Source organism: Pelobates fuscus, chromosome 4 (genome assembly GCF_036172605.1).
Source record: "Pelobates fuscus isolate aPelFus1 chromosome 4, aPelFus1.pri, whole genome shotgun sequence".
Lineage (NCBI taxonomy): Eukaryota > Metazoa > Chordata > Amphibia > Anura > Pelobatidae > Pelobates > Pelobates fuscus.
The window spans coordinates 111,639,555-112,133,898 of NC_086320.1; the positions used below are offsets into that span (position 1 = coordinate 111,639,555).

The following is a 494,344-nucleotide window of genomic DNA, read 5'->3' on the forward strand; positions in this document are numbered from 1 at the left end:
GAGCTACATAATGACCTCCAAATATGGTCCTTGTCCCACCACAGATATTTACTTATTCCTTTAAAACTGAGATCAGATATGAGGTCAGGTGCAGAGAAGGATCATGGGCTCTCATGTTTCAATTAGTCTTTGTTTTCAGTGTTTGAGCCAGGAATTTGGATTGTTTTGGGACAAAAATAAGAATGAATATACTATAATATGTATATACAGTATGGTGTATAGGAAAAGGACATTGTGACCACTACAAGTTGGGGAGAATTTTCCTCACCTTTCTGTTGTCTTCTTATCCCTATGGTTTTCTGCCCCTTCTGTTTTTCCTGTTTTTCTCAACACCTTTATATCGTATTCTCGGCCCCATGTCGCTCTCCTTCTCATTTTTACACAACCTTTTTAAAAGGGCACTCTAAGCAACATAACTACTACCGCCCTCTTTAGTGGTTATGGTACCAGCATGTATTTGGCGCCAACCTATGGGTCTGTATCAAACTACTTACTGATTAACAAACCCTGGCCTTGCACTTGCCATTTTACTAATGTAAAGCATACAATTCCACATTATCAATATCAATTCTGTCCAAATGTGGCCATCATTCATTGGCAGAGCACATCAGCTGAACACATTTACATTATACAAATTATAAACATACCTTTCTTGTGATGAAGGGCAGGGGTGTTGCTAGGTTTCAGAAACACATAGGGCTTGAGCCCAACAGGAAGACCTGATGACCATTACGTTAACAAAGATAAATTGGACTATGTCAACCCCACAACATGTTTTGTCTCCTCCTCTCTACCCATGAACAGCGTGCTGTTAATGCTCTCTGGAATTTCAATGAAAACATAGCTGGAAGCATATGATGCACAGTCAGGTATGCAATGGGATCCTGCCACGCTACCTAGCTAATAGAGGGCTGTGCAGCTAAACAGGGCGCCATCAGGGCATGACCATCATGACGGTTGTCACGGGACTGCTCGGGGAGGCAAAGTCTCTGTCTGATCTTGTAATCAGCTGCCAGAGACGACAAAATATTGATACCGGAGAAACTGACGGAAGCCAAGCACAGAGAGATGGACACAGGTTTCTTCAGGAAGGAAGAGATTCTTTATTGGATCACCGATCGGGACTCAGAGGGACTAATGTCACCAAAATACAGCAAGTTCTGAGCCCCGGACAATAGTGCAGGCTCCTTATATAGGCACATAACTCCTCCCATATTAAGCTCCACCCGCACATTCTCTTGACCAATCATTACAAAAAAGAATTAACTTCCTGCTTGACCGCATGGCTTGTCCAGCACAATGGAGGAGGGGAATACTATATCCTGTATTCTTGCACATGCTCCGTACACTACTGATCGTATCTTGCCTCGTGCAACCAACTGATCGATACGTCAGCATATGCACGTACACATGCCACGTGGTAATCTCGGCCTACTAAATTTATTTTTACCGAGATTCCACCACATTCCCCCCTTTGATGCCTCTTGATATTTCACAATTACTTGAGGCATCACTTAACCTTGGTTTGCATACACCGCAAGTTACCTTGAACCAGACCAGACTTATCTATGATGTGAATCTTCAACACTCATCTTCCTGCATTGGTTCTCCCTGATCTAGAGCCTTATATTTATAAATTGCCATTATCTGTGCAGCAGCCTTCCTCTCTGCTATATTTTCTATCAGGCTTTGCACAGACCTAACTACTAAGGGTATAAGACACGGCAGGAGTAAACACAACATTAAAATCAGTAGGACTCCACCTACCACTGCCTTAAGCCCTCCAAACCACTCATACCAGGTACCAAACCAACTACTTGGATTGTACCCTTTCCATACCTGAGTAGGCACATGCGCTAGTTTAACCATATGGCTAGTAAGCTCAGCTATTGCTTGCCCTTCGTCATCTATTTGAAGACAGCAATTGCTCAGGTTAAACTTCCCACATACACCTCCCTCTACTGCCAAAAGGTAATCCAAGGCTAATCTATTTTGGTATACTGCTGTCCTCATCCCTGTATTGTGCTTCGCTAGAAGATTGAGCGCTTGTGATGTCTCGTTAGTAATGATCTCAACCACTGCCTGTAATCTTATAATACGGTTGAGCATATAAATTGGGGTTCTATAACCAAAGGTACCATCCTCTGCCCACGTGGCTGGCCCATAGTAATCTATAATACGCTGGGGAGGCCATTCATTATCTTCCCAGGTACCTATCTCTATGGGTCCCCTTTTCTTCCTATGATTCACATCATACACTTTAACACCTAAAGTCTCACCTGTTTCAATAGGTAACAAGAAGAAGGATGGTTTGAGCATACCCAACACACATGCCCCTTCCCAGTCCTGTGGCAACTCCGAATAGGCTTTCTTACCACAGATCCAGTACAAATTTGCTGGGGCTCTCCAGTTAGATGTGGTGGATAAATCAAACCACACATCCTTTAACCCCTTAAGGACCAAACTTCTGGAATAAAAGGTAATAGTGACATGTCACACATGTCATGTGTCCTTAAGGGGTTAAATTGGCGTATCTAGCAAACGGGTTAAATGGTTCTGAGACATTTGAAGCCGACCACCAAGTTGTATTCTTTGTATCATCATCATAAGCGTTTTGCCCTAGACAAGTTAATTCTCCTACAGAAGTATTATACATCATTCCTTTCCTCGCTATGCAAACATAACCTATGATGGAGGTCTTTAATCTCCATTCAGATTTACCTCTAACACTCATATGATAATCGGCTTGTGTAGATATTAATTGGTCAACTGCCTCAGAACCGGACATTACCTCCTTTGCTTCCCAAGGCCATTGGTCTCCCATGTTAGTACCTCCACACACATAGCAGTTGGTAACATTAAGACTACCGGCAATACTTTCAGCTAAATCAATGAACAGATTTTTAGCATTATGGGGGATCTTATTATCTATACTCATCTCTTCATAAAAGGAATGGTATACCTGATGAGTTTGGGAGGATACCGTATCAGTCTCTATCCCTATAAACAATACTGTCCCAGGATCTAAACCCGTCCCATATATTTGAAACCCAAATAAATTACCATATTTATCTAAGAACTTGTCGGGGTTATTTATAAGTATATGGATGGGATTGCATTCCATAGACTTACAATATGGACTAGTAGGCAACTTAGTCACAATCATGTCCTTGTCTGCTGTCTGTCCCCAAGTTGCCCACCCCACACAAGACCAATATGGGCAAAAGTTATAATCTCTATTTGGGCATCTAGGACTCACATACTTATTTTTACTAGTGGGACAAATATATTTATCGTTAGACCCATACGTCCTCTCCCATCTAAGATCCCCACATACATTCCACGGCTTTCTACCACTTGATATCGCTTTACACGCATCAAATAGCAGAACACCAGAAGAATATACGGATTCTAATACTGTTTTGTTAATTAGGGTCCCCTGAGGATCTCCATTCCTGAGAGTCAACCAAATTGTACGGGGTTGATACTCTGGACTGAAGCACTTAGGTTCTCCTACTCCTAAATGGCACACACTATATTCTATATTTAAGTATCTACATCTTGATACATCTCCTTTACACTTGTATTGCGAATGCCAAATTAGGGTCTGGGAAATATGGTTACCTGTTCTTGTAGTCTTAATGCATACCTCACAGCTAGGAGTGTCGGTATCTCTACCTTCCTGAATATAAAAATACACATATAAAAACATTATTAAGAATACATCTTTCGTCGTCATCCTCAGTCTTCGTCCGTGCGAAGGCACCTCAGCTTCCAGGATGTAAGGGCTGCAGGGATTGGAGTTCTGCTCGTCTTCACAGGGGTCCCTTCGAGACTTTTCCTGACTTATACACTCGTTGGTGAGCGGACAGGCTTTATTATGGCCTTCTCACTCACTTACCAAATCTCTGAAACAATAAAATTTGTAATCCACAAGGTTCCTCGTCACTCCGACTGAGTCGTGCGCTTTAACCGGATCTTGCAGGGATTCTCTGGATCTGCTGTAGCTTGCCAAGAATCGACTGCTGCTGGTTTAAAGGACCACTCTAGTGCCAGGAAAGCATACTCGTTTTCCTGGCACTAGAGTGCCCTGAGGGTGCCCCCACCCTCAGGGACCCCCTCCCGCCCGGCTCTGGAAAGGGGAAAGGGGTAAAAACTTACCTTTTTTCAGCGCTGGGTGGAGAGCTCTCCTCCTGCTCTCCTCCTCCGATCCTCCTCTTCTCCTCCCCGTCGGCTGAATGCGCACGCGCGGCAAGAGCTGCGCGCGCATTCAGCCGGTCACATAGGAAAGCATTCATAATGCTTTCCTATGGACGCTGGCGTGCTCTCACTGTGAAAATCACAGTGAGAAGCACGCAAGCGCCTCTAGCGGCTGTCAATGAGACAGCCACTAGAGGACATAGGGGGAAGGCTTAACCCATTCACAAACATAGCAGTTTCTCTGAAACTGCTATGTTTATGAAAAAATGGGTTAACCCTAGAAGGACCTGGCACCCAGACCACCTCATTAAGCTGAAGTGGTCTGGGTGCCTAGAGTGGTCCTTTAACCCTGGAGTGATGTAGCCACGGAGTCACTTCGGCTACTTTTATCGCTGTAGGGGTAGACAAAAGAACAACATAAGGACCTCTCCACTTGGGCCCTAACGGTACATTATTCCACTCTTTAATCCACACTTGGTCTCCTGGGTGGTAACTATGAACTGGGGGATAAATATTCACAGGTAATCTATCTTGTACCCATTTCTGTACCTCCTCCATAGTCTTACCCAACTCTACAACCTGCTGCCGGGTAATTCCTTCTCCCAACTGACTCAAATCCCCCCTTAAGTTACCAAGTATGGGAGGTGGTCGCCCACACATGATTTCAAAAGGAGAGAGGCCCATCCTTCTGGTAGGTGTACTGCGGATTCGCAATAGAGCTATGGGCAAGAGAACGTTCCACTTAAGTTGGGTTTCCTGACACATTTTAGCCAACTGATTCTTAATAGTTCTATTCATTCTCTCTACCTTACCAGAACTCTGGGGTCTATATGCCGTATGAAGCCTCCACTTTATACCAAGCATATGAGTCAGTTGTTGTAGGCACTGATGAACAAAAGCTGGACCATTGTCCGATCCTATAGAGCAGGGTAGTCCATATCGGGGTATTATTTCTCGTAGCAGGAATCTCACAACTTCTCCTGCTTTCTCCGTACGAGTAGGACATGCTTCTACCCAGCCTGAATAGGTGCACACAACTACCAGTAGGTAGCGATGTCCACCAGATTTAGGCATTACTGTATAGTCAATTTGTAAATCGGACATGGGGAGTCCCCCCATAAACTGGACTCCTGGTGGCTTTACTGGTCCTTGCCTTGCATTATTTTTAGCACACGTTACACATCTTCGTACAATGGCTTGAGTCAAGTTGGACAATCTTGGTATGTAGAAATGTTTTCTGAGAGATTCTTCGGTACTGTCTCTCCCAGAATGTGTCCCGTTATGATAGTTTTGGACAATTTCTACCGCTAGGGATGCTGGAATGACTATTCTTCCATCTTCTAACTGATACCATCTGTTCTCCAAATACTTTCCAGGTTCAGTCTTTAACCACTCCTCTTCTTGAGCTGTATAAACTGGAGTCCATTGAGACAGTGGAGTTGGTATAAGAGCAGCTATATGCTCCACATACTCCTGTCTTCCCGATTCAGCGGCATGCTTAGCTGCACTATCTGCCATCCGATTTCCTTTGGTTACATCACCATCTCCTCTCAGATGCGCTCGACAATGTATAATACCGACTTCTTTCGGCTCCCACACTGCTTCCAATAGTTGTAGGATTTCGGCTGCGTACTTGATTTCTTTGCCTTCTGAATTCAATAGTCCTCTTTCTTTATACAAAGCTCCATGGGCATGAGTGGTTAAAAACGCATACTTGGAGTCCGTGTAGATGTTCACTCTTAAACCTTCAGCCAATTGTAACGCTCGTGTCAGTGCTATTAATTCTGCCTTTTGTGCTGATGTTCCTTTTGCCAGTGGCCGAGCTTCTATCACCTTGTCTATCGTTGTTACTGCATATCCTGCATAGCGGATCCCTTCTTTCACATAACTACTGCCGTCGGTGTAATATTGAACATCGGGGTTCTGGATGGGAAAATCACGAAGATCTGGTCTACTTGAAAATACTTCATCCATCACTTCCAAACAATCATGTTGACTTTCAGTAGGTTGTGGCAAAAGGGTAGCTGGATTTAAGGTATTTACAGTCTCTAAATGCACTCTTGGGTTTTCACACAACATTGCTTGATACTTGGTCATACGGCTGTTACTAAACCAATGATTTCCTTTGTAATCCAACAACGTCTGTACTGCATGTGGAACTCGTACATAAAGTTCTTGACCCAGAGTGAGTTTATTGGCTTCAGCAACTAGCAGGGCGGCTGCAGCTACGGCTCTTAGACAAGGTGGAAGTCCGCTGGCCACTGCATCCAGTTGCTTAGACATGTAGGCAACAGGTCTTTGCCATGATCCCAAGTACTGTGTCAATACTCCCACAGCCATTCTTCTTTGCTCATGTACATACAGGTAGAATGGTCGTGTGTGATCAGGTAGACCTAATGCTGGGGCACTCATCAAAGCCTTCTTCACATCTTCAAATGCCGTTTGCTGTTCTTGAGTCCATAAGAAGGGGTCGTGCTCTGTACCCTTTATAGCTGCATACAGAGTGTAACAGATCCCTAACAACCGCTGGTGGATGTGAAACAAACCAGGGAATTACAATTTACACATCCATTCGCTCCATTCCTCTGTTCGTCTGGTTCCCTGCGAATTTCACGTGTAATGCAGAGGTGGCCGCCATTTCGGGACTTTCCACGTGTTCGCGGCCATCTTGTGTGCGAACAGCGGTGTTTGCCTGCAATCGCATGGAACTGAAAACGGATACGCAAACAGGCGAACACCGCTGAATCCTCCAGACCTCCATAAGTTCGTACGGAAACTACCGAACGTCCCCTCGTTCGGTAGTTATATGCAATCATCTATGGGGATTCCAGCGAACCCCGCGATTCGCATGGATGGCCAGAGTATCATACCTTTTTACCGTGCGAACGGAGACCGACCGCAAGGCCAAAACTCATGGAACTAATTTCGGCTAGTTGGTCTGTGCGGTCGGTCAAAACTTTGGAACGTTGTATCTCCCGAACTGTACATCCGAATGGGGTGATTTTTGGATATATTGTCCCCCTGAAGGAGAGCTATCCAGCGCTACCGGATTTAAAGCTGTACCCCCTGTTTTTGGGGTACATCCAGAACTGGTGGAAAAATGTGGACATTTTAATTGGGTTATGTAGTTATCTGAGGGGAGGAGACGTGGGGGTGTTACCATCTTTATTATTGGTTGTTTTCAAGGGGATTATTTGGGGATATTATTCTGCTCCTGTTTACAGCTGAACCTGCTCCTCACTCTGGATATCGTGGATGGGATTACATCAGCTTACTTCTCCACAGCAGCTTGCAGGGAAAAAGGACGTCTTCAACGGCAGAAACCCTCTCTCTATCTGGGTAGCCGTTATACAGAGGTTTTGCCAGTATCGCGTAGCTGGGAATCCATATCCTACAGAAGCCTGCTGCCCCCAAGAATTCTCGCACTTGTCTTCTATTCTTGGGTATCGGTATTTGGCACACAGCTTCTTTTCTCTCTGGCCCCATAATTCTTTGACCTTCAGAGATATGGAATCCCAGATATTTGACAGTTGGCAAACACAACTGAGCCTTCTTTCTAGACACCTTGTATCCTGCCTTCCAGAGAATGTGTAGTAGATCGTGCGTTGCTTGCTGACATATTTCCTTTGTAACTGCTGCTATCAACAAGTCATCTACATATTGTAACAATACACACTCTCCTGGGATGGACTCGAAATCCAGTAGATCTTGACTTAGAGCTGAACCCAATAGGGTAGGTGAATTTTTAAACCCTTGGGGCAGTCTTGTCCAGGTCATTTGGCGTTTTGAGCCTGTCACAGCGTTTTCCCATTGGAAAGCGAAGATACATTGGCTTTCTGCGGCAATTCGGAGGCAAAAGAAGGCATCTTTGAGGTCTAGGACTGTAAAGTAAGTAGCCCCACCCGGAATTAAAGCAAGCAGGTTATATGGATTGGGCACAACTGGATGTATACTAACAACCGCATCATTGACTGCTCTCAAGTCCTGCACAGGTCGATACTCATCTGTACCGGGCTTTTGAACAGGCAGCAATGGGGTGTTCCAGGGGGAAGTACAGAATTTTAGGATACCATACCGTATGAACTTATCCAGATAAGATTGGATGTTCTTCTTAGCCTTCTGCGGGATGTGATATTGTCTTAGGCTCACTGGATAAACCCCAAGTTTTAGTTCGATTTTAATAGGTGGAATATTGCGGGCCAGTCCTGGTGGGTTGTTCTCTGCCCAAACTCCTGGTATGTTGAATAAGGATTCATCACTCCTAGGGTTTTGGCTAGTCAACGCTGTATAAAGTCGCCACTCTTCTTCCTTTGGTACGGATAATGTCATAATACCTGAAGGTCCATTAAACTTTAAGGATGTTGTTCCATTTGGTAGGAACGTAATCTGCGCTTGTAATTTGGATAGCATATCACGTCCCAGCAATTGGACTGGACATTCAGGCATGTAAAGGAATTGATGTTTTACTACGTGGCCTCCCAATGTACAGAGTCGACTTTTAAGAACCGGTTTTGCAGCACTTCTCCCAGTTGCTCCTATTACAGTAATAGTTCTTCCAGATGGAGGAGCAACTAGGTTAGTCACCACCGAATGTTCAGCACCAGTGTCGATCATGAACGCACTCCTTTTTCCCCCTATTGATACATCGACCATAGGCTCCGCTCGACCAAGGGGGATGGAGCCCGGTCGGTATCAATAGTCCTCCATGACCGTGTCAGCCAATCCTACAAAGTCCCTACCTTCTCTATCGCGGGACCTTTGCGCTGCTGGATAGTACCTGTCTTCCCTTACACTTCCTCTGTTCCCATTACTTCCTCTACTACCATTGCTCCCTCCGGGGCCTCCCCTACCTCTCGCTCTGCCTCTAAAGTTTCCATAACCTGCCCTGGGTCTGTCTCTCTCATACTGTTCCCTTCGTGGACACTCACTTCTCCAATGCCCTTCTTCCCTACAGTATGCGCACTGATTTCTACTCAGGGGTTCCTCATTCCATCTACTATCGCCTCTATCTGGGCCCCGTCTATCTACGCCTGCGATTGCTACCGCTAGCATATCAGCCTTTTTACGCATCTTGCGCTCTTCCTCTTTCTTACTTTCTGTTTCCCTGTTCATGTACACTTTATTCGCTACCTCCATTAGTTGAGTGATAGACATACCTGCAAACCCTTCTAACTTCTGTAGCTTGCGCTTAATATCTCCGTAAGCTTGGCTGACAAAGGCGGAGTTTACCATTCGGGAATTATCAGCGTCTTCCGGATTAAAGGGGGTATACAAGCGGTATGCCTCCAATAATCGGTCATAAAAGACACTGGGCGCTTCATCACTTTTCTGAATCACCTCAACTGTCTTCGACATATTAATAGCTTTCTTCCCTCCGGCTTTCATGCCAGCAATTATAGCGTCTCTATAGGCTTTTAGTTGAACCATATCTGCGCCATTAACATTCCAGTCGGGATCGGTGTTAGGGTAATGTGTTGCGGCCCATGCTGCTGGATTGGCTTGGTTTAAAGCACGGGCTTCATACTCCAGCGCTTTAATGGCTGCTTGGTTAATCCTTGTCCTTTCCTCATTATTGAACAATGTCATCAGGGCCGCCATCAGGGCATGACAACCATAACAGTTGTCATGGGCCCGGCGGTCCTGGGGGGCCCCGAGCCCCACATACTGCTACAGTAAGTAATGGCTGAGCTGGGGAGTTAAACAATCTCCCCAGCCAGCCTGCACTCAGCAAGGGGCCCGCACAGCCGTCCGCGGGCCCCTGCTGCTAAAAATGTTCTCCCTCCGTGCAGGGCATACTGAGGGGCAGCTAAGGGGCCTCCCAAAGACCCCACTAGGCTGCCCCACAGTGTGCCTGTCTCCAAACACAGCCTCACTGAGCTGCCTGTAACTGCTCAGGGCAGCTCCGTGAGGCTTGTTTTGCAGGAAGTGACATCACCAGTCACAGTGAGCTATGCGGAGCTGCCCTGAGCAGACTTACAAGAGGACCACCAGAGAGGTAAGGTTTGGGAGGGTTTTGGGAGCCACTACCCCCCCTTGCTCCCACTGCATCCCCTACCCCCCTTGCTCCCACTGCATCCCCTACCCCCCTGCTCCCACTGCATCCCCTACCCCCTGCTCCCACTGCATCCCCTACCCCCCCTGCTCCCACTGCATCCCCTACCCGCCCTGCTCCCACTGCATCCCCTACCCCTCTGCTCCCACTGCATCCCCTACCCCCTGCTCCCACTGCATCCCCTACCCCCTGCTCCCACTGCATCCCCTACCCCCCTGCTCCCACTGCATCCCCCTACCCCCCTGCTCCCACTGCATCCCCCTACCCCCCTGCTCCCACTGCATCTCCTACCCCCTGCTCCCACTGCATCCCCTACCCCCCCTGCATCCCCTACCCCCCTGCTCCCACTGCATCCTTACCCCCTACTCCCACTGCATCACCTACCCCCCCTGCTCCCACTGCATCCTTACCCCCTACTCCCACTGCATCACCTACCCCCCTGCTCCCACTGCATCCCCTGCTCTCTCTGCAGCCCCTACCCCCATGCTCCCTCTGCAGCCCCTAACCCCCTGCTCCCACTGCATCCCCTACCCCCCTGCTCCCACTGCATCCCCTACCCCCCTGCTCCCACTGCATCCTTACCCCCCCCTGCATCCCCTACCCCCCCTGCTCCCACTGCATCCCCTGCTCTCTCTGCAGCCCCTACCCCCTGCTCCCTCTGCAGCCACTACCCCCCTGCTCCCACTGCAGCCCCTACCCCACTGCATCCCCTGCTCCCTCTGCAGTCCCTACCCCCTGCTCCCTTTGCAGCCTCTAGCCCCTCTGCAGCCCCTACCCCCACTGCATCCCCTACCCCCCTGCTCCCACTGCATCCCCTGCTCCCTCTGCAGCCCCTACCCCTCTGCTCCCTCTGCAGCCCCTACCCCCGCTCCCACTGTATCCCCTCCTCCCTCTGCAGCCCAAACCCCCCTGCTCCCTCTGCAGCCCCCACCCCCCTGCTCCCACTGCATCCCCACCCCCCTGCTCCCACTGCATCCCCTACGCCCCTGATCCCACTGCAGTCCATACCCCTTGCAGCTCCTACCCACTGCAGCCCATACCCCCTACAGCCCCTACCTCCCACCTCCCTCTGCAGCTCCTAACCCTTGCGACCACTGCAGCAGATAACCCCTACAGCCCCTACCTCTCTGCTCCCTCTGCAGCCCCTGCTCCCTCTGCAGCCCCTACCCCCTGCGAGCACTGCAGCCCATACCCCCTACAGCCCCTACCCCCTCTGCAGCCCCTACCCCCTGCTCCCTCTGCAGCCCCTAGCCCATACCCCCTACAGCTTCTACCTCCCTGCTCCCTCTGCAACCCCTACCTAATTCAGCCCCTACCTCCCTGCTCCATCTGTAGCACCTACCCCTGCTCCCACTGCAGCCCCTACCTCCTGCAGCCCCTACCTCCCTGCTCCCACTGAATCCCCTACCCAACTGCTCCCACTGCAGCTCCTATACCCTTTGCACCCACTACATCCTGTCCCTCCTCTGCACCCACTACAGCCTCTATTCCCCCCTGTACCCTCTGCAGCCCCTTCCACTCACACCCTTTACAGCCCCTTCCTTTCGGCACCCTCTGCAGTCCCTTCCCCTTTGCACACACAAACATAAAGGGACACTATATAGTTACCAGAACAACTACAGCTTAATTTATATTATACAGCTTAATGTAGTTGTTCTGGTGAGTATAGTCTACCACTGCAGGGTTTTTGCTGCAAAGACTGCCTTTTCAGAGAAAATGCAGTGTTTACATTGCTGCCTAGGAACACCTAGGCGCTTCCTGTGTCAGTGTTGCAAAATGTGCAGCACTGACATTCACCATCTCCATGCTCTGCATGTCGACGCTGAACGCTTGTCATAGAGAAGCACATATATATATATATATATATAGAGAGAGAGAGAGCGATTTTCGCACTACATTCACTACAAACACACTACATTCACTATACACACTACATCCACTACAAAAACACACACTCTGCATGCACTATACACACACCTACATTCACTACACACACACTCTGCATCTAATGCATGCATACAAACATTACATACATTACACAAAACGTACAATCTGCATCCACTATACACACTGCATCCATGACACACATACTGCATCCACTATACACACTGCATCCATGACACACATACCGCCTCCACTATACACATTCTACATCCACTATACATACTGCCTCCATGACATACATACCGCATCCACTATACACACACACACACACTTCATGCTTGTGGGCGGACTCGGGGCTGGCCCCGGGGGCCCAGATCTTGAGCTGTGTCAGGGGCCCTAAAATTTCTGATGGCAGCCCTGAATGTCATTAATAACTGCTGGCAATCAGCCCATGTCGGATTATGTGTCTGAACTATCGAGGTGAACAGATCGGTCATAGCTTGTGGTTTCTCAGTGTACGAGGAGTTGTGGGTCTTCCAATTCAAGAGATCGGTAGTCGTGAACGGGACATATACGAAGACTGGGTCAGCATATGCCATTTGCCCTGCGGCATCGAGATAGGCTGACCCAGGATTCAGACGAAGAGGCATCTGGTAATGTTTGAGTTGTTGGGTACCGGTCAGTTGTCGGGTTAGTATAGGGCTACGTGGAGGGGCGTCTGTTATAGGTTCCAGTCGGGGGGTAATAAGGCATGAGGATGTGGGAGCTTGATTTTGGGAAAAGTCGGTGAATAGAACACTCCGAGCCGAGCTAGAAGAAGCTTGACCGGAAGTTTGAAGTGGCGCCAAATCAGGATATTCAGATCTAACGGGGGTTGGTTCTGGTTCCGGAAGGGGAGATTTAATACGAGGGGGGGTGGATTCTGTACTGGAGGAGGAAGCGGAAGTGGATGGGGGCAATGAGGGAAGGGGTATAGAACTTCCTGCACTCGCGTCACCTCTTCCTATAGGGAAGTAAGGGGGCGGCAAAGGGATCTCGGACTCAGGGGGCGTGTCCAAAATGGGCCTAACCATAGTCCTAGTGGACAAACAAGTCCTGGCCACCATGAGGCGACATTGCTCCTCGTGGCATATCTGAATCCATCTTGGCGAGTCGTTTACGGCCTGTCTCCAACAATCAATATATGGAAACTGTCCGTAAAGTTCAGGCCTACCTGCTACAGCCACGTGTACACGCTGTACCAGAGTTGGATCCAAACTACCACGTGGCGGCCATGCCACAACCAAAGTAGGCCACTCCCTAGTGCACAAAGTGACCAAACGTACAGGAGACATTTTAACCCCAAAATCACGTTTTAAATCCCTTTTTAAAATTCTTTACCATACAACCTAAGGGATCCAAAATCGTTGACTCCGACGCGCCCATACTTATCAATGGAACGTCGTTGACAACGAATACTATGCACGCGTTCTATTCAACAGTCACACCCGTTTCCTCTGGCAACAGCACCACGTGGTACGGTTACCAAGTGAAACGTACACAATAACACAATAAACACTCAGGGAATTCCCGTACACACACAGCTGTTACACCAGTCACTAAATAATCAATATTATGCCCTTTGGCGAAACTATACAGTCACCCACGCTATAATTCTCTATATATGAATTACCCGTCTATAACACACCCCAGTAACATCGTCTTTTACAAATAGCGGTTACAGTACGGTTAGCATAAGTCAAAGCACAATTTAAGGTCACAATACAATTATTAGTGGTTATGGTGTTAGACATGCAATAGACGACAATGATTAGTACTTATATACAGTGTCAGTAAATATACCAGGGTTATGGTACCGTGCACTATGATACAGCAACACACTATTAACACTCTCGCTAGACGGCTGAGCTCGCGCTAACAAGATATACACTTTACTAACAATCTTTAACACATATACAATCCCAACTAAACTATTGGCCAGTACCTTGAATGGACTACCTAAAACTATCTACATCCGTTTTGGTTAGCCACACTGCCCAAGCACCACATATAGCGAACTAGAGGGCGGAATTTACAACAGAACCCTCTTAGTCTATTTACTCTATCAAAAATCTAGTGGGTTCCAAATTTACACGCCTTCCCACTTAGCCAAGATAGGTTGAGATCTAGCGAACCGAATTTACACAGACGCCGCTTAGTCTCCCGGTCCCTCCGACCTAGCGAACAAAATATACACCCTAGAACGCTAGTCTAGACAAGACACCGGTGTCCGGCTAGGGCTATTTACACAGAACCCCACCTGACTCCAAACCAAATCAAACGGTCTTACTAAAGAGCGCTCGATTGAGCGGTGCGCCTTCGCTCCTTCCCTCCGACAGAGGGGGCAGATTCCATACACAGATTTAAACCCCTTTTGGGCCTACCGCACAATCGGTATACCCCTAGTGGGTCTGCCGTCTAAAACAGCAGTTGTCTTACCTCCTCGTTCCTGAACCTGAGTTCACACTCATCGACGGGGACACCCCAGCACTTCTTACGTAGAGGCCGATGATCTCCTGGACAACAGACCAGTGGCGCAGAGACGAAGGGAGGTCCACGCAGAAGTTCAGGGGTGCAGCCGTAGAGAACGTGGGCAAAGATAGACCGTCTCACGCCTCTGCCTCTCAGCTACCGTTGAACGATGAGCTTCCCGGCCAATGCACCAAATGATACCGGAGAAACTGACGGAAGCCAAGCACAGAGAGATGGACACAGGTTTCTTCAGGAAGGAAGAGATTCTTTATTGGATCACCGATCGGGACTCAGAGGGACTAATGTCACCAAAATACAGCAAGTTCTGAGCCCCGGACAATAGTGCAGGCTCCTTATATAGGCACATAACTCCTCCCATATTAAGCTCCACCCGCACATTCTCTTGACCAATCATTACAAATAAGAATTAACTTCCTGCTTTACCGCATGGCTTGTCCAGCACAATGGAGGAGGGGAATATTATATCCTGTATTCTTGCACATGCTCCGTACACTACTGATCGTATCTTGCCTCGTGCAACCAACTGATCGATACGTCAGCATATGCACGTACACATGCCACGTGGTAATCTCGGCCTACTAAATTTATTTTTACCGAGATTCCACCACAATATGTGCCCCTGTGGGCCCCGGCTTCCTGGCTTCCTGTATAGTAAAAATGTGGGCCCAACAAATGCCATCTTCAGTTTCGAGCACCTCCTCTCACCAACTCTCACTAGCCCCCAGATGTCAGAATGTTGCCACAGGTTACCATGGTAACTTGCCTCCAGTCTGCACAATGCATCAGACAACCAGGCAGTTTAAAGGCATGGAGGGGGGAATAATATTAAATGTATTTTATTTTTTTATTAAAAATATTTTTTTCTCCACAGAATGCAGACTGCAAATGAAACAATTTTTTTTTATGCACGCTGTGTCAGTCACAGCCAGGGTGTGTGTGGCTAGTGCTACATAAACACAAACAAAGGTGATTTAACTCTCTAAATGGAAGAGAATTGAGCAGTGAAACCTCATGGCATGGTCTGTACATAAAAACTGCTTCATTAAGCTAAAGTTGTTTTGGTGACTATAGTGTCCTCTTTAAAATAACATTGTCACAAATTATGTAATTGGATGCGTAATGTATTTCTCAATTCTACAGTAAACTCAAATGGTCTAACATTGAAAGGGTGACTAAATCATACCAGTAGCTTTTCATGACTCCACTCAGGGGTCCAACACAGGAGAAAGGAACCACACTCAGCCAGAAGTCACAGTTGGTGCAAGGAAATGGCAAGCTCCCCAAAATCATTATCAGTAAATCCAAAATAGCCTGGGCACACAGCAGCTTCAAATCAGCAGCTTTTTTAGATCAGGAGAGAGCAAAACAACATTTTAGTCTTATCATGGTTTTGGATTTAATGCTTTGGACCCACTCAGTGCCCACCCTGGGTCAGCCCCACCAGCAACGTCCCAGGACGTATGTTTGACTTAATTTATTGCATTGAGGTAAAAGTATGCAAGATTGTTTGGCTTAACTGAGTTTGGGATGAATTCTTTCTGGTGAAATTTTTTAAATCCAAGAGTGCTTGTAGTTGTTCTTAACAAAACCAAATATTTAAGACTTTTTCAGAAGGTAGTGTAATTCATGTTTTAGAAGAGAGCCAAGTAATCAAGTAATTGATATTAGTCTTGTGCACAAATGCGTAGATTAGAAGGAATTTATTTGGGGGCAAAATGCCTGAAACACATTTTTGCATAATTGTAATGGTTACTTGAAACAAGCATGTTAAACCTGAAAGTCAGAATGTATGTTAACCACTTCAGTGTCAGGTTATTTTGCTTAAACTCTCAAGGACGGAGGCAATTGTACAAGTTCTGATCAAGACTTCGAGTCTTTTCAACCATAATTTGCCTTTCATATTAAGTGCACCCACACTTATTGCTTATCATTTTATTCAGGGGAAACAGGGCTTTCATTTCACATCAAATATTTATATATGAAACATAATTGTATATGAATAAAATGTAAGCAAGTGTGAGAAATTAAGAAATATTATTTACTTAGTTCTGCATAGCATTTTAACTGTGAATATCATAATACTGTAAGCTTTTGCTGCAATACAATACACATATTTGTGTTCAGCGATGTCTCACGTGTACAACAGTACCCCCATGTACAGGTTCTATAGGGTTTTTGAAACTTACAGGATCAAATAAAGGGTTTTCTCCTTTTCTATTTTTACACTTTGAAATATGCCAGATTGGTTATGTTGCCTTTGAGACCATATAGCAGCCCAGGAATTAAAATTAACCAAATCGTGGTATACCATTTTCAAAAGTAGACAACCCATGCATTTAGACTGGAAGAAAGGAGATTTAGTCTAAGGCTTATACAGTAAGAACAATAAGGATGTGAAATTCTCTGCCTGAAGAGGTGGTTTTATCAGAGTCTGCACAGATGTTTAACCCCTTCAGGACAGAGTCAATAGTGCACGTTCTGATCAAAACAAAATGTAAACAAAAACTGGAATTTGTGCTATATGTCAGTTCAACCGTAATTCACCTCTTTCATATTAAGTGCACCCACACTTATTATATATAATTTTGTTCAGGAGAAACTGGGCTTTCATTTCTCATTAACTATTCATAATTGAACCATTCCACCCATTGTATGTATATTATTTTATGTGATTTTCAGTGTGGATAGAGAGGTCACCACACGGGTGTTTTTGAATGATTTGGTATCTATTTGGGTAACACGCTGTGACTCTATATTTTTATTTCATAATTGAAACATAATTTATACAGAATAAATGTAAAAAAAAATGTGAGAAATTAAGATTAATCAAATATAGCACATTCAATTTTTCAGTTTTTTCTAATTAAAATTTGCAAGATTAGTAATGTTACCTTTGAGATCGTGTGGTAGCCCGGGAATGAGAATTACCCCCATGATGGCATACCATTTGCAAAGATAGACAACCCAAGGTATTGCAAGTGGGGTATGTCCAGTCTTTTTTAGTAGCCACTTAGTCACAAACACTGGCCAAAGTTAGCGTTCATATTTGTTTTTGTGTGAAAAAATATGATTGCTGGTGATTTACTAAAAGCCCCACATGCCAGCCCTCCTATTCACATAATAGGTAAATAAGAAACATGGAAAAAGAGATAACACTCATTGTAACTTGCGGTCTGGGGGAGGAAACATAATAATGAAAGAGGAAATAAGAAATTATATGTTTTATATATGAATATAGTTTAAATAATACGTATGATTGTCATTCCATAGATCAATATAAATATATGTAAGGCCCGTATAATCCAATGGAACTGGAACACTCAATATATTTATATGTCGTAGTTCGTTATTGTTCAAATCCTCTTGGTGTGTATAAATATATACAAATACATTATTTTAACTGGCAGATCATGGTTTAACCCCTTAAGGACACATGACGTGTGAGACACGTCATGATTCCCTTTTATTCCAGAAGTTTGGTCCTTAAGGGGTTAAATCCATACTACGCTGTTGGTGACTATGCAGGCATATTATTGAATAAATAAATCCTACACATGCAAACATGCATTTTGCAACCCCCAAAATAATGCCTCTTCACCTGTGTGTCTCGTAACACCCCTTTCAAATTTCTTCTCTCTTTAGTGTGTCTTACAACCCTTGTGTGTATCATACAATCCCCCTTGTGTTTCTCTTACTTCCCCCAGTCCCTTTGTCTGTCTCTTTCTATCCCCCAGCCCCTTTGTGTCTCTCTTTCTTTTCCCTAGCCCCTTTCTGTGGATCTCTCCCTCAGCCCATGTTGTGTGTCCCTGTGGGGCTGTAGAGATAGCTAAACACAGCTAAAACCAATTATTTTATGCACAGATTGCATAAGCCAATAAATCCTTGGCCAAGGTGGAAAAGCCAATAAATCCTTGGCCAAGAACGCGGTAAGCATTCTAACCCCTACGACATTAGCCAGGAATATGCCTCCTATTATGCCAAACTGTATAATTTACGAGCTGAACCTGCAATCCACATACCTTCCACACAAGATATAATGTCCTACCGCTGCAATTCATGATCTGACCCAAAGCATAACATGTTGTCTGCTGCCGGTCTCGCCGCGCACATACCTTTTGCTGGACTTACCTACCTCTCTACCTAATCATAGCTTAAAATTGATCCTCCATATCGCCCTAACCGCACAGAGGTCAATATCAAAGGCATGGAAATCAGTAACATCACCAACTCTGCTCACATTGCTGCCAGACCTAGATATCCAACACACCTATGAACAGAGTGTGTTGGATACACACAATGGTTTTCCACAATATGTCTTTAAGTTGCCTTAATTTGTTGTTAAGAATGACTCCTGAACTGTCGGTCAACAATGTTGCTCAACGTGGTGTAACCATGTTCATCATGTGATATCTTTGTTTGTACTATTTACACTGATACGTGAGCTTGTTTGATGCTCACAACCCCTTCCCCCTTTTTGTCTTCTGTACTCCTTGCTTTAAATTTAGAAAACTCAATAAACTTTTAAATGGAAAAAAGAAAAAAAAAAAAATAAGCAAAACAATTTTTTATAAAAAAAAAAAAAAATTAAAAATAAAACCCTAAGCTGTGTTACCGCCTCCTTGAGATTTACTATGGGCCAGGGAGTGGGGAAAACCTTGTCACTGGTGGTCAGGTGGGACAGGGGTTGGAGCCTGCAGAGTCAGGACCGCTGGGGAGTCTGGTAGCAGTGGTAGTGATGCCCTCCTCCTGACATCAGAAGCAGCTGGCTGACTTCACTGGCTCCTGTGTGCTGGCTGCAGGCAGGGGATTCAGATTTTTGCGACCCTCTGCTCTGGCACCCTAAGACAGCTGCATGTGCCGCCTTATTGAAGCGCCGGCCCTGCTGCCTGTTATTTCTTCGTGTTACTCCTGGGCAGCTTGCTACTCTTAATAGCAGACAATATTAAACTGAGACTGCATGCACTGTAAGTACGTTATCTCATTGAAGTGGTAATAGTGCCTGGAGTCCTCTGGTGTTATCCTTCCATTCAGTGTTAAACTATTTCCCAATAAGTCCAACCCATTTGTGCTGCTTGGACTAATGAGGAAGCATTAGCCTGAGCAGCAATCAGCAGTCACTGCAAGGGCTGGGTGGGGTTGTGGGTGTCACACATGGAGGGACTGGGGGAGGTTGACGATGTCACACATGGAGGGGTTTGGGGATGACACACATGGAGAGGCTGCAGGCGTTGGGGATGACACACATGGAGGGCCTAGAAGGGTTGGGGATGACATGCATGGAGGGGCTGGGGGAGAGAAAGGACATGCATAGAGGAGCTAGGAAGGAATAAGAAGCATGGAGTGGCTGTGAGGGGGGTGATGAGAGGCATGGAGGGACTAGGGAGGAATGAGACACATGGAGAGATTATTGGGAGAGGAAATGAAATGTGTGGAGGTGCTAGGGGGATTAGACACATGGGATGGGGAGCCCAGGGCGATTTTCACACCGGGTCTCAGTGATTTCTAGTTATGCTTCTGGTCTCCAGGCAATACAACCAATTCAATAAAATGAAATGGCTCTAGTGCCACTGCCTATTGTGTCCCTTTAATTTAATTTAAGACTGGTAGAGGACAGCATGTCACTCCATGAGAGAGGTTGAATTAGGGTAATAGCTGCTGCAAAGGGGTGATATTCCTCCAATCACATATTTCCTTGTGCTGATATGTAGAGTAAAGTTGCCCATTGGTTTGGAACAATTTGGAGTGCCTGGATTATTTTCTTCTATTACATATTTCCTTGTGCTGTCCTAAAATTTAAGTATTTCAAGTTCTCACAATAACCCATTCTGGGAGTTCCTGAGACTTTTATAAACCACTGGGCCTCTGGTGTATTTATTATGATGTCTCTATGAACCTTTGAGAATCCCTAGATTTTCACATAATAGATGCCCACCGTTCCGTATCTTCTCTTACTCTCTCATGTTATGATCTATTGATCGATCAACCTACACTGAAAAACAACTAACAATATACTAAAAACAAGTCTGTAAGAACAGATTTTGTGGAAATTGAATTTTCGGACACTCAGCATAATTATCGCCACAGTGAAAACAAAACTAGGAAGGTTAAAATATTTGCTTGTGTAATTTGAGGAAATTTTAAACCGGTCTTTCTTTTTCAAAATGAGACGTGAAGCTGACTAAGCAACTATTTTCAGTTTCTTCTGTTACTATAATTTGGACTTTGACTATTGGCAAGGTAAACTGAGGGAGAGCCATAAAGCCTATGTAAACAATAGAGTACCTATGTTTTGCTGGATGGCTTTTTCTGCCTTATCGGGCTTACTCTATGATGATGAAGTCATTAATTACCACTACTGTTGCATACATAATAACTACCTAGTATCACTGCTTCTGCCACTGCTTGCTTATCATGTGTTGCTCTCCGCAGATACATTCAGGCCCTCCATACTAAACTCAAAATATCAAATTGCAAGATTTAGGTTAAAAAAGCTGTGGCTTTAGCCGAGATGGAGAATTGCCCTAAATTACCTATTTTAGCCTATATTTTTCGATTTGGAATACAGTTTGGTGTTTATGGATACTGCTTGCAAGGAAAATAATATTTGTATGTAATGTTGCAGAATATTATAATGATAAGAACACACATATTGGTCATTAACCTAATAGAATAATCCCTCCTTATCTGCATAGAAATCAGGGGGTGAAAGGAAGAGGAGGCTTTGTAGTAAACCATACAGTGTTCTATAGCTAAAAATGGTTTACTATCGTTGGTCAGGCTGTTTGTTGGGATATAGGCTTATTTAACCCCTTAAGGACACATGACATGTGTGACATGTCATGATTCCCTTTTAATCAAGAAGTTTGGTCCTTATTAACCAACTTGACTTCTCATTTTTTTACACCATAAGGACAAAGGTAATTCAATGTAAAAAAAAAAACTTAGAACAAAACTTAGAATTTGAGCTATATATTTGTTCAACCATAATTAAACTCTTTTATATTAAGTACACCCACACTTATTATTTATCATTTTGTTCAGGACAAACAGGGCTTTCACCTCACACCAAATATAATTATATGGAGCAAAATGTTATATAATTAAAATCTAAAAACCTGTGAGAAATTAAGAAATGTTATTTTCCAACTTCTGCATGACATTGTAACTGTGAATGTCATAATACTGTCAGCTTTTACTGCCAAAAAAATACACATATTTGTATGCTGTGATGTCTCCCGAATACAACAATGCCCCACATCTACAGGTTTCATGATGTTTTGAAAAGCTACAGAGTCAAATATAGGGCTATTCAATTTCAGTTTTTACACATTGAAATTTGCCAGATGGATTATGTTATATTATGATATATATATATAAAAAACAAAAATTTGAAAATCAAGACATTTTGAGAAAGGGCCAGGATTGGGTCCGGAACCCTGATGATGCACAAATAAAAGTTTTTCATTTTTCAAATAAACTCCTATGAGTGCCCACTTCTTTGGCATTTTGTAGTTGTATACTTGTTCCAGCGTGATTGCTATAAGGCTATGAAGCATTATTGGCATTTTTGGCTACTAAAATAAAAGGTGTGCCCTTATCTCATAGGTTTATATATGTACTCACACAGATGTAATCAAAATTATTTAACGCTATTAAAAATTAGGTTTATTGTCAAAATTTACAGACTTATTTCAGCGGTTTGCAATGAACAAATCAAACAAAAGCAATTGAAATAGCTCAAAAAATGCTTCAAGTGGTTTCTCGCTTGAAGCAGTATTGCTTTAGACCTGTGGAAGTGAGGAAAACTCTTGGAAGCATGCCGGTTAAGTTATGTTAGTCCAATAAAAAAGGTGTCATTGCATATTGGAATACTCTGGCATTTTGGCATCTATAGTCAGTTCTTTGTTGAACTCAATATGCATATACCCACCCAGAATCCCTTACAGTAGAAACAGCACATGTGAGAATTCTTTGGGAAAAGCAAGTCTTGTGGCTTGACTGGTGTGTATCTATATCTAGAGTAGAGATTGTAGCTGTATATATATATATATATATATATATATATATATATATATATATATATATATATATAGAGAGAGAGAGAGAGAGAGAGAGAGAGAGAGAGAGCGCGAGATAATATCTCATTCTCAGTGTGTATTTATATGTTTTCCTTCAGAATTATGTGGGTTTTTAAAAAAAAAATTAATTATAAATTGGGGGATCTAACTGACAATCCAGGAAGTCGCCCTGCATGTAAACTGTCGATCTGAGTCATGTGATCACGGTGTCATCGCAATCACGTGACGCATGGGCAGGATTTGCTGTAGGGGGATTTCATGCAGTCTCCCCAATCGGGATTGTAACAGAGAGTAAGAATCCAGGCCAGGGAGGGGGTGCCAATCATTAGGTTAAAGCAGGATGTTGTAGCACGCCCTAATGGCATTAATGTAGCTCAGGGACCAGCAAAGCTAGGGGGACTGGGCCTTGACATAGCTAGGAGGCCTGCACATATTATATGCTCTAATTGGTTCTGTTTGCAGTGGGGGTGTTTTTTTGTTTTGTTTTTTATCAGATTCAAATAAATAACTGTCATTTTAGATCAAAGTAGCCTTTTTAAATAATCCTTATTTACCTGTTAGTTATTTTCAGGTCTGTGGGGATTTCTTTTTTGTCTTTCAGATGGATCCTATTGAAATGGAGGCTTTACTGGGTGGTATCCGATCGGCAGTGCAAGAGAGAGGTGACCGTGAACCCTAGCTGCAGGATCATTTAGGAATGGATGTTTCCCTGCCTGGGCCTTCTTTTGCACCAGCGCGACGGCTTATGAGGCACACTAGGCCTCCCCAATACCCGAGTCCCAGCGCAGTGCCTGGGAATCGCCTGAGGAAGAGCCCATCCCCAGGTTGCTGTACAGTGGGACCCCGGAGGGCACAAATTCACACAGTAAAACATATTTTAAAAGCTACACTATCATCTTTGGAGGGGATCTTACTTCTCTCTCCCCCCACATTATATTTTATAGGATGATTAGTACCTGTCTCTTCAGCAACCTACGGCACATGTGCTATGCATGGCACATCTGGGGTGCCTTTATACGGCACTAAAGGCTACCAGAGCCAAACAGGCACAGCCTATCAGGAGTCCTTAATGCAAACCGAGTGGTGATTGCAGATGGTGAAGGCCAATCCTCAATTTATGTATTTAGAGGAAGTGATCTTAGATCACTATACCCAGCACTGCTGAACGAAACACCCCACTGGAGTAAAGCAAACCGCAACAGCTATTGCAGCTCCTGCCCCTTCACCTGTACCCAGCTAGCCCCATCCCTACTGAGACCCGGGGAAGTCACCCTCACTGATATATAAACACAGAGCTTCAGAATAAGCCTCCCACATATGCAAATAATATAAATAGTCCCTACACAAACACACAGTTCCCACAAACACAACACTACAGACTACCCACATACATGCACAAACACATATAGACACACCAAACACACAATGTGACATATCATCCACACACAATTCCACAAGCAGCCCACATACACAGCCCACATTTATATGTATCATACACAATGCCACAAACTACTCATGAACGTATTCTATACAATATAACATGTAACATAGGCACAAATACAATGCTACAAAGCAACTGCAGCACCCACAAATAACACAGGCAGAATACGGCAACATACACGCCTCAATTTAAAAAAAAAAATAGTACCAGCACGCCTAGGGACTTCAAAAAGGTTGTCCTATACCCTTGCCTTTCGTTGATACTTACATAATGTTTAAACAGTCCCATCTCATGGTAACACTAACAGAAATAATTCTTACACTGTTTATTTAAAACATAAATCCTCCCATATGAAAATAGTAAAGGTTAAATTGTAGGTGGGCTACCTATCACACCACTAAGTGAGACATGAGAATAAAAGCAGAAATGAATTCACAGGTGAAATTACAAATAAAAGTAAACATTGCACAATACAGTCTCAATTCTATCTAAGCATTCCAGAGTTCAGATTACAAGTGGTGTGATATAGGACCCTCCTCCAGACTCCTCCCCGGTATACAGACAGCATTGAGCACTGCATGACACATAATCCATCTAGTCTGTGACTAAACGGATGCTTGTTATCTCATAAAAACTGGTGACATCACAGTGCACCATTACTGGACAGTCCTGAAACTCGAGTGTACTCACTGAAGCGTGAACGGAAAGTGAATTTCATATTTGTGGTTAAAGTTTACAAACTGAAAATATCTCTAACTATTGTGGCCTAAAATCTGATATTCACTTTGAAGTGATTGGAGCATTTTCGAGCGAATTGTAGATTTTAGGCAAAAATTCCCAGGGTGGGTAAATAGCTCATTTGGAAAAGAAAATTCCATTTTCAATTCACTTGTCAATAATTGAGTGAATATATGCCAAACTGTTCAAGAAATGTATACTGAAAAAAAATACATAACTGTTGCTTAAAAATATATATTTTGTTATACTTAAAGGGACACTATAACGTTAGGAATACAAATCTGTATTTATAACATTATAGTGTTTCTGTCCCAGTAGTATTGCTTACCTTGGGTTACCTATATACTTACCTTGTTCCTCCTCACTGGGTGCCGTCACAGAGAAGGCAGCCTTTTTTCCGGCTTACAGAGGAGCATTGGGGACCTAATGTGTATTTGCAGCTAGCGCAATGTGCGTATTCCAATATTCCCATAGGAGCTTCTGCAATATGTGATCGAGTTTTCCTGGGTCTGTGCTGTGGAAGAGCTTCAAATAAATATTTTACATTGTAGGGTTAAGGGGACAGGGATACTTCACTCAGACCATTTCATTGAGATGAAGGTCTATAATGTTCCTTTAAGACAGTGGTTTTTAACATTGTTCTAAAATATCCTCCATGCCGGATGCATTCTGTGCAAATTTTAACATATAGCAGTCATAAAATATATGTTGTCACCCACATCCAGTTACCATTAAGTGTCATGGACTGTAACTAATATCATTTTCAAGTCATGTCTAATATTTTCATCTCAATGAAGTGGCCTGGGTGTAGTGGTCCTGTCAATTTAACAATTCAAGGTAAAACATTGCCATTCTGCAGAAAAAGCAATGTTTAACTTGAAGTATTAAACACACCTCTGGAGGTGGTCCGGTGCAACGACCAAGGAAAACTCATGTGACATTGTAGCCCCCAAAGGAAGGTTTTGATTAAATGATATCCTATGGGGAAGCTTGGGTGCACATGTGGTGCTTGTCCCCAGTGTTTTTATCTGAGGGACATTGGATTGGACCACACCTAGATGAGCCAATGCCTCCTCTATGTGATTTTGCGGTAGGAAGAGAGCTAAACAACGCCAAGGAAGCCTCTGTGCTGGAAAAGGTAAATAAAATGCTTTTTAAAAATTAATTTTACAGCACAGATGCTCCTTAAAGGAACATGATAGGCGCCCATCCCATTTCAGCTCATTGAAGTGGTGTGGGTACATATTCCCAGGTCCCTAACTCTGCTAAGGTAATTATTGCAGTTCTTAAATGTCACTTAACAGTGACATCCATCATCACCCGAAACCCCATAGGAAATACTGTGCCAGGAAACCAAACTGGGTCCCCACACTAAATACCACAGGGTATCCTTTAGGTGAAACTGGCATAATCTCCACAGAACCGCACACCAAACATTGTTTATTTTAAAGAAGAACGCTCTGACCCTGGAACAGGTGCCTAATATAGTTCAGTATATATTATTACAAGCGAAGAATACATTACTAAAAAAATAATCTGTTCTAAAATACCCATATCCATCGCTATAGCAAGTATGGCATGTATTCCACCTGTTTTATAGTCATGCATAGTAGCAGAAGGCATGTCATGGAAACAGTATCAACATAACGGACGCCTAACCCCAGTGAGTGCAGGTGAGAGGAGTGTGAGCATGCTCCATGCTAGGAAACCTAATCCCAGTGAGTGCAGGTGAGAGGAGTGTGTGAATGATCCATGCAAGGATGCCTAACCCCAGTGAGTACAGGTGAGAGGAGTGTGTGAATGCTCCATGCTAGGAAGCCTAACCCCAGTGAGTGCAGGTGAGAGGAGTGTGTGAATGCTCCATGCTAGGAAGCCTAACCCCAGTGAGTGCAGGTGAGAGGAGTGTGTGAATGCTCCATGCTAGGAAGCCTAACCCCAGTGAGTGCAGGTGAGAGGAGTGTGTGAATGCTCCATGCTAGGAAGCCTAACCCCAGTGAGTGCAGGTGAGAGGAGTGTGTGAATGCTCCATGCTAGGAAGCCTAACCCCAGTGAGTGCAGGTGAGAGGAGTGTGTGAATGCTCCATGCAAGGATGCCTAACCCCAGTGAGTGCAGGTGAGAGGAGTGTGTGAATGCTCCATGCAAGGATGCCTAACCCTAGTGAGTGCAGGTCAGAGGAGTGTGTGAATGCTCCATGCTAGGAAGCCTAACCCCAGTGAGTACAGGTGAGAGGAGTGTGTGAATGCTCCATGCAAGGATGCCTAACCCCAGTGAGTGCAGGTGAGAGGAGTGTGTGAATGCTCCATGCAAGGATGCCTAACCCCAGTGAGTGCAGGTGAGAGGAGTGTGTGAATGCTCCATGCAAGGATGCTTAACTCCAGTGAGTGCAGGTGAGAGGAGTGTGTGAATGCTCCATGCAAGGATGCCTAACTCCAGTGAGTGCAGGTGAGAGGAGTGTGTGGATGCTCCATGCAAGGATGCCTAACCCTAGTGAGTGCAGGTCAGAGGAGTGTGTGAATGCTCCATGCAAGGATGCCTAACCCCAGTGAGTGCGGGGTATAGTGTGAGCATGCTCCATGCAAGGATGCCTAACCCCAGTGAGTGCAGGTAAGAGGAGTGTGTGAATGCTCCATGCTAGGAAGCCTAACCCCAGTGAGTGCAGGTGAGAGGAGTGTGTGAATGCTCCATGCTAGGAAGCCTAACCCCAGAGAGTGCAGGTAAGAGGAGTGTGTGAATGCTCCATGCAAGGATGCCTAACCCCAGTGAGTGCAGGTGAGAGGAGTGTGTGAATGCTCCATGCAAGGATGCCTAACCCCAGTGAGTGCGGGGTATCGTGTGAGCATGCTCCATGCCAGGAAGCCTAACCCCAGTGAGTGCAGATAAGGAGTGTGTGAATGCTCCGTGCTAGGAAGCCTAACCCCAGTGAGTGCAGGTAAGAGGAGTGTGTGAATGCTCCGTGCTAGGATGCCTAACCCCAGTGAGTGCAGGTAAGAGGAGTGTGTGAATGCTCCATGCAAGGATGCCTAACCCCAGTGAGGAGGGGGTGGGGGGTATAGTGTGTGAATGCTCCGTGCTAGGAAGCCTAACCCTAGAGTGCAGTTGAGGAGAGTGTGAGCATGCTTGGAAGCCCAGCCCAAGTGAATGACTGCAGGGGAGGGGGGTGCATTCTATCAATCCTAACTCCACTGAGGGTGAGAGAGAGTGTGAGCATGCTCCGTACTAGGAAGGAAGGAAGAGGAGGAGCTGTGCTGTGCTGGAGTCATCAGCCGGTGACAGAAGGAGACAAACTCATAGAGGAGGGAGCGGCTCTCACTCTCTGTGACTCCTAGCTCTCAGAACCTTGCGATATACTCTACTAGCTCTCAGAACCTTGCGATATACTCTACCAGCTCTCAGAACCCGGTGATATACTCTACCAGCTCTCAGAACCCGGTGATATACTCTACCAGCTCTCAGAACCCGGTGATATACTCTACCAGCTCTCAGAACCCGGTGATATACTCTACCAGCTCTCAGAACCCGGTGATATACTCTACCAGCTCTCAGAACCCGGTGATATACTCTACCAGCTCTCAGAACCCGGTGATATACTCTACCAGCTCTCAGAACCCGGTGATATACTCTACCAGCTCTCAGAACCCGCATATATATTTCAGCTCCTGGACGCAGGATGACTGTCGGCAGGAAGCTATTTCATTTTCTTGTTTTACTGCTGCTCACTGAGAAGGTGAGTGTGAGCTCCTGGGGAGAGAGTCTGTGTGAGCTTTAACTTATTGAGTGATAGATACGGTGACTGCTGGCACCGCTATGGCTTTGGGTGACATTTTGCTTTTCTTATAGAACTGAATTTAAAAAATAAAATAGCAATTCTACTGGCAGTGTGCGTCCTGCATCACTCAGCCCATGATATACACACACGCATTCATCATTAACCCCTTAAGGACACATGACATGTGTGACCTGTCATGATTCCCTTTTATTCCAGTAGTTTGGTCCTTAAGGGGTTAAGTATGTCACAAATTCATACAGTAACTCATGGACTCGTATGCTTACAGGACGTGAATATAACTAGCACATGGTATATTGTCAGTAGGAAGAAATCCAGAGTTATTCCCAATATATGACTGGCTGCTGGGCTTGGCTGTTCTGGATTAACTGATGGCTGTTGGTGGTGGTGGCTCCCTCAGACAGGGTAGATAATTATGGGATAAATATGTAATGAGGGAGAGCATTGAGTTATACAACTATTACTACAGGGAGAATAGACTGTAAAGCACTGCTCTAGTAATCAGCAAATCAGAGGTTGTATAATAGACCTGTCCTGTCACTTATTTATTTATTTTTACCTAAAATGTTTATATTTACTATTATATCTGTAAAGAGAGATTTTCATGGGGGGGGGGGGGGCGGAATATACTAGTGCTGCTATGCAGTGTATGTGTATATCTATCTATATTTTACTTAATCTACCTGGTTGTTGTTTTTCTTCGTTGGGAAGGTGCTGCATTGTATGGTGACATAATAAACAGGTGGTGATATAATAAACAGCTAGTAATGTATGGATCACCTCTGTGCAGTCTGGGGGCCTTAACTTCTGGCAGAATGGGACATGTCCTGGTGCTGCCTGAGGTTTGTTGGACATCAGGCAGCAACTGGCACCATTTAAATGATGGCAGGTGAAATACTGCTCGGTACTGTAACACTCAATAATCTTGTGCAGTACTGAGACTTGTACATGTTGGCATAAATCAATTATTCCAGAGCTCATGGTATGGCGACTTCACATGATTGATGAGCACCAAGACACCTGGAAGTAATTCCTGTTTGACTTGGCAAGTCCTGATCTGGGTCATTTTAGGGAAATGGGTCAGACACGTTTTAACAAATATATTATTATTCATTACAATATACTTATTCAGAAACTGCCAGGATATATAATCTAGCATAAAATGTGTACAATTAATAAAGCGTTCTGTTTCTGTAAATTGCTGTATGAACCAGTATTGGACCTGAACTCAAATAATCCATTGCATTCTACAATCTCTCTCTGTTTACACTTTTTTACATTCACATTTGTCCAGCCTGCCTCATTTCTTTCGTAAACTTGCCATGTCACATTTCTTCCCCATGCACCATGACCACTACAGTGATTTGAAGTGGTCATGGTGCCTGGAGTCTGTATGTCCAATAACTGGCTGGTGGGATCAACATCCAGCTTCAGCAACTCTACTAAAGCGGGTTGTTGTCACAGCCAAGAGGAAAGAAACCTCTGATGCCGTCAGGAACCAGGTAAGATGGCAAACCGTTGCCAAATGGTTTGCGCCATTACTAAGGAATGGTAGCAGCTTGCTCCTACGTTCAAAACTATAACAGGGCTGTAGTCATTAAGAGGCATAATTGTGTAGATGTGACTCTAGCACCGAGGTTTCTCAATGAGAGGCCTCTGATTGCAGTATTCCCTGGCAGAAACTGAAGATTTTTGCAGAGAAAAATGGGATGGTTTGCAAAGGCTGTAGACAGCAAGTATGTATTTTATTGCAAGTTTTTTTTTTATGCATCACCAAAGAACATATAAAAAAAAAAATACTTGCATGACTTTGGCACCATCTATCCAGGGTATGGTTGTCTGAGATAAATTACCCACCCAAATAAAGACACAACACAAGTTTGTAGTTTGAAGAGGCCACAGCTTTTATTTCTAATCCACACTGTGACAAAATATCCTTAAAAATGCAAAACACATGTTTCTTAATATTTTAATATAACAATGCATAACCAATTTATTTAAAAAGATATTAACTTAAATAACATTAATAACTTTAAACGCATAGCGAGCTCCCACTAGAATTGGCCTAGGCGCATACGCAACAGTATATTATGATTAATAACCTGTAGCAATAATCCTTGCACAGTGGTGCCATTAACCAGATAATTCCTCAGGGTCCATGAGAAGACTACAGTGCACTTAAATTAGCCCTCCATGTGAGGGATACGACCTGCTCTCATGACAATTCACTTGGGAAACTACACCAATGTTCAATTAACCATGCACATATTGGGAGGGAGGGCGGGAAATAATAAAGGTTAATTTTTTTTTAAAGTGACTTGCCATGAAGGGACCTGGTTTAAGTAGAGTTTTTAGCCACCAGCCTGTCACTCAAAGCTACCAAAAACCCATTAATTTAACTAAATATCAAAACCCTTCTCCAAGTCTGGGCCCATGAATGTAGCCCTTACTGTTTAATATTTTAAATCCAGGCCTTTACTTGTTTGTGGCTATATCTAATAAATTGTTAAATGGTGTGTTCCTTTAAGCAGTTTATGTGAGCAGATTCCTGATGTCACTCTGTGGTCAGAGCTCCATGCTGTGATCATCTGCAGACATAGACCATCATCCTTGGTATCTTGAATAGTCTAGTCAGTGCTACTGAATGTATCAGAACCCTGGGTATTCCTGGGGATCAGTTCTATTAGAGATTTTAGGATTACATAAAGGAACAGCGTGCGTCAGCAGAAGAACACACACCAAGTGCTTCTTCTACCCAAATCGAGGCTGAGCATTGGTGATTATATAATGCTACAAGCCAGTTCCTACCTTGAAGTTACTACATGAGGCTGTTGGTACATGGCTGACTCCATTAAATAATTACCATCAATAATCAGTCAGGGAAGAGTGGAGATTGCCTCCCAAGTGTTTCAAAGAATTGTGGCCATTAATCTAGGAATTCAGCAAATGAATGAAAATGGACCATGAGGCACATCATCACAGAATGATATGTATATATACATTTCAGATCAGCATTTATGAGTATGAATAAAATATTCCTAATTCGTATATTCCAGATTAACACTAACCTGTGAGCGGTTTACAACGATTTTGAAACTATAATTTTTTAACAAACTTGAAGAGAAAATGTATCCATCTGTGGTTTAAATTGAATTTTGAACAAAGACACAAAAATACATAATCACAGGACATGTATATATTCCATCGCTGCTTGCTTCTTTAAAATAATGATTTTATTCTTCCAAAGTAGTTAAAGATCCAAACAAACTGCAGCATAAACAGGCTCCCAGCCTAATTCTTCAAATTGTGTTTAATGCTTAATTAGCACTTCCTCAAATGGATTTTGTCCAATGCAGTTGATATAGATTTTTGGGCCTCTTAGGACATGTATAGCTCTGGGTTGCTATAATTTTCTTTGGTGTTTACTCAGTGCCTGGAAGTTTAGGTAGATACATTCTTTTACTACATAGGTATCAGACTTTTGTAATGATTTATTTCAAACAGTTAGATTTTTTTTTTAATAATACTAATTTTCTACCTGTATGTAGGTAGTGTAACACGTGTAACACCTGAAACCTCTGAAAGGTACGTTCCCTTTTTGTAGCTTCTTATTTTTATTTTTTTTCCTTAGGCAGAAAAATGAATTGGTGACAGTAGAAGTACTTCTGATTAAAGGACCACTCTAGGCACCCAGACCACTTCAGCTTAATGAAGTGGTCTGGGTGCCAGGTCCTTCTAGGGTTAACCCATTTTTTCATAAACATAGCAGTTTCAGAGAAACTGCTATGTTTATGAATGGGTTAAGCCTTCCCCCTATGTCCTCTAGTGGCTGTCTCATTGACAGCCGCTAGAGGCGCTTGCGTGATTCTCACTGTGAAAATCACAGTGAGAGCACGCAAGCGTCCATAGGAAAGCATTATGAATGCTTTCCTATGTGACCGGCTGAATGCGCGCGCAGCTCTTGCCGCGCGTGCGCATTCAGCCGACGGGGAGGAGAAGAGGAGGAGAGCAGGAGGAGATCTCTCCGCCCAGCGCTGGAAAAAGGTAAGTTTTTACCCCTTTCCCCTTTCCAGAGCCGGGCGGGAGGGGGTCCCTGAGGGTGGGGGCACCCTCAGGGCACTCTAGTGCCAGGAAAACGAGTATGTTTTCCTGGCACTAGAGTGGTCCTTTAAAGTGGCACTGTCATCCCACCCTGAAAAATTAGTATTTTATTAAGATAGAAATACTCGTATTGCTACTACATCTGACACTTCTAGACACTGGGCAGAGCTACCGCCATCTACAAATGTAAATTCCCCCTGGCTGCAGGAAATTGGCTTTATCTATGGAAGATCTGGTGGCCTTACGGGATCCTCCATAGACCTCAATGCTGTACTCGCGTGCCTGTATGAGAGTACAGCAATAACATCTGCTTCTGGTGCTGAAGTAGACCCGCTGGAAGAAGATGGTGGCGTCCTTGACAAACAGGTTCAGGTAAGTAACGCCTTGCCCTGTACCCCTCCTCCTGAGTCCACCGAATAGTTTAACTTCTAATTTTGCGTACAGGTTATTGTACCTTTCTTTCCACCAAATGTTTGCCAGTATACATTTATTCCATATAACGATCCAACCTTTTATAAAACTATTCAACTTGTTTAATAATAAATAAAATGTAGTTATTGCAGTTCTTACAAAACATGCTTTTTGGAAGTATTTAAAGGAACACTATAGTCACCAGAACAACTACAGCTTATTGCATTTGTTCTGGTGAGTAGAACCATTACCTTCAGACTTTTTGCTGTAAACACTGTATTTTCAGAGAAAGTGCAGTGTTTACATTACAGCCTAGTGATAACTTCACTGGCCACTCCTTAGATGGCTGATAGAGGTCCTTCCTGGGTCATGGCTGCCTAAAATGCATCCAAACATTCAGTGTCTCCTCCCTCTGCATGCAGACACTGAACTTTCCTCATAGAGATTCATTGATTCACTTTATCTCTATGAGGAGATGCTGATTGGCCAGGGCTGTGTTTGAATTGTGCTGGCTCTGCCCCTGATCTAACTTTGTCAGTCTCAGCCAATCCTATGGGAAAGCACTGTGATTGCCTCAGAACACCACTTCTGATAATGTCAGCAGGCAGTGGGCAAGTCAAAAGGAAACCGGGACAAAGCCAGCAGCTCCAGACTTGAATACAAGTAAGATTTTACTATATTTAGGGAGGCATGAGGGGATCAGGGTGGCTAGATGGTGCTTTTAACCCTATAGGGTCAGGAATAAATGTTTGTGTTCCAGACCCTATAGTGCTCCTTTAAACAAACACTAAAGCGTTAAGATTAAAATACATTTAGATTCAGAGACCACCCACCAAACTGACTTGAAAAAATTAGGGGAAAAAGAAGTGGCATCCCTTACCTGATTTTCCATCAACGAGAGTCCATGCAGCGATCTGCTCCTCCTCTGACATCACGCAGACTCTTTTTTTCTCAAGAAATTGGATATGCACACAAAGGATGTGGAAAAGGTGGTGCTATATAATTATTGTATGAAAATGAAAGTCAGCTGCTAAATACACTCTGTGGGTACTCTTATTAACCCACCACACATAGAAGATAGCCAAAAACAACAGAGAAACTTTAGATTAGCAGGTGTTTATAACCTTTAAACCCTTAGTTTTCTCGAGTGCATCGCTGGGTGTAAGTCTAAAGAATAAGTGAATAAATATATATAGTGCTTTAACCCCTTAAGGACACATGACATGTCTGACACGTCATGATTCCCTTTTATTCCAGAAGTTTGGTCCTTAAGGGGTTAAAGGCACTTACCCTCTATATCACATTTGTATTTATTGCATAAAGAGAAAATATACAAATGATTGTGCAGTATATCAAAAAAGGACCATAAAGGATTATTTTGTTTTGTGAGCTATAAGTATGAATACACTCACATTTTTTAGAGCCTTTTACAGATGTAAGGCTCTAAACTTCCAGACGTCTGTGTCTTTTTTGGGTAGATCACACGACCCCTCTCTCAAGGTATAAACGTGTATGCTCCTCTCCACATTAAGTAGAAAAAGACACAGATGATCCAATCTAAGTGTAGTATTTTAAATACTGATTATATCAATATAAATAAAATACAGAAATGCTCACCTTGTTTAGAGCCTTTTGGTAACTGGCTCTAAGTATATAAGCCTAGTGTCAGTTTGTGGGGTGACACTGCCCCTCTCTGGAATCACTTGCGCAGGATACAATTCAATTTATAAGTATAAAAGATATATTTATTAATAAAAGTAATATTAAAACGTATCCATGCATTTTCTAGAAAATAAAAAACTTAAAATTCTATGTGGATAATACAAATGTATTCAATAGGTCTAAAATTAGATCCTCTCATTATCCAAAACGCGTTTCACCGAAAAACTGCTTCCTCAGTCAGCTTCTAAATGTCTTCTGTGTTCCTTTTTATTTGTTGCTTTTTATTTTTACCCAAATGAACATTGATACACCTTTTCCTGTTTTTTCCCTATCATTTTGTTATCATGATTTGAGTCTATTTGTGGACTGAAATAAGAACTTGAGAATGACGATATTTATGCAAATATCTTCAGATGTTATCACGGTGTTCAGCAATAACCGTGTTAAAGTAACACTGTAGGGTCAGGAACACAAACGGACAAATGTATTCATGACCCTATAGTGTTAAAACACTATCTAGCCCCCTAATATCTTACCTTTATACCAGTCTGCTGCTGCTGGCTCTGCCCCTGATCTCCCTGCTTGGCTGACATCATCAGAAGTGATGATCACAATGCTTTTCCATATGATACAAGCCAAACACAGCCCTAGCCAATCAGCATCTCCTCCATAGAGATGCAGTGAATTAATAGAAACAGAATGTGACTCAGATAAGAACCATTTGTCTCATCTAGTCTGCCCAATTTTCTAAATACTTTCATTAGTCCCTGGCCTTATCTTCTATCTAGGATAGCCTAGGGATCGACCGATATTGATTTTTTAGAGCCGATACCGATACCGATAATCTGTGAACTTTCAGGCCGATAGCCGATAACTTGCCGATATTCTGTACATTTACCATTTTGAAAAAATAAACTATTTCTAACGGTAAATGCACAAAATATACATGCCACATGTAGTGGATGAAGTGTATTTAGACAGGGGAGCTGTGTGTGTAGTGGATGCAGTGTGTATTTGTGTAGTGTGTGTATATATAGTGTATGCAGAGTGTATAGTGAATGCAGTGAGTGTTTGTGTAGTGTGTATATATAGTGAATGCAGTGAGTGTTTGTGTAGTGTGTATATATAGTGAATGCAGTGTGTGTGTAGTGTGTGTATAGTGAATGCAGTGTGTGTGTAGTGTGTGTATAGTGAATGCAGAGTGTGTTTGTGTAGTGTGTGTGTATAGTGAATGCAGTGTGTGTAATGCAGTGTGTGTATGTAATGCAATGCAGTGTGTGTGTGTGTGTGTGTAATGCAGTGTGTGTATGTAATGCAATGCAGTGTGTGTGTGTATGTAATGCAATGCAGTGTGTGTAATGCAATGCAGTGTGTGTATGCAGTGTGTGTATGCAATGCAGTGTGTGTGTATGCAATGCAGTGTGTGTGTATGCAATGCAGTGTGTGTGTATGCAATGCAGTGTGTGTGTGTGTATGCAATGCAGTGTGTGTGTGTGTGTGTGTATGCAATGCAGTGTGTGTGTATGCAATGCAGTGTGTGTGTATGTAATGCAGTGTGTGTGTGTGTGTGTATGTAATGCAGTGTGTGTGTGTGTGTGTAATGTAATGCAGTGTGTGTGTGTGTGTGTAATGCAATGCAGTGTGTGTATGCAATGCAGTGTGTGTATGCAATGCAGTGTGTGTATGCAATTCAGTGTGTATGCAATGCAGTGTGTGTATGCAATGCAGTGTGTGTGTGTGTGTATGCAATGCAGTGTGTGTGTGTGTGTATGTATGCAATGCAGTGTGTGTGTATATAATGCAGTGTGTGTGTATGTATGTAATGCAGTGTGTATGTATGTAATGCAGTGTGTGTGTATGTAATGCAGTGTGTGTGTGTGTGTGTGTGTATGTAATGCAATGCAGTGTGTGTGTGTGTGTGTGTGTATGTAATGCAATGCAGTGTGTGTGTGTGTGTATGTAATGCAATGCAGTGTGTGTGTGTGTGTGTGTGTGTGTGTGTATGTAATGCAATGCAGTGTGTGTGTGTGTGTATGTAGTGATGTAATTTGTGTAAAAGGGGGGGGGGGTTTATGTTAATTATTTTTATTTTTTTTTATATTTAAATTGTGTTTTTTTTTTACTTTTGGTCCTCCCTCCCTGCTTCTTACCAGGGAGGGGGGATATAGTATTCCCTGGTGGTCCTGTGGTTTGTTAAGTACTGGGGGGCCGGCAGCAAGCGCTGACTTACCTTGTCAGCAGCTCCTGCAGCTCCCCAGTGTAAATCTCGCGGCCCTTAGTGCCGCGCGGAGCGTTGCCATGGTAACCCGTGGCAATGCTCTGCGGGCGCGGGTCTCGCGAGATTTACACTGGGGAGCTGCTGACAAGGTAAGTCAGCGCTTGCTGCCGGCCCCCCCAGGACCGCCGGGCTTGTAATGAGCCTGGCGGTCCTAGGAGGTATTATCGGCAATATCGGTAGCTATATTGGCCGATACCGATATTGCAGAAAATACCGAATATCGGCCGATAATATTGGTAAAACGGATAATCGGTCGATCCCTAGGATAGCCTTATGCCTATCCCACGCATGCCTAAACTCCTTCACACATCTCTATGCGGAAAGTTCAGAGGAGTTGGTGGAGACACTGCGGTCACACTGTGCAGCACTCCCCCAGGAAGCATCTCTAGTAGACATCTGAGGAGTGGCCAGTGGAGATATCCCTAGGCTGTAATGTAAACACTGCATTTTCTCTGAAAATACAGTGTTTACTTCAAAAGGCCTGAATGAACTGATTCTACTCCCCAACAAATACAAAAACACCAATAAGGTGTTCTGGTGATCGTAGTGTCCCTTTAAGATGTATGGTATGTGTTTTCCGATGCACACATAAAGAATTGAAAAAAAAAAAAAGATTAATTATTTAGATTGTCTCTGAAATTAATGTAAATGCTCTTAGTTTGTTCTTATACTAATAGTTTTTTTTTTTTTTTTGTTTTTTTTTTTTAATTCTTTATTTTTGTTGTGCAAAATATTAACAAATAACCTTGGTGCGCCACAACAGCTACATCAGGGTGAATTGGTGAACATTCGCAATACAAGTTGTGACATTCGCTAAACAGGCACATTTTTATGTTAAGAGATTAGTATTTCAGTAGTTTAGGTTCTCGTTTATAGTTATATTTACGTAGTAGACCTTAGTTAAGTTCACCGCTTAGTAGATATTGGTAAGCTTAGTCCTGTAGTTAGGGATGGTGTGGCATGACCCACGGGATTGCCATAAAACTGTGTTACAAGTAGCTTAAGTGGGCTTTCCAGGGGGGGTTGGCAAGCGGTATGAAAGGACAGTCTAGTTATCAAAAAATGAGTCCCCTTGGATGTGTCTGCCTCTCAGGGTGCGTGAGTGTCCGATTGTCATGTGAGTGTTGGGTACCGTTAAACGATTAGGGCCGTCTGCTCTCTCGTTTTGTCAGTCAGCCTATGCCTTGTGCGGGTAGGGAGCGGATCCTCACCAGCAGGCTGTGAGGCAGGTGGTTCTGGTCTCGTGGGGTTAAGTTCTCGCCGTTCAGTATGTGGGAGGTCTGGTTGATGTGCCTCCGCCGGGTTACTTGACGGTTCCCTGGGGCTGTCAACAGGCTCCTACTGCTGTTCAGCGGGACTTCGATCCTCCGTCGCTTGTGGGTGTCTTGCTGCTTTCGCCTCTTTGGGCGGCACAGTGCGCAAGGTGTCCATGCCTTCACCTGTTCGATCCCGTTTGGGTGAGTGTGTGGATTGGTGACAGGCACTGCCTGTGAGGTCTCTGGGAACATTAGAGCTTCCAGCTTGTCCCAGAAGGCTTGGAAGGCCCTGTCAAGCCGGTGCTCTATATCTGCCAGCTCACTGTGGGTGCACGCTGCCTCCGCCATTTTGGGTGTAGAACCTCCGTTTGTTGCAAGCCCCTGTGTTGCTGGAGCATACTTAGTAGGTCGCACCTGGGTCTCTCGATGGTGGACCGGGATGACCCCCACCGGTCCTGAGGGGGGGGAACGGGGTTCCAGCCTCTGCTTGTCAGCCGTGGTTGTCGGCGGGGGAGCGGCCGTCTCCCGCGCGCCGACCACGCGTGTAGGCCTTTCAGACTGGGCTGGTGTAATATTCCGAAGTCGCCGCTTATGAGACATCGTTGTGTGCCCCAGGTTTCACCTTGTGGCTGGTTGCCTTTTTGGCCCGATGAGGTCCCGATTTAATTGCTTAAATCACCTTAATTGTTGCTGCAGAGCAGGAGCTAACCAGGTCTGCGTCCTCCGCTCTCGGTGGCCAGGCCCCGCCCCCCCTTATACTAATAGTTTTAACCATTGTATTTTACATGTTTAGTGTCTACTGTCTGCTAATTTTGTTGTCTTGAAAGATGCAACACAGCCTCTCACTCTTTCAGTAACTGAATCTACTAGTCATCTCAGCTGACTGTCATGTGCCCAGCAGTGAATGCTGACTATTGACAAGTGGAGGTCGATTGAACACAGTGCTTTTGTGCACAGTCACTTCTTTCTGAATGCTGATGGCATAATTTGTTTGGGAGAATTATCTGCCCTTTTTGGAACTTTGATATTCTGCTTTAAAAACAGGAATAGGGAATGTACAAGCACCTTTTTATTTTTTTTTTGTAAATTATAATTTAATAAATAAGCAAATACCATAAAAGGACACTGTAGTGGAGCTCCTATACCCCGGCTGGGTATCTCTGCTGGAATATGCCTCGAGCTGGAAGAAAGAGCTGAATAGTGTCATAGCCCTTATGCCCCCCACTTGATGACGACACTTGATGTTGGGACAGTGAAGAACTTTATTGGGACAATGCGACCTTTTATACACAGATCCCAGGCAGGAGGTTTCCATTGTGGACATAGTCTATCCCTGGTGTCTTTGTGTTTGGGAGACTATCTAATTATCTAACTCTGAAACTAATTATCTCCTGGATACAGAGAAGGCCAAAACACAAATATCCCCAAAAAACTGAGAACTATACCGAACATTCACATGGACATTGTTGGAAAGGTCTGATCCGAGCATTCATTCTCGCAAAAGAGCACTTGCATCCATAAGGAATTGGAGAAACGCCACCAGAATAAAGCTTGGACCGGCCGCTGGGTCATGGCCGAAATTAGTTCCACAAGTTCAGTGCCAATGGGCGGTCATTTTATGGTAGCTCTCCCTGGCTTTCAGGGAGTGATTGAAGACCAAGCGGGTTACTCCGGTTTCCTGGAGCTGTCTGCAGACAGGGTGGGGAAGAGCGCTTGGATGTAGTAAAGGGAGGGAAGGTAGAGAAAGCCAGGGTTAGTGTCATAGACTCTTGGAAGCATTTTATGGTCCCAAGGCGGGTACTGCCACTGACATGCAGGTCCCCTGAAGTTACCATAATTTTTTATTTTTTTTTCAAAGCAACGCAGGGATAAAATAAAATACAAAAATATATATATATATATATATATCAAAGAAGTCTAAACAAAACTAAAATAGAATCATAGGTTAAATCTGTTAAACCATGTAATAATGTATAACATCCTGGGGCTATATAGAAGCTGTAGAAGTAAAATCAATGTACATACATCTATTGACCAAAACACTCCCTCTCCCCACCTCTCCATATTAACATTACCCCCTAAACATCTCCCCCGTTCTCTGAGCAATCCCTTTTTTTTTTTTTTTGTCAATCTTTCTTTATTTACAGGCCACAGATAGTATACAATACACTGGTAAGAAAAAAGAAGTCAAAACAAAGAACAAGAACACAGAATTGCATAAAGATCTGATTTATCATTGGGAACTTGGGCTGTATTTTTTATTTTTTTTTCTTGCGTATAATAGGTGAAGCATCTAAATGAGATGTTACCTATGTCTTTATGGAACATAGACGATATTAAAATAAGTAGCTGAAGGCAAGGAGCATCTGATGCCTTCCAAAGAGTGTAAGTAAAATCAAAAGGTTGAAACCTTAATTCAGGCTACAGAGGCCAAATCCCCCTCATAAAAATATGTAGAGTAAAATACGAAAACAACTTATAGGTGAGTGGGGGGTTGATGATGGTGCAATAAGGGCTATCAGTCGATGCAAAGTCGGGTGTACTACAGAACATTGTATACTTGCTGAATGCCATTTACAAAAATAATAAATGGAGAAACAATCACAAGAGAACATAAGCAAAATAATAAAGTAATGGACTGCAGAGTGGGTCACGGGAGAGTCAAGGCATCAGGGCTGAAGAGAGATCTCCCCAGCGGGCCGCCGACACAATCTGTCGAACCCTCTCAGGATCCCATGCTGCTGAAATTGATGGAGGTGTTTGGGTAGGTGACTCTGTTGTATAAGACCAGACTCTAGCAGGGTATCAGCCATTTCCGATGCCTCACCGAAAAATGAAAATAAAAGGCGGGAAAAAAACCTAGGCATTTAGTTATAGACTGTGGCACTTGATTAGACATTTGGATCCTGTGGTTAAGTAGGTCCCAGGTAACATGCCTGGAGACTAAGGTACTTTCAGGCTTGTTTCTTTATATCCATTGTTTGGTCTGTGGTCTTCGGGGTTGCTCTGATTTTATTTGGATCAATATTATTGACTCCGGGCTGACTACTATAATTTGTGACTAGTAGGGAAGTTGTTAAGGGTAGTACTGTAGGTCCCAGACGATACTTCAGGTGACCGAGGTATTTATAGTTCACCTCTCTATTTCGTTAGTCTTGATGTAAACCAGCCAATTGATTTCTAGCTGACTGCTATTATTAGTGACTAACAGGGAAGCTGTTTGGTGTAGTATGGCAGGTCCCGGAATGCACTCCTGGTGCCTGAGGTATTTATTACACACCCCTTTTTAATTTTGATAATCTAAACTAGCTAATTTGGGATTTATAAAAGGAAGAGTCTCCCATTAGAACACAGTAATTATTTAAGAACACTACAATATCCAAAAAGGTTATGGTGGGGAAAATTTGTGATTGAAAACCCCTTCCACCTGAAGTCTATGGATAGTTAATACAATGTTAAACAAAAATCTGCACACCAGTCAAGCCATAAGACTTGTGTTTCCCACAGAAATCACAAATCTGCAGTGATGTTACAACCGCAAAGGATTCTGGGTGGGCATATGTAAATTTGTTTAACAAAGAATCACATTTTTGCCTTATTCCATTTTAAACTATATATATATATATATATATATTGTGTGTGTGTGTAAACCTAGATGCCATATGAGGGTTAGAATAGCAATATTTCTTTGAGCTATGTTGAGTCATTTTATCCAATTTATGGGTATAATGTTGAACACATTATAATTAAACAAGTCTGTACTGCCTTTTGTGGTAATAAAGTGTCTCCCCTCTTTTCAAATGTTAGAAGTGACCTCCGTATTAGAAAGTACAAAGTCTCCCAATTCAATAGCTTTATTTATTATGAGGAACTTTAAATGAAGGTCTGTGATATTAGAATGGATTGGAAATGATTGATGGGATATTTTGTATATACTTTGCTTCTGTCCTTTTGTATCTAATATTTAATGTACACTAAAACCTTCTGACTCTGCAGGCACAGAGTCTGAACATCACTATAAACATTCATCTATTTCATTCTTTTGTTATATTTTAAGGGATCATTTTTAGCATAATTATTTCCTTAAAAAAACAAGCAAAAATCCCTTGCATTTTGTAATTAGATTTTTTTTTAGTAGAGATATAGAACTATTCCAGTTCACTGGAGTATGTTTTGTAATTACAATGTGCTGGTTTTAAAGGTTATTGCCTTCACCCACAAGGCCAGAGTTTCCAGCTAACCTTGATCATGTGTATCATTAAAGCACTTGTTTACATTCCATCTGCAAGCTAATAACAAAGCTGGTTTGTACTGCGTCACAGTCTGTGAAACGCCGCGAGGAGCTAGTCCTTGATCTTTGACTGTGAACCAAATCTTCTAAAATAATTCTATACGTTATATGGTTTAGGCTCTCGCCACTCTAATTTTCCATTTGGATGGTGTAAGTTCATTTTCTGCTAGTAATAAACAATGGCTGCAACAGTGTGGGATGAATGAGGCCTCTGTGCTACTTCCCTTGGATTGCTGCGCCCCCATCTATTTAGTAGGTCCTAGACATGCTCGCCTGGAAATGGTCATCGTCTCTTAACTGCTTTTGTTTTTTGTATTTTGGACAATACTTGTTTCGTCAAACATGAGTTAAATGGTGTAAAGGCCAAATTCAATGGTGTATTTTGTGTATTGACGTATTATGATGAGATTTATTGTATGTTCCAATTTCAAGCGTATTGCATTCCAGCTTTAAAATAAAACAAACTATAAAAATCCCCCAAATATAACAAATTGGTTTAATTATTTTATTATAAGGTCATTGTTGGGAACAGTTTTGTTTTCTGTCAGAGCTGAAAAACAAAACTTTAAAAAAACAAACAAAACAAAATAGAAATCATTCAGACTTCAAACTGGGCTAGTCAGTTTGAGGTCAGTGAATTATTCTCATGTCCCTTGTTATGTTTGTTGCCTTTAACCCCTTAAGGACAGAGCTTCAGAAGCTTGACTTACGCTTAATGACACAAGCAATTTTTGCATTTTCTTGCTGTTTGCGTTCAACTGCAATTTGCATCTCTCTCATTTATTGCACCGACACATATTATATACTGTTTTTTAAAGGACAGAAAGGGCTTTAATTTGATATAACATATATATATATAAATGCTTACTTATTATAAAAAAAATACAGAAAAATGCAAAAAAAATGAAAAATATTGTTTTTTTTTACAGTTTTTGCAATCATAATGTGTGCATAATTAGTGCAGGTTAAGGAAAGTAATTAAAAATAAATTCATTTATTTGTTCTGATTTACAGAATATATAATGTGTCTGGGATTTTAAGTTTTTTTTGGTAGTTACAGGTCACAAAGCACAAGGAGTAAAATAAAATTTTAATGTGGAGCGATTTTAGAATTTGGTATGTTTGTCTTGTAAGCCTAATAGCCATAAAATAAAACAAAATTGCCACACAAAAGTATATATTTATATAAAGTAGACATCACAGGCTATTTACCTAAGGTTGTTTTGACACTTTCTACGTAGCCATTTTACCGCCAACCTCTGCTAAATATTGGAGTAAAATTGTGTTTTTGGGGGGTTTTCGCACACAAACGTATAACAAAGAACTTCTCATGTGTATTTTGTAAAGTTGGTGTGTGCTATTCCTGTACAAAGTTTTATTATGTGTTCAGTTACTTCTGCTGAGTACAACGGTACCCCCATTGTATGTCTTTGGCACTATTTTGTGAAGCTACAGTGCCATATAGGAGACCTGTCCTTTTCAGTATTCACAGTAGAATTTTGAGAGACGGATTTAATGAGCCTATGCTTCCATTTGGGGTATTATAACAGTTTGACTGTTCAAAAACCCCAACAAAGGCCTACCATTTGTAAAAGTAGACACTCCAGGGTATCTCATAAGGTGCATATTGTGCCTTAACATGCCCCCATTTTTTTACCATTACATGCCAAAGTATGTGGTAAAAAATAATTTTGTGCATTTTTTACATACGGATTGCATTTTTGCTGGGCATTTTGTATATTTCATATGTGCCACTAAGTTCAAACCCCCAAAATTATGCTCAGCTAAGTCTTCTGAGTAAAAGGACACCCCCATTGTATGTCTATGGCACTATTTCGTGAAGCTACAGTGCCATACAGGAGACCTGTCTTTTTCAGTATTCACAGTAGAATTTTGAGAGACGGATTTAATGAGCCTATGCTTCCATTTGGGGTATTATAACAGTTTGACTGTTCAAAAACCCCCACAAAGGCCTACCATTTGTAAAAGTAGACACTCCAGGGTATCTCATAAGGTGCATATTGTGCCTTAACATGCCCCCATTTTTTTACCATTACATGCCAAAGTATGTGGTAAAAAATAATTTTGTGCATTTTTTACATACGGATTGCATTTTTGCTGGGCATTTTGTATATTTCATATGTGCCACTAAGTTCAAACCCCCCAAATTATGCTCAGCTAAGTCTTCTGAGTAAAAAGACATCCCCAATGAATGTCTTTGGCACTATTTTGTGAAGCTACAGTGGCATATTGGAGACCAAGCCATATCAGTTTTTACAGAACTTTGAATTTTGACGCTGGGCCTATATGCAATTTCCAAGCATCTTCGTAAGTTTTAAATTCAAACTACCCCACAAAGGCCTACCATTTCTTAAAGTAGACACCCCAGGGTATTTCAAAAGGCATATTTTGAACCTTAGCGTGGGATAATTTTTCCGCTAGCTTGTACCAGGTGTAGTGGTAATAAGCGTTTTTTCTGCCTTTTTGACACACAAAGTGAGTTTGCACAGTATATTTTGCAAACCTTATGTGTACCACCACTCTATAATACTTTATATGTTGCTCAGCTATGTCGGCTGAGTACAAAAATACCCCCGTATGTACCTTTGCCAGGTATATGTGGACATCGGAGGGGCACATTTGGGACACAGCCATTCCATTTTTTTTCAAACTTTAAATTTTTACGCTGTGCCCATGTCCCATTTTAGAGTATTTTACCAGGCTATATAATCCAAATACCCCATAAAGCCATACCATTTCTTAAAGAAGACATCCCAGGGTATTTCAAAAGGCATATTTTGAAAATTAGTGTGGGATCATTTTTCCGCTAGCTTGTACCAGGTGTAGTGGTAATAAGCGTTTTTTCTGCCTTTTTGACACACAAAGTGAGTTTGCACAGTATATTTTGCAAACCTTATGTGTACCACCACTCTATAATACTTTATATGTTGCTCAGCTATGTCGGCTGAGTACAAAAATACCCCCGTATGTACCTTTGCCAGGTATATGTGGACATCGGAGGGGCACATTTGGGACACAGCCATTCCATTTTTTTTCAAACTTTAAATTTTTACGCTGTGCCCATGTCCCATTTTAGAGTATTTTACCAGGCTATATAATCCAAATACCCCATAAAGCCATACCATTTCTTAAAGAAGACATCCCAGGGTATTTCAAAAGGCATATTTTGAACCTTAGCGTGGGATCATTTTTCCGCTAGCTTGTACCAGGTGTAGTGGTAATGAGCGTTATTAAATTAATTTTGTAACTTTTTAAAACTTTTTTTACTTTTTAAAACTATTTTTTAAACTTTTGTTTTGCTTATTAATTTTTTTAAAGTTTCCTAAACTTTCGTAAAACTTTTTTTTTACAGATTTAACATTTTTCTAAGCTTTTTCTTTTACCGTTAACCCCTAACTAGCAGTAAGCAGCACTAACAGTAAATTCCCCATTTTCCCATAACTCCCACCCACCCCAGCTAGCAAAATATTTAATTATACAATATTTAAATTAGTTAATTAAATTAATTTAACCCCTGAGGGTTAAAAAATAAATAAAAGTTAATCGTCAGGGGTTAAAAAAAAATTAGATCACAGTATAATACTGTGATCTGTATTTTGATCACTGTAGGCAGTGATAGACTGGCAGGTAAGGGGTTAATTTTTATTTGGACTGGGTAAAGGGTTTATTTTTTTTTTATTTTTTACTTAAACGTTAATAAAACTTTTTTTTAACTTAATTTTTTAACTTTTTAAAGCTTATTTTAAAACTTTTTTTAACGTTAACCCCTAGTTAGCCTAACACTAAATCCCCCAATTCCCCACTAACTTCCACCCTCCCCAGCTAGCTAAATTTATCATTTTAAAATATTTAAATTAATTAATAAAATAAATTTAACCCCTGAGGGTTAAAAAAAAAAAAGAATTAACCCTCAGGGGTTAAAAAAAAAATCAGATCATATTAAAATGTAATCCCTGCCAATTGATCACTGTAGTCAGTGATCATTTGGCAGGGAAGGGGTTAATTTTTTATTAATATGGGTAAAGGGGGGTGGGATTTTAATTTAACTTTTTTTTTTAACACCAGGGGGCAGGATCATCACTGATCCGGCTCCCTGCACTTCACAGTGAACCCGGAAGTGCAGGGAGGCGGAGGTGAGTATACAGAGCACATGTGCCCGCTCTGACATGCTGTCAGAGCGGGCACATGAGCTGGGACAGCCCGATCCGGTGCTCCCGGTCTGCCTCTAATGCAGAGGCAGACCGGAGCACCATTAACCCCACGATCGCCGCGATTGCGGCGATCTGGGGTTAATTTTACCGCGTGACGGACGAGGTCCGTCACCCGTCGTTAAGGGCATCCCCAGGATGACGGACCTCGTCCGTCACCCGTCGTGAAGGGGTTAACAGGAAATATTTGCCATGAAATATCACAAACCAAACTAGAACACATTTATGTGCATTTTGTTTTCTTTTTTTTCCGTGATCGATGCAATCACTTTTAAACGGAATAGTTTTTTTTTTTACCCTACCCTAAGTTGGTAACAGACTTTTATCAAACTGTAGCAAACATCTGTGCCAAAATGATCTGATAACATAACCCTGAGCCAAACCAAAGTCTGCAGACTCAAATAACCATGCAGACGATTAACCCCTTAAGGACCAAACTTCTGGAATAAAAGGGAATCGTGACATGTCATGTGTCCTTAAGGGGTTAAAACTTGGTAATTTTAATGGAAAAAAAATATATTTGCCCTCTGCCTCACTCCTAATGAGGGGGTGTAGATGATCTGGTAGTGTGAAGTGAAAGACTTCCCTAGAAAGTCAGACTTAGATTGGAGACTGTGGTAGGGGTGTGAATTACCTACAGGTATTTATAAAAAGTTTTTCTCCCCTTTTTACATAGCACAATCAAATTCTGCACCGCTAAACACTATTGGCAAAAAGGTATTGAGAAACCCAACTGGGCCAGACAGATCTACAGTAGATTCCATTTGTTCTGATTACACTCTTACAATTTAGAGGCATTTGATGTAAGGTATTAGGGGCCACTTTTAAATGTATTTATTTGTGCTTTTCAGAAATCTTGCGTTTTAAAAATGTTTTAGCAATGTGTGCTATTCTCTCTTAAAGTTCCGTACAGGGTCTGAGATTTTAATTGAGGCTGAATTACAAAAATTGTCACATACAGTAGACATGTAAATTATAGGTGTGTGTATATAAAATAAGCATGGAAAAAGTAAAGCCACTATTACAAGGTTCTAACTGCTCTAAGCGTCCCTAAAAACAAAGTTTCAATGGGTAGCAAGGATAAAAAACAAACAATTGGAAATTCAATTAGAAAAAAAAGTATCCCTTTGTAAATAAAGTCTCCCTTTTTATACTAGCTTAAAAAGTTAAAAATTAAAAAGTATAATTTAAGAATGCAGCTTTATGAAAATGTAAAAAGTTAGTGCAAAGGTAATAATACATCACTACCTAAGCTGGCAGGCTGACATATTTCATACAAAGGCAAACACTCTTCATGAGGCATGAATCAGATCAATTTTGTTTCATTAGCAATTCTAGGCAGACATATTAAAGATACTTCTGGTACTTAAAGGGACACTATAGGCAGGAAACTACAACCTTTTTTTAGTTGTTCTGGTGAGTATATTCAGTTCCTGCAGGCATTTTGCTGTAAACAATGCCTTTTCAGAGGAAAGGCAGTGTTTACATTGCTTCCTAAGGACACCTCCAGTGGCAGTCACTCAGACCACCACCAGAGGCACTTCCTGGGGCAGTGCTGCACAGTGTGCAGAACTGACATTCAGGGTCTCCACCCTCTGCATGGAGACACTAAACTTTCCTCATAGAGATGCATTGATTCAGTGCATCTCTACGAGGAGATGCCGATGGGCTCTGCACCCACCCCGCCTCCTTGGAGATCATCAGAATTGCCAATCCAATGCTTTCCTATGGGAAAATATGAAAAGAATATCAGAACATGCATGTGATCATAGGCCATTTCTCTGATGCCCAAATAAGCATTATTAAGTGATGTCATGCAGGTAAAGGTGTGGGTTATGGAACGAGGAACCATCGGGAGGTAACAGTGTTTGTTAATCATAATAAATGTTATATTTACCAGCGTAAGTAATATTGTCACAATACGATACTATTTTAAATGCCAGTCATTCTCCCCTTTGGCTTCCATTTTCAGGCCGTAATGTTCTGCCATGTAATTAACATAATTTATAGTAATGTGTTAGTTTGCCTTTAACAAAGAACACATTGTGTTGTGTGTTTTAGTGCATGGAAGCCTAAGAAACGGCATTAATTACGCCTTAAACACAAAGACAATCTCATTGTGAAGAGCGTTCCTTCTCGTTAGAGCAGAACGGAGAAAGAAGAGCTTTAAAAGTGTGACTTTTATTTTTTAGTGTTCTTTCAGAGGGACAAGATAGACGTAAATAACATTAGTTTTAATTGAAGATAAAAATAATTTCTGCAGCTTTTGCGCTATTACTTGAAACGTGAATACAAATGTCATGCTTTAAGGGGCCAAAGTGGCGTTGCTGTTCAGTCACAAACTTGCATGGCGGGCATTGGGCAGACTCGAGTGTTTATTATTTGAAGCAAATTCATATCTCAGGGCTTTGATTTATCAATACAGCCATGAAGTATACATATATACGATCTGCTGTCTGTAGAGTAAGGCATATTAATAAGAAAAAGTGAAGTTCTGGTTGCTGAGTTTTATTTGGGATAAAGATTATTGTGGCTTTCATTTTCATACACCATCTCATTAGTAAATATCTCCTGACTGTGCTTTAGATGTCTGTGACAAGTTGTGTAATGTGTACGAATGCCTGGGTTCATCTTTAAAGGGACACTATAGTCACCAGAACAACTACAGCTTATTGAATTTGTTCTGGTGAGTAGAATCATTACATTCAGGCCTTTTGCTGTAAACACTCTTTTCAGAGAAAATGCAGTGTTTACATTACAGCCTAGTGATAACTTCACTGGCCACTCCTCAGATGGCTGTTATGATACCGGAGAAACTGACGGAAGCCAAGCACAGAGAGATGGACACAGGTTTCTTCAGGAAGGAAGAGATTCTTTATTGGATCACCGATCGGGACTCAGAGGGACTAACGTCACCAAAATACAGCAAGTTCTGAGCCCCGGACAATAGTGCAGGCTCCTTATATAGGCACATAACTCCTCCCATATTAAGCTCCACCCGCACATTCTCTTAACCAATCAACACAAATGAGAATTAACTTCCTGTTTGACCGCATGGCTTGTCCAGCACAATGGAGGAGGGGGAATACTACATCCTGTATTCTTGCACATGCTCCGTACACTACTGATCGTATCTTGCCTCGTGCAACCAACTGATCGATACGTCAGCATATGCACGTACACATGCCACGTGGTAATCTCGGCCTACTAAATTTATTTTTACCGAGATTCCACCACATTCCCCCCTTTGATGCCTCTTGATATTTCACAATTACTTGAGGCATCACTTAACCTTGGTTTGCATACACCGCAAGTTACCTTGAACCAGACCAGACTTATCTTATGATGTGAATCTTCAACACTCATCTTCCTGCATTGGTTCTCCCTGATCTAGAGCCTTATACTTATAAATCGCCATTATCTGTGCAGCAGCCTTCCTCTCTGCTATATTTTCTATCAGGCTTTGCACAGACCTAACTACTAAGGGTATAAGACACGGCAGGAGTAGACACAACATTAAAATCAGTAGGACTCCACCTACCACTGCCTTAAGCCCTCCAAACCACTCATACCAGCTACCAAACCAACTACTTGGATTATATCCTTTCCATACCTGAGTAGGCACATGCGCTAGTTTAACCATATGGCTAGTAAGCTCAGCTATTGCTTGCCCGTCGTCATCTATTTGAAGACAGCAATTGCTCAGGTTAAACTTCCCACATACACCTCCCTCTACTGCCAAAAGGTAATCCAAGGCTAATCTATTTTGGTAGACTGCTGTCCTCATCCTGGTGTTATGCTTCGCTAGAAGATTGAGCGCTTGTGATGTTTCGTGATAATCTCAACCACCGCCTGTAATCTTATAATTCGGTTGAGCATATAAATAGGGGTTCTATAACCAAAGGTACCATCCTCAGCCCACGTGGCTGGCCCATAATAATCTATGATACGCTGGGGAGGCCATTCATCATCTTCCCAGGCGCCTATCTCTATGGGCCCCCTTTTCTTCCTATGATTCACATCATACACTTTAACACCTAAAGTCTCACCTGTTTCAATCGGTAACAAGAAGAAGGATGGTTTGAGCATACCCAACACACATGCCCCTTCCCAGTCCTGTGGCAACTCCGAATAGGCTTTCTTACCACAGATCCAGTACAAATTTGCTGGGGCTCTCCAGGTAGATGTGATGGATAAATCAAACCACACATCCTTTAAATTGGCGTATCTAGCAAACGGGTTAGATGGTTCTGAGACATTTGAAGCCGACCACCAAGTTGTATTCTTTGTATCATCATCATAAGCTTTTTGCCCTAGACAAGTTAATTCTCCTACAGAAGTGTTATACATTATTCCTTTCCTTGCTATGCAAACATAACCTATGATGGAGGTCTTTAATCTCCACTCAGATTTACCTCTAACACTCATATGATAATCGGCTTGTGTAGATATTAGTTGGTCAACTGCCTCAGAACCGGACATTACCTCCTTTGCTTCCCAAGGCCATTGGTCTCCCATGTTAGTACCTCCACACACATAGCAGTTGGTAACATTAAGACTACCGGCAATACTTTCAGCTAAGTCAATGAACAGGTTTTTAGCATTATGGGGGATCTTATTATCTATACTCATCTCTTCATAAAAGGAATGGTATACTTGATGAGTTTGGGAGGATACCGTATCAGTCTCTATCCCTATAAATAATACTGTCCCAGGATCTAAACCCGTCCCGTATATCTGAAACCCAAATAAATTGCCATATTTGTCTAAGAACTTATCGGGGTTATTTATAAGTATATGGATGGGATTACATTCCATAGACTTACAATATGGGCTAGTCGGCAACTTAGTCACTATCATGTCTTTGTCTACTGTCTGTCCCCAAGTCGCCCACCCCACACAAGACCAATATGGGCAGAAGTTATAGTCTTTATTTGGGCATCTAGGACTCACATATTTATTTTTACTACTGGGACAAATATATTTATCATTAGACCCATACGTCCTCTCCCATCTAAGATCCCCACATACATTCCACGGCTTTCTACCACTCGATATCGCTTTACACGCATCAAATAGCAGAACACCCGAAGAATGTACGGATTCTAACACCGTCTTATTAATTAGGGTCCCCTGAGGATCTCCATTCCTGAGAGTCAACCAAATTGTACGAGGTTGATACTCCGGACTGAAGCACTTAGGTTCTCCTACTCCTAAATGGCACACACTATAGTCTATATTTAGGTATCTACATCTCGATACATCTCCTTTACACTCGTATTGTGAATGCCAAATTAGGGTTTGGGAAATATGGTTACCTGTTCTCGTAGTCTTAATGCATACCTCACAGCTAGGCGTGTCGGTACCTCTACCTTCCTGAATATAAAAACACACATAAATAAACACTATCAAAAACACATCTTTCGCCGTCATCCTCAGTCTTCGTCCGTGCGAAGGCACCTCAGCTTCCAGGATGTAAGGGCAGCAGGGAATGGAGTTCTGCTCGTCTTCACAGGAGTCCCTTCGAGACTTTCCCTGGCTTATAAACTATACGTCGGTGGGCGGACAGGCTTTATTATGGCCTTCTCACTCACGCACCAAATCCCAAAAATAATAAAATTTGTAATCCACAATAATTCCTCGTTACTCCGACTGAGTAGTGCGTTTTAACCGGATCTTGCAGGGATTCTCTGGATCTGCTGTAACTTGCCAAGAATCGACTGCTGCTGGTTTAACCCTGGAGTGATGTATCCACGGAGTCACTTCGGCTACTTTTATCGCTGTAGGGGTAGACAAAAGAACAACATAAGGACCTCTCCACTTGGGCCCTAACGGTACATTATTCCACTCTTTAATCCATTCTCCTGGATGATAGTTCAATTTTTATAGGTGGAATATTGCGGGCCAGTCCTGGTGGGTTGTTCTCTGCCCAAACTCCTGGTATGTTAAATAATGTCTCATCACTCCTAGGGTTTTGGCTAGTCAACGCTGTATAAAGTCGCCACTCTTCTTCCTTTGGTACGGATAATGTCATGATACCTGAAGGTCCATTAAACTTTAAGGATGTTGTTCCATTTGGTAGGAACGTAATCTGCGCTTGTAATTTTGATAGCATATCACGTCCCAGCAATTGGACTGGACATTCAGGCATATAAAGGAATTGGTGTTTTACTACGTGGCCTCCCAATGTACAGAGTCGACTTTTAAGAACCGGTTTTTCAGCACTTCTTCCAGTTGCTCCTATCACAGTAATAGTCCTTCCAGATGGAGGAGCAACTAGATTAGTCACCACTGAATGTTCAGCACCAGTGTCGATCATGAACGCACTCCTTTTCCCCCCTATTGATACATCGACCATAGGCTCCGCTCGACCAAGGGGGATGGAGCCCGGTCGGTATCAATAGTCCTCCATGACCGTGTCAGCCAATCCTACAAAGTCCCTACCTTCTCTATCGCGGGACCTTTGCGCTGCTGGAATATACCTGTCTTCCCTAACACTTCCTCTGTTCCCATTATTCCCTCTATTACCATTACTCCCTCCGCGGCCTCCTCTACCTCTCGCTCTGCCTCTAAAGTTTCCGTAGCCTGCCCTGGGTAGGTCTCTCTCGTACTGCTCTCTTTGCGGACATTCGTTCCTCCAATGCCCTTCTTCCTTGCAATACGCGCATTGATTCCTACTCAAAGGCTCCCTATTCCATCTACTATCGCCTCTATCTGGGCCCCGTCTATCTACGCCTGCGATCGCTACCGCTAGCATATCAGCCTTTTTACGCATCTTGCGCTCTTCCTCTTTCTTACTTTCTGTTTCCCTATTCATATAAACCTTATTCGCTACCTCCATTAGTTGGGTGATTGACATACCTGCAAACCCTTCTAACTTTTGTAGCTTGCGCTTAATATCTCCGTAAGCTTGGCTGACAAAGGCGGAGTTCACCATTCGGGAATTATCTGCGTCTTCCGGATTAAAGGGGGTATACAAGCGGTATGCCTCCAATAATCGGTCATAAAAGACACTGGGCGCTTCATCGCTTTTCTGAATCACCTCAACTGTCTTCGACATGTTAATAGCTTTCTTTCCTCCGGCTTTCATGCCAGCAATTATAGCGTCTCTATAGGCTCTGAGTTGAACCATATCAGCACCATTTACATTCCAATCGGGATCGGTGTTGGGATAATGTGTTGCGGCCCATGCTGATGGATTGGCTTGGTTTAAAGTACGGGCTTTATCCTCTAGTGCTTTAATGGCCGCTTGATTAATTCTTGTCCTTTCCTCATTGTTGAATAAAGTCATTAATAACTGCTGGCAATCAGCCCATGTCGGGTTATGTGTCTGTACTATTGAGGTGAACAGATCAGTCATAGCTTGTGGTTTCTCAGTATACGAGGAATTGTGGGTCTTCCAATTTAAAAGATCGGTTGTCGTGAATGGGACATATACAAAGACTGGGTCAGCATGTGCCATTTGGCCTGCGGCATCGATATAGGCTGACCCAGGATTCAGACGAAGAGGCATCTGATAGTGTTTTAATTGTTGGGCACCGGTCAACTGTCGGGTCTGTATGGGGCTACGTGGAGGGGCGTCAGTCATAGGCTCCAGTCGGGGAGAAATAGGGTATGGGGATGTGGGAGCTTGGTTTTGGGAAAAGGTTGTAAATAAAACACTTCGAGCCGAGCTAGATGAAGCTTGACCGGAAGTCTGAAGTGGCGCCAAATCAGGATATTCGTTTTTAATGGGGGTTGGTTCTGATTCCGGAAGGGGAGATTTAGTACGAGGGGGGGTGGATCCTGTACTGGAGGAGGAAGCGGAAGTGGATGGGGGTAATGAGGGGAGGGTTGCAGGACTTCCTGCATTTGCGTCACTTCCTCTTAACGGAAAGTAAGGGGGCGGCAAAGGGATCTCGGACTCAGGGGGCGTGTCCAAAATGGGCCTAACACCAGTCCTAGTGGACGAACAAGTCCTAGCTACCATGAGGCGACACTGCTCCTCGTGGCATGTCTGGAGCCATTTTGGCGAGTCATTTACGGCCTGTCTCCAACAATCAATATAAGGAAACTGGCCGTAAAGTTCAGGCCTACCTGATACAGCCACGTGTAAGCGCTGTACCAGAGTTGGATCCAAACTGCCACGTGGCGGCCATGCCGCAACCAAAGTAGGCCACTCCCTAGTACACAAAGTGACCAAATGTACAGGAGACATTTTAACCCCAAAATCACAAGTTTTGAATCCCTTTTTAAAATTCTTCACCATACAACCTAGGGGATCCGGAATCGTTGACTGCGACGCACCCATACTTAACAATGGAACGTCGTCGACAACGAATACTATACACACGTACTATTCAACAGTCACACCCGTTTCCTCTGGCAACAGCACCACGTGGTACGGTTACCAAGTGAAACGTACACAATAACAATAAACACTCAGGGAATTCCCGTACACACACAGCTGTTACACCAGTCACTAGATAATCAATATTATGCCCTTTGGCGTAACTATACAGTCACCCACGCTATAATTCTCTATATACGAATTACCCGTCTATAACACACCCCAGTAACATCGTCTTTTACAAATAGCGGTTACAGTACGGTTAGCATAGGTCAAAGCACAAGTTACGGTCACAATACAATTATTAGTGGTTATGGTGTTAAACATGCAATGGACGACAATGATTAGTACTTATATACAGTGTCAGTAAATATACAGGGTTATGGTACCGTGCACTATAATACAGCAACACACTATTAACACTCTCGCTAGACGGCTTAGCTCGCGCTATCTAACAAGATATACACTTTACTAAACAATCTTTAACACATTTACAATTCCCAACTAAACTATTGGCCAGTACCTTGAATGGACTACCTAAAACTATATACACCCGTTTTGGTTAGCCACACTGCCCAATCACCACATATAGCAAGCTAGAGAACCGAATTTACACAGGCGCCTCTTAGTCGCACTATCAAAAGTCTAGTGGGTTCCAAATTTACACGCCTTCCCACTTAGCCCAGATAGGTTGAGAGCTAGCGAACCGAATTTACACAGGCGCCGCTTAGTCTCCCGGTCCCTCCGACCTAGCGAACGTAATATACACCCTAGAACGCTAGTCTAGACAAGACACCGGTGTCCGGCTAGGGCTATTTACACCAGGACCCCACCTGACTAACAAAATCAAACGGTCTGACTAAAGAGCGTTCGATCGAGCGGTGCGCCTTCGCTCCTTCCCTCCGACAGAGGGGGCAGATACACAGATTCAAACCCCTTTGGGCCTACCGCACAATCGGTATACCCCTAGTGGGTCCTGCCGTCTAAAACAGCAGTTGTCTTACCTCCTCGTTCCTGAACCTGAGTTCACACTCATCGACGGGGACACCCCAGCACTTCTCACGTAGAGGCCGATGATCTCCTGGACAACAGACCAGTGGCGCCGAGACGAAGGGAGGTCCACGCAGAAGTTCAGGGGTGCAGCCGTAGAGAACGTGGGCAAAGATAGACCGTCTCACGCCTCTGCCTCTCAGCTACCGTTGAACGATGAGCTTCCCGGCCAATGCACCAAATGATACCGGAGAAACTGACGGAAGCCAAGCACAGAGAGATGGACACAGGTTTCTTCAGGAAGGAAGAGATTCTTTATTGGATCACCGATCGGGACTCAGAGGGACTAACGTCACCAAAATACAGCAAGTTCTGAGCCCCGGACAATAGTGCAGGCTCCTTATATAGGCACATAACTCCTCCCATATTAAGCTCCACCCGCACATTCTCTTAACCAATCAACACAAATGAGAATTAACTTCCTGTTTGACCGCATGGCTTGTCCAGCACAATGGAGGAGGGGGAATACTACATCCTGTATTCTTGCACATGCTCCGTACACTACTGATCGTATCTTGCCTCGTGCAACCAACTGATCGATACGTCAGCATATGCACGTACACATGCCACGTGGTAATCTCGGCCTACTAAATTTATTTTTACCGAGATTCCACCACAGTTAGAGATCCTTCCTGGGTCATGGCTGCCTAAACTGCTTCCAAACATTCAGTAACTCCTCCCTATGCATGCAGACACTGAACTTTCCTCATAGAGATTCATTGATTCAATTCATCTCTATGAGGAGATGCTGATTGGCCAGGGCTGTGTTTGTATCATGCTGGCTCTGCCCCTGATCCGCCTCTTTGTCAGTCTCTGCCAATCCTATGGAGAAGCATTGTGATTGGATCAGGCTACCACTTCTGATGATGTCAGCAGACTGCTTGTTTTTCTGAGGAAAACAGCATGCAGAGTTACAGCTTCAGGAATGAATACAGTAAGATTTTGCTATATTTATGGAGGCATGAGGGGCCCAGGGGAGCTAGATGGGGGTTTTAACACTATAGGGTCAGGAATACATGTTTGTGTTCCTGACCCTATAGTGATCCTTTAAGCACAGTAGATGACTTTTGTGCTTTAGGTTACAGTCCCTGGCAGATAGGTCTCCCATAATGCCTTGTTATTATTTGCAGATGAAAGACTACAAAGCATCAAGGGAGATGTGGTTCTTAAACTGCTAGAGGACCACTTCTTGGCCACTATTACTGTAAAACGTAATAACCTGTATTCCGTGACTGACAAGTTCTCTGCTTAGTGCAATGCACCCGTCTTGTTCTACTTGCTCATGCTGTAACTAGTGAATACTGCAACATCCCAAAAACACCATGCTTTCCTTTTTTATGGGAGTGTCCAGTGGACATTACGTTTTAATCCAGTTTGGCCTGACTCAATGACCATCTGACAGCTAGTTTTATAACTGAAAAAGTCATTTAGAAGTAGACTGCATATACCATATTTACTCGTATCTAATGCGCACCTCACTTTTTGAAACCTGGAAGCTGAAAAATGTATTTGCTGGCGAATGCAATGCGCATTTATACAAGAAGATACTACTATATAACATGGTGCTACAATGAAAATGTTTGATTTTAATTTTAGTTTTACATGTTAAGTCTATTCTTTCTTAAGCTCTCTTTCAGGAACAAAAATTGCTGAAGTAAATTTGCCGGTAAAGTTAAAATTTTGCCCCGAATGTAATGCGTTAGCAAATCTAATGCGCAGTCAAATTTTGGAAACTGTATTTTCCAGAAAAGGTGCGCGTTAGATTTGAGTAAATACGGTAGTTTATTTACACAAACGAATTTCTAAACACATTAATTGCATTTTATATAAACACATGTACTTGTTTTGCCATGAAGCTCTAACACATATTACATAGGATTATTATTTCTATACCGCCACCATTGTTTTATATGTTCTACAGTTTTACAATTTACAAAACAAACAATTGAGAAATTAATTTAAGCAGAAGCAAGAACTAGAAGGAACAGCAAAAATGGGTAAGTCTTGGAGAAAATGGGATTGAGGGAAGAGAGATTGCTAGGTATAGCACCTGTATCTCGCTAAACTTATGCGACCAAATATGGCAAAAGTGGTCATGAACTCTATTTTGGAATGTGATAGTGGATTGGGCTTTGGAAGCGCCAGTTATGTGGGGAGGCACAAGAGGACCAAGAAAGAAAATTACCTGGGATGAGTTTACGGAAATTTTCAAGGACCGGACACTATGGGCAAGTCTTATAGGGTTAAGCAGGGCATGAATTGTGCTGCCCAACAGAGTACAGGAGAAGGTTACTTAGCGCAGAGTGAACAAAAAGGGTTGAAATCTTGAAATAGAAAGGAAATGTAATGAAAGGTAGAATGTTGAGTGCTTTGTAGGTTCGTTTCAGGAGTTTGAATCAAACATTCTAAGGTAGTGGAGGTATGTAACTCAATTTAGCAAAATGTGCCAATGCAGATTCCCAAGCCTTGTGTTTTTTTTTTGTTTTTTTTTAATTCTTTATTTTTGTTGTGCATGTGAGTACAAAGCGCATTCAGACGCCACAACAGCGTACATGTATAGTTAAACATAGATAGGTTAAACAGTTGCATTGAAATTTGTGCACTTTTTTTGTTTTAGAAACGTACTAAGCTAGGTAGACATGTGTAAGTAATAACAATTCGTTTGGGGTCGAACATGTTTGTAGCATCCTAACCGCATTGGTACGTAGAGATTGTACATAAGAATAAAACAGTGGCATGATACAAACAGTTGCCCTATTCTGCGATGCTGTGCCATGATGACTACTGCATTGGAATAAGCAGGCATTAACTATAGCAAGAACTGGCTAGTTGATAAACTCTCACATTTTTGAGAAACATGGCCCATTTTTCCTAGGTGAGTGTTGCAAGGCAAGAAAGTATATCAGGTCCTATTGTGGTGAAGGTAGTGGACCGTATCAACTGTGGACCTACATTACTATGTACTTAGTTATGTGTCAGGAGGGTTTAAATTGTAGGTTATGCATGGAAAAAACTACTGGTATCTTAACTCCGGATATCTGGATTGGTGCAGTCAATACAGTCCAAGCTTGCGAATTAAACGTTCTTACTAAGCTATAAAATAATTACGGAAAGACAAATGAAATAAACTTAACGTGTTCTTTCTTGAAGGTGGGGGTTGCACGAGAGTCCAGCACAATGTAAGCGCCTCGTAGCTTTTGGGAGCCGGTACCCTCTTATTCGGATTCCATCTTGGGGGAAGGCCATGGGGCGCTCGGTAGGTGATTTCCCGTTGACAGTGGCTCGGGGGATGATCCCTCTGCCGGCAAAGAGCTGTCTGGGTATGTTTACTGTGCCTCGTGGTATGATTGTGGGGGGGATCCGGGTACCCGGGCTGGGTGTCAGTACCCTGTTGCCTTGTCTCGTAACGGGGGTGAGTGTCCCATTAGGAGTGCTCAGTCCTCATGTGGTAGCAGCTGCGTACTTGGGTTTCCCGCCTCCACGTGGGACCGCTGTTGTCGGCTCCAGTGCGCCGATGTTCGGCAGCCCCTCCAGAGATAGGCCCAGTTGTCCCAGCAAGGTGGGTGCTTCTTGGATGTCCAAGATGGAGATGGTCTTGTTGTCTTGTTGCACATGTAGCGTGCGCGGTGTGCGCCAACGGTAGGCAATCTGTTTCTCTCTGAGCAATTTGGTGACTGGTTGAAGGGATCTGCACCACTGTAAGGTCTCCCCCGTCAGGTCTGCGAAGAAGGATAGGGTCATGGATTCAAAGCTGTAGGTGGCTGCTCCCTTTAGAGCCACGAGGTTCGCTGCCTTGTCGGCCGCATTTCTGTATTTCACCACCAAGTCTCGGGAGGCAATCTCAGGGGCTCCTCTGGGTTTTCGGGACCCTGAAGCCTGCTTCAAAGCCGATATTCTTGGCTTGTTTAGGCGACAGTAGGGTTCCCGTAAGCCGCCGTAAGAGGTGTGGGATTTCCTCAGCGGGTATTTCTTCTGGAATCCCGCAAATCTTTAGATTATTGCGGCGACTGGCGTCTGCTAATGCCGCAAAGCATTGGTCAGTCTGGGCCTGCTTTTGTTTTAGAGCCATCAATTCCTTCTTGAGCTCTGCAATGTTATTGAGTTTGATGCATGGAAGTTGCTTCAACCTTGTCGATGCAGCCCACTAGGCCTGTGAGGTCCGTGCGTAGCTGCAAGACATCTGCCTGGAGGGTTTTTTGCAGGTCACCCAGGAGAGTCTTTAGCAGCATCGCCGTCACCAGTTCCGCAGCCTTTGGACTTGGTGCCTGCTGTGGAGGCCTCACTATAGGTAAGGTAGTGATCGCTTCTTCTGGGTAGAAGTCCTCAAGGTCGGTGGCCATCTTGGGGCCGAATGCTCCTTGCTCCTGGTGGAAGTGATCCCGTATGCTGTCCTGCAGCTTGTGACGGTCTGGTTTTTGTTTCTTGGTCTTTCTTCCCATCGTTTTGGTTTGTTTGGTCGACCTTTACAGTGGTTAGGTGACCGAAAATCGTTATTTTGCACTGGGTAGGCACAGAGCCCATCTACCGTGCGACCGCTTGGATCGGCTGCTAAACTCCGCCCCGAGCCTTGTTTTAAAGCATTAATTTTAAAGTCTGTTCACCTCCCCTTTTAGTGTAAAATACCATTCCACCTGACTGAAGGGGACTTGGAATGTTTATTTGTAGGTATGGTGTGGTGGACAGAAGAGATCCAGTAGCTGCAGTGATGAAAGGTAATGTGAAATTACATTGATATTGTTAGAAGATACTGTTATAAGGAAGTGAGGAGTAGAAGTATGTCAGAGGTTATGGAGTGTTATCATTGTGGCTCGCTTAAAGGTACACTACAGTGTTAGGAATACAAACGTGTTCTAGTAACTAGTTAGGTGACGCCACCCACCATAAAAAGATTTATTACCTTATATTACCCAATGTGCATTCACCCTGCCTCCCCGACATAGGTTATCAATTATGCTAATCTCAGCCAAACCAATGCTTTGCAATAGTGTTGGGAGGCTAGTGTGCATTCGTGACAAATTGCTGCTCTGTGTCAATCAGCATCTCCTCATAGAGATGCATTCTGTGTGAATACACTGGACATTAGTCCTGCAATAATCGCAGTGTTGATCTCCGAAAGTCCCTCTAGTGGCTATCAGAGTGACAGTCACCAGAGGTGGGCTTAGTCAGCAATGTAATCCCTGCAAATGCCCAGAAAAGGTGGTGTTTACACAGTTCAGCTTGCATACATTCATATCTTTATTTTGATTTGACTGACATCCACTACTTACAATACATTTATATTTTTATATGGAAGGTATTTTAGTTTGATTTAATAAATGAACACAAGGTTATCTATCCCAGTGTTATGCAGCTAATATTACAATGAATGATGGAGCCACAACACCAGATTGTGCAAACAGATGGCATAAAAATCAAAACAAAAGTGTGAACCCAGCAACATTTGTTTTAACCACATGAGACTTCTTGTCAAAGACGTCATTGGTGGTTGAAATATATCCACTTCCACACTTATATAGATCCTATGTAACGGATCGATGGGCACCCCGACTGGGTACCTCCGTTGAAGGATGCTCCTAGCGCTTCCTTAGGGCTCCAAGCACTCTAGCAGACACCACAACCACCGAACCGGAGAAGCATACGAATGCTCTCAAGCATATGAACGATGTAAACAGCTGAACAGGAAAAGCATACAATCGGCTTACACTCCTGGCAATCAGCATGCAATCCAATTCCCCCAATAACGAGACGACACTTCGTTTTGAGGTCAAGCAGAACTGATTTACTGGGGCTACCTGCCCGGCTTTTGTGCAGGTCTCCCACCTGGTGGACACTCCCATAGGGGACCAGATGGAAGACGGGGAAACATATTGGATATTGACCAATCACAAGCTTACAATCCCGGAATGCATCACAATCCCTCCTCTCTGTCCTGGAGATAATTGGGAAGTGTTGGGGATTAAATCAGCCCGGACCCTTTGTGGATGATGGATATTTGCCAACTCATTCAGAGCTCTGGAAATTGGAAATGAATAGCAGAGACTTGTTCAATAACCAATTCAATGTTTAATTAAACGTCAGTTGCATATATACCCCATTTTCATGTCGGTGGGGGTCATGAGCATTTATTACATAATTTGTTTTTCACAAGTTATAAACAGCTGTTTCTAGTTATAATCTTTCGTTATATAACGAATTACACATTTGATTAAAACCAGATATTTACAAATACCGATATCTTGGACAATTAACAAGTTATTTCGAAATCAGTACTTTTCCCCTATAAATCCTATTTCCGAGAATAGGAGATAAAATGCCAAATGTATTCTTGGTTCAAATTAACCCTTATATGAACAGCTAGGATAGATAGCAAAATGGATATTTGTATCTACAGGAAGTAATCCAAATATCTCCAAGGACAGAGGCAAAACTCCATTAGCCACATGGCAGACAAAGGACAATAAAAGACATAAAAATACATACTGTTACATTTATCACATAGAACATTCACATTCTACCTATCCCCAGATAGCTTAGATCTGAGTGCACATTATTACCGGATGGCGCTCAGATCACATACATACAGTTCAATCGCCATGGAGCCAAAGTCTTTCAGTATACGGCTGGGCTCCATGGCATAGCTATCTGGGGTAGCATGGCTTTAATAGTCCACAGAAAGGCACAAACCAGCCTTTCTGCAGGGAAAAAGAACAGTGTTAAACATGGGGCCATAGTCCAGTGGCAGGAGGCGGGCGACCAGGCTCCTCCAGTGGCAAGGTTGGTTCCGCCACATCCTATTTGCTTATGTCTGGTGTTGTGGCTCCATAATTTGGCTGTTATTAGGGCCAGAGAGAACTTGGGACACTGCACCCAGGAAAACTAAACTAAGTGCTGTTTCACCGTATTACATTTTATTTTGGCTACATTTTGAAATGTAGGAAAAAAGCCTCAGATTAATGCTGTAGCTGCTGCTGTAACTGCTGTAGTGGTTGTAAACATGAGTTCTCAGAGTCTATCACAGGATAAGTAGTCAAACAGTTTTTGACTACTTATTGGTTAAAAACATGAAAGCACTTTAAAATTATTGAATGTATTTAATCAATTAAAAAACATGCATGAGAGGGGCGGAGCTTGATGGTGGAGCGAAGCGGTCGCATGCTCGAGAGGCTCCGTGACTGAGCGAAGAAATCAACCCGTTTTGGGGGACACTAACCTCTAAAACTGAGACCTATCCCCCCCATAACAACAATGGGTCGAAAGACGAAGAAGCTGAAACCGGACCGACCCAAAACAGGGGCCACAATAGGCGATCTGTTCCGGCAGGCAAGAAGCGCATGTGGGCCCAATATGGCCGCCGAGCTAGAAGAGCTCTCAGACTCCTCCGGGGACTTCTACCAGGAGGAAGCCTTCAGTGGCCTACCCACGGCACAACCGCCGCAATTAAGCAGGAATCCGGGCGACTCGGAACCAGTAACTGCAACCTTACTGAAAACGATGCTGGGAGAGCTACAGAGGGCCCTGCAGGCAGATGTAGCACAACTGCGAGCTGACCTAACGGGCTTGGTAGGCCGCATTGACACAGCGGAACAAATCTCCGCCCAACACTCCCATGAGATTGCCGAGCTCAAGCAGGAGATATGTGCCCTGAAGCTACAGCAAGCGAAAACAGAGCACCACTTTGCAGCACTGGAAGACTCCAGACGCAACAAGAACTTAAAGGTCCGAGGTGTAGCAGAGGGAGTCCCTGCAGAAGAACTCCCACACTTCGCCAGGTGACTAGTGGGATCCTTGATACCCCCCAAACAGGCCAAAACAATCAACATAGAGGCGGCTTTCCGCATACCCAAACCCCAGAGAGCACCAGAAAAGGCGCCCCGAGACCTCGTGGTGAGGTTTAAAACTATTACTGACAAAATGGCGCTCCTCGCAGCCCTGAAAGGGACAGCTACGTACAACTTCGAAAATATGGACTTATCCTTCTATGCCGACCTGTCGGGAGCCACCATGCAATGGCGCAAGTCCATGCAACCACTTACCGGCCTGCTACGGGCGCACCAAATACCATATCGTTGGCGTCCTCAACGCAAGATACAGGTACTGCACAAAGACTCAGTCCACCTAGTCACAGACCTCCAGGGCGCGACAGCGCTGCTAAACACACTAGGACTGCCGCAGTTGGAAAAGCAGACAGCACCAAAGAACCAGGGGAAACACAAATGGGATCCGGCCAGAATTACCCCGTTTGTCCCACAGGGAAAGGGCACAGCTACTGCAGGCACCAGCACGGCCCGCACATAGTAGGGGCCAAGCTCACCCCATCTTTCCAGTCGGTCGTATAGACCCATACTGCACTACTCAGCAGCAACCTCTGGACTGCCATTGCCAAGGGGATCACTAGATCGCTTGATACACGCATTTATCCCGAGACTCACCTCCAAGTCTGGAGCCAAAACGGGGACGACAATCATCACATCAGACGCCTCGAGCGGGGCCCCCCCAGACTGCCAACTTACTGGACTTTCACCAGCCAGAACCCGGATTCAGGAACGTCGGTCTGAACGCCGAACGGGACTGTGTGACCCATTGGATGGTATACTAAGGGACAATCTGCTAAACGCTTCCAGTCATGGTCTAAAATGTGGGACAATCACTATAGGGCACTAACTTTTTACGCTGACATCTTGTGTTTTGTTTACACTTCTACCCACAACACAATTTCACACACTAAGGCCACAAGGAGACCACGACCCATAGCATTCTTAACGTTAATCTCTAACACACAAAACCCTACACACAGGTTGCGCACATAACCCTCGTCAGAGTTACTGCCATTCTATTTTTCTTTTGTACTAGACCTCGCCAATCTCTCAGCTAAAGTAGCCTTTATACTGTGTAGCTAGGGACAGTTATCAGCTTAATCTGCAGTTACTTACGTTTATTATGTTGATTAGACAGCTAATCCACTCATATTGCCCTGTAAATTTAGCACAGCTTACTCGTGAACACAATGGCCTTGTCCTGTTACAGTGAGCCATTCAAATGAATATATTCAGCTGTCGCACACCTTGCACTCACTGTACATGTTCAGGTTAACCTAGCCTCACAGGTAATATATTGTGGTTATATGGTGTTTCCCACGTGCATTACCGCCACCGTTTAATGTTGTTTTACTAAATTTCTACGCAAAGACGCCTAATCGGGACTGTACATTGCCCCAGGCGGGAATTGGCTGAACGGGACATTTACCACCTCGGATGGGACAACCGCCCCATACCTCCCATTGCTCCTAATCGGTGTCTGAATATACAATGTGGCGAACATGTTTTATTCTAGGCCTGTTGCCCACTTGCAATACCTTGCTCCTAAACATGATAACTAGCTGTCGACTAACAAAGCGATTGTTTAGCCAATATATATAGTGTATAGCCTAATTGTACAATATGTTCCAAGCGAAACTTTTAATACAAACTGAGCTGACATTGCATGCCACAAAGCGTTCTTAAATGCTCTTCTCTTTATCTGTACAGGTTGGTGCGGTAGCTCAAGCGGGATGTTTAAAGGACCACTCTAGTGCCAGGAAAGCATACTCGTTTTCCTGGCACTAGAGTGCCCTGAGGGTGCCCCCACCCTCAGGGACCCCCTCCCGCCCCGCTCTGGAAAGGGGAAAAGGGTTAAAACTTACCTTTTTCCAGCGCTGGGCGGGGAGCTCTCCTCCTCCTCTCCGCCTCCGTTCCTCCCCGTCGGCTGAATGCGCACGCGCGGCAAGAGCTGCGCGCGCATTCAGCCGGTCGCATAGGAAAGCATTCATAATGCTTTCCTATGGACGCTTGCGTGCTCTCACTGTGATTTTCACAGTGAGAATCACGCAAGCGCCTCTAGCGGCTGTCAGTGAGACAGCCACTAGAGGAAATAGGGGAAGGCTTAACTAATTGATAAACATAGCAGTTTCTCTGAAACTGCTATGTTTATAAAACAATTAGTTAACCCTAGAAGGACCTGGCACCCAGACCACTTCATTAAGCTGAAGTGGTCTGGGTGCCTAGAGTGGTCCTTTAAGCACGCTTTGCTAACCATTTGTCCGTTTACTTTATGCTACTATAAATGACTAATCGCCGTAGTTGAGATTATATTATACAAAAATGCCTTATAGTACTTGTTAACTGATTTAAAGCAACAGTTGCAATCAACCTGTTTTATTATGTACACGAGCTGACTATCGTTTACCTAAATATTACTTTACAAAAATTGTGCAGAACATTCTACATGCTACCCAATGGTTAAATATTCTGTTTATATGCTGGTCAAGCTGTTGGGGCTTGACGAGCCCACTTGTTATATTTTCATGCACGCAAAAATAAAGAATTAAAAAAAAAAAAAAAACATGCATGAACAGGAAGAATGAAAATCAACCAAAGTACGTTGAGGAACCTAGTGACATGGACCTTTTTTCTTTGCCCAAATTATTTCACACAGTTTTCATTTCTCTGAAATGAGCTATCAATATGTTTGAGTGCTTGAACACATTGTCTGCCTTACAAAAATTCTTATCTCTCTGAGGGTATCAAAAAAAGCGTGACACCCTACATTTAAGTTTGCACTCAGCAGTGCTGTTAACACAGATGGTCATCGGTAAGAATGACTAAACAAGATCTGTTCAAACAGCCAAATATAATACATGTGAATTGTTGTTTAGTTTGGTTGGTTTTCTTTATTCCTGAAATCTAAAATTAATTTAAACTATTACGTTTTCCTCTACTCCTCTTTCGTGTTTTCATGAAAATGTTCATTACATGGTTCATTTTCTCACACTAAACTGTGTTCCAGCCTTCTTTTCAGATATTGCCAATTTGGAGATTCTTACTTCCATATCAGTCTCATCATTTCTGCCTATGTTTAACCAGTAGTGTCTGCTGACATTTGCAGCCAATGAATTTCATCCAAGTAGAGATTAACTCAGTATATCTAATGTGAAAGGGGACTGTGCCGAGACTGACCTTTTTAAGATGATGGAATTGAGCTCTTGGCCTCCTGAAAGATTATGGCTTATAGGGACAGTCTAGACACCCAGACCCGTTCAGCTCATTGAAGTGGTCTGGGTGCAGTGTCCCTGCCTTACTTAGTCCTGCAATGTAAATCATTGCAGTTTTTTAAAGAAACTGCATTAATTACACTGCAGGATTAAGACTGCCTCTCTTGGCTGTCAATCACACACTTCCTGCTTGCTAGATGACTTTTAGTCACCTGATGTCCGTTAAATCCCAATAGGAAAGCAATGTTTTTCAATGGGGAGGGCCTAATGCGCTTTGGTGTTGGGTCAGCCGGAGGAGGCAAAGCACCGACCCAGTGCTGAGGGACATCTGTGCTGGAATCTGATGTTTTTTTGGTTTGTTTTGTTTTTTAACTCTTGCAGCGAGGGAGGGGGGGACGGGACGTGAGGGAGCTATAATGTAAGGAATGCAAATACCTTTGTATTCCTTACACTATAGAATCTCTTTAAATTCATTAAATAAAGCCCCCCCCCCTCCCCTCCCTGTTATTTTACCCTCTGCCAATTTTGGCTTCTTCACTTTTAGTTCTGTGATTCTAGTCTCAAACCAATTATACTAAATTTAACCTCTCCTCCTATCGTTCTACTTTATTATGTATTGGTTACAATGTAAACTTCCACCAAGGTAAAGTTTATGGTTCTAGTCTCTTCTGAAGTCCCTCCAATCTACAGAACACAAACCGTTCAGACGTTTTACCATTCAACACTCTCCAGTGTGTTTTTTCCTCTGAGAGTGGCATATCCTCACCACCTCTGTTTTCACCAATTACCATCGCACCCTACAAAGACTCTTCGCAGCTTTTAAACACGATAATGGGTTTCTCCTACTTCACATCCAGAACTTTGATCCATATACTGCTGAGGCAGTGTCAGAGCTTAATGGGCAAGTTGTCTGGTGAGAATCTGATCGCATTTTCTGTAAAGAATCTATGTACAAAAACGCCTCTTCCCGGGACTGAAAGCACAGCTGTCAGAAGGGTCACAATCTAAACATATCTCTGTTTCTCAAGATATGAAAAGGGGAACTCACAGCTATACAGTTTGTGCTAAACGTGCCTGAAATAGGTCAAAGGAGCGAAGCTATTTGATTTTTTTTTTAAAGCATCACTGTCACGCTGTACTTACCTTACCAGTCACTTCCTCTTCTCTTACTTTGGCTTTCTTTTTTTACATTTTTCATCTATTTCTAACTAAATACATAAGAAAAAGTAGGGGGCATGTGTGTATGTGTGTGTATATATATATATTGTGTGTGTGTGTGTGTGTGTGTGTGTTTTATAGAGATTTTTATTTATATATGTATATGTATGTGTGTGTGTGTGTATATATATATATATATGATTTGCTATATCAAAAAGATGGGTGGAATCAAAATTGATTATTTTATATGATAATCTGGCTAACATAAATTTTAGATTAAATGCTGACAAGGAATTCATGCACTATTATTATTAAAGGAGCTCTCCAGGCACCATAAGAATTTCATCTAAATTGAATTATGGTGTCAGGAAGCCCCCCGGGCGCACTCTTCACTGATGGCGTTAAAACTGGCTTGGAAAGAAACGTACCTTTTCCAAGCCAGTATTATGAATGGGTTGTCACTGACAGACTGAGAGCGTCAGCTGGCTGCTCTCAGCCAATGAGTGACCTACTCCGCCATTCCTGAAACTGAAATCTCAGAAGCTGGATGCCACCTGGGGGGAGTTGAGATCAGCGCTGAAGTCAACTTTGTGGTTAAACCGTTCGAGAACAGTTTAATCTCTTGAGATAAGTGTGGTCTCGGGGCCTTGTTCATGTAAGGTTATGTTAATAACATTTCTTACATTGTATATGAGCATTAAACTGTTTGTTAATATAATCTTGTTACAAAGTAAGAATGGCCTATTACTGGGAACACGGAGAGGAGGGGGTAAAATGAAGTAGAGTTTGTGTCATGTAGAGGAAAATTGAGGTACAAACACACTCCCATCAGTCACACTTGTTTCAAGCAGTGCAGGTGCAGGAAGCGACTGCCTATAGCCCAGGAGTTAGACAGGAGCTCCAGAATCATGAATTTGCTTGACCCCATTAATCATGTGAAGAATAAATTGGGACTGCAAACTGGTGACCTGCCTAGGCCCCCTGGGATCTAAAGGGATACTGTAGTGCCAGGATTGCAAAGTTGTATTCCTGGTAATATAGCTCCCTCTGCCAACCCCCTCTTTCACAGTGGATAAAGGGTTAAAAAAAAAAACCTTACTTACTTTCCTTACCTCAGCACTGATGTCCCTCTGCGCTGAGTCGCGGCTCTGCCTCCTGCTTTCCACAATAAGCGGGTGCTAATGCTCATGCGCTGCAAATGCCTGGCGTGCATTAAACCTCCCACAGGAAAGCATTGAATTAAAGGATCACTATAGTGTCAGTAAAACAAAGCGGTTTTCCTGACACTATAGTGCCCTGACGGTGCCCCCACCCTCAGGGTCCCTCTCCCACGGTGCTGAAGGGGTTAAAACCACTTCAGCCACTTGCCTTAATCCAGCGCCGGGCTCCCTCGGCGCTGATGACCTCTCCTCCCCGTCCGACGTCAGCTCCCCCGTCCGACGTCACTGGAGCCAAATGAATGCGCGCGTGTCCATAGGAAAGCATTTCTGAATGCTTTCCTATGGACGCCCTGCGCAATGGAGGCGAAATTCGCCTCCAGCGTTGCAGATGCGCCTCTAGTGGCTGTCCGGAAGACAGCCACTAGAGGCTGGATTAACCCCAAATGTAAACATAGCAGTTTCTCTGAAACTGTTATGTTTACATGTGAAGGGTTAAAACCGGAGGGACCTGGCACCCAGCCCACTTCATTGAGCTGAAGTGGTCTGAGGGACTATACTATAGTGTCCCTATAATGCATAGTGTGAGGACGTCCAGCGTCATTTACCGGGCCAATTGGATGCAGGAAGCGCCTCCAGTGGCTGTCTGATGGAGGGCAGACTCACTGCTGCAATGCAAACATTGCAGTTTCTCTGGAACTGCAGTGTTTTACATTGCAGCACTAAGGGCAATAGGGACACAGCACCCAGACCACTTAAATGAGCTGAAATGGTCTGGGTGCCTATGGTTTTAAGCCTGGCCAGCAATAAGGGTGAATATAAAATGAACATACTGTTCCATTGTTCAAAATAATAATGTTTGTGTTTAATTATTTAGAGGATTTTAAGCCAAGCAAGACCCACTTAATACCTTAAGCCTAGCCATGCATAATGGGAGTTGTAGTTCTGCTCAGGTTTGGGATCTGCCGTTTTGACTACTCCTCTCTGCTCTTCATCTTGTCAACATATCCTTTTTTTTCACACTGTGTAAGTTATCTCTGTGTTGATAAGGGATAGAAACATTGTATCTATGGTGTGCCCTGCAAGAACTACCTCTGTGTAAATATGTGCACCGTTGTTTGTTTTTGATGCCAGAATCCTTATGCACCAGCTTCATAATAAATAGATTTCCGAGTGGATGTAAATGCTGGTTTGTGTTTGCCAAGTTAACACGTGCCCTGGAGTTTGATCTGTTTTGGCTGTGACTCCGGGCACAGGGCTCAGTTGATGATTATTTCATATCTATTTCTGGGATGTTGTGGGAAAAGTAATCCAACTTTAATTATCTGTGTGTGTTAAGCTGGTAATATGGCTTTGGTTTGCAGTTTAGAAATTTCGATTTATACATTGTCCTCCCAATTCTATTTTTTCCCTCTCTTTTTATAAATGTTATCTCTATTCGTGATGTCCCGAACAGTTCGCCTGGAACCGTTCATCGGCGAACATAGCGTGTTCGCGATCGCGAACACGCGCGATGTTCGGTCCGCCCCCTATTCGTCATCATTGAGTAAACTTGACCCTGTACCTCACAGTCAGCAGACTTATTCCAGCCAATCAGCAGCAGACCCTCCCTCCCAGACCCTTCCACCTCCATGACGAATAGGGGGCGGACCGAACATTGCGCGAGTTCGCGACCGTGAACTCTCTATGTTCGCCGACGAACGGTTCCAGGCGAACTGTTCGGGACATCACTTATAGAGATAACATTTATAAAAAGAGAGGAAAAAATTAGAATTGGGAGGACAATGTATAAATCGAAATTTCTATGTTCGCCGGCGAACGGTTCCCGGCGAACTGTTCGGGACATCACTAATCTCTATAGTGTGCAGTGGAGGCTATTGCTTGGGCTATAAAAGCCCTTTTCTAGCCTTCTTACATGTTTGGCATATTTCTCCCAAAATTGCCTGATTGTCACATGGACAGCACTTCAAGCCCTCTAATTGCTTTATGTAAAGAATGCCTCTTAACCTCTCAACATTGTGCTCAAACATTCACACACTTGGTGTTTTGGCATCTGGTGTCCCTGTGTATATTTATTGTTCACTATTTGCTTTTATTTAGTGCCAGCATATTTCGCTTTGCTTTACAATTGTAGAAAGGGGATAATTTGCTCAAACAAGCTTTCAGTCTATGCGTTCTGTGTTAGTTTTACATGTGTTTTTGTAGCTGCTTCTGTTTCTGTTTCTTACATTGGAAGAAGAAAGTAAGGAACGTCCGTATAATTTCTCTACCTGGGTTACATAGGGTTAATGATTGGAACTGCTGTGACAATGGGTGTTGGTCAACTAAAAGGCTGATGTTGGGTGCTCTTGGTGAGTACAATGTGAATGATGAGAGCACTCTGACTGATGCTCTCTGCGCATGCGTATTAGATCCAACTCGGCACCATGGCTTTGTGGAAGGAGGAGACCTAGCCAGTGCCAATGGCGTCTCAACGCTGGAAAGAGGTAAATAAACAAAGAGTTTTTAAACTCTTTCAACAACTAATGTGGTGGGTGGACAGCCCTCCGACTCTATATAATGTACAGCTTTGTATTCCGAACGCTATAGTGCTCCTTTAACATTAGTCCATATTAGCTTGGCAATATTCTGATTAAAGCTTATGTCAATGCTCAACATTTCCACTAGCCATTGGCAAGTAAAAATGCATCCCTGGTTAGTGTGTCAGGCTTGCAGTGGCACATAACTTTTTGGCCTGGCTAGTAGCATACAACTTGAAAATTTTTAGCCCTGCTTCTGTCTTGTATAGACGCACATATTATTTGCAAATTATAAACGGAGATATGTGTCAAAGTTATACAAGCACAAGCGTCACGATTTCTATATCGCTAGGTTTAAAATGTACAGCTAACGGATATATTTACACCTGGATTTCCTGTTTGTTGAGCTAATTATTAGAGCTTTGTTTACCATGTGTAGAGTTTGAACTGTTCGACACCGCACATTTCCTGGTAGTTATCGTTTGGCCATCTCTTGTTACAGAACAATTACACATTGACATCTTTGTTTATTTTAATGTTAAAAATAAATAAAAATAATAAATGAAGAAAAACTTTGTACCAGTGTGAGCTCCATTCGTGGCAAGGGATTGATAACAGAGCAATTTTTTATTTAAAAACATTGTTTGGTTTAGGCAAAGTCATTAACTATACAAACTTATTTATTTGATTTGGGGTATTTTTTTATTATAATTTTTTTTTTATTTTTTATAAATTCTCCCCATGCAAACACTGCTGTGATTATCTGTCTTCCCCCACAACTTAGATGACACTTCTCCTTCCTACTTTCTCTTTACCCGGTATACAGCGTTCTGCTCTAGTGGGTTACTGGTTTCTCCCCTGTTGTGTTTTCTGTTTTAACTTATATATAGATAAATACTAAATTGAGTAAAACAATTCAAGGTGCTTTGATATTGATATATATGCATATAAATTGTATTTATTTTTATTTGCTTTACAAGGTGTCTTCCCAGCACTGTGTATGGTACGGAGAATGTGGGAAAACAGAAACTGGCCAACGGTATAACTGTGCGTATTCTGGGCCCCCTAAACCACTGCCTGAGGAAGGTCACACATTGCTACAGGTAAAATGTTCCCTCTATTCTTTTTATTTTAGAGCTTTGTAACTATTCGGAGTGAGGTAGCTATTTACACTTTTGGAAAATTACTTCTAGTTTGCAGGGAGAAACCCTTTTTTGTGTTTAGTTTTTTTGGGATTGTGAGTATAATTTCATAATGATATAAAGGGATACTATAGTCACCAGAACAACTACAGCTTAATGTAGTTGTTCTGATGAGTAAAGTCATTTCCTGTAGACGTTTTGCAGTAAACACACTTTTTTTCAGAGAAAAGGCAATTTGTACGTTATAGCCTAGGGATACCTCCACTGGCCACTGCTCAGATGGCTTATAGAGGTGCTTCCTGGGGCAGTGCTGCTCACTGTGTTGCAGACACTGAACTTTCCTCATAGAGATGCATTGATTCATGAGGAGATGCTGATTGACCAGGGCTTGTGTTTGGCTTGTGTTGGCTCTGCCCCTGATCTGCCTCCTAGGCCGTCTCAATCCTATGCATTGTGATTGGCTCAGATCAACACTTCTGATGGTGTCAGCCAAGCAGGCAGATCGAAGCAGATCCAGCAGCAGCAGACTGCAATAAAGGTAATATTTTGCTATATTTAAAGATGCTGGGGAATTAGATGGTGACTTGGACACTATAGGGTCAGGAATACATGTTTGTGTTCCTGACCCTATAGTGTTTTTTTTTATTTTTGCCTCTGGAAGTTAAATAATACTTTCAGCTGTAAAACAGACTTGTGGCTTCTCAGCCAATCAGCAGGAGCTGCTAACAGCAGTAAAGCATAAAGAGATACTATGGGCATCAAAACAACTTTAGCTAAATGAAGCAGTTTTTGTATATAGATTATGCCTTTGAAGTCTCACTTCTCAATTATCTGCCATTTAGGAGTTAAATCACTTTTGTTTCTGTTTATGCATCCTTAGCCACACCTATCCTGGCTGTGACTGACACAACCTGCATTAAAACAAAATTATTTTATTTTCAATCAGACCTTTTTAAAAAAAAAAAAAATTATATATTTTTATTTTTTTTTAATTACCGTATATACTAGAGTATAAGTCGACCCGAATATAAGCCGAGGCCCCTAATTTTACCACAAAAAAACTGGGAAAACTTATTGACTCGAGTATAAGCCTAGGGTGGGAAATGCAGCAGCTACTGTGTGTTTGTGTAGTGTGTGTATATAATGAATGCAGAATTTGTGTGTGTTTGTATGAGTGTGTGTGTAGTGTGTGTAAACTGGGTGGGGGGAGGGCATTTTCATTTAATATTTTATTTTAATATTATTATTATTATTATTTTATTTTTATTTATTTTAATATTCTAAAATGAAATTATTATTTTTTTTTTTTGGTCCCCACTCCCTGGCCAAGGAGGGGGGCTATGGCAATCCCTGGTGGTCCAGTGGATTGGCTGTGCAGTGGGGGGGCTGGCAGGAAGCATTTACTTACCTTTACAGCAGCTCCTGTCAGCTCCGTGCAGCTCCCCCGTTCAGCTCACAGTGTAAGTCTTGTGGTCTGCGTGCCGCGCGGAGCGTTGCCACGGTAGCCCGTGGCCACGCTCTGACGGTCGCGGGTCTTGCAACACTTAAACTGTGAGCTGAACAGGGGAGCTGCACGGAGCTGACAGGAGCTGCTGTAAAGGTAAGTAAACGCTTCCTGCCGTCCCCCAACAGGACCGCCGGGCTTGTAATGAGCCCGGCGGTCCTGGTTTGTATTATGGCAATGTAAGTTGCCATAATACAGACACTGACTCGAGTATAAGCAGAGTGGGGCTTTTTCAGCACAAAAAAATGTGCTGAAAAACTCGGCTTATACTCGAGTATATACGGTAGTGATATTGCAGGAGGTAAGGTATGTCTTTTTGCTGATGATAAAAAGATATGTAGCAGGGTTGATGTTCCAAGAGGGATAAGGCTAATGATTTAGGTAAACTAGAAAAATGGCCAGTTATGTCAACTGACATTTAATGTGAATAAGTGCAAGATAATGCATCTTAGACGTAAAAACCCAAGGGCAGAGTATCCCCTTCAAATCGTCTTTGTTCTGTTTCATGTTATTTTCCTGTTAATTTCATGTTCGGTAGAAGTTATTTCATTGGTCTCTAACATGCATGACCCTTCAAGACCATTCATGGGGATATTACATGTTTAGCTGTTGTGTTGTTGTTTTTCTTTTTTCTTTTGCTTCTTATTGTTAAAACATTTCAATTACAGCAACTTTGTCCATCGCTGTACTATGGCAATGTGAGTGTTTGCTGTGATGTTGATCAGCTCAACACACTGAACAGCAACTTGCAGATTCCATTGCAGTTCCTATCCAGGTAAGTCCTTATCCTGAATCATGAAATATTATCATGAGCTATATCTCACTTCAAACACTTAGTATTCCAGCTATTATATGTTGGATTCACTAGAGCTGACATTTTCTGCCATATCTGCCAACTTGTTGAATGCTACTTTTTGTATTTATAAAATGCGATTCCTCAGTATATCTATCTATTTATTCTCAGCTTTGTTGTAATGAGCGATATAAACTTAAAGGGACACTGTAGGCACCCAGACCACTTCTGCCCATTGGAGTGGTCTGGGTGCCAACTCCCACTACCCTTAACCCTGCAAGTGTAATTATTGCTGTTTTTTTTTTTAAACAGCCACTAGAGGGAACTTCCTGCTCTATAGCACAGGTTTTCTGTGCTAGAGCGTCGCTGGACGTCCTCACGCTGTGTGAGGACCTCCAGCGTCGCTCAATTCCCCATAGGAAAGCATTGAAAATCGCTTTCAATGCTTTCCTATGGGGTGCGCTAATGCGCATGCGCGGCATTGCCGCGCATGAGCATTAGGTCTCCTCGGCCAGTGGGCGGGATCAGTCTCGCCCACCGGCCGACGTAGGCAGAAGGTGGAGCGGCGGGGGAGGAGCAGGCAGCGACGTGGGACATGTCGCTGCCTCAGGTAAGTCACTGAAGGGGTTTTCACCCCTTCAGCAACTGGGGTTTGGGGGGTGGGAGGGAGAGGAATCCTGCAGTGCCAGGAAAACTGATTGTTTTCCTGGCACTGGAGATTCCCTTTAAAGGAATACTATTGGGTCAGGAATACAAACATGTATTCCTGACCCTATAGTGCTAAACCCACCATTAAGGTGGCTTGCCCTCCCTTACCCCCCTTAAAAGCATGCAAAACTCGCCTAATTTCCAGCGGCGTGCGGTCCGCCCCTTGGTGATATCATTAGAATTGCTGATTTTTAGCCAATCCAATGCTTTTCCATGGGGAGAGCATTGGATTGGCTAAAATCAGCAAGGGGCGGGGCCAAAAACCGTTTTGGCCAATCTGCAGCTCCTCATAGAGATGCATTGAATCAGTGCATCTCTATGAGGAAAATTCAGCGTCCCCAAGCAGAGCACTGCAGCCTGCAAGCACCTCCAGTGGCCATCGGAGGAGTGGCCACTTGGAGGTGTCCCTAGAGGCAATGTAAATGCCTGAAGGCAATGGTTATACTCACCAGAACAACTACATTAAGCTGTAGTTGTTCTGGTGACTATAGTGTCCCTTTTAAGATTCATTCTGGAATTTCTCAAATCTGAAGGACCATTCTGGGCACCATAATAACTAAATCACAATTAAGTTATGTAGAGAGGAGGTCCTGAGTGCTGCCATATCTGAAGGGCATAAACTGTTAATGAACGGTTTAACCCTAGTGTCTGCAAAATGGCACCCAATTGCCTGGGCCCCACTAATATTCTCAGCCTGAGAAAAAGATGAAAACTCAGCCTGCATAGAAATTGTAGGTGCAGAGCGATTGGGCGGCTTTTTTCAGATGTTGGGGTTAAACCGTTTATTAACAGTTTAATCCCTTTAGGTAAGACATCTCCCGGAACCACCTCTGCACCATAACAACTTCATTGCAATGAAATTGTTATGGTCTCCAGTTTGTTCTGTTAAATAAATAATAAAATTGAGATTTTCTGGTTTGAATCTTTGATAAGAGAGGAACTATGTTGTTTATTAATTTGTTTTGACAAATGCAAAGTAAAACTGCTCATAGAGAAATTCTACCTCTTCAAATGAATGGCTCTGCATTCTGATTTTGGTTTTGAAATACACCGACTAGTTTCCTCATAAGCATGGGATTAACTAGCTTCTGTAAATAAGTGATTTTTAAAGTTCACTGACTTTCTTTAAACTTTCTAGCTGTTTCTTGCAACTTTGTTATAGTGACACCATTCTTCTGGCTTTGGCTGTGGTTCTTACTTATGCAGCAAACCTATCAAGTCACCTGTCAAAGTAGACCAGTAAATATGTGTGTGCTTGTATCCAATAAAATATATAGGAATGAGGAGCTTGGAGCTAGATGTGTTTACAAAGAGCTGAGCAAGCTAATCCTAGTACTTATTGTGCCATTAAAGAAACACCATAGTTCTATGAATTGTTCCTCCTTCCAGTCCTGTGGTAATTATAAAGTTAAAAACACTTTAAAATAAAAATAAATAATAACTAGACGTGTGTGAGTGCCAGGAAGGTATATGGGTTGGCCTGTCATTTGGCTGATTACTGAATTTAAAGAAAATGGTTACATTTCTCATTAAGATGTAATGGTATAGTGCTGGTTTTGCCTTCTGGCAAGCAGAGGTATATATATAACTAACCTATATCTGTCAACTGAGCTAGGGTAATGGATGTTTGAAAAAAAATTGATTTTCCTGCTCATAGAAAAGTAAACTTAGGGGTGGGGCAGGGCGGCCATGCCAGCAGGCTGCTAGTCACACTAGCTCCAGGGGAACTCGACTAATAATGGGCAAAAACAACATCAAAACCAGCCTGGAACCCCCTGGGAGTATGAGATACCTGGTACAGCTGGAGCACCTGAGAACGCGTGGACCGGGTCCTGGTGAGATGCTCTGGGGCTGGGGAGACTGAGGCCTACTCGGGAGGGGAGTGGGGCGGACAGCCGCTGCCTCGCTCTCCGCCCCGGCACTGACTGAAAACCGCACCGAATACGGGGTCCCCGGCCATGTTCACCCACCCCCTGGGCCAGTGGGTGTTATCCCAGCCTCACCGGGCAGGCAACATCCTGGCAGAACTTTCTCAGCGCCGAGAGCCACCACGCGGCCCTGAAAAAATGGCCGACAGAGATGCACCTAGGCTGCCGACCGATGAAGAAGGTGTGCTGAGAGAGAGCTCCAGCGGCACATGGCCCGAGCCACGACCACCCAGGGCATTTATATGCACGACGGGGCAGCAGCGGAGACCTGCGGTTCTGCCGACTACCCACACTGCAAGCAGACCCACCCACCAGCTGAGGACCCAGCGCCTATCTTAACCGAGCGCGCCTCACCAGAGCTCCCTATAATGCACACCACGGACCAACACTGAGGCAGTGTCCAAACGATTACCCCATTACAGCGGGGCCTACACCTGATCACTGTGACCTGCAAAGCGTCATACTCATACCCGCGTACCAGCAGGGAAAGAAAATCCACAGAGGTCCGCAGACACTCTGACCTGCAGTGGGTCCCAAAGACTTAAAGGACACAGAGGTGCTCTACGAGGACTAATTAAATGCCGGAAAAAAGGACACTGCTCACCATCATCCCTGACGCCAAAACTGACAGGTACCCCAGCTCCTTACGACAGACTGCAACTAAAGCAGGAGCTACTGGACCAGTTGCTGACAACCAAACGGACATATCCACCTATACTATAACTGAGGCTGCAGTTAGAGATGGTCTTGATGCCCTAGTGTAGACAACAACCTAGCAAGCCACAACCTGTCTGGTGGTATAATATTTCTCTATTTGAATACTCACTTTAAGATAAGCTAATGTTCCATATAAGCATAAGCCTGTATAACTGCAATTTATTCACTTGCCTAATGAAACTTAGGTCTTAAGCAAACCTTAATGAAACGTCTTAAAACATAAGCCCGAATAACCAATCACCCCCGCTTCAAGTTTTCTCTTGTAAATAAACTGATCACTAGTATTGTGCAGGCTAGCTACGTAACTACAATGTAAAAGCGAGTTTAAAAAATGTAAAAAGTGCATTTCTTTTATGTGACATGACACTGTACAACTGCATGTATATCTTGGTTGGCACTGCGGACCGTAATGTATTTTCTCTGCACAAAAAAATAAAGAATTAAAAAAAAAAAAAAAAAGTAAACTTAAAATTAAAATAAAATGTTGCTTTCGTTTTGCAAAGTCATGACAGTGTCAGGGATCGGAATAATGAGTTAATCATGATGTAAGTAATTCAGCGTGGTGTCCCTGCTAGGATGTTGCAGTTCTGTACACCTTAAGTCGGGTCCTATAAACTTCACAAATAACTTACTGTGGGGTTCTATATCCTTGCAATTTTACTTACATGAAATAGATGTTATTGGAGATGTAAGTTAATTTACATAAAATGCCTTGGGCCTATCTTTTCAGAAACCGTTGTTAGATTGAGATTGTATGTTGGTATATTATTAAACCGTAACAGTGACACAGATGTACAAGAGAGGAAATGTATCACTGGGTCATAACATATTCTCATAAAAACTGAAATAAAGGAACTCGCTTAAACTCTGTCCTGGAATAACCCGGTGGTGCTCCAGAAATCATTTTTTAGGTGATCATTGCAGTTATGAAGAAACAGCATGTGTTTAACCCCTTCATGGGCCATGGCATGACAGGACTATTAAAATAAGGGGGTGGATTTGCCTAACCTCAGTCCATAAATTGGTCACTTGGTGTTGAGTTCCTTTGCAATTTTCTCATTCCGGTCAGGGACTCTAATCCATCGGCGCATGGAACAAAAAAATTGGTTATTGGTAACCATGCATTTTCCCACTGTCTGGTGTCATAGTCCTTTAATGCCATTTAAGAAACTTTTAAGGCAGAACCAGGGTTTATTTACGAAAGTGAATTTCACATTTTAATATCCGAATAGTTGAACTGAAAGCAAAGCTGACATAGAGAACATTTGCAGTTTGGCTATTTTGACCTTGAATTTGAAATTTGCTTTTAATTTTCACTTCTGTAGATAAACCTTATGGCTGGAGATATGTTAAAATAGATCTGTAATTTCTCATAGAATCTTTATATTGAATTGGAATGACAATGAATTTTTAATGTAATCTTGTAGCACACGTGGCTCCAATATTTGCAATGGCCAAAATGAAAATGCATCTTGTCACGTGCCTATGATCTCTCATTGTGTATGCACAAGAAGGCCTGCCTAGCAGCCTCTCGGAATATTTCATGGACCCCTGCTTTGTTTGCTCGTACACGAGGGCAACCTCCTCTGCTGGTATTTCAGAGAGAGAAGATGGCAGCACCAAGGACGAAGATGCTTAGTTGCGGTTGTGTATATCTCCCCAGCTTGCATGACCCCTGGATGGATCTTTGCAAAAAGTAACAGATCCACTTCACAGAATAAATTCTGAGTCCATTTTCTAAAAATGTATCAGTTAGCAGGAACATTACAGTGATTTATTTCACTTTTTTTTTTGTTTTTTTTTATTCTTTATTTTTGCTGTGCATGCAGGAACAGGCTTGCAGAGCCACAACAGCAACTGCAGGCCTTTTCATAGTATTTTACAGTGTGGCAGATTAAATAGAACAAGACAGAAATATTGACGAACGCCACAACAGCGTACATGTGCATATCCACGTATTAAACAGTGGCAGCGTTATGTTCGCATTTTTAGGTACAGGCTTTTCCATGCGCCATAGTTGCGTTCATATATACGTATACATGCTTAGTATTGGCGTGAGTGTATGTACGATTTTAAAACCTAAACAAACTAGACAATTACGGGCTGAACATAACTAGTGGGTTAATACGTTGCTAAAGAGTACCGTCGTATAGTAGTAATAACAGTTGCACATCTATCGTATCATAATGACAAACAAGTGATCATGACATAATGCTAGACATCAGTAGGAAGGAGAGTCTCTATAGCTTAATAGTCTGGCTGTCTTTACTGACGTGGGTGCCCTATGCTCTGTGTGAGTGAACTAGTATAAGTGTGACGGCATGAAACACAATGACAGACTATGGACTTGCATCAAGTTGACATTCTATGCGCTTTTATATTAGGGATAAGTGTGGTGTCACGTTCGTTGCTTGACGTGGGTGCCTGAGTCCCAATATTTACTGGTGTGGCTTACTAAAGCCTCCTCCATGTCTAGTACATTATGTGGGATTTATTTCACTTTTATTATTCTTTATCTGTAGCCCTCAGTGTAACTTCCTCATCTAAAAAACTTAGTCCAGTCAAAGGCTGTATCCATTGCTATATTTTGTGATAAAATAATGGCAAGGTCTGCAGGAATGAATGAGATCTGCAGGGAGATCCAATGCTACTGCTAAGAGCTCATTACAACCCACAAACACCCATACCAGTGGCACACAAAATTAAAATCACTTATTGAAAAGCATGTGACAGCATCCTTTGCCTTGACAGAGCTCTAAACTCCTAACCAAGTATAATTCAGCTGTATATTTGTGTATGTATGTGTGTGTCATGACACACATCTCATCCTTACTCTATGTGCATGATACATATTTGATGGTGTTAATAAGTCTTTTTATTTATTTTTTCTGCTTTTTTTCTCACCAGATGTCCTTCATGCTTCTTTAATTTAATGACCTTGTTCTGTGAGCTGACCTGCAGCCCTCGACAGTCAGAGTTTCTGAATGTTACAGAAACCTCTCCCCTCGATGGACCTGAAAGCATCACAGCCATGGAGTATTACATCGGAAATCGATTTGCAAATGGTAAGTCGTGGCTTATTTAGAACCGTTGTAATGTCACCCACCAGTTACTATGTAATAGGGTGACTAGGTGTCCCTTATTGTTTGTATTGATATCATGTGTCAGGTGGTCTATCTGAATTCTTCTTCTTTAATTAAAGTATTAAAGCGGATCAACAGTCAAAATATATTTATTTAATCAGCATTATTATTATTGGCATTTATATAGCGCTAACAGATTCTGTAGCGCTTTACAATATTATGAGAGGGGGGATTTAACTATAAATAGGACAATTACAAAAAACTTACAGGAACGATAGGTTGGAGAGGACCCTGCTCAAAAGAGCTTCCGTCTGTAGATGTTTAACAATTTCCCAAGATTTGTGTATAAATAACTCGGGGCACAAAATTTCCACTAGCTATTGCCAAGTGGAAATATAGACTTGTGAAGCAGAATTTCACCCCTGGTGATTGTATCACAAATCTTCACAGCTTGCAGGGGCAAGTAACTTTTAAGGCTTGGCTCGTAGTATAGGACTTGAAATTTTAAGCCATGATAACTTATCTTTTGTGAATGGCATGCCCAAATTAAGGCTATTTTTGCTTATTCCATGCTCCATTTTCTAAGATGAATTCATTGGCTTACTGGTTGTACTTGACTCATCCAGGCTTGTCCTGTGATTTCTTTTTCTACTCCATTAAAACTATATATCTGTAGACTCCCAGTTACCGCTGTCTCTAATCTGGCTGCTCCTTGGTTTCCGGTTTGTGGCCAGTGCCAACAAAAAGCTTTTAGAATTGGGGGCGGCGCCTGACCGGTAGCTGAACGGTCGCACACTGAGAGTGCTCCTGCCACACGGTACAGAATAAGCACCACGACCCCAATCGAACCCTGAAACCATGCCGGGGCACACTATACGAGAAGGGGGAACCCGAGTGATCAGTCTGATACCAGACACAAGCGACTTCAACGACCGGAACCCTGAGGAGGCACTTTGCGGCCTATGGGGGATGGCGGCAGGGAGAGTAGGCCGCTCTCTCCGACCCAGCTCCAAGGCAGCAATGACACCGAATGGCAGCCTAACTCATCCCCCCCCAGGACCGGTGGGGGTAATCCCGGTCAACCACCTTGAAGCAACCGGGCCAGGGCAGATGCAAAATGCACACCCGCAGGAACGACACCTAGGCACACTGAACAGCACAATGGCGGATGCCACGTGCACAGTGGAGCGCAACACAGAAGTGCCGGCCTACTCGACCAGGCTAAATGCCATCTTCGAAGCCTTTTGGCCGAAGCTAGAGAGCCGAGCACAGCAATGAACACACTCGACCACGGAGGGAAGCATTAAACAACCCCGCCGCAAGCAAGTTACTCCTCAACCTGACAATGCCCTAAGATTGCGCTGCAGAGGGAAAAGCCTCCCGCTTACAAGACACCTCACGAAAGGATATCACACACGTCGGCGAAGATACAAAGCGCTGCAAACCCTGCATACACACCCAGCAACCGACAGGGACGAGCAGGTCAGCCGTGAAAGGCACATCGCACTACAACACACGAGATGCAGACAAAGCCACAGTTGAACCAACGGACCTCAGCAGAAGCTACACTACCCCGTCATCTACTCGCTGACCCGCAGAGGAGCGGACACGGCACTAGGTACCCGGAACCGGAGGGTCCCGAGCATAAAGTTAGCTGGACTTTGGCAGTCAAGCTGCAGTGGCCTCCCTTTGAGAGGCATCGGCTGAACAGCCCACTGGGACACTCACCAACCAGGCAAGGTTTGCGGTATTCACAGCTCTGCTGCAGACTACTTACCTCTGGACTCAATTCCCGTTACTATTTAGACTGTTGTATAGCTCTCAGTTGAACTATCTGCCATTAAGCACAGATCACACTCAACGAGTAAATGTCATTACTCCACTTAAACAAAACCTAGTGCAATACCACCATAAGTTATGTTCCTGCAGGCATTAACAATTGTTATAGCTTATATACATATAGTAGATATACCATTAATCTGCCTAGCATACTCTAATAGCGCTGCACAACCCTGGCCAGCTCATACAAATAAATGTTGATCATCTCATTTAGATAGCATGTACCACAAACGTAGAACATCAACTTACACCACCACCACAGTCATGAAGACAGGCTTACATTTATATATTGAGTCAATCCACTGTCTATACCCCATCTTACGTAATCACAAAAAAATTGCTGTTTATCCTTATGCAATGCCATGCGTGTTATGCCTATTACCATGCTACCTGCAACTGCTGTTGGGGCAGAGCAGGCATACTGTTATTTCATGCACAAAAAGGAAAAAAAAAAAGCTTTAGAATTGCCAGAAATGCCAAGTTTGGCACCAACTTATTCCAAGTGTTATTGGGCTACACCACCTGTGATTTGCGTTTAGTCACCAACTTGGGGAAAATGAGAGTTATAATGTGGCAGCTTTGGGGACCTCCGTTATCCGGAGGTAGTTTTTACCATTCAAGTGCCAACGAAATTGGCATTGTTTCAAGTAACTGTCATTTTAATTACATTAACATCCCTGGAATGCAAGGGTTAGTAGAGGAATCTCAATAAAAAGCACCTCTTCATAATCTAAAATTGACTCTTTATGTCATTATTATTGAGACAGAAGTTCTTGAGCCCTGGCATTTAATCTGAACTTTAAATTCACTTGGTATTCTTCTGAGTGCATTAATTGAACAGTGATGCTCAATGCCAAGGTTTGTGTGTGTTGCATAAAATATAGCCAAGCTTTGAGAATTTGTTTGCTGTGAGAACACGTGCCCACAAAGTGATTGAGAAGAACCTCATTCCTTCTGCCTCTTGACTTTTTTGTTCCAACTCTTCTTGTTCAGCCATGTACAATGCATGCCAAGATGTAGAAGCTCCATCAAGTAATGTCAAAGCTCTGAGTCTGATGTGTGGAAAGGATATTAAGGACTGCAATGCCACCAACTGGATTGAGTACATGTTTGACAAGGACAATGAACAAATTCCATTTACCATCACCCCGATCTTCTCAGGTAGGTTAACTAGACATTTAACAATTTCAAAGGTTTTTATAGCTTCTGGTGATTGGTAATTTACAGTAGATTTTGTTTAATTTTGAGGATTGTCAAAAATGGCTGCCGGGTCTAGATTTGTTTAGTTTTATCCTAATATTCTTTTTATTCACTTACCCTAAATTCTAGATTTGCCGTATCTTGAAAAGATTCCCATGAACAATGCCACCAAAGGATGCAATGAGTCTGTGGATGAAGTTGGTGCTCCTTGCAGTTGCCAGGACTGCACTCTTGTGTGTGGCAACACACCAAAGCCCCCTCCACCACCTGTACCTTGGCTTATTTGGGGTTTGGATGCTATGGCTGTCATCATGTGGATCGTTTACGTGGTTTTCTTGCTTCTCTTCTCTGCAATCGCCATTGCCTCTTGGTGTTATAGGTATGTCTGTACTGTTGCTTGCCAGGAACAACCCATAGTTATTGTTATTGGACATTTTATTCCGAAGATTGATTTGACCACAGTAGGTTTCAATAGTGGCCCCACGTTCCAGCTGTGCTTTGTGTTTACGCTTATCTTGGCGTTACATAGTGTTTGGGGATGTAGGCTACTGATATCCGTGAACACATTGTTTGGAGTTGAGAGCTACAAGAATGGATTTATGTCTCTTATCCTTTCACTGCATTAAGTTTGAGAGTGATAGAATCTGGAAAATATAATAAAAATTACAATCAAACGTTTACTTTTTATTTTTTAAAGGTATTTTTAAAAATCTTTTTAAACTGTTTTTAAGTGGAAGCATTGCTAAGGTTTCCAGTTAGGTATAAAGATCATAGTGTACATAATTATGGATCACAGATGTTTTTATTAAATTCCGAGTTTATTTGTGATTGTACTTTTGTGGCATTTTGTAACAATTTGCTCATCTGTCCCTGTCTGAGATTCAAATTGAAACCATACTGTTCCTCTTTGTGAGTGCAGTTTTCAAGCAATAACAGTCATTGGTTCCCCATAACACATTGAAGAATTTAGCAGTTTTTGGCACCTAACATAGTCCTCTTAGGAATCAGCCTTTATTTTAAAATGTCAAATATGCAACTGATTGGTTACTATTTATATCTCACACATACTGGTAAATGGCAGTAAACCCAATATAACTCCGTATTGCAATTGTTTATTGCAATAGTGGTTTAGTTACAGTGCAGTGGAACTTCTATTTTTATGTGTTCAAGGATCTAACAAATATATATATTTTTTGTTCCATACCTGAGCACATAAATTGTAATTTTGGTTATGGTGTCCTTTATCAATGTGGTAAAAAGCTATTATATCTTTGAACATTTTATTGTTGGCCCTTAAAACTTGATCACACTGACCGATCACTAGAACACTCCAAGTACTCCCACACACACACACCACACCCCACACACACACCCCACCCACACCCTCCACTGCTATCAAAGTACTTTAGCATCCTTGGTAGCATTCATGCTACTGATTGATGACCATTGTAAAGTAATTCTGCAGTGTTTGTGTAATCTCTGACCAGTGGAATTATGGTAAAAGCTGCTGCCTTTGGTCTGTCTTGTTTATGTTGTAATTTGACATCCTTTTAATAGTTTTATTTATTTATTTTCTCTTCATTTCAGGAAAAAGAACATAGTATCAGAATATGCACCAATTGATAGTACATTAGCATACTCTGTAAACTCTACACCAATTTCAGGTATGTGTGATATATTTTAATTCTGTAGTATTGGACTCTACATATAGGTGTGTGTGTGTATGTATGTGTGTGTATATATATATATATATATATATATATATATATATATATATATATATATATATATATTCCGTATGAGGTTAGTTACTGGCTTGGCGTTTCTTGTAAAGTAACCAACCTCATGCTGATGAGATGCATTAACAATGAAACGACTATCCATGAGTGGTTCACTGGCTTTGCTCCTCTTCCCAAGTTGTGTTTCAAAGCTGTTGTATACAGCAGACACAAACTCCAAGGAATCCATGATGTATAAAGTGGAATTATGAGGCAAAAATGTGGTTTCGTTGAGCTCATTTGCAAATGCCTACCCATAATCCCTTGCAGTAGTGAGAGCACTGTTAAAGTGAGATTTCTGTGGGAAAAGAAAGTCTTATGGCTTAACTGGTGTGTGTATTTGTGTTTAGCAATGTATTATATATATATAATATATATATATATATATATATGTATGTATGTATGTGTGTGTGTGAATATTTTGTTTTAGTTGACCCATGTCCTAATTCATGTTCTAAAACATTGTATACTTTGTAGGTCATGATGAGCAATTAATTAGCCTATAAACCCCTTTGTTAAAATACACACACAAAAAAAGGTTAACTAGAGTGTATGTGGGGGAATGTTATGAGGTTTAATAACGATTTTACAAATCTCATTTGGAACAGAATCTGCTGCAATAGGTAAATGGCTAATTCAGATCCTGCAGAAGGCTAGTTACAATGTGTGAGGTTGGTTTTAGGCCAAATAAAAAAGGATGAAGACTGTAGACCAATCCGTTAACTATTTTTAATTAATAATAAAAAATTAAAAGAATCTCGCTCTAATTCCTTTTTGTGTTTTGTATAAAATAGGTGACCCATCATGCTGTGATTCAGCTGGTGAAAGACTTGAGAACTGCCTGAGAATTGCCTTTACAAAATGGGGCTCATTCTGTGTACGGAGACCGTTTGTTGTTATATTCTTTTCTCTGGTTGCCATTGCTGCTTGTGCTTCTGGACTCCGATTCATAACCATAACTACAGACCCGGTGGACCTCTGGTCCGATCCACACAGTCAGGCTCGCCAAGAGAAAAAATACTTTGACACCCATTTTGGGCCATTCTTTCGCACAGAGCAGCTGATCATCACTGCCCCCAACAGCTCAGTTCATACCTATACACCGATCCCAGTGGGCAGGGTTGTACCCTTTGGACCACCCCTAGCCTTTGACATTTTGGCTCAGGTAATGGAATGAGATTCATCTTACTCTGCAGAAAACTATACTTTGTGTTTTTACAAATTACAGAATGTGTCATAATGACTAGAATGGTTATAATGGATAAGGTACCACATTTTGAAAACAAAAAACCCCTAATGTTTATCTAACCATTATGATCGCTTCTTTGTTACAATATAGAAAATGAGCTTTTAACAAAGTGAAACTTTTGTATGTAATAGTATCAACAAAATCGACTTGGAAAGCAAGTATAAAAAGTACTGATACCTGAGCTTTCAGCATTTTAAATACCGGTACTTTTGTAGATTTTGTTGATTGTTTCGAATACTAGTCTTTACCTCTCTGAAGAAAATATATGAATGCAAAATTAATCGTTACCAAATTTCATTAGGTAATTCTCATGTTAAATAGGTCCATTGTGTGCCTGCTGATCTGTGCATTTCAATTCTAGATTACACTCCCAAATCACTGGTCTGTCTATAAATGTGTTTATTGGCAACCAGTTTTTTTTGTATTCTATTTCATATTCTTCTTTTAATTAATCCGAAGAGTTTGTGGTTGGTGTGTGTTTTCTAGCACACATTGAGGGCCTAAGGATCACCAACACACTGCCTTGGGATAATGGATTGATGAACATTTGGTACTGGAGAGCTTCCAAATAGGCTTACAAGTTGTCACTGCCATAGTCTATGAAATTTTTAACGTTTGATTCTCCTTATCATGTACCAGGTCCTTGAGCTACAGAACGCCATAGAAAACATATCTGCTGCATACAATAATGAGACCGTGATGCTGAAAGACATCTGCCTGACTCCTTTGGCACCGTATAACCGCAACTGCACCATTCTCAGTGTGCTGAATTATTTCCAGAACAGTTACTCTGTGTTAAACCATTCAATCAGTAACCTCTTCTATGTGGTCGCAGATTACCACACTCACTTCCTATACTGTGTGCAGTAAGTAACCTTGTTTGTGTCTGTGCTGTAGGGATGATCTAAAACAACCTTTCCAGTCCCCTTCTTCAAGAATCACCTGTACAATAGGAGTCGATGTTTAAATATTCATGTTTCTCTACCTAGTCTGTAGTTGGATGGCAGGTCAAGTCTTTGCTTGATCTTCTTGGCTGAAGACTGGCCAGTCTGGATCTAAAGAACCAGTGTATGCAGATCAGAGCTTAGCTGATGGTGTAGGACTAACTCCCACTATAATCAAAGGGAAACTATAGTGTTTGTTGGGTTGTGTGTGTGTGTGTGTGTGTGGGGAGGGGGGGGGGGGAGTTATTGTGGGTCTATGTGGGTAGGAGGTGAGATTTATAAATAAATATATATATATATATATATATATATATTTTTTTTTTTTTAATATATATTTGTTTTTTTTATTAAAATAAATTAAAAAAAATAATAATTTTGATATCCCCCCTCCCTGCTTACCTTTGCCTGGGAGGGGGGGGGGGGGGGACGACGACAGTATAAGGCAATCCTGGTGGTCCAGTGAAGAAGCTGTGGCGGGGAGAGTGAAATCTAGCCTGCAGCTCAGGCTAAAGTTCACTCTTGCGAGATTCGGAGCGTTGCCATGGTTACCACTGCACCGCTCAGAGGTCGCGAGAGAAGAACCCAGCGAGAAAAAACATTTAGGTATTGCTTGCTCAGTCCTATACAGAAGACCTCATTATAACAGTCAACACCATGTCTGCCAGTTTACTTGTGTTATATGACATCCCCCAACTAACCCTTTCAGTGGTGCTACTGGCCGCTGTATCGCTGGAAGAGTATTTCATAAAGTCACATAGCTTACCCAAACTGTGGAGGCCACCCTAGGACAGTGATGGCTGATCATCATGGTGGGGGGAAAAAAATGAAAAATTCCCAGTAATTCGCAAAATTGCCAAGGAGATCTGATAGCAGAATAGCAGAGTTGAGAGAATGTTTCCAGTTTGCATATTTCAGCTACATTTTACAGTTTCGTTGTCAACCTTCCATAAGTCACAGTTTTAAAGTGAAGAATCCCCATTTTTCTTTTTCAAGGTCTCCTAAAGTACTGCCAAAACTTTGCTTGATTGCAAAGGTGATGATGCAAAATAAATTGTGTGTATATTTTCAGCTGTGAGACTTGGGGCAGCAACAATTTGTAACCCTGCCTCACCAAACTGTCAGACAGAATGTTTATTTCCAGCCGCACAATTATCCATTTTTCCCTACATTTTGTGTGCTCTCCCTCCTGTGGCTGCTCTCCATTTAGAGTGGTTCCAATCATCCATTGCTAGAAAGTTTACTTATGCACTAAATACCTGCTTAGGGGTGGTTTATGGAATAAGACAAGTTATTGCTGGCTTCCTATTCTGTTTAACAGCAGCTAGCTGCCCAGATCATAATGTATAATGCAGAGTGAGTCCCATACATTGCTGCACTCCAGACGTTCTGATTTCAAATCCTGTCACGCCTTTCGTTTCATTTCCTATTCTGAGTCTTTTTTATTGAACAGCAGTTTGTGTGACAGTCTAGTTTGCCTGCCCTATCTATTGTGACAGTCTTTGTCTTGGATAAAATGTGTAACTGACTGTATCCTTCTCGTGGCCATTTCTTTCAGGTCCCCAGCCTCTCTGAATGACACAACAATTCTGCATGACCCTTGCCTGGGTACATTTGGGGGACCCATCTTTCCATGGCTGGTACTAGGGGGCTACGATGGTGAGTTGCCACACACTGATTACTGTTTTCTATTGAATCCTTGTTTTTCATTTGCACTGTTCATATAACCTCTTCCAATTTTTTGGATGGCCTGTGTGAAGTGGGACCTGTGGCTTAGGTGCACAAGATGCATTAGCCAGCCACACACAGAGGCCGGCCCACGTTGACATGGGAGGTTCCAGACTCTGATTAAGCCATCACGTGTGCACAGATTCACATGTACTAGTGATTCTTTTCTCTGTATTACCGAAAACAGATATATGGTACAGAGCAGGCAGGATCCATGTGCTAACTCTAGACTCTCCGATGTAATTTGGAGTGATTGATGCAGATCTAGATGTAGATTGTTTTTAAATTAAATGTCTCTTTCTTAATGCAGGAGAGAATTATAACAATGCAACAGCTCTTGTGATTACCTTTCCTGTGAACAATTTCCACAATGATACAGAAAAACTAAACAAAGCGAAGGCCTGGGAACAAGAGTAAGTCATTTTCTTTGATGATTAATCGATGTTTACTCATTGTAGCAATGTTGCAGTAAGAAGGGACCTTACTGACCATGTTGTAAAAGTTCAGTATACATTTCACTTTATGTTCTCCTAACTTAATGTGCACCCCAGGCTCGAGTTCCCATCCCCATTTACTGCATTAGTTAAATAATGCCGTAGAAGTAAAAGGAAAAAACTCATTTAGATCTGCTCCAGGTCAGTAGTGAGCAGGATACGGTATATGGAGCAGGATACGGTATATGGAGCAGGATATGGTATATGGAGCAGGATATGGTATATGGAGCAGGATATGGTATATGGAGCAGGATATGGTATATGGAGCAGGATATGGTATATGGAGCAGGATATGGTATATGGAGCAGGATACGGTATATGGAGGAGGATACGGTATATGGAGGAGGATACGGTATATGGAGGAGGATACGGTATATGGAGGAGGATACGGTATATGGAGGAGGATACGGTATATGGAGCAGGATACGGTATATGGGGCAGGATACGGTATATGGGGCAGGATACGGTATATGGGGCAGGATACGGTATATGGGGCAGGATACGGTATATGGGGCAGGATACGGTATATGGGGCAGGATACGGTATATGGGGCAGGATACGGTATATGGAGCAGGATGCAAAGCCCACAGCAGAGATCTGAGATATGTATTTCAGTTGTCACAAGTAGCATTATTCATGGTCAAAAAAACTAAACCTGCAATAAACACAAGTTGGCTCTTTGAGTTCTTTTTAATAATTTCATTACCATGGTATTGCAGGTAGTGTAAAATATACAATTTAATATGCATTAACCCCATCACTACTGGGTCTGTATGTGGTACGGCACCATCGGTTATGTACATCCAATGTGATGTATACCCCTAATATCACCGCAATCACTATCGCCGTGGCAATATTTGATAAAGCGCGTTTTTGTGTCTTAATGCATAACTTGTGCACCGAAGGAGCTAAATCAAAATCTTATCTGCCGGTGTTTAAAAAACGGTATATGATATATGGGTGCACTTAAAGGTAAACTGTTAAATTACGGTGTTACAAACCTATAGCAAAGATGCCAATAAGGCCCCTGTCATGAAATGGCGGTATTTGGGAAAAGCTCAGTCACGAAGGGGTTACTATACATTGGTTAAATTGAACCTGTCTTGGCATAACAGTAGGTCAGATCAAAGGCCATGAAATTTAATTTATGCATTGTGCCAGCAGAATTGCAGGCAATTTTATACATTCTAACTAAATCTAAACTAAATTTAGAGTCAAAGAGTGATTTGTAGGTTCTCTTGCACTCCGTCACAGCAACTAGAGGGCATTCATTGATGTTACTGTGATGTTCCTCTGGCAATTGGGTCTTGTGCTTGCCAGGATAGTATAAATGGAGCAATATTGGGGAAGTGTCAAAAACTTCTCCAAGCACCAGTAATGGAGGCTGGAGGAACTGGAAACCTTCTATTATGGTGACCGCATCACCTATTGCAAATTAAATGTAATATACATTTGCTGTGCTATTATAGCACTACCTCTGTTGTAATACCCTGCAGCTACATATTGATAATTATTTTACAACCGTTTTCTTCTCTGTAACGTCATTATTTGATACATCTTTTTTATTTATTTATTAAAGGTTGTGGTTTTTTTGTTTTTTTTTTATTTGTTTCCTTTAAATAATGTGTGATCTATACGTACTGAAATGAAAAACAAATAAATAAAACATTACTTCTTTACAGAATACCCAAAGTACTCATTCAGTTTCTTTGGGGTTTTGGTTTTTTTTTTATTGGTTTTTTTGCAACAAAAAAACCTAAACTACTTTCACCAGGAAGGAGACATTTAAGATTTCTGTTGCTTTTAAGTGTTTCCTGGGAACTTAATTTAAAAGCAATAGGTTTCATTGAATGACTATTGATTTTAGGTAAAAAAAAAAAAAAAAAACCTTTTCGCACAAGTAATGTTACCGTGGTTTGCAATATAGTGACTATAGTCCCTCCCAATGTTGACCATATTTTAAATATTAAATACATTTAGCAATAACTTAAAATGAATATATTTATTTTTGTGACTTGAAATTCATGTGGATGTTGTGTTTTTAATCAAAATATTTATACACCTTTTTTTTTCCCTTTATAGATTTATCCGGTTTGTGAAAAGTTATAATAATTCTAATTTATCGATTTCGTTCTCTGCGGAGAGGAGCATTGAAGACGAGATAAATCGGGAAAGCTACAGCGATGTTTCCATTGTGCTAATCAGCTATGGCTTAATGTTTGCTTACATCTCCTTGGCATTGGGAAACGTCGGCCAATGCCGTAGTGTCCTGGTGGGTAAAATGTTAAATACTATTTATGTTAAAAACCTTTAACAACTGCTCATTTTTTTTTTTTTTTTTTTTTGTAAATATAATTTTTATTGTCAGACGGGTCAAAATGAGACTCGCAGGTCTCCAGTTGCATATAAAACATTCGTTTAGGACACAACATGTGTCTGAGCATAAGAGAGTATAAGGTTTTGCATCAAACTTACAAGGTTGGGCGCGCAGGCCCGTTACAACATCGGACTCGCAGGTCCTTAACCATATTAAGTGGTCCTGTCTAAGGGACCGGGTTCTGATGAAGTCTTCCAATTACAACTGTGTCAGAAATTAGGACGGGTTCTAACCTGTAACATCGATTTCGGGTCTTATGGACCCCGAAAGGTCCAGGGGTGTCACACGAGAATAGTCACACTCTTTTGTAGTCTCACCCTGTCCCTGTCGGGTAACCGGCCTACTTAGGCCTTCAGTACATGGTTAGGGCTCCGCACCTTCCTGGTCGGTGCGTATCAACTGGGACGGGAGTCGGGGAAGGGGGGGAGTGGGTTGGATAGGGAAGGAGGAGTAGGGTTAGTATGTCGTCTCTGTGTCAGTCGGTCTTGGGCCTGTAGGTGCTAGGGTCGTCCGTATCGTCTGGAATTCTGGTTTCGCTGTCGTCAGTATCCACTACGTCCAGATGTCTAGGTATGTTTGTTGTTGCGGACCAGCCGCGTACATAGTGAGTTCCTCTATGGCTCTGAGGTCTTCCATTTGAGCAAACCAGAGGGCCAAGGACGGGGTCTCCTTCGTCTTCCAGTACCTTGGGATCGTCTGCTTAGCTATATTTATGATCCGGATCGTAAGTGATTTTTTATATGTGGATGTGGGGACATTTGTGTGGTGGAGCAGCATGGCTGCTGGTCCATATGGTGGGGGATTGTCCGAAAAGCGGGCAATGATAGCGTGGATTGTGTGCCAGAAGGGTTGTATCAGATCGCAGTCCCACCAGAGATGTCTAAGTGTGCCTATTTCCTTTTCGCAACTCCAGCAGAGGCGAGATGCATTTGTGTCTATGTGGTGTGCTGTGGCCGGTGTGCGATACCAGCGTGTGAGCAGTTTATAGGCAGTCTCTTGGCTCTTGCTGAATATGGAGCAGTGGTGTATGATATTGCACATCTTCTCCCATTCCGGGGCGCTAAAGGTGCGTTTCAGGGATTCCTCCCATTTGCCCATGAAGTTCGGAGGTGTAGTTGGTGTGTGCGACTGGAGGAGGGAGTACAGGTGCGATACCCCGTGTGGTAAGGGGTCCGGGTCAGAGCATAGTCGTTCAAAGACCGTGAGATCTCTGCCGAGTGCCAGGCCTTGTGGGAGTAACTTTACGAAATTACGCAACTGTTCATATTTAAAACGCGTTAGGAAGGGTTGGGGAGTCTCCCCACATATTTCTGTCAGGCTTTTCATCCCTCGTCTAGTGCAAATGTGTCGTAGGCGGGGCATGGGGTCGTTCACTAGTGCCCTGAAGGCCCTCGGGTCCAAGCCCGGTTGGAAGTCTGGGTTATGAACTAGGGGTAGTAGTGGGGATGGGTATGTGGAGAGGGCATGTCGTCCGACACTGCCTCGCCACACCGTCAGTGTTGCTTTAGTGTAAACCGAGTATCGTGTTTCCTTCCCTGACCCCCTTGCGGGGAGCCACGGAAGGAGGGCGGCTGGTATGCCTGCGTCGTATTCCTCTACTATTTTCCAGAGTTTGTGAACCCCCGGTTTGGACCACTCTACCACACGTTGCAGGTGACACGCTCTGTAGTATAGGGCAAAGTCTGGTAGAGCAAGTCCGCCCTTGTCTTTGGGTTGTGTCAGTAGGGTATATTTAAGTCTGGGTCTCCTCCCGTCCCAAACGTAGGTCCCTAGTGCCCCTCGGAGTGCCGTGAAAAAGGAGGTGGGGATCATTATAGGTAGTGCCTGGATAAGGTAAAGCAGTCTCGGTAAGAAGTTCATCTTTACTACTTGCACCCTACCTAGCCAGGATATATGGGGATAGGCCCACTCCCTCATCTCCTTCCGAAACTGGGTCAGCAGGGGGGCGAAGTTGGCAGCGTATAAATTTGTCGTGTGCACTGTCAGCCAGGTGCCTAAGTAACGTATCTTATCTGAAGCCCATTGGAAGTTGTGACTCCTACGCAGGTGGTCGGCTCTATGTGCGGGTACATTGATATTTAGTACATACGATTTGGAAAAGTTAATTTTCAAGCCCGAGAGGAACCCATATGCCCGGAACGCCTGCACTAGGTTGGGTAGGGAGACCTCAGGGTTGGTAATAAAGAATAGCAGGTCGTCCGCATATGCGGCTATTTTGTGGTGTGTATCTCCTGTATGGAGGCCGGTGATGTCAGGGTGGCATCTGATGGTGTTTAAGAATGGCTCCAGGGCCAGCACAAATAGTAACGGGGAGAGGGGGCAGCCCTGGCGTGTGCCATTGTGTATCGGAAAGGCCTCTGTTAGTGCCCCGTTGACCAGCACGTGCGCGGTTGGCTTGGAGTAAAGGGCTCCAATCCATCCCCGGAGGTGCGGTCCCAGGCCCATATGTGTCAGCGTCCGGAACATATATTCCCAGTTGACCCTGTCAAAGGCCTTCTCCGCGTCTGTAGAGAGCAGGAGAAGGCCCGAGTCCGTTCCAGATGTCCTGTGCATAAGCGTGAGGGCCGTAATGGTGTTATCCCGGGCCTCCCGACCCAGCACGAACCCCACCTGGTCCGCGTGTACCAGATTGGGCACATGAGTTTGGAGCCTGGTCGCCAGGACCTTTGCAAGAAGTTTAATATCTGTGTTGATAAGGGAGATAGGCCGGTAGCTCCCGCAGTGCTCCCGGTCCTTTCCCTCCTTAGGGATGATGGTGATGTGTGCGGTGAGTGCCTGCTCGGGGAGATCGTGTCCCTCTCTGATTGCATTAAACATGTCCACTAACGGGGGGTACAGTATGTCTGCGAATCTCTTATAGTATTTTAGGGGCAAGCCATCGGGGCCTGGGCTCCTCCCGGGCTTAGAGCTCTTGATCGCAAGCGCAAGTTCCTCAGGGGTAATGGGTTCGTCCAGCTGATCCGTTATGTCTGTTGGTAGGGAGGGGATTGTATGGGTCGAGAGGTATTCGTCTATAGAGTCCCTGAGTCTGTGGGAGTGTGAGTCCGTGTGCGGTCGCGGAATCGCGTAAAGTTCCTGGTAGTATGCCCTAATGATCTCCTGTATCTTAGCGGGGTGCCTGTGTAGGGTTCCCCCCTTGTCCCGGATGCGGTCTATGTAAGTGTCTTGTCTCTTTTTATTGAGCATGCGTGCCAACAGTTTCCCACTCTTGTTGCCATTTACGTGGAAGAAAGCCCTGTTGCGCAATGCATCCCTGTGGTATTGGGAGTGTAGGAGTGTTGTCAGTTCTCTCCGTAAAGTAAGCAGTGTTGCCTGGTGCGTGGGGAGTTGTAGTCGTTTATTGAGTGTATCCAGGTGGTGTATGTCCGCTAGTATTGAGGCCATGCGGGCCTCCCTCTGTCTCTTGAGAAGTGTGCCTTTTTGTATGAAATGTCCCCTAACAACGCTTTTGTGTGCCTCCCAACGTATGGTGGGGGACGTTTGATTTCCATTGTGTGTGAAGTATTCTTGCAGTGTAGTTTCTATGTCGGCCGTTAATTCTGGCTTGGCTAGTAGGGCCTCATTCAACCTCCATTTGGAGATCGTGGGTCTGAATAGCGGGGACTTCAGGGTGACCGACACCGGTGCATGGTCTGACCATGTAGCAGTGCCCTGGTCAGCCCGAAGTGCCAGCGGTAGGTAGTATTGTGGCATGAAGAGATAGTCGATTCGGGTGTAGGAGTTATGGGGATGTGAGTAAAAAGTGTAATCCCTTTCATCGGGATGCAGGGCTCTCCAGCAGTCCACGAGCCTTTCTCTCGCCAAGAGGGCTCTGATTGCTGTGAGATGTTGGGTGGGGACGTGAGAGCGGCCCAGGGAGGAGTCCCATTTGGGATCCAGAGCCACGTTAAGGTCTCCCCCCAGCACCTGTACTCCCTCTGTGAAACTCCTAAGGGCGCGGAGTGTCCGGGCCAAGAAGCGATATTGTCTACAATTTGGGGCGTAGATGTTGGCAAAAGTGTACATGGAGCCTGCTATCTCCCCCTTTATAAAAGTGTATCGTCCCTCTGGGTCGGTCAACACCCCCTTTTCTTTAAACGGAATGCGTTTGTGGAGCAGTATTGCCGTCCCCCTTGATTTCCCCCCTTGGAAGTCACTGTAGTATCCGATGGGGTAGTGCTGGTTGGTCAGTGTTGGTCGTGATCCCAGTCTGAAATGTGTCTCTTGTAGAAACACTATGGATGCCTTATGGGAGAGGAAATCTCTCAAGGCTCCCGATCTTTTCTCGGGTTTGTTTAAACCTCTAGCATTGAGGGAGAGAACCGTTATGGGGGCTGGGGCTGTGGTCATGGTCGATCCCTGTCAGTCAGGTATAGGTAGTCTCGTCCGTCCGGCGGTCAAGTACTTGGACGGGGTAAGGGGGGTGTAGGGAAGTGTAGGGTAGTAGGGGTGGGAAGGGTCAGGGGTAGAATATATACAGTCGCTGTAAACAGCGGCGTTGGAAAAGAGCGTCGGGGGGCTGGGGCCCCTCCGGCCGTTAACGGGCGGAGGGGAACCGCTCACCTGATTTTTGTCGCTCACTCCAGTGGGGCAGTCGAAGGAGTCCCGGAATTCCCAAGTGGGCCAGGCCCAGGGGACCAAGTGCGCTCGCTAATCGGTCGTCGCTGACCACTATGGCCTCTCGGGGCTCCACCCAGTCAGGATCTTCCGTCTCCCCGGCTTACGGCACTATCTATTAAGGAATGAAACATAGTTATCAACCTCACCTTAAAAGAACAGTAATAATTTCAACAAGGATATCAGCCATAAGAAATAAACAATTCAACAATTTAACATGGGTCCCATTTGTACCTTCACCGTGTAGGTCACCTAGTGGCCTGTCACGGGACCCTCCCCCCACCCACATCTCCATTCCCTCCCAATCTCTCATCACCCTAATGGCAATTCCCACCCTCTCTCCGCTTTCCCTCACCCCTGTGGGTGAGATCCGGTCTCGGTGGCGTGTGTCTGGAAGTTGGCATTGTGGGGTCTAACCATCGGGCGGTTGGGGCACATTTATTCTCCACATGGGCATAAGGCCCCTCATGCGACTCTCGCCCACGATAATAAAGCTGGTTAATAGTATCCCCCCCTCCCCCCCCCCGGGCTAGCCTCCCCATACACTTAGGTGTTCCCTAGTATGCCCTCCCTCCCCCTTATCTGGAGCCGCAGCTCTAGCAATACTTGCTGTGTCGAGAAGTCACGGCAGTGTCCATTTAGTGGTGGGGCCTCAGGGGTACCCCAGTGTAAAGTCCAGAGTTCGTGACATGCCTATGGTATCAGGGTAACAGTTCCAAGGTCTAGACTTCGAGCAGGCATGGCAGCTTTCAGTTGGGCATCCCCACTGGTCTAGTCGTCTGTGTGCGAGGTGGCCTCAGTCTCTGGGGTCGGGGACCCAGACCTTGTGGTCGGGGGGTGAAGGTGTAAAAGTTCAGCGGGTTCGGCCAGGGTAGTGTCTCCGGTGGCAGGTGCAGCTCCTTCTGGAGAGCCTGGGTATCTTCTTCCCCTAGGACCATGAAGGGGCCGTTAGGAGTCGCAACTTGCAGTCCTGTGGGAAAACACCAGCGGTACCGCAGCTGGGCGGTTTGTAGCTGCCTGGTTAGGGGCTTCATTGCTCTTCTGTATGCCAGGGTTGCTGGAGATAGATCGGGGAACAGGTGGATCTCCGAACCTTCTAACAGAATTTTTTCTGCGGTTCTGGCTTTGCGAAGGATCTCCTCTTTCAGGGGAAAGCTCTCCAGACAGCAGATGATGTCGCGGGGAGGGCCTTCAGGGGGTCCCTGGGGCCTAAGTGCGCGGTGTGCACGTACAAAGCCTATAGGCGTTTGAAGCGGACGGGCCAGCAGTCTGTTAAATAGATCCGACAAGGTGGCTTGGATAGGGGTGTTCTTGTCCAGCCCCTCAGGTACCCCCCTGATGCGGATGTTCTGTCTCCTACCCCTGTTATCTAAGTCCTCAATATGTAGTGCCATTTGCTGTAGTACCTTCGTATGAGACTGCAGCATATCAGTGTTTGCTGCCTGGGATGCAGACATGTGGTCACTGTCTGCCTCGAGCTGGGCCACTCTCTGGCTGAGGCCCTGTATCTCCTCTCGCAGTGCATGGAGCTCTGTAGTGATGGAGGTGTGGAGTTCAGCATTAGCCTGTTTCAGGTCTGCTTTCGTGGGTAATTGCTGGAGTATGGACATCAGTTCAGGGGTGAAGGATTGGGAGTTTGTTGGTGTATGTTCTCCCTGTGGGGACCGTGGGCGGGGAAGGCCCGAGGCCGTGGAGTCAGTTGAGGCCTGGTGGTCCGGGTCCGCCTGTGCCACGAGGTATTGCTTCATGGAGGGGTTCGGAGCACTTTTCAGGGTGTCCGCGGGTCTTTGGGCATTCGATGTGCGGTGAGTCTTCCCCATTACGAGCGTTTGGCTGTGCGGTCGGTGAGGTTTAGTGCTAGGCCGGCGGGGAGCTCACGGTTTAGGCAGCCATGTTCGCGGACCTCCAAGCCACACCTCCTCATTTTTTTTATGATGTGAGCAGTCTGTAGTATAATAATATTTATATATTTGATTCATGTTTTAAAATGCTTTAGTCTCCAAATGGCAAATTGCTGTGAATTTAAACTCCAAATACTAAATGCAGGTGCCAGAAAATTCTCTGTTTTGTGTTTCGATGAGAATTTTCTGTTTAATCACAGGAACCAAAAGTTTGTATTTTAAACAATATCCAGACTCTGTCAGCACTGGGAGACTCTCTTTTATCTCTCTCATTCTAGTGCAGTATTGGCCAGCGATGTGCTGAGCTTACGGTTGGCTTAGCGACAAATTCATCCAGCTGTCACTGTGATCAGCCAACTGTCTGTAAAGATATTGCTACACATTTACAGGGGAAAAATAGTGTTTTGATCATTTACATTCACGTAAAATATTAAAGGGTTACTCCAACCACCATGACCACTTCTGCTTTTAGAAAATAAGGAACTGGACGCCACATTTGTTCCCAAAATGGATAACGTAGAAGTGTTGGTACTTATAGTGCTTCTTTAAAGTGTTGTTGCTCTTTAGCTTCAGTTAGGCATTGCAATTTCATTGATACAGTTTTCTATCTAAACTGATAACAAATATATAGATTTGAACAACTGTCTACTGAGTCCTGTCTTCCCGTGCAGTAAATTGATTTACTCACTCAACTGTGGTCCAGAATGCACAAAAGTGCAAGGCTGCCTCCGTTCCAAGTACCGTTAAAATTACTTTCTTTACATTAAAATCAATGCAGTGCAAAACGGCAACGTTTAGAAATAAAGCTAGATACCACCATGTGAAAAGCAGGGAATTCTGTTAAACTGAAATGGAATCCTCCTTTCATTCTGGAGCATGCGTGTTCATGCGCAGTTTGTTTTCTACATTGTGTGTATATTCTCTCGTGTAGACCTCAATATTGTTTACAGTTGTGCATAATCATTTTGGCTATTGTTCCTTTATACCTATCCTTGGTTAAATCTTTCTGTCCATTGGTTTGCAATATTCCCTGTGTCTGTATCATTTTATTAATTGTTCGTGTTTTTATTATGTTAATGTCCTGTTCTCTTACCCGCAGGTGGACTGCAAGGTGTCTCTGGGTATTGCGGGCATTCTGATTGTGCTCAGTTCTGTAGCGTGCTCCTTGGGAATCTTCAGCTACGCCGGCATTCCACTCACGCTCATTGTTATCGAGGTTATACCATTTTTAGTTCTTGCCGTAGGAGTGGACAACATCTATATCATCGTACAAACTTTGCAGGTGAATGTTTATGCCGATCAGATACATTTTAATGCTTGTGTTGAATATGTCTACCTTCTTTTAAGTTAACTCATTATCAGACTGTACACTCAGTGGGCAATGAGGCATCTTCACACTTTTTATCTTTAATATTGATGTTCTACTCTTGCTAATCTGATGGCTAACTTCTCATGAACGCTCACTGTGTCCTCTAGGTTCTTGCAAGCAACGTTCTTCTCATTCTTTGTTTGTAAATTCAGCAATTGGGTGTGTCTATCAGCCACTAATGTTCCATGTGATGGTGCTATTTATAGATTTTAGTATTAATTCAATATAATATCTGGATGCAGCACTGCAATGGTGATGCTTTATCTGTACAGGAGAAAGGGAATGGCCATAAAATTGCACTAAATCAAACACTCTCCTGTTGACTTATCCAAGTTTCTACATGTTTTAACACACGTGTGTTTATGGCTTTGTACAGAGAGATGAACGCCAGCAGGGGGAAACCCTTGATCAGCAGATTGGCAGAGTCCTGGGGTCTGTTGCTCCCAGCATATTCCTATCGTCTTTCTCAGAAACTGTTGCATTTTTCCTAGGTAAGCAATAGTATTATATGTTTTATTATCCTTTAGGCAAGTCTAGTAATGTTACATTAAGAGAAGAACTTTTCTTACTTTAATATCTTGTGCCTGATATTCCTGAAAGTTTGCCAGTAGATGGATTTAATCCGTAAACCACGTACTTTGGAGAATAGGCTACGGCACTGCAAAATTTAGGCCAACATAGTCAAATTATATGAATTCTTCTTCTAAAATAAGTCCTTTGTCAATCTTCCACAATTTCTGTTTCAGTGATTAATCACCACTGTCTGTCATACGTCTTGCTGAACTGTCATGGCACAATGCATAGCTCACTATTGTAGAACGCCCACATACACTGGATTCACATCTAAAGGAAACATAGAATATACACGAAGAATCAAAGAATGCCATGCACTTGGTATACTAACAAGCTGTGATATGAAGTACTTAGAGTGGTGACTAGTAAATTAAAAGAACCAACACCACCCACCTTAAATTTATTATAATCATGTGTTAAACTACAGTGTATTGAGAGTCTGAATGAACCGCTACTTTAATGGTCTCTGCATTGACACTGTATATTGCATCTCTATTTCAGGAGCACTGTCTACTATGCCAGCAGTGCGCACATTTTCCCTTTTTGCCGGAATGGCCGTGTTCCTGGATTTCCTCCTTCAGATCACCTGCTTCGTGAGCCTCCTCGGTTTGGACATCAGACGCCAAGAGGTGCTTGGTTCTTCTATTCTTGGATTTGGTTAGGGATTCATTAACTCAAATCATGTTTGATAACCGCAGTTACTGGATGGAAATTAGAAAGTGTTTAGTTTTTCCCACAGAAGGCATTCAAATCAATATTGCATAGAATTATGAAGAATTTTGCTGATATTTTCAAGACAGATTTTCTATGATATTTACATCTAAAATATAGAATATAGCCATGTTTTCTAATATCTGAGTTAATGACACAAAAAAAGTCCATATTCTGTATTTGGTGGGTCCTCATTGGTTTGAACAGGTTCATTATGTTCATCCATCACCAGACAATTGCCCGCAATATATTGTTGACGGCTATGTCTTCCTCCAGGCAAGGCATAGTCTGGTGAAGGAATATTTTCAGTTTACACTATAAGAAAATAATTTTACAGTAGGTGATGTGTTGCCACGTTAACACTTGAAACACGTTTAAGAATAAGAACCACTGGCTTATAGAAACCAGACCTTAATTGCATGGGGAACACAATTAAAGTATCTCCTTTGGCCACATATGGTCCATGCCATGGCAGAACATATTCAAATACACATGCATGGTTTATCTGGAACATTCTAATTGGTTATAGAAACAACTAAATAGTTTGGGTAGAATTTTTTGAGACAACGTTAAATTGAATGCGGTCTACAAGATTTATCATGTGTAAAATAATTTTAAATAGGAAAAAAAATAAACAATTCCTTATCTCTAACATTAACAAACTGTTATATGAAGGACTAAAACATTAAAGGTGTATTACTTTCTTAAAAGCTTAACAGATGGTAAGGAGTGATACTTTTCTAGCTATAAACTGTTCATTAATCCCAATATCAATTATAAAACCTACAGATTCAAAACAAGGAGTGAGAATGCTTCTCTGTTTACAATACCCTTGAAAAATGGAACAAGAAAATAGTTTATTTTACAACTTAAAAAAAGATCTTGGGTCAAATTTGGTACAAAAGCCCCATGTCTTAAAGAACCTAGAGGCATGAGTCTTTTTCTGGACAATGGTTTTTGCTAGGTCGGGGAAGGCCAATTACAAATGGGATAGTTGTTTATTCCTTTAAGTCAATATAATGAATTTATTTAATCTGTGTACTTGTTTAACAAATAGAAAAACCGATTGGATATCCTTTGCTGCGTCCCAGGATGTAAACGCGATCGTGGGGCTAAAAAATCTGAAAGCTGGGTGTTCCTGTTTTTCAAAAAGCTTTTCTCTCCGCTGTTAATGAAGGACTGGGTACGACCGATTGTGGTAAGTTATGTCCGCAAGGTACATTTGCCGAGATTCTGAGCCAGTCTGTCTTGGGGAGGGGGTCAGTGGGGGGGGGGGGGTGCAACTTTCACAGTATTCTAGAGCATCTGTTGATCTGCTCTAGAGCTGGATGATTAGACCAATATTTGGATTATTTCTTTACATTTATCATGTATTAAAATTCACAATGTATTACTCCTAACGTATCGAATACAAGATACTTCTCTAAGTAGATGTCTCTCCGGCACTAAGCCCCTTGTTGTGATGATCCTTCTTCAACCATTTCCATATATAATATTGGTAAGAACATATAACACACAGACAGTACAGCTGTACATTGACAGCCTTGGAATGCTGATTACATGTGAGCTGTTCATACTAGAGTGGCTCCAATTCATGTCTATGGTAAAACAGAAATAGATGTTGCAGGGATTGTAAAGTTGCACATTAAGTGCAATCTCTCTGACAAAATAAAAGAAAAGGTGGGAAGAATAGGTCCTAATTTTACTAATTTATCAACATGCAATACCAATCTCTTTCCTGGAAACTATATAGTTTACGTGACGTGTATACGTTGTGAGCACTTTAAAACGCTCTCCTATTTACGGCCAAATTACTGTTTTTGAACATCAATCCTTTAGATTGGTTTTAAACTCTGTACTATGTCATGACTATGCTTAGCACAACAAACTGCCCAAGCTTGTCTGTCCCCCCTCTAAAGCTATTAAACGCCACAAATTTAATATTTTTAATTCTCATGCAGCATCATTTCACATCTATTTTTTGTTGTTTATTTGTATTTTCCCTTTCTTCGTACTGGCTCAAGATTCGTGCTCCAAAACATAGGTGTAAGGGCAGTTGCCTGTGATCGTTTGCTAATATATGTATTCTGTTAGAGCTGTGCAGCTCATTGCAGCATCTGACTTTCTTCCAGATATCTGTGTTTGTGGGAATCCTATCATTCAGCATTGCTGTGACGAATAAAGTAGAGATCGGTTTGGATCAAGCTCTGTCAATGCCTGATGTAAGTTATCTCCTGTAATGAGCACTCGCTGAATTCTGAGAAGCTTTTTGGAATTCTCAGTCTTTTTTTTAAGAAGCAGACGAACATAGTATTTTCTGTGGATTTACTTGCTCAAAATCTCATCCCGATTACAATCTTGCCATCCATCACACACTATATTGCTGTCTGTATGGAAAAGAAATTGGGGACGTCACACATAGAGGCCACAGTTACACACATATCTTCTTCTTTAATCGCATGAAGTTTTATATAATACAGCAAATGTCTTATGCTTACCGTGTGGAATATTGTTACTGTAACACACGGTAAGCATTCTCCAACTCCCATGTGTTTTCTTTCCCCTCCAGGACTCCTACATGTTGACATACTTTCACTCTCTCAATAAGTTCCTGCACACTGGCCCTCCTATGTACTTTGTGGTCGAGGAAGGACATAATTACACTTCTAAAGAAGGACAGGACATGGTGTGTGGCGGCGCAGGATGCAATAACAATTCAATGGTGCAGCAGATCTACAATGCAGCACTGATGAGTAACTAGTGAGTAGTTTGCAAGCACGTAGACAAAGCTGTGTTTGTTTAGTTACCTTTCTATATATGTGACTCTATGATGCCGAGTGGTATTTGCGACTCCTGTCTTATATTTCCACCAATACATTGCAAATAACTTGTAATGCCAACTTTTTTTCTTCTTTTAGCACCAGGATCGGGTATTCACCATCCTCTTGGCTTGATGACTACTTTGATTGGGTAAAGCCTCAGTCTTCCTGCTGCCGAGTCTATAATGAGACCGAGAAGTTCTGCAATGCTTCAAGTAATTACTTCTGTGTTTGGGAGCATCAGCCACAATGTGTCTGGAAATATTTGTGTCCTTAACAACTTGAATTTTGTGACTGTGATGGTGGGTTAAAGGGACACCATAGTCACCCAGACCACTTCACCTCATTGAAGTGGCCTGGTTGCAATGTCCCACTTATTCCTGCAATGTAATTAATTGCTGTTTCTGATAAACTGCATTGATTACATTGCAGGACTTAGACTGCCTCCAGTGGCTGTCAATCAGACCGCCACTAGAGGCACTTCCTGTTGCTAACCGACTTTAGGTTGCCTAACTGGATATGCTCCTGCAGAGTGTGAGGATGTCCGTGTCTGTAAAATCCCCATAGGAAACCATTGAAGCAATGCTTTCTTATGGTGGAAGGCCTAATGCGCTTACAGTGCTCAGAGGAGGCGGAGAGTGCCAATCCAGCACCTAGGATCATCGGCGTTAGAGAAAATGTTTTTTAACCCTTTAGCCACTGGAGGGCGGACCAGAGGGAACTGTAGTTTAAGGAATACAGGTGTTTATTCCTTACACTGTAGAATCCCTTTAATTTGGAAAAACTGAACGTGGTGGTAAACTTGACACAACATGGCCATATGGTGTAACTGAATAACCAATCGTTTGCTAATATAGGTGATTGTAAGTAGTTTTATAAAATGTCTAATCTCTTTAGTATGTGTGTTGTTTCCTTAATCTGTATTTTAAATCAACTGCAGTCACATTTTGTTTATTTAGTTTAAATGCTTGTGTGTCAGATTTGAAGCAATGTAAGCAGCATAGAACAAAACATGAGCCTTTTATTGAAGGACTAGCTCTTCCTCTCCTGTAGAGAGCTTGTGCAGAGCCCCAGCATGCTCTCCCTGACAGTTACCCTTTTGCATGCATTACTTGTGTTGTCTCTCTGGTCAATCCCTAAAGGCATGTTATTTTTTATTTATTTATTTTTCATGTGCATATACGGATGAGTGATAACATGTTTCTTCTAATACCATGCACTGTTTCATTTAGTATAAGGTTTATTTTGTTTCTTGTAATCCAAATGTTATTCTTGCTTTGATTTTTGTACCTTTTGTAGAGTCACCTGGGGGTAAGATTTGTACCTTTAGCCACAGAGAGATAATAATTTAGCAACTTACCTGATTTTTCTTCTCTGTGTTTTCCATGTTCTGTAGTTGTGGATCCAGCTTGTGTACGTTGCCGCCCTTATACTCAAGAAGGAAAGCAGAAGCCGGTCGGGGAAGAGTTTATGAAATTCCTTCCTATGTTCCTGTCTGATAACCCGAACCTCAAATGTGGGAAAGGGTAAGTGTGTTACAACAGTACAAAAAAATCAAGTAAAAAAATGGCGCTATACAATTAATGAAAGTAATTAAAATATCACAACAAAGGCTAGCAAGCACTAATAGAAGTGAAAATAACTCTAAAACCACTCAAATAGTATGTGCAGAAAAAAAGTGCGCTGTGCCTTTAAGTGCTAATTTAACAATTTTAAATCAGTCTGTACATAAATTTAATAAAAGGATAATGAATAAAGTGCAAATATATTAATTCCAACGTTATATATTGAGTGAATTTGTGCTTTAGTGAAATATAACCAAAGGAACAACTTACTCCTCACAATATTGAAACAGCTGCAGATGAAGGAGTAATTTTTAAAACGCTCCACATATAAATAAAGGGAATAAAAAGACAATATAGTGTAAATCCAGATGGTGAGTATAAATCAAAATAACAAATAGATTGGCAACTCACAATGGTAGAGCAGAAGAAAGTCTGCTCTAACTTATGATGCTTTGAAATCCTTTCTGTAGGATTCTGTAGAAGTCGGATGGTGTGCTTTAAAACAAGCAGGACGGCACCGGAATCAAAAAAAGCCTTTTATTGGTTCAAAACAGTATAAAATATATCACCCCTCTCCCTGGAAAGCTTCGATAGATCTCCACACACTTTGGACTCGCGGCATGCACTTGCGGTCTTTCCAGTGTTAGAATGCTTCCGGGAATGGGAGGTGCTAGTAGCACGTACTGACGTCGTGCGTCCAAAAAACGTGATGACGCGTTTCGCCTTGGCGGCTTCCTCAGATCACGTTCAGGTGGTTGCCGTCACTCACATAATATACCCATCACTGTGGGCGTGGTTTCTTTTTAAATGCACATAATTAGTCCCAATAATAAAAACAAGTCCGTGAACTCAAGGGCATATCGCCTAAATGTCTCTTTATGCAAATGTCTCTTAATGCAAAAACGTCCACTATATGAAATGTAAACTGATAATATCATTGGATCAAAAGAAAATAATGGGTTCAAATATGCATATACAGATAAAAATATCCTACTTCAAGAGGGATAAAAAAGAGAGATATAGATGTTACTTAATAGAGAATTACAAAACAAACACATAATAATATAGACCAAAAATGAAAAAAATTTATATTTAAAATCTATTTAAAAAACAGAAGAAACATTAGAATAGTACCAGACAGAAAGGACTCATCATAAGAAATTATATAAATCAAATTCTATGTTAAGTCCATTGGGCTCTAAGGTACCTAATTTATGCACCCATTTCATTTCTTCCTTCCCAATGTCTGCAATATAATCGCCACCTCTCCAAGATTTTTTAACTATCTGAATCCCTAGAAATGTTAAGCGACTAGGATCTTGTTTATGGTATCTTTTAAAATGAGCTGAAACGCTGTGTTGTTCAAAACCCCTTTTTATATTGTATATATGTTCATACACTCTTTTGTGTAAAGGGCGAATAGTCCGGCCCACATATTGCAATCCGCACGGACAAATTAAAAGATATATAAGATTTTTACTAAAACAAGTTATGAAATCATTTATTTGGAAATCCTCTTCTTTTTGCTTTGTTTTAAATTTGCTAATGCCTTTAATAGTTCTATTTTTACTGCATTTGCATCCCGCACATTTCCCACATGAATAGAAACCATTTTTATTATTTTTTAAAAAAGTAGTAGTTACTTCAACTTTAGGGTGGCTAAAAGTTAGCATACGTTTAAAACTTGGTGCTCCTCTAAAAGTAATAAAAGGTTTGTCAGGGATCACTTTCAATAGCTCTTTATCTTTTTTAAGAAGGTGCCAGTGTCTGTTTATAATAGATTTCACTTTTTTATTATCATTATTAAAATCTAGGACCAAAGGCATTAAAGTTGAATTATCAGATCTTTTATTTGTATTACATTTGGAAATTAATTCATGCTGATTTAATGTATTGGTCTCTTCAAATGCTTTTTTAAGTAATGTGTCAGGGTATTTCTTTTGTGCAAATTTGTCTAAAACTATCTTAGCTTGTTCTTTAAAAATATTATCATCAGTGCAATTTCTACGGATCCTTTGTAGTTGTCCTTTTGTTATTGTCTAACCAAGGCGTATAGTGTCCGCTGTTATATAAAACATAGCTATATCTCCAAATCTAAGAAATTAATACTCTTAGTACTAAATTGGCTATTTAGTTCAATACCCCAGTTGTTATTATTAATACTAATTAAAAAAAATTCAGATCACTTAAAGTTCCCTTCCATAAAAAAAAAAAAAAAAAAAAAAAAGTGTGTTACAACTGTTTGGCAGCTAGAGTTTGAAATCCAAACACAGACCTGGTTATTCACTAAAAGGCAAATTAATTTCAGTCCTGGCCAAATGCATTGTTTTTAAGCGATATCAATAAGAACATCTTCTTAACTTGATCTAAAGTTATTGGAAATCGGATGTGCCCCTGTTTGTTCGTGCATACAGCTTTGCAGTTCTCTGCTTAGACTTCCATTCTGACCTGATGTCTTGTAGGATACTATAGCATAAACCTTCCATGTTCTTTTGGACTTCAGTGATACTAGTGTCATTTCCTGCCCCTGACATTATCTCCTGTTACTTTCAGTGGCCATGCCGCATACAGCACTGCAGTTGACCTCTTGAACAATAACACCCAAGTCGGGGCCACCTACTTCATGACTTACCACACCATTCTGAAAACCTCTACAGATTTCATTGATGCCTTGAGGCAAGCTCGTGTCATGGCCAAAAACATCACTGATAACATGGACATACCTGGGAAGAATTATCACGTATTTGCTTACAGGTATATGATCAACAAGGACTGGTTATTTAGCAAGTGTAGCAACACATGGCATAGGTTACTATGCTTTGTAACCATAATGTGCTTTAGAATCTCTTGGGAAAAGGGGGATGATGTCCCTGCACTTCTACTGCAAGTTCATGTGGCTGCATTTAACTTCCTGGGTGTCTATATTATAAGTAAAACTGCTTTGTTTGCATGGAGATTCCTCCAGGCATAAATTATGTTTGTATTGTGTTGCCTTTCTTTATATAGAAAAACCATGCACAGTTGATTTAAAAATCAAACAAACAAGGTTTGTGATGCAATGTAATTTATGTCTCCATTCCTTGCAGTATTTTCTACGTATTTTATGAGCAGTATTTAACCATCGTGAATGATACCATCTTCAACCTGTGTGTATCTCTGGCTGCCATATTCTTTGTGGCTGTAATATTGCTGGGCTTCGAGCTCTGGTCAGCATTTCTGATGAGCCTCACAATCGCCATGATTCTTGTCAATATGTTTGGAGTCATGTGGCTTTGGGACATCAGCTTGAATGCAGTATCACTTGTCAATTTGGTTATGGTGAGTTTATGTATGATCTATCTATCTATCTAGCTACGATACTTATCTCTGAAATGAACCATTTTGACAATGAATAAGCAGGTTGTATTGTGCACTATGAATGAATGCTCCTGTTTTCACCCCCATGCAGTGCTGCGGTATTTCTGTGGAATTTTGCAGTCATATAACCAGAGCGTTCTCCGTCAGCACAAAGGGCAGCCGTGTTCAGCGAGCGCAGGATGCTTTAGCCCATATGGGCAGTTCGGTAAGTGTGTTCCAGCATCCTACGCCTGTCTAGTTTTAATTGGATGTGATCCTCAAATGCGGTTTGTTACGTAAAGTTTTAAGACTATTTGATGGCATCCAGATAAATCCGCTTCAAGATGTAATTAAGACAACTGGAGTTATTCAATAAGCTTTTGATTAGGGTACAATGAAAATTGCTAATATTTAGGCCTCAAAGATGAATTTGACATGTTTTTTAATGTCATTTTTTTCCCTACTAGAATGATGTGAATTCATACATTTTGAAGATAGTTCTAATTGTTCAAATAAATATTAGATTATTATGTTTGACACAAAGGACTCAGTCTCACGTATATGCTTATATAACTTCCAGGAACATTCCCTCTGTTTCCATGGTGACTGCTCACATTTTTGTGCTTCATTTCCCCATAACAATATTTACTCTTGTGCCTATATCTTTTTTTATTTTTATTTTTGTTGTGCATAAGAATTACAACAGTGCTTGCACAGCCACAATAGCTTCCACAAGCTCTATTTTCATTTGATGTAACAGAAACATGGCTTGGAGATATCTTGCACATTTTTGTATTTAGAATACTATGACATGCTAGGTTAGGTATGCATATAACTTCGAGTAACATGAATAAGTATACTTATAATGTCTTGTGCCCATATCTTTCACATAACAGGTGAATTGCTCTTTTAACATATCCTGTCTTGAGGGACCATACTATAAACTGCGTTTTAAGCCAATGTATATTTTAGGTTCCATTTACCATATTGTAGGTTTGTGTAAGGTGTTGTTACTATTGGTCTTTTTAGCAACAAGACCCATCAGAGAATGGTAATGCAGGGTGTGTACAGATACAATTGCTTAACTGTGTTGTCTTCTTCCCCCTCCAGGTTTACAGTGGAATCACATTGACCAAGTTTGTTGGCATTGGCGTGTTGGCTTTCTCGAAGTCTCAGATATTTAAAGTGTTCTACTTCAGAATGTATCTATCGATGGTGCTGCTGGGGGCTGCTCATGGCTTAATATTTCTACCTGTTCTTCTAAGTTACTTAGGTGAGTGCAGGGAGGGTGATGAGGACAATACGTAGCCATGGTGCACTGTACCAGCACCCAGTGAAATGAGACAAGCCTTTTACTTGCATACACAGCACTCCTGCCCAAATAAACAATACTTTCATTTATCTGCTTTCTTGTGTTAGCAATACTTACATAGAAGTCCTGGATATAAATGGGATAAATGATCTATGTCGAAAAAAGATCCGAGCACATCCATTCTATTTATGTTTCATTGAAATAAGTTTCCAATCTTTAGGAGAAACCCCTGTATACAGAAGGCTGAATATTGAATGGACAGCTCAAAATGGGTAATATAGATTTTGAGCTAAAAATAAGCAGAGCTAGGTGGAACATAAAATAATCAGCTGGGAGTAGAATATTAGGTCCTCTAACACTGTCCGATTGTCCATTCTGCATTTTTTGATCGTGACAAACTGGCGGCCGGGTCCTGTGTCTTTACATTACATCACCTATAACTTTGCATGCTTAATGTCCATTTCCTTAAAACACCTACAGAATGCAGAGCTGCGTAGTAACGGTTATTTTGCATAGGGCATTGACCATGTATTTCACCTGTGTTAAGACAAACTTCAAAGTCTATCACAGACTCTGCATGGAAAGAGACAGTGGGACATATGGCCTTTATCCTTACTTACTGCAGTTAATCTGGGTCATGGGCAGTTTCTCTATAAACGGCAAGTGTTTTTTGTTAGACAGGACCCACTCCCTCGGTACATTAAAACAGTGATCCCCAACCCCCGGGCCGCGGACCGGTACCGGTCCGTGGATCAAACGGTACCGGGCCGCCCAGGGGTGTTCGAGCCTGCCGGCTAATGCAGGGCTGGCATTGCCCAAGTGCCAGCCCTGCAATGTGCCTGCGGACCGGAGGGGAGATCCGAGATCTCCCTCCCCGGTCTGCAGGCACTGTGCTGACAGCCGGCAGCGGAGGGAATGAGAGAGGACCCGGGAGCTCTTGCCTGCAGCTCCTCCGGGTCCTCCTCTCGCGAAATTTGGAGCGTTGCCGCGGTAACCACGGCAACGCTCCAAATCTCGCGAGAGTGAACTCTAACCCTGTAACTGGGCTAGAGTTCACCTCACCACCACCGGACCACCAGGGAATCCCCACTGGGACCACCAGGGAATCCCCACCGGACCAACCGGGACTAAGAAATGTCCCCCCTCCTCCCAGTAAAGGTAAGAGGGGGGAGAGGAGGGACATGAATATTTTAAGTTCAATTAAATAAATAAAAATAAAAAATCCTCCCTACCCTTCTTACCCCCCATACACACACTGCCCCACAAACACTGCCCCATACACACACTACACACATTGCCCCATCCACACACTACACACACTGCCCCATACACACACTACACACACTGCCCCACAAACACTGCCCCATACACACACTACACACACTACCCCACAAACACTGCCCCATACACACACTACACTCATTGCCCCATACACACACTACACACACTGCCCCACAAACACTGCCCCATACACACACTACACACATTGCCCCATACACACACTACACACATTGCCCCATACACACACTGCCCCACAAACACTGCCCACATACACACACTTCCCCGCAAACACTGACCCATACACACACTACACACACTGCCCCACACACACTGCCCCCCATACACACACCGCCCCAAACACACACACACTGCAACTCTCACACACACTGCCACCCTCACATACACACTGCACCGCTCACACACACATACACACAATTTTGAGTCTATGTCTTTATGTGACTGTGTTTGTGATTTTCTGACTATGTATGTGTCTGCGTGTTTTTTAATATATGTGACTGGTTTTTTTTTGTCTTATTAAATCAAAACAAGTGGGCCACGGAAAAATTATCAAACGTTTGCCGGTCCGCGGCGATAAAAAGGTTGGGGAGCACTGCATTAAAACACCTATATTTTTATTCTCCAGCCTGACACAGATTGAACGCTCCATCATACGATTTAGATTTTGTTTTTGTTAATGAAAGTTCAATATTCACACCTTCTCTACATTGTTTTACTTGTATTGGTATGCAGGCTAGAATAGCACTTTGTGATAATGTTTAGAGTATGCTGACATCTAGTAAATTGATCAGATTCTTTACAAATACGCATGTACTGAGCTAATTTATATTCTTTTACATCTACAATAGGTTCTAAAACGTATTTTTTTATTATAGTGAACATCTCTAGTCTTCCCTTGCCATTTATACTTAACCTTAAAATACCATAACATTTACAGGAGTATTTGAATTTATGATTACTATTTTTTTTTTTTCTTAAATTAATTCTGTAATGAACATGTGCCAATTTCCTTTAAAGTAATAGTCAGCTAGATAGCAAAGCATAGCATTTCACAAATAAATGTTACCTAGCTTCCCACTGAAACAATTTACTCCTATCCCTGAACTACAATCCTTATTCATTTCAAGAGTGCATTCTAGTCAAGGAGTGATAAAGGGTCAGACAAGACAAAGTCAAAATGGATAGAATCTATTTTATAAAATATTGACTCTTCTGGTTGCAGATTGAATGTCAAAATAGTAAAACGTGACCAAACTTGATCATTTCTGGTGCATGTAGAATTGAAATGGCATTCTGAGAGTTGACCTATTGTACTGTATTGTCTAGATTAGATCTATCCAACTTTCAACCTGTTGGTCTGTCAACCTGTTAGTTGAAACAGTTTCCTTGTGGTTGTATGGATCAAAGTCTCTATGCCACCTGCTGTAGCTTTACCTCCTCAGCAATTGCCAACTGAAATAAAAATATTAGGAATTATCCTGAAATGGAAATCTAATTAACCCCTTAAGGACCAAACTTCTGGAATAGAAGGGAATCATGACATGTCAATGCAGTAGAGCAGTTATTGAAAAGTGGAGAATACATATCTATATTTATCTTTTTTTTTTTTTTATATATATATATATTTTAGTAGAATGGTAAAAATTGTTAGTTTTGGAAGACTGAGTGTGGCGGTTAGTAGGGAAGGAATGGAAGTGAACATATATTGAGAATGTGTGAGTAGTAGGAATTTCAATTTTAAACTCAACCAATCTGGAAAGATTCATTAGGCAAGTCATGCTTTCAGTTTGAGTCTGGCCTTAAATCAACACTCTGTTAGAATACAAAAATGTATTCTTAACAGTATAGTGTTCCTCTGCACCACCCAGTGAATAAAAGGGTTAAAAGAAAAAAAAAAAAAAACACTAACCTTTTCACTTACCTGAACTCAGCTATATAGATTACTTTTCACCTCCTCAGATATTACGGCACTTCAGGAACCTAATGCATAATGAGCACATTAGGCCTTCACCATAGGAAAGCACTAACTTAATGGTTTCCTATGGGGATTTTCAAGATGCTGGACAAAGCATGAGGACGTCCAGCGTGGTTTCAGAGTTAAACTCTTATGAATTGAGGAAGCCCTTCTAATGGCTGTCTGGGAGACAGCCACTAGCTGCAATGCTTAACACTGCTACCCGATCTAGGATTTGCAGCAGCTGTAAGGAGCTGTCCAAATCAGGAAGTATCCAACAACCTTTCAACCAATCGCAGGACTTCTGCACATAATGAAGTTATACATATTCTGTCTACCATTTAACAAGTTACAACTAGATTTGTGGGTCATGGTAACGGTGGCTCCTCTTGATTCCTCATGTTTTGAAGTCTACCTTTCACCGAATGATCAATGATGCTATAGATGTGTGCATGCAAACCGTCCATTTCCTGCATGGGTAGTTACTTTATTCAAACCCCATAAAGTAATGTATTCTTCCAGTTAAATCTTTGTGTATAACAGGGGAGCCCAAAAGGTAGATCCCAAGGTGTTGTAAAACTACAACTCCTATGATGCTTTTAGAATGACAAAGCTGTAGTTTTAAAACATCAGGGGATCTACCTTTTGGGCACCTGTGGTGTATACCATCTATAAACACCACCTACAATGCAATATTCTCCTTTGCAAAACAGGTGCATAAAGTTCATGTAATCTATGCATTTTCAAGCAGTTTGTCTTGGAGCTTGTCTCCATTTATGAAGGAGGGACAATTTAATTCTGCATACTTGGGTAGGCTGCTCTCTGGTCCAGTTTGTATAATTTAATTTTTTCTTCTATGATTTTTTTTATATTCTTGCAGGACCGAAAGTAAATAAAGCCAAGGCTCAAGCTGCATTGGAAAGACTGCGAGGCACAGAACAAGAGAGACTTTTAAACCACTAACTTAACTTCCTGCATCACCCATGACCCAAATGCTTGAGGACGACGTGCAAGAGCTGGGAGAGGTGCTGCACAAAAAAAATGAACTATACTGGCGCAGCCATTCATCTCAGGAATACTTGATTCCATGAAACAGTGTTAGGGATTTAAAAAGAAGCGGCTTTTGGGGGGGTTTGTACATAGAAGTTACATTTTGTTAAGAATGGGGCAGGTTACATTGTTCCATGCCATGTTTAATTTATGGGGAGGTTTGTTTTATAAATGCAAGAATCAGTGCAAGTTTTCCAGCTGCTTTATTCCAGAAAATGATTATTCATCAGATGTATATTTTAGTAATTAGTTTGATAACGAAACAACATTTTTGTAAAGAAAAACACATTTTTGTAATAGTAGCCGAAGCTGCATGAACTTTATTAGTGTAATAAATACTTTATACAGTTTTTTACGCCGGGCCAGATTAGGTCATAAAGCAGGAAGTTTCAGCAGTGCCTGCTCTCCAAAAGTCTCTTTGAAGGAAGCCACGTGTTCCTCACAGTGTTCACCTGTAGGAGGAGAATGATCCACAATGGAGTACACAGCTGCTAACAAACATGCATGGCCAATGTACAGTGTTTTAATGAAATGACTACATATGCTCACCTATGGTGGTTTTATTCACTAAACTGCAACTTGAATTGCACAATTTAGATCAAACTAGCAGAGCTGTAACCATTATTTCTCTTGAGTCACAGCTTGGCTAATTTAGCCTGAATATTGCAACTAGGTTTCTAGTTATAATGCCCTCAATTTACCTTTTTCCACAAGTTTTAAAGGGATGTCAAGATTGGACTGTATTTGTACATTGGAATAAAATATTAATTAATGTCCTGTTTTTGTTTTCACCATGGGAAATATTGGTCAGGCATGTTCAGCTCAATAAAAAGAGGTTTATTCAGTAAAGAATAGATTTGTGACTTACAAATTTCAGACCACACTAATAAACTTGGGTAGTTATTTGGGTTTAAACATAACTGTGTTTCCACCATCTCCAATAAATGTAATGTTAATTTTATCAAGACCCAATATGGTTCCTGTATCAGATCTACCGTAAACCTTTTGAGAAAACTGATGCATACAATAGAACCCGGGGTTTCATAAATTGGGATTTATTCACATTCTTCATACCTGGGGTAAAGTTAGGGTTTCCACGCAGACGCTGGTTGCGTTGTTCAAAGAAACGGAAGACTGTATAGAACAGCGTATCATCATTTGCCTGCTTAGCAGCATCAAGGAACTTGCGTGCCGACGCATTGTCATGTCCTCCAATGCCCCGTATAAACCTGAGAGCAGCCAGGACTTGGTGTTTGGACAAGAGAACCTCTATAATCTCATCATTGGCCGTGGAGAGCCTCTGCAAAATAAATTAAAATTGTGATCTATTTTGTAACTCAATAAAATAGTGCTGGTACAAGGACCAAAAAAATTATTGTTTAGTAGTTACTCTAAATGAAAACATGCATTTTTCTATTGGGGATAAACCTAAAAACAGACATATCTTGCCTGTAGCCTTTGCAAGCCTTCTCCCTCCCCCTCAGCCCAGACTTTCTAGGTAGGTGCTCCAGGTAATTGCCTGCTTAAGTCTAGCTCCACTGATCAAGCAAATCAGATCGTAACAGGACCTGCTGTCTGCTTACAAGCCATGGTGTATTACAAGATTAATTCCTAAAAGTGCCAAATTTCAACTGAAATCTTCACTCCTTCACACAAAGAACTTCAGCAAGCTAAAGTGATTCAGGGGTCTGGAGTGTTTTTTTAAAGAATGTTTGGAACTTATCTGAGCTTAAAGGAGTAAGATTAGGACATTCTATCAAGGGATATGGAGATTGGACTAGCATTGTGACTCAACAAGTACGGTAGATACCCTATAACTGACTACACAGTATTTACAGGGCCACTTAATGGTCAAGTCTGAATAGCTCTAAATTTGCAGCCAATACCCAAGATCTGCAGAATCAAAATAGTTTTACTAGTCAACCCTATGGTGCAGCATTCATTTATTCTCATTAACATTTTGTAGGCTATATAGCAAACTATGTCCACAAAGTGTTCTTGCTCTTTTCAAGGTGGTGGGGGGCACATGCAAAGCACTTGTATAAATATTGGCCTCTACCCTCCTAATGGAGCAGTGGTAAGGAGGTCTAAACAGGTGGCTTACATTACCAGAGATTCTTAGGACAAAACTGCCATAACTCTAGTGCAGCAATGATTTATAGGTGTATATAATCACTTTCCCTCTAAATGAAAGGGCTTGTACTTTGGGTTTCTATGAGTAAAATAAACAAACAGAAGTGGGAACTAAGAATTGAATATTTTTCTGTTTATCACAGCTTAAGGAAGTAGCTCACAATCATGGGAGGCTTTTGCTTGGCCAGGCCCAGGAGTTTTTCCACAGGAAACTCTCAGCGATTTGTAATTTCATGAAGTGAGAAGTAGCCATGATTACTAAACACCAAATCCCATAGCCCCTTCAATTCTGAACTTAACAGAACCAGTTAAAGTTTTTAAGTACATGCGCCAATGTTTGCACTTTTCTTCACCTTTAGCATGTCAAGAGACAGCTGATGTGCTGGGGGGTACACACTCTCCAAGGATAACAGGAGGCAAGCCTGCAAGCAAAATATGAAACTGTATTAACTTTCTCATCACAAAAGCAGCAAAGATTTACTTCTCTTCCCCCTTACAGATTAGACTTTGCTATATTAGGCCTGTATAGACAGGATCTCAAAATGGTGGACCATAAACCTGCTTGAAGTCAATACTAGGCAAACTACATAGGTTTCTCAAAATATAGAAACATGCTTATGCAAATATAGAAACATGCTTATGTTTTTTTTTTCTCCGTTAAAACAAGCCCAGTTAATGCACAATTTGTAGATTGGGATAAGGGTTAGAATTTTTAGCCATACTGCTGCTGTATCAATAGAAGTAGTAACATTAGTAAACAGTCTGCAGTGTAGCAATGACATGGGTGAACGGTTTCCGATTCGGGTCTGTATACATACCAGAGGCTTGGAGTCGCTGAGCACATGGTATTGCAGGAACTGATGAAGCATATAGAACAGATTATGCTGCACTAGTGTTTTGATGACCAGTTCATAGAGGTAATGCTAAAAAGGGAAGATACATAATATTGTAGTCACTCAGTTTTAACAATAAAGGACCCTTGTGCCAAGCAGCATGAGTGGGGGCTACTTAGTAACAAATGGAGTAAGTATTTAATATGCAGGCTCAAATAGAAAATACATTCTACAAAGGTATGCTGGGCTGACGGCGACCGCTTTTAATACCAACCAGGATTGACAGCAGAAGTCATCAAGCAATTACTGCTTTCAAACTCTCAGTTCCCAACTACAGCATTTTAGCACAGAGAAACTCTAGTTAGAAATGGAGCCACTGACCTCCCACATATTGCTTTTATGTAGCCTGTTCCTTAACTATGAGGTGACATAGTAAACCACAGGCATAAGAATGCAACAGTTTGTAAGTCTGTTTTACACACTTTGAGGTAATCTTATAAGAGCTGGAAACATGTAAAACTGATAAATCTTTGTACGAGTTGCACATTATATGAATGGGTCAGCATCAGCTGGGTGTGTCCCTTATAATTGTTGCCATAGTTTAAGGAATCTTTAGCTGTAAAATGTAGACTGTTACACAGAGGAAAACATATATGGCCATTACCTGCACTGGTATCTGGAACTGGTTCAAGGAACGGATATACTCCATCAGAACAGATATGATGAACTTGTGTGGTGCCTCCTGGATGTTAAGAGAAGTTATTATGACATGCATTAACAATTCATAAAAGCATCAAGTACAATAGCAAAATTATTGTAACAATCTATTGTATGTGGAACACGAGCATTGTCTAAAAGTGCCAGTGCAACACTCAACATTATGAAGACATTCCTTAACTAAACGGCTCCTTCAATACAGACACACTCCTTTCTACTTTACGGATATAGAAGAGGTAAGCCATCTCTGGTTCATCGATGCACCAAAGGTGTTTATCATTTTACACATTTTCTGAGTGCAGTCTTCATGCAAGATTCAAGACCACACATTCCATAACACGGTTTAGGAGGTGACCAGATTCTCGGAGGTGGGAGATATTCAGGATTTGATTTATGGTTGAAAAATAGACTGAGGTTTCACTGGTTTGTGAACTCAGAAGTGCCAATATGAGAAGGCATCTTTGAGTCTTGTTTCGGATGGCAATCGCCAATTCATGTGAACAATTTGTCCATGTTACAGGTATGAAGTATGTTATCAGTGTATGGGGCTGCTACAGAAAAAAAACCTGCAATATGAAAATGCTAGTGTGACAATACCATGGCCAGGATCAGTTATAGGGTGTTTTGTTCAGCTCTACTCCAAGCTTGTCATATCGTACAGTGATCTTGGTGTGTGTGATGACAGCACATAGCATAAAGGTTTTTGAAATCATTTGAAGTACCGTAGATTTGTCTCATAGCTCTAAAAAGACATTTTATCATCATCTAATCCCCAAAGTCCAATAAAAATTAATAAGAAAAAAAAAAGGAGTAAAGGGACATTGCAATCTGCAGTTTACCTCCTTTTATTTGCATTTCAAGAAAAATGAAAATAAGGTTATGCATTTCTAAATTTCACCAAACTGCTGCTTCTCCAGAATAGGTCACAGGAATGCAGTGTCCATATAAAGTGAGCATGGGAAGAATACCCTGAGGCTCTCACACCGATTGGAAACATTTAATAACCAGTCCCGGTTGAGGAACACAAGGGGACTACATTCAGGTCTGTTGGGAATGGAGAATGTTATTTATGAAACTCCAAACTCTGGTGATTTAAGCAATTTTTTCTGAGAAAGGTCTGGCTCCCTCAGTGTTCTCCTTTGGTATAAGTGGTACTAATACAAGTAAATGTTTTTCAGAATGCTGCACCCTGAGCCTGTCTCCCTAGCCGTGCCCCCTGATGCCAGAAAGATTTCCTAATCAAATGTATGCAGGTTAACAGGACTGTAAAATGAAGCTTTAGAAGATTTCTATAAAATAGGTTTTATTGAAAGTTAACAAATAGGATTAAACCTAAGTGATCAATCATTTAAATGTGTGTCGACAACTGCCCTCAGAAGAATTTTAAAATAGCTGCAGATTCAGAAAAATAAATCCCACAAAAGGGAATAAGCCTGGCAACATGATAGCATGATTTATTGCAGAGCAAGTTCTTCCTGCAGTTTCCTCTGGTGGAATAGGCTAACAGGAACAGCTAAGTAACCGGAGCAAGCAGATCTAGGAGATTTTACTCCTTTTAATGAAGTATAGGTTTTGGAAGCACATTTTATTTACTGGAATTTGTTTTAGGTTTTGTCACACCCATGTCACTGCATTTTCAGAAATGAGATTACGTTTGGAATTATGATAATCTAATACAGTGGTTCCCAACCCAGTCGTCAAGTGCTCACTACCAGTCCAGGATTCAGGGCTTACCCAGTTGTTTCCAAGGTGTTTTTAGAAGAAGAAGGAGAAAAAAAAAAAACACACTTTAGACACAACAGGGTAATATCTAAATCCTGGACTGGTAGTTGATACTTTAGGACTGGGCTGGAAACCCCTTATCGAATACATAGAATTTTAGATCTGGATATGTGCCAAATATAAGAAGTAAGACCTATTTTCAGGTGATATAAATATGCATTACACATAAAATAAATAAAACAATTAATTAAGAATTGTGTTTCCAGTATGACACTGAATGAAACAAATTTTTCCCCCATTTTGTTTGTATAAAAAAAAAAAAATATTGATACAAATTAGTCTACCTACCTTCAAGTCTGTAAAGACTGATAAGACATGGGTGTACATATCAGATTGGTCTATGACAGCTTGGCCGCGCACTGGCCTTTTTAGGAGAGCGTTGCTTCTTCCCTGGCTCGATTCAACAGCCTGAATCACAGAAAAAGCGATTTGATGAGCCTTACATCATAAGCAGCTACATTGTCACATGACCCATTTCTCATTTTATGTAAACCTAGTTAAAGTGCTTCAAAGGACTAATATAGTCAAAAGCAATTATTCACAGCTCTTCTATACTTTTCATAATCTTTAAATACTGCAAAAGAATTATTCATCTTCCCTTTTGATGAATGGAATCTTCACACTGACACTGCCCAAAAGTGCTTACAGTTCCCCCTCCCAAGAACTTGCTGAACACCAAGAAGGGATGATGTGTGCTTGAATCAATGAAAGACACTGAGAAGGTAAAGCCCAAAATGTAGATCCCAGGCTACTCCTGATCAACTCCCATAATGCTTTGCCAGTCTGAAAGCTGGCAAAGATTAATGTGAGTGTCATCAACGATAGCTTAAGAGTATATATTTTGGTCATAGTTGGTTTAAACAATTGAAGCTGTGCAAGGCTTTCCGAATTAGTTTTTAAATCTTAAAATATTATTAAGTCATCTTAGTTAACAGTAAATAAGGCAAGCAGACAAAAAAAATAAGACCCACTATTAAAAGAAAGAATAAAGACACACAACAGTGTCATATCAACAACACTGAAATGTGAAAAAAACCCTAAAAGATTTCATGACTGGATTGAACAAAAACAGAGATTGGAAGAGAAGAGGGAGAAGAGAAGTTAATAGGAAGCCACCTATAGAAAGAAAATGGTAGTAAGAGAAAGGAGAAAGGGGTGGGGGAATTAAAAGGGTTCAGCTGCAAGTTCACCAACGTAATGTGTTACAATACCAATAAAGCTGCGGACAAACAAATCTGTATATCGAAAATAATATGACCTGTGCGTTCATACACTGAATCCTAATTACGGTACTATTATTCAACTTACCATTGTGTAACTGTTGTCAGCATCTAAATACTTTTTATATTCACTGTTGAGTTTATCAAACACTGTAGAGATTTCAGGCAGGGACGCCCTATCTGCTTCTGTTAGCACTGAGAAACAGGAAACATGTCATATTGTCGGTATAAAGTACCAAAAATATGCTCAGCCTACAAATCAAACACTATACATCCACCATCCGTTAAATACATTCAAAGAAGAATGAATGGAGTATGTAATAGTCTGCTAAGCAAAGAGCTAACTTACTTTGAGAACACACTGATAATATGACAGATTTACAGTCTTTGCGCTGCAGTAGGAAATCCATCAATCGTCCTTTGTCAGCAAGCAGATGGACTATCGGTTGAAGTTTGACGCGCAGATACCAGAGATATCCTGTGGCACAAGACATTACTATACTAAACCACTGGTAGCATTGCAGAATTTGCCAATATAATGTCAATAGAAGAGGGAAAGAAAATAATACACACACACACACAAAATAATAAATTTAAATACTTTCACAGGGAAACGGTCAGAATGCCATTACCTTCACTGGCGCTAATTATAATGTCCGGTTGAAAGACAATCCAAGAGGAGGAATCTGGTAGTTAAGGAAAACACTGTAGGAATCCTATAGTCTGGTGCAATGCAGACAATGGGTATTAGACTAGATATGCACTCTACTGATAACTAGAATGCTAGCCAGTGTGTTAGAACATTGTTAGAGAGAGGATACCACATTGAGTGAATACTTTCAAAAAGCATTGAACATTGAATATTTGGTTTGTTGAACCATTAATATCAATATGAGAGTAGGGTCTGACAAACCCGGAAGCCACAACATTTATTTTACAGCATTCTATGAAGGAGGAAACAAAACAAAACAAAAAATATATTTCTCCTTGGTTGTTATGGAAGAAAAAATAAATAGAAATTCAACTCAAGTTTAGTCACAATACCCAGTATTCACTAGCAGACTGTCAGAAATCAAGCAAGGAACCTGTAAATTTGTGCAAATGTTTATTTTTGATTATTTCACAGCCAAAATTAAAATGTAAAATAGAACGCATACTGGGATCAAATCTGCCTTTAAGACAATTTTTAAATATTAAATAATCGCTTAATTTCTGCCTCAATCTAACAATTGTTTTCTACATTTTATTGCATGCATATCCAGACAAAAGGATACAGAGTTTGCAGGGAACAGGAACTTGTCCGGCCACAGCTGAAGGACCTGCAGGATTGGATACATTACAATATTATTTCCAAATGTTGCTTCTTAGGAGAATAAAGCACAACACTACTCAGAACTCCAAACAAGGTGCCAATTCCTTATTGCTGCTCATAGCATTTTCTGGAGACTCAACCTTTGACAGGGAAATGAATGTGTCAAAATTATCTTTATTATCCGAATGTGGTTTTCATACTGACACTTCAGCACAAAGAGGAGTCCTGATCAGGTCCAGGAATAATAGCTTAACTGGGCAAGGTACACATTTACTTGGTTAGGTTCTTCATACATTACAAGAATGTTTGTTTTGTAACATTGTGATACATAGTCATCCTTCTTAGAATTCCTTTCAACCCAAAAATCCAAACAAATGGATGGATCTGGGATTTACCTGTGGAGTCTTCGTTATGGAGTAAGATTCCACAGGTAAACCCAGGGTGGATCAATTTGTTCGGGTGTGAATTAAAAGGAATTTGATTCAGACAAACTGACAGAAACAAATTCATACCTACAGTGTTGCAGTAGATCTGTCGAGTACAGTGGCTTAGCATTACCAGAAGAACTTAAAGACACGCAATGCACTATATGTCAAACTGTCTGAGTGGTTTGTAAAAAATAAATATAAAAAATACACCACACGATATTTTGGGCCCTTCAGAGCTTCCCAGAAAACAGTACTAAACAATCATGCTTTCTTTTAAAACTTTTGAATTGATTATTTGCATTCTACTGTGCAGTAACTGAAGAGAGGGATGATGCCTTCTGATATGACAAACACATACCTGCCACTGGAATCTGGTACGGGTGTATAGAGCGAGGAGGAAGCACAGGTTGGTGCAATGTAATGGTGCCGTCACTGTCACCCCGTAACCGGATGTCATAGATAACAGATGTCTGAAATGTACAAACATAATAAGTTAAGGAAGGAGAAGAAAAACTTACTGCTGGAAAACAGGGGGTTTATTTCTCCTGCATGCTCGTTAGGAATCCCTAAATAATGCGGCTTTTTAATGGCGCATCCCACCTCTGTATCTTGGTGATGGACGACGACCAAGTTATCCACAACATTCAGAGCAAATTTTCCAGTCCGATTCAGTTTCAAGATGTGCATCTTCTTTGGGGAACCCTCCCTGGTAAGCAAGAGGCAAAGATGAAAAAAAAATAAAAAATGCAATTAAAAGTGCGGGTTAAAATGTAAGCGGTATTAACCAGATTTTAGTTTTTCCCAAATTGGTGCTCAGGTAAGAATAGTATAAAACACATACACTTTAGCTAATGTAAAACAGCTACAAAAACAAATATCATTGAATAAAATCTTTTAAAAATGTACATTTTTCTGTTTAACATCACGCGCATCATCTTGCAATGACTGTGCCATGCACTTGCAGAGCACAGACACGGAGTTTAATGACAATCAAAATCGTTATCTGAACCCACTTCCCAACATGCCTCATCTCACGTCAACCATTTTACTGAGAAATCTCCACTTCCCTTATTCTGCTTACATGCTAAACAGATTCTTACATGGACAGGTCTAATGATTCTCTTTTTATAGTCTTGTCACATAATTAACTCCCACTAATTCACTCTGTGCTTTTAAAAAGATCAGTTTAGAATGTTTATCTCCTTAGCACATTTTACCCATCTCCTGCACTTCAACTACTACGCCTTCTCCTCCATGCAAACCCTCAATCTTCTCCATATCCTATTAGTGGACCAATCATCTATGCTGTTGGGTCACCAAGTTAAATCCAGCTACCTTAAAAGGCTTTTTACTGGACCCACATAGTAACAAACAATTTCCTTACCTCATTGGTCCTCCTTGCTCCATTGTTATGTCTCCCTTTTAGAACTAAAAAAAAAAAAAAGTGACTGCTTACCGAGTTAAATGGTACATCACAACCTCTGCTCCTGCACTGCTTGAGGACTTTGCATGATGTCTCAGAAAAAGAACATAAAGCTGACCATATCTATGAATTGAGGGGAAAAATAAATAAATAAATAAAATAAAAAATAATTATTTTAGTTACTATGGAAGAGAAAAAATATAAAATAGACAAATAGAGACAAATTAATTTCAGTGTAAATTAACAATAGTTTAGACCAGCGTTTCCCAATTGCTGTTCTGTGGAACCCTAGGGTCCCTTGCACGCACAGCACTGATGCTGGAGCCAAAATATGACGTCACTCTGGCTCCGGCATCACTAAGAGGCGCACGAGGGAGCTGAACAGGGAGATCACTGCTCCCTCGCCGTCCGCACGCCAGCCGCTCAGCAGCCCCACTGGACCCCAGGGACCGCACGCTCAGCCCAGCCACCCCACTTGAGCCCCTGGGCCTGCACGCTCAGCCCAGAGAAATAGACTACATGCCAGCACTCCCAAAGGTAGGGTGGCTGGGTGGAGTAAATTTATTTTTTTTAAATATTAAATTGTATGCGTGTCTGTTAGGGAGTGTGGATGTCTGTCAAATAGTGTATGTGTGCTTGTCAGTGACAGTGTATGCATGCTTGTCAGTGAGAATGTATGCGTGCTTGTATGGGTGTCTGTAAAGGAGTATGTGTGTTTGTCAGTGAGAGTGTAAAAGAGTATGTGTCTGAGTGTATCAAGGTTTGTGTATGTGTGTATCTGAGTGTCAGTGAGTGTATATGACACTGTATGTGTCAATGTGTGTATCTGAGTGTGTATGTGCAAGTGTGTGTATGTCACTGTGTGTATCTGAGTGTGTGCATATGTGCGGGTGCAAGTGTATGTATGTCACGGTGTATCTGAGTGTGTGTATTTGTGAGTCAAGATGTGTGTGTGTGTGTGTGTAGATACACACACATCTTGACACAGATGCACACTATGTGTCAAGGTGTGTGTGTGTGTGTGTGTGTGTGTGTGTGTGTGTGTGTGTGTGTGTGTGTGTGTGTATTATATCTCAAGTAAGTAAATTCAGGTTTCATGCACAGATTTTTTCTCATTTGTGTCTTCAACTCCTTGACCCCTATTATTCTTTGCGCTTTACTAATAACACTTACATTGTTGACATTGCTATGTCTCTTTCAGAAATCTTAATTGTCTTCCCTGTTGAAACTGGCAATTCAATTTCAAATTTCGTCATCTTTGACATTGTTCCATTCTGTTATGAAAAAAACATAAAATCACATCTATTATTCTAAACTGCACAATTGTGGCCCTGCAGTACAACAGAAATGAAGGAGAGCTAGTAGTTTAGAGCACCCATTGAAACAATCATTTTAATCATGGTGTACAAGAGGTAAGCAAGTTGGAGCTTTAAAAAAAATAAAAACAATTCTACCCCCAGCAGCATGATAAACTGAAGACTCTTCCAGCGTCATTCAAAGTGGAGATCCTTAGGCATCACAATACAAAACCAGACATGCTCTTTCAGCTATACTTTATCTACCTGGTCACAGTTACATTTCTTGATATGATTCACAGTTTTTACAATGAATAGCTAATATAAAATGGTTTGAGCCACATGAGCATGAACCATTATAGTTTTATAGTTTGCTTCTCAGCTGATTAAAAAAAAAAAAATACAAAAACGAGGGGACACAATTTAAAAGAAAAAAATAAATGAAAACACAAATAAGACTTTCTATGCACTACTAATGCAGTCTCTTCTAATGAAAGCTGTAGGACTTAGCCTCACCCTGAAGTAGAAAGGCTGAAGCACATTGCAGTGGTTGGCAGTGGACAGCAGGATAACACTGCTCTCTGGACAATACATGTACCAATTAACGGTGATACTCTGGCTCTTCAAGAGCTTTAAAGTCCGCTTCTCAGGCAATACCTGGAAAAGAGCAAAGCATTATTAAACTCAGTCTGGAAAGCCTAGTTGGAATCATTGGGTGACCATAGCATTACAGAGTTCTATTATTTCAACCACATCATTATCTGGAACAGAAAATATTAGATTATCCATATGGGCAGGTGGTTTGCACTTTTCATGTTAAAACTCATTAAAAGGGTTACTATAACTTCTCCATAATCCTACTTTAGCTTTATTATTACTTTGGTTAGCTCAGTGTAGCCAACTCAAAAGTCAGCAATTGCTCAGAGCACCTGACTTGGAAATAATTCTCAATGAGCTGCATTGGGAAGTCTGTGATTGGACAGCCACAAGTCTGGGAGGTGTCAGAAGAGGAGGGCTTGCAAAGTCTACAAACAAGAGAAATTAGGATTTTGCAAGTTTTGATTTGGTGTATATCTATTAAAAAAAGTGATATTTATTTTGTATTTGGGCAGTGGAGTTTAAAAGAAAAACCTAAGATAGTTTCAAAAAAAAAAAAAAAAAAAATGAGCTGACCTTACAGATTTGTCTCTATATTAAAAACCATACAATGTAAACAATATATTAGTAGTTCTTCTACCTGATAAAATTCAATTCCTTGATCTGTTATAAAGACTATTTCAGTAGAACTCGTCCAGCAAAATCCCATAATCTGTGCATTTTTGGTCTGTGAAAATATAAAATAAATACAAGCTAGCAAGAGTGGATTTAGTTGTGTTATATACAGTAGGTTTCTGGTACAACATGTTAGCCATCAACACAAAATAAGTTATAACAAGGAGTACGTACAGCCTGTAGGGTGAGCTTTAAAACAGTAATAAATATGGGTTGGCATAACCAGGCAGAAATTCTAACAATCTACAATACAATACATAATGGACCCCTGCAAAGTCATAAAGAACACAGTTTTGCCCTTAGGGTTAGATAGCATGGTTCTGGCCTTGATCCAATCAAGAGACTTGGAAAGGTGAAATATAAAAGCCCATGGCTTGGATGTAGTTCATACAATTGGCATACAAAAATGTGCCAGTGTGAAAAGCACTGCCCATGCATACTTGTATCATACAACACATGCACACTATTTCAATCCTTTATCTCAGAGGAAAGATAATATGGGAGTACTACACGTGTAATCTGCTGGAAGCATATCATAGCTATGCTGGTTATGTACACATAAAAAATGCATACCAATTCTTTTTCCTACTACACTCAATGTCTGAAGTGGAGGGAGGAACCAGATGAAGATAAAATATTTATTTTATTCATTTTTTAGCAGGTAGAAATATCTGGATTGTGCATTGTGACCCCTCTTGCTTTAAATCAGATTACACAACAAGCCTACCTTGCATTCCTGTGAATATTCTAACTGTGAATAATCTTGAATTAAGTTGATGAAGTCCTAGGAAATACAAAACAGAAAAATGAAGGCACCAAATATACAAGACCAAATAAATAATCTGCAGTTCTTAGAGAGCGCAATAGAGTTCTGCTTGTTTGGGGGAGTGCAGATGGACTAACATCTAAATCGCACGCATATTTGCGCTTGGTGTAACAATGCAATCAACCTGTTTCAGAGCAAATCCCTTTATTTGCAATTGTAAAACGTAGAACTTTATAGTCGATAGGACCAAAGACAGAATGAGGAAAAAAAAAAAAAAAAAACGAGGGTGAAAAGAAATATATATATATATATATATATATATATATATATAATAAAATGGATACATGTCCTGTCCGTTTTAGCATTTGTCCTTATAAATAGTTAATATTGTCTGTGTATCAAATTTGTGCATGAAAGGAGAAGGCCACAAAGTGGGGGAAATCAAAATATTCAGCATCATGGTTTTTAAATATATATATATTTTTTTTTTTTTAAAGGAGTATGATACAAACCATAAAACTAAGGTCGGTGAGTACTTTATGTGAATTACAGAAAGATATCTTCCCCCATAAGTTACATAAAGTACACTCACAGACATTTGCCATGTTGTATTCATTATACAAATATATTCGGGGCCAATACAAACCATTGTGTGGAAATCTATTCACAAACCAGACTTTACATAGGACACGAGGCCATGCGTTTAGACTGGAAGAAAGAAGATTTCATCTAAGGCAAAGGAAAGGTTTTTTTTACTGTAAGAACAATCAGGATGTGGAATTCTCTGCCTGAAGAAGTGGTTTTATCAGAGTCCATACAGATGTTCAAACAGCTACTAGATGCATACTTGCAAAGACAGAATATTCAAGGATATAATCTTTCAATGTAGGGTAATAACTGCTTGATTCAAGGATAAATCTGACTGCCATTCTGGGGTCAAGAAGGAATTTTTTGTCCTAGCTTGTTGCAAAATTGTGCTTCAAACTGGGGTTTTTTTTTTGCCTTTTGGATCAACAGCAAAAAACAAATGTGAGGAAGGCTGAACTTGATGGACGCAAGTCTCTTTTCAGCTATCTAACTATGTAACTATGTAACTATGTATTCTGAACGTTTCAATACTGCAATCTGGGCATCTGATTGTTTTGCATGCAAGTGGTTAAACATAATTTCAAAGCATGAATACCATTGGGCTGAGAAAAGATTCAGTAGTAAAGGGGGTTAAATATTGACAAAACAATCAAATGATGTTAGGAAGAAGCACAAAATTACTACACATCAAGATTCCATTAAATATACGTGTGCCACAAATCCCTCTCAGCAAAAAAAACACATCCTGTAAGATTTATTGATTCGTCCTGCAGTGTGATTACCCACCATTGAGATACGTTAAGACCTCTCAATTTGTTAATAGACGCCAAGGGTCCAATATGGTCTTTAACATGCAGCACACTTGGAGCAGATAGATGTCAATCACACCAGTCATTCATTGGCTGAGAGCATCACATGTGGGGTTTTACTACATCTTGACAGCCAACAAACTGTTATAAGGGATGTGCTATGGTTTTTTTTTTGGTTTTTTTTTAAATCATGAACAGATTTTTACTATTTGCAGTTGCTTGGCAGTTTTGGCACATCCAAATTATACTACTTAAATTAATAAAACAACCAAGAAATGGCAGTGTGCGCCCAGATGACGTTGCCTTGGACACAGTGTTTTATACATATTGATAATACACTCCTTACACTAGAAAAAGATTTTTGGTGATATTTACTGGGGAAAGCAAGTGAGGAACTGTTATTTTCAAAGAATAGACAGTTCTATTCTAAAATCTTTCAATTGTGTTTATCTGAAACATATGAAATGGTAGGAAACTTTCTGACACATTGCAGCCATATGCACAGGAAAAGCTTGATTAATTGAATGGGAAAGAGTACTCACCACTCTTTTAACTGTTCTCTGCACAGCCAGAATTCTATTTTCCAAAGAAAACTTAATACATTTTACTTCGCCTTTGTCTTCCATCCTTATAAGAGAAATACAACAAACAAGAGCACACGTTAACAATGGAGTACTAAAAAAAAAAAAATGTACAAATAATGTGGGTGTATAGAAGATATTGGCTGTACATCTCAAGCTGTATTCAACATACTTCCAAGAGTAATAAGTAATATTACCGAAAAGAGATTGGACTTCTATCTTCTGGACCTTTAACAACAACTCCAGTGGCTCCACCAGACCGCACTGCAAATACCTGTGAACACAGACACTAGTAAATAATTATCAAGTAAAAAACACACACACTAATAAGTGCATCACAGGTACCCAGTGAAGTGGTCAACAGCAGTAAAAAAAAAACAAAAAAAAACACAATTTTATTGTGTGAATAGTGCATTATACATCACACATAAAATCTGAAATATGTACACAACTGAGAAAGTCTATTTTTTTTATATGGCAGTCATGAACTGGGGCCACTTGATAAAATTGCAGCATGTTTAGGGAGCCTAAAATTATATTTTTGATGTAGAAGATGTATCTAGTGTTAAAAAAATATATATTTTTGATGAAGGATATAAAACTGATACTTTTCTGTTGTAATACTGTTTGTTCACTCCATTGAAAACATGCAGAGTAATAGCAATTGTCTGTTTCAACCCGGGCTGCATGATTTATTCCCACACAGATTATGTTATTAATTTTTAATTTAATTCACATGGCAGGCACATGTGTGAACTCAGACAATGTTGCTGTTATATACCACTTTAGGTTTAATTTATAAACAGCAACTCGTGGTCACTCAAGATTCCACATATTTAGTCCACTCCAACTTGGCTACAAGACATTTCCCCCCCCCCCCCCCCCCCCCCGCTCCACTATTTTAGCCTGCATATTGCAAAACATTCTTTAAAAAGGAGCAATGCATTAGAAACATGTATTTTTAAAGTTTGCCCTGTTCGCTTGAGCCCCTACTCCATCTAATAAGAAGACACCCCACTATTATGGGAATTCCGGTGGCTACCTCCTATTATACTGTCTTGACTTATGCCGGTGATATACTGATCACTCTCACAGACCAGACAAGTTCCCTTATGCCGCTGATAGAACTGTTAACACATTTTGAATCTAGAGTAAAAGCCAACAAAATGAATGGTATGCCCAGCTTGTTCTGCTTTTATGCTCTCCCAGTGCCCTTGAGTTAGAGTGATTTGTCTGGTCAGACTAGATGACTTAGTATTGAGAATGCCCCCAAGGCTTGGAGGCCAGAGATTTTACTGGATTAGAGAGAGTGGGACTACAGAGGTATAAGCATCTCTACTGTAACTCTTTCTTCGTCACTTTCGATGAACATACTCCCAAAGGAACACTGCCATCTAAAGACTTCTTTAGGTAAAGGATTATGCCCAGAGGCACAGTGTCTATGTAGCCATGAAACAGACTCCTACATTCTTTGAACATCTATGCGAGTAGGAAAAGGGTCAGAAGGGACTAATATCACTATTGTATAATAATATTTGCTATGGGGATAAAGTGTGGGGAGAACTAACTTATGTTAAACAAAGGAACCAACCAGACAAATCAGTCATTAGGTGGTATACTACTCATGTAAAGCGGTGTAGAATGGGGAAAACTACCACAGATCTGTATTGGCAACAGTGTGGATATGAGGGTGCATATACTCATTTGTGGTGGTAGTGTAATCCAACAGTACCCTTTTGGGAGAGAGTGCAAGTAGGTTCCCTGACCCCTTGGGAACCCACATTTAACACTGTTAAGGCAAGTAGTTAGGGTTACTCTTACAGTTAGGGTTAGAGAATGTGCTGCAAGAACCAAAGTTTGGATATAGCCATGCCCTGTGTATACAGAGCGTGGAGGCATTATGCCGCTCTGTGCCCAGGCCATGTCCTATGCATACATAGGGTGAGGGAATTATGCTGCTCTGTGTCCTGTGTATACAAAGGGTGGGGATATTATGATTCTCTCGGCCCTGTGTATACAGAGGGTGGGGGCATTGTACTGCAATGTGCCCGAGTCATGCTCTGTGTTGATCATTGCCCAAGCTATGTCCTGTGTATACAGAGGGTAGGGGCATTGTGTTGCCATGTGTCCTAATCATGCTCTGTATTTTGTGCTGCTCATTGCCCAGGCCATGTCCTGTGTATACAAAAGGTGGCGGCATTATGCTGCTCTGTGCCCTGTATATACACAGAGTGGGGGCACTATGCTGCTCAGTGCCGAGGCCATGCCCTTTGTATACAGAGGGTGGGGGCACGGCGCCCTGTCTATACAGAGGGTGGGGGCACGGCGCCCTGTCTATACAGAGGGTGGGGGCACGGCGCCCTGTCTATACAGAGGGTGGGGGCACGGCGCCCTGTCTATACAGAGGGTGGGGGCACGGCGCCCTGTCTATACAGAGGGTGGGGGCACGGCGCCCTGTCTATACAGAGGGTGGGGGCACTGTGCCCTGTCTATACAGAGGGTGGGGGCACTGTGCCCTGTCTATACAGAGGGTGGGGGCACTGTGCCCTGTGTATACAGAGGGTGGGGGCACTGTGCCCTGTGTATACAGAAGGTAGTGGCACTGTGCCCTGTGTATACAGAGGGTGGGGGCACTGTGCCCTGTGTATACAGAAGGTAGTGGCACTGTGCCCTGTGTATACAGAGGGTGGGGGCACTGTGCCCTGTGTATACAGAAGGTAGTGGCACTGTGCCCTGTGTATACAGAAGGTAGTGGCACTGTGCCCTGTGTATACAGAAGGTAGTGGCACTGTGCCCTGTGTATACAGAAGGTAGTGGCACTGTGCCCTGTGTATACAGAAGGTAGTGGCACTGTGCCCTGTGTATACAGAAGGTAGCCCCATGCCCAGTGTAATAAAGTGTTAGCGTCACCTGCTTATTGGCCTCATCGAAGAACACACTGTTGACATGGGTGGCTTTCTCGAACAGCACTGGCCGCTCACTGAGCTCCAGGTAGTAGTCCAGCTCCATGGTCGGCTCCCCAGCATTCACTGTCCTCCTGCTCTCAGGCTATGGAGTCAGCTGCCATTAACACAGCACTTCCTGTTACCAGGCTCACTACACTCAGCTTCCCCACCGACAGCTCTGTGTTTACTGGGCACCATCCCCCCCCCCCCGCCAACTTCCTATCTGGGGAGGACGGAGCCTCTGACGTCACTAATCATGCGACGCGGATAGCCCAGCTCAGCTGAAACCGCCCGCCTCCAAAATGTCGCTCGCTGGCGGCCATGTTGTTGGTGGGTGAGAGCGGAGGATAGACATAGAATAGTCTCTCACAGCAGCTCTGTCTATTGGCTGGAGTTCTTTAACCCCATCCAGTGTCCGGGTACTTTAGCCCTATGTAAATGTGAAGTATTAACGTATTGACTGCTTTGATGTGACCGCCTCCACGTGTTATGTGAGGATCCCCCACATTGTGCTCCGAGCTCTCTGTCCGGGGGATAGGCTCTGGGGTCACGTGTCAAACTGAGGACAGTGGTTATGGTTCTGCAGCTGCAGGGCCCCTATTAGTTTGGGGGTGCTGGGAAAACAGTGCAGGAAGGGCCCTGATTCCCATCAGCCTCAGCCAGATCCCAATGGTCCCCAGGGAACCCACTCTCCTGCACCCAAAAGGATGGAAACAGGAGGGTGGATAAAATATGTACATTGTGCGGTTTGTGGCAGTTTATGCCATGCCTCTCAGGTGCCCCTATTTAGGAGAGACTTATTCTTTATGAAATACTCATTTTAGAGGGGGTGACAGATCCGGTTTAAATTGGTTCTAGGTGCTCCCATGGTGCTGCCCTAAATATTCAGTGTTTAGTTTGACACTAAATAAGGGCCACTCACAGCCTATTGAAGGTATGTATGGCTAAGGCAGAGGTTACAAACTAGAAATTGTACTTACCGTAAATTCATTTTTCCTTAGTATAGTACCTGTGTTCTGTATTACCTATGGCTGGATGAGTACCTCTGTAATAAAAAAGAACACAATTAAGCCATCTCCTCCCCCTCATACTTTAAAGGGACACTATAGTCACCTAAATTACTTTAGCTAAATAAAGCAGTTTTAGTGTATAGATCAGGGGTAGGCAACCTACGGCACTAGTGCCATGCACGGCACTCAAGGTGTCTTTGCACGGCACTCAAGGCTGCTAGAGCCAAACAGGCTCTGGCCTATCAGGAGTCCCAGTGAAACTTCAGATATCTGCTAATACGAAAAGGACAATCCTCAATTTATGCATTGCAGCACATAGAGTAAGTGATCTCAGGTCCCTTCCTCCCAGCACTTGTGAATAGAAATCCACACTGTGGTAGAGCAGCCCACAGCGGATATTGCAGCTCCTGCCCTTCACCTGTACTTCGCCAGCCTGGTCTCCACTGGAACCTAGGGAAGCCACCCATACTGCTAGATATACACAGAAATGCACAATAACCCTCCCCTCTTATAAATAATACGAACAGCCCACAAACAAACATACACACAATCCGCACAAACGTAACCCGCTAACAATCCACATACATGCACACAACCCCACATGCAGCCTCTCACATGCAATACCCCACACATACACACACTACCAAACACACAATGTGACATCAATCCACACACACAATTCCACAAGCAGCCCCAATACACAGCCCACATTCATATGTATCATACACGATACCACAAACTACTCCTGAACATATGGAATATAATAGCTCATATCCGCACAAATACAAATGTACAAAGCAATTACAGTATAAATGACAAAAGCAAGTCCGTCCAAGATGGCCGCTTGAAGACAGAGCTCCGCTCCACCGTTCCCCAATTACAGCTTTTAAGAGCGGCTGAGCAGACTTAATGGGGCGCACTAAACGCCTGGAGCACCCCCAGACCCCGGGGAATCCCCAGCAGGGTCCCCTGGACAATTATCTACAGCAACAGCCCAGTGCGAGCGGCGACCCGGCTACTCCCAAGATGGCGCTTACGCCGGAGCAGGGCCCAGCGCTCACCGCTCTGGAGCGAATTGAAAACTCCCTCAGGGACCTGACTGCTGCCATGGCCACTAAAACTGATCTACAGGTCATGGAGGCGAATATTCAGGAAACTATGAGGAATGAAGTGGCAGGACTTCGCGCCGAGATCACAGCGCATACAGGCCGCATCACTACACTTGAAGAAGCAGGCGCGGCCCTGTCTACCCGCATGGCATCCACGGACACCGCAGTTTCGAGACAGGGTGAACTGATCCTGGCTATGCGCCGTCATCTGGAGGATGTGGATAATAGGGGTAGACGATGCAACATACGTGTACGCGGGGTCCCAGAAACTGAGGGCCCCGAGGTGGCGGCGGACACCCTTTTGGAGCTCTTCCACCTTATTATGCAATCATCCCCGCCCCCACAGATCCACTTTGAAAGGGCACATAGGGCTCTGCGGCCCAGGAACGCGGATGACGGTCCGAGAGATCTTGTTTGCTGCCTCAGCTCATTCCCGGTGAAGAATGCCATCATGACGAAAGCCCGGGAGAGGCCATCCTGGCCCTTCAGAGGAGCCCAAGTTACACTCTTTAATGATTTGTCCCCCATCACCCTGGAAGCCAGACGAGCTCTCCGCCCTGTCACGACAGCGCTACGGGATCATAATGTGGTCTACAAATGGGGTTTTCCCTTTGCCTTGATGGCGAGACATCAGAATCGCTGGATCACTATGCGATGGCCGGAGGAAGTCCCACGTTTCATGGGAGAGCTGGGTCTCCCGTCGCAACCTATCACTAATTGGATTCTAGGCCCGCTGGGTCCACCGCCGAGAGCTCAGAGGGAACCCAGACAACGACAATCCAGAGCTCCCTCTGCCCCCCGTACGGGAAGATACCGGGAACCGACCTCACCAGAGGAATAACCGCCCCATCTCTCATAATTGATGCTGCACCTCCGCAGGATCTGGGTCTCGGAACTCCGCTTAAGATGGCTGACTCACCCCGACCACCATGTGAGACGCACGTACTACACTGCATACCCTAAGGTACTGTGGGGCATGTTTTTGGCACTTGGGAGGGGGATATTGGGCCCAGTTGGGTTTCCTTGAGGACTCCTACGCTTATGTTCTCCATACCTGCTTTATGTACTACTATAATTTCCTCGATATCTCAGCTAAGAACAGGCTGTATATACACTGTAACGGACCGTTTCAGCATACAAGGGGAAAAATGCGTTTAGGCGATAATCCCCTTTTCCATAGACAGGCACAGCTACTGCAGAACATCAGAACTCACGAGCTGGATACGAAATACACTCCGAACTGGAACAGCTGAACAAGAAAAGCATACAATCGGCTTACACTCTTGGCAGTCAGCTTACAATCCAATCCCCCCCAAGAACGAGACGACACTTCATTTTGAGGGTTAAGCAGGAAACTCTAGACTGGGACACCCAGTCTGGCTTTTATTACCAACAAGTACATACAGGACACTCCCAGGGGGAGGATGAAATTAACCAATCACATGGATGTACCTCCCACACATTTCCTCCCCTTAGATTAACACTTAACACAATTATACTGTACACCTTTTTCCCCAATTCCTGGATGTACCCCAAATACATATGCTACACCTCCAAAACAGGTATCCCCTGATAGCCCTTATTCAGGGGGACAACATATGCAAGAATCAGCCCATTCGGATAAATGGTTCAGGAGTTATGGAACTTTAAAGTATTGACCGACCGCATGGGTAAAGTATCCTAAATCAGTTCCATGCATTTTGGCCCTGCGGTCGGTCACAAACAAGGGAATGAAAACAGGCGAATTGCCTGTGTTATAGAGCCTGGAGAGGGTTAGAATGAATTCCCTTGTTTGTGGGGTTCTTTCTACCGAACGGCGGGTCATTCGGTAGTTTCCATACGAATTTCTGGAAGTATGGAGGTCTCAGCGGTGTTTGCCTAGTCAAGTGTCCGATTTTAGTTCCAGACACTCGACGGCAAAACACCGCTGTTCGGTAGTTTAAGATGGCCGCCGCCACGTGTTTGTTTCCCGAATGGCGGCCACCCAGAGGACAAAGGATACATTACACTGAGTGCCAATTACCCGTTTGCAACATTGTTGCAAACTGTAATTGGAGGCACACTTATTCCTGGGTGGTCTGGTTGTTCGGTAGTTTCACTCAATATAATAAATGGAGTGATTCTACCGAACAATCTGATGAATGCTGCATACATATCCCAGGTTAAACTTAATACACATATAATATTACAGGCAGTACACTAGAATATGTATCACAGTCTTAAAGGGACAGTAGTCCCAAAAGTCCCAATATGTCCATAGATGCTTTTAAAGGGCCAGCAGCAGCAATACAAATTATTACCTGCCCAAATATAGTTTCTAAAGTGCAACACGTCCAGGGGCCATAGTCAGCGGGCAGGAGGCCAGCAGCCAGGCCTCTCCAGTTCACAGTGGCGAAGCTGGTTTCGCCACATACACGTTTTTGGGGTTTGGGCGGGGGGGTTGGGGGGGGGGGGGCGGATGTCTACGCTTCAACTGGGTCCTCCTCTGGCAACGGAATTCTCCATGTACTGGGACATTTGATTGAGCACTGGACCTTATGTTGGGGCTTTGGGTGGGGGGTTCGGGATTGGGGTGGGGGGGGGTTTTGGGGAAGTACACCTACACATTGTTATTGCTATTTACGGATGTTAGTGCCCGGTATACTGTATATTATTGTGTATTTCATTGCCACTCTTTGAGGGCCTTGCTCGGCTGCTTGCACTTGTGGCACGTTGCGCCGTGTAAACCTCCCTACCGAACTATGCAATCACTTTTGACAAGCGATTATATGCCGGGTTACGACCAATCTAACCCTTTTCGTTGTGAACCGCTGCCCAGTTCGTTGTGTTAACATATTTCATTCAAAGGTGGGGTCCTCTTAGGTGGCAATCATCTGTGCATTTCTAGGTAGAGAACATACGCTTATATGTAGACAATCTAAACGAGCTCACTATTGGCATAGGTACTGCTCTACATGATGTCCGCCCTTCTTCCCCCCCCCCCTCCTTCCCCCCCCCCTCATGCCGCCTCCTCTCCTCTCCCCTTCCCCTCCCTCATCCGTGCTTGCCCGTTCCGGGAGGAGTGTGCCTACTAACTATAATGCAAGTATGACTGCAGAATTCAATGGTAGAAAATGTTTATGCCGTTTATTAGTGTTTACCTATCTGTTTGAATATATGTGGAGATACAGGTATTGATAAATGTAACCCTTTAGGAGAGATGGGTCTTAGGGGTTCCCACGGGCCTTCCGGTACTGGGGGGCTGGATAAGTAAACGTCACCCGCTGTTACGTCACGAGATAGGATGCTGCCCGTATGAGATTCTAAGGGAGGAGCGGGTATGGGAATCCGATAGAGTGCCCTGCTATGGGGTAGTACCTGGGGTGTGCCGGTTGTCTCTGTTAGTTACGTAATGACCTGACTCATCTATATTTACTTTCCCTCTTGTTTTGCTATTACCATCCATAAGCCTTGACCCCGCTGTCATTCTCTGGGGAATTTACATAGCCCTTTTACAGTAGACAGGGGGAACGGTTAGGAGCGGTTGCCAATTGTCTTTCGGAGAGATAGTTTCCAGGCGGAGCTCGAGCTGTGCCTCCACATTCTTACACTCGTGCTGTAGTTGCGGCCACATAGAGAGTGCTTGGGTTTCCTGGGCTGGTACCGGAACGAAACACCTCTAGTGTTAGTCGCTGCACGGGAATACCCCCCTCCATTCGGGCGGGGGGCGTAGATTTGGGACACCCCCAAATTCTGTGAGGGTATCGACGACAAGGATACATACCTCCTTTTAACTTCCTAACGGACACCTGACCCTGGTCCCCGGTCTCCTGTGGCTGACCCACCAAACGCCCACTACTCTTATCTCTAACTTCTCTCTCATCTCCCCCCCCCCCCCTCCCCCCACTCGCTATCCCCCCCCCCCTTTTTTTCACCTAGCATTGGACTGACTGTCGCGTTTCCTGAGAGTTCTACACGGCACCAAGGCAGCCCTTGTTCGTAGTGATACTACGCATCATGGCTTACCGCAAAGCACCCTTAAAGGTTATCTCGCAGAACTGCAGAGGACTCAACATTCCTGAACGTAGATCGCACCTATTAAGGGAATTGAAAAGAAAACAAGTTGCGATCGCACTGCTACAGGAAACTCATTTTAAAGGAGAGTCACACCCCAAATTACGCAATCGACACTTCCCTACTAACTACTTCTGCAACCACCCTTCCGCTCACAAAACTGGTGTGGCTATCCTACTGTCAGCTAACCTGGGATTCGAAGAACTAGATCGAGCGCAGGACTCATTGGGGAGATACCTCTTCCTTAAAGGAGTCATTGCTGATAAGATCTACACGATAGCCTCTATTTATGTTCCTAATAAGAGACAGGCACCATTTCTCCGCAATGCACTTCAACAATTGGAGGACTTCTCAGATGGGACCCTGATTGTTGGTGGCGACTTTAATACCCCGCTGGATCCTACGCTGGACTCTTCCACAGGTCATAGCTGTATCCCACAACGTCACATCAGGTCCATCCGACAATCGCTGGACTCTCTGAGATTGGTGGACAGCTGGCGGGTGCTGAATCCTACGGTGAAAGATTACACCTATTTCTCAGCACTTCACAACCGATATTCGCGGATAGATTACCTTTTTGTCGCCCAAGAAGGACTCTCTCGCCTGTTGGGAGCCAACATTCTTCCGGCCACCTGGTCGGACCACGGATCAGTTGAGATGGAACTGGCCTCCCCTCTATACAAGCCGACTGGATGGACCTGGAGACTTAATGAAGCCTTACTACTGGATCGGGATGTCCAAGATCAGCTGCACCGGGAGTTAGAGCAATACTTTCGGGAAAATGATACCCCGGACATATCCCCGATTTCTTTGTGGGAAGCGCATAAAAGCGTGATCCGCGGCATATTTATTCGCATCGCCTCGCAAAAACGAAAAACGTTCATGGCAGAAATGACCGAACTACATCACACTATCTCAACACTTGAGCGCAGTCATAAACGTTCTCAGTTAAACGCTGTTTATGGAGAACTGATGGAGCATAGGAGACGACTTAAAGCACTCCTCCTGAAACGACACCTCAGGGCGGTGCAGCGAACCAAGGGCTTCTATTATGCCCACGCCAATAAAGGCGGTAAATACCTTGCCCGGCTACTAAAAGGCCCCATGCCTCACAGACAAATTCGCCAGCTAAAACTGACCTCAGGGGAAGTGTCTCCCTTCCCGGAGCTGATAGCAGAAGAATTCCGACTCTACTATGAGAAACTTTATAATCTACAAGCACCGATCGGGGAGAGCGAAGCTATGAGACACCGCGAGAAAATCCGCACCTATTTGTCAGACATGGACGTGGATAAGTTGGACCGAGACTCCGCAGGGCTCCTAAATACCCCAATTAGTGTGGATGAAATAGCCATGGCCTTGAAATCATCCAAGACTGGGAAGGCCCCAGGCCCGGATGGCTTCTCTGTGGGATATTATAAAAAGTTTTCGGGGTTGCTTATGCCTCGGCTCACCAACGCCATTAACGCGATCGGAGAAAGGGGTCCTTTGGGCCGGGAGTCAGTTGCTGCTACCATCACTGTACTCCTGAAGCCCGGGAAGGACCCACTACATTGCGGCAGTTACCGCCCGATATCTCTGATTAATGTGGATTCCAAACTATTTACAAAGATGTTGGCGAATCGCCTCAAACACCTTCTACCCGGACTGGTTCATGCTGATCAGACGGGATTCATCCCGGGTAGGGAAGCCAGGGATAGCACCCTAAGACTATTTGCAGTTCAACACCATGCTCGGAGACAGGGGACCCGGCTGATGCTTCTTTCCACGGATGCGGAGAAGGCATTTGACCGGGTCAACTGGTCGTACTTGCTGGAAATGCTACAATGGCAGGGGTGTGGAGAGAGGTTCCTCGCGTGGATTTCTGCCTTATACACTGATCCTCGAGCAACGGTACGGGTCAATGGGGCCACGACCGCCGACTTCGCTATCCGAAACGGTACCAGACAGGGATGCCCGCTCTCACCCCTGTTATTCGCACTCCACCTGGAACCACTTCTCCGAGCGATCAGACGGAATCCGGACATCCAGGGTTATGAATGGCTTGGCACTCACCACAAAGTAGCGGCCTATGCTGATGACCTTCTCTTTTTTGTCCGCAATCCCAGAATTACACTACCTTGCCTCCTTTCGGAACTTGACAGATTCGGACAATTGTCCGGATTTAAACTTAATATCTCCAAATGTGAGGCGCTAAACATCACGCTCCCCCCGGAGGAATACCGGTCTCTGGAACCGCAGTTTGCGTTCAATTGGCTATCTAGTAAAATGAAATACTTAGGGGTATGGGTGACCACGAACCCGGAAGAAGTTTACGACTGCAATTTTTCGCCTCTCCTTAAAAATATCCTAACGGATCTTTCCAACTGGTCCTATCCACATGTTACGTGGCACGGCAGAGTAGCAGTGCTTAAGATGAACATCCTTCCGAGGGTTCTCTACCTCCTACAGACTATACCCCTGGCCATTCCGGTGAGCTTCTTTGCTGCCCTAAAATCAGGAGTGCTCAAATATATTTGGCATGGGGGCCGCCCTCGGCTTCGCCATGACCTCTTGTGCCGGCCAAGGGCACAAGGCGGCCTAGCGCTCCCTGATTTCAAAAGGTATTATCAAGCCGCTATCCTGCAGCGCGTTCTGGACTGGCACTCAACGTCGACACCTAAACAATGGGTGGCCCTCGATAGAGGTCTCATAGGCCCGACGCTGGAGGCGAGGGTCTGGGGATCCTCCAGAAGACGGCCCACCCTGACGCCTAGCGAGGGGTTAGTCTCGCAGACCCTGCTTGGCTGGCAAACCCTGAGGGAACAAGAACATGTGTCGCCGACGCCTAGCCCACTGTTACCGATTACTCACAATGAAGAAGTTGGAGGGGGGCTCCCGACTGAGGCATGGCCTATCGAGAGTGAACGTACATTTGTACCCATATACACGGTTCTTAGTGGTGGACGATTGCGAGATCTCTCATCGCTCCTAGGGGATAGACCTCCTACCTTTCTTTCACACTTCCGCCACCTACAACTGAAACATTTTCTAGCCTCCATACCACACAATGCACGACTCCACAGGGAACTTACGTGGTTTGAGCGGCTTTGTGATCAAGGTACCACCCTAGACCACGCAATCTCGTCTCTATATTTGCACCTGCTCACCGGAGGCACCCCCACACGGATGGCATTTAAACGGCAGTGGGAAGGACAACTAGGGAAGGATCTCACCGCCCAACAATGGGAATCCGCGCTACTTTGGCAATATAAGAGCTCCATGAGCTCTTATTATCAGGAGCTAAATTATAAGCTGATATCCCTATGGTATAGGACACCGGTGTTGCTCCACCGCATCTTCCCTTCTACTCCTCCAACGTGCTGGAGATGTCAGGAGGAGCTCGGTACAGTGATACATATCTGGTGGGAGTGCAGGCTTATCACTCCCTACTGGGATATGATTAGAGAGGCGGTTCGGCTCATCCTAAGAGATATACCAACGTGGGATGCAGAACTGGCTTTATTACACATCTCCGCTCTACCCATACCAGTGTACAAGAAATCGATACTGCGACACCTGCTTAACGCCGCAAAAGCTAACACACTGGAAAACGGACATAGTACCGACTAGAAGTGAGTGGATCAAAAGAGTGGAAGATATTCAGGGGGCAGAAGAAGCCCATGCTACCATCATGGGCCGGGTAGCCAGACACACTGAAATGTGGGCGCCATGGTTCTTCTATATTGCCAGCTGCCGACAGAACGGGGACAATCAGGGGCGCGCAGCGCAGTTTCCAATGCCCCCCCTCTCTAACCTCTTTTCCTACCCTCTTCTCTCTGATCTCTGGGCCACGGGGGATCTGGACCCGGGACTGGCTAGACCATACACAGGACGGATAGTTGACATCTCACGGTACATGACTGACCTGACTACCGACTGACGACTTTCCTGTGGTCAGACTTGATGGCGGACGGTAAGCCATGATCTCCGGGGATGCCCTCGGAGACCCTGGAGACCTAGGTTACGCTGGACACTTATCAAATCTGGACAACCACCGCTCTAGCTCACCCCCTCAATGCCCCGGGGTGGCGCCCATACAAACTTATGCATTGAGAATTCGTAACCTTTGACATGGGCGATCAATTGACCCCTCTTTAAATGGTTTAGTGGTTTGCTGGGTGTACTAGCCGGTGGATATGTCTCGAGCTCCGCTGTGGAACACTGTCTTGAGGGATAATCTCCCACCAACGCAGAGTCTTAGATCCTGAATATTGGCTTTATCTGGGGATACACTAGGTAGAGGGGTTATGTATTGGAAGTGATGAGGAAGTACTCTATATCGTCTTCACAGACCCAGAATTCTAACCTCTACGTTACTGACGGTTAACCCAATTTTCCTAACTCTGCTTTCATGGGATAGATCATGCCGACTGTTTCTGCCCAACCTAAAGCAACATCACACCTAGAATAGTCAGTGGTGCACCCACGCAAATATCTCGGGAATGTTCTGAGGTACTACTCATTTACATATCTGAACCTGACAGTTGGGGAACTGTTACTGACCCACAAGATGAAGCTCGGATCTCCTGATCTGATATTGGTTAATCGTATTGCTCCTGTCTATATTGCAACTTACTAGATACTAAAACTTTGTATGCATGTCTTGCTTATGTCTTGAAAACATTACTCGTTTATCTGGCCTGCGAGCCAACTCTGTACTATTTACTATGCCTTAATAAACAGATTTACAAAAAAAAAAAATGACAAAAGCAAAATACTGCAGCATACAGACATCAATTTAAAAAAAAACAGCACGCTACGGGACATCACAATCCTATATCGGCACAGTGCTGCTAAAAGGTTGCCTACCCCTGGTATATATCATTCCCCTGCAATTTCACTGCTCAATTCACTGTCATTTAGGAGTTAAATCACTTTGTTTCTGTTTATGCAGCCCTAGCCACACCTCCCCTGGCTATGATTGACAGAGCCTGCATGAAAAAAAAAAATCTGGTTTCACTTTCAAACAGATGTAATTTACCTTAAATAATTGTATCTCAATCTCTAAATTGAACTTTAATCACATACAGGAGGCTCCTGTAGGGTCTAGCAAGCTATTAACATAGCAGTGGATAGGAAAATCTTAATTAAACAGAACTTGCAATAAAGAAAGCCTAAATAGGGCTCTCTTTACAGGAAGTGTTTATGGAAGGCTGTGCAAGTCACATGCAGGGAGGTGTGACTAGGGTTCATTAACAAAGGGATTTAACTCCTAAATGACAGAGGATTGGGCAGTGAGGCTGCAGGGGCATGTTCTATACACCAAACCTGACGGAGTCACTTCAGCCACCTTTATAGCTGTAGGGGTAGACAAAAGAACAACATAAGGACCCCTCCACTTTGGCCCCAACGGTACACTGTTCCACTCCTTTATCCAAACTTGATCTCCTGGATGATAACAATGGACAGGTGGATACATATTCACAGGTAATCTATATTGTACCCATTTCTGTACCTCCTCTATAGTTTTACCCAACTCTACAACCTGCTGCCGGGTAATTCCTTCTCCCAACTGACTCAAATCCCCCCTTAAGTTACCAAGTACAGGAGGTGGACGCCCATACATAATTTCAAAAGGTGAGAGACCCATCCTTCTGGTAGGTGTACTACGAATGCGCAACAGAGCTATTGGCAAAAGAACATTCCACTTAAGTTGAGTTTCTTGACACATCTTTGCCAATTGGTTCTTAATAGTTCTGTTCATCCGTTCCACTTTCCCAGAGCTCTGAGGGCTATATGCCATATGAAGTTTCCACTTAATACCAAGCATATGAGTCAGTTGTTGTAGGCACTGGTGAACAAAGGCTGGACCATTATCCGATCCTATAGAGCATGGTAGTCCATATCGGGGTATTATTTCTCGCAACAGGAATCGCACAACTTCTCCAGCTTTAAAAATTATATATACTTTAATACAATAAGTAAAAAGTGAATAATACACTATAAAACCAGTCCTGTATAAAAGTCCAAAATTCTTCCTCACTTGACGCGTTTCGCCGAAGCTTTCTCAAAAGTGAAAACTTCTGCAAAACGCGTCGAGGAAGAATTTTGGACTTTTATACAGGACTGGTTTTATAGTGTATTATTCACTTTTTACTTATTGTATTAAAGTATATCTAATTTTTAAACCAACCAGTCATTTTTTTTTTGTCCTCCTTCCTATTTAATACTGCTTTGCTGCTATACCTGGGTCCACTATATCCTGAGGTGGGGATTATTCCACCTGAAATTCTCCAAACTAGAGCAGGTCGTTGCTCTAGTATATGTAAGTAGGATCATCTACTCTTACTACAATATTTTATATTTACGTACTAGACCATGTGGCGTATTTTACTCTTGTTTTTCATATAACGAATACACTCACCAACGATCTGGAACCTCAAGAAATCCATAGACGGGGATTATTCCGTCCAAGCTCTTAACACCGAGCTGATATAGCTCCTCAAAGTGTGAGTGTGAATATAACACCTTTGTTCTTGTGGAATTATATCGTTCATACATACTGTACCATTATTTGTATCTTTGTTTCTCCTTTTTTTTTAAGTTACTCCGCTGGCCAGTATTTCTACTAAACGTATGTACAATTTCTGATCTTTAGCGCTGTTCACCTTTCTATTTTATCTGTCCATTTATCACAAGGTAGAGGGAACACCTTGTTGGTGAACTGCTGCTCACCCTTGAGAAGAGAGCGCTTATTACCCTTTTGCATTTGATACCCTGATGGGAGAAGTGGTTTCAGGAGAGAATTCTCCAATCAGCACACGGACTGGTTGTATTTAAGGGACTCTGTTGGGGGTGGGATTATGCATGCTTTGTATTTTATGTGATTGTTTAAACTGCAGAATTTTCTCTGATGAAGTCCAAGTTGTATGGATGAAACGCGTTAGATTGCAGTTATTTTTAAATTTTATCGATTGATTCTTCAAGGCTATTTACTGCCTTTTGAATAAAGATTTTTTTTACATTTCAATTGGCATTCTTCCATTCCTGTGAAAGACAGAGCAACCTACCCGTGGAAGACAAATACCATTTCAGCCCATTGTGGGCTTAAAGGCGCATTACCCTACACCATTTCGTGAGTGCAATCTTTGTGGGTTAAATCCAATTATTGTTAATGTACTTCACTATGTGCTATGTATTCTTTTTTTTCTAGTTATTCAGCTGTATCCCATTTTTGTTCATACACATATCTGTATTTGAGGTTCGTTTGGGGGAAACCTCTTGGGAAGCTGTATCCATCTTATACGCAGTTAAGTACCTCTGCATATTCCTACCATTGAGTTGGTTAGGTGTACTTGTGTATATATATTTTTTTGTCTTGTGCATTTTTTTCTTGTTCATACATCTTCGTACAATGGCTTGAGTCAAGTTGGACAATCTTGGTATGTAGAAATGCTTCCTAAGAGATTCTTTGATACTATCTCTTCCGGAATGTGTCCCGTTATGATAATTCTGGACAATTTCTACAGCTAGCGATGCTGGAATAACTATTCTTCCATCTTCTAACTGATACCAATTGTTCTCCAGGTACTTCCCAGTTTCAGTCTTTAACCACTCTCCTTCTTGAGCTGTATAAATTGGAGTCCATTGAGACAGAGGGGTTGGTAGGAGAGCAGCTATACGTTCCACATACTCCTGTTTTCCTGATTCAGCGGCACGCTTGGCTGCATTATCTGCCATCCGATTTCCTTTTGTTACATCACCATCACCTTTCAGATGCGCTCGACAATGTATGATACCAACTTCTTTCGGTTCCCACACGGCTTCCAGTAGTTGCAATATCTCAGCTGCGTACTTGATTTCTTTACCCTCTGAGTTCAGTAGTCCTCTTTCTTCATACAAAGCTCCATGGGCATGAGTGGTTAAAAACGCATACTTGGAGTCCGTGTAGATGTTCACCCTCAAACCTTCAGCCAATTGTAACGCTTGTGTGAGTGCGATTAGTTCTGCCTTCTGTGTCGATGTTCCTTTTGACAATGGCTGAGCTTCTATCACCTTGTCTATGGTTGTCACTGCATATCCTGCATAGCGAATCCCTTCTTTCACATAACTACTGCCGTCCGTATAGTACTGGACATCAGGGTTCTGGATGGGAAAATCACGAAGGTCCGGTCTACTTGAAAACACTTCATCCATCACCTCCAGGCAATCATGTTGACTCTCAGTAGGTTGTGGCAAAAGGGTAGCTGGATTCAAGGTATTAACAGTCTCTAGATGCACTCTCGGGTTTTCACATAACATAGCTTGATACTTAGTCATGTGGCTATTACTAAACCAATGATTGCCTTTATAGTCTAGCAACGTCTGTACTGCATGCGGGACTCGCACGAAGAGTTCCTGACCCAGAGTGAGCTTATCAGCTTCGGCTACCAGCAGGGCAGCTACGGCTCTTAGACAAGGTGGAAGACCACTGGCCACTGCATCCAGTTGTTTGGACATATATGCAACAGGTCGTTGCCATGATCCCAAGTACTGTGTCAATACTCCCACAGCCATTCTTCTTTGCTCGTGTACATATAAGTAGAATGGGCGTGTATGATCAGGTAGACCTAATGCTGGGGCGCTCATCAATGCCTTCTTCACATCTTCAAATGCCTTTTGCTGTTCGGGGGTCCACAGGAAGGGATCGTGTTCTGTACTTTTTATAGCCACATAAAGAGACCTTATTTGCTATTTACATTAGTTGGGTTATGGACATCCCTACAAACCCTTCTAACTTCTGTAGCATGCGCTTTATATCTCCGTAGGCTTGGCTGACAAAGGCAGAGTTAACCATTCGGGAATTTCTGCAATACCTCAGCCGTCTTAGACATTTTAATCGCCTTTTTTCCTCCGGCTTTCATGCCAACAATAATAGCGTCCATATATGCTTTTAAATGGGCCATATCTGCGCCATTGACATTCCACTCCGGATCAGTATTTGGATAATGTGCTGCGGCCCATACTGCTGGATTGGCCTGATTTTGTGTACGGGCCACTTCTTCCAGAGCTTTAATTGCCGCTTGGTTTATCCGTGTCCTTTCCTCGTTGTTAAACAATGTCATAAGCAGTTGCTGGCAATCAGCCCAAGTGGGATTATGTGTCTGGACTATGGAGGTAAACAAATCCGTCATGGCTTGAGGTTTATCGGTGTATGAGGAGTTATGGGTCTTCCAGTTAAATAGATCAGTTGTAGTGAAGGGAACATAGACGAATACAGGATCAGCGTGTTGTAACTGGCCGTCACCGTTAATGTGTGTCGGGCCTGGTGTCAGTCGGAGAGGCATTTGATAATGTCGGGGTTGGAGGGTACCGGTCAGTTGTCGGGTTAGTATGGGACTTCATTTAGAAACGTCAGTTAGGGGTTCAGGTCGAGGGGTAGTAAGACGAGGGGAAGGGGACGTTTTACTGAGGGGGAGATCAGTGAGTAAAATATTCCGGGCCGGGCTAGGAGGAGCCTGACCAGGAACTAGATATGACGTCAAATCTGGATAGGTGGGGTTAACGGAGGTAGGTACCAGAAGGGGAGGGTTTAAAACAAGAGGGCTGGGCTCTGAACTAGAGGAGGGGGTAGGTGGGGACAACGGGGCAAGGGAAGTAGCGTTACCAACAGCACCTCCTCTTCCTCTTCCTGTGGAGGAGGAGTAAGGGGGCGGCATGGGGATCTCGGATTCAGGAGGCGTGTCCAAAATGGGCGTAATTACGGCCTTAGTGGACAAGCGAGTTCTGGCCACCATGAGGCGACATTGTTCCTCGTGGCATACCCGGATCCATTTTGGCAAGTCATTTACGGCCTGCTTCCAACAGTCAATATATGGAAACTGGCCGTAAAGTTCAGGCCTACCTGATACAGCCACGTGTACACGCTGTACCAGATTAGGATCCAAACTGCCACGTGGTGGCCATGCAGCCACCAAAGTAGGCCATTCCCTACTACATAAAGTAGTCAGGCGTGTTGGAGACATTTTTACCCCAAAATCATACACAGTGTATCCCTTTTTAAAGTTTTTCAACATACATCCTAAGGGATCCATAATCGTTGAATCTGACGCACCCATACTAACAATGAAGCGTCATCTCCAACAGAAACCAAACAAACACACTTCCAACGGTCACACCCGTTCCCTCGGCAACAGCACCACGTGGTACAGTTACTAAGCGAAACGCACACAACAAAACACTCAGGGAATTCCCGTACACACACAGCTGTTACACCAGTCACTAAATAACTATTACTGCGCCTCTTGGCGAAACTATACAGTCACCCACGCTATAATTCCCTATATCTGAATTACCCGTCTATGACATACCCCAGTAACATCGTCTTTACAAACAGTAGTTATAGTACGGTTAGCATTGGTTAGAGTACAATTTAAAGTCACAGTTCAATTAGTAGTGGTTATGGTGTTAAACATACAACATAGACGACAGTTATTAGTAGTTATTTACAGTATCAGTAATTATACATGGTTATGGTACTGTGCGCTATAATACAGTTACACACTATTCACACTCTCGCTAGACGGCAGAGCTCACGCTATCTAGCAAGATATACACGCTACTACAACAATCTTTAACACATTTACAATTCCCAACTCATCTATTGGCCAGTACCTCGATGGACTACCTAAAACTATTTACATCCGTTTTGGTTAGCCACGCTGCCCAAGCATCACATATAGCAAACTAGAGGGGGGAATTTACAACAGAACCCTCTTAGTCTATATAATCTATCAAAAATCTAGTGGGTTCCAAATTTACACGCCTTCCCACTTAGCCAAGATAGGTTGAGATCTAGCGGACCGAATTTACACAGACGCCGCTTAGTCTCCCGGTCCCTCCGACCTAGCGAACGTAATATACACCCTAGAACGTTAGTCTAGACAAGACACCGGTGTCCGGCTTGGGCTATTTACACAGAACCCAGCCTAACTCCAAACCAAAATTAAACGGTCTGACTACAGGGCGTTTAATTACGAGCGGTGCGCCTTTGCTCCTTCCCTCCACTGGAGGGGGCAGATTCCATACACAAATAACCCCTTATGAGCCTACCGCACAATCGGTATCCAATACCCCTAGTGGGTCCACCGTCTAAAAAAGTAGTCGTTTTACCTCCTCGTTCCTGAACCTGGGTTCACACTCATCGATGGGGACACCCCAGCACTTACTGCGTAGAGGCCGATGATCTCCTGGACAACAGACCAGTGGCGCCGAGACGAAGGGAGGTCCACGCAGAAGTTCAGGGGTGCAGCCGTAGAGAGTGTGGGCAAAGATAGACTGTCTCACGCCTCTGCTTCTCAGCTACCGTTGAACGATGAGCTTCCCGGCCAATTGCACCAAATGATACCAGAGAAACTGACGGAAGCCAAGCACAGAGAAGTGGACACAGGTTTCTTCAGGAAGGAAGAGATTCTTTATTCGATTCCCCGACCGGGACTCAGAGGGACTAATGTCACCAAAAAACAGTCTGAGCCCTGATCATACAGTGTAGGTCCTTTATATAGGCATGTAGCTCCTCCCATAATCAGTTCAACCTACACATACTCTTATCCATCAACCGAATAGAGACTAAATTCCTGTTTGACCACATGGCTTGCCCAGCACAATGGAGGAGGGGAAATACTTGTATATCCTGTATTCCTACACATGCTCCTTACACTACTGATTGTATCTTAGCCACGTGTAACTGACTAACTGATACATCAACATATGCAAGTGCACATACCACGTGGCAATCTTGTCCTAGTAAATTTATTTTTCCACCACAGTGACTATAGTGTCCCTTTAAAGGGACACTATAGAGCCAGGAAAACAAAGCTAAAAACTCCTCTTGTTACTGACCTGCAACACTTGCACTCATATTAGAACAGCCCCATAGAAAAGCATAGCATGAGGACGTCCAGCGTCAGCTAGGCGTCCAAAAGTCACCTAACGACCCAGAAGTCCCTCTAGTGGATGTCTGGTAGACAGCTACTAGAGATGGAGTTGACCCATGAAGGAAATTATTGCAATTTATTAAAAACTGCAATAATTACCTTTCCAGTTTTAAGAGATCTGGGAATTGCTCCCAGACCACTTCAATGAGCTGAAGTGGTCTGGGTGCCTATAGTGTCCCTTTAAATGCCAGCTAGGCACCCAAAGGCTCCAGTCATAGCAAGCTACAACATGGAGACCAAATGCTGCAAAGAAATATAAAAAACATGAGGTTTGAATGTTGCAATCGTAGTCTACATAAAATAAACACAAGCAAACTTATTCATCAAAATATTTTATTTAATAATACACCTTGGAGAATGGCCGTGAACCTTTATTACGGATTTCATAATTCCAATTAAAACAATAACTATACTAATAATAATAAACCATAACTTTAAACCAAACCAACATATTAACAATAACCACTTTCCAAGGCTCCGCCCCCCTCAAAGCCAGCAGCCATAAATATATCTTAAACCAAATCCACCCTCCTGTGATGACCAAGAGGGTGACTTATATAACAAGGCCTGATAAAAAAGGGGGAAGGTGGGTGGAAGCAGCAGCTCAAATATTTTAAGACAAATATTTTAAGCCAACCTTCGGATTTGTCGGGCACAAAAGAAGACATCTTGAAGAAAGCACGAAATCTATGGAGATATAAAGATACCGATTCTTCCAGATATCTCATGAGGAACACTAATGGCAAGGAAAATGCTTAAAGGACCACTATAGGCACCCAGACCACTTCAGCTTAATGAAGTGGTCTGGGTCAGTGGTGTATCTTGGTTTTATGCTGCCCTAGGCAGGACAAAACTCAGACACCCCCCCCCCCGCGCGCGCGCCACCCCCACCCAACCCTTCCCCCCTGCCCCACCTTCTAAATACACACACATTCACTGACAGATACGCATACACTAGCTAACAGACACACACAGTCAGACACACACAGTCGGACACACACACACTAACAAACACACACAGTCAGACACACACTCTGAGACACACACACTAACAAACACACACAGTCGGACACACACACTAACAAACACACACAGTCGGACACACACACACTAACAAACACACACAGTCGGACACACACACTAACAAACACACACAGTCGGACACACACACTAACAGACACACACAGTGAGACACACACACTAACAAACACACACAGTCGGACACACACACACTAACAAACACACACAGTCGGACACACACACACTAACATATTGTCATATTCCGGCTCCCAGTCTCACTCTGCGGGCGGCACGCGAGGGAGCTGAGCAGAGAGCTCAGGGGAAGAGCTCCCTCGCCGGCCGCCCAGCAACCAGCCCAGCATGTCTGTTAGCCGCAAGGCTAACAAGACATTTGCCTTGGGCATTTGGGGGCGGCGTGTTTTGCCGCCCCCTGGAAAATGCCGCCCAAGGCAAATGCCTTGTTTGCCTCGCAGCTAATACGCCCCTGGTCTGGGTGCCTGGTCCATCTAGGATTAACCTTTCTGCTGTAAACATAGCAGTTTCAGAGAAACTGCTATGTTTACCTATGGGTTAATCCAGACTCTAGTGGCTGTCTCATTGACAGCCGCTAGAGGTGCTTCTCACTGTGATTTTCACAGTGAGAAGACGCCAGCATCCATAGGAAAGCACTGAGAATGCTTTCCTATGAGACTGGCTGAATGCGCGCGCGGCTCTTGCCGCACATGCGCATTCAGCCGATGACATCATAAGAGGGAGGAGAGTCCCAGCGCCGAGGGAGCCCAGCGCTGGAAAGAAGGTAAGAGATTAACCCCTTCCTCCCCCTTCAGCGCCACGGGAGTGGGACCCTGTGGGTGGGGGCACCCTCAGGGCACTATAGTGCCAGCAAAACGAGTATGTTTTCCTGGCACTATAGTGGTCCTTTAAACCACTAACAGACTCACTGAAGGAAAAAGAAATCCCATTTCGCTGGGGTTTCCCATTAAGCATAATTGTTATAAAAAAAAAAAAAAACAGGCTCAGACACATTTATGTTTAGAAAGCCAGAAGACATACCTCAATTATGTGAAGATCTACAAATCCCAATCTTAAATACACCTGCATGGATAAATATAAGTAATACAGGAATCAATATACCACAGCTGCTAAATCAGCCATGGCTTACTTGCCCACAGAAGAAGAAGAGGCAGAAAAGCAATGAAAAAACTTAAAACAATTGGACTTGATAACCATGATGGCCCCCCTTTTTTTTTTGTCAATCCTTATTTTTGCAGTGCATGTGTGGTGGAATCTCGGTAAAAATAAATTTAGTAGGCCGAGATTACCACGTGGCATGTGTACGTGCATATGCTGACGTATCGATCAGTTGGTTGCACGAGGCAAGATACGATCAGTAGTGTACGGAGCATGTGCAAGAATACAGGATGTAGTATTCCCCTCCTCCATTGTGCTGGACAGGCCATGCGGTCAAGCAGGAAGTTAATTCTTATTTGTATTGATTGGTCAAGAGAATGTGCGGGTGGAGCTTAATATGGGAGGAGTTATGTGCCTATATAAGGAGCCTGCACTATTGTCCGGGGCTCAGAACTTGCTGTATTTTGGTGACATTAGTCCCTCTGAGTCCCGATCGGTGATCCAATAAAGAATCTCTTCCTTCCTGAAGAAACCTGTGTCCATCTCTCTGTGCTTGGCTTCCGTCAGTTTCTCCGGTATCATTTGGTGCATTGGCCGGGAAGCTCATCGTTCAACGGTAGCTGAGAGGCAGAGGCGTGAGACGGTCTATCTTTGCCCACGTTCTCTACGGCTGCACCCCTGAACTTCTGCGTGGACTTCCCTTCGTCTCGGCGCCACTGGTCTGTTGTCCAGGAGATCATCGGCCTCTACGTAAGAAGTGCTGGGGTGTCCCCGTCGATGAGTGTGAACTCAGGTTCAGGAACGAGGAGGTAAGACAACTGCTGTTTTAGACGGCAGACCCACTAGGGGTATACCGATTGTGCGGTAGGCCCAAAAGGGGTTTAAATCTGTGTATGGAATCTGCCCCCTCTGTTGGAGGGAAGGAGCGAAGGCGCACCGCTCAATCGAACGCTCTTTAGTAAGACCGTTTGATTTGGTTTGGAGTCAGGCGGGGTCCTGTGTAAATAGCCCTAGCCGGACACCGGTGTCTTGTCTAGACTAGCGTTCTAGGGTGTATATTACGTTCGCTAGGTCGGAGGGACCGGGAGACTAAGCGGCGCCTGTGTAAATTCGGTTCGCTAGATCTCAACCTATCTTGGCTAAGTGGGAAGGCGTGTAAATTTGGAACCCACTAGATTTTTGATAGAGTAAATAGACTAAGAGGGTTCTGTGTAAATTCCGCCCTCTAGTTCGCTATATGTGGTGCTTGGGCAGTGTGGCTAACCAAAACGGGTGTACATAGTTTTAGGTAGTCCATTCAAGGTACTGGCCAATAGTTTAGTTGGGATTGTAAATGTGTTAAAGATTGTTAGTAAAGTGTATATCTTGTTAGATAGCGCGAGCTCAGCCGTCTAGCGAGAGTGTTAATAGTGTGTTGCTGTATCATAGTGCACGGTACCATAACCCTGTATATTTACTGACACTGTATATAAGTACTAATCATTGTCGTCTATTGCATGTTTAACACCATAACCACTAATAATTGTATTGTGACCTTAAATTGTGCTTTGACCTATGCTAACCGTACTGTAACCGCTGTTTGTAAAAGACGATGTTACTGGGGTGTGTTATAGACGGGTAATTCATATATAGAGAATTATAGTGTGGGTGACTGTATAGTTTCGCCAAAGGGCATAATATTGATTATTTAGTGACTGGTGTAACAGCTGTGTGTGTACGGGAATTCCCTGAGTGTTTATTGTGTTATTGTGTACGTTTCACTTGGTAACCGTACCACGTGGTGCTGTTGCCGGAGGAAACGGGTGTGACTGTTGAATAGAACGCGTGCATAGTATTCGTTGTCAACGACGTTCCATTGATAAGTATGGGCGCGTCGGAGTCAACGATTTTGGATCCCTTAGGTTGTATGGTAAAGCATTTTAAAAAGGGATTTAAAACATGTGATTTTGGGGTTAAAATGTCTCCTGTACGTTTGGTCACTTTGTGCACTAGGGAGTGGCCTATTTTGGTTGCGGCATGGCCGCCACGTGGTAGTTTGGATCCAACCCTGATACAGCGTGTACACGTGGCTGTGTCAGGTAGGACTGAACTTTACGGACAGTTTCCATATATTGATTGTTGGAGACAGGCCGTAAACGACTCGCCAAAATGGATTCAGATATGCCACGAGGAGCAATGTCGCCTCATGGTGGCCAGGACTTGTTTGTCCACTAGGACTGTGGTTAGGCCCATTTTGGACACGCCCCCTGAGTCCGAGATCCCTTTGCCGCCCCCTTACTTCCCTACAGGAAGAGGTGACGCGAGTGCAGGAAGTTCTATACCCCTCCCCTCATTGCCCTCATCCACTTCCGCTTCCTCCTCCAGTACAGAATCCACCCCCCCTCGTATTAAACCTCCCCTTCCGGAACCAGAACCAACCCCCGTTAGATCTGAATATCCTGATTTGGCGCCACTTCAAACTTCCGGTCAAGCTTCTTCTAGCTCGGCTGGGAGTATTCTATTTACCAACTTTTCCCAAAATCAAGTTCCCACATCCTCATGCCCTATTACCCCCCGACTGGAACCCATAACTGACGCCCCTTCACGTAGCCCTATACTAACCAGACAACTGACCGGTACCCAACAACTTAAGCATTATCAGATGCCTCTTCGTCTGAATCCTGGGTCAGCCTATCTCGATGCCGCAGGTCAAATGGCACATGCTGACCCAGTCTTCGTATATGTCCCGTTCACGACTACCGATCTCTTGAATTGGAAGACCCACAATTTCTCGTACACTGAGAAACCACAAGCTATGACCGATCTGTTCACCTCGATAGTTCAGACACATAATCCGACATGGGCTGATTGCCAGCAGTTATTAATGACATTGTTTAATAATGAGGAAAGGACAAGGATTAACCAAGCGGCCATTAAAGCGCTAGAGGATAGAGCCCGTGCTTTAAATCAAGCCAATCCGGCAGCATGGGCCGCAACACATTACCCTAATACCGATCCCGATTGGAATGTTAATGGCGTAGATATGGTTCAACTCAAAGCCTATAGAGACGCTATAATTGCTGGCATGAAAGCCGGAGGAAAGAAAGCTATTAATATGTCGAAGACAGTTGAGGTGATTCAGAAAAGTGATGAAGCGCCCAGTGTCTTTTATGACCGATTATTGGAGGCATACCGCTTGTATACCCCCTTTAATCCGGAAGACGCAGATAATTCCCGAATGGTAAACTCCGCCTTTGTCAGCCAAGCCTACGGAGATATTAAGCGCAAGCTACAAAAGTTAGAAGGGTTTGCAGGAATGTCTATCACCCAACTAATGGAGGTAGCGAATAAAGTGTACATGAACAGGGAAACAGAGACGAAGAAAGAGGAAGAGCGCAAGATGCGTCAAAAGGCTGATATGCTAGCGGTAGCGATCGCAGGCGTAGATAGACGGGGCCCAGATAGAGGCGATAGTAGATGGAATAGGGAGCCTTTGAGTAGGAATCAGTGCGCGTATTGCAAGGAAGAAGGGCATTGGAGAAACGAGTGTCCGCAAAGAGAGCAGTACGAGAGAGACCTACCCAGGGCAGGTTACGGAAACTTTAGAGGCAGAGCGAGAGGTAGAGGAGGCCCCGGAGGGAGCAATGGTAATAGAGGGAGTAATGGGAACAGAGGAAGTGTAAGGGAAGATAGGTATTATCCAGCAGCGCAAAGGTCCCGCGATAGAGAAGGTAGGGACTTTGTAGGATTGGCTGACACGGTCATGGAGGACTATTGATACCGACCGGGCTCCATCCCCCTTGGTCGAGCGGAGCCTATGGTCGATGTATCAATAGGGGGAAAAAGGAGTGCGTTCATGATCGACACTGGTGCTGAACATTCAGTGGTGACTGACCTAGTTGCTCCTCCATCTGGAAGAACTATTACTGTAATAGGAGCAACTGGAAGAAGTGCTGCAAAACCGGTTCTTAAAAGTTGACTCTGTACATTGGGAGGCCACGTAGTAAAACATCAATTCCTTTATATGCCTGAATGTCCAGTCCAATTGCTGGGACGTGATATGCTATCTAAGTTACAAGCGCAGATTACGTTCCTACCAAACGGAACAACATCCTTAAAGTTTAATGGACCTTCAGGTATTATGACATTATCCGTACCAAAGGAAGAAGAGTGGCGACTTTATACAGCGTTGACTAGCCAAAACCCTAGGAGTGATGAGTCCTTATTCAACATACCAGGAGTTTGGGCAGAGAACAACCCACCAGGACTGGCCCGCAATATTCCACCTATTAAAATCGAACTAAAACTTGGGGTTTATCCAGTGAGCCTAAGACAATATCACATCCCGCAGAAGGCTAAGAAGAACATCCAATCTTATCTGGATAAGTTCATACGGTATGGTATCCTAAAATTCTGTACTTCCCCCTGGAACACCCCATTGCTGCCTGTTCAAAAGCCCGGTACAGATGAGTATCGACCTGTGCAGGACTTGAGAGCAGTCAATGATGCGGTTGTTAGTATACATCCAGTTGTGCCCAATCCATATAACCTGCTTGCTTTAATTCCGGGCGGGGCTACTTACTTTACAGTCCTAGACCTCAAAGATGCCTTCTTTTGCCTCCGAATTGCTGCAGAAAGTCAATGTATCTTCGCTTTCCAATGGGAAAACGCTGTAACGGGCTCAAAACGCCAAATGACCTGGACAAGACTGCCCCAAGGGTTTAAAAATTCACCTACCCTATTTGGTTCAGCTCTAAGTCAAGATTTATTGGATTTCGAGTCCATCCCAGGAGAGTGTGTATTGTTACAATATGTAGATGACTTGTTGATAGCAGCAGTTACAAAGGAAATATGTCAGCAAGCAACGCACAATCTACTACACATTCTCTGGAAGGCAGGATACAAGGTGTCTAGAAAGAAGGCTCAGTTGTGTTTGCCAACTGTAAAATATCTGGGATTCCATATCTCTGAAGGTCAAAGAATTATGGGGCCAGAGAGAAAAGAAGCTGTGTGCCAAATACCGATACCCAAGAATAGAAGACAAGTGCGAGAATTCTTGGGGGCAGCAGGCTTCTGTAGGATATGGATTCCCAGCTACGCGATACTGGCAAAACCTCTGTATGCAGCTATCAAAGGTACAGAGCACGACCCCTTCTTATGGACTCAAGAACAGCAAACGGCATTTGAAGATGTGAAGAAGGCTTTGATGAGTGCCCCAGCATTAGGTCTACCTGATCACACACAACCATTCTACCTGTATGTACATGAGCAAAGAAGAATGGCTGTGGGAGTATTGACACAGTACTTGGGATCATGGCAAAGACCTGTTTCCTACATGTCTAAACAACTGGATGCAGTGGCCACCGGACTTCCACCTTGTCTAAGAGCCGTAGCTGCAGCCGCCCTGCTAGTAGCTGAAGCCGATAAACTCACTCTGGGTCAAGAACTTTATGTACGAGTCCCACATGCAGTACAGACGTTGTTGGATTACAAAGGAAATCATTGGTTTAGTAACAGCCGTATGACCAAGTATCAAGCAATGTTGTGTGAAAACCCAAGAGTGCATTTAGAGACTGTAAACACCTTAAATCCAGCTACCCTTTTGCCACAACCTACTGAAAGTCAACATGATTGTTTGGAAGTAATGGATGAAGTATTTTCAAGTAGACCAGATCTTCGTGATTTCCCATCCAGAACCCCGATGTTCAATATTACACCGACGGCAGTAGTTATGTGAAAGAAGGGATCCGCTATGCAGGATATGCAGTAACAACGATAGACAAGGTGATAGAAGCTCGGCCACTGGCAAAAGGAACATCAGCACAAAAGGCAGAATTGATAGCACTGACACGAGCGTTACAATTGGCTGAAGGTTTAAGAGTGAACATCTACACGGACTCCAAGTATGCGTTTTTAACCACTCATGCCCACGGAGCTTTGTATAAAGAAAGAGGACTATTGAATTCAGAAGGCAAAGAAATCAAGTACGCAGCTGAAATCCTACAACTATTGGAAGCAGTGTGGGAGCCGAAAGAAGTCGGTATTATACATTGTCGAGCGCATCTGAGAGGAGATGGTGATGTAACCAAAGGAAATCGGATGGCAGATAGTGCAGCTAAGCGTGCCGCTGAATCAGGAAGACAGGAGTATGTGGGGCATATAGCTGCTCTTATACCAACTCCACTGTCTCAATGGACTCCAGTTTATACAGCTCAAGAAGAGGAGTGGTTAAAGACTGAACCTGGAAAGTATTTGGAGAACAAATGGTATCAGTTAGAAGATGGAAGAATAGTCATTCCAGCATCACTAGCGGTAGAAATTGTCCAAAACTATCACAACGGGACACATTCTGGGAGAGACAGCACAGAAGAATCTCTCAGAAAACATTTCTACATACCAAGATTGTCCAACTTGACTCAGGCCATTGTACGAAGATGTGTAACGTGTGCTAAAAATAATGCAAGGCAAGGACCAGTAAAGCCACCAGGAGTCCAGTTTATGGGGGGACTCCCCATGTCCGATTTACAAATTGACTATACAGTAATGCCTAAATCTGGTGGACATCGCTACCTGCTGGTAGTTGTGTGTACCTATTCAGGCTGGGTAGAAGCATGTCCTACTCGTACAGAGAAAGCTGTGAGATTCCTGCTACGAGAAATAATACCCCGATATGGACTACCCTGCTCTATAGGATCGGACAATGGTCCAGCTTTTGTTCATCAGTGCCTACAACAACTGACTCATATGCTTGGTATAAAGTGGAGGCTTCATACGGCATATAGACCCCAGAGTTCTGGTAAGGTAGAGAGAATGAATAGAACTATTAAGAATCAGTTGGCTAAAATGTGTCAGGAAACCCAACTTAAGTGGAACGTTCTCTTGCCCATAGCTCTATTGCGAATCCGCAGTACACCTACCAGAAGGATGGGCCTCTCTCCTTTTGAAATCATGTATGGGCGACCACCTCCCGTACTTGGTAACTTAAGGGGGGATTTGAGTCAGTTGGGAGAAGGAATTACCCGGCAGCAGGTTGTAGAGTTGGGTAAGACTATGGAGGAGGTACAGAAATGGGTACAAGATAGATTACCTGTGAATATTTATCCCCCAGTTCATAGTTACCACCCAGGAGACCAAGTGTGGATTAAAGAGTGGAATAATGTACCGTTAGGGCCCAAGTGGAGAGGTCCTTATGTTGTTCTTTTGTCTACCCCTACCGCGATAAAAGTAGCCGAAGTGACTCCGTGGATACATCACTCCAGGGTTAAACCAGCAGCAGTCGATTCTTGGCAAGCTACAGCAGATCCAGAGAATCCCTGCAAGATCCGGTTAAAGCGCACGACTCAGTCGGAGTGACGAGGAACCTTGTGGATTACAAATTTTATTGTTTCAGAGATTTGGTAAGTGAGTGAGGAGGCCATAATAAAGCCTGTCCGCTCACCGACGTATAGTGTATAAGCCAGGAAAAGTCCCGAAGGGACCCCTGTGAAGACGAGCAGAACTCCATTCCCTGCAGCCCTTACATCCTGGAAGCTGAGGTGCCTTCGCACGGACGAAGACTGAGGATGACGACGAAAGATGTATTCTTAATAATGTTTTTATATGTGTATTTTTATATTCAGGAAGGTAGAGGTACCGACACTCCTAGCTGTGAGGTGTGCATTAAGACTACAAGAACAGGTAACCATATTTCCCAGACCCTAATTTGGCATTCGCAATACGAGTGTAAAGGAGATGTATCAAGATGTAGATACTTAAATATAGAATATAGTGTGTGCCATTTAGGAGTAGGAGAACCTAAGTGCTTCAGTCCAGAGTATCAACCTTGTACAATTTGGTTGACTCTCAGGAATGGAGATCCTCAGGGGACCCTAATTAATAAGACGGTATTAGAATCCGTACATTCTTCGGGTGTTCTGCTATTTGATGCGTGTAAAGCGATATCAAGTGGTAGAAAGCCGTGGAATGTATGTGGGGATCTTAGATGGGAGAGGACGTATGGGTCTAACGATAAATATATTTGTCCCAGTAGTAAAAATAAATATGTGAGTCCTAGATGCCCAAATAGAGATTATAACTTTTGCCCATATTGGTCTTGTGTGGGGTGGGCAACTTGGGGACAGACAGTAGACAAGGACATGATTGTGACTAAGTTGCCTACCAGTCCATATTGTAAGTCTATGGAATGCAATCCAGTCCATATACTTATAAATAACCCCGACAAGTTCTTAGATAAATATGGTAATTTATTTGGGTTTCAAATATATGGGACGGGTTTAGATCCTGGGACAGTATTGTTTATAGGGATAGAGACTGATACGGTATCCTCCCAGACTCATCAAGTATACCATTCCTTTTATGAAGAGATGAGCATAGATAATAAGATCCCCCATAATGCAAAAAACCTGATTATTGATTTAGCTGAAAGTATTGCCGGTAGTCTTAATGTTACCAACTGCTATGTGTGTGGAGGTACTAACATGGGAGACCAATGGCCTTGGGAAGCAAAGGAGGTAATGTCCGGTTCTGAGGCAGTTGACCAATTAATATCTACACAAGCCGATTATCATATGAGTGTTAGAGGTAAATCTGAGTGGAGATTAAAGACCTCCATCATAGGTTATGTTTGCATAGCGAGGAAAGGAATGATGTATAATACTTCTGTAGGAGAATTAACTTGTCTAGGGCAAAAAGTTTGGTGGTCGGCTTCAAATGTCTCAGAACCATCTAACCCGTTTGCTAGATACGCCAATTTAAAGGATGTGTGGTTTGATTTATCCATCACATCTAACTGGAGAGCCCCAGCAAATTTGTACTGGATCTGTGGTAAGAAAGCCTATTCGGAGTTGCCACAGGACTGGGAAGGGGCATGTGTGTTGGGTATGCTCAAACCATCCTTCTTCTTGTTACCTATTGAAACAGGTGAGACTTTAGGTGTTAAAGTGTATGATGTGAATCATAGGAAGAAAAGGGGACCCATAGAGATAGGCGCCTGGGAAGATAATGAATGGCCTCCCCAGCGTATTATAGATTACTATGGGCCAGCCACGTGGGCAGAGGACGGTACCTTTGGTTATAGAACCCCAATTTATATGCTCAACCGTATTATAAGATTACAGGCAGTGGTTGAGATCATTACTAACGAGACATCACAAGCGCTCAATCTTCTAGCGAAGCACAATACCAGGATGAGGACAGCAGTATACCAAAATAGATTAGCCTTGGATTACCTTTTGGCAGTAGAGGGAGGTGTATGTGGGAAGTTTAACCTGAGCAATTGCTGTCTTCAAATAGATGATGAAGGGCAAGCAATAGCTGAGCTTACTAGCCATATGGTTAAACTAGCGCATGTGCCTACTCAGGTATGGAAAGGGTATAATCCAAGTAGTTGGTTTGGTAGCTGGTATGAGTGGTTTGGAGGGCTTAAGGCAGTGGTAGGTGGAGTCCTACTAATTTTAATGTTGTGTCTACTCCTGCCGTGTCTTATACCCTTAGTAGTTAGGTCTGTGCAAAGCCTGATAGAAAATATAGCAGAGAGGAAGGCTGCTGCACAGATAATGGCAATTTATAAATATAAGGCTCTAGATCAGGGAGAACCAATGCAGGAAGATGAGTGTTGAAGATTCACATCATAGATAAGTCTGGTCTGGTTCAAGGTAACTTGCGGTGTATGCAAACCAAGGTTAAGTGATGCCTCAAGTAATTGTGAAATATCAAGAGGCATCAAAGGGGGGAATGTGGTGGAATCTCGGTAAAAATAAATTTAGTAGGCCGAGATTACCACGTGGCATGTGTACGTGCATATGCTGACGTATCGATCAGTTGGTTGCACGAGGCAAGATACGATCAGTAGTGTACGGAGCATGTGCAAGAATACAGGATATAGTATTCCCCTCCTCCATTGTGCTGGACAGGCCATGCGGTCAAGCAGGAAGTTAATTCTTATTTGTATTGATTGGTCAAGAGAATGTGCGGGTGGAGCTTAATATGGGAGGAGTTATGTGCCTATATAAGGAGCCTGCACTATTGTCCGGGGCTCAGAACTTGCTGTATTTTGGTGACATTAGTCCCTCTGAGTCCCGATCGGTGATCCAATAAAGAATCTCTTCCTTCCTGAAGAAACCTGTGTCCATCTCTCTGTGCTTGGCTTCCGTCAGTTTCTCCGGTATCACATGGGTATTACAAACAAGCCTGTATCGCCACAACAGCATGTACATGCTAAAATAGTAGAACAATTAATACAATATCATGGCATGCAAGAGCGGCACCATTTTTTGTTAATAGTTGCAGTAAACATATGTCTAAGATTATAGCTTGAGTTAGTTAGGTAAAGTCGAGGTAAAAATAAGATATAACGATAAACAGTAACTTAGCAATACTATGAGGAGCATGTCTAGGAGTATGCATACGCGTAGATTAGAATGTCTCAGGCTAAACATACATAAGTAAGAAGTCCGAGTCGGCATGAAGACTAGGTAATTTTATGTGCTGCCGATTTCTCCGACACCTCCACCCCTGGTTAGCTACACCTGGTGTGGACTTAATCGGTTTCTTGGTGTAAGGTACAGGAGTAGTGCTTATAGTGTCTCTTGTTAGGCCCCCCATCTGGACAGCAACTGTATGTGTCCCCTACGGAAGCTGTTACATTGGCTGGAACCCCCGCTATTGCTAAGCTAAACTCGGGGAAAGGCATGGTTGGGTACCCCAGAATGGGAGGACCAGGTGTTACATACTGTGCCAAAAGAAGCTAAACTGGAGAGATGCCCAGTGGTTGCCACAGTGAGTCCTATAAAGCATGTCCCGCTTCAGTCAGAGCTGCAGCTCCATATATGTGAACGTAGGGCATTCAGGGTCATCGATAAGATTGTAAGAGGTACTCTGCCTTTGCTGCTCAGTGCGTGTGGTGGAGGGTTCAGAGCTCCAGCACCCATATCAGCCAATCCCTCTGCTGGGCATCTTGGAGGTTAGCCCCTGGTTGCCTTGGCGATTGGGTAGGGGTCGTCTGCGATGTTCGGCTCCACCCTGGCTCCAGGCCTCGTTCAAGGTCGGCATCCTTGGACCACTGACTCGGGTCTCTCCCTTTGTGGGCGTCTTGGAAGGGCCTGTTGGTCGTCCGCCACGTGCGGCCCTCCGGCGTGGTGGCCGATGCCGCGGAGGAGGTTTCCTCACGAACTGTGGCCTGGACAGGCTCTTGGTGTGGGTAGCAGGCGTGTGGTATTTCGCTGCGCCTGGGATGGGGCCCGTGTCGCTTCCTGTGCCCACTGCTCCCCGCTGTATCAGTGCATAAGGGGGGTACTTGAGAGGCCCTCTGCTCCAGCTTTTCCCAGAAGCGCCGGAATATGGTGTCCAGTCGCTCGGATAGTAGCTGAGAGGGTAGCTGTCGGCGAGCACTGTCGTCCATCAACATCTTGCCTTCGAGTTGTGGGTGGTCCGGCAGTTCAGACGGGCATGGTGGTTCGAGTGCCGGCTCGGTGCGGACCGGGATAACCCCTGCCGGTCCATGGGGGGGGGAACGTGGGTATGTGAAGAGGTCAGTCGAGTAAATAGGCGGCGGGAGAGCAGCCGTCTCCCCCGTCCCTCGCGTGAGTGCAGGCCTCATAACACCGCCGGGCGAGTTCGAGTGGGGCATTCACATGTGTGGTATCGTTGCGTAGGTCGTGGGTTGCTTTGTCGTTTGCCAGCCCGTGAGTGACCAGTTTCAGGGTATTTGCAGGAAAATCGTTGCTTAGAACACCGTTTATCGCAGTAGCTTTTGCTACCTGCGTCCACTCCGCTCGGCGGTCAGGTCCCACCCCCCGATGGGCCCTTTTTTAATCTTTAATTTTTTATTACAAACAAAGGTCGGAGATTGAGGGAGAATTGGGGAAATGCAAAAAAAAATGGGGGGGGCGAGCAATTGATTTATTTATTTTCTTCTTTCTTTCAATAATATTAGGTCTAATAAACTAGTGATTTGCGAGGTAAATTTCCCAATAAGAGGGGGGAAGGGGGAAAGGAAAGGGAAAAAAATAAGGATTCAGTGGAAGAACATGAAACGAGAAGATTAATGACTATAAGTATAAATATAATGGGAACACACAAAACACAATGTAATATAAGGTGAAGATTATAGAATGAAGAAAAAAAACGAGTCATCTATTAGAGGAAATAAATAGGATGATATGGTAAACAGAGATAATAAAAAGAAGGAAAGTGAAGATAGATATGTCACGGACTACAAGATATGGGAAAGGGGATATGTAAAACTGTATTTCTTATCATATTTATTCATTAATAATTATATATTTTTGTTATATATATATACATATTTTTTTCTCTCTTCACTGTAAGTAAATACTTGGGAAAATGTTTACAATATTTGTATTAATATAATAATGATTTTTGAAGAAAATTTCACATTGGAAAAATCTTTTTAAAAAAAAACTGTATTCACAAAATATCACTTAGGGGATGAAGAGTGTGGATTGAGTTAGCACATAGAAATGTAGGAAATTGAAACTATTTACTTGAAAAAAGATGGAACGATATAGGAAAAGATAGAGGAGTTTTTCAGGAAAATAGAAAGGATAGGGAATGAAGAAAAGATGGGAAAGAGATAGGGATTATTATTATTTTTTTTTTTTTTTTTTTTTAAATTCTTTATTTTTGCAATGTGCTTATGGTTACATACATGTGTGTTCTGCCACAACAGCAGGCATAAAAACATTTAACCAGTACCAGTAGTCAAGCATTGTGACAGTTTGAGGTTTTCGCACATTTTGTTTTTCTGTATCGTGGTTAAACATTCAACTAAGATGTGTTTATCAGCAAGATAGGTATAAGGATGAATCAGGGTTTCGTGTCTAAGTTGCCGGATTTGGCAGTTCAGGAGTGTGCGTGTTTGGTTTAGTTATGTGTAGCATTGAGCAGGATAATCAGGTGGGTATGTTAGTCTGGGGAGCTGTACGAATCGTGGTGGTTCAAGGGAATATATGAGCTAGGATGTCATCTTAAGATGAGGTAAGGTTGCGCAGACTAACTCAAGGTCGTGTGGCGAGACCACAGTCAAATTCAAGGTGAATAAATAGGTCGTGGTGGGTTCAGGTGGGGGGGCTTTGGGAGACTGGGTACCAGCTAATTTAGTAGCCAGGATCCCCAAAGGAGGTTAGTTGCCCCTGACCAAGGGGGTGGCGGGGGGGGGAGGGGAGGGGATTTATCGCTTCTTCGCGAGGTAAGTGGAGCTGCCGATGTTTAATTGGCCTCTGGGGGATGGGGCTGTCAGATTGGTGGACAAGTGTATGAACCTTATTCGGGTGTGTTATTCGGGTGCGAGAAAAATACTAAGGTCAAAAGAACAAAAAATAAGAGTCATCAGTATCAAAAGCATCGCTGTCCTTCTTCGAGGTCAGCGTGGAGTTTGGAAGGTTCTCTTGTGCCGTGGCCCGTCAGGTGTCTCGGTCTGCTGGTTCCACTGTTCGCGGGGTGAATGGTATTATGTTGTCTGGGTCCCATGTCTGTGCAGGGGTTCTTGCATTGTGGCCACTGCCTGGCAGTCCCAGTTTGGTGAGCAAAGCAGGGGCTTCTGTGTCCGATGAGATCTTGTGAGTTGTGCCGTTGTGGGTGATCAGGAGGAGTCTGGGTGTGCCCCATCTGTACTGCACCCCAGCGGTGCGCAATTGGCTTGTGAGGTGGTTCAATGTGCGGCGCCATTGGAGCGTGGCTCTAGACAGGTCCTGGAAGAATAGTAATTGTGTACTTTCAAAGTCCAGGGGAGTTTTACCCCGTACACTGTGTGCAGAATTATTAGGCAAATTAGTATTTTGACCACATCATCCTCTTTATGCATGTTGTCTTACTCCAAGCTGTATAGGTTTGAAAGCCTACTACCAATTAAGCATATTAGGTGATGTGCATCTCTGTAATGAGAAGGGGTGTGGTCTAATGACATCAACACCCTATATCAGGTGTGCATAATTATTAGGCAACTTCCTTTCCTTTGGCAAAATGGGTCAAAAGAAAGACTTGACAGGCTCAGAAAAGTAAAAAATAGTGAGATATCTTGTAGAGGGATGCAGCACTCTTAAAATTGCAAAGCTTCTGAAGCGTGATCATCAAACAATCAAGCGTTTCATTCAAAATAGTCAACAGGGTCGCAAGAAGCGTGTGGAGAAACCAAGGCGCAAAATAACTGCCCATTAACTGAGAAAAGTCAAGCGTGCAGCTGCCAAGATGCCACTTGCCACCAGTTTGGCCATATTTCAGAGCTGCAACATCACTGGAGTGCCCGAAAGCACAAGGTGTGCAATACTCAGAGACATGGCCAAGGTAAGAAAGGCTGAAAGACGACCACCACTGAACAAGACACACAAGCTGAAACGTCAAGACTGGGCCAAGAAATATCTCAAGACTGATTTTTCTAAGGTTTTATGGACTGATGAAATGAGAGTGAGTCTTGATGGGCCAGATGGATGGATTGGTAAAGGGCAGAGAGCTCCAGTCGGACTCAGACGCCAGCAAGGTGGAGGTGGAGTACTGGTTTGGGCTGGTATCATCAAAGATGAGCTTGTGGGGCCTTTTCGGGTTGAGGATGGAGTCAAGCTCAACTCCCAGTTTCTGTAAGACACCTTCTTCAAGCAGTGGTACAGGAAGAAGTCTGCATCCTTCAAGAAACATGATTTTAATGCAGGACAATGCTCCATCACACGCGTCCAAGTACTCCACAGCGTGGCTGGCAAGAAAGGGTATAAAAGAAGAAAATCTAATGACATGGCCTCCTTGTTCACCTGATCTGAACCCCATTGAGAACCTGTTGTCCATCATCAAATGTGAGATTTACAAGGAGGGAAAACAGTACACCTCTCTGAACAGTGTCTGGGAGGCTGTGGTTGCTGCTGCACGCAATGTTGATGGTGAACAGATCAAAACACTGACAGAATCCATGGATGGCAGGCTTTTGAGTGTCCTTGCAAAGAAAGGTGGCTATATTGGTCACTGATTTGTTTTTGTTATGTTTTTGAATGTCAGAAATGTATATTTATGAATGTTGAGATGTTATATTGGTTTCACTGGTAAAAATAAATAATTGAAATGGGTATATATTTGTTTTTTGTTAAGTTGCCTAATAATTATGCACAGTAATAGTCACCTGCATACACAGATATCCCCCTAAAATAGCTATAACTAAAAACAAACTAAAAACTACTTCCAAAAATATTCAGCTTTGATATTAATGAGTTTTTTGAGTTCATTGAGAACATGGTTGTTGTTCAATAATAAAATTAATCCTCAAAAATACAACTTGCCTAATAATTCTGCACTCCCTGTATTGCCGACATGATGTTAATTTTGTCCCGTGAAGTGGCACAACGCAGGATGACGTCCCTGGAGTTTACGTTGGGTACATTGGTTGAAGGCGGGAGCCTGTACATCCCATCAAGGGTGGTTTTCCTGGCTGTTGCGGGCGGTAGGATGATGGCCAGCAGCCTCCTCACGTAGTGGGGCAAGTCGTCAGGTGTGACGTCGGCGGGTATCCCCCGTATTTTTATATGGTTGTGACGGGCACGGTCCTCATGGGTTGACATTTGGAGGGAGAGACCCTGTTGGGTGATCCGCAGTTGTTGAATTTCTTTTTTCATTTGTGCCACGTCTGTTTGCAGGTTTATGATGGTCTCTTCCGTCCCCCTTACTCTTTCTGTCACAGTTTGTAAGTCCCCTTTAAGTATGCCCACATCCGTGGCCAGCGTTTGTTTTATGTCTTGTATCCAGTTTTGTAGGTCCTGTTTAGTGGTGTCAGGGACCAGGAACCAGACAGAGACAGAAGTAGATGCAAACACACCTTTATTAATAAATAACAAATAATAAACAAAAGCAAAGTCCAGGAATCAAGCAGGGGTCAGTCACCAGAGCGGGTAGTCAGACAAGCCAGGATCAGGAGCACGGAGAGCAGCGGAGTCAGGAACAAGGCCGGAGTCAGGAACCAGGATCAAACAGGAAACACAGGAACAAGGAGACTTCTGGGAAACAGGAAACCACGCAAGGGCAAGGAGGTTCTGGGCTTAGCTGCTTAAATAGGCAGAACTGATTAGCAGCAGGGTTGATTACTACTCACAGGTGAGTAACCGTGGCAACAAGCAGAAGTAGCTCATAGTAATTGCAGCTGCAAACTCAATCACTGAAACAGAAAGGTTTGCTGTTTAAAACAGCAAAGAAACCCTGACAGTACCTCCCCCTCAACGATTCCCCCCATCTCTGTTGGTGGGTCCGGGCTTCATGGGGAAGCGGGCGTGATAGGAACGAAGGAGGGATGGTGCATGGACATCAGAGGCTGGAACCCAGGAGCGTTCCTCTGGACCGTATCCTTTCCAGTGCACCAAGTATTGGATCTGTCCTCTGAAGACCCGTGAGTCAATGATGCTGCGTATTTCATATTCCTCATGATTGTCAATCAGGACAGGACGTGGACGTGGCACTGAGGTGGTGTAGCGATTACAAACCAACGGTTTCAAGAGGGAAACATGGAAAACATTTGAGATGCGCATGTTAGCAGGAAGGTCAAGTGCGTAAGCTACAGGGTTAACCCTTCGAAGTATACGAAATGGCCCAACATATCGGGGTGCCAGTTTTTGTGCGGGAACACGGAGGCGTAGGTTGCAGGAAGACAGCCAGACCCTCTCTCCGACCTGATAGGTAGGTGCAGGAAGGCGTCTGCGGTCGGCCTGGAGTTTGTAGTTCTGCATTGCGCATTGCAAAGAACTCTGAACCTGCACCCAAGTGGAACGGAGTTCCCTGAGATGTTCCTCCAATGCCGGTATCTCCTGTGGCAAGAACGTATCAGGCAACATGGACGGTTGAAACCCATAGTTTGCCAGGAACGGGGATAGCCGGGAGGAGGCATTAATCGCACTATTGTGGGCAAACTCCGCCCAGGGTAGCAGATCAGACCAGTTGTTCTGGTGGTCAGAAATGTAGCAACGCAGAAACTGTTCCAGTGTTTGGTTAGCTCGTTCCGCTGCACCATTGGATTGCGGGTGGTAGGCCGAGGAGAAGGAAAGCTGAATTCCCATTTGCGTACAAAAAGCTCTCCAAAATCTGGACACGAACTGGCTACCCCTATCTGAGACTATCACTTTGGGTAACCCATGCAAACGAAAGATCTCCCGACCAAAAATTGTTGCAAGTTCCTGGGAAGTTGGTAGTTTTTTCAAGGGAATGCAATGCGACATCTTCGAGAATCGGTCAACAACCATGAGAACGACTGTATTGCCACGGGAGACCGGAAGATCTACGATAAAATCCATGGATAAGTGGGTCCAGGGTCGTTCACCATTAGGTATGGTTTGCAGGAGACCCACTGGAGGGCGTCGTGGGGTTTTGTTTTGAGCGCACACAGGACAGGCAGCTACAAAAGCGGTGACATCTGAACGGAGACTAGGCCACCAAAATTGCCGGGATACGGACCAGATTAACTGGTTTTTGCCTGGATGTCCAGCTGCTTTGGGGTCGTGGTATGTACTCAATAGTTTCGTACGGAGGTTAATAGGTACAAAACAACGGCCATTAGGTTTCTCTGGAGGAGCATTACTTTGTGCAGCCAGAATCTCCTCGCCTAGGGGTGAGGTGAGGTTAGTACGGATGGTTGCCAGTATATGGTCCGGAGGAATCACAGGAGTAGGGGTTATCTCCTCTCTAGATGGAGGGGAGAACTGTTGAGACAAGGCATCAGCCTGGACGTTTTTTGTACCGGGCAAGTAAGAAACCACATAATTGAATCTTGATAGGAAGAGAGCCCATCTAGCTTGCCGGGGGGAAAGTCGCTTAGCTTCAGAAAGATATGTTAGATTCTTGTGGTCTGTGAGTATGAGGATTGGCACTGAAGTACCCTCAAGAAGGTGCCTCCATTCTTTGAGAGCTAAAATTATGGCTAGAAGTTCTCTATCACCAATCTGGTAGTTGCATTCCGCCGGGTTCAATTTCCTCGAGAAATACCCGCACGGATGCCTGGAGCTCTCTGGGTTAGGACGTTGAGACAGGAGGGCGCCCACTCCTGTCTCAGACGCATCGACCTCAAGAATGAATGGTAAGGCAGGGTTAGGGTGTGCCAGTATAGGGGCAGCAGCAAAGGCGACTTTGAGAGACTCAAAGGCAGTAATGGCTTCCTGTGACCAATGCTGTGGATCAGCATCTCTCCTGGTCATGTCCGTGAGAGGTTTAACCAAGGAAGAAAAGTTGCGTATGAACTTCCGATAATAATTGGCGAAGCCCAGAAACCGTTGTATAGAGCGAAGACCCGTAGGTCGAGGCCATTTAAGTACAGCCGAAAGTTTCTCCGGATCCATAGAGAATCCAGTATCTGAGATAACATATCCCAAGAATGTAACCTGTTTGCAGTGAAACTCACATTTCTCCAATTTGCAGAAGAGACTATTTTCTCTAAGTCTCTGTAGAACACGAGAAACGTCTGCGTGATGGTTCTCGAGAGATGTGGAATGGATCAGAATATCATCAAGATAAACCACCACACATTGCTGCAGCATATCTCGCAGGACGTCATTTATAAATTCTTGGAAAACCGCCGGAGCATTGCAAAGACCAAAGGGCATTACTAGGTATTCGTAATGGCCGCTCCTGGTGTTAAATGCGGTTTTCCATTCGTGGTCCTCTTTTATCCGGACGAGATTATATGCCCCTCTCAGATCAAGTTTGGTGAAGACCGTTGCTCCCTTGAGGCGGTCAAATAATTCAGTGATTAATGGAATGGGGTAGGCATTCTTAATAGTAATGCGATTGAGACCCCTATAGTCGATACAGGGTCTCAACTCGCCATCTTTTTTCTTTACAAAGAAAAAGCCGGCCCCGGCAGGAGAAGATGACTTCCGAATAAAACCCTTAGACAGTGCATCGGTAACATACTCCTCCATTGCTCGATTTTCTGCTACAGACAGTGGGTAAATCCGGCCCCGGGGAGGATTGGTACCCGGTTGGAGTTCGATACCACAGTCATACGAACGGTGTGGTGGCAGAACGCTGGCTTGACCCTTGTCAAATACATCTTGGAATTCTTGGTACTCAGCGGGTAAGGAAGAGGCAGAACATGCGCCCAAAACTTTGACCGGTTTCTGGAGACAGGACAATGTGCATTGCTGGGACCATGATAATATCTCAGCTTTGCGCCAATCAATTGTGGGGTTATGCTTCTGTAACCAAGGGTATCCCAAAACAACCTGGTAATATGACCTGGAATTGGGTCGTCTCATGATGTAGAGCCCCTACAGCCAGAGATATGGGCACGGTTTCTTGGGTCACGTGGGTTGGCTGTATTGGTCTGCCATCGATGGCTTCGAAGGCTAGTGGGGAGTTGCGAGACTGTAAGGGTATAGAGTGCTTTGCTGCAAATGCACAATCTATAAACAAGCCTGCGGCCCCAGAATCAAGTAACGCCCGGGTTTCAATGGATGAATCAGACCAGGAGAGGATAACAGGCACCAAGGGTTTGTGCACACATATCTCTGGGTCTGCAGAAAGACCACCCAAGATCTGCCCCTGACAGTATCTTGGGTACGGACCCTTTGCCGGACGGATCGGGCAAAACTTTAACATGTGACCGTGGTGTCCGCAGTATAGGCACAGGTCCTCCCTCCTCCTAAAGGCTCTCTCCTCGGCCGAGAGGCGTGAGAAGCCTAACCGCCTTGGCTCCACACAGACAGAGGACTCAGGACCAGGAGGCAAGGGAGGTGAGGGAGGTTCGGCTGGGCAAGAAAAGCTCGGTGTCAAATTTACAAGAGGCCTCCGCAGGCGCTCCTTGGATGAGGATCTCTCTCGGAGTCTGATGTCAATGAGGGTGACAAATGATATCAGTTCCTCGAGATCTTTAGGTAATTCTCTGGCTGCAATCTCATTTTTAAACACATCGGAGAGACCCTGTGCAAAGGCAGCCACAAGAGTCTCGTTGTTCCAGCCACCCTCTGCTGCCATGGTACGGAATTCACTGGCATACTCGACAATAGTTTTTGTGCCCTGAGAATTAGACATGAGTAGTTCGGCAGTAGGGGTGGAGCGAGCTGGAATATCAAAAACCCTATTGAAGGATGCAACAAATTCAGGGTAATTGTAAATAATAGGCTTCTCCGCCTCCCAGAGAGGTTTTGCCCAAGCTAGGGCCTTTTCAGACAGCAAAGAAATCATGAAGTGAACTTTGTCACTGTCTGTAGGAAATGCCTGGGGCAGGGTTTCAAGGTATCCTTTAACCTGATTTATAAATTCTCTGCACTGTGCTGGGTTGCCCCCAAAATGCTGGAAGTGAGGCAGAGGTGGCCGCAATCGCAGGCTGGCCGGGTACTGGATCCAGATGGGCATACTGGTCCACATGGTGGTTCTGCTGGTCCCACTGGGTAAGCAGGTTAGGTATAGGTGTCTTGCCTGTACCATCTGTATTCATGGCCCTTGCGTAATGTCAGGGACCAGGAACCAGACAGAGACAGAAGTAGATGCAAACACACCTTTATTAATAAATAACAAATAATAAACAAAAGCAAAGTCCAGGAATCAAGCAGGGGTCAGTCACCAGAGCGGGTAGTCAGACAAGCCAGGATCAGGAGCACGGAGAGCAGCGGAGTCAGGAACAAGGCCGGAGTCAGGAACCAGGATCAAACAGGAAACACAGGAACAAGGAGACTTCTGGGAAACAGGAAACCACGCAAGGGCAAGGAGGTTCTGGGCTTAGCTGCTTAAATAGGCAGAACTGATTAGCAGCAGGGTTGATTACTACTCACAGGTGAGTAACCGTGGCAACAAGCAGAAGCAGCTCATAGTAATTGCAGCTGCAAACTCAATCACTGAAACAGAAAGGTTTGCTGTTTAAAACAGCAAAGAAACCCTGACAAGTGGCCAGTGTGTTATCTGGTAGCGCTTGGGCTGTTGTACAGGTATGCTCTTCCTCCACCTCTGCATGTACAGGTGTTTGGGGTTGAGATCGAGCTGGTGTCGTGGCCCGTGAGGCCTCCGCGGCCATTTTGGATTGCGCCTGCCTCTGCAGCAGGGTTCCGATGTCGGCTTGCTCCGCCGGCGGGCCCTGCTGTGTTTTTTGCGTGCGCCTCCCCATATTCGTAGGTGCAGTGTTGTGGGTCGGCTGGGGACTGTCTGCTGGGTCTGGCTCACCTCAGGCGTAGATTCCGTCGAGGAAGTACTCCAGTCCGGTGATGTTGGGCGAGGGGTAGGCCTTAAGCCTCCGTTTCACCTTGCCAGAACGCGGGGTGTGAAAGAAAGGCATCAAAGTGTGCGCCCCTTCGTCCCGATGCCGTTTTTGGGGTAAGTGTGGAGATCTGCCTGTCCCCTCTCAGGATGTTTGTGGATTATTGTCAGGAGTTTTGGGAGCGTGCAGAAATGGCGACTGCTCCGTTTCAGGTCCCTATTATTATTATTATTATGATATTTATAGAGCGCCATCAAATTCCGCAGCGCTATACAATGGGTGGATGAACAGACATGTAGTTGTAACCAGACAAGTTAGACGCACAGGAACAGAGGGGTTGAGAGCTCTGCTCAATGAGCTTACATGCTAGAGGGAGTGGGGTAAAGTGGCACAAAAAGTAAGGATAGCATTAGACTAATGACAGTTGCAAGAGAGGAATCAGTCAGGAGCTATTAACAGTTTAATTGATACGCTTTTATGAAGAAGTGGGCTTTTAACGATTTTTTGAAGGAGTGGAGACAGGATGAGCATCTAACGGAGGAGGGAAGTGAGTTCCACAGGAACGGTGCAGACCTCGAGAAATCTTGAAGGCGAGCATCAGAGGTGGGAGTACGGACAGAAGATAGGCGTAAGGGCCTAGACGGGACATACTTGTGTATAAGGGAGGATAGATAGGTGGGAGCAGCATTATGTAGCGATTTGAAAGCAAGAACCAGAATTTTGAAGCCAATGTAGGGACTGACAGAAGGGTGAGGCATGGGAGGTGCGGGCGGACAGGAAGATGAGCCTCGTTGCCGCATTCATTATGGACTGTAACGGCGCACGTTGGGAGCATGTAAGACCACTGAGAAGCGGATTACAGTAGTCAAGGCGAGAAAGGACAGTGGAATGGACCAACACCTTAGTCTCATCTGGCCTTAAGTAGGGGTGGATGCGCGCAATGTTTTTGAGATGGAAATGACAGGATTTGGCGATAGATTGAACATGAGGCTTGAAGGAGAGGTCGGAGTCAAAGAGAACACCTAGGCAGCGAGCCTGAGTGGTGGAGCTGATGGTAGTACCGTTGACTTGGAGACAGACAGACACAGGAGTAACAACACTCGACGGAGGAAAGACCAGAATTTCAGTTTTGGTCAAGTTTAGTTTAAGGAAGTGGGCAGCCATCCAGTTAGAAATAGCAGAGAGGTAGTCAGAGACACTAGTCAAGAGGGACAGGCAGACAGACGGGGCGTGGCCTGACAGCCGATGAGACCGGTCGTGCTTTGCTAGAGCTCCGCTCCACCGGCACCTTTTAAGCTACAAAAGCGACCTATTTTCGACTAAATACCTCTCCCCTAACACGGAATTATGGAGAAGAGAACTGCCAAGAAGCAAACTAAGAGGGCTACGGAACCTGGGGGCTCCGTTTTGGACCTCCTTACCGCACCCCGGCATGGTAGAGTTAGCAGCCAAGATGGCGACGGGGGATCTACACATTCCTCACCCGGGGCCGACAGGGCTCCCTCCTCTACAGATCTGCAATCTGTCATGGCCAGACTGGCGAAGGTGGAGACTTTCCTCGCTGGGGAAATCAGCAGATCCCCAGCCACACTGCAGGCCGACATAAGCGCCTTGGGGGAGTGCACGGCCAAATTAGAGGACCGCATGGAGGCGACCGCACAGGCCCACAATGGGGTCACTGATAGAGTTAACCGCCTAACCTCACATGTGGTCGACATGGACCTCGCCCTGGAGGACATCACGAATCGATCGAGGAGAAATAACCTCCGTTTGAGGGGCCTACCGGAAGGTCCAGACAAAAATCTCTTAGAGCTCATTCATACCATACTAAAGCCTCTCCTTCCCGATATCCCGGAGGAACGGTGGCACATCGAGAGAGCTCATAGGGCACTGAAAACCCAAAGGTCCGACGCCAACCCCCCGAGGGATGTGATAATAAATTTCCTGTATTTCGGGACGAAGGAAGCGCTGATGAAAAAGGGCCGGGACGGGCCTATCCGGTACAACGGAGCCACGATCTCTCTGTACCAAGACCTGGCACCCTCGACGCTCCAGAGGAGGAGGGACTGGCGGCCCATCACAGGGGCTCTGCGAGGAGCAGGCCTGAAGTATGCGTGGGGCTTCCCTTTTAAGCTCATGGTCTTCCGCGATGGCAGAACCCACATCCTGACACCGGGAGGCGACCCGAAGCGTCTGTTCCAGGGCCTGGGAATATCTCCGCCATCAGACCTACCGGATATGGCACTGGGACCGGAGGAGCTTCCACATCTTCTGGCGGAATGGCGTGTTGCGGGTTCCAGGAGCTAAAGATGATTCCAAGGGGTATCGTATGCTTTCATGTCTCTCTGCATCAATCCCCCGATCCGCGGATGGTGAAGGGTCCCGAGGTTGGTTGGGGGGGGGGGTGCGGGCCTCTGCTACATAGGGGCTGTTTTCCTTATCTTGGGAGGGGGGCACGGGCCTGCGCTACTCCAGGGCTGCTTCTTTAACTTGGGAGGGGGGTACGGGTCTATGCTGCAAATGGCGTATTTGATTTAACTTACCGCTAACTATGTACTATGTCACACACTGGGAAGGTGTTATGCCTTCGAGCTTGAGTGGTTTTGGGTGGACGGGGGTCCGGGATCTCTGGGTTCCACATTGGGCCTCTCCGCCCTTCTGATCAGCCATTTTGTGGGCGCCCCCAAGGGGATTGTTGTTCCCGCGAGCGATTGCTCCCTTCACTCCGGCTCCCTGGCTATGGCCGTGAGAGGGCCCCCCGGGGACCCATGTTTCCTCCAGCTGAGCTGCATATCTGGCCGGCAGCTCTCACCTAGTAGTGTCAGGGCTCCTATACCCGGGTCGAGGCCTTAACCCCCTGGGGGCTCCCTTCATTGGGGTAGGTTTAGGGGGTCGGCCTGTGAAACAACGGTTGCCAGGAACACATACGTTGCCAATGGACATTGCTTTTTGACTCTTTGCTATGTTATATATACCAAATGTGTTAGTTACTTTTGTTGGGATACTAGGGAATGTCGTATGTTTGCCCCTCCCTTAGGGGATAATTTTTGTTGCAAAACCAAAACATCCAAAATTTCAAAAATGCAAAAAACAGGAAATCAGAACATTTGATTAAAAATGAATAAAATTAAAAAAAAAAAAAAAAAAAAAAAGGGGGGGGAAAAAAAAAGAGAGAAAAAAAAAGGGAGAAAATTTGTTATTAGAAACTAAAAAGGAATTAAAAGTTAAAAATAAGACTTAGAAAAATTTTAAAAAAAGAAAAGAAAAAAAAAGAAAATTATATAAAAATGTGAACAAAATACTTGACGTAAATTGATTGATACCACGTATGCAAAGCACTTGCACCGGCAAAAGGTACAGATAACAAAATTGTAAACGGAAAGGTGAATAGAATAGCCATATATGTAGCAGACCGCATCCCCGTATATAAATTGCCATGCTCCCAAAATCGAGACTCAACCGCGTACATAACTACTTAACAATCCCCGTTGTTGAGGCACTGTGACTTATGTTATTAAGAGCCCGAGACGCCATAATGGATAGTTACACGTAATCTAAAGTGCGACATAAGGTTTTATCCGCCCAAGAAGTGATACTGTAAACATCGAATGATGTACAATGCTAATTTGACAACCTTAAATGAGAATTTTGTGGGGTACAGGGACAATTAGAGGGTGACAGGACAGCTGTCCTTTCACTGAGGGAGGGGGGACGGCCAGGGGAGGGGAGAACATGTGTAACCCACGGTAGATACTGTCGCCAAAATGTCCATGTTGTATAACCCATGCCGAGGCAGTAAGTTTGCGAGGGGAAGCAGGCCATCTGCAGTAATATAGCAGATGTAATCTATTGCGAGAGAGCATTCGGCATCATGCACTACCATCTACGTGCACTTCCCCACGTACCTGAGAGGGGAGACGCGGGCGGGGCCGTCCCCAGGTGGCTCAGTTTTCGCGGGGTGGCCCCCTGTGCGGGTGACTGCCCGCTCGGGTTTGACGGGCTGCCCTGAGATTTAGATAGGATTTTGCTGCGGGGGGCGGTGGAGGGGGAAGGGGGCCGTATATTTATGTATATTCATACCTTTAACTGGAGGGGGAATTAGCTACTATCAAACCTGTACGGTATTAATGCACGTTTCCAGGGTTAAAAATTTTGCTGCAAACGTAGTTTCAATGTTTCATAGGGGTGTAAAAATGTGTAAACACAACAACTATCACAAATAGACAATACGAAAGAAGGAAAAAAACACACACAACCAAAAAGTAATAAAAACATGCACGATAACAAGGGAGAAAAAACATGTAATGAAAATATCTCAATGCTTTTTCTACATAAAATAAGTAATATTGACTGAGCAGGTGTTGATCTGCCCAATAACATGACTAAGGAACGCAATGATGTACCCCAAACCGCTTAAACGACCACCAGTACGCTGACACTGACAATAGACTCTGAATTCAGTGTTAATAAAGCTAGTCAACGGGGTTAGGGCTGCTGTTTGAGATTTCACATGCCATATCTTAAATTTTTAACAGTAATATACTTAAGATCCTGTGAATATTATGGTTGAAAGCATACGTTTACAAGAGTACTGTTCACTGCTTACTGCTGCATTATGTTTCGACTGATTGTCATGTAAATAGTCCAGAGAGTTCCGATCTGAATGTATTTTAGGGGATGTGCCCTACCGCTAGATAGCATTTTCCTACTAGCACACTGTTATGTTGTGTTTATCCGTCGCCATGTGCCCAGCGGGGTGTGCCCAAGGGGGCAGTGTTCTAATACCGCTGGGTGGCGTTTTTTCATTATTTGTTTCCCCTCTTCCCTTTTAGTAGCTACACATTGAACCGTTCTTGGGCTCCAAGTGGGTGACGACATGGTGCTGAGACATCAGGCCAAACCTAAAGATGGTGGAGGGGGAGAGGGGATTAATTACAGTTCGATCACTATGATAACTTTGACAGCTGATACAAAGGTCCACATATCACGTTCAAGGTGCATAGGTGGTGGGGCCAGGGAATCCATTGTTCCTCCCATCGTTGATCGTGGCAGGGAAATGGGACGACACATGGCATGGTCTTTATGGGAGGAGACTTCAACGCTGCGCCGTGCCCGGCCATAGATAGGAGCTCGCGGACGGGTGCCCCGCGGTCACAGGGACGAGGCGGTCAGGATCGTCTGCTCCGGGCCTTCATGGCGGATACGGGTCTGGTGGATATATGGAGAGCTCAACATCCAGGGGTCAAGGATTACACCTTTTACTTGGCCCCTCATGGGACATACTCCAGGATAGACCTTTTTCTGGCCAATGCGGCAGGAATGTCCCGAACGACTGGATCACAGGTGGGCAACATCTCCTGGTCGGACCACGCGGACGTTTCCATCACGTTGGGAAACCTATGCGTCGCTTCACCGTGGACGTGGAAACTGAACACGTCTCTACTTCAGGACCCGGTGATCCTGGAGCAGACCAGACAAGGAATAGTCGAATATTTTGCATTGAACACCACTCCAGATGTCAGCGCCAGTACAGTTTGGGCGGCTCATAAAGTGGTTATAAGAGGGACCTTAATTAAATTAGCCACCAGGAAAAAGAAAGCGAAACATCAGGCACTTGAATCTCTGTTGGGTCAACTTCGAACCCTTGAACACAAACATCAAACGACACCATCGGCTAGCATCTTTGCTAAATTGGAGGCAGTGAGAAGGGACATCCGCACCCTAATGTTGGATGATGCGGCGAAAGCCATGACGTGGTCAAAACGGACCTTCTTCAAAAAGGCAAACAAAATGGATACCCTCCTGGCGAGGACTCTTAGGCCACGACAAGGAAGGACCCACATAACAGCATTGAAACATACAGATGGCACTACGAGAACGGCACCAGCGGAGATTGCAAAGATTTTTGAGGAGTTCTATGAGCGGCTATATCACCACTCTCCGGAGGGAAGTCCACACTGGGAGAATGAGGAGGACCATATTTTACGATACCTGGACGGATTAGGATTGGCTAAACTGAGTGGAGAGGCGGAACGCACACTGGCCGCCGACATTTCGGAGGAGGAGGTGAACAGGGCTATTACAAATCTACACGGCAACAAAGCTCCGGGACCAGATGGTTTCGACGGCTCTTATTACAAAGCTTTTAGGGAAGAACTCACACCACAACTGGTACGGCTTTTTGACAGTCTACGGCAGGGCGGACAGCTAGCACCCGACATGTCACTGGCGACCATAGTACTCTTACCAAAACCCGGAAAAGACCCTCTCTACCCTGAAAATTACAGGCCTATCTCGCTAATCAATCACGACCTGAAGATTTTGGCAAAGGTACAGGCTGACAGACTCAACCCGCTACTGACTTCTCTCATTCATGCAGATCAAGTTGGGTTTATCCCTACCAGACAACTATTCGAAAATACCAGGAGGAATGTGGATTTGATATGGAAACAGGTGACATCAAAGACTCCGACGTTAGTTGTATCTCTAGATGCGGAAAAAGCTTTCGACCGCGTCCGGTGGCAATTTTTATTCCCAGTGCTCAAGTGCATGGGTTTCCCCGAAGAATACATAACTACAACGAAAGCAATGTATCACAATTCACATCTTTCCAGCTTTATAATGGTACGAGGCAAGGCTGCCCACTCTCGCCCTTACTATTTGTCTTGGCATTGGAACCCCTGCTACACGCGATGCGCCAACATCCGAATATTACGGGAGCCAGAGTGGGGGACAAGAGCTTCACGGTGTCGGCATACGCAGATGACGTGCTCTTAACCATCACAAATCCACTCGCATCGATGTCGGCGCTTCAGGGAGTTATTTTGGAATATGGCCGGCTGTCGGGCTATAAGGCGAACATTAACAAGTCCAGCGCGCTCCCGATATGCATGCCACAAGAGGACACGGACAGGTTACACGCGATCTACCAAATTCGAATGGAATCGGACTCCCTGAAATACTTAGGGATCACTATAACGGCTGACCCGGAGCGATTATATGATGCTAATTACGCCCCAATGCTTAGAATATTGACGAGGGATATGGAACGATGGACCGATGCTCCTATATCCTGGATTGGGAGGATACATTCGGTAAAAATTAATGTCCTCCCGCGCCTCTTGTTCCTCTTCCAGGCATTACCCATCAGAGTCACAAAAACACAACTGCTCCCATTGCAAAGGTCTATAGGGAATTTTATCTGGCAGAACAAGAGGCACAGAACTTCTAGACAGATATTGTACAGACGTAGGGATAGGGGGGGCTTGGGCCTGCCAAACCTCTTCTTTTACTATGCAGCGGCGCAACTGTCACAGGTGGCCATGTGGCACTCTGCCCCCGAGGAGAGGCGTTGGGTGGACATCGAATCCCAGATGGTTGACGGCGTTCTTCCCCAGTTTATATTGTGGGTCCCCAGGGAACACAGACCAACGATAAGGGGGGCAAGCCCAATGATGCTCAACTCATTAAGGATATGGGACTTGTGCAAAGCCAAATATAAGCTGGCATCGTCCCCGTCGCCCCTGACCCCTCTGTATGGTAACAAGGAATTCCCGCTAGGTTTGACCCACCGGGACTTTCACAACATTGAACAAACTGGATTGCGACGGCTACATCAACTGTTCCGCGATGGAGAGGTCGTCCAATTTGCGGATCTGCAGTTAAATACCCACCTCACTCCAGCGGACTTTTTCCGGTATATACAATTGAGGGGTTTCGCTCGATTGCCACACATTAAAAAAGCTGCCCTGGAGACATTTACCTTCTATGAGAGATTGTGCTCGGACGGAGTTGCTCCCAGGGGATTGATCACGCGATTATATGCACATATTAGCGGAGAAAACAGAGAATGGGGGGGATTGTCGTATACAACTCAATGGGAGAGAGACCTAGGGGAGACACTGGAGGGGATAGAGTGGCGGGAGATATGGGAGGCTAACACTAAGGTTTCAATGTGCGTCACCTTACAAGAACAGGCTTGGAAAACTATGTTTCGCTGGTACACCACCCCGATACAATTGTATAGGATGCACAAACTAGAGAACGACGACTGTTGGAGGGGTTGCGGGACCCAAGGTACGTATCTCCACATGTGGTGGGAATGCGCTAAGATACGAGGATTCTGGAAGGCAGTGGAAGGCCTGATGCTGCAGTTATTTGGTAGACCACTGAGACTAGATCCGTGGATATACTTGTTAAACAGATCGGTGGAAGGGTGGACTACGCGGGAACAGAAACTGATACATAAGGTAACTATGTGTGCACGCAGAGCGATAGCGAAGGCATGGCTTACTCCAGAAGGCCCAGAGTTCACGGGAGTTATATCTAGAATTAAAGAATGTAGAATTATGGACGATCTTACGGCAAGGGTGAGGGGGACGTCCATGGCCTTTCGGAAACTCTGGGAACCTTGGGACGATAGCACAATAGGCTCGAGTGGCTCCTGAGTCGTATTCTGATGGTTATGGACCGCAGCGGGGCCTAGCTGGACTGGGCCCAGCTTCTCGTTGAGAGATCATGGACACGCCGCCCTCCCCCTCCCCCCTCCCCTTCCCCCCCCACCTCTTGCCTTTTCTTTTTTTCTTCCCCATTTCTCCGACCTGGCTCAGGTATCTCTTTCTTCGTCTCTCTTCTTCTCTCTTTTCTTCTTCATGCTTCGTACTGTTTCCACAGGCTAGACTTAGCGAACGGAGGAACTGGGTAGTACAGTTAGGGGTTTGAATGGCTCGTATGACAGCTGAATATTTTCTCCCCACTGGCCTGCGTATGTACCTAATATAATTTTTCCCCTATAAAAGGCGAGGGCCGAGCAGGGGTTCGGACCCAAGCATACAGTGTAACGGAAAACTAAGATTTACGAAGGAGGGTCTGTAATTTACTCGGCCTCATCCTTAGCCCAACAGAGTGTGTTTACCTGTCGAACTAAAATGCAAAAGGATGCAAATACTAACAAGGGGTATTGTGAAACGAAGTTTAAATTTACTAAATACCTCAATGGCCGGCAGGCACTATCGGTTTAGATAAGAAAACTGAGGTCCATAACAATGTGATTGTAACGTCGTAAAGTTGTATGATCCCGTAATGTTGACAATGTTGGCTTCTGCGTAAGCCTGTTAACCGATGTGCACATGTACGTTGAGTAAAAAATAAAGAATTAAAAAAAAAAAAAAGAGGGACAGGCAGAGATCAGGAGAGGACAGATAGATTTGTGTGTCATCTGCATAGAAATGATATTGGAAGCCAAAGGAGCTAATGAGTTTACCAAAGGAGGCAGTATAGATGGAGAACAGTAGAGGACCAAGGACTGAACCTTGGGTGACACCAACAGAGAGGAGTTGGGGAGAAGAAGCAGAGCCAGAGAAAGAAACACTGAAAGAGTGCTGGGAGAGATAGGAGGAGCACCAGGAAAGAGCAATATCTTGAAGACCGATATTGCGGAGGATGAGAAGAAGCTGTTGATGATCAACAGTGTAAAAAGCCGCAGACAGGTCAAGGAGAATTAGGATAGAGTAGTGACCACGAGATTTTGCAGCATGTAGATTATTGGATACTTTGGTCAGTGCCGTTACCACAGAGTGCTTAGCGCGGAAACCAGACTGAAGCGGGTCTAGCAGAGAGTTGGACTCAAGGAAGTCTGTCAATCTCGCATACACAATTATTTCAAGGATCTTGGATGCAAAAGGCTACGCGAGATAGGACGATAGTTGGATGAGGAGTTAGGGTCAAGGTTGGGCTTCTTAAGAATTGGGGTTACAGTTGCATGTTTGAAGGGCGATGGAAATATACCAGAGGAGAGAGAAAGATTGAGGATTTTAGTGAGAGGTGGAGAAAGAGAAGAAGACAGAGTACGGATGAGATGCGAGGGAATTGGATCTAGGGAGCAGGTGGTGGGGTGGGAGGACTGGAGCAGAGCAGAAACCTCTTCCAATGTAGGAAATGTATAAGTAATAATATAAGGAAATGTAAGGTAATAATAATGGGAAGGTAAAGATTATCTTCTTCTTGTCTTCCTATTCCCCCTTAAGTATGTCTTTTATATATTTATTTTTCTTCTTTTTTTCTTTGGCTATATGGTTCATCCGAATTAGATAAGTATAATCCTATTAAGATGACTTAACAGGTTGGACCAAAAAAAAAAAGTAAATTACTAATGAGACAGAACTAACTCCTCTCGCGGGAGAGGAGCAATATAAAAAAAGTCAAATCCACTCACAATGATAGTGCCCAAAGGAGCCTAAAGACTCTTGTAAATATGAGAATATCTGGCTGGAGGTATACATACCTGAGATACTTCTTTGAGTCAAGAGGCCCAATGATATGGGATGGAGGGGCCCCGAAGAGTAGAGTAGGGGTAGCGTCTTTTTCCCCCCCCTCTTCTCTCTACCGTCTACAGATTTAACTAATCCCCTATTATGTGACTAATAAGGAAAACAGGAAAGCGGAATATCTTAAAATATGGATAAATCACAAACTCTTTCGATAAATATTATATCATTAAATGTAAATGGTCTGAAATCCCCTCTTAAGAGATAATGTTTAAATAAATAAACCAGTTAAAGGCTGATATAGGGTTCATACAAGAGACCCATATTTGTAAGGAAAAAGAACCTAACATAAAGAGGAAAGAGAAGAGAAAAAGAGAAAAACTAAAAAGAAAAGTGAAAAATGTTTTAATTTTTTTTTTGGGGGGGGGGGGTTTATAAGAAATTTTAAAACCTTCTTTTTCAATAAAAAATCTTTTAATTAAATCTTTTTCTTAAAATATATTTTTATTTCAAAATATTTTTTATTTACAATTATTTTTTTTAGATGGTATTATCTAATGTCCCATTCCTCTAAGCATACAATTTCGATATAATAATGAATATCCATTACATTTCTTTTAATTAATTTAATGTTTCTCTGCACTTTAATATATGTTCTGGTTGTTATTAAAACATGGTAAATTCCTTAGCATAATATTCAACACATGGTAAATTTTAAAGATAAACTGTAAATATGTTTAAATATTATTTTCGTGTTTTAATGTTGTTTTTAACTGGTAATCCCTATCTAGGGAATTTTCTTTTTTTTTTGCCAGTAATTAATATGGACGTTATATGGACTTTCACGTAGCGTCAGGGCTGCCATCAGAAATTTTAGGGCCCCTCACACAGTTAAAGATCTGGGCCCCTGGGGCCAGCCCTGAGTCCGCCCACAAGGATGAAGTGTGTGTGTGTGTGTGTGTGTGTGTGTATAGTGGATGCGGTATGTGTGACATGGATGCAGTGTGTATAGTGGATGTAGAATGTGTATAGTGGATGCGGTATGTGTGTCATGGATACAGTGTGTATAGTGGATGCAGTATGTGTGTCATGGATGCAGTGTGTATAGTGGATGCAGATTGTACGTTTTGTGTAATGTATGTAATGTTTGTATGCATGCATTAGATGCAGAGTGTGTGTGTAGTGAATGTAGGTGTGTGTATAGTGAATGCAGAGTGTGTGTTTTTGTAGTGGATGTAGTGTGTATAGTGAATGCAGAGTGTGTGTTTTTGTAGTGGATGTAGTGTGTATAGTGAATGTAGTGTGTTTGTAGTGAATGTAGTGTGCTTGTAGTGAGTGAAACGTGTGTATAGTGAATGTAGTGTGTGTGTGTGTGTAGTGCAAAGTGTGTTTAGTGAATGTAGTGTGTGTGTAGTGCAAAGTGTGTTTAGTGAATGTAGTGTTTGTAGTGAGTGCAGAGAGTGTATGGTGAATGTAGTGCAGAGCGTGTTTAGTGAATGTAGTGTGTGTGTAGTGCAAAATGTGTATAGTGAATGTAGTGTGTGTGTGTAGAGCAAAATGTGTATAGTGAATGTAGTGTGTGTCTGTAGCACAAAGTGTGTTTAGTGAATGTAGTGTGTGTGTGTAGTGCAGAGTGTGCTTAGTAAATGTAGTGTTTGTAGTGAGTGCAGAGTGTGTTTATTGAATGTAGTGTGTGTGTAGTGCAGAGTGTGTTTAGTGAATGTAGTGTGTGTGTAGTGTAGAGTGTGTTGAGTGAATGTAATGTGTGTGTGTGTAGTGCAGAGTGTGCTTGTAAGGATTCAGTGTGTGTGTGTAAAATAGGGGGGAAGGGGAGTATTTTTTTTATTTATTTGTGTATATTTCAATTTTATTCCCCTCTCCCTGGTTCTTACCGTGCCAGAGAGGGGGAGATCGCATTTATATATGTGCTTCTCTATGACAAGCGTTCAGCGTCGACATGCAGAGCATGGAGATGTTGAATGTCAGTGCTGCACATTTTGCAACACTGACACAGGAAGCGCCTAGGTGTTCCTAGGCAGCAATGTAAACACTGCATTTTCTCTGAAAAGGCAGTCTTTGCAGCAAAAACCCTGCAGTGGTAGACTATACTCACCAGAACAACTACATTAAGCTGTATAATATAAATTAAGCTGTAGTTGTTCTGGTAACTATAGTGTCCCTTTATGTTTGTGCGTGCAAAGGGGTAGGGACTGCAGAGGGTGCCGAAAGGAAGGGGCTGTAAAGGGTGTGAGTGGAAGGGGCTGCAGAGGGTACAGGGGGGAATAGAGGCTGTAGTGGGTGCAGAGGAGGGACAGGATGTAGTGGGGCAAAGGGTAATAGGAGCTGCAGTGGGAGCAGTTGGGTAGCCCACTAGCCACTACCAAAAGCGAAACCCTACCATTGCGCACAGTGCAGGGGGCAGGAGCTGCAGTGGGAGCAGCAGCTAAGGGCTGCAGTGGGAGCAGAGGGGTAGGGAATTCAGTGGGAGCAGGGAGGTAGGGTCTGCAGAGGGAGCAGGGAGGTAGGGGCTGCAGAGGGAGCAGGGAGGTAGGGGCTGCAGAGGGAGCAGGGAGGTAGGGGCTGCAGGAGGTAGGGGCTGCAGTGGGAGCAGGGGTAGGTGCTGCAGATGGAGCAGGGAGGTAGGGGCTGAATGAGGTAGGGGTTGCAGAGGGAGCAGGGAGGTAGGAGCTGTAGGGGGTATGGGCTAGGGGCTGCAGAGGGAGCAGGGGGTAGGGGCTGCAGAGGGAGCAGGGGATGCAGTGGTAGCAGGAGGGGTAGGGGCTGCAGAGGGAGCAGAGGGGTAGGGGCTGCAGAGGGAGCAGGGGATGCAGTGGGAGCAGGGGGGTAGGGGATGCAGTGGGGGTAGGGGCTGCAGAGGGAGCAGGGGATGCAGTGGGTGCAGGGGCTGCAGAGGGGGTAGGGGCTGCAAAGGGAGCAGGGGGGTAGGGGCTGCAGAGGGAGCAGGGGATGCAGTGGGAGCCGGGGGTAGGGGTTGCAGTGGGAGCAGGGGGTAGGGGCTGCAGAGAGAGCAGGGGTTGCAGTGGGAGCAGGGGGGTTGGGGCTGCAGAGAGAGCAGGGGATGCAGTGGGAGCAGGGGGGTAGGATAGGCAGTGGGAGCAAAGGGGGTAGGGGATGCAGTGGGAGCCGGGGGGGGGGGGTAGCGGATGCAGTGGGAGCCAGGGGGGGGGGGGTTGGGGATGCAGTGGGAGCCAGGGGGGGTAGGGGATGCAGTGGGAGCAAGGGGGGGTAGGGGATGCAGTGGGAGCAAGGGGGGGTAGGGGATTTAGTGGGAGCCAGGGGGGTAGGGGATGCAGTGGGAGCCAGGGGGGTAGGGGATGCAGTGGGAGCCAGGGGGGTAGGGGATGCAGTGGGAGCAAGGGGGTAGGGGATTCAGTGGGAGCCAGGGAGGGGGGGTAGGGGATGCAGTGGGAGCCAGGGAGGGGGGGTAGGGGATGCAGTGGGAGCCAGGGGGGGTAGGGGATGCAGTGGGAGCAAGGGGGGTAGGGGATTCAGTGGGAGCCAGGGAGGGGGGGTAGGGGATGCAGTGGGAGCCAGGGAGGGGGGGTAGGGGATGCAGTGGGAGCCGGGGGGGTAGGGGATGCAGTGGGAGCAAGGAGGGTAGGGGATTCAGTGGGAGCAAGGGGGTAGGGGATTCAGTGGGAGCAAGGGGGGGGGTTTGGGATGCAGTGGGAGCAGGGGGGGGGGTAGGGGCTCCCAAAACCCTCCCAAACCTTACCTCTCTGGTGGTCCTCTTCTGAAGGAACCTCACAATGCTGACATGCTGCCTGTAAATCTGCTCAGGGCAGCTCCGCATAGCTCACTGTGACTGGTGATGTCACTTCCTGCAAAACAAGCCGCACGGAGCTGCCCTGAGCAGTTGCAGGCAGCTCAGTGAGGCTGTGTTCTGAGACAGGCCTAGTGGGGTCTTTGGGAGGCGCCTTAGCTGCCCCTCAGTGTGCCCTGCACGGAGGACATGATTAGTAGCAGCAGGGGCCCGCGGACGGCTATGCGGGCCCCTTGCTGAGTGCAGGCTGGCTGGGGAGATTGTTTAACTCCCCAGCTCAGCCATTACTTATTGCAGCAGTATGTGGGGCTCGGGGCCCCCCAGGACCGCCGGGCCCATGACAACTGTTATGGTTGTCATGCCCTGATGGCGGCCCTGCGTAGCGTTAACACGTTTAACATAATGTAAGGACGTTAGTCTGCGGAGATGACATCAGTGTGTCTGACGCAACGTCATCTCGTTGATTTCCAGAAATGACGTCGGCCGACCCCGTAAACCCGGAAGAGAACGCAAAGCAAAGCGGGAAAACGCCAAATCCGGGTATAAGAGGAAGACGCCGACTGACTGAAGACATGCACTTGAAAAAGACTCATTGCAGAGTCGAAACGTGTTGTGCTTTATTATTTTTATTCATTTTTTATATTGCTGACCTTTTACTGCATTAGATGCCAAATAAAGAGTATTTTTTTCCACTGAACAAAAAGCTTGGAAATTACTTCTTGGGGACAAGCAGATCCAAGTTCCAGCAATCTGGAGGTTACTTTATGAAGAGCCTGAAAGTTTGAGCTTGCTATTTATAGGCTCATCAATATGTGAGTTTATCCAACTTGTATTTTATATTGTCCAAGTTGTGTATATATTATGCTATGAAGTGTACTTTATGTTTTTTTGCAGACAAGTGATCACAACTATTTATTTACGTCTATCTAGAGTGGTAGTATTGTATCTTTCCTGTGTGCTTGCTCTCACCTATATACTTTATTGTTTCTAAGAGAGGGGGCATCACTGTTTTGATACTGTCTACAGATGCAGAGAAGGTTTTTGACAGGTTGAATTGGTCATTTTTATTTAAGGTGCTGGAACATCTGGGTTTTGGCCACTCTATGATCAAGTGGATAAAGGGTTTATACCATACACCAACATCATGGGTTAGTATCAATGGATTTTTGTCCAGACCGATTCCCCTGTCAAATGGTGCTAGACAGGGATGCCCTCTCTCCCCGGTGCTCTTCGCCTTGGTGCTGGAACCTTTTTTTTAACGCTATAAGGATTGGAACAATCCTAATATAACTGGTCTAATAGTTGGTAAAAAAACAATATAAAATCTCAGCATATGCTGATGATTTGATATTCTATGTAACTAATTCTCAAATCTATTTGCCTAATATAATGAAGGAATTAGACAATTACGGAAGAATTTCTAACTATAAAGTAAATCAATCCAAATCTGAGATCCTTAATATTTCAATGCCAGAAAGCAATGCTAGAATAATACAGGATAATTTTCCATTCAGATGGGTTAAAAATAAACTCAAATATGTGGCCATATACATCTCTGATAATTTACAAAAAAATAAAAAAAATAATTAATTCTAGGTGAAATATATCCAGATGTTCAAAAATGGACCAAGTTAAATATTTCCTGATTCGGTCGAATTAACATCACTAAAAATGAACATCACACCAAGAATACTATATGTAACGGACCGTTTCGCTCACAAGAGGATAAAACCGTTTAGGCGATAATCCCCTTTCAGATAGACCAGCAGCTACTGCAATCACCAATCTCCCGAACTCCAAACTGCACGAATCCCCTAACTCCCGAACAGGAAACACACGAACCCTGGAAGCAGCCAAACAGGAAAAGCCCTACGAACAGCTTACACTCCTGGCAATCGGCATACAGTCAAATTCCCCCCCAAGAATGAGACGACACTTCACTTTCAGGGTTAAGCAGCAGCACATGTTTATTAACACAACTGGCTTATAAAGGATTCTCCCATGCAAGGGAGGGATTTACAGTCATTATCCGATGCACCAATCACACATGAATTACCTCCCACACATCTCCTCCCCTCAGCATGACACATAATCCCCTTAATCATGTACATTACTTCCCCACTTTCTGAATGTACCCCAAATACAAATACCTAGAGTACACTCCTAAATAGGGGGTCCCCTGATAGCCCTGATCTGGGTGGACAACATACTCAATGATCACCCAGATCGGACCAGGGGTTCGGGAGTTATGGAGGTTTAAAGTTTTGACCGACCGCACAGGCAAAGTGACCGAAAATAGTTCCACGAGGTTTGGCCTTGCGGTCGGTCTCTGTTAACGTATTAAAAAGTCCCGAACGGCTTGCCATCCGTGGGTTTCCTTGTGTTCGTTAGAACATTAGTCTTTCTACCGAACGGCGGCTCGTTCGGTAGTTGCGGCACGAATCCACGGAAGTCTGGAGGTCTCAGCGGTGTTTGCCTAGTCGAGTGTCCGATTTTAGTTCCAGACACTCGACGGCATAACACGGCTGTTCGGGAGTTTAAGATGGCCGCCGCCACGTGTTCGTTCGACGAACAAAGGTCACCCAGCGTTCGTCAATTAAGCTGCGGTTAACCGCAGCTGCTGGGTGGTCAATTGACGGCACACTCCAGTTCCCAGATGGTCCTTAGATCGGTACTTTGTTCGGTAGATTGAATCTACCAAACACCCCGGCAGAAACGCACGAACAAGCCCTTCTGCAGGGAAAATAAAGGTTTGAACTGCAGGGCCATAGTCTAAAGGGAGCAGGCGAACAACCAGGCTTCTCCAGTGTACAGTGGCGAGGTTGGTTTCGCCACACTATACATTATGCAAACCTTACCAATAGAAGTTCCCAAAAGTTTTTTGTAAAATATAGAAGAATGATTAGTACATTTCTATGTAAAGGGGGAAAAAAACACGACTGGGATATACCTACCTGGTTAGACTTAAAAACAAAGGTGGGCTTGGGTTGTCAAACTTAGATAATTATTATAAATCAATACATCTAGCTTGTGTAATAACGTGTGAACAAATATGTGAACAAACCATGGGCCAAACTAGAACAATATGCATTTAAAGGACCACTATAGTCACCCAGACCACTTCAGCTCAATAAAGTGGTCTGGGTACCAGGTCCCCAAGGTTTTAACCCTTCAGATGCAAACAAAGCTTCAGAGAAACTGCTATGTTTACATTGCAGGGTTAATCCAGCCTCTAGTGACTGTCTTCCTGATCACATTCACATTCAAATCACATTCAGCATGCAGAATGTCCATAGAAAAGCATTGAGAAATGCTTTCCTATAGGCGTTTTTAATGAGCGCACGGTTCTGCGCATTACACTCCACTCGGAGCTGACGTTGGAGTGGGAGGAGAGGTCACCAGTGCCAAGGGAGCCCGGCGCTTGATTAAAGTAAGTAGCTGAAGGGGTTTTAACCCCTTCAGCCCAGCGGGAGGGAGGCCCTGAGGGTAGGCGTCCTAAGGGTTATATAGTGCCAAGAAAACAAGTTTATTTTCCTAACACTATAGTGATCCTTTAATGTGCCAATAGAGATTGCTTCTTAGTTATGTAATACTCAAAGGGTTTTAGTCGAAAAGAACCATCGTACAGCAACATGTACATGTAAGGTAATAAAAGAATTAAGTAGAAAAGAAGAACTTATATGTAAACACTCCCTTATGACTCCTTTGATTTATAACAAAGAATTCCATCCAGGTATGGAGAAAAACAACTTTGAGAGATTATTCTCCCAAGAGATAGTATATCCCAGAGTGGGTCATTTTCTAAATGTTCATAAAAAATATAACAAATATCAATCAAACTGAAAACAGTCTTCAAAGGTACTATATGGAATCACAAATTTCTCATTTATTTTATAGCAAACTTAAAAAAGTGGAAAATTTAAAGATTCCCTGTCACCATTTGAGGAAATATGTTGGTTTAAAAAGCCTCAAACTGGGGGGCGGAGCTTGACTGCCAAGAAAGCCAGACGTGCTCTGCAAAAGCTCCTGCATCTAGCCCTGATAATTCATGCTTATCTTGTCGAGGGGTCTTCGGTGCTCCGGAGGATATCCGTTGTGAGCCTGTCTGGCCCCGGCACATCCCGATTGTGGCTTGCGGCCTACACGAGCCCAAACTTCCATTTGTCTAGGCCTTCTTAAATGATAGCGAACTACCATATACTCACTTACTCTAGACGTACCTAACTACATGTTACAACCTATATGTATACACTATCTCATACTATGAAGTTTTATCGGTTAAGATCAACTTGCTTACGTTAAAAAATTTTTTTTTTAAAAATTGTGCAACTACTCATTCCATTGTATCACCTTTATGTACGCTGTTGTGGCGTTTGTTAATTACATGTACCTACCTGCACAACACAAAAAGAAAAAAGCCTCAAACTGGCTTGATTTCAAAAGTATATAATGTACAAACAGAAAGAGAATCAATGGTGAAACCTTATTATATTAAAAAATTGGAAATAGATTGTAATATTTACTTTACTGACGAACAGTGGTCGAGGATTGTTTATTTATCCCATAGATGTTCTGTATCAATAAAACTGCAAGAGAATTATTTTAAGGTCTTAATGAGGTGGTATACAGTTCCATAAAATCAGCTCTGTTAGTACAGACAGATGCTGGTGATGTGAATACAATATGGGTACTGTCACGTTTAAACATTTGTTATGAAGGAACACAACTGCAGATTTCTTATAGTTGGAATATTTATTATAAAAAGTAAAAGGTATTGACTTTAATTCCAATTTACAGGTACTGTAGCTTTAAGTAGTAAACGATAACTGAAGTCCACAATTATATGCACTGTAGCTTTAAGTAGTAAACGATAACTGAAGTCCACAATTATATGCACTGTAGCTTTAAGTAGTAAACGATAACTGAAGTCCACAATTATATGCACTGTAGCTTTAAGTAGTAAACGATGACTGAAGTCCACAATTATATGCACTGTAGCTTTAAGTAGTAAACGATGACTGAAGCAGAAAGAGTCCTTTAGTAGTATTAATTAATTAGGTGATAAGAAGTTACAATAGCTGTTCCATAGACTTAAACTGAAGTAAGACAGATGCAGCTAACTGAGACAAAGTATGAGTTGAAGTTAGCTGTAACGAGGTTGCTTTAACGAAGGACTTTGGAGACAGGAAATAACAGCTTTGAGATGCAACGCTTATCACAGAGGTTTTACTTAGCTTCCGGCACATAGAACACTGGTTCCCGAGATCTCCTCAGAGGCGGTTTATCCTGAATGGTGAGAGTTCAGCTTTAGTCGTGGATGAGGAAAGGCGAAGGGAACTTGAAGTCTTCCAGTCCGGTCCGGTAACAGAGGGCTTTCACAACGATGTTGCAGCCGGTTCGTGAGTACGGAACGTAGTTCAATAATCCAGCCTCGATCAGCTGGTGCGGTCAGATTAAATAGGCAGACCGTGTCATAAAGAGGTGTGGCTAAGCTCCGTGGAACCAGGAAGTAAGAGGATATCATAATTAAGGCATGACAGGTACCTATATACATATTTGGTGGACATGCCCAATTATAACTGTCAGTATATTTATACTGGCAGACATTTTGTGTTAAGATAGAAATTAAAAGTGTATACTGCAAGTCACCATCAGAACAGAGGTGACTCCATTTTGTAACAGAAGACAGAGACAGACACATTTTTACTTCTCTTTTTGTAACTCTATTTATTCAGGTCTGAGCTAAGGAATGCGACTTATGTAAACAAGACAAGAGATAAGGCATGATGTTTGCAGCAAAAGGGGGGTTGAATGCTACAACCCAGAGGGAAAAAAAATTATATATATATATATATATATATATATATATATATACACACACACGCACACACAATATCCACTTTTAACTTACTATTATTATATTAATCATATATAATTAGTACTATGTTAATAATATAGAATATTCATGGATAGAATATCAATGAAGAAATGTCCTATTATTTACTATTATTAGTGAAATATGTGTAATCTTAACTACAGTTTCACACAAGAAAACCAGACAGACACCAAATGACAATTAATTTTACTTAAAAAAAAAAAAAAATAGTTCTATTGTAAGGAGAGGTGAAAAAGAGTTTAAGACGTGTCAGAAATCTAAATTTAAAGGTATAATGCAGATGCTCTGGCTGGTTGAAAACCAAAGTCTTTGGAGATGACAGCTTCTGAGATGTATAGTGGCCATAAGAGATAACGAAAATTACGTCAAACGCATCACAAAATACAGTTAACCCATTATACAAAAAGGTAAATGGACCCTCTGACAAGAATTTTTGGTGATGTAATTGCGCCATCTACTGACCAAAATCTAGATGATAGTCTGTAGGGAAGACACACCCACAGTTCCCTATTGGTCCTACCAACTAGTGAACTACAGAAAACTAGTCCTTTAAAAATGAAGGACAAAGGAGAGAGAGGGACACACACATTCTGAGTCTTGGACTGGACTCAAGGCTTCCACTCTCAGACGCTCAAACACTCTCTTGGACACTTTGACTATTATACTCACTCAAATTCACACCTAACGTCTAAGGTCTGACATCTGGATCCAAAGCTGGATATACCTAATTCTTAGTATCCTTTCCAACTAACACAACTTCAGAACCCTCTCACTCTCTCACTACAATTCTCTCATCATACTTGCATTCAAAATTCCTGGGACATATCTACACATCTGATACCTAACTGGTAATTATGCTGGTTTTATTTAATTTAAATTAATCAAATTAATTTAATTGATTTTACCAAAAGGCAGAATATACTTGGATAAAAGCTGGTGATTGCAAACATTAAGGAGTCATGATTCGGTAATAATATATAGAATTCGGAATTCCATTCCTGCAGGTGGACCAATGAACTCTATATTACTTTTAACTTTAAAAATAGAATACTAGGCAATTATTCAAATATATTAGCTTATGTAATTTAGAAATAGTGAATCTTAATTAGGAAAGTTAAAATTCTGCAAATGTAAAATCTGGTTGGAATTATTTTTATTGGATGGACATAGGAATGGTGAATGATCTGGTATGAGGATTATTTTAGTTGTAAAATTTGCAATATAATAGGATATCTTGCCTATGAGGATTGTAGCCAGCAGTGAAATAATTAATTAAGTGTGATTTGACTGTCAGCCAATAGAGCCAATAGAAAATTTATGACAAACTTACCGTAATTTTCTTTTTCTGGCTATTTCTCATGGCAGCATCACTTATGGGTAGCTCCTCCCTTAGCATTCACAGGACAGGAATTAATTAGATTAATTAATTAGACTGATAGGTATACAGAGTCCCTCTTCCCCTTACACCACAGTCCACTTATAAAGCTGAAAAAAATAAAAGAATGGGCGGGAACCCTGATGCTGCCATGAGAAATAGCAGGAAAAGAAAATTACGATAAGTTTGTCATACATTTTCTCTATTGCTGGCTAATCATGGCAGCATCACTTATGGGTAATACCCAAGCTCACAGAAATATAGGGTGGGAATAAATAAACAGAGAAAAATACACTAAACAGACTCTCATGCTGCAAATAAATTTAATATCAATGGGATAAAGAAACTGTAGACAGAAGGAGGAAGAAGGAGAGGCCACGTCCAGTTTGTAATGTTTTATGAATGTCATCAGAGAAGACCAGGTGGCTGCCCTGCAAATATCATCGTATGGAAACTCTGCCCAATTAGCCCATGAAGTCGACAATGCCCTGGTAGAATGTGTTCTTATCTTTATTGGAGGAGACTGACCTCTAAAGACATACACTTTCCTGATTATTAGCGAAATCCAATGTTTTAATGTGGATAAAGAAGCCGCCTCACCTCTCCTAGCTCCTGAAGGTAGAACGAAGAGTTGGTCAGTCTTTCTGTATGACTTAGAATGAAACATGTACATAGAGAGACAGTTCTTGACATCCAACCGTTGCCACCTAACTTCCTCTTGAGAAGTTGGATTGGGGTAGAATGATGGAAGGACCACTTCTTGAGAGAGATGAAACTGAGAGACCACCTTAGGAAGAAACCCAGGTTTTGGTCTCAGACACACCCTATCCTGATAGATCTGTAGGCATGAAGGCATTGTAGAAAAGGCTTAAATCTCCGGAATTCTTCTTGCGGAAGTAATAGCTACCAAAAACAAAGTCTTGTAAGTCAGAAGGGTAGTATCCAAATTTTCAAGGTGAACGAACAGATCATCAGTCAGGTAGTTGAGAACAAGAGCTGGAAGGAGGTCTCAACCTGAAAGCTGCCTTGAAGAATCTGGAGATCAAAGGATCCGAAGCCCATGAGATGTTGCATAATGCTGAAAGAGCAGAGGACTGAACTCTAAGAGTGCTGAGGCTAAGCCCTTTGTCCAGACCTTCTTGGAGGAAATCCAAGATCTGATTATTGTGAGGATGCAAGAAGTCAATGTTCTTGGCCGAAGCCCATTCTCTAAATATATCCCAGATCCTATGGTAGCACGAAGAAGTAGAAGCCTTCCTAGACTGCAAAAGGGTATTAACCACCGCTTCGGAAATACCTAATTGTCGAAGTCTTTCTTTTTCAAAACCCACACCCTCAACTTGAGGCGTTCTGGATGAGGATGGGAGATTGGGCCCTGAGTCAGCAGATCCCTCATTATCAGAAGAGGCAAAGGCCGTTCCTGACTCATCATGGTTAAGAGAGGAAACCATGGCCTTCGAGGCCCGATCGAAATTATGGCAATTACCTTTTTTCCTTCCGTCCAAACCTTCCGCAGGAATCTGGGTATCATGGGTAGGGGAGGGAAAGCATACCCCAGATCGAATGACCAAGGAAGAGAGAGAGCATCCTGGCTCATCGCCCGATTTTCTGGATGGAGAGAGAAGTAATACACCTGACAAGTCTGGTAAGATGCCATCAAGTCGATCTGGGGCATGCCCCACCGATGGGCAATCCGTGAGAAGACTGCTGGGTGAAGTCTCCATTCTCCCGGAAGAATTTCTGTTCTGCGGAGGAAGTCCACAGTAATGTTCTCTGAACCCGGAAGGTAGATTGCCCTCAGACCTTGGCCACTTTCATCAAGGGAGCTAGTTCCTTCAAGAGCAATATGCTTCTTGTGCCTCCTTTGTTGTTCACATTCGAGGCAACTGCTCGGTTGTCCGTTTTGACCAGGACCCAAGATTTACCCAAGGAATACCAAGATGGCTTTGGAAATGGCTCTTAGTTCTCTTAAATTTGAGTGTAGGCGACACTCTTCTTGGGTCCACTTCCCTTGTTTCCATAAGGAATTGAAGTAGGCACCCTATCCAAAAGAACTTGCGTCTGTTGTAATAACGTTCCAAGGAGGTTCTTCTAACAGGAAGCCATTTGCCAAATTCTTCTTGCCCCTCCACCAATTCAACCCTTTTCTTACCGGCAGGGGCAGAGTTATCCTTTGCTCCCAATCCGTTTCCACTCTGTCGAATTGAAGAAGGAAGCAATTCTGAACAGGACAAAACTTCCATTGGGCCCATTTGTTGATGTCAAAGAACCAATGAGACTCATGACTTCTCTCGCTGAGGCTGTTTCGAGACATTGTAGTTTTCCGATTTTGTCTCGGATTTTTATGGCCCTCTCTGGAGAGAGGAACACATGGGCTGAGATCGTGTCTATCACTGCTCCAAGGAACACAATCTTTTGAGAAGGAATAAGGGAGCTTTTCTCTATGTTTAGAAGCCAAGCATGATCTCAAAGAATGTTCATCATCACCAAAGTAGGATGAGCCACTATCCTTTGGGATGGACCTATGATAAGGATATTGTCCAAGTAATGGAAGATTTCGATACCTCTCACCCTTATAAAGGCTATCAAAGTGACAAGAACTTTGGAGAATGTTCTAGGTGCCAAGCTGAGGCCAAATGGGAGTCATTGGAATTGAAAGTGTCTTGCTAGAATCTGAGAAATTTTACATGATCGCAATTTATAGGGATTTGGTAGTAGGCGTCCTTCAAGTCCATAGAGGTCATCCAATCCTCTCTTTTGATGCTTTTTAAGATGGTCTGTAAGGATTCCATTTTGAACGTTTTTACGTCGAGCATGGAGTTCACTCCTTTTAAGTTCAGGATGAGACGCCACTTTCCTTGGGGTTTTGAAGCCAAGAACACTGTGGAGCAAACCCCTTGGAACCTTTACTTTTTTGGAACTTCTTCTATAACCAAATGTTCCAGAAGAGTAGAAATGCAGTTCCTCATGGCCCTTCCTTTGATGCCTGTTGACACCTTCGATTTCCTGAAGAAAGCGGATTTTGGGTAAGAGGAAAACTCTATCCTGTAACCTTCTTTTATGATGGAATTGGCCCAGACGTCTGTGATATTTGTGGCCCACACCGGGTAAAAGAACCTCAGTCTAAATTCCACAATCCCCGAATGGGCCTGAAGACCTTCAGAAGTTTTTCCCAGAGGTTCTATATCCTCTCCCTCTGGAAGCCTTATTGGTCGACGAATGGGAGAAGCTTTTCTAAGAAGAATTTCTAGAATACTTATACTCCCTTCCTGGTTTATAGCTTCTGCTCTCCTGAAAGGACTGATCCTTAAAACGTTTAGTCTTCCAGGAAGAGGAAAAAGTCTTTCTCCCTTCTTGCGGAAAAAAAAGCTTTTCTTCCATCTTCAGACTTTTTTATGGCATCTTCCAGAATCTTACCGAATAATAGATCCCCCTGGAATGGAAGGCCACACAAAGATGCCTTGGAGGCATAGTCAGCTCCCCATGAATGAAGCCATAAGGCCCTTCTAGAGGCCACAGACATACGTGTGATGTCTAGGGAGGCTTCTGAGCAGAATTCTGTAGCAAGGCTAAAGTCCTTTGGACTTTCCAAGAGATGTTCCCTGCGGACTCTCCGATCAATGTCCTCCTACAAATTAGCGAGCCATACTCTTAAGGCCCTTGAGAGAGTAGTTAGAACCACTGCAGGATGGAGGGCAGAGCCCAGGGCCAAATAAGATTTTATAAGATACCCATCCATACTTTTTTCTATGAGTCAATGGGGATCGTAGTTTTCTTAGCCATATGAATCACAGCAGCATCTATTTTTGGAACTGAGTTCCATAGTTTGCAGTATTACAGGCTCAATCTGGAACTCCTTTTAAAAAACCCCAGAGTATTAAAAATGATGGCTCACTTATGATTTCTAGAGCAGGATCTTCCAGAGGCAGAGGGGGAATCCATACTAAAAGGGAAATCAAAAGAAATATAAAATCACATCTCAGCAAAACTCAGAGGCAAAACTGACAAGTAAATGTCAAGTAAAGTGTAAAAATCACAAAAGGAAGCCTATGTTCTGATAACAGAGACCCACTTCAAGCAGCCAAGGAAAGGAGAAAAAACACCAACTGCAATGCACAGAACCAAGGGATGTGAAGCAGTGCGCTCAGGATCGCTATCAGCCGATGCAGCATGCACACAGAGACTCAGAACACACAGGTTTAAATAGTGCTGGGGAAAACGGCAGTTCCGTGCATGCACAGAACGCTGGAATGCACGCTGTGTGTTCTAGACGCTCGCGTCATATCCGCGCAACCCCCGCGTCACTTCCCGTCCCACAGAATACAGCCGAGATGACACTTCCGCCTGCTGGAACGCACTACTGCACTACTACCCAGTACACAGAGACTCAGAAAGCAAAAAACAGGTAAAACAAGGAGGCAAAGTAGAGTATGGATCCCAATAGGCATGTGCCTGGGGAAAATTGTCTGTTCGGTTCGGCTCGGCATTCCGAAATTCGGGACTTTGGCAATTCGGCACTTCAACACTTCGGAACTTCGGCACTTCAGCACTTCGGAACGTCGGCACTTCGACACTTCGGAACTTCGGCATTTCGGAATTTCGGGACTTCGGCACTTCTTTTGCAGCCACTTAGTAGATAACTCCCTAATTCCCACGGTATTAGGGAGGTATATACCAAAAGGCTGAAAGACCTAAATTGGTCTTTCAGCCAAATTTACTAATACTAAGTAAAAATTACTTAGTATTAGTAAATTATGCCCCTACTCGCTATACCGCGAGTAGGGGCATGTCTATTGAACAAACTGTTAAAAAACATAAAAAAATAGGGTTCCCCCCCCCTTATTAGTATTTAGGGCCGCCGCTCAGGGGTGGGGGCCTGGGGGAGGACCTTAGGTCCCCCCCCCTTACTAGCATTTCGGGCCCCCACCCACCGCTCAGGGGTGGGGTCCAGGGGGGAGGACATTAGGTCCCCCTCCTTATTAGTATTTAGGGCCCCCACCCACCTTATTCCAATTAAGGGCCCCCACCCGCCGCTCAGGGGTGAGGGCCAGGGGGAGGACATTAGCCCCCCTTATTTGTATTTAGGGCCCCCACCCACCGCTCAGGGGTGGGGGCAGAGGGGAAGGACATTAGGACCCCCCCTTATTCCAATTTAGGGCCCCCACCCGCCGCTCAGGGGTGTGGGCCAGGGGGCAGGACATTAGATTCCCCCCTTATTAGTATTTAGGGCCCCCAACCACCGCTCAGGGCTGGGGGCCAGGGGTGAGGACATTAGATCACCCCCCTTGTTAGTATTTAGGGCCCCCACCCACCGCTCAGGGGTGAGGACATTAGTTCCCCCCCCTTTATTCTGATTTAGGGCCCCCACCCGCCGCTCAGGGCTGGGGGCCGTGGGTGGGGGGCAATATGTCAAGTCATAGGCAAGTGATAGTGCATTGTGGGGAGAGCAAGGCAGCGGCCGTCCGCCCCACTCCCCTCTCATGTAGGCCCCAATCCCCGGGCCCCAGAATCTCTCTCCGGGACCTAGAGCCGCCCGGCATCGGGCGCTCCAGCTACACCGGGACACTCCGGAGCCTCAGGACATGGACCCCCGGGTCGGTTTATGCCAGGTACGGTGGGCATATACCCTATGTTTAGTCGGTTCTTCGGGAGCCCTAGTGATCTGCAGCCTACTGGCATGGCCGCCCGGCCCCGCCCCCCGTCCTTTTTTTTTTTTAACAGTGAGCAGCCACAGGCTGCTCACTGTTTAATAGACATGCCCCTACTCACGGTATAGCAAGTAGGGGCATAATTTACTAATACTAAATAATCTTTACTTAGTATTAGTAAATTTGGCTGAAAGACCAATTTAGGTCTTTCAGTCTTTTAGTAAATAGCTCCCTAATACCGTGGGAATTAGGGAGTTATCTACTTATTCATTCCTGTCATTACACTGACTGGCTAAGTAACTGAATCCTGGCTATGTTTGTATACTTTTTATTTAAAATTGTATACAATGTAACATTCTTCTTCTTTCACTGGGTAAGTATATTAATACTTAGGCAATACTGTGCTTCAGAACTTCGGCACTTCAGCACTTCGGACCTTCGGAAATTCGGTAATTTCGGAACTTCGGTACCTCGGCAATTCGGCACTATGGCAATTCGGACATTCGGAAGTACCCGAATGTCTGAATTTCCCGAAATTTGTCCGAATTCATATTCGGACCGAAAGGACTTGCACATGTCTAGATCCCAATAAAATTGCCATATGGGGGGAAAGAGGGGGGTTGTAGGCCCCAATTTATAGGGGTAAAGCCAAATAAAGGGTATTTTTAACCCCTTAAGGACACATGACATGTGTGACATGTCATGATTCCCTTTTATTCCAGAAGTTTCGTCCTTAAAGGGTTAAGGAGGTCCAACCCCATGAAATACCTTGTAGCTGTGTCTCCCTCAGAACACCAAATATAAATCCCATGCAGCAGTTCAGTACTGACACTGAACCTGACCCATGTTGAACTTCATTAGGAAAGAACTCACGACAAACGCAGGAAGGTGGCCAAAAATAAAAAGTGTTTAAAGTCCTGTAGAACTAGTTAAGGACAGGAAAAAAGACTGTGGTGTAAAGGGAGGAAAGACTCTTTATACCTATCAGTCTAATTAATTAATCTAATTAATTCCTGTCCTGTGACTGCTAAGGGAGGAGCTACCCATAAGTGATGCTGCCATGATTAGCCAGGAAAGAATTATTGCTTTACGCTGTGCTGAGATGCTGTGTTCTATGTTAAGTTGATGTCCTGTCGTAAAACTTAAACTGTTGACAACTGTTGCATATAACTTGCTTTTTAGCTGTCTATATTGTGTTAAAACCACTGCCATATTGTATACTTTTGCTATACCTAAGTATTCACTGATTGTCACGCATATTACATATTATTATTATTATTGTCACAATAAATTATATTTTTATAATTAATTTGTGATTTATGTGTGAGATAAACTCTTCTAATGAAACTTCCTCTAGGATCTAGGAGAATTAAAATAGTGACTTCTTAAATAGTGAATTCTTAGCTTTAAATCATTAATAGGGGAAACAGTGCCAAGACATACATTTTTGATATAATAAAAATTATTAAATAATATGTAACTCTCGTGAGCTCCGCGGCCGGCAGAGCGTTGTCACGGGTTTCCATGGCAACGCTCCGCGCGGCACGCAGGCACAGCTTGCGAGAGTTACAGGCACAGGAAAGTTAAGATGGTGCTGAACTCTTTTGTTTACGCTGATCGAGAACTTACACTGTTGCAATTTTGTTATCTTTAACCAAAAATGTGCCTGACACTCGCTTACCACGACCTGTAATGCAAATGTTTATTAACGTACTCTGATGTAGCTGTTGTGGCACATCAAGGCTTACTGTTACTTTTTTGCACACCAAAAATAAAGAGAAAAAAAAAAAGATGGTGCTGGCTGGCCCGGTGGCCCCTGCCTACATTGTACAGCGGCTGGCTCCCTCTACCAGACCACCAGGATGCAATCTCCTCTTTCCCTAGCCAGGTAAGAATCAGGGAGGGGGGAATAAAATTGTGTGTTAAATAAATGTAAATACCACGAAAAAGGTTCCCCTCCCCCCAATGCAGCCCCTATTTTACACATTTACACACACTAAAACCACAACACAAACACACACTGCATTCACCATACACACACTAAAACCACAACACAAACACACACCGCATTCACCATATACACACTAAAACCACAACACAAACACACACTGCATACACCATACACACAATCAAACCACAACACAAACACACGCTGCATTCACCATACACACACTCAAACCACAACACAAACACACGCTGCATTCACCATACACACACTAAAACCACAACATAAACACACGCTGCATACACCATACACACACTAAAACCACAACACAAACACACGCTGCATACACCATACACACACTAAAACCACAACACAAACACACACTGCATACACCATACACACACTAAAACCACTACACAAACACACACTGCATACACCATACACACACTAAAACCACAACACAAACACACACTGCATACACCATACACACACTAAAACCACAACACAAACACACACTGCATTCACCATACACACACTAAAACCACAACACACACACTGCATTTACCATACACACACTAAAACCACAACACACACTGCATTCACCATACACACACAAAAACCACAACACAAACACACATTGCATTCACCATACACACACTAAAAAAACACAACACACACACTGCATTCACCATACACACACTAAAACCACAACACACACACTGCATACACCATACACACACTAAAACCACAACACAAACACACACTGCATACACCATACACACACTAAAAAAAACACAACACACACACTGCATTCACCATACACACACTAAAACCACAACACAAACACACACTGCATACACCATACACACACTAAAACCACAACACAAACACACACTGCATACACCATACACACACTAAAACCACAACACAAACACACACTGCATACACTATACACACTAAAACCACAACACAAACACACACTGCATTCACCATACACACGCTAAAACCACAATACACACACTGCATTAATCATACACACACTAAAACCACAACACACACTACATTCACCATACATACACTAAAACCACAACACACACACTACATTCACCATACACACACAAAAACCACAACACAAACACACACTGCATTCACCATACACCCAATAATACCACAACACAAACACTGCATTTACCATACACACACTACAACCACCATACACACTAAAACCACAACACAAACACACTTTATTCACCATACACACACTAAAACCACAACACACACACTGCATCTACCATACACTAAAACCACAACACACACTGCATTCACCATACACATACTAAAACCACAACACACACTGCATTCACCATACACACACTAAAACCACAACACACACTGCATTCACCATACACACACTAAAACCACAACACAAACACACACTACATTCACCATACACACACTAAAACCATAACACACACACTGCATTTACCATACACACACTAAAATCACAACACAAACACACAATGCATACACCATACACACTCTAAAACCACAACACACACACTGCATCCACCATACACACACTAAAACCACAACACACACACTGCATTCACCATACACACACTAAAACCACAACACACACACTGCATCCACAATAGACACACTAAAACCACAACACACACTGCATTCACCATACACACTAAAACCACAAACACACACTGCATTCACCATACACATACTAAAACCACAACACACACTGCATTCACCATACACACACTAAAACCACAACATACACTGCATTCACCATACACACACTAAAACCACAACACAAACACACACTACATTCACCATACACACACTCAAACCATAACACACACACTGCATTTACCATACACACACTAAAATCCCAACACAAACACAATGCATACACCATACACACTCTAAAACCACAACACACACACTGCATTCACCATACACACACTAAAACCACAACACACAAACTACATTAACCATAGACACACTAAAACCACAACACACACACTGCATTCACCATACACACACTAAAACCACAACACACACTGCATTCACCATACACACACTGAAACCACCATACGCACATTAAAAAAACAACACAAACACACACTGCATACACCATACACACACTAAAACCACTGGCAACTCCTGGCTCACCACCATCGCTGGTGTTAGTATAATTCTTTATTTTTGCACTGATAGACAAGCAATAGTATGACAAGACAGACGTATGCAAAAGCCATGACAGTGTAACATTAACTTGTGGGTTACAGAAAGTAAATGTGGTTAGTTAGTACAGTAGTCATTTTACGTACAATGTCCAATATTTTTTGCAATGTCATCAGGGTTTTTCTAGTTGCATTCACCATACACACACTAAAACCACAACATAAACACACGCTGCATACACCATACACACACTAAAACCACAACACAAACACACGCTGCATACACCATACACACACTAAAACCACAACACAAACACACACTGCATACACCATACACACACTAAAACCACAACACAAACACACACTGCATACACCATACACACACTAAAACCACAACACAAACACACACTGCATACACCATACACACACTAAAACCACAACACAAACACACACTGCATTCACCATACACACACTAAAACCACAACACACACACTGCATTTACCATACACACACTAAAACCACAACACACACTGCATTCACCATACACACACTAAAACCACAACACAAACACACATTGCATTCACCATACACACACTAAAAAAACACAACACACACACTGCATTCACCATACACACACTAAAACCACAACACACACACTGCATACACCATACACACACTAAAACCACAACACAAACACACACTGCATACACCATACACACACTAAAAAAAACACAACACACACACTGCATTCACCATACACACACTAAAACCACAACACAAACACACACTGCATACACCATACACACACTAAAACCACAACACAAACACACACTGCATACACCATACACACACTAAAACCACAACACAAACACACACTGCATACACTATACACACTAAAACCACAACACAAACACACACTGCATTCACCATACACACGCTAAAACCACAATACACACACTGCATTAATCATACACACACTAAAACCACAACACACACTACATTCACCATACATACACTAAAACCACAACACAAACACTACATTCACCATACACACACAAAAACCACAACACAAACACACACTGCATTCACCATACACCCAATAATACCACAACACACACACTGCATTTACCATACACACACTACAACCACCATACACACTAAAACCACAACACAAACACACTTTATTCACCATACACACACTAAAACCACAACACACACACTGCATCTACCATACACTAAAACCACAACACACACTGCATTCACCATACACATACTAAAACCACAACACACACTGCATTCACCATACACACACTAAAACCACAACACACACTGCATTCACCATACACACACTAAAACCACAACACAAACACACACTACATTCACCATACACACACTAAAACCATAACACACACACTGCATTTACCATACACACACTAAAATCACAACACAAACACACAATGCATACACCATACACACTCTAAAACCACAACACACACACTGCATCCACCATACACACACTAAAACCACAACACACACACTGCATTCACCATACACACACTAAAACCACAACACACACACTGCATCCACAATAGACACACTAAAACCACAACACACACTGCATTCACCATACACACTAAAACCACAAACACACACTGCATTCACCATACACATACTAAAACCACAACACACACTGCATTCACCATACACACACTAAAACCACAACATACACTGCATTCACCATACACACACTAAAACCACAACACAAACACACACTGCATACACCATACACACACTAAAACCACAACACAAACACACACTGCATACACCATACACACACTAAAACCACAACACAAACACACACTGCATACACTATACACACTAAAACCACAACACAAACACACACTGCATTCACCATACACACGCTAAAACCACAATACACACACTGCATTAATCATACACACACTAAAACCACAACACACACTACATTCACCATACATACACTAAAACCACAACACACACACTACATTCACCATACACACACAAAAACCACAACACAAACACACACTGCATTCACCATACACCCAATAATACCACAACACACACACTGCATTTACCATACACACACTACAACCACCATACACACTAAAACCACAACACAAACACACTTTATTCACCATACACACACTAAAACCACAACACACACACTGCATCTACCATACACTAAAACCACAACACACACTGCATTCACCATACACATACTAAAACCACAACACACACTGCATTCACCATACACACACTAAAACCACAACACACACTGCATTCACCATACACACACTAAAACCACAACACAAACACACACTACATTCACCATACACACACTAAAACCATAACACACACACTGCATTTACCATACACACACTAAAATCACAACACAAACACACAATGCATACACCATACACACTCTAAAACCACAACACACACACTGCATCCACCATACACACACTAAAACCACAACACACACACTGCATTCACCATACACACACTAAAACCACAACACACACACTGCATCCACAATAGACACACTAAAACCACAACACACACTGCATTCACCATACACACTAAAACCACAAACACACACTGCATTCACCATACACATACTAAAACCACAACACACACTGCATTCACCATACACACACTAAAACCACAACATACACTGCATTCACCATACACACACTAAAACCACAACACAAACACACACTACATTCACCATACACACACTCAAACCATAACACACACACTGCATTTACCATACACACACTAAAATCACAACACAAACACAATGCATACACCATACACACTCTAAAACCACAACACACACACTGCATTCACCATACACACACTAAAACCACAACACACACTGCATTCACCATACACACACTGAAACCACCATACGCACATTAAAAAAACAACACAAACACACACTGCATACACCATACACACACTAAAACCACTGGCAACTCCTGGCTCACCACCATCGCTGGTGTTAGTATAATTCTTTATTTTTGCACTGATAGACAAGCAATAGTATGACAAGACAGACGTATGCAAAAGCCATGACAGTGTAACATTAACTTGTGGGTTACAGAAAGTAAATGTGGTTAGTTAGTACAGTAGTCATTTTACGTACAATGTCCAATATTTTTTGCAATGTCATCAGGGTTTTTCTAGTTTTTCCAAGCAATATCAACTATATACAATGGCAGTACTTTCGAGGAGTAGGCTGCGTGGACTGGTCTCAGTCAATAAACGCTTACTTAAGAACAGTTATTACATAATTATACATGATGAAGGTATATTTTCTTTACATTACATCAGTTTTTCTTGAGAGCTTGTACCAGCTTATGCCAGTCCATTGTAGCCATCTGTAAATATTAGTTATACTCAAGCCCTCCTCTCCTCCTGCCAAATTGCAAGTCTAGAGTACATGCGGGACAGATAAAAGAAAAAAGGAAAGAAAGAAGGATAGAACAACGGAAAAAGAAATTATGAAGTAGAGAAATGAGTGATCTCTTGGTGGCCAAGGTCAGGGTTGTGTCGTTCTTCCCCATGAGTCTTAGTGGCCTGTGCCATGAGTCTTGGCATTGGCCAGATACCCTTCTGTTAGTGGTGCCGTTGCCACCCATCGTGGTTCTGGTATGTCTACGGCACTGTGGTTGATCCCAGCTGTTCCTGCTGGTGGGTGCTAGTGTTATGGTACTTTTTAGCAGTAAACCAAAATGTTTAAATGTCTATCTGTTCCTGTCCAAATTAATAAAATTGAATTGCGTATATACGCTGAAGTAATTAAGTCTGACACGCAAGGTTCAGGTTAAAATAACTTCGAGAAAATTTATTGGCAAGTGATTAAAAAGCGGGCACGCAGGCCCTTTTAAGAGACATTTTACGTCATCATTGATTATTAGAATATCAGCAAATAAACATCATTAATTGGATTAATTGTTAAGTGTCGGGATTAGTGTCCTCCTATCAATATTATTAATTGGCTCAAAAACTAAGTGGTTAGTCCCGTGCCCACCCACCAAGAGGTGGGATTGTTCTGGACACGGGTGGGGACAAGGGGGTCTTGAGCGTCATTTTACACGGTCGGTGATCTCAGGCCTCGTGGCCAGGTGCAAGGTCTCTTATGAATAGAACATTTCATTACTACTGTGTTCTCATGGCCTTCAAATTATACTATGTTGCAAGTTAAGGAAAAGTCAGCAATTCCTGTGTTAATCATGTCTTTGTTAGAACATACAGTCTTTGTCTTATTGTATTAGATGTGCTGGGAAATTCTGTCATGTAAGGTAGTTTTAAAATGAACAAGTTAGGTTATGAGGACAAAATGGAGGATTGAAGAAGTCAGGTTAGGAGGACAAAATGGAGGATTGTCACAGTATGAAGTTAAAATGGAGTTAGTGCAATAATTCAATACAAGTACAATAAAGATTTTTAATAATCCCACATCAGTCCCCCCTATGAAATGTTAGATTCTAAGAGATAAAAACTTTATTAGGTTAGTACCAGGAAGACGTGTTAACCCAAAGGCACAGAAACCCCGTGGCCGCTAGCTAGGTGTTAATGCAAAGTGCAAGACTGTCCCTAGATCTGACCCTGATAGGCTAACTCATCCGTCAGTATGGCTCTCGAACACTTCACACCCATGGGTGTCCCATGGCAGCTAACCCACCACTTCTCCACACGGGGCCTTTACCATTCACTGACAGATGCTGTCCCTAAGCTAGTCCCTTCCTAGAATTCCTGCACTTTATCAATAAAAGGGATTGTTTGCAGCGGCAGACAGGGTGAGTTGATGTCTTGGAAATCTTGGTCATCAACTTCGAGATGAGTGAAAGTGGGTGCCGCTTGGTCAACAGTCTTCATGAGGGACTTTCTCAGACATGGGAGGATACAACAAAAGAGAAGAGCAAAGATAAAAAGAAAAATTAGTATAGCCATACCAATATGCATTAAAGCCTTTTGCCATCCTGTCATCCAACCAAACCATCTTTCCCAGGGATCTTTTATCCCAGAATTCCTTTTTAACTCTTCAGACAGGTCATTTAATTTCTCTATGGCTAATGTAACTTTACCATTAGGGCCTGTGTTTTCTGGGATATAGGTACAACATGTCATGGTGTCGGGCAAAATTTTACAAACCCCTCCTTTTTCGGCTAAGATCATATCTAGGGCCATTCTATTCTGAGAAGCCATTTGGGATGTGGCCTGCAACTGTTCGGCCAATCCCTGGAGGGCGTCTCTGGTATAATTAACAAAACGCTGTTGATTATAATAAATGTAATTTATCCAATTTAAATTCTTGTTTGTGGTAACTATGGCAAAAAGTGATTCAAATCCTGCAGCAACTTCATCTCTTGCTTTAAACTCATTGGGTACCCCCCTAGGCACTCCAATGGCATCAATATACACATGAGGATCAAAACTTCCTTTCACTGGGGCGTCACGCTTAACCTTAGTGTGCCTGGACTCATGGGTGACGAGGTGTGTGTCAGAGATGATATGTATAGGCATAATGGCTTTAGCCAGAGTACACTCCCCCCACCACTCTTTGTCCATTCTGGATCTTAGCTGTAAATCCCCACACAACCAGTAAATATCCCCTAGTGACCTGGTGTGAAACTGCAACAAGTTCATAGAGACATTTCTGTAGGGAGCACAATACCCCTTAGAGAAGTTACCTAAGAATTTACCAATTCCATCATAATTAGCATAACAAGTGTAATTACCTTTATACACGGTAATACCATCTGGGGGTTTGACATCCTTGGTTAGGAGAGGATACTCCTTTGTCCATGCAATACATATGGACCTGTTAAAATTATAGTGATAGGCAAAAAGGCTTAAAACACATTCCTCTACATCTACTGGCAGGATTAGAGGTACAGTACCCAGGTGAGGCCGGGCACCGCCACACACATAGCATGCGGTCTTATTATGCTTATTAGCATTATATTTCATCCATTCTAACCATAAATTTACATCATTAAAACCTGTTTCAGCGGCCATGGTATCTTCAAAGGTGGGGTTAGCAATGGCCATCATGTCTTGAAAGGTCTGGATATGAGGTTTTAATGGGTTAGGGACCATATGGGTAGCCCCTTGCCACTCAGAAGAGTTGCACATATCTTTGAGGTAGAAATGCCCTAATTTACGGTAGGAACCCTTTTTCCAATACATTCCCATCACATACTGGTCTGCATCTGTTGGGCTTGGATGCTCAATGTTAAGGATTAATTTCATAGGTGTACCCCCCCCCAGGCTTTCTCAAAGTCATTCTCTGGAGAAGGGATCTACCATGATCATCTACTTTAGATAAGGCACTTTTTGGTTTGTAACCCCAGGCAGGCCCGGCATTCCATCCCGCCGCCCCCCAATGGTTACAATTGTGCCCCCATTGCTTGTCAACTACACAAACATATGGGTCTTTTGAATGAGGGATATCTCTATAGATACTCTGGATTTGTGATGTGGGAAATGGGCATTCTACGATATCACAATAGTCAAAGGTATAAGTAGCCACATGGGTGCACGATGAATTATACCAGAAGGTGTACCCACTAACATCTTTGGTAATGGCTACTTGCTGGGCCTTTATGAGGCTAATTAAGGAGAAGGTGTACCAGAGGTGCATGCTTGTGCGGTATCTGCTTCCTCTGGGGCAGGAGATTTCTTGCAGTGGGAAGCGTGGATCCAATTTGGCCTACCGGCCAGTTTGACGGAGGTTGCGGTAATCAGGAGAACTTGGAATGGACCGTCAAATCTTGGTTCCAGGGTATTTTTCCGCACAAACTTCTTGACCAGAACCCAATCTCCGGGAAGCAGGTTGTGGGTACCTGTATCCAAATCGGGATCTGGAATTGAAGAGAAAACTTGGGCATGTATTTTGTCTAAGGCATTTGCAAGTTCAGTTACATAGTCTACTAACACATCTGATTGGAGTTGTAACTGCTGCGGATAATAACAACCTAGTCTGGGTGCTGTCCCAAATAGAATCTCATATGGGGACAGTGAATGCTTCCCTCTAGGTGTGTGCCTAACACTAAATAAAGCTATTGACAGGCTTTCTGGCCAGGGCATTTTTGTTTCTTGTGACATTTTTAACATTCTGGCTTTTAGAGTGCCATTCATGCGCTCTACTTTACCACTACTTTGTGGGTGGTAAGGGGTGTGGAAGGCTAGAGTCACCCCTAGAGCAGTCCAAATTTCTTTAGTCACTGTCGCTGTGAAAGCTGGGCCTTGGTCACTTTCAATGACTTCTGGGAGTCCGAACCTACATACTATCTCTGTAAGTAGGCGTCTTGCGGTTGTTTTTGCAGTGATATTGGCCACTGGGTAGGCCTCTGGCCATCCTGAGAACATGTCCACTATGACTAGTGCATATTCATGGGGCCCACTCTTGGGCATTTGGATGTGGTCAATTTGAATTCGCTGGAAGGGGTACATGGGCTTTGCCAGATGTTTTGCAGGCACCTTGATTGGTCTTTCTGGATTGCATTTTGCACAAATTACACAGGCCTTACAGAAGCTGCTGATCAATGTTGTGATTCCGGGTGCTTCATAATACTTCTGTATGAGGGCGGCCATCAATTCCTTTGACAGGTGTGCAGGCCCATGTGCCCATTGGACAACTACTGGATATAAATTTTTGGGAAGACAAAATTTGAAGTTGTTGTAATATACTCCGTCCTTTTGGACAGCTCCTTTCTTTTTCCATTTCTGGATTTCTTCAGGAGTGACTGCAGCTTGCTGTTCTCGCAAAATTCGCAAATCAGTAGGAAGAGTTTGCAGAGCAAAAATAGGGACTTCTTCTTCTTCTTGTCCGGACACTTCTTCATCCACTTCCTGCAGATCCCTGGCTGCTAGCTTAGCAGCCTGATCAGCCAAATGGTTGCCCTTTGCTTCATCTGTATCCAATTTCCCATGGGCCTTTACCTTCAAAACGGCCACTTCTTTAGGGAGTAGGAGGGCATCCATTAGCTCCTTGATTGCAGTGCTATGCTTGACTGGTGTACCGGCGGTGGTAAGAAATCCTCTTGTCTTCCAAATTAGGCCGAAGTCATGTGCCACACCCAGAGCATATCTTGAATCTGTATAGATGTTGGCACGTTTTCCTTCGGAAATTTTGCATGCTGAAGTCAGAGCCTGTAATTCAGCTTCTTGCGCAGACATTGCTGGCGGTAAGGATGATGATTTGATAACTTCATCTGTTGTGGTTACGGCATATCCTGTATGATATCTTCCTTCTTCATCAGCATATCTTGAACCGTCCACAAACAGGGTAAAATCTGGATCTGGTAATGGATTCTCATGCACAGTTGGTAGGTGCACTGTCTCCATTTTCATCTGTTCAAAACAGTCATGAGGTGTTTCAGGGTCATAATCATTCACTATGACCAGATCTTGAAATTCTTTTTCTAGGAAGTGGCGTGGCCATGCTTCCAGAAGGTCAGTTGTTGGGTATTTGGCAATACCATTTTCCTGTAGCTGTTCTTCATCCATGGTGGCCCATAGCTTCGCCATGGGCCCAAGATCATTCCATGACCTTGTCTTCAATTTGGTAACAGGAATATGTGGGATAGCAGTATCCCAATGGTGGTAGAGGTAGTTAAGTTGTTGAGGTAGTTGGACCAAGACCATGCTATTGCCTTCAGAGTCACAATAGAAATCTTGAGCAGTGAGCTTCACATCAGTCCAGTGGTAAAGCTCATCTTCATAGCAAGGTTCGGGAGTAATGTTTGGTTTGTACCACATGGTACAGAAGGCGTAATCTGGGCCTTCACAGAGAGGCTTTTCATCTTCATAAAATGTCAAATGTGGATGCATGACTTTCTTGATACATCCACAGAGCAGGTAAATGTAGGTTTCATCCGTGATAAATCCATAATAGATACCCCCCTCAGGGAGTGGAAGAAGATTGGATGGGTTAAGAACTTGACATCTTTGGATGGAAATGTTGTCAGGTAGAAGAAGATGACACTGTAGGCGTAGGTGTCTGGCTGGAGACACGTGCTTGAGCTGGACTTGGTTGATGATGGCAGAAATGTCATGAGGGGCCAAAACAACCAGAGGGTGGCCAAGGACCAGGTCTGAGGTTCTTTCTATGAGCTCTCTTGCAGCAAAAACAGCCCTGAGACAGGAAGGAGTCCCTCTGGCCACAATGTCCAGTTGACATGAGAAATATCCAATAGGCCTCTGGCGGCCTCTTAAGTCATTAGTTTGGGTGAGAACTCCTGTTGCATGGCCTTGTCTTTCAGAGACAAATAATTTGAAAGGTTTGGAGTAGTCAGGTAGGCCCAAGGCAGGAGCAGAAGCAATGGCACGTTTGAGAGCATTGAAATTGTCCAGAGCTTCATTAGTCAAACAGAATGGGTCAGACTTAAGTGCATCATAGAGAGGTTGCATAAGCAGAGAGGCTTCTGGGATCCATGCTCTGCAGTAGGAAATGAGGCCTAGGAAGGCATGAAGAGACTTTGAAGTCCTTGGAGGTGGAATGTCCAGTACAGCTCTTACCCGGTCCCGAGTAAGATGTCTGGTGCCTTGAGATAGGCAATGTCCAAGGAAAATTACTGAAGGTTGGCAGAATTGGAGCTTGATGAGCGAGGCTTTGCATCCTTGTTCTGCCAAATAGCAAAGGAGACTAATTGAGCAATTTTCAGTAGTGGGTATATCATCTCCACAGAGCAACAAATCATCCACATACTGGAGCAGAACAACTTCTGGGTGCTCGGCTTGCCATGGGTCAAGGATGGTGGCCATGGCCTTTGCAAATTGACTTGGAGAATTTTGTGCCCCTTGGGGCATGACAGTCCAGGTATACTGTTGCATTTCATGGGTGAAGGCAAACAGGTATTGACAAGATGGGTCCAGTGGGACACTGAAAAAGGCATTGGCCAGGTCTATGACTGTGAAAAATTTTGCAGATGGTGGGACTCCAGAGAGCAGAGTATGGGGATTTGGTACAAGAGGGGTGTCCAGGACGGTAGCTTCATTGACAGCACGGAGATCCTGAACCATCCTGTACTTCTCTGGCTCACCTTTTGGAGTTTTCTTTTTCACAGGGAATAATGGGGTGTTGCATTCAGATTTACATTTTACCAGGGCACCCTTCTCCAAGAGTGCCTTGATGTGGATAGAAATGGCAGCAGCCTGTGCTGGTTTTAATGGATATTGTGGCTTTCTTGGTAACTTAGCTCCTGGAATAAGCTTTACCACCACAGGGGGAACATTTAGGTGACCTATGTCCTCTGGGCCTGAGGACCATAACTTGGCGGGCACCTGTGTTTTTAATACCTCTGGGAAATTGGACCTTAATTCTGCTGCTTTCTCACGGGGCTTTTCCAAATGCAGCATCAGAGGCAAGGAGCACAAGGCTGAGGTGTCTGATTCAGATAGAGGTGTAGTCATTTCTATTTGCCCATCTGGGGTGAAGGTGATGGATGCTTGCAGACGTGAGAGAACATCAGCACCTAACAGGTTAATTGGGCAAGTGGAGGATACCACAAAACGAGCAAGCAGGCTAGAGCCAACTCGTAGTGGAGTTGTTAAAGGGCTGTGTCTTGGCTGGCCATCCACTCCAACACAAGAGACATCAATATTGGACAGGAAAGATGGGTCTGGCAGGTCTTGTTCTCTCAGAACACTACGGGCTGCACCTGTGTCAACAAGAAATGTGGTTGGTTGGCCCTCAATGGGTAAAGTCACTGTAGCAAGTGGCCCCCCCTTATCCCCTGTAGACACTGCCATAACAGGGGTTAATGACACAGGCTTGCCAATTTCCTAATCATCTGGTTCCTCAATTATTGGAACCTCCTTCTCGGCCTTAGGGGCCGGGGCAGGCCTGGATGGCTTTCTTGGCTCTCTCCTGGGTTCCGGGCAATCACTTTTAAAATGCCCTTTGACCTTGCAATTAAAACAAACACCATCCTCTGGTCTGGTACCCTTGGGAATAGGGGTAGTGCGTGCCACCATAAGAGGAGCAGAGCTTGGCCTTCTGGGGGTCTGGGCAGACTCTAGGCCCCTAGCAACTAGGAGTAAAGTATCCAGGGGAACAACCTTATATTCAGGGCGGGCAGCGATAATTCCCTTGCGTATTGGGTCTTTAACACCTTGGACAAAAGCACCGGACAGCATTTGTGAATGAATTTTGTCAGTAAGATCAAACCCCAAATCTGTGAACATTTGATACAGTCTTGCATGAAACCTTTCCACTGATTCTCCTTTATCTTGTATAACATCAGTAAGGCCAGCAGCCTGATCTGCAAGTTTGTCCTTAGCCCAATCTCTTAATTGGTTGCAAAAAGTTACTCCGGAGGGGTAGTCAATGTCACTGCCGAGCAGATCTGTACTGAGGTGTCGGGCCATGCTTGGCCAATATGCATCCCCTGCTTTAATAGCACAAATGCTCAGTAGATCACGCCATGCGGCGGAATAAGTCTTTTGAATTTGAACTATCCCTCGGTAAAAGGGCATAGGCTGCTTTTCTGGGTCAGGGAGTGATTTCATTAAAGCACTAGCTTGAGTGGGGTTAAAAGCAACATACTTAGGAGGGGCCCGTTCTCCCCGACCCTTGTGGCCGAAGGGATCATCGATAGAACGATGAGCTGAGGCTCCCGCAGCAACCTCCGATGAGACATGGGAGACCCTGTCCTCCTCTTCGACATCGAATTCTATGATATTGGCTCTCTTACGTGGTGCAGGGCCCGCGTGAGGTGAAAGGATCGGGGGATGGGAAGGAGCCCCAGATGCAGGGGTGGCTAGCGAGTCATAACCTGGGGACAGGTAGTCACCGGGGATTACTGGCATCAGGGCTGAACTGGGGGCCGCCATATTGGAGGCGGGAAAAGGAGTTGCATTAGGATTAAGGGAAGAAGTGGCGGCCATGTTTGATATGGGCACTTCCGGGGCAGACTGAGCCGGACTGGGCATGACCGGAACCTGGGGAGTGGCTTGGGGAAAGGGAGGGTAACCGGGGTAGGGCAGGGCAGTAGAGTAGGGTGGGTAGGTACATTTAAGGAGGTAGGGTATTGGACTGGGGTGGAGCTGGTTATGGGAGGAGACAGGACGGGATTGGTGGGGATGGGTGCAGAAGGAGGAGTCGGAGCAAGGGAGGGAGGGGTAGTTAGTTGGGCGGATGCTGATGGGAGGGGATTAGCTACGGAGAGGGATTGCAGGGAGGAAATGGCAGATGAAATGTTAGGATTAGGCATGGAAGGTAGCGTGGGGATGGGTGAGGATGATGGGACTGTTAGAGAAGGGGAAGGGGTGAAGAAAGATCCGTCAGAATTCAGGACCGGGCAGACAGGGGAGGTGATGGGATGGGATTCGGGAGGATTGGGAGTGGGGAACATAGTCAGCTGGCTATCACCTATTGCTGACTGAACCTTGGGGATGGACATCCCCTGGGCGCCATTTTGGGGCGCTGGCTGAGGGTAAACCCCAGCAACACAATTCTTATGATACACAAACAATTTCACACCTTTGTGATTTATTTCTTCCTCAACCCAACCTTCTAGCTGAATAGCCTTCGCTACTCTGTACCATGCTTCAGCAGTCTTTAATAAATCATTATCTGTAAGCTTGCCTTTCATTTCTGCCAGTAACTTGCGCCAGCTTTCTGGTTGCAATCTTCCACATGTCGGTACAGCAATTTTACATACTTTTGCAATCCTTTCAACACCTTTAACCATCTCCTCACCCTCTCTGTTTTCTACTAAATCACATGCTAACCAGCCCTTGCTGGGCTTATCTAAATCCTGTCCCATAGCCCCTTTACCCCTATACCAGCGTCCTAGATATAGAGAGAGAGAAGGAAAATTGAACAGGAACGTCTACAATGCTCGACTGCCACCCGAGAACCGTGGGACTTTCTCAGGTGCGTCTTCCCAAAACGTAGACTAGTCACTGAATCCGCCTACCCGGGGTGGTAGACACGGATTGGAGCGAGGTGAGAAGTGTGTGACCAATCACTTCTCTTTTAAGAGGAATGGGAGTGGATAGTATAACAATATAGGAAGTGTAGAAAAGATGAAAGGCAAGGAAAATCCTTAGAGACAGACGCAGGAGTTCATGAGACTCCTCATTAAACAAACAAGACAACAATACAGTTGAAATACAGTGCATGCATCACAGTTCAAATGAAATCAACAGTAATTCCTTTCCTTTACTCGTGTGCTTACTCCAAAGTCACCTCCCTCAACCCCGTAGTGTCTCCGCTCGGAGAACAACTTTCATAAGTCTCACTACCAGCGGCCACGGAAAACAACTGACACCGGTCCGAGTTCCGTCAGCCTCCCTCTGCACAGTAGTCCACAAGAATGTGGCCACCTCTATCCTCACTCCCGTAGTGCCCCTATAAAACCCACTTATAAGTCTCACTACCACGTGATGCGGAAAACAAGCAATGCCCACTTGAATCCCCCCAGGAAACAGAGTCCCCTGCCACAAGACTAAGCCCCCCTCACAAATAAAACAGAAAACTGGAATTCCACCAGCCCCAGCGCTCAGGGTTGTGGTTACCAAAACCGGACTCCCCCCAGCCGAAGCTGTGGGTTACCAAAACCGGACTCCCCCCAGCCAAAGCTGTGGGTTACCAAAACCGGACTCCCCTCAGCCGGAGCTGTGGGTTACCAAAACCGGACTCCCCCCAGCCGAAGCTGTGGGTTACCAAAACCGGACTCCCCCCAGCCAAAGCTGTGGGTTACCAAAACCGGACTCCCCCCCGCCAAAGCTGTGGGTTACCAAAACGCTAGCTAGGCTGTAAAACAGGCAACAGAAGACCCAGGCAAATCCCCTCAGGTCCACCCCCCTTTATCCCAAAAGGGGTAAAATACAAACAGATAGACTAACAAACTGAAGACCCAGGCAAATCCCCTCAGGTCCACCCCCCTTTATCCCAAAAAGGGGAAAACAAGCAAGACAGAGAACCCCAGGCAAATCCCCCGCAGGTCCACCCCCCTTTATCTCAAAATGGGGAAACAGGCAAACAATTCAAACACACCCAGGCAACAGATAGACTAAAATGCAGGTAAACAAGTGAGTAACGAGGCACCGGGCAAGATATTACCTGTCTTTGAGGTCCTCCCGGGAAGCAGTCACAGACACGTGGACGGGTCAATCAAAGGGGCCGGAACATACCGGTGGCTCTGCAGAAGTCTCTACCGTGTACCTGGAGGTGATCAATCTCCTTTCCTTCCCCCTGGATTCCTCCGTCCACCCTTGTCTTCCTTAGGACGGCTCACCGGCCGGACATAGCCCGATGCCCCACGTTGGGCGCCAAGTTGTTATGGTACTTTTTAGCAGTAAACCAAAATGTTTAAATGTCTATCTGTTCCTGTCCAAATTAATAAAATTGAATTGCGTATATACGCTGAAGTAATTAAGTCTGACACGCAAGGTTCAGGTTAAAATAACTTCGAGAAAATTTATTGGCAAGTGATTAAAAAGCGGGCACGCAGGCCCTTTTAAGAGACATTTTACGTCATCATTGATTATTAGAATATCAGCAAATAAACATCATTAATTGGATTAATTGTTAAGTGTCGGGATTAGTGTCCTCCTATCAATATTATTAATTGGCTCAAAAACTAAGTGGTTAGTCCCGTGCCCACCCACCAAGAGGTGGGATTGTTCTGGACACGGGTGGGGACAAGGGGGTCTTGAGCGTCATTTTACACGGTCGGTGATCTCAGGCCTCGTGGCCAGGTGCAAGGTCTCTTATGAATAGAACATTTCATTACTACTGTGTTCTCATGGCCTTCAAATTATACTATGTTGCAAGTTAAGGAAAAGTCAGCAATTCCTGTGTTAATCATGTCTTTGTTAGAACATACAGTCTTTGTCTTATTGTATTAGATGTGCTGGGAAATTCTGTCATGTAAGGTAGTTTTAAAATGAACAAGTTAGGTTATGAGGACAAAATGGAGGATTGAAGAAGTCAGGTTAGGAGGACAAAATGGAGGATTGTCACAGTATGAAGTTAAAATGGAGTTAGTGCAATAATTCAATACAAGTACAATAAAGATTTTTTAATAATCCCACATCACTAGTGTGGATGCCACCTCGCGCCACGGGCCTGAGTCCCCTACGTGTCATTGTTCCAGAGATCCCATACCTTATGGAAAGTGTTCAGTGTGTTCCTCACTTGGGCAGTGAGTTTGTCCATTAAGTAATTATCCCTTAACTTTGCCTTAACCAGGGATACCTTTGGGAGATCTTGGCATGACCATTTCTGTGCCAAAGCTCTACAAGCTGCTAGGTGAATCATATTGAGGAGCTTTTGTTCGTGCTTGGTGAGGCCCTCTGTGGGTCATGCTCCTCTGTAGTATCTGTGAGCTTAAATCTATTTTGTGCCAGTATCTCGACACCTGCGGGCACTCCCACCACATGTGTACATATGTGCCCCTCCCAACGCTTAGGTGCCAGCAGTCATCTGTAGGGCTCAGTTTCATATGTTTCTGTTTGACCGGGGTCATGTACCATCTGAATAATGTTTTATATGATTGCTCCTGGAGCGTTACGCATATTTTGGTCTTGGTGCATGCTTCCCAGACGTCCTGCCACTCCGTTCCCTACAAAACCTCCCCCCCCAGGTCAGCCTCCCATTGGCCAGTGTATTGTAGTCCGCCCTCTTTGTCAGTAGCCGTATTTAGGTGATCGTACAGTAGCGTAATAAGTTTGGTTTGTGTGGTTTTGTTATAGCATAGTTTTTTCAAAGAAAGTCCTTGGTGTCAAGGCTACTTTCTTGACTTCAGCTCGTTGTGCAAAGTCTTGGATTTTTAAGTACCTGAAGTAGTCTCGTGTTCTGAGAGTGGCTTTAGTGCTCAGGTGTGCATACGTGACTATGTCTTGGTTGACATGGCTGGGTTGGTGGTTCTTAGGATAGGCCTCTGAGTTCTAGGTACCCATATAAAGGACTGCAGGAGATCCATCCCTGTCATTAGGGACTTTAAGTCAACCCAGCATCTCCTGTCCAGGGGGGGGGGTGCCATTGTATTATTTAGGTTAATTGTGCTGCCAAGTAGTAATCACATACATTAGGTAGCCCCAGTTCCCCCCCAGTTTGGGTCGGTATAGTTGAGTGCGTGCTAGTCTTCGACGCTTATTGTGCCAAATGAAGAAGTCTAATCGCCCGGGCTTTAACCAGTTTTGATAATTTTATTAGTTTTACTTCTCATCCGAAACACTAACTCTAAACACCAAGGAGACTACAGCCTACAGAATATCAGAGTCCAGTCTTAGCTGCATGCTCAGCCTCATACTGCTGTAACTATGACTGCATAATCTAAACATTTTCATGGATGCTCCAGGCTGGGAGTTACTACTATTTCTTGAATATAAAAATAAAATATACCTTTAACATCTGTGCAGCTGCTGCTAATTTAAAGGAGCACTATAGGGTCAGGAACACAAATATGTATTCCTGAACCCATAGGGTTAAAACCACCATCTAGGCCCCCTGGTCCCCTCATGTCTCCCTAAATACAGTACAATCTTACTTGTATTCAAGTCTGCAGCTGCTTATTTTGTGCCTTTTTCCTTTAGACCTGCCCACTGACATTATCAGAAGTGGTAGCCCGATCCAATCACAATGCTTCCCTTATAGGATTGGCTGAGACTGACAAAGAGGCAGAGCCAGCATGCCCTGGCCAATCAGCATCTCCTCATAGAGATTAATTGAATCAATTAATCTCTATGAGGAAAGTTCAGTGTCTACATGCAGAGGGAGGAGACATTGAATGTGTGGATGTATTTTAGGCAACCATGACCCAGGAAGGATCTCTAACAGCCATCTAAGGAGTGGCCAGTGGAGTTATCACTAGGCTGTAATGTAAACACTGCATTTTCTCTGAAAAGAGTGTTTACAGCAAAAAGCCTGAAGGTAATGATTCTACTCACCAGAACAGATTCAATAAGCTGTAGTTGTTCTGGTGACTATAGTATCCATTTAAGAAAGCAATGATGACCAGCTCTAGGACCAGCTAAATAAATGAGTCTCATCTAAATTCTTACATATTTATTGTCAAAATCATCATCCACTGTGCAAAATATTCACAGAAGTGCTCAAATGAAAAATAGGGTAACTCACAATAAATACAAACCATACAAAATGTAAAGAGATGAGGAAAATACATAAAGAATGAAACACTCACCGATTTCAAAACACTTATTTATTTTTTTTTTAAATACCAAGCAGATCACTTACGAAATTATCACTATCTTGATTTGTTTGCACAGCAAGCACCCCCCTCAACACACATTATTGGCTTAAAGAAAAAGGTTACAATATATAATCTAGTTTAAAAGCAGAGAAGTGAAGTAAACCACAATAATCTATGACAAAATTAATAGAAGTACTAATATTTGTGTTAGGAGTAACTTAGGCAATGCTCAATGATACAAACTGGCCCAAACCGTGTTAATGCAATAGATTTTTTTCCACCTACAAACATTAGTTAATATGTTCTATAATTTAGAATTTCACCACCTCTTTAAATGGTGATGAATACTAGACTTGTGCACAAATTTACTGCAGCTGTGGCAAACAAGCAATTCTTGTTAATCTACACCAAAACATATTGATATGACCAATCAATTAATTTGGGCATATCAGATTTGTACAAAAGTCTAATGTATAAAGACTTAAATGGCCAGAAGAGAGGCAGGACACAATTATGTAAGTTTATACCTTACAATGAGACAATAGAAAGAGCACTAGGAAAACCAAATGTACTAAACAAATGTAAAATTAAAATGGGAGTACAAAAAAAACAAAAAGTGAACAATTAACTGCCGCTGATTAAGAGACTAAGCTTGATTACAACATAGGCAGTTAAAATGCTATGAACACAAATTGAAGAATTTATTTAAGAGGCACAAAAATGTGCTTAACCCCTTAAGGACCAAACTTCTGGAATAAAAGGGAATCATGACGTGTCACACATGTCATGTGTCCTTAAGGGGTTAAAGTTAAAAATAAAATAAAAGAAAAAGGTAATCCAATGCCTCACATCTGCTTAAAGCATTCCTTTATGAAGGTTTACCTTCCCTTCCACCAAAATGAGTTTCTATTTAAACAGATATGATGACTTCCAGATTATTTTGCCTGAATTAATAAAAAACTTATTTTTAGAATCCCCTTTAACAATGATCACTCTTTTGGTAACTTTCACAACGTCTTGTGTGACTTTGTCATCACAAAATGATTTACACAATCAGTAAACTACAACAAGATGAAGGTGCCCCCCTCACCCCCCCTCCTGTTAGATTTTTACCCAATTAAATGCACAGCACTATGTTTACAATCACCTTCGTGCTGGAAAGGCCAACTGCACAGTTTATAGACATGCACTATTCTTAGAGGAAGAAAAGATGGCATCCTTTTGATCCCTCAGCTTGTTTGCAGGCTACATCCTGATGCACTGTTCACCTCAGCTAGAATACAGAGAACGTTTTCTAGAAGGTAAGGCTTCTGGATTCACTGATTCCAACCTACACGAGGCAGAGGTTTTTTTTGGGTTTTATTTTTATTCACTGCATCAATGCTGTTGGAACTCAGCAATCTTGTTTTTTTTTTGCGGTTAACACTTAACTCGAACATCCGGTTAAGATTATTCATCGTAAAGCCTGGGAGGCCCTTCATCATCTTTCTGAAATGCAGAAATCTTCTTTTTATGGTTCTGAACGTGAGATTCATTTAATTTCTCCAATGCTTCAATCTAGACCATGAAATAAAAAGAATAAAGATATTAAGGTAAAACCGGAGACAGCCAACACCTGAAATCTCTATAGAGTTTGTGGAAAATAATTCTAGAGTTCTGTAATAACTACAGAAATGTTATTAAAAACCCAAGTTTTGTACAACAGCATTCCAGCTTGCATTTTCTTAAATTTTTTTTCTTTAAAATATGCACAAAAAAATAAATTAAAAAAACAAAACAAAAAAAACATTCTGATCTCTTTTTACATATCTAATACTCTAGAAATAGTGACTGTTGATTAATCTTTTTTGTATTTTATCATCTAGAGAATCTTAGGTTTTAACCCCTTAAGGACTGAGCCAAATGTACATGAATTTGCGCTATATGTCTGTTCGTAGATACACTACCAGTAAATACATGAATTTTCATGTATGTAATACATGCATGTATTCATTGGGGGTACATCTTAAAACAGTGTCAAAAAGCTGAATGGTCCATATTATGGGACACTCCTCACCCATAAAGCACTTCAGCAAACCCAAGTGCTTTATGAGTGTAGAGTGGTCCTTTAACATGCCTTTGCTCTCTACCAAAGTACTTTTAAAACAGACTTTACAACAAAATTGTGAGGTTCCCCTGCACCACAAGTCCAGGAAACCAGTCATTTCCAATCTACAACCATAGATGACCAACATGTATAGCAAGTAAAAAAATATTTAATTATATTGCAGCAGTGAGACATTTACCAACGTTTAGTGTCCGATTCAAACAGAATATGCATGTGTTCCATTTAGCAAACCTCTGCACGTTAATATTTACCTCTGCCAAGAAATCCGCTTGATTATCAGATGTGATATTCAAGCCAGACACAATGTTGAAAAGTTCACGTTCACTTGGGGTTTCAGAAACGCCTGCCTTCTGGAAGAACTAATACAAGAAAGAAGATGCAAACAATGGTATAAAAACATTCATTTTGGTAATGGATAAAAAGAAGTTAATGTATTATAGCAAAAATATACGTACCGTATATACTTGAGTATAAGACGAGTTTTTCAGCACATTTTTTGTGCTGAAAAACACTCACTCGTCTTATACTCGAGTCAGTTGTCTGTATTATGGCAATTTTCATTGCCATAATACAGACAAGGACCGGGGGCTGCCAGGAAGCTGTAACTTACCTTCACCGCAGCTCCTGTCAGCTCCCTTCTCTCTCCTCCGTCTGTGCAGCTCCCAGGTCAGCTTCCTCTGCAGAGGAAGCTGACCTGGGAGCTGCACGGACGGAGGAGAGAAGGGAGCTGACAGGAGCTGCGGTGAAGGTAAGTTACAGCTTCCTGACAGCCCCCTCATACAGCCCATCCACTGGACCACCAGGGAGTGAGAGCCCCCCTCCCTGGCCAGCTAACAAGCAGGGAGGGGGGACGAAAAAATAAATACAAAAAATAATAATAAAATAAAAAAAAAAAATAATAACATAAAAAAATATATATATATATATATATATATATATATATATATATATCACAATAATAATTAAATAATAATAATAATAATAATAATAATAATAATAATAATAATAAAATGCCCACCCCCACCAATGTTCTGCACTCACACACACAAACTGCACTCATACACACACTGCACTCTATTCATTATATACACACACTGCATTCATTATATACACACACTGTAAATAAATATTCAGTTAATATAACTTTTTTAGGATCTAATTTTATTTAGAAATTTACCAGTAGCTGCTGCATTTTCCACCCTAGTCTTATACTCGAGTCAATAAGTTTTCCCAGTTTTTGGGGGTAAAATTAGGGGCCTCGGCTTATATTCGGGTCGGCTTATACTCGAGTATATACGGTAGGCAGATTTTAACCTCTTCCCTTCCAGACCAATTTATATACAGGGTTAGCTATAGTTTTTACGTAGACATCCAGATTTACATTCCATTAAGGCTCTATACATCACTCTTCAGGCAAAAAAATTAAATAAAAAAAAAAAAAAAAAACACTTCTACCGGGATATTGTTCATCCCTAGAATACTGTACACGAGCCTAGACTGTGTAGTGTTGTTGAGTTTACCCATTTAATCCCCCAGGACCAGTATGATGGAGATGGGTCGTGGAAAATGGGGAGAGACACAAACTGCTTAAACCTGTACTCCAGTGCCCACGTATGAACACAGTTCAGCAATTTGCTTGGTATGGTAGAGAAATGAAATACATGGCGGATGCATACCTGTGATACATTCCTGCAGTCCCGGTACAGAAACTCTAATCCATGAGGGTGAGTAGGCTCAACTGACTGACTCACGTCAATAAGCCAAACCTGGAAGTGTTGAAACAAAAAGTAAATATTACATTTATAAAATGTAGAATATTGTAATTTTGTCAAGAATTTTATATATATATATATATATATATATATATATATATATATATCTCTATCTAGCTGAAAACAACTGTAAAATGCATCTGTTGAAGGGCTAAACAAATAGCTATTCAACACTGAGATATTAACCTCCAGACCTCATATAGTATTAGAGATAGCAGGATATGCCCTAGACAGAGTTTTACAACTAGCTTCAAGGCTACACACAGAATGTCACATTTATTTGTTAAAAGAAAGGACAATTGTAATGACAGATTATATATATATATATATATATATATACACACACACACACACAGGAAGCAGTGTAATAAGGGACTCCGTAATGAAGTAAGTAAAAGAAGCGCAGAGAGGATTCATTTCAAGCCCCTTGATTGCCAATGTATGAGCATCTTTAGCAGGTATGGACTGATTTTTAGCATTATTTCTATTTGCTGTACAGCAGCCTCAGTATAAAGACTGATATTTTAAAGTACACATTGCTATGTTATTGTTCTGCTGAAGTACTGCGTCAGAAGACAGTTGGTTTACAACACACATATTGAATAAACTTCATAAAAAAAACTGATGTAAAACTGATGGAAGTGCCACATATTTCTATTCTACAGCTATTACAATCAACACTACCCTATGTATTGTGTGAATATTACTACAATACAAGGACTTAGGTAGATGTGGCCTGTGAGCTGGTGGTGGTCAGGCCAGATGTGGCCGTAGGGAAAGATGGGGAAGAAAGAGGGAGTTAAAACAAACTAGATCTCCACTAGCCTTCCTAGAATTTCATATTTCCCATCGTCTTACATGACTTACTTAGGGAGTGCGAATCCTTTTCCATACACTTGCCAAAAATGTGGCCTGCCTTTGAAAAAGTTGTTTTATAGATTTAGACAGAACCTAATGTTGGATCAGGGCCAGCGCGTCCATAAGGCGGCACAGGCGGCCACCTTAAGGCGCACCGGCTCTGGGGGCGCCAGATTTCAGTGACCGGCAGGAGGGAAGCGCTCCCTCCTGCCAGGTCACCTTCTGGACACCCGGCGTGCGGCAGCGTTCTAATGAGAGGCGGCGAGGGAGCTCTAACCTGTCTGCTCTGCTCCCTCGCGTGATGTTTGCTGATTCTGCGGGAGCCGGAATATGACGTCATAATCCGGCTCCCGGCATCGGCAGACAGCCCGGAGGGAGCAGAGCAGACAGGTTAGAGCTCCCTCGCCACCTCTCATTAGAACGCTGCCGCCCGCCGCACTGAAGCCCCACTGGACCCCAGGGACAGATCCACGCCAGCTCTCCAGGTAGGGTGGCTGGGTGGATATTATTAATAATTTGTGTGTGTCTGTGTATGTGTGTGTGTCTGTCAAATCAGTGAGAGAATGTTTGTGATTGAGTGTGTGTCTGTCAGTGACGTCTGTGTGTTTGTCATTGAGTGTGTGTGGCTGTTAGTGTGTATACATTGTGTGTAGCGTGGCGGAGCAGAGCGCAGTACAAGAGCTTCTGTTTCCTGTACCTGGCCAGACTGACAGGAAGTGCTCACTGAGAGAGCACTTCCTGTCAGTCCAGCAGGTACAGAAAACTGAAGCTCCTGTAGAGGATCTGCTCCGCAACGCAAGACAGGTAGGAGGCACACCAGGAAGGGGAGTGTGACCGCTAAGAGGGTGGGGGGTGCACCAAGTGACAGAAAGGGAAGGGGGAAAAAACACCAAGGGACAGGGGAAAGAGGGGGGGCAGAGGAACACTAAGGGACAGGGAAGAGGGAGGGGCTGGTTAGGAGGAAAATAGGTGAAGATGTTAATTTTAGAGGGGGGGGAGGGTTGGGGCGGAAAAATGCATCTTCGCCCATGTACACAAAAATCCTTGCACCGGCCCTGTGTTGTGACTTCATACAAACCTTTCCATCTTGCCACAACATGTTGTATTCACTGAGATCAGCATGTACAAGGCTGCACTGGTCGTAAAGCTGCTTCATCATCTAAACCAAAAAATAAAAAATAACATTTACAGAGTGGATGGAAATTTTTTGTTGTTGTTGTTGTAAAAGACATTTTAATCTATATAGACAATACTGTGCCGTAATTTAGAGACCTAAGCTACTGTTTCTGGCCACATCCCTTTTACTGCCATTAGTACCTCAAGCCTTTATTTTGTGCCCATAAACATTGGATTATTAAAGAAACCAACTACCATGAATGCAACCCGATTGAAAATAGAGTTTTACCTTCGTTGTACACATCACTTCAAGAAAATGTACACATCACATTTACGGTTTATTGGTTCAATCTAAAATTAATTAATAATTAAGTAACTTTACAGTGGCATGTTATTTTGAAGTAGTTCAAGTGGAACAAAAACCATTATGATCGAGATTGATATACATTAGTCCAGTTTTGATAGGAGCACTTGTTGAGAGAATGGTTACAGCAGATTTTAGGTGGGTTATCCGACATCTCTAGAAGTGTCTAGAAGAGTGCAGCTCTAGGAACAGCCAACATAATGTGCAGAACCCAGACTAGAAGATCTCTGGTAGAGGACCAGAGAATGAGAAATATACAAAATATATACATTTTCTCCCCTCTCTGGATGGTATGAGAAACAAAAAAATAAAATAAACAGAAAGGCACTATTAACTTACCGAGAGGACCTGGTAATAGGCGTGCTTTGCATCCTCTAAACCAAGCTTTGCTTCCTTCAGTGTAGGAGCAGGGACCTGATCCTTCCCAATAAAGGACATAACCAGCACATGCTTCTTTAACAAGACAACTTCTGGGCAAGGTATGCCAGCTTTCTGCATTCTGATTACAAAAGAAAGATGGCGTTAAAAGATGTACCACCTAACAATTACCCAATATATAATAGCAGCATATCCTGCTTGACTTCTAGAAGGTTCTAATCATGGACGATTCTATGGAAATCAATTTATATTTTCAATTATTCTCTACTTTATGAAGAGAACTGTCTGGTGTGCATACCTCTTGAGATTGTGCATTTCCTTTTCTGCCCACATGCGAATGATTTTGCGTGGGTTGAGCTTGCTGAAACGATCCTTGAATCTGTAGTCATCTTTAATGTATTTATCTCTATTCTTAAACTCATTTAAGGTTGTTTTGAAGACCTTTAGTGCACATTCAGTGGGTACCTCACCATTTTCCATGCTTTATATAAGGAGGGGAGGAAAAAGAAAGCCGCATTGAAATACAAAGCCAACATGCTCATGCTTTACTTTTTAATCTCTAATCATGTCCCCAGTTTTATAGTTCTCACAATAAAGCAATGGCATTTCAGAATTTTAAATCAACTCAAAGCACCCTAAAAAGCTTCCAGTGTTTCTTCTCCTCACAATATGTAACTTGAAGCAACTCTGATTCTGCTGAGCCTTTAAAGGGACACTATAGTCACCTGAACAACTTTAGCTTAATGAAGCAGTTTTGGTGTATAGAACATGCCCCTGCAGCCTCACTGCTCAATCCGCTGCCATTTAGGAGTTAAATCCCTTTGTTTATGAACCCTAGTCACACCTCCCTGCATGTGACTTGCACAGCCTTCCATAAACACTTCCTGTAAAGAAAGCCCTATTTAGGCTTTTATTGCAAGTTCTGTTTAATTAAGATTTTCTTATCCCCTGCTATGTTAATAGCTTGCTAGACCACCAAGAGCCTCCTGTATGTGATTAAAGTTCAATTTAGAGATTGAGATACAATCATTTAAGGTAAATTACATCTGTTTGAAAGTGAAACCAGATTTTTTTTTCATGCAGGCTCTGTCAATCATAGCCAGGGGAGGTGTGGCTAGGGCTGCATAAACAGAAACAAATTGATTTAACTCCTAAATGACAGTAAATTGAGCAGTGAAATTGCAGGGGAATGATCTGTACACTAAAACTGCTTTATTTAGCTAAAGTAATTTAGGTGACTGTAGTGTTCCTTTAATAAATGTTCCTTTAATAAAAAAAAAAAAGTTAATGGGAGGGGGGGATATTTGCTTCCATGTCCCCATCAATCTTCAGTTGTTAAAGGAACACTATAGGGTTAGGAATACAAACCTGTATTCACAACTATAGGTCCTTCAAGATATCAAAGGATTCAAGTGGGAAAATCCCTTTTCCCAGCACTGGCTAGGTCTTATGCGACATCACTGCGATGTTGGGACATGGACAGTACGCACAATAAAGCTTCCCTATAGGGAATATAGTAGTTGTTTAATAGGATGAAAAAAAGTTAGACACTAAAGTGCTTCTAGTTGCTGTCTGGAAGACAGACACAATAAGTGAAGTTAACCCTGCAATGTAATCATTGCAGTTTCATACAATCTGTGATGTTGCAAGGTTAAACAGACAGGGACACTGCACCCAGGCCATTTCAATGAGGTGAAGTGGTTTGAGTGCCTATAGTGTCACTGTTGCCTATGGCACCCTATTGAGCATGTACAAAACTATCTATTGAAGATCCAACTGCCTCATGGGATCCTCCATGATTTATACTCTTGTGTATGCATGAGAGTACAATAGGGAAGACTGCTCCAGGCAGATGACGTTGCCAGGAGTTGAAATATGGTGACACTGAGGAGGTATAGTTTAAGGCCTCCCGAAGTGGCCACCTCTACAGAAACAGATAAACCACCTTTTAAGGAATAGGGCAAGGCACAGTTTGGGGGTCAACATTAAAAATAAATAAAAACAAAAACACTTTGCATTAAACAGACCTTCCTCCACTAGCATGAAAGACAACAGATTCCTTTCCAGTGCTCACACAGCCATTAATGGTTTCTAGTATCCCAGAATTCACCATTTTATACAATAACAGTCTAGTCTTTGGATCCACTGCCTTCTCCTGCAAAAAAGAAAAGTATGCAATACAGATTTGAGTATGTTTAAGGACAAGACATTTGTGTAGGTGTTCAATGCACAACAGATACTTATGGCACCTTAAAGCACGTAAGCAAGATTATCTATAGCAGACCTTAAGATCCTGACGTCACATGGTATATTCCATAGACAACAGTAAAAAATGATAGTGGTGCTTGCCACATTACGTTTTTTAAAATGACATTACTAGAAAGGATTGTAGAAGAGAGAGAATAGGTAGCAAACACTCTGGGATATAGAACGGGCAAACACTTATATAGATTTATATTGTAGCTGTCATTTTTAATTTCTTCAAACAGCAATAAAGAAATTTATAAAATGAGATTGGTTTCCATACCGCAGTAGATACTTCTTTCTTGTCATGCAATCTTGCACTTCTACGTTGCTCGGAGATAGAATGCTGCTTAAGTGCATTGAAAACCTGGTTTGATAGTTTTAAATCCATGCCAATTCCATCTCCAACCTGGAATTCTGGAGCAAACTGAAAGAAGAAGCAAGCAGATGAAATTGGAATTTAACCCCATAATCATTTAGCTGGAGATAGAAAGGGTGGAGGAGGGGAAGGGAAAAAGGAAGAAGAGACACTTGCAGTCGATAAGTTGCACTAAAAAAAAATAAAAATACCAAAACAAAACACATTTATTTACCTGAAACAATATTATGCCTTACAAAGCAAACGGAAAAACATAAATGTTTACCTTCTTTTGCACTTCATATATAAAGGCAAAGATAAAAAATGTGGACACTTTTATGTAGGTGCCAAAAGGTACAGGTCACATCTAATAGATTGGAATACATGCACATGGCAAATGATGAACACTAACAATAATCGGAGGGGGCGGTGTAGAGACACATCTTTAATAATTACAATCAAGTTTAAGGATTAACATGCTGCAGTAATAAACAAGGGACAAGTGCAAACAGCCACCCAATACCATGACCACATAGTGCTTACATTTTCCATTCGAGCAGTGTTCTTCCTACCACACTCTACTTCATCATGTTTAGTTGTAATGTCTCTTCCTTTTCCAACAAAGCCCTTCTTTGGGGTAGTGGTGGGTTTATCTGATGGGAAAGAAAAGAAAATAAATAAAAAGAAGGGGGGTTGGTGGGAGGGATTAAAAGAAACAAAAGTTTGGAACAAACATGTCATCAGTGTGAAAGTGTCCATAGCCTTCCATAAGAATATATTTCAACCGACTACAGCAATGTTACAACATTCCTAGTCTATGGCACTCACTCTTCTCCTTAATTTTTTTTGGGAAAAATAAAAAGCTAAATGAAACACACAAAGCAATGTCTGAAAAAGCCCTTTATCATCTTGACTACTAAATGTTGTTTCCACGAACAAACAGTTATAGGGAAAACCATCTTATGAAGGATTTAAGTGAGAAAACCACAGTGGGTAGTTTTACTAAACTCATTGATTTTAGCCCTGCAATTACCTGCTTTGTATGGATCATGGCGTGTGTCCTGCCAATCAACTTCATCTTCAGAGCTATCACTCTCTTCATAAGGATGCACCTTTCGATAATTCTCAAAGGATATGGAAACTGAAAACAAAACATGCAGGGGTTCAGCTTTGTTCCAGTCCTCTATTTAGTAACATGGCTTATACATTATTATTTTTTATTTATTTTTTTGAGTCTCCTACCTTTACTGTCCCCATTAAACTTTCTTTCCTCCCTGAGAAGCTGAGCATCATATTCCCTGTCAAACTGCATTTGCAGCATTTGTGCCAAGACTTCATCACTTGATGTGTCAATATCCTCACCTGTTAGGAAGGATGTTTCTTCAGACCTAAAAAAGGAGTTTATACACAAACATATGATTAAAAAGACAGCCTGGACATTTATAATCCAAGAATACAATTAGAGGGAACATTTGACTTCTTATTTGTTGCCCAATGTTCATTTAAACTTTCTATTCACAAAACTGTGAACAGGGCTGTGTAAATCAATCCTTAGAGGGACACAAAAGGCACCAACAAAACTTTAGCTTAATGAGGCAGTTTTAGTGTATAGAACATGCCCATGAAATCTACCTACAAAGTAACTGCTTAGAGTGAACGGTCTGTCAAGAAAGACTAACTTTCATAGATAAAAGCTGCAAAAGGATTGTCACCTGCATATCACATACTGATCAGTTCTCGATGTCTGAACTACACATCACAAAAATTCCTCCTGGAATCTCCACTGAAATAGAATTGGCACAAAAAAAATCCTAAATCCTGGACTGTTGATGTACCTGGAAAACTAGGATGGGAACCAATGATACAGACTGCTAGCCTTTAGTTATCCTTTAAAAGATACCTACAAATGGTTCACAAGTTAGATCTGCACAGCAAAATTGGGCAGAATATGGGGTCGGGGGTATAAATAAATAAAAACAAAACAGTCATGTATTTACTTAATTGTGTATACATTGAAATCAAGTTTTCAATAAATATTAAATGTATCCATCACATCAAAGTAATATGTGATCTCTTTAATATAAATCGATAGCACACACTTCCTTTTATAAAAAAATAAAGTTTAATGGAGATTTTGGGTAACTTACTGCGCCTCCTGGGGAGCAATGTGGCTCTCTTCTTCTAGCTGAAGCTCTCTGGCTAGCTGCTCACTCATGACATCTGCCAATGAGCACTGATTTGCAGGTTTTGTGTTTACACCCCAAGGGCTCTAAAAATTTAATGATGAATTTGTAAATATACATATAATTAGGCAATAGTTAAGTAATCTCTGTAAATTAGACAACATTTAATAATCTGCTAGATCACAGAAAAACAACAAAACAAACACACCAAAACAAAAACAACCAGTCATATGCAGAACAGAGAATATCAAAGATCACTCGAAAGTACTTTGATACTTGTAATGTACAAGTAATTGTCATGGATGCAGTAGTGCCATACTAAAGGTTAGTCTAGCCCAAGTCTTGAAACACCAGCTAAGATGATTTTAAGGGGTAGGACAGTATCTATGTATTCTATACTTCAGCAAAAATAGTCTTAAAGGGAACCACCAGGCACCTTGACTTCATCGGAATGAAGTTCCTGGCACTGGCTTACCTTTCAGGGTTAAACTGTTCTTGAACAGTTTAACCCCAGAGTCTACTCTCCAACACCGTTTAGCTGTGTCCCTGGCCCTATGCTTCTCTGGTGAAAATGGGTTTTGGTAGCTGGGTTTAAGTCATGGATGAAACACAAAACAAAAAATGCCTGATCTTAGCCAGGAATCTGGCAAGGACTCAAATATTTCTCAGTCTGAAAAAAAATATAAAAGGGATTTACAAAATTACACTTTAATCCTTTTAAAAAAAAACAAAAACAAAAAACTGTCTGCCTTTGGAAGCAATCCTACATTTCTACTGTATAATGATGTTTTAATTCTATGTTAAATGATAACCAATATACATGTTGTAAAAAGAGAACACTAACCCTCTGTATAACAGAAGTACACAAAAGGTAAATTATACCAGGTCACCTTGATATGAGTCATGAATGAATCACAATGGGAACACCCAGCATATAAGGGAACTTGCATGAGGTAATTCATGGGATTATATATAGCTAACAAGGCTGTTTTACAATGGGCAGAGCAGTAAAATATGAAGATTACAGCTATGACACTGTGAACCTGACACCATATGTTGGTGGGGAGAGAGTGCTGCTGGGTTACTAGGGAAAACAAGGAGTGTGTTTAGCCATGACTTAAAAAAACATATGCTATGAGGCAGATAGCCAGCTGCCTGCTATGCCCTTATCCTATCAAGCAGAATAACAAACTAGGTTTTCAGGACAAACTTACAGACCATAAAATAGATTTTCTAGTTTTGGAAGTACAGTATAGCACCTATCCACCAATAAGTGCCCAAGTTTGTCTTCAGGAAAGTCCTGATCCGGGACTGAAATGTTGACTCGCTTAACTTGTTAGTATTAGGTTAGTCCAATTAAAAAGCTATCATTACATACTGCAATACACTGGCATCTTGTCTACTGGACTAATAAGGCTAATCCAATCTACAATACACACACACACACACACACACACACACTACATAGTCATTCCTATGATAATACAATTTATACACACACACACACACACACACACACACCGTTGACCCCAAATATTCCTCTCTCAGTTAAAAGAGACCCTAGTCCCCATGTAGCTCAGAGGTTTATAGACATAATATACAATATATTTCATAGATATAATATACAATATATTTCATAGATATAATATACAATATATTTCATAGATATAATATACAATATATTTCATAGATATAATATACAATATATTTCATAGATATAATATACAGTGATTTCTAGGAAGTTCTCACCGGCCGAGTCTCAGTTGCGATAATTGACACTGGCTCCATCTTCTCATTCAGACTGGGGTGCTCACTGTGGGATTCAATGGTTGGTTCGGTCACTGACAGCTTAGAATTCTCTATAGACAGCTTAGAATTCTCAGTAGACAGCTTAGAATTCTCTATGTATAGCTGGTATAGAGAGCTGGATACTCTGTGTATAGCTAGTTACTGAGTACTAGTAGCCGTATACCCCGTGTGTGGAGAATGACAGAGTGTCGGTCTATATATAGGCAGTGGGTGGGCGGGGTTTACTCGGGATCAGTCCGGACTTGTCTGGCTGTGCCGGTGTTTCAGTGAGGGCTGTAACTGCTATCACTGACTCCGGTACCGGGGGTCTCGGCCGCTGCTCTGACAGGCGGTGACAGCTGACAGGGAATCCGCTCGCTATAACGCTGGGTGACTGCAGCGGCCGCCTGGAGATCTCCTCACGGATCCTACTCACTAACACAGTGCGAGTCTGGGAACAAGAAGCGAGTGACGCAATCACGCAAGGTGGACGTCGAATGACGTCACCTCGTCCCAGTGTATCAGGCGTTATAAACAACTGAGACGCAAACGCTGACCATACGTCTCGGTCTCCGCCCGGGAGCCATCTTATTGGAGCCACAAAGAGTTGTCAGGGATGGTGTTTGTAGCTCGTTTCTGCTGAACTGTGGGTGTAACTGTATATGGTATAACTTTGTATTATATCTAGGACAGTGTTTTTTTTCCCTTCTTAGAAGTATTTACTACAGTGTGAATTGTTGGGCATTTCCAGTAAACTAAAAATTTTAGGCCAAAATGAAGACTTTAACCCCTTAACGACAAAACCTCTGGAATAAAAGGGAATCATGACATGTGACACATGTCTTGTGTCCTTAAGGGGTTAAAATGTAAAGGGATATTATAGTGCTAGGAATACAATTCTGTACTCCTAGCACTATACTTCCCGCTGGTCCCTCTTCCTGTACTAACCCGTTTGCAGAGCTGGATCAGTTAGGCCCTCCCCATAGGAAAGCATTGCTACAATGCTTTCCTTTTGGGATTTTACTGACGCTGGATGTCCTCATGTAGATCCTACTGTGGTGGAATCTCGGTAAAAATAAATTTAGTAGGCCGAGATTACCACGTGGCATGTGTACGTGCATATACTGGTGTATCGGTCGGTTGGTTGCACGTGGCAAAGATACAATCAGTAGTGTACGGAGCATGTGCGAGAATACAGGATGTAGTATTCCCCTCCTCCATTGAGCTGGGCAAGACATGTGGTCAAACAGGAAGTTAGTTCTTGTTCGATTGATTGGGTAAGAGTATGTGTGGGTGGAGCTTATTATGGGAGGAGTTATGTGCCTATATAAGGAGCCTACACTATTGTCCGGGGTTCAGAACTTGTTGTATTTTGGTGACATTAGTCCCTCTGAGTCCCGGTCGGTGAATCGAATAAAGAATCTCTTCCTTCCTGAAGAAACCTGTGTCCATCTCTCTGTGCTTGGCTTCCGTCAGTTTCTCCGGTATCACTACCAAATTTGATTCACAGCCACTAGAGGCAGTCTTAGTCCTGCACTGTAATTATTGCAGTTTCTCAGAAATCATTAACATTGCAGGGTTAAGGGGATAGGGTTACTACACCCAGACCACTTCAATAAGCTGAAGTGGTCCTGGTGCTTATAGTGTCCCTTTAAAGGACCACTCTAGGCACCCAGACCACTTCAGCTTAATGAAGTGGTCTGGGTGCCAGGTCCTTTTAGGGTTAACCCATTTTTTCATTTTTTCATCTCACTGACAGCCGCTAGAGGCGCTTGCGTGATTCTCACTGTGAAAATCACAGTGAGAGCACGCAAGCGTCCATAGCAAAGCATTATGAATGCTTTCCTATGTGACCGGCTGAATGCGCACGCAGCTCTTGCCGCGCGTGCGCATTCAGCCGACGGGGAGGAGAAGAGGAGGATCGGAGGAGGAGAGCTCTCCGCCCACCGCTGGAAAAAGGTAAGTTTTAAACACTTTCCCCTTTCCAGAGCCGGGCGTGAGGGGCTCCCTGAGGGTGGGGGCTCCCTCAGGGCACTCTAGTGCCAGGAAAACAAGTATGTTTTCCTGGCACTAGAGTGGTCCTTTAAGCGAATTTCAAATGTATAGGGTTATTTTAATCTTTTGGAGGAGGGGAATCTTTGCAGTGTAATATGCCATATTGGACACTGTGGAGACCAGGGCCGGACTAGGAAGAAAATTCGGCCCAGGCATTTTTTAATTACAGTGGCCCACTGAAAACGGGGCGGGGCCAGATAGGGTTTGTTTTGTTATCACCAATGACAAGCACACCCCATGACATAGTGAGCATGTTGGTTCAACGCTCTTCCAGGGCGGACCATGCACAGAGCTCTAGCTTGAGAAAAAGGCCCTGTAGTTGTTCTGCACAGCGCAAGCAAATTTAATAACATGCTTGCACTGTGTTTGCTTGACATTTGTCTCTGGTGTCTCCATAGATGGGATACCAGGAGACAAAAATGCCAGGAAAGAGTATTGTGCAGTGTATGTGAGGGTGCTGTGTGTGTGTGTGTGTGTGTGTGTGTGTGTGTGTGAGGGCTGCAGTATGTGGGTATGGGTGCTGTATGTGATGGGTGCAGTGTGCGTATGAAGGTGCCGTGAGTGTTAGGGGTGCCGTGAGTGTTAGGGGTGCCGTGTGTGTTAGGGTGATGTGTGAGGGGTGTAGTGTGTGTGCGCAAGAGGGATGCAGTGTGTGTGTGTGTGTGTGAGGGTGCTGTGTGTGTGTGAGTGATGGGTGCAGCGTGTGTGAGGGTGCTGTGTTTGAGTGAGAATGCTATGTGCTTGTGAGGGTACTGTGAGTGTCAGGAGTGCAGTGTGTGTGAGTGCCAGGGGTGCAGTGTGTTTGTGTGTGAGGGTGATGTGAGTGCCAGGGGTGCAGTGTGAGTGAGGGTGCTGTGAGTGTCAGGGATGCAGTGTGTGTGTGTGTGTGTGTGAGTGAGGGTGCTTTGAGCGTCAGGGGTGCAGTGTGTGTGTGAGTGAGGGTGCTGATGTTTAAATATGTTTGGAGGGCTTATGTGTTGGGTGAGGGGGCAAATTATTGTCTATATATTAATTTAAAAAATAAAAAAAGAAGCATTGATTATATCCACCCTCCCTTCTTACCTTTAGCCTGGGAGGGGGGACTGTGCTGCCATCCCTGGTGGTGCTAGTGCTGAGTTCACTCTTGCAAGACCCGGAGCGTTGCCATGGCAATGCTCCGAATCATGTGAGAGGAACCCGAAGGAGCTGCAAGATAGAACTCCTCCGGGTTCCTCTCCTGTCTCCCTCCCTCTCTCCCCCACTGGCGGACGCAATACACTACATGTGGGCCGGTGAGGGAGATCTTTGACCTACCCACCGGCCCGTCATGGAACACAGCGGGGCCTGGCGCTCGGATAGTGCCGGCTCTGCATAGACCGGCAGGGGAGATCCTGTGATCTCCCATGCCGGCCTCGGCCCATGGCCACCACGGCCCACCGGGCATTTGGTGGAGACGGTCCTTTTGCTCCATTTGGAGTACAAGATGTAAAAAAAAAAAAAGGAATTTTACTCGCCTTAAATTTTGTACCGGGCAAAGTTCTCAGTGCTGATCTTCTGCTGCCCCCCTGATTGGACCTATTGCCGGCTGAGAGCACATGTGCGCAGGCCAGCAAGAGATGGGAGGGTTTTTGTTTTAAAGTTAACATATGTTGCACTATGGAAGGCAGGAGGAAACGCCAACAGGGAGGGTGTGTGGGAAGGGAAAAGTAGCTTCCCCTAGCAGGCGCTCTGCCTGCAAGGAGAATATTTCTACCTCTGTTGACAGCATGCAGTGTGTGCTGACAAAAGACAAAATATGCACAGAATTGCCATTCCGGGAACAGAGTTCTGGGTTGACAATGTAACTAGTTCCCAGCACACTGGTGCAATTATCTAAGTATGTGCAGTGTTTCAAGTTGAAACACGGCACATATTTACTCCAACCACCATGACCACTTCAAATCACTGCAGTGAAAATCACATGGTGGATGGAGTAACCCTTTTAGGTAAAATGTTGTTTAGTTACGAGGGGATATGATAACATTATAAAAATATATCAGAGGCCAATACAAACCATTGTCTGGAAATCTATTCATAAACAGGACAATACATAGGACACACAGTCATGCATTTAGACTGGAAGACAGGGGATTTAGTCTACGTCAAATCAAAGGGTTTTTTGCAATAAGAACAATAATGATGTGGAATTCTCTGTGTGAAGAGATGGTTTTATCAGAGTCTATACAGATGTTTAAACTGCAATTGAATAAATAATTGCAAAAGCGTAATATTCAGGGATCTAATTTTTACTATTTCGGGTAACAGTTTCTTGATCCAAGGTGAGATCTGACTGTCATTCTGGGGTCAAAAAGGATTTTTTTCCTAGTTTGTTGCAAAAGTGGAAATGTCTCAGACTTGTTTTTTTTCCTTTTTTTGGATCAACAGCAATAACAGATGTGAGAAAGGCTGAATTTGCTTTACACATGTCTCTTTTGATCTGTGTAACTATTCTGTAACCTGTTAACGCTGTCAGGGCGTACTATGCCGCCCTGCATTTAATGAGCTTAAACGCCGTTAGGGTGGCATACGATCGTTAGCTTCCCTTTCCCTGCACACTTACATGGAGTGGCGATCCGTGGCGAACCCGGTGAAGCCATGTGATATATATGTATGTACGTATTCAATGTGTATATTTATCTACTATATATACATAATTAATTAAATGTATTAATTATAATTCAAGGGACCTGTCTGACAACACAGGCAGAAAGTTCATTGAATTTGATTTACAAGCCCTATATTTAGCCCTGTAACTTTCCATAACACCATAAAACCTGTACATGTGGGGTACTGTTGTACTCGTGACACTTTGCTGAACCCCAATATGAGGTGTTTTAAAACACTAACATTTGTAATGATGATGATGTCTTCAGTGAAAGTGCAGTTTTTGTGTGAAAAATGCAAAGAAAATATATGAAAAATAACTTTGGCTAGCATTTGTTACCAAGTGGCTACTACAAAAGACTGGACTTAACCAATCCTGAATACCCTGGGTTGTCTGCTTTTGTGAATGGTATGCCATGATGGGGGAAATTCTCATTCCTTGGCTGCCATATGGTCTCAAAGGCAACATAGGCTCGGGAAACCAATCTGGCAAACTGAAATGGGAAAGCCCTATATTTGTCCCTGTAACTTTCAGAAACCCCATAAAACCTGTACACGGAGGGTACTATTTTACCCGTGAGGAATCCCTGAACATAAATATGGGTGTTTGAGCAGTAAATCCTATATTGACATTTTGTAAATGAAAAAGTAAAAAAAGTTTATGAAAGCTAACTTTGGCCAGTGTTTGTGACTAAGTGGCTACTAATAAAGACTGGACATACTCCATTCTGAATACCCTTAGTTGTCTACTTTTGGGGGTAACCAATCTGGCAAACTGAAATGGAAAGCCCTATACTTGTCCCTGTAACCTTCCAAAACCCCATCAAACCTGTACAGGGGGTAGTTTTTTTTTTTTTTTTTTTTATGAAAAATGACTCTTGGCACTATGATATTTAAGGAGGGAGCTTGGCGATATATGGAGGGGGCTGAGGAGATATCTGGGCATTATTGGAGTGCTGGGAGTTTTTCGCTGTTTCTGAGGGGGTAGTTAGGAAAGTTGGTGGTGTCTAAGAGGAAGATGGCTATTTAGGGGAATCTAGTAGGTATGCACATGTGCCTACCGAAGTGAGGACTATCAGCATTGGAGTCCTGGTTTTGTAGAAGATTATGGCAAACCTGTAGAAGGGAGATTATTATTATGAGCATGGTGCAGCATGTCTAAGGATGTGCTCATACTCTGCATTTTCTGAGGACAATTCCCCAGTCTCTTCTAAAAGCAGAAAACAAAATTTGAAATGGCGGGACACGAACCTCAGTGAGCTCCACAAACCTGGGACTATTGTCAAGCATGCTGTGGTTGCCTTTTTGAGACTCTACATTGGATTGGGCTATGGGTGCTAAGAAGAGCCCCATTATTCATCAAACTGTTTGAAAGTGGCCTGGCAGAAATGGGGTGAACAGTACCCACAAACTAATAGCATGAACTCTTTAACAGTTATGGTGCATGAAATAACCTCAAGCTACATTCAGTCAATAATAATCAGGAGCAGCTAACTGCAGTGTGCAGTTATTATCAGCCTCTATCTATTTATTGACTGTGTTCCATTCTGCCATTTCTCTCTCTTCCATAGAACTAGTGCTAAGAACAAACGTTCGACAATTGAGCAGTGTTCCTGCTTAGGGGCGGGGCTTAAAGAACGTTGCTGATTGGAGCAAGGAAGAGCAACGTGTCTCTGTCATGGCGGCCCCCTGGAGATCCTCTTCCTGTGCTGCTACAGCAGAATGAAGTTTCAGGTTTAGGGGGTTCCAGTAATTGTAATGTAGTGACAGATGTATTTTAGGGGACCCGCGGTGGGTCTCTCCTTCACCTGCTTCTTTTTGGCTTTCTATTTCACTAACAAGGTGAGGAAGGCGCCTGCTAATGCACATAATTCAGGGCAGGGCTGCAATAGCTTGCACCATTAACAGCCCCTAGTGAGATCCATGAGCTTACCGGTCACCTGGCTCATACATAGTTAATAGCTCACGATGTGCATGTGAAGGCATGGTGATTTAATTGCAGATAATGTTAATCTACATATACTATAACTAATCACACAAGACCAGATTACTTTGTGCTATAGTTTTATGCCTCATCTGTTTTTTTATTTTAATTTTATTAAATTACATTATAGAAATCCTTACAGAAATCTAGTTTCAGCATAAGGCAGTTATTAGAAGTCCGCTGTTATTATATCATAGACCTTCACTTTGTGTTGATTGTGAAATAGACTATTGTATTTGCTTGTTTTCCAAACCAAAGTATATTATGCATTTTAATATATTCCACCCCCCCCCCCAGCTGATTAAATTATGTAGATTATGTAGATTAGAAACTAATCTCTATGGTTAAATTGCTTCCACGTGGACTGCTTATATTTAGCGTTCGCCAAGATCAGTCTGTCATAGATGTACAACTTGTGTTACTGATGTACACTGTAACTGTTTTGCATAGTCAATGAGAGTTCTTATCATAATTATATAAATGTCTGTAGTTGTTTATATGTTTTACGAAATTGTTTTACATAAGGTCAGGAATAGGCAACCTTCGGCACCCCAGATATTGTGGACAACAACTCCCAATGATGCTTTGCTGACATTATTGCTTTAAGATCATTAAGGGGAGATAATTTCTCTGCTTTTGATCAGTTCTATTTTATTTATTTTTATTACTCATTTTATTCAAGTTAAAGGAACACGCCATGGGAATTTTTTTTTTCTTTTACAATTTAGTAGATATATCCATTGGGGACATATTTAAAAACTGCACATGTATCATCTGCAAGCCCTCTCTTTCTATCCAAGTCCAGACTTTCTGTGGCTGTCCAATCAGAGGCTTTCCAATAATGAGACTTCTTTGCAAGGCCGGTGCTCTGGACAATTGCCTGTATCTTGAGTTTAGCTTGACTGAGCTAAACAACTAGGAAGTAACAGGACAGATTGTCTGACAGGCGGGGGTGAAGCAAGGTTAATTTATAAATGTATTAAAATCTGCACTTTTTGTAAAATATTTTTATTTATTTTTTATTGCCTAATCTAAGTGCAATAATACATTCAAAATCTAGCACTCCAAAAACATTTACTTTTACTTGTAAAATAAAAAGGACGCACTCGTCACAAATAAAGTAGTTGAGCAAGCTCAATTGTTTAAGTTGTGGGAAATGTCCCTTCAAGCTTTTAACACATTCAAACAGGTCCTAAGCATTACAGTGTTCAAATACGTTACCATAATTTCTGCTGTAATATTATGAGTCTTTGACTGTCCAGTATAACTGAATATTTTAGTGCAATACAAAGAAATATATCTTACGTACCCTACTGTAGCAACTAAGAGCGTATCTAGTAAAGATAAACAAAAAATGAAATGCAACCAGGCACAGGTCTATGTAGCACAACCTTTTTTTAAATTCATTACAGCTGAGTTAGTGCAACATCAGAAAATATATCTCCTGTATTGTGGAATACATGTCTGTGAGTTTAATGTCTTTGTCCGGCCTTTGCTAGGATTTCACTTAATATATTTAGTGTTGTACATATAAACACCACTGAAATGTGTGGCTGATGCTGTCAGGGCTAGTCACTAATGCGAGAACTGTCAGGAATTCGAGGTGAAATTTCATTTTACATTTTTAAGGCCAAAGTAGCCAAAATGCAAGCATACCTAAATTGGAGATTTCTTTCCAGTTTGGCTATTTTGGCCTTGATTTTGAAATTAATTTAACTTTGAATTCCTGACAATTTTCACTTTAGTGAATAACCCGGTATAGACTAAAGGAACACTATTGTGTCAGGATACAAACATGTTTTCCTAACACAAAAGTGCCTGTTTAGCTATTTTGTGCCTGGCCCCTCTTAGGTCTCCCTGAAAAGGTGACTCACCTTTTTTACCATGTCGCTCCTGACCCCGCCTTCATGGCTCAGATAATCAAACTTGGAGGCTTTTGTGCATGCGTGGCAAAATGCAAGGCTGCACCAATCAACATCTTCTCATAGAGATGCATTAAATGAATGCATCTCTCTGGGAAACGTTCAGCGCCTCCATGCAGAGTTTGGATATTCTGAATGCCAGTGTAGCACACTATGCAGCACTGACACAGGAAGCACCTGTTAATTGAAAAGGCTACAGGGATGGTCTGTAGACACCTGAACCACTATATTAAACTGTAGTTGTTCTGGTGACTATATTGTCCCTTTAAGTGTTCATCCTGTTTAAACTGTATACATTTAATCTACGTTTCTGCTACTGGCAAATGTGTGTGTTTGTATGTTTTGTTTCTTGTACTTTTATTGTCAGTTTGGAATGGTGTAAATAGTTTGCAATAAAGATTACAATTATAACCTGCATATGATGTGTACTGGTATTATTTAATTATTGTAATATGTACCATTTAAATTTCCACTGGTTCAACGGTTTAATGCAATTTCCAGCATTTCAATAAAAGCATCGAGCTCACAGACAACTACATTCCAGAATACAGTGGGTATATTTTCTGATAGGTAGTAAACCATTATCACAGATTTCTCATTCAGAAGCCTCACACAAATCCTGAAGCGCTATTTTCAGTAGTAAACAAAATAAGGAGATTTTCCTTCATTTTGGAACAAAATTTTCAATTCAGTGTTTAGAGTAAAAAACCTATTTCAGCTAATTTTCGAGCACTTTTCCAATTTTAGCCTAGATATTGCAGTTTTCAAAAAAATGTTTCCCCATAAATGTAAAGGGAACAGTGACAGCAAATTTTAGGCCAAAAATATCTAAATTTGAAAAATACTCTTACTAAGAGACCTTTGTTTGCAGCCCTGTAACTCTGGCTTAAAGTGGAATTCTCTGGTGAACAAGAAACAATTAAAGGAACACTAGTGTCAGAAATACAAACATGTATTACTGATACTATAGTGCTTGTATGGCTGTTTAGGTCCCCATCCCCTGTTGGAACGCTCTGAAAAAGTGACTTTACTCACCTTTTTAAAAATTCCCTGCCAATCTTGCCATGGCAGTCGCTAACTGGCTCCACCTCCATGGCTGAGATAATCAGTTTTTATCATCTCTGCCAATTCAGTGCTTTGCATAGGATTGAGCATGCACAACAAAATGCCATGCTGCTCCAATCCGCATCTCCTCATAGAGCTGCATTGCATCATTGCATCTCCATTGGGACTCTTCAACTGGAGATGCTGAACGGAAGTGGAGCACACTGTGCAGCAATGGAATAGGAAGCACCTCTAGTGGCCATCTGAGTGACTGCCACTAAAGGCAGCAATGCAAACACTGCCTTTTCTCTGTGGTCTGGTTTTGCCAGAACTTCGTATTAAAAAAAAAAAAATATATATATAACATTATTTTTTTTTTTGTCTTTCAAGAGTGTTGTACATCATGAGAGAACTTTAAAATACAGGTTAAGGGCATGTGTGCGTGAAAGGTTGTGTTGTATTTGATCATGTTTACATTACGAAGTGTATAGACTTATGAAGTATTTCTGTTTACTAGACACAGCGAGTTGAAAAAATAAAATTAAAAATGTAGGCCACAGTAGCAGATTTGGAAAATTCTCTGCTTCAACTGGACTCACAATGTAGCTTTTTTTAGCCTGAATTTTGCAGTTCTTTACAACTTTATTTATTATTATTTTTTTTTTTTACATCTGTGGCCTGTTCGCTGGTGGAGTATTGCTGAGAGATTTTGATTACGGCACAGTGGTATTTCTTGCCACAGATAGCTGTCCTTTTATTGTGTTGATGTTTTTCATATTAGGTGTCTGTGCTATTAATTGGTCTTTGTTTTCCAGTATGTCCTGTCTGTTCTGAAATTCACCTACCCCACCCTTTTTCAAGGGTAAGTATTGCATTACATCATTTGATTTCTCGAATATTTGAATGTTGCTTTGTGTATGTGTTTTGAGATGTAAATTCTTCAAAGTCCTACAGATAACAAATACTTTTTAAAATTAGATTTATTATCAAATAACCACACCTTCAATGAATTATCTAATAATGGGGACCGTGATGCCATCAGTTGGTAACATGGACAGCACAGCATTCTTCAAATTTTAGTTTCAAAAAGGCTTTATTCAGGCATAATCGTTTCAGGGCATGCCCTGATCAATGTACAACAGCATGAATCTGGAATTTGAACAAGCAGATAATATATAGTGGACGCGCAGGTCCCATCGTAAATTGTGTGAACAACACTCAAACTGTGTTACGTATTATACAGATATGGTACTTGAACACATTTCACACGTTAGGGGAGCCACGTGAGTGACCTGATTGCAGCTCGAGGAGAGGTATACCCATAGGCTTGTACTTTGTATCTGCCTATTGAGTTCCGTTAACATTTCCTTATCACCCTGGGCCTCTATCTCTTTGGGATGGTGTAGGCTATTGGTCTGGCGTGATTGATCAGCTGCTGGTCATGAGTGTGCCTTATTCGTGTTGTGTGATCACATGATAGAGGTGTTTGCGTCTATTTTGATGTGTGGGTGTAGGTGAGTGACACAGCTGCTAGCAATCTCGGATTAAGGAGGGTTGCGTCTGTTTTTCAATTAGTACATAAATCATTATTGGGGAAGTTAGAGGATGAGTGAAAAAGAAGAGAGAGAGAGAGAGAGAGAGGGGATGGGGAGGAGGAGGAAGCGGATTGGGGGAAGTATGGGTAGGGTGATGTGGTGGGGCGGGGGTGTCCCATCGCCTGTGCCCATGGTGTTGCACGTATCGTACCAGCTGTCAGTCCCCATCTGTGGGGGGGTGGGGGGGTGGGGGGGTGGGGGGTGGGGGGGTGGGGGGGGGGGGGGGGTGCGGAGCTCCCTGGGGCTGCAGACGGCTATTCCTATCAGGGCTTCGGTCCGCTATGAAGAGTAGCCATGGGCATCACCTATCCACATGTTTGTCCTCGAGACCCATAAGGGTGGCCTGCATTGATTCCGCTCTATATATGTCTTCCACACGTTCCATCCATTGCCCTATCGTCGGGATATTCGTTTGTTTCCAATATAGTGGAATCAGTGCCCTGGCCGCGTTAATTAGGTGTCTGCGAATGCTCTTCCTATAAACTCCAAAAAAATGCTCCAAAAAAATGAGTGTGCCTAATGTTATTCTACTACATATTGGAACTGTGAAATACTTCACTATTGGCTTTCCTTTCTTCCTTGTTTTTATAAAATATAGTTCAAGGACATTCTGGGCGCTGCACCAGACTTTGATCAGTGCTTATCAGTCAAAGAGAGCTGAAACTTGGAGGCGCTCTGCAAGGATAAACCAGGAGATGCACTGAATAGATTACAACTTACTTGGATTACAAAATAATACACCCAGAAGCTATATGTGTAATGTTTGATAATGTATAGTAATAAAATGATGAAATCAGAGCATGTTGTACAGGTTCGGTGATAAAACCGGAATCTCTAATGACCGTTAACATGACAGCAGCCTCTGTTTAGGAGAAATTAGATGTCTGTAAAGTCATGAACCTTGCATGCTTTTAAAAGAAGATTGCTTTATGAAGTTAGCACACTTTGCTTGCTAGACAGAGATAATAAAAAAAAATTATTAAAATGAAGCAAACTCACACTAATGTTAATGGCATTACCCTGCTGTGTTATTTTAAGTTAACACCACTCAGTAGTATGATATAACTGTTGTCTATTTGTATTACTTTGAACATGTTTCACATGTTATTGAAGGTGTAAATGAAGCAGTTTTGGTATATAGATCATGCCCCCTGTAGTCTCACTGTTCAATTCTTTGACATTTAGGAGCTATATAGCTTTTGTTTCTGTTTATGCATCCCTTGTCCCACCTCCACTGGCTGTGACTGACACAGACAGCATGCATTAAAAAAAAAAATATTCAATCAGATGACAACTTGCTTTAGAAGTTTTTTATCTCATGCTCTGTAAGTTGAACTTTAATCGCACACAGAAGGCTCCTGCAGGGTCTAAAAGGCTATTAACAGAGCAGGAGATAAGACATTCTAAATTAAACAGAATATCCAATAAATTCAATTTAAATATTAGATGTGTCTTAAGTGTTGAAGGCTGTGCAAGTCACATGCTTGGAGCTGCAACTATGGCTGCATAAACAAAGTGATTTAACTCCTAAATGGCAGAGAATTTAGATTATGCACCAAAACTACTTCATTAAGCTAAAGTTGTTTTGGTGCTCAGTATCCCTTTAAGTCCTCTTATGTGATAGGAAACCACTGGACAGTATTATAGATCAATACATCGCTTCCTAAATATCCAGCATTAACCCTGCATAAATTACCTGTAAACCATTAGCCAATAGGCAGTGAACTCCATGCAGTTTGCTGAACAATCCTGAGGTAGATAACCTGCTTCAGATTTTTATTAATGCCCTCCAAACGTTAGAGGTCTCAAATTGTTCGTACTCTCCGGGATTTATTCACTAAATTTAATTAATTCTGCTAAAATAGCAAAACGAAGACTATAGAAAACATTTGATGAACAGGAGTTTTTTTTTCACTCCCCAAACTCCTTTTTTTGGCATAAAGCATTGGAATGTGTTTTTTGAATTCACTGCAATTAACTGTTTGGTGAAAAAAACTGTCCATCAATAAGATTGCCCAGCTTCAGAGGGATTAAGCCAAAATACTGAGCTCGAGTATAAAGTCAGTAACTTGCCCTTCTGCTAGCCCCACTCAATTTTCAGACAACCTTTTAATTTTTTCATTACCGAAAGAACAAATACAGTTTGAATATCAGACTGATCCCACACACAACAGCAGTTCAGAACTATAATATATGACAGGGTTTGAGAACCTTCGGCACAGTCCACAACATGTAAAGTACCTAAGGTTACCTACCTCTGTTATTTGATATCCATATAATGTGGACCTTTGGTGGCCTTGAGCACTGGTTAGATATATCTATAACACAAGAATAATTTTATAAAACTATAAAATCTGTGTCTGTCTGTTCTGTAAATGTAGACGTATAAACATAAAAAGATAAAGGATACTCTTTTGTTACTGAGAAGATGGGTAGTTTCATTTTACTCTGGGGACCCTAAAATTGCCTTTTATACAGTTGGCAAGCCAGGCTAAGTGACTAAATTGGATGAGAATCCACTCCGTGTAGACGAGCAGCTAACATGTCACATTGAGAGCATCTTGGATTGACAGGTGTGGTGGATCTGATTCTAGTGTGTTGTGTTGTTCCAGCACTTTTAACTTGTAACTGTTGCATACTTTTTTTCCTGCATCAAATGTTTTCTTTTTCTGGCAGGTGGCAGACTTTAGTTGGTGGACTTCTCCTTCACGTGTGCTGGAAGCTCGGCTGGGTACAGATAAACTGCAGTTCCAGGTATTGTTGCCATTTTTCTTCCTGCACAACTAATACGCAGTGATGTTTATTCAGCAGTCCAAGATGGACCTCTCAAGTAGCAGCACTTGGCCAGTTGTGTCTCTGTCAAGCCTTGGTCAATACAAAACATCAGACCTCAGTTTGACAGAGGCTCTGATTGGTTAAACCGTTGCCAGGCCCATCTTGGATGGTTAAAGGGACACTATAGGGTCAGGAACAAAACATGTATATACCCTATAGTGTTAAAACCACCATCTAGCTCCCCTGTCCCTCCCCTTGCCTCCCTAAATATAGTAAAATCTACTTGTATTCAAGTCTGCAGCTTCTGACCCTGATCTGCCTGCTTGGCTGACATCATCAGAAGTGATTCTCTGAACCACTCACAATGCTTTCCCATAGGATTGGCTGAGACTGTCAAGGAGGCAGATCAGGGGCAGAGCCAGCACAAGTCAAACACAGTCCTGGCCAATCAGCATCTGCTCATAGATATGCATCTATATGAGGAAAGTTCAGTGTCTCTATGCAGAGGGTGGGGCACTGAATCACAGTGTTGCTCAGTTTTCTATACTGCCCCAGGACGCACCTCTAGTAGCCGTCTGAAAAGTGGCCAGTGGAGTTATCTCTAATCTGTAATGTAAACACTACATTTTCTCTGAAAAGACAATATTTACTGCAAAAAGCCTGATTTTTCTCGTCAGGACAAATGCAATAAGCTTTAGATGTTCTGATGACTATAGTGTCTCTTTAACTAGAAACCATTGTTTGGGAAATTACTCTGGTGCTACACCAAATTTTATTGATGTCTGTTGTAGGCCCAGGAGAAGAGAACATACTGCTGCACCCTTTTTCTGCCATTTTACTTTCAGAACCACATTAAAATAGTTGTGAAGTAATGCAGACTTTTTAAAAATGTTTTTGTTTGTTTCAGTGGAATATATATTTCCCATTGAAACTAAATCTAACAGCGTGGGTAGTAAGATACAGGCTACTGTTTTATATTAGGCGTACTGTTATTTTGAAATAAAACCATGTGTGAATCAAACACATCAGTTGTTTTTTTCTTTATTATGTTATACAAAGTCTGCTGCTGTTTGTATCTTCATGTGAAATGTACTGTATTTGGTTACTTTGCATGCCGTATGTATTTGATCATTTTTTTGTTATTTCACTTTTGTTTTATTTTTAAAATTATTTATTTATGAAGGGATGACCTATAGCACAAGACAATGATGCTAAAACTCGGTACAAATGCTCTTTTCAATAAATGTTAACTGTCAATTAACTGACACAAAGTAAATAAGATAAAAAGAGGGAGAGGAGTAAGAAGAAAAAAGAGGGGGTGTGGAAAGTAAGTTGTGCTACACATCTGAAGAGTAGGATGGCCATCTGTATATTCTAACTCTGGAATCCATATCTTAAAGGAACACTTACGTTAGGAATACAAATGCAAAGGTTAAAAAGTACAAAAGTATCTTTGCTCACCTTTTCTCACACACCGTGCCTGTCACGAACACACCCTACTTCAAGAGTGTGCGTGAAGTAGTTGTGGTGGTGAAAGGAATATTGTTCACTATATGTCTGCACTAGACCGGAAATAAAGAAAACAAATCCCCCTTCACACCACCCACACTGAAGCATAATAATATAACTATTACTATTTTAATGCTTCCACCACTAATTTATAAATGGGGTACATTGGTCCCCCACGTAAAAATAATAAGAAAAACTCACCAAATATAACTTAGCACAATATCTATGTAATTTACAAAATACTAATTAGTCTCTTCAGGTAACGTGATTCTTTACCAGACAAAGGCATAGCTTAATAAATGAATATTTATTATGAGCAACAAATAGTCCCAGTGCATACAAAAATTTAGATGACAAAATGATTTAAACCAACAACAGATAAAAACAAAAGGGATGAAATAACAGAAGTCCTAATCACTTACTCAGCTTTTCAAAGTAAAACGTCTGCCCCATGGGGTCTCTGGTTAAGATGGTGACTCACTTAGAATTAGATTCTGGCCCCTCAAGCAAGTACAAAGACATTTCATTATCATTGGATATATACCCTGTGAATTACCACGCCTGGCCTAGAGGTGGAGTGAAGGTGTATCTATAGAGACAATAAGTGACCACCCCCTTGTGTCCAGGACCCACATCAATCCAAATATAAACTTTTCCTCTATCTCCTCTCTTGTACTTGCAACAGAAATAATTTCCTCTATGATTTTGTTGCCATGTCTCCATTCCATAGATATGTCACACTTCTTACTTGTGACCCAATATAGCGGACATCACAATCCCTTCCCCTATGGTTAAGTTATGCCAATCATGTTTGGGCTTGTTTAGAAGATGTTGCTTGTCACATTCCAAATATAACAAAAATGAGGCCTACTTATTATTCTGTGGGTAAATATTGTTTTTTTCTTTTGGATATGATACTGGAACACAATGCTTTGTTTTTTTTCTCTTTTCTTGAAAGCTAATGATCATTAACATATCAAAGAAATCATAGAGGAATATGGCACCCAGGCCACTTCATTGAGGTATAGTGGTTTGGGTACCAATAGTCACTTGAATAAAACCTTCAAATGGTTCTTTCTCATTTGTGTTATTGTTAACTTATCCAACAACATGTTATCTGCAATTTTATGCAGTACATTTGACAGTTGGAAACCAATCCATCTTCCAATTTTTAGCTAAGAATCTACTTGCCACTGAAGTGATGCACACTCACTCCTCTTATATGTTGTACTAATATAACTAAGTAATACCTAATTCGCATGAGCTCTTGAAGACCTTTTCAAAAACACCTGAATGACTAGGTTACAGAAATATTGAATGTTATACTTAACAAGACAGACCTGCAGTGGCCTTTTCAGTGTGTGCCAAATAAAAAAAAAAAATAAAAAAAATCGAAGGATGTGAGGTTGAGTTGACATTTATTGGCCCATTGCAAAGATGATGTTTGACAGCCAGTTTATCCTAGAGTGCAGGCTTCTAAAGTCATCTCTCGCTGTACCAAAAATATAAATAAAAACACCAAAAAAGACATTTCTTTTTAATACAGATAGTATGGTAAGACATCTCCACCAATTACCTCTTGAGGGCTTTGAACATACAGGGAAAATGATAAATTTAGGATCTGTAGAAAGATACATATGCACAGCAGTTGTTTAGAGCAAAAAAGGAATCACTGTAGATTCAGTGATAGTAAAAGAGAGACATTAAGGGTGCGCTTGTGGAACAAAACTACCGGTAATTACCTTCGTTTTTCCGCATAAACAAAGTGATTTAACTCCTAGATGGCAGAGAATTGAGCAGCGAGAATGCAGGGGCATACTCTATACACCCAAACTACTTCATTAAGCTAAAGTTGTTTTATTGACTATAGTGTCCCTTTAATCTATCTGTGCCGATGCCTTGTTTTTCCTCTATATAACATACCTCCTAACAGTTCTGATTTGGAGCTCCTGTACAGCTGTTACAGGATTGATCTCCAATATCTTGCCTCTGGAAACACCAAACTGAACTTAGTACATTCTTCTGAAGCTCTGTCTACATGGACACCATGCAGCGTTGCTGGCCAGCTGGGCTACAGATCAGTCTGGTGTGAATGCATGGCTGGCTGACATTTTCCCTTTCCCAGAAAGAGCTGCCATCTTCACATTATTATTATTATTATTATTATTATTATTATTATTATTATTATGTTATTTATATAGCGCCAACAAATTCCGTAGTGCTTTATTATGGACTGTAACGGCGCAAGTTGGGAGCATGTAAGACCACTGAGAAGCGGATTACAGTAGTCAAGGCGAGAAAGGACAATGGAATGGACCAGCACCTTAGTCGCATCTGGGGTTAAGTAGGGTCGGATGCGCACAATGTTTTTGAGATGGAACCACAGGATTTGGCAATAGACTGAACATGAGGCGTGAAGGAGAGGTCGGAGTCAAAGAGAACACCTAGGCAGCGAGCCTATGTGGTGGAGCTGATGGTAGCACCATTGACTTGGAGGGAGACAGACACAAGATTAGCAACACTTAAGGGAGGAAAGACTAGAATTTCAGTTTTGGTTAAGTTGAGTTTAAGGAAGTGGGCAGCCATCCAGTTAGAAATAGCAGAGATGCAGTCAGAGACACCAGAAGAGGGACGGGGAGAGGACAGGTAGATTTGCGTGTCATCCGCATAGAAATTATATTGGAAGCCAAAGGAGCTAATGAGTTTACCAAGGGAGGCAGTATAGATAGAGAAAAGTAGGGGACCAAGGACTGAACCTTGGGGGACATCAACAGAGAGGAGTTGGGGAGAAGAAGCAGAGCCAGAGAAAGAAACACTGAAAGAGCGCTGGGAGAGGTAGGAGGAGCAATGTCTTGTAGACCGATATCGCGGAGGATGAGAAGAAGCTGTAGATGATCAACAGTGTCAAAAGCTGCAGACAGGTCAAGGAGAATTAGGATAGAGTAGTGACCACAAGATTTTGCAGTTAGTAGATCATTGGTTACTTTGGTCAGTATACACAACTGCATACACAACTCTTTCAAGGATCATGGATGCATGTCACCGGTACTCCCCGTTTTGGACCCCCATTGCATGGTTATGGTAATCAGCCCCATTCTATAACAAAACAAAACTAATAAAAGTTACCTGTCCATGGTCTCAACCCCAATGAACACTTTAACAGAGGTTTTTGGTACCATTATAATGGCTAACATCAGGGAAAACCTCTTTCTTCTTGCTTTCAGGTAAATGCCAAACTATCTAATGAGACAGAAGAGGGTATTCTACATGAGTTGGTGACAGCACATTAAAGAAAACTGTCACCAGAATTGTATTTATTTATTTTTTACAGCATGTAATGAAAAGATATGACATTTTTTTTAAATTAATTATATATTTAAAAATTAAGAATATCTGACTGGGAGAGGGGACACTAGGTGTCCCGCACCATTATTGAAAAGAGGGTTCCCCTCCACGAACAAGTGAATCATAATTTGCAATTCCAGTGCGCTAGATTGGTTCAGATAAGTTCAGATAATCAGAGATTTCCGCATTCAGATTATTGTTAGTAAATCTGAGAATTTCCAGTTCAGTCAGAGTTCAGACCAGACACTATGTACAGGCACTGCAGTAACTTTGCCCTGCTTAGAAGAGCACACAGGGCAATGGCTGATAACGTCAACCCTCCGTGCAGGGAGTGAAGCAGGAGCCTAATGGTCCGATGGAAAGTGTATGAATATGGCAGAGTGTTCTAGCATTCAGTGAAAGTAGGAAGAGCTTTTTTTTAAAGGTAGTTTTATGTATACTTCATTAAAGGGCCACAATAGGTACCCAGACCACTTCAGCTTAATGAAGTGGTCTGGGTGCCAGGTCCATCTAGGATTAACCCTTTCTTCTATAAACATAGCAGTTTCAGAGAAACTGCTATGTTTACAAATGGGTTAATCCAGCCTCTAGTGGCTGTCTCATTGACAGCCGCTAGAGGTGCTTCCGCGCTTCTCACTGTGATTTTCACAGTGAGAAGACGCCAGCGTCCATAGGAAAGCATTGAGAATGCTTTCCTATGGACTGGCTGAATGCGCATGTGGCTCCTGCCGCGCATGCACATTCAGCCGATGACCGCGATATGGAGGAGGAGAGGAGGGAGAGAGTTCTCCGCCCGGCGCTGGATAAAGAGGTCAATTTAACCCCTTCCACCCCCTAGAGCCCAGCGGGAGGGGGGCCCTTAGGGTGGGGGGGGGACCTAGAGACCCTATACTGCCAGGAAAACAAGTATGTTTTCCTGGCACTATAGTGGTCCTTTAACAAAAATGACATCTTTTCATTACATGCTGCAGGGATTCTTTAAATAAAAAGTCTGACAGTTTTCTTTTAATAAGGCTATGTAATACAAAAGCAAATGAAAACATAATTGTCTCTGTCCTCAAAACTTCACTACTCTCACCTTACAATGTTGACTATGAAATTCAGCCACAGTGTATAAACAAAACAAAAACATATAACACACATTGCTGTCTGGTACTTTTTTTGTTGATTCATTAATGTAACACAGACACATTGGATGCTTTTTTGGTTAAACCTTTTTTGTTTGGTTAAATGTGTATTGAACCCTATATATTTATTTATGTGATGTACCTTACAATCTTTAAAAAAATATATATATATAAAGGAAATGGTTATTTTCCGAATATCAGTGTTACTAAATCCCTGAGTAATTTAAAAGTCTACACTGGGGTTTGGGATCATGTGTGTGACGTGCAAACTTCAAACATGACTGTGCCTCTTTAATCAGTGTGCTGGGTTCTCTGCTGTTGGGCTAAGATATCTGGCTATTGGTCCAATGCCAAGACACTCCACAGCAGCCAAGCTCAAAGCAGTATGTTTGTTTTCAAGGACTCCCCACACTGTGGTTGCAGATAAATGACTACATTCTTTCAGTGGCAGCTCAGCACTTTCTAAACCGTAACGTCAAATTTTTATTTACAATGCAATCTTAAATTGCTTATATTAAATATTTCTGTATGTTTTTGTTCTTTCCCTTCCTTTTGTATGTGTGTGATTTGACATTAGAGCCACTGGAGGGCAGTAGATAATAAGTTGTATCACAGCACAACTTCCAACTCAGATAGATACTCAGGAGATTCTAATTTACTTTAATTCTTTGTTATTTTTAGACCTCATTTTAAACCCTTGCAAAACAATGCACAAAAGCTTTCCTGTATGCAAGCTTTGGCACAATTAGTAGACAACTCACAGTAGAAGGAAAAAAAAAAAAAAAGCATAAAGATGAGGAAAAGGCAAGAATTCAGAAAATGCTATTGCACTGCTTTTTGGTAAATGTGATATACATTTGTGTTTTCTTGTTATTGATTCTAATCATTGACTTGGGTTAAGCTATGTGTAAACCTGGATGTACAGCGCTATGGAATCTGATGGCGCTATATAAATAATAATGTACCGTATATACTCAAGTATAAGCCGACCCGAATATAAGCCGAGGCCCCTAATTTTACCCCAAAAAACTGGGAAAACGTATTGACTCGAGTATAAGACTAGGGTGGGAAATGCAGCAGCTACTAGTAAATTTCTAAATAAAATTTGATCCTAAAAAAATTTATATTAATTGAATATTTATTTACAGTGTGTGTGTATATAATGAATGCAGTGTGTGTATGAATGCAGTGTGTGTGTGATGCAGAGCCTTGGTGGGGGGTTATTTTTTAATTATTATTTTAATATTGTTTTTTGTTTCATTAATATTTTTTTATTATTTTTATTTTATTATTTTTTCATTATTTTATTATATATATATATATATGTTTTCGTCCCCCCTCCCTGCTTCCTAGCTGGCCAGGGAGGGGGGCTCTCACTCCCTGGTGGTCCAGTGGCATTGGTAGTTCAGTGGGGGGAAGAGAGGGGCTGGCAGGGAGCGCTTACCTCTCCTGCAGCTCCTGTCAGCTCCCTTCTCCTCCGCGCCGGTCCGGTCAGCTCCTCTGTCAGCTCATACTGTAAGTCTTGCACTATGACCCCGCGGCTCTCGTGAGACTTACACTGGGAGCTGACAGCTGAGGTGCTGAACGGACCGGCGCAGAGGAGAAGGGAGCTGACAGGAGCTGCAGGAGAGGTAAGCGCTCGCTGCCAGCCCCCTGTCTGTATTATGGCAATGTAAATTGCCATAATACAGACAGTGACTCGAGTATAAGACGAGTTGGGGTTTTTCAGCACAAAAAATGTGCTGAAAAACTCGGCTTATACTCGAGTATATACGGTACTCCCTGTGTCCCAGGGACAGCAGCAGTTTAATGCAAAGTTGCCCCCTATTAGGGAAGCCATTGACAATGTGTAAAACGCACTCCTCTGTCTACAGCTTCATCTGATGCTTTAAAGGTCAAAGGAATTGTGAGCTAAGGGGCAATACGGGCTAGAGATCCATATGTAGGCATTATATAGATAATACATGAAAGTATATATTCTAAGAAAATAAATAACAAATTGGGTACATTTGAGGTTCCTACTTCCTACATTTGCTGTAAGGTCCCAGGCTAGGAACTGACTGAGCCAAACAGGATGCTCTCATAGCCTTTTATCACAGTTCTGAGAGTTCTAGTTAAGGTGCCAGCTTTATACTGTAGGTAGCCAACAGCTCAAGTACAATTGTCAGGACAGTGCATACATTTGGATGGACAAATGGAAACATGAATGCTCACAAGTGATCTTTTTTATTAGGATGGGGGGAAAGGGCAGGGGTTTAAAGGTGCAGTTAGGCACTATTTACAGGTAGTCAGAGAAAAATTCTGCCTTGCTCCAAAACCTTTCAGAGAGCATATTTTGTTATGGTGGTTGGGGGATCCCTTTAAACAAATACTCAAAACCAAGTTCAGTCTAAAAGCACCCCACTCCCCAGAGTATTGGCGTCTTATGTCCATTGATGAAACTTGGGGTTTAACAAGTAGGTGACTGTGTTTATTCAATCCACTGCATGCATGAAGTTCTCTACACCTTATAAAGTCAAAACAAGACTTCCACCTTTATAAATCCATTCAGACGCTCAGTTTAATCCTATCAAGCTTAGAAGGTTAAAATACCACATAAGGGCGTGGGTTTAGCATTCGCTGTTATGGAAGCTACTCCCTCAATGGTTGGGTGACGCACAGATAATTTGTTCTTCTAGGTGTTGATTGATGGATGCCTTTGTAAAGTTGCTTTTCATTATACGATTTGTAATGTACATTAATTTACACCCTTTTTTTATCTCTTGGAGAAAAAAATGTAATTCTATTTATCCATTCATCTTTCCGTCCGTCCATCCATCCATGTAGAGATCAACGTACTAAAATGACTAGTAGACTAAATTCTATTGTATTTGACATTGTCCAGACTATCGGAATTTACCGCCAAAACGCAGGGCTTGTTACTGGCGCGGTTGAGAACAAAGCTTTCTAATATTACAGTGCTTAAACGGCCGCCAGGCCCTGTTTACATGAATGTTTATGGCTGTGAATCTCCAGTCGAGATTATTAAATTCATGCCTAATTTGGAAGACCTGACAACAGGTTTTCACATTAGTGAAAGCAAGCTCCTTAGCAACAGAAATCCTTTTATGCATTTCTCGTACCTTAGTAATGTTTTTCTCCCTATACACTTGTTATATAAAAAAAAATATCTCCGCAATCGTGCCTGTAAAAGACGGCAGCAATGTTTGCGCCAAAACTATTACAACTCGAACTAACAATCTGATGTAAGAAAAGCTGGCGTTTAACTGAATCTCTTAATTCTCCCTCTTTTATGGATTTTTTTTTTTTTAGGTCAGAAGTTATATCATGGCTCCCAGCTTCTGCACTTTTTGTGGGAAACATTTATGCAGGTTCCAGAGCTTTGTCAAGACTGGTATGTGATCCATCATTTATTGCTGTGAAAAATGTTGGTGCTTCATGAATAAAGTGCTAATTATAATAATGTAATTAAACCACATGCTGGTGCTGGCCTCAACAGGTGGTGTGACTACAGAATATTCACTCAATTTCTACATTGTCAGTAATGCTTCTAGCACTCAAAAAGTTACATGTTTTGAGCCTTAGAGCAGCACGGCCAATTGTAAGTTCTTTGTATTTTTTTTTTTTTTAATTCTTTATTTTTCTGCAAAATCTTAAAGGAACACTATAGTGTCAGGAATACAGTCATGTATTCCTGATATTATAGTGTTAAACTAACTGCTTGACTCTCCAGCCCCCCTCGGATCACTCTGAAAAGTGATTAAATGACCTTTTCTACTAGTCCGATCTTGACAATCTCCCTGTTGGGAAGCTATTGCACATGCCCTGCAAAACGCCACACTGTGCCAATCAGCATCTCCTCATGAATCAATGCATCTCTATGGGGAATGCTCTGCGTGGAGGCGATGAACACCAGTGCTGCAAAAAGGTGGGAAGCACCTCTAGTGGCTGACTGAGTGACTGCCACTGGAGGTGTTACAAGGCACCAATGTAAAAACTGTGTTTATATGGCTGAGCCTGCAGGGCCAGGCTGTAAATACCAGAACCACTACAGTAAGCTATAGTAGTTCTGCTGACTTTAGTGTCCCTTTAAGGTGACATGCCCTCCTACATGGTACCACCTTGGTGAGCATCACCATTTTCCAGCTCCTGCAGATTGAGCAGTGGAGATTTTATTGTATAGCAATCAGGTAACCAGAATGTGTCCACAATAAAGGCATGTAAAGTGTTCCAGCTCCTGTCAGAGCACAAGTACATTGTCAAACCGATTTTAATGTTTGACTACTGACTCAGTGAGGGTGCCAGGGCACCCCTGCAACCATAACCACTATAAGTGTTTCTTTAACACTTGCAAATGTTATTTATTCTTATTATTTTCTTTTCTGTTATGTCATGTGTTAAAATTTGAAAGCACTGTGGAATATGTTGGCGTTTTATAAAGGCCAATAATAACTAATGTATCAGTTCGATTCCTTCGTTAAAATACTGAAGATTTGGTTATCTCGGTATACTTTTATATTTTGCTTTTTCATAAAGATTTGTTTGCAGTAAAAACGAATATGTGAAAGTGCTTCTTTAAAGAAAATAATAAAAAACACAGTGAAAGTCTAACTATTCAGTTATTTTGGACCTAGAAGGGCCCGTCTTTGTTATTTTATGTTTCTGTTTTCCTTATAACAATAGGACCTGTCACGAAAGGAAAAAAAAAATACAGGGAGTACTTGAAATACGGAGTTGTTTGTGAAGTGCTGAGAGATCTGTATTTTTATCGCAAGCATTTCTGCTGTTTGAAAGCTGTGTAAGAACCATTGCTCTGTTTATACAGAGAAGGGGAAATTAGCTTTTGTTTCTGTGTGAAAATCTGTCATCTCGGCTCACCATTTATAGCCTGAAATCCTTTGTTTGCCAAAAATATTGGGAATGGGCTTCTGGGAATGGCCTGAATCACATGCAAGCCAGTTGTACTTTTTTAACAGTACATGAAAGTCCCGACTGTGATCAATTTATTCTGATAACATCTCTCTGCAAATAATCCTTCCCTTTGCCAAATGTAGCAGTAAGAGCAGCTGTCCTTTTTGTTTTGTTTTGGGGTTTTTTTCTTCCTACAAAAACTATACATGTAAGCTCATCTGGAAATGTCTTTATATCTTATTTCCCATCAAGGCATTCAAATAGGATTGCCCAGTCATGATTTAATACTTTGTTAATTAACATTGCCCCAAATTATGCATTTTTATAGGCGTCCCCAAGTGAAATTCTGAACTGGCAATAGAGCATTAATCAAAAAAATAAAATGTAAATTTTAGTAAATAATAACTGTCATTATTATTGCTGTAATAGAGCTTACTTACAATAGACATCTCCCAGACTGAGCTCTCACTGTGTTTCATAAAGAAAACTCGCTAAATGATTTCATAGTCAAATAGAAATCTAGTTACTCGTAACACTTTAAAGAAACACTCTGTACACCATAACAACATCACTGAAGTTGTTATGCTGCCAGGAGGTTGCCTGGCGTTTTCTTAGATGGAGCCTTTCTTATGATAGGGGAGCTACTTATTGACTTAGAGCGTCAGCTGACCACTCTGGCCAATCAGCAGCACTCCTGCCCAGCGGGACTCTGTGGTTCCTGAAAGTTCATTTCAGAAGCCGGATGCTGCTGGGGAAATTGGAGATCCAGTGCTGGTGGCATGGGGTTAAACCGTTGGAGAATGGTTTGACCCCTTCAGGTAAGAACGTGCCTGGCGACCTCCTGGCACCATAACTACTTAATCAAACTGCCCTGAGTGTTCCTTAACCCCTTAAGGGGAATAAAAGGGAATTACCAGATTTTACTAATTACATGATGTAAAGTCATGATTTTATGAAGGACACAGAGGCGAATATTATGCTTATCTCTTTCTTTATTATACCTCAGCAGCAAAGAGAAGGTATAAACATTCATAGAAAATGTTTTTGAACAGGTTCTCCAAGGGTTAACACAACATTATACCCTTAACCAATAGGAACAGTCCACCTATCTATAACTACTCATGTGACCTTTCCTCTCCCTCTTTCTTTGGTCATGCCGAAGCTGTATCTTTATAACTTGAGAAAACACTGGAACATTCTATCCGTTGTGTTGAACTTTCCCATATCCCGAACTTGTAGAACTTATCCGCGTGAACTGCGGTGACAACTGGTCATCCAGGGCGTCGAGTATTGTGAATTAAGCTGTAATGGGATAGAGAAAAAAGTGGTAAAATATGGTCTTAGGAACTGTTTGTCACAGTGGTAGTGACTACATCTTACTATATGCATTATTTTCTACAGACTCACTAGTATATTGTATCTGTTGTCGTTGTAATCAATCTTATCCTATATAATCAAATTAAATCTAGACAAAAAACACCATGATGACCCTTATTCTACGGTTTATTGGGTGGGAATTCCACTCTTCTTTCGCCGATATAGGCCTGAGATACTTACCGGGTGGGCCAATATTCGCCTCCGTGTCCCTTATAAAATCATGACTTTACGTCATGTAATTAGTAAAATCTGGTAATTTTATTAAAGGACACGGAGGCTCATATTATGCTAGTTCAAAGCTGTGCAATGACTGTCGATGATACGTGGTCTGTAGGGTGAAAATAATATTCCTTAAAGGTGGATTCACGAGACCAATCTGCCGTCCGTAACAGGTCTTCCAACCTGCGTCCCAAGTTGAATACTTTAGATGCCATAGCTCCTCTAGTGGAGTGCGCTCCGTATACAGATGTATCTATATTTGCGGAAGTCATTATCCACTTCACCCATCGGGCTATCGTTATTGAAGATACTGGCTGGTGTGGTGAATTGATAGCCAGGAATAATTCATGATGTCTAGAGTTTCGAAATGCCTGTGTCCGCGTCTCATATTCCTTGAGGCAGGCTATTGGACATAGGTTTGTGTTGTGAGGGAATGCTGGGTACGATACTGATGATGTCGCTGATTTAGTACGTCTGGAAATGTTGAAAGTCACTCCCGTTGGAGTGAACGTGCGTGCGTCGACGTCCAATGCCCAGACATCTGAGACTCTTTTGCAGGATATTAGGCATAAGAGCATGGCCAGTTTCGCTGATAATTGTTTCAGCGTGAGATCAGAGTTCTGTGGCCATTGTTCCAAAAGGTTTAAGACCAGATTCACGTCCCATACTGTACTATATCGGGGTTGTGGTGGTCTTGCCATTCGAACTCCACGTAAGAGTCTGCACACCAGCAGGTGTTTACCCGCTGGGAATCCTTCTATACCCTTGTGTCCAGCGGAGATCGCTGACCTGTATACATTGATAGTTCGGTATGCTAGTCCTTGGTCGTATAGGTGTGTAAGAAAACGTAACAGGTGGTTCACAGAGGCACATACGGGATCCACGTGTTGTTCCATGCACCAACCACTCCAGATGTTCCAAGCTTTAGTGTAGGATCTCCGTGTTCCAGGAGCCCAGGCTCCCGCCAGAAGTTCGAGAGTTGTTTGCGGAACATTTGGCACGACCCAGGGTCCCCGGAAAGAAGCCACGCCAACAACCTGAGTTGTCCCTGCGTCATCAGAGGGTGGTGTGGGTTCCCATCGGGGTCCACAAGGAGACGCGGGCTCTCGGGGAGCATTCTGGGAAGATCTATGGACATCTCCATGAGTGAAGGGAACCAAGGCTGTGCTGTCCAGAATGGCATGAGGACTAGGGATGTCCGTGCGCGGTCGAGGTGTACTAGTGTTCGTGCCAGCAGAGCGAACGGAGGGAACGCGTATAGTCGTTTGTTCAGCCATGGTTGTAGGAATGCGTCCGTAGCTAATGTGTCTGGATCCGGTCTCCAGCTGAAGAACTCTGGGAGTTGTGTATTCAACCGTGACGCAAACCGGTCTATATACATTGGACCCCATAGTGTTTGTAGTAATAGGAACGTCTCTCGGTTCAGGCGCCAATCGCTGGTATCCCGTAGGTGTCTGTTACAATCTGCTACGGTATTTGAAAGTCCCGGGATGTATTCGGCCCGTACTGTTATGTTGCGTTCCAAGCAAAATTGCCAAAATTCTGTGGCTAGATCTGCTAGGATTTTGGACCTGGTGCCGCCGAGGCGGTTGATGTACTGTACTGCTGATACATTGTCCATCCTCAAGATGATGGAGCAGTGCGTCTCGGGGCCCAAGAGACTCTTTAGCGCGAATGATCCTGCCATAAGTTCTAGGCTGTTGATATGCAGTGTCCTCTCTGATTGGGACCATCTTCCGCCTGTGGAGGTATGCCCACAGCGCGCTCCCCAGCCCCGTGTGCTGGCATCTGATTCTATTACGCAATCTGGGTTGCTGCCGAAGATTGCTCTGCCGTTCCACGCTTCCATGTGTTGTAGCCACCACTTGAGCTCCTCCTTGGCTGTGTGATCGAGTGGCACAGAGTCCGAGTAGGAGTGATTTGAGTGTAGCTGTGCGGCTTTTAGTCTCTGCAGGGCCCTGTAGTGCAGGGGTCCCGGGAAGATCGCTTGTATGGAAGCGGAGAGGAGTCCAATTATTCTGGCTAGTTGTCTGACAGTGAGTGTTGGACGAGCCAGTGTTCTGCGGATCTCCTTCTTGATTATTTTGATCTTTGTGGGTGGTAAGCTTAGGGTCCCTAAGACCGCCCCTATCTCGAATCCTAGGAATTCTAGGGACTGGGAGGGGACTAGTACCGACTTCTCCCAGTTGATTAGAAATCCCAGGTTTTGTAAGAGTGTTATTGCCCAAGATAAATGTTGTTGCAGTAATAGGGCGTCTTGCGCCTTGATCAGCATATCGTCCAGATATATGATCATGCGTACCCCTCTGCTGCGCAGCAGCGCAACCACTGGTTTCAACAGTTTTGTAAAGCACCACGGTGCTGATGATAGGCCAAACGGTAGGCACTGGAACCTCCACATCTGAGTGTCCCAACGAAATTGAAGGAGATGTTGACATTCCTTTGCAATGGGGATGGTGAGATATGCATCTTGGAGGTCTAGTTTGACCATCCAATCCCCCAGCCTGAGAAGGTCTCGTAGGCAATGAATCCCTTCCATTTTGAAGTGGTGATCTCGTACAAATGCATTGAGCAGGCGTAAGTTGATCACTGGTCTTACCCCACCGCCTTTCTTGGGAACCAGGAACAGGTTGCTCAGGAAACCTGGGGAGTGAGGTGCAACCTGGTAGATCGCTCCTTTCTCCGCCAGTTCTCCGATTTCCCTTGACACGAGTCCTCTGTCCTGTGGGGTGAACACCATCTGCCGTGGCATTGCGGATTGGATTGGGTCTTTTACAAATTCTATGTGGTACCCTGCAACTGTGTTGAGAATCCAGGCATCGGATGTGAGTCTGTGCCATGCCCCGATAAATTTGGAAAGTCTTCCTCCCACGTGTGAGGTACGAGAAAGGGAGAAGGGGGAAGCACTTACCATAAGGTCGTCGGCCGTATGTGGAACCCCTGTGTCCTCTGGGCTGCCATGATCTGCCCCTGACCGGGAAGAAAGGTGCGGTGGTTCTGGTCTCCGGCTGTGGGAACCTTGGTGTAGTGGGGCCTCGGTAGCCCCGGTGGGAGCCCCGTGATGGGCGGCTGGACAGGCGGCCCCGGTATCTGCCAGCCCCCCCAAAAACCTTTGGGGAGAACACCCGTTTCAGGTTTGTTTGCGCCTTATCCAGGGCTGTAAATGTGCTCATGTAATTGCCCAGCTGTTTTACAAAATTGTCTCCGAAAAGGAGACCTTTTGCCTGGGGTCCAGGCTCGGTTATGGCCATGTTGACCAGCTTAGGGTCTATTTTCATGAGAATTGTTTTCCGCCTCTCAGTACTCAGCGCAACATTAGAGTTGCCGATGAGGCAAATAGAGCGCTGTGCCCTCTCGGATCTCTAAGGGATCTAGCGGTGCGCCACCTGAGAGTGTCGCTTCGACCAAGTCAAATAATTTTGCGCTGGGGCCCAAAGAGTCAAGCACCTTGTCCTGGCAGTGGCGTAGGGGGTAGTCCAGCCCTTTTTTGGCTTTCCAGACAGCTTTTCCCAGAAACTGGGCAATTTTAGGGTCCACCTCCGGTGTGGCACAGGCCATATCGGGGACCGTTGGGCGTGGGCATTCTGCCCTAAGTTTATTCCTGGTTGTCTTATCCAGGGGTTTCCTGATCCTGGCCGCTATATATTGGGCCACATGGTCGGCTGGGAACCAGTCTGTAGACCTAGGGTGTTGTAGGTTGTCTGGGTTAAATAGGGGCTCACCCTGCGGGTCTAGGATGATGGAATCATCCGTGGCCACTTTACCCTTGCTGGTTGGTTTGATTGCCAAGCTGCGCTCCGGAGAAGAGTTCTCCGAGTCAAAAGAGCCGATTTCCTCGGACTCGCTCATTACCTCCTCCTGGTCCGAATCAGAGTCGGACATCTCTGTTTGGGTTTTGCCCATTTCCATGCCCTCACCGTTTTTGCCCGGCGGGTGGCTCGTTTACGTGGGGGCCCCACGTCCTCGTTAGTGACAGGGCGCAACCTGTCCGTCATGCTATTTTTAGAGGTTTGTTTGCCCACGTGGTGGGTCTTTTCTGTAGCCTTGCGGCCGCTGAGGGATGCAGGCTTATCATCTTGGGCCTTGGGGCAGAGGCCGCTAAGGTTGTGGGTAGACGCCAGGATGGCGTTACTGATAGATTGGGTCAGGTTCTCTGACATTGCTCCCATTGCCATGTAGATGGCTTGGGTGACCGATTTGGTCATGGTGGCATCCAGGAGCGAGTGGAACTCCTCCGAGTTCAACTGCTCCATAGATGCCACATCCTCTCCCTGTGGGGAGAGTGGGCGTGTGGCCGGAGACACGCTGTGTTTGGTGTTCTTACTGGGGGTTGTAGGGGTGGAAACCTCTAGGTCTCTGAGGTGCTGCATTATAGCCAAAGTACCCAAAGCACGCTTGGGACAGTAAGCCTACAATCCGATAGATTAGTGTACTCAGAGTGTGTGTGTGTGTGTACAAGCTTGCTAAAAGTATGTATAGCAATATTGCACCTTTAACACTATGTAGGGAAGTAATGATATCCCCTTAGCTAGAGAGATGGGACAGTGAGCTCTAACAGGGCAAGGTACAAGCAAAGGCTGTCAGCTTACCGGGTGCTCCCTCCAGAATGGCCGCAGGGGAGCACTAGCAAGCTGCCAGCCAATGCTGGTAGCCAATCCGCGTTCACGCCCGCCCCTCGGTGTGCAGAGGGCGTCGGGAAAAGCGCGGCAAAGTCCCTGCTAGCTCTGTCATTAAAAATGGCCGCCGCGCAGTGCGGCCGCCATCGCGCATGCGTGAGTGTTCTACGATTGTAAAATGCCCGTGCCGGGCAACGGCCGAAGCGGGTAGCCTGGGAGAAGGATGTGTGTGCGAGTGGGTAATAAACTACCCAAACAGGTGAGGGATGGAGGGGTTTACCGCCGGGGGGGGCGGGAAACCGCGGGAGGGGAGTAAAAATCCCCAGGCTACATACAAATTGTATACATATTAAACATAACATACATATGAAATATATACAATAAATATACATGCAGAAATATCCCTAACGGGGAATACAAAGCTAACAAATCTAAGCATAAGCTCTCCTGAAGAGAGCTAAAATTAGGTGGTACTTAACTGAGGCAGCAGCAAAGAAAGAGGGAGAGGAAAGGTCACATGAGTAGTTATAGATAGGTGGACTGTTCCTATTGGTTAAGGGTATAATGTTGTGTTAACCCTTGGAGAACCTGTTCAAATTTTTTTTTCTATGAATGTTTATACCTTCTCTTTGCTGCTGAGGTATAATAAAGAAAGAGATAAGCATAATATGAGCCTCCGTGTCCTTTAATAAAATCATGACATGTCACACATGTCATGTGTCCTTAAGGGGTTAAAGTTCAGATAATGTAATGTGTTGCAAAAAGTCCTGAAAATATTTAAAGAGGAACTGGCACTTCTGTGGAATTAGGGTTGTTGAGGTGTTTAACCCCTTAAGGACACATGACGTGCCTGACACGTCATGATTCCCTTTTATTCCAGAAGTTTGGTCCTTAAGGGGTTAAAGAGTGCAGTGGAGGTGTAATGTAGGTGATGTCACTGGTCTATAATACACTCAAGGTTTACACACCAGGTTTCCCCTGCCGGGAAAATACCTTAAAGGGATACTATAGGCATCCAAACAACAGCTTAATTAGGAATGGTGTATAGATCATGCCTGTACAGTCTCACTGTAGGCAGCCATTCCACTTCATCTCATTGAAGTGGTCTGGGTGCAGTATCCCTGTCCCTTTAATCCTGCAATGTAAAGCAATGCAGTTTTAGAGACACTGCAATGTTTACATTGTAGGATTAAGACTGCCTTTAGTGGCTGTCTTAAAGATTCACTCGAGGCAATTCCTGTAGTTTCATGAAGTTTAACACTGAACCTGAGGGCATGCAGTGTCTTGCAGAACCGCATAGGACAGCATTGAGTCAATGCTTTCCTATGGGAAAGGCATAATGCGTGCATGGTGCTCGCCTCACGTGCTCTTAAGGTTCCCAGATCACAATGTGCTCGTCTCACATGTGCATTAGGTTTCTTGGATCACTCTGATGTGTGAGAGAAAGGAGACCGACATAACAGAGAGTGTCCTCTGTGCTGGAACCAGGTAAGTGTTTAGAGGTTTTTTTTTGTTTTACCCTTTCAAAGCTACGGGGGTGTGGAGGCACTATAGTGTTAGGAATAGAGATTTTTATTCCTAACTCTATATAGTATTTCTGTAAATTACTTTGTTTATGCGACTGTAGTCACATCTCCTTGGCTGTAACTGACACAGTCTGCAAGAAAAAAAAGGTCTCGTTTTCAATCAGATCTTAACTTACTTTAGAAGTCTTTATCTCCTGCTATGTTAATTAAGCTTTAATCACACACTGGTACTTCTTGCATGTCTAGCAAGCTAGTAACAGAGCAGAAGATAAGAAATTAAATATTCTGTGCAATAAAGGAAGATCTCTCTTTACTTGAATTGTTTAGGAAGGCTGTGTGAGTCACTTGCAGGAAAGTGTGACTTTGTAGATATAAAGTGATTTAACTCCTAGGTGGCAGAGAATTGTGCTGTGAGACTGAGGCATGATCTAAGCAGTAAAAATGCTTCATTAAGATAATGTTGTTTTTTGTTCCAATAGTGTCCCTGTAAGAGCACATGGCCTCATTCTTTCCATTGTGCCCTTCTAGTGCCCATGTGCACAGTACCATGGGTTTTACATTTATTTGCAGTGTGTGCTAAAGCACCAACCATCACTCATGTTTGCTTAGACACTGTGTTCTGCAAAATGTAAACAACTTTTGTTTCAAATGAATAATTATTCTAATTCTAATTCGCTCTGTACATCCAGAACTGAGTAGTTTTTCTTTTTTGTTTGCTGTCTTTCCTCTTTCTTTTAGTCCTTCATTCCTTCCCTCTTCTAATGTCCTCTTTCCGTCATATATATATATATATATATATATATATCTCTCGCGCTCTCTCTCGCTCTCTCTCGCTCTCTCTCTCTCTCGCTCTCCTGTTCCTCTGGAATAAGAGTGCCTGTGATTACATTGTTGTAGCAGGTAAATGTCTCTGGAACTGATTGACGATTTTGTTGTTTATATATTCTATTATAATCTAATATATTCATGTTTTTGAGCTTTTCTAACCACGTCTATGTGGGTTGTGAGTGGGATACACAGATGTGTGTGTGTTTTTTCTCCCATTGCAGCCTGTGCCTGTGTTTTTCACCTTACAAAATGTATCAGAAGTGGTGAGCTATGTAATCCTGAGGGTCTTCTTCAAGGAGGTAGGAATATAAGCCCCTTCATCCCATTGCAACTGTCTGGTGTAAACATATGCAATGCTTTTCCCAATAATTGGCCTGACTCAATGACAGCATATACTGTCCTACTGGTCCATCTAGTCTATCATTCTCCTGCGTTACTTAAAACCTCAGTCTTCTTTGTTTTGTAAATATTCATAGATTTATTTATTTTTCTTTTCATAGAATTGCTTATCCGTGTTTTCCTCTTACGGGAAGGTCATTCCAAATATTTTTTTTTTTTTAATTTAAATCTCACGTTATGTGCTACATATGTCTCTACCTGACACCATAGTCTTCAACCTGTCAACAAAGTTATAAAAGCAAATGGCAAGGGCACAAAAGTTGCATTTCTGTATTTTTGTTCTGTCTTAAAACCCATTTAAGCATCATCTTTAGGGCTGTTCAAAACAAATTCATGTAAGCCATTTGAGACCTATCCCCAGCTCTGCTCACCCCTGCAATATGTACTTCTCTTAGATTAACAGAATCAGAGAAGGAGACATAATGAATCCTTCCTTCAGTCCAAGCTCCTGTTTATGAAATACAAAGAGTATGCACAATCATTTTTGTATAGTTGTGACCATAACGGTAAAGAGGGAGCAAAAACATGGAAAGTGGAATTTCAATCATTAGAAAAAGCAACATTTTCCTAAATCTTCTATTGGTGTTTGATGATACTGACCCATACTGTCTTATTGGGTACTTGTCCTAAAAGCTCTGAGTATGATTATTAATCGGTAGCCCCCCACGCTCTAATCATAGAGTAGAGGAATGGGGCAAGTGAAGTCTAAGGCAGAGAAAAGGTTTTTTGGTTGTTTTTTTTTTTTTTTTTTTACAGTAAGAACGAAAATGATGTGGAATTCTCTGCCTGCAGAGGTGGTTTTATTAGAATCTATTCGGATGTTTAAACAGCAATTGGACTAATACTTGCAAAAACATAATATCCAGGAATATAACTTTTTTAAATAGTTGAGTAATAACTTCTTGATCCAAGAAGGTACCTAACTGGGTCAAGAAGGATTTTTTCCCAATTTGTTGCACAATTGGAAGAGTTTCATACTGGGTTTTTGCCTTCTTTCGGATCAACAGCAAAAATCAAAAGTGAGAAAGGCTGTAAGTATCTCTGCAGACAACACTCTCTAAATTAACAATGTATTTAGAGTTTCAGACCATTTTCAGATTGGAACCACCTCTTGTGGGGGAGAATATATTTATAATACGTTTTTTTCCTTTCTCTTAATTCCTCTGTGGGCGTGATAGAACATTTGGGGATTGAGTACTTACCAGTCACGTCCAAATTTTAATAAAGATCTTCAGAAACCATTACCTATATGATCAGTGGATTACCAGTGCATTCCAAGTGTATACATAAAGCATGCTGTCTTATGTACTGATTTAAGAAAAGTGAAAACAAGGCAAAAAACCCCTCATTTTAACCAAAAAAGCATTGTCAGGAATGATGCATTGGCAAAGATGTGTCTCATAGTCTGTTACAATATGTCGTTAACATGATGTTTTGTCTTTTTGCAGCAATACTCTTACACAAGGATTTTAAGGTAATTTTCAGAGCAATATATGTCATTTTAAAGGTATATCATCAGTCATTGCTTACTTCTGCTTTCTGATTGAGGTTGCAGGGATGTAGCTATAACCATGCCAGGCAGCTCTATTCTCCAGGGGATCCTTTTCCTTCTCTCATCCTGATAATTTTCTGGCAGTGCTATTTGCAATGACGGTAGCTGCCAGAGGTTGTCATTTGGGATTGTTATAAACAGGTGGAATGATTCCGCTACCTGCCCCCAATGATACTCTGAAAATGCTCCACGAAGAAGACAAGGTGCTTGATGAAATATTAGGGGGTCGTGTGGTATTTTCAGGGCACTATTAATTAAAGTGGTCTTGTTACCTTTGACAAACATGCATTCCCTAAACCATATTATTGTAACAACTTTATAACCAATTAGGTGTTTACTCTCTACGCTTTGTATATTCGCCAATGAGCTTTTTCTATATATTGCATTCCGTAGCAGCGCAGAGCTTTCCCCATAACTTTGTGGACACAGAAAGGTCCTCTGGTAGTTACAGTTTGGTAATTCATTGCCACTGGTGGTAATGTGTGATTGAAGAGAGGGGTCCGATAAATTGCCAGCATAAGTAATAAGTGGAGGAGGGGATGGCAGAAAGGTGAGCAATGTGGACAACCAAGTGAAAACCATGCAATGAGGTCAGATTTAGAAAGGCATTGTAACAAAAGCAGTTGTTTCACTGTGTCGGACGTGGTAGTAAGCTCTAGAACCGGTATATTTAGTGACATCTCAGAGAGCAGAATGCAGATTCAGGAGTATCTAACAGAGGACTCAACGTGTTTTGCTGCTTATATAAAAATATATATTGGTATAGGTTTATATAGAATAACGTGACCTATATCGAACATCCTGTGCCATATTTAATGTGCATTTGTTATGGAACAATATACATGGGGGGGGGAGAGCATGCATCGGAACATCTGACACATCTATCCACGTTGTACCTTCTGACTGTTAAGATTCTCCTGTAACAAGTTAACATGATATATGACTTCTTTTTGTTTACACAGTATAGTATTGTTGCTGCTTTCTGCTGGATGCCTTCCGTTACATGATTCTCAGGTATGTGTTGAACTAAACAAACAAACTACATACTGCTTTTTATTTTTGTACTAGTAGAGTGCTTTCCAGTCTTCTGTTCAGAGGGAGTCTCATTTTATTGTAAAAGCTTTCTCCAATTTAGATTTAGCTCTGAGATCCAGAATACACAGCCAGGGATTTAAGGTTGGCATCTATGGAGAATCACATTAAACTGGTTGGAAAGGATGGGATGTAGCAGCAAAATATCGGTCTATCTCCTTGTTTTGGCAAAATCAGGTCCTACATGAGATAAAGTAGTTTGTAATAAAACCCCTGGGTTAAATGATTAGTTACAGCTGATTTTTAAGAACTAATTGACACGTAAACAAGCAAAGCAATCTACCCATGAAATTGGATTGGGCAGATTCTGGTCATTGTGTGATATATTGGAACATCTCCCCCTTACTGAGAGAGAGCCTAGTTAGGGCTGTAGCAGTGAAAGGGTGAATCCAGCAATCCGCTGTACACATACTACGCTTCCTCTGTAAAAGGAGCCAGCACTGGATTCATTATGTGAACTTCCTCCCGCATGCCATTTCACCTTTCTCTTGTCAATCTCCAAACACTCCCATTTATTTTGACAACAGATGGCTATTTTAAAGTACCTCGTACTCCTACAGATTAACTTTGAATAAAGATCCTTGAAATCAAGACTGCATTTTTTCTGCTAAAAGGAGCCATGAAATATATTCCATGCAGAGCGCGGCTTACTTTTATTTTTTTAATGTGTTGCACATAATATTTTAGATGCAACTATTTGCGTCTTTTTTTGCTATTTTATAATAGCAGCCACTAATTAAGGAAATTATTTATATAATATAGACATATATATATATGTTGGAAAATGGTTTAACTCCTTAACTTCTCAAGATGACGGCTCTCACACAGTCCTGCCGCCATTGAAATGTTGTTATAACATTTCAACAAGTATAACATTTGTTATACTTGTTCCTTTAAGTGATGAACTTCGGTACTGACAAATTTGATTGATTAGTATCTAGGCAATCATAGCAGTTGGTAAAAGAAAAAAAGAAATCTTCTATCACAGTTATAGCTTACCTACTGGCTTCCAATAATAGGAATTGTTGCATTTTACCATTTGCTTATAGGCAGCTGCAGATTGCTGTTTGCCTCCCACATTCACCATCCCTTGTTACTGGCGTAGATCAAAGCATTGTACCTCCATCAGAAACCTGGAATAAATATTGGCACTGCATTAAAATGTATTATCTTAATGAATGACTCTTTACAGCTAATTTAAATGACTTGATTTAATAAGCTTTCCAAATGGTTTAGTACTGTTCAAAAACCTTACCAAATGATTTAGCTACAGAAGTTACCATCAAAGTTTGTGGGAATTTTTGTAGACCAATAATTTTAAAAGTAGAAAAAAACCCGACATATATAGGTATATGTCTTGACACAGAAACATACATTCTATTGATATGGTGTAACCCTAGTGATGATAACACCAAACAAGACTTAGTGTGTGATGAAGACTAAGGTGAGTGTTCACCTGCATCAGCTGATGTGACATTGGCGCAACCCAGGAAAGTTGTCAAACAGTGCGAAAACAGTTTATTTGTTTTAAATGTTGGGATATATAAAAAAGAGGGACACTTTAATTTAAGGGGGTGTGGCCTGAGGTGGAGCTGTTCTGTGGAATTTTAGGTGACATACTTATAGAAATATTTGCAACTAAAATTTAAATTTGTAAAATAAAAATGTATCTTCTTTGCACAGACTGATTTCTAAACATATTTATTGTAGATTAAAGACCCCTTACTATGTGTATTTTTGCTGTGGAGCTCTGGTGTACACTCAGACACCAAAATAGGGACTGTCCCTCCTAAATAAGGCAGTTGTGAGATATCACATTTTATCACGTGATTGCACCAGGCACTCCTTGCACCATAACCACTACAATGTAGAGTAAGAGGCATGCCAAGCTCTCTTTCTGGATGCCGGCGTGGTCCACATTTCTTCAGTGGTATTCCGCACTTGCTCCTCGCCCGCTGGTCCCTGCAGCCCCTCTATGTAGGTTGCGGCGTGCAGTGGATGGGATGCGCACAATTAGTGACTCATCACCCTTTACATGTTTCCCAACTTTTCAGAACATAAATCTCCACCAATCTTTGTTTTTCTCCTCCAGACCTGGCTGTGCCGTGACTGTCCTGGATTGTGATGTAAATTGTTAATTTACTTTGGATGATAAAGATGGAACATATATCTTGTTATCTGGCCTCTTGAATAGCATAAAGAATAAACCTTAAAATACTTCAGTACTCTGCTGCTCTCACCCTTTCCTTCTTTAACCCCTTAAGGACACATGACATGTGTGACATGTCATAATTCCCTTTTATTCCAGAAGTTTGGTCCTTAAGGGGTTAAATAGACGCTCTAAGCACAACTGGTATAACTTGTCGTAGTGGTTATGGGGAAAGGCATCTTTGGGTGTTTTACCCATTTTTGACATAATGTTTTTTTTGAGAAGTAAAAAAACAAACAAAAAAAAAATTTACTAAACAATTTTGAATATTTATTTTTGAGAATCCCATCTTTGTCTCATCTGTCAACAGGGTATTTCCAAGAAGTGATCTAGTACTTTTTGTTTTTTTGCAAACGTGAGGTGAATAAAATTTTATCAGATTTCTGATTTGCTGCTTCTATTTTCACATGGATACCAGTCTTGATTAATGTTTAGGTTATAGTAGACTTTTAGCCACCTTCTTGTTCCCTCCTGGAGAATTTTACATTGTATTGTATGTTGATATTGTAGTTTAACTACCATGGTACGTGTAACAGTGGTATGACTTTGCTCCAACTACCATCATCATCTCTGATCATGGCTCAGAGAATCTTTATTTTTTTTTATTTTTTCTTCCAGTTGCTTTTTTTGACGCTTTTCAATTCTCAAGAGTATCTATCTCTAGTTTTCTGATGTTTTCATAAATCTCCTTCATCTAGTCTAGATTCAGTTTACAAACCTTTAGACCTGACTCTGATAGCTTCAACCAGTTTCCTTTAGATGAATCGGCCCCTCAATCTTGCACCTAAATGGTTATTTCATTGACTGAAACATCTGAATCAAATTACCCCATAGTAGAATTGATAATCGTATTTATGCATGCTTTTTCCATAACAGTGGATGTTGAATTGATGTATTTAATAAAGTCATGAAAATTCTCATATTGAATGCATGCGTGTGTCAAAACCACAAATTTTCAACTAAATGAATCCTTGAATACAGAGAATATTTCAGAGTTAACATACTTTCTCTCCCAGATCTCAGTGTTTGTATAAAAACACAAAACCTATAATAGAGGACTGAATAACCTACAAACTCCATCAAATGGTTATAAGAGCTGCCACTTGCTCACTCTGTTCTAACTTCCTACCAGACTGTATTTTTCAGTCTGGTTCTCATATTGTCTTTCTGTTTACTTGCACATTAAGCTGTGAGGTACCAATTATCTAGGTAGCATGCAGTGCTGTTGAGAATTCATTGTGGGAAGCCAGGCAAATTACCTTTTTTTTTTTTTTTTCTTATGATTATGTTTTTTGACATTCTTCCATTCATTCAATAATCCTGCTAAAAACACTTAATAAACCTTGAATGATTAATATTACATGTTTAACAGAACTCAATCCAGCCATGTTGCTATATCTTTGTTTCATACAGAAGAATAAACAGTCTGTTTTAAACATACTATTTACTATATTATAATGAACGTAAACCCCCAATTCAGGTTGTAGACTGTAGAATATTTTACCAACTCAAATTAGTAAAGGTCTGATTTTCATGTATTTTATTTTACAAATAAGGAAAAAAAATCCCCCTACTTAATTCTTCTCACTCTCAGCTTGACATCTGCTTTGCTTGACCTTTTACCATTCACTATTTTTTCCTAGTTACTGAGCCAGAGGTTTTGTTACGTCACTGTTTCTTTTTCTTATCAGCTCTCTTTCCCCTTGCTTTGTGCCATCTTTAACTCACCCGTTGAATCTCTCTCTCTCTTTCTCTCTCTTTTCTAGTGTCTTCCATGTTTTGTCAATCCTATTCTGAAAAAGCTATCTCTTGACCTCACTTTTTCATCTAACTGCCATCCCATAATCATGCTCCCTATTACCTCGAAACCTCTTGAACAACTTGTTTATACCAGCCTGACTCATCTCTTCAACCCAAGCTGTCTACTTAATGATCTCCAATCTGGCTGTGCTACCTCCATTCTACTTAAATGACTCTTGACGACTATAACCAGGACAGAGCCATGGGTCATCCATTAAGAGTACTCAAAGGCTCTGCAAAGAAAAAAAAAAACAGTTGGAAAAGGGTACCTGAATACATAGATTTTATATACCACATTTCATCATATTTTTTGTATTCTGTGTAGGAGAACAATGATTTTATAAATGCTTCTGGGTCAAACACAGCCATGTGATCTTACAAAGAAATTCACAGAATTTGCTCTTTCTTTTATCCCTTAAGATTAGGCATTCCGAAAAACTCATGAAGCTAATTATTTACACCCAGCGGTCAAATAAATATTTTCTAACTAAATCTATCTGTACAGTTCATTATAAGATTCACATGATCAATTATTTAATTACTTGCATTTGTCGTATCTCACAGCTACAACTATGTCCGTCCTAGTTATTGTCCCCCCCTCCCCCCCCCCCCCCCCCCCCATTGTTTTGAAAATGAAGCAAGATAAATTGACAAAAGTTAAAGCCAATATTATTTCATTACTTTCACAGACGGGACGAATTATTATTTTATTTTTATAGTACCTGCCAAAGTTGTGTGGCAAAAAAGCTCAAACTTCAAACCCGTATCAGATAGTAGACTTTATGGGTATGTTATAGCTATGAACCTGTTGTTCATAGCAATAGAAATGTTAGTATGTAAAAGACCATAAAGCACTAACAGAACTTTCTTCCTCAACTTGATGAAGTTGTTTTGAGGGCTGGAGTCTTTGGGCAAAGTTTTAAGGTGTTAAGCCAATTTTATCACTTGGTCCCAGCGTTCTGAATGATTCCCTTTTCTGCTCATTACAGTGACCGAGCAGTGACAGGAGAGTGTGGACGGGTGCCGAGGAGTATCTATGGTATCAAAAAACATTTTGAAAACAATTTAATACTTAAAGGTGCACTATAGGGTCAGGAACATAAACTTGTAATCCTGACCCTATAGGGTTAAAACTACCATCTAGCTCCCCTGGCCCCCTCATGCCTCCCTAAATATAGTAAAATCTTACTTGTATTCAAGTCTGGAGCTGCTTGCTTTGTCCCTGTTTCCTTTAGACCTGCCCACTGCCTGCTGTCATCAGCAGAAGTGGAAGCCTGATCCAATCACAATGCTTCTCCTTAAGATTGGCTGAGACAGATCAGGGGCAGATCCAGCATGATTCAAACTCAGCCCTGGTCAATCAGCAGCTCCTCATAGAGATTAATTGAATCAATGAATCTATATGAGGAAAGTGTCTGCATGCAGAGGGAAGAGACACTGAATGTTTGGATGCATTTTAGGTAGCCATGACCCAGGAAGGATCTCTAACAACCATCTAAGGAGTGGCCAGTGAAGTTATCACTAGGCTGTAATGTAAACACTGCATTTTCTCTGAAAAGACAGTGTTTACAGAAAAAAGCCTGAAGGTAATGATTCTATTTACCAGAACAAATTCAATAAACTGTAGTTGTTCTGGTGACTATAGTGTCCCTTTAATGTAATACTTCACCTAGGCACTCCAGCAATAAAACATGAGATTACGTTTTTTTTTGAGGGAAAAGAATCCTTTTAAGTAGAAAGCAGTTTATTGGCTGTGATAGGTGGATTCTCAGAAGGGAAAAACTTAAAGGACCACTATAGTGCCAGGAAAACAAACTCGTTTTCCTGGCACTATAGTGCCCTGAGGGTGCCTCCACCCTCATGGGCCCCCCTCCAGCCGGGCTGAAGTTGGAGGAAGGAAGGGGTTAAACACTTGCCTTTCTCCAGCGCCGGGCTCCCTCGGCGCTGGGGACTCTCCTCCTCCTTCCGACGTCATCGGCTGAATGCGCATGCGTGGCAAGAGCCACGCGCGCATTCAGCCAGTCCATAGGAAAGCATTCTCAATGCTTTCCTATAGACACTGGCGTCTTCTCACCGTGAAAATCACAGTGAGAAGCGCCTCTAGCGGCTGTCAATGAGACAGCCACTAGAGGCTGGATTAACCCATATGTAAACATAGCAGTTTCTCTGAAACTGCTATGTTTAACAGCAAGCAGGGTTAATCCTAGATGGACCTGGCACCCAGACCACTTCATTAAACTGAAGGTAACTGGGTGACTATAGTGGTCCTTTAAAGCAAAAGGTACAGCTACAAATGTGGGAGATCAAGAGGCCCTCCACTGCACAGGGTCTGTCGTGAAATATACTTTTCATTGCACAGTGAGATGTCAACCGCCATACCGTGCAGAATTTAAAAACATGATTTGACCCTTAAAATATCAAACTATGGGCGGGGCCTGACTGCCGAGACAAGCAGAAGCACAATCCTTGAGCTCCCAGCGAAAAACGGGAAAACCGACTCTAATTACTACAAATCTCACCTCCAAACACAACAACACCGACGAGAGAACATACCCAGCATCATGGGTCGAAAAAGTAAAAAACCGCCGACGGACAGACCAGCTCCGGGACTGACAATTGGAGACATGTGGCGGCAAGCACGCGGCACGGGCGAAGTCAACATGGCGGCTCTCCACGGAGGCTGCTCCGACTTCTACTCGGATGACTGCTCTGGGGATGCGGAGGATGACTACCCCCCAGCTTCGGCCCCTAAGCAAAAGCCGAACCCCACCAAACCAAGGGCTGACACAGACTCCGATTTGGTAACCACCGGGGTCTTGAAAACATTGCTGGCGGACCTGCAGAAAAACATACTCACAGACGTCACCGCTCTCAGAGGTGAGCTGCAGGGCCTGACAGGCCGCATTTCGACACTGGAGGTCTCCTCTCAAGACAGCCAACAGCATATATCCTCACTGCAGACAGCAGTGCAGGATCTCCAACGGCGGAACCTAATAATGGAACGGCGCTTTGATGCCCAAGAGGACTCCAGGCGGAGGCATAATTTAAAGGTCAGAGGGATCCCAGACGAGCTGCCGGAGACGGAGCTGCCGCAAACATTAAAACGAATCCTGACTGCCATTCTACCACCCGGCCAGGCCAAGTACATCACACCCGTAGATTCTTTCCGGGTTCCCAAACCTCCCAAGGCCCCAGCTGCAGCCACAAGGGACACCATAGTCACCTTCAGAAGCGTGAAAGACAAAGCGGCGATCCTCGCGGCCCTCCGAGACAGAACTCCACTGCAACTGGAGAACATGCACCTGACCTTTTACGCCGACCTGTCCGGAGGCACCCTAGCCTGGCGCAGGTCGCTTCAGCACTTCACGTCCTTACTCCGGCGACACGATATTCCCTACCGCTGGCGACCCTCCCAAACACTCCTAGTACAGCATGGGGGAAAATCACACCAGGTCCACGACACACAGGACGCAGCAAATCTCCTGCGAAACATGGGCCTACCACAACTCCCTCACGCCCAAGCGGGATCCCAAGACCATACCTCCCCAACTCACAGCTGGGACCCGACACGAATTACCACATTCGTGCCCAGGAATAATACGCCGGACGCATATGCATCGATTATCACATAAATGAGGGATACGGGATCCTCCACCCATCCTCGCGACACCATGAGCTGCCCGCAGAGACTTGAAACTCTGGGGATCGGCTCATCTTACCGCTGGACTCTCACCCAACTGTTGCTTCCTGGTTTCTTTGGTTTCTTTGTTTTACTTGCTTCACGGACCGCACACATTGGCCCTGACTTCCTCACCCTACCGCGATGTACACGACTCGACGACCGGAGAACCCCAGATCCGTGAACACTCCTTGACTGCCTCCTGAGGATGACTAATCTGGAGCACACCGCAAACACAGATTGATTCACCAAAGATTCACCCCAGCATATGAGGCTATCTTGAGTGGGACATAAACTCTGACACTGAGGCCCACATTTCCTCACCACAAACGGTCACAGAGCCGGTAGCGGACATGGAGGTCTCCAGCCTTAGCGGCCACTTGTAGGCTCACCACACCCTTGACTTTCACGCGGACGTACGAACCACCTCCGCTGCTCCGACCATGGGGCCTCTGCACATCTATACCGGGACTCAAAAGTTTGTTTTTATGCCTTTGTTTTCTCCCTCCCTTGTTTTCCTAGGTGCTGCATCACGACAAGGTAACGCCAACCTTGCCTCCCTACACTTTACTGCCCGTCTGAGTAGGCATTGCTCCACCCGAGGACATCCAGTCCTGCCATACTCTACATGCTAACACATAGGCCAAATATGCCGCCAGGCCACAGTCTATGCCATGGCGCTTGACCGACACAGGGTCACTGGACTACTTGGGTAACCCGGAGACCCTCCACCAATAGGTAGGCACTTCCCAGTTTATCAGAGAGCGCACTACACGCTAAGTCCGTAATGGGCGAGAGAGGGACACACACCCACGCACACGATATCACCGGCGACCTACATGACGACCAGCATGTCAGCAACACCTTCCATGCATCTGGCATAGGGTGAATGACCCGGACTCGGCAGTGGGAACCGCAAGCCCCATGTTGTGCAGTATATGGGATCACGGGCCCCAATGCGAACTCTACTTAATATAAACGTGTGCTAAAACAGTATAACGTAATATCCTATGCAACCATGATACAACGTTCCTTATTCTGTTTATTATTTGCTTTCATATCCTTTTCTATGTCGCCTATGTCGAACCCAGCAACCATACTTGAACCGCCCTTAGGCGATAACAACATGGTCTTGGGTGTTCACAAAGACGGATAGTTGAATCCTGCGTAACTGTATAGCCCAATCCTCCTAATCTGATGTTTTATCGCTCCACTGTCTATCTCACCTATTATTATTAGAGTAAAATGTACAGCTAAAAGACAACCTATAAAGTCTAACCAGAAAGTGAACACCTAAGAACGTACGTTGTGCTCTAAACACATAATAGTGATACCAAACAAGTATCTACTCTTGCCTCTGTAACTACAAAACTGTGCATGATCTGACACTGCTATATTTTATTTTGCCTTTTTCAACGTATAAGCGTTGACTTAGCTTGTTCGTTTGAAGAGTTAGTAAGTTATACTTAGGTTTTGAGTGAAAATTCTCCTGCACCCTGTGTATGCTCAACATTGTGCCTAGCCACCTAGCGGTGACAATCCCTTACACATACCCCAGAAAAGTTATTTAACCTATGTCTATGCTGGGGGCTCTGCAAAGTATACATTGTACTATGATATGAGTGTATTGCCAGACCATCTAATCTGAATTGAAATCATACAACACTTAAACGCCTATCGTTCTGTCCACACGTAAGCCCCATAATTAATTGATAGAAATGTGCTTGTAATTCTAAACATGTATAGAGACCGTGCTCATGCAGAGGAGACGTATGGTAAGACTATCTGTACAATTCTCCTTCATTGAAAACTAAAAACGTTAATCTTTGTTAAAACTTATACTTAAAAATGTGCCTGTTCATCGACTGCCATGACATGTAATACCTCTGATTGCTAACTTACCTCGATGTCGCTGTTGTGGCGTGCCAAGGCCGTTTGTTCATTTTGTGCACAACAAAAATAAAGAATTAAAAAAAAAAAAAAAAATGCACAATGTTAGTTGAAAAAAAAATTTTTTAAAAAAAAATCAAACTATGTATGAAGTCTGTATTTATAATGGATGGATAGATAGATGTGTATGTGTAATGGTCTATATTTGATTGTATGCCTGTACGCTCCTGATGCATGAATACACACAGCATGTTCGGGGAATAGTGTACTGGAAGCCTTTTTCATTGGTGACAAGAGAAGGATTGCTTTCTTGACGGAATTTGCATTGTGTAGCTAAACTGTTGATTTGATACTATAAACATATTTGCGCTTTTTTTATTGATTTTTTGCAGTTTGATCCTGATGGTTATTTTTGGGCCATAATTCACCTGACTTGTGTAGGTAAGTACACAGTTTTTTTTTTTTACTGTACAATTATGTCTGTTAGTGCCCCTGGTTGTTTAACCCATCAGACATTCTCAGAAGCTCTGATTTTGCTACTGCTTCATCAATCTACTCTGCATTCTTCAAGTCCCTGTATCAGTTTTTATACCTATTCTAGCCTTGCGTTAATATCATACGACCCATACAGTGCTCGCTACTTTAGTCCCCTCTGCTTATCATGGGTTGGAGACTGAGAGCATGCAATGGGTTTCAAAAGCTTTATTTTATAGAATCATGATAATAATGGACTGATCAAAGGATGTGGTGTATATGACAGTTTCCTGTGGTTAATTTCTCTCGGTTACCATTTATATTTTCTGCTATTTTATTGTTTTAAAACATTGTGATATGTATCAGGATGTTGAATTTGCATGTCGTCCCTGAAAGCACTTTTTTTGTTGTTGTTAAAAAGGTGCGTGTAATGGGTAGATTATGGTGCATCATGCTTTCTTAAAAATAATCACATTGAGGGATTATAGTACTATATAAAACATTTTTTTAAAACAGACACAGGTCAAGTAGTTTATGAATGGCTCCACAAGCCAAGATGGTGTTATTTTCCTACAACATACAATTGTTGCGTAACTTTTTTTCTTACATTACATTATTTTTTTTTTTTTAAGTTTTTTTTGTGTGCTTTATTTAGTTTTTTTTATTCCTAGTGTGACTTCGACATACATGTAGAGTACAATTAGTAAAAACCTGGGTAGTACAATGGTATAGTACCGCCCTGGGAGACACGGGGTAGAGAGAGAAGACAGGCTATACAGGATATGGCAATAAAGTGCAAAGTAGAGGATAGAACAGATTGTGGGCAATGAATGCAGTAGTAAAATCAATAGTAAGATCAATACATGTACCAAATCTTGTTTCACTGCTTCAACCAAGAATAGGAGATAAATGGTATTAAAGGAATAAATCCACTTCGTAAAGGCAGATACAGATGAAAATGAAGGAAAGGGACCCCAGTTAAGAAAAAGGATAAATGAGTCCTTTATTACATGTGAGTTTACAGAGGAAGAGGTTCTATTTCAACTGTCAAAAGTAAAGACAAATAAGTCAATGGGACCTGATGGAATACACCCAAAGCTATTAAAAGAGCTTAGTGGTGTACTAGCAAAACCATTAACAGATCTATTTAACCAATCATTGATAACAGGAGTAGTCCCAGAAGATTGGAAGTTAGCGAATGTTGTGCCCATTCACAAGAAAGGTAATAGGGAGGAGTCGGGCAACTATAGGCCAGTAAGCCTTACTTCAGTAGTGGGGAAAGTGATGGAAACCATGTTAAAGGATAGGATTGTTGATCATCTAAAAACACATGGATTTCAAGAGCAGAGACAACATGGGTTTACATCAGGGAGGTCATGCCAAACTAATCTTAATGATTTTTTTGATTGGGTAACTAAAATTATAGATCAAGGTGGTGCAGTAGACATTGCTTACCTAGATTTCAGTAAGGCTTTTGACACTGTTGCACATAGAAGGCTTATCAATAAACTGCAATCTTTATGTTTGGATTCCAATATTGTTCAACTGGTAAGGCAGTGGCTGAGTGACAGGCAACAGAGGGTTGTAGTCAATGGAGTATATTCAAAGCTTGGGCTTGTCACCAGTGGGGTACCTCAGGGATCTGTACTTGGACCCATTCTCTTTAATATTTTTTATTAGTGATATTGCAGAAGGTCTTTATGGTAAGGTATGTCTTTTTGCAGATGATCCTAAGATATGTAACAGGGTTGATGTTCCAGGAGGGATAAGCCAAATGGCAAATAATTTAGGTAAACTAGAAAAATGGTTGTAGCAACTGACATTTAATGTGGATAAGTGCAAAAACCCAAGGGCAAAGTAGAGAATATTTAATAGAGTCCTAACCTCAACATCTGAGGAAAGGGATTTACGGGTGATTATTTCTGATGACTTAAAGGTAGGCAGACAGTGTAATAGAGCAGCAGGAAATACTAGCAGAAGCCTGCAAGGTAATTATTGCAGTTTATAAAAAACTGCAATAATTACACTTGCAGGGTTAGGAGTAGTGGGAGTTGGCACCCAGACCACTCCAATGAGCAGAAGTGGTCTGGGTGCCTGGAGTGTCCCTTTAAATACCAGGAGGATAACAAATTGACTCCCTCACGAGAAACCGCTAGTGGAGGACTTCGGACTGAGAAAACTGCGAAATATTTTACCCTTTTCCTTTATTCTTTTATCATCTAGTCTTATTTGAGATTTGATATAACATGTTTGCATTTTAAATATTCAATTGTTTAGTGAATATACCCCTTTTTCTTGTTTAGCCTTTACAAAGTGGATTTATTCCTTTAATACCATTTATCTCCTATTCCTGGTCCAAGCAGTGAAACAACTTATTGCTATGAGACATACATGTGCCTAAGACTAATGAGTTAGATTATTCCTGGGCAGCAATTGCTACTCATGGCTGATGTAATTAAATTCATTTATGAAATAATTGTTATTACTTTGTGTATGTTGAGGAGATTGTATTACATACTGTAAAGAGTTGTGTGTCATACTGTGTGCTGAAATGTAATAAAAGCTTTCCCCCACCTTTGTATGGACGTCCCTGACACTCACACTAACGAAACACAGATTGCACGGCTTGTGCTGGAGCTTGGAGGTTAGCCTGAAGGCTACAGGCCCTGTGTTGTAAACTGGAATTGACTTCTTCAGCTGTGACCCCAGACAGTGTGGCTACCTGTCAGAAGTGGTTTAAAATTGTTGTGATCTTTTACTTTGTGTTGCTGGACATTCGTTTTGTATTCTGTGTTCATTGTCTTTGTAGATTTCCCTTCCTTTTTCCTGTCTCGGGCATTGGACATTACCTTATTGTTCTAGGGGATATTCCAGAAGAGTCCAAACTGGCTGCTCTGCCTTGCATGACGTCTCCCATATTGTCCCCTGGCTTTTGTCATTGTCTGCCTTTTCCCCTGTGTTTTTAAATGTTGTGCTCTGTTTATATATATATATATATTTTTTTTATAGAATAGATGTGTTCTCCATTTCACCAAGTGTCTGGCTGATGTTTGTAGATGAATTTGACTTGTTTTTACATCCTTTGCTGCACCCGTTTGGAACATACTTGGCACTACCTATTGAGTAGTGCAGGCAGGAACAGCTGTTTGCTGAACTTTTCCCCTTTAGACACAAGCTGTGGCAGAATAGTCCTGGATCCCAAGTTAGGGTAATGGTAATGGGTAGTGGGATACCCATTCTACTGAAAAGGGGTCCTTTTGAGATACTGCTGCAAGATGCAGCAGAAGCTGTGAATGTGAGGAAAGGTAATCCCAGTTACACGGAGTGCAAATAGCAGGTGTTTCACCATGAATGTACATAGCCCAAATCACAGCTATTAAACTGTTCTTCACATATTCGTTGAAGTCACCAAATCATAGCAGCAGGAAAATTAATGGACACATCAAATCCATTTAGCCAAGCTCTGGCAGTGGATAGAGACTTTGTAAGTCAGTGTAAGGGACAACATTCCTTGGGCAGGGAGGCTTTGGGATTTGGTGCAGGCAGGACTCTTAATCGGTGGCAGAATGATGTCCAGGGAGATGGCGTGGTTAGCAGCAGTACTGTGTGCTTAAGTGAGCCATTGCAGAGGGACTTCTAGGGAGAACATCCAGTCGGACTCTTTCCCAGAGATGAATTAAGGTTGCCCAGGGCCCTAAGCAGGGTGCCAGATTTTGGCCCTCTCCTATAGTCCTGGACTCTGTTTTTGTGAGTTGGGTGTGTTTGGCCCTTCATCATACCTTCTCTGGCAGTCCAGTGGAGAGTTTGCAGGATCCCTTGTGGTCCAGTGGCGAATGAGCCAGATCCCTGTTGGTCCAGTGTGGAAGCTTTTCAGTCCATATAAGGTAGAGGCCACTTACTGTCACGCTCCAGGGAACTTAATAATATACAATTTGAGGGACATACAGTGGCAGTCTACAGGGACATCCCTTTTGCACCACTGATGAGGCGGAGACAACAGATAGGGAACTGACGGCTCATTGCAGGTCTTGAAGGGAGACCAGACACTCACCCTAGCCTCGGCGGATGATCGAGCTCTGTTCCTCCAGCAACAAAACCTGCCCACCAGAGACACCACTCAGACCAGCAGCCGGGAAACTAGGGCTAAGCAGACACTCAGAAGCAGACTTACAGCAGCAAAGCCAAAAGAGAATTCTACCTGATAACCCCCATGATCACATAAACACCAACAAAGCCCACTCTCTACACCAGTACTCACACGCTACTAGCCACCACCTGGAAAAGTGGCCAGCCTTCAAACACCCCACACTACGCAACCCCATTAGCCTGATACATCAATAGACATATTATGCTGCTTGCTCAATATGTAGTTAGCATGTTTGCAATTGTTTAGTAAGGCCTACATATCCTTGAACCACCAGTTGATAGCTATGAAGAAAGTTAAGCTCCACACAGGTGATGCCACGGTGACTAACCGACAACCTGTTAATATGTTGATATGTGCTTTTCTATATACTACGATTCCGATTTAATTTTGGTGAGATGTCAAACTCCAATAAAATACAAAAAAAAAAAATTATATTTATGATGATGTATATCCTAATCCTGACTTTGACTGGGCGCTGTGAGCATTGCTCAGTAAGGGAGTTTAAGCATGCTTGGAACCGGCATTAGGCCATTCTAGCCATAAGATAAGGCCAGGGACTAATGAAAGTCTTTAGAAAATTGGGCAGACTAGATGGGCCAAATGGTTCTTATCTGCCGTCACATTCTATGTTTCTAATTTGTTTTCAATTCATTACGATGAGCTTTTCAATAAACCACTAAAGTATTTCAATGAATTCAAGGTAAATTCAAAGATCATCTCAGATTTTTCTCTAAAATAGCCTAACTGAAGAACTGTAGAATAGTTCCAATGCATGTATTTGTAGTAAAAATCTGAAATTCACTTTGAATTTCCTTTTGAATTCCTGACAATTCATCCTGTGTTTACTGATTTCTATGTGCTGTTCTTTCTGGAAACAATTCCATCAATCAGTCCATGAAGTTCACTGTGTATATTGAGTGTCAAAGCTGAACCCTATGAGAATATACATTTAAACCTGGTCTTTTCTAGTAATGAGAAATCACACATTGTTTACCATTTCCTTTATTTTCGGTTTTCTTTGACAGGGTGTTACAGGGCATTCCAGAAAACTCTGAAGTCAAGCATGCTAAGGTATTTAGAACATACACAGCTAACAATTATGAAAGTGTGTTTCTAGGAAAAGGCCCGAGCCACGTTTAGCTACTGTTGAAGAACAAAATGTTGTTTGGTTTGATATTTTTCCTGGGAGTGTGGTCCAAATGAATTATTCAGTGAAACGACAAAAGCGCTTAAGGTTTATAAGTAATCTATTTTATATCGTATTAAAACTTCTGTTTACCGTTCCTGCTGCATACCACATCCTTGTCTTAGTCGTCAGTACTCGCATTTCTGGAATTTTTTTAATTTTTTTTTTTTTTATTCCAGGTGTGAATGTAGGTTATAACTGGTCAGGGTTCATTTTTTCTGACATAGTGCCTTTTACCCTTTCTGATTTCTTGTACCAGTGCATCCTTTCTTCTGCAAGTATTCCTTCTACTGTGGACCATCTTCTTGTTTTCTTGTACTTTGTTACTAACCCTAATTTGACTTTGACACTTATATACTTTGTAACTTGGCTTTTGTATTCACTTGTCTACTGTGCTATGTATAGCTGGACCATGGTTCAATATCTGCTTGCCTTTTGAGTTGAAAGGAATGTTTATTTCGTGTTTTAAAAGATGAAGAACATAAATATATAGTATTTCTGCAGGATTTCTGTCTGGAGAATAAGTAGGACAAACCTTTCACCTGCACATCTCTGAGCTTTGTTTTGATCATTAACTTACTGAAAAATGAGGGAGTTCTCAGATTGCCATGATAGAAGTGTAGTAGCTTTTCTGGCAAGTATACTTTACTAGCTTTGCTCCTTGATTTTGCCATAGATTGCTAAAGCTCATTAAAGGACTACTATAGGCACCCAGACCACTTCAGCTCAGTGAAGTGGTCTGGGCGCCAAGCCCCTCTAGTTTTAACCCTGCAGCTTTAAACATAGCAGTTTCAGAGAAACTGCTATATTTCACTGCGGGTTAATCCAGCCTCTAGTGGCTGTCTCAGGGACCTAATGACCTGTTTTCCTGGCACTATAGTGGTCCTTTAACTCAGATCAAGCCATGATTAGAATTGGTTACTACGTATTTAGGATCCATACATAATGCATTCTTGGCTGAATCAAAACATTGTGAATATTGATTTGTCAGTCCCACCTCCATGGCCGAGATCATCAATCTTGATGATCTCAGCCAATCCAATGCTTTCCCATAGGAAAGAATTGGGAAGCTATTGTGCATGCACGGCAAAACGTTGCACTGCACCAATCATAATCTCCTCAAATAGATGCATCTCTTGGGAGAGGCTGAACGTAGGTACTGGGAAGCATGCAGAGGTGTTACTAGTCACCAATTTAAACACTGTCTTGCAAGGACTGACTATAGACACCAGAAACACTACATTAAGCTATAGTGTTCTTTTAAGAATGCTGTATTTGCAGCAAAACTTCTGTTGACATATCTGTACATTTGGTAGCATTTAGTGCAACTTGCCTGTTAACCGCTAATTTTGTTGACTTGTGATACAAATAAACTTCTGATTCAGACGTGGTTTTTTGATGCTTTAGAGATTCATTTTTTTATATGTTTTGTGATGTTGACCACAAACGTTGCAAACTCTTGGTTATTTAAAAACTTTTACATTTGTTTCTGTATTTTAACAGCATATTATAAACTTGAATCTTCTTGCTTTGGGTAACCCTTAATTGGACACTTTGAGCACCATAACCACTTCAATGTTATTTAGTGGTTATGATGCCAGGCACCGTCCTGTGGTTTATTGTCAAACTGTTAAAGAATGGTACCCGCAGTCCTTTCTGTCTGAGGTGGTATGGTAATGCAGAAGTTTATACTTCCAAATGATCACACCAGTTCCGACCAGAAGGACAATGAGCACTTGACTGATAGACATGTAAGTTTCAAACTTTTCTCCAATGTTTTGGCCCTTTACTGTTCGTCAGTGCCACAGACTCCTGAATGAACTATTCAGGGTTAAAGGGACACTATAGTCACCAAAACAACTTTAGCTTGATGTAGCAGTTTTGGTGTATAGATTATGCCCCTGCAGTCTTACTGCTCAATTATCTGCCACTTAGCTGTTAAATCACTTTGTTTATGCACTCTAGTCACACCTCCCTGCATGTGACTTGTACAGCCTTCCTAAACACTCTATTTAATTTAGTATTTCTTATCTCCTGCTCTGTTAAAGGGACACTCCAGGCACCCAGACCACTTCTGCCCATTGGAGTGGTCTGGGTGCCAACTCCCACTACTCTTAACCCTGCAACTGTAATTATTGCAGTTTTTTATAAACTGCAATAATTACCTTGCAGGGTTAACTCCACCTCTAGACAGCCACTAGAGGGGACTTCCTGGATCATAGCGCAGGAAACCTGTGCTAGAGCTTCGCTGGATATCCTCACGCTGTGTGAGGACCTCCAGCGTTGCTCATTTCCCCATAGGAAAGCATTGAAATGCATTTCCAATGCTTTCCTATGGGGAGCGCTAATGCGCATGCGTGGCATTGCTGCGCATGCGCATTAGGTCTCCCCAGCCGGTGGGCAGGATCAGTCTCACCCACCGGCCGACGCAGTCACTAGGAGGAGCGGCAGCGGAGGAAGAAGCAGCGACGTGGGACATCGTCGCTGCCTCTGGTAAGTTACTGAAGGGGTTTTCACCCCTTCAGCAACCAGGGATGGGGGGAGTGGGAGGGAGAGGGAACCTGCAGTGAATACTTTTTCCTGGCACTGGAGTTTCCCTTTAATAGCTTTCTAGACCCTGCAGAAGCCTATTGTGTGTGATTAAAGCTCAATATACAGAGCAGGAGATAAAAACCTTTACAGTAAGTTGCATCTGATTGAAAATAAAACCATTTTTTTTTCATTCAGGCTATGTCTGTCACAGCCAGGGGAGGTGTGGCTAGGCCTGCTTAAACAGATACAAACGTGATTTATCTCCTAAATGAACGTGAATTGAGCAGTGAAACTGCAGGGGCATGATCTATGCACCAAAACTGCTTCATTAAGCGAACATTGTTTTGGTGACTTTAGTGTCCCTTTAATAGAAAATTGTACTCAAATGTATGTATTTATACATTATTTAAGATTTAACAGACACAAAAATAGTATTTAATGTGAATGTATTTTTAATTATTATTATTATTATTATTTTTTTTTTTTTTATTAAACAGTGACCTTGATCAGCAATACATAAACTATGCTTTCAGGTATGTATAATATACTTAGTTTTACATTAAATTTGTTGTGGTTGGAATATCGAGATGAACCACATTTTCAATTTATTACAAAATGCTTTATGTAATACTGTTCAATAAAATGACCTTTTTGTTCTTGTGCCAAAGTATTGCGCTGTGTTGCCAGATTCTGGGCTCCCCACAAATCAGACATTTGCTATTTCAATTTCATACAGAGAAGGAAAAAAACACACACATGAAAATCATTAAAATTACATTAGGAAGTAAAAAAGAAAAGTTTCCATTTTGGAGAAATCTTTTGAAGCAGGTACAATATTCAAGTTAAAGTCCATGTTTTAAAATGCACATTTTTCTACACTTTAAAAAAGGCAATTAAAGATAAATTAATTTTTTAATATTTAAACGTTATATTCCCAAGTTCCAAAAATTCTACCTCTTCTGCAAAATTTGCAGCTAAGCTTATCCACCCTCATTTTGCCCAGCACTAACATCCTTGTTTATGCCTGGAGTGTCCAATCAAATTCATCTCACAGAGCGTGATTGTAGACACAGTGAACACGTTTGGAATCAATATAAATATGCATTATTAAATAATTAAAAGAATTACGTATTTCATAAATCAAACACCCACACTGTGGTGGAACAAGCCACAAGTCTGTGGGCTTGAAATAATTGTTGTTTCTTCCTGTGAAGGTTTATTTATTTTTTCTTTCTTTGTTTATCTAGTTTGCAATTAACACAATAAGGCTGCTTTGGAAATAGTTGGCAATTAACAGAATAGGAGATTAGAACTTCTAAAATAAACACACTCTGCACATATAGTTTTAAAAATGAACACTTCTTATTCAGTAAGTATGTAGGGAAATCACAGTGAGGAGAGGTGTGGTTAGAGAAGTGTGAAACCAGGGGCATGATCTATACACCAAAACCACTTCATTAAGCAAGGAAATACACGGTTATGGGCTGTTGCTACACTAAAGTCTTTAAAGGAACACTATAGGCACCCAGACATCTTCGTCTCAATGTAGTGTGCGGGTGTGTATTTTTATATTATATTACATACACACTTAGATTTTTTTTTTCGTGCAACCAAACTAACATTTATCTACCCACTTAAGATTTATTAAAAGTACATTCCACAGCTTGTTTCATTTTTGATCATTATTCCGATACTGCCAGGCTTTAGCTTGCTCTACCCTGACTATTGACTTTTGTGTAGGCAGAGCTTCCCACTGTCACACTTCATATTAATAACCTGCAAAAAGTCATAAATATTAGTATTTTGTAAGTCTTTTTATACCCTCTGTGGATTTCAGCTAGAAGTCTTATAATAAATCCAATATGGTTAATGGAGACTTCATTTTCCACCTCATTAGTGCCCACCCCCCCCTTAATCACTGTCCCCCACATTTTTTATTTTTTATTTTTACCGTGCATCTTGGTTTCATCCTGTTTTACTTGTTTAGATGTCTTCACTGACAGTAAGTGTGGTAGACACGTGCAAGTTAACATCCAAACCACTCTTTAAATAAAAAATAAAAAGTACACCATTAAAATAATAGACCGTTGATTTTATTTCCATATTTCCTGCTAAGCATAAAGTACTGATGGAGTTTTCCGTGTCCAGTGTTCTCAAAAGCCAGATCCTTTCAAGTCTGCTTTAAAATGACTTAACATATATGTTTTCTTAAAACCCTGATTCCTTTCTGTAAAGAAAACAAATGCAGTTCTCCTCCCAGAAAATTATATGATTGGCCCCATCGAAGAAGTGAGTTATGAGGTGATATCACAGTCCTGTAATGAATATGCTAGCATTTCAACTTTATAGAAGACTGGCTTTTTGTTTGACAAAAGCCACAGGAATCTGGTTAATGTTACAGTAATGAAAATAAAGACACTGGTGATGATTTCTTTTCGGTTGAAATTTTCTGCAAGAATGTATTTGCTTTATTTATTACAACTTTTTAATTATGCTGGTTGTTAAAAATGTTTGCAACACTTTCTCAGCTTATCTTGTTTTCTGACTAGCATACATGTAAGTGGGGGATGGATGGAGAAGAAGGGTGAATTAATGACAAACTTGGCTTCCTAAATGCTTTTGAACAATGTGCAGTCTGACTGTGCATACTAGTAATGTAGCTTAGAACATCTGGTAAGCAATGGTTAGCAATCACTAGCCTCGACCAAGCCTTAATCTCGCTCTCCTTTTGTCCTAGCATATTTGCTTTAAACTAAACAAGCATCGTACAAATGAAATAATGTTGCAAAGTCTGTTTGTAGACCTCTCACACATTGTCCTTTTTACCTTTCAGTGTTGTCCTGTTGGCTTTCGCCTCTCATCCAACAGGTGAGTTCTGTGTGGAACTGCCCATCTCCTAAACTGAATGTTGGGGGCCCTAAAATAAAAAATAAGGGGGGGACGTACTGCCCCCCCCGGCCCCCACCCCTGTGCGGCGGGTGGGGGCCCTAAAATTATCAATAAGGGGGGACCTATTGCCCCCCCCCTGGCCCCCACCCCTGTGCGGCGGGTGGGGGCCTTAAAATAAAAAATAAGGGGGGGACATACTGCCCCCCCCGGCCCCCACCCCTGAGCGGTGGGTGGGGGCCCTAAAATTCACAATAGGGAGGGGACCTACTGCCCCCACCCCTGAGCGGTGGGTGGGGGCCCTAAAATTATCAATAGGGGGGGACCTATTGTCCCCCCCCCGGCCCCCACCCCTGAGCGGTGGGTGGGGGCCCTAAATACAAAGGGGGTGGGGACCCTAGTTAACCCTCTCCCCCCCCCCCCCCAAAAAAAAACTTATCTCCCTACCTACCCCCCTCACCCTTAAAATAATGAGGGGGGACCCTTTAACTAAAAACCTGTAAAGAAAAAAAAAATAAGATAAAAACAGTCTGCGCGGAGCCCTCCATGGGTGAAGATGGATTATTTTTTTTGCGCTCAGGTTTTTTTTTTTATTGCGTCGGTTATTATGGATTTTTATTTGGCCTTTTTTGGGGCTGAAGAAAGAAGATTTTAGAAGAAAGAAAACATCGAATGGTAAGTTGTTTTTATCTTATTTTTTTTTTCTTTACAGGTTTTTAGTTAAAGGGTCCCCCCTCATTATTTTTAGGGTGAGGGGGGTAGGTAGGGAGATAAGTTTTTTTTTTGGGGGGGGGGGAGGAGAGGGTTAACTAGGGTCCCCACCCCCTTTGTATTTAGGGCCCCCACCCACCGCTCAGGGGTGGGGGCCGGGGGGGATCCCCCCTATTGTGAATTTTAGGGCCCCCACCCACCGCTCAGGGGTGGGGGCCGGGGGGGGCAGTATGTCCCCCCCTTATTTTTTATTTTAAGGCCCCCACCCGCCGCACAGGGGTGGGGGCCGGGGGGGGGGCAATAGGTCCCCCCTTATTGATAATTTTAGGGCCCCCACCCGCCGCACAGGGGTGGGGGCCGGGGGGGGGCAGTACGTCCCCCCCTTATTTTTTATTTTAAGGCCCCCACCCACCGCACAGGGGTGGGGGCCGGGGGGGGGACAATAGGTCCCCCCTTATTGATAATTTTAGGGCCCCCACCCGCCGCACAGGGGTGGGGGCCGGGGGGGCAGTATGTGCCACCCTTATTTTTAGGGCCCCCACCCACCGCTCAGGGGTGGGGGCCGGGGGGGGGGGGGGGGAAGGAGAGTAGGTGTCTCCCCCCCCCCCCCCCCTTCAACCACTATTGTGGCCAGACAGCATCCCTGTGGGTTCGGGCTTCAGCTGTCAGCTGAAGCCACGCCCACAGCAGTGCTGACAGGCTGTCAGCACACAAAGCGCGTTCACAGTGCTTTGTGTGCTGATAGCCCGTCTGATGCATTCACCCAGAATGCATCGGACGAGAGGCCTTTTTAGGGCCTCTGAACTCGGAAGTCCCTCTGGTGGCCGTCTGACTGCAACAAGAGGTGTTCCAAGCTTCCAATGTAAACACTGCATTTTCTCAGAAAATACAGTGCTTACAAGAAAAAGGCTCCGGGTAGCTGTAGCACTCACCTAAACAACCTCATTAAGCTGAAGTTGTTCAGGTGACTATAGTGTCCCTTTAAGTCTATAAGGATGGTGCCTCTCTGAGCACGGTACAGATTTCCAGAAGGTAGGGGCAGCTTACTGAAGTGAACAAGAGGGTGTCAGGAAGTCTTTCAGGTACTGTGGGCCTTGATTATTTAAGACAGCATTTCCCAATTGGTGTTTTCCATGAGAACACAAATTGGGTTCCACCAAAATTTCGTGATACAAAATGGCTTCCACGATAATTGAGGCAGACGGCGAGGGAGCTGAGCAGAGGAGAGTGCTTCCTCACCGCCTGCCTCAATTATCGCGGCACGCACAGCAGTGATGCTGGAGCCAGAATATGACATCATTCCGGCATCACTAAGAGGCGTGCGGGGGGAGCTGAGCAGGAAGATCACTGCTCCCTCGCCACCCGCACACCAGCCGCTCAGCTCAGCAGCCCCACTGGACCCCAGGGACTGCACGCCAGCCACTCAGCCCAGCAGCCCCACTGGACCCCAGGGACTGCACGCCAGCTGCTCAGCCCAGCAGCCTCACTGGACCCCAGGGAAATAGAGACTCCATGCCAGCTCTCCCAAAGGTAGGGAGGCTGGGTGGAGTGAAATTTAAAAAAATAAATAAATTGTGTGTGTGTCTGTTAAGGAATTTGTATGTGTGTTTGTCAGTGAGTGTGTGTGCACTTGTCAGTGAGAGTGTATATGTGTTTGTATGTGTGTCTGTCAGTGAGAGTGTGTGTGTATGAGTGTGTATATCTGTGTGTCAAGGTTTGTGTATGTGTCACTCTGTGTATCTGAGTGTGTGTGTATATCAGTATGTGTGTGTATATGTCAATGTGTATATCTGAGTGTGTGTATATGTCACTCTGTGTGTGTGTGTGTGTGTGTATTTGTGAGTCAAGAGCCAAGTCAAGATGTGTGTCTGTATGTCAGTGTGTGTGTATCTGTGTGTCAGATACACACTGGCACACTATGTCAAAGGGTTCCACCGGAAAAATTAATTAAAAGGTCAGCAGGCTAATTTTAAAATATGTTTAATTGTAAGCCAGTGCAGGGAGTGGAAACCAGGTGTTATGCAGCAGAAGTGAGTTTGATTGGTCAGTAGTCTGGCTGCTGCATTTTGTACAGTCTGAAGGCGATGGTGTTCTTTTTCTGGGAGGCCCAAGTAAAGTGCATTGCAGTAATCTAGCCGAGAGGATATAAATGCATGGATTAATGTTGGCATATCATCAAATAACTGTTGTATCCTGGCTATGTTTTTCAGATAAAACTATGCAGATTTTATTACAGAGAATATCTGCTGTTTAAATGATAGTCTAGAGTCAATCAGCACTCCAAGGTTTCGTACCTCTGATGAACTAATGAGTTCAGAGCCTCCAGGCCAGTTGAGTGATCATGGGATATTTTTGTTGCCTGGGGTTCCCTCACCAAGAGTAACTCTGTTTTGTCCAGGTTCACTTAGAGATATCGGGGCTCTACTCCAGCGGCAGGCCAAGAATAAAATGGCGGCTTTAGATGAATGTGCGACCCCTGCTGAACCTCGGATGCATGATGATCCTCCTCTGCAGCCTTTAACACAGGTTCCTCCTCTGCTGCTTCATGTAGTATAGATTTAGCAGCTCTGGCCACCAAAAAAGATATTGCAAATATGCTTACAGATTTCAAAAAAACTGCAAGCAGCCGATGTGGAACTAGTTAGGGCAGAGGTGCAGATGACTACAGATAGGCTCCGTGTCTCCTTGATATAAGATGATATGTCTGTCATCAGGGACTTAATCCATTTTTTTGTCAATCTTTGTTTTCATTGAGGCATATGGTAAAACGATACAGAAAATAAGCAAGGAGAAAATGCACTTGGAGCGCTCTGGTTGGTTTAAGCCAACCAATCAAAGTGCTCTGAGAGGTAAATGAAGGGACTGACCAGTAAGTCTTTACATTTACTGTCACAGCACTCTGATTGGTTGGCTTGGTTCCCCCCCCAACCCCCCCATTGTATTTTAGTGGCCCCACCCACCGCTGATGGTTGGGGGCCAAGGGTGATCCTATGTCCCCCCTTTTATTTGCATAGCCCCCACTCGAAGGGCACCGGTGGGGGCTGTGGTGGACACTATGCCCCCTGCTAGTTAATAAATGCCTAGATGCCCTACCATGGGTGCACTTGTTGGAAGGTGGGGGGGGGAGGGGGGTTACAAACTGTTTAGTATACATGCCCCTACTTGCGGCATAGCGAGTAGGGACATTTGGGAGATTCAATCTCCCTTATGCTAATATGGGGGTCATATTGGCCCCTAATAGAGTAAGTGAGAACATGGGGGGGGGGGGACTTAGGAAGGGGCAGGGAGCACAGTACCCTGATGCTTCTATCTTTACATATGTTTACGCCGGTAGCTCCCTCCTTGTAATAAACTAAATGAACACCGATATATGGTGTTTGTTTGTCTGAAATTGCTATTCATTCCTTTGTCTTTCTGACAAATTAATGAATAGACGAAGTGTTTAATCAAGTGTTTAACTGGGCATGCGCTGGAATTTCACAGCGCTATCTAGTGTGGGCAGATGACTTAATCTACCCACACAAAGATGGCGGCACCTAGGTACGGGCCAAAATAAAGATAAAAAAATAGGTAATGGGGGGGGGGGGGGGGGGCTTAGGGGCATTTGAGGGTAACTAGGGTTGCAATTAGATGTAGTGGAGTCGGGAGGGAGGTTAAACAGAAACCAAATTGGATTCAGCCATGACAGTGCCGCTTTAAGGAAAGGAAAATCAAACTAAATAAACAAACACAACAGGGCCGCTTTATTTAGCTGGCTCATTTTGCAGATCTCTACATGTCAAATTTTTGTTTACATCCCCTTACCGAGACTCGATTCATGTCTGTTCACTGTGTCAGGTTCTTTGATGTTATATTTGCAGTATTTTGTAAACTAAGCTGAATTAAATCAGGACATAAATAATGTACAGCATGGCATAGAATCAAAAGCTGCATTTTCATGACAGCATGTTACAAATACTTATTGAATATAGCAGATGTAAAAGTAAAATGATTTTATTAGGTTTTATTGTGGCACTCTCTTATCTCACCCATTTTATTTCGAAATGTAGGTTTACTGCTAAATATTTATTTATTAAAGGTTTCACAAGGAAGCATTAATTGAGATTACTCTTGTTTTCAAGTATGTTTGGTGAACTTATGCAAATACAATGTAGCACGTATAGGAGCCATATGCAATATACATTATCAATGATTGCAGTTACAGTGTAATACAGGCTCATCAAGTTCAGCCTTTTACATGTCTGTATTACTGCTGTTGATCCAAAAGAAAGTGAAAACACCAATTTGAAACAATTTTCTAAATGTCCAGAAAGCTCATTTTTTAGCAATGTCATTAATATTTTTAGGAATGTCATTAAAGGGACACTCCACTGCCCAAATACGAAATAAATAAAACTCACTGTTTAGTAGATCTAGCCCAAATGAAAACTTGCATGCATTTAATTATGCATTTTTTTTTCATTGGGTTTATATGTAAAAATTAGCTTCAAAAACCTTGTCTGCAGCTTTTGCAAAGACTCCCTTCTAATTCTGTCCAGACTTTGTGTCTGTCCAATCATAGACTTCCCAATGCAGCTCAATGAGAAGTATTTGCAAGGTATGTACTCTGAGCAATTGCTGCCTCTTGAGTTTATCTCCAGAGAGAGAACCAAACCAGGAAGTAACACGACCTGCTTTCTGCTTGAAAGCCAAGGGGGTGTTACCAGATTAATTTATAAAAGTATAAATTTATATTGAAATCTGCATTTTTTTTTTTGTAAAATGAAAAAAGAGGATACACTCTTCACACATAAAGCTTTTCAGCAAGGTAAAGTACTTTAGGGGTCTGGAGTGTTCCTTTAATACATTTGGATATCCAAAGAGAATTGAGTTGGAATCACTGCCAAATTAGGCTCTGCTATATAACTTTTATGGAAGTTCTGCAGCTGCTGATTATTTTTCTTTGTTTTTTTTTTATATTTGTTTACTTTAAAAAAATATTCCAAGCACCATAGCCTGTACTGATAACCGTTTTAGAATAATTTGACATCTTGCCTGGTGCAGCTCCCCGATACAGCCTTCTGCAAGCTGGGAGCTCTCTTTCTGTGCTAAGCCAAGCAGAGGAGGACTTTGCGTCATCTGATCACTCTCAGTCAACGAGCTATCATCTAATGAGCACGCACTGCTCTATATGGCTTAGCTCAGGAGAATGTGCCTGGAGGACCCTGGGTAATAAATCAAACCTAAAATGGTTTGACAACTTGGATCCAGTGCCAAGCTGTTATATAACATGGCATCCTGGCACTCTCTCTTAATAACCCACACAGAGGAAGAGTGGGAGGCAGGTCAGTCAGAGATCTGTATCCTCGAGATGGTCCTGTTCCCCCATTGTCCTCTTCCTCCACTTCCAGAAGATGTAGTTTTTATTTTGTAGTGCTTATCTTGGGGTTTAACAGAGGTTTGTCTTATTTCCATTAAGTCTGTTTGTCTTCCACAGGTGACTTGCTGAGTGCTTTGGAGTTTCCATTTCTCTATTTCTACAGGTTTCACAGTGGCTGCTGTGCTAGGTAATTGTAATGTGCTTTTTTTATTTTTTATTTTTTTTATTATATCAATACGAAGAACCACATTTTGGATGTGCTAGCATGCTAGCTATTGTATTAGATTAATTATAGAGAGAGAAAAATGTACTCTTTCTATCGAGCAATCTTAATACTGTGTGTTAAAACTATCACTTTGAAGCAAGTGGCACATTCTAAGCGCTTCTGAAAGCTATCAAGGAACACTCCCACCCCATTAGAACATAATTTCAAAGAAATTGTTATGGTGGCAGGAGTTTGTGTGCATCGTCTTTCCCTGAGGAGTTAAACTGTTTTGGAGACGTTTAAAGCGACTTTAAAGGGACACTCCGGGCACCCAGACCACTTCTGCCCATTGGAGTGGTCTGGGTGCCAACTCCCACTAGTCTACTAGACAGCCACTAGAGGGCACTTTCCGTGTTTATAGCACATGAAAAGTGTGCTATAGCGTCGCTGGACGTCCTCATGCTATGTGAGGACCTCCAGCGTCTCTGAAATCCGCATAGGAAAGCATTGAAAGCGTTTTCAGCAATGCTTTCCTATGCATTAGGTCTCCCCCGCCGGCGGCAGCGCATGCTCAATAGGTTTGCCCCGCCGGATAACGTTGGCGGGGGAGGAGTGTGGGCAGACCCTGATCCAGCGGCGCTCGATACAGGTAAGTCACTGAAGGGGTTTTAACCCCTTCAGCAACTTGGGATGGGGGTGGGAGGGAGAGGTAACCTGCAGTGCCAGGAAAACGGTTTGTTTTCCTGGCACTGGAGAGTCCCTTTAAACTTTTCCAAAACAGTTTAACTCCTAAGGGAAAGTTGGTTCTTTGACACCCATCAGCTCTTCGTCCTTCCTCTGTACTAGCACATTCTATTACACGCTGTTCAAGGCCAGAGATAGATGGAGAGCATCAGCTGAGGTTCTTGCCCTATCTGCAAGACAAGCCTTGATGGAGTGTATGGAGGCTGGAGTAAGGACAGAGGAGACGGAGAGAACAGACAACCAGGGAACCAACTTTGGGATCTAAACTGTTTCAATTCGGTTTAACCCCTAAAGCTAAGACGTAGCCCAGTAGCTCCAGTTCACTTTACAACTTCATTGAGATGTATGCAAGGCTGGTTTGGCTTAGTCTGTCGTTCATTGTATAATAAAAATATCCCATGATTTGCTGTATGTCCTGTGTACCCACCAGGATTAATGGGAATAACATACCAGTGCAAAGGTTGTATGTAGTTGTATATTATAATCAAATGATTGTCTGGTCCCTCTAGTTTTAACCCTGCAGCTGAAAACATACCAGTTTCAGAGAAACTGCTATGTTTCACTGAGTTTTAATCCAGCCTCTAGTGGCTGTCTCATTGACAGCCGCTAGAGGCACTTCCGCGATTCTCTCTGTGAAAATCACAGTGAAAATACGCTGGACTTCCATAGGAAAGCATTGAGTAATGCTTTCCTATTAGCGGTTTGAATGCGCTAACCCCTTCAGCCTAGCGGGAGGGGGGCCCTGAGGTTGGAGGGGACCTAATGACCCTATAGTGCCAGGAAAACGAGTTTGTTTTCCTGGAACTATAGTGGACCTTTAAGTCTAATATAGCACGATAATTATTATTGGTTATACATTGGTCTCTATTTCTCTATTCTTTTTAGTGGGATTTTGGGATTCCTATTAATGTTAATGTCTGTAAAGTTAAGGAGCAGTCTCTCTTCTGGACATCATACCTCTTGGAGCTTCCTTGCTAAGGTAAGAGACATTGAAATGCTAAGTGATTAGTAATGTGGAAAACTGTTGCTCCAACAGAAGTGTCTCAAACCGTGACAAGACTGTTGTCTATCCTATTGAATAAAACATATCTTCTAAAGTTCCTTTGGTTTACAAGCAGCGTGAAAGTTTAAATCACTGATTTATATCTGTGTATATAAAATTCTAAACTTGAGAAAGAAAAGATGCCATGACGCATGTTTATTTGCATTTCTAAAACTAACTCCATTTTCTTTGTTACATTGTTGGTCATGGAGCTATAAAGGATTGAAGGTATTCTTGATTTTAGATGCAGACATTTTGATTATGTAAGTTTTCCAGTGTTACTGTGTTCTTAGATGCCTCTTATTGTATTTATTTTTTTAAATTAAATATAGATTACTAGATCCTGTAATTAACTGTCCTAGTTGGCTCGTCATAGTAATAACCATTTATTTGTTGACACGTGCTTTGTCGAAGTCATCACAAGCCCTAGAGTAGGTGGAATTCTTACCCTGACACAGGAAAGCATGCATCCTTGTAGGTGCTTTACCGGAGTAAAACCGGGTCCTGCAGAGTCAGGACAGGAGCTAAATGAAATGATGTGCCTTGTTGATGAGATGAATGGTAGTCATGGTGTTTCATAGAGGTCAGAGTTACCCAGTGGAGAAAGAAAGTCCGGAATAAAAGTCAAAGGTCAGACATGGTGAAATATCCAAGAACATAGGACGCCAACTTTATTAATACTTGGTCACTATAGCAGGAGTACAATAACAATAGAGCACCAGCTGTACGGGATAGCAGTTTGTATGAATTCCCTATGCATGAGGAACGCAGCATCAGCCTCCAAAAAACGTTGTAGTGTCACAGTGGCAGAGCATTGACATTCACAGATGTTTTGCAGCTTGCGTGGTGGTGATACTCTGCTGCCTGTGAAAAGCTGAAGACCTGTGGTAAGACATCTGCGGAATCTAGATAAGCAAGTCCTCCGCACCTGTGGCTTGCAGCTGCAATGTAGTCTTTGATTTGATTGATAAAGGGTTCAAAACTTAGCTTTTCAGACATAAGCCTGTTAGAATACTTGTGCAATTGTATCACACACACTTTTACAACCACATTCAAATTCTAGCAATATTTACAAGCAGTATTATTTACTAAATTAGAAAATGTAAGAGCAAAAAACAGGGTGCAAGAGAGTACTGAGAACGGACAACCGCTCATATAGCCTGCCCTCTGGTGGGTCCCCGCTCAGATTCCAAGCTGGTTTTAGCCCATATTGTGCCATTACAAAAAGAACCAAGCCATTTGCATACCAGACTGATCCCACACAAAAGGGCAGTCCAGAACCGAAATGAAGGCCGGCTCTCTGCATGAGAGATACAGTAACCCTAGACAATTGTTTCAACCTTGTTAGGTATCGACAGTGAGGTATAGCTGATATCTCTCTAAGCACTGTGAGCAAGGGGTCCACATCTGGATTACCCTTTTAACTTAGGGAGAGTAATAAAACAAAGTGCTCTTTTGGGTGGAGTCAGTCTCATATATGCAAAGGACCTAGTTATATTTGTAATGGCACAAAATGAGCTAAAACCAGCGTTAGATCTGAGCGGGGACCCACAGAAGGGCAGGCTATTTGAGCTGTTGTCCGCTCTCCATATTCTTTTGCACCCTTTTTTTTTTTTTGCTCTCCCTAGGAATTGTAAGAAACTGAACTGGGAATTGAACATTGTTATAACGTAAGGCACGAAAAATAAGAATGGGACAGCAAGCACTCACTCATACCAAACGGGAGTTTATTAGGCACCAGAAAAGAAAGAAACCACATGGGGAAAAGGTCAATTAAAAAAATATATTTATCTTTAAGGATCTCTGGGTCCTTAAACATATGTTTAACATATAAAACAAATGCAACAAAATGCGCCTGTCAGATATATTATTTGTTAAAGTGGAAAATTGTAAAAGAAAAAAAAGTCTGAGAGACACAGTCCAGATGTTTCACTTTCTACTAAGCGATCTATCTTCTTATGGGACTTGAATATTTTATGGGTACATTTATAGAGACAGAAAGAAAAGATCGAATGGTGCAGTATATTGCAATAATTGGAGGACACACAACAAAAATGTGTGAATGTCACTCACATATGGAGCTTCAAAGCAACTACAGACTCAATAGCATGCAGTGGTATAATTCCCACTTATTAATACACAAGTTTCATGCGTTACTTTGGTGGTATTTAGTGATAGATCTATAGTAATACACAAAGGAGAGAAAAAAAGTACAATACTGTGATATTGGAACTTTGAAGTGAAAAAGAAATAGATGGAAGATGCACTCACAAGTGGAGAGCTTACGTCACAAACTCAATGGTTCACACATAAGGTGGTATCTCCACCTTATCGTTGTAAATTTGTCACACAATATAGTGTAATCTGGTATAATGAGTAAACAAAGAATATTAGAATCGCACTCACATATGTGAGAGCAACCGAACCGCTCAGTGTTTTCAGCGCAGGTGGAAGAGTCCCCCAAAACAATCAGATGTTCATGAGTTTCCAGCAGGATACTTTGCAAAGTGACAGGAAAACATGATTGTGGTCACGTGACCAAGTGGAAAATCTAATAAACTGTATACTGAGAAAATGTGGAATAAATACGCAGTACTGGAGACCATATCTTCAGAAGGATATTGATAAACTGGTTCATGGATTGCAGGATCAAACTTACCAGGAAAGATTAAATGAACTTAACATGTATAGCTTGGAGGAAAGACGAGACAGGGGGGATATGATAGAAACATTTAAATACATAAAGGGAATCAACACAGTAAAGAAGGAGACTATATTTAAAAGAAGAAAAACTACCACAACAAGAGGACATAGTCTTAAATTAGAGGGGCAAATGTTTAAAAATAATTTAAGGAAGTATTTTACAGACAGGGTAGTGGACGCATGGAATAGCCTTACAGCTGACGTGGTAGAGGTTAACACAGTGAAAAAGTTTAAGCATGCGTGGGATAGGCATAAGGCTATCCTAACTATAAGATAAGACCAGGGAATAATGAAAGTATTTAAAAAACTGGGCAGACTAGATGGGCCGAATGGTTCTTATCTGCCGTCACATTCTATGTTTCTATGATTCTATTCCTTAATAGGATAATGCTGTTTTATGAAGCTTTCACTGTGCTGGTGCAGTCAAAAGAGGGGATAAAATGCATAATTTAAAGAAGAATCGGCTTCATGTGACATGGATTGGAATTGTGCATCATGTGACTTTTAAAATCACTATACAGACACTCCTCACTTACCGACCGGGTTCCGTTCCTTACGCCTGGGCGTAGTGGCTGAGTTGCTGCTGTTCCTAAACGCTTCCACTTTCCAATAAAATCACTTACAGTTTACTGTGGAATATCTAGCAGGGATGAATTTTCACAAAGTGACTTATTGTAAAGAAGGCATCCTATTACAGTACCACAGTTGAATTCACTGAGCTCTTCAGAAAGACCCATTTTTTCCACAAATGTTTGTAAATGCAGACTGCATTGCTACATGCCTGATTTTATACACCTGTGGCAATGGGTCTGATTAAAACACCTGAGGGGGGGTCATAAATAGCAGAAGATGTGCCTGAAAGACAAAGGTGCAGGTTGGCTGAGAATAGCCATAGAAAGTTAAAAAGGGGAGAGTCAATAACCTACTGGAATAATACGGTAATAAGGCAAATAAGTATTATCTAATCAGTCTATTAAAACAACTGTGATCAAGTTTTTGTAATCCGTTCACATAATGATTTTATATACAGGACAGTAGCCTTCAAGCTATTATAATGTGGAATGTTTAGTTTATTTAATTTGTAATTTGCCCTCCTTACTGCATCACACTTCCTACTGTATCCTTATGGTATGGCTATTTTTGCATCCCATGGAGAACACAAATGCCTAAGAAGCATGATTTTCCAGTTCATAATTAGCATGTCTGCTTCTTTCCATGACATCACTAGTAAAACAGTGTGAACACTATAGAAAGTCACAGATGGCTCTCCTGTCTGGCTGTCCGCCTGTCTGGATTTTACTATTTTGGAGTATTTGCTCTTGAAATAGCTTTAGTGTATTTACTGTAATGAAACGGAGAATGAGAAAGATCACTAATTAGTTAAGGGTTATGTATTGTGGTATGTGAAGCACTTTGTGAGGCTGATCTCTTACATTCAATAGTTTACATTAACCTCTTAGGGACCTAAGGGACTTTTGTTAATCACCCAAACATTGGCAGGATTATGTGTGTGCACATAAATGGTTAATTATTGAAACCTTTATTGGTTTCTTAAGGGGTTAGGTCTGAGGATAACTGGCACTGTTGTGAACTACAGAGGGTTAACAGGGTGTGGGAAGAATGCATGTAGCGTTAATTATGTTCTGGTTGTAGTGTTTTTATGCAGACCCTATAAAACTCATGATTCTTTGATGGGGAAATCCTGGCCTGGGTGACCAACTGCAAGTGCATCTTTCCCCATAGACCCTTCTCATGCACACCTGTACAATTTACGCACGTTTTACTGTGGAGCAGTAGATAGCACCATCTATCCGTGAAACCCATGATCCAGGCAGCAATGGCGTGCGTGCCTGCTAAATTTTTTATGCTTGTCACTCGAGTCCCCTGCACTTTATAGAGCAGGTAGATGTGCGTTATCAGAGAATACCTTTAGATCAGGCCTGTCCAACCTGCGGCCCCCCAGATGTTGCTGAACTACAACTCCCATGATTCTTTCAATTAAATAGATAGCCAGGGAATCATGGGAGTTGTAGTTCAGCAACATCTGGGGGGCTGCGGGTTGGACAGCCCTGCTTTAGATTGAGGAAGCGCTTCTCTGTTAGAGAGCTCCCCTTTCTCATGGTAACCCCCTGTTTTCTCATAGGAATTGGATCCCATCCCTTGAGCAATGTGCTCAACATAGACCTGGAATCCTGAAATCCACTGTGTTGTCCACTAAACGAGATGCCTTGTCCCTTCGCTACGACTGTTTGCATATAAGGTTGAGAGATCTATTTAGTACTCCATTCATTGGTTGGCTGATGGTTGTGTGATTCCACTGAAGACGCACAGGCTGCTCACGGAGTAGGCTTTGGAGGTCCCTGGAAACACAGAGAAGTATCGTAGGTAGTAGCAGATTTAGGTCTGGATCCAAATTTAAGGACAAGGTACCCTGATCCTGTTCCACTCCTCCATGTCTTGGTCCTGATGTTCAATGTCTTGGTGCCTTTTACTGCCAGGAGCTTCACCACAATTGTACTTTTGCCCATAGCCAATAGTTGACCAAACAAACACTTTGAGAACAGATCATAGGTGATCTTAGATAGAGACTTCTATTGCGTGACTTATGAGAAGATGTCTGCCTAATGCATAAGATGATTTGGTGAGGACGAAGTATAAACTACTTTCTCTTATATCTTTCACAGCTGCCCTGCCTCCGCATGCCACAGTGACATTCTATCTCTATCTCTATCATTCTATCTCTAGAAGGCACTATGGTACAAAGCACATCATAAACCAATACTTTACTGAGAGTGAACTTTGTGTGCACGACTGAGTTAAATCAAAGTGATTTATAAAATGTATGAATGTCCAAAATTCATCTAGGTCACAGGTTCTGTTTGATCTACATGGGGTCATTGAAAGGGTTAAGAGAGAAGACACATTTGTTGAATTTATTTTGGGAGCAATGACCCTTCCAATAATTACTGTGATACACAAGAATGAGAGCAATGTGGTTTTGGACTTAAACAGAGCATGCCTTTCCGCTAGTATTGTTTTGATATGGACTCTCAGACTTCAGGAGACATGTGAAAGGCAATGCTCGGGGGCCCTGGGCAGATTTATTCTGTATCATCCAGATTCTATAGGGATTTATAAAGCTTGAGCACAATGAGCCCTGAATAATATAAATATTCCTGTGCACCAACATACTGAAAGCAATAAAAGCCACATAAGGTACAATAGTGGGTACTGGATTAATGTAGGGTTGGGGAGCTGTTTATCAGGATAGACGCTGAGCGGTGTTTGTCGTATAAGTAAGCATATCCCACATGTCATTGCTCCCTTTTATACGTCACTTTTCCAAGTCTAACTGACATCCAGCAGTACATGTTCTTAATAACAATTCTTTTGCTCAGAAATGCCATGGGTATTATGGGATATATTTCTTGATGCAGAATTCTGACAGTTCAGTGTAGTGCTAGTCTGTTCTTTTGGGTTCCATTCCTTTCCCATCATCTTTGTGGCTATTGGTCTAGTGCTCCATACTTACTAGACACAGAACATGGTCTGTTTAGTTTAATTTTTAGCCTGCCGTTTGACTTTAGTTGATTTGTTTAGTCCTAAACATGCTTGTTAGCAATGATAACTTTCTCTTGGAAAGAATTTGAGTGACAAAACAAATATTTAAATTTAAAGGGACACTATAGTCACCGGTACAACTATAGCTTAATATAGCTGTTCTGATAAGTATAATCAGTCCCTGCAGGCTTTTTGTTGTAAACACTGTCCTTTCAAGGTAAAGGTGGTGTTTACATTACAGCATAGTGATAACTCCAGTGGCCACTCTTCAGATGTCTACTAGAGGATCTTCCTGGGCCAGTGCTGCAGTGTGCGCCAGCAGGAATAAAGGTAAGATTTTACTATATTTATGGGGGGCAGATAGTATTTTTAACATTATAGGGTCAGAAATACATGTTTGTGTTCCTGACCCCTTCCGCTAGGTGTGACTTTGCACTGAGGGACCTCGGCGCTGGAATCAGGTAAGTGAATGAAACATTTATTTTATTTTTTAACCCTTTCATGAACCGTGGGGTGCAGCAGGTGCAAAGGTTCACTTTAGTGTTAGGAATATATCTTTGTATTCCGAACACTAAAGTGCTCCTTTAACTATATTACATTAAGTAGCCTAATGACAGGCATGTTTGTCCTTTATCACAGCTAAGGCCGAATGTCACTGGAAAGTTATTTACCATATGCAGAGTATATCTTAATGCCTTCCAGAAAGAACAACACATGCTTTCTGGGCTGCCTAAGATGTGTGTCAGGAGTATGATTGCCCCCAACACAAAAGTTAATTACACTCTTGATGTGCATTATTTCAAGCTGAAACACTGCAAATCTCCTATCATCAAAACCACTAGTAAAAGCAGAAGTGGTCGTGGTGGTTTGAGTAACACTTTAAATCTAATAAACTTTTCAAACGGAGAAGTGAAAATTTTTATGAGTTGACCTTTTAAGGGCACCTAGATTTACATGATTAATGAGCAAGTTGTGTTTAAAGGACGTCATCAGTTTGGTGTTTATTGCTGGATTGTCCAGCTTATTTGGCTTTGGCTCTTAAGCTTGTAAGAAAAATAAGAGTCCTACATGTAAACCTTAGTTCTTTGAAATTCCAATGCAGACAACATACAATTAACATAAAGATTCTAACTCTAAGGTAAAACTTTAAAGAATAGCTTGCTCAGACAGCATTGGTCCTGGATGGGTTAAGATATGATCTTAACCCATCAAAGCAGTCTGCTCATTTTATTAATTGTAATGCACATTTCAGACTCTACATAATATGATTTTCTTCTCAGTGGGAAGCTGCTTTGGCTACAGCAACCATCAGTAACTTTAAATCTTCCATTTAATATCCAAGTTATTGATTTGTTTCCTCGATATAAGGACCCAAACAATATGGACTAGTAAGATTCGTGTTTTCAGAGATTGCTTCATCCTCTGTTCCTCAGCTACACAATGTGCCTATAAACAAGCCGTGCTTATTGCAGCATCAGGCCTGTGGTTTTTAGCCGAGTCAGACAAGGCTGACTTGTGTTTGTCTTCTACAAGCGTTCTCCGGCTATTCAGACGATTGGGGAAGTGTATGTTTTGGCTATTCTCTTCTAAAGGTGCTGCCATGTGCTCATTACTTGGCTGCCTCTCTCCTATTGCATTTCACCCAGTGCCTGAATTAGTCAGGGTGGAGTTGTTATTTAATATTGCACGTGATTTAACAAATGTTCTAGCAAAGCTCTAGCAGGATTATGATCAGACGGCATCTTCTGGCAAAGACGTTAACGGTGTCACTGCTGGTTTCTGAGGCTGATATTACATGCGTTTCTAGTCAAAGATTTTCATACATTGCTGTAAATCCACATAGTTTTAGATTCGCTTTATGTAACCGAGTACAATTACAGTGGATTCCTGCCTGTGTCACTACATCTATTGAACTACAACTCCCATGAGGCATAGTTTGGCAGTAGGTTTTTGAAGATCTAGTTAAACAGCAATTGCGTAGCAGCAAGTTGATGTAGCGTGTTCTTCATCTGATACTAACAGGGTGGGTAGCATATGATTAGATTGTGAAATGGCTATGCTAAAATATGCATATGGAGATGTAAATTGTACCTGACTGTTACTTTGCAGATTTTATTTTTAAATTAATCTATATTTGTCCTTCTTTTTCCCCTTGTTTGTTTGTTTTTTATTTTAATTGCCTTAGTTATTTTTTTTTTTATTTATTTTTTTTAAGTTTTATAATTCTTTATTTTTATCGTGCATAGTTAAAACAGGGTACATTTATGCCGGCCAGTGCCACAACAGCATTCTGCCAGGATTTACACGTACATATAAAGACTGAATGCGGCATGAATAGATAGTGCACATTTTGTTTTTTTTAAGACTAATCAAGCTTGGAAAACAGGCATATAAAATAGACTTATATTACTGGCTAACAGTACAGGCTTAGAAACAGGCTGGTATAGCAGGCTTGTAAAACAGGCTGATAAAACAGGCTTAGATGATTTATCTGATTTATCTAGGGCAGTGCAAGTTATTAAAGTTATGCATATAAACTGGATGAGTCCATCATTTCGCTTGTTGGGAGTGTGAGTGTGTCGGTTTCCTTGCTGCTGCCCATTCTTCAATGGGAGCTAGTTGGAGCGCAGGAGTGTCTGTCCCGGCTGAGTCAGCAGTGTCGCGTGGTGGGGGGGTCGGGATGCAGGCTCCGGCTGTCGCCGCGAAGTCCGGGATTCCAGCACGTTTGAGTATCGGTAAGTGTAGGTGCGGTTGTGCTAGGGAGCCCCTTTGCCTCACCTCCGTCCGTCTGATAGTTTCAGGCAGCTGAGCCTACTTAGTTTCCGACTTTGCCGCCATTTCAGTTTGCCCGCCATTGTCGCCATTTTGGAGATGGAGGGTCTTCCTCGTTGCAGGCGCCTGGGGTTGCGGGAACAGTCTCCTGGGACCGGGATGACCCCCACCGGTCCAAAGGGGGGGGATACGGGGCCCCTACCACGTGGCAGCAGAGATCCGAGAGGAAACCGCATGGCAGGATAGCGAGGTGGCGGCCGTCCACCTCACTCACCGCCCGGGTAGGCCCCAGATATGGCGGTGCCGACGTGCCTTTTCCGAGGGCAAATCGCTTGTAGGCAGGTTGGCATCAGCACCAGCCCCTCTTTGCCCGCAGGACCGTTGCTTCCAGACTGCAGATAAGTGGTTTTACAATCCTTAAGGTCGTTTTACTGCAGGAGCTCGTCTTGTGTGCGACCTCACAGCATGGCGGTCGGGCCCCGCCCCTGCCTTAGTTATTTTAACTTTACATAAAATAAAGTAGGGACCACTTTACCCTGTAGGCAGCATGATGTTTGGCAATACAAATACTTCAATACACACCACTCATTACAGTAAGTTTTATTGCTGTAGAGCATTCCGATACTCACTATAGAGAGTTCCATTGCTGTGGAGCACTAAGATGCACACCACTAACTACAGTGAGTTTTATTGCTGTGGAGCACTAAGATGCACACCAATAACTACAGTGAGTTTTATTGCTGTGGAACATTCCGATACACACCACTTACTACTGTGAGGTGTATTGCTGTGTAGCTGTCTGATGCACACCACTTATTACTGTGAGGTGTATTGCTGTGCAGCTCTCTAATGCACACCACTAATTACTGTGAGGTGTATTGCTGTGCAGCTCTCTGATTCACACCACTAATTACTGTGAGGGGTATTGCTGTGCAGCTCTCGGATGCACACCACTAATTACTGTGAGGGGTATTGCCATGCAGCTCTCTAATGCACACCACTAATTACTGTGAGGTGTATTGCTGTGCAGCTCTCTAATGCACACCACTAATTACTGTGAGGTGTATTGCCATGCAGCTCTCTGATTCACACCACTAATTACTGTGAGGGGTATTGCTGTGCAGCTCTCGGGTGCACACCACTAATTACTGTGAGTTGTATTGCTGTGCAGCTCTCTAATGCACACCACTAATTACTGTGAGGTGTATTGCCATGCAGCGCTCTGATGCACACCACTAATTACTGTGAGTTGTATTGCTGTGCAGCTCTCTAATGCACACCACTAATTACTGTGAGGTGTATTGCCATGCAGCTCTCGGATGCACACCACTAATTACTGTGAGGGGTATTGCTGTGCAGCTCTCGGGTGCACACCACTAATTACTGTGAGGTGTATTGCCATGCAGCACTCTGATGCACACCGCTAATTACTGTGAGGTGTATTGCCATGCAGCTCTCTGATGCACACCACTAATTACTGTGAGGGGTATTGCTGTGCAGCTCTCGGGTGCACACCACTAATTACTGTGAGGGGTATTGCCATGCAGCTCTCTAATGCACACCACTAATTACTGTGAGGTGTATTGCTGTGCAGCTCTCTAATGCACACCACTAATTACTGTGAGGTGTATTGCCATGCAGCTCTCTGATTCACACCACTAATTACTGTGAGGGGTATTGCTGTGCAGCTCTCGGGTGCACACCACTAATTACTGTGAGTTGTATTGCTGTGCAGCTCTCTAATGCACACCACTAATTACTGTGAGGTGTATTGCCATGCAGCGCTCTGATGCACACCACTAATTACTGTGAGTTGTATTGCTGTGCAGCTCTCTAATGCACACCACTAATTACTGTGAGGTGTATTGCCATGCAGCTCTCGGATGCACACCACTAATTACTGTGAGGGGTATTGCTGTGCAGCTCTCGGGTGCACACCACTAATTACTGTGAGGTGTATTGCCATGCAGCACTCTGATGCACACCGCTAATTACTGTGAGGTGTATTGCCATGCAGCTCTCTGATGCACACCACTAATTACTGTGAGGGGTATTGCTGTGCAGCTCTCGGGTGCACACCACTAATTACTGTGAGGGGTATTGCCATGCAGCTCTCTAATGCACACCACTAATTACTGTGAGGTGTATTGCCATGCAGCTCTCGGATGCACACCACTAATTACTGTGAGGTGTATTGCCATGCAGCTCTCTGATGCACACCACTAATTACTGTGAGGGGTATTGCTGTGCAGCTCTCGGGTGCACACCACTAATTACTGTGAGGGGTATTGCCATGCAGCTCTCTGATGCACACCACTAATTACTGTGAGGGGTATTGCTGTGCAGCTCTCGGGTGCACACCACTAATTACTGTGAGGGGTATTGCCATGCAGCTCTCTGATGCACACCACTAATTACTGTGAGGGGTATTGCTGTGCAGCTCTCGGGTGCACACCACTAATTACTGTGAGTTGTATTGCTGTGCAGCTCTCTAATGCACACCACTAATTACTGTGAGGTGTATTGCTGTGCAGCTCTCTAATGCACACCACTAACTAATGTGAGGTGTATTGCCATGCAGCTCTCGGATGCACACCACTAATTACTGTGAGGTGTATTGCTGTGCAGCTCTCTGATGCATACCACTAATTACTGTGAGGGGTATTGCTGTGCAGCTCTCGGGTGAACACCACTAATTACTGTGAGGGGTATTGCCATGCAGCTCTCTGATGCACACCACTAATTATTGTGAGGGGTATTGCTGTGCAGCTCTCGGGTGCACACCACTAATTACTGTGAGGGCTATTGCAGGGATTAACCGCAGAAACTCTCAAAATAATGTACCTTTAAACTACAGTAAATGTGTTTCAGAAATAAAGTGTTTTGTTCTCTATCTAAATAAATTTCTCACTTCTATGCCCTTAGCCTCGCCACCTGTATCAAATTCACCCTGACCCTATTTTAAGTGTTGGGATATATGGCAAAGTGTTGGGATATATGCCACGTGTACAGCATTGTGATACTGTTTATAATGTGTGTAGTGTGTGTGTGCCACTCTGAGAATACACAGATAAGCATGCACATGTCCAGCCAGTCGATTGTAAGGTCAGTGTTACAGGACATTCTCATAACAGCACTGGACAGGAAACCTGCTTAATTGTAGATATATGTATTTTTTCTGTTTTTTTTCCAGGAATATTTAATAACTTGCTGAGTGATCATTAAAGTATTACTCAGTGTCTGAGAAAACAGACAGCTGGCATTCCTCATGAAAAACCTCTTCCATACATAATATTGTGCAATAGCAGATCCTCCTGCCTCTCGGATATCTGGATTGGGAAGAGATACATGTTAAACAATAACACTGTAGAGCAGTGCTTCCCAAACATTTTAGGTTCAAGACTCCCTTAATATTTCAGTATTTTTCCAAGATATCCCAAGACAACATTTCTAGGTTGTATATCTGTACAGCGCTGCGGCATTTACTGTACATTGTATGTACAGTGTTGGTGTTTGAAGGGATGCTTGTATACATTTATTGTGTTTTAATACAGGGGTGTGTTTGTATGTAATGTTTGCTTTTGATAGCAGGGGTGTGTCTGAATGTAATGTTTACTTTTAACCCCTTAAGGACACATGACATGTGTGACATGTCATGATTCCAGAAGTTTGGTCCTTAAGGTGTCAAATGTGGATGTACATTTGTGTGAAGTATTTTTGTTTGAGTGAAGGGATGTGTTTGTATAGGTTTTTTTGATAGTTGTGCTGGTGTTTGACTGCTTGGATGTATGCACATACATATAGATACACACCGACACATACACACACATAGATACACACCGACATACACACACAAACATTGATAAATGAAACAGATGCACACACTAAAATAAACACACACCCTGACAAAGATGTGTGCACACACACACACACACTGACACACTCATACAAACACACACATACATACTCACACACACTCATACACTCACATACATACATACATACAAACACTCATACACATACACACACACAAGTGACGGTGGCTTGGAGTCCTGGTCCTCCTGCTGCTGCTGGTGGGAGTGAAGGGGTCTGGAGCTCTTCGTGCTCCACTCCCCACACGCTGTGGCTGCTCCCTCTCCTTCCCGCGCTGGGAGGAAGTGACAGGTTGTTACTTCCTCCCAGCCGGCCGACATTACAGGTGCCCGATCGCGATCCTTGACCGGGTCCCTGTTGAACAGTAATGTTTCCCCAGTGCTATAATCATAGCACCGGGGAAACATTCCGCGGCACACAGTTTGGGAACCGCTGCTGTAGAAGAATCCTAGTTACTATGTCCCCATTAGTGACCGGAATGCATAATAAAATGGAATGCTCTCTCTTACTCTCTGATTATATGCAAATGGTTTACTGGATTAATTCATGTATAATATACAATTCCGATTATAGTACAGCAGTATTATTTTAGAATATTAATTTTCTGTAAAATCTTTGCAACAAATACATACATTCGGAGATTAGAAGAATGTAGAGCGTTTTGTCTAACCTGTTGTTCGAGCTCTGTCCCTCAAAGGGTTAATTCTGAATTCTCTGCAGTCCTCAGATCCATACAATCTTCTCATCTCTCTCACCCTTCAAAATACATCTAGAACCTGTGTTTTAGCGTTCACAGTACAAGGTGTTGGACCTTTCCCTAATACAAACCAGCTGTACCACTAGTGCTGGCCAGGAAGAATTCTGCTGTGTCTCTTAAATAGGTTCAGGGTTCTGGCAACTAGTGAAACATAGACATCATTTAAAGGGGAACTGTCATTTTCCAGGATTTTTAATATTATGTTTACTTATTACATTTAACAAATATGCGTTGATGAACTCTGAAAGCTAAATGTAGAAACCCACTGTACAGTATTTACCTCAGTTCTAGAAATGAGTGCCTGTATCTTAGCTCCCTCAATCATTATTGAAAGCTTTTCCCTTTCCTCGAGGCGGTAAGATTTATCAAAGTGATCTAAAAAGTGATGCAAAAATTAAAAAAAAGGGAAGAGTCAACAATAGAATCATTCTGCTGGTTTCCATGGTGATTGCCCCACTCTTAGTACCACTTTTACACACAGAACACTGATAATTCTCCCACAATATTTGTTTCTCTTCCTCCAATGCATTGTGCACCCATTTTGGGCTTGCACGGTTCACCAACATTTTCCCCCATGAAATCAAGACAGCTGTGGCTGCAGTGCAGTATTCCAGTAATACACCCGATATGAAATAGTGATTAGAACAGGTGCGTCATATGCCACCACATTGACCATACAGAACAGTGCAGAGGTTCTTGCTTTGAATGCTTTTGTGCTGCTGAGAGCAGATGCATTGTCACCCTTTTTGAATTCCTCAAGAAGACTAGAAGAATATTTCGGGATAGCAGGAATACAAATCTTGATTGTAATATTGGATCTAGTATAGAATTATTTGCTTGGGTATGGTGTCAAAAGAAATCACAGGACCACTGAACCAGGTACACAGAAGTGGTTACAGCTTGTACCGGCAAGAACAACTACAACCAGAGGGAGGAAGACGGCGGTTACTGCTTCACTGCACTTCACTCCCCACGGTTTGGTGAGCAGACGGTGGACTTTACATTTGTTTTGCTGCTAAGCTTTTTTTTACCATACCAATAAAGTTGTTTTACCTGTTACCCGGGTCACCAGAGCATCTATTGGATCCCACGTACTCTAGGGACTGATCCTCCCTGGGCAACATAGCTTTGAGTGGGGCTAATACCACTCCTAATTTGTGAGTTTTATTCTTTCAGATGGTTCTTTTATAGAAGTCTTTTATGTGATTTTAATAACTTTATTGCAGTAGGAGTGTTTCTTTTGTCTCCCATTTGCAGAAATCATCAGTGCATATTTACAGGTTATAAGTTACTTCACATGTGTGTTTGTTATATATGTTTTTAATGTAGGATAATGTTCAGGACATCTACTTCCCATGATGCAGTTTGGTGTTTGTTTTTTTTGTCTCCAGATTTGCCCCCTAGGAACAATTAATTAACCATGAATGTTTAAAGTTTATGACATGAACATATTCACCAGCTGGCGTTCACTTTCGCTATTTTTATAATCTGTGTTTCTGAATTAATTTCTGTTTCTGGAAGTTACGCAATATATTTCCAAATGTGTATAACAAGTGCATTTAAAGCCACTTTATGCCTCTCGGTACTTGTGCGTTAATTTCTTGGTTTGTATTCATGAGCTGTATGATTGCCTGGCTAAAATATTCAAATTGCAGGAATGGGCCCCTTGGACATGTTGCCTCTTCTAAGAATTGTTTAAATGTCCTACTTCATTACAAGGTCTGTCCCATTGAAACTCTAATTGCTGTGAATGCTGCCCAAACCCATGTTTACATCCATAATCTTGTTGTTTTGGCTACAACAGTGAACGATTTATTTTGTGTGTCTTTTTTTTTTTTTTTGTTAGCAGTCTCTGTCCGGGTTTAGCTTAACTAACATGAGTTATTATTATTGGAATTTATATTGCGCCAGCTTATTCCGCAGCGCTTTACAATACAATAAAAAGGGGAATTTACCAAATGAGACAATAACAAAATGTAACAGGAACAATAGGTAGTTGAACACCCTGCTCAAACGAGCTTACAGTCTAGAGGAGGTGGGGTATAAAAACACAATAGGAAGAGTATTGAGAGAAACAGCAAATAGACATGGTGGGAAAGTAGCAGAACTGGAGGTGAGAGTGGAGTGTGGCCCTTTAGGAGAGAGCAAGAGGAAGGTTTAAGAGATAGAAGTTACTCTTGGTGGCCATAAGCATTCCTGAAAAGTTTTGAGGAACTTCTTAAAGAACTGAAGACTAGGGAGGAGTCTGACAGAGGTAGGCAGGCTATTCCAAAGGAAAGGAGCAGCCTGTGAGAAGTCTTGCAGGCGTGAATGCAGTAAGGGTGCGAGCAGCAGATAGGAGAAGGTCACCAGTAGAGTGAAGAGACCCAGAGGGGGCATACCTATGAATCATTGAAGAAATGTAAGAGGGGCTAGAGTTGGTTAGACCTGTAGGTAACAGGAAGCCAGTGTAAGGGACGACAGAGGGGTGAGGTGTGAGAGGAGCGACAGGATAGAAACATCAGCCTGGCAGCAACATTCACCACAGATTGTAGGGGGGGGGGGGGGGGGCAGTACGGCTTCTGGGGAGACAAATTAGGAGAGAATTACAGTAATCGATGCAAGAAATTACTAGAGCATGAACAAGGTCCTTGGCAGCATCTTGTGTAAATAAGGGGCGTAAGCGGGCAATGTTTTTAAGTTGGAATCAACAGGTTTTACCAACAGACTAGACAGTAGGCGCAAAGGTAAGGCCAGGATCAAAAGTGACACCAAGACAGCAAGCTTGAAAGGATGGGGTGAGGCAGGTACCGTCAACCTACATGGAGAGTGAAGGAGGAGGATCAGTGTTACGAGGAGGAAAAATAAGAAACTCAGTTTTAGAGAGATTGAGTTTTAGAAAGCTTGAGGACATCCAATCAGAGATAGAAGAAAGGCAATTGGTGACATGTTGTAGGACAGCAGGGAAGCAGGTCAGGAGAAGAGAGATATATCTGTGTGTCATCCGCGTACAGGTGGTAGTGAAATCCAAATGAATTAATGAGTTTGCCAAGAGAGACAGTATAGACAGAGAACAGGGGACCAAGAACTGAGCCTTGATGGACTCCGACTGAGACAGGATGAGGAGAGGAGGTGCTTTTGGAAAAAGAGACACTAAAGGAGCATTGGGAGAGATAGGAGGAGAACCATAAAAGGGCTGTGTCACTGAGACCAAGAAATTGAAGAGTTAGGAGAAGGAGGCCATGATCAACAGTGTCAAAGGCAGCATAGAAACATAGAATGTGACGGCAGATAAGAACCATTCGGCCCATCTAGTCTGCCCAGTTTTCTAAATACTTTCATTAGTCCCTGGCCATATCTTATAGTTAGGATAGCCTTATGCCTATCCCACGCATTCTTAAACTCCTTTACTGTGTTAACCTCTACCTCTTCAGCTGGAAGGCTATTCCATGCATCCACTACCCTCTCAGTAAAGTAATACTTTCTGGTATTATTTTTAAACCTTTGCCCCTCTAATTTAAGACTATGTCCTCTTGTTGTGGTAGTTTTTCTTCTTTTAAATATAGTCTCCTCCTTTACTGTGTTGATTCCCTTTATGTATTTAAATGTTTCTATCATATCCCCCCGTCTCGTCTTTCCTCCAAGCTATACATGTTAAGATCCTTTAACCTTTCCTGGTAAGTTTTATCCTGTAATCCATGAACCAGTTTAGTAGCCCTTCTTTGAACTCTCTCTAAGGTATCAATATCCTTCTGAAGATATGGTCTCCAGTACTGTGTACAGTACTCCAAGTGAGGTCTCACCAGTGTTCTGTACAATGGCATGAGCACTAGAAGAATTGGTATGGAGTAGTGGCCTTTGGATTTGGCTGTGATTAGGTCATTTGTAACTTTAATAAGAGCAGTATTAGTAGAGTGGAGGGGGCGAAAGCCAGATTGAAGAGGATCGAGGAGGGAGTTTGAATTTAGGAAGTGAGTCAAACGAGTAGAGACAAGTCTTTCTACAAGCTTTGAGGAAAAAGGAAGTTGGAAGTGGAAGACTGGTCTAGGAATGGCTTTTTTAGGATGGGTACAACAGTAGCATGCTTAAGGGGAGCAGGGACAACAACAGGTGAAAGAGAGCAGTTTAGGATGTGTGTTAAGGATAGTACAAGACAAGGGGTGAGAGCTCTGATGAGGTGGAATGGTACTGGATCAAGCGGACAGGTGGTGAGAGGAGAGGAGAAGCGCAGCCACCTCCTGTTCAGTAGCTGGAGGGAAGTCTTGGAGGGAAGGGATGGTATGGCCCAAGTGAGGTTGAGATAGAGAGGGGAGAATTAATTCCTCAACTGTTTAATCTTGTCAGTAAAATAACGTGCAAAGCTATCAGCTGGAAGAGTAGTTTGTGGGGTGGCCACAGCAGGGTGAAGAGAGTTAAAAGTATTAAAGAGATGCCTAGGATTGCGGGAGCATGAACTAATGAGAAAAGAAAAGTAGGACTGTTTAGCAAGGGTAAGGGCTGCACTGTATTAGCGCAAGACAAATTTATAGTGTAGAAAGTCTGACAAGGTGCGAGACTTCCTCCAGCAGTGTTCACCTGAATGGGAGCATATCTGCAGGTAGCGGGTTGACTTAGTGTGCCACGGGGGGGATGCGCACCCTCTTTGAGGAGCGTGCTTGGAGTGGGACTGCAGCGTCTAGGGCAGAGGTGAGTGTAGCATTATATGAGGAGATAGCCAGAGAGGTACAGGAGAATGTAGGGATGGATGAGAGCATTTTTCTAATGTGTCTATGTAAATAGCATACACACTTGCTTAACTGTAACTACTAAATGTATCCTATGATTGTGAAAAATTGTCTGGACTGCAGTTTCATATAATAAAAAATGTCACATCAAACCTAAGACACATTTTCCTTAACACTGTGCTCTTTTGATATTCCCTGTTTTTTTATTATCTAACATATATATTACATGTATGTAGTTGTTACTACCTAGGAACACCTCCAGTGGCAGTCACTCGATGTGCTTCCTTGGTCAGTGCTGCACAACATGCAACACTGGCGTTCAGCGTCTCCACACTATGCATGGAGCCACTGGATGTTCCTCATAGAGATGCAATGATTCAGTGCATCTGTATGAGGAGATGCTGAATGGTGCAGCGCAGTGTTTTGCCGTGCATGCACAATAGCCTCCCAATGATTTCCCATGGGAAAGCATTGGATTGGCTGAGATCATCAAGTTGGCTTTTATGGAAACTAAAGAAGATATCTCAAAACTATCTTGATCCTCATGTTTTATCAACTGACTTCTCATAATATGTACAGATGTGAAAACCAATCTGTTTCAAATAAGCTCTGTTGTCACAAACTCCATAAATAAATGTTTTTCTTTTTTGTAAACCTGATCCTTTCTTCACTTCGTGGACAACTGGGGAGTTTTTCTATGGAGCAAAAACTTGATTTTAGAACAAAAAGATGCTCCCCATGACTTTTAGGGAAATATATTCCATGCCCCCATTTAAGTGATTGAAGAGATGGTGCATACCATCGCTTCAACCACTTCTTACACGGAATGAAACTGGTTTAGGTCAGACATTAGAAGCAGATAAGTGGTGCAGGATCTATATTAAGACCCAGATGTACCACAATGCACTTTGGTCAAAGAAATTGGTTAAAAATGTACACAACACTACCCTTTCATTTTTCCTCTGAGCAACATGGACTGTGGAGATGTTGGGACCTTTTTACAGTTTTGGTAAAAGTATAATACAAGTACGGATAATTTTTTTCAAGTTTTTTTTTACCAAATTAGTGCTAAAGTCTGGTAAATCTATTAAATGGAGCAAATAACAGTGGCAATTAATGGTACCTATCCCCCAATAATCCATTTATCTTTAACCAGGGGTCAAGTCCTGGGGAAAAAAGTGTGGGAACTCTCCCCCACCAAAAAAAAAAACACTTGTATGCATATATAAACGCGTGCACACACATGCACTCAGACACTCACAGACGCACACACATACTCAGACACTCACACAGTGGTGTATTTTAATTTTGTGCTGCCCTAGGCATGACTATACTGGAGCACCCCCTAATCTAAATTTACCACCCCTTCCTGTCAAGGGCGCACCGCTTCCTGATTAAGAACCCACCCCTTCCTCTTTAGACTCCACCTTTTCCTGCTCCTTTTAAAGAAATACTATAGTGCCAGGAAAACAAAGCTGTTTTCCTGGCACTATAATTCCCTGTAGTGCCCCCCCTCCCTCATTCGACACTGATGGGGTTAAAATCCTATGGGTATTTAGCAGATGCTGGATGTCCTCATGCACAGGGGTGAGGACGTCCAGCATCAGTTAGGCGACTTTTGGTCACCTAACCACCCGAAAGTCCCTCTAGTGTCTGATAGACAGCCACTAGAGGTGGAGTTACCCCTCAAGGTAATTATTGCAGTTTCTGAGAAACCGCAATAATTACACTTGCAGGTTTAAGGGGACTGGGACACTGCACCCAGACCACTTCAATGAGCTGAAATTGTCTGGGTGCCTATAGTGTCCCTCTAAGCACACTCTCTGACAGACACCCACACTGGCAGATACACACTGACAGTAACACACACACTACGTGACAAACACACAGACGTCACTGATTTGACACACACACACATTCACTGACACACACTCATTCATTGACAGAGAGACACACACAAACACACACTAATAGTCACACACACACACTAAATGACAAACAGACTCTCACTGATTTGACAGACACTTACAAACATACACTAACAGAAGCACATACAGGCAAACATGTGCATACACTAACAGAAGCACATACACTCATACGCACACACACATGCATACACTAACAGAAGCACATACAGGCAAACATGTGCATACACTAACAGAAGCACATACACTCATACGCACACACACATGCATACACTAACAGAAGCACATACACGCAAACATGCATACACTAACAGAAGCACATACACTCATACGCACACACACATGCATACACTAACAGAAGCACATACATGCAAACATGCATACACTAACAGAAGCACATACACTCACACACACGTACATATGATAACAGACGTAAATACACACATACACACACACACACACTGACACAAACACACACATACATACACCAACAGACATGAACTAACATACACACACATAGACTAACAGACATACACACACACACACACACAAACAGACATACACACACACACACACAAACAGACATACACACACACACGCACACACTAACAGACATACACACATACACAAACAGACATACACACACACACGCACACACTAACAGACATACACACATACACTAACAGACATACACACACACACACTAACAGACATACACACACAGATACATACACATACACTAACAGACATACACACAGACATACATACACATACACTAACAGACATACACACAGACATACATACACATACACTAACAGACATACACACAGGCATACATACACATACACTAACAGACATACACACAGGCATACATACACATACACTAACAGACATACACACAGGCATACATACACATACACTAACAGACATACACACAGGCATACATACACATACACTAACAGACATACACACAGACATACATACACATACACTAACAGACATACATACACTAACAGACATACATATATTCAAATTATTCAAATAAACATTGCCCACCCACCCAGCCTCCCTACCTTTCAGGAAAGCTGGCATGGATGGGTCCCTGGGGTCCAGTGAGGCTGGCATGGGGGGGCCACCTGATTGCCCCCCTCCTCCCCCCCGGCGGGCGGCTCTCTCCCTGTCACACGCGGCGAGGGAGCTGTGTCCTCTCTGCTCCCTCTCGCCGCGCGCCGTTTTCTGATGCAGGGAGCCGGAATATGACGTCATATTCCGGCTCCCGGCATCAGCAGACAACCCACGCGGCGAGAGGGAGCAGAGAGGACACAGCTCCCTCGCCGCGTGTGACAGGGAGAGAGCCGCCCGCCGGGGGTGAGGAGGGGGGGCAATCAGGTGCCCCCCCATGACAGGGGGAACAGAGGGCATTTGGGGGCGGCATTTTTTGCCGCCCCCTGAGTGCCTGCAGGGGGAACGGCGTTCCTGCTGTGAAAAAAGTGCAGGAACGCCGTTCCCACGCGTTCCTGCAGGACTCGAGCCCTGTCTTTAACCCTAGATAGGCAACCACCTCTTTCTTATCTCACGTTTGTCCCTATTCTCTGAGTTTCACTCCAACTCTTGTAATATTAAAGCAGCTTATATCCCTTTGCAGGTTTCCCCTTGTTTTGATATTATTTTAAACTGACCTTAATTTTTGTATGCAAAAGAAAAGGTAGGGACTATTGGCAATGGGTGGAGGTTAAGCAAAATCCCTTACAGTTTCTAAGTTTTTTGACCCACAATCCATCAGTCAAAGAATTTGGGACCACCATTTGTTCACAGAGCACCTGATGTCCAGCACATGGAACAAAAATAATTATAAAGAAAGGCAAGGGATATGGGTCAATAAAGAACTATATTCATTAAGATATAAGGGGCTTAAGGAAAATAAGGCTACAGTTTGCGCTTAATGCTAATAAGTGTACTTGTACATTTAATTAAGGGATATTACAGCAGAGCTGAGATACCCTAATTATGTTAAATACACTGTTGTAAAAGGGTGTACAATACCTGCAGTTAAGTGAAGAAGCAGGTGTTTTCCTACAGAAATTGATTTTTATTTACCTATGGCCTTGTGAAAATGCCCCTGACTGCTTTGTTCCAGAATATAATCAGAAAACATCATAAAAAGTATGCACGTTCAAATTGTTGAGGCAGACACAAATTGTGTATTTGATTGCCATTAGTACATTACTCTGTATTACATTCCAATTATGCTTCTCTTGAATAGGAACAAAATACGTTGTTGTTGTTGTTTTTGTTTCTAGCTACTCCCCAAATCAGTTCAAGGATCTATTGTTTTCATTTAAAAAATAATTTAAGAAAAATTTGAACCTTCATTTGGCAAATTTCCATGCTTGCGAGGGGGGTCAAATAGCTTAATACGCGTGGAGCTTGCCAAGATTTCTCATTGTGTTCTTTAAACAAGTAGGCACATGATTTCTATCCTAACTCAACCTGTGATCCTTTCACCATTGATTGGCATCAGTCAGCAAGTCATACAAGGACACAGGATGGATGCAATCCCTGTCTACTAACAATTTTTAATAAGTTCAGCATAATCAGAAAGAGGAACGCCTGTGCATTGCTCTCACAGACTATCTGGTTTTCAAGCCAAAAATATCCCAATTGGAAAATACTTGAATTTAGTTATTTTGGCTTAAAGGGAACTTATAGTCCAGAACATAAAATAATTATCTCCCTTATAGTGAAGTGATTATTAATGACCAGACCGTTTTTCAATTTTCTTACCGTTTGGGACCAGGGCTGTTTTTACATTTCTGCGGTGTTGTGCTTAGCTGTAATTTTCCTCTTACTCATTTACTGTACCCACATTATATTAAATACCGTCTTTCTTGCCATTAAATGGTCTTTCTAAAGATACTATTATTTTCATCATATCGTATAATTTACTATAATTTTTTTTATAAAATATGATGAAAAAAACACCTTTTCTAACTTTGACCCCCAAAATCTGTTACGCATCCACAACCGTCAAAAAACACCTGTGCTAAATAGTTTTTACATTTTGTCCTGAGTTTAGAAATACCCAATGTTAACATGTTCTTAGCTTCTTTTTGCAAGTTAAAGGGCAATAAGTACAAGTAGCACTTTGCTATTTCCAAACCTTTTTTTTTACCACTTAGGCAGTCGCCTAGGGAGCACGGGACCTGTGGCGCCAGATTTGAGTGACCGACAAGACGGAAGCGCACTCAATGCAGCCTGGCCTGGCAGTGCTGACCGCGGGACAGGAACTTCTGTTTCCTGTACCCGGCCGCCAGCGGACTGACAGGAAGTGCTCACTCTGTGAGCGTTCCCTTCAGTCCGCTGGCGCTGGTACCAGAAACAGAAGTTTCTGTACTGCGGTCCGCGCCGCCCGGCCACGCTACATAGGTAGGAGGCACAAAAGAAGAGGGAAGAGGGTAAAGGTCAACTCAAGAGGTTTAGGAGAGGGAGGACAACTAAGGCCACTAAAGGGGGGGGGGGAGAGGGTAAGTACCATGAAGGGGGAAGAACCACCAAAGGGGGGGGGGAGAGGAGGGAGGACCACTAAGGAAAGGGGGGGGAAAGAGGGTAAGGACCACTGAGTGGGGGAGAGGACCACTAAGGGGGTGTGGGTAGGAGGGGATGGTCCACTAAGGGGTTTGGGAGAAGGAGGACCACTAAGGGGAGAGGGTAAGGGTCGCCAAAGGGGGGGAGTAAGGAGGGAGGACCACTAGAGGGGAGGAGGGTAAGGACCACGCGGGAGGAGGAGGGAAAGGTCCGCTGATGGGGGGAAGAAGGTAAGGACCACTGGAGGAGAGTGGGGGGGGGAGAGGGTAAAGACCACTGAGGGGGAGGGGGGAAAGAGGATAAGAACTACTGGGGGGGGGAGAGGGGAAAGACCACGAAGGGGGGGGAGGGGAAGTACCACTGACGGGTAGAGGGGGAAGTGAGAACACCACCAAGGGGGACTGCAGAGGGACAGGGGGCCAAGGGAGAGCACTAAGGGACAGGAGATGGGGAGAGAGCACCAAGGGGCAGGAGGGGAAAACACTGAGGGACAGGTGGGAAGGGGAGATCACTGTTTTCCAGAGCTTCCCGACGGTATCCTTTGACCACTCCACGATCCGCAGTAGGTGCGCCGCGACGTAGTATTGGTAGAAGTCTGGGAGGGCTATTCCCCCCCCTGTTTTTGGGGCGAGTTAGTGTGGTGAATTTCAATCTAGGTCTACCCCCATTCCATACGTATTTGGTCATCTCCGATCTAAGGGACCCGAAGAATGTCTTTTGGATCGCTATGGGGATGGCCTGGAGGAGGTAGAGGAGACGTGGGAGGAAGTTCATTTTCAGGACCTGGACTCTTCCCAGCCAGGAGATGTGTGGGAAGGACCATTCTCGCATGTCTCTTTGGAATGATTGTAGTGTGGTCGTGAAGTTTTCTTTGTATAAGTCCTCACTATGTCTTGTCAGCCATATCCCTAAGTACCTAATTTTGTGTTCGGCCCATTGGTATGGGAAGCTGTTTCGTAGGGGCTCTGTTTGTGTGGCATTTAAACTGACGTTGAGAATGAATGATTTCCCGTGGTTGATTTTTAGATTTGATATGTTCCCGAATTCCCTTAGTTCTTTCTGCAGGTTTGGAAGGGAGATCTCGGGTTTGGTCACCACAAAGAGCATGTCGTCCGCGTACGCGGCGACCTTGTGGTGCACTTGCCCTGTTTCCACTCTGGTGATGTCCGTGTTGTGTCTAATGTGTGAGAGGAACGGTTCTAGTGCTAGAACAAATAAGAGCGGGGAGAGGGGGAAACCCTGTCTCGTGCCGTTGTGTATGGTGAAGGTCTCCGTGGGTGCTCCATTAACTATTACCTGGGCTGTCGGTTCCCGGTAAAGTTCCTCTATCCACCTTCTCAGGTAAGGTCCTAGTCCTGCTTGGGCCAGCACTTCGAAGAGGTATACCCAACAGACCCTATCGAAGGCCTTCTCTGCGTCAGTTGACAGGAGAAGAAGGCCTTCCCTCCTACCTGTACTACCGTGCATGAGGGTAAGCGCTCTGATGGTATTGTCGCGGGCCTCACGTCCCGCCACAAACCCTACCTGGTCCGGGTGGACCAGCGATGGGACATGTTTTGTGAGCCGTGTGGCCAGGATCTTGGCCAGTAGCTTGATGTCGCAATTGATGAGCGATATGGGCCTATAGTTACTACATTGTTCCCTGTCTTTACCGTCTTTGGGGATTATGGAGATATGCGCCGCTAGGGCTTGTTTAGGGATATTGTGTCCCTCTCTGACTGCATTAAAGGCTTCTACCATTGGTTGGTATAAGTCTTCAGCATAGGTCTTGTAGTATTTGGTCGGTAGGCCATCCGGCCCTGGGCTTTTACCTGTCTTGGTTTGCTTAATTGCCATCGCTAGTTCCTCTGTCGTGATGGGCATGTCTATCATGTCTGCTATGTCTGGGTCCAAGGTCGGCAGTGGGTGTTCAGTTAGGTATTTCCTGATCGCTTCGTGCAGGCGGGCTTTCGCCTTTTGAGTATGTGGTTGTGGCAGCGTGTACAGGTCCGAGTAATATGTGCGGATGGTGTTTTGTATGTCTTTCGGGAGATGGTGTAATTTCCCTTGTTTGTCTCGAATCTTGTCAATGTAAGTGTGTTGTCTCTGTTTTTTTAGCATCGCAGCTAGGAGCTTGCCGCTTTTGTTTCCCTGTTGTGCAAAGAGGGCCTTATGTCTTATTGCTTCTCTGTGGTGTTTGGTGTGTAGTAGGGTGGCGAGCTCTCTCCTTAGTTGAAGAAGTCGTGATTGGTGTGTGTTGTCAGGTGTTAGTTTGTTTTGTTCGTCAACCTTGTGGATATTGGACAGTAGGTCGTTTAACCGTGCCTCGGTCCGTTTCTTTAGTAGTGCCCCCTGTTGTATGTAGTGTCCCCTTATCACGCTTTTGTGCGCTTCCCAACGGATTGTCGGGGAGGTCTGTTCGGCCGTGTTGAGTGTGAGGTATTCTTTTATTTTCTCGCCTATGAAGCCCGAGATCTCCTGGTTAGCTAGGAGGTACTCATTGAGTCTCCATTTCGGGTTTGTGGGACGGTAAAGTGGTGATGTCAGGGTTAGTAATACTGGGGCGTGGTCCGACCAGGTGGCCCCACCGATTGTGACTGTAGTCACCAGGGGAAGGTCGTGGTGCGTGGTATAGACATGGTCTATCCGAGAGTAGGAGTTATGCGGTTGGGAATAGAAAGTGAAGTTCCTTTCATCTGGGTGGTGGGCTCTCCAGCAGTCAACTAGGCGTTGGCTACGGAGAAGGGATTTGATGTGTTGTAGGTGTTGTGTGGGGACATGGGAGACGCCCGATGAAGTGTCCCATGCCGGTTCTAGAGCTATATTAAAGTCCCCCCCTAGAATGAGAGTCCCTGCCGTGAAGTGTTGGAGCTTGCGTAGTGTCTGTTTGAGAAAGCGCGCTTGTTGTTTGTTTGGTGCATAGATGCTTGCGAATGTGTATTGGTGTCCCGCAATTGTCCCTTTGAGGAACAGGTATCGACCTTCGTCGTCGGTCATGCATCCCCCCTCCTGGAACGGCAGCCTTTTGTGAAGGAGTATCGCTGTCCCCCTGGCTTTACCGCCATGGTAGTCGCTGTAATACCCTTGGCTATAGTGATGGTTTGTTAGTTTGGGTCTTGCCCCTTTTTTGAAATGGGTTTCCTGAATCATGACTATTGAGGCCCTGTGTCTGTGGAAGTCTCGTAGGGCCCCCGTCCTCTTTTCCGGTTTGTTCAGTCCTTTAGCATTTATTGTGAGGACACGTAGTTGGTCGGGAGTCAGCGTCATGTCGTGCGGTCGGTCCGTGTCCGGACGGGTTTAAGGGGGGTGTCTCCGTCCGAGGTCTCTGTCTGTCGGGTAGGCACGTCGAGTCTCGGGTGTGTCGGGGAGGGTACTGTCAGAGGAGTGGGTGTTAGGGTGGGGATGGAGGTGGTATGGGGGTTCGGGTGGAAGGGTGAGTGGTGGAGGAGTGAAAGTGCCTCCGGGAGTCTCGTCACTACCTAATGACGATGAGGTATAGGCGTCGGTGAGCCTCACTCCACCGCACCTCCAGAGGTGTCAGTGGGCGGTTCGTTACCTGGTTGGCGCCTCCCTGTAGGGCGTCGGTTGGGCGTCCGGTGTGTCGAGTCGGTGTCCCTGTGGCGCGTCAGGTCACGTGGCTTCCCTATGTGGCTCGTCTTTGTTCGTTTGATATGTGCGTTTCTGTCGTCCCCGCCTCGGGGTGTAGTGGCCTTAAGGCCTGTATGGGTGCGTGTCGTTGAGTGCCTTAAGTCAGCGTGTGGCTGGTCTGTCATTTGTAATAAGGTCGCTTTAATATGGCAGTGGTATAACAGGTTACATATCACAACAGGTGAAAACAGGTCTAAACAGTTCTAAACAGTTTGTAAACTTCACTAGATCGTGTACATTTCGCCCCCCCCCTTCCCCCAAAACCCACACAATTCCCCCACCCGGTGGTTGAACATAACAAGGCCGTCTGGGTCAGGTAGTGCTCGAGGTTCTGGGCCTCTCTATCCCGTGTCGTGAGCGGCACCCCCGACTGGGTCTATGCGTGTGGAAGGTTGGGACCGAATTATGGGTGTCTGAGACCCAGGGCGGTTTTAGTAGGGAAGCAGTACGGGTGGTTTGGCTATGCTAAGAGGATGATCACCAGGGTGCATACCCTTTGTTGGCCCCGTCCCCTTCCCACATTCATAAAGCAGATATTCTTGCAATCCCCCCTTCTGGGTCTTCCGTATCACCCGTCTACTCATCGTCTGCTCTACAGAGTTTGGTCGTTTGTTCCTCCCCTCCCAGGTGTGCCCCACCAGCGGAGCCCCCCGCCTGCTCCCCGAGGTTCGTCACAGGTCGGGCGGGCTCCGGCGGTGGGGCCCAGCCGGGATACGGGGCCGCCCTGTGTTATGCCATCTAAGGTTGGATAAGTTTGCGAGCTTGTTCTCTTCCCAATAGTGGCCCTCCCCAGTTGGACCCTGTTGTCCCTGACTATTCAGCTAAGTGGTGGAATCTGGAGTCCGGAGCAATGTCCTGGTATCGCATTGTCCTTTATACTCTGCGGGCAGAACATGTCTGCCTGTGTCTCTAGTTCCCTGTGGCCCTGTAAGTTCTGAGTGTCTATCGCCCGTTGGGCTGTATACTTGCGTTTCAGACGTGCGGGGTATCTTTAGTCTCTTGAAGCGGGGGTGGGCGACTGTGAGCTTGGTTGCGGTCGGTCTCCCGTGGGATCCGGGGGTGGAGGGTTGCGGTTGTCTTCTTATGCGTTGGCTCCCGAGGGACGAGTGGCCTGTTGCCTCGTCCTCCGGGTTCTGGGAGGTTGCTGTGCCTGGCGGTGTGTCTCAGGAGCAAAGTTATAGAAGGCCATTGGGTCCGGCCAAGTCATGTGTAGTGGGGGTAGTTGTAGTTCCTTCATGAGGTCCCCTAGATCTTCTTCTTTCCTCGCCGTGAGAGGGCCAGTCGGTGTGGCGATTTGAAGTCCTGTTGGGAAGTTCCAGCGGTATCTGATCCGGTTGGCCTGTAGCACGTGTGTGAGTGGGCGCATGGCCCGCCTGTACGCCAATGTTGCCGGCGATAAATCAGGGTATAGCTGTATGTCGTGGCCATTATGTGAGACTTGTTTCTTGTCCCTAGCGCTTCTCAGGATGTCTTCCTTTTCTTGAAAGTGGTGTAGGCAGCAGATAACATCCCTAGGGGGGGAATCTGGAGGTCCCCTAGGTCGGAGGGCTCTGTGGGCCCTGACAAAGATGATGGGCGTCTCGGTTGGCCTCTGCAGGAGGGAGTTAAATATTTCAGTTAGGGTGTCACGTATTGGGGCAGTTTGGTCTAGATCTTCTGGAAGGCCCCTAATTCTTATGTTTTGCCGCCTCCCTCTGTTATCCAGGTCTTCAACGTGGAGGGCCATTTGGCGGATTTGGGCTGCTTGCTTCTGTATGATATCTGCGGCTGTATTTTGCGCTGCCACTACTTGGTCACACTCTGCCTCCAGTTTGTTTAGCTTGTGATGGATTCCTTGTATGTCTTCTCTTAGGGCTTGAAGTTCACCCTTTAAGGAGTTATGTAGTGCCGTGTTGGCCTCTTTTAAGTCGGCTTTAGTGGGTAAGCTGCTAATTAGTGCTACCCAGTCTGGCTGGAACTGGGCCTGGGGTGGATTAATTCCGGGCTGTACCTGTTGTGGATGTTCGCCCTGCGGTGAGGACGGGCGTGGTAGGCCCGAGGCTTCTGCGCCGCTGGAGGCCTGTGCGGTGTGGTCGGCCGGGGTAGTAAGGTATTGGCGCATACCTGCCGGTTGAGAGTTCCTCGGTGTGCCGGTGGTTGAGGCAGCCTGCTGTTGTTTGGTGTTTTTCCCCATTTTTCTGATGTTTAGTGCTTGTTTAGCGGGTTTTAGCTGTGAGCCTGGAGGGAGCCCTCGTTTCACGCCGCCATCTCGTCCGGCGTCCAGGCCACGCCCCTATATTACATTTTTTTAAGTTACATTTTCTGCTGTGAATACCAAATCAGAAACTAAATTTCTTCTATCTGTTGTGTTGTACTTTTTACCTCCAGTTTCTCAGATTGCCTCAATATTACACATACAAATGCTTCTTCATCTCCACTCTATTGCATTATGGCTTACTTGTTTCCAGTATTTTTATTTGTAAGTTTAGCCCCAGGGACAGATTTCTCACTAGACAGACGAGGGGGTTAAATGCCCCATTCCCACCTCCTGCCCAGTGCCTGCTTTATCTAAACTGGCACAGAGTCCACAACTCTGGGATCGCTGGCTTTAGTCTAAAGGAGCTTGATTTGTGCAGGCATGTCCAATCAGACTGAACACAGCGATCTCCTAGAGGGAGTCCAACTCAGAAATGATACTACGCATACTGGTACACACACGCATACATACATAAATACATACACACAGACATTTACACACACTGGTACACATGTGCACACACTCGATATGTGTGCGTATACATACAACAACTTTTATCATATTTAAACGGTCATCATTTTTTTTTTTTAATTAGATATGAAGATGGAATTAGGGAACGTTTGAGTATTCTGTGCATACAGGTGCTTGTGATTAAATCTGGTCCTGGTAGTTGGTAATCAGATAGCATTAACAAATGTTTGTCTTAATTATCTAACATGTTGTTAACTCCTTACAACTTATTGAATACAAATTGTGGGCTGCTGTAGGACATTGTACCATACTTGCAAATAAATTAGCTGGAGTTTTTGGAATTTTAAAAATGTTTTAATTTGCAATTACTACCCCAGTTTGGCGTACGGTAGATTAACATTAATAAAGCTTTCTGTTTTATGAATTGTGTCACAACTGTAACTGTTTTGTCATTTTATTTTTCTAAAGGTAACGACATGTGGATTGTCATTGTTCTTCTTTGAAATCTCCTTGACAGTACCACTAATGCTATGGTAAGCTCTCTTTACGATACTAATTGCCTTAATCAATTTTAATGTTGCAAATTAAATTGGAATGCCGTTAGAATATTTATGTAATATTAAATCAATTAACTTTTAACTTTTGTCAAGTTGGTTTTTACCCTTTTCTTCCTGCTGTTTTGTTTACAATGAATAGCTGTCTCCACTAATTAGATATGTCTGTATTGATCGATCCAGCATATCTATATTACACATTAAACACTCCTCCACTATTTCATTTAACACATACACAAAGTCTAGATTTGGCTGAGTGATTTTATTTTAAAATTGGGAGAGGGGATATCTGTAAAGTGGTAATTATGACTGTCTTGAAATGCTGAATCTCGCCAAAACATCATAGGATATGTAGGGAAACAGTGTAATGTGTTGTTTTTCTGATCGGAGTAGTGGTGTTATGTATTGAGGTGCCCACATATTCATAGTTAGGAAAACTTAGTTCCTTGATGTATCTTGATCGTTCATACATTAACCCCATTAAGGACTAAACTTCTGGAATAAAAGGGAATCATGACATGTTACACAAGGGGTGTCCTTAAGGGGTTAATGAGTAAACGGTAGAAAAAAATGCCTTGAAGGGGACTTTGGGCCTGCTCATTTTTTGGAAGGAAGACTGGGATGGAGCATAGGATATAGACTTTTTCTCTTTCATCAACTTCTTTTAATCCTTTTAAGCTTAGTGACTCTGCTTTTAAATATGGACTAGATTTTTAACAATAAAAGTGTACAACCGGTAAAATTTTAATTGTACACATGAGACAGTCAAGCATTAACTAATAGTCTTCGGATTCCTGCCAAGCCTTCAGAAGACAGACTTTCTTAATGTAATGTCCTGTCCACTTGATGCTCATTGGACTTTTGCAGTGTTTCATTGTGACATCATTCCACTGTGACATAACTCAACTCTTCTTATATGTCAGTTTATGGTTTCCATGGAAACTGCATTATGTCTGTACTTCTTCATGGTAACTGTGTTGCAGCCCACATGTTAGGAACCACTAGCTCATTCTGCTGAGTTGAGCAACTTTCACCATGGCACCGTCCTAGGATGTCACCTTCCCAACAAGTTGGTTTGGTCAAGTTATAATCTAGAGTTGCTCTTGTCGACTGCAAGCGCTATCAATATTTCTTTTCATTTAAACCAATAGCAACGAAATGTTCATACAGCAGGATTTTCTAGCCACGATGCCTGTGAATATTGATACTCATTATTTGAAGTGAGCTATTTAACAAGCAAGATTCCACTGGCACGTGGCACGTGGTATATGGCAGATATGCTTCAACTGTTCAGTTATTTTTTTTAATGACTGGAAGAGTGGAATAATATTTAGGGGAGAGGAGAAAGAATCTATTACAGGGTGGAGAAGGGTATGATGTTCAGTTGTACCTATGTGGCTGCACTGTGGTATCAAAATAAAGATTAAACTGCTTCATAAATGCACAAGCTGGGACAGATTTTCTATAAGGCAGAGTAGGCACCTGCCTACAGGCTCATGTCCAGTGGCGTACATACCAGGGTCGCAGGGGTCGCGGCTGCGACCGGGCCCGGCCCACCAGGGGGCCCGGCCGCCCCTGCCACCCGGTATGTACCCACAGGGCCAGCCTCTTCTGCTGGGGGGCCCAGGAGCCGGCCACCTCCGGGCCCCCCGAGGCTGGCCCTGCTGTCACCCGGCTGGCGGGCGCGCGAGGGAGCACTGTCCCCTGGGTGCTCCCTCTTCAGCTCCCTCGCGCACCGCACTGAAACCGGAGCCGGAAGATGACGTCATCTTCCGGCTCCGGTATCAGTACGCGGCGCGCGAGGGAGCTGAAGAGGGAGCACCCAGGGGACAGTGCTCCCTCGCGCGCCCGCCAGCCTGGTAACAGCAGGACCAGCAACACCACTGGACCCCAGGGAATCCCCCCAGCTCTCACACAGGTAAGGAGGCTGGGGGGATTAAATTAAAAAAAAAAAACAGAAAAAACGTGTGTGTCTTTAGTGAGTGTGTTAGTGAGTGTTAGTGAGTGTGTGTGTGTGTTAGTGTTAGTGAGAGTGGTAGTGAGTGAGTGTGTTAGTGAGAGTGTTAGTGAGTGTGTTAATGTTAGTGAGTGTGTTAATGTTAGTGAGTGTGTTAGTGTTAGTGAGTGTGAGTGAGTGTGTTAATGTGAGTGTGTTAGTGTTAGTGAGTGTGTTAGTGAGTGTGTTAATGTGAGTGAGTGAGTGTGTTAATGTGAGTGAGTGAGTGTGTTAATGTGAGTGTGTTAGTGTTAGTGAGTGTGTTAGTGTTAGTTTGTGTTAGTGTGTGTGTGTTAGTGAGAGAGTGTGTTAGTGTGAGTGTGTTAGTGTGAGTGTGTGAGTGTGAGAGTGTTAGTGAGAGTGTTAGTGAGAGTGTTAGTGAGAGTGTTAGTGAGAGTGTTAGTGAGAGTGTTAGTGAGAGTGTTAGTGAGAGTGTTAGTGAGAGTGTTAGTGAGAGTGTTAGTGAGAGTGTTAGTGAGTGTGTTAATGTGAGTGTGTTAGTGAGAGTGTTAGTGAGAGTGTTAGTGAGAGTGTTAGTGAGAGTGTTAATGTGAGTGTGTTAATGTGAGTGTGTTAATGTGAGTGTGTTAGTGTGAGTGTGTTAGTGTGAGTGTGTTAGTGAGAGTGTTAGTGAGTGTGTTAATGTGAGTGTGTTAGTGTTAGTGAGTGTGTTAGTGTGAGTGAGTGTTTTAGTGTGTTAATGTGAGTGTGTTAGTGAGTGTGTTAATGTGAGTGTGTTAGTGAGTGTGTTAATGTGAGTGTGTTAGTGAGTGTGTTAGTGAGTGTGTTAGTGAGTGTGTTAATGTGAGTGTGTTAGTGAGAGTGTGTTAGTGAGAGTGTGTTAGTGAGAGTGTGTTAGTGAGAGTGTGTTAGTGAGAGTGTGTTAGTGAGAGTGTGTTAGTGAGAGTGTGTTAATGTGAGTGTGTTAATGTGAGTGTGTTAGTGTTAGTGAGTGTGTTAGTGTTAGTGAGTGTGAGTGAGTGTGTTAATGTGAGTGTGTTAGTGTTAGTGAGTGTGTTAGTGTTAGTGAGTGTGTTAGTGAGTGTGTTAATGTGAGTGTGTTAGTGAGTATGTGAGTGTGTTAGTGAGTGTGTTAGTGAGAGTGATTGTGTTAGTGAGTGTGTTAGTTTTAGAGTGTGTTAGTGTTAGTGTGTGTGTCCGTTACTGAGTATGTTTGTGTGCGTCTGTCACTGAGTGTGTGTCTGTCAGTAAATGTGTGCGTCTGTTCATGAGAGTGTGTGTGTGTGTGTGTCTAAAGCACTTACCTTTCTCCAGCGCCGGGCTCCCTTGGCGCTGGGGATCTCTCCGTCCCGATCCGCCTCTCAGCTCCGAATGCACATGCGTGGCAAGAGCCACGCGCGCATTCAAACCGCCCATATAGGAAAGCATTACTCAATGCTTTCCTATGGACGTTCAGCGTCTTCTCACTGGGATTTTCACAGTGAGAATCGCAGAAAATCCTCTAGCGGCTGTCAATGAGACAGCCACTAGAGATGGATTAACCCTCAGTGAAACATAGCAGTTTCTCTGAAACTGCTATGTTTTCAGCTGCAGGGTTAAAACTAGAGAGACCTGGCACCCAGACCACTTCATTGAGCTGATTTGATCTGGGTGTCTGTAGTGGTCCTTTAAGTGTATGTGTTTATGCATGCACTGGCGTACATACCGCGGTCGCACGGGTCGCAGCCCTGCGACCAGGTGCCCGCCCGCCATGTGTTGCGGCCCCAGCCCGCGCAGAGTAAGCGCGGGGGGGGGGGCCCCACAGATCAGTTTTCGCACCGGGGCCCCATGGGTTGTGTGTACGCCACTGCTCATGTCCTCCAGGGAGCGAATGTTTTCAGCATTAATGTGCCCTTTTCGAACTTAAGTGGGCTGGTGGGGAGTTAAGTACCAGGATTATTAGCCAGTGGAGCAGAAGGGATAATTTCTCTGCTCACTAACAGTATCTCACAGAGGAAATGCATTGCAGGATGGGCAGGGATAGCTATAAGTGGCGCGCACTGTCTAACAGCTAATGCAGCTCAACAATCATAGGAGGCTGACTGGACTACAGAAGACATAGGAGGTTGAATACTTGGCAAATGATCCTTAAAACTCCACATTCCCTAAACATCCATTTCGAACACTAGATTTACCTGCCCAAACCTAAACAAACCATTTCCTTATTATCAAATGTAAGCAGTCAAAGCATAAACCTGTAACCACATCTTTACCTTAATCCTAGATTTAAGTCCTCTTAAAAACGAAGCATCCCGTGTACCCAGATACTACATTGAACCCTATTCTGATCCTAAACCCAATAATCCTAAACACCTCTTATACCACAACTGTAGCAATGAAGAATTTTGCATTCTGTGTTTACATTCAGCTAACATGAAAATCAGGCCTACTAAGGAATCTGGCCTAATTACTGTTTTTTAATGAATAATTATACGTCGGGCAGGCTGTCTATTCATCTCTCCATATATCTATCTCACTACCTCCTTGTCTATCTAGCAGCATTTCTACAAAACAATCCAATTCAGATGTTTTTAATTTTCAATTCCATCTATAATTAAATATGTAGTCGATTATTGAGCCCCAATAACATATTAACGACTCCAAGAGCCAACGAAGACCTCACAAACAAGTCCCTAAAGATTCATACTTGCATACAAATTGTTGCTATTATACAGTGTACATTGCGTTAAGTGTGTATGCCGTTCTGTTTCAACATAGGAAACTTGCAGATCTGATTGATATCATGGTTATTCTGTGATTGGACCTTCAACAGCTATATGTATGGCACCATGCTAGTACATTTTGAGCAGACTAATTGAGCAATTTATAAGGAGTGTAAAGGGGCATGGCTAAATAGCAAATGTTCTCCCTAGATTTGCCTATATTCTTCTACAATGAATTCATATATATTTTTATCGAGGGGTAGCTGCAGTGTTTACGCCTATAGGTGCCGGAGCTATCAATCTGGATTTGAGTCTGGACGTACAGTCAATATCAGAATATAATCAATGGAAAGAAGACTCTCTTTGAATACAGTCAAAGTACTCTGGTGTTTATGAATGGTGTCTCCTCATTCTGAAGAGAGCTAGTGTCTGACTCACTACATCTGTACATGACTATAACTTGGCATCTTTCCCAGACACAGAGCCCATTCAAAAATCAGAGAGGTCACACACAGGAGGCACTGGCCTTGGCCACAGAATTAACCTTTTCATAGTGGGGGGAAAAGTTACCATTCTCAGTGTGCTGCGAAACCTGTTGACACGTGTTTGTAATTCCTTTAGGTGGAATTCTGTCTACTGTAAATTGCTTTTATTGCCACTCAATTTACCAAGAGCATTTAAATACACTTGCAGCTGCTTGGGGACTAGAGTTCCCATTAACCTTTGCCAGCCAGGAACTCGCCAAATGACGGGTAGATTTGCATGGGATTCAGTGGATCCGTTCACAGCTGAGAGTCCTGTATTTTAAGAATACCATGCCACCCACTTCTGCCTACTTCTAAGGAATTTTCAAAAAACAGACCATATGATCATGCATTTGCTAAATTCTAAGGATTTAACATAAAGAAAGTAGCAGTGAACAGCTCCCTATTTGTGATTTTATCAGTTATGTAAACCCAACTAGGATTAAGGTCTGGTGAAGCCAAGTTGCTCTCCAAGTATCTATATTTATGGTTGTTATGTACTATTCATAGACTTTTATTAAAAGTGATGCTGCACTATAGATCCAGTAGAAATGTGCATATACTGTACTTATTTTAGGATTATTGTGACAAAGTTACTGAACTGTAATGGTTTAAAGGGACTACAGGCAGCCAGACCACTTTATGTCAGTGAAGTAGTGTTGGTGCCATATACCTGTTGTGTTAAGGCTTTGCCATTCTGCAGGGACAGTACCTGTAGTTGCTGTCACTCTGCTATTTGGACGGAAGTGCCTCTAGTGGCAGAGTAAAAAAACAAACCATACAGACTACCTGATTGGTGCAGCACAGCATTTCAAAGTACATGCACACTAGCCTCCCAATATGTTTCTGTGGGAAAGCCTCAGATTGGCTGAGATCATCGCCATGGAGGCAGACTGGTTGGGAAAAGAGCACCACAGCATGGGAGAAAAGGGAAGCGGAATAAGATTTATTTTTATTTTGTTACAAAGTGAAAAGTCACATAGATGTACAGGTGTACAATACTGCATAGTATAACATGCCTACAGTTGTTACTGTGTTTTTCTTCACATTCCGTCTAAATCTTTGTTTTGTTTTTTAGCTATGTGCATACGTTTGATAAGGCAGTCAGGAGCGAGGGCTCATGGCTTAGGAGGCAGGTTTAAAGTGCAGCATTCTGTAAACCATTTATTTTCTTTGAGCATGCAAAATGAAACATTAATGAGGCCAAAACATCAAATGCATTAAAGTTGTATTGGTGCTCAGAGTGTCCCTTTAACATCACAGTGATTGAATGTGAGCATTGAGGGGAAGGAAAAGGGTACTGATGGAATAGCCTGTGTGGGAATCATTTTTATAATAAATTGCATAAGTGCGAGTATAGCGCTCATAAAGAATAGACTACAGGGACTGACTGTAAAGAGTTAGAATACTAAACTAGGATTACTTTAGCTGGATAGCACCGATCCATGTTTTTCAGATAGCCACCTGCATTTTATAGCTATGCTGCACGGCCAGCGGTCTGCATCTTTCCAATGCGCTGCTATGAGACTTTTAGCTTCCAAGAGGATGGAGAGTAGGCGCGAATTTGTGTGTTTTTCTGCTAGGGGTTGTAATCGGATTTAGTAATGCCTCAGAAGTCTACATAAGCAACAACGTGACCGTCTTAAAGCAGTTACAGCAGATGTGTAGCAAAGTCTCCCAGCTGTCTGGTATGGGAGAGTGTGTTGAATGCGACTTTGAAGTGCATAATGTGACCTCTTCAAAACAATTTGTATCCTACCCCCGGAGACTGGCTGCCTACTGGTCATTTATGGATTGCTAATAAAACTTGCTGTCGCTGTTGTGCATAGTCCATTTAGTTCTCTGTTAGCAGTGAACAGGCTGGGGATGGTTCTGGTGTGACCGTAACTCATATAGGACTAATAAGAAATTAGGAGTGATATCAGAAGAGGTATATCCAGATTCAAACGTGGGGAGGTTTCCCAAAGGTTAGTTTTATATTAAAGTTTTGAAGAAATGTAACAGAATTGGTTTCCAAAAGTGGGTTGACCACACCTTTATACTGTGTTAAGTAGTATGGGTGAATGAAGTGCCTCTGATAAAGTGCTGGAATTTAGGTATGTTGGCTGAATTCCAAACTGGTTTTACCACTACCAGTGTATAGGAGGGATTATGTCAATGGCTGTGTAACAGGGAAGATATGAGCAATAACAAGCTATGTGATTTTTTCCAAGTAGCAGCATTTCAGGCTTTGTGTGACCATGGGATGCAAGGAAAGACGAGTGCCAAGGAAATCTTTGGATTAGTAGTGTCAGAGAGTGCTTAATGTGCACTCATTGCTTTGTCTCTGGGGCCTGATCATGCACTCTGATAAGGAGGGAAACCTCATGCTAACAGTGCAGACTAGAAAATCCCTCATTCCCCCGCTTTAAATGTATAAAAGAATAAAGGTCAACTATATCTTTAAATATCCATTTTGTTTCCTTTTCTAAAAATATGGATTCTACTCCTTACCCAATATCATGCGGCATTTACCAGCTTGTAGATTCTGTATAACTGATTGACTATTTTGCCAACCCTACGTAACCTTTCCTTCAATACCGCTCGGCACCAAAACATGGTTTCGCATTCCATGCCTGAAAAATGACTCATCCAGGGTTATTCTACATGAGGGATTTCAAAGTTTAGGCAAAATATCAAAATCTGTAAAATAAATAAATAAATGTAAAAGTAAAAAAAAAAAAATCAGACTACTGAATCTGTCAGTCTTGCTCTCAACTTGTTTAGACTATGTTGAACTATAAACAGAGCAAGCCTGAGATCTGCACAGTACAGGTAGGTGGCGCTGCTGCTGCATGGGACAAGGTTTAAACCCCACTGCAAGTACTCTGGTTTTAAAGGGCATGATGCCCAGACACGTGTCCTTCTCTGAATAAAGTTTGCAAGATTTTCTTGGTAAGCAGCTTTATTGTTTCACACGTAAAATAAGCTTTTTAAGATTGAAATATAAGGCTGTTATTTTAGCTGTGTCAGCTTTTGTGTGGATTTGTGTTATGCAACAATGTGGAACTAGGCCAATTCTCTGCTAGCAAGAAAAATTAAGGGTATGCGGTCCAAAAATTTATGAACATGAAATGAATTTTCGTTTGCAGGGAAAACACTTTTAAATTTTATTACCATTTGGATTTACCTTTGTTATAATCCAGGAAAAAGGCAACGACTGCGTCTAGTTGCTCTTGGCTTGTATTCCCATGATGCTCTGCTGGCCAGAGGTTGCCAATCTTTGTCTGTTATTTCATTTTTATTACTGCAGAGAGCCTGTCTCGGTTGCGCAATACATGTTTACTATGGTTTTATCAGGCATTATTAGTTTTACACGGAAGAGGGTTCAGTACGTTTCGTTTCATTCTGTTGGCAATGCGTCTTGGAAACTGTGTCTTGTTGTCCTAAACTTGTGTATGTTTACTTTCTGGATAAATGGTCAGAAGGTAATCAAAGCTGCATCTTCAGCATGCTGTATCGGGCCTGCCTGGATTTAGCTGTCTAGGACAAGAGATCTCTAGACTTTCTTTAACTTTGTATTCGGAACATTTACCAATATGTTTATCAAGAACATTTAAAACATGATCACTAATAAAATCTTAAAACGTTGGCTGGGTAATGGCTGCTTTGCTATCACTGGTATTACTGGTACCTTACTTGTAGGTGATGGAGGAGAATCTGCATTTAATACAGTATATAATTGTTTGAATATGATTTAGTAGAAGATGGCCTAACCCTTATGAATTGTACTTTAAAGACACCCATTTATTTCCCAGACCACTAGGAAATCTGTATACAACTTGAATGAAAATATTACAAAACAATATGCTGTCGGTAGTTTCAGTCATCACTTTTGGTCCATCCTCCAAGGGATGGACCTGACTCGAAGCTTGTAGACACAATGATGTTTACTGTTAATGGGAGGTATAAGGGGTGAGATAGAGGGCTGTGTTGTCGTAACCCTCTTCACCAACATTGGTGAAGATTGGTATAACCAATCAAATGAATACCAATGGCAGGAGGCCTTTTCCGTTTAAGATGAGACATGTATGGGGCACGTTGTAATGTTGGGATAGACCTTGGAAAGGGGTTTCCTCTCCTCTGCCTTTACATTGGGTAAGGAGGATGATTGGGAAGGGCTTTCAGTATATATCATTGCAGCACTGAAACATGCGCCAATTCTTTGGGTTCCCACTATGTTTTAATTTAATCTTAATTTGTATTTGTTTGTTCAGCTATGTAGAGATACTGCAGAGTTAGTTTATCAAGATAAGTAAACAGGTCAGAAAACTCCCAATAATGCAGCCTTCGGATATTTGATAATCACCATAACGGCCTGCATTTAAACTTAATAAAGAGAAAGTTCCCATCTGCTGACCACTAAACAGTAGGTCAATACATGTGAAATCCAATATAAATAACATTTTAAAAAACAGTTATCTGGAAGAATGCTCCACCTTTAATTAAAAACTCATCTTTATTTCCATAGTGTTAAAATCAGATCACTGACTGACAGTGTTTCAGGCTCAAAAAATATTGGATCAACAGCAATCACAGTTTAGGTGTCTCTGTCTCAGGACAGTCAACCTCTAAAAGAGCTGCAGAGGTACTTATGAGGATAGTCTGGACCCTATAGCAAATTAGATGCAATTAGTGATTGTAGCAAGGAATATTGACTCTTTGGATAAGATGGGGTTGTTTCTTTAATCCATGCCCTGCTTTGGGTACCTTTACATACTGCACTTAGGGGTGAGGGAGCAACTGAATAGCACAGAAACACTCTTATAGAGGCACCCAGACCACTTCATCTTATTGAAGTGGTCTGGGTGCAGTGCACCTGTCCCCTGTCTCAGAGAAACTGTAGTGTTTACATTACAGGGTTAGGACAACCTCCAGTGGTGAAATGCACAGAAATTAACACTTTGCATGAGGACGTCCTGTGTCGTCAAAATCACCATAGGATAGCACTGATTTAATGGTTTTCTATTGGGTGTGTGCATTGCTTGCTGCCCTTGCGCCTTATGTTCTCCCATTGCCGTAATGTTGCTGGAGGAGGAGACCTAGTCAGTGCCAAGGCACCCCAGCGCTGGAAACGCAAAATGAAAAAGGGTTATTTAAATCTCTCCAATAAAAATACACGTTCATTTAAGTTAAATGTTTTCACTGTTATCAACACTTTTTAATGTTTATGTAATAATCTTGTTACTCTTGCCTCCACAGTTTCTTGACATGTGGTGTTGGAGAAGCTCTGCTCGTCTATTCTGAGAGAACTGGGATTTAAAGGGAATGTGTGGGCATCATGCCAATATCAGAGCGTCTTCGTGTCTCTGTACATCTTTTAAGATTCGCATGTAAGCCACACCAGACTTTTTCTACCATCGGAGAACAACAGGTGATTAAGGAAAGCAACAGTAATGGAGTTGCCAGAATAACAACTGAAGCAAAGTTCAACATTCCACAGGTTATTAGCTGTGGCTATTGGCCCTCCTCCTGATGTGGTCTTATTCCAAGGAACAAAAATCTGTATTCTTACACGTTGTGAACTTGCTGTGGCATGCAGTTCTCCAATGCATTCCTTGCCTGTATTCATGGACCTGTGTATCGTTTGAACCACTGTTGTGTTTAGGAATTAAAGATGGACATACTTTCCCCTGGTCAGAAGAACCAGGAGATCAGGACAGTTGAATGCCTGTGCGGTTGTTATGATTGTAGCAGGAGTTCAGAAGCTGCTTCACATATTCATTTTAATTAGAGCATGGGAGTCCCTCTTAATAATATATTTATAAAGCTAAGTCATGGAAGGCTAAAGAGCCTAAAACCTCAAGTAAGCAATCGAGAAATGGGAACTTTTCATAGAACTGTTCAAAGAATGTCCATATTCTTTGGATCCTTTGTCTATTTTATTATATGTTTGTGTTTATCACAATCAAGTTACTTGCGATTTACACTTGTCTAAAATCACAATCATGCACACCTTGATTTAAATGTAAATTTAAAAAAAAAATATGGAGCAGGGCTGGTATGATTGGAGTCAAGATTGCATGGTTACTGTATGCAGTCATTATTAGATTAATCAAACAATAATTGGTATAAACAAAATACTAACCAGAATTGGCAGTTTATAGTGACTCTGCCTCCTTATGTGCATAGCAAGTCAGTTGTCTGGATCACGAGTCATAGTTTATACATACAAATTAAAAAAACAAACAATTTTTTATTTTTCAGTGCCAAATGCCATGTTGCTGCACTAGATAATTTCCGTCCATAAACTTGATGATATAATAAACTGTATTTATGACCAGTCGTAAGTAAACTCCCTTAATCACCATTCTGCATAAATCATGGGCCGAATGGTTCTTATCTGCCGTCACATTCTATGTTTCTATCAGTGATCTAAGATAAGGAGGTTAATGTGCTGCAATGCCAGTATTTTAGTTGCTAGTTCGCTGTGTGTCTGTTGTTAGAACAAAGTTCTGCTGCGTCCATGTTAGAGAGAACGCAAAATTATGTATTTTAAAGATCACTGTATGATATGTACTCCCCATGTGAGTAGTATGGTAAAATAATTCTGCACTTTGTTTACTTGGTGGAGCAAATGTTAAAGGGACACTGTAGTCACCAGAACAACTACAGCTTATTGTATTTCTTCTAGTGTGTATATTCCGTTGCTGCAGGCTTTGTGCAGTAAACAGTCTTTTTTCAGAGAAAATGAAGAGTTTACATTACAGCCTAATAATAACTCCAGTGGCCACTCCTCAGATAGCTGCTAGAGGTGCTTATTGTGGCAGTGCTGCACAGTGTGCAGCATGGACATTCAGTGTCTCCATTGTCTGCATGGAGAAAGTGAATTTTCCTCATAGAGATGCATCTCTATGTGGAGATGCTGATTGGCCAGGGCGGCGTATGGCTCCATCCGCGACCTGCCTCTTTAGCTCAGATCATCAGAATTGGCAATCTTAGCCAACCCAATGCATTTTCCTATGGGAAAGCATTGTAACTGGCCGACAACATCATTTCTGATGTCAGCCAATGAGGCAGATCCGGGGCAGAGCCAGCATCAGCAGACTGGAATAAAGGTAAGACTTTATTATATTTAGGGGCAAGATAGTATTGTTTCCTAACCCTATAGTGTTCCTTTAATTGTTTGATTGAGACAAATCTCATTATGTATGGCAAGTCCAGAATCTTCGAAGGGCCACTTCCAGGTTATATAACTTATATTTGTTGGAGGAAGATTAGACCCACTCTTTAACCCCTAACTGTCCTGCTTATCACTATTTGTTTTCCTGTCCCTTCTGTTCTCTTGTGGCTCCTCTCACCCATTCTGAGTATTTAGTTTCCTTTTCTTGCATTCTTTGGTCTACAAGTGTATTTCCAATAAATACCAGTGGTTACACGTTTGTTCATTTCCCCCTCTCTACTTTCCTCTTCAATATAGTACACTTTTTAAAGTTTTAACTTAATTTGGTTCCTAAATAGGCCCATCCACAACTAGTAAACTTTAACATTGCACATTAAAGATAATTGATCTATTCTTGGTTGGAGGGTGCGCTTTGTAACACGTTACGCAGTTTTTTTTATGTCTGTCTTTGCAAAGACCTTCCCCTTAACGTTGCAATGAATGCACATGGTGTCTTTTGGAATTGATTGTAAAATTCAATGTAAAGCAGACCTATTCAGGATTCTAACAACTCAATTAGGGTGAAACTAAGAATAGAATTTCCGATATGCATTGAAAATGGTGGGGGGGAGGTGTAGAGAAGCATGTGTGTGTTGGTGTTTTTCAAGTGAAGGGAAATAAAAGGTGTAAATGAATACAATGCTCTCTCCAAACCTAAAGAGGCCAGAACTACAGCTTAATGTTGTGGTTCTGGTGGCTATAGCCTGTCCCTGCAGACTGAGCACTGTAAACACTGCCTTTTTAGAAAAAAGGCAGCGTTTAAATTGCTGCCTATTAACACCTCTAGTGGGAGTCACCCAGAAGGCCACTAGAGATGCTTCCTAGTCCAGTGCTGGCATTTAGCATATCCATGCTCTGCCCAGAGAAACAGGAATTTACTCATAGAGGTGCAGTGTCGCAGCACAGCGTTTTTGCTGCACATGTGCAATAGCCTAATGCTCTCCTACGGTAAAACATTCGATTGTCTGAGATAATCAAGATTGATCTCAGCCATGGTGGCAGAGCCAGCCGCGGCAAGACCTGCGCTGCCTGTGAGAAAAGTGGCGTAAAACCACCTTTCTACAGAGATCAGTGGGGGCTAGTCACCTAAGCAGCCACTTCAGGACTGTATTGTACAGGTTTGTATTCCTGACACTATAGTGTTACTTTAAATGTGCATCAATGTGAATGTTAACATAGTCCCTTTTACCCTATGTAGCTGTCAAATTTGTATTAATATCACTGTTCCCTGTATAAATCCTGCTTGATAACCACAGAAAGTGGGATAGTTTAATATGTAGGAAATGTAATGTCTTAAGAGACTGCTCCTTGTTTGTACCAGTAATGAGAACTTCAAGAGGAAATCTCATGGACCATGTTAGAAACTTAAACGTAACCACACAATAAATCACAGCAGGTTTAGACTTGACTTGAATCTACTATTTCCTCCAGGAGTCCAGCCAATTCATGAAAGGTCTGTATGAATTTTACAGAGACAGGGAAGATGGATAGCACTTGGCTCGTGTTCCGCCCAGTTTTAGAACTTTAGACCATATTTCATCAGTTTTATTTTCCAGATGGATATAACAAATTAATTGAAAATACCCTTTATTAAGAAACCATTTTTTTCTTTTATACCTTATTTGTAGAAAGAACTGGAGGAAATAGGATATATTACATGCTTTCCAAGTTGCGTATGATAGCTCCTGCTGGGATCTCCAATGTTTTAAAAATAATATTTTTATTTCTCAAATAGTGCTTTTCATGTACAATCTTCTGTTTACGAAAATGGACAGATTAATGGAGTATGCAGAAATATTTTTTTCACCAACAAACAGTAATTGCAACCTATGTTATATGGAATAGACAGGGGAGATTTGACTTCTTTTTTCTTCTACATAAAAACTAGAATAAAATGGAAATTATATCTTTAAGCATTCTGTAAAATGTCCTTCAACACTTGCAATGTATGGATGCAGAATTTCTGAAAAGCACCTGTAAAATAAAAGATGCACATTATAGTAGTGCTAGGTTCTAGACATTAAAAACATATTTTGTAATAATACCAAGGAACATTCCAAGCACCATAACCATTACAGACTGCTGTAGGGATTATGACCGAGGAGAGCCCCAATACGGTCACACGGTAAGATATCGAACCATTTTAATACAGTGTGACAACTTACCTGGTTCCCACCAGGCACCCATACCGCATCCTATCGTCTCCTACATGGTTGATGCAGGACACAGCTCAGCTGATGTCCTCAGCCAGTGAGTGGATTCCTTATAAACATCCAAAGGTGTACACACACTCACTCTATATGCATACTCAGGTGTATCAAGCATCTAGCCATGCAGTCAGCATTTACAAACATTTGTGAAAAGAATGGATCGCTCTGAAGCGCTCAGTGAATTCATGCTTGGCATTGCATTAGGATGCTACGTTTGTAATAAGTCAATTTGAAATTTTATTCCTGATAGATATTTCACAGGAAGCTTTGAGGAACAGCAGCAACTCCACCACAAAGTGGAAGACCACAGAGCTGGGTCACAGAATGCTGAGGTGCCCACTGCGTAAAACTCACCAACGCACTATAGCTGAAGAAATCCCAACTTCCACTGGCATTAATATCAGCACAAAAACAGGCGCTTCAAAGAATGGACTTCCATGGCCAAGCAGCAGCATGCAAGCATCATATCACCCAGTACAATTCCAAGCATTGGGTTGAGTGGCATAAAGCACGCCTGTAGCGGACCACGGGTAACCCGACTGGTTACCTTAGTTAATTCCTTCCTCCAGCAACTCCTTGAGTGGTGTAATTCATTCATCCTTTTGGTTACCGAATGTTGGTTCCATTCAGCTGGGAAGTATCCCACCGCTGCCACCAGATGTAGCGGACCACGGGTAACCAGACTGGTTACATCTGCTAGTTCCTTCCTACAGCCACTCGGGAACCATTAACACAAGCAGACATCCATTCCCCCAGTAACCAGACGGAACATAGTTCTGGGAGTCAACTGAGCTTATTCAGACCACACACGGCTTTTATACCCAGTCCCCTATATGGGGTTTACAGTACCATAAAATGGGTTTTAATCCCAGGATCCTCTGTGCCTGAGAGATAATTGCATGAGAAAAACCATTTAATAATCGCTCAGGTACAGAAAATCCACACAAAATATCCAGTACCCCCAAAAGTGTCCCCACCATACTCGGGAACCCCACAAAAAGTACATTCCACAATAGCCCCAATCCAAAGAATTCAGAAGGCTCTTTATTTGGCTCCAAAGTGTGAGTGTCCACTTGGCACCTAAATATACACCATATTAGGTTACAGTGTTGCACTATGTTGTATCATTCTTGTCTCCCCTAGCATGACAAACCCTATATATTGCCATTATGTTGGCTAATGTAGCACTCTTTGTTAAATGACACACGGAATTAAAATTATTTCATTTTATCTTTAGGTTTCCGCTTTTATTGCCATCTCATCCAATGCAGAGATTTGAGCAATAAGACTTCAGAGGCACGATCTATACACAAAAACTGCTTAATTAAGCGAACATTGTTTTGGAGACTTTAATGTCCTTTTTAAATTAAGAATAGCTGGAGGAGATTGCCAGCAATGATGGTCTTGTTTTACCAGCAAAACAGAGTGTTAAACATTACAGCACCTTGCTGTCAAGAATGTTTTGGGACCTGGGAATTTCCACTACTTTACAGACACATAGCCACACTTTTGTTTAGAAAGCATGTCTGACCACAATAGGGAGCAGGAACTGGTTAAAAATGGTGTACAAATAAAATGTGCTATGGTCATGATATCCCTAATAACACCAGGACAGACATACATCCTTGATATTTGTCCATGAGGAATTCAAATACATATTCCATTGAAAAAAAAAAACAACCACAGTAGTTTTACATATTTTGTTTTATTTAACCAGTAAACAGTGGTTTAACTGACATTACAATTTGATAGGTCTAATTTTTGCCTTGGAGCAGAATTATAGCCCACAAAATGATGGATAGTGATGGGATTAATTTTTCCTATCTCTGAAACAGATTTATAATAAACAGTAAAGCATCAGTCAATGTTCTTCTGACCATCCATCAATGGCTATTCTGGTCCAAAGGAGAACCCAGCTACAGGTTGCATAACAGATATGCAGGGTACCTAATTAAAATACTTTTAATCAATCACATCATAAAATTATCAATCAGCCTTTACCAATACTTGTCATTAGGCTAGAATTACAACAATTGTCAGATGTCTCCCAGGAACCAATTTCAGCAAGGAATGGACAATATTAACTCAATTAAGATCATTAAACTTTTGCAAGCTTATCTCCGATGTCAAAGCACCAGCTGAAACGCAAAGCAATGTAAATCACAATTTGTAGCCATTTCAGAAGAGAACATACAAAAATAACACTTTGAGAGAAAATGCATATAAATTAGAACCCCAAACATATTCTAACATGTCATTAAAGGAACCTATGATTACAAAAAAAACAAACCCTCTTTAACATGTTTGAAGGATGCAGCATAATTTCTCGTATTTTAAAAGGTAAAGCATTCAGATTTTCAGTTTTACAGTGAGAGTGAATCTTTGGTCTAAATTCTTTTCGATATTGATAAATTCTAATAAATTCTGATTTTTTTTGGAGATTTTTTTAAATGGTTGAGCAATTTTTAGAGGTTGGAATATATGATCTGTTGCCCCATATGAAGCTCTGATCAATGATTCTGAGCCCTGGACATCTGATTAATAACTGGCAACCAGAAAACATGTAGGGAGACACAGGACTAGTGAGGGTGGCATATACATCCACAGAACATGGCAAAAAAAATGGGCAAGTGGCCCCTTCAGCATGAGAGTGCTATTCATACAAATGCGTATTCTAACACTATCATTAACCGTTTAGGTGACTGGGTCTCCGCTGCCAGGGTTAAAAAGGGGAGTTTTACTTCTCTTTTCTCCCTCACCACGCTGGTCTCCTGTGTTCCGCTGCGCCTCTTTAGCGGAGATCATAGAGATCGATGATCTGAGTGACAGCCTATAGAAGCAGATTAACCCTGCATTGAATACATTGCCATTCCTGCAGAATGCCAGTAATTTCAGCTGCAGGGTTAAAACGCGTGGAGACATGACACCCAGACCACATCATTGAGATGGAGTCCCTTTAAATAATGCCATGCTGCCTCTGAGTGACTATGCAATTTATGAATATGAATGTCTGAGTGTTATTTAAAATAATTGGTCTACAGACAGTGGTGTATCCTGGTTTTGTGCTGCCCTAGGCAGGACAAAACTCAGGCGCCCCCCTCCCGCCCGCGCCACCCCCATCCAACCCTTCCCCCAGCCCGCACCACCCCCACCCTTCCCCCGCCCCTTCTAAATACATACACACACACACACACTAACAGACATACACACAGACATACATACAGACACACACAATAACAGACAGACACACACAATAACAGACAGACACACACAAAGACAGACACACACACTAACAGACAGACACACACTAACAGACAGACATTCTCACACACACACACACACACACACACACACACACACACACTCACATATTTAACACTTTTTTTTTATTTACCCCCCCCCCAAGCCTCCTTACCTTTGGGAATGCTGGGGGGGTCCTATTTCTCCCTGGTGGTCCAGTGGCTGCTGGGCGGCGCTGGCGGGCGGCGAGGGAGCACTTCCTCTGAGCTGTCTGCTCAGCTCCCTCGCGCGCCGCACAGTGAGGCTGGGAGGCGGAGCCGGAATATGACGTCATATTCCGGCTCCCAGCCTCACTCTGCGGCGCGTGAGGGAGCTGAGCAGACAGCTCAGAGGAAGTGCTCCCTCGCCGGCCGCCCGCCCGCCAGCACTTCCCAGCAGACCGCCCGCCCACCCAGACGGCATGTCAGTTAGCTGCAAGGCTAACAAGGCATTTGCCCTAGGCGTTTGGGGGCGGCCTTTTTTGCCGCCCCCTGGAAAATGCCGCCCAAGGCAAATGCCTTGTTTGCCAGGCGGCTAATACGCCCCTGTCTACAGATACCCCATATGGGTGGAGTGAGCTAGCTTTCTGCATTCAGAGTGTATTAATAGCAACTTAACTACTCTGCCCTTTAGTCTTCACCCACAGGAAAAATGTGTTACAAATAAAGTAATCACAAATCAGGCAGCCAACCAAAAAGTTAAGCTTGTGCGCTGTATAATAATATTACAGAATGAGTGCTGAATATTACAGGGTCAGTGGGGATTGTATTACGAATACAATTTGAACACATTGCAAAACCATTTAAAAAACGCCCTTTTAAAATTATTGATTAATGATATTTGTGATATAGTTGATATGCACTTTCCCATGGGGGAGAGAAGGGAGCGCTGCAGGTTGTTGCACTCTAGAAACTTTGTCATCCCTTGTGAGGTCACTTCCAATTAAAGTAAAGAAACATGGACCTTTTAATTTCCAAATTAATTTAAAAAAAAACAAAAAAAAACTCCTGGCACCATAACCACAAACTCCTGTAGTTATGGTTCCAGGAGTGCCCTGTCAGGGTAAAAAGTCAAACAGTTTGAGAATAGGATGCCAACTTACCAGTCTGCTGGCCACCCGCTGCCGTTTCCCCTCCAGCTGAAAGCTCCTCTACCGAGCTAAGCCTGCCAGTGCAAGCTCAGCTGACACTCTCAGCCAATGACGCAGCATTTTCAAACGGTTTGACTACATACCTTGAGATTGCACTATAATCACTACACAGTGATGTAGTGGTTATGGTGTTTGTTAAAAAGTGAGTACATATTTAAAGGAACAATTCACTCATGTTAACACAATTAGGGTTATTCAATAAACAGAATATTTAATTTGAAGACCTAATAGGCAAGCTGAAAAAAAGCAACAAAAACCCCCCAGACTTCCAAGTTGTCCAATTAAGCCACTAATTTGAAGTTCCCCATCAACTCTCTGTTTAGTGAATATCCCTGTGTAAATTCTACTGTACAATGAAACAGTATTTTTCAACTGATTGAGCACTATTACCAAAACAAACCTGCAGTTAGCAGCCAACCTTCTTTATACCAGTAATCATATAGTAGCTTTTAAGGTAAAAACTATTTCAAAGTGGTGTATACATTGGCAGATTCTCAGTAACATTTTATGGCATATTTAAACATGTTACAAAAACAACATGAACACAAGTCATTTCTTTGTCATGTCTAACTGCTAAGAGAGCAAGATGGCCAATTGTATAGCAGCGAAGAATAGGTAAAGTGTAAGTACCTCTTTCACCTTATATTCACATGTACAACTTGAAAGCAAGATGTAGTATGAATGCTCGCATGGGTCAAGTGATTCTGAAACGGGAGTTATTTAATGTATGTTTATACACATAACAGTACTCCTGCTTACAGAGAAAACCAAAGTTTTTTGTTGTTGTGTTGCTAAGAAACGGTCACCTTTTTCTTGTTACAAGTTGTGATATTTTCAAGTGATCATTATCCAAAATGCTAGCCAATACGGTGCAAATAATTCAGGGGCATTTTAGCAACCAGGACTATTTAGTGAATCTATATAGCATTCGTTTTCTGTAGTTGCACTTGTGTAGAAATTACTAAATGCAAAACTCGGGGAGGAGAGGGATTTTTTTTTCCCCCTTCAAATGTTTTACATTTTATTCACATTTAATGTTGTGTTATGTATACATAGAGGGTGTCAAAAGAAAGCCCTATTTCTCCTTTTAAAAAAATAAAATATATAGAATATGTATGGGTTCACTTAAAACGAAAGGGTGAATGCCAAAAATGCCTTGGTCACAAACAGGTCACATCTAAAAGTAACCTTTGGTCCTTAAGGGATTCATTAATGAACTGCAATTTGTATTTACTGTCCAAATTTATCCAGAGTAATATATACATTTCTTCAAAATCACTCTAGTAGATGTACTCCATGGGATAGATACATGCATTTATTTATGCATGTCGTCATTGGAAGTAGATCTAAAGAGAGCTTGCCAAAGCTTCAGTTCCTACGACTGCAGACTTTAGACTGCCAGTCTCTTCACTGGGAAATAACCAGAGGATTCTCATTGAGAAGCCTCTAAATCAGTGCCTTCTGTGTGCACATGCGCTTTGTCTGAAGGATGCTGGTATGAGGTCTGTGAGGAGGAAATAGGAAGAGGACAGACGTTCTCAAGAAAAGTGTGTCTGCTCAAGGGACAGAATGAGAAAGCAAACCTCCCTGGCTGTCTGATTGACAGACAGGGAGGGGTTTCATAAATGTAATAATGTTCTCATAGAAAACTGCACTTTTATACACTGGAATTATAATAGGATACTCCTCACCCATAATGTATTTCAAACTGAAGTGCTTCAGGACTGTGGCTTTGGTTCTTAAAATTTGTAGCAAAGGGGCACTGCCATTTAGAAATGGATGAATAAACGATATACCTGGAAATCTCCCTCCTCTCTCTCACTCTTCAGAAGAGCATGCATAGCATTTGGAGCTTTTTGCATCACTTCCTGGCAGCCATCTTGCAAGAAGCCATAGTAACAGTTAAGTATAATTTTCTTTGCATTGATATTGCCAGTACAAAATACATCTGAAATGGCCTACATGAATCTTGTCTCCTATATCGTAACAGAAAGTCTCAATCGTTTAGTTACAGCAAGGTAGTCCTCCGCTAGACTGTGATGACAGCATGTAATATGCATGAAAATATCACATTTTGTAACAAATTAAAATCCACTCCTTAGGGTCTATTCACTAAATACGGAATTATAGAAAATCAAAAACGGAATTGCAAACTTTAAACAAGACCAGTTGATTTGTCATAGTAACAGATTTGCTATTTTGCAATTCAATTTCAGTTCACCATTATTCATGTTTGGTAAATACACACCTACAACATGCAGTGGACAATTTAATTACAAAATGAGCTGTTTTATCCTTTTAGAATCGTAATAAAAATATAACTTTTTAAATTAATAATGTTTACCAAAATATTCAAAATGAAAGTTATTAGTATGCCAGGATGGGTGCTTAGTATGTATATAATACTATCTCAATACACATCATTTTAAAGATTCTCTTATCCTGCAAAAGGACCTTCCAAACATGTAAAATATAAAGAGACACCAAGTAAAATCTTTCTAATCCAATAAATCTCCAAATTATACTGTATTATCCACCTGTATCCATTATACAATTTGAGGAGATTCCAAAGACTGAATGCTGCTTTTGTGCCCAGTGAATCATTAAAATAACCTGCGATCGTGAATTCTTCTAAATTGGAGGGAATGGTGTTATGGAAATATTTTTACTCACCAAGTGATCCTTCAGGCATCAAACGGGAAATACAATTTGCTTTTTATTTAAAGAATAATCAATGCTTATTGTATGCTTCCTGGTCTGTTGGTTTGATTTGCACATGTTGAACAGAGGGAAGCTTTATGAAACGCTGGGCTTACATTAGTTGAAAGCAGGCAGTTTAACGTATCCGCACCAATCGCTGACTGCTAGAATATCGGCAAAACACAGATCAACACGTTGCACAATAAATCGTGCTTAATATGTACTCTAACATAGAGCACTGATATGCCACACCTTAGAGTGCAATTAAAACTAGCTCTTCCACGGCGGAAAAAGTGCTACGGTTTTAAAATGTGGCCTTATACCAGTCAAAACGTTGTCCTTCAAAAATTTATGTACTGTAATCAGAGAGCTTCTAGGCGTCGTATTATACTCCTGAAATGAAATGATCCGTGTGTAGTGTCACAAGTCTGCCAAGGGAATGAAAAATCCGATCTGGTTCTCTGCCTTCCACGGTCAGAGGATTAAGACACAAATAAGATGAGACTTTTTCCTAAGAATTAATCTTTCAGTGTTTTGTTTACGCCCCAAGAAAGGCAAAAACAGATTCCTGGTTATCAAGTACAACCTATAAAAGTGCTTTACAGAGAACAAAAAACTAAAAAAAAAAATAAAGAAGCAAATCGAAAAAAGAATAAAAAATATCGATTGGCACAAACATTTTTTTGACACAGTGAGAGTTGTTCTTTTTGTCTGACATTCTACATACAGGGAATGTCCTTAATTTTCTTGTAGGGTATCAGATATTTAGCTTAGTGAAGAGATGAACATGTCTGCTGTAATCTGATCTTGTTAAAAAAAAAAAAAGCATTGCAATGTCAGAAGATCTGCTTGCTATTCAAGTCTGAGGTCTGCTCATAAATTGTCTTTTTTTTTAGTAGTAATTTGCAATATAGTGTTACTAATCTGTTGCTGTAAAAAAATACCATGGTGGCACATCATCAAAACCATTGGTTTCATTGTTATTTTTTGCATTTCCAGTATCAGCTGCAGCGCAGTAATCCAATTTACATGTAAAGTGTAGCCTGTGCTAGGAGTTTTGGATTAAGCGTCTGTAGTGAGGCACCACTTCACGCTCCGGCAGGTGAAGGGCAAACTCCAGCGCAACAAGGACAGGAAACTCAAAGGCCATCAACTCACGCCTGTTCAGACGGAACTTTTCTTCCAATTTCTAAAACAAAAGGGAAAAGTGAATATGTTAAATAAGCTGTTAAATTGAAAAAGTATTTTATGAGGGAAACAATTATACTTTTATTTATTTTTTAACACTATAAACCTATTAAAACAACTTTATAAGCCAGACCTGGACAACGTGTTGAAGAACTACAACTGCCATGATGCGTTGTCAGCCTTTTAGAAAAGCAAAGCATCATGGAAGTTGCAGTTTTACAACAACATCTACAGTTTGCTCACCCCTGCTCTAAGCATTGCAATCACTATTGTATTGGTTATGCTGCAAGAATGTCACTAACGCAATCACTGTGTTTTTGGTGTAACTATTTTCAAGCTATTCAAACCAGATGGTGCTCCGTATCCAAAGTTTCTACCGATAGCCCTTGCATTCTAAAGGTGTAGAATTTATGGTGCCTGGAGTGTCCCTTTAAAATAAAGGTCTATAATTGAATTGAATGTACTTTCTATAGAATATTTGCCTCAAATTCACTTGTGCACAGCACCCACCACAAATCTAAACCCCACCTCAAAACACCTGCAAGCACACAGCACCCACCTCAAAGCCAAATCAGTCTGCAGACCGCATCTGCCAGCTTAAAACAAAACAAAACTCCCACCCAAAAACCCAATTCAGCTTCTGATCTTAAGACACCTGCCTTAAATCTAAATTTGAATGCACACTATACCCAAATTTAAACCACCCATTCTATCAGTCTGCACTATCCTCAAAAACCACTTCTTCCCCCACATGCTGTGCATGATCCTTTTTTTAAATGTATTTTATTTTTTATTTTTTTTAAACACAACACAATACATTACTCCTGTCTTTCTGTGCACCACACCTGCATCTTTGTTGCAGTTATGTACCAAACGATACCATGAGACTCAAGGCAAAGCCTAATGGGCTATTAATAGATGAGGTTCCAGGCTCCATAACACCATACAATAGCAGAAAACACATACATTTACAGAAAGGCTTTGTCTCACGTTACTAAATTGTGAATATATGTTGCCAAATGTTCATCAAGCAAAAGGCATACACTTACATCAATGAGGTGTTTAACTTCATGTTTCCGGAGGTCACTGCCAATTTTGGCAGCTAGCAAGATGCAGGCCCCAGCACAGAGTTTTCTGTTCTGCTTGTTTAACTTCCCCTTCAAAGCAAGTTTCTCAAAATAGACAAAAGCCATAGCTACCGTAGGTTCCTCAAAGCCACATTCATCCTGGGCTAACTTCCGAATGTCACGTTTCAAGCTTTAAAGAGATCAGTGAACAGAATAATCATTACAACAGATTAATGACACTAAACGTCTATATTTATTGTTTCCCAAAGAGGTGTATAATACTGTGGCAAGCATGTTACAATTTCATTTCATTGTGTCTTTATTTTTTTAATTATAATTAGACTCATTCATTTAAAGATAGGAAGATTTAGTTGGGTGACAATAAAAGGGTAGAGAAGTTTAAATTGATGAGGTGAAACAAATAATTTTATATTCTAATAATAGTTGGAGTGGGTGAAAAAGGCTAACGATCCGTGGGTAGTTTAAAGAGTTGCGGTCACTTCTCCAAAAATTATACCTTTGGATAAAACACAGAAAAACATTTTTAATGCGCTTAAAAGATTTTCAAAGTGACATCACACTCCAGTTCAGTCTAGGCACAGCCAGGGCACACAATGCAGATGAGAATGAGGACACAACATTGTTTGTTTCTCCTCTTACAAATGTTGCCCTTTTCTGTCATTGAACATCATTTAGGAACACTGACTGACCGAGAGGTAAGATAGAGGCACTCTGTCCCAGGATAGAGGTAAACACAACAGGGTGTATTTCTACATTTCATTTTATTTTCAGACCGCAGAATCACATATATGAGAAGTGAAAAATGTCCCCTCTAATCATAAAGCGAATAATACAGAGGTATTATAAAGGCAAGTGATGCAGTAAAATGTATGATAATAAAGGTGTGAAGAGTGTTCGCTAGGATTTTACGTATATGTGATGGGTTATCATTTGGGATTAACGTGAAGGATAATTATAAGATATTACCAAGTGATTAGAGAGGAGGCCAGGATTATAAAGGTAGATACACCATCACATAAATCAACAGATAATTTTACAGTACCTTCTAATTTTGCTCAGGGTCAGCTTGATATGGGGAAACTTATCCTTGAATGTTTCGTTCATATCTTTTTTGAGGTCAGAGGGTTTTACATACCCTATGACAGTGGTCTGTAAAAAACAACAGAGATAACATGACATTTAACTCATCTGATCACAGATAGTTGCTGGTGGCAAATATTCAACACAATAACTCCAACAAATTTAATTTTGAATACAAAACAGTCGTTTTACTTGTTTATTAATGCCTAAATATAAAACAGTCTGACATATTTAAAGCTTAGTTCAACAAGCTGCCATGGGTCGGACTAAGGCCTCAATTTAATAAGCTGTAAACCCGATTCAAAACTGTTATATATTAAAAAAAAAAAAAAAAAAACCCTTTCCAAATAATGAATCTATAAAAGTTCTCATAGACTTTAAAGGGACACCATAGTCACCAGAACTACAGCTTATTGGATTTGTTCTGGTGAGTAGAATCATTACCTTCAGGCCTTTTGCTGTAAACACTGTTTTCAGAGAAAATGCAGTGTTTACATTACCATAAGTTCACCGGCCACTCCTTACATGGCTGATAGAGGTCCTTCCTGGGTCATGGCTGCCTAAAATACATCCAAACATTCAGTGTCTCCTCCCTCTGCATGCAGACACTGAACTTTCCTCAAAGAGATTCATTGATTCAATTCATCGCTATGAGGAGATGCTGATTGGCCAGGGCTGTGTTTGTATTGTGCTGCTCTGCCCCGCCTCCTTGTCAGTCTCAGCCAATCCTATGGGGAAGCATTGTGATTGGAATCCTTGTTGGACATCAAACAGGAGAGTGTCTCAGTAATAGTTTATAAAGCAAAAAATTGAATTATAGCAAAAACAAACAGTTTTATGACCATCTAGGGGACAAGATGTAAACTGTCCAACCTTTACCCATCAGCTTTTGTTGGCTCCAGCCAGAGTGTTAGCCACTATTGACAAGGCCTATGGTACGAAATCACTTACCATATAAGAAGGGAATATTAAAACCCGTTTGTGCTTTCCACATGGCCACTGCGGGTCATCCAGAATATTTGGATCATATTCAATAAAGTCTCCTATATCACTGCCTGCAGCATGAAAGAGAGAGTCACAGGTTAACCTCAACAGCACATCTCTCTCTACACAGGACATGAGCTCTAATGTCTCATGATGGCTCATATAGGACAAGACATTTGGGTAGGTTTTCCAACAGCACATTGTTCTAGGGGGAAAAAAAACTGTAATTTTAGTGAAAAGGGATCTTTGTATCCCTCTTTGAAGAGAACTTAAAAAAAACTCAAACTTGCTTCAATGTGCGAGTATAGTTTCATTAGCAAGAATGTGAGAAAGATGAAACTTCTTGGCCTCAAGGCATTTTTTTGTAAATGACTAAGTTTCTCAATATTCAAGTTGCAAAAAAAAAGAAATAAATAAATAAAATATATATAAAAATATATATATATATATATATATTTTGGTCACTAGTTTATAATTCTCTAATAAAGCAGCCCATGTGCCATTAATCAAATCCAGAGAAGGATGTAAGTGTGCGTGCACTTGTATGTACGTGTCTACATATGTATGAGGGAGCATGAAAAATGATTTTGTCACCTGTATCAACGCTGCCTTGGATACTGTTGGCTCTGCCCAGGGTGAGGTTGCGGTGATTTGCGTTGCGCCCTTGAGTGAAGGAGCAAGTGGAATCTATTGTGTTCCTGCGAGCTGCCAGGGCGTTGGTTGGGTACAAAAACTGGGTGTATGATACGGTCTGGAAGGAGAACAACATCAACAGTGACTGACCCTTACAGAGTCAAATACCAATCCAGTCATACTTGGATGTTAATTTGTGCCTCCTTAAATCCCCAATCATACCTACAAAATGTCAGTTTCAGGCACATAAAATATTAGCACTCAGCAAACTTGCGAATCATGTAACAACTTAATGAGATTTACTAGATTTAATGAGATTTTTTTTTTTACAGATGCCGGGGTGAATCAATGAGCCCCACCACAGAGTAATAACGGGACTGTGCACTACATTTTGAGTGCACGACTACATGCGCACCAACATATTTTATCAGTTTACAAACCAAGTTAAAAACAGGGTATGCTGCAGTGGTTCCTTTAGCTGTTAACCTGGCATTGGAGCATGACATGTTTTTTTATTTCCTCTGAATTCATTTTTTTGCATCGAGTGTATCACAGGTTTCCTTGGGTAATTACAATTAATTACAAAGCCAAGACAGAATACTACCGTTATTGTTATGTAACCCGTTTCCTGCCCCTCATTGGCAATTATATTGAGGTTTCCTCATTATTAAAAAGCAGAGGACTTTAAGCTAAAGTTGGTTTTGATATATTACAGAGGACCATCTTAAAAAAAAATAATAATAATAATAATTAAAAAACAAATATCAAATGACTAGTTTAACTGAAATTCGGCAATATTTTGCTATGAATTTTGGTATAAAATAGGAAAAAGTTAGATTTGATTACCAATAAAATATCTATATCCCCAAAGCCAATTGTCAAAACAAATAATGTTAAAGGACAACTCTCACCTCTAAACCATTTTTTAAATAGAATAACCCTTCCATCAAGTTTTGAAAGGAAATAAAAATCCCGGGAGATGGGCGGGTAATGTTGGTAAGTATGCCATAGAGACCAACTATCTGCTTTCAAACACCGTCTGATCCAAAGTATATGGCTGAAGGATCCGGTCATACACTGAAAATGCAGAGAGGAGTATTTCCCCATATTTTTTAAAATATACTTCGTTTAAAAAATAAAAACAATTATTTCCTTTCATATCTTTTTTTTTGTAAATCTTTATTTTTCAGTGCCGGTTCAATATTACAAATTTGAAATATGCCACAACAGCAGTCTTACAAAACGTTTCAACAATCAATATATATTGCCATTGGGGCTAGAGTGATCGTACACATTTTTTCATACAAGGCTAAATAGTTATAACGACATGGTCTCAGTATCAGTGTAAACTATGTGTATCATGTCTAGTGTGAAATTAGGGTGTTGCACCTATAACGAGGTGGTACTGGTACGGGGTTGCGCTATGAAGACACCTGTCCCCTTTAGACGTGGAGAGGCATAGGTGAATGCGCTAGTGTAGGAACTAGGAGTTTGAGTATCGTCTATGTGTGGGTTGTCTATAACCCAAAATATATGTGTCTGAGCCGTGTGGAGGGGGGGTTCTCGAGGATGGCAATGGAGGTCTGTGTGAGTGGAAGCTTGTACCATTCAGGTGTAATGTGTTCCAACGGTTGCTACGTCTCTTAACCCTGAGACATTAGGGGGGGGGGGGGTCGGCGGCAGTCCGCTGCCGCGTTGCCTTACGGGCACCTGGTCGGTTACAACCTAACGTCGTTAAAGGGAGCTGACTGTATACAGGTTAAACAGGTTAAACATAACTCAATGTGGTGCATTAAACAGGAGAGTAGAGCATAGAAAAACTTGAGCAATAACAGGAACTGAAGTTCTGGTCTTTGAACAGTTCATGTGTCAGGGAATCGGTTCTGGGTGCGAGTCGTCTTCACCGGTAGTGTTGTTGTAGAGTCCCAGCGTGTGCAGCAAGGCCTGCCCTTCTTCCCCGTTAGTGATTCTGTAGTGTTGCTCTCCTTTGGTCACCCAAATCGTTCTGGGGGTTGCCCATCTGTAAGTCAGGCCCGCTGTGCGTAGGGTGGTAGTTATGGTCTGCATACTCTTACGCCATGTTAGTGTATCTCTGCATAAGTCCTGAAAAAACGTGATTTGATGAGTCTCAAAGTCATATGGTGTTTTCCCTTTTATGGCCGTTATTAGGGCTATTTTATCTGTGACGGTTTGGCAGCGGAGGATTATGTCCCGAGAGGCCGACTTGGGTGCCTTTTGGGGTTTAGCAATACGGTACACCCCGTCAAACGTAAAATGCTTCGCCTGCTTGTTAGGGATGAGCGAGGCCACCAAGCGTCTTACAAAGTGGGGCAGTTCGTCCAAAGGTATGGACTCTGGGACCCCCCTGATCTTAATATTTTTCCTCCTACCCCTATCATCGAGGATGTTTACCTGTCTGACGACAGAGGCTTGTGATGTTTGTAACTGGGCCACTTTGTCCGTCAGTGAGTTCAGGGCTTGGCTCAGGTCTTTTACTTCTTTTTCCGTGGTCTGTGTTCGGGCCGACAGTGTCTGTACCTCTGCTGCCAACCCCTTCAGGTCTGCTTGCCACATGATTTGCAGGTTACTTTGGAGTCCCAGCAACATGGCCTGGATGTCCATTTTCGTCGCTGGGGTAGTTGCACTATGGGCTTGTGCATCCGAGGTGCCTGCAGTGGTCTCAGTTGTGCTGGGTATGGAGTCCTCATCGTCAGACCGTCTAGGTGAGTTTGCCTTGGGAGCCTGGGCCTGTGCGGGTGGATGATGCTGCAATATGCTGCTGCTGTCCCTGTTAAGTGTGGGGGTGCTTGCTGTCAGTTTGTTGGACCTCCGTCCCATATCTGCAGCTGTCGGGGAGTTTACCTCTGTGGGTTGCGGGCTTTGTTCAAGCCACGTTGTCAGTTCCCTGGTGAGGTACTGGTCGCGTGTGCGGTAGGCCCCTTGCCCCTTGCTCCGGCGTTTCGTGCCCGACGGCTGAAAAAAAGGCATCTGCGTGTGCAGCAGGATGCCCAGACGCTGTGCCCGTCGGTGGTTTGGGTCGATGGGTGTCGGGTCTCTTCCTTTCATATCTTGATGGAAGGATCATTACATAAAAAATATGAGGGGACAGTTGTCCTTTTTAACAAGGAAATTGTATAATACTCCTAAAATGGCAGTTAAAGTTATTTAGGCATTCATGGACAAGTCATAGGTGTGAAGGGAACAGGTTTTAGGTTACGACCGTTCAATTTCCCTTCCAAAATGGCCGCTATACAAGTAGTGGACTAGTAACGTTTACAGGAAAGTCAAGCTTGTTTGTTTCCACCAGCGTTTTGAAATGTGCAACGAATGAGGTTTAAAATTACTTAAATTCTAAATGGCAAAACAGACCAGATGCATAAAAGAAAGGGACTTCTTATAAAACGGGGTCTTTTTTTTTTTTTTTTTTTTACAGAAAGGCTTTAGTTTTCCACAGGTATATACAAAGCAAACTCATTGGCTTCCTTGTTAACCATTATCAACAAGATTCCGACTTCAGGGTACATGCTTTGTGGGCTAAGTTTTCAAACCTCATCTGCAGTGTAACTTTGAACTATATGCTTACAAGCATTTACAAACACGTAATAAACGATTCATGATTCTTTATGTAGAACATTTTGTTGATTGTCCACCATGTCTCTTCTGTTCTTTCAAATGTTTTTTATTTAAAAAATTATGTTAATTAATAAACGAAAATGATCTACCTAAGAGAATATAACAGGTAATGGTCACTAACAGAAATGTATATACATAATTAGAATGCAGTGGCTGAGAAAATTAATTAGAAATTAAGTTAAAAGTGTTAATTTCATAGTGACCAATAAAAAAACATAATACTGAGAATAAACTCAGGGATAAAATAAATTAAAAAACACTATTCTTTTATGTTGTGGTATGGTTTATCAATCAAATTTTACCAGGCCCGGACTGGCCGTCGGGCAAACCGGGCAAAGGGCCGACCAGGGAGACCAAAGGATCTTTCAATCCGGCCCATGCAGGACCGACGTCACATCCCAAACATGCAACAAAGTTCCTTGATGGGCCGGTGAGGAGATTAGAGATCTCTCGCACCAGCCCATTGCACAGACCGGCATATTGGCGCATGGAGCTGCTGATCTCACCTCCTGCTGGGGGCTATGTGCTAGGCTCCCGCGAGCTTTGGTTACAGAGAGCGGTGCCGTGGGTACCATGGCAATGCTCTCAGTAAAGCCGGAGCTCCTCGAAAGCAGCAGCCAGAGTGCTCACTCAGCCCACTTCACCACCAGGATATCTCCCTCCATTGGACCAAGGTAACTGAAGGATGGGTGTTGTTTTTTTTTTTAAAGTATTATTTAATTATGTTATTATGAATTGTACATATATTCAATATTCCACCCCCAAAACCCTGAAGCCCCATTCCTCTAACCAATACAAGCTCTACACAAACTAAAGCGCCCATACAAAATACATACATACATACATACATACATACATACATACATACACATATACATACACACATACCAGATGCCTATTGAATTAACAATAGTAGTTACAGGACTCTGTGGAAATGGAGTTAGATGGAAAAGTGTGACTTTAGGATGTATTAAAATGTTTCAGTATATTTGAGATAGAATGTATCAGCTAATCATGCCATATCCCTCCACATAAAGGGATGGGAAAAATCAAATTAGCTGAAATGGTAATCTAGTAAAGGTTCTAAGATATTCATGAACCAGTACACATAAAGATGGATATTATAAATAAATAAATTGTCCCTCTTAGGGTTAAAATCCAAAGTCTGTGTCAGTTATATAGTGCAGCCGACAGAGTGCTAACTAGAAATATTTATTAGCACATATACACTGTCACAGGGCTCGAGTCCTGCAGGAACGGCGTTCCTGCACTTTCTTTTGAGCAGGAACGCCGTTCCTGCTGTTGCTGCAGGACTCATGCCACTCCCAAATGCCCCCTGTGTTCCCCCTGTCATGGGGGGGCCCAAGAGGTGGCCTAATGGCCACCTGCTGAACCCCCCCCCGCCGGCGGGCGGCTCTTGCTCTGTCACACGCGGCGAGGGAGCCGTGTTCTCTCTGCTCCCTCTCGCCGCGCGCCGTTTGCTGATGCTGGGAGCCGGAATATGACGTAATTTCCGGCTCCCGGCATCAGCAGACAGCCTGCACGGCGAGAGGGAGCAGAGAGAACACAGCTCCCTCGCCGCGTGTGATATGGAGACAGACGCCTGCCCCACTGGACCCCAGGAACACGTCCACGCCAGCTCTCCAGGTAGGGAGGCTGGGTGGACATTTTTTTGTTAAAAAAAAAACAAACAAACTATTTCTGTGTGTGTGTGTGAGTGATTGCATGTGTGTGTGTGTGTGTGTGTGAGTGATTGCATGTGTGTGTGTGTGTGTGTGTGAGTGATTGCGTGTGTGTGTGTGTGTGTGTGAGTGAATGCGTGTGTGTGTGTGTGTGTGTGTGAGTGAATGCGTGTGTGTGTGTGTGTGAATGCATTTGTGTCTGTGAATGCATGTGTGTCTGTGAATGCATGTGTGTCTTTGAATGCATGTGTGTCTGTGAATGCATGTGTGAGTGTGAATGCATGTGTGAGTGTGAATGCATGTGTGAGTGTGAATGCATGTGTGTGAGTGTCCGAGTGTGAGTGTCCGAGTGTGAGTGTCCGAGTGTGAGTGTCCGAGTGTGAGTGTCCGAGTGTGAGTGTCCGAGTGTGAGTGTCCGAGTGTGAGTGTCCGAGTGTGAGTGTCCGAGTGTGAGTGTCCGAGTGTGAGTGTCCGAGTGTGAGTGTCCGAGTGTGAGTGTCCGAGTGTGAGTGTCCGAGTGTGAGTGTCCGAGTGTGAGTGTCCGAGTGTGAGTGTCCGAGTGTGAGTGTCCGAGTGTGAGTGTCCGAGTGTGAGTGTCCGAGTGTGAGTGTCCGAGTGTGAGTGTCCGAGTGTGAGTGTCCGAGTGTGAGTGTCCGAGTGTGAGTGTCCGAGTGTGAGTTTCTGAGTGTGAGTGTCTGTGAATGTGAACGTGTCTGAGTGTGAGTGTCTGTGAATGTGAACGTGTCTGAGAGTGTGTGTGTGTCTGTGAGTGTGTGTGTGTCTGTGAGTGTGTGTGTGTCTGTGAGTGTGTGTGTGTCTGTGAGTGTGTGTGTGTCTGTGAGTGTGTGTGTGTCTGTGAGTGTGTGTGTCTGTGAGTGTGTGTGTCTGTGAGTGTGTGTGTCTGTGTATGTGTGTGTGTCTGTGTATGTGTGTGTGTCTGTGTATGTGTGTGTGTCTGTGTATGTGTGTGTGTCTGTGTATGTGTGTGTGTCTGAGTATGTGTGTGTGTCTGAGTATGTGTGTGTGTCTGAGTATGTGCGTGTGTCTGAGTATGTGTGCGTGTGTCTGAGTATGTGTGCGTGTGTCTGAGTATGTGTGCGTGTGTCTGAGTATGTGTGCGTGTGTCTGAGTATGTGTGCGTGTGTCTGAGTATGTGTGCGTGTGTCTGAGTATGTGTGCGTGTGTCTGAGTATGTGTGCGTGTGTCTGAGTATGTGTGCGTGTGTCTGAGTATGTGTGTGTGCCTGTGTCTGTGTGTGTGTGTCTGTGAATGTATGTGTGTGTCTCTGTGAATGTATGTGTGTGTGTGAGTGTATGTGCGTGTGTCTGAGTGTGTGCAGGCGTATATGTATATGTGTGTCTCTGTGTGTGCATATACACGAATACACGAGTGTATTTTATTATTATTTTTTGGGGGGAGAGGGAATCTTGGGAGAGTTCCCACACTTTATTCCCCAGGACTTGACCCCTGCACTGTCAAAACATTACACACATATATATATATATATATAAAAGACTAATACATAAAATGTTCCAAATGAAAAAAGCAGATATTACCAGGTTTACAGTCTGAGGGTCAAAGGCTGTTGATTTCTCTCTCTCTCACCGGCCGGATGAAAGTGAGTCTGGACCTCCTCGTGCTGTAAGCCATAATCATCGCACTTATGACTAATCACGGCTTGAACTATCTTGCTTTGCATGTAATGCGTCTCATATATTAGTTTCCCCTTTTACGTTGCATTACTGAAATAAATGAACTTTTGCACGATTGTAATTTTTCGAGTATCACCTGTATATACATACATACATACATACTTACACACACACACACACACACACACTTTTTTTTAATTGGAGACACAAAACTTGTGAACCTGTGATTAGAACATGCTGTAGCTCTGGTCATCTAGCTGTTTGGCTACATATCCCATCATCCAGCAAATATATTGATGTAAATATGTTGTATTTTACAATTCTTACCTTTCCATCAGCACCAAGTTCCACTCCTTCTAGGCCAAGAATCATCTCTCGTGCCCCTATCCCACCAGAGGAATGGCGCTGTCTAGTACCTTCAAGCTTCACGTCCCTATTTAATATATATAAAAAGTGTCAATACATCCCATTTCCCTCGTTTATTAACAAGCAATTAAAATACATTCATTGACAAACTTGATCGAGGGACATTTCCAAGAACTCCTGAGCCAATTCTCAGTCTCTTCATTTAAACAAAACAAAACAAAAAAAGTTATATAATAATTAACAAATAGAAAGATTTTCTAGCTGCTAAGCAACATGTTAAAATCCAACAATAACTACATCTTCAAATAAAGCATTGGTTAGCTGAACAACATGGGGAATGTAGAGCGATACACAAGTGGTTTAGAATTAAGCTATTCTACTGGATTCATTTTATAGTCAAAGTACTCATATTAACGATGCAGCACTCCGGTAGCAATATCAGCTAAAAGCAATAACTTATGACTAAAATCCTATATTCTGTGAATTTGTATTTAAGTGTCTACCTGAGACAGGGTTCTAAGAAAGGTACGGGAGGTCACATCTAGTCTTATTCCTCCTGGAACTTCAACCCTGTTACATATCTTAGTATCATCAGCAAAAAGACATACGTTACCATCAAGATCTACTGTAATATCACTAATAAAAATATTAAAGAGAATGGGTCCAAGTACAGTTCCCTGAGGTACCCCACTAGGGACATGCCCATGCTTCAAATATACTCCATTGACTACAGCCCTCTGTTGCCTGTCACTCAGCCACTGCCTAACCCATTCAACAATATTGGAATCCAAACATAAAGATTGCAGTTTATTGATAAGCCTTCTATGTGCAACAGTGTCAAAAGCCTTACTGAAATCTAGGTAAGCAATGTCTACTGCACCACCCTGATCTATTTTTTTTTAGTTAGCCAATCAAAAAATCAATAAGATTAGTTTGGCATGATCTCCCTGAAGTAAACCCATGTTGTCTTTGATCTTGAAATCCATGTGATTTTAGATGTTCAACAATCCTATCCTGTAACATGTTTTCCATTACTTTCCTCACTACTGAAGTAAGGCTTACTGGCCTATAATTGCCCGACTCCTCCCTATTACCTTTGCTGTGAATGGGCACAACATTCGCTAACTTCCAATCTTTTGGAAGTTAACTCCTATTAACAATGATTGGTTAAATAAAATCAGTTAATGGTTTTGCTAGTACACCACTAAGCTCTTTTAATAGCTTTGGGTGTAGTCCATCAGGTCCCATTGACTTATTTGTCTTTACTTTTGACAGTTGCAATAGAACCTCTTCCTCTGTAAATGCACATGTAACAAATGACTCATTTGTCCTTTTTCCTAACTTCATTTTCATCTGTAAATACTGAACAAAAATATTCATTGAGGCAGTCAGCTAGACCGTTGTCCTCTTTTACATACCTTCCTTCTTTTGCTTTTAATCTAACTAATCCTTGTTTTACTTTCCTTTTTTCATTTATGTATCTAAAAAACTTTTTGTCCCTTTATTTATTTTTATTTATTTTACTGACTGTGCTATTTTCTCTTCTGTGTGTGATTTGGAAGTTCTTATAACTCGCTTAGCCTCTTCCTGCCTAATCTTATGGATGTCTTCCTCACTCTGGATTTTTTTATAATTACTAAATGCTAACTTTTAGTTTTTTACGATTTTTGTGTATGAGAATGCAGTGTGTGTGTATGAGAATGCAGTGTGTGTGTGTGAGAATGCAGTGTGTGTGTATGAGAATGCAGTGTGTGTATGAGAATGCAGTGTGTGTGTATGAGAATGCAGTGTGTGTGTATGAGAATGCAGTGTGTGTGTATGAGAATGCAGTGTGTGTATGAGAATGCAGTGTGTGTATGAGAGCAGTGTTTGTGTGTGAGAATGCAGAGCCTTGGTGGGGGTGGGCAATTTTATTATTATTTTTTTTAATTATTTTGATATTTTTTTTTATTATTAATTCTTCTTATTATGTTTTATTTAATTTAATTATTTTTTTATTTTATTATTATAATATATTTTTTTTTCGTCCCCCCTCCCGGCTTGATATATGGCAGGGAAGGGGGCTCTTAAGGGTCCAATATTATTAAAATCCCTCTTTCTAAACGAAACAATAGGTAAAATCTTTGCTAAATCAATAGAAATTATTAGAAATATTAATTACTCTGTAACCTCTCCTCAAAAGCAGAAATGGGAAAGAGATCTAAACTGCCAATTAGATCTGCAAGAGTGGCGTAATGCTATTAACAAGACACGAAAGCACGTGCAATGTTTGAATCTAATAGAAATCCATTATAAACTTGTCCACAGATGGTACTTAGTCCAGTGGGGGCTGTGGGGGCTGGCAGAGCTGTAACTTATCTCTCCTGCAGCTCCTGTCAGCTCCCTCCTCCTCTGCGCCGTCCGTTCAGCACCTCGGTCAGCTCCCAGTGTAAATCTCGCGAGAGCCACTTACACTGGGAGCTGACAGAAGAGCTGAACGGACAGCGCGAAGGAGGAGGGAGCTGACAGGAGCTGCAGGAGAGGTAAGTTACAGCTCTGCCAGCCCCCACAGCCCCCAGTCTGTATTATGGCAATATAAATTGCCATAATACAGACTATTGACTCGAGTATAAGCCGAGTTGGGGTTTATCAGCACAAAAAATGTGCTGAAAAACTCTGCTTATACTCGAGTATATACGGTATATATATATATATATATATTTATTTATTTATATTATACACACACAAAACGTATTAAAAACACAAGATTATAAGCTGAATGCTTTATCTAGATTTGGATCATTTATTTAGTAAAGCAAGGCAATTCCATTCATGAAATCTGATGAGGAGAACTGCTTAAGAGAACTGTGGCTGCTATCAATTAACAAACAGAAAGGTTTACCGTTTTTCTCTCGATCAACAGGTTTTTAGGTGTAAACGAAAAAAGGGAAAACAAAAAACAAAAGTTTCTCTCAACTTTCACTTCCTCTTCCTTATGCTTTCTAGTATTTCCTCTCTGTGTTTTCACAACTGCTTTTTGTTGATTTGACCGAACCTTCCCTTGTTCACCACAACAACAGTCTGTCATCTGTCTTCTAGCCAGTTCTTTACTTATCATATAAACCCTGCTCAATTATAGATGATCAATGTGTTATAAGGTTTTCAGAACTTGTGGCTCGGTAATGAATCCATTAAGAATACAATATTAAAGTGGATAACTGCAAAGAAAAATCATTTGGTTTATGTACAATTCTATATGAAAAAAGGAAAAAAAAAAAAAAACTAAGCCTACGATTTTCTGAATATTCAATATTGCATAATAACCACCTAGCCCCAGAGGCATCTACAACAAAACACTTTCAAAAATGTTTTTTATCACACAATAGATCCTTTCAGAAACACAATTAGAATGCCTGGGAGCCAAATTTGCCACGAGCTGAGAGGTTGTACCTAGACTGTCAATTTCCATTCCAAACAAGATAACACAGGTGCTGAAGCTACACCTGCTTCTGCACAATTTCAGATTTGGCAAGTTAGTATGACACCTACAGACAAGCACAGAAACTCTTGGAAGCGTACACAGTTAATGGCATTTAGGAAGATACATTATGTAGTTAAAGCATGTCAGTTTAGGCGATGCATACTGAAATATCTGAATATTTCAGACATTAACTATGATATGTACGTCGGGGGCTATGTATCAAACGGGTCTGCTCTATGAAAAATAAAAAATGGAACAAACATGAAAAAGAGGACAGTCATTAACGCAATATGCATGATGGCTCCACTGGTATCCATGGTTATTGCACCACTACGACTTTAAATGACTTTTCAGACCATAACCTTTTGTATACAGCATCCCTTGTGTCACTAGCCTTTTCTTTATAGTAGCCAATGATCAAAAACCTGTTTATTTAAATACTACCACAGCACAAAAAAAGGCAAAGTAATATCTACACTCACCACAACTGTATTATTTACACATTCATTTCTTATTTACCACTTGCAGTCTATAGATTTCACAACTATTTGACTTGTATGTCTTTAGAATAAAGCTCTGTATAACGAGCATAGCTCATTTAATTCTATCTATGACACAAATTGTGTCACCAATAACACATATGCCAAAAACTCAATCCGGCATCCACGAGTGCACATAGTAACATTATAAAACCACTGAAAGGCTTTCTTGTGGGAAGGATGCCCTGAGTTAGTTTACACAGGACACCAGAGTACTAACATAGAATTAGGGGCCCACAAACTGGGATTGTCTGGTTACATTTCATTGGTTTTTTTTTTCATACTTTATTGAAATACACTATTTTTTCCTCTTTATATCCAATTGCCTCCAAAAACATGGCTAGACACAATTCTCTTGAATACAGAGCAGTGATATACAGGGTTATTCACAAAGATAAGAATTCTAAGTGGAATCAAAATGGAACACACACTATTCCTCCACTTCAGCTAATTTGGCCTTCAATTTGAAATTCACTTTGAATTCTCTCTTTATATAATCTAAGAAAAAGACAGCTGAAAAGACAACTGTTAAAAAAAAATAAAAGGTTTCCTAAAATATAGAGGACCTAAATGCATTAAGGGCTGTACTTCCTGCATGGTTCAGTATTGCCAGTTTATGCTGTGTCATTATTGCATTTTTTAATGAGCGTTAAGCATGCTGTTTTGCTTGTCTCCACCCTGCCTTGCCAGCTTCTGTGCGACTGTTACTAAACATGTCTGCACTGCACCTTAGGGTACCTAGAGCGCTTCTCAAAAACGCTTTGCTCCAAACTGCTCTGAAGCTCTGCTCAAGTATGGCACTATGTACAGTTATTTACCACACCAAGTTAAAAGGCAAAGCATTTTACTAAAACCAACCCTGTTAGAAATAGTAATAATTAGTAATAAAAAATGCACATAATTATATTGAAAGGAGATACACCAAATGACCTCAATGACAACACTGACCATTGTGATACTCCTTTCTTCTGGGTCACATCTAAGGTGATCATACAAAATAATACAATTTCATATTCCGCCAGAAATATATATTTTTTCTTTTTACAAAAATCGCCCCCCACCTCCTCCCCCCTAAAAATATATATAAAAATCTATATAAATAGATATAATAGTGAGACACATTCCACAGCACTCAATGTATCCAGTTCCACAACTCCACCACCCCCAGCTCAATGGAAATCAAATGCAATCACTATCTCAGTGAAGACTATGACGATTCATACAAACAACACAGATTTCCCATTTGCACCAGACCTATCTTTGCGCAGGTTTGCACTGGATACATCCATAGGCTACAGTCACACTTTCTTCAACAGATTCTGATGGAACACAACTTCTTTGACACTTGTTAAAGATCCAAGAGTCCCAACAGTGTTTCATTGTCTACATGCTCACCCAACTGTTCAGACATTCCATGAACATTTTCTGTATTATTTCCAATTCCTGAAAATCTCTTGATTAGACTTTAAACCAGACCATCCCACTCCGACAAATACATAAAACTTCTGACAATACTACCTGCAGTTACCAGAAATATTATCCTAGATACCAGATTAGTCCTACACAACTGTACAAAGATAAGCTATCCTTCCTCTATTGAATGGCGTGGAGACTAAGCCATGCACCTTTTTCCTATTGGACTCGGTATATCCTCTCCTTAGATGTCCAAACTTAAAAAAAAAAAAAAGTTTAAGACCATTATGTGATATTTAATTAAAGTGCCGCTTTAAAAAAAAAAAAAAAAAAACCTTTACTTAACTTCCTCGCAATACACATCGTTCTTGGTAATAACATTACCTAATTGTTAATTACGCTTTTCCCTTCCCCATTTATACCTTTTTACCCTCCGTTAACGTTATCTTTTATTTTACTCAATGTTGGTAAAAATTACAAAATGTAAAATCTCCCATCTTCTATGCAGTCAGCAACACATGACATTCTGATTGCTGACATGAAACCTGAAGCACAGCTGGTCAGCCAATTCTATGGTTAGAACTATAACATCAGGGAAGCATTTACTGGTGAATAATTTAAAAGTCCTATTAAATATTGAGCTAGCTCTTTTTCCATTCTTATAACACAAAAGAAGAAAAAAAAAATATTGTTGCGGATTCACTGAAAGTCACGGGAGGTGCCTTGTTGTCAAAGAAAATTGTACACAAGAAAAGTTAATTCCATCAGACCAGGCTGTATTCTGTCTTGGGCTCCTAATTTTGACTTATGAAAAAGTCCCTCCCCCCACCCCCATATTATATACATTTTTTGGGAGTTAAAATCCATTTTAAAAGTGTATACAAAAATTGCTGTACCTCACCCAGCAATATTTATCACAGCTAATTGTGTTTCACTATATGATTAAACCTACATCTTAAGTGAATGATCAGTAGCATCTATTTTTTAATTCTTTACGCTTTTTTCAAATGATCAAATTCATTTTGAAATTATTGCTCTACAAAAGTTCAAATATAGACTAAAAAAGGGACTTCTGTAGATAGAATTTCTTTAAAAACGATCAGATTTTGATCATTTGAAAAGCCTATACAAAAAATATTAAATCAACGCCTATTTGCCTTCAAAATCCCTGACTTCGTGTAAGAAGCACCTAGAAGAATTGATCCAGTTTTGAAAGCAAAGGGAGTCACACCAAATATTGACTTAATTTCATTTTTTCTTCTGTTCACTAACTTTGCAATTTTTTTTTTAAAAAAATACATAAAATTTCTATTTTTGAAAGCAAAGCATTCTTTAAAACACAACCCTCCCCCCCCCCCATAGAATATCTCCAAATGTAATAAACCATTAACTTTATATTTATCTGCACTTATATCTGTAGATCTATACATAAGGGATAACTAGTAACAAATAACACAATTAACTAAATACAGTGAAAACTAAGAAATTCCAAACTTAAAAGGCTGTAAGTTACTAAAACATTACATGGCAGATTACATCAACCATTCATGGTATTTTAAAGGAAACTTGGAAGATTTAAAGCGAGATAGTGCTACATGAATATTTAAATTCCAAACGAGAGGTAGAGTGCTGTTAAAAATGCAGAAAATATGATGGGGGATGATTTTTGACATTTAATTTGGTCAGTCATTTTGTAGTAATAAATCCTAGCAAGTCTTAGAAAAAAAGTGACACTACAAGTTGGTGCTGGTTTCATTCTGTTGATGCTAAACATATAGGTTTGGGGGTACCGGTAATTGCCAAATATGAAAAGTGACACAAATTTGTAAGAGTGGAGTAACCTCCAGCTGAATGTACTTAATAATTCTGTCGGTCTTCATGGTGTTTACACCACGTTTCCATTTTCCAGATCAGTACACTTTGATAAATCTCTTTCATAGGCTCCAGTTGTTACAAAATTGCCCCCATTTGAACACGTTGCATTGAAATAACTGATCATGGTCAGATATCTGGATTATAAATCTTTATCTAGCATAAATAAGGCTAACTAAGGCCTTTATCAGTTATATCTTATTGCATAGTAACACATTTTACGAATTATTAGTCAAATGTCTCTAATCACTTTCTAAAAGAATAATAGCAAGTGCTTGCATGGTTTTGGAAAGTCTAAAAATGTTTACGTATATAGGCAAATCAAAAAAGAAAAAGGAGAACGGAATATTTTAAAATGAATAATGATTTTGCGGGAACTAAAATAAGGTAGGGCAAATTAATATTTATCCAAACGTACTACTATAAATGTGTGTTAATTTGTTCAATAAACTTACAATTTACGGTCCCTCAGAATTGCCGACCATAAATCCTAGAGGGAAAAGTGGTAATAACTATGATGGCATAGCCGTAGACATTTGAATTTACAGACAAAGCTGCAGTATAAGTTAAACACATATCGATTGCCGTCCTTAATGAATATCTTTTGCTCGCCATTTTACATTGCGATGGTACAATACAACACGTACCTGTATGTATAAATATTAGATACTTGTACATCACAGAACTATACCTACCCAACATGGGCACAGTCCCGATATGGCAGCACAGAAAATATGCTACAGAACGACCTCCTTCCACTTATTAAGACTATCCTGCAAAATGCAATAAGATTATACCATCAATGAATCTTACAAGAGAATAGATTACACAGGTAGACATGCACAACACGTCAATTAGTGTAATGTGCCAGATGTGATGGCTGTGCCAGGACTGAATGGACAGTGATATCAATGACTAAACCTTTAATATGTGTTTAAATGAAAATGGAGCATAACATGACAATTTAAAAAAAATAAAAATAAAATAAAGGTTATAGGTGTTTTATTCAACAACAGAATCACCAATCACAGCTATAAGCATCAGCTGGCTGTTTGTTAATTTGTTAAACTATATGAAAATAAAAAGCAAGAAATGGAACATCATCATTACTTAATCACAAGCGATATTACATGCACTGGGATAGCTCGATGTGTTTGTAGGTTACCTGCCATTTCTGGTGTCGTGTTGCCTCATGCTCTTGATAAAATGAATCTTTTTAAAACTCTTTGGTCTGGGTGATCCGGAAAGAGTCCGGCATCTGAAAAATATGACAATTATAGTCCATAGCGAGCACGTTCCTGGCCTCTCAACACAAAGACAGGAAGGACAGACTAGACAAATGACTCCAGTTTAGCTACATTTCACAGACAGCAGGAACACCATCAACATATATAGGAGAGAGGTTTGTTTTTTTAACATTGTGACATTTTCTTACATAACTGCCTACAATTTCCTTTTAATCTTTTATGTTGCAGAAAAAACAAGAAAATAATTGTGAATATGTTTAAATGAAAACTCCTTATGAACAGTGCGCTCACTGTGTGAAAAAAAACAAAAACACCACAGGACACCAAGGTGAATATCAACTTAAAGGGACACTATAGTCATCAAAACAACTTTTGGCAGTTTTGGTGTAAAGATCATACCCCTGTAGTCTTACTGCTCAATTCTGTGCCATTTAGGAGTTAAATCCCTTTGTTTATGCAGCCCTAGTCATACCTACCCGTTGTAACTTGCACAGCATTTCTAAACACTTCCTGTAAAGAGAGATCTAATTCTTTAGCACATTTAGAATTTCTTATCTCATTCTATAAATATCATTTAAGATCCTGCAGAAGTCTGTGTGTGATTAAAGTTCAATTTATACAGCAGGAGCTAAAAATCTCTAAAGCAAGTTCATATCTGATTGTATTGAAAACAAATTGCTTTATTTTCAGACTGTGTGAATCACAACCAGGAGAGGTGTGACTACGGCTGCATAAACCAAAAACAGATTTAATTCCTAGATGGCAGCAAATTGAGCAATGAGACTGCTGAAGCTGTTCTATACACACCTCGCTGTAAACTTCACAATGAAAAAGCTACGCAAGGACTATAAAGGAGATGCAGAATTTTTCCAGATCAATTTACATCTCAGGTTTCAATTTACTATAAGTCACGTTTTAAATTAATAAACCTTTAAAATGTGAACAACAGCCTAATGTATGCACTGAAAGATTAAAAATAAATTTTAATAAGTGATAATACATACCTCAGTAGACAGATTTTTATTTTTTAATATATTTCATGACACATTACTTCAAAAGACAGAGAGCATGACATAAAATCCCATTTGAAGAATATGTATTTAAATAACTGAGGTAGCATGATGTATCAATATAGAGAGAGAAATATATGAGGGCTGCGCCGAAATGAAGGAGAATAGTCCAGTAAAATATCGCTAGGATACCGATAAAAATCTTTTTTATCCCATTCTGAAGAAGCCACTTATGGTGAAACGCGTTTATGGTTATTTACTCGTGTATTTTAGAACAATAACAGTTATTTGGTTACCACACCGTACCAATCCTCTTTATATTGCACTCTCTATGCACTTTTAACTTTTTTACTTATTCCTGGCATTTTAACCCCTTAAGGACCAAACTTCTGCAATAAAAGGGAATCATGACATGTCACACATGTCATGTGTCCTTAAGGGGTTAAACGTTCCTGGTTACTTTTACTTCCACTGGCAATTTTACTGTTCCAGTACTCCAAGAAATCCCAGGTGGGGATCATACCACCAACGCTTATCTATAGAGCAGTACCTCTGCTCTACCTTTGTGAGTATTATTTTATCTTTATTTTACTCTCTTATCCCATCACAATTGAGAGCACTATCTGTTGCTTTTTACTCTTCTCTTTTGGAGCCTTGGAATACCATACGGTGCTGACGGACGCATTGCCGCTACATATCCCATAAGCGGGGATTATACCGCTGTACGCTATCGACACCAGAGCTCCCTCAAATGTGAGTTCTTTACCTTCTCTACTTACTGCACATTGAACCCCATTGTCATGATCTGCTCTGCTCTGTTCTGATGTCTGGACTTGGCTTCTGGTATCCAGTACTCTTGTTTCAATTCTTGTTTGGTTTTTCTTGGTTTTTGGTTTTCTATTCTATGTCTGGTTTTCTTTATGCTGGGATTTCTGGGTTCATTCCTATAGTTCGTCCCTGGATTTCCCAGTCTCCAGGTTTCCTTTAAATGTTTGTTTTATTTGCCACACCCATTTGTTTCCATCTTTCATTTTGTTTCAGTGTTCCTGCAGGCAGCTGCTCACTGCTTCTGTCCTTTCTTGCAGGTAAGTGCTATATATGTGTTCTGAATCTGTTGTTGTTTTAGCATACATTAGGCAGTGTAGGACCTGCCAGATATGGAGTACATTGGCGTTGTTGGCAGGCTTATGCAATGTATGATCATATAGTGTGACTAAATCCCCATTATTTTCATATGTAGTACTTAGTTATTTCTCCTCTTGTTTTGCCTATGTTATCCTGTCTTGTTTTAGTTTGTATACCCAGTCCTGTCCAGTCATGCCCATGTTATGTTCATGTTTTCCTCATGTCTTGTGTATATGTTCTGGGTTTAGCTTACTATCCTTCTCTGGTTCTGGGTTCTATTAGTTCTGTCTTGTTTTCAAGTTTGGTGCCCATCTCTAGTCTTGCCTTGTTTCTAGTACTGGATACAATCTTGCTGCAGAGCCTCCCTATTAAGCTCCTGGGAGGTCTGCTTAATTTCCAAGCTCCTAGTTCCGGTTATCCGCATAAGCTGAATCATGGTCTTGGTATGTGGCTGCACAAACGCTGGTGCTCAACACCAGGGGGCGTGCGGTTACCCTGCAAATCCACCTCCACGCTGAAGACTCCCTCTTTTTTTTTTCAATTCTTTATTTTTGTTGTGCAGGGTTTAACAATAGGCTTACTCAGCCACAATAGCAGTCATAAGCCGTAACATACATAACCGTTAAAACATGTGGTTTGCGTAGACAGCACAAATTTTTTGTTTAGAAGATGAATAGACAATAAGTACGCATAGCATAGTCGATAAAATTTAGGCTTTCCTATCAGCGGTAGCCAAGTGAGGTAATGGTTAGCGTGTGTGATGTATGTCCAGCAAGGCCTACGTTGAACACTTATACTGTCATACAAGGCTGCAGTGAGATATCTAGGAAACAATATGAGTCGACAAAAAAAGCTTAGCTTAAAACAATGTAAGTCCCCTAGAGGGTCCCCCAATTGGGCGTGTAGGAGGTCTTGAGACCGGATCATCTTAGGGGCAGTCGGCATATCAACATTGTGCTTGTGCTTTAAGACCAGTGCCAGGGGAGTCTGTTGCCCATCAAGTTTGTGGGTGGTCATCACCACTTGTTCCCTGTGTGCAGGACCCAGGACATGCCAGCCGCAGGTCCCGAACACAGGGACAGCGAGGGCCACAATAAACATACACGTAAATACCACAGTAGAAGAGAGTAAAAGAAAAAGGAAAACAAAACAACTCAGCACAAAAAGGCAAGAAATGCAATGTACCCTGTTTGGGGGCAATATTGTGTGAGCTGTGCTAGGCTGATCTAATAAGAGAGCAGACAGGAATACCGTTATGAGTCCATCAAGTTAGATTGGCATGAACACAAATTAAGTCCCGCTCCGTCCGCTAGGATGGGGGCTGGTAAAATAAAATAATATCTTCAGCCGATGCCCAGGGACGGGAGGCTGTCAGCAGGTAGGTGCTTAAGTCCGTCCGCAGCTCTTTGGGATGAAAGGCCCCGCCGGGCTCCAATGGCTTGACACTGGGTTTTGAGGGTATCCAGCTGTACGCCGCGGCTGGCCGCCATTAGCAGTGTTTTCCTGCCTCCGAAATCCTGTGTTCGATCTCGCTTTTTCTGGGGCCCTCGCCCTGGGGGGCTTCGCAGGGTAGGTCCAGTGGGTGTCTGGTGATAGTGCAGGATCGCAGGTGTCATCCGCCAGGTTTGAGATACTGCTGATCTCTGTGTCAGCCTCCTCGTGTGGGGCCTTCTGGGTGTCCGTCGCTTGAGCTGTTCCCGCCGTTTGTGCAGTCGTCGTGTGGGGTGGTTCCTTCTAAGTGGAGTTGCAGACTTGTGCGGTGGGCCCTGGTGTGAAGGAGCAGTTGGCTGCACAGTGGTAGGCACACTCATCATGCTTTCTAGTCTCCGCCAGAATTCCAGGAACCTATTGTCCAGCCGGACGAGTATGTCTTCGAGTACTGAGTCAGGTGCTGGGATCCATGCGGTATCCGCCATCTTGGCTTGGCCGCCTCTTAGTGCATCCGTTGTCGGGAGCTTGAGTGCTGGGGTTGCGTTGCCCTCTGTGGGGGGACCGGGATCACCCCCTCCGGTCCAAGGGGGGGGGGGTTACGGGGCATGGGTCTATGCTTATCTGCAGATCGGTTTCTTCGAAGCAGGGGATCGGCCGTTTCCCCCGCCCGTCGCCCACCGGGCCGCTTTTCCCACGAGTGTGGCAGGACAGGTACCTCGCGTCGCCAGCCTCCTTCTCGCTTTGTAGCTAAGGTAGGTAGCTTGGGTATCAAGTAGAGTAGATTAGAACGATTATTAGTTGGTTGTAAAATGCCTTTTTTGGCATAGTGGTGGAGGAGCTCCTCCGAGATGCGTCCTGCCGCCATGCTGGTTTGGCCCCGCCCCCTGAAGACTCCCTCTTAACATCAGGCATAATGGGTCCTGGTCCATGCTCCGCCGCCTGGACACTGTGTCTGAGTTCCGGGCACCGGACCGCCACCCTGACACCCATCACAATTGAGAGCACTATTGTTGCTTTCTATTCCCTTTTCCGAGCTTTGGACTACCAGACTGTGTTGACGGAGACCCCTCCCCTACATATCCCATAAGCGGGCCTTAGCTCTACTGAATGTGAGTTCTCTCTTTCTGTTATTTATTACACTTTGTATTTTACATACTACACCATTGGTCGCCTCTACCTCTCTTGTATTTCCATATACTGAACGGTCAACACCAGACGCACCTACCTCTATCAAGAAATTTTATCAAGTATTCTCGACTACCCATCGACATCCTAGCGATATTTTACTGGACTATTCTCCTTCATTTTGGCGCAGATCTCATATATTTCTCTGTGTTTATCTACTGAAGGACTTGAGGGGCTTTCCTTCGTTTGGGTTGCTGCCTACCCCTACTAATTGTGGGTTAATTAGCGCTGAATTCTTTATCTTTTTCGTGTTGATGTATTAATATATAGCTTATTTTTTATTTTATTTTTTAAAGGGACACCACAGGCACCCAGACCACTTCAGCTAATTGAAGTGGTCTGGGTGCAGTGCCCTTTTACACTTAGTGCTGCAATGTTAAACACTGCAGTTGCGGAGAACCTCAATCCTTACATTGCAGCTCTAAGTCTGCCAACAGTGGCTGTTTAACAGACAGCAGGTTCCTGTATCGAAACAGACTATTGGTCCGGTATCTGACGCTGGACGTCCTCACACTCTGCATAAGGGGCCTCCAGCATCAGATTTTTTCCCCATAGGAAGCATTGATCAATGCTTTCGTATGGGGAATTCCTAATGTGCGTGCGGCCCGGCATGCGCATTAGATCCCCCACACCGGCTGACATAGGGAGAGCCTGACCCAGCACCGAGGGACATTGGCGCTGGATTCAGGTGAGTGACTGAAGTTTTTTTTTAACCCCTTCAGCGCTCCGGAAGAGGAGAAACTTAGAAACCTATTGTGCCAGTAAAACGGCTTTGTTTTCCTAGTACTATAGAATCCCTTTTAATTTAGATCTGGAATGTTTCCTAATAAATAACCATGACACTGTAAGAGGATGATTTAATATAATGCTTTAGGAGTTAATATGGAATCATGTATATTATGTATTGAACAATTTAGTAACCATTCAATATTGCTAAACAGAAATCAAAACTCAAAGTAAAAGAGTTTTGCAGGGGTTAGAGAAATCACAACTGCGGACTTGTGAGCAGTTTAAAAAAAAAATATATATATATATATATATTTTCATTTTATTGAATCCCATTAAGTTATTAAGAGCAGTCTCGGAATGTGTTAGCTCTGAGTGTATGCTGAACTCTGTGTTGCCTAGGGGAAGCTATGAAAAGAACCACATGTACAGACAAATATTTACCTCCGTAAAGGAGCATTTTCTTCAATGTCTTCAAGTGTTTCTAAAGATGATCGCTGGGAGATGAGTCGTCTCCTGTATATAAAAAAAAAGAAAAAGAAAAGAAAAATGTTTTGTTTGGAGTACAATAAATTCAAATAGAAAATAACCTACACAGAGTTCAAATGAAAATTAAAGGATAATACTCAAAAATCTAAATATATTATGTGCCACGGTGATCACCATCGCCAATACAACTTTGTGTACTAGTTGTAGTACTAGAAAGATAGAGTCTTTAGTCCCTTATGTTTTCCAAGAGATTTCCCCAACATCCAATCTTTAGTCCTTGCAGAGGACAACATAAAGAGGTAGTTTCTTCCTTAATGACACAGCATGCCCACTCAAGCAGTGCAACAATAGCCTACCAGCACATAGGTATCAGAGCATTCCGCAAAACCAAATCTCTGCATACTGTTGGCATGGGCCTTTGGCATGACCAAACAGCTGAACTGACGTCACCCATCACCTCCTTACACCATAACTACTGCAATAAGTTATAGTTGGCATATTGCTTGGAGGGTCCCTTCAGAGTCATTAAGCCTCAGATCCTTGTTATAGAAAACATCACAAGTTACTTTTATCATAAAATACAAATGTATTACTTCGCATAGCGGTTGCATTTAAAAATGTGTTTTATCTAATAAAAACTTACAATGAAGGGATAGATAATAGCGGACATTTATGTAAATATGTTCCTGCCTTGAAAACTGTTAACTTAAATGTACGTCTACTAAGCAAGGTCTGCCGCTTGTCTCCCAATTTTTTATTTTGACAATATTTATTTACGGTTTTAGATTTTATACAGAAAGAATAGATACACAGTACAAAGCAGTATTGCAAGAGTAAATGAGACAGAGATATATGAGTTTTGTTAGCATATACAAACAATCAACATTAGGCCACTAGGTCATTATCCTCAACATATTAGGAGGTATCAAGCAGCTGTACCAAGTTGACAGCAAGTACCGTTGACGTCGGGGAAAACAAGTCTGGCGTTTCTACTTTTGCATTTACGTCTCAGAGACCAGTTATGCCTCTCTTACTCATCAATCAATGCTGAGACAATTTGTAGCTATTGTTGTAAGAGTTACAGTGTTTCCAAGTCAGAGTACTAGCCTGAATAAAACGTTGTGGACGGAGGGGGGGAAAAGTATGGATGAAGATGAAGATGAAGATGAAGATGAAGATGAAGATGAAGATGAAGATGAAGATGAAGATGAAGATGAAGATGAAGATGAAGATGAAGATGAAGATGAAGATGAAGATGAAGATGAAGATGAAGATGAAGATGAAGATGAAGATGAAGATGAAGATGAAGATGAAGATGAAGATGAAGATGAAGATGAAGATGAAGATGAAGATGAAGATGAAGATGAAGATGAAGATGAAGATGAAGATGAAGATGAAGATGAAGATGAAGATGAAGATGAAGATGAAGATGAAGATGAAGATGAAGATGAAGATGAAGATGAAGATGAAGATGAAGATGAAGATGAAGATGAAGATGAAGATGAAGATGAAGATGAAGATGAAGATGAAGATGAAGATGAAGATGAAGATGAAGATGAAGATGAAGATGAAGATGAAGATGAAGATGAAGATGAAGATGAAGATGAAGATGAAGATGAAGATGAAGATGAAAAAAAAAAAAGGAGGGGAGAGGTGGGCGGCTGACCCGAGACCCACCACGGACGAAAGGGATGCCCTCCGCACACTCACTCAGGCCATGTAACCCGCCCAACCTGTCTCGCCGATGGGCCTAGAGTTAGTTCCATCCCAGTCGTTCCGCACTATTACAGTCACCAAAGTGCCGCTATGGTTTAGACTTTCCAAGTCAGTAGTCAGGACAGGAAGTCAATCCACGGAGTCAATCTCTGCAGGCAGCGTTCTGTATTACCCTTCAGGGAATCAGTGAGCGTTTCCATTGCATGGATCTCTTCCACCTTCGCCATCCACTGTTGAAGGGTGGGCACAGTAGTGGAGACCCACCTAGCCTGGATCAGCAGTTTAGCTTCATTTTAAAGATGTTTTGTTAGCAACTTCTTATACCTTGAGAGAGGCATTGTGGTGTGGTGGAGGAGCATCTGGAGAGGCTGGAAAGGGCGGTCTGTATCTAGTATGTCGCTGATCGTTGTGTGGACCTATGTCCAGTAAGGGATTCGTTTTCTGCAAGACCATCAAATGTGGAGATCAGAGGTCTCCCAAATTTTTTAAGCAAGGAGTCTGCCAGTCACTGGTTAACACTCTGAAGATCAGATCAAACAATGAGGAAGCTAGCTCAGTGCAGTCACTGCAATGTGAACTGAATTAACGTGATGTGTCCGGTAAACCCATAGGCATAGAATATGATAAACTGTAGATGTATAAATTGAGGAGCAACTTTTGTACTTTGAGAATGTTTTAAATACGCGCGCACACACACACAGCACGGGTGCACATACACACACACTGCACTCCTCAATGCAGTGTGTGTATTCAGCGGACTGCGTGCACTCAGCAGTCTGTGTGTATATGTGTTGTATGAGTGTATTGAATTTGCGGGCGGTACTAATAAATATAAGCTTCATTTTATCTATAAGATTACATTTTTATTCCTGTGATTTGTGTTTAGAGAGGTCCCCAGTGCACTGCGTTGCCCGTGGGCCCATAATGTTGTTAAGATGGCACTGACCATTAGAAAAATCAATCCCACAGTAAGGAAACTGCAGACCTCAAGGGCAGAGGAGAACAAAATAACTGCCGCCAAATATTGCAATCCGACACAAGAAATAAAGGATAATAAATAAAGGCAAGTGGCAAGGAAGAAGGGAGGGAAAAAATAAATAAATAATAAAATTAAAATGATGGAAAATTGTATTTGAAAAAAAACCAAAAAAAAAACCACACACACAGACACACAATGCAGATTGTTCACTAAACTCAGAACTATATAGGCAAATAGCAGTGCAACTTTTAGGACAAAAAATGGAAAGACATCAAAAAGATTATTCAAAACTACCCTTTTGTGACCTAAAATTTACATCTACATTTACCTGTTTTTTATGTGCTTGTACTTCACATTGCAAAACTACAGACAATATACAAGCACCTTGAGTAGTGCTTAGGCCCCTTGCTGAGTAGGCCACTAATATATCATGTATGTAGGCAGAGATCACAAACACGTCATCCGACCCAACTCATCCCTACAGCATATTTTTTAAAGTTGGCTAGTACGTTCAAACTAAGCATGCAAAGGACAAAGGACTGTATAGCTCCCTCTAGTGTAGGGGTTGGATTATGGCTGCAGTTATAAGAAAATGTGCACAAAGAAATAAGGACAAGGGTCTCCTTCCAATATAAAATGTCATGGTGCTTGGATTGTCCCTTTAACAAACAGACTAATAATGATCTTTACTTGATGCCATTTGAGTTATCTAAAAAAGCAACATAACAAGCAAAAAAACAAAACAAAAACAAACAAACTGCATTACATAGTACAAATGTTTAACAATTACTACTTCAGTAAACATTACAATAAAATAATGTTGGGATAAAAATAGGAAAATGTGAAAATTGTTTGTTTTGCAGCCAGTAAGGGACATGGGCTTTTCAGCAGGTTTTATTAAACTTCCCTAATCCAGCTATTTATATTATTCACTCTTTTAGTCTGTCAACAATGTGCATTCAATATGTACACCAGCAACAATAGCATGCCACGACTGACAAGGACTGGCTGGAGCATTAGGCCGCTAGTGTTTGGTTTTAGTCATGCGATGCATGTAACCTTTTCACAGGAGAGTTTCAGCACATTCTCAATAGGGGAATCAGCTGGAAAAGGAAACAACGGCAGCATTTAGAAAGGTAATTGAAAGGCACGTCTGTGAAAGGCAGGATGATGTAACCAGAACAACAGAGAAATTAGGTTTATCATTCTCATTACGAGTTTAGAATGTTGAGTAAAGGATAAATAGTTCTCCTAAGTCTGCAATTTAAAGGGTGTCCAAATGGATTTTAGCTTTCTAGTTAGGATTTAAAACTATGCTATGGTGTTCCGGAACAGGTTTACAGCAGCGGAGAGCATCAACTACAACTCCCATCACCCACTGGCTCTTAATGGAATGGAGGCCCACATATTACACAAATGTTTGTCAAGAAAGTTGATTACATGGTAAGAGGAATGACTTTGCAACCTGCAGCTCCCAAAATAACTGTTTCATATAGATAAACTAAAAAGTGACAGTTTTAGAATTTCCAGTGCAGTCAAAAGACATAAAACAAAGAAGGGATTTTTCTTTTGTATTTTCCCTTACAACTGACAAATTGGTGTGTCATTTCCTCCAGCCTTCCCTAGTAACTGTTGTGGTTCTAAAGGCATTGTCCATAGATGCTCCTGCGATCTTGTGGGATTCTCCATAGAACTCAATGTTGCCCTCTTGCGCATGTGCAAGGGTAGAACACGGACGTGGACTCCTGGTAGATGAAGCATCATGAGCGGAGGAAGATCTACTGGATGAAGATTACAGTGGCCACAAGGGACAGCTTAACGTAACTCACCTTCCACCACACCCACGGGCTACCATACGGCAAGCAGAGGAGTCACCATCAGGGGAGACTTAGAACATCAGCTGAGAGATTTCAGCCAACGAATGAGTTGAATTATTTTACTGAACAAAACGGACACCCTGCTTCTCTAGCTTAAAGGACCACCATAGGCACCCAGACCACTTCAGCTCAATGAAGTGGTCTGGGTGCCAGGTCAATTTAGGATTAACCCTTTCTGCTGTAAACATAGCAGCTTCAGAGAAACTGCTATGTTTACGTTCGGGTTAATCCAGCCTCTAGTGGCTGTCTCATTGACAGCCGCTAGAGGCGCTTCTCACTGTGATTTTCACAGTGAGAAGACGCTTGCGTCCATAGGAAAGCATTGAGAAATGCTTTCCTATGGACTGATTGAATGCGCGCGCGGCTCTTGAGGGAGCCCAGCGCTGGAAAAAGGTAAGTGTTTAACCCCTTCCTCCCCCTAGAGCCCGGCGGTAGGGGGGGCCATGAGGGTGGGACCTATTAACACTATAGTGCCAGGAAAACACGTTTTTTTCCTGGCACGAAAGTGGTCCTTTAAGAAGACTGGAAGATTCGTGGGTTATCTTGACCCAAGTAAATGTCAATCTGTGCTACAACTGCTTTACAGGTTATGCACTCATGACACCGTAAATACCATAGCAAGAGGTAGTGGTAATTTTGCTTGGAGTGTTCCTCTAATTTGAATGTAGTCAAACTTCATAGTGCTCTGATTAGCCACTCTGGCGAAACACGTGTCAGCATACCGTATTTGTTAGCACTTACGACCATGTACCTTCTACTGGGTTGCTAACATTCCGAGTTGAGCTTCCTAAGATTTGTATGTCTGTCCTGTCCTCTTCACCTTTTTTACCTCTGTATTGTCTAGCCATTTGGCTAGAGGGGGCTTAGCAATAGAGTAGGATTTAATAAAGGGTGCCCTTGAAGGCACAAGAGACGCCCTCTCAGAAATCAGAGAACAAATCCTTCTATCTTTTCCACCTCTTTCGTACTTAGAAGCCCTTTCAGTTTAATTGACACTAGGTATACATTGTTGCTAAATACATTGAGTTATTATTCGTATACACTTTACCAACCTAGTGTTGATACTATGAATACCAGCCAAAACTCATATATATATATAGGGAGGACAGGACTTTATGCATTATATTTTAATTTCTCTACACAAATATATATTTTAACTATATAACAATAAAGGTTAAGTCACAATATATATGTGTGTATATATATATATATATATATATATATATATATATATATATACACACACACACACACACACACACACACACATATATTCCCCCCCCCCCTTATTTTTTTATTTTGTTCTTTAGAACAGACACCATGGTTCATGCAAAAAAATTAATTGGGATGACCGCCAACCCTTGATAAACTGCCTTACCTCCCTTCCCCTCCCTCCTACGTTTCAGTTTAGAATTGTAGAGGTTTAAGTGTAGTTTTTGTTGTATTGGCCTATGGGCCCCCGACTCACATACTTTTGGATGGATTTAATCAGCTGTCTTTTACCTTCACTTTGTAAACATTACTGCAAACCTCCAAGCCACTCTCATGGTTCTCACTTTCAAAGTGTAATCAGTGTGTTCTACTTGAAGGGACACTACAGTCACCAGAACAACTACAGCTTAATGTAGTTGTTCTGGTGAGTGTCCACTCCTCAGATGGCCACTGGAGGGGCTTCCTGGCTCAGGGCTGCACAGTAAGCAGCCCTGCTGTTCAGCGTCCCCACACTCTGCATGGAGACACCGAGTTTTCCTCATAGAGATGCATTGATTCAATGCATCTCTATGAGGAGGTGCCGATTTGCCAAAACTGCATTTGGCCCTGCCCCGTGTCGATTTTAGCCAATCCCAATTTCCCTATGTGAAAGCATTGGCTTAGCAAAAAATAAAAAATAATTCAGCCATTTTGATAATGTAACAAAGGGGGCGGAGCCAGCAGCAGCAGACCCAAGCAACGCTGGAAATATGGTGAGTTTTAAACTTTTAAAGGGGGGCAAGCCACCTAAATGGTGGGTTTAGCACTATAGGCTCAGTAATACATGATTGTGTTCCTGACCCTATAGTGTTCCTTTAAATGCAAAATATGGAATCTGTGATACTGTTAAATCTCCATTCCTGCCATACTCAATTCCACCAACTAACTATAGCAAAGTTGAATATTCTTTCCCCAACATCAAGACTTTTCAGTTTGGGTTTGAAATCACCGTATAACTGTGTTTAGTAAATAAATCCTAGAGATCTTTAGAAAAACAAACAGTCTGTAATGAGCAAAGTGTCTTCCCAAAAAGTAATCAAAATACTAAGCTTTATCACCAGGGGAACTGATGACAATACAGTCCATTGAACTGTGCCAAAATATTGCAAGAAAGGACATGAGAAGCAAAAAAATTTAAGTTTTTATCTTTTTGTTTAACCGATACAATAGTAAGCAGTCTCATTTTACCAGTCAGGAAATGCTGGCCTCGTCTCACATACTGACAGAGATAAGCCATATATGATCGCAGCTCAAACAGGGGAAAATTTGGAAGACTGTATATTTTCTAAAAATAATCAAACAATGCTGTTTTTATCTTCGGTTCCATATCCACACACAGCTCCCACCAAGATCCTGTGAATAATGGTGAAAGGCTAGTACTGCCAAACTCTGGAATATTACAATTACTATAGAAAAGTTCTGTTTATCAGGATCAAAAAAAGCTTGAAGTGTTGCCTCGGTTATTTGGGTAGTTTGCAGAAGGTCACCATGGGAGAGTAAAGCCAAACGGTCTAAAAACAAAAATCTAAAAAAATAAAAACAAACAAAACTATGCAGTTGACATAACACCATTAAAGGGACACTCCAGGCACCCAGACCACTTCTGCTCATTGGAGTGGTCTGGGTGCCAACTCCCACTACCCTTAACCCTGCAAGTGTAATTATTGCAGTTTTTCATAAACTGCAATATTTACATTGCAGGGTTAACTCCACCTCTAGTGGCTGTCTATTAGACAGCCACTAGAGGTCACTTCCTAGTTTCTAGCACAGGTTTCCTGTGCTAGAGCGTCGCTGGACGTCCTCACGCTGTGTGAGGACCTCCAGCGTCGCTCAAAACCCCAAAGGAAAGCATTGAAATGATTTTTCAATGCTTTCCTATGGGGAGACGTAATGCGCATGCGCATTAGGTCTCCTCGGCCGGTGAGAGAGATTAGTCTCGCCCACCGGCCGACGTAATCACTAGGAGGAGCGTCGCGGAGGCGGAGACAGCGGCGAGGGACATCGCCGCTGTCCCAGGTAAGTGACTGAAGGGGTTTTCACCCCTTCAGTAACCGGGGATTGGTGGGTGGGAGGGAGAGGGACCCTCCAGTGCCAGAAAAACGGATCGTTTTTCTGGCACTGGAGTTTCCCTTTAAATGTAGCCTTGCGGGTATGCAACAAACTGGGGTCAGCTGTGTTTGTTAACCCCTTCTAGACCCTAGAGGGCACGCAATGCAGTACTTTCTTAATTCACAGGGTATTTAGAATGTTAAATCTGTTCAAACAAGGAGCAGGCGCAAAAATTTAAATCATACTGTAGCAAGGTTATTTAGTTATACTTTTTTTATGCAGTATATAATGTTTTACCGTATATACTCGAGTATAAGCCGAGTTTTTCAGCCCATTTTTTGGGCTGAAAAACCCCAACTCGGCTTATACTCGAGTCAAGGTCTGTATTATGGCAATTTGCATTGCCATAATACAGACTGGGGGGAGAGGGGGGCTGGCAGAGCTGTACTTACCTGTTCTGCAGCTCCTGTCAGCTCTCTCCTCCTCCGCGCCGTCCGTTCAGCACCTCGGTCAGCTCCCAGTGTAAGTCTCGCGAGAGCCGCGGCTCTCGCGAGACTTACACTGTGAGCTGCCAGAAGGAGCTGCACGGACGGCGCAGAGGAGGAGAGAGCTGACAGGAGCTGCAGAACAGGTAAGTACAGCTCTGCCAGCCCCCCTCTCCCCCCACTGAACTGCCACTGGACCACCAGGGAAGGAGAGCCCCCCTCCCTGCCATATATCAAGCAGGGAGGGGGGACGAAAAAAAATAAAATAAAATAATAAAAAAAATAATAATAATAAAAAAAAAAAGGGGTATAAGGACCACTATGGGAGGGGGGGGGGGGTATAAGGACCACTATGGGAGGGGGGGGGTATAAGGACCACTATGGGAGGGGGGGGTATAAGGACCACTATGGGAGGGGGGGGGTATAAGGACCACTATGGGAGGGGGGGGGGGTATAAGGACCACTATGGGAGGGGGGGGGGTATAAGGACCACTACGGGAGGGAGGGGGTGGGTTAAGGACCACTATGGGAGGGAGGGGGGTATAAGGACCGCTATGGGAGGGAGGGGGGGGTATAAGGACCACTATGGGAGGGAGGGGGGGGGTAATGACCACTATGGGAGGGAGGGGGGGGATAAGGACCACTATGGGAGGGAGGGGGGGTATAAGGACCACTATGGGGTGGAGGGGGGTATAAGGACCACTATGGGAGGGAGGGGGGGTATAAGGACCACTATGGGAGGGAGGGGGGGTATAAGGACCACTATGGGAGGGAGGGGGGTATAAGGACCACTATGGGAGGGAGGGGGGGTATAAGGACCACTATGGGAGGGAGGGGGGGTATTAGGACCACTATTGGAGGGAGGGGGGTATAAGGACCACTATGGGAGGGAGGGGGGGTATAAGGACCACTATGGGAGGGAGGGGGGGGTATAAGGACCACTATGGGAGGGAGGGGGGTATAAGGACCATTATGGGAGGGAGGGGGGGGTATATGGACCACTATGGGAGGGATGGGGGGGATAAGGAACACTATGGGAGGGAGAAGGGGGATAAGGACCACTATGAGAGGGAGGGGGTGGGATAAGGACCACTATGGGAGGGGAGGGGGAAGTAAGGACCACTAGGGGAGGGGAGGGTAAGGACCACTGGGGGAGGGGTGAGTCAGGACCACTGGGGGGGGGAGTGAAGGAACACGGGGGTGGGGAGGTAAGGACCACTGAGGGAGGAGGAGGGGAAGTCAGGACATATGGGGGGGGGAGGGGGCGGCAAAAATTTTTTTGCCTACGGCGGCAAATATCCTTGCACCGGCCCTGCACACACTGCATTCACACACTGCATTCATGCACACACACTGCATTCATGCACACACACACTGCATTCATGCACACACACACTGCACTCATACACACACGCTGCACTCATACACACACATACGCACACACTGCATTCATTATACACACACTGTAAATAAATATTCAATTAATAAATTTTTTTTAGGATCTAATTTTATTTAGAAATTTACCAGTAGCTGCTGCATTTCCCACCCTAGTCTTATACTCGAGTCAATAAGTTTTCCCAGTTTTTTGGGATAAAATTAGGGGCCTCGGCTTATATTCGGGTCGGCTTATACTCGAGTATATACGGTAATTCAGTGAATTTAAGAGAGGCCTTTGCATGGGAGTCATGGAATATTTAACCACTGCAATGTTTCATGTGTATTTTTAGTTCAAGAATGCAGAATAAATAATAATTTGAATCAAATACAAAAATGAATACAAATACAAAAAACAAAACAAAAAGTCCTGCGCTCACTCCCATCACTCCTGGGCGTCAGCAACGACCACAGAACAAAGATATCTGATTCAATATAATGTAGAAAAACAAAATACGCATTTATATTATTGGGACACACAAGGCACACAGACCACTTTAGCTCACTGAAGAGGTCTGGGTTCAACGTCCCTGTCCTCTTTCGTCTTGCTATATAAATCATTGCAGTCTTTGAGAAATTGACATGTTTACATTGCAGCCACTAGAGGCGCTTCCTGGAGTTTACCAAACTCTAGGTCCCCTAAATGACGCTGGACGTCCTCACGCTCTGTATGAGTACATCCAGCGTCTGTGAAATTCCCATAGGAAGGCATTGATTCAATGGCTTTATTAACCCCTTAAGGACCAAACTTCTGGAATAAAAGGGAATCATGACATGCCACACATGTCATGTGTCCTTAAGGGGTTAAAGGATCACCATAGGGTCATGTATTCCTGACCCTATGGTGTTAAAACCACCATCTAGCCCCCCTGGGCCCCTCATGCCTCCCTAAACATGGCAACATCTTACTGTATTCAAGCCAGAAGCTGTAGATCTGCATGCCTCAACAACAAAAACAAATCAGTCTGTGACATCATCAGAAGTGGTAGCCTGATCCAATCACAATGCATCCCCATAGGATTGGCTGAGACTGACAAAGCAGCAGATCAGGGGCAGAGCCAGCATGATTCAAACATAGCCCTGGTCAATCAGCATCACCTCATGGAGATGAATTGAATCAAGGAATCTCTATGAGGAAAGTGCAGTGTCTGCATGCAGAGGGTGGAGACACTGAATGTTTAGATGCATTTTAGGCAGCCATGACCCAGGAAGCACCTCTAGCAGCCTTCTGAGGAGTGGCCAGTGAAGTTATCACTAGGCTGTAATGTAAACACTGCATTTTCTCTGAAAAGAGTGTTTACAGCAAAAAGCCTGAAGGTAATGATTCTACTCACCAGAACAAATTCAATAAGCTGTAGTTGTTCTGGTGACTATAGTGTCCCTTTAAACACAAAGATGGAGATTTATCAATTGTTCAGAGTGCCTTGGTAATGGGTGCTGGCAACCAAAGAAATGATGGCAGCTTCCACGGACTGAAGGTCAGCCGGGGGTTTATGTAAAAGAAGGTTTTCCAACATAAACGTAAAAAAAAAATTAAATGAAAAGAACATCCTCCCCCTCCCCGAACAATAATAAAATCAATGTCAGTACATCTTTAAAGTGTGTTTAAATGACTGGCCCTTTACCAGGCAAAAACACTTTTTTGGATATGTTAAAAGAAACTAATAGTGTTTCATTTTGATTCATTCCTACCATTACCCAGAATCCTTTATTTCATTGATTCTATGTTAGTCTCCTTCACATAATGGTCATACTTGTTTTCTGTGGTTGTACAGTTAATGGATTTATAGTTACAGTACCTGGAACACAAAAACCCAATATGATTCTGTACCAAGACTAAAACAGCTACTGTTTTCAGTTACTGAAACATGAGGTTTTTCTCCGATATTGATGAAACAATTAGAGACACATGAATGATGACATTTAGTTGACATTTAAGAAATTAAAAGCGTTCGGACATGGAAAAAAAATGCACAAATGGGGTCTTGTTCAAACGTTAAGTACTTGTTACAGGACTAGATCACATAATCTGACAGGTTGCGTAAAACTTCAGAGACCTGTGGAATTATATGATCATTTATTATATGAAGAATTTGCTGTTGCTCTGGGTTTTATTAGTCAGGACATGTTTTATTTAGCGCTTTACTTAATATAAAGTATCAAGCAATTTAGAGAATAAGCCAGGAATATATAACCTAACTCTGCAGGTGGTGCTGGTCTGACTAAGTACGGGAGTTCAATAACAGTTCACCAACAGCAGGGATCTATAGGCTGGCTAGCCTGTCATTGAAGTTGAACATGTTACATTTTTGCACATAGCCAAGTAAATGTTAGCTGGTTCCATGGGTAAGAGTACAATCTGGAATGGCAATTATTCTACATTATGGTCTCAATTCTATTACAGGTTATGTGCAGTAAAACAGCCAAAGTGATAAAATAATTGCTCTTTGATTATCGTACTCAATTGCATAAACATTACTGTGATCATTCTCTGCTAATTTTGAACACACAGAACAGCGCAGTTTCTAAAATAACCTGGTGTCAGACAGCAGGTTACGGAAGGGATGTTTGGGTTCTCTGATCGTAAGTAGACACATGAGCTGCGGCTGTGATCAAAACATTTTGGAACTCCTTCCAAAACCACCTGATGCCCCTCCAAAATTCACTCCCACTCATGTCTACACTCACCGAGAAACACACATGTACCAAGGCAAATGCCTAGAAAGAAATACACGATCTGCATCATATGCATACCCTTCTGGGGGGCACATTGCAACCTGCCAATGCTGCCACCAGGAGTACAAACGATAGTTGGCAACGTATGTAACTATGAGGCGCTCCAATGAAGAATTTCAAAACAGTTCAGTTTTGCAGATAATGTTTGACATGTCCACAACATGACTTCACTGCATTTACTGCAGCCCCCTCGTTTAAGCAGGCCTCCTACTTGCAGAACTGCCCTACATGACCTTGTTGCGTTATGTGTATGTGTTCTCCGTTCCTCTCGCCCCACCACTTGCCCACTTGATCCTGTCCCATCTCACCTCATCAGATCTCTCTCCCCTTGTCTTGTGCCTATCCTAACACACATTTCTAACTGCTCTCTCTCTTCTGGCACTGTTCCTGCTGACCTTAAACATGCCACTGTAATACCTACCCTGAAAAAACCATCTCTTGACCCGTCCTCCCCCTCTAACTATCGTCCCATATCCCTGCTCCCTTACTCATCAAAGCTTTTGGAAAGACTTGTCTTTACCCATGTGTCTCACTTCCTTAATTCCAACTCTCTCCTTGACCCTCTTCAGTCTGGCTTCCGCCCTCTCCACTCTACAGAGACCGCTCTTATCAAAGTGACTAATGACCTAATCTCCGCTAAATCCAAAGGTCACTACTCCATATTAATTCTCCTTGACCTCTCTGCTGCCTTTGACACAGTTGATCATGCTCTCCTCCTTCAAACTCTTCAAATCACTCGGTCTCTGTGACTCTGTCCTCTCTTGGTTTTCCTCCCATCTCTCCCAACGCTCATTTAGTGTCTCCTTTTCCAAGGATACCTCCTCCCCTCGCCCTGTCTCGGTTGGAGTTCCCCAAGGCTCTGTCCTTGGTCCCCTTCTATTTTCTCTTTATACTGCCTCTCTTGGAAAACTTATTGCCTCTTTTGGATTCAACTACCACCTGTACGCTGATGACACTCAGATATACCTCTCCCCGGCCGTCCTGCAACGTGTCACTGCTTGCCTCTCTTCCATCTCTGACTGGATGTCGTCACGCTTTCTCAAACTTAACCTCTCTAAAACTAAACTCCTTGTCTTCACTCCTCTTAATACTGATCCCCCTCTCTCACTCTCCCTTCAAGTCAGTGATATCCACATAAGTCCATCCCTACAAGCGCGCTGTCTTGGCGTCATACTTGACTCTGGTCTCACATTTGAGTCTCACATCCAGTTTGTTGCCAAGTCCTGTAGGTTCCAACTCAAAAACATAGCCCGCATCCGCCCCTTTCTTATGCATGATGCTACCAAGGAGCTTGTCCATGCTCTAGTGATTTCCCGCATGGATTACTGTAACCCTCTCCTGATTGGTCTCCCCAAAAGCCGTACTGCCCCGCTACAGTCTGTAATAAATGCTGCAGCTAGACTGATTTTCCTATCCAGTCGGTCCTCTCACACCTCGCCCCTCTGCCAGTCCTTACATTGGCTCCCTGTATCCTATAGGAGTCAATTCAAAGTGCTAACCCATACATTTAAAGCACTGAACAATTCCAGCCCCTCTTATATCTCTTCACTGATCTAGAGGTATGCCCCTCCTCGTACCCTCCGCTCTGCCCGCGACCACCTCCTGACCGCTGCTCGCACCCGTATGGCCAACTCGCGCTTGCAGGACCTCTCACGGGCGGCTCCTCTCCTATGGAATAACTTGCCTACTGCCATCAGACTCTCCCCTAGTCTTCAATCATTTAAGAAGGGCCTTAAAACCCATCTCTTCAGGAAAGTGTATGGCCTCCCAGAGTAATCTCTCCCTTACATACCTGTCTCTTGCTCTCTCCTATGGGATAGTGCTTTGCTCTCTCCTCCAGCTCTGCTTCACTCCTACTTGATATTTCCTATTCTAATGTTTCTAATACCCCACCTCCTATAGACTGTAAGCTCATTTGAGCAGGGTCCTCTTCAACCTATTATTCCTGTAAGTTTTCTTGTAATTGTCTTATTTATTGTTACATCACCCCTCTCAAAATATTGTAAAGCGCTACGGAATCTGTTGGCGCTATATAAATGGCAATAATAATAATAATAATAATAATGTGTTGGATACCCACAGGGTAGGATGTTGGTTCTTTCCTGGAAGAAAGAACAATAAAAAAACTTTTTGCTGCAAAAAAAGTATAAATAAAAGAAAATTTAAAGGGACACTAGAGTCACCAGTACCACTACAGCTTAATGTAGTGGTTCTGGTGTCTATAACCTGTCCCTGCATTCTTTTCAATGCAAACGTTGCCTTTTTAGAGAATGCGACGGTGTACGTAAATCTGTCAGAACACCGGAACCACAATGCAAAAAGAACAGTCTGGGAAAAGCTTAGTCTATGCACATAACTCAATGTCATGATACACTATGCATCTTCAACTAATGCAAGGCTGGCCTTTGGCAATTATATAAAGAGAGAAAAGAGGGCAATATTACTATGAATGCGGAGAGCAAAATTTGCATCATTTTCTATTCGAGACCATGCGCACATGCAATAATGAATACCATCAATCACAATTAAAAACCACATAGTACGTATAAAACCGTATCAGGTCAATAGAAAACGGAGTTTCTGAGTTTGTTTGATAAATTAAGAAACATTTATAATTAATTGTATATACTTCTATATGAAGACTGCACAAAGGCAGATTTTCTATTTACATTAGAGTTTGTTTTATAATAGGAGGTTTTATTTTTTTTCTTTCAAGATTATGACTTACATATAAATTTTGCTAAAGAGTATTTATAGCACCCAAGTAACGTAAAACACATACACCAATAAATATGACATGATTTAAAATGCATTTAATTTTCCCCAGGTTTCTTTTAGGTCTTGTATAAAGTGTTTTTTTTTGTTGTTTTTTTTTCCAGATTTTCAATTTCTCAGACTACTCCGACTGTAGTACTTGCCAATAATCCTGCATCTGTCAGACAGTCCTGCTTTTGCACCTCTACCCCACTATTCAAGGTATTTTTCAGTTATCACACTTGCAGGGGCATCAGATAGAGGTTCCTATAAAGAACAGCATGAGTGCTCTATTAAATTGTGTTTGTCCTGCGCAAGGCACTTCTCCCCATTCAAGAGTTTCAGAACCCTCTCCTTACAGGCTGCCATTTTGCCCTCATGCACCTCTTAACAGGTATCTTGTATAAAAAGTATCACTATGCAAGATTGTAGGGTTCTCAATTTCTAATTTTCCCTACGAAAAAGGACCAACAAATAACTTGAGTAAACTGGTTACATGAAAAAAGAAAAAAAAAAAAGTGTAAAAATTCTTTAAGTGTATACTTATAGCAATCGTATATACCTTAGCAACAAGCAAATCAGAGATAGTCATTGCCATCCATTAAGCAGAGCAGATCATTTTATTTGCTTTTATCTGAGTTTAACACCTGCCAAAAGGTGGCGTTGCCCAGGAGCGAAGAGGAGGCTTAAAGAGAATGATCTGTAGTACTGAGATTCTAGAACACTAATCCAAATCACAATTAGTGAGGCAGCTCAATAGGTGTGAATTAATTCTCAATTACCAAACCGGTTTAGTCTCTTCAATTAAAACGATCAAAGTCAAAAACACAAACAGGGCCCAAAGTGGCAAATTAGCATTTTACTCATGAATATGGAGAGGAATGTGAAACCAAAAGCTTTGGAGATCTATATTAGATTGTCAGAGTTTGTGCAGTTTAGTATGCTAGCAGTTGGAAGATGTTTCCGCATCATTTGAAGGCGTCGCAAAGATCCACTCACGAACTCCATATCTGTAGATTTTAGTGTCTAGCTATACAATTCCAAGAAATTTGGCTGAATTTACAAACACTCAAGATGCAAGATGATCACCAGGTGTAAGAGAGGGTCTGATTGCATCGAGCCAGTAATGCAGCATAGAATGACAACTATAAAGTTATTTACAAAAGACGGAATGTGGGACAGATTTTTCCACCAGATTTGCAATTCTCATATTAAATGTGCTTATTTCGGCTGAATTAGCACATCTTCATACGACTTGCTACTGCTAGCAGTGATTGTTTTGAAGTCTGATTGGCTTGAATAAGGCTTTGGCAGACATATTGTGCCAGCAATATCACTACAGCTTGAAGGACCAAACAATCAATCAAATGAGACATTATCTGATTGTCTGACATTTGGTTTCAGAGTCGCAGATCCCATGTAACCCTGTCCCAAGCTCAAACATAATCAAAGATTCCAGATCAGTAAAAACCTTTCCATAAGAAATAAAATTAATACTTTGCCAATATTGATTCTTTATAAGGCAGAACACTACTTTTGGGTAATAGAATTCATCTCCCACAGTCTTAGATTCCGCACTTAATACAAGTTTTACAAAACCAAATAAAAACAGAAGAAATGTACTATGTCTAGCAAAGCTCTCTTCAAGCCACAAAGCTATTAAAGACATTAGCCAGGTGCTGGTTCAGCTTCTGGCTGAAAGGAATGATCTCGGGTATAAAAAAGGAAAAATCCCCAAGATCGATATGTTGAGCAAATCTATAGAATGTATAGATCAAAAGTCATTTTGTTCTATTTGCACCCACAAGGCAACATTCCCCTGCAGTGTGTAGATGTAAAATAAAGCAAAGGCTATTTTATTCAATACTCACATCAAACAGCATACACAAATATAAGCATGGCATCTCTAATACACAGAACATAAAAGAAAATTATTGGCAAAATAAAGAGCAGAGAATCCTGTCCATTAAAACCCTATCCCAACATGTCAGGAAATATCGCTACCTTACTCAAGGGACTCTTTGCCTCAGATACAAAATGCCACCATTTATTTAGCAAGGTACTTGGGAGGAAGCAAGGCTGAATTGCAGAATATTCATAGACCGGATTATGCGATTTCATAAGTAAGGCAGGTGTTCATAGAGAACCAGCACATTGGGCGCCTAGCAGTGTGTGAAGGATAACATTACGGTTATGAAAGTAAAAACAGCATGCCCTGCAAAAAAACAAAAATATGTTTAACCACCGAGGCCAAGTGTCTCATAAGGCTATTTTCATCCTAATTACATGCTACAAACAGGTTTACAGGTGTGGCAGATTTTAATTACAAGAGCCTGCATGGCCCATTTTCACTCCGATAGAAAACCAAGCAGCAGCTCTCGGAGTTTAAATGTAATAAACTGGGTTAAATGTGCTGAAACTAGAAATAATACACCAAAGACATTAATGGGAACTCAGGAACAGGCCAACATGTAATTAAGAAAAAAAACAAAAAAAAAAAATATTGGATTTCTTGAAGGTGGATGTGGGTTACAAAAAAATAAAATGTGTTAGATTGGATCTCCTTAATACAAAATACAGACAATAAATGGTTAAAACCCCTTAAAATGTGAAGGGTCCCCCCTTCAAATACAAGACAAGACATTTGCCTAACGCCATTAAGTTGGTTATCCCTGCCCTTTGGTGACAATCTGCTACCTGGCCCTACCTCAAAGGGTAAAAAGGGAAGAAAAGAAACCAACACAAACACTAAACAAATAAAGTCGAAAATCAAAAATATCAACAGTCATCACTGTCAAACAAATGATTAAAATGTACACGGAATGAGCGCTAGGTGGTGATACTTAAAGGTTAAAAAGGGAGCAGAGTTATATACACCTCAATTCTTCAGTCATCCAACTGCCCTTCTCAATTCCAGATAGGTGAAGCTGCCTGAAGTCCCAGTTTTACGCTTGCATTACGTCATCTGGCAGATGGTCCAATCCGGTACAGATGATAATGCTTGGCAAGCATCACAGATGCAGCCAAATGCTTCTCGTAGGAAAGCACCAAATTTAATGCTTTTGTTTAAAGCAACATTGGAAGCATTACAGGTTTTACTCTATTTTCGCTGCAGAAATGCCTCTAGTGGCCATCAGGCTATCAGTGGTGTTTAACCATGCAATGGAAACATTGCAATTTCTACAAAACTGCAATATTTTACATTGCAGGCTTATTATTACAAGGCCAATGCATCTTGAACACTTTATTCAGATGACTTTAGTGTCCGTTAACACCGGAATATAATATTTATTTTGTTATGATGTTTAACATTACTGGCCCAATCTAGACCAGAGTATTTACTAAGCCCAGAGTGTTAACTAAACTTGCACACCTTGGTATTTGTAATGGGATTAAAGCGGTCAAAACTGTTTAAGAGTCATATCAACAATCAAAAACCAATAAAGTCTAAATTCTAAAACATCTCCAGAAAAAAAGGCTGAGCCAAGGAGAGTATCTTTAATTAGGTTATCATTGTATGTGTTTTACTGAATTATCAGGTATAAAAAAAAAATCTATAAATAAAAATCGATGATTTTTAAATAAAATGAAAAATGGAGTTATATAAAATCTGATTTTTTTGTATTTGGATTTTTCATTTCAAATCGTATTTCTTTTAATAAAAGTGCTTTTGGAGGAAAAGAAAAAAAATCTATTTAAAGAGAGTTATCCATTTAAGTAACATTATAGTCCAAAGGTTATTCAGCATGAAATATGAATTAGTTATGTAGAATGAGGCTGAATATTCTTGCAATATTTACATTCCTGAAAAATGAATTCCAATAATCCAAGTTAATTGAATTTGTGTCTGCAGAGAGAACATGCACTTTTTAACAGTACCAAATGTTGTGAAATAAAACACACAAAGGAAAATAGCTTATCCCCGTTGTTATTCTGCAAATCTAGGTTCACACAATGAACACCAAACCTTAAAGGGTTACGACAAGTAGGGATGCACCGACATTTCGGCTGCCGAAATTTTCAGCCGAAAACAGGTCAAATTTGAAGGACATTTTTAAAAAGTAAATTTTTTTTTGGTAGTGCATAGTTTAACAGACATGCTTGCATTAACAATTCAGCTGATTATATATCCCAATGAAAGATAGTAATGATAACATGAAAAGTCTAGAATACTGCACTTGGGACAGGGAGGGGGGGGGGGGGAGGAGAAAGAACACTAAAAAGAGGGAGGGGAGAGGAACATTAAGCAGGGGGGGGCACTAAAAGAGAAGGGAGAAGGAAAGTTTTTCATATTAGATTAATTAAATTCATTAAAAAGTCTAATATTAATAAAATTATAGGAATAAACTTTTTTTAAATCATTTGGGGGAAAGTCATTTCCAGTTTCAGCCTTCGGCCAAGGGCATCCTGAATTTCCGGTTTCGCCCCAGAATTTTTATTTCCGTGCATCCCTAACTACAAGCACCATAATCACTACATTGATTTGAAGTGGTCATGGTGATTGAAGTCTGTAGGTGCAGCATTTCAGTTCAGAATAGGTATTTTATATTTTAGTCAGAGGTGTAACCCTACCTCTTGCAGCATCATTAGTACGTCAGTAGCCAGCCTGGAACAAGAGTCATTGGCTGATTAATGCCAATACTGTGCATATTCTCAATTCAATGAATGACTAGCGGGATCACGATCCGGCTTCTGCAGCAGCCAAAATATACAACACCCAGCATCAGAGAAGGTGTGGCACCCTGGGGGGACCCAGTAAAGAGGGCTAACCATTACAACTAAGCTTTCTGTAGAGATATTTTGTTTAACCACTGCAGCTGTTAAACACTGATGTTTAAGCAAATATAAGAATATGCATTGCCATATAATGTTATTGTTTTATTTAAATTATCCATATACGATTGATTAACTTATTAAACTATAGATCGGTAATGATGAAATTATTGTAAGGTGAAATAGCTACGGTTTTACAATTTTATATAAGAAACTGGTGCTGTTGGATGATAATATTGGAGGCACATCAAGTTCTCATGATGAAAATTAGGGATCAACCGATTATCGGTTTTGCAGATATGATTTTTTTGTAAGTAAGTATCGGCCAATAGTCACCGGCAATACCAATAATGAATGAGTGGGGCGGCACAAGCCAGGGGAGCGCTAGATCGGAGTGACCGGCAGGAGGTGGGTGCATGGTGCTCCCTCCTGCAAGGCACTCTGTAGCGTGGCCGAGCGAAGCAGTGCTAACCACGGTACAGGATCTTATGTTTCCTGTACTTGGCCGGACTGAAAGGAAGTGCTCACTGAGAGCACTTCCTGTCAGTCCGGCCGGGTACAGGAGTCTGAATCTCCTGTTCCGCGGTGCGCACTGCTCCGCTCGGCCACGCTACCAGGAGACACACCAGGACGGGGGTAGGCAATACTATGGGACGTGTGTTAAGGATCACTATGGAACGGGGTGGTAAGGAGGGGATATGTAAGGGGGGATAAGTAACACTATGGGACAGGGGAGGAGGAAGGGAAAGAACACTATGGGACAGGGGTTAGGAACACTAGGGGGGGAGAGAAGAACATTAAGGGTGGTCACTAAAGTACAGGGGAGGGAAGGGAAAAGGAACACTGGGGTTGAGGGGGGGACCACAAAAAGAAGGGAGAAGAACAGGGGAATGGGGGCCCATTAAGACAGGTAGGGGGTGGGGAGGAGGGGAGTTCCTATCGCACATATTTACACACAAACACACTGCATCCACTACACAAACACACACTGCTTCCACTACACACACAAAAAAAAAAAAACACCATTTACTAATCAAATACTCTTACTGCATCCACTACACACACATACAGTTGCAAGAAAAAGTATGTGAACCCTTTGGAATGATATGGATTTCTGCACAAATTGGTCAAAAAATTTGATCTGATCAGCATCTAAGTCACAACAATAGACAATCACTGTCTGCTTAAACTAATAACACACAAAGAATGAAATGTTGCCATGTTTTTATTGAACACACCATGTAAACATTCACAGTGCAGGTGGAAAACGTTATTAGATTTAATAACTGGTTGAACCTCCTTTGGCAGCAATAACTTCAACCAAACGTTTCCTGTAGTTGCAGATCAGACGTGCACAACGGTCAGGAGTAATTCTTGACCATTCCTCTTTACAGAACTGTTTCAGTTCAGCAATATTCTTGGGATGTCTGGTGTGAATTGCTTTCTTGAGGTCATGCCACAGCATCTCAATCAGGTTGAGGTCAGGACTCTGACTGGGCCACTTCAGAAGGCGTATTTTCTTCTGTTTAAGCCATTCTGTTGTGGATTTACTTCTATGCTTTGGGTCATTGTCCTGTTGCAACACCCATCTTCTGTTGAGCTTCAGCTGGTAGGTAGATGGCCTTAAGTTCTCCTGCAAAATGTCTTGATAAACTTGGGAATTCATTTTTCCTTTGATGATAGCAATCCGTCCAGGCCCTGACGCAGCAAAGCAGCCCCAAACCATGATGCCCCCACCACCATACTTCACAGTTAAGATGAGGTTTTGATGTTGGTGTGCTGTGCCTCTTTTTCGCCACACATAGTGTTGCGTGTTTCTTCCAAACAACTCAACTTTGGTTTCATCTGTCCACAGAATATTTTGCCAGTACTACTGTGGAACATCCAGGTGCTCTTGTGCAAACTGTAAACGTGCAGCAATGTTTTGTTTGGACAGCAGTGGCTTCCTCTGTGGTATCCTCCCATGAAATCCATTCTTGTTTAGTGTTTTACGTATTGTAGATTCGCTAACAGGGATGTTAGCACTTGCCAGTGACTTTTGTAAGTCTTTAGCTGATACTCTAGGATTCTTCTTCACCTCATTGAGCCGTCTGCACTGTGCTCTTGCAGTCATCTTTACAGGACGGCCACTCCTAGGGAGAGTAGCAGCAGTGCTGATCTTTCTCCATTTATAGACAATTTGTCTTACCATGGACTGATGAACAGCAAGGGTTTATAACCCTTTCCAGCTTTATGCAAGTCAACAATTCTTAATCGTAGGTCTTCTGGGAGCCCTTTTGTGCGAGGCATCATTCACATCAGGCAATGCTTCTTGTGAAAAGCAAACCCAGAACTGGTGTGTGTTTTTTATAGGGCAGCTGTAACCAACACCTCCAATCTCATCTCATTGATTGGACTCCAGTTGGCTGACATCTCCCTCCAATTAGCTCTTGGAGAGGTCATTAGTCTAGGGGTTCACATACTTTTTCCACCTGCACTGTGAATGTTTACATGGTGTGTTCAATAAAAACATGGCAACATTTCATTATTTGTGTGTTATTAGTTTAAGCAGACTGATGGTCTATTGTTGTGACTTAGATGATCATCAGATCACATTTTATGACCAATTTGTGCAGAAATCCATATCATTCCAAAGGGTTCACATACCTTTTTCTTGCAACTGTATAAATATTCTTGAAAACAAAAGAAATCTGACTGGCATGTAAATTTTGTGCATTTACCACTTAATAAAAATAAAATAAAAAAAGATTTGCAAAAAAAATAAATAAAAACGTTAATTGTACAGAATATCGGTAAGCTATCAGCCTGAACGTTCACCGATTATCAGTAAAAAAAAAAAAAAAAAAAAAAAAAAAATTCATACTGGAAATCATTGCCTCACCCAAACCTCTTCCAGGGCAGAGTCAGAGAGCTCTGTCTGAGCCATCTCGTAATGTGCCTGAAGTGCCCCTCTCAGTCCCCAGGATACACATAACCTTTGGACAGGAGGGTAGTTCAGAGAAGAACAGTTGAACCCTCAGGGCTCCCAAAAGCCTTGCTCCAGTGGCACTTAGAATCAGGGTGAGTGAAATATATTTTCTGTCCTCTCACTCATATGAGGCTCTTTCTCCCTCTCTGTCTCTCTGTGTATGTCTCATCCTCTCAGTTTCTCAGTTTCTCTCTAGTTCCCTGGTTCTTCTCTCAAGGTGTGTGTCTTTCTTCCTCCATCTTTGTCTATTTCCCTGTCAAGCTCACTCTCCGTTCAACCCTCCCTCTTTCTTTGGCTCTCCTTCTCTGGCTGTCTCTGGCTCTCCCTCACTCCCGGTCTCCTCTGGCGCTCTCCATCTTTATTTCTGGCGTTCCTTCTTTCTGTAAGCCTGTCTTCCTCTCAGACAACCGCCCACACAATCACACTTACCCAGCTAAACACATGCATATCACACTCAGTCAGCCACTGCACAATCTCACAGCCACCACATGCAGCCCATCCCCCCCATTTTTATTGTTGTTGTATCGGGGGGGGGGGGGGGGGGGCAGGGAGTGGCGCGATTAGGAGCAACATAGGTGGCAAGAAAGTGACAAGAGATCCTTATTTAATTCTTGCACTGAGGTCCAGCAGTTCCTAGCTACACTCCTGGCTGAAGTATAGCAGTACATAGGATAGCCAAGTTTGAGTATATGCATTGTAAATACGGTTTATGGAATGAGAGCCATACAGACAGTAGGAGCTGATGTCTTAATAAGTAGCAGAGAGAGATTGGAAGAGAATCAGATCTTGGGGGGTACATGACATAGACCAGACAGCTGCATGAAGAAGTGGGAGTACGGGGATCAGGATAGAGGAGAGATTGTATACAAGAAAAAGAATACAGAAAGACGTTGATGTTTTTCCTGCATGTTTGCGTGGGTGCACAAGTGACAGAAGGCAGAAAACGGACTGTAACACAAAGTAAAATCTGTTTACATGAGAAAAGATTGATGCACATTTCTCCACCAAGCCACACATAAAGCCATCCAAATTAAAGTCTGCTGAACTATACATGTGGGTGAAAAATAATATGTTTATTAATAGTGATAAATAACACCAAAATGACACAATTATAAAAACAGGCACAGCTAAATGATAATAGATACATATGTAAGATTTTGGTTATTTGATTGCCAAAATGTTTTCCAATGCACAAGACGCAGACCAGTCTCACGCCATCAGAACTATGTCCGCACTACGTAGGCACAAAGAGCCATTATAATTCTAAGGGTCTTGTAGTCAGTGTCTTTGTTCCCCTGCTAAAGAAATATAAATAAGTAAGAAGAAAGAAAGACCTTGTTCGTGGTTAAAAATAGTTCATATTGCAGTTAATTCATTATATCTCAAATGACCCAATAAAAAAAAAAAAAAAAAATGTAAACAATTTTCACATGACCATCCATGTAAGCTCCTTGAATAGGTTACATTGGAAAGACCATAATGCTTTTATCTCCTTTCATTATATTGATTAGCATGTTTGCATTTAATATATCCTCTAATTTAAAAAAACCCAAATTGGTTTATTGGCTAGTGGATGGCAAGCAACTCAACTTCAATTCCCAAATACTTCTGCTGCATTGGATTTTATGGGATATGTCCAGCTCGCTTACAGGGAACAATAGAAGCCAAAGTGACAGCTTGTGGCACCCAATGTGTGAGCATGTGTGAACAATTCCAGCCTGGAGTATTCATGTTACACACCATATTCCAGATATCCTACTTCCTGAGAAACCAGAGTTTGGTTGTACAGTCTAGAAATCATGGTCCTGTCCTCCATTCCAAATTTGTTCCCTGGTGTCTTGCATAAGGTACAACACAGCCCAAGTAATGATGTGCTCATTCTGTGCAAACTGGGATGAAGACTTTCACCCCATGGGCAGAAGGTTTTAACAGAGCTCTGTGCATGTGCTGACTTAAAGTGGCACTGTCATGGCCAAATCCCGTTTTTTTTTTAACCCCCTCCCGCCTCCACTATATCTAACTGACCCCCTAGTTACCCCCCTAAGCCCCCATATTATCTAGTTTTTATTCTTTATTTTCTGCCCCGATCTTTATTAAGGGTGCCGCCATCTTTGCCATCTTTGTGTGGGTAGAGGAAGTCCCTGTGGGACACGTCATCTGCCCACACTAGATAGCACTGAGATTGCCGCACATGCCCAGGTGTTTAAACACCTGGGCACGCGAACGGGAATTTCATCTATTCATTAATTCGTCAGAAAGACGAATGAATAAATAGAAAAATCAGACGAACAAACTAACACTGAATATCAGTGTTCGTTTGTGCAGTTTATTACAAGGAGGGAGCTCCCGGCGCATGTAAAGATAGAAGCGGCAGGGAGCAGTTCTCCCCACCACTTCCTAAGCCCCCCATGTCCTCCCCCACATGTCCTCAATATGACCCCAATAATAGCATAAGGGAGATTCAAATCTCCCGAATGCCCCTACTCGCTATGCCGCGAGTAGGAGCATGTCCACTAAACAGTGAGCAGCCTGTGGCCAATAGGTTTTTTTTTTTTTGGGGGGGGGGGGGGGGGTTACAGTGAGCAGACACAGGCTGCTCACTGTTTAATAGACATGAACCTACTCGCGGTATAGCGAGTAGGGGCATATTATTTATTAATACTAAGTAATCTTTACTTAGTATTAGTAAAGTTGGCTGAAAGACCAATTTAGGTCTGCACAGGAGTTCTATGAGAAGCATTAGCCAAGATTGGAGTCCCCATGCGGTGTCAGAGAAAATGGAAAGCATCAAAGTACAAATACAACTAAAATAAGATGTTTGTAGGTTTACACTGGCCATTTAAGCAATATCTCACACAATTGTTTAAAATAGTTTATAGTCATTTCCTAAATGACCATAAGGTTTTCCGCTAACACAATCAGAAAAAAAAATGATGCGAGAATCAGGTGAGCTCAGGAGTGTGTGGTGGGGGAAGGAATCAGAGAGAGATACAGAAAATCTTTGGGGGCTTGGATGCTTCAATGTGAGCTTTGGATAGGTTTTTTTTTGTATCAAAATTTGGAATTAGTAGCGGCAGAGGACTTTAAAGTCTCGGCGTACGCCGACGACGTTTTGTTAACTCTTACTGAACCGAAGGACTCTGTGCCCAACCTCCTAGATCTCTTGGAAGAGTACAGACGGGTTTCGGGATATAGAATAAATGTTGAAAAGTCGATGGGCATGCCTCTAGGCTTACAGGACACAGACACCGAATGGCTAGCCAGTACCTACAAGTTAAACATCACAAACCGACCGCTAAAATACCTAGGCGTCACCCTCCCGCCAGACAACAACGACCTATACATAGAAAACTACAAACGCTTACTGACCACCCTAACGAAAGACCTTGCGACATGGCAAGTCAAACCTATCTCCTGGATAGGAAGACTACATAGTGTAAAGATGAATTTGCTACCGCGCCTCCTGTTCCTCTTCCAGGCTCTACCGGTGAGGGTCACCAAGGGAGACCTTAAGCCACTCCAAACAGCTATAGACGAATTTATATGGGCCGGGAAGAGGCACAGGATAGCAAGAACTACCCTACACACACCCAAAAGCAAAGGAGGCCTGGGCCTCCCCAACTTACATGCCTACTACCTGGCGGCACAGCTAGCCCAAATTATAGAGTGGCATTCTCCACCCGACACCCACAGGTGGGTCGACCTTGAAACCCTGCTAATGAACACAGACCTTCCACAGTTCTGGATCTGGGTACCAAGACCCGATAGACCAGACCTTACCACAACGTGCCCGGCAATCCTGAACTCCATCAAGATCTGGGACTCCGCAGCCCACAAACACGCGCTCACACACCCAATCTCCCCTCTCACGCCCTATCTACGTAACAAGGCATTCCCGCCTGGGCTAGCCGCTAGGGACTTCAGAGGAATCGAGAATACGGGTATACAAAGATATCATCAGTTATACCACACTAACACGATAAGAACATTCGAGGAACTCAATACCCTAGCCCCACTAACCACCAGAGACCATTTTAGGTACATTCAACTACGGGACTTTGCAGGCACGACACAGGTCAAAACAGCCGCCAGGGCCAAGCTCACATTCTATGAAAAACTATGCGTGTCGGAGGGACCACGTGCCGGCCTCATCACCCTTTTATACAACCAGCTCAGTGCACCACCAGATAAGGCCTACACCCCCTCATATGTTACACAATGGGAGAATGACCTACAGCAAACTCTGGAGGGTGGGAATGGCAAGATATCTGGGAGGCAGCAGCAAAGGCATCTATATGCGTGATACACCAAGAGCAGTGCTACAAAACAATTATGAGGTGGTACACCACCCCGGTTAAATTATGTCACATGGGTAAAACACCTAACGACACATGCTGGAGGGGTTGCGGGGAGAAGGGCACATATTTACATATGTGGTGGACATGCCCCAGGGTGGTGACCTACTGGGAGGAGGTAGCTCACCTCCTGACCGAAGTGTTAAACAAACCAATCAGGCCGGACCCGTGGTCATTCCTAATAGCTAGACCTGTTGATACATTGAGTAATAAAGAGCAGAAGCTGTACAACAAACTCACACTGGCAGCACGACGAGCCCTAGCTCAGACGTGGCTACAAATTGACATGCCACAAAAGGAAAGAATCATAAGCAATATCCGAGAGGCCTACCTCATGGATAAATTAACGGCACAAGTTCGAGACACATACCCCTTGTTCCTTAAAACATGGGAGCCGTGGGAAGACTACACCAATCGCTGAGAAACACGCCTCAGATAGGTCTGACCAAGCACGCTGATAAGAAAATAACGACCCATGTACCGCTCACCCCACGATGGATATGCCCGGAACCAACCCTATCCCTCCCTCCTCCCCCCCCCCCCTCTATTCTTTTCTCTCTTCTCGCATACCTGGACCTGTCTATTGGTCCTGTTCTAAAAATGTTCATGCTAAAAAGGAGTGTATGGGATGCAGATGATATAACATGCTAATTACATATCTGTACCCCGTGAGAGCGGAGGTACACGGTGACAAAGGACATAAGCAATTACCGACATATACAACCGAAGGCAATCTATAGCTCTGAGTTATAGAGTTATCGGACACACCACCAGAACGGAGGACACCACCTAACTACATAGTACGAGTTGAAAACGATAAGGACTTGCTACCTTCCCCCGTTCACGTTATATGAATGCATTATTGCACTGTATGTTGTCAAATTGTAAAACCAATGTCTATATGAGACCTGTGCTCTAGAACAAGCATGTCCTCTCGCTCTATTAATGCTATACACTGCTAACGTGCATGAATTGAAAAATAAAGATTTATAAAAAAAAAAAATTTGGTATTATAAAATAAAAAAAAAAAAAATTTAATAAAAATCTAATTTAATACAATGGAGAAAATGTGAAAATAACAACGTATTTAACCATCACATGCAAAATTTCACTTTCATTCATGGTGAAATATGTTTTAAAAAAAAAAAAAAAAAAAAAAGCTTACAAGGCCAAAATGAAGAAAAGGAACACTCTCAAATGGAAAAATAAATCACATTGCTAAGTAAGGAAGCACTTAACACATTTATTGCCAGACGGAACTGCATTGCAGCTCAAAAAGACATTTAATATCAATACCCACATGAGGATTACAGGAACAAAACACCCATATGACCTCTGCTTTCTCTGTTCTGCATACAAATCTTTTCAATAAAATATAAATACGTGTTTAGAAAGAGAAATTCTGATCATACCTCACCATTATACTACAAGCAGACTACCTTCTTTTTAAATCGTTTAATCATTAATTCGTTTATACACAAGGGCTGTATGCACTATGCTATGAATAACTGTTAAAGGGACACTATAGTCACCCAGACCACTTCAGCACAATGAAGTGGGCTGGGTGCCAGGTCCCTCAGGTTTTAACCCTTCACATGTAAACATAGCAGTTTCAGAGAAACTGCTATGTTTACATTAGGGGTTAATCCAACCTCTAGTGGCTGTCTTCCTGACAGCCGCTAGAGGCACATCTGCGACGTTGGATGAGAAATTTGCATCCAGCGTGCAGAACGTCTATAGGTAAGCATTGAGAAATGCTTTCCTATAGACAGTTTGAATGCGCGCGCGCACACATGCCGTGCATGCGCATTCCGCTCGACTCGGGAGCTGATGTCGGCAGGGGAGGAGAGGTCGCCAGCGCCGAGGGAGCCGGGCGCTGGAAAAAGGTAAGCTGCTGAATGGGTTTTAACCCCTTCAGCGCCAAGGGAGAGGGACCCTGAGGGTGGGGCACCCTTAGGACACTATAGTGTCAGGAAAATAGCTTTGTTTTCCTGACACTATAGTGATCCTTTAAGAGAAAACCAGAGTTGCAAAATTAAGTTTAGAAAAACTTTTAGAAAAGTCAAATTTGAGAATTTTACCAATGCAGTTTATTTTGTCTAAAACTTTTTATTTTGGTTTCACTTTTATGAATAAGTGAAAAGAATATAAGGATCTATGACATATCTTTACAATGACTGGAAGTATCCGATCAATAATCGAACAGCTCAAAAATTGCCACCATAATATCACAAACTAATATTCCAAAAAGGGACCACAAAAGGGTTCCTATATGTAGAATACAATAAAATATTTAGACAAAAAAAAAAAAAAAAAATCGCAAATAAGAATGAATGACATAAATTCATACAAGAACGTTAATGTCGTTATTACTCATTCAGGCTTGTTTTGTTATTTTGCAATAAATTTATATTACCACAGAGTATCTCTTTTAAATACACAGATTGCCACTTGACGTTATATAAACCTATATTAATGGTTTAATTGTCTACAACTAATGGGATTATGTACTAAATCAGATGGAATTTTTTCTCCAAGTGGATTACTCTCATAAGAGCAGATATTAGGTTGTCAGAATAGGGTCAAAGATTGGGTACATTGACGTTGTGATAGGCTCATGCAATGCTAGATTAGGTGTTAAACAAAAAAAACATACTACTAATAAAATCTCATGCTATGCTTGTTGGGAACAGTTCCCAGTTATCCCCAAAACTGGGACAACAGAGAACTAAGTCAGGACAGGACCTGAAAATCATGACTGTCCCACTGAAATCGGGACGGGCGTGAGGTCTGCAGAAACTAGCACGTAGGAAGTATGTTGAATGACGGAAGTGGGACAGAGGAAGTAGGGTTAAAGGAACACTACAACCTCAGGAATACACTCCTCTATTTTAAATGCCATAGAGGCCTAGTTGCAGATTAGTTTTAGGTCCCGTCCCCTCACACTTTTCAGCAGAAAAGTATAGGGGGGTGGGGCAATTTTTTTTTTTTTTTTTAAATGAGGGGCACTGGAAACTGATGTGCATGTGAGGCATACAACGCACATATCAAAATGCTTCTCATTGGTAAGAATTGGATTCAATGATTTCCTGTGAGATGCAACTTCTCGTGACCAATGTTTACTCGGCTGTTGTAGAGGAGTAGAGGAAGTGCTTCCAGTGGCGCTCTGTTTAACCCCGCAATGTCTATATACCAGTTACTTATTAGTGCAAAAAAAAAAAAAAAAAAAAAGCTAAGTTTTACATTGCAGGGTTAAAAAGACAGGGCCACTGCACTCAGACCACTTCACTGAGATGACGTGGTCTAGTGACTATAATGATCCTTTTAAGATGCAAAATGCTGGTAAAAGTTTAATTTTGCAAAAGTAATAGAAGATTGAGCATACAAATTGAGCTTGTGTGTTGAGTGTCCCATTAATAGCAATGTAGACAAGAGCCAGTGACATGTGTGGTCAGTTATTCTACTTCCTAAGCAAAACATGTGATTTCTCCCCTTTATATACAATTTAATCTACACAAACCATCATATAAATAGAATTCCATTAGCAGACTTTAAATGTTACTAAGAGAAAATATTCCGTCAGTATAAGGGAGGACAAGTAACTGGAGGAATGTGAGATCTGATTTGGGTTCAAGTTTAATATTAGCAAGTAAAGCAGAATTGTCAAAAAAAACAAACAAGCAAAAAACACAAACTTTATATAATCTGCTTTTATACATTTCCTTGTAACTAAATTTTTTTTTAGTTTTTTTTCCAAGCGCTCTTGTTTTCATAAAATGCATAAGAAACAATAGGGACTACTTTTCCTTCTTTACATCAATTAACCCCAACCACCTGCCTAATATTGTGTAGGTCCCCCTCATGCTGACAAAGCAGCTCTGAGGCTTTGAGGCATGGACTCCACAAGACCTCTCTGAACGTGTCCCGTGGCACCAAGACATTAGCAGCTTCTTGAAGTCCTGCAAGTTGGATCCATAGATCAGATTTGTTCTTCCAGTACCACAGATGCTCAATAGGCATTATATCTGGGGAATTTAGAGGCCAAGGCAACACTTTGAACTCTGTCATGGTCCTCAAACCAAAGGGTGCATTATCCTTCTGAAGGAGACCACTGCCATCAGGAAACACCATTGCCATAAAAAGGTGTACGTGGCCTGCAACAGTTACTAGGCAAGTAGGGCTTACAAAAGTAACATCCACATGAATGCCAGGACCAAAGGTTTCTCAGCAGAACATTACCCAGTGCATAACACTGCCTCCGCCAGCCTGCCTTCTTCCTATAGTGCATCCTGCTGCCATCCAGGTAAAGAATGCACAGTTACCCGGCCATCCATCTAATCTAAAAGAAAAAGTGATCGGACCAGGCAACTTTTTTCTATTGCTCCATGGTCCAATTCTGACACCCACATCACCATTGACGGCACTTTTGGCGGTGGACAGGGTGTCATCACGGGCACTCTAGTTAGTCTGCGGCTACGCGGTACCATACACAGCAAACTGCAATGCATTTTGTGTTCGGACACCTTTTTTTAAATTCTTTATTTTTGTTGTGCAGTTGCGCTTCACAAATGCCCGAGATGCCACAACAGCTCTCAGGTATTCAAACATACGACATAAGTAGACAGTTGGCATTAGGAGACAGTGCACACATTTTTGAATTAAATTTACACGTTACGACAGTCAGGCTAAATCTATCGTTGTATCGCCATAGTCCCACATAATATGTGAGATTATGTATAGATTGATTGGCATTTTACATCTACAGGGAGTGCAGAATTATTAGGCCAGTTGTATTTTTGAGGATTCATTTTATTATTGAACAACAACCATGTTCTCAATGAACCCAAACCCAAAATATCAAAGCTGAATATTTTTGGAAGTAGTTTTTAGTTTTAGCTATTTTAGGGGGATATCTGTGTGTTCAGGTGACTATTACTGTGCATAATTATTAGGCAACTTAACAAAAAACAAATATATACCCATTTCAATTATTTATTTTTACCAGTGAAACCAATATAACATCTCAACATTCACAAATATACATTTCTGACATTCAAAAACAAAACAAAAACAAATCAGTGACCAATATAGCCACCTTTCTTTGCAAGGACACTCAAAAGCCTGCCATCCATGGATTCTGTCAGTGTTTTGATCTGTTCACCATCAACATTGCGTGCAGAAGCAACCACAGCCTCCCAGACACTGTTCAGAGAGGTGTACTGTTTTCCCTCCTTGTAAATCTCACATTTGATGATGGACCACAGGTTCTCAATGGGGTTCAGATCAGGTGAACAAGAGGCCATGTCATTAGATTTTCTTCTTTTATACCCTTTCTTGCCAGCCACGCTGTGGAGTACTTGGACGCGTGTGATGGAGCATTGTCCTGCATGAAAATCATGTTTTTCTTGAAGGATGCAGACTTCTTCCTGTACCACCGCTTGAAGAAGGTGTCTTCCAGAAACTGGCAGTAGGACTGGGAGTTGAGCTTGACTCCATCCTCAACCCGAAAAGGCCCCACAAGCTCATCTTTGATGATACCAGCCCAAACCAGTACTCCACCTCCACCTTGCTGGCGTCTGAGTCGGACTGGAGCTCTCTGCCCTTTACCAATCCAGCCATGGGCCCATCCATCTGGCCCATCAAGACTCACTCTCATTTCATCAGTCCATAAAACCTTAGAAAAATCAGTCTTGAGATATTTCTTGGCCCAGTCTTGACGTTTCAGCTTGTGTGTCTTGTTCAGTGGTGGTCGTCTTTCAGCCTTTCTTACCTTGGCCATGTCTCTGAGTATTGCACACCTTGTACTTTTGGGCACTCCAGTGATCTTGCAGCTCTGAAATATGGCCAAACTGGTGGCAAGTGGCATCTTGGCAGCTGCACGCTTGACTTTTCTCAGTTCATGGGCAGTTATTTTGCGCCTTGGTTTCTCCACACGCTTCTTGCGACCCTGTTGACTATTTTGAATGAAACGCTTGATTGTTCGATGATCACGCTTCAGAAGCTTTGCAATTTTAAGAGTGCTGCATCCCTCTGCAAGATATCTCACTATTTTTGACTTTTCTGAGCCTGTCAAGTCCTTCTTTTGACCCATTTTGCCAAAGGAAAGGAAGTTGCCTAATAATTATGCACACCTGATATAGGGTGTTGATGTCATTAGATCACACCCCTTCTCATTACAGAGATGCACATCACCTAATATGCTTAATTGGTAGTAGGCTTTCGAGCCTATACAGCTTGGAGTAAGACAACATGCATAAAGAGGATGATGTGGTCAAAATACTAATTTGCCTAATAATTCTGCACTCCCTGTAGTACGTATCTTGGTTGGTGTGCAGTTATCGTTTGCTTCGTGTAGGTGGGTCCTAGTGGTGGCTACAGCGATAAAGTATTGTACCACACTACTTGCCATTGTGACAATGACTAGGGCATGATGTTCAGGTGTGTTTTGCATGGACGTAGCTATCCCTGTCCCTAAGTTGCCCTGTGTGTGTTTGTGCGGTGTGAGTGGCAGTGGAGCGATGTATCGGTACGTGGGTCATCGCCAACAAGGTGACCCTTTAACTCAAGGAAATATTATATGAATGTGTGCCTTGCGGAATTCCCTAATTTTTTTCTGAGCTAGTTGAAGAGAAGTAAACTAAGAACTAAAACAGAAATATTAACTCTGGTACTTTTTTTTTCATAGCAGTCATTGATATCAGGTGTCTGCTATCGGGTCTCCCCTCCTCCTCGGTACAAAGGGGACAGTCCTGGTGGGGTCCCATGTATGGGAGCTGGTGGGCTCGTCAATTGGATCAGGTCCCGGTGGGAGCCCCAGCGCCCTGAGGAGGGGAGGTGCAGAGTAGTGCCGTTGTGGTCCACAGACAGGGATTTGGGTGTTGTCCAGCGGCAGGTCACCTTGGCGTCTTGGAGGAGACTAGTCACTGGGCGCAGGTTTCTTCTCCATTGGAGTGTGGATCTTGCCAGGTCCTGATAGTAGGCAAGACTTGTGGATTCAAAGTCCAGTGGTGTTTTGCCTTTCAGAGCGGGGAAGATGGCATTTCTGTCCGTGTGAGTGTGGCACCAGACGATTACATCTCTGGTTGCTTGGGGGGGGGTTTGCTAATCAGAGTTGAGTGAGAGGACTTTAGTTGGGATACTGTTTCTTTAAGGCCTCTCACTTCTTGTTGGACGTCTATAATGTCCTCCTATCTGGTTTTCACGCGGTCTGTGACCGCTTGGACCTCCGTTTTCAGCATGGCCATATCTGCCGGGAACATTTGTTTTAGTTCCAGTATGAGGTTTTTGATGTCTAGTTTAGTGGCTGGTGTCAGCGTGTCTTGGTCAGCCTGTATGTCTTGGGCTGGCTGTTGGTCTAGGGTATCCCCCATGGCATGCTTCGAGCTGGTCTCTGGGTCAGGCGTGGCCGCCATCTTTGGGACCACTGTACTGATATCGCGGGTGTCTTTACACGCACCTGTTGCTATCCGCTGGGATTTTCTTCCTATGTTTGCCAGGTTGTGTATATGTTCTCTGCGGGCGGTGTGGCGATTAGGAATGTCGCGTTGTGTAGCGCCGTTCCAAAGGCCCTGTAGTCTGGGTAGGCCTTGGCTTTGTGGCGGACCTTCCGACCCGTCTGCTGGTACATGAAGGGCATCAGTCGGTTGTCTGCTCTGCCCGTCGGGTTTTTGAGTTGTGTGGGCTTGTTTGGCTGTAATTGCCGTTGATTTACCCTAGTTTTTGCCGGAGCTCTCTGTGTTTGCGACCGCCTGGTTCAGAGGCTAAGCTCCGCCACCTTCTAACACCTTTCTATAATGGCCAACATTAAGTTTTCCAGCAATTTGAGCTACAGTATGTAAGCTGTGTAATCGAACCAGACGAAATAGCCTTTTGCTCCCCAAATGCTTCAATAAGCATTGAGCGCCCATGACCCTGACACCAGTTGTCCTTTCTTGCACCACTTTAAATACCAACCACTGCATACCAGGAACACCAAACAAGACTTGACGTTAAGGAAAGGCATGGATGCAGTCGTCGCCATCACTACTTGGCCCTTATCAAAGTCACTTAGATATTTTCGCTTGTCCATTTTTCCTGCTTTCAACATATGAAATTCAAGAAGTGAAGGTTCCATTGCTGCCTAACATATTCCACCACTATATAATCAATCAGTTATTTACCTCATCAGTCAGTGGTTTCAATGTTGTGTCTGATCAGTGTATACAAGTAAAGTTGACAAAACCTGATAATCTGAAATCTGAGCTCCGGGGAAACCTTTGGCACAAATACAACTTAAGCTTAATGAAGTGGTTTTGGTGTTTAGGTAATGCCCCTGCAGTCTCACTGATCATTTCTTTGTCATTCAAGAGTTAAATAACTTTGTTTAACCCCTTAAGGACACATGACATGTGTGACATGTCATGATTCCCTATTATTCCAGACGTTTCCCAAGGTCCCAAATGGCAAATAACTTTGTTTCTACTGTATTGGTCAGAAATTTTTGAAAAATACTCCAAGCACCAATACAACTTTGATTTAATTAAGTAGTTTTGGTTAATGGATCATGCTGCTCACTGCTGAATTCTCTGCCATTTAGGAGCTTAAGGAACACACCACACGCAAAGGACTTCAGCAAGCTTTTCTTGACACCTAAATACAAATGAGCGCACGAAAAACGCACGAAAATATCTGATTTTACTCATAAAAATACACACAGCATTTACTCTCACAAACAATTCGTACCTCTTAATTCACACACTGACAATGCACATGATCAAACAAAAATACACATGAATTCAGGAGCCTGAACTGAAAACCAAATATTCCTGCATTTGCCCACTGAACAGGTTATTAAAACGCACATATTACCACTACACTTAATCTGACAATATACACACACTCAAGACATGTACATGAATTTATTCACCAAGTTGATTCACTGAACTGATCTCCATTGAATTGTGGAGATGGAGGAAAAGAAATGATGCGTTGTAGACCAAATTCAACAGCGCTGGAGTTACACCTCTGGCAGCAAAGGGGTTAAACGCTGTATGAGCTATGTTTCGTTCTGAAATACTGCAAATACAGACTCTAGGCACACAACCACTTCAAATCCCTGAAATGGTCACGACAATTGGAGAAACCTTTTATGTAAAAACGGTTTTGCAGCTTAGAGTTTTCCTTTAAAGTGACACTATATGAACCCACGTCCCCTCATTGAAATGGTCTGGATGCAGTGTCCCTGTCCCCTTAACTGCATTGTCAAAATTGCAGGGTTGACTCTGTGAAACAACGCTGGATATCCTCATGCTTTGAGAACATCTGGTGTCTTGAAATCTCCCATAGAGGGAGTGTTATTTGTAGGTGGGGGGTGGGTAAGCATTAAGGGTATTTATTACTTTCACACACTAAAAAAAAAAAAAAAAAAAAAACTCTCCTTGAGTCTTTCCTCTTTCTACTTTCTCAAGACCTTATTGGCCAATAACACAGCCACTTTCTGACCAGAAAGCGAGCAAATATTGGTATATATTTTTGCATTGACTTGAGACTTAAGAATCTTTATTTTTCCCCCACCAGAGGACATCTTGTATTTTTAAAGTGCAACTAAAATTATGTTTTCAGACTGGATAGCTGGTAGAGATAAGGGAGATAAGATCTACTGACTTCTGGTTCTCCTCTTGACATCACCATTATCTTTCTCTCTTAGCATACCAGAACAACAGATTCTCATGGATGCGGAAATGTATAAGATGTGGACCATTGGAAGATCCTTCAGGATAGTTGAACTGCCACAGCTCTCCCACACATTCAAAAAAAGTTTCACAAACCGCTTGATTGCTCACAATATGAGGGAAGGGTACCAAGGCACTCCTGATACCATAACCACTATAGCTCTTTACGTGGATTTGAGGCGGAGGAAACTGAGGTCTGCTGGATAGTTATGGTGCTTGTAATGCTTGTAGCCGTTTTCCTGGCACTATTGGTTCCTACAGTGCCCCCTTCCTCGTGCCCACCTTCCACCGTTGCTGAAGGGGTTAAAACCCCAATCCGTCACTTAGCTGAATCCAGCACCGATCTCCACGCTGATGTTGGCGGGGGAGACCTAATGCGCATGCGTGACAAGTGCCACGCTCTCATTCCCTATAGGAAATCACTGTTTCAATACTTTGGGCATTTGATTGACGCTGGATGTCCTCCTGCACAGTGTGAGGACTTCCAGCGTCATTTAGGCGACTTTTGGACACCTAAACACCTGTACGTCCCCCTAGTGGCTGTCTGGTGGACAGCCACTAGAGATGGCGTAAACCCTGAGAGGTCATTACCTCTGCAAACTGCAATAATTTACACTGTAGGGTTAAGCGATATGGGACATTGCACCCACACCACTTAAATCGGCTGAAGTGGTCCTGGTGCCTATATTGTCCCTTTAAAGTGGTACTCTAAGTAAGCATTTTAACTACTACAGCTTATTTTAATAAGACTATGAAGGTTATGCCCTAGTTTTATTTCAAACATTTTTGCAAATAGAAACAGTCTGAATTAAAACTTCCCTTTATGGGGATAAGGGACAATGTTTTTGTCCTTTCAGTATAGATTTAATACAATAGCATTATAAGATTCCTTCAAACCAATTATCCGTAGCAATTCACTTTAAATTACATCTATCACTAAATTGAATGTGGCAAGGCATAATGCAACGAATTATATAAAAACAAACAAAAAAAAGGGGCGGGGCCTGACTGCCAAAATGGACGGACTTGCTCCCTGAAAGCTCCAGCACCAGCGGGCATTAAAATCGACAATCCTATATAACCAAACCATGTATGAAGCACCTGGTGCCCGGAAAATGATGCAGAACACCTTGCGGATTACAAAAGATACCTGTCCCGCATCGATCCGCAACACGAGAGCTCAAACCGTCCATGAGGCCTAAACAGGAACGGAGACCAGTGCCTGGGGGAGGCGGGCGATCGCCTGGCACGGGAACCACCTGCAAGTCAGAAACACACGCTGCCCTGCTACTCTCCTCCCCCCCCCCCCCCCCTCTGGGCCGGCGGGGGATATCCCGGTCCTCGCTGGGGACAACTACCCCAGCAAAGCAACAGGAACAATCAATACAACCAACGAAAAAGCAAAACTGCCACGGCACAGTTAAAATGGCGACACAGACACAGCCTGCAACGCGGCGCTTCTGTATCAAGCCGCCCAGGAATACCTTGGCATTCTTCGAGAGGATCTGTGCAAACCTCTGGATGGAACTCTGTGCCAAACACCGAGCCTTCAAGAAGGCGAGGAGAAAGATGGCGGCCTGGATACGCCCGGCAACCCGGCGACCCGGCGACACTTGGGCGGACTCCCGTCTGGAGCTACCAGAGCGGCCTCCCTACTGCAATGGAGCCGACAAAAAGGATGGGGGGGAAAGGCCGACATGGCGCCCGGGCGACAGCACTCACATCAATGCGAAACCAGCCAGCATACCAGACCTTTCAACCACTCGGACACCAGAAGCCTCCGACCTCCAAGCCGAATACACCAACCCCCAAGCTACAACCCGCATCGGTGAGAATACTCTAATCGGGGAACATCACACACGGGCCGATGGTAGGGTCCAGGGAGAAGGGCAACAGAAGGCTTTAACCCATGGAGCACTGACAACCAACGCTTCCCAGACATGCTCAGTGGATTTGCCAACCCTGGGAGTTGGCTGAGTGGACGGTGGACACGCAGTTCGGCGGGTGGCAGTTGCTGAGGGAGACAGAGGTCACACAGAACTGAGCCCACTGGGCAGCGCTTATTGCCTTTTTCGCTGTGGACTTATACCCTAATCTCTCCAGAGCAGCAACAGGTTACACTGTAAGCCCCAGGATAATGCTCTTTACCGCTCAGAAGCGTACATATTTTACTTTAGGCCCGTTGCCCACTCACGCTACCTAACTCCTGAACGTAATAACTAGCTGCCAACTAGCAAAGCTAATGTTAATGTATAGCCAACATACATAATATGATTGTTAAAACTCTGTTTTAAACATAACATTTGTTGATTTATACACAGCAGTGAAATGTTAAACTAACATATAGGTGTGACTGTAGTGATAACCCTAGACGAACATAGCATGTAAACTTCGGAAGTGCCTAACCTAATAATTATTATGTGTCACACACTCCTAGACTTTACGTTACCAGTTTAAACTATGATTTTTGTTGCTATATTATTTAAGACCTGATTACCTCACCATGATATGACCTATTAAGCGCTAACTCTAAGGCACTATTCGTACGCTCCCACATAACCCAAGCCATCACGATAGGCTAACTTAGACCTTCCTTATTAAACTGTGCAAATAACCTATTGTTCAATCACACTAGTATGGCACTATTCCTCATAGCACATATTTGTTAAAGTACTACTCGACTCTACGCATATGTCTACCTATTTTTAATGTTATTATTTCGTTAAACTTGTTAGTAATACTATATAAAGTCAAATTACAAAAAATGTGCATGTTCTCTACATACCACATATCTGTTATCACTCTGAAAATCGCGCTTGTGAGCGCTAATTTGGCTGTACAAGCACTGTTGTAATCCTCTATGCACAACAAAAATAAAGAATTACAAAAAAAGTGATACTGCAAATTAATTAGTACTAATTAAGAGTAAAAGCAGAACCTTTCAGTATTACGTCAATTGCTTTTGTGTAGCTCGGCACAGTCTTCCATATATAAATCACACATACAGCAACTATATATTCTCTATTAAACCTAGCTTAGATTATAATTATTATTATAGTTCAATTAACACAACACGTTTTCACTTATAGCGTATTCCTGGCATGGTCTTCCTACATGGTGGTGCTGCAGTTCAGATTTTAATATTAATTATTTTACCAAGCAACAATGCATCATGCATTTTGTTTTAGCAAACCCTATACTTATCTCTGGCAATTTTCATTCAGTTCATAAAAGACCAACACATATCAATCTGCATGAGTAATGTAAAATTCCAGGAACCATAAATACTTATTAGTGTGCCTATTTAAAGGGTACTTTACAGTAATTTATGCATTTAATTTTTTATTTTATTTTTTACAAATTTTAATTTTACAAGAGTGCAGAAATGTAGCAGGTATTCAAAGAGAAAATAAACTTGCAAGACAGCATAAAAGATAATGAGACTTAAAGGACCACTACAGGCACCCAGACCACTTCAGCTCAATATATGCTGTTTTTTCGCCATGATTCTGTAAGTGCAATATAATAAATTGTGTCATTTTATATACCATCTGCACTATCTTTTGCTTTCGTTTTTTTGCCACAAGCTTGAATATACGTCGCCAGATGTGGGATTCATCTCCATACATTCTGATGGGTCTGATATTATCCTAATTTTTGTGAGTGCAATTTAAAATCTAGTGGGTGAAGCGATTCCTTACAATGTAACCCTAGGTCAAGTTGATATCTGGACAATTATCAAGGTGGTATCATTTCCCATTTTTAGGGGATATTTAGCGTTCTTATATACACTCCACCTATGTTTTGGTTGTTTGTTAAAACAAAAGGTCAATAAGATATTGCATGATTTGCTTCCAAGTATTCTAACAAATGCTGTGTCAGCACAAACCGGTTAGTCAGGCTGCCATAAATAGATTAGAGTGCCACGTAAAAAAGGAGTGGCAGATAAAATTGAACAATAGGAAAATATGCAAGTGGTCTGCAGCATTCATAACTGCAGACATGAAGCAACGTATTACATTAAATATGGTGAAAAGGCAGCACATATGGTATAAAACTCGATCATTTCCCCTCCAATGTACATTCTTGGAATCTGAGAGCCTGCAATGATTAGAAGAGAACATTATCCTCATTAAAGGGACACTATAGGCACCCAGACCACTTCAGCTTATTGAAGTGGTCTGGGTGCAGTGCCCATGTTCCTTAACCCCCCCTCAGGACAACAGCGTTGGAATCAGATAAGTACAGCAAGGTTATTTTATCCCTTACTAAGCTGGGGGGAGACTTTATCAAGGCAAAACAGGTGCTACTCTGGGGCAAAGTAGCGAGAATTAAAGGGTATTATATTGGTTTCCAAAGTGACTACTCCTTATTTAGGATTTTGCCCCAGAACACCACCTTCATAAATATTCGACTAATTTAAAAACCTTTAGAACCCAATGATGATGATGATAATAAACAATGCTGCCATAGTGATCATACCTAGCTAATGATTCCTAGCAATGTTTAAAGGAACACTCCAAGCACCATAACCACTACAGCTTACTGTAGTGTAAATGGTGCTTGAAGTTTTCAAATAACTCGCAACCACTCTAACGTTTACCAATCTCTCTGCAGGTGTCATGGCCAATTTTCATTAAAATAATAAAATCCCCCCATCCCCCCCACACTTTTTTTTTTTTAAACTACATTTAATCTACTTTAATTTATAATGTCACAAGTTGCCATTCAAGTCATGAATCGGTTGATGAATGTAGTGCAGATCTAACCAGTTCCCTCCAAACTAGCCTATCAACTGTACTTCATAAGTGCCTTGGGACCAACTAGCAGTCAGAGTGTCCTGTTAGCTCCGCTTTTAAGAGGAATTACTTGAAGAGTTAAAGGGAACACTATAATCACCTAAATTACTTTAGCTAAATAAAGCAGTTTTAGTGTATAGATCATTCCCCTGCAATTTCACTGCTCCATTCACTGTCATTTAGGAGTTAAATCAATTTGTTTCTGTTTATGCAGCCCTAGCCACACCTCCCCTGGCTATGATTGACAGAGCCTGCATGAAAAAAAACAACTGGTTTCACTTTCAAACAGATGTGATTTACCTTAAATAATTGTATCTCAGTCTCTAAATTGAACTTTAATCACATACAGGAGGCTCTTGCAGGGTCTAGCAAGCTATTAACATTGCAGGGGATAAGAAAATCTTTATTAAACAGAACTTTCAATAAAGAAAGCCTAAATAGGGCTCTCTTTACAGGAAGTGTTTATGAAAGGCTGTGCAAGTCACATGCAGGGAGGTGTGACTAGGGTTCATAAACAAAGGGATTTAACTCCTAAATGGCAGAGGATTGAGCAGTGAGGCTGCATGGGGCATGATCTATACACCAAAACTGCTTCATTAAGCTAAAGTTGTTCAGGTGACTATAGTGTCCCTTTAAGATGTACAGTGAAAGGCAGTATAACTTCAAACCTGACCTATTGATAGGTCTTTAAGATGGGTTTGAAGAACAGGGCATTACATACAGATTTTCTTATTACTTTATTCTATCAAACATTATGCAATGTAAGCATTGGCTTCCTTTGATCAGGACACAGAATTGGAACCCCATGGCATGCTATTTCAGTAGATCTGTGTTGGCAGAAACAAAAACATCATCCATAGCAGGAATTAAGCAACGGACTATAATAAGGTGTTCCTATAGCAACATTGCCATCCCCAGAGCAATTGAGATCTTTATTTTACTGTGTTATAGCATCATTGAAAAGTGAATCACTGAGGTAATTTTAACTTTAACATGCAGTTGCAAAACGAATACATGTGATTTAGGTCACTAAAAAACAATATATATTAGGGATAGGCATGGGCAACAAAATTTGGTTCGGAAATTCGGGTAAATAAAAATATTCATCTGCTTTGGCAATTCGGACCAATGGCATTCGGTTTGGTTCAAAACTTCAGCAAGTGGCAAGGTCGCTGTACTGGCACTAGGAGACGGGAGCCCTACAGATGTGTAAGTGGTCGCAGTCCGGGCACTGGGAGCCCTACAGATGTGTAAGTGGTTGTGATGGCAGTCCTGGCACACCCCTGCCCATGACTAATGGGCAGGGTGGTCCCAGTGCTAGGACTGCCACCACAACCACAACTATAGGACTCCCAGTGCCAGGAATTAGCTTATTGGTCAAGACTCCTGTCAGCATTCACGTAATTTTCCCTATCTCTCGTTTTGCCACTTTTCAAAAATCCGAATAGCACATATCTAATATATTTATTCTATCTCATCTCATCACTTCTTGTCCAGAAGTAGGTTCCATGGCAAGACAAACCTCACCATGGGGTTTACTACTGGCAGATTGTGGATGTGGCACAAATTACAAAATCCTACCAGTGCTTGCAAAAGGCATTCAGCACCAGATCAATAGAACCGGGAGTCCACTACACCAGGCAAGACCCAAGGTGCCGACTGTGCAAAGAGGCCTTAGAGACAATCCAGCACATAGTGGCTGGTTGCAAGATATTAGCAGGAACAGCATACACAGAGAGGCACAGCCAAGTTGCTTGGATTGTGTACCTAAACATCTGTACAGAATATTGGCTGGACCTGATGGGAGATACCACAAAGGGAGGTTGAGAATGACAGTGCCAAGGCCCCAGTCAACACTAACAGGGGAGGCATTGGTCACAGCCTGTCACCCCCCTCACCACTGTCACCCTCATACCCTGCCCCCCACACTGTCATTGTCACCCTCACACCCTGCCTCCCACCACCACACTCTGCCCCAACAGCCGTCCCACACACACACACACACACTACAAAAACATCCACTGCATTTACTAATCAAATACTCTCACTGCATCTACTACACATATAATCTTGAAAAAATGTTTTTTTATATATATATAAAAAATGTTTTTTTATATATATATATATATATATATATATATATATATAAATAAATCTGACTGGCATGTATATTTTGTGCATTTACCTTAAAACGTTTTACAAATATCTAAACATTTTCAGTTAACAGTAGATTTGTGTAGAAATGGTTTTTTTAAAATGGTAAATGTAAAGAATATCGTAACGGTAAGTTATCGGCCTGAAAGTTCACAGATTATCGGATAATCAGATAATCAATATCGGCCGATCCCTACTGCTCACCCCCACCAGCATTTATCCAACTCTACACACAAACACTACTACGTACACAGAGACTTAATCCACTAGACTCTGTATCCACCACACATACCGTACATCCACTACACACCCTGCCTCCTCTGTGTATTCAATACACACTACAACCATGACAGACGCAGCATCCACAACACACAGAATATGATATACACACTGCATCTACTACACAAACAGACATTGCAGTCACCACACGCACACACACACACACACACACACACACCGTGCATAACAATGGATGTTGGCGTGTTTTTGGTGCAAGGCGGGATTTCATCCTTTGACCCAGGCAGCACAATGTCTTGGGCTGACCCTGGTGGTGATAGACAAGAAACAGAAGACTGCAGTACTGATGGATGTGGAACTGCCAAGTTACTATACATCAGCAAGAAAACATGAGACGATGGACAAATACCAACACCTGAAAGAAGAGCTAGAAAGGATGTGGAAAGTGAAGGCAGTCGTAGTCCCAGTTGTGATAAGAGCACTCAGGGGCTGTGACCACCAGGTTCTGGGAGTGGCTTCAACAGATTCCAGATAGCACATCTGAGATCACTTTCCAGAATAGTGCATTTCTCTCAGAACTCATTGTCCTGTAACATGACCACTGGGAATAGATAGGGCAGCAACATGCACAGCCAACCTACCACTAAATAACCCAATTACTTACTGGTTGGATCCTTTACCACTGATGGCATAGTATCAAAGACTGAGGAAGGAACACAAAATAAAATGGAAATAACTTTTAATCTATACATTTGCAAGCAGTCTTGTGGTAAAATTTGTCGCTACTGAATAAAATATTGGAAAAAAACAAAAAAAAATACAAACACGGCAATGCCAGGGCAACATTGCAAAATGTAAAGCATTGCTTAATTTCTTATCTTCGCTGGATGCTCTCGCTATGCTGAAAACAGACAACGTATATAACAATGATTGACAGGGACCTAAGGAGGAGGCACCCAGTTGCAGGATATTGAGGTGGGATCTCTACATTTACATTTTATTGTTCACACCTCACAAGTACACACTTGTTGAATAAAGGAATAAGTAAACATTATATTGAAAACCCTGGAAATTGATAGTTCACTTTTAATAGTAACACTTAAAAAGAAATCTTATAAGGACCATAACCACTAAGTTTTATTGTAGAATATCTGTGTTTTCTGTCCAATCTCATATTTGTAGTGTATTTTATCTTTTTTTAAAGGCAATATACATTTTAAAATCGGTGTATACGTTGTACGCATGGAAAAGGAGAAACCAATTTCTCTTAGACTACAAGCCTCTAACTTTCATCATGTAGAGAAGCTCAAAAGCCATTAACTCCTCATGCCTTACCATATGTGATCACCGGAGATCTAGGGGTGTCGGACAAGAGCCATATCACTGGCAGATTTACAGTATCTTTTTCAGGATATGTAATACACTTTGCCCTCCTTTAGTCTGAAGCGTCTATTAAATCAGTAATACACTATTGAAAGAGATCAGCTACAATTTAGTTTGACTATTTAACCCTAAAATTTCACTTTGAATTCCCAACAATTCACATGTTAGCGAATAACCCTGTCACAAATGACAGTGCCGATTTAAAGTACACAGTGTAATTGTTTGTATTAACAATCTACAGCAGAAGTGACATAAAGGTAGTTTGCTAGCCGTTTCAGAACCACAGCTGCCATGAGTCCTTTTTCTCACTAGAGAGTTACTCGGTACATCAGCATTTCAAATACACAACTATTTATGATATCACAGTCAATGAATTACATCATAAAGAGTCTTTTACTAGGCTAGAAGCTAGAATGTTGGATGAAGCCATTTGCTTTTGGATGTAACCAGTGTAAGGTAACCAGTAGGGCTGATGGGAACAAAAGGTTTGCCATGTAGAAAAATAATATGAATACACAATGAAATATGGGAAAGCAAGTTCAACAAGGTAGGTTTATAAACTTCATCTAAAATATAGAAACAACTTTAGTTAAACTTGAAGACGAAAAAATAAAAATAAATTATGGATGGAAATAAATACATACTTGGGGAAAAAATGCCCAAATTTGAGGTTGGGTGTTGAATGTTAAAAAGTTAAAATGGGCTTGTGCTTAGTCTTTTACACCTATAGTAACCAATAGTGGATCTCATGAGAGATGTGAAAAGACACACTATACAGTACAAACAATAAATTGATTTAAAAAAATAATATGAAATGGACCAATTTCACTCAGCAGGACTTTTTTGAGATTATAAAGTGATAAAAAAAAAAAAGGTAAATTTCAGTAATTGTAATACAGTCACTTTGCAGGTTTTGTTTTTGAATCAAATACTTTTTGTCCCTTTATTTCCCGTTGCTTTTATTTTTTGCAATTTGCCTTGTTTTGTTTATTGTCTTGTATACATTAGCAACTGTTTTGTTCATTTTTAAACTAATTTACCCACAATCCTTTTTTTTTGTTTGTTTATGGAGCTTGAGAGTATAATCCGTAAAGGTTTCAGACATTGGAAGCGGTCATGGTGCATGGAGTTTATACATCCAGTGTTTTGCTATCCGCCCTGGCTACTCTCAATTATCTGCATTTTTCTATGCATAAAATTTTAATGGATTGGCTGAGCGCGATCAGCTGACGCTCTAAGTCAATGAATGGTCGAGGGGATTGGAATCCGACTAGAGCAGTCAGATGTCGTCACAGCCATAAGCATACTCCTGGTTTCATAACCACTACAAGGAAAAAAAATGTGACTGTGCCATTTTATATAATGGTGCTGTAATTATCAAATCATATTTCTGTCCACTTAACCGTTTTCTTGTTTTGCGCCAATAACATATATATCCCATTGTACAGCGCTATGGAATTTGCTGGTGCTATATAAATAAAAATAATAACTGTAAATTATCCCATCAATTAAAGTGCAACGAACCTTGGATAGCCATACTAGCTTATTGATGTTTAGTAATTCTATAGGACACCCCCTCTGCAAGCTATCTGGAAATTGAACTCCAGGTCAACAACATCCTGCCATTTGAGAAGCTGTACATTATACTCAGTGTCATGAGAAGTAATGTGCCGATTAAGACACTAGAATTAATAATTTACTCCAGTTTCAATGTGCATTTATAACAGAAAAACCAGACTAGTAATTTCCTTGTATCGTGTTTTATCCAAATACATTTCATTCTTTGCCTGCATTCTTGACCAAAAACTAACTGCTATTATTAAATTGTGTCACATCCCAATGCCAGACACATTAAAATAATAATATTTAATAGCTAGCACCAGCTGAGTTCAGGCCCCAGTGAACCATTAGTCAGTAAGAAAAATAAATAAATAAATACTGACAAGCCACAATTAATCCTATAGCTCAAGTCGATGAATGGAAACTTGTATTATGCCTTATGGTTTGAAAGATAAGAAATGATTATGTAAAATGCTCGACAATTGCTAGTTTCAAGTTAAAGAGAAAAAGAGAAAACAAAAAAACAAAAACAACCTGATAACCCTTTCATGTTAGCAAATTGACTGCAAATGTAGAAATGTATAATACGGTCTCACCACCCTTCACTTGTTGATCAACTGATTACATGGTGGTCTATGTAGATGGCATTGGCGTATACAAACAACTGAGCAACAGCAAGAGTAGGAGTACCCCTCCTCACCTGGTCCCAGCAACTACATAGCATACACTGTAGTTGCTGGGATATTCCCCTATTGGAAATGAGTGGTGTCACTCTGTTCCGACACCAATGCTCTTTCAAGCATGGCAAATTCTGCATAGGAGGGAAAGAGTCAACATGGAGCCAGGAGTTAAGGTTAGATTAGTAGAACATCCACAGAATCGGCATTGATGGTAGCACTGGATAGTAGGCAAGTAGTACTTACATTGTATACTAAACATCCAATTTATCCTACAATAGATGCAATTCACATTGAGGAGTCTGTACTTGGCCAGCCATTGCACATACACAGCTGGGTTGTGAGGCTTCTCAACAGGGGCGGGCTGGGCCGGGGGGCAGGGAGGCAATTGCCCCCCAGGCCGCCCGAAATTCTTTTAGGACCGGCCGCGGCGGGCCGGCCCTTTAAATGCTGCAGCCGCCTGAGCGTTCTGTAAAGAGCGCTCAGACAGGCTGCCTCACTGCCTCCCCTCCCCGGTAGCGTGGCTGAGCTGGTCTCCGGTCCGCGGTGCCGGCCGGAGTGATGGGAAGGTGCACACTGAGTGTGCACCTTCCTGTCAGTCCGGCCGGGTACAGGAAACAGAAACTCCTGTTCCGCGCGGAACAGGAGTTTCTGTTTCCTGTACCCGGCCGGACTGACAGGAAGGTGCACACTGAGCACCTTCCTATCACTCCGGCCGGGCACTGCGGACCGGAGACCAGCTCGGCCACGCTACTGGGGAGGGGGTAAGAGAATAAGAGGGGGGGAGAGAATAAGAGGAGAGGAGGGGGGGGGGGGGAGAGAATAAGAGGAGGGGGGGGGGGGGAGAGAATAAGAGGAGGGGAGGGGGGGAGAGAATAAGAGGAGGGGAGGGGGGGGAGAGAATAAGAGGAGGGTTCGGGGGGGGGAGAGAATAAGAGGAGGGGAGGGGGGGGAGAGAATAAGAGGAGGGGAGGGGGGGGAGAGAATAAGAGGAGGGGAGGGGGGGGGAGAGAATAAGAGGAGGGGAGGGGGGGGAGAGAATAAGAGGAGGGGAGGGGGGGAAGAGAATAAGAGGAGGGGAGGGGGGGGAAGAGAATAAGAGGAGGGGAGGGGGGGAAGAGAATAAGAGGAGGGGAGGGGGGGGAGAGAATAAGAGGAGGGGGGGGGGGAGAGAATAAGAGGAGGGGAGGGGGGGAGAGAATAAGAGGAGGGGAGGGGGGGAGAGAATAAGAGGAGGGGAGGGGGGGGAGAATAAGAGGAGGGGAGGGGGGGAGAGAATAAGAGGAGGGGAGGGGGGGAGAATAAGAGGAGGGGAGGGGGGGAGAATAAGAGGAGGGGAGGGGGGAGAATAAGAGGAGGGGAGGGGGGGAGAATAAGAGGAGGGGAGGGGGGAGAGAATACGAGGAGGGGAGGGGGGAGAGAATACGAGGAGGGGAGGGGGGAGAGAATACGAGGAGGGGAGGGGGGAGAGAATACGAGGAGGGGAGGGGGGAGAGAATACGAGGAGGGGAGGGGGGGGAGAATAAGAGGAGGGGAGGGGGGGAGAATAAGAGGAGGGGAGGGGGGGAGAGAATAAGAGGAGGGGAGGGGGGGAGAGAATAAGAGGAGGGGAGGGGGGGAGAGAATAAGAGGAGGGGAGGGGGGAGAGAATAAGAGGAGGGGAGGGGGGAGAGAATAAGAGGAGGGGAGGGGGGGAGAATAAGAGGAGGGGAGGGGGGGAGAATAAGAGGAGGGGAGGGGGGAGAGAATACGAGGAGGGGAGGGGGGAGAGAATACGAGGAGGGGAGGGGGGAGAGAATACGAGGAGGGGAGGGGGGAGAGAATACGAGGAGGGGAGGGGGGAGAGAATACGAGGAGGGGAGGGGGGGGAGAATAAGAGGAGGGGAGGGGGGGAGAATAAGAGGAGGGGAGGGGGGGAGAGAATAAGAGGAGGGGAGGGGGGGAGAGAATAAGAGGAGGGGAGGGGGGGAGAGAATAAGAGGAGGGGAGGGGGGGAGAGAATAAGAGGAGGGGAGGGGGGAGAGAATAAGAGGAGGGGAGGGGGGAGAGAATAAGAGGAGGGGAGGGGGGGAGAATAAGAGGAGGGGAGGGGGGAGAATAAGAGGAGGGGAGGGGGGGAGAATAAGAGGAGGGGAGGGGGGGAGAGAATACGAGGAGGGGAGGGGGGAGAGAATACGAGGAGGGGAGGGGGGAGAGAATACGAGGAGGGGAGGGGGGAGAGAATACGAGGAGGGGAGGGGGGAGAGAATACGAGGAGGGGAGGGGGGGAGAATAAGAGGAGGGGAGGGGGGGAGAATAAGAGGAGGGGAGGGGGGGAGAGAATAAGAGGAGGGTTCGGGGGGGGGAGAGAATAAGAGGAGGGGAGGGGGGGGGAGAGAATAAGAGGAGGGTTCGGGGGGGGAGAGAATAAGAGGAGGGTTCGGGGGGGGGAGAGAATAAGAGGAGGGGAGGGGGGGGGAGAGAATAAGAGGAGGGGAGGGGGGGGAGAGAATAAGAGGAGGGGAGGGGGGGGAAGAGAATAAGAGGAGGGGAGGGGGGGGAAGAGAATAAGAGGAGGGGAGGGGGGGGAGAGAATAAGAGGAGGGGAGGGGGGGGAGAGAATAAGAGGAGGGGAGGGGGGGAGAGAATAAGAGGAGGGGAGGGGGGGAGAGAATAAGAGGAGGGGAGGGGGGGAGAGAATAAGAGGAGGGGAGGGGGGGAGAGAATAAGAGGAGGGGAGGGGGGGAGAATAAGAGGAGGGGAGGGGGGGAGAGAATAAGAGGAGGGGAGGGGGGGAGAATAAGAGGAGGGGAGGGGGGGAGAATAAGAGGAGGGGAGGGGGGAGAATAAGAGGAGGGGAGGGGGGGAGAATAAGAGGAGGGGAGGGGGGGAGAGAATACGAGGAGGGGAGGGGGGAGAGAATACGAGGAGGGGAGGGGGGAGAGAATACGAGGAGGGGAGGGGGGAGAGAATACGAGGAGGGGAGGGGGGAGAGAATACGAGGAGGGGAGGGGGGGGAGAATAAGAGGAGGGGAGGGGGGGAGAATAAGAGGAGGGGAGGGGGGGAGAGAATAAGAGGAGGGGAGGGGGGGAGAGAATAAGAGGAGGGGAGGGGGGGAGAGAATAAGAGGAGGGGAGGGGGGGAGAGAATAAGAGGAGGGGAGGGGGGAGAGAATAAGAGGAGGGGAGGGGGGGAGAATAAGAGGAGGGGAGGGGGGAGAATAAGAGGAGGGGAGGGGGGGAGAATAAGAGGAGGGGAGGGGGGGAGAGAATACGAGGAGGGGAGGGGGGAGAGAATACGAGGAGGGGAGGGGGGAGAGAATACGAGGAGGGGAGGGGGGAGAGAATACGAGGAGGGGAGGGGGGAGAGAATACGAGGAGGGGAGGGGGGGGAGAATAAGAGGAGGGGAGGGGGGGAGAATAAGAGGAGGGGAGGGGGGGAGAGAATAAGAGGAGGGGAGGGGGGGAGAGAATAAGAGGAGGGGAGGGGGGGGAGAGAATAAGAGGAGGGGAGGGGGGAGAGAATAAGAGGAGGGGAGGGGGGAGAGAATAAGAGGAGGGGAGGGGGGAGAATAAGAGGAGGGGAGGGGGGGGGAGAATAAGAGGAGGGGGGGGAGAATAAGAGGAGGGGAGGTGGGGGAGAGAATAAGAGGAGGGGAGGTGGGGAGAGAATAAGAGGAGGGGAGGTGGGGAGAGAATAAGAGGAGGGGGGGAGAGCATAAGAGGAGGGGGGAGAATAAGAGGAGAAGGGGAGAGAATAAGAGGAGAAGAGGAGGGGGGAGAGAATAAGAGGAGGGGATGTGGGGAGAGAATAAGAGGAGGGGGGAGAGAATAAGAGGAGGGGAGGGGGAGGGGAGGGGGAGAGAATAAGAGGAGGGGAGGGGGGGAGAGCATAAGAGGAGGGGGGAGAGAATAAGAGGAGGGGAGGGGGGGAGAATAAGAGGAGGGGGAGAGAATAAGAGGAGGGGAGGGGGGGAGAGAATAAGAGGAGGGGAGGGGGGAGAGAATAAGAGGAGAAGAGGAGGGGGGAGAGAATAAGAGGAGGGGATGTGGGGAGAGAATAAGAGGAGGGGGGAGAGAATAAGAGGAGGGGAGGGGGAGGGGAGGGGGGGAGAATAAGAGGAGGGGAGGGGGGGAGAGAATAAGAGGAGGGGAGGGGGGGGAGAATAAGAGGAGGGGAGGGGGGGAGAGAATAAGAGGAGGGGAGGGGGGAGAGGAGGGGAGGGGAGAGGAGAGCAAGAGGAGGGGAGGGGGGGAGAGCAAGAGGAGGGGAGGGGGGGAGAGTAAGAAGAGGGGAGAGTAAGAAGAGGGGAGGGGGGAGAGTAAGAAGAGGGGAGGGGGGAGATTAAGGGGAGGGGAGAGAGTAAGAAGAGGGGAGGGGGGAGAGTAAGAAGAGGGGAGGGGAAAGAGTAAGAAGAGGGGAGGGGAAAGAGTAAGAAGAGGGGAGGGGGGAGTAAGAGGACGGGAGGGGGGAGAGTAAGAAGAGGGGAGAGGGGAGTAGGAAGAAGGGAGGGGGGTAAGAAGATGGGAGAGGGGAGGGGGGAGTAAGAGGGGAGGGGGGAGTAAGAGGGGAGGGGGGAGTAAGGAGAGGGGAGTAAGAAGAGGGGGGAGTAAGAAGAGGGGAGGGGAGAGGGGAGTAAGAAGAGGGGGGAGTAAGAGGGGAGGGGGGAGTAAGCGGAGGGGGAAGTAAGCGGAGGGGCAGAGTAAGAAGAGGCGAGGGGGGAGAGTAAGAAGAAGGGGGAGTAAGAAGAGGGCAGGGGGGATAATAAGAGGGGGGAGTAAGGGGAGGGGGGAGTAAGAAGAGGGGGAGTAAGAAGAGGGGAGGGTGGAGTGTTAGAAGGAGGGGAGAAAAGAAAAAAAGGGTGAAGAAGAGGGGGAGGGGGAGTAAGAAGGAGGGGAGATCAGAAAAAGAGGGGGGGTAAGAAGAAAAAGGGGGAAGTAAGAAGAAGAAGAGGAGGGAGTAAGAAAAAGAGGGGGGAGTAAGAATAAGAAGAGTGGAGAGTAAGACGAAGAAGGGGAAAGAAGAAGAAGGGGGAAGTAAGAAGGAGGGGAGATAAGAAAAAGAGGGGGGTAAGAAGAAGAAGGGGGGAGTAAGAAGAACAAGAGTGGGGAGTAATTAGAAGAAGGGGGTAAGAAGAAGAAGGGGGTAAGAAGAAGGGGGAGTAAGAAGAAGAAGGGGAGTAAGAAGAAGAAGAAGGGGGGTAAGAAGAAGTAGGGGGGTGTAAGAAGAAGAATGGGGTATGAAGAAGGGGTTAAGAAGAAGAGGGGGTAAGAAGAAGAAGGGGGAGTAAGAAGAACAAGGGGGGAAGTAAGAAGAACACAGGGAGGAGGGGGGGGTGAGGAGAACACACAGAGGGAGGAGTGAGAAGAACACAGGGAGGGTGGAGGGGGGGGATGAGAAGAGAACAGGGAGGGTGGGTGAGTGTGAGAAGATACCGCTAGGGGAGGGTGGGGGTGAGGAGAGACCACTAAGGGGCAGGGGAGAGCTCTAAGGGACAGAAGGGACAGCTCTATAGGACAGGGGGCAAGACAGGGAGCTCTTTCACACTACGCGCGCACACACACACAATGCATCCCTATACATACACAGAAACACACAATGCATCCCTATACATACACAGAAACACAACATGCTTCCCTTACACACAGAGAAACACACAATGCATCCATTACACACACACACAATGCAACCCTTACACACAAAGACAATGCATCATTTGCACACATACACAGAAACATACAATGCAAACCCTTACACACACATGCAAACACACACACTGTTTTTCTTACATACACACAGAAACACAATGCATCTCTTACACTCAATGCACACACATACAGACACACACCTTGCATCCCTTATGCATACACACACAACCAGAAACACATAATACATCCCTTATACACAAATACACACTGCTTCCACTACACACAAACACACTGCATCACCTGCACAAACTGGTATCCCTATACACTACATACCCTAAGCACACATATTAGATCCTCTACAATAACACATAACACATCCCCTACACACTCCACTCCCTGTGAGCGAACTCATGGGTGGGTGGAACATATAAGTGGACTTATGAGTGGGCCTTATGGGCATACCCACCGTCAGGCCCTGGGGCCCAGACCTTGAGCTGTGTAAGAGGCCCCCAAAAAAATGGAGCTGCTTCCAATTCTCCCAGAACATTGAATTTTGTGACCACAGTTGCAAACAGCCTCCAGAGATCCTGTTCTACACCAGACCAGTGGAGCCAAACTGCAGCCCATCATCATCCTCATCTAATTGTAAGTAGGCAATCTAGTATATTATTAGTGACACTAATCTATAATTTACCTCACATTAAAGGGACACTATAGCTTAATGAAGTGGTCCTGGTGTCTATAGCTGGTCCCTGCAGGCTTTTTAATGTAAACACACACTGTGTGCAGCACTGGCGTTAGTTCATATGGCAGATCATATGGGTGGGGCATTGTGATCTCACATGGGGGGGGCGGCAAATTTATATTTTGTCTAGGGCGGCAAAAATCCTTGCACCGGCTCTGATCCTGGGCAGGTGCACCAGTCTACTGGTGACCCACAGGAGGGGAGTGCACTGATTGCACTGCACTCTCCTCCTGCCCAGACCCGTCTTGACCGTAGTGCAAGTGCCCTCTGTCCTCTGCCCCTAATTTACAGTGGGTCACACTCACAACAAGCAGTGCCTGGAGCCCTTTGCAGAGACGGAAACAAAGAGGTTCTGCGGCAGCTGGCCGTCCTGCAAGCATTACATTAAACAGCTGTTCCCCATGCAGCCACAGGTGGCGTTGTGCTGGGAGACTGTGATTACTCTTCACTTCCTCCCAGCCTACAGAGCAGCGCATTGGGGGGGGAGAGAGGAGGAGGCATGATTTAATCTTGCAATAAATCCTCTAAGCAAACCTTTTTTGGGGGGGATCAGCTCTGTTTCCACAGTTTATTGGTGTTTACTCTGATGTCTGTATTAATATTGAGTGATGTCTAAGTAGTAACGTCAGTGTGTGTCAGCAGGGCCAGCCGTTGGGGTGGGCAAGCTGTACGGTCACGCAGGGTGCCACGACAACAGAGGCACCCGGCGGCCAACACAGCTCGCAAGTTGGGTACACCAGCATATTTAATTTAAACGATTCGCTGGTGGTCCACTGGTGCGCACCAGCAGTAGGTGCAGTCAGATCATATCCTCTCCCTCGTGGTTCCGGCGCTCAGTTAGTGAGTAAGAGCACAGGCTCAGAGATTCTCAGCCTGTGCTCTGACAACATTGAAAGTCAGAGCCGTGAAGGAGCAGGTATGGCAAAGAGCTACTGATTAGCATAACATCAATATCCGTTATAAAACCAGGAAAAGGTGGGCATGGATGGTGAACCGATTTGGTGGCGCAATGGGCCACTTGACTGGTTTTGCCCCCCAGGCCTAAGGCTGCCAGCCCTCCCCTGCTTCTCAATGAAAACTATCTGATTGGGCATTCGCTGCGCCACAGAAGAAGGGGAGGGCTTGCTCTAGATCTGCAGCTATTGCAAGCCAAGATTTAATATACTCTAAAGAAGACATGCAAAATAGATTACAGACAGTTCCAGACAGCCATCGGAGGCGTGTCCTGCCTCAAAACGGACCTTTGGTCTGGTATCTGACACTGGACATCCTGCATGAGGACATTCAGCGTCAGATTTGTTTTTTTGATTCAATGCTTTCCTATGGAGAGGTTTAATGCGCATGGACAGAGGAGAAGGTGGAGCTGCGACCCATTGATCAGGTAAGTAAATAAAGGGTTTTTAACCTTTTATTTACCACGGTTGGGGAGGGGGGGGGGTGGCAGTGGGAACCATAGTGCCAGGAATACAGCTTTGTATTCCTGGCACCATAGTATCCCTTTAAACACCCATATGAAATTGTGTGCTTGAAGTGTAGCCAAGAATTTATCCTGCCTAACATTATACTCTGTTAACCTGTAAGATTCCACATACCCAACCAGGCATCAAATAATACTGTAATCAACTAAATCTAGAGGCTGCAAAGGTTTTCTGTTCTTTTGGATGTGTGCTTCAATACATTGGAAAATAAATAAGAATAACATGCAGACTTTAATGAAGTGATTTTGGAGCACATATGCTGTCACAGGCATCCTAACTGGGAGAGATCATCACAGAATATTATAGCATATGCATGCTTGAAGTCATGTACATAAGATGATCACAACACAATCACGATCCTCGTAAGTCCAATTCTTGCGACGGTTTAACTAATGAACTGCAAAAGCTCTACTTTCTCTATATTTGGGTTTTGCCCGTAGCATCACGTAGTCCCGATTTTTTGTCTTGTATCTGGATTGTATTGGAATGTCACAAAACGTCTAATGCAGTCAACACGAGTATTTTTTATAAATTAATGAAATACTCCTACAATGAAGTGATAGAGCCGTTTACCCTTAAAGGAACACTATAAGGTCAGGAATACAAACGTTTATTTCTGACCCTATAGTGTTAAAAAAAAAACAAAAAAACACAACACTATTTAGGTTACCGGACCCTCCTTAACCCCCTTAAAAAGCGGTAAAAACTCAACTTTATTCCAATGCTGCACCAGGTCTGCAAGCGCTGGCTTTGCCAGAATTGACAATCTCAGCCAATCCAATGCTGTAATGTAAACACTGCCTTTTCTATGAAAAGGCAGTGTTCACGTGAAAATGCCTGCAGGGACAGACTGTACTCACCAGAACAACTACATAAAGCTGTACTTGTTCTGATGACTAAAGCGTCCCTTTATGTATTTAGGATATATTGGGTTTCCTGGCTGCTAAAAGAATGTGACTAATTAGAAGTTACGTCTAAATTATAGAATGAATTCACTACAACACAACATAAACCATCTCTCTGAGGAAGATTTGTCACAAGAGATTCTTAACTTGACGGTCAAAAATGTTCGTGCATTTAACATTGTGCACTCGGTGGCTAATTTCCAGCAAATGGCAGGTTGCTCTGAGTGTGTACAAATGACAGGAAAACACTTCTTTCTACACAATTTACAGTCTACAAGGAGTTTCCTGTAAAATAAAACCAAACAAACACAAAAACAAACAAAGTCATTGTTCAATCGACTTGCCTGGTTACATAATCAGCTATAAAGAAGTCAAAAGCAAAGGGATATGCTTAGAACAAGTAGATGAGAAGCTGCCATTTCCATTGGGAGGTGTAGAGTTGCAACTGTTCTCCTGCAAATCCCATTGCCGAATGCAAGTATCAATTGATCAAGGGAAAAGGGGGAAAAAATGCACCAACACAAACATACAACTGCTAGTATGTACGTTTTTCCTACAAAGACTCATATGCTTCTCATCATATGACTGCTAACTGCTTTAGATAGAAGTACTAGATTTTCCAGAGTCTCAGTAGGCTTTTTAGGGAGCGTGTTTAAGCAATTGCCGACAAAATGGTTGGTAGATTTAATTTTTTTTCCCCATGTGCATTTTTCCTTTTAACAAAAAACATATTAAATGCTAATTAGGACTTACAAGTGAACAGTGTTTACGGATTGAACATTTTTTGGCAGTTAAATTTAGGATCTCTTGCAAGCTAAATCTTCCTGAGAAAGATGGCTTGTAAGCAATGTCTTGTCGCAGTGGATTTATATTTTATAGGATGTACTTTCTAATAATTCGTCACATTCTTTTGGCAGCCAGAGAACAAACCTTTTGTTAAAAGGGATTACTTCAGCTCATTAATATGGTCTAGGTGCAATGTCCCATGTCCCTTAACCCTACAGTGCTAATTTTTGCAGTTTCTGAGAAACTGCAAAAGTTACCTGAGGGTTAACTCCTCCTCTAGTTGATGTCTACCAGATCAGGGACTTGCGGAATCGAAACGCTCTGCAAGAGGACCGCCAGCGGCAGATTTTTCCCCGTAAGCATTGAATAATGCTTTCCTGTGGGAAAATCTAATGTGAGCACGGCCATTGCCGCGCATTCAGTTTCCCCTACTGGCTGATGTTGGCAGAGGTTTTAACCCTTTCAGAACTATATTGGTTATGGTGCCAAAAGTGTCCTGGTGCCCTACCACCAGGTAACAGTTTAACAACTTACCTGGGTCCCACAGGTGCCCACCATTGTCTGCACTGCTGCCAGAAGCTCCTGTTTGGAGCTCCCACTCAGCAACAATGAGCCAAGTTCTATCTGAAGTAAGTGGGCCAGTGCAGAGCGGACGCTTTCAGCCAATGAGCTCAGTCCTGCAAGGATGGCCTTATGTCAGCTGCACAATCTGTTGGCATTAGGGGAGGTGGTATTAAAGGAAACCTTTAAAGCAACATTAAAGGTAACTCCCACCACCATAACAGTTTCATCTGAATGAAGTTGTGATGGTGCCCAAATGTCCTAGCGCCAGCTTACCTCTAGGCTTAACAAACCGTTTAACCCCAAAGTTGAATCCAGTGCTGATTAGCTCTGCTGCTCTATTTCCACTTTTATTTGATGCTTTCTAAGCTATATTAACTTCCCATATTTTCAATTTCCACACATTACTATTGCACTACTTACCATTACTATAGCACTTCAAACGTATTGGAAATCCAGAGTAAACAAACAAGTGCATGTACACACAACTAAAAAAAAGTCAGCTGACGTTCTTAGCCCATCAGCGCACTATACCAAGGATTCCTAATTGAAGCTTTGGACCCACATAACCATTCATTAAAATGGTTTAAACCCTTTAGGTAAGACAGCGCCCAGGACCTCCGGTCCCCATAAAAACTTAATTTCAATTAAGTAGTTATGGTGCCCGGAGTACCCCTATAAGTATTCGGTCAAAATATCCAACTTGCAAAAATAAGCTATAGTACAGTTATGTTGGCCTAAAACAAAATCATTGTCAAATCCTGCAGTTCTTTAAAGGAACACTATAGTCACCTAAATTACTTTAGCTAAATAAAGCAGTTTTAGTGTATAGATCATTCCCCTGCAATTTCACTGCTCCATTCACTGTCATTTAGGAGTTAAATCAATTTGTTTCTGTTTATGCAGCCCTAGCCACACCTCCCCTGGCTATGATTGACAGAGCCTGCATGAAAAAAAAAAACTGGTTTCACTTTCAAACAGATGTGATTTACCTTAAATAATTGTATCTCAGTCTCTAAATTGAACTTTAATCACATACAGGAGGCTCTTGCAGGGTCTAGCAAGCTATTAACATTGCAGGGGATAAGAAAATCTTTATTAAACAGAACTTTCAATAAAGAAAGCCTAAATAGGGCTCTCTTTACAGGAAGTGTTTATGAAAGGCTGTGCAAGTCACATGCAGGGAGGTGTGACTAGGGTTCATAAACAAAGGGATTTAACTCCTAAATGGCAGAGGATTGAGCAGTGAGGCTGCAGGGGCATGTTCTATACACCAAAACTGCTTCATTAAGCTAAAGTTGTTCAGGTGACTATAGTGTCCCTTTAATTAACCCCTTAACGACCGCTGACGGTTCAGGACCGTCAGCGGTAAAACGTGCGTTTGGACCGCTGACGGTCCTGAACCGTCATAACGGTTTTGGGCTACTTACCTGATCGCCGTCGGTCCCACGGCGGCGATCAGTGCTCCACCCGGTCCAGGGGGGTTGCCTGTCTGCCCAGGCAGTCCCCCTTCGGCAGATCAGGACCCCACGGCCATGTGATCACTCGATCACATGACCGCAATAGGTGTCCATGTGTCTGCCTGCAGGGGGACTGTCTGTGCTGACAGGCAGTCTCCCTGCAAGTGAAAAATCCAAAATAAAGTGTAAAAAAAAAAATCTGTGTAAAAAAAAAAAAATATATGTGTATATATATGCTATATATACACATGTATTATATCTATATATACCTATATATAATATATGTATATATATCATATATATATAATGTCACACTAAGTGTATTTTTATATTTATATATACGTATATAATTATAAAAATACACTTATATTTAAATTACACACGAATATATACAATATATATAATAACTATATATATGGTATATATATATTATTATAAAATACAAATAATATGTTAATAAAAATAAATAACAAAAAATAAAAATAATTTTTAATAATTAAAAAAAAATTATATATATATATTCAGTTTTATTCTAACAGTATTTTGATATTGATATATATATATTTATATCAAAATATACTTAGAATGTAATGATATATATATCTATGTATAAATAAATAAATAAAAATAATACGAAATATACATATGTCCACATACATAATTACATAAATAATTTCATAAATATACACGTAGACGTCAAATATATAAATATGTATATATATTAAAATTCTACGTGCATATTTATGTAATATTTTTACCTAATTAAGTAATTTTAATGATTGCAATTTGAGGGACCTGCCTGCCAACCCAGGCCAAAAGTCCAGATAATTTAATTTGCTAGCACTGTGTTTAACCCTGTAACTTTCTATGACACCCTAAATCCTGTACATGGGGGTACTGTTTTACTCGGGAGACTTCGCTGAACACAAATATTAGTGTTTCAAAACAGTAAAACATATCACAGCGATGATATTGTCAGTGAAAGTGAAGTTTTTTGCATTTTTCACACACAAACAGCTCTTTCACTGAGGATATTATTGCTGTGATATATTTTACTGTTCTGATACACTAATATTTGTGTTCAGCGAAGTCTCCTGAGTATAACAGTACCCCACATGTAGAGGTTTTATAGTGTTTGTGAAAGTTACAGGGTCAAATATAAGGCTTGATTTTACTTTTTTTTTTTTTATTGAAATTTGTCAGATTGGTTAGGTTGCCTTTGAGAGCGTATGGTAGCCAAGGAATGAGAATTAGCCCCATGATGGCATACCATTTGCGAAAGAAGACAACCCAAGGTATTGCAAATGGGGTATGTTCAGCTTTTTTTAGTAGCCACTTAGTCACAAACACCGGCCAAAGTTAGCGTTTTTTGCATTTTTAACACACAAACAAATATAAATGCTAACTTTGGCCAGTGTTTGTGACTAGGTGGCTACTAAAAAAAACTGGACATACCCCATTTTGAATACCCTGGGTTGTCTACTTTAAAAAATATGTACATGTTAGGTGTGTTTCGGGGATTTATGACAGATAACGGTGTAACAATGTCACTATTGATACATTTAAAATATATATATATTGAAACAGCAATTTCCTACTTGTATTTATAGGCCTATAACTTGCAAAAAAAAGCAATAAAGCATGTAAACACTGGGTGTTTTTAAACTCGGGACAAAATTTTGAATCTATTTAGCAGTTTTTTTCATTAGCTTTTGTAGATAAGTAAAAGATTTTTCAAGTAAAAGTCCAAAAACATGTTTTTTTTTTTATTTTTCACCATATTTTATTATTTTTTTTAAATACAATATATGACATAATATATATACTGGTATGTAAAGAAAGCCCTTCTTGTCGTGAAAAAAACAGTATATAACTTGTATGGGAACCGTAAATGAGAGAGCGGAAAATTACAGCTAAACACAAACACCACAAAAGTGTTAAAACTGCTCTGGTCCTTAACGTACAAACATCGCAAAAACAGGCCGGTCCTGAAGGGGTTAAAAGGATCACTATAGTGTCAGGAAAACAAAGTTGTTTTCCTGACACTATAGTGCTCTAAGGGTGCTCCCACACTCAGGGTCCTTTCCCGTGGTGCTGAAGGGGTTAATACCCCTTCAGCAGCTTACCTTAATTCAGCGCCGGGCTCCCTCGTAATGATGCGAGGTGTAACCTAGAGCTGCTCCCCAGTTAAAGGAAAACCAACGTCCACTCAGCCAATCAATGAATGTCTTTTCAATGAATATGGTCCTTGCATCACGACCCCTTCAAAACAGCCAGTGTGACCACAGTGCTTGGAGTAATCACTTAAAGGGACACTATAGTCACCACAACAACTATAGTTAATATAGTTCTGGTGAGTATAATCATTGCCTTCAGGCATTTTCATGCAAACACTTATTGCCCCTAGGGACACCTCCAAGTGGCCACTCCTCAGATGGCCACTGGAGAGAATTCCTGGCTCTGCAGCCCTGCCATTCAGCGTCTCTACGCTCTGCATGGGGACGCCAAATCTGATTCAATGCATCTCTATGAAGAAGTGCTGATTTGGTCAAAACAGTGTTTGTCCCGGCCCCATCCTGCCTCCTTGACGATTTTAGCCAATCCAATGCTTTCCCTATGGGAAAGCATTGGATTGGCTAAAAATGACCAGATTTTACTAATTTCATGACATAAAGTCATGATTTTATAAAGGACACGGAGGAGAGTATTATGCTATTCTCTCTTTTATTCCTCAGCAGCAAAAGAGAGAAATACTGTAAATATTCAACAAAATTTAAATAACATCATTTACCCCAAAGGGTTAAGCATATATAACACATTAACCAATGAGAGTGTCCCTATCCTAATAATGTCCCATGTGACCTTAACCCCTTAAGGACCAAACTTCTGGAATAAAAGGGAATCATGACATGTCACACGTCATGTGTCCTTAAGGGGTTAAGCCACTCCTCTTTCTTTTAATGTTGTTCACAGGGAGGGCGTAACTTACCTGGATTGGGTGGGATAATACTCGCCTCCGTGTCCTTTATAAAATCATGACTTTACGTCATGAAATTAGTAAAATCTGGTAATTTTATTAAAGGACACGGAGGCTCCTATTTTGCTAGTTCAAAGATGCGTGATCACTGAAGTGGAAAAATGAGAAATTGGTTGGAAATAAAATTCTCGGAACGTAGATTCTCTGGACCAATCAGCTGCACGGAGGAGGTCTTCTAGCCTACAACCAAGAGAAACGGCTTTTGATGCCATAGCACCCCTTACAGAATGTGCTCCGTACATGGAGGTATCAATGCCCGCCGACTCCATGATCCATTTAACCCAGCGAGATATGGTGATAGTAGAAACCGGATGGTGAGGTTGTCGGAGTGCCAGAAACAAGTCTGGATACCGGGAATCACAAATCGAGACAGTCCTTGCCTCATTCCTTGAGGCATGCTACTGGACATAACTTAACGTTATGTGGAAAGGCTGGGTAGAAGACTGATGTAGTGGATGTCTTCGTACGTCTTGATATGTTGAAGGAGACTCCTTCTGGTGTAAACGAGTTTGCCGTGAGGTCCAGTGCTCAGACATCTGAGACACGTTTACAGGACATTAGACACAATAGCGTAACCAACTTAGTAGTGAGTTGCTTGATCAAGCGTTCCTCATTTCTTGGCCAATTTTCGAAAAGTCTGAGAACTAGGCCAACATCCCATGAGGCTACATATTTAGGTCTTAGTGGGCATGCAAACTTGATGCCATGTAGAAGTCGGCACACCACTGGGTGCTTTCCATTCCAGCCTTGATGGCCTGCCGAGATCGCTGATCTATGCAAGTTAATTGTATGATATGCCAGACCATAGTCGTAAAGTGAAGTCAGGAAACTCAGAACCTGACTCACATTTGCAGATATAGGATCCACGTGTTGTTCCATGCACCAACCATTCCATGCGTTCCAGGCGTGTAGGTAAGACTAACTTGTTCCTGGGGCCCAAGCTCCTGCCAGGAGATCCAGAGTTGCCTGTGGAACATTTGGGATGTAACAGGGTCCCCTGAGAAAGGAGGGAAAGCGTAGTGGCGGGTTTTCGGCCATGGTTGGAGGAAAGCGTCCGTCGCCAGAGCTTCCTGATCCGGCCTCCAACTGAAGAATTTTGGCAAATGTGTGTATAAGCGTGACGCGAAGAGATTGATGTCCAGGGGGCCCCAAAGTGATTGTAAGTGGCTGAAGATGACCGGGTTCATCCGCCAGTCGCTGGCATCTCGTAGGTGTCTGGAGTTTCAATCCGCTACTACATTGGACATCCCCGGAATGTACTCGCTACCGAAATGTTGCAGTCCAGACAGAATTGCCAGAAATCTTTCGCCAGTTCTGCTAGTATTGTTGACCTCGTGCCCCCGAGGTGGTTGATATACCGGACCGCTGATATATTGTCCATGCGTAATAGAATGGAGCAGATGGTCGATATACTTAAAAGACTCCGTAGAGCAAACGATCCTGCTAGCAGTTCTAGGCAGTTGATATGTAGTTTCTGTTCCTCTAGGGACCATTTTCCTCCAGTGGAGATAGCTCCACAGTGTGCTCCCCGGCCGAGCATGCTTGCATCGGATTCCACTATGATGTCTGGGGTGGTTCCGGAGATCACTCGGCCGTTGGGGTTCCACTTTGGCGGTGCAGTCGAGAGGAACAGAGTCTGAGTAGGAGTGCCCTGAGCGAAGGTATTTGGCTTTCAGTCGTTGGAGTGCCCTGTAGTGCAGAGGCTCAGGGAATATGGCTTGGATTGACGCTGAGAGGAGGCCGACAATCCTGGCCAGTTGTCTCAAGGTAAGAATGGGACGTGCTAAAGTCCGCCTGATATCCTTTTTGATGGATTTGACTTTGGCTGTCAGGAGTAGGAGTGCTCCGTTCACAGCATCTATAGTGAATCCCAGGAATTCTATTGACAGAGGGTTTGGTGACCGACTTCTCCCAGTTGATTAGAAACCCCAGGTTTTCTAGTAGAGTCCTCGTCCAGGAGAAATGTTCGTGGAGCAGATGAGGGTCTTGCACCATTTTGAGGATATCGTTCAGGTATATTATGAGTCGAACTCCTCTGCTGCGTAGAAGGGCGACCACTGGTTTCATGAGCTTCGTGAAGCACCATGGTTCCGACGATAGGCATTTGAATCGCCATAAGGTCTCTTCCCATTGGAATTGTAGGAAGTTTTGCACTCTTCGGCCATCGGAACCGTGAGGTACGCATCCTTCAAATCGAGCTTGACCATCCAGTCCCCTGTAAGCAGGAGATCTCTTAGAGAGTGGATGCCTTCCACCTTGATGTGGTGGTATGTGACAAACATGTTTAGGGGTCGTAGGTTGATGACTGGACGGACGCCTCCGTCCTTTTTGGGAATCAGGAAGAGGTTGCTTAAGAAACCCGGTGTGAGAGGGAGGACTTCTGCAATAGCGCCCTTGGAGGCTAAGGCTTGTACTTCTTGAGATATTAGGTATTGGTCGTGAGTGGGAAACACCATGCGGTTGGGGGGGTTGTATTTGAACAGGGTAGTGTACAAAATCTATAGAGTATCCCTGAACAGTGTGAAGGATCCATGCATCTGCAGTGAGCTTGCGCCATGCAGTGACAAAATGACACAGTCTGCCCCCTACCATAGTTGGTGAAGCCAGATGTTGAGGTATAGAACTTACCATAAGGTCGTCGGCCATAGGAAGAACCTCTGGGTCCCCGAGACTGCCATGGTCTGCCCCGGACTGGGAAGAACGGTGCGGTAGTTCTGGCTTCAGGTGTTGTAAGCCTGGACTGTATGGGGCCTCGGTAGCCCCGGTATGAACCCCGGGGTGCTCAGCCGGGCAGACGGCCCCGATATCTGCCGGCCCCGCCAAAAACTCTGGTGGAACACTCGTTTCATGTTGGCCTGAGCTTTATCAGGTGCCGTAAAAGGTGCCTACATATGTGCCTAGCTCTTTAACAAAAGTATCTCCAAATAGGAGGGCTTTTGCCTGGGGTCCAGGCTCTGAAATAGCTAGGTTCACTAGCTTAGGTTCTATTTTTATCAAGATTGCCTTGCACCGTTCTGTGGCTACCACCATATTGGCGTTGCCCAGCAGGCATACGGCTCGCTGGATCCAGTCCCTGAGTGCCTCTAAATCCACCGGGGTACCACCTGTTATTGCGCCTTTGACCATGTCGAACATTTTTGCAATTGGCCCTAGGATATCCAGGACCTTGTCCTGGCAATTCCGCCAGGCAAAATCCTGGCCCTTCTTGGCTTTCCAGCCTGATTTCCCCTAGAATTGGGCAGTTTTGGGGTCTAGGTCCGGGGTGGCGCATGCCATATCCGGAATAGTGGGGCGTGGGCATTCCGCCCGGAGTTTGCTCCGTGCCACCTTGTCGAGTGGTTTTCTAATACGAGCAGCGATATATTTTGCAACGTGCTCTAGGGGATACCACTCCAAGGATCTCAGGTGTTGTAAGGTGTCGGGGTCAAAAAGTGGTTCGCCTTGTGGATCAACCAGGGTGGAGTCGTCTACTCCATCTTTGGAGTCTGCTTCCACTCCTGTCATGGAGCTGTGCTCAGGGAGATAAAAAAACTGGGGTCATAAGAGTCCTCCTCATCGGACTCGCTCTGTGCCTCCTCTTGCTCCGACTCAGATTCAATGAGGGCTCTAGCCCCTTTCCAATTCCTCACCGATTTTGCCCGGTGGGGGGCTCCTTGTTGTGGTTCAACCACATGATCTGTGACAGGACGTACCCTGTCCGTCTGTATTGTTTTGGAGGCATTTTCGTCCAGGTGGTGGGACTTTTTGACAGCCTTACGCCCACTAGGGGCTACAGGATTATCCTCTGGGGGTTTAGAAGTGGAGGATTTCAGTGCCTTGGTAATTGACAGTGAGATATTGTCTGACATGGCCCCCATAGCGGTAAATATGGCCTTTGTCACGGACTTGGTCATAGCCGCGTCCAGGAGGGAATGGAACTCTTCAGAGTCCATTTGCTCCTGTGGCCCTTCAATCGTTGCAGGAGTTTTGGATTCCGGACAGGGTTTAGGGGTCATGGCCATGGCAGAGCCAGAAATATCAGTCATTTTATTTGATTGCATGGCCAGTAGGAAAGGATTAAATGACCGACAGATAAATATGTTTAGCCTTAACTGGGCACTACTATCTGTGGAGTAGGAGTGTGACCGTTTAGCAGCTAGCTAAATAAGCAATACAGCTTTAAGAGGCACAAGCTAGCAAGCAATACAGCTTTAAGAGGCACAAGCTAGCAAGCAATACAGCTTTAAGAGGCACAAGCTAGCAAGCAATACAGCTTTAAGAGGCACAAGCTAGCAAGCAATACAGCTTTAAGAGGCACAAGCTAGCAAGCAATACAGCTTTAAGAGGCACAAGCTAGCAAGCAATACAGCTTTAAGAGGCACAAGCTAGCAAGCAATACAGCTTTAAGAGGCACAAGCTAGCAAGCAATACAGCTTTAAGAGGCACAAGCTAGCAAGCAATACAGCTTTAAGAGGCACAAGCTAGCAAGCAATACAGCTTTAAGAGGCACAAGCTAGCAAGCAATACAGCTTTAAGAGGCACAAGCTAGCAAGCAATACAGCTTTAAGAGGCACAAGCTAGCAAGCAATACAGCTTTAAGAGGCACAAGCTAGCAAGCAATACAGCTTTAAGAGGCACAAGCTAGTAAGCAATACAGCTTTAAGAGGCACAAGCTAGTAAGCAATACAGCTTTAAGAGGCACAAGCTAGTAAGCAATACAGCTTTAAGAGGCACAAGCTAGTAAGCAATACAGCTTTAAGAGGCACAAGCTAGTAAGCAATACAGCTTTAAGAGGCACAAGCTAGTAAGCAATACAGCTTTAAGAGGCACAAGCTAGTAAGCAATACAGCTTTAAGAGGCACAAGCTAGTAAGCAATACAGCTTTAAGAGGCACAAGCTAGTAAGCAATACAGCTTTAAGAGGCACAAGCTAGTAAGCAATACAGCTTTAAGAGGCACAAGCTAGTAAGCAATACAGCTTTAAGAGGCACAAGCTAGTAAGCAATACAGCTTTAAGAGGCACAAGCTAGTAAGCAATACAGCTTTAAGAGGCACAAGCTAGTAAGCAATACAGCTTTAAGAGGCACAAGCTAGTAAGCAATACAGCTTAAGAGGCACAAGCTAGTAAGCAATACAGCTTAAGAGGCACAAGCTAGTAAGCAATACAGCTTAAGAGGCACAAGCTAGTAAGCAATACAGCTTAAGAGGCACAAGCTAGTAAGCAATACAGCTTAAGAGGCACAAGCTAGTAAGCAATACAGCTTAAGAGGCACAAGCTAGTAAGCAATACAGCTTAAGAGGCACAAGCTAGTAAGCAATACAGCTTAAGAGGCACAAGCTAGTAAGCAATACAGCTTAAGAGGCACAAGCTAGTAAGCAATACAGCTTAAGAGGCACAAGCTAGTAAGCAATACAGCTTAAGAGGCACAAGCTAGTAAGCAATACAGCTTAAGAGGCACAAGCTAGTAAGCAATACAGCTTAAGAGGCACAAGCTAGTAAGCAATACAGCTTTAAGAGGCACAAGCTAGTAAGCAATACAGCTTTAAGAGGCACAAGCTAGTAAGCAATACAGCTTTAAGAGGCACAAGCTAGTAAGCAATACAGCTTTAAGAGGCACAAGCTAGTAAGCAATACAGCTTTAAGAGGCACAAGCTAGTAAGCAATACAGCTTTAAGAGGCACAAGCTAGTAAGCAATACAGCTTTAAGAGGCACAAGCTAGTAAGCAATACAGCTTTAAGAGGCACAAGCTAGTAAGCAATACAGCTTTAGAGGCACAAGCTAGTAAGCAATACAGCTTTAAGAGGCACAAGCTAGTAAGCAATACAGCTTTAAGAGGCACAAGCTAGTAAGCAATACAGCTTTAGAGGCACAAGCTAGTAAGCAATACAGCTTAAGAGGCACAAGCTAGTAAGCAATACAGCTTAAGAGGCACAAGCTAGTAAGCAATACAGCTTAAGAGGCACAAGCTAGTAAGCAATACAGCTTAAGAGGCACAAGCTAGTAAGCAATACAGCTTAAGAGGCACAAGCTAGTAAGCAATACAGCTTAAGAGGCACAAGCTAGTAAGCAATACAGCTTAAGAGGCAACAAGCTATTTAAGCAATATAACTTTAAGAGGCACAAGTAAAACAATATGCAAAGCTGAGTAACGAGAAAAAACTAGGCACAGTTAGAGCAGGCTCACCGAGTGTTCCCTCAGGAATAAGGTCCCGGGGAGCACCGGTGACCTGCCTTGAAAAACAGACACGTTCCCGCCCCCAGGTGAGCGTATTGGCCGCGTTAGGAAAAAGCGTGGCAAAAACTCACTATGTGCGCATGGCACTTAGCCGTGGCTAACGCAGAGAACCTCCAGGACCGCGGGAAACGGTGCGAGGAGGGAGCCAGAGACTGAGGTCCCTTCAAAGCAGGATGGTAGAAAAGCCTGGTCGGAAGATAATCAAACTGACCAGGTGACTGAGGGAGGGGAGGGAAAAGAGAGCAACAAACACAGCAATAAAACAGTGATAAAAAAACAAATAATTTACCACAGAAAAAAAGGACAAATAAGGCATAGGTAATGCAACAAGGTTAAATTAAGGCAAATGTACCAAACTAAACAGAGATAAATAGATAATTTTCCAAATATGTAGAGAGATGTAAAATTGTACTTAGCTGAGGAGGCAGCAAAAGAAAGAGGAGTGGCTTAAGGTCACATGGGACATTATTAGGATAGGGACACTCTCATTGGTTAATGTGTTATATATGGTTAACCCTTTGGGGTAAATGATGTTATTTAAATGTTGTTGAATATTTACAGTATTTCTCTCTTTTGCTGCTGAGGAATAAAAGAAAAGGGAATAGCACAATAGGAGCCTCCGTGTCCTTTAACAAAAATCAGCCATTCTGATGTCATCAAGGAGTCGAGGCAGGGCCAGCGCCATATAGTGTTTCTCTAAGTCAACCTTAACAAAATTAAGTAAATTTGTAGGCGCATGAATCAAAGCATAATGTTGATAAATACTTGACTTTGGGGTAATATATAACATTTGACACAAATGCAATGTACCAGATGCCTGGCTGGCTCCCTTCAGTTCACCTGACCTTATCCCTTCCCAATATCCCTCTCCCTGCTAGCACATCTTTCATTCTGATCCTTACCTCCTCCGGTCATAACCTAATCAGTTTTGAGGAAAATATATGCCACAGCACAGTAGGGGCTTTTATTTTTCTATAATGAGTTCCATGTGATCTTGCTGTCCGTGTATGTTCAATATTTTACTGTAACTATTCTGCAGTCTAACTTTTCCTCCAAGTATTATACCCATCTATATTGCAACTCAATGACTGCATGAACAGGTTATTTTCACTCCTTGTATAATTTGGTAATCTAAGTAAAGCACACAATTGTTAAATAACAAAAACAGCATCCTGAATATTAGGTTTATTTAGGCTTTTATGATGTACACGTCATGATACGTACTAATAATTAACGTCATTTTAAAAAGCATATCATTTAATCTATAGCAGAATTATTAGCAAATGAAAAAAAATAAAAAAATAAGTTTAAAAATAGGTTTCTCCTCCGCCCGTCAATCGGTTGTTCTGCATATACATCTGTGCCAAAGCACTGACTGGGAGCAGGAAAGACCTCACACAGGCCCTTCTGCACTCAAAGCATAGCAACCATAGTGCATGGGCTGTGGTTGTTATGGTTACACACTAGCTGACACTTCTAGTGCTGGCTAGCGATGGAACGAAGTCATGCTTACAACATGGAGGAGGATTGTCCTGCTTGGTCCCAAAGCAAGGGAAATCAAACTAAAGCAGGTAGGACTGGAGGCGGGGGTCACAATAGTGTAACACCCACAAAGCCAAGGACATAGTGGCTTTGGAGCGGGGGGAGGAGTTTATATCAAAATATTTACACTAAATATATCACTTCCTAGATTGTAAGCTCGTTTCAGCAAGGCCTTTCGCCTCGCCTGCCATTTTTATTTTTAAAGAAACTCCATTGCAATAGGATTACAAGCCTGTATTCCTAACACTATAGTGAACCTGTTCTTTATTTAGAGCAGGGGTTCCCAATTACTTTTTCCTGTGGAACCCTTTGACATGGGGAGGAAGGGAGAATCTGACACTCTTGCGCACATACACAAACCTTGACACAGACTCTTTTACAGACACACATAAAAAAATATTTTATTTTACTCCACCCAGCCCCCACCTACCTTTGGGAGTGCTGGCATTGAGTCTCTATGTCCCACTGGTCCAGTGGGGCTGCTGGGCTGAGCGTGCGGTCTCTGAGGTCTAGTGGGGCTGCTGGGCTGAGCGTGCGGGCGGCAAAGGAGCAGTGATCTCCCTGCTCAGCTCCCTCGTGCGCCTCTTAGTGATGCCGGAGCGACGTCATATTCCGGCTCCGTCATCACTGCTGTGCGCATGAGGGAGCTCACTGCCCAATTGTGTTCTCTTAGGGTTCCACGGAACACTAATTGGGAAACGCTGATTTAGAGTATTTTTCTCCCCTGTGTGCTATATAAATAAATATGAAAAAAAAAATAAAAAAATTTAACATTCCCTTTTCAATTGCAAAGAGACTCCCTCTGCGCTGCTCATTTCTATGCAACATCATAGAGGAGCACTGGGGACCTGATGCGCATGCTTCTAGTGGCTGTCAATATGAGAGGTGATTAACCCTTCAAGGTAAACATTGCCTTTTCTGAAAAACAGCAATGTTTTCGTTTTTTACATTGAAGGATTAAACATACAGGGCCGGGGGGCAGAGCTTAGCAACTGAGCTCCTGCAATTTCAGGCCCAAATTTACCCACTTGGTATCACTGGAGCACTAATTACCCCACTTTTGGTAATTATTGGTGGCAGAGACGCAGGATGGGCCGCAAAACAAAGAAGCCCAGACCGGACAAGCCGAAACAGGGCCCAAACATTGCTGAACTCCTGAGGCAGACTCAAGGGGCATCTGGGCCTAAAATGGCCGCCTATCCAGAGACTTACTCTGAAATCTCGAGGAGGCAGCCACTCGAAAATTAAATGCATATGCCTATACTGCCTATATTGTATCACGCACATCAATAGAGCCAATGCATGGGCTAAGCCGAACCCACACGAGAGCTTTCCCTTTGCCCTACCTACCTCTAGCCTAACCGGGTAGATAGATCATAGATGACAAATTTCTCAAGTTACTACTGGCATGTACCTCCAGCTACTGGCTTACCCTCTATCAAACCTATATACCGTTAAAAAAAATAAAAAATTAAGTATTATAAGCCATACCATTGTTAACGATTGTTTACTGTTCTGATCGCACCTGCTGTTGTGGCTATGCGACATTGTTTGTCACCTTATGCATGACCAAAATAAAGAATTCTAAACATACAGGGCCACTGCACCCAGACCACTTCATTGGGATGAAGTGGCCTAGGTGACTTTGTGTCCTTTTAAACTACTAGAGAAGAAGAAAAATAGCCTCCCAGACTTACTGCAGCTTGGAATAGATAATAGAGAACAGTTTAGTTGGAAGCATTGTAAGGGTTTATTCACTAAATACCAGTTTTAGGAATTTGAAACCCATTTTAGGCATTTAGAACCAACTTGGTAAAGTTATTTAGCTGAGCCATAGTCAAAGCTTGTCAATTTTATCCTACATTTGGTAAATTTGATTATAATTTACGGCAATTCTGTGTTTATTGAATAACCCACATAAATATATATAAAATTATAATATGGACCTACAGTACAGTAAGCTATTTTCAATATTTCGACAGATTTTTTCCATTACATATACCGTGTAATGGCAAACTTAACAGGTCTGTATGGTTGATTACATTTAGATTGCTATTGCAATGATAAAGTTGTTAATTGTGTTAGTTGTATGATTACATTCCCGATCTAACCACCAAATAGTGCTGGCTGTTACAGAATTAATTTGTGCACTGCATTCTGAGAATTGCCATTACAGACTACACTACACAGATGCCTTTAGATACATTAGATAGAAAGCAGTAGCAAAATAAATAAAATATAGGTATCTTTAAAAAGGATAATGCCATCAGATTTCAACTTTGAATTTTAAAAGTTTATTAGATTTAATAAAATGTAATGATAAAAAATAAATAATGAAAAGGATGTATACTGATCTTTTTCAGAAAATTAAAAAAAAAAATTCCAACTGAGCAGCCATATTGGATCAAATTGTACGATTATCTGACCAACTGCTGTTCAACCTAATTTCCCTGTTCCTATAGGTTCACACAGAGAGCAACAGCAGCAAGGTTAGGTTGAGCAGCAGTTGGTCAGAACACTGTGGAATCAGACCCAACATGGCTACTTATTCTGATCAGTGGTGTCTAATCCTATTCCATAAATTGTTGCTTAGCAGTTGATTGACAGCCCTGTTCCCAATTTGGTGAATGGGGCTGCAAGAGCCATGGTTCTCTTTCAGGGCTAGTAATGGGAGCATAAACAGGCTATACAAATATTGGCATAGGCATAGAATTTTTTATATATATATATATATTTTGTATGGAACAAAAAGTTGCAGACATTCATGTAACAATATTGGCACATTTTTGTCGTTAAAGGCACAATCCAATGAATTGTCTCTTCTTGTTCAGTAGATAAACACCCAAAAGGAAACATGCATTATTTTTTCCCCCTGCAGGTCTGCTTTGTGGGGTATAATTAATTAACCACCACAAATGTGCAGTATTCTCAATTGAAATTATGATTTGCCTCATCCAAGGCAAACAATGATTACAACTTGTCCAAGCCTTGGCCAGACAGTCGTACACGGCAATAGCTGACATAACATCACCTTAATATAAAATGGCACATTTAGACAACTCCAAAAAAACAACAACAAAAAAAACCACATGTATAGGGACTTGCCAACAATTAATGTATTTCCTACAATATAACCCCCCCCCAATGAATTTATTTCCTACAATATAACCCCCCCCCCCCCCCCCCTCCTCAATCTACCAGAAAGCAGGTGAGAACTCCAGGGACATAACTGACCCATTTACAATCACAGCTGGATTTTTGTCTAGCGTCTTGGTATTGTCGGCCAATCAAAATCCAGCTGGGATCCAAACCCTGGTCAGTGACCAGAAAATATACCCATGAGAATAAACTAATGCATGCGCTGTCTGCTACAAAATGTCAAACATTCTGAATTAATAAAATCATATCCTATTAGATATAGATAGGTTTACATCTTTCTAAATATGCATACATGCTCAGCTTAAATGAAATAGTCATCCCTTAAAATAATGTTTTAGGTTTTGAAAGATGCATCCAGCATGCCTTTCTCTGCAATTCACAAAGCCACTGTATGTAGTTTGATGGCCATTGTTTGTTCCATTGAAGTCAATGGATACACAGATTGGAATCAGATGCAGCAATGGTTTTTAATTCAACTTTTCAGTATACGGTTTCCTTGTGTTCCCAGTTAAAGGAGACATTGCATCATTATGTCTAGTGCACTCTCAGCATGGTGAAAGTATTTTTGTATGATTTTCAACTAAATCTCTTAACAGTATTCAATTTAAAAGCAATCAGTTGAGTCCAAGGTGGTTCATAAACTGAGATGTGTGGGAAACCTACCAAGATGTTATATATTTGAGGCCAAATAGCCTACCTGGAAAGATTCTAAACTTTGTTGTTTTTTGTTTCCTCCCCTCTATCCTGCCCTTAAGTACTCGATTCCCTTGCCACTTGGCTACAACACCTGGTTTAGTGAATAATTTAATTTATCACTAATGACTTCAATTAAGTTGTCCATTTTTAAAATTTTACACTAAAAACAACCAAATTGGAAAAGTTCTCCAAAATGTGTCATGCTTACAATTTGCACTTGTGGGAAAAACCCATGTGAAATTATAAGATGTGCAAATGAAAACCACAAAACAATTGCAATGCAAAACCTCTCATTTGGAAAGATCCTTCAAACAGAAGTCAATGATGACGGTTTTAGTCTGAATTTTGCATTTCACCACATTTTTTGCCGTTTAGTGAATAAACCACCTCTGACTAAATTCAGGATTTTCAATCCCTTACATATAGATTACCCTGTTTTTTAAGATTTATAGTGTAACTTGGTCCATTATCATCATAATCATCTCAGCCAGCGGAATAATCCTTTTTTTTTCCTTTTGGACTATACGAATGTGCAGTTTAAACCTTTTTTTTTTTTGGCTATCCCTTACCGTGACCTGGGAATGTCGAAGGCACTGCTGGCTGTTCCCTGAATTTGATCAGGGCAAAAGTTTGGGGTTGCTGAAGTCCTGAATGCTGGGGATAGAATTGCAGAGGTCAGAGAATTCAGACGACTTCTGCTCCCAGAACACATGGCTAGGCCAGATACCCCACCGCCTGTAGCTACAAAAAAGGCATCATCTTCTTCTTCATCATCTTCCTCCACATCCTCTCTCACCTCTTGGCTTCTGTAATGGGTCTCGTGATCTATGCTGTCCTGCCTAGCGGCCAGAGCCCAGGGAGCTGACCCCACTGGGGAGGCCCAGCATGCCCGCATATGCTGGACATTGGCGTGGTGCAGAGGTGTTGCAAATAATGTTCCATTGAGGGGAGAACTGGGATTGCCACCCTTATGGGTAGGATGCTGACTTTGTCGAGTTCTGCATGTTGCACTTCCACCCCCCTCTCCGACTCCCCCATTATCCTGCAGGGTTCGCCCATCCAGGGAGATATTGGTGAGGAAAGAGAGGGCAGCCTGCCTCCTGCGAGGGTCCATGCGGTGCTGTCTCCTAGCATGATCAACACTGTGAGCACCTGGAGACTGCATGGAGGGACCCCCCATCATCATCCCATTGCTGCTGCTTTTAGTGCTGGTGGCTGTGGCCATAACGTGTGTGTTGATGAATGGAGAGATCCGTGCAGGCTGCCCAGAACACGACACACACTGCAGCCAGCCAGCAGTAAGGCACTGCTTGTTATTGCTGGGAGTGGGGCGGGATCATATAGATGTCATGCTTCCTCTCTTCCCCTCCCCTGTTTATGAGTACTGCATGTGGGCAGGAGTAGGTTGGATCTCTCTAACTTCTTAGAAAGTAAACCTAGAATCAGAACGTTGGCACCACCTGCAGGACACTCTAAACATTTTCAACATAAAGGGGTTTTATGCACTAAAAACCTAATGTTCCCAGTCAAGATTAGAAAAAAAAATAATAATAATCCGGCACAGCCCAGAGGCATCTAGACACCAAAATCTGGACATTCAGAAAAAGATTTATCGGCTTCTAAATTTTCAATGAACAGTTTTTGAATATAACTGAATGTAGCCCGTGTTTTACTCGGTCCAGATGCAAATTAATGGCTCAACTGAACAGAAATGTGCATTAGATAACTAACTTTTAGGGGAAAGTCAAAAATGAATACAATATGTGGAACAGTAACTTTTAAATCGTAACTTTATTACATACTTAATAAATGTGTGCGCAGTCTCAGTATTAATTATTAGTTGGGTTACCTACTTAAATAATGTAGGTAAATTCCTAACTTCATTGAGTTAGTTAAAACGTCTTATAAATAAATAACAACATTCACTACTCCAAAAATACTCTTATAGTCTAGGAAAAATATCTAGTTGTGTGGACTGAGAACTCCCACTGCCATGTGTGTAGTTACTCGGGGTCTCACAAGAAAGAATTTAGGGGAAACTGTTACCTCCACACCAGTATTAATTTTGTCGACTAACGATTTTTGGGAAATTTTAGTAGAGTAAAAGTTTTGAGATTTAGTCGACTAAAACTAAAACAATTCAGATGACTAAAATATGACTAAAACAAAAAATAGTTTTTTAGTCAAAAGACTATGACTACAACTAAAATGAAATTTGCAGCCAAAATTAACACTGCTCAGAGGGTCTGTGAAACGGGCAAAAGAGACAGACCAGGGCTTGGGAGAGAGACAGCTAGTGGGGTTGGGAGAAAACAAAGCGACACAGAGGGGCTGGGGAAGGAGCAAAAGAAACAGACAGAGACTTTAACTAAACCCATTACATTTTACTTGTGTCAACTCAAATCTACTGTAGATTAAGATGACTAAAACTAAACTAAAACAATTCAGATGACCAGGGCCGGCGCTACCATTAAGGCGGACTAGGCAGCCGCCTAGGGCGCCCCTTGGGAAGGGGCGCCGCCAGGAGCGCCGGCCCCCCTAATGCTGCAGCCGCCCGAGCGCTCTGCAGAGAGCCTCAGGCGGCTGCAGCTTCGCCCGGGCTGGTGCGTCCATGAGGGCGCACCGCCCGGGCGCAGCCAGAGGAGAGGGGCTGACAGGAGGTAAGCGCTCAGCGCTCCCTCCTGTCACTCCCTCACTGTAGCGTGGCCGAGCCCTGTATGATCCGCCGGTACAGGGAGCATTTGTCTCCTGTACCCGGACGGACTAACAGGAAGTGAACACTGAGTGTTCACTTCCTTTTAGTCCGGCCGGGTACAGGAAACAAAAGCTCCCTGTACCCGCGGACAGTACAGAGCTCGGCCACGCTACAACATAGGTAGGGGAGGGTGGGGGGCTGAAATAAATGGAGAGGGAGGGAGGGGGGGAGAAATAAATGGAGAGGGAGGGAGGGGGGAGAAATAAATGGAGAGGGAGGGAGGGGGGAGAAATAAATGGAGGGGGGGAAATAAATGGAGAGGGAGGGAGGGGAGGGCAGGAGAAATAAATGGAGAGGGAGGGAGGGGGGGAAATAAATGGAGAGGGAGGGGGGGAGGAGAAATAAATGGAGAGAGAGCGGGGAGGAGAAATAAATGGAGAGGGGGGGTAGAAATAAATGGAGAGGGAGGGGGGGGAGAAATAAATGGACAGGGAGGGGGGAGAAATAAATGGACAGGGGGAATAAATGGACAGGGAGGGGGGGAGAAATAAATGGACAGGGAGAATAAATGGACAGGGAGGGGGGGAATAAATGGTCAGGGGGGGATAAATGGACAGGGAGGGGGGGAATAAATGGACAGGGAGGGGGGGAATAAGTGGACAGGGGGGGGATAAATGGACAGGGAGGGTGGGGGAATAAATGGACAGGCAGGGTGGGGGGAATAAATTGAAAGGGGGGGAAATAAATTGACAAGGTGGGGGGGAAGTAATTGACAGGGAGTGGAATTGACGGGGTTAGGAGGGGGAATGAGAGTGGGGAGGGGAGAAGAGAGTGACAAGGGAGGGGGGAGAAGAGAGGGACACGCAGGGGAGAAGAGAGTGACAAGGGAGGGGGGAGAAGAGAGGGACAAGAGGGGGGAGAAGAGAGGGACAAGGGGGGAGAAGAGAGGGACAAGGGGGGGAGAAGAGAGGGACAAGGGGGGACAGAAGAGAGGGACAAGGGGGGGACAGAAGAGAGGGACAAGGGGGGGACAGAAGAGAGGGACAAGGGGGGGAGAGAAGAGAGTGACGAGGGGGGAGAGAAGAGAGTGACGAGGGAGGGAGAGGGGGAGAAGAGAGTGACAAGGGAGGAGGGGGAGATTGACATCCATCACACACACACAATGCACCCCTTGCACACAGAAAAACACACAATGCATTACACACACAGACACACACACACACAAGCAATTCAACCCTTACATACAATGCATCCCTTACACACACAGAAACACAAAATGCATTCCTTACACACACTCAATGCACCCCTTACACACACTCAATGCACCCCTTACAGGCGCACACACTGCATCCCGTACATACACAGAAACACACATTGCAGCCCTTACACATACAAACACAGATTCACACACATATCAGGACATCCCCTACTCCTGTGAACAAACTATTTGGTGGAACATGAAGGTGGACCCTGGGGCCCAGACCTTGAGCTGTGTAAAGGGCCTTTAAAAAATGGAGCTTCTTTCCGTTCTCCCAGAACACAAACAGCCTCCAGAGATCCGGTTCTACACCAGACGAGTGGAGCCAGACTGCAGCTAGAGCCCATCACCATCCTCATCTGATTGTAAGTAGGCAATCTAGTATATTATTCGTGGCACTAATCTCTAATTTACCTCACATTAAAGGGACACTTTAGTCCCCAGAACCACTGCAGCTTAATGTAGTGGTTCTGGTGTCTATAGCCTGTCCCTGCAGGCCTTTTAATGTAAACACGGCAGCACTGCAGCACTTGCGTTAGTTAACATGGGGCATTGTGAGGGGTGGGGGGGCGGCAAACTTGACTTTTGCCTAGGGCGGCAAAAATCCTTGCACCGGCCCTGCAGATGACTAAAATAAGACTAAAACAGCTTTTTAGTCAAAATACTAAAACTATGACTAAAACTGAATTGAACATTGCAGCCAAAATTAATACTGCTCCACACAGGGGTATTATAGCTCAGTGACAATGAACCTTTTTAAACCCTTAAGGACACATGACATGTGTGACATGTCATGAGTCCCTTTTATTCCAGAAGTTTGGTCCTTAAGGGGTTAAACCCGAGTGCCAAACTCCAACTTGAAATCAACTTATTTATCTCAAATTCCCCAAACTGCAATTAAACATGGAATATCACACAAATGTCTGAACAAATTAACTGTATTTTCTATTTATTGACTATTCTGTGACTTTAACATATACATCATTTTGGGTGCAAATATAGTATTTTCAAAAGGAAAAGTAAGGCATTTATATTAAAAATAAATCAAAGATTACAGATGTGCACAGAACGCTGATACAAATCAGTGGTGGTGGGCATCTGGTCAACCCATGTATTTTGCAAAATCCCTTTAAATACATGGTATTGAAACCGTGATTTGCTTCTCAGAAACCTGAAGGTGTGTTTCACTACATGCACAGTATAAAATATTAAGACTTTGATAACGAGGGTCTGTAAAAGAAAAATCCCCAAGAATGAAAAATGTCATGGCTCAAACATACAAACATCTTATGAGAACTACACTGCTACCCCTGTATTTACCTATTACATAAAGCAGGACCCGGCAATTCTGGCAGCTCTCCTCCATAGGGGGCACTATGTGTAAGATTCCCTCCCATGAGGGAGCAGTCATATAGCCCATGGATCAGCGCAGCTAAGAGGAATAGGCCTTGACAGAGCCAGGAGGTAGGCATAGCAGCATAGTTAGTGACAGCTAGCATGCTGGGTAGGGCGGAGCCATAAGGTGAGTATTTACACCAGCCATTATATGAAGTGGCCATTTGAACTGAACCTAAGCTTACCTGTCAGTTGTCCCTCCCACCCTCCCTGTATTTGGTTAGGTTAGTTGATTTCCCGTTTTTTCACAGCGGCGGGGAATGGCCTGGTTAAATCGGAGGGTAGATGGAGGAGAAAGTGGGCATCCTAAAGTTTAGTGTGGATTGGGCAGTGTTGCACGTGGTTGGTAGGTTCGAGCCCGTCGGTGGCTCGGAACCTGGGGGTGTGGTGGTGTCTTGGTACACCCTACACTGGAACTGGTGGGTAGCGGTGTCTTGGTACACCCCTACAATGGATATGGTGGGTAGCGGTGTCTTGGTACACCCCTACAATCGATATGGTGGGTAGCGGTGTCTTGGTACACCCCTACAATCGATATGGTGGGTAGCGGTGTCTCTGTACACACCTACAATTTAACCTGGTGGAAATGTGGTCATATTGGGCGGCCAGTTTCTGTATTAACATGTTATTTAGATTGTTATCTATTGTTATTATTGTGGGGTCATTGCTAGGGGTATGTTATGTATATGGGGGGATGTTAACTTTAATAAGATTTGTTGGCAATGACCCCATTTGTTATTCCTTAATTATTTTATTAATAATTTAATAAAGCTGTGAACTAATTATTTCCAACAGTATAACCTGTGTCCGTGTTTTAATGGGGGTTTGGGTAAGGTTGACGCATATGCCGGCAAATCCGACTGTGCGCCTGTCATGTCGTGGTCACCGGAAGCTGCAAATCATAGAGCAGGATGACAGCTACAGACACTTCAACAGCGGCAACCAGGTAGGTACGCTGCAGTACCTGCGATGTGGCAAACCTTTGGCCATTGTGGCCTCTGTGTGCCTATTGTGGCACATGTGCCATAGATTTGTCATCAGTTTTATCGTTCAAGAATGGAAAAAAAAGTGCATATTATATGATATTTATTTGAAAACATTTTTGTTTTAAATCGATGTTATTTCATTTTTTTTTTATCTTTTTAACTCTTTGACCACTGGTGGCTTATGCTACTAGCGTGCAAATATTGCAGACTTCTGTATAATTACCTTCAAAAAGCAGGTACACTTATTATGCAATTTTGATTTCTACAGATTTTTCTAGATGAGGTTAGATGTTCACTCGACCCCGAGGAAAACAGATCCACTCTGGTTCTCTGGCGCGGAATAGAATTGCGTGAAAACAAATGGTAATGTATGTGTGTGTGTGTATATCTGTGAGTGTGTCTGTCAGTGTATGTGAGTGTGTCTGTCTATCTTGTTATGTATGTGTGTGTGTCTGTGTCTGTCTGTCAGGGTAAGTGTGTGTGTGTGTGTCTGTCAGTGTATCAGTATATGTGTGCTGGTGTGTCTGTCAGTGTATGTGTATCTGTCTGTCTTGGTATGTGTGTGCATCTGTCTGTCAGTGTGTGTATGTGTGTGTCTGTCTCATTGTATGTGTGTGTGTTTAAGTCACGTGGGAATGGTGTTTATACTCACCTTTTTTTCCACGCCGTACTGGTATTCCCGCGGCAGGCGCCACCTCTATGGCTCCATATTCTTGGTGTGTCTGGGTGTATAACAGAGCTCCACAGCAATAATACTCACAGTAATGTGGTTGTAAACTAAAATACACGTTCTTAGATATCAGTCTGTGTACATCAGATACATTCTTCTTGTTCTAAATTACATCTTAGTCACAAGTCTTCAATATTTTCTCAAAACAGCCCAACACCTGGCCACAACCCCCTCAAAGCCCTAAAATGAAAGCATACTTGTTTTTTCATTTGCAATTTTGGGAGGTATGTTAATGTACCCCAATACTGGTTAATCCTATGCATGTTTACCGTAAGTAGAGTAGAACCTACTGATACTGGGTTACTCTGACAAAGTGATGGGCTTAAAGGGATCCTATAGTGCCAGGAAAACAAGGCTGTTTTTTTGGAGCAGGGCCGGCGCTACCTGTTAGGCGGACTAGGCAGCCTTGGGAAGGGGCGCCGCCAGGAGCGCCGGCCCCCCTCATGCTGCAGCCGCCCGAGCGCTCTGCAGAGAGCCTCAGGCGGCTGCAGCTTTGCCCGGGCTGGTTTGTCCATGAGGGCGCACCGCCCGGGCGCAGCATGAGGAGAGGGGCTGACAGGAGGGAAGCGCTCAGCGCTACCTCCTGTCACTCCCTCACTGTAACGTGGCCGAGCCCTGTATGGTCCGGCTGGGTACAGGGAGCATCTGTCTCCTGTACCCAGCCGGATTAACAGGAAGTGAACACTGAGTGTGCACTTCCTGTTAGTCCGGCCGGGTACAGAAAACAAAAGCTCCCTGTACCCGGCCAGACCATACAGAGCTCGGCCACGCTACAACAGAGGTAGGGGAGGAGGGGAAGAAAGAAACAGGGAGGGAGGGAGGGGGAAGAAAGAAACAGGGAAGGAGGGAGGGGAGGGAGGGGGAAGAAAGAAACAAGGAGGGAGGGAGGGGGAAGAAAGAAACAGGGAAGGAGGGAGGGGAGGGGGAAGAAAGAAACGAGGGGAGGGAGGGAGGGAGGGGGAAGAAAGAAACAGGGAGGGAGGGAGGGGGAAGAAACAGGGAGGGAGGGAGGGGGAAGAAAGAAACTGACAGGGGGAGGGGGGGAGAAAGAAACTGACAGGGGGGAGGTGGGAAAAAAAAACTAATAGGGGGAAGAAACTAACAGGGGGGGAAGAAACTAACGGGGGAGAAACTAACAGGGAGGTGGGGGGAAAGAAACTAACAGGGAGGGGGGAAAGAAACTAACAGGGAGGTGGGGGAAAGAAACTAACAGGGGGAAACTAACAGGGAGGGGGGAGAAAGAAATTGACAGGGAGGGGGGGAAGACTTTGACAGGGAGGGGAATTGACAGGGAGAGAGAAATTGACAGGGAGGGGGAGTGACAGGGGAGGGAGGGGGAGTGAGAGTAACAAGGGGGGGGGAGAAGATAGTGACAAGGGAGGGGGGAGAGATTGACATCCATCACACACACACACAATCACACACAATGCGCCCCTTACACACAAAGACAATGAACCCCTTGCACACAGAAAAACACACAATGCATTACACACACAATGCATCCCTTACACGCAATGCATCCCTTACACACAGAGAAACACACAATGCATTCCTTACACAAACTCAATGCACCCCTTACACACAGTCAAAGCACCCCTTACAGACTCACACACTTCATCCCTTACATACACAGAAACACACCTTGCAGCCCTTGCACATACAAACACAGATTCACACAATGCATTCCTTACACACAAATCAGGACATCCCCTACACACTCCACCCCCTGTGAACAAACTCATTGGTGGACCATGAAGGTGGACCCTGGGACCTAGACCTTGAGCTGTGTAAAGGGCCTCAAAAATATGGAGCTGCTTCCCGTTCTCCCAGAACATTGATTTTTGTGACCACAGTTACAAACAGCCTCCAGAGATCCTGTTCTACACCAGACCAGTGGAGCCAGACTGCAGCTAGAGACCATCATCATCCTCATCTGGTTGTAAGTAGGCAATCTAGTATATTATTTGTGGCACTAATCTCTAATTTACCTCACATTAAAGAAACACTATAGTCCCCAGAACCACTGCAGCTTAAACTTTACTTTTGCCTAAGGCGGCAAAAATCCTTGCACCGGCCATGTTTTGGAGCTCTTAGAGAAGAGGGCATTAGGAAAGAGAAACAGAGGGATTTGGGCCTGACTGAAATAAGGACATTTGGGAAGTAAATTATTATTAAATATTTGTGGGCTTAACACAGTGTGGCTACCTGAACCCTTTTTTTTGTCTTCTCACTTTGAGCACTTCTAGCACCAGGCACTTCTAAGCACTTTAGTTTAAGGTTTTGTCATTTTAGTCTTGGTAGTAATTGGGGGGAAGACGGATCTACACTGTGGTTTAGCTTTCTAGCTTAGAACACCCACGAAGGTGTTGTCTAGGAGTCAGCCCTAGTAGGATTTGTTACCACTACAGCATAGAACAATCACTAAGGTGTTTTCATAGGAGCTGCAGACTATTTAACTATCTATAGATAGATATTAACTGTATTTAGACCACTGCAGATTCAATATCTAGGAAGTAGCATCCTGGGAGCTGTTTTTTTTATATTTAAGAATAAGATAGATACGAATTTTTATTTGCACAGTGGCAGTGACTACCTGTCATTTCTCTCTTTGATACTTCTCTTCATATATCCTCCAGACTTATTCTATCCCTATATCTATCTGTCCTCTACCTCCTTTTCGTGCAGTTTTCCTCTCAGTGGATGATACAGTGCACTGTTTAGTGAATACTTCCACTGTGATATTTTGTTCCTGGCTAGGCAGCAACAATTGGTTGCATTAATAAGTATCCATAGGATATGCACTGGTCAGGATAGCAATTAGGGACTACTTACCCACATACTTAGAGGCAATTGCTTACCACTCCCCAGTTGGGAATCTTAGAACTATTGTATTGAGTTTCATTTATTTATTTTAAATTTGACAATTTTTATTGTTCAGTTTAACATTTAATACAAACATGTTTTTTCTTGTGGTTTAACCATTGTTACATTTAAGCACTGTTTCATTTACAACAGTTCCAGTACAATTAGAGGTACCATACCTAAAATGCCCCATGGAACAGTGTAGCGGTGTGCAACTTATGGCACCTAGACAGTCTTATCACATCTACCTTAACTGAACTTTTATTACCAGTAAAGAACCAGGGGTGTGGTGAGCGCGGGGATGGAACCGATACGTATTTTGGTTACCAGTGTAGGGATATGCATAGGCGTAGATACCAGGTCGGTTGTTACTCTGTTTGATCTGGTTTATTAATTCGATATCCCATAGGTGCTTTAGTGACTCCCAGTATTATAAATTGCGTCATTATGTGCGTGCCTGTGAGAGTTTGTGTCTAGGCCATGGCCATCGAGCCTCGCTGTTAGAGCGGACCTTCAATCGATTCAGCTTCAACTGATAATCGCGCCACATGTCGTGGGCTGTGCTCATGTGTTTTATCCTACCAAACTGGGAGGCGAACATAGTTTCATAGGACAAGTTGAGTGCTACATGCTTCAGGAGGCTCTCACGAGTGGGTACCTCCGGCCTTTTCCATAGTCTAGCTATTACCAAGGCGGCTGAGATTAAGATCCGGTACATGGCCACACATTTGGCTTTGGGTAGCTTCTCAGGTGGCATGAATAGAATACATAGCTCCAGGGTTACTGAGACCCTTGTATTCACTACGCCTGTCAGGGTGTCCCCCACATCGTGCCAGAAGGGCCTGAGGGACTCGCATGTCCACCATGTGAGTCATTGTGCCTCTCTGGTTCCCACATCTCCAGCATTTATCTGTGGACTGGGGCGAGATATGGTGTATCTTGGCCGGTACTAAATTGAAGGTTTTTTTTTTTTTTTTTTTTTTTAAGGACTGTAATAAATTTTATTTTCACATTTGGATACATTGTTCTTAACTACCGTATTTATCGGCGTATAACACGCACCGGCATATAACACGCACCTCATTTTAAGAAGGAAATTTCCCCCCCTCCCATAGTATTCTCCCCCCTCCCATAGTATTCTCCCCCCCTCCCATAGTGTCCCCCCCCTCATCCCATAGTGTCCCCCCCCTTTCCATAGTATTCTCCCCCCCTTCCCATAGTATTCTCCACCCCCTCCCATAGTGTCCCCCCATCCCATAGTGTTCTCCCCCCCTCCCATAGTGTCCCCCCCTCCCCTTGTCCATAGTGCACTTTCCCTCCCTGTGTCCCATAATTACTTACCTGTCTTGAAGCGTGGGTCGGCTTCACAGCGCGCACCGCGGTACAGGAACTTCAATTTCAGGTTCCGTTTTCAGGCGGGACTGAAAGGAAGTGTGCACACTGAAATTGAAGTTCCAGTACCGCGGTGCGCGCTGAACACCGGCCCACGCTTCAAGACAGGTAAGTAAACCTTCACATTCGCCCCATAAGACGCACAGACATTTCCCCTCACTTTCAAATTCCCAGGAGGATTTGTGGTTGTTTATCCTACCAAGTTATTGTAGATACATTTATTTTATTATTGACTTATTTATTTGATTTATCAGTCTGGAATCCCTCTCTCTTGCTGGGTTTGGGATTCACTCATTTTTCCTGTGTGTATATATACATTTTATGCATTTGGCCCTATATACCCATTTCAGTGGAAAATTTGACCCTCCAAAACAAACTTCCTGGTGTAGCAGTATCAGATTTTGTGACCACTAATAAAGTTGTAATCTCAGCATGCCAAATTTTGCAAAGGTTTGGCTTTAAAATCGTTATACACTTAACAACCAGGACTAAGCAGGTTAATGTTTATTGAGTTGTTAGGTTATTTTCAGCTCTTATTGTGTAGAAATTATTAAATGCAAAACTGAGGGGTAAAATAGTTTTTTTTTCTATGTTTAGCGTAGTGTGACTATTAGAGGAAGAGTGTTACAGCAGGCTGTAAAGTAGTTAGTTACCTAGGAGGTTAGAGGACAAGTGCTCATGATAAGAACTATATTGAAGATAAGAAATAGGAGTGTGCTTTTGAAACAAGGCAGAGATAGGGAAGGAAAGTTTGTTTGGTAAAAAAGAAGGCTCAGGTGTTGAAGACAGAAAATATCCCAGCTATGCACAGAGGCTCTTAAAGGGACACTATACAAACTTAGACTACTTCAGCTCATTGAAGTGGTCTGGGTGCATAGTCCCAGGTCCTTTAACCTTAATTTTTTTAATAAACTGCAATAATTACCTTTGAGGGTTAGCTCCACAGCCACTAGAGGACTTCCAGGATGTTAGGCGTTTTTCACCTGGGCGACATCCAGTGTCATCTAAAACCCCATAGAAAAGCATTATACACCTGGAGGCGAAGGACCCAACAGGGGAGAGTGGGGTGGGGATGGCGGGGGCACTGATGACAGGACAGGTGTTGTGTGATGTCACAACGGTATATGCGTAAAGCAGCTCTGTCACCCCAAACTTACCTTTATTCTATTGATTCCTCTTCTCTTTCTCCCTCCGAATCTTTTTTTTCCTTCTTTCTGTTCTTCTCATATAATACATGAGACGATGTATGGATTACTTTGTCTCTTGTATTTTCCTCTGTTTGACAAATCTTGACAAAGGGTGGAGCTTAAAGGGACATTATAGTCACTAGAACAACTACAGCTTAATATAGTTGTTCTGGTGTCTATTGCCTGTCCCTGCAGGCTTTTGAATATAAACATTGCCTTTTCAGAGAAAAAAAATGAAAAATGCCGCAACTCAAAAAAGTGAATTTAAAAAGCTTGCGTTGAAGAAAAGAAATACATCGGGAAACATTTAGGAAACAGAAAGTCAGGTGGGACAAAAGATTTTTTGTGTTAGGCGAGAACAGAGCTACTTTAATGTTAGGTTTGTATTGGAGAGCAGGCAAAAGGTCACCTAAATGACTTTAATATTTTTTTAATAAGCTTTTCAAATGATCACAGTATGTTAGAAAATATGTTTTAAAAGGTCTATCTACAAAAAATCCCTTAACCTTCATGGTTCTTTAGATGTCTTTTGAAATGTTTTACCCAAAATATTAAATCGATTCTGTTGGCGTAGTAGATCCACAAGTTACCTGTCAGGACCCCGCAGGCGGCTGCAAGGGGAGGCTGCAGTCCGCTCGCGGCACTCACCCTCCAGCCGTCCGCGGTCCCCTTCTCCACGTGGGCTCGGCGAGCGGCATCTCTCCAGCCTCGGATGCCGCCCGCGTCTTCCTCCACGCCCCCCAGCGGCAGCATGCATGACGCTGCACGCTGGAAGACTGCCCAAGATATGTCACGCCGGGGTCAGTCACCTGACCCGGCATTAAAGGCACAGTGCCTCAATCACAGTGGGAGGTTTAGATATCTCCCACGTGTGATTGTTAATTCTGATTGGAAATTATCCTGATGGTTTAAATACTTACCTTTCCTGTTCCTCCCTGCCCTGTTGTGGTCTTTGCTTTATAGTATTGATACTGAACGTGTGCTTTCTGGTTACGTACTCTCTGGCTTGTTATACTGACTTTGTGACTTTCTCCTACCCTTTGACCTCGGCTTGTTTCTCGTTATTCTATTTTCGGTTCCCCTTACTCGGCTTGTTCTCCTGACTATTCTTTGTGTGCTTAGCCCGGCCACTCTGAGGTCCGGTACTGCATACTTTCTGTGTGTGTATGTGTGTGTTAGCGTGTTGGGTTCCCCGAATCGTGACATTACAACAGGGCCATAATGGAACCTGCTGACATACCCCAGCTTTCAGTTAATCAGGAGGCTAGAATGGATAGCTTGGACCACCGTATGGTTCAGTTTGCTCAAGCCTTACAGACCATACTGGCTCGTACTGCACACTTGCAGCCTGCCGTCCAGGAGGTGGCTGCTGCTGTGCCCGAACCCATTGCCACTCCAGTACCCGTTTCTGCTCATGTAGTCCATATGACACCGCCACAGGGCTATAGTGGTGACCCAGCTTTGTGTCGTGGTTTCCTCAATCAAATTGACATCCATTTGGTAATGAATCCACGTTCCTATCCCACTGACAGAACTAAAATTGCCTTTTTGATAAACCACTTGTCTGGGAGAGCTTTAGCATGGGCCAACCCCATGTGGGAGAATACGTCTCCTATGTCCTTCGCAGATTTTCTGACCGCTTTCAAACGCACGTTTGATCAACCCGGTAGGGTTGCTTCTGCTGGCAAAGCTCTGCTTAGGGTCCAACAGGTTAACAGATCTGTAGCGGATTACACTATCGAATTCCGCACTCTAGCAGCTGAGGTGGTATGGAATAATGATGCCCTCGTTACAGCCTTTCAGGAGGGTTTGGCCGCTTACATCCTGGACGAAATAGCGTCCAGGGAATTGCCTGTCCTTCTGGACGATCTTATAGATTATATCATCCGTATTGATAATCGTATTAGAGAGAGACGTAGTCAGAGGCGTATGTATACACAGATGTTACCTGCTTTACCCAGTACTGCGTTACTGGCATTACCCCCTTCTAGCCAACCTCCCCCTGAAACCTTGCAATTGGGTGTTACTGGGTTAACTGAGGTAGAAAAATCATACCGAAGAAGGGAAGGGTTATGCCTTTACTGTGGGAAAAGGGGACATCTTCTAAGAACCTGCCCTGAATTGCGGGGTAAACTGCAGCACCCAAGGCCTATAGAGGGGTCGGCCTCGGGTGTTATGTCGTTTACCCCTCACGTTCCCATTGCTAGACCGTTTATTACGGTCACCCTTTTTGTTGGAAATTCTACCGTGATTACCAAAGCCTTGATAGATTCAGGGGCTGCTGACAATCTTATGGATGAGAGTTTTGCTAAAACCACATCGTTGACTCTGATCCAAAAGGTCACTCCCTTGGCTGTGGAGGCCATAGACGGTAGACCACTGGAGAAACCTCTGGTGACCCATGAGACCAAAGAACTGGTTATGTCTGTGGGTGCCTTGCACAAGGAAAGATTGTCCTTTCAAATAATCAACTCCCCTACAGCCTCTATCGTTTTGGGCTTCCCCTGGTTGGTTAAACACAATCCGATGATTGATTGGGGTTGTTTGGAGATTCTCTCCTGGGGGAAATCTTGTCAAAGGGAATGTATGACTCGTGTTTGTCCTGTTGGCTTGCTTAACCCCTTAAGGACACATGACGTGTGTGACACGTCATGATTCCCTTTTATTCCAGAAGTTTGGTCCTTAAGGGGTTAATGTACCCATAGCCAAACCACTTTCTGTTTCTGTTCCTCCTGTGTATGCAGACCTAGCTAAGGTTTTTGAAAAAAGGGAGGCAGATAAACTACCCCCGCACCGTGAATATGATTGTGCCATAAACCTCTTACCTGGTACTATGCCGCCTAGGGGTAAGGTATACCCTCTTTCTGAAAAAGAGAACCAGGTAATGGAGGAGTACATACAGGAAGCCTTAAGTAAAGGTTTTATCAGAAGGTCCTCCTCTCCTGCTGGGGCTGGTTTCTTTTTCGTTGCCAAAAAGGAGGGTGACCTACGGCCTTGTATAGACTACAGGGGCCTGAACAATATAACGATTAAAAAGCCTACCCTATTCCCCTCATCACGGAGTTGTTTGACCGGGTCAAAGGTTCTAAATACTTCACTAAATTAGACCTCAGGGGGGCTTATAACCTTGTTCGTATAAAGGAGAATGATGAGTGGAAAACAGCATTCAATACACGTAGCGGACATTATGAGTATCTAGTCATGCCTTTTGGACTGTGTAATGCTCCCGCTGTGTTTCAGGACCTCATAAACGATGTCCTCAGGGATCTATTGCATGTCTGTGCCGTGGTGTACCTTGACGACATCCTTGTATATTCCCCTGATTTACAGACACATCATAATCATGTTAGGATGGTGCTTGAAAGGTTATTACAGAACGGACTTTATTGTAAATTAGAAAAATGTTTGTTCGATCAGACCTCGGTGCAATTTCTAGGATATATAATATCCGAACAGGGTTTCAGTATGGATCCTGCTAAATTAGAAGCCATACTATCCTGGCCGCTTCCCCAAGGTCTTAAGGCTATCCAGCGTTTTATAGGATTTGCCAACTATTACAGGAAATTTATAAGAAACTTTTCACCACTTATCTCCCCTATAACGAAGCTGACTAAGAAAGGTCTACACCCTAGGGTTTGGACTTCTGAAGCCCTTAAGGCCTTCGACACTCTCAAGAAGGCATTTGCCTCTGCTCCAGTACTACGCCACCCTGATCCTTCTCTTCCCTTTGTTATGGAAGTGGACGCTTCTGAATCAGGTGTGGGAGCAGTACTGTCACAGAGGTCATCGTATGACGAACCCCTCCATCCCTGTTGCTACTTTTCAAAAAGGTTATCTGATCCGGAAAAGAATTACGATGTTGGGAACAGGGAACTATTAGCTATTGTGTTAGCTTTTAAGGAATGGAGGTACTTATTAGAGGGTTCTAGACACAAAGTTATGGTTATAACAGATCATAAGAACCTCTCCTATATAGCTGATGCTAGAAGGTTGTCCGCCCGGCAGGCTAGATGGTCTCTATTTCTTTCACGCTTCCAATACGTTATTACCTATAGACCTGGTTGCCGTAATGCCAAAGCTGACGCTATCTCTCGACAGTATGAACCTCTAGAATCTGTTAACCCGACCCCTGAACCTATTGTACCTGCGTCTCAGATAATAGCTGCTACCCGTTTGGTTGTTTGTTTGGACCAGCACCTCGCCTCTTTGCGGAAGATGTGGGATCAGGTCCATGTTGCGCTGTCCCGTTCAGCGGCTGCTCAGAAGAAGTTTGCTGATCGCCATAGGGGTGCGACCCCTTCCTATGTTCCGGGTGATAGGGTATGGTTGTCCTCCAGGAACCTCCGCCTCAAGGTTCCCTCGATGAAGTTCGCTCCCAGGTTCCTTGGTCCCTACAAGGTGTTACGTAGGGTTAACCCCGTTTCCTACTCCCTGGACTTGCCTTCTTCCATGCGCATTCCGAACACGTTTCACGTTTCGCTTTTGAAGCCCTTGCTTTGCAACCGGTTCTCTCGTCCCCTCGGGCGGCCTGTTTCCCCTCGCGCTGTCCCCAGTGATGTGTACGAAGTGGCTGCCCTTCTCGACTCTCGTGTTTCTAGGGGTCGGCTGCAATATCTGGTGGATTGGAAGGGGTACGGCCCTGAGGACCGATCTTGGGTTTCGTGCTCTGATCTGCACGCTCCCTCTTTGGTCCGCTCCTTTCATGCCCGGTTTCCTTTGAAGCCTTCTGCTTCCCGCCCTCTGGGCGGTCTTCGAGGGGGGGGTAATGTCAGGACCCCGCGGGCGGCTGCAAGGGGAGGCTGCAGTCCGCTCGCGGCACTCACCCTCCAGCCGTCCGCGGTCCCCTTCTCCACGTGGGCTCGGCGAGCGGCATCCCTCCAGCCTCGGATGCCGCCCGCGTCTTCCTCCACGCCCCCCAGCGGCAGCATGCATGACGCTGCACGCTGGAAGACTGCCCAAGATATGTCACGCCGGGGTCAGTCACCTGACCCGGCATTAAAGGCACAGTGCCTCAATCACAGTGGGAGGTTTAGATATCTCCCACGTGTGATTGTTAATTCTGATTGGAAATTATCCAATCAGAATTAACCTGATGGTTTAAATACTTACCTTTCCTGTTCCTCCCTGCCCTGTTGTGGTCTTTGCTTTATAGTATTGATACTGAACGTGTGCTTTCTGGTTACGTACTCTCTGGCTTGTTATACTGACTTTGTGACTTTCTCCTACCCTTTGACCTCGGCTTGTTTCTCGTTATTCTATTTTCTGGTTCCCCTTACTCGGCTTGTTCTCCTGACTATTCTTTGTGTGCTTAGCCCGGCCACTCTAAGGTCCGGTACTGCATACTTTCTGTGTGTGTATGTGTGTGTTAGCGTGTTGGGTTCCCCGAATTGTGACATTACCAATGCCATATGCTGCAATATGATCAGTAATAAACGCTTTACTTTTGCTTATTCTTCTAGGAACTTTGAATGCATGTACTTAGTTTGCTTATGATCTTAAATGAGAAGTCTAAGCATTATAACCATTATATCCCATTGTAGTGGTTATTGTTCTAGTAGAGTTGTGGGCTATGTCCCCTGATTCTGGGTCAAACCATTTTCAGTTGTTCCAGTTGCACAAAAAACAGGTCTCCCTGAGGTACATACAGCAAGGTCCCCACTCTCCGCATTGCTACTGCAGAAGTGGAACGTCTGCATTAGCAATTTCAGTTTTGTCTATAATTGGCACTGATAGCAATAGCTATGGTGCGTAGACAGCTTATTTAATTGGTTTTTGGGTTGTTTTTTTTCCATCTTTTTGACTAAACAAACAATCTGGGCACACAAAAATACTAATCTCAATTAAGTAGTTATGGCACCTTAAAGGGTATAAACCATTTATGAACAATTTAACCCCAGAGTGCAGCCAATAGCGCCGATCCTCATGGCCCCTCTGCCTCTTTCTCCTCCAATCATGGCTTCAGTTAAATAGTTTTACAGGATACTGCTGGTAGGCTGAGAGCATCAACTGACATTCTCAACGTATCACTAGCCTCCCGTTGACATAAATTCACTAGAAACGTACGTACGATGAAATTAAGTCATTATGATGCTTGGAGTGTTCCTTTAATGTATTACAAAATAATTGTACACTATAGATTCCTTTTTATTTTTTGCACCATAAAAAGCTGGTTCTTGTGGACCTTATGCCAGCATGGAATATTATGTTCAATGAGCAGTATTACCGGCTCCATAATCACTGATGTCACTAAATGAGTTGGACATTCCATTTTGAATTTTAATTTTATATATAACCCCTTTATGTATACCTAGCCAAAACCCAAGTTGAACACGTGGTGACATTTCTGGACATTTCTGGAAATTTCTGATCGTGGGACAGGTTATCAGGAAATATCCGCCAAAATATGTGCTATAACATATCTGATATTATGGAAGCTACTAAGCCACATGATTTGCACGGCAAATATATCCTCTTCATACACTTTATTAATCTGATTGCAAAACTGTGGAGTGTAAAAAGAAACTCTGAAAACACATAGATCCAGCCTGCATCTCCCCCTTAACCACACATGACATGTGTGACATGTCATGATTCCCTTTTATTCCAGAAGTTTGGTCCTTAAGGGGTTAAAGGAACACTATAGTCACCTAAATTACTTTAGCTAAATAAAGCAGTTTTAGTGTATAGATCATTCCCTTGCAATTTCACTGCTCAATTCACTGTCATTTAGGAGTTAAATCACTTTGTTTCTGTTTATGCAGCCCTAGCCACACCTCGCCTGGCTATGATTGACAGAGCCTGCATGAAAAAAACAACTGGTTTCACTTTCAAACAGATGTAATTCCTTAAATAATTGTATCTCAATCTCTAAATTGAACTTTAATCACATACAGGAGGCTCTTGCAGGGTCTAGCAAGCTATTAACATAGCAGGGGATAAGAAAATTAATTAAACAGAACTTGCAATAAAGAAAGCCTAAATAGGGCTCCCTTTACAGGAAGTGTTTATGGAAGGCTGTGCAAGTCACATGCAGGGAGGTGTGACTAGGGTTCATAAACAAAGGGATTTAACTCCTAAATGGCAGAGGATTGAGCAGTGAGGCTGCAGGGGCATGTTCTATACACCAAAACTGCTTCATTAAGCTAAAGTTGTTCAGGTGACTATAGTGTCCCTTTAAATATTAATAGAGAATTTAGTGGCTGGAGGTATACTTACATAGCTATACTTTCCAAATCCATGACAACTCCTGTGATTTCTAGTGCTTCACTAGAATACATTCCGAATCCATGTCACCTCCTGTACTTCTCATGCTACAGTAGTGTATATTCCAAATCCATGACAACTCCTGTGTTTACAAGTTCCACATTAATATAGTTACTAAATTAATATCAACTCATGTGATTTCAAGAACTATAATAGTATGTGTAAGGGTTAAAACATATTCCAAACACACACCACTCCTGTTCTTATTATTAGTGCTACAACAGTATACATTAAACTTCCATGTCACCTTTTGTAAAGCTAGTACGGTACGGTAGCATGCATTCCAAATCCATGCCAACTCTTATTACACTAGTACTACACTCACAAATATCCAAATCTATGTCAACCCCTGTAACGCTAATACTACAATGTGATAAATTCTAAATCCATGCCAACTCTTATTACACTAGTACTACTGTCAGGATCGTATCCTGACAGCTATGTTTTATCTTCCTTTTGTTTCTGTACCTTTAAAAGAAGTTCCAGCTCTCAACCACTAGTGGCCTCCCTAGCCGCTAGTCACCTCGGTACTCACCTGCCTAGGACTAATTACTTGCTTCAGCTACATGAGGCTACACCCTGCTCACAACAGGGCCTTTACATTGAAGTTGGTGATCTACCTGAAGACTTCAGTTCCTGGCTCCTGTGAACCTGCTCCAGACTTACCTTCTACCCTGCTCCATACCAACCTACTCCAGACTTACCTTCTACCCTGCTCCATACCAACCTACTCCAAACTTACCTTTTACCCTGCTCCATACCAACCTACTCCACACTTACCTTCTACCCTGCTCCATACCAACCTGCTCCAGACTTGCCTTCAACCCTGCTCCATACCAACCTGCTCCAGACTTACCTTCACACCTGCTCCATACCAACCTGCTCCAGACTTACCTTCTACCCTGCTCCATACCAACCTGCTCCAGACTTACCTTCAACCCTGCTCCATACCAACATACTCCAGACTTACCTTCTACCCTGCTCCAAACTTACCTTTTACCCTGCTCCATACCAACCTGCTCCACACTTACCTTCTACCCTGCTCCATACCAACCTGCTCCAGACTTACCTTCTACCCTGCTCCATACCAACCTGCTCCAGACTTACCTTCTACCCTGCTCCATACCAACCTGCTCCAGACTTACCTTCAACCCTGCTCCATACCAACCTGCTCCAGACTTACCTTCAACCCTGCTCCATACCAACCTGCTCCAGACTTACCTTCAACCCTGCTCCATACCAACCTGCTCCAGACTTACCTTCAACCCTGCTCCATACCAACCTGCTCCAGACTTACCTTCAAACTTGCTCCATACCAACCTGCTCCAGACTTACCTTCTACCCTGCTCCATACCAACCTGCTCCAGACTTACCTTCTACCCTGCTCCATACCAACCTGCTCCTGACTTACCTTCAACCCTGCTCCACTCTCACGTATGATTTTGACCTCTGCCTCTATTACCAGCCTTCCTGTGTTACAAACCTGCCTCCGTTATCAGCGTTCCACTGTTACCAGCCTGCCTCTGTAACCAGCCTGCCGTTGATACCAACCTGTCTTTGTTTCAACCCTACCTGGAGATCACAGACTCTCTTTATCATTTTGCAAGTATCCTGTTTTGTGGCATATTGCCTTAATTCTGTTTTTCCACAAGTTATATATTATGTCTAAAAGCACAAACAAAGTCTCAAATAACAACCCTGGCATAAGTCTCCTATCTGACCTGCACAAGATCATGACAACTACACTCACAAAAATCCTATAATGCTAGTACTACAATATGATAAATTCCAAATCCATGTCAACTCCTGTAATGCTAGTACTATAATATGATAAATTCTAAATCCATGTCAACTCCTGTAATGCTAGTATTATAATATGATAAATTCCAAATCCATGTCAACTCCTGTAATGCTAGTACTATAATATGATAAATTCTAAATCCATGTCAACTCCTGTAATGCTAGTATTATAATATGATAAATTCGAAATCCATGTCAACTCCTGTAATGCTAGTATTATAATATGATAAATTCCAAATCCATGTCAACTCCTGTAATGCTAGTACTATAATATGATAAATTCTAAATCCATGTCAACTCCTGTAATGCTTCATTATAATATATTTCCAAATCCATGTCAACTCCTGTAATGCTAGTACTATATTATAAATTCCAAATCCATGTCAACTCCTGTAATGCTAGTATTATAATATGATCAATTCTAAATCCATGTCAACTCTTGTAATCATAGTACTATAATATGATAAATTCCAAATCTATGTCAACTCCTGTAATGCTAGTACTATAATATGATAAATTCCAAATCTATGTCAACTCCTGTAATGCTAGTACTATAATTTGATAAATTCTAAATCCATCTCAACCCTTATAATACTAGCACTACACTCTTATAAAATTCCAAATCCATGTCAACTCCTGTAATGCTAGTATTACAATATGATATATTAATCTCAATCCATGCAAACTCCTGTATTGCTACTATTACTATAATATGATGCATTCCAATTCCATGCCAACTCCTGTATTGCTACTATTACTATAATATGATGCATTCCAAATCCATGTCACCTCCTGTAATGCTATGATCACTACAATATGATATATCCCAAATCCATGTCACCTCCTGTGATTGGAAGCCAGTACTCACCGAGACCTCTGGCTGTCAATGGCACTGCAGACCTGCTCAGAAGGGAAGAAGCTCTGGACAGCTGAGGTCCTGAAAGCAGTCGGTATGATTCCATAGGTGAAGGAGTTCAACCGGCCCCTGCTTCCTGTGCAAAGAGGGGGGGCAGACACCCCGCTAACTGCCAGGGCAGAGAAATGGATACTGGCTCCAAATTCATCTTCCCCTTCCCCCAGATCGAATGTCTCCATGTCCCCAGGACTTTCCCTGATCACCCCCTCCGCACATATAGCCATGAGCTGGGGAGAGGCCCAGCTTGTCCTGCTGTACTGTGCATGCAGCTGGAGCACGGGGGACTCAGTGGGAGGTGAGGGGCATGCAGCAGCCGGCACATTCTGACATGTTGCACTTGCACCCCCCTCTCCGGCTCCCCCATTATCCTGCAGGGGTCGCCCATCCAGGGAGATATTGGTGAGGAAAGAGAGGGCAGCCTGCCTCCTGCGAGGGTCCATGCGGTGCTGTCTCCTAGCATGATCAACACTGTGAGCACCTGGAGACTGCATGGAGGGACCCCCCATCATCATCCCATTGCTGCTGCTTTTAGTGCTGGTGGCTGTGGCCATAACGTGTGTGTTGATGAATGGAGAGATTCGTGCAGGCTGCCCAGAACACGACACACACTGCAGCCAGCCAGCAGTAAGGCACTGCTTGTTATTGCTGGGAGTGGGGCGGGATCATATAGATGACATGTTTCCTTCTTTACAGTGTGTCTGCAGCCCTGGGCTGCTGTGTGAGACTAGCACTTCCTCCAAGTATGTGTAAAGAACACTCAGTCTGGACTCTGCCTGGGTACTTACTACAGCAAAACCAATAAATTGTTATATTTCTGTCTTGTAGGAGAACCTAGAGGTGTTGGATGCAGATAAAACAACACATGTCAGTTCTCTAAAGGACAAAAATAAAGAAGAAGGCGGATCTGTCTTTAATGGATATAAAATAATAACTTATCTTCATTAGTTTTATTTTACAGCAATATTGGAACACTGATAAAAGAAGCTTTAAACAAATCTATGTAAACCTTGGGATTATTATCACAAGACGACTTGAGGCCCAGTATGGACCTCCAACACTCCCCACCTGGTTTCTTCTCTCTGAAATAGGGTTTTCCATGTTATTCTATAATAATCTGCACATACTTAGCGCAGCTGAAGGGAATATACCAAAATTCCCAACTTTTGAAATGCGTGGGATTCTCATTTTGTTAGAATATACATATCTGTACTTTGCATTTCACTTTCCAATTGCTGCAATGGCAGTGCACTCCGATCCCACTTAATAAGTAGCTCATAACGTAGTTCATATCTTTTAGGTGCCGTTACTCAGTACTCGGTATTATTTAAATATTTTTTTAATTTCCGTCTCTATATTATTCAGTTGTTTTCTTAAATATTTGAGTCAGTGTCCTCTACTTTAAATGTCACCCTCCATCGTAGCATCTTAGTATCTTTTTTGTTACATTAATCTTTTGCTCACTTTTATCCACTAAGGAATGTTTGAAATTCACCATGAAGTCACTTGGAACTCCCAACAAATCACATTTCTTTGAACGACCCTAACTTAGCTACGATGATCTGTGCAGTGTATCTCTCAACATTGGAGAGGAGTTATCGGAAAGTTTTGTTCAGTAACTTGGCAACTAAATTTGCTTATAATGAATCTGTAATGGTCCCTGTCAATCACAGCTGCACGGCCTGGTTCAGTGTGACTTGATATATGTCTTAGAATGATCAATATCAATCCACTTTTGTCTTATCTAAAACAGGATATTCTAGGACAGGGTGTCAATATTAACTTGTAATGAAAAAAATGACATGTCTGTAACTAATAAAAATACTTTTAAAATGCTTATCAAGGAAATGTACATTTCACTTGTTGCTAGTTTTCACATACCCACTAAATTTTGTTATTTTTAACAAAATTATTGGCACTCATTTTATTAATCTTGCCAGGATTTGTGTTGCTACACCAGATTATTTTTTTCCTCCAATGCCTGTCCTAGGTTGATTTCTCCAACCCAGGCTTGTTTCTCTCTCTTTGCCACTCATATTATTCCCTTCTTCTACTAGCGTTAATCCACCCACAAACCATACTCATCCCATTCCCTCTTATTTCAATTTTACTTTACCTCTCGGAATTATCTGTCCCCCCTTCCTCTAGAACCTCCTCCACTCCCCGGAACTCAACTACTCCTTCCTCATAGAAAAGCCTGTGATCGGTCTGTTTCTCCAGCCCAGAGCACATAAGTGAGGGGAGGTAAGGCGAAGGAGGGAGTGGAGAGGGAGAGTTTAAAAAAATACATATATATATATATATATATATATATATATAATACAGAATACAGAATACAGCGCACTCGCTTATTAACTAAACAGTGATTTCAAATCTTAGCGATTGTAATAGTTTTATTTAAAAACACCTCACCTAGGCAAAAAATGATGGGGGTTTAGTTACATTATATGATCATACATTGCATAAGCCTGCCAACTACATCAAAGTATATGTATGTAGAGATTGAAGCTGTATTAGTCCAGAGATGCAGATGTTAAAAACAGATAAAATTCGTAGCTTGTAATACCTTTTTTTTAATTGGACTAACAGAATTTTGTAATGGCAAGCTTTCGGGAGAACCTCCCTTTCTCCTGTCAGAAATGCTTTAGACTTGAGAAAGGGAGGTTCTCCCAAAAGCTTGTCATATCATAATAAAAAAGGTATTACAGGGGGGCGGTACCTGCATGCAAACCTAACCAGACGCCATATTCCTGAGCTCCTCCAGATTTACACTTAATCCGCCTGATATTGGAAAAACTAACGCCAATCCAGCTTGATAACCCTCAGCACCAGAACCAGCAAGCAAGGCTGCGTCGGCTGATGTCTTTTTTCCAGCCCCAAAAGCAGCCTAAGTGGCGCCGCCTTTAAACAACGCGTTATGCGAATTAAGTAAAAGGGGAGCTGAATACCCACCGTCGGAAGGGAGAGACACCGGCTAAAAACCTGACCCATAGGCATGACCCGACATGCAAAATTTAAGTGTCCCATGAGAGATTGAAGTTGCCTAAGCTGAACCTTTCGATCTCAATTGCCAAAAAGGAGATAAACATGCTAGGGCCTTCCGTTTTATCCTCCGCAATGGGAACACCTAAATCAAACATAACCTCCCGAAAGTGACCTAACAAGGAGATGCAGGCCGGTAAATCCGCTGGACTGACGAACAATAAATCGTCCAGGTAGTGCATGAGTGAAAGACTACCAGACACGCGAGACACAACCCATTTGAGAAAGGAACTTAACAACTAAAAAAAATAACAGAAAATAGAACAGCCAATGGGAAGACACATGTCAAAAAAGAAGTCACCTTCTTCCGCCCTACATGTCGGTTATACAAGTAGGTTCCATACAAACACACAAATGTATAGACAGCTAATATTGGTGACAGGATGGTTTTTCTACCATATCGTACAATATGAATACGTTAGACCCATGTGTGACCTAGCCACTTAAACAAAACTGTGTGCAGTAATTTTCTATGCTCTGTACTTCGTAAAACGTGTATATTGCCATCCGTGCTATTGCTGTTGGGGCATTGCAAGAAAGTCTGTTAAGTCTTAGCACCACAATGTTCTATGGTTTTTCAATGTTATATGGTCTTTCTTTTTAACTCGGCCGCACTACAGTATGCTTTGGTGGGACCGAATCACACATGGCACACCTATCCTCTCAGCCCGAGAGCAGTATACAGCTCATATTCCCACTGCACCTGCATTACCCGCAACCACATAGCAACTTACACTTGCTACACATGGAGATAAGGTCACTATGATACCACCGCCTCCCCCCCCCCTCCACCACCCGGGTTACAGGGTATCTCAATCTACTTAGCATGTCATAAGCTACAAGTTCTCCCTTCACTTATGTTTATTGCATATTTTTACCAATTTTACTGCTCGCATCGGGCACATAGAACGTTATGTTCTCCACAACAAACAGCATACACTTGTGGCAAGATGAGCATCCATATTATTATTATTAAGCCACCTTGTCATCTACTACATGACCTTTTCTTAAATATCATGATATACATACCTTCACTACTTGTATGTCTTCTGGATAAACGTTAACTAAATACAAAAATGTGCAGTATATGCAAGTTGTCAAACGGTGGGTAGGAAAAGGGACCAGCCACACGACCTAAGCTAACTTCTTTTTTCAACTTATCCACTAAGATAGCTTCCTTTCCCTCAACCGACGATAAATTCGGAGCAAACGCTGTTTTTGAACACTCTTGAAATGGAATAATAAAACCCTCCGTGAAACCTTCCCAAATAATTTCTGCCTCCCGACGTTTAGGATACCGTCTGAGCCACGGATGGAGCCTTTCTGCCTTCACCGGGTCCTCATTCCTAGGAACGTCAACCTTGGACGCCGATCTAGGCAAAGGTTTTCCCCACTTAAAACAGCGCACTGCCGGGTGGCTCCTCCACAATTGGAGCATTCATGTTTGAACCGGAAGCTACTGTACCATCTGCAATGGCTCTCGTCGAAGAGCCAGCAAATGCCTTTTTTGTTTTTCCGCCGACCCTCCGACAGGAGCTCCGGTGGGTGATGGAAATGTCGATGGGCATAAAAGCGTCATCAATAAAAGCCACAAATTGCTGTCCTGCACACTGAAATCTGGATGAGAATGAACAGCCATTTTCTGTCTAAATTGTTGGTCATATTTGAACCAACATTGACCCCCATAAACTTTGTAAGCCCCCTATATTAAGTCCAGGTATGCAAACAAGTGTGTGTGTGCTACTGTGTGTGTGTCTGTTACTGAGTGTATTAGTTGTGTGTTTGTGTGTGTCTGTTATTGAGTGTGTGTCTGCTAGTGTGTCAGTGAGTGTGTTAGTTTTTGTGTGTTACTGTGTGTGTTGTGTGTTAGTTTGTGTGTGTCTCCTAGTTAGGGTCAGTGTGTGTCAGTGTGTGTTACTGAGCATGTTAGTTTGAGTGTGTATGTATGTCTGTCACTGAGTGTGTCTCTGTCAGTAAATGTGTATGTCTGTTAGCTAGTGTGTATGCGTCTGTTCGTGAGAGTGTGTGTGGTTAAAACCCCTTCAGCACTTTCCTTTCTCCAGCGCCGGGCTCCCTTGGCGCTGGGGATCTCTCTGCCCTGATCCACCTCTCAGCTCCGAATGAGCATGCGCGGCAAGAGCCGCGCGCGCATTTAAACAGCCCATAGGAAAGCATTACTCAATGCTTTCCTGTAGCCATCCAGCGTCTTCTCACTGTGATTTTCACAGTGATAATTGCGGAAGTGCCTCTAGCGGCTGTCAGTGAGACAGCTACTAGAGGCTGGATTAACCCTCAGTGAAACATTTCCTATGGGCTGTTTTTCATCTGCAGGGTTAAAACTAGAGGGACCTGGCACCCAGACCAATTCATTGAGCTGAAGTGATCTGAGTGCCTATAGTGGTCCTTTAAGTGTATGTATCTGCATGCAGTGGTGTACATACCGCGGTCACAGGGGTCGTAGCCCTGCGACCTCTGCGACCAGGTGCCCGCCACCACGTGTTGCGGCCCCAGCCCGTGCACAGTAAGCGCGTGCACAGTGCACTGTGTGTGCCTGCCAGTGAGTGAGCTTGTGTGTGCGTGTCTGTGTGTGTGTTAGTCTGCTAGTGAGTGAACTTGTATGTGCCTGGTGAGGGAGCTTGTGTGTGTGTGTGTCTGCTAATGAGTGAGCTTGTGTGTGTGCCCGCTAGTGAATGAGCTTGTGTGTGCATGCCTGCTAGTGAGTGAGCTTGTTTGTGTGTGTGCCTTCTATTGAGTGAGCTTGTGTGTGCCTGCTAGTCAGTGAGCTTGTGTGTGTCTGCTACTCAGTGAGCTTGTGTGCATGTGTGTGTGTGTTAGTCTGCTAGTGAGTGAGCTTGTGTGTGAGTGTGCCTGCTAGTGAATGAGCTTGAGTCTGTGTGCCTGCTAGTGAGTGAGTTTGTGTGTGCGTGCCTGCTAGTGAGCTTGTGTGTGCCTGCTAATTAGTGAGCTTGTGTGTGTGCCTGCTAGTGAGTGAGCTTACCCCTACCCACCTTACAACACCACAAACAGACCCCCTGCCCACCTCACAGCCCCTTACCCGCTCACAGTCCCACTACCCACCTTACAGACCCCCTACCCACCATACAGACCCCTACCCACTTACAGACTCCTCTACCCACCTCAAAGTCCACCTACCCACTCACGGTCTCCCAACTCACCGTACAACCCCCCTGCCGACTTCATTGCAGGGTTAAGGGCACAGGGGCACTGCTCCCATACCACCTCAATGATATGAAGTGGTCTGGTTGCCTATAATGTCCTTCTAACTCCTATTTAACAGCTGGATTTCCTGAAATAATAGTTACTGTGCCTATTTAATTATAATTTAAATATTCAAAGTTTTTGTTTGAATAGAAGGAGTGAGATGCATTATGGGGCTTTTAGAGCATGCTGTGTGCTACTTAAAATAATTTATAATTAGTTTTTATTTAGTTTTATGATCAGTTTAATGTACCATAATTCTGAAAGCATACATTCTTTGCAAAACACCTGCATTTGTGTGTACTAATATATTGTAATACTAATTGCAGTCTTAGTATAGAGCTTGGTTATGATCGCACAAATAATAGTTAAACATTGTTAAAATGTGGACGATTTTTGTAATCCGTAGTGAATTTTTTAATTATTGTCCATAGTGAAATCATGGCTTATTTGTAGACTTTTTGCTATTTGGCTACTGTGGCCTCACATTTGAAATTGACTTTAATTCTTGAAAATTCAGACCAACAAGGTTTTTTTTTGTGCAATGTATTGCTAGTTGCCTGGAAATGCATGTGTTAATATCCCACAAGTAATAAAAAACAAAACAAAAATGTATTTAATTCACTGTGCCGGATTTAAAGACAGTTTGAAGCCTAACTTGCATTCAACCTTAGAACCCACCATGCTTCCAGCATAGCATGACAAAGCTAGCATTGTGTGGGATATGTTGTGGGTCTTTCATTACATTACAGTCAGAGATACCCATATAGTTCCTCGTTTAACCCCTTAAGGACACAACTTCTGTAATAAAACAACGCAAAAAGAAGCCATTTAAAACATGGATTATTTGTAAAGTGTTTCTAATCCTTTGTCTCCCTCTAGTGAAGCTCTGTTTAATTGATTCCAACTACTGAGTTACAAAATAGGGAAGGTTTGTCAGATATTGCTCACTGGTGGATGGGTCTGCTATAGATCCTCCAAGTATAAGAAATTAACAGATGAATTCTCTTTGTTCAGTTATTTAAACTGAAAATTTCACCAGTCATTTTCGTAAGTAGTTACGTATATATGTGTGGAAAAACTAGCAATGTAGGAAACAAAATATAGAGCAGCACAGACAATGCTGGGAATGACAAGCTATAAATATTATTGGAAGTATATTAAAGAATCGTATAGGTTATCTAATGTGTATGAATAAGATAAAGGACACGGATCAAAATAAAATATGGTATTTGCAAAGTGCTGCAATAAAACGTCAGGGGAGGGCTCACTATGTCCGTCAGTGCTCCTTCCTGGTTTGGCCTCAGTCAGATGCAGTGCCCCAGGGCACATTGCATTATATCCATAATACCCTCTGCATCACCCCGGGCACTGTGTGCTGGGACAGTATTGATGAGAGCTTTGTGTACATTCCAGGGAAGGGCTTTCATGCAATCCTCCCAATTCCAGACATAACTAATGCTGGGTGGTTTCCACAAAAATAAGACAGGTTCTTATATAAATTTTTCCCTGAACATAGATTAGCGAACTAGCAACTAGTGCTTATTTTCCAAGGACGGCCTTTATTACGAGCATCCCCCGAAAATACGCTATGGTTTATTTTCAGGGAAAACAATAGTTATGGTCCTGGCAACAAGGTCTCTATGAGTGGCTGGTCCTATACTGTAATACAGGCTTTACTGCCTTGAAAAGAAAAAAAAAAGAAGGCATTGAGAAGCAATACATGTTACTACAAAAAAAATAAAAAAATTCAAATTTGTTTGTTTTCTCTAAATAAATAATTATAGGTTGCATATGGACTTTTGAAGTCTATAACAAGGGTCGTACTGTAGTAACAAGGGTTATTGCAGTAGTGTCTTTTATATCCCTGATCCCCAGGGCTGGATTCCCCACCAGTTTTTGTTGCAAAAAAAGGTGGGGAATCCAGCCCCCCAAAAAATTCAAATCTAATAGCATTGCAAGGGCAACTGAGAAGTGTGTTTTTTGCACTTGCCCCTTCTTTGGTTTTTAGCGCATCTTGGAGATGCCTGCTCTCTTATATTCTGGGGTTCCCCAATGAAGTTGTTGGTAAGGCAGAACCATTTCTATAGCCTGGTTTTACCAAAATCTATAAATAGTTTCTGGCATGGAATGGAACATTTCTTCTGGTTTTTGTTGAGCCAATGCATTTTACAGAGACAGTATAGTGTTAGAAACACACACATGTACAATTTGTGCTTTTTAAAATTTCACTTTAATTTACTGACAAATCACACTTAAAGGAATACTGTATACATATAAAGTATTTTAGCTTGCTGAATTGATATATGTGTAAAGAGTGTTTTTTTTTCTCATTGTACAAAAATAAATAAATGCAGGTTTCAAAAGAAATTAGCACTTTTATTAATTAACCTTGTTACACCCCCCTGGATGTCAGACAACCGGTCCTGTTACTACCTGGTAGAGGAGCTAAAATCGAGGCAGACAGTTACCCCGAACAACTGCCTTGAAAAGACTTCTGACTAGGGAAGTATGTGATTGGCCAGCTATTATAGAAAGTCTGGGCAGGGTTAGAAGGGAACGCTGCAGATAATAAATCTGCAACGTTTGCAAGCTGTTTTTACTAAAAAAAAAATGCATACAATTACTGATATAGTGCCAACATATACCTAACAATAGGTAAACAAGACATTGGGGATATAGCTAGTAAACAGTGTTTTTTTTTGTGTTTGGGCATTGGAGTGTCACTTTAAGTGAGTATCATGTTGAAATGTTAACTTGAACAGTCTTTTTAAAGTAGCCTAGGAAAACATGTAAATAGTAGCTGTACCTGTACCATACCTTAAAGGGACACTATAGTCACCTTAACAACTACAGCTTATTGAATTTGTTCTGGTGAGTAGAATCATTACCTTCAGGTTTTTTGTTGTAAAACACTGTCTTTTCAGAGAAAATGCATTGTTTACATTATAGCCTAGTGATAACTTCACTGGCCACTCCTTAGATGGCTGTTAGAGATCCTTCCTGGGTCATGGCTGCCTAAAATCCATCCAAACATTCAGTGTCTCTTCCCTCTGCATGCAGACACTGAACTTTCCTCATAGAGATACATTGATTCAATTAATCTCTATGACGAGATGCTGATTGGCCAGGGCTGTGTTTGAATCATGCTGGCTCTGCCCCTGATCTGCCTCTTTGTCAGTCTCAGCAAATCCTATGGGGATGCATTGTGATTGGATCAGGCCACCACTTCTGATTATGTCAGCAGACAGGTTTTGACTATTGACTATTCTGAGTCAAACAGCATGCAGAGCTACAGCTTCAGGCTTGAACACAGTAAGATTTTGTTATTTTAGGGAGGCATGAGGGGCCCAGGGGAGCTAGTTGTTGGTTTTAACACTATAGGGTCAGGAATATATGTTTGTGTTCCTGACCCTATAGTGATCCATTAAACCTCCTTGTCCCCTTCCCTGTACCTCTGGCGACTGTCAGATCTCCGACTCTACAGGAGTGGTAGGACCCAACATATTTTGAACAAGGTACCTTATACTTGGTGTGGTTTTCAGAAAAACCTTGATTTTATTACAGATGTTTATGGATCAAGAATATGTGTAACAGTTAAAATGTTCATGCACTGCTGGGAGATGTGTTTTTTTTTTTTTTTTTTAATTAAACTGTTCAGAACACAGTGAGGTCACTAAAATATTATGATGCCATAGAATGTGGCTGCATGAAAATTCTGTAGCTCATGATGGATACACAAAGGATAACAGTCGTTCTTAGACAATATTTAAGAGTAGAAGTGCCGAGTGAAGAGATGAGTCCCGAATAACCTAAAAACATCAAGACAAGTAATAAATGGCAGGCAATGTACGTTTTTTTTCTGTATTTCCTGGGTTTTACAATGGTGATCTAAAAATAAATCTATAACAAACAAGTTAAGGTAAGATTTGAAATCATGTAGTTGCTATGAATAAATGTAACATCTTAGAAAGTGGTGGAGTGGAATTGTGGGGTAGTAAGTAATGAAGAGTTGCCCATGTTTCCCACATTATCCCTTTAGGAAACTACAGCAGTTCTGGACACAGTCTATGTATATTTTGCATAGGCCCTTTCCAACATTGTATAGACTAGATTTGGGCATTCTTTTTAGAAATAATTGCTATTTGGAACAAAATTGGTTAATTAATTTACCGTAAATAACTTTTTTCCAAATGACGCAATGGAAGTAGTCACTAATGGTGTGATGAACTAAATTTTTCCATGGGTGATTTATTCATTAGTTAATTCTATTAAATCGGTACCCATGCGTGGGATTACCCTATTTAAGAGTACCACTACTAAATTAAGGTGCTGTATTTAGTAGATAGCTCCCTAACTTTGTACCCTTAAATATGTTAATCCTACATAATGGTAGTAAATTAGGGAGCCATCTACTAAACACATCCCTGATTTTGTATCTTTCCATATGCAGGATTGCCATATTTAGTCAAATATTGGCTAAAGAGGTCAGCTGACCTTCAAAGTCAATCAGTAGCTGATTGGCTTATAGCATCAGCTGACTGCTCTAGCCATTCTGCGGCGCCCCTACTCAGCCATGGGAAGCTTAGAAAGCGGCAAACTCTGATGCTAGACAGAATGGAAACACAAATATTGTCACTTTACTAAATAGCATCTCTGGGAAGTAAGCAATGAGGAGTGTCAAGTCCCTCAAACACCTGGCAACCAAGGTGAGATATTGCTGTACTCAAGACATAAACGCAGAATACCAACATGGGATCTTATAACTAGAACGAACGAACAAACGAACAAGGGCCTTAATTTAATAAGCTTGCCAAGTGATTCAATACCATTAGAAAAACTTTTCAAATGATTAATCTATAATAAACACAAAAAATGGGTAAGTGGCACTAAACAGTATACAAATAAATATAAAAGTATATCCCAGTGCGTCTAAAACCAAACCAGGGTTTTAATCACCCAAAAACACTTACATATATACAGTTGGATAAAAGAGGAGGTTTTGCGCACAAAGTGGATAAATAGTAGTAAAATCTGAAATATATAAAAAACTATCATAGGGCAATATGCATATAACCAATATATAATATAGAGGCAACTTGGAGCACTCACAATCTAGAGAGCCATATAAGTCGGCTCTCTACTGTAATTGCGTGTAGAATACTCAAAATTGATGCTGTAGTTATGATGGTCCCCCAGGAGCAGAAGTCACATTCCGTCTGGATAAAATCAGGAACCAAAATAAAAGTACAAATAAAATCTTTATTTTAATAAAAGAAATTCTGGAGTATTCAACATGCCATTACAGTAGAGAGACAACTTATATGGCTCTCTAGATTGTGAGTGCTCCAAGTTACCTCTATATTATATACTGGTTATATGCATATTGCCCTATGATAGTTTTTTTTTATATATTTCAAATTTTACTACTATTTATCCACTGTGTGCGCAAAACCTCCTCTTCTATTAGTCTATAATAGTTACCATTAAAGTGTATGGTAATTTTGTAGATAAATAATTAGGACAGTATATTTAACAGTATTGAGTGATTTGTAAATTTTATTAAATGGATATGCACAATTCAAATTTAATAGGTCAGTGGAAAAAAACTAAAACTTAAAACACAAAATTTGTCAGAAATTGGCCAATAAATGACCTGGTGAAAAGACTTAAAAAAATATTGAATAGCCCAAGTCATCTTCTTTTGGAAATGGTATGTAAAGATGGACGTAAAGTACATTTGAGGGATCCTTTTTTGTTCCATTTGTTTGTGACATAAACCCTTGTTTATCTACGTGGGGTTATAGCTGTACCAGATAATAGTAGACAGAAAGAAATTAGATTTAGTCTAAGGCAAAGGAAAGGTGTTTTTTGTTTCTTTATTTTTACATTAAGAACAATAAACATGTGGAATTCCCTGCCGGAAGAAGTGATTTTATCAGAGTCTATACAGATCTTTTTTTTTTTTTTAATCATTCTTTATCGGATTTTTGTGTATGTAAATAAACATAATATTCGGGAGAGGGGGTACAGAAAAGAAAAGAGGGGAAGGTTTGGGGTGGGGGTATAACATTTGCATCTGTTCAGATTTGTACCATCGCAGGGTACGCATAAGAGTATTGTAAAGCAATGGTATACAGTGGTGTATCGGCATTGATTGGCAGTCAGAAATCCATGCGTTCTTTCTTGCTCGGTTGTGAGCCAGTAATTGTGTATACCAGTATCGTCGTGTGGTAGGTTACCTTTAGGTTAGGGGGGGTGGGGGTCTGGTCGGGTCGTGAGTCCAGCCGGGGTTAGAGTGCCTAGTCCCGTCGGGGACGCTGTTTGGTTCCTATCTGTCGTATCCGTCGGGGATGGTTCGTTTAAGGTTGCGTCCTTGGGCTTGCATGGTTGATCGCCCAGTTGGCGGTGAGTGGTGAGGGCGTTGGGGACTCGTACTGAGGGCAGTCCTGCAGTAGATCCTAATGTCGGGTCTGTCTACCTCCTGTCGTTTGTGAAGGGTTGTGCGTGGTCTCTGTCGTGCCCCATCTGTAGGGTCTCAGTAATGGTCCGCTCCTGTCGGGTTCGGTAATGTGTGTGTTGGTGGGGTGGTCATCCGTGCGTCTCTCTGATTCGTGGGTGTGCTTTGCATCTGTTTGTGTTGTGTTAGGGGTCGTTAGGATGGTGGGGTTAGGTAGGTGGGTTGATATCCCTGCAGGTGGTCATATATGGGTGAGTTGGGGTATAGGAAGGGGTTACAGCCTGTGGACCGCCCGGGGCGCCGTGCTCCCCCGCCCGAGCCCTGGGAGGGCCAAGAGTGTGTAATGTGGAGTATGAGTTTTGTGGTGAGCCAGTGTTGTGATGAAGTGTTGGCGGTTCAGTCTTCAATTATGATGTTGATCGTGTCCCTGTCTGTGTGTGCGAGTCACCAGGGGATGGTCGTGTCCCCCTCTAGCCATGGGTCCCATATTTTGTGGAACTGTTTAGGGGTGTCTCGGATTTGTGCCGTCAATTTGTCCATTTGCGAGCACTCTACTATTTTTCGGGTGATCATGTCTTGTGGTGGGATACGGGGTGTGGACCAGAGTTCCGCGATGGCTCTGCGGATGGTCAGTGCGATTCGGGCTATTAGTTTGTTTTCTGATCTTGTGAATGGTCCTATGGGTTTGGATAGCAACAGGGCCCAAGGGTCCGCCGGGCACGGTTTGTGTAACAGTTTGGTGATTAATTGGGTGGCGCTTTGCCACAGCGGGCGGAGTTTCGGGCACGTCCACCACCAGTGTAGGAATGTCCCCGTCTCCCCGCATTGTTTCCAGCATGTGTTAGATGGTGTCTGGTGCATGGAGGCTAGGCGTTGTGGTGTGAGGTACCACCGGAACAGCATTTTATATGTTTGCTCTGAGTGGGTTACGCATATGGACACTGAGGCTATTGCCTCCCAGATGTCGGACCAGTCCGTCGATTCAGTTGGTGGGCCTAGGTCTCTCTCCCACGCTGAAATGTATGGGAGGGAGCGTTGTGTGGGGTGGTTGGCGATGGTCATGTATAGGTCTGATATTTGGCCTTTTCTGTTTGGGCGGGTCGAGCATTCGCGTTCGAATTTGGTGGGCGGGGCCGTCCCCGCTTGCTTGATACACGGTGTAGCCGCGAAGCTTCGCAGTTGGATGTACCTGAAATGGTCGAATGTTGTTAGGGAAGAGGATTCTGGAATGTCCGTGAATTGGATGGTTTCGGTGCCCTGATAGAGGTGTCCTATTCTGGATATATCTCTTTGTTCAAAGTTGGCAAAGTGTTTGGGTGTGAGACCTGGGGGAAACAGTTTGTTCCTCCAGATGGGGGTCATCGGGGATAGGAAAGAGGAGAGGTCATATTTGTCCCTCGTCTTGTCCCACAGGTCCAGTGCATGGTTAATCGCGGGAGCCGTCGGCGGTGGTAGGGGTCTATGAGGTCTGGGTGTCCACATGTACAGGGATGGGTGGTCACTTCCAAAGATCAGGTGTTCTAGGTCCACCCATCTTTTCTTACCAGGCGGGATATGCCATTGCTGGATCTGGGCTAGGTGTGCTGCCGTATGGTAGTGTAAGAAGTTCGGTAGGCCCAGACCTCCTGTTTTCTTTGGCACGTATAGTGTGCTCCTTCGCACCCTTGGTCTACATCCGTTCCATATGAACGTGTCGATAGCTGATTGGAGGGCTTTGAAGTCCGGTTTATGTAGCGGGATGGGGAGGGTTTGGAAGAGGTAGAGGAACCTAGGGAGGAGATTCATTTTAATGGAGGTCACGCGCCCTAACCACGATATCCCCAGGGGCTTCCATTTGATGAGGTCCTCATGTGCTTTAAGGAGTATGGGGGTGTAGTTCTTGGCATATAGGGAGGAGACGTCAGCCGGCAATTGGATTCCGAGGTAGGAAATAGCCAGGTGGCAGATCCTAAGTGGGAATGTTTGGCGTATCCTTTCTAGGCTTTCTTTCTAGGAGTCTAACTGCACGGGAAGGAGTTCAGATTTGTCTAAATTGAGCTTGTAGCCCGAGATGTCGGAGTATTCCTGTACAATGCTTAGAAAGGGCCCTATAGGGAGTGTTCCGGGTTGGTTAGAGTCAGGAGGATATCGTCGGCGTACGCCGAGATCTTGAATGTCTCCCCCCTTACTGTGATCCCCTCCACCTCCCCGCTGGCTCGCACCGCCTGGAGTAAGGGTTCCAGGGAGAGGGCAAACAGCAGGGGAGACAAAGGGCATCCCTGACGCGTGCCGTTGGTGATGGGAAAGCGCGGGGGCGGTATGTGGGGTAGTAGGAGTGCCCCTTGAGGGTCGTGGTATACCGCCTGCAAGAATAAGGTGAATTCCGGCGGTAGTCCTATGTGCGTTAGGGTACCGTGTAAAAAAGGCCATGTTAGGCGGTTAAAGGCCTTTTCGGCGTCGAGCGATATTACTGCAGTTGGGATTTGTCTATGGTTAGCGAGCCATATAAGGTCCACTGCTCGTCGGGTGTTGTCCGCGGCCTGTCTATGGGGGATAAATCCCACCTGATCTTGGTGGACGAGGGATCCTAGGTACGGGTTCAGTCTATTTGCCATGACCTTAGTCATGAGTTTAAGGTCTACGTTAAGTAGAGATATCGGCCTGTAGTGAGAGGGCTCTAGGTGGTCCTTTCCGGGTTTGGGCAGGAGGCAGATGTTCGCGCTAGTCATGTCCGGTGGGAGGGTTTCTCCCCGTAGTGTAGCGTTAAATACCCTGCACAGGTGGGGGAGCAGTAGTGGGCTAAATTCCTTATAATATAAGGGAATCTATTTGACTTATTTTTCAAACATGTTTAAATTGTTAATGTTGTGCCAAGTATACATATGGGGTATTACTGTTATTCAGAGGGATTTGGACGATAGGTGAGATTCAATGTAGATAAATGCAAATTAAAGCATTTTGTGATTAAGATTGTACAATGCTTTCCTATGGGGATCCAGGTGACGCTGGAAGTACTCATGCATAGCATGAGGACATCCAGCATCAATAATGCAACCAAAAGACAGCCCGAATGTCCATCTAGTGGCTTTCTGGTAGACAGCCAATAGAGGTGGTGTTAACAGTGAAAGGTAACTATTGCAGTATCTTAACACTGCAATAATATACCTTTGCAGGGTTAAGGGACCTGGGACACTGCAATGAGTGGAAGTGGTCTGGGTTTGTACAGTGTCAATTT

General features: G+C 42.9%; 5 protein-coding genes across 5 annotated transcripts; 2 read left to right on the plus strand and 3 right to left on the minus strand.

Annotated features, from left to right (window-relative positions):
* Positions 1–28,175: 28,175 nt before the first annotated feature.
* NPC1 (NPC intracellular cholesterol transporter 1) lies at positions 28,176–116,916 on the plus strand. The gene is made up of 25 exons (XM_063451475.1): positions 28,176–28,650; positions 73,158–73,280; positions 75,492–75,598; positions 81,877–82,034; positions 84,885–85,052; positions 85,221–85,470; positions 86,679–86,755; positions 87,664–88,034; positions 88,758–88,984; positions 90,618–90,718; positions 91,098–91,200; positions 93,364–93,553; positions 101,255–101,437; positions 101,901–102,015; positions 102,599–102,726; positions 103,866–104,006; positions 104,941–105,030; positions 105,378–105,568; positions 105,727–105,842; positions 107,024–107,153; positions 109,746–109,946; positions 110,279–110,510; positions 110,641–110,754; positions 111,639–111,801; positions 115,974–116,916. Exons 1-25 carry the CDS (start codon positions 28,594–28,596, stop codon positions 116,054–116,056), a joined length of 3,819 nt encoding a protein of 1,272 aa, XP_063307545.1. The 5' UTR covers positions 28,176–28,593; the 3' UTR covers positions 116,057–116,916.
* RMC1 (regulator of MON1-CCZ1) lies at positions 116,331–475,788 on the minus strand. Its single transcript, XM_063451477.1, has 21 exons — positions 475,777–475,788; positions 134,213–134,408; positions 131,500–131,576; positions 131,264–131,348; positions 129,286–129,342; positions 128,524–128,610; positions 127,803–127,943; positions 127,165–127,265; positions 126,025–126,114; positions 125,169–125,274; positions 124,927–125,038; positions 124,103–124,147; positions 123,461–123,514; positions 123,178–123,306; positions 122,917–123,023; positions 121,897–122,016; positions 119,774–119,851; positions 119,095–119,199; positions 118,630–118,698; positions 117,218–117,443; positions 116,331–116,595 (listed from the first exon to the last, which is right to left on the minus strand). Exons 2-21 carry the CDS (start codon positions 134,309–134,311, stop codon positions 116,516–116,518), a joined length of 1,968 nt encoding a protein of 655 aa, XP_063307547.1. The 5' UTR covers positions 134,312–134,408; positions 475,777–475,788; the 3' UTR covers positions 116,331–116,515.
* On the minus strand, positions 225,354–237,651 carry RIOK3 (RIO kinase 3). The gene is made up of 13 exons (XM_063451474.1): positions 237,126–237,651; positions 235,341–235,462; positions 234,436–234,581; positions 234,227–234,334; positions 233,737–233,846; positions 233,119–233,262; positions 232,619–232,746; positions 230,890–231,072; positions 230,553–230,712; positions 229,812–229,892; positions 227,780–227,869; positions 226,355–226,462; positions 225,354–225,553 (listed from the first exon to the last, which is right to left on the minus strand). The coding sequence occupies exons 1-13, from the start codon at positions 237,162–237,164 to the stop codon at positions 225,446–225,448; spliced, it is 1,527 nt and encodes a 508-aa protein (XP_063307544.1). The 5' UTR covers positions 237,165–237,651; the 3' UTR covers positions 225,354–225,445.
* On the plus strand, positions 243,526–344,858 carry TMEM241 (transmembrane protein 241). Its single transcript, XM_063451481.1, has 15 exons — positions 243,526–243,683; positions 247,607–247,653; positions 251,063–251,140; positions 260,455–260,536; positions 270,841–270,918; positions 272,467–272,492; positions 273,533–273,584; positions 283,633–283,681; positions 288,887–288,932; positions 292,077–292,112; positions 294,413–294,447; positions 300,653–300,722; positions 302,370–302,463; positions 333,208–333,272; positions 343,718–344,858. The coding sequence occupies exons 1-15, from the start codon at positions 243,612–243,614 to the stop codon at positions 343,776–343,778; spliced, it is 891 nt and encodes a 296-aa protein (XP_063307551.1). The 5' UTR covers positions 243,526–243,611; the 3' UTR covers positions 343,779–344,858.
* On the minus strand, positions 355,829–457,242 carry CABLES1 (Cdk5 and Abl enzyme substrate 1). The gene is made up of 10 exons (XM_063451478.1): positions 456,498–457,242; positions 381,775–381,846; positions 375,772–375,864; positions 375,302–375,379; positions 367,284–367,389; positions 359,951–360,107; positions 359,324–359,427; positions 358,335–358,441; positions 357,254–357,461; positions 355,829–356,205 (listed from the first exon to the last, which is right to left on the minus strand). The coding sequence occupies exons 1-10, from the start codon at positions 457,151–457,153 to the stop codon at positions 356,065–356,067; spliced, it is 1,722 nt and encodes a 573-aa protein (XP_063307548.1). The 5' UTR covers positions 457,154–457,242; the 3' UTR covers positions 355,829–356,064.
* Positions 475,789–494,344: the final 18,556 nt, after the last annotated feature.

Coding starts and splice junctions, on each gene's coding strand:
- NPC1 (XM_063451475.1), top strand. CDS start 28,594: ATGACTGTCGGCAGGAAGCTATTTCATTTTCTTGTTTTACTGCTGCTC. Junction 104,007..104,940: donor ACTGGGTACGACCGATTGTG/GTAAGTTATGTC, acceptor ACTTTCTTCCAG/ATATCTGTGTTTGTGGGAAT. Junction 109,947..110,278: donor TATCACGTATTTGCTTACAG/GTATATGATCAA, acceptor CATTCCTTGCAG/TATTTTCTACGTATTTTATG.
- RMC1 (XM_063451477.1), bottom strand. CDS start 134,311: ATGGAGCTGGACTACTACCTGGAGCTCAGTGAGCGGCCAGTGCTGTTC. Junction 131,349..131,499: donor AGAAGTCCAATCTCTTTTCG/GTAATATTACTT, acceptor TTCTCTTATAAG/GATGGAAGACAAAGGCGAAG. Junction 125,039..125,168: donor TCCATCACCAAGATACAGAG/GTGGGATGCGCC, acceptor TGTACATTTCAG/ACATCTGTTATCTATGACAT.
- RIOK3 (XM_063451474.1), bottom strand. CDS start 237,164: ATGGAGCCAGTGTCAATTATCGCAACTGAGACTCGGCCG. Junction 230,713..230,889: donor GAAATGCACAATCTCAAGAG/GTATGCACACCA, acceptor TTTTGTAATCAG/AATGCAGAAAGCTGGCATAC. Junction 227,870..229,811: donor TGTTGTGGCAAGATGGAAAG/GTTTGTATGAAG, acceptor CAACACTTCCAG/GTTTGGCTTATTGACGTGAG.
- TMEM241 (XM_063451481.1), top strand. CDS start 243,612: ATGTATTTTAGGGGACCCGCGGTGGGTCTCTCCTTCACCTGCTTCTTT. Junction 243,684..247,606: donor CTTTCTATTTCACTAACAAG/GTGAGGAAGGCG, acceptor TTTGTTTTCCAG/TATGTCCTGTCTGTTCTGAA. Junction 272,493..273,532: donor TCTTACACAAGGATTTTAAG/GTAATTTTCAGA, acceptor TTGTTTACACAG/TATAGTATTGTTGCTGCTTT.
- CABLES1 (XM_063451478.1), bottom strand. CDS start 457,153: ATGGCCACAGCCACCAGCACTAAAAGCAGCAGCAATGGGATGATGATG. Junction 381,847..456,497: donor TTCGACATTCCCAGGTCACG/GTAAGGGATAGC, acceptor TTTTATATACAG/GAGACGACTCATCTCCCAGC. Junction 375,380..375,771: donor CACGACACCAGAAATGGCAG/GTAACCTACAAA, acceptor TGCATTTTGCAG/GATAGTCTTAATAAGTGGAA.